This window comes from Chiloscyllium punctatum, chromosome 22, assembly GCF_047496795.1.
Source record: "Chiloscyllium punctatum isolate Juve2018m chromosome 22, sChiPun1.3, whole genome shotgun sequence".
Taxonomy (NCBI): Eukaryota; Metazoa; Chordata; class Chondrichthyes; order Orectolobiformes; family Hemiscylliidae; genus Chiloscyllium; species Chiloscyllium punctatum.
In genome coordinates, this window is record NC_092760.1 from 63,480,280 (window position 1) to 64,016,943 (window position 536,664).

The following is a 536,664-nucleotide window of genomic DNA, read 5'->3' on the forward strand; positions in this document are numbered from 1 at the left end:
TCTGAGGACTACATCTCCAGAACTCAGCAGCAGTCGAGAAGAGACTGAGATTGTGCTGGGACAGCATTTCCTGGACCCACAGACATAGGACCTCCTCCAGGGAAAGTAAATGCATTTTGGGAAGTTTGAAGTGATGGGGAAGTGGGTCAGGAGTGCCAAAAATTGGCTGAGAGGCTACCTGCCTTAGATCAAGTCCTTCAGTCTTAAACCTCTTTCCCTTACTCTTCCTCTCCTTTAACCCACCCCTCTTGGATTATCGATCCCCACTGCATGTTATCCCAGGAGTAGCTGCTTATTAAATCTGGCACTGCTGGGAATACAGAATTGCTAGGCATTCAATTGACCAATAGATCCCTTTGATGGGACATCCTCTCCAGAAGGAGACACAAGACTTGAACATAGCCATTGGTTCAAGGAAAGCAGTATTAGTGAGGACACTTTTCTCATTGATATTTTCAGCTAACCCGGCAGGAATCCCTGCTATCAGAAAAATCCTGCACATGACTTTAATTACTATTGTGAGAGCCACTAATGATTAATAAATCTAGGCTTTAACGCTTGTATTGGTGAATGTGAAACTACAGAACAGCTATAAGTTCTCACCTGCTTCATTAATATGTTGTTCTGATGTTCACGAGACACTAATTCCATCTGAAATATTCTCAAGGACAATTAAAGGTAACTATAAGGGTTGGTATTGGCAGCAATGCCTATGCACAACTAATAAAATACAACTGTTTGTGAATATTTCGTTATTAAATTCAAACAAGTCTCAACAGAAAGTGACTGACTCATGTGGGGTCCCTGGCTGTGCACTCGGATTGTGTGTGGACCAGCTGGCGGGAGTATTTGCTCACACCTATGACTTCCCCTTACTTTAATCTGAAGTCCCCACCTGCTTCAAGAAGACCACCATTATTCCAGTGTCAAAGAAAAATCATGCAACGAGCCTTAAAGACTACCATCCTGTGGCTCTGACCTCCTTAATCATGAAGGGCTTTGAGAGGTTTGTGCGGTTCACATCAACTCCAGCTTCCTAGATTACCTTGATTTTAAGAAGATTTGTAGCTCAGATTGAGGTTCTGGATGTAGTTTTGCTCACTGAGCTGGAAGGTTCATTTTCAGATGTTTCGTCACTATACGAGGCAGCATTATCAGTGAGCCTCCAGATGAAGCACTGGTAGTAAGGCCTGCTTTCTATTTATAGATTTGGGTTTCCTTAGTTTGAAGGAGTTCCCCATTGGCTGTTCACTCTACTGTGACATCTAGGAATGGCAGTTTGTAGTTGTTTTCCTCATCTTTAGTGAATTTATGCCAGTAAGGGTATTATTGATGGACTTGAAGGTTTCCTCCAATTTGTTTCATTTAGTGATGACAAAGGTGTCATCCATGTGGCAGACTCAAAGTATGGGTTGGATGGTTGGCAGAGCTATTTGATCGAGTCTCTGCATTACTGCCTCTGCTAAGAGACCTGATATCGGCGATCCCATGGGTGTTCTGTTGGTTTGTCTGTAGTTAAAGGTGAAGTGGGTGGTAAGACATAGGTCCACTAGCATGATGATACTGTCTTTGCTGATGAGGTTGGTGGTGTTTGGTGTATGTGTCTTTGGGTCTTCTAATAGTGTAGAGAGTGTTTCCTTGGCCAGGTTAATGTTGATGGATGTGAACAGGGCTGTTACGTCAAAGGAGACCACTATTTCATCCTCTTCTATCTTGGTGTCTTTGATGGTTTTTAGGAATTCTTGGGTGGAGTGGGTAGAGTGGCATGAGTCTTCTACTAAGTGTTTTAGTCTTTGGTGTCGCTCCTTGGCCAATCTGTAAGTTGGCATATCCTAGGGAACTTCAAACTAGGAAAACAACACATACAGACCAAATTCCAAACTACAGAAGCAATCATTTCAACATCCATAAACGTAGCTGCATTAAAGCAATATGTAAATGAGCCACCACAGTCCGCAACACAGACAAACTAAGAAGAGCAGAGGAAAATCACCTATATGGTGTATTCAAAAGGAATGGGTACCAATGAACACAGTCTGCCAATTTCTCAGCAACAAACCCAAACAAGCAGACAAAACACATCCAGAAAACCTAGCCACTCTTCCCTACATCAAAGACATCTTGGAAATGACTGCCAGACTATTCAGACCTCTTGGCATCATGGTAGCCCACATACCCACCAACACACTAAAACAGCAGCTAATGAACTTGAAAGACCCTATACCGACAATAAGCAAAACTAATGTCATTTACAAAATATCTTGAAGAACTGTAACAAACACTACATTGGACAAACAGGCAGAAAACTAGCCACCAGGATACATGAACATCAACTAGCCATAAAAAGACATGACCCACTCTCACTAGTACCCTTACATACAGATGAGGAAGGACACCACTTCAACTGGGACAACTTATGCATTCTAGGATAAGCCAAACAGAGGCATGCATGAGAATTCCTAGAAGCATGGCATTTCAACTGGAACTCTATCAACAAACACATTAACTTGGATCCCATTTACCACACCCTGAGAAAAAGGACAGGAAATGACATCACCATAGGAAATGACGTCACCACAGAAAATGACTTCACCAACCTAAGGAAACCTACATCCATTGCCTTGATCCTTTGCAATTCGTCTACCAGTGCAACAGATCCAGAGCAAACGCTATCTCCCTGTCTCTACACTCATCCCTGGGACATCTGGACAACAAGAACACACACATCTGGCTCCCACATATTGACTACAACTCCACCTTCAACACCATAATTGCAAACAAACACATCTCCAAACTCTGAGAACTAGGTCTCGTCTCCTCCTTCTGTAACTGGATTCTCGAGTTCCTGACCCACAGACTGCAATCATTTAATATGGGCCACCTCCACAATAATCCCCAACACTGGTGCTCCGCAAGTCTACATACTCAGCCTCCTACTGCACTCCTTATACACTCATGACGGAATGGCCAAATTCTGCCCCAAGTCCATTTACAAGCTTGCTGACGACACCACCATTGTAGGTCCAAACAATAATGGACCATTGAAAACATCCCTACGTGAGCAGTCACATTTACAGTCATAGAGATGTACAGAAAGGAAATTGACCCATCGGTAAAACTCACCCATGCCGATCAGATATCCCAACCCAATCTAGTCCCATTTGCCGGCAAGTGGTCAATATCTCTCTAAACCCTCCCTATTCATATACTTATACAGATGCCTTTTAAATGCTGCAATTGTACCAGCCTCTACCATTTCCTCTGGCAGCTCATTCCATACACACACCATCCTCTGCATGAAAAAGTTGCCGCTTAGGTCCCTTTCATATCTTTCCCCTCTCACCTTAAACCTACTCCCTCTCGTTCTGGACTCCCCCACCTCAGGAAAAGACTTTCTCTATTTATCTTATCCATGCCCCTAATGATTTTATAATCCTCTGTACGGTCACCCCTCAACCTCTGATACTCCAGGGAAAACAGCCTCCCTGTAGCTCAAATCATCCAACTCTGGCAACATCCGTATGAATCTTTACTGAACCCTTTCAAGTTTCACAACATCCTTCTGATAGGAAGGAGACCAGAACTGCATTCAATATTCCAAAAGTGGCCTAATCAAAGTCCTATACAGCCTCATCATGACCTCCCAACTCGAAAACTCAATATTCTGACCAATAAAGGAAAACATGCCAAATGCCTTCTTCACTATCATATCTAGCTGCTCCTCTACTTTCAAGAAACTACGAACCTGCACTCCAAGGTCTCTTTGTTCAGCAACACTCCCTAGGACCTTACCATTAAGTGTATAAGTCCTGCTCTGATTGGCTTTTCCAAAATGCAGCACCTCACACTTATTTAAATTAAACTCCATCTGCCACTCCTCAGCCCATTGGCCATCTGATCAAGAGCCCATTGTACTTTGAGGCAACCTTCTTTGCTGTCCACTATACCTCCAATTTTGGTGTCATCTGTAAACTTACTAACTATACCTCATATGTTCACATCCAAATTTCTCCTGCAAACTCAAGAATTCTGTCTTTGTAGGGGGTGAGGAAACAATGTCTTAGCCCTTTCATTCCTATTGTGAGCCATATTCTCCTGTGATGAGACTAGGGAAGGATTGAGGGAAATGAAAATGGCTGGAAGAGCAATTAGTGTTTGTGCACAGAAGATGATGTGTTGGCCAGAATGAGTAAGGATGAAACACAGATGACAGGAAATTTAGTAGTTTGAGGGGAATGGAGTGGATAGAAGCCATTTAGGATGAGGCTGCATGCAATAGTGAGAATGGTAGAGCATGAGTGTTGGTGGGAGGTGGATTCAGTAGCAGAGGTAGAGTGGGTGTGAGGTAGTATAAAGAACTTACTCTGGTGGAATGCCATGGTTAACCATCATGCAACATTGCTGTATGTTCCTCTGGACTGTTGGCTCCACACTGATCTGGGTGGCTCTTTTGTCCCAAGCTGGCAGGGTTTGACGCTGTGGTCTCCTCTGGTTGTCCTGGGCAAAGACGACAGTCCTCCTCTTCACTATCCAATGCACCAGGACTGCCAGGTCCACTTTTGCAAAGAGAGCTGTCAACATTCTGCTCTCAACCATGACATTTACAAACATGACAAAGACAGTTCCTGGCTTGCAGGGTTAAAATTGTATGCAGCTGGCATTAAATATGGTTTCTGTGAATGCTGGAATGTTCTGGAACTGATGAGCAAGTCCGTCATTTTTGAACACAAGAGCTGCTCCAAGGGATGCACACTTAATGAGGTGACTGTAGAAAATTATGGGAGAAAAGTTGCCAGGATTAAGGGAAGGAAACCCTCCATGAAAATCCCCGTAATTGACAAGAAGCCAAAACATGGGAAAATTGAGCCTACAGGTAGTTCTCCTATAATGCGATCATTGAGTTGCCGTCCGATGCATGTTATAGAAAATCGCACAATAGAAGTAATGAGGCCTATGGGAAAAACAGGGTTAGGGACTGCAGTTTAGTGAACCTATCTGTTTTTGGTCACTTACAGAAATGCCAAGTTGTTACAAATGAAATTTCACAATGTATTGATATGTTCCCAGCTTCTTATGGAATGGGGTTTATCCAGAACCCTGCTCTCTGCCATTAAACTTCGTGAAAGTTCTGGAAGTTTTGTTTTGGCAGGAGTAAAATCGCCCTTTTTGAGGGGTTGGCTAAAAGGCTGGGATGCCCTGAATGGCTGGAGGTTTTGATGATTCTCGGGTTTCAAAGAGAATGAGGGGCTGAGACTCTCAAATCCTACCCCCCAACTTTCAAAGGGAGACTGGGTGAACTTGGACCAGGCCTCACTGGGGGATGGGTGGGGTGGGGAGAGATGAAGGTCGCCAGTGGTCCGTTGTTAGTTTCACACCTGCCCACTTCCACACACATGCACCCTCTCTTGTAAAGTCACCATGTGTTGAAGTTTCAGATAGCCAGCAACTGAGCCTCTACTTAAAGACTCTCCAACATTTGGTTGACATTGCTGTATTTGGGCCTACTTTTACTCCCTATCTCTCTCTCTCTCTCTCTCTCTCTCTTCACCAACCCCCTCCCCCCCTCTCCCCTGCACCTTTGCTCTCAACCCCCCAACTGATACCAATAAGCATTACAGCAATGTATTCCAATGTTCACTTCCCCTACCTTAGTTGCAGATAGAAACAAAAAATACACACACACACACACACACCAACCTGTTGCAATAGATGCACCAGCAGATAAATCACAGCTGGCTGGTAATACAGGGGATGGCATCGCATAACAGTGAATGGGAGTTAGCTTTATTTAAAAAATCCTGCAATTCACAAATTGCATTACTGCCAAATCACGTTTATGGAGAACTTCCTGTATTGTTTAAATACAATTTTTTGCAAACAATTCACGAAACACAAATGTAATTCTGCTCTCCACTTTTGTTTTCTACACTCTTAATGCAGATGATAATGTTACTGGCCATGTACTTTCCGTATTAGAAAATTATGTCAGCAATTATCTTATACTTCTGACCTCAAGATCTTGACTTACGCACCAGAGGGAACAGGTTTTCTTTCTGTGTAATCTATCATGTTGAAAATCCCTGTGAGTTCACATCTGACACTTGTCTGATCCCAGGAGAACAGCACAAATGTTTTCGAGTTCTCCTTGTAATTGAAGTCCTTCATCATTTATATGATCCCTTGAAATTCAGAAGAATCATATTGGACTGAAAACATTAACTCTGTTCTCTCTCCACAGAGTCACAGACCTGCTAAGTTTCCCCAGCACTTTCTGTTTCGAGAACAGATCACCAGCATCTGCACCATTTTGTTTTCGTTATGAAGCCTCTGCACTTTGTCATACGACTGCCTGCCTCATATCTTACTTACAAAGATTTGGGAATTATTCTAGGCCCTCTGCATCTCAACCTTAGTAGGATTATAAATGCTCATAATTCATTTTGCCAGATCATAAATATCATGGAAACATTACGATCAGGTCTTTTGTTCCTTTAGTAGCCAGACTCTTCTGTATTGTGCATAAGTTCTACCTTGACCTCTGCTGTTACCATAGTGATTTCATATTGATTATGAGCTTGGGCTGTTTTTGTTAATGCTTAAATTAATTTCTACCTGGATGAGCCAATAATATGTTGATTGAAAGTGGCTGGACTGGCTGATTGGGTGGTTATAAAAGCATGTGGGCTGCTTGCATTTATAAACCGAGGCATAGAATATAGAACCAATGCGATCTTGAGATGGGCAACAGATGCTGGTCAGCCAGCAATACCCACATCCTAGAGCAGAATACAAAATGTCCTGCTGGAATTTTATAAGTCATTGATTAGGCCTCAGGTGGATAATTCTGGGCACCACACTTCTTCTGGGCACAGAAGAAGTTTGTCAGAATTGTACAAGGGGTAAAGGATTCCATTAATGAGGAGAGTTTGGAAAAATCTGTGATATCTTGGCAGCAACCTCTGTCCTGCTCTGGCCTCTGATTGGTTGGCAGTTTCAGGCCAGTTGGACCTCCATGACTACGGCCCTGCTTCTGGCAGAAGACCCAACAGTAGGCAATTAGCTGTCTGATTGCTGAGCCTTCCCACATTACTAACCCTGTCCAGGTAATGCTTCTGCTTAATCTGAAAATGGGAAGCCTCCAGTTATGTGTTTGTGCTTCATCAAAGTTTTAAATTCAGCCTGTCAACTGGTTCTGAAACTTGCTGCGGAAATGAGTCCAAGCAAATGGCTCAGTCTTGTGGAAAGTTCAACAATGTCAAAAGTTAGAGATTAAACATCTGGTGCTGCCACAGCTTTTACATGTGAAAAGGAGTCTCATTGTTAGAAGGTACTGAAATGGCAATACACTGTGCCCTGGGATATCCCTCCTCTTGCACTAAATATTTTCAAATGCGATTTGCTCAGTATTGGCCTCAGCAAAGCAATGGGTCATGAGTTTCAACCTCAAATCGGCTCCAATATACATCAATCTTCTGCAACCTTTCACAATAATATTATAAAACACATTGAGCTGAAAACAAGGTCCTTATAAAGCTATCCGTGCACCCAAGTCAAAATACTACTATGACAAAGTTTTGATAATTGTGCTCATTTATAGATAGTTGAGGAAGGTCTTAAAACCAAGAATTTTTTTGTGAGAACATGGACACTAATAGACAGGTGTTAAGCATTTTTCAATATTAGTTAACATTTAGAGGGGATTTAAGGATAATATGTTTTACTCAGAGGATGATGAGAATCTGGAACACTCTGCCTGGGAGGCTCACACCTTTAAAAATATGTGAAAGTGCACATGAAGTAACTTGAAAAGCACTTTCAAGAGCATGGGCCTATTGACAGAATCCCTACAGGGTGGAAGTAGGCCAGTTGGCCCCTCAAATCCACACCGACCCTCCAATTGCATTCCACCCAGACCCAGCCCCCACTATCCTATCCCTGTAACCCCACATTTAGTATGCTAACTCATCTAGCCTGCACATCCCTGAATGCTCCAGGTAATTTTACATGGCCAGTCCACCTAACCTGCTCATCTTTGGACTGTGGGAGGAAACTGAGCACCCAAACAGAATGTACAACTCCATACAGGCAGTCACCCAAAATGGGAATCGAACCTGGGCCCCTGGTGCTGTGCGGCAGAAGTGCTTGTCACTGAGCCACTATGCCACTCTAAATGGAAATGCCGCCCGTTTGAGTTGCAGTCTGTTACTTGGCTGCTGAGTTTTATTAAGAAATGTTGTTCATCAACTCCTTCAAGTGAAACAATGTATATGGAGCCCATCCACCTTCTGTCTTTAACAAAAGCACTGTCATGAGAATCCAGTTTATCTCAGATGGTAGGCAGGAGCAGAAAGGATTTTGAAGTGCATTCATCAATGCTCCAGGTCAATTTATTCACTGTTGAGCTGAGTGCATTTTAATCTGTGCTACAAATGAAACTTGGAACAAGTGATAAAAAGAAAGAACTTCCATTCAAATCACCTTTCAAAACACCAAAGTGCTTGGAAGTTTTTTTGAAGAGTAATATAGAGAACAATTGCCAATTCATGCAGAGAAAATATGTAAAAACAACATTAATTAACCAGACTCTGTATTTCAGGGACAGGGACCATTGGAAGAAGAGCAGGCCACTGAGACCCTTGAGCCTGTTCTACAACAATCAAATTATTGCTGCTTTGTGACCTAACACATATGTTTTTCTTTACATTCCTTAACATCATTGGTTACCAAAAGTCTATTAATCACTAACTATTAATTAATAATTGATGTAGCATAATTTGCCATTTGTAGAAAGGAGGTTCAAAGTTTTACCCATCCTTTATGCAAGGAAGTATCTGATAAATTTATTCTTGAATGAAGAGAAGTAACTAAAGGAAAAATCAGTGTCTTAGAAGATGAAATAGTGGAATTAATAATGGGAAACAAGGAAAGGGCAAAATCATTGTAAAGGTATCTTGTGCCTGCCTTCGCATCCCAGTTATTGGAGTAAATCAAGGGAGAGAGCAATTTAAAAGTACCAGGTATACTGATGGAACTAATGGTTGGCGATTACCTTGAACCTGATGGCCTGTTTATGAGGGTATTGAAAGAAGTGTTTGCAAAAATAATGGAGATATTGACTATAACCTTGAATTCCATAGATTTCGGAGAAACTGGTCAAGAACAGGCATGGTGGCTCGGTGGTTAGCAGTGCTGACTTCCAGCAGCCGGGTCGCAGGTTCGATTCCAGCCTCGGGTGACTGTCTGTGTCTGCGTGGGTTTCCTCCCTCAGCCCAAAGACCTGCAGGTCAGGGGAATTGGCCATGCTAAATTGCCCATAGTGTTAGGTGCATTAGTCAGTAATGTGTCTGGGTGGGTTACTCTTCGGGAGGTCGGTGTGGACTTGTTGGGCCAAAGGACCTGTTTCCACACTGAAGGGAATCTAACCTCGATGCTAGAAACCTGACAGATAATTTATGAGCAGCACAGTGGTTAGCACTGCTGCCTCACAGCGCCAGAGACCTGGGTTCATTTCCTGCCTCAGACTGTGTGGAGTTTGCAAAATCTCCCTGTGTCTGCGTGGGTTTCCTCCGGGTGCTCTGGTTTCCACTCACAGTCCAAAAATGTGCAGGTTAGGTGAACTGACCATGCTAAATTGCCCGTAGTGTTTGATGAAATGGTAAATGTAGAGGAATGGGTATGGGTGGGTTGCTCTTCGGAGGGTCGGTGTGGACTAGTTGGGCTGAAGGGCGTGTTTCCACATGGTAAATAATCTAATCTAATCTAAAAAAACCCTTAGTTTTCCCTGCTGTCATGAGACTTTTGAACGGACCGCTCAAATATTAAAGTTGATCTCTCTCTGCACGTTCTCTGCAACTGAAACACTATGTTCTGCATTCTGCTCTTTTAAATATATTTCATAATTCAATTCTCTTTGATAAGTGAACACTTGGTTATGTATTTATGCATTGGGGTATGATGTACAGCAAGCAAAACAATATTTTTCATTGTACCTCGATATATGTGACAATAATAATTCAAATTCCTAGTGGAATGAAGATCTGTAAATGTAACATTCTCATCAAGGAAGAAAGGACACAGAAACTGTAAGAATTATAGGTCAGTTAGACTAACATCTCTATTTTAGAATTTTTTTCTTTGTTATCTAGTTTTGTTGCCTCTTCTCACACATTTATTTTTCTCACTTCTCCTCTAAGCCTTTGATATTCAGCCTGAAGTTAACAGCAAGGCTGGATCAGTTATGATCTTATTGAATAATAGAGTCAAAGGCCTACTATTTCTTCATTTTTAAAAATGTTTTTAGATTTAATAGATCAGTAACATCGCTTGCATTTTTTTCTTGACCTTTTGCTGGGAAGTGAGAAGACTGCAGTGGTATCACTGACGGATAAATTCCATAATTCAATTCTCTTTTATAAGTGAACACTTAGTCAATGCTTTAGGCTGATGGGTTTCTTCCACTCAAAGCTCTAATGATACTCTTTATGTCTAGGCACTCATTAGACCTGCCATCAGCCCATACCACCCGACCATTTTGGCTCTGAACGGTAGGTGCAGACATAGACGCACACACACAGTCAGGGGTCTGATGAGATTAATCAGGTGAGGGCACCATATACTTTTTAGGGCTTTCTTTCAGAGCTACTTATTGATTTTGAAAGGCTGATGAAAGCCACTTCTTGATTTACAGAGGCTACTTTTCATTGCCACTAACTGCTTTATTAGATGATGCAATTCATGTGGTACCATTACCTACTATATTTGAATTGATGTGTAAGGATTCACAAAGAAGCAGAATTAGAAGAATTGATGAATAGCTTCAATATTTATTCACTCCACTGAACTGAAAGCCATAACACACAAGCGAAGTATAATTACTTCAGTATTTAAATTGACACAAGGCAATAGGCATAAGTTGGTGAAGGATTTTTTCCAAAGTAACTAATGCATACTTATACACACTAAAAGTTATCATGTTAAACACAAGGAAATTGGTTATCTCACTTGGCTGGTTGTTCTGTGATGCAGAGTGATACCAACAGCGTGGGATGAATTCCCTCACTTGCTGAGTTTACCAGGAAGAAGTCTCCTTCTTAACCTTTTGCCTTGCCTCAAGCATGATGATCCTCAGTTTAAACTGCAACTAATCATCTCTGGATAATGAAAGAGCAGCCCACGCTGGTAAGACTATGGGAACTTTATCTTACTCTAAAATCTTCCACAGACTATTGAGGTTACAAACAATGTGTTTCCATCAGATGTTCACTAAGCTGAAAGACTTTAAACTGTCAGTTACTATTCTTTAAATTGCATCTTAGAGTCCAATCTCACTTTTAAATTCAACAATTAACAGTCTTCATTACAATGGCATTTATCACAAACCTATCCATACATTAGCTTCTAAATAAATACAACCCTAATCTAGAAACACAAAATTAATTTGTAAGTAATTCTTTCAAGTTTTCTTAGTTCCGACTTAGTTCAGTGCTTGTCAGTTGACAGGTTTAAAAGTCTTTGCTTCTTGGCATCCTCATTTTCTCATCACCCCTCTTGCAGCTCATTTTTCTTTCCGACCTCCCTCTCTATTCCACCTCCTCCTTTTGATCTCACTCAGCCTCTTTCATCACCCTCATTTCCCCACAGTCCCCTCATAGCCTCCTAACACCACAAGCCCCATCACTCACTGGCCTGTCCCACTATCAGTAGCAAAGACAGAAATTAATAAGCCTCTGATGGGAGGGACAGCCCCTCACCCTTTCCTTTCATTCAGCTTATGAAAGTTGGGTGGGGGACTGTTTCTCTGATTGGTGAATTTGAATGGATTTTTCCAGGGTGATATAGTTTAAGATGTCTGGTCGCTGTGGTTGTGTTGAACCGAAGGGTCTGTTTCCTTGCTGTGTAAATCTATGACTCTGTGACTTGCCTGCTCCCCCATGTGTTGTGAGTGTTGAATCAGATCCCAGTGTTATTTTGTCTTTCTGTTGTGATATCAGTCCAGTGAGCAGCGGGCACAGGGGAGAATCCAGAAGATAAATGCCAATTATTTATTTTTCTGTTTCCTTCTGGATCAGTTGGAGTAGGGCGTGTGGAATATAGCACCTCAGTCAAAGCACAACCAGAAACTAGAGATGTATTAAAGATACTCCTGTGACAGGGTATAATTGCATCATGATATTAATGAAACCAGGCCCTGAGCTTCTATCTGTACTTAGCACTGATCATCAAACGATGGCTCAGTGGTTAGCACTGCTGCCTCACAGTGCCAGGCATACAGGTTTGACTCTTGCCTTAGGCAGCTGTCTGTGTGGAGGTTGTACATGCTCCCCATGTCTGCAAGCGTTTCCTCTGGGGGCTCTGGTTTCTCGCCACAATCCAGAGATGCGCAGGTCAGGGGAATTGGCCATGCTAAATTGCCCATAGTTTTGGGTGCATAAGTCAGGGGTGGGTTAAGGTTGGTGGATGGGTTGCTCTTTGGAGGGTTGGTGTGGACTTGTTGGGCCGAAGGGCCTGTTTCCATACTGTAGGGAATCTAATCTAAAAAAAAATTAAAAGGCATGAATTACGAGGTCATGCTGTACAGACATATATTTCCTAGAACATAGAAAATTAACAAGTGCTATATTCAATTGTTTAAGATTATTAAAGGATTTTATCTGGCTGAGAAAGAAACTATTTTTGCTGGTAGGGACAATTACAAGTGTCATGTAGCGTGAAACCAACCACTAGTGGTCTACAGCTGGGGTAGAGTGCTGCTACCAATCATTTTTTCTGTTTTGGGGATTTGATGGCAACTCTTGACACTTCAGAAAGGCTTAATTGGCACATGCAAAAAGTTCTAGATATTTTCTAATCAACCCATTCAGAGGGTGTCATTAAACACTTATAGAGTGTGTGGGTCTTGAACCCAGGCCTTCTACCTCAGCGACAGGGGCACTACCTCTGTGCCACATGAACTCTAATTTCTTATTCAGACCTGGGTCCAAGAGCTTATCTAATTAGCAGCAGTTAGATGATAAACCTTAAGAGTCTTAATGAGAAGAGGTGCTTGTTTTAATACAAGATGTAGTTGATTGCATGCTAGCAATAGGCAGAGGTTGCTTTGCATTGTGAGACACAATTATATTATCTGCCAGAACTGGCCCTTGTGCTGTAGTCATAGTGTTTTGACTTTTGGGCCAGAGGTTCCAGGTATCAAATCCTACCTGCTTCAGAGGTATGTTTGATCAGCTTGATTAAAAATACATTTTATAAGAGAGCTCTGTCAGGAGCCAGAGATGCCATATCTGTCTCCATTTGGACCTCATGTAGACTCCTCCTTCTCCATCCAAAATTGTGTGATATCATGATGTTAAGTTGAGCTGAATGCAGCTTCAGCACTCACTCTCTCAGAACCATTACGTTATACAACAAGGTTCTGCATTCAAGCCCCAGAATGGGACCTGACCACAAATAACAAGTTTGTTACTCCTGCTTGGTATGGCTGCATTGTCACAAATGCTGTCTGTCAGATGAGATGTTAAACTGAGGACCTGTCTGTTTTCTCAGGTAAACGCTAGAACATCCCAGATCAGCAGGGTTATCCCCAGTGTTCCAGCCAATATCTATCCCCTAATCAACATTACAAAAAACAGATTGTCTTGTCATTGCTACATTGATGCTTGTGGGATCCTGCTGTGCACAAAATTGGCTGCCCTGCCTTCTACATTACAACAATACAACACTTGCTGCAAACCATCTGGCAATTGTGAAAATTGCTAAACAAAAGCAAATCTATTTTTCCATTTCCTTTGAAACCCTTGGAATATCTTACAACATTAAAGGCTAACATGAATACAATTTTATCTTTGTGCAGCTACCAATTCAGAAGCTGTTTTATTTTGTAACTGTCATACAGTGACAAATTACCCCAGTAGATGGCACTGTAGTTTATTACCAACCCATAGTCTCTCGTCCTTAAATTTCTCTGTAACACGTTTCCATCACTAAGTTTCAATTGAATGTTCAGCTTCCCTAATCACTCCAGGTAAATCTTCAACTGAACCATTTCTGACAACCAAATTTCACCTCTGATTGGTTTTCATTATAATTTTGTTCACCTATCACTCCAGTGATGCTGACCTATAGTGACTCTCAGATCATCAAAGCATCAGTTTTAAAATTGTCATTCTTGTTTGAAAAGCTCTCCATGTTCTCATCCCTCTATCTCAATAACCTCCTCAAGACCTACCCAGGATCTCTACGTTTCTCGAACATTTGCCTCTGTGCATCCTCAATCACATTTGCTTTGTCAGGGGTGGCTTTGTGTTCACCTGTTGAAGCCCAAACCGCTAGATTTCTCTAACCCTCTCTACCTCTTTCTCTTCCTTGAAGATGCTCCCTTAAAACTGAGCTCTTTGGTCAAGCGTTTGGCCACCAATTCAACATATTTTTACTCAGCGTCATATTTTGAGGCATAAAGCTGCTGTGATGTGGTTTGAGATGTCTGACTACACATTTTTATTCTCTTGTGGGATGTGGGCATTGCTGGCTGTGTGCATTTATTGCCCGTCCCTATTTGCCCTTGTGAAGGTGGTGATGAGCTGCCTTCCTGAACTGCTGCAGTCCACGTGCTGTAGGTAGACCCACAATAACCTTAGGGAAGGAATTCCAAGATTTTGATCCAGGCACAGTGAAGGAATGGCAACATGTTTCCAACTCAGGATGGAGGGAAACTTGTTGGTGCAGGTGTTCCTATATATCTACTAACCTTTCAGATAGCAGTGGTCATGGGTGTGGAAAGTACTGTCTACAGATCTTGGGCAAATTTCCGCAGTGCATCTTGGAGATGGTATTCTCTGCTGCTATTGAGCATCAGCAATGGAGTCTTGTGGATGTGGTGCCAAGCAAGTGGCTGCGCTGTCCTAGATGGGGTCAAGCTTCTTTCGTGTTCTTGGAATTCCATTCATCCAGGCAAGTGGGAGTAATCCATCACACTCCTGGCTTGTGCCTTATAGGTGGTGGACAGGCTTTAGAGAGTCAGGAAATGAGTTACTTGCTGGAGTATTCTTAACCTCTGACCACTGTGTTTATATGGTGAGAGTTTCTGATCAATGGTAATGCCAAGGATGTAGTTAATGGGGGAATTCAATGATGGTAACCCTGTAGAATTTCTAGGGACTGTGGTTAGATTGTTTCTTATTGGAGATGATCATTGCTTGGCATTTGTGTGGCACATTGTTACTTGTCACTTGTCAGCCAAGCCTCAATATTGTCCAGATCTTGTTGTCTTTGAACAAAGATTGTGTCTGAGAGTCACAAATGGTGTTGAACATTGTGCAATTATCAGTGAACATTCCATTCTTGACCTTACGATAGAGAAATGTTCATTGATGAAGCAACTGAAGGTGGTTGGGCCTAGGACACTACATGAGGAACTCCTGCAGAGATGCCCTGGACCTGAGATGACTGACCACCATTTATGATTCCAACCAGCGGAGATTTTTCCCCGATTCCCATTGATTCCAGTTTTGTTGGGGGTACTTAATGCCACTCTTGGTCACATGCAGCCTTAATTTCAAGGGCGATCAATCTCACATTGCCTTTGGAATTCAAGTTTTTTTGATCGAAGACTGTAATGAGACCAGTAGCTGAGTGTTCCTGGTGCATCTCAAACTGGGTGTCACTGAGCAGGTTATTGCTGAGCAGGTGCTGCTTGATAGCACTGTTGATGACATCTCCCATCACTTTACTAACAATCGAGAGTAGACTGATGGGCTGGTAATTGGCTAGGTTAGATTTGTTCAGCTTTTTGCACAGAACATACCTGTGCAACTTTCCACATTGTCTGTGAAATGCCAGTGTTATGGCTGTACTGGAACAGCTTGGCTAGGGAAGCGACATGTTCTGGAGCACAAGTCTTCAATACTATTGCTTGAATATTCTCAGAGCCCATAGCCTTTGCACTATCCAGTGACTCTAACTGTTTTTTGTATATACGTGGAATGAACCAAATTGGTTGAAGTCTGGCATCAGTGATACTTGGGAGCACTGGAGGAGGCAAAAATGGATAATCCCTTTGTCACTTCTGGTTATGAATGCTTCAGCCTTATCTTTTGCACAGATGATTTGGGCTGTTCCATCACTGAGGATGGGGATATTTGTGGAACCTTCACCTTTAGTGAGTTATTTAATTGTCCACCATCATTCACCACTGAATGTGGCAGGACTGTAGAGCACAGATCTGATCTGTTAGTTGCAGGATTGTTTAGCTGTGTCTATCACTTGCTTCTTATGCTGTTTGGCATGCAAGTACTCCTGCTTATACATTCACCAGGTTGACACCTCAATTTCAGGTGAAAGTGAGGACTACAGATGCTGGAGCTGTTATGTTGCAGCTGTACAGGACATTGGTTAGGCCACTTTTGGATTATTGCATGCAATTCTGGTCTCCTTCCTATTGGAAGGATGTCGTGAAACTTGAAAGTGTTCAGAAAAGACTTACAAGGATGTTGTCAGGGTTAGAGGATTTGAGATACGGGGAGAGGGTTAAATAGGCTACTGAAGGTAACTGAGAGTGCAATAGGTAGATGATAGTTGGGAAAATGGTCATAGATCAGAGGGGAGGATGGAGCGGATAGGTGGGAAGGAAAATGGACAGGTAGGACAGGTCAAGAGGGTGCTGCCAAGTTGGAAGGTTGGATCTGGGATAAGGTGGGGAGGGTGGAAATGAGGAAACTGGTGAAATCCACATTGATGCCATGAATTTGGAGGGTCCTGAGGCGGAAGATGAGGCATTCTTCCTCAGGCTGGTAAGGGAGTGGCGATGGAGAAGACCCAGGACCTGCATGTCCTTGGCAGAATGGGTGGGGGAATTGAAGTGTTTGGTCACAGGGCAGTGGGGTTGATTGGTGTGGGTGTCCCAGAGATGATCTGAAGCGTTCTGCAAGGAGGCGTCCTGACTTCCCAATGTAAAGGTGACCAAATCAGGAACAAAGGATACAGTAAATGACATTGGTGGAAGTGCAGGTGAAACGTTGATGGATCTGGAAGGCTCCTTTAGGGCCTTGGACGGAGGTGAGGGGGTGATGTAGGCACAGGTTTTGTAATTCCTGCAATGGTGGGGAAGGTGATGGGAGGGGAGAGTGGGTTGGTAGGAGGCATGGACCTGAGGAGGGAGTTGCGGAGGGGATAGTCTTTACGGAAGACTGATAGGGTTGGGGAAGGAAATATACTTCTGGTGGTGGGGTCCATTTGTAGATGGTGGAATTTGTGGAGGATGATGCAATGTAATCAGAGGTTGGGTGGGGTGGAAGGTGAGGACCAGGAGGATTCTGTCCTTGCTGCAGTTGGAGAGGTGGGGTTCAAGGGCAGAGGTGTGGGAAGTGGATGAGATACGCTGGAGGGCAACATCAATCACATGGGAGGGAAAATTGCGGTCTTTAAAGAAGGAGGCCATCTGGTGTGTTCTGTGGTGGAACTGGTCCTCCTGGGGGCAGATGCGTCAGAGATGGAGGAATTGGGAATAAGAGGTAGCATTTTTACATGAGGTAGGGTGGGAAAATGTGTAGTCCAGGTAGCTGTGGGAGTGGGTCATCATTAATGGAAATGGAGAGGTCCAGGAAAGAGAGGGAGGTGTCTGAGATGGTCCAGGTGAACTTAAGGTTAGGGTGGAATGTGTTGGTGAAGTTAATGAACTGTTCAACCTCCTCGTGGAAGCATGAGGTGGCACCGATGCAGTCACCAATGTAGCAGAGGAAATGGCGGAGAATGGTGCCAGTGTAACTCCGGAAGATGGACTGTTTGGCGGTGTAACTACAGAAGATGGATTGTTCTAGACTTTAGGTCTGCCTCATGCTGCTTCTGGAACTCTCCATTGAACCAGGGTTGATCCCCTGGCTTGATGGTAATGTTTGAGTGGGTGATATGCCGGGTATGGGGTTACAGAATGTGCTGGAGTATGATTCTGCTCCTGTTGACAACACATGGCATCTCATGGGTGCCTGTTCTTGAGTTGCTAGTTCTGTTGAAAGTCTATCCCACTTAACACAGTGATAGTTCACCTGATGAGGGAGCACCGTTTCGAGATCTGGTGATTTCAAATAAACCTGTGAGAGTATAACCTGGTATCATGTGACTTCTGGCTATATTCATCCCAGTCCAACACCAGCCCCTCTACATCAGAATGACAGTGCCACACAACATGATGGAGGATATTCTCATTGTAAAGAGAGAAATTTGCCTCTAAAGGGGCTGTGGATAATAAAGATTTGAGTATAATTCAAACATACTAGCTGTTCCTCTGGGATTTCTGCCTTTTCTGCATGTTTTCATTGATTCTTTGTGAACTGACAGGAGTCTCACTGATTGACTCACAATGATCTGACTCTTTCTGGTTGTAAGGTTAAAATCAACAAGGTGGAAGTGGGTCCTGCAGATGCTGGAGATTAGAATCAAGGTTAGAGTGGTGCTGGAAAAGCACAGCAGGTCAGACAGCAGGTCCGAGGGGCAGGACAATCGACATTTTGGGCAAAAACCCTGGTTGTGTTTACTAAATGCGTAAATGTTTCTCACTGTTTTTCTAAATGATTTACTCTTTGTGCAACCCCTATAGATCTCAATTGTCAGCAAGGTGGGGGCTAAATTACTTGTCTTATAATTATAATATGACTCATTTAATAAACTCAGATGTCCCAAAGCAGTTTACAGCTAATTAAAGAATATTGTAATGCAGGAAATGCAAAAATCTGTTTGCATGCAGGAAGGTCTCACAAAAGAGCTGGGAGATGAATGACCATCTGCATTAGATCAGGGACATCAAGGAGAGCCCTTCCTTTTCTTCAGAATAATGTCATACGATTTTAATATGCCCACCCCAGAGAATACCTAGGCTTTGGTTCAAAGTTTTATCTGCACTCAGTACTGCGGTCAAAATCTTGATTATGTGCTAAAGTCTCTGGAATTGAACTTGAACCCAATATTTTGTGATAGATGCACCTGTGGTACACACTGATCCTCAGCTAATTAGTACAGTAGATCACAGCACATAATTCCACTTTTGAAGCCTCAAAGTCATTCCAAGAACAGATTGATTTACATGCAATAAACTGAAGAATCTTCTTTCCAATTCATCAAATCTCCAACAAAACAGAATATAAACATCTTTACTTGACATTTAACAGAACTACCATTACTAAATACCCGACTGTCAAAATTATGGGGCTACTTTTAACCAGAAGTTTAACCAGACCAGCTATGCAAATACTGTGGTGACAAGAACCCCTCCAAGTCCTTTCCCTGACCAAGAGATTATGTAGCCAGGTACTACTCCTCCCAGCCTGATCTAATAGAAATTCTGTCCTGATGAGTTAGTGCAATTTCAGTTCTAATACAGCAAACATTTCTGCTTCCTCGGATGTGAAAGTTGGTTCAGTTCTCCAACCGGGGTGGTGTGGTGAATGCTAAGAATAATTTATTGAATGATTTATTGTTGTCACATGTACTGAGATACAATGAAAAGTATTGTTTTGCATGCTGTGCAGGCATATCATACCATACAAAGTGCATCAGGGTAGTAGAACAGAGTGCAGAATACAATGTTACAGCTGCAGAAAAGGCACAGGAAAGAGATCAGAATTAGCATTTGAGAGGTCCATTCAGAAGTCTGATAACAGCAGGGAAGAAACTATTCTTGAATCTATGTTAATAATGTCAAGGCCTTGGAAAGAATCCAGGAGATTTACTAGCAAGGTACAAACAATGTGGGACTTGAGAAGCTTGGATTGTTTTCCTTAGATCAGAGGAAGCTGTTCAGAGATTTAACAGAGGTGCTTAAAATTGTTGGGGGGGTGTTTGAAAAAAAATTATGTAAGCTGTAATTACTTCCATATATGTGAGGATCATTAGGAGTCACAGATTTAAGGCAATTGGCCAAAGAACTAACCACAAGAGGAGATGAGGAAACATACTCTTACTCAGCAAGTTGCAATCTGGAATGCAATGCCTGAAATGCTGATGAAAGCAGATTCAAAAGTAACTTTCAAAGTAAAATTAGGTGAACACTTGAAAATGAAAAGCTAAGTACAGAGCTATAGGGAAAGAATAGGGTGAGTAAGACTAGTTGAATACTGTTAAAAATCACATAATGCCAGGTTATAGTCCAACACGTTTATTTGGCGTACTAGTTTTCGGAGCACAGCTCCTTCATCAGGTAGGTGAAGCTAGTATTTCTAAATAAACCTGTTGGACTATAACCTGGTGTTGTGCGATTTTTAACTTTGTCCACCCCAGTCCAAAACCAGCACCTCCACATCGTAGTCGGGTACTGTCATTCTTTCAGAGTGTTAGCACAGACACAATGGGTCAACTGACCTCTTTTTGTGCTGGGTCAATTTGTGATTCTTTGGAATCTTATCTTCCCATTTATCCTTCCAGCTATGTTTTGTTTTGGGCAGCATCTTGTACCATCTGGTCCACAGCCAATACTTATCATGGAATTCATCTCCAACATAAATGGCTCTTTGAATGATTTTTGGTTAGTTTCCATTACATAAAACTCAAAGCAGATTTGAATGAGACACATGCCTTTAAAATGTATGATTTGCAGAAATAGGCCATTCAACCCAACTGGTCTGTGCTGGTGTTTATGTCTTTCATTGTATAACTCCCCTATTGCTCATCATCTCACTTTATCAGCATATCTTTCAATTTCTTTCTCTCTTGTGTTTATCTAGCTTTCCCCAAAATGCTTTCATGCAGTTTGCTCCAAATACTTCTTGCAATGAAGTCTGCATTCCCATCACTCTCTGGGTTGAGTAGGTTCCCCTAATTTCTCTATGAGCCTTATCTCACATTTATGAACCTTGTTATCTGCTCCTGGAAGAGACCGACTTATCAAATAACAACAACTCACATTTATATGGAATCTTTAATCACAGGATCAATGATCAAATATAATTTACACCTATCCGCACAAGATAACAGGTGACCAAAAGCTGGTCAAAGAACATTTAAATGAGAGTTTAAATGGACAGAGAGACAGACAGTTGGAGAGGTATAGGGAGATAATTACAGATTGTGGGAACTAGGGAACGTTTCCAATCCCAATGATCGTGAGTCAACTCTCATTGATTTTTTTATGCTAAACTTAAGAGATTCAGTCTGTTCAAACATTTCAAAGTACTCTGGACTTCTATTATTGTTCTAACTCTGATGACTCGAATGCAGTGATAATCAAGTCCCACTTAGACTTCCTACAGTATGGAAACAGGTCCTTCGGTCCAGCAAGTCCACACTAACCCTCCAAAGAGCAACCCACCCAGACCTATTCCCCTACATTTATCCCTGACTAATGTACCCCACACTATGGGCAATTTAGCATGGCCAATTCACCTGACCCGCACATCTTTGTGATTGTGCGAGAAAACCAGAGCAAACCCATGCAGACACAGGGAGAATGTGCAAACGCTACATAGACAGTCGCCCGAAGTGGGAATTGAACCAGGTCCCTGGCGCTGTGAGGCAGCAGTGCTAACCACTGAGCCACTGTGCCACAAGATTCAGCCTGTTCAAACGTTTCAAAGTACTCTGGACTTCTATCATTGTTATAACTCTGATGAGCGGAATGCAGTAATAATCAAGTCCCACTTACCACAGTTGTGCCAAAAGGGCAAATGTTTTATTTAATCACCAAAATGACTTTGCATCATTAATGCCCTCTGAAACAAAAGAGACTTTCAGACTTCAATAAATTCAAACATAACTTGTTTATTAAGAACAATCATTATTAAAATAAATGACAAAGGGTTATAATCTAAGATACTATTCAGCAGAACTTCTATCCCCTTTATCCTACACAAACAAATTCACATTAATGTGAACCAAAACAATACAGCCCTATAGCCCTATCATGGGTTTGGAAAAAAAACAAAAAAGGAACAGACCAAGATTCAGATAAAATGATGGGTTGCTTTCTTATAGTTTTTCCTCTTTCTTGTCAATAAGATCTGATTGCTGACAGTTGCAGAATGGTGCAGCCCAAATCTTGATTCAGATGGGAAACAGTTAAAAGTCTTTATAATTAAAAGTTTATCAAAGAGCATTGAGTGTAAGAGTTGGGAGATCATTTGTCGCTGTACAGGACATTAGTTAGGCCACTTTTGGTATATTGTGTGCAATTCTGGTCTCCTTCCTTTCAGGAAGATGTCGTGAAACTTGAACAGGTTCAGAAAAGATTTACAAGGATGTTGCCAGGGTCAGAGGGCTTGAGCTATAGGGAGAGGTTGAGTAGGCTGGGGCTATTTTCCCTGGACCGTCAGAGGCTGAGGGGTGAGCTTATAGAGGTTTATAACATCATGAAGGGAGATGGATAGGATAAATAGACAAGATCTTTTCCCTGGGGTGGGGAAGTCCAGAACTAGACTTCCAGTTCTGGAAGTCCAGAACTAGAACCAGTCCAGAGGGCATAGGTTTAAGGTGAGAGGGGAATGATTTAAAAGACACCCAAGGGCAACTTTATCATGCAGAGGGTGGTGAATGTACGGAGTGAGCAATCAGAGGAAGTGGTGGAACCTGGTACAATTAGAACATTGAAAATGCATTGGATGGGTATGTGAATAGGAAGGGTTTAGAGGGTTATGGGCCAAGTGCTGGCATATGGGACTAGATTAGTTTGAGATATGTGGTTGGCATGGACGGGTTGGACCGAAGGGTCTGTTTCCATGATGTACATCTCTATGACTCTATGACTCTATTCTATTTTTAAGTTACTTCACTGAGTGAGAAAAAGCTTTTTAACTGGTTTTACTTTAACAATTTTTCTCTTACTGATTGAGGGAAAGAGGGATAGCACTGCAGATCTCTCTCAACCACGATGTCCAGGTATTTATTTTAAAAAAAGCCTTTATTTCAGAGATTGTTGCTAGGCTACCTTCAGCAAAGATCCAAGTCTTTTTCCAAAGCTTTTGATTTGGAATTTTGTTTAATAATTGCAACATAAACCCATCTCAGATCTAAAATTTCTAAAAGTTTTGCTGAACACGATTTTGACAATGCCAGTTTGCATTCCTAAACAATGGGTAAGTTACCTGCTCTTTGACGTTTCAAAACTCCAATTCCAATAAATCATATGATAAATTCTTCTTCAACCCTATCATATCCAAACAGTTTCACATACTAGTTTTTCATAGTCCATAATTAAACGTGTATTTCAAACATCATCATCTCATAGGTGTTCCGGAGATTACTGAATAATTCAAATTTCCAATTTCTGTAGCATTTGGCCTTGACCAGATGTTGCACGCCCAGAAGATTCTGAATTGTTCTGTGCTTTCTTTCCATCTTCTTTTTCACCATGAGTGGTAACTTGTTCCAAAATCTGAGTTGTATTAATTATTAATTGAACACTATTTCTATGACCTTTCTTTAAATAATAAAGGAACACAGAGCAACAGAAATGCACTTATTTAGTAACATTGCAAATCCTTGTATTTTAATCTGTATCATTTCAGATATTACTGGATTTATACAGCTGGCTGGCTAATTTAAGTTGTGCATATGTATTAAATGAAGATTGCAATGTTAAGAAATAAACACATACAATATTTTATTGAAATGATTTAAATGATCTATTTTTTCAGATTTTAGTCTGCACATATACTCTTTTAAAGTTACTATCAAAATGATCCTAGGCTTTATAATGTTTTTTGCAGTTTCATTTTGGCAGTGTTTGTTTGGATGTATTTGCCTTCTTTAATTGTGACAATGTGAAATACAATGTGCAAAAATGAGCATATCTGCCTAATATTTTTATTGTTCTCTCAGCCAGTTATGTATCTGCTGCATTTATCTATTCCTAAAATACACGCTATCAGATGTGAGGTTAAAATGTGTGATATGGAAGAGTCAGTAAAGTCAGACAAATATTTGCATACTTTTGTGCAAAACTTAAAAAATGAGTAAGATAGTCCTTCCCACCATGTCTGTGCCAACCATCTTCCATCAATACATAGTCTGTATCCCCCTATTTCCTGCCTGTTCATGTGAATGTTTAAATGCACCTTAAATATTACTACTGTATCTGCTTCTGTCAGCACGTTCCAGGTAAAACAATTTGCCTTGCACATCTCCTTTAGACGTTTCCCCTTTCACCTTAAATTTATGCACTCTAGTAGTTGACATTTCCATTCTGGGTAAAAGACTCCAACTATCCAATCTATCCACACCTCTCATAATTTTATACACTTCTATCAAGTTGCTCCTCAGCCTCTGTTGCTCCAATGAAGACAATGAACCTCTCCTTATAGCTAATATACTCCAATCCAGGCAATAGCCTCTTTTGCACCCTCTCCAAAACCTCTACTTCCATCCTATGGTGTGGCAACAAGAACTATTCCAAATGTGGCCTCTCAAAAGTTTTATACCATTGCAACATGACTTGCTAACTTTTATACTCAATGTCCCAAGTGATGAAGATAAGCCTTCTTTATCAGCTTTTCCACTTGTTTTGCCACTTTCAGAGAGTGATGCATGGTCTTGTACCCCAGATTTCGCTGTATATCAATGCTCCTAAGAGTCCTACTATTTACTGCATACTTTCCTCTTGCATTTGATCTCCCAAAATGCTTCACCTCACATTTTTCCAGATTAAACCTCATCTGCCATTTCCCTGCCCAACTCTTCAACTGATCCATATCCTACTGTATCATTTGACAATCTTCTTCCCTCTCCTCAATTCCACAAATTTTTTGTTACCTGCAAGCTTACTAATCAAACCACCAACATTTTCATCCATTTCATTTATATATACTATTAACAACAAGTCCCAGCACTGATCCTTGTGGAGTACCAGTGCTCACAGACCTCCACAACTATCATCAAGCCAATTTTGTATTCAACTTACCATAAGGGGCCTTGTCAAATCCTTTAATAAAGTTGATATAGATTACATCCACTATCCTACCCTCTATCATCTTCATCACTTCCACAAAATACTCAATCAAGTTTGTGAGACAAGACCTCCTCTGCATAATATGTCCATTCTTTTCCAAATGCATGTAAATTCCGTTCCTAAGAATCTTCTCCAGTAATTTCCCTACCACTGATGTAAAGCTCACTTGCCAATAATTTCCTGGACTATCTGTGTTATCCTTCTTAAACAAAAGAATAGCATTGGCCAATGTGAAGTTTTCAGGGACTTTGTCCGTGGCTAAACAGGAGAATTTGTTGAGTGCAAATTGGCTTAAGTAAACACTACACCTCTAATATATTTAATTGGTTATAAACTGGTTTTGCACATCCTGAAATTGTGAAAGGTACAAGTTCTTGCTTGTTGTCACATGACATGTCTAAGTGCCTGCACTTTGCACAAAAATCAGACTTCAAGTTGGCTTTTAAACAAGGCGCAATACTGTTTAATGATGTGTTTTCATTAACATCTTTGGAAAATTGCTTTTTTCTCAATTACTATTAAGTAAGTTTCAAGTCTTTTGCCAATTCTACAATGATTAATAATTAGTACTATGGCTTGCTGCTGACTTTATATAATGATGTTCACAGCCTATAAATGAATTGAAAACCTTTTCCCTAGTCCATTCCAAAACAGGATGGGTAATTCAGGTAAAATTGAAGATAATGGAGTATGACAGACACTCTTAAATCTTTCAAATAGAATGACCAAAGTGTATTTTGCACCTTTGCATATCCTTCTTTATATTTGGGGAATGGTTCATAGGCTGATTATCAACCCATTGAAGCTTGCCATAAATACTACTTCTATGACCAACAAGTACTGAAGTGGGATTTTAGTCTTGAATATTTGGTTAAAAGTCAGTTGCGTTGAACATACTGAGCTCCAAATGGTGTATTTAATATCAACCTTAAATATAAATCATCTGCGGAACAAATAGAGAGCATGATTTTTTTTTCAGAAGTCATATAATCTGACTGCAGTTATAAGAGAACATGTGTATGCATTGATTAGTGTAAGTGAGTGAGTATGTGTGTGTGCCTATGTGCGCATGAGTGATTTGGGGTGATGCATTTTGCAGGGTAATGTGTATATATGTATAAGTGTATTGCTATGGCTACTGGAGCAAGTCAGAATCTGTCTATTCTGCAGTGAGTAACTCACCTTCTGATTCCCAAAAGTCTGCAAGGCATAAAGGAGGAGTTTTGGAATACATTCCACTTGTCTGGATGTGTGCAGCTCCAACGGCATTCAAGAAGCTCAATACATCTCGGACAAAGCAGTCGTTTTGATTACCAGCCCACCCATGATTGAGACATTCATTTCCTTCAGCATCACCTACAGTGTGTACCATCTACAAGAAGCACATTAGCAGCCTCTGCAAGATTCCTTGAACAGCACCTTCAAATTCCATGCCATCTACCACCTCATAATACAAGGACAGTAGGTTCAGAAATAATACCAGCTGCAACTTCCCTTCCAAACCATTCACCAGAATGAGGTGGAAATTTAGGAGAAAATGAGGACTGCAGATGCTGAAGATCAGACTTGAAGAATGTGGTGGTGGAACAGCACAGCCAGTCAGACACCATTCAAGGAGTAGAAGAATCGACGTTTCAGGCATAAGTTCTTCATCAGGAAGTGTATCACCTTTACTGTTGCCAGGTCAAATCTTGGAACTCCTTCTTCCCCCACTCCTGCAACAACGCTTTGTTTTACTTACAACGCTATGGTAGTTCAAGCTCATGAAGGCACTTTATTCTATCATTCTAAAAGGTAATTAGGGGTTGAGTAATTGCTGGCCTTACTAGTGAAGTTCATGTCCCATGAATAAATTGAAGAAATTGCTTCTAGCTTCCTCCAAATTAAATGGCAATTCAAGTGAAATTAAGGGTAACGATCTGGTCATTCTTTAGTCTTCTAAATACTGAAAAATTGAATTAAATTGAGAACATTTCAGAGGTTTGCATTTACTTTTTTTCTCTTTGGGAAGGAGTGATTGCTAATTTTCAATCTATTGAACCCTGAAGGCCTCTGCAACCAGCACATCCTTGAGTTGGACTTGATTTGGTTCAGAGGCAATTCCATTACCTATTAATCCACAAGATCGCCATTATCAAAGTGCACGAAACCAACTAAATCTGCTAATGCTGGACTGGGTTATAAAAAATTACAGTAAAAGTCAAGGAAAAAGTTAAACCAGCTGGTAGTCAAAGCAGTTGCACAATGTTTAGACTTTGGTTTACTTTGAAGAGATTAAGGACTCTCTGATTATTTTCCACAATTCAGTAACTAAGGAGTTAAAAATGTTCATTTCCGGCAAACCCTTGCTGACACGTATATCAGGCATAATCATCAAAAAACTAAAAGTGCTGGATAAAGGCTTTGCAGGTCAGACAGCACCTGTGGAAATGGGGCCAGTGACTCAGGTTGATGATCCTTCCATCACAACATATGAGGTATCACTCAGAGCTCATTAATATTCTAGCCAACGAACCAACTGAAGCATATTGATGTCCTTGGGGGAGTTCTCCTTAGAACAGAGATGGTTAGACAAAGTAGAAGTCACACGAAACCAGGATTTCTAATTGTCCTCCCCAATCCAACACTGGCACATCCACATCAGAGTGACTGAGGGGAGATATAGTGGCGTTGTTGAAATTAATTGAATGTGTTGATTTACTGAATAGGGAGAAACTTTCTCATGGCAGGAGGAGTAATTATTCTGCAAGCAAATGTCCAATTCTCTTTCAGACAGTACACTGCCGATCACAACAACTTACTGTGTTGCAAAAAAACCCCATCGTAGTTGGGTGGCATGGTGGCTCAGTGGTTAGCACTGCTGCCTCACAGCACCAGGGTTCCAGGTTTGATTCCAGCGCATTCCCCTTATGTCTGCGTGGGTTTCCTCCCACTGTCCATAGATGTGCAGGTTAGGTGAATTGTCCATAGTGTTAGGTGCATTAGTCTGGGTCTGGGTGGTTACCCTTTGGAGGGTCGGTGTGGACTGTTTGGGCCGAAGGGCCTGTTTCCACACTGTAGGCAATCTAATCCTCTGGTTCTTCTGCCAGTTATCTTTAATTGTGTCATCTCATTACTGACTGTCTTCCTACTGGATGCAATTTCTCCCTATTCAGTCTATCAAAACCTTTCATGACTCTTTACACCTCCAGAAATCTCCCCCTTAAAGTTTTCTGCTGTGAGGAGAACAACTCTAGCTTCTCCAGTCCTGTCTTAACAGGTGAGAATCAGTAATCTTTTGTGCTTTGCTTAAAGCAGGATTAGAAATGGGTTTTGAGGAGGTTGCTCTAATTGATGAGATGGCTCTGAGTCAACTGGTCGAATGGCGTCCTCTTTTGCTGTAATTCCTACAATAAGTGAAGTGACGCCAATAGTTTGGCAGTATAATGAAATAAATTTATTCAGTTTATTAATACGTTAATGACCGGTTCAGCTCACACCTTACACAAAGTACATTAGATTCTAGGCAAAGCATCTTTTGAAGTTAGCTTTATCTTGCAAACAATTACTTTCAGATGTGGATTATTCATGTTTAAACTATAGATGACAATATATATTCTGTTGAGGTGATTATAACTGTTAGGTAATCGCTTTTACTAAATGACATCACAGGTGGTGAAGGTGAAATTCTGGCCTTTGATATTTATTCTAGAACTGGTTCATAGCTCCTTGAAAGTGGAGTCGCAGGTAGATAGGGTAGTGAAGAAGGCGTTTTGTATGCTTTCTTTTATTGGTCAGAGTATTGAGTACAGGAATTGGGAGGTCATGCTGCGGCTGTACAGGACATTGGTTCGGCCACTGTTGGAATACTGCGTGCAATTCTAGTCTCCTTCCTATCAGAAGGATATTGTGAAACTTGAAAGGGTTCAGAAAAGATTTACAAGGATGTTGCCAGGGTTGGAGGGCTTGAGCTATAGGGAGAGGCTGAATAGGCTGGGGCTGTTTTCCCTGGAGTGTTGGAGGCTGAGGAGTAACCTTATCGAGGTTTATAAAAGCATGATGGGCATGGACAGGATAAGTAAATAAAGTCTCTTCTCTGGGGTGGGGGAGTCCAGAACTAGAGGGTATTGGTTTAGGGTGAGAGGGGAAAGCTATAAAAGAGACGTAAGGGGCAACGTTTTCACACAGAGGGTGGCACGTGTATGGAATGAGCTGCCAGAGGAAGTGGTGGAGGCTGGTACAATTGCAACATTTAAAAGGCATCTGGATGGGTATATGAAGAAGAAGGGTTTGGAGGGATATGGTCCAGGTGCTGGCAGGTGGGACTAGATTGGGCTGGGATATCTTGTCGGCATCGACGGGTTGGACCAAAGGGTCTGTTTCTGTGCTGTACATCTCTATGACTGTATGACTGACCATTCAATGTCCTAAAGCAGTGTGTCCCACCATTCTACAAGATGTAGGTCAGATTCCCTACAGTATGGAAACGGGCCCTTCAGCCCAACAAGTCCTCCAAATGGCCACCCACCCAGACCTATTCTTTATATATCCCCCATACCCTATATTTACCCCTGACTAACACACCTAACACTGTGAGCAATTTAGCATGGTCAATTCACCTGACCTGCACATCTTTGGATTGTTGGAGGAAATTGGATCACCCAGAGGAAACTCATGCAGACACAGGGAGAATGCACAAACTCCACAGAGACAGTTGCCCGAGGTGGGATTTGAACCGAGGTCCCTGGTGCTGTGAGGCATTGAGCCACCATATCACCCCCTACAGCACAGTGTACTGTAGCAACTTACTGAGGCTTCTTCAACAGCAACTGCCAGAGCTACAAACTCTGCTGCCAAGGACAAAAGGGGCACCACGGACCTGGAAAGACTATCACCAGAGAACAAGTAAAATGTGGAAAACCGAACTGAAAGGCCAGAAGGAAGGTACTTTTAAAGCAAGACTTTTGTAGACAGGTGAGTCAAGTGCTTTTTGCAGTAGTGGTGCCAGGGAGGAAGGAAGGAATGTGATTTTGAGATCACAATCAGATCAACCATGATCTTAACGAATAATGCAGCAGTAGCAGTTCTTATATTATTGATTCATAATTTATCCTTGAACTCTGTTGTGCTCAAAATATCTTTTTATATACTTAGAATATAAATGTGTTCAATTTTTAAATCAGGTACAAACAGAGTGGAATAATCTATAATCATAGAATGATACAGTGGTGGAGTCCATTTGGTCGATTATGTCTGTGCCAACTCTATGAAAATGCAACCCAATTAGTTTGATCAATACCTGATCTTTCCCTCATAGGCCTGTGTCTTCTTCCCTTTCAAGTATTTATCCAATTCATTTTCAAAAGTCAGGTCTGAATTGGTTTCCGTTACCCAGGGCAATGAGGAAGTCCAAACAGCTCATCTGAAAATTCTGGTCTCCCTTGCCTGACACTTGCTATCATTTGATGACCCACATATTTACAGACCCACGTATTTACGAATTAATGTTCTCCTTCGAGCAGAGATGGCTAAAAGGAGATTTAATGGAGGTTTTTGAAATCAGACATTCACGTACTGTTCCGATGTGTGTGTGAGGGAGACTGTGAGTGTGAGGGTAAATGGGGTTGTTTGAAGGGGTACATAGGAGGGGGAGAGTTGTCTGTAATGTGATGGGACTGGGGCTGTGGGGTGCAGAGGGCACCAGGAGGGTCTCCTCCTCCCCTGCGCCTTGGGTGACTGTCTGTGTGGAGTTTGCACATTCTCCCTGTGGGTGTGTTCGTTTTCTTCGGACACTCCAGTTTCCTCCCACAATCCAAAGATATGCAGGCTAGGTGAACTGGCCATGCTAAATTGCCCATAGTGTTCAGGGATGTGTAGATTAGGTGCATTAGTCATGGGAAATATAGAATAATAGGGTAGGGGAATGGGTCTGGGTGGGTTACTCTTCGTAGGGTTGGTGTGGACTTGTTGGGCCCTCATTCCTGATGAAGGGCTTTTGTCCGAAACACTGATTTTCCTGCTCCTCGAATGCTGCCTGACCTGCTGTGCTTTTCCAGCACCACTCTAATCTAGACTCTGATCTCCAGCATCTGCAGTCCTCACTTTCGCCTTGTTGGGCCAAATGTCCTGTTTCCACACTGAAGAGATTCTATGATAGTTTAGATTGAGTAAATAAAGAGAAACTGTTTCCATTTACTCAAGGGTCGATAGCATGAGACATTGATTTAAACTGATTGGCAATGTTGGCAGAAGGGACATGAGGGACATCTTCAAGTGTATTAATTGACTAAGATTAGGAATACAGTTAATAGTAGGTGGTGAATGCTCTTGAAATATTCTTGAAATTAGATGAAAAATTGAAGGTGAAATACTTGCAAGGATATGGGAATGCTCCCAGGAATGGTGTTAACTCAAGAGGGAAAAAACAATGTAAAACCAATATTGTTTGTTCTATACTTAATATTTATTCCAGTATTAGCCATCCCTTTTGAAGTACACAGGATGAGTCGAGTCATTCACCATTTATACTGGCTTTTGCTTTTGGGAACTGATTACTCTTCAAAAGGACTGATACAAACTCAATGCGATGAATAGCTTCCTTATTCCCTCTCAAATTCTATGATTCTACAATTTCTACTTTTAAGGATGACTGAAGAATAAAAGTTCCTGTTGTTTATAGGAATTAATTGATGTGAACACCACGCATAGATGCGAAGCAATTTCGAGAAGCAGTGGAGTGCTATGTTGGAAAGTTCTGTTTCCTCAAATGATAAAGAAAAGATTTGCCCCATCTTGTTGGAAAGTTTTTGAAAACTGTGAAAAGTGGTCTGCTGGTGCAGCTTATTGCGTAAACTTGACATAGATTGGCTTTAAGTTGTCTGGGACACCTTCTTTCTGAAGGATCAGCTCCAACATTTTTCCTGGAGTGACAAAGGTCTTAGTCTTCTCAATGCAATCTAGTAGGTAAGTGTTGTCAACCTCTTGACCATTTCCCAAGTGTGTGTGGAAGTCATTGCTCAGGATGCCACAGATGGACTTTGGGTCACCCTTGCACCCAAAGAAAAGAAAGAGCCCGTAACAGTCTTTCCCGATGGATGAACAGAAATCACTGAATTTCTCAGGGTCAGTTTTGTTGATTGTCACTTGCCTTGCCAGCTTCAAGGACTCAGTCGCCTGAAATCTCATCTTCATCGCCTGGTCTTCTTTGCTCTCCATGTGAATGGCTTGCACTGCAATCTGCACCTTGGGGTTTTTGGAAGATGTATCCTGCACTGCCCAAACCCAATCTGTGCCCAAAAGGATTTTCTGCTCCTCCGTCATCTTTGTACAACTGATTGATTCTGTCAGCTTACACTGAATGCTTCGGTTAATGTAGGTCATCAGGAAAATATCAGTCAACATTGAATTATTTATCTTCAGTTTGGACTCAGGGTCCTTGAATCCAATATATTCTTTGGTTCTTTGTGAAGCAAAGATGACACTCTGGTTGAATTGCTGCACACAGTGATATTTTTCTGGTATTTTCAGAAAATCCATTAATATGTTAGATGTCATATTTGGTTCTGACTTAATTTCCTTCCTTCCAAGTTTCAGTTTCCTGAAAAAACAAAACCGAGGTAAACATATGTAATAACAAGCAAAAGCTCAATGTGTGCCATGTTAAGAAATCACTAAACAACCAGTGTTTTAATTTCAAGGTGATTGGATGGATTTATTGCAACAAAATAGCCTACCAATGGCCACCCCCTCCATCACATTAGATATTCATCATTTCCAAGTACACTAGAGAAAGTTGACAAGTTCGAACCTAGGTAAAAAGGGGTTTTCTTTTTGAGTAGGTTGGATCTGTACTCATTGGAGTATAGAATGTTGAAAGGTGACCCTATGGAAACATTTAAGACTGATAAGGGATTTGAAAGGGTAGATGCAAGGATGTTATTTCCTCTTGTGGGAGTGTCTAGGATCAGAGGACATAATCACAAAGTAAGGAGTCACCCATATAAGGCAAGAATGATGAGGATTTATTTTCTTTCAGAGGGTGGTGAATTGGTGGATCTTTTTTTTCTGCACAAGACTGTTGAAATTGTATCATTAAGTAAAGTCAAGCCTGAGCTGGACAGATTTCTAATTATTAAAGGAATCAAGAGTTATCAGGGGATAAAACAGAAAAGTAAAGTTGAGGATAATCCAATCAGCCACGATATCACTAAATGGTAGAAGGAATTCAAAAGGTCTATTTGTGCTCCTTCTTCTTACAGTTTTAATCAGGTAGTAGTGTGTACTGTCTACAGATACACTGCTGCAACTTGGAAAGACTCCTTCACAGCATCTCTTGAATCCATGACATTTGTAGGAAGACAATGGTGCATCAAAAAACTACAAAGTTCCCCTCCAAGTTTTACACTATACTGACTTGGAGTTATATTGGCATTTTTTCACTGCTGCTGGGTTAAACATCTATGTTGCATCACTGTATCATGAAGGTAAATTCTCCATAGTCTTATCAGGCCATTAGGGCTTCTCTCATTATACAGACACAAACGATGGTGATTTCAGCTGAGAGTCACCCTCCCTTAGGCGAGGGGAGAGATTGATAAGGAGAACCCTTTGTGGAAATCTCAGTCAGTGTGGGAATTGAAACTATGCTGTTGGCATCACTCTACATCACAAACCAGCCATCCAGGCAACCTAACTAACAGACCCCTGTACGTATCACAATTACTACAATGATTCAGGAAGGCAGCTCACCAGCACCTCCTCAAGGGGTAGCTGGGAACACGCAAAATACTGGGATTACTCATATGTACAAAATTAATAAAAATATATATATTCACCCTGTAAAAAACAGTTTATGCAATGGAACACATAAAGGTGGATAAATCCCCAAGACCTGGTCAGGTGTACCTTACAGCACTGTGTGAAGCTATGGAAGTGATTGCTGGGCCTCTTACTAAGATATTTGTATCATCGATAGTCACAGGTGAGGTGCTGGAAGATTGGAGGTTGGCTAATATGGTGCCACTGTTTAAGAAAGGAGGTAAGGACGAGCCAGGGAACTATAGACCAGTGAGCCTGACGTCAGTGGTGGGCAAATGTTTGGAGGGAATTGTGAGGGACAGGATGTATATGTTTTTGGAAAGGCAAGGAGAAAGTGTGGCCTGCAGATGCTGGAGATCAGAGCTAAAATTGTGTTGCTGGAAAAGTGAAGCAGGTCAGGCAACATCCAAGGAACAGGAGAATCGACGTTTCGGGCATAAGCCCTTCTTCAGGAAAGGCAAGGACTGATTAGGGATAGTCAACATGGCTTTGTGCATGGGAAATTATGTCTCACAAACTTGATTGAGTTTTTTGAAGAAGTAACAAAGAGGGTTGATGAGGGCAGAGCGATAGATGGGATCTATATGGACTTAAGTAAAGGGTTCGACAAGGTTCCCCATGGGAGACTGGTTAGCAAGGTTAGATCTCATGGAATACAAGGAGAAGTAGCCATTTGGATACAGAACTGGCTCAAAGATAGAAGACAGAAAATGGTGGTGGAGGGTTGTTTTTCAGACTGGAGGCCTGTGACCAGTGGAGTACCACAAGGATCGGTGCTGGGTTCACGACTTTTCATCATTTATATAAATGATTTGGATGTGAGCATAAGAGATATAGTTAGTAAGTTTGCAGTTGACACCAAAATTGGAGGTGTAGTGGACAGCGAAGAGGGTTACCACACTTTATAACGGGATCTTAATCAGATGGGCCAATGGGCTGAGGAGTGGCAGATGGAGGTTAATTTTGATAAATGCAAGGTGCTGCATTTTGGGAAATGCAGGAAAAACTTAGCAGGAATTATACACTTAATGAAAGGTCCTCGGGAGTGTTGTTGAACTAAGAGACTTTGGAGTACAGGTTCATAGCTCCTTGAAAGTGGAATCGTAGGTAGATAGGAGAGTGAAGAAGGCTTTTAGTATGCTTTCCTTTATTGGTTAGAATATTGAATTCAGGAGTTGGGAGGTCATGTTGCAGCTGTACACGACATTGGTTAGGCCACTGTTGGAATATTATGTGCAATTCTGGTCTCCTTCGTATCGGAAAGATGTTATGAAACTTGAAAGATTCAGAAAAGATTTACAAGGATATTGCCAGGGTTGGAGGCCTTGAGCTATAGGGAGAGGCTGAATAGGCTGGGACTGTTTTCCCTGGAGTGTCGGAGGCTGAGGGGTGACCTTATAGAGGTTTATAAAATCATGAGGGGTATGGATAGGATAAATAAACAAAGTCTTTTCCCTGGGGTGGGGCAGTGCAGAACTAGGGGGCATAGGTTTAGGGTGAGATGGGAAAGATATAAAAGAGGGCATGAAAAGGAACAACATTTTCATGCAGAGGATGGTATGTGTATGGGATGACCTGCCAGAGGAAGTGGTGGAGGCTGGTACTATTACAACATTCAAAAGGCATCTGGATGGGTATATGAATAGGAAGGGTTTGGAGAGATATGAACCATGTGCTGGCAGGTGAGACTAGATTGGGTTGGGATATCTGGTCGGTATGGGCGAGTTGGACGGAAGGGTCTGTTTCTGTGCTGTACATCTCTATGACTCCATGATTCAATGAGTCAGAGCTGGAATTTAAAAGTGAAGAAATGTGCAAACAGAAGCAAAGCTGGAGAAGTTTAAACAACAAGGTGTGGAGAGATCAATAGGCAAGGATGAGTTTGTTACATTTAATGTCCTGAGCATAGGAAACAAAAGAAAGACTTGCATTTCCACAACCTCAGGACATCCTAAAGCTCTCTCCAGCCAATGCAATTCCTTTCTGAATTTTTAATGTGGGAAACCTGGAAGCAAATTTGTTCATAGCTAACTCCCAGAATGCTCTGAGATAATGAATAGATATGTTTTTGAAATGTTGGCTGAGGAACAAAATTTGAACCAAATCTCCATGGAAAGCTCCCCTGGTTTTTTATGAAATTGGACCCTGAGACTTTTTTACATCCATCTGAGTGGTTAAAAGTGGCGTCATTTGAAAACCTAAGGGAAAGATCACAATCTTAATAGTACAATACCCTCTCTGCATTTGTATTGGAGTGCCAGTTCATACACAAAAATTCCACTGGACCAAGAGACAAAGATTGCTACCACTGACCCTCAGCTGTCACATAAAATGCTGAATAGCAGAATTTATCTACTTATTTTTATAGCAGCTTCCTATCTTATGTCAATGATTTGTATCATCGTAATCATCTCTATGCTCAGCACTGTCTGTTGTGACTTAGGAGCCCCACACTCTGGTGGGGCAGTCTCCATCACAGACGAAGGCAGTGGGCTGAAAAAATGCATGATTTGCCAGATTTTGATTTCTTTGGGCCCCATTCTTGGTCCGCTCAGCCAATTGTTTCCAAACAATCAGCCTGTAGGACTCACTGCCATCAGGGATTCTCTTCCAGTTGTAAGAGTTAATGACCACCATATTCATAACTCACTTGCAAGTAGTAGAGGGATGGACATCCAGGGCACCATGACTCAATGGGCAATTCACCATGAAGAATTCATTTGTGTATATAACTGTCATCCATCCAATTAAGCTGTCCAAACCAGTGTAGACTTCATTTGCAAAGAGTGCATACTGATGGAATTAGCATACTTCAGGATCTCTGAGTTGGTGACCTTATTCTGTCACGAGTTGCCGAGCATATATCTGAGAAAGTGACAGTAAGAACCTCCAACCTTTTTTCCTGCCGAACATATGTTGTCCAAGTCTTACCATCATCATGGAAAGCACTGAGGATGGAGGCTTTGCAGACTTGCAGTTCAGTGTTCTCAGTAAGGTTTTTGTTTTTCCATATTTTCTTCCTCAGCTTGAACATAACAACTGTAGCTTTGGGGTTGGACTTAGGCGTGAAGTGATCGATTGACCATAATAAGTCCATAAGGCGTTGGAGCAGAAATTAGGCCAACTGGCCCATTGACTCTGCTCTGCCATTCAATCATGGCTGGTAAGTTTTGTAATCCTTGATCCCCTCACCAATCAAGAACTTATCTATCTCTGTCTTGAATACCCAAGGCCTCCACAGCTTTCTGTGGCAATGAATTCCATAGATTGAACACTCTGTGGCTGAAGAAGTTTCTCCTTATCTCTGTTCTAAAGGGTCTTCCCTTTACTCTAAGGCTGTGCCCTTGGGGCCCAGATTGTTAACGCTTGTAGAGCCTAGGTACACATAGGTAGCAACAACCTCGCAGAATCTGCTAAAATGAATCTACTGCTGATTAGAATGCTGCTTCTTAATCTTCTTTCTCTGGGATAGTTGGTTCACACTTCTAAAAGATCTCTGACTTTTTAATTGAAAGTCACAGCTTAAAGTAACTGCTGAAGGAAAAATAAACTGGTATCCTTCATTTGCATAGCTTTTATTATAGAGAACAGGGAAATTTGCCAAGCTAGAGTAGATCTGATCATTTCTCATGATCTTGTTTATAGCCACAAGCTATTTAGATACCAGAGAACCAATCACATTGTTGTTGTTGTAAAGCAGAAGGCTTTTATTATTAATAATTGGTCACTATTTATGACAGAGCAATAAGCTACACATTGTCAGCTGAATTGCTATTTGTACACACCCTTGGTACCAGCTCATCTGGAAACTACACTTCAACTACAGATTTAACAAAAATCTGTGCAAACAGTGCTTACAATGAGTGTCATATTACCTGCTTTTAAGAAATGCAGCAAAGTTTCACAAACATGGTTTATAAAAGTTCTTTTCTCATTTCAGTTCATAATCAAAACTATTAAAAAAAATAAACCTTTACAACATCCTCTGGAGATGGCTGGAGGCATATGACAGCAGCAAAGAGATGAAAATGCTGGTTACCAAGACACAATTCAATTTGATCCAACTGCAAATCTAAAGGGGTTTGTTGATGCCCTGTCAGGGATCATCTTACTCATCAAGTGGTCATGGAAACAGGAGATCAAGTTGAACCATGATGGGCAATAATTTTCTCCAGCAGGTTAAATAGATTACCCTTACTTATATGGCCAAATTTCTTGCTGGAATTAATGGAGACAAAATATAATGGTCTCCTTTATTCACAGCATTTCTCTTGCAGTAAATCATTGATCTTCCAATTCTGAAGCAATACTGACAAAGACATCATGGCTAAGCACTTTATCCCATGATGCTCAGCAGGGAGATGCTTTGATAGTCATGCTCATGCTATAATTGTCCCATATCCTGGGGCACTTCTCCCCTTCCTTCAGCAGAGATTAAAAAAATCTGCGCAAATCTGCAGGAGTCTTGGATTCCCATGCTTGGTCAGTTCAGGAGGTATAGCATCAGAACCTAGAACTTTGCTCAGGGCAGGTGAGCCAGTAGCTTTGCTAAGTTCTTCTGCTGTGGGGCTGATATCCATTGCTGTCATGGTAGTCAAGCTTTCTATGGTATCCAGAACTTCTCAATGACTGTGTTCTCCCTGGAGTACTACCCAAGGTAGTTGTCCATCCAGCTCTCCAACTCTTTATTGCAGAAGATGACCTCTCCCACTTTTGCTTTTACTAGATCTTTTGGTTTTATTGCCTTTATGATCTTTAATATAGGTTTCTTGCATTCTCTGTGGTGAAGGACATCAGGATTTTCTGGAAAGTAGTGAATAGTAGTCATTGATGCAGTGTCTATTAGTATATTGGATTTTACTTTGAGTGGATATTAGTGTATTCAGAATCATCTCTCTTGGGTCTGATGTATAATTGAGAATGGATTAATTGATAGAACATGTCCCAAAGCCGAAGTTTAGAGGAACTGTTTAAAAAAGATGTCAGCTTCACTGTGAAGAAAGGCCGGAAGTGATTGAGTTTTGCTTTAACTGCTGGCTTTGGGTAATCAATACAGTGATGTTTGCCTCAAGCCAATGACAATTTTCTACTTTTGCTTCCCACGTATTAAGAACATGATTATTTATAGATGCTGCCTCAAAATATGTTCCATTTTACTTCTCCACTTGTGTGGAAATGTTTGAGGGTGCTTTTTAAATTGTGTCAAGGAAATATTATTTTTGAACAGAGTAGGTACCATGACTAATGTTGATATGAGTACAGCATCTTTCCATCTCATCCTTAAAAAAATTTTTCAGGATATCATTCATGCCTAGTGCACACCAGGGAGGGAACTGTACTGCCATCAGTGCTGTGGTATTTACACAATTATTGAGAATGCTGTTTAGAAAATCATGTCTGGTGATGAACGGATACAGTTCATACCTATGCCTTGATCTTGGATGTATCCAGTACACCTTGTGCTATTTGTTGTGAAGAAGGCGCTAGTTACACAAAGCTCATGGTAACAGCAAAGCTCAATAGTCTCTATCCATTGTCATTTATATTTCCCCAAGTCACAATGTCTGAGAAAGATGGGTCATGCTTTGTGGTACTGCCCACAGTTGCATTGCAATTCCTCAGCAGCTAAAAGTATTCTGATTAGGAATTCAGTTGGAAGCTGCATTAAGCTCCTCATAGATCTGGTCTTTTGCCTCTGCAGTGGAGCAGGCATTCACTGGCCTTGTCTGAGAGACTTATGGAGAGACTCTCTTCAGAACCATTTGTTTTCAACTCTATCATTGAAGGAGTTTTTCAACAGTTGATGCGTACAATGTTCTTACTTAATTCCATTTAACCCTTCTGTTGTTCGACAAACATGTAATGTTTTTCTTTCAGTGAGCTTCATCTATTGTACGGAAGCTACGCTCATGTTTAACTTATCAAGTTTACAGCTGATCATAGTTGTCTTTCACATCACATGCTATGTATGTACCGTGGGGGCATGGTCCTAATGTTCAAGCTTGATGGTCAAAGAACTGCCACTTTTTCTCTTTTCATTTGCTTTATTTTGTTTTCCTGGTACAATAATTTCTGCCTATTTGTTAAGCATGGATTGTAAGCTGCAAACACCTATTGGAGCAAATAGAATAGAACAGGTCAGCTCCTTAAAGAGTCAGAGACGAAGCTGAATAATTGGACATAATAATGGTTCCTTCTCCTGTTGGAGATAACCTGTTGCACCTGTTGGCTATATCAATTGAGTTGGGCAGATCACATTTAAATACTATTTCCTTGCAGCAAGACTGGGCAGTCCTTTCCAGGGCACAAACCTAGGGGAAATTTATGGAGGCCCTCGTTTATCTAAATATCAGAAACTGCCTCTTGATCTCCCTGTTTGGGTCTAAAGGAATACACAGCAATGTATTTTGCATCAGTTTGGTTTTAGGAGTTGCTGAAGAGTTTATATATTTACATATGAGACAGTAATGGGCTCCACTCCAGATTTTTTTTTTTCAGTATTTACTCCCTTATCTTTCAGCCATTCCAAGATAGCCACAAATGATGGAGTTATTCTCTTTGTTGGGAGTTTGGTTCATCAGCAATAGAGTGTGCCCACAAGATGAGGTCCTGCACATCTAGGGACACACTGTCATCTGACTTCCTTAGCTTTAGCTGGGGCTACAGGAGATCCAGTTTGTGTGCATTACCATAAGGAGGCATAGCAGGGAATTTGCCAATATAGGGGCACTGACAGGAGGAGATATACACATTTTGCTCTGTTTCTTTGCAATGCGTTGTAGGCTGAAAATGCGAGGCAAACTAGCACACAAAATAAGAAAGTATGCTAACTTCCCTCAGCCACACGTTAAACATGTTAAATTGAGCTGTCAGGCACACTATACCTATTTACAATCAGTAGTATATCGTGATTTCATGAGTCAAGCCCCATATTTATTTACTTGGGGTCCAAGAACTTTATTTATCTTTTGACCATTATCATTGCAGTTAGTTACAATAGGTTTCACTGCTTTAAATGAAGACTCACTGATCATGATATTCAATAATTTCATTGATTGTTCAGTGATAACAATAAATCAGTGTCATCACTGACTAGATCTTGCAGATTATATATTTCCATCACTGTTTCAGGTATTAACAGCAATGAATAGAAGTTCAAAGTAAAATAGTTCAGCACACATTTTGAAACATTATTATTTCATATCACAGGATGAGGATACATGTGATAAGAGTTTTACATTACAATGGGAAATAGGAATAGGAGGCTGTTCAATAATTTAAGCTTATGCTGATTCTTCCACTGAAATCATGGCTGATCTGTATTATAAATCCATTATAGGCTATTAATTATATCAGTTACATGATATTTTACCATGTTATACTAGGCATTACACGTCAAAGGTTTTTAAATTTTGAGAATTGTGTATTGATATGTTTTAAAGTGATATAACTCTTGTATGATTGTATAACATTGCTGCTGGAGTTTCTCAGGCTGGTCTCCTAGGCCCAACCATCTTCAACTGTTTCATCAACAACCTTCCCTCCATCATAAGGTCAGAAATGGGGATGTTTATTGTTTGCACAATGTTTAGCACCATTCACAGTTCCTCAGAGACTGAAGCGATCCTTGTTCATAGGCTCGTCCAGGTTTTATGGACAATATCCAGGTTTGGGTTGTTAAGTTGCAAATAATATTCATGCCTTGCAAGTGACAAGCAAAGACCACTTCTAACAATAGCCATTCAACTATCAATGGTATGACCACTGATGAAGCAAATGAACATATGAATTAGGAGCATAAGTAGACCATTCAGCTTGCTCCATGTTTCAATAAGATTATAGCTTGTCAGTTTGCATTTTCAATTCCACATTCTCATCTACCCCCAGTAATCCTTAATTCCCCTGCCTAGCAAGAACCTGTCTTAAAAATATTCAGTTACTCTGTGTATATTGCCTTCTGAGGCAAAGAGTTCCAGAGTTTTACAAACCGCTAAGAGAAAAATGTTCCCTCATCATAATCCTAAATCCCATACTATCAACATCCTCACCATTGACCAGATACTGACCTAGAACAGTCATATAAGTCCCATGGTTAGAGTAGGTCAGAGGCTAAAACTCCTATCGCCTCAGTGCCTGTCCACCATGTATGAGGCACAAATCAGAAATATGATGGAATACTCTCCATTTGCCTGGATTTGTGCAAACACCACTCAAGGAGTTTGACACTATCTAAGACAGATTGCCTACTTGATTAGGATCCCATCCATCACTTTTAATAGTCATTCCCTTCACCACTAAAACTGTAGCAATGAGTAGTCTACAAGATGCACTGCAGTAACTTGCCAAGGCTCCTTAAACCACAACTCAAAAACCTATGGCCTCTACTTCCTAGAAGGACAAAGGTAGCAGATGCATGGGGCTATATCACTTGGAATTTTATCCAAGGTTCTTCCTAACAGTGGGTGTCTCCACACTCCAACAACTGGAGTGGTTCAACAGGCAGCTCACCAACCTTTCTGGGGCAATTTGCAAATATCAACAAAGCTGATCTAGATATTGATGACCACATTCCTTCTCTGATAAAGGGTGTTTTTAATATGTATATAATATTTTTAAATTTGGATTTTTAAATTTTGAATTAGTGACATATGGGACTTTGTGTCTGAAGTGTTTAGTGATTAATGTGCCAATATATCTGTAGCTACGGTAATTATTTTTAAACAACTTGATGGAAAAGTAGCCGTTGAGACTAATGGACTTTATTTATGTTAGGAGCGTTTGCAGCCAAGCAAGTTTAACAATTGTACATCAAAGTTTCACTGAGAAACTTCCACACTTGGTTTCTTTATTAAACTTAGTGGATTGAAATATAAAAATAACTTTTTAGCTTCATTTGGGGCAGGTGGATGAAGCAGGATGTGTAAAGCAGTGCTCCCGAGAGATGGAGAAGACACTAAAAATAGATTACCAAAGAACAAGAAATTTAGCAATAGTTTGAGACTGTAAGTGCTTGGATAAAACTTTGATAAGGTTATTTGAAGATGGTCTAAAAGCTATACAGAATCATGGTTGAGATTTTTTTTTCTGGTGTTAGTACTGTACAAGGGATTCATTTGGTTAATGTAAAGGGGATCTTTTTGGAATCTATCAAGGAATTATTTGGGATTAATGAGATGATATATTTTACTGAGTATTTCAAAATATTCAAGTTTGTGCTTTCTGTAAAGAGATTCATTTATTCTATTGTTTGACTTCTTCAGTAATAACGTCAACTGGGATCATAACAAATATATGAATTAAAAAAATCAATATGAAATGCCAACATCATGCATAAAAATATCAAAGCAGAATAAGAAAAAAAGGAATTCCATGCATTTTGTGTCTTTTTCTTACATCAGTCTACAACCATTTGGAAATAGACTTTGTGACCTTAAAGAGACAGACCAGCACAAACATGGGTCTGTGTTAGTGGCATGATAATGCTAGATTTTCTGCATTGTTTAACCTATTAGTCATGATCAATTTTCCATTAGCAATTCCACAAAACACCCACTAAAATGTTTACATTTGCCTACTAAGTGGTGAATCATCCAATGTTCCCTGGTCCACACCCCTAAGACTAGCTATCCTTTTTATCTAAAACCTTGGCAAACATATGAATGAAACATTGCACAGTCTGTGCAAAAAGACATTGGCTTCCTGTCAGATGTATAGAATTTTACGGGCAGGAAGCCATTCGACTAAAGGTGTCTGTAATGGTTCCCGAGAGAGCAATTTGTATTCTCTAGCCCTATCTCCGTAGCACTTTAAATTCATCACTTTCAAATACATATCTCGTTCTCTGTTGAAACCTCCGTTGGAATCCAACTCCGTCACTCTCTCAGGCCGTGCTTTAGAAATCCTAACAACTCTCCATGTAAAGCAGTTTCTCTTCATCTCCTTTGCTGATAATTTTTAAACTGTGACCCAACCTAATTTCACTCCACATTGAAGTCAGTACATTTGAAAATCCATCTGCTTCCCAGTTTATGATTTAAGTTATAGCTTTCATCTTAGTTTCTGAATTCATCTCAAATGCCAAAACTCTCAAACACCTTGTACTGACCACATTCCCAAGAATGGCTCAGTGAGTGCCACTCTTGCCTCTAAATTGAAAATCTATGGGTTAAACCTCAGTCCAAGGCCAAAAACACAAAATACTGACTGTACAACATAAAGGGAAGTGTTACACCTTTGCTGGTCTCTCGGGTGATTTTCTAAAAAAAAGTATTATTTGAAGGAGGGTGGAAAAATTCATCACTATTTATCTCTCAACCAATATCACTAATAATTATTATTTGACATTCATCATATTGCAGTTTTTGGGAGCTTTGCTGAATATAAATTGGCTGCTGTGTTTCTTCAACAAAAATCCCTCATGATAGAAAGCTATTTGATTGCTATAAGTTGTTTTAGGAAGTCACGAAAGATCTTTTTGAATTATAATATTTCTTCATTTTACAAAACTAAAGCTACACTACAACAGTATAGACCAAACTGGATCTTTTTTGCAATTATTAACCATTTTAAATGCCAATCTTTAAATTTCTTGGAGCTCTTGCAAACTGTCAGCAATAGAATCACATTTCTCAATTCCATAACTCAAAAGCACATCCAACTTACCAAGTTGTCGATTTTGTTTCAAGACAGCTTCCGAATGAATGTACTCAGCAGTCTAATGGGTGTGTATCTATTCCCAAGTTTTACATGAGCTCAATCTTTAAACAAATAGTAGAAGCATTTCAGACAGACATTTGTGTGAAACACCCATAAGTGCAAAGATTACACTTTGTCTTGCAAATACAGGCGTTTTCAGTAATACTTTGCTGGATGTCAGGTGATTATTGCTTTGCAAACTTACGAAAGAATGACATATCGCAAAATGGGATGCAAAGTAATCACAAAAAGAATTTTTTGGGGTGCTTGCAATGAACCTGCCCTAATCCCAAGAATGAGAATGGATATATTGAAAATTTGAATTAGAAACAGAAAATGCAATTAGGATCTCAGCTTTCTCCAAATTCACCTTTTGCACATCCCCGATTCCAAACATTCCACCATTGGCAGTCCTGCCTTGAACTGGCTGGACTTTATGGTCTGCAATTCTCCTTCACTTCACTACAATTTTCCTTGGAATCTACCTTTGGTACTTTTTTTGTCATCCCTCTAAACATCTCCTTATGTGATTCTGTGTCAATTGTTGTCTAAGAATATTTTTCTGAAACAAGTTAAAATGTTCAACTATGTAAAAGCATTATATAAAGACTCCTATTCAAATCTGTCATATCCTCCAAATAAAAATAGCATTGGCTCTCTACTTTTGCAAACCACAGCTCCATTTCCAACACCCCATTCGTCTCCAAGTCCACTAGTGTGTTCTGATGAAGGATCACTGGGCTCAAAACCTTAACTCTATTTTTGGTGCTACAACACTGCCAGGATTTTCCAACCCTTACTGTTTTGTTTCAGATTTCCAGCATCCGCAGTTCTTTATTTTTATTATTTTGAAATGTGTTGTCACCTCTAACATCTGTGGCTAACTTTCTGGAATTCTATACTTTAATCCCTCAAATCAGCCTTTATCAAAGTTTCAAAAAATTATTCTATGGCAAAAGTAAACTTCCCCTTATCATCAAATCCTCATCCACAATGATGTCTCTGCATCTATTTTTAATGGTCTTTAAAATCCTTCACAGGGCTCTTCCACCTTAAGCTATCATCACTCTATTCTTACATTGGCTACATCCTTCTCCTTTAATGGGACTGCTGCCTCCCCACAGCCTTAACCCTCCCATCTGAAAAGCCTGCCTTGATTGGACACTTCTGAGAAGATCACAGAGGCAAGCTATTTTCAGACACTATTGGGAAAGGACAGTGAGTGCTTAACAAAATAAGCCCTTTGCAAACTTCAAGCTTCCATCATAAAACAGTTTAAATTGGAATGTTATATGTTAAAGGGCCAAACCATTTCTTTTACTCTTCCACAGGATGTAGGTGTCACTGGCTCGGCTGGCATTTATGCCTGTTGCTAATTTCCCTTGTGCCTTCTTGAACCACTGCAGTCCATGTGGAGTACAGGCAACCACAGTTTTGTTAGCAAGGAAATTCCAGAGTATTGGTCCAGAAGCAATAAAGAAACAACAATATTGCTCCAAATAAGAATAGTGAAGATTTGGAATTGATCCTGCAGCCCTTGTCCTTCTGGGTAGGTCACAGATTTGGAGGAAGTTGCTGAAGGAGCCTTGCTGAGTTGCATTCTGGAGAAGTTACTTATTGCTGTCACTGTGGTGCCAATCCAGCAGGCTACTTTGTCCTGGAATGTGTTGTGCTTCTTGAGTGCTTTTGGAGCTGCATTAATCCAGGAAATTAGATACATTTAGATTACCAGCAGATATTTTATAAAGGGTTATTTCAGAAAATAAAAGCTCTGGTGAAGTGCGTAACAAATTGGCATAGATAGAAAACTGGTTAACAGGAGACAGTAGGCAAAAAATGGGTCATTTTGTAATTAGCAAGACATAATAACTGGTATGCCACAGGGATCAGTTCTGGGGCCTCAAGATTTTAGAATTTATATAAATGACTTGGACATAGGGACCAAGGGTAAATATTTGTGCTTGCAACATAGCACTATGTTCAACACACGGTCTTGAGTACATTTAAGACTGAGATGCTTACAGAGTGTGGGCCTCATGAGATAGAACATAACAGCGCAGTACAGGCCCTTCGGCCCTAGATGTTGCACCGACCTCTCATACCAATCTGAAGCCCATCTAACCCACACTATTCCATGTACGTCCATATGCTTGTCCAATAACGACTTAAATGTACTTAAAGTTGGCGAATCTACTACCATTGCAGGCAAAGCATTCCATACCCTTACTACTCTCTGAGTAAAGAAACTACCTCTGACATCTGTCCTATATCTAACTCCCCTCAATTTAAAGCTCTGCCCCCTCGTGCTCACCATCACCATACTTGGAAAAAGCCTCTCCCTGCCCCCCCATCTAACCCTCTGATTATCTTATATGTCTCTATTAAGTCACCTCTCAACCTTCTTCTTTCTAAAAAAAAACAGCCTCAAGTCCCTCAGCCTTTCCCTCCATACCAGGCAACTTCCTAGTAAATCTCCTCTGCACCCTTTCCAAAGCATCCACATCCTTCTTATAATGCGGTGACCAGAACTGTACACTCCAAGTGCGGCCGCACCAGAGCTTTGTACAGCTGTAGCATAACCTCATGGTTCCAGAACTTGATCCCTCTATTAATAAAAGCTAAAACACTGTATGCCTTCTTAACAACCCTGTCAACCTGGGTGGCAACTTTCAAGGATCTGTGTACGTGGAGACCAAGATCTCAGGGTTTAGATTAGAGTGGTGCTGGAAAAGCACAGCAGGTCAGGCAGCATCCAAGGAGTAGCAAAATTGATGTTTTGGGTAAAAACCCTTCATCAGGATTGAAGGTCACATGACCACAGCAGACTATGAGGGACATTTATAAATGACTGCATTTCAATCCAAACATCCCTTTTTGTGTACAAAGGAAAAATTTGTATGCATTATCATGTAAATTTTGAGTTACCCAAGTTACTAATTATTTAGAAGATTGTAAAAAGGGACTTGCCTTTCTCCTCAATGCTCCTCTCTGCATTCTTCCATTTGTTCACCTACTTCACTAGAAATTTGCTAGTTTGATGGATCTGTATGCAAATATCATACAACTGGAATAGGTGATGGCCTAGTGAAATTATCGCTAGACGATTAATACAGTACCCAAGTAATTTTCTGGGTAGCTGGGTCCAAAGCAAATCTGAAATTAAGTGTCTAATGTTGACTATGAAACCATGGTTAATTGTCAGGAAAAACCCACTTGATTCACTAATGCCCTTTATGGAAGGAAATCTCCTCTCCTTACTTGGTCTGGCCTACATGTGACTCCAGATCTACAGCAATGCTGTTGACTCTTAGTTTTTCTGTCCTCATCCCATGAGGAAAAAAACAGTAAAGTAGCTAAATTTACTGAAGAGGAAATGTAGGTTGGAAAGTACAACACAGTGAGCCCACAAAGGGTTACAGACAGGTCAAATATCTAGCAAATGAAGCATAATTGTGGGAAGTAATGAAATAGTCTATTTTGGATGATAGAATAAAAAGGTATGTTACTTAAATGAGAAATTGCATAACTTTGATAAGATGGGAGATGGGTGCCTATGATCACATAAATTTATTATTAAGTAATAGTTTTCACAAATAATATTCCCACTTGATGAAATGGATAGGATCCTAGTTCATGATTACCAAATATTAGCTGTGCACGTACATCAAGTAATTAAGGAAACTGATATAATGCAAAGGAAACTGAATATAAAAATAAAGTTTTATGCATAAAGTACACAGGTCACTGACAAGATCACATCTAGAGCATTGTGTACATGACTGAGGGGCAACTTTTTTTTTTACACAGGGATGGTACACATATGGAATGAGCTGCTAGAGGAAGTGGTTGAGGTGTTGTGGTTGAGGTGTTAGCATTACTAATATTTAAAAGACATTTGGACAAATACATGGATAGGAAAGGCTTAGAAGGATATGTCTAAATGCAGGTCAATGGGGTTAGTATGCATGGACATTTTGGTCAGCATGGATCAGTTTGGGCTGAACGGCCTGTCTCAGTATGATAGGACTCTATAAATGGTCTCCTTATTGAAGGAAGCTTGCAAATACATGGACCAGTTCAGACACGGTTAACATCTCACAAGACAAGGTTGGACAGGTTAGATTTGTATCTGCTGGAATTCAGGGGAGTACGAGGCAACTTGATTGAAGTATACAAGATCCTGAGGGGTCTTGACAAGACAGATGCAGAAATGTTTCTTCTTGTGGGAGAGTCTAAACTAAGGGCTCACTGTTTCAAAGCCATTCAAAACAGAGCTAAGGAAATTTGTTCTATCTCACAGAGGATTCTAAGTCTTTGGAACCCTCTTCCTGGATAGTTGGAGGATGCAGAAACATTGAATTTTTTTTTTTACAGGCACAGCTAGATAAATTTTTGATTGCTAAGAATGCCCGTAAGGCCGGAAGATTATCTGGAATGGAATGGAATGCGATATTATCTGATCAGCTCTGATCATATTGAATGATGGAGCAGGATCAAGGGTCTACTTATAGTCCTAAATTGTATGCTTGTAACTTGTTGTGCATCTCCAGGAAACTGATGAGGTCTCTACGTGTTTACCTGAATCATCAGAGTTAATTTTCTTTTACATTTCATCAGACAGAAATATTATTCATGATGACTATTACTTATTAGTAAATTTATGCATAGTTTTATCACTTTCCCCCACCTCTCCTGATTAGATGCGCAAGGACCCCATCAAATGGGATTAAAGTCACTAAACGAAAGGCTTATTCTAATATTCCATTTTAATTTATTAAACAATATCTCAGGTATCTCATCTATTCTGGAGAGAAACCATTTCACTCCTTTACCACAATAACCATTTCACTCTTTTACCAGTTTAATTGGACTTTTGTATAAAACAAGGGGAAAATTTGCTTCTAAGAAATAAGACCTTCAAAGAATATTGAAATATAAAAATCATTTAGACAAAGGGAGTAGAAAATTAATTTACATAAAACACAATTAACTTAAAAATAATTAATTACTCAAAGCACAATCATTTCATTGACAAGATAGATGTATATGTAACCAAAAAATTGTCAAAGATCCCAGAAGTCATAATCACATAAAATTAGGTTTTAAACATAGACATTTTGGCTATGTTATAAATTTGTTCCAGTTAGCATCTTGGCTCCAAAAGACAAGGTTATATTTTGATAACCAAATTTAGGCATTTGACTGAAACATTACAGAAACACAGTTCAACTAAATAACATGACAACTTATAATTTATTTCTAGTGCAACATCTCCTGAAGGCCAGTGCCTTTGTAGGTATTGGGCCTCACAAAGAGGAGGTACAAGATTTGGGCACTCAATGTTAATAATGGTGCTTCTCTTCCTTTGTAAACAGTGTTTCAAAACTGTAGCTTGGTGATTCATCTTGCGTCAGCAGGGTCTGAAAGCAGGAGCAATGTGCAGAGTTAGAACATAAGTCAACTAACATGTGAATGGAGTCCAGCTGCTTGTCACCATTAGCAACACACACTTATTTGTAAACTAGGCAATAAAAGGAAAGAAACAGCATCTGAATATTGCCTTTTACAGTCTTAAGGTGTCCTATAACACTTTGCAGTTAACAAAATGTTTTTAAAGTGTGCTCATGCAGAAATGTAGTAGCCAATTTGCACACAGCAAGATCCGAGAAATAGCAATGTGATAACAACCAGATATGCTTTTGAATGATTTGGTATCTAGAATTGTGTTAACTGCCAACACAGCAAAATTCTTTAACCAGCGGACATAGTTTGAAGGGAATTCATAAAAGAACCAGAGGAGGATGTAATTTTAAGTAAAGATTTGGAATACACTGCCTGGGTGGGGTGGTGGTGGTGGTGGTGGGTCTGGAAAAAGATCTGAATGTCCACTGCTGTTACCTTGTCAATAGCTTTGACAGTGTGCCAAATATCTCCAGTCACCAGCCTATCAATGCTCACTGTGAACAGCAGGTGATTGCTATTCACAGTCTGTTAAAGGCAACCTTTTCAACGAAAGTTTAAAAAAAAGAATCCATGCATGAGAAACAAAGGACCTGTCAGGACAGATTGTCAAAATGGGATTGATAAAGAGGGTCACTTTAAAGTAGATGGAAAGATAGAGGTGGAGTCGAAATGGAGAGAATTTCAGAAAATTGACCCATGTGGCTGAAGGTATAGCTGTCAATGGTAGATTGAAGTGAAAGGATACATAGGAGACGAGTCCAGTATTTGAATAGAATCCTTCCTGATGAAGGGCTTTTGCCTGAAATGTCAATTCTCCTGCTCCTCAGATGCTGCCTGACCTGCTGTGCTTTTCCAGCACCATACCCTCGACAGTGTTTGAAAAGCTTGAGGAAAGGAATTTTACGGTATTGGAGGATCCATAAGACTTGAAGCATAAAAGTGATGGTGTTAAATAAGAATGTTTGAATTTTATAGAATAGGTACATACTGCTTAGACAACATCTTGAGAAATGTTGCAGCCATCTTTCTTTGTTTTAATCAGATGTGTTAAAAGAAAATGGCCTTCCTTCTCAGTTGCCTACCACTACCCAGTGCATTCTATGGATTAAGGGCCTTAAGTGGGCAATAATTGGTCACTTAAGGGTTTTAATAGGCCTAAGGATGTGGATTTTGCCAAAGTGGGCTTTCATTGTGACCGGAGAAAGTGAGGATTGCAGATGCTGGAGATCAGAGCTGAAAATGTGTTGCTGGAAAAGCGCAGCAGGTCAGGCAGCATCCAAGGAACAGGAGAATCGACGTTTCAGGCATAAGCCCTTCTTCAGGAATTCCTGAAGAAGGGCTTATGCCCAAAACGTCGATTCTCCTGTTCCTTGGATGCTGCCTGACCTGCTGCGCTTTTCCAGCAACACATTTTGAGCTTTCATTGAGACCGGATTGAATAACGTCCTTAAAGAGCTTGAGAGAATAGATGCCGAGATAACGTTTCTCCTGTCACACAGTCAGGGAATAAGGGAGAATGGGATAAGGAGAAACTGTCATTCAGAAGCATGGGAGTCTTTGCCTCACATTTGAGAATGTTAAGCGGTTGAGTGTATTTAAGACTGTGATTGATCACGTTGGTTGCTCTAGGAATTCATGGTTAAAGGGCTACTGTTTTTTCCACGTATTTCATGGGATGTAGATGGTGCTGACAAGGCCAATACTTGTTATCCTTCCCTTGAGAAAGTGGTGGCAAGCTGCGTTTTTGGTCTAGATGCACCACAATACTGTCAGGGAGGGAACTCCAGGATTTTGATATATTTATGGCAACAGAATTTCAAATCTGGATCATGTGTAGCTTAGAGGGAAACGTGCAGGTGGTGATATTTCCTTGCTTCTGCTGCCTTTCCCCTTCAGGTGTTAGTGGTTACATGTTTGGAAGGTCATGTCAGAGGAGGCTTACTGTCTTGCTGCAGTGCATCATGGGTATGGGTGCGTACTGCTGTTAGTGTGTTGGTGGTGAATGGTGTGAACCTTTAAATTAGTTGGTGGAGTGCTGACCAAGCACACAGTTTTATTCTAAACAATGTTGAATGCAGTTGGAGCTGCACCCATTTAGGTGAAGAGAGTATTCAATTACACTCTACTTTTGTTTTGTAGATGGCAGTTAGGATTCAGGGAATAGCTTTGCATCGCAGAATTCCTAGCCTCCAGTCTGCTCATATAGCCACTGTATTTATGAGACAGTGCACAATGGGAACCTTGAGAATGTTGATAGTCGGGTTTCAGAGATTGTCAAGGGTAGGATGACTAGATCATCTTTTATCAAAGATAGCCACGTCCTTGCATGAATGCTACTTGCCACTTAGCAGCTCAAGGCTGAATGCAGTGGTCCTGTTGCATTTGTATATGGTCTAGTTCAGTATCTGAGGAGTTGTGAATTGTGCTGAATATTTTGCAAGATCTTTGAACACCCATGATCTAATGATAGAGAGAAGCAGCTGAAGATGCCTGGACCTAGGATGCTATCCTGAGGGACTCACACAGATGTCCAAAGACTGACATAATTTACCTCCAATAACCAGAGCTGAAAAAGGTGTTGCTGGAAAAGCGCAGCAGGTCAGGCAGCATCCATAGAGCAGGAGCATTGACGTTTTGGGCATATGCCCTAAACATCGATTCTCCTGCTCCTTGGATGCTGCCTGACCTGCTGCACTTTTCCAGCAACACATTTTTCAGCTCTGATCTCCAGCATCTGCAGTCCTCACTTTCTCCAATAACTAGAGCCATTTTCCCTCATGCCAGGTATGACACCTCAATTCCCATTAGCTCCAACCTTTAGCTAGGGCTGCTGATGCGACACATGCTCAAATACTGCCCTGATGTTGAGCAGTCACTCTGCTCAAGTTCAGCTCCTTTGTTCACATAGAACAACATTGTAATGGGATCAGTGATCTTGGCAGAATCTAAAATAAGCATTAGTGAGGTGGGTAATCCTATGTAAGCGCCACTGGTCATACTGTCAAAGACATTTTCAATTGACAATCAAGAATAATGCACAAAGGTGGAATTGATCTCTGGAGTTAATTATGATCTTAGTAAATTGATGAGCAAGCTTGAACCATCTTCTCCAGTATTTATACTCATTTGAATTGGGAAGGTCACTGGACAAATTTTCATTTAAATCATAGTGAATCCATGATACTATAAGTTCTGACGTGTTGAAATGTCACCTTGTTAAAAATCCATATAATCATGAAGTTGTCAGAAGCATTGTGTTAGAAAGAGTTTAGCTTCCACATCGCAAAATCGACATTAGAATGATGCTTTTAAGCTTGTTAAAGCACTGCACACAGACTGAAGGATTACGGGCACCTTCAAACTCCAAAAATTTATTTTAAGTCATGTGCTGTACTCACTGTGAGGTTGTTAATGCCTTCAGAGAATGCTCCTATCTGTTGAACTGCCCTTTCAGAATCTTCCATCTGTAAAACCAGATTTCATATCAAAGCTGAGTCACAACAGAAAACCCTGATCTGATTTCTGAATTGTTTCTCCTGGACCTGATGCTATTTTGGTAACAGGTTCATGACTTGCTGTGGGAATAGATTGAGACAACTTATGTTGATTGTAGAATCAAGTCAGGCTTGCTTTCCCAAGAAGTGAAATCTGTACGTCGATGAGAAAAAAATCCTATTTGCATAGCTCACGGCTACAATTATAATGATTGCTAGGGAATGTCATTAAATGTACATGCCATAATCCCAAGTGCACCCTCAGTGAAGCATCAACTGTTTCCTAAGGGATACAATAACTATTTAGCTGCGTGCCATTTCATTCCCTGAGAATGCTAAGGGGAGATTTAATGGAGATATTCAGAATCCAATTGTGTAAATCTTTACTGATGGAAGATTGACAACCAAAGTCAAAGATTTAAGGTAATTAGTAAAAGAGCTAAGACAGTAGATGAAGGTATTCTTATGCACTATGTGTTATCATAATCTGGAATATTCCACTTGAAAGGGTCCTGAAATAAATATATTCACGAGGGAATTGGATAAAGACTTGAAGGGGAGGAAAGTTTGCAGTCATGGGCGAAAGAGAGAGGAACTAATTGAATTACTTGTTCAAAGAGCCACCACAGAAACAATGGACTGTTTATTATCAGCTTCCTTCTGTGCAGCACAATTCTATGAACATCTTCTTACTTATAGCACATGCTTTTGATTAAAATTCTATTTGTCTTGCTAATTACCACTCAATTAGTTGTACTTATTTAGGATTGTGGACTCTATTCCCATAATTTAAATTCCTTTATATTTATTGAGTTAACCAACTGTTAACTTCAAAACTTCAGAGATGAACCATAGGTCCTAAGTGACCTGTTCCTCTTAAAAGCGTTACAAACTTTTGGGCTCTCAGGTGATGGAGGGATATGGGGATGGTGCAGGAAGATGTAACTTAGTTAGGTCAATAAACAATTTGATTGGTGCAAGTCCCAGGAGCAAGTCTACTCTAGCTTTAGTTCTTGCATTGTTAAATTAAACTTAACAGAATGGTGTGAAGTGTACCAAGTGATTTGTCCAATGTGTTTGTCTTGTAACGTAAGACTTCAAATATAAACAGCATTTTGTGGAAAATATAATTATTCTGATGCTAGTCTTGGCAATAAGGATTCTGTTGGGACAACAGATCGATGAAAATGTAGAAAAAAAAAAGAGATTCAAGATAATAGGCTCATTACCAAGTGCTATGAAGTTAAAGACGTGATACTGTACCTTGAAGAGAGAGTGAATACTATTTTGCACAGAGTTTACAAGCACCTGTCAAATTGAAAATATGTAACATTTGGCTGTGAAATAGATACCTGAACAGGCTGATGTTTGACAACAATTCAAATTTAGCCAGTTTAAATTATGCCCCAGGATGATAAAATCCAATTGAGTTTGAATTTGTTGGTTCCAAGTTGGCAAAAAAATGACACGATCTGATGTTGGGGCTATAAAAAAGTGGGCATTTTGAAAGTTAGAGTAACTGTCATCAAGAGAGAGAACCCGAAAGATTGGAACACACTATCAAAGGTACCCTTTCATATGAAATATCTTCACCTTTCCTTTTACTGTGATGACCAAGGAAGATCTTCAGCTGGAAGACAACAGACACCACAGAGGATAGCTGCTGTATGGTTTTGAAATTAAGCTGATGTAATTTTAATAAGTGTTTATTGGAACAGCATATTGTTAAACATGGAGGCAGGTAATAAGCAGTTAAGAGAAAGGGGGGGGGCTTTGAGTTGTGAATAGTTGTTGTTTAATGCTCACTTTTAGAGTTCAGAATAAATTGATAGTTTCTTTAAGTAGTGGAATTTTGGAGTTCTGTCACTCAGTTTAACAGATTACGAAGGTGAGGTGAGCATTTCTGGGTGTTTGGTTTGATTAACAGAGAGGTTCACCCCCATATCGTAACACAAGTATATTAAACTACTTGTTCCATGTAAAAAGAAAATTAACTTCACAGCACCAAGTGCAGGACAGCTGTGGAAGATTCCACATTCCAAAAGAAAAATATAGCCTCACTTCTGGATTCTTCACTATGGTTTCTTAGATAATGCCAACTTTTAAATATGAAAAAAATACCAATGACTTCTAAATCCTTAATGTCTTCAGTAACGAAAGGCCCCAAGACAAAAGGCAAATCCACTAAACTGCCTGAATCTCAAGCAACTGTTAACCAACAAGATTTGAATATTCCTATCTTAGCATCTGATTAACACCCAACTTTTATTATCAGCAAACATTTTCAGAAAATTAATGATAGCAAACTGAATGAAGAGAGTCCATTGGAATTTAAAATAAATATTACATTCACAAAATGGTTTTGTTATATCACAGTACATGCAACTTATCACATCACTCATACATGTCTACCTACCACATTCCTTGGTTTCAACAAAATCAAAGCATCCCTTTCCTCCTCCAAGCTACATTTCTCAATACAAATAAATTGCCAAAGCCATCCACTCCAACTAACCATCCTTAAACTACATCAATCAACCCTACCTATCCACTATTTTCCTCACCTTACCATTATATCCCAAAACCTCACCTATCCTCATAATCCTATCTATCCTACCATCTTCACTTTCTCATGTCCTCATCCAGGGAGGATGGAATTGTCTCTAAGTCCTACCTACTAACTTGCAACATATTCCAAAACTTTGTCTACTTTGGATTAAAGAAAATGTCTGTCTGATCACTCGAATATTTCACTTATTACCTTGAGCAATTCGTCAGAGTAAGTTTTTGACAATTCACCATGATCTCCAAAATCAATTGGGCCACCTTCATGGCTGCACAAAGAGTGGCAGTGAGCTAAATTTTGCATTATTCCAGCAGCAATCCAGCCAAGTGAACTAACCAAACTCCTTAGTTCTTGTCAAGCCATCATAGTCATACCAGACCATAGGGCTGCTCTCACATTACAGATGACTTGGTGGTGTTTTAACCTGAGGATCAGAGTGCCTCAGGTAAAGGGACAGATTGAGGAGAGTCCTTCATAGTCACTTCAACTGGTGTGGGAATTAAACTCATGCTGTTGCCATCAGGTCTGCATCACAAACTAGTCATCTAGCCATCAGAGCCACAACCAACATCTCCTAGTTCTTGTAAAAACCTGACAATAGGTTATCTGTATTTTAAACTTTTATAGTTCTGCAGAATACTCAATCCACTTGAGCCAAATCTCTCAAGCCAGTTTAAAAAAAAACAGATACATCAACTCAAGATGGACATCCATAAAAGGTGCTGTGGGCGGTCAACAGTATTGTACTCCAACACAATCTGCAACCTCATGGACTGGCATAACTCTCGCTCAACTATTACCATCATGTCAGGGTATCAACAGATGCCAGACTACAAACAATTCAATTCACTCCATGTGATATCATGAATTGGTTGGAAATGCTGGATGCTGCAAAGATTATGGGTCCTGACAACAGTCCAGCAGTAGTACTGAAAACCTGTGCTCCATAACTTTCCACGGCCTTAAGTCAAGCTGTCCCAGTACAGTTGCAACACTGACATCTACCCAACAATGTGGAAACTGCTCAGGTATGTCCTGTGCACTAAATCCAACCCAGCTAATTATAGCCGCATCAGTCTACTCGATCATCAAAGTGATGGAAGGTGTCATCAACAGTGCTATCAAGCAGCATTTGCTCAGCAACAACCACCTGCTCAGTTACACTCTGCCAGGGTCACTGAGCTCCTGATTGTTAGGCAGTACCTTCCACACCCATGACCATTTCCATCTAGAGAAGGGTAAGGACAGAAGGTATAAGGGAGCACCACCACCTGCAAGCTCTCCTACCAAGCCAAGTACTGTCCTGACTTGGAAATGTATCGCCATTCCTTCACTGTAGCAGAGTCTAAATCTTGGCATTCCATCTCTAAATACATTGTGGGTCAACTTACAGCACAGGGACTGCAGCGGTTCAAAGTGACAGCTCACAACCACCTTCTCAAGGGCACTCGGGAATGGGCAATAAATGCTGGTCCGGCCAACAATGTCTACAAGTTAACATAGTGGAGAGAAACTCAGAGCAACTACTTTTTGAAAAAGTATTTTTATAGAATACTGTGTGGAAACAGGCCTGTCAACCCAACTTGAAGGAAAAACAGCACTCATCGTGGTGTCTGTCCACAAAGGAACTCTTTTCACCCTATCAAATGTCAACAAATTCTGTGAAAACAATTCACATCAAGACTTTAAGTCAGCAAGAAAACTGGTGGATTTGTGATGCAGCCAAAGTTGACGATGAGTTAATCACACAGAATTAGGTCATTTGGCTTCTTTTATTTTAAGATTACTTACAGTGTGGAAACAGGCCTTTCAGCCCAACAAGTCCATATCAACCTGAAGCGCAACCCACCCATACACCTATATTTACCCCTCCATCTAACACTATGGGCAATTTAGCATTGCCAATTCACCTCACCTGCTCATCTTTGGACTGTGGGAGGAAACCCACGCAGACACGGGGAGAATGTGCAAACTCCACACAGTCAGTCGCCTGAGGCGGGAATTGAACCCGGGTCTCTTGGGATATACCAGTGTTATACTTCTCATGAAATTCCTTCATTTCTCTTTATCTCACTCTTATCCGCATAATCTTCTATTCCATGCACTTACTGAGATGACCTCATATTTCCAAACACCCTTCTTGCTCCTGTCCAGATTATAAAATGAAACAAGGAGAACTTTATCAAGAAGAATCCCTTTATTTGCAATTTTGTAAAAACAAAATCAGAACATTTTATATAGTCCTTAAGATCAGGGATTATCCATGTGAGTTTTTAAAAAGACTCAAGAAACTATTATCAATGCCATTGACAAAAGGGTATAAACAGGACAATAATTTTTAATAAACATGTTCAATTAGGGAAATAACCATTCTTTAAAAATTTGGATAGGCTTTAAATTGTTCTCGACTTGTACATTAAACTCATTTTATAAAAGGTTAAGTTTTGCTTTTAACCTTTCTGGGCTGGACGGTGTGGGAGAGTAGGGACCTATGGAGTTCAAATAATCAACATTAAATCATATTTACCTTCATTTACATATATCTCAAGTTTCTGATATTTTTGTAATTATCTGCAGACCCCTTCCTAAACCTTAAGGCCCCTTAAATACAAATAAGTTAAATGAGGTTACCTCATCCTCAAGGGTTGTATTGCAATGTTTGGGTACAAAGGCAACAATTTAGGCCTTCTGATTTGAGAGGATTTAAAAAGCTAGTTCAATGGATTTATTTAAACCTTCATTAACCTACAGGCATTTTAATATGTTTGCATCCTGCCTCACTGTTTTACACCCAATATTTGGGACTTACTAATCTCCAACACTTCTTTGCAAAACAACAAAGATCATAATTACACCGTACAGAGTCATGGATCGAGGGGGTTATTCTGGTCTTGATGCTACCCTGATGTTTCAGAGATAGAATGTTACATTGACTCCAATATAACTCAAAGTTGGCAAAAAACCTACAAACAAATAAACCATGGCATTTACCATTCTTACTGTTTATAGGTGGATCTATTTTTTGGCAAATGACACTTGCATGGTACAACATGTGTTCCTGTAAAACCTCAGACACAATACTCTGGAGCCAAAATGTTTGTGATTTACATCATGACTTTGTTGCAAACTTTGCAGCCGGACTGAAAATACCCCATGACAGTTCTGGATGAATATCGTGCGTCAGGAATAAAAGTGTAATTTTAAAATAAAAACCAGATAGAACTGGATAGGCTGAAGGGTCTCTCCTGCATTGTATGATTCTAACAGCACATTGCATCACTGGACTGTCTGATGGGAATAGCTCGAATTTAGTGTGGCTTTCCCACATTAACTTTGATCGCTCCAGAGCTTGGAGCACTACATTCGCAAGTAGCAGAATGTGCGAGAAAAGGGGGGGAAGCAATAAAGTGACAATTTTGTCAGGGCGACAGAGATTACATTGACTTGTGAACAAGTTAAACCACATCTGTTAACAAGCACAAGTGTCCCTCCCTTTAAATATCTAACTGTTTCTATGCCTAGGTTCACTGTAAAACTGCAAGATTCAATAGCAAATTTTAACATTAAGGCAGGCTAAGAAAATGAGAAATGTCTTGCATCAAGAGGATATAATAGGCAAATACTATAAAATCACTTGGCACTCAAAAGGGAAATGCTGACAGTTCCTTTGTCTGTGGTCTGGGGAATGGCTGTATTTACAGATGTTGTTCTCTTGTACTCATTAGAATTCCACAGGCTTGTTGTGCGTAGATTTCTGGTCTATTCATTCTAACATATCACAGATTATTCTACTGCTCGACTGCTAGATGCCTGTTTATGGGGTCATTCCATCAGATCTCCACTTGGGAGGTCAACCTCGATAGATTGTCTTTGGACACTGGACTCAACATTCCCAGGAATTACCTTGGAACTAACACTTCTTCACCTGCAATGCTGTCAAAGCTACATTGGCAAAGTGGGACTGAGGAAATCCCTGATAACTAAGGCACAGAATGGGCCCCATCTCATCAGACATCATTTAGTGTCAAGTACTAGGTGATCATGTAACATAATTTCCTCTCAAAATTATAAATATAAAATACATACATTGCGCATAAATTTTAAAACACTTTATACAGAATTTAAGCCTCTAGAATAACATGAAATATATCAATATGACTTTTCATGCCAAAATATATATTTCCATTGATTCTGTACAAGTAGAATGGTTTTAGTGAAACACACAATTCTCTTCATTTAAAGAGTTACTGTGAAAATGGTGGGTTATAGTAAGACATCATGTTATTAATCCGTAAGCATACTGTTGCTTGGATGGTTAAATCGTTACTTTGGCTGGAGTCTTCTGGATGATTCCTCCAGAGTTGTGTTAGTACGTTAGCAAGTGATGTCATGCCCAATGCTTCACTGTCTTGAGGTTATCAAACGTTATCTTTTTTAAAATCTTGGCTTCCTAGGATCTCCTGCTGAGGCACATTAACACTTCAGATTCCCCACCTGCTCCAGTCTGTTCAATTCCCTGTCTGCCACAATCTTCTTTGCCTTGTATCCTGTACAGTTCCTCTGGGAACCATTAGTTGCTGGATGAACTGTGCCTGGAGGACAAAGGTAATCACTTGACTCATCAAGCTTCTTCTTCCTGAGATTTCCAAAATGAGAAAAACCAAGCTTCTTTGGCTGGAATGAGAAAGAGAGAGTGTGTCAGAGATACACAGAGTAAGGAAACAGATCCTTCAGTCCAACTTGCCCATGCTGACCAGATATCCTAAATAAATCTAGTCCCATTTGCCAGCATTTGGCCCATATCCCTCTAAACTCTTCCTATTCATATACCCATCCAGATGTCTTTAAAATGTTAAAAATCACAAAACACCAGATTATAGTCTAACAGGTTTAGTTAGAAGCACTAACTTTCAGAGCACTGCTCCATCATCAGGTAGCTTCCTGATGAAGGAGCAGCACTCCAAAAGCTACTGCTTCTAAATAAATCTATTGGACTATAACCCAATGCTGTGTGGTTTTTAACTTTGTCCAACCCTATCCAACACCAGCACCGCCACATCATGGTTCTTATATGTTGTAATTGCACCAGCCTCCTCCACTTCCTCTGACAGCTCATTCCATACATGCAACACCCTCTGTGTGAAAAGGTTGCCCCTTAGGTGCCTTTTAAATCTTTCCCCTCTCACCCGAGAGCTATGCCTTCTAGTTTTTGACTTCCAGAGAGAGCGAGAGAGAGCACGAGAGATAAATCTACAGTTAATAATAAATCAGATATCAACTATCATTAAACTGGGTAGCATTCCCTCATTCCACAGACTGTGGCTTTAAGTTTGACTTCAGATACTTGAGCATTTAATCTAGGTTGGTACCCCATTAGAACCCTGCAAAGCGGTGCACAGAGGTCTGATTCTTCCCAACAAGATGCCAAGTTGTCTCCAATAGACCTAAAAGATTCCAGAACAAGATCAAAAACCAGTTCTCTCCATAGTGTGGGACTAATATCTATCCGTCAACCACCAAAACCAACACCAACACAAATTATCAGCTCATCATTACATTTCAATTTGTGGAAGCTTACTTTGTAAACTGGCTGCCACACTTTCATTCCAACACAGACTGCATCTGATAAAGTATTAATGAAATACAAAGTACATTGGGACTTAGAGTTTATAAATACTGCAATACAAATTTCAGTAAATAATGGACTTCTGAATCTGTAAGTAACAATTCAATTTCCCTCTATTTTCTGTTATGCCTGTCACTCAGAGGCATATGAGTGAAACCAGACAAAGAGACAACATCTGATAAATCCAGCTACCTTGCACTTTGACCCCAACCAAATCGACGAGATCTCTAGCCAGAGATCTTTATACCATTACTACGTATCCTTCGGGTTGGTTGGTTCAATTGGTTTTAAAAAGCATACAGAGTCTATGCCAATTAAAGACAGAGATGTATAGCACAGAAACAGACCCTTCAGTCCAAATTGTTCATGCTGATATCTTAAACTAATCTAGTCCCATTTGCCAGCACTTGGCCCATATCCCTCCAAACTCTTCCTATTCGTATACTCATCCAGATGCATTTTAAATGTTGTAATTGTACCAACCTCCACCACTTCCTCATTCTGTACATGCATCACCCTCTGCATGAAAAAGCAACCCTTATCAATTTTTTCCCTCCTATCCTAAACCTCTGCCCTCCACTTCTGGACTCCCAACCCCAGGTAAGAGACCTGGTCTACTTACCCTAGCCATGCTCCTCATGATTTTATAAACCTCTATAAAGGTCACCCTCTGCCTCTAAAGCTCCAGGGAAAACAGCCCCAGCCTATTTAGCCTCTTCCTATAGCTCAAACCTTCCAACCCTGGCAATATCCTTGTAAATCTTATCTGAACCCTTTCAACTTTCACGACATCCTTCCTTTAGGAGGGAGACCAGGTTTGTATACAAGGGTTTCAGATTTTTAAAAGGTTTCTGCCCTATAGAAAATAGAATTGTTTGCTCATATGTTTAGGTCCCACAATTGGATGGTTTGGTTGAGACGAAAAGCAATGAAGTGGAAGCATGACAAACAGAAGGGAGAAAAGAATAGAATCATATATTGATGATATGAGGCAAAAGTGAGGACTGCAGATGCTGGAAACCAGAGTCTAGATTAGAGTAGTGCTGGAAAAGCACAACAGGTCAGACAGCATCCGAGGAGAAGGAAAATCGACGTTTCGGGCAAAACCCCTTTATCAGGAATGAAAGCAGGGAGCCTTTGGGGTGAAGAGATAAATGGGAGGGGGTGGGGGGGTGGGGCTGGGGCTGGGAAGAAGGTAGCCAAGAGTACAATAGGTGGGTGGAGGTGGGATGGAGGTGATAGGTCAGAGGGGAGGGTGGAGCGGATAGGTGGGAAAGGAGATTGGCAGGTAGGACAGGTCATGAGGATGTCGCTAAGCTGGAAGGATGGAACCAGGCTGAGGTGGGGGGAGGGGAAATGAAGAAACTGGTGAAGTCCACATTGATGCCCTGGGGTTGAAATGTTCCGAGGTGGAAGATGAGGCGTTCTTTCTCCAGGTGTCAGGTAGTGAGAGCGCGGCGGTGGAGGTGGTCCAGGACTTGCATGTCCTCGGCAGAGTGGGAGGGGGAGTTGAAATATTGGACCATGGGGCGGTGGGGTTGATTGGCGAGGGTGTCCCTCCCCCCACCTTACCACAGTTCCAACCTTCCAGCTCAGCACCATCCTCATGACCTGTCCTATCTGCCAACCTTCCTTCTCACCTATCTGCTCCACCCTTCTCTCTGACCTATCACCTTCATTCCCAACTCCATCCATCTCCCATTTATCTCTCCTTATTGATGATATGACAGGGCCTGTTTGGACTGTGGCTACTAATTGGACTAAAATGGTCGGTCTCTGTGGTATAGAGGCTATACAACTGCCTTGGCCAGAAGCAAGAGGTCTAAAGGTCACTGGGAATAGGCAAAAAGATCTCATTTACATAGTCAAGGTTCAGCCGCCTACTTCAAATCGCAACTCCATTGACCACTTATTGAGATGACATACTTCATCAGTTATCACCCACAGGTATCTTCCAACAATATATTCATATCATGCCTTCAAGACAATAACACGCCCTGAAATGCTTTATCAAACAAACTGAGTGATAGAGAAGTTAGGAAGACTGGTAGGATAGTTTACCAAAAGCATCTTGAATGTGGAGAAAGAGGTAAAGCAGCAGAAAATTTCACGGGGACGTTGCAAGCTAAAGTTCAAGACACCTGAAACATGGCTGCAACGGTGAAGATCAAGGCAAGTATGAGGACAGAATTGGAGAAGTGCCAATATGTCCAAAAGTTGTAGAAATCTGGAGGTTAGGTAGGATGAAGCAATGGGAGGATTTGAAAACGAGGGAAACAAAAATAATAATCTTGAGGCATGATGATTGGGTTCAGAAGCCGAAAAAGATGGCGCTGGAAAATCACATTCCTGATGAAGGGCTTACACCTGAAACAGACTCTCCTGCTCCTTGGATGCTGCCTGACCTGCTGTGCTTTTCCAGCGCCACACTGGACTCTGACTCTCCAGCATCAGCAGTCCTCACTTTCTCCTAATTATTGGTTCAGCAGCCAAACACAAAGCACTGAAGTGAGAGATGAACTGGAACTTGGTTATGTTTTAAAATAGGGAGCAGCAGAGTTTTGGATGAAGTCAAGATTATGGAAGGTGCAAGATGAAAGGCTGGAAAGGCGAGCAGTAGAATAGACAAGTTTGCAGGCAACGTGGATGAGGCTTCCATCAGGTGATGGATGGTAAGAAGATGTTGTGGGCTTTGAAAGCGTGTGGTAGTTCAAGTTTATGGAGGTGGAGTCCTAGACAATTTGGGGGTACCAATCCCACTATTCCCAGCTCCATGGGAACACCACCACCCCACCTGTGTAGCTGCTATCAAAGAATCCTGGGTAAGACAGGCCTGACACCTGCTCTGCTCAATTATTTAAAAAATGTTCTTCAGTAAGTATTAGCCCATAATTTACATCGTGCAGGTTTTCAACTTCTGCACTAAGCAGCTGCAGTGACGGCTGAGTACGGATCACAATGAATTTAGCAGCTGGTCCAACGTCATTACAGACTTGATGCTTCTACATTGCTACACTTCACATTTGTTTTATCTCCAAAAGAAATGCCCACCATGCATCAATTTCCAGCCCCCATTCCCATATGGAGCTCTCATTTAGAATACCAAATTGTCTAAAAAGTCCAACTGAAGCCAGAATAGCTAAACTAAACTGTCAACCCAAGTGTTTCAACTCACAGGGGTCAGTTTGTTTTCCTAAATGCAGACCGTGATGTTTGGGTTTTGCTGACATGGTCAGCATTTATAGTCCATCCTAGTTGCTTTCAAGGGAGTGGTGAGACACTGTACCAAACTGCTGCAGTCCTCAAGGGGTACCTGCTTCCAAAGTGCTGCAAGAGGGGGATTTCTAGACTTTTGATTGGGTAATGGTGAAGGAATAATGATTAATTCCAAGTCAGGATGGATTGGGACTTGCAGGACAAATTGTATTCAGTGCCATTATCCTTCTAGATGGTAGAGCTTGCATGTTCAAATGTTAGTCAGTCAACAACAATAAATTTGATTTACTCAGCAACAAACCAAAGAAACTTAGCAACTTGACATGTCGAGCCATCGTTACTTTGAGAGTGATTTGATTACAATACTTGTCTTGTACAGTGAGGTGACCCTTTTGCCCAGTGAGATGCAGTCTGCAACAGAACAGGATTGTGTACCTACCCTCACTTTTGCTGTAGTGTTCAGGGGCGTGTAACTACTTGATTCAATTAACTCTCTCTTCTCATGTTGAGCTTCTGGACCAATCAACAGGTTGAAGTGCGTGGTCAGGTGCCTCCGAAGCAATGTCTTCTGAGGTGGGATATTGAGGAGCAATGCCATTGTTTCAGAGTTAAAGCGTGACTCTAATATCTACACATAAAAACACAAGGATTGAGTTAACAGGTACGCATTTCATCCTGCCTTTTCATATCAGTGGATGAGAGGTTACCAAATTGAAAGCATAAAATCGGTAACATACTGACTGCCTATCATATCATCCACGCCGCTTCACTATCCAAAAGGGAGAAAGTGAGGATAGCAGACATTAAGACTCCATTTCGTGATGAAGGGCTTATGCCTGAAATCTCAATTCTCCTGCTCCTCGGATGCTGCCCGATCGGCTGTACTTTCCAGCACCACACTCTCGACTTCACTATCCAAAGTCTTGGTTTTAAAATTCCAACACTTAATTTCCAATCCCTGTATGGCTTCTCATCACCTTATCACTGTAATGACCTCCAGCCCTACAATCCTCAGATATCTGCAATTCTAGTCTTTTGCACATGCTTGATTTTCTGGGACCTAAAATTCAGGAGTCCCTGCCTACTGTAAAGTTCTATGTTCTAAACCTCTGAATTTCTTCCTCTCGTTTCATTTAATATGCCCCTTAAAATCTAACTCTTTGACCAAGTTTTGATAATATCACCTAACATGACTTTATATAAAATTTTGTCTGATAATGCTCCCATGATGCACTTCAGGTTGTTTTTAACTATTTTGAAAGGGCTACTTGAGATAATGTTCTAAAGTTGTGTCTGCTTAATATCAATGGTTTACATTAATCGCCACTGACAATGAGGGAAGCTGCTCAAGAGATGTTTGAACTAATACACTAACCAGAAGACCTCCATGTACACCACTCCCTCGAAGGTTTGGTGCATATTCTGCGAGATCCACTGACCTCAGCCATTCCATCACCCGATGATTTGACCACTGGACCACATCAGATGGAGATGTGTGATTCTGATCACAAAACAAATTGAGTTATTACAACCTTAAAAAGTAATTTCCTCCACATACAAATCCGGAGATCTTCAACATTTTGCTAAACTTGTGGGATAAAAGTTTGCTCCAATACTAAGTGCTGATAACAGAAACAAGGCGGAAGTGGTTGGGGAGGGAGGGGGGAGGGGGGAGGGTTGAGTCAGAGGGGATGCTGGTGCAGGAGAAGAGAATAGTACAAGAAAGTCTGATGTCACCTCAGCTATCATACACACATTATCCCACAGACATCCTCACAAAGCACAGATTTTAGCTGTGGCTTGAGGAATACTGGTGTGACCTTGTATATTTTTCTTAGAAGTAGTAGCTGTGGATCTTTTACAATCATCTGAAAAGGTCAGGTAGGGGCCTTGGTTTAGTGTTGCATTTGAAAAGATTTATTAATTTTTCTTTACTTTTTTGTTCATGGGTTATGGGCTTTGTTAGCTAAGCCAGTATTTATTCCTGATCCCTCATCACCCAATGGTTAGGTAAGTGTGGTTCAGACTGGATAAGGATGGCAGATTCCCTTTCCTAAAGGACATGAGTGAACCAGGTGGGTTTTTACAACAATAGGTGATCACCATCAAGCCAGCACTTTAATCCTGATTTTTAATAAATTCAAATTGTACCATTTATCATGATGGGATTCAAATCCTGTCCCCAGAGCATTGGCCTGTGGTTCTGGATTACCAGTCCAATGAAATTAGCACAACATCACTGCATCCCCAAGAAAACGACACTTGACAGTGCAGCTCTCCCTAACTGGACTGGAGTATCAGCTCTAGATTTTACTTTCAAGTCTCTGGAATGGAACTCAGAACCCTTTGGCTTCTGAGACAGAGGTGAGATCCCTATTTGCTGACCACAGCTGTGAGAAGCATGGTGAGGAATGAGGGAGAATGCAAAGAGGAAACCTTGGTCTGAATGGATAAGAGGCCTCTTTGGAATTGTACAAGATTGTCTTTGAAGTGGATGAGATGACCAGACAGCTTTCAGAGCTGGTATGACATTCTCCCAACCAGATGGCTCTGCTATAGCTAGATGATGCCTCTCACAAAAGCACCAGAGATGAAGCCCATGCTCCATGTTTCAGTTGATAGCGAGTGCAACTCACCAACAATTAAGGGAAGCACACTCACCTCATCAGAAGGCCTACGTCGAAGGCAGTTAGGATGGAACTTATTGGCGTGTAGTACGTGAATTGCACACTTAATACTAAGATGATGCAGCTGACTGGTAACCTTTAGAAATAAGAGGTCATTCTGCAAAAGAAAGCGAACACACTTCAGTTGAACATATCAGGAACACTCCTACCTGAAAATTTCTAATATGGGTAGTATTTGGTCAACTGGTCCTCTATCCCACTTGTTGTGTGTTCTAATGAACCAGTTCCACAATAGCTCATTGCCAATACACTCTACTCCAGCACTGTGTTATGACTCAAGACTGACCGCGACATGAGCTTCCAGTGGAAGTTAGTTTTAATCTTTTCTCCACTGTTATTGGTATTTTAGTAAAAAAATCGTGAAACACCATGGACTGGGACAAGCTTGTGCTTCCAAATAAACCTGTTGGATTATAACCTGGTGTTGTGACTTTTAATTTTGTCCACCTCAGTCCAACACCAACATTTCCACCTCATGGTATTTTAGAGTTGACCTGTATATATACTTGTATTTGAAGGTGATATGACAAGTTGAAAAACCTATTAACAGTATACAGGACCCTCTGCTTTACAGAAAAGTCTGTATGCACAAAAGGAAGGATGTTATACTCAACCTTCAAGTCACAAGGTGGGTTGACACAGTGCCCAATTCCGGGCTTCACAGTATAGGAAAAATATGAAAGTCTCAGAGTATGCAGAAGAGATGTATTAGAATGTTACTAAAGATGGAGTTGCATTATCTGGAGAGTTTGATGAAAATGGGGCTGTTCTCCTTGGCGAAGTGGAGATTTAATTGCTATTTGAAATTAAGAATAATTTTAATACAATTTTTAAAAAGCTGATTCTGGCATCAAGATTGATGCCAAAGAATTCTCTTCACTGGCAAAAGAACCAGAGGGAAGTTGTGAAGAAATGTTTCTACAATGAGTTGTTGTGACATTGTCAAGTGATGCTTTCAAGGAACATAGCTGTAAATTGACTGAATCTTGAAGATATATTTTGAAGCTTAGATTCCTCTTTATAATTTGATCATCATAGGTTTCTAATTGCACCAGTGAGGTAACTCACCACAGTCAAGTATTGAAGGACTCTCCCATCCACCCTGGCTTCATTGAACTGGTCTTTGTATTGAGGTAAGCCTATGTCATCAAGCCAACCTGAGAACATCACAAGAGATGGTGTGAAAGAAGATCAATACAGTTCAAATACCAGCAACACACAAACCAGACACTCTGCTCCCTTGCATTGTTACTTTTACCAGTTCCTCATGTGTACTTATTTTAATCAACATGCTCAAATGCGTGTCATTACACACACCTGGACAGACATGAACCCAAGGACACTATCACCTTCTCTTTCCTTCTCTCTGCTGCTGATACATAGTTTAAGTTGTTTCACTCCTAGCTCCAAGAAATATCAACAACTTGAAGCGCCAATGCTTTTTTTCTTTCCGTAAGTGCTGTCAGGTTTGCTGACTATTTCCAGTATATTCTGTTTTCATTCAACAGCTGCACACTAAGTTTTATTTTCTGCCCTCACAACGAATTCATCTAGCCAAACCACCAACATTTTCAAAGTTACACCTTACTTCAGACTGTTTGAGTTTGGCCTCCATGAATTGCTGAGGTCAGTGTTCAAGTTTTTTTTAAAAATCGGAACCAATAGCCTCACCCAGTGTAATTAAAACACGACTCGGAGGAATAGCCACAAAAATAGGTGGGGGCAGTCCTGAAATTCCTGAGTTGATATGGGTAATATTAAACAGCTTCTCAAAATGACTCCTCTGTCCTTTAGTTAACTTTGCTCAAATGAGTGCGTATATATCAAGAGAAGCGATTCAATGCATTATTTACCATAGCCACAAAGACACATTTAACCTGGAGATATAATAAATTAAAGAACAGCACAGGTTTGATGGACTCAAAGGTGAAAGAAATATCAAAAGAAACGTTTTGACTTAGACATCAGAGAGAATGTAGGCATTCACAAGGAGAGGGAGTGGCTGAAACAAATAGCATAGGTGCATTTCAGGGTAAGATGGACATGCATTTGGGGAGAAAGTAATAAGGAGGCAGCGTTAATTGAGGAAGGATGGAGGAGGTTCAAGTACAGCATAAATGCTGGCATAGACTGGTTGTGCCAAATGGCCTGTTGCTGTGCTGTATATCTTGTGTAATAGCCCCACTTAGTAACATTCATTCATTCTAATGCAATCTGCTCCTACTTCTGGAACCAGCACAAAATCTCGAAGTTTAAGCATAAATTACATCCAGCATAAATTCAGTTTCTAGTTCAAAACATATCTTGCTGGAATCTAGCCCAGATGACAAAACTTGCTATATCCCCAGACTGAATTGATCGCCATGACAAGCTTTCATTGATGACACTCATTTGTACACATTCAAGATATCCCAAAACTAAGATTCTTTTGCATGCAAAGAGACAAATTGATCCATTTTAAAAAAGCTTTTAAACCAAAATCTTTTTAACTTTATGAATTTAGTGACCGTGATCTAACCTAACATAAACATTTGTGTTTCAAAGACATAGTAATCTGGTTTAAGAATTGACACAGGTGGAAGAGTGATTCAGCAATTGATATAAATTTTTTGTGTGATCACCCCATGAGCTGTATTCATCAAATCGCACCTCTTCCTCTTAGGGAGAAAGGTATTGAAGGGTATGAGGTGAAATCGGGAACATGGCATTGAGTTCAATGATCAGCCATGTTTTTATTAAACTGGAGAGGGTGCAGAGAAGATTTACCAAGATATTCCTGGGACTGGAGGGCTCAAGTTGTAAGGAAGGTTGGAAAAGCGGGGACTTTTTCAAATTGGAGTGTAGGAATTTGAGGGGTCACCTTTCAGGTTTAAAAAAATCAAGGTGAATGGCAAAGGTCTTTTCCCTAGGGTAGGGGAGTTCAAACTTAGAGAGTCTAACTTTAAGGTGAGAGGAGAAAGATTTAAAAGGGACCAGAGAGAGAACGTTTTCACACAGAGGATGGTAGATGCAGGTATAATTACAACATTTAAAAGACATTTGGACAGGTATATGAATAGGAAAGATTTAGAGGGATATGGGCCAAATGAGGCAAGTGGGACTTGGTTTAATTTGAGAAACTTGGCCAGCATGAATGAGTTGGACCGAAGGGTCTGTGTCTGTGCTATATGACTCTGATCATATTGAATTGTGGAGCAGACTCAAAGGGCTTAATGGCCTACTCCTGTTCCTAAATTCCATAGTTTTCTATACATTAAGCACCACTCTTAAATATATCATGGCATGTTGTTTAACACATTTTACTTTCTACTTATTACAGTCTAAAATGTTTTTTTGGGTAACACTAGCTCATGGCAGATGCATTCGGGACCATGCAAACTAGCCTCAGCTGAAACTCAAGAACGACCATACTTTTCAAGCCCTTTCATTGCATTAAAGAACACTTTTTCGGCCCATTGAAAATGCTGGTTTTCGAAGGACAATTTTGCCAGTCGCACTCCTCTGCCGTTTACCCAAACTAATTCCATGGCTTCTCCTTTCGGTGCCTATCTGATTTTGTTTTGAAAGCCTTACTTGAACCTGCCTATAACACACACCCGAGGCAGTGCATTCCAGATCTTAAACATTCACTGCTTAAAAGAATATCCTCATGTTACCTGCGATTCTTAAGGACTTTAAAAACAAAAGTCCTGTTTGTTAGCCTTCCCTTCAGTGGGTAGTTTTCTATATTGACTCTGACTAAACTTCATGATTTTGAACATCACTGGGAAAAAAAGTACTCCTCTATCCCTTTTAAAAACTCTTTAAACTTTTCAGGGGCGGCACGGTGGCTCAGTGGTTAGCACTGCTGCCTCACAGCACCAGGGTCCCAGGTTTGATTCCAGCCTCTGGCGATTGTCTGTGTGGATTTTTCACATTCTTCCCGTGTCTGTGTGGGTTTCCTCCGGGTGCTCCGGTTCCCTCCCACAGTCTAAAGATGTGCAGGCCATGGTAAATTGCCCATAGTGTTAGGTGCATTAGTCAGAGGGAAGTGGGTCACTCCTCGGAGGGTCAGTGGAGACTGGTTGGGCCGAAGGGCCTGTTTCCACACTGTAGGGAATCTAATCTACCCCCGATTGTCCCCAAATGATCCACATGAACTGAAAGTCCCTCACCCCTGAAAATATTCTCACAAACTATTTGTGCCCCCTCTAAAGCCCTCATACTTAGGGCAAAATTTGCAACAGGATTGCTGATCATACCCCAAACAATTTGCCCAGTGAACCTTTCACAAACATTGTTCCCTCACAGGAAGCGTACATACGTGTGACCCAGATATGGTCCAACTTCCCTGCACTGTCATTCTGTCCATTACTGACAGTCTTCTGCAGCACTTGGATTTTCTTCCTGTGCAATGGATGCTTAATACCAAGCTCCTGCATCCAAAAATATGAAAATAAAATCATAATCAAAACAGCAAAAGAACTAATGTGCAGAGATATATATAAAATGCCATGAACGTCATCAGCGCCTCCCAAAGCAATTTTTGTGCATGCTATTTGTAGGAGCAGAGCTGTGGATTTTTTTGTGTGCACTGAAATGCCATTTACTGTTTTATCTGAGAGCTGGCACCAACAGAGCAGCACTTCTTCAGTACTGACCTTCTGAACCGAGATGCCGTTTTATGAAATAAAGTTAGGATCCCGGAAATTCATTACAGATAACCGATTTCAACTTACCTTCTCAAGTTCCTGAGGTGTTGCCGATAACAGTGTCTGCCCAGAAGTGATCCACTGCCTGGCCAAAGCCACATACTGACTAAGCCCACCGTCCTGGAGCCAAGTGCAAACCTGTTCAGTTGTCCATTGAGAGAAGGGTGCACTTGGGTCTCTGGGGGAAAAAAAAAAATTGTTGTCAGAAGCTTTTGAGGAAGTATAACACAAAAATGAAATATTCTGACACTGAACCAGGCTATTCTCACTTTTACAAAGCAAGTGAAGATGTCCGATATACTTTGTTACTCCCAGGTCTAACCAATTAATGGTACTTCACAATAGCTCACTCTTGGCCAGGAAGCAAATATCATCCACAAATTCTGTGTACACTGCGCAATTTCCCAAGTGAAGTGTCTGACAGAGATGCACGTTTTCCTGTCTAATATTTGGAAAATAGGATTAGATCTCTGCCTTCTTTCTTCTTGGGTTGTAGCTCACATTGAAATACACAAAACCTACAGCGAAGTAAGAGACAATTTGGCACAAGTCCAAATATATTACAACTACAATGTAACATTTGCCTACCCTCTTTATTGCCTTTTAAAAGAATTCAGTAGGTTACCAAGCAAGATCTTAACTTTTGAAATTCACGTTGACAGTTCTTAATATAATTTTGCTGTGTTTCTCAGCGAGGTTTGAGAAGATTTGTAGCTCAGGTTGAGGTTCTGGATGTAGGTTTGCTTGCTGAGCTGGAAGGTTCATTTCCAGACGTTTCATCACCCTACTAGGTAACATCTTCAGTGAGCCTCAGGCAAAGCACTGCTGATAAGTCCTGCTTTGTATTTATACGTTTGGGTTGCTTCAGGTTGGTGTTGTCATTTCCTATGGAGATGTCATTTCCTGTTCTTTTTCTCAGGGGTGTGGTGGATGGGGTCTAACGCGATGTGTTTGTTGATAGAGTTCTCGTTGGAATGCCATGCTTCTAGGAATTATTGTGCATGTCTCTGTTTGGCTGTCCTAGGATGGATGTATTGTCCCAGTGGAAGTGGTGTCCTCCCTCATCCGTATGTAAGGATATTAATGAGACCGGGTCATGTAGTGTTGTGGCTAGCTGGTGTTCATGTATCCTGGTGGCTAGTTTTCTGCCTGTTTGTCCAATGTAGTGTTTGTTACAGTCCTTGCACGGTATTTTGTAAATGACAGTAGTTTTGCTTGTTGTCTGTATAGGGTCTTTCAAGTTCATTAGCTGCTGTTTTAGTGTGTTGGTGGGTTTGTGGGCTATGATGCCAAGGGATCAGAGTAGTCTGGCAGTCACTTCCAAGATGTCTTTGACATAGGGGAGAGTGACTAGGGTTTCTGGAAGTGTTTTGTCTGCTTGTTTGGGTTTGTTGCTGAGAAATCGGTGGACTGTGTTCATTGTTTCTCAGTTATACTGTTCCTAATACCTACCTTAAACTAACTTATCTATGGCTCTCTGATCACTTTACATTACCCATAATGTACAGCCTTCCCGTCCCATAATTGAAATCAGCCCAATCACCCAATCTGTGCTGGTATCTACATTGTCAAAGTCATGCAGCTTGTAGACCCACTCACATCCTTGGGCTTGACAACTCTTTAGACCTGGTCAAACAGGGTCCTGCTGTTGCTCGTAAGCCGCCTCTTCGGAATTCTGAAGTGCCCTCATCATCATCTTGAAGCGAAGATGAATTGGTTCTTCTAATTCTGGGGTGAAAAAGAAGAAAGAGCAGGAGAGAAAAAAGACCATGCTGTAGTATTTACTTGGAGAACAGTAAAATTGAACAACACAAGACAGCTTCTGTTTGTATGACATTTCCGATCTCTACTGATTTATTTATATTACAGAAGTGGTTTTCCATTGTTAGGCCTATAACAGCTTAGTTCTTGCTGGAAAAAGACATTTCATTGAATGCTCTTGTCAGATCAACGGCTTCTCACACCTTTTTGCTCAATTTATCATTTTTAAAAAAAAAACTTGCTGGGTGTGCAGGTTGATTAAGAACATTGTAATAACCAGGACGTTTGGAACTGGGCTGAGGAGTGGCAGACGGAATTTAATTTAGATAAATGCAAGGTGTTGCATTCTGGTAAGATGAACAAGGGCAGGACTTACACAGTTAATCAAGGGGCCCCGAGCAGTGTTGTAGAACAGCTGGATCCAGTGGCTTAAGTACATATTTCACTGGAAGTTGCATCACAGATAGACAGAATGGTAAAGGTCAAGTTTGGTGTGCTTGCCTTCATTGCTCAGACCATTGAGTATAGACTTAGGGTCATCATGTTGCAATTGTACAGGATATTGGTGATGCCACTTTTGGAGTACTGTGTACAGTTCAGATCGCCCTGCTATAGGAAGGATATTAAATTTAAGAGGGTTCAGAAAGGATTTACAAGGATGTTACTAGGACTGTACGGTTCGAGTTATAAGGAGAGACTGGATAAGCTGGGACCTTTTCCCCACTGGAGGGCAGGTGGTTGAGGGGTGACCTTATAAAGGTTTATAAAATCCTGGAGTGCATAGATAAGATGAATAGCAAAGTTCTTTTCTCGAGGGTCAGGAAGTTCAAAGCTAGAGGGCATATTTTAAGGAGAAAGATTTAAAAAGGCACCTGAGGGGCAACGGTTTCATATTAAGGGTGGCTCATATATGGAATGAACTGCCAGAGGAAGTGGTAGACACAGGTACTGTTATAACATTTAAAAGACATTTGGACAGGTACAAGAATAAGAAAGGTCAAGGAGAATACGGGCCAAGCACAGGCAAATGGGACTTGTTTAGTTTGAGAAACTTGGTCAGTACAGACGAGTTGGATTGAAGGATTAGTTTCTGTTCTGCAAGACTCAGATCTTCAGTTCACCTTCTTAAGCAATGTGATTTACAGATTGAGAAAGTTTAGAAGAACCTTCGAGAAGAGAAGGGTGAAGTAGAATCAAAACCGATTTAGAAAGAGAAAAATTACAGGAAAAAGAAAATCAAAGAGAACGATAAAAGAGAAAATAAAATAAAAGCATTTTAAGAACCTTCAATAGCCATTTCCCACCTGCAGAAGTGAGAGAAAATAATTTAAATTGCTCCTTTTCTGAGATGTTCTGCCATTGTGAAAGTAGCCAGATAAATACATTTCTTTTAAAATCAAGCAGCCAATCAAGGCATGACAACACACAATCTAACAAAAAGTTGGAATTGTAATCTGTGACAACATGGCCATTTAAACTGGATAATAAATTCTCGGGAATTAAACCTCTCGGTTTAAGCCCACTCTGTGCTGCACTGGGAAGTCAGCCTTGATTACTGTTCAAGTCCTAGTAAAATTCAATAACCTAAAGTATCATGTAACCTATCAACTATTAACCTAAGGAAACATTGGTGTTCAGTGTACCTCGCTTTACAGTTAAATTACATTCCTCTCCCTTTGGATCTAGAGGTGGGAAAGGGTAAGTAGAGGACAAATCTTTCAGGTAATTGTCAAAATAAAACAAAAGTTTATTTTTAACAATGCAGTATATAACTACGATCTGCAAGGAGTTGCCTGAAGGGGGAGAGGTATAAGATATATTTTAAGTATTTATTCAATTTCCTTTTTAAAAGGAAACTATTGCTAACTAATGATAGTAAAGCAGGGCAACTGGCACTAATCAGGTACCGCTTTCAAAGAAGCATCAAACAGTATGGGCTGAATGGCCTTCTGTGCTGTACACTTCTTGCTGAGCATTGCTCTAACTAGGTGTCTTTCTCTATTCACCCTAGCAATGCAATAACATCCACTATCACAGCCAAAATTATTTGTATTCTAGGAATAGCCAACACAGTCATATCAGGAGCACACCCAGTGTACTGTAGATGCCAAACCACGTGATATTTGCTTTGAAAGAATTGTTAATAAGCAAGCATAATTAATCGTGTGCTATAATTTACACCTTATTGTGAAGGCAGGGAGAGGTTCCCTGTTATCAGGGAGTGAAAGCTACATGCATTGGTCAAACTGCAACCAACAGAAACACTTCCGAGCTCAGATGACTCACCTTCCCAGAAATTTCTTGAGGCCTTTGGTACTCTTTTTGCTCTCGGGGGAAATTGAAGGAAACTGATCAGTGTCAGTGGCTGAGGACAGAGGTGAAAGATTGGGCGAACTAAAGGTGGAGTCAACACTCCTCTCAGTCTCTCCTAAACAGGAAAACATTGAGTGAAAAACAAGCATAGCCAAATGCAATGTGGAATTAATTTACTTTCTGTCTAAACAGCCGTTCTGTCACCATGTCCAGTAACACTTGAGTCATAAAACAGCACAGTGAGATTATAGCACCTGAAATTATTGGGTGCAAATATATTGATTCCTCACTACAATACTCTGCTGTAGCTAGTGGACAGCAGTCTCACCTCTGACTCAGAGGGCCGTGGATTTCAATCCCACCACAGACTGGAGCACATGATCATCCAGGTGGACTTCTCTGGGAGCAAGCAAATAAGGGCAGGTGAGTAGAAAAGGTTGGATGTGCGCAGGGGTGATGGCTGGTGCTGAGACCAGTGAAGGTAAGGGTTTGATGATGAGTAGTCAGTTTGCTTCAAACCACCTTCCCGCCCAAAAATAAAGGTCACTGTCATGTACACCCACCCATGCAGCAACTTGCAATTCTCTCCCATCAGGACTACCCAATCCCATGTTTGCCCATACAGCTGTCCAATCTGTTGCCAGAGCTGTCAGAAATGCACCAGGGTGCACACCCCACCCCCCCCACCCCCAGACTCCAGCCTGAGACATCAGTTGCTGAATCTGACTTCCAGGGTCGGTGTGGCAGCCAAAAGAATTGCTAGCCTAGAACTCTTCCTTTACTAACATCTGTCTTCTCACCCCCACGCTCATACAGAGTCACAGAGTTGGACATTTCACCCATTTCCCTCACATGGAACCCCCCCCTCCTAAATCTTTCAGGAACCTGTCAGAGTTAGTGGAGCTGGTAAAGTCCAGTGGGTCCTGCTCTTCAACATGTAACGTGATAGTGCTGGACTGGGCACATGCAGGGTGAATACGTGTGGATGGCAGTGACCAGGCAATGACAAAAAGAGGAGAAATTAAACAGTATCTGGGAAATGGAAGAGGAGAACAAATTCCAGGACATTCCACCTGGTTAATTGCTTTCAGTCTCATACTTAGGAGTGCCACACAGTCCATTTTTTCGCTCAGATGTTAAACCTCTCACGTGATTTGTAAGTTTGGTGGACAGACAGTTATTTAAAATTCCCATAACTGGCCAGTACATGGAAACCTACAAGATGGATATCAGTTAAAATGTGGTCTAAAATTGCCAGCTGCCATAACATTGTAAAGAATCACAACTATCTCGCACTTACATAAGTGACTTGTCATAAAACATCTTTAGCATAATTCATTCGAAGGTACTTCACAGTTGTGTTACGAAACAAAATACAACACTGACCCCATAATGAGACAATAGGGCCGACGACCAAAAGCTTTGTCGACAAGTTTGAGGAAGAAACTTTAGGAAGAGATAGAAAGATGTAGGAATGTAGGAGGGAACCCCAGAGCTTAGGGCCACAGGCAGTGGCTACTGGTGAAGTGATTGAAGTTAAAGAGGCTCAAGAGGCCAGAATTAGGACAACAAAGATTTTCAGAGAGTTAAGGCTGGGGGTAATTGCAGAGACAGGGAGGGTGCAATGTCATGAAGGAATTTGAAAACAAGGGTGTGAATTTTAATGTTGAGTGCCAAAGGAACTCAAGAATGCAAAAGTGATGTATGAACAGGATGGGTCAACTTGGGATACTTAGCAGCACAGTTTTAGTTAACTGTAAAAGTAACCACCCAATCTAATCCCATCCTCCTTCTGATACCCTATACTCTTTTGCATCTTAACCAGTCCATTACCAAACCCTTTAATATCTGACCCAATATAATCTTACTCTTGCTTTAAAATCCCATTGAAATGAATCCAACTCTTTATATCTTTTAATATGACATCCAGTCTAATTCTACTCCCCTTTCTATTTAATACCATATCCGGTCTAACCTCAGTCCCATCATTCCCTTTAACTTTTAATATCCCTCCTAATTTAATTCTACCCATATCCTTGAAAAGTTTTGAAAGCAGCTGTGGTTGTCAATTCTTTGGAAAATCACAGCCACTTGTGTGCTTTAGAAACAGCTCACAGTATGAAATAAAAGCCAACATCAGCAACCCATCTAAATGGGGGGGAGCTGATGTATAGCAGTGATCTTGGCCAACATGAATACTTGGAACGGAAAAGAGCACATTTGGTTTCAAATATCTGGAAATCTGCCTGTGTACTCACCAGAACTGCAGATAAATTAATATTGGCGAGTTACTTGCTGGTCAACATCCAAGCTGGCAAAGCTGTGGCTTCTTATATCTCCTAAATGCCACGTGTATCTGAACAAGAAAGCACCAGAAGGGCAAACTGATCTACACCTGACAGGTTGGGCAGATACTCTGCAACAGGCTTATTGCCTGGGCTACGTCCACCACCAACTGTCATTGGTTCCTCTTTCTCTTCCTACCCAAGCTCCAGCAAAAACCAAACTCCAGTCATTCTGTTCCAGTAATTCACTGGTATCTAGAGAGATGGCCACTGCATTTGCGTAATATCTCTGACATAGGAAAGTGTCTGGGCGCTTGACAGGAGTTAAAAATCACAGACACCAGGTTATAGTACAACACTTTTGTTTGGAAGTACAGACTTTTGGAGTGCTGCTCCATCGTCGGGTACCTGATGAAGAAGCAGTGCTCTGAAAGCCTGTAATTCCAAATAAACCCATTGGACCATAACCTGGTGTTGTGTGACTTTTAACTTTGTACGCACCAGTCCAGCATCGGCACCTCCACATCATGGCTTAACAGGAGTGTAATCACAAAAATAAGCACCATCACCCCAATAAAGACATTAGAATAAATGACCAATTGCTTGGTCATAAAGGTATGGTTTTAAAGATCATCTTAAAAAGGAGAACAGATAGGGATGTTTAGGGAGGGAATTGCAGAGGAAATCAAGCTGTCTGATAGCCTGGCCAGCAACTGAGTGGAAAATGCAGTGGATAACAGTGGCTAGTTTTGGAGGAGAAGATGATAGCAGGGCTGAAGGAAATTACAGGCAGTGTGAGGAACACATGGGGGATTGGAAACTGAAGATGAGCAATTTAAAACAGGCATTTGGGGACTAAGAGCCAATGTGGGTCAATGACAGGACTGGTCAGAGAACATGACCTGGCACATGTTAGGGTATGAACATAACTGTATCCAACTCATATAGCAGGAGGCCCTTCAGCCCATTGTTTCCATGCTTGTCATCAAATGCCCATACATTCTAATCTCCATTGCAGACACCAGCTTGACAATTATTCTGACAGAAGTGCTACATTTTACATTGACCTGAAAACAAAAAGCAGAAACCTCTTGTGTAATGCATTGTGGTCATACAGTACAGTACCTAAAGTTGGAGCACTGGCACTCCTGTTGCGATCTTCAACCATCCCGAAAAGTAGCAAGTCACGTGAAGAGAAAGGAAGATTTGCCGCAGAGAGGAAGAGTTAAAAAGATGACAAAAACAAACAGAAGCAGCAAAACCCATGCAAAACAAAAGAAAACAAGCTGCAATAGGGTCAGTAAATCACAGGGCTAAAACATCTACAACTGAAGCCCAGTAACAGCAAAAGGATAGTCAGTTCAGTACATGGATTCACTTCTGGCCAATTAGCCTTCAATTCCAACCAGGAATAAAACCTCTTTAATTAACAATTTTGCATTTTTAATTGTAATGCGTTTAGCAATGTTCCAAATTCAATGTGGTAGAAAAATAAAGTGCCTGCGGTGAACACACGTTTGTTCTGACCTCTAGGTTATAAAGTACTAAGAGAGGTTTGAGACACTCACTCGACTGCACTACCCAGTCACCAGAGCTTGCAACTAGACTGTGACAATGAACATAGTAAATGAAGGGAGAAATGTTGATTTGACAATATATGATAGTAGATGCCGACAGTGCACTGTGACAGAAAAACCATGACATCATGTTGATGGACAGGAAGTGCATACCACATACCAGGCCATGCACTGTCTATGATGAAATCTCATTTACCAGGAGGCTTGGCATTCCTTTTTCCAACAGTCTGATGGGCAGAAATCAAGTCTATTCATGACAATATTTGTGCAAGGTTTGAGAATAGTTAACATTTTTTCTAAGCATTTTGAACGCGTTGATTTAGATCAATGTGGAAGTTCTTTTTTGGGAGATTAAAGATTTAAAAAAAATCAGGGTTCACCAATAATTTTAAGAGTAGGTCAGGCTGCAGTGGTGTACTGTTTTTTTTTCTGATTAGAAGTCCAAGAGCCTGGACTAGTAATCACGAGAATGAGAGTTCAAAAATTGTATTGAGGCAGTTTGTGAAATGTAATAGTCTTATAAAATTAAGAAGCTGGTTTCAATGGAAGTCACCATAAAAAAGTAATCAAATTCACTGCACATGGGTGTCACTGATAATGCCAACATTTATTGTCCATCCCCGACTAGCCTAGTGAAGGTGGTGGTAAACTAATCTTCTTGAATACAAGTGACTGTCTTGCTATAGCATTTAAGAGGGCAGTCTGTTCATTTGGAAAAACACAGACCAGACTATGCAAGAACAACAGTTTTCCATTCCAAAATGATATTCTTGCAAACGAAACGAACTGCTATCCTTACCTGGTCTGGATCAATACATATCTTTCATGCCATATCAAGATAGTTGAACTTTGGATAACAAAGGATGATGGACAATAGATACAGGCTTTGCCAGTAACATTCTGAAAATGAATGAAATATAATACCCACCAAATTCTGTCATGGAAATTACTTGAAGTTCTGCAATTTCTAACTATTTTAACTGTTAACTGATTTTTAAACAGACAGTAGTGTTTTGTCTTTCCCATTTTACCTCATGGAAGGCCTGAATTAGAGATCTGACTAATGACAGAAATTAATGTGCTGTGGTCATACAATACAGTACCTAAAGTTGGAGCACCGGCAGTCCTATTGCGATCTTCAACTAGCTGTACTGTATGACCACAACGTATTAATTTCGGTCATTAGTCAGATCTCTAATTCAGGCCTTCCATGAGGTAAAGGTGGGAAAAAAAACCTACTGTCTAGTTAAAAATCAGTGCACAGTTAAAATAGTTAGAAATCACAGAACTTCATCCAGCAAAATTGAATCTTCTCTCAAAGTTGTTCATTTAAACAATTAACAGGAACATACGAATTCAGAGTCTGCCATTCTTCCTTTCACGACTGCTCTACTGTTCAATAAGATTTTGTCTGATCGGATTGTGGCTTCACCTACATCTGCCAACCTTTGACTCCCTTGTTAGTCAAGAGTCTATATACACTCCTGCCTTAAAAATGTTTAATGACCTTCCTCCATTGTTCTGTTGGGGTGAGTTCCAAAGACTCGCAATTCTGAGAGGAAAAGAAACTCCCACCATTTCCATTGTAAATGGGAGACCACTTACTTTTAAAATTGTATCTCATGGTTTGAGCTTTAATATCAGAAGTGCCAGCCAAATCTAGAGCCAACAGTATGAAACCAAAGACCAGAAACAATTAAAGAAACATTGGGTTATTCTGTCATCATACAGTAGTGATTGTTTGCACAAAATCCACCAAACCCGACCTGCATTTGGTTATTTTTGAAACGTATGTCAACACTTTCTTTTTAAAAGCCTTAAAATAGTTGTCAATAAAATTCCATCCTCTTTATTTAGCTGTGCCAAATTGGGCATAAATTGGAGTTTCCCAACGGAATAAACTGATTAATTCTCATTCCAACTAGTTTGAAGATGGACACCTGGGGCTCTGGAAACAGGTATAGGCCATTTCACCTCCTGATTGATGGGAAATTATGGATTGATAATTTTGTACTATGGAATAAAGGGACATGCATGGTTTAGAAAGGTTTTGTGATAAAATGAGGGATGATGATGAAACAATTAACCTAAAACACACAGACACACCAGAGTTTTGGTTCTATGCATTCCTCACAGCAATGAAAATCAGTCATGGTTTGCAGAGTGTATGATCTGTCCTACTGAACTTCTGAAGATGCAAATTTACCACAGGATATCACAGCACCAAAGGAGGCTATTTGGCCCACCGTTTCTGTGGTAATTTTATAAAACATATACCTCACTCATCCTCATTTACCCCACAATTGCCCAGTAAGCAATTTTTCTTTTCAAGAAATTATGTTTGCAACTTGCAAAACCTACTGCAAATTGTGTTTCTCTCCTGCCAGGATATTTCAGTACCTTCTTGGAGTCCTCCACAAATGTGAAGAACAAGCTTCTTTTATTAAATCTTAAGGTGGTAGTTCTTCAGATAGGAACAAACCACTGCAGATGCTGGAATCTGTACTGAAAACAGCAAATGCTGGAGATCACAGGGGTCAGGTAGCATCCATAGCGAGAGAGCAATGAAGAGTCATCTAGACTTGAAACATTAGCTTGCTCTCTCCATGGATGCTGCCTGACCTGCTGTGATCTCCAGCATTTGTTATTTTCAAGGTAGTTTGTCAGTTGCTTTTGAAATGTACAGCTACTGTTTCATTACAGATACATTTTTAAAGAGATTCACTTTGCATGCCAATCCCCTTCAGCACAACTGACATGCAAAACTTGTTCGGTCAACAACTTATTGGGACATTGCAAACAACTACACACACAGCAGTCATTGTTATTTAATGAATTGATCAAGTGTTTTCTGCTTCTACTGAACACACACCACTCAATGCCCATTCAGTGTCCCTCTCCACCCTCAGAGAGAATGCATAAAACGCTGAGCCCTCCAGGGCTGGAGCTCATAACTGGCCAGTTTCTGAGCTGCATTGTGAACAATTTTAGGATATCCTTTCCAAAAGGACAAATGCAGGCATGATAGGCCAACTAACTACCTCCTGTAGTGCAAACATCTACAAACACGGATGCGAGTTTTACAATGATACATACTCAGATTGACGGAGGCGTTTTCAGAGTCTACCGGGCTCATGGGTGGTGTGTTTGGGACAGTAGTCACCCTCTGCTTTGGTGGGAACTGTTCGGAGTTGTCCTGGTGATTAGACTGCGAAAGTTTTCCTGGAAGGGTCTGGTATTTGCTGTTACTCAGGTAAGGCTTGTTCTATCATGTAAAGACAACAGACATCTAATGAATATGAACCATTATGAAGATGCATACAAAGCTGACTTGGTCCATCAAGATTACCCACTATGTCTTACTATGACCAAGGATCAATAGGCAAAAAAACACTTTGGAACACACTTTACTGATCCGCCAACCAGTTCATAAAATTACAAGGACCAAGTGCTATCTTTCAGAACAATTACTTTCCATATGACTCAATCTGTGCTTCAGTTATGAACCAATGCAGATCCCTCATGATAATCGGCTACTTGGTGAAGCTCCAGAATACTGTGAGCCAACTGTCATCGAGTCATCGAGATGTAGAGCACGGAAACAGACCCTTCGGTCCAACTCGTCCATGCTGACCAGATAGCCTAAATTAATGTAGTCCCATTTGCCAGCATTTGGCCCATATCCCTTGAAACCTTTGCTATTCATATTTCCATCCAGATGGTTTTTAAATGTTGCAATTGTATTAGCCTCCACCAGTTCCTCTGGCAGCTCATTCCATACATGCACCACCCTCTGCATGAAAAAGTTGCCCCTTAGGTCCTTTTTAAATCTTTCCCCTCTTACCTATGCCCTTTAGTTCTGGACTCCGCCACCTCAGGAAAAAAAACTCATCTATTTACCTTATCCATGCCCCTCATGATTTTATAAACCTCTATGAGGTCACCCCTCAGCCTCCCACTTGCAGGAACATTAGGTGGTCAGTTGTGGTGAAGGTTGGCTTTCTAGATTTCCAGCCCTTTGGAATTTCCAGGTCATTGGAGTTAATAGATAAACCACAGGTGACAGCCAGGATCTTATTTCTCAAATGGGACTGGGGTCTCCCTTCTGGCTCTGCATAGTAACGCTACACAAAGCTCAAGAGAATACACAAATAGGCATGATTAAACATTACATTTACAGGCCAGATGCCCCTCAATTATTTAAGGAGCCCATTGTCCATTTTAGGGGCCTATCTAGAATACCTGAAAACAATTTCATAGTGGGATGAACATTGCTCATTTGGTAGAGTTTGGCTCCCAGGAGAATAGGTGTAATCAAAACGAATTGCTACCGTTTGCAGTCCTTCAAATCAGAGGCTAAGATGGTGGTGATTAACACGTTGCAGGTTTAGCCTCATACCTGGCTCAGGGATGATTCTTAACTGTGCCTCTATGTCACTAGGAGGAAGCTAAATTGCTGAGATGGAAAGGAGGGAATAGTGCAACTCTCACCCCTTGAGGTCATGGCCAGAAACTGGATCTGGAACATGTTCCACCTTCTAATAGAGGACTGTGTAAATAAAGCAACTCAAGCACACACACACACACACACAATGACCATCCTGCATTTCTCCCTACTGTCTTGGAACAACATTTACTCCTCAACCAACATGAGTAAAAAAGTAGGAAACTATTCTGGTCATTATCACATTGTTGCTTGGAGGAACCGGATGGAAAATTGGTTGCTGACAAGTTTAAAATGTTTCACTGGCTGTACAGCATCTTGGAATGGCCTTGAGTAGTACAGCATGATACAGGAATACCAGTTCTTTCTCTTTTTTTATAGGTGCCTTAATTCTTTAACAACTTGCAACTTCCACATCTAACCACAAGAAACATAAGAACAATGATTAGCATCAATTATACTGCCCCTCAAGCCTACTCTGCCATTTAATATGTTTATGATTGAAGTTCAAATTTAACTCAGGCTGTCCCCTCACCCTGAGATTATAACCCCCTAATATCCAGAACATGCTCTTGGCAGCAAAAATGCAATCAGACCAAAATGCACCATAACTATGAATGTTGTGGGACGACACTCTGCAACAAATTATCTGCTTTCTTGCACATTATAACGATGACAATATTTCAATACAGTTATTATTGGAAGTACTGGAGGACATAGCGTCATAGAGATGTACAGCACAGAAACAGACCCTTCAGTCCAACTCTACCATGCTGACCAGATATCCCAACCCAATCTAGTCCCACCTGTCAGGACCCGGCCCATATCCCTCCAAACCCTTCCTATTCATATACCCATCCACATGCCTTTTAAAAGCTGCAATTGTACCAGCCTTCACCACTTCCTCTGGCAGCTTATTCCACACACGCACAACCCTGTGTGAAAACGATGCCCCTTAGGTCTCATTTATATCTTTTCCCTCTCACCCTAAACCTATGCTCTCTAGTCCTGGACTCCCCCAGCACAGGGATTTTATAAACCTCTATAAGGTCACACCTCAGCCTCTAATACTCCAGGGAAAATAGCCCAGACTATTCAACCTCTCCCTATAGCTCAAATCCTCTAACCCTGGCAACATCCTTTTAAAATCCTTTCTGAACCCTTTCAAGTTTTACAATATCATTCAAAAGGAAGGAGACCAGAATTGCACGCAATATTCCAAAAGTGGCTTAACCAATGTCCTGTACAGCCGCAGCATGACCTCACAACTCCTGTACTCCATACTCTGACCAATAACGGAAAGCATACCAAATGCCTTCTTCACTATCCTATCGACCTGCGACTCTACATTCAAGGAGCTATGAACCTACACTTCAAGGTCTCTTTGTTCAGCAACACTTCCTAGGATCTTACCATTAAGGTGTATAAGTCCTGCTAAGATTTGCTTTCCCAAAATGGAGTACCTCACATTAATCTAAATTAAACTCCATCTGCCACTCCTCAGCCCATGGGCCCATCTGATTAAGATCCTGTTGTAATCTGAGGTAACCTTCTTTGCTGTCCACTACATCTCCAATTTTGGTGTCATCTGCAAACGTACTAACTATACCTCTTATGCTCACATCCAAATCATTTATATAAATGACAAAAAGTAGAAGACCCAGCATCGATCCTTGTGGCACTCCACTGATCTCGGGACTCCAGTCTGAAAAACAACCCTCCATCACCACCCTCTTCTTCTACCTTTGAGCCAGTTCTGTATCCAAATGGCTACTTATTCCTGTATCCCATGAGATCTAACCTTGCTAGCCAGTCTCCCATGGGAAACCTTGTCAAGCGCCTTATTGAAGTCCATATAAATCACGTCTACCACTCTGCCCTCTTCAAGCCTTTTGTTACTTCTTCAAAAAAACTCAAATCAAGTTTGTGAGACATGATTTCCCACGCACAAAGCCATGTTGACTATCCCTAATCAGTCCTTGCCTTTCCAAATACATGTACATCCTGTCTCTCAGGATTCCCAATCTTTTTTCCATGCATTCTGAAAAGATTCTCATAACCACAACATCCCTGTATGTGGACAAACTTACTGAACTAGAGATCCATGGACCTAAATCTAAACTGAGAATTTGAAATCCACCGAAAATATCTGAGCTTGAAATCTAATCAGATTGTTGTAAAAATCCAAATGATGGACTAACACATCTTAAAGAGAATAAATTCCCATCCATTCCTGGTGTGGTCTAAACATTACCTCAGTCCTATACCAAATTTGTTGATTCTTAGCAGCCCTTATTTACATTAAAAACTGCTTTTAGTGGTCCATGCCAAAGGCTCACCACCACATTACCAGGATTAGATAATAGGCCCACATCCCGAGGATAAAGTGAGGACTGGAACAAGGACTTTGTCAGAAAAAGTCAGTTTTTAGAAAAGACAGAAACAAATTAATTCTGCATTAAAATATTCCAGATGTTTAATTAGGGGAGGCGGGGCACTAACCATCAAGTTTGGAATGCTCCTTTCAAAACTCACTTTTCCATAAAAGTGTGCACACATATAGACAATGAAGTGAAAGAACAATAATACATCAGCAAAAAGAAGTGGAACAGTGGGAGTTAGAGGTTAAGTAAATGAGTTAATACCTCAGAACGTGCAGACTCTTCATTTTCCAAGACTGAGAGCTGTTGATATGCAGGAAGGGAGAAAGGCAAGAGCATGGATTGATGAAAAAAATTAATATTGACATCTTGTTAGTACACACAGATAGCTTTACTGCACAAAACTGGAATAAACGTTGATACAAATGACACATCAGTTTTGAATGCTGTTGGAAACGGAGGATCTGATGCTATGAGCAATATTTGAGTAAATGGATGGTGTACCAACACAGATTCCAAAGAATCACAGCCAAGGGAAATGCAATATCATCAAGTTCTTTTGGAGAAATGAGTTTTGGATCTCTCACCACTTTTCATGGCAGACTGTTTCCTGATTTTACTCCAGGATGCTCCAGCTCTTATTTCAAGATTATAGGAACATAGGAACAGGAGTAAGCTATTCATTTCCTCAAGCCTCTTCTGCCATTCAAATGAAATCATGGATGATCTGTGGCCAAACTCCAACACTTGCCTCTGGTCTATGTCCCTTGATACCTTTGCTTAATAGAAATAATTTGTCTTGGACTTAAAATAAACAACTGATTTAGCAGCAACCGGTGTTTGTGAAAGAGCATTCATGAACAGCCTTGCCCTAATTTTTAGACTAAGTATGCATCATCTAAACATTTTATTGTGGATACAGAGATTCCCGAGATCTGACCACAAAAATCTATACCGAGGCTCCCAGTGCAGTATTGAGGGATAAATCAAATCAGTTGAAGCATAAACTGAAGCCATGTTTGCTCTCAATGCTCTAATGACCTTGTCTGAGTTCTTTAGATACTGCTTTAAAATGTCACCTTTTTATTCCAGGTCTTGTGTTCTCATCACCATTACTTAAGATGCACCTTTTACGTTTAAGCATCCCGGAAGATGCTTTGACAGGGAAGACAGAGCTGAACTCAAGACTATTTTGCAAACCTATAACAGTCCATTAGTGTGAATAGCCAATGCTCTAACCTTCTCAGTTTGCCCACTGTTCAGCTCATCTAAGCTGGCTGAGGTCTGTCGTGGTTGTATCCTGTGGGATTTAAAAAAGAAACACAAATGTGCAGGAAGTACAAATAAATTGATCTAGGACTCTACATACTGCAAGAGTCCAAATGAAAACCCTTCACAGATCTGGATAAAGAGCAAAGTAAGCCTGATAAAAACAAATTGTTGCAAGATGCTAGAAATCTGAACGCAAAATAGAAAATGTGATAATCTCAGCTGCTCAGAATTATTTATTTTATTCATTCATGTGATGGGTGTATCACTGACTGGGCCAACATTTAACGCCTGGAACTAGTTTCCCTTGAGGTGAGGTGGTGATCTGCCTTACGGAACTGCTAAAGTCCATTTGCAGTAGGTAGTCTCACAATGGTGTCTGTCTTGTCTGACCCAGAGATGTTGAAGTAATGGTAATATATTTCCATGTCAGGATGAGGAGTGGGTTGGAGGAGAATCTGTACATGGAGGTATTTCCAGGTATCTGCTGCCCTCGTCCTTCCAGATGGAAGAGCTTTGTGGATCACAAGCATTGAAACTCCTCTCTTAATCCTTTGCATGTCTGACTCCTCCTTTAAGACATTTGCTAAAGTCTCCCTCTGATCAAGATGATTTTGATTGCCAGCAACAGCATTTGGTTGATCAATCAAAGTACCTTCAGATGCTTCAATGACTTTCCTGTTGTGTATTTAAGTGTGTGTATTGGACTGTCACTTTAATAATACAATCATGTGACAATCTCAGCCATTTTGGAGGGGAACGGTTTAGCTTAGCTTGCTGCATTTTAGAGTAAACACCTTAATAAATCCCCTACCTCATTAAAAATTGTGGCCCTCAATACAGATCTCAGGAGGCACTTTGAAAAAGAGGAAAAGATAGGTACAGTCTGTGTGAATAACAAAAATAATTTAAGAGAAGCTCCACCTGAAGGAGCAGGCATGAATACCCTACATGGAGGGAAATGTTGAGCCAGGAGTATAGAAACACCCTCACAAATAGTTTGTTTTAATTGGAACGTGGTAGCACTAAAACTTTGAGGGTATACCATGTTACATTGACTCTTTCCATATAAAAATGGAAGGAAACATTGGCACTGTGGAACCATATTATGAAAATACAGACAGCTGGAAGTCCTATATGTAGAGATTTAATTGTTTTGATTAAGCTAACAAAATTGAAGCAGTCATTCCTGTGTATTATGGGAGAGATCTTATCCTCTGTCTGGTGCAGAGAAATCGAGTTCAAAAATTTATTAAGAAATAGTAGGAACCCTACAGCATAATTTTTCACCAAAACTAAATCGGTAATTGCTGAAAGATTTAGATTCCACAAACTCAACCAGTATGATGTGAATCTATCTCCCAGTTCAGAGCAATTTTAAAAGATGGTAGCAGCATACTGAGAGTTTGGAAATCTTAACTGAAGCAACCAGAGACTGACAGTTTTAAAATATGAAAACATCCCAAAGAGATTACAGATGAAGAGGAACCTGGACTCGAAGAAACTTGGACTGAAAAGAGCAATCTCAGTGGAATTAATGACGAAGGAAGCTCAACACAGCTAGGCTTGAGCATGAGCACTCACAAAATAGGAGCTGAGACACAAACAGCAAAGCTGACTGAAAACTACCACTGGTGTGGAAAACAAAAAGACGTTACTCAGCAGCAAATTGCTGTTATAAAGATGTTGTATGCAGAAACTGGCCAAAAAGAACACATTGAATGTTCCTGGTGTTTGAGGAAGAAACACAAATGACAGTGAAAGTGCAGAAACCAAAAAGCAGGAAGAAAACCTATATGGTACAAAAAGAAAAGCAGAGACTTCTAGTATAAAGAGGAATTGTTATTAAACAGGCTAGTCATTGCTGGTGACACCTACGGATACTAGGTCACCCCTCCATTAAATGGCAAATCAGCAAGAACGGAGGTGGACACTGAAGAAACAGTTTCATTGAGACCTGAAAGTGTGTATCAGAAGCAGCTGATTCACATAACGCAGTAACCCTCAAAAATTGTAATAAAAGAGCATATACAAAGTGGCATCTTTAAAATGGGGCGGCACGGTGGCACAGTGGTTAGCACTGCTGCCTCACAGCACCAGAGACCCGGGTTCAATTCCCACCTCAGGCTGTGTGGGGTTTGCACGTTCTCCCCGTGTCTGCGTGGGTTTCCTCCGGGTGCTCCGGTTTCCTCCCACAGTCCAAAGATGTGCAGGTCAGGTGAATTGGCCATGCTAAATTGCCCGTAATGTTAGGTAGGGGTAGATGTAGGGGTATGGGTGGGTTGCGCTTCGACGGGGCGGTGTGGACTGGTTGGGCCGAAGGGCCTGTTTCCACACTGTAAGTAATCTAATCTAATCTAATCTAAAAGGTAGTGAATGTTGCAAAGCTAGATCAGTGCCTTATGGAATTAGATCAGGGGTCAAGGCAGGAATCAAACCAGATTGGAAGTATGAATTGAGCCAGGGTGGAGCTTTAACAAGCCTTACACCTATTCTGCTCGATTTGATCAAAAATGACTACGAAACCTGTGACATTGCTAGCACACAATCATAAGCTCACCTGACAGCTGCCTATGACCTTCAAGCAAAAGCTTAAGGACAAAAAAGTTCAAGAGGATGATACTGTCATGCTGCATTGTGACATCAGCAGATTGGATACAGCAGTACATGGATAAATGATCCACTCTAATTCAGCCAAGTGCCAAATATGAAAGTGAGTAAAAGGATCCATCGTTAAGCTGCTTATTCGCAAAGCTAAACCACAGGACAGTGGAAAATAAGTTGTAACATCAGAGTTCAACAAATCAGCACTTCATTGACGTTTAATGCCCAAGTGGTACGTTTCAAACAAATGCTTCAGAACAAGGAAGCTGAAGAAGGTAGCACCACCACTCTATGGTGTGACCTTACTAAACCTGATGTTTTCATACAAAAGGAAGTGTGGTGTTTCATCCCAGTGATATGCAAGTAGTAACGCTGGTGGGTTCTATTGATGAACTGTAAATCTGTCCTATATCTTCCTGTTTCAGATTGCAATGTACCTGTGATTCAGTATACCAACAGGGCACAGCTTCCTTTAAAGTGAAAGAAAGGCAAGTAGTCTTTATGAAATCCTGGGATGACACTACTGGTGAACAGAAAGAAATGATCATCCTGTAATGTGAAGTACTGAAGCCCAAAGTCATTTCTATTGGAAACAAAGGATGATGTGGATTTTCTTTCAAGTAACAAATTGAACTATTGCATGCGGGGAAAAAAAAAGTATTTTCTGGAACACAACCTGAATAAACTGAGCAAGTGCTACGGTCACCAATCCAAAATCTGAACATTGGAATCACAGAAGTCTCTAGAGCACAGATATTAAAAGGAGGTGAAAATGGATCTTTGAATGCATAATTTCTCATGAAAGGATCGATGAATATTACTGGACTGTAAATTGTCTGTTAGTGGAAGGGAAAGAATGATTAATACTGAAAATACTTCCTTAACATTAAGGAGACTTAAGATGTTGAAGTAATTTTCCACATTCAAAATCTCTGCATGAAAGCCTCATCAATAAGTGGGGGGGAAAAAAAACCTAGCAGAAATCACAAAATTACTTAAGAACTTGGTGGTAATAGTTGGTGAAGAGATTGTACAGAGCTGTGAAACCCCTCAGTCTGATTTTTTTTGTCATTTTTTTTTTGTCACCAAAGAATTAGGAAAGGTTCTGACTAATGAAATAGCTCAGCAAGGAACTGTGAACAAATTGATAATTTGAGTCATTACAAAGGAAGAAGGTGAAAAAAAAGACTTCTAAAACCAGAGCCACTGATTCTAAGCGAGGTGGTAAACCAGTTTATCAAAACATACTACATAAAAACAGAAAAGAACTATCATTTTTGAATGAGAGATGGAACAGCCACCACTAACTATTTTCTGAAGGGAAAGAAACAGCCAGAGAAACCAATGAGAAAAATACGACTGAGTTGTAACAACAGCCACACAAGAATTGACATTCTCCGGAAAGTCATACTGATTGGCGTTTGCGTGTACTATTGCACACGTGTTCATTGTAGTTGTGCGCTTGTGCATGTGTATATTGGAATGTCATTTCAAGAATCTGATCATGTGGTGTAATGTCGTAACTGGCTATTTGGGAGAAAAACTGTTTTGTTCAGCTTGCTTAATTGTAGACTGATGTTCAAATGCAGCAAAATTAGGACAGCATCTAGGCTTAGGCTGACAGGTGGCAAGTAAACTTCACACCACTGAAATAGATAATGATCATCTTCAACAAAGAAAATCTAATCACTGTCTTTCGACATTCGATGGCATTACCCAATATCGTAGGGTTTGCAACTGACCAGAAACTGAAGTGGTGTCCACATATAAATAGTGGCTACAAATGCAGGTCAGAGGCTCGGAATACTGTAGCAAGTAATTCACCTCCTGACTCCCAAAGCCTGTCCACTATTTGCAAGTCACAGCTTAGCAGTGTGATGGAATACTCTCCCTTTGCCTGGTGAATGCAGATCCAACACTAAAAACATTTGACAAAGCTATCTGCTTGACTCGCACTTCATAAAGTCAGACACTCCACCACTGATGCTCAGTAATACCATTGTCAACCATCCACAAGATGCACTACAGAAATGTCAAGATCTTTAGACAGCACCTTTCAAATCCATCACCACTTCCATCTAGAAGCACAAGAGGCAGCAGGTACATGTGGACACCACCACCTGCAAGTTTTGCCTCCAAGCCATTCACCTGCCTTGGAAATATATTGCTGTTCCTTTGCTGTCACTGGATCAAAATCCTGGAATTCCTCACCACCACCTTCTCAAGGAACAGACAATAAATGCTAGCCCAGCCAGCAATGTTCATGTCCCACAAATGAATTAAAAAAAAATACAAAGTTAATCCCACTATTACAAGAATTTCCTCTTTCCCAGTTTATGGGAAAGCGCATCAGCCATGATTGAATGGCGGAGTGGACTCGATGGGCTGAATGGCCTTACTTCCACTCCTATGTCTTATGGTCTTATCTTATGGTCTTATCAGTCTTCCTGCAAATACCCATCCACTCTTCCCTTTTCATGATCTCTCCTCAACATCAAATTCACAGCTGAATTTTCATACCTCATTTCAAACTCGACTGGTGTCAAGGGAGGTCCCACTGGAGATGAGGAGATATTGCGGGAGACCTGTATTGAAACAGGAGAGAAATTTCGAATGGTTGGCTTTATTGAACACATGGGAGAAAGGAAGGACTGTAGATGCTGGAGATCAGAGTCGAAAGGTGTGAGCTGGAAAAGCGCAGCAGGTCAGGCAGCATCCGAGGAGCAAGAGAATAAATGCCTCAGCCTAAGATCATCAGATGCTGCCTGACCTGCTGTGCTTTCCCAGCACCAGACTTTTTGACTTTATTGAACAATAAAAAGAATAGTTTTAAAATTTATACACTTAAGTTGAAATGTAGGTATTCTTTAAAAGGCAATGTTATAATTGTTACCTCTGGTCTCATGACTTCTGAGTGAGCCACCTTGGTGGGAGTAGCATTCATTGAACAGCCACTTAACTCTTCTTCACTGCTCCCTGTTAGTATTCTTTCAGAAGACCCTGAAATAAAATGTTATTCGACAATTTTGCTGAATATTTCTTCAGTTAACAAAATGGTCAATTTCACTGTCTCTGTAATTATTTTTAAATGAGACTACCTCACTTTGCTCATTGCAGGATTGCACCTTGTTCTTTCTGAAGTCTCGTGAAATGACCATCATGTAAGACTGGCATTTATTACCCATCCATAACTGCCCATTCAGATAGTGTGGACAAACTGTCTTCTTGAACTTCTGCCACTGATGAGGTTATGGTACTCTCACAATTCCACTCCACATAAGGATTTCGCTGGAGCTTCCTAGACCACTTTGATGGGCCGTTAAAAATCAACCACATTGGTGTGAACTGGTTCAAAACAACAGGATTCCATCACTAAAGGACATGGGTGAACCAGTTGGATTTCTATGATAACCCAACAACTTCATGCTCAGTTTCTTCTTGGGGACTTCCCCATCAATACTGACACATTCCGGAGGCCCATCTATTAATTATCTTGGATGCAAATAGTGACACACTCATTTAGGACCCTTTGTCTTTACCTGGCGAGTTCATAATAGGACCCATTGATAAATTTATAATATTCCAGTGGAAAACCTCAAAAGTATTGACCATACTCCCTATTATAACATTTGGAGTACAGGAATATTTAAGTAATAGTAGTAGACTCGCCAACTTTATGGGAATTTAAATGGTCATTGGATAAACATGTGGATGATAACGGAATAGTGTAGGTTAGATGGGCTTCACTGATCTGTGAAACCATCAAGGGTTGAAGGACCTGTACTCCGTTGTAATGTTCTATACCTGTTTGTCAGTGCAGAACAAGAGTGCTGCTAAGAAAAGACACAGTCAAAAGTTTAACATACACTCATCAGGGAAAATAAAATATAAGGGGGAAATAATATTTTATATTGCATGTGAAGAAATGAGTGGTTGGCAAGTAGACTCTGATTGATAGAAGCAGTGCCAATGGAGAATGGACCAATTAGATGATGATTGACAGTTAATTGCCAAGTTTTGTTTCAATGTAAACCAAGCAGATTGACTGTGATTGGTCGAGGAATTGTAGGAGGAATGAGCCATTCAGCACCCCCTTCAAGCTTACTGATATTGGGTACCTCGATGGGGAAACTGGCTGGCCATGAATCTAAGAGACCCAAATGTTGAAGCAGACCTGGGAATGGTTTGGTGGGCAGCTTAGGGAGGCCTGGGAGGCTCACTTAGTTCTTCAGCAACCATTAAATTCCGATGGTCTCAGGGGTGAATTGCTCTCATGAAGGTAATTAATTGACATGCTGCTGCTGGTTGATGTGATTCCTGGTCAGAACCTTCTTGCCACCAACGTACCTTTGTACAGCCTTTCTGATGCTTGGAATCTAATGCTGGTATATCTGCTCCATTTATCTGCCATCACCCCTGTTCTAACACAGTCCAACAAGTTCTACCTATTACCTCACTGGTCTTTCCCACCTTGGATAACAGCTTCAGAAGCTATCCATACAACTACTGGCCCAAGTAGTTGGAATAAAGGACAGAAATAAATATGATTCATCTGGACCATAATGAGATAGAAACTTGATCACTTTTCTTACCTTGAGCCATCATCATCTGCTTCATCATTTTACACTGGGTTAATAGACGACTCAACTCTTCTATTCGATGGTCCTGTCGTTGGATAAAACCACCTTTGAAAATTGGAGAACTCCACAACAAAAGGAAGGCATACATTTTTAAAATGCTTTCCTCAATACCATGAGAGCTCAAATCATTTAAACAGCCAAGGGAATACTTTTGAATTGTAGTCACTGATATAATGTGGGACACAGCGGCCAATTTTCTTTGAGCTTGCACTCACAAATAGTAATTAAAGACCACAAGTCTGTTTTTAAAATACTGCTAGGTTAAAAGTAAATGTTAATCAGAACTCCTTTTGCTCTTCTTTGAAGTAGTATAGATTTGTTTTTGTTGAGGGGGCAAACAGGTCTTTGATTCAACATCTTATACAACGGCACCCCCAGCCACCCCATTAGTCTTTCAGTTCTGCATTTGGGAATGTCGGTCTGGCTTATGTGCTTAGGTTTCAGGAGTGGAGCTTGAAGCCACAACTTTTTGACTCAGAGACAAGAATCCTAACCACCGAACCATAATTGCATGAGAAGGCAGAGTCTTAAAAATGCATCTTGGCCTGAAATCATGAATTACCTTTTTGCACATTGTGGTGTGGGCAGGAGAGAGAAAGTGAAAAAACGATGAGGAATAGGGAGAATGTCTATGGACATTATTCTTTACCTTTTCTTCATTTGAGGCCAGCAAAGAATCCAATCCGATCTTTAGTCTTTGCACTTCTTGGTCTACAACAAATTCAATGAAATGATCAGTTTGTTGGCTTGCACACCTTCCAATCATACGTTCGGACTCCTTGAAACCCACAGAAAAAAATCACTTTCGCCACAGAAAACTTAAACTAATTATTTGAATTTGCAAGAATACTTAAATCGTGGAATGGAAACACGATCTCTAACTTCAGTTAATGAAACACTCAACAAAGCTGCATTTAATTGGCGTGAAGATACCTAGCCTTACACACGAGTTAGAGCCAGTCATTGCATAGTGTGGGGTGGGCAAAGTCCTCATTGGAGCATTCAAGCCTCAGTTTTTGAGCGCTGTGCAGGCTTGATAATGGATTAAACTAATGAGAGTGTAGAAACCAAAAAAAATGAAAAAAAGCACAAAAATGCAAGATGCCAGCTTATCTCAATAAACGATGTCCAATAAACTATATACAGCCAATGGATTCACTTCAAATGAGCAAATCAAACTGATTCTACTGGATGCAAATAGCAGCCTTTAAATATATAGTTCTTTACTGATTTAACTCAATTGGCATGATGGAACGTCATCTTTCTGGATAACTCAGCAATGATTATGTTCCAGTAGACTTTCACCAGTTGAAGTCAGCACTATGGGCGTGCAACAAATTTTTCCCAGTTCCCCACTTAGGTTTGACAAGGGATAGGCTATCTTGCAACTTGGCTTGGGCAGTGAGGATAAAGTCCTCAGTTACAATTTGATTTTGAATTGTTTCCCCCATGCCCTCATGGAATATGGCTAGCCCTCAACATTCGCAGAACCCATTCCTCATCAAGGAAATTGTTGTGCCACAGTTAAGTTTTGTGAATTCAGTTATGGCAAGGATATTTAAGTTGCTGAGCATGTGCAGCTTAAATTCACCAAAATGATGCCAGAGTTGGGAAACTATAGCTGTGAGGAGAGACTTGAGACACCAAGGGCCTTTCTAAAGAATGAGAGGAGGCCAAGAAGATTAAACCATTAAAAACAAGTTAGCCCATGGAAAGAGGCCATTCTGTCAATCATATCTGCATCAACCAAAATATATTTAGCCACCTTTTCTGGTATGTAGCCTTGCAGGTTACAGTACTTCAGATGCAGGTCCAAGTATATTTAAACAGGTTGAGGGTCCCTTCCTCAACCAGTAAACTTGGTAGCAAAGTCCAGATATCCACCACCTTCTGGATGAGGAAGGTTTTCTTTATGTTGACTCTAATCCTTCTATCTATCACCGTGAATCTGTGCCTGCTCCCCCAGGGGAAATTTGACTCCCTTATCTGAACCCCTCATGATTTTGTGCACCTTAATTAAGTCACCTTTGAACCTCCTTACTTTCAAGAAAAAACAACCCTCGCCTATCCAGTCTTTCCACATTGCTGCAATTTTCAAACCATGCAGCATTATTCTAAATCTCCTCTGAACTCTGTCCAGAGCAATTATGTTCTTCCTGTATTGGGGCAACCAAAAAACTGTGCACAAAATTCCAACTATGGCCTAACCAGCATTGCACATAGCTCCAGCAGTAATCTATGGAAAGCATTCTATTTGCTTTATTTGGGAAGCGAGTTTTGAGAAGATTTGGAAAGCAAATAATGCAAACTGCACTGATAGGGCTAGGTCTAATGACTTAGCAGTCAGCAACATGAAGCCATGAGCTTAAAGTGATCGGTCAGTGTGGAACATTTTGGGTGAGTAAAAAAGAAGTTTTACCTAAATGGCTGGGGGAGTACGGAATCCTTCATAAAAGAATGTTATTGAGACAGAAACTATTGCTGCACTCGAGAAATTTGAAAAAGACTGGAGACAGATTGATGGGTAATGGAAAGAGAATGGAGATCAGGATTAGGAATGGATTTATTTTTTCCTTTATTTATTCACGACATGAGGGTGTTGTTGCTAGGCAACATTTATTACCCATCCCTAATGGTGGTTAAAAAGTCAACCACAATGCTGTGCATGTGGAGTCACATGCAGGCCAGACCAAGTGTGGACAGCAGATTTCCTTCCTGAAAAAGGCCATTACTGAACTAAATGGGTTTTGCCTGACAGTCAACAATGGTTTCATAGTCACCATTAAACTCTTCATTCCAGACTTTTTAAAATTCTAATTAAAATACCGTCTGCCATGGTAGGACTGAAACCTAGGTCCCCAGAACATTACCTGGGTTGCTAGATTAACAGTCCCGTGCTAATACCACTGGATCACCACCTCCCCTTAAGAGTCAAAAGAGTCAGCATGGACACAGTCAAATGTTTGGTGGGGGTGGTGGTGGAAAGTGGGGTTTTGGATGGGTTTGGACGTAAAGCCTAGGAGGTTAGAATGGGAGTGACAGCAGTATCTATGGAAATTGGCCAGTAAATATACAGGCAGATTACTGGAAACAACGTGACTTGAGATTTGGGCTGTTCATTTGAAAAAAAAAATCTTTGAATTCGGTTGTACTTCAGACTATTGCAACTTGGTGAGTTGTGAAAAATAACTCACGACTCTTTACATCCTTTGTACGTGTACAGCTCATCTTGGAAATTTCTTCTCCCAAACTGGAGTTAGATAGCAGAAAAAGTGAAGAATTAAACTCAGCACTGTTTTAGGTATTCAAGATTAGCAGGACTTCTGTTCCTATCGGGATTGTGATTTAATTTATCCTTTTATAGATTGCACTATTAAATTTCCTTAATCAATGGATTACTTGCAGCCACCAAGTATGTACAATGTTAAAAGCAGGCACCGTTTCTGGCAAAGCAATGTGTAAATGCAAAGGAGTTAAATTAATTGATAGCATCTTGGGTTTTTCTTTAAAAGAACAAAGGAAATAATTTGGAAATTTAAATATATGGTGGATTTGCATTGCTCTTATTTTGATCTTATTTTCCTATTCATCCTAACATGGGATTTTTTCCTTATCTTCCAGTTTTTCACACTCCTTCCCTTAACAGTTTTATATTGAGAATAATGTCTAATGCCTGTGTGAAACTTCAGAACGAACATTTCAGGCAAATAATTTACAAGGTGACAGTAGATAAATTTGGCTTTTTGACTCTGGGACTTGAACTCAGCCTGATGTTTTCCAAAGGGAAATAGTCTCTGCCTTTCACTCTGCTGATAAGTACTCCTCCACCTATTTCATTCTCCTTAACTCTATATCCCAATATGCCCTGAAAAGGTGGTGAAGACATGGCAGGTTTGATACAACTGTTTCTTGCTGGACTATTTCTGAAGAAGGCAGCGGTTAAGAGTCAACCTAGTTGTTGTGGGACTGGAGTCCCATATAATCCCAGACTGGGTAAGGATGGCTGCTATCTTCCCTAAAGGGGCATTGATGGATCATTTAGGGTCTCACGATAATCCAAAAGCTTCCTGATCATTTTTGGAGCGGCCATTTTTAAACCCCTCTCTGACATTATCCCTACACTACTACAGAATAAACCATGTTCTGCCTTTTGCATGGGTTTAAGGGATGTGCCCTTGATATTTTGCTTGAAGAATGTCTACATGTAAAGAGCAAAACAGTTTCACATTGATAACATTGACAATAAATTTCACATACATTCCCCACTTTAAGTACAAACACTTCCCCATCCCACAACAACCTTCCCCAACCTCTTCATCCCACATCACCACCCAGTTCCACTTTAACTTCTGCTGTCCATCCTCAACTGCCTGGTCCATTAACATCGCTCCATTCCCAACTCCGCACCTCTTTAACACTACCTCTAAGCTCCCTACCCAACACCCTAACCCCAATCTTCCCTTCCCATAATAAACTCTTTTCAGCTCACCTTTACATCCAAAACCCCAAACCATAAATTCCCTCCCCACAACACCCCACCCCTTCCCCATCCCCACAGCACAATACCTTCACATCCCCCAGTCCCCACTCATTCACCTACCCATCCATCCAAACACATCACCCAATCGCTCCAATCGACCCCACCCCACACACAAAGAGGTGAAAGCTTACGTTTTTCCTTGAGCCTTCTCCTATACATGTCCTCTATGATGCCACAGGTGAATAGTGTAAGGAGGAGAAGATCAGAGTGAGCAAAAAGCAAAGATTAGAAGTTGAAACCACAAACAGGGAAAATTAACCGGGTGATTCCGCGACCATATACTCTCACTAGAGAAACAGCTGGCCCGCATGGGGACGATCTACAGCCTGCCCAACAGGTACTTCCCAGCCCACCCACTCCTTAATGGGAGCCTCTGGTCCCAGAATCACCCTAAAATACCTTAAAAGGAATTGCTTCATTTGTTTTATCATTATGCCACACAATAACAGAATTCACAAAGTCAGAACTAATACGGTCAATAACAAAAGTTCCAAAACAATGTAAAGTTTGCACTGACAGTTTTAAGTGCGCATCCTACCTGCAGGTCCTAATCCATCCTTACCTGTCAGTAGCTGATAAAATAAATTGTGTCAGATAAAAACATCATGGGATATGGAGTTGAGATGCAGACTAGCCATGAGCTAACTTGGCACAGGCACAATGGGAGGGGAACAGCATATTGGGCTGTCAAAGTAAATTAACAACAATTCAAAGAAATTTTGTGCTGATGCAAGGGGATGTATTTGAAAGCCTAACTTAGTTTAAATTTCCCAAAGTTACCCCATTTTAAAACTGCATCCTGCATTTACATGGCACCTTTAATATAGTGAAATGTCACAAACAGTATCAGTGCGTAGATGGAGAAGTTTTAAAACCTTGACCAACAACATGTTATGCGGATCACCATGTTAGAAATTATTAAAAGCTAGTGGAGTGGTACAAACTACAACTAAAAATGGAGTGGATTTAGTTGACATCTCAAAGGAACTGAAGTAATATACTAAAGGAGGTGCCACAGTTATGCCAGTTTCAAAAATAAACCGCTAGTCAGTGTGCTCATTTCTGGGTGCTGCACATCATGAAGGATGTATATAATCTTCAGATGCACTGCAGGCTCAACAGAATGATGCTGGGGTTAAAGATTTAAACTGACAAAGACAGGTTACATAGACCCAGCTCATATATCCTCCAGAGAAGACTAGAGGAGAATTAAGATGATTGCACGGATTTGAAGGTTTCTGTGAGAAATCATTTCTTTGTGCTGGGGAGTTCAAAACAAAGAGGTCTTAAATTTACAACTAGGCCCTCCAGCGATAATGTCAGACAAGCCTTCAAACAAAACAAAAGTGATAGAAGTCTGGAACACATTCCCTTCCAAATGCTGTTGGAGATAGGGACTCAATTAAACATTTTAACACCCGAGACTGATAGGTTCAAGAGTTAAAGTAAAGATCAGTCCTGATCTAATGAAATGGTGAAGTATAATCAAGGAGTTGAACAGTCTCCAGTTCCTACATCCTTGGTAATTTAAATCATTCTAAATTGTCACAATGTTACTTTCGGAAAGCAAAATAACCAGGCTGGCCGAACTCCAAAGAGCTGCAGGAAACCCTGAAAACATAACTAAAAACATGGCTATAATTCTTAAAACTCAATGACACAATTCCTTTAAGGTTTTGCTGGACTGTAGCAGATCAAGAATAAGCAAACAGTTTGGATGTACCCAAAGCAGCAAGTTATTCTGATGTTAAAATGAGAATAACTTTTGCATTGACTTGGGGCTTCATTGCAATTCTTCAACATTCCAAAGTTTTTCATAACTAATGAGTACCTTCAAAAGTGCACGATTGTTGTGATGGAGGTGAACTAATGCACAACAGGATCCCACAATAAGTAACCGATGAAAGGCCAGCTTTTTATAGAGTAGGTTGGGCAGATGTTGGTCAAGAGAATTAAGGAGAGGCTGAATCGGCTGGGGCTGTTTCCCCTGGAGCATTGGAGCCTGCGGGGTAACCTTCTAGAGGTTTATAGAATGAGGAGAAACTACTTCACACAGAGAGTGGTGGCTGTGTGGAATGCTCTGCCCCAGAGGGCAGTGGAGGCCCAGTCTCTGGATTCTTTTAAGAAAGAATTGGATAGAGCTCTTAAAGATAGTGGAGTCAAGGGGTATGGAGATAAGGCTGGAACAGGATACTAATTAGGAATGATCAGCCATGATCATATTGAATGGCGGTGCAGGCTCGAAGGGCAGAATGGCCTACTCCTGCATCTATTGTCTATTGTCTATTGTCTATATAAAATCATGAGGGGCATGGATAGGGTAAAGAGACACAATCTTTTTGCTGGGGTGGGGGAGTCCAGAACGAGAGGGCATAGGTTTAAAGTGAGAGGGGAAAGACATAAAAGGGCCCTAAGGGGCAACCTTTTCATGCAGAGGGTGGTGTGTGTGTGTGTGGAATGAACTGTCAGAGGAAGTGGAGGAGGCTGGTACAATTGCAACATTTAAAAAGCATGTGCTGGCAAATGGGAGTAGATTAATTTAGGATATCTAGTTGGCATGGACGATTTGGACTGAAGGGCCTGTTTCCGTACTGTACAGCTCTATGACTCTGACTATGTTTGTAGAAGAACAACCATTCCTACATCTTGTTTTGCCATCAATTTGATCCAGTTAACTTTACCTTAATTTCAATATTGGATTTAAAGATTGTTTACTTGAAATTTTATCTCAAATTGCAGATAATAGCACTCAGGTGACAATGGATTTCAACGTGAAACAGTTCTCATTTCACCTATTCAGCATTAGCATCAAACTCTCATGGGTCAGATGCAACACAGTCACCCTAAGAAAATGTTCCCTCAATTGAATATCAACAACCAACGTTGAAATGCATCCTTTTTATACAGTCTGTCCGATTGTGTTTGAACTTGAAGGAGCACAAATTGGCTACACATCACCTCCAAATGTTCAACAATATTATGATAGATCTTTACCTCAAATCATTTTCCGATATTATTTCCACATTCTTTAGTTCCTTTAGCATTCAAAAAACTATTTATCTCAGTCCTGAATATACTCAGCACCAAGCAGCCGTAATGTACTGGGGTAGAGAATTCCAAACATCCATAACACAGTGAAGAAATTTCTCCCTATGTCAGTCTTAAAATGGCTGACCCCACATCCTGAGACTATTTCAGTTTCCTTAACTAGGGGAGAAACAGCCTCTCAGCATCTACCTTATTAAATCCCTCAAGTATGTGTTTCAATTAAGTTATCTTTCATTCTTCTAAATTCTAGTGAATATAGATCTAGTCTTCACAATTTCTCATCATAGAGTGAGGGTATTATCAGTTAATTATCCAATCAGTTAATGAAATAAGTCATCACTGAACTCAATTTAACACCAACATTACCAGTGGTAAAACTGTAAATTCAATTAGTAAGGGGTTCAAGGATCACAGGAAGGTGGCAAGAGAATGGGATTGAGAAACATATCGGCCATGATTGAATGGTCGAGCAGACTCAAAAAGCCAAATGGTCTAATTCTGTTCCTCTCTCATGATCTAAATTGTTCTTCCAGCTGTTTTAGAGCTGAAAATGTGTTGCTGGAAAAGCGCAGCAGGTCAGGAATCATTCCTGAAGAAGGGCTCATGCCCGAAACGTCGATTCTCCTGCTCCTTGGATGCTGCCTGACCTGCTGCGCTTTTCCAGCAACACATTTTCAGCTTCCAGCTGTTTTGTCAACCTGGCCTATAGAATTGGCAATTAATGCAACCTAGCAACTGGCATGAAACATCAAACTGAACCTAAACCTGCCCAAAAAAATAGATTTAACTCCATACTTCTGATCCCATAATTGATGGTTCAAATAACCTTGAATCTTTCATTTCTAAGACCAATGTGTGACACAATACTCCATCCAGCTCCATGACCAGTACTTCCTTGTGTTGCTCATTGGCAGGCAGCCCATTAAAAACTAAGACAACACAAAGATAGAAGTGAACATTTCTAAATCAGGTTTCTCCTACACATGGCCTGTGGGCCTCACTGTGGTCCACCATGGAGTCCTGTGTGGTCTGCCAAGCCTTTGTTCAAATACAGGTAAGTATTATTGGACATTTTGAAAGCTGCTACTCCTTCAATCATAGACCATTTCTCTCCTGTCCATCAGGCAAACCTATCTGTCATTACATGGAGGAGCCAGTGTCGGATAGGGGTGGACAAAGGTAGAAATCATGCCAGGTTATAGTCCAACAGATTTATTTGGAAGCAATAGCTTTCGGAGTGCTGCTCCTTCATCAGGTTGGTTGTAAACCACCTGATGAAGGAGCAGCGCTCTGAAAGCATGTGCTTCCAAAGAAACCGATTGGACTATAACCTGGTGTTGTGCGATTTTTAATTGTCTGTCTGTCATTGGAGGAGCAGTGAACAGCACAACACGAGTGCTGTCAATCTGCTGGAGGCCTGGAAGGGCAGCAGACTAAAATGCTGTTAAGGAAGGCACTGGCTTGGAAATGAGGGAAGTAACAGTTGAGCTGCTGGGGAAAGAGAGTGTGAGCGTCTTGTGGGCCAGTGTGTGCGTGCAGTGAGAGAAGGAATGACTCACTGATTAGCACTAGGGGTCCTTGGGTGAGAGTGAGGGAATAACTGGAAGGGGTGCTGCATGGATGAATGAGAACTGTGACTGAGTCAGAAGTGCAAGGCAAAAGGGTTAACTTCAAGTTTCTCGTACTGAAACATGTATATGGCCAGTTCAGATCAACACTGATCTCCATCCTACCCATTATTAAACCTAGTCCCAGCCTGCCCTCCCAGGTAGTTGGAAACAAATCTGTTACTTTTCTGAGGAGCAGATGACTTCTCTCAAATGTCCTGGTCGACAGTCATCACTTAACCAACACAACTAAAACAAATGGTCAGGTCATTTATTGTGGGTGGGACAAATGTGTGTGTAGATTGGACATAATGGACTTTAAAACACACTGGGATGCTCTGAAATCACAAAAAAGGATGACATAAATGCAGCTGTTGATTATATGTTGAAGAGGAGAGATGCAATAAACCTCAGTTAAAATCTGATCACAGTCAATAGAACAACATTATGGAGGCAACAACTCATTCCAGTTCCTTGGGATTAGAAAGGGAAGAAACAGACATCGAGGGAAAAATGTATAGGGCTATGGAGAAGGAGCAGAAGAGGGAGACTGATTGGTTAGTGCTACTGAAGAGCCAGCACTAACACAATGGGCTGAAGGGTCTCTTTTTTTGTATCATTCCGTGATTCTATGACAAAGAGTCAGATGTACAGCATGGAAACAAACCCTTTGGTCCAACTCGTCCATACTGATCAGATATCCCAACCCAATCTAGTCCCACCTGCCAGCACCTGGCCCATATCCCTCCAAACCCTTCCTATTCATATACCCATCCAAATGCCTCTTAAATGTTGCAATTGTACCAGCCTCCACCACTTCCTCTGGCAGCTCATTCCATACCCGTACCACTCTCAGTGTGAAAAGGTTGCCCCTTAGGTCTCTTTCATATCTTTCCCCTCACCCTAAACCTCTGCCCTCTAGTTCTGGACTCCCTAACCCCAGGGAAAAGACCTTGTCCATTTATCCTATCCCTGCCCCTCAATTTTGTAAACCTCTATAAGGTCACCCCTCAGCCTCCGACGCTCCAGGGAGATTGACTTTGATCCAGATACTTCGATCAGGTTCAGAAAACCTATTTCCATACCCAACTGGATTAAAACTTACCCACTTAACTTCTCATGGATCCTACAGTGGAGATTCCTGGACAGTGCCTATTGTTACAAACCTGCCCAAGAATCCACAAAGGATCGATGTAGAAACCACAACAGCTTTAGCAGCAGTGTGCTGTATTCTATGATTTAAATGCTCAACAATCACTGACAGCTCCTGTGATAGGGCAAGCACATAAAGAGTGTGGAGTTGTGTGTGCGCACATGATTAAGTGTGCCAGGGAACTGACAGAGCGCTTAGAGTATGGAGAGCCAGGAGAGCGAACGTTGTTGGAGTCGGGATGAGGGGGGTTCTCGTGGCATTTTGGGTGAGGCAAGGATAATGATATGCTGATGGGTCTCTCCTGTGCTGTACGATTCTATGAAATCAGCCTTATGGCAGGATCTTTTAACAAGCTAAAAGGTATTTGGTTTGGGATGTTGGGGGATGGGGCTGGGGTGTTCAGTGTTCAGTGCCTGATGGTTGAAGCCCAGGAATAAGGCTTATAGCCAGGGGCTGTCAGATCCCAGATGGAACTGACCAGCAGCCAAGGCATGATGGCCTGCTGTTCGGGAGGTGAAGCCAGCAGGAGGGGAATGTTGGCTCTGAGCTGATCTGGATTAGCGTTAGATTCCAATTGGAGAAGATGAGGTGCAGATTATCAGAGGTCCAGGAGGTCTAAAGCATCAGAAGATGGAGTGTTAGGTTTTCAGTTTAATAATTACCTAGAAGTTAGAGTGGGTTTTTAATTCTCTAACTTTTCTGGGGTAACTATTATCTTAAACTGAGATAGAATCCTTTGATTATGCCTCTGACATTAAAATCAGCTTCCCCCGCTCCCCCCCCACCCCACCCCACAATTGTTCCAGAAGCAGGGGAATTACTTCCCTGAATCCTCAATTCTTTGGGCAATTCCCGCACTGGTTGGGATTCCATTTGGACCCAAGGTGCAAAGCCAGTCTGCACTGCTCCAGCAACTATCTGACCACCAGAGAATATCTGGGCCATTGTTTTTCTCTTGTTACAAGGGCTGCAGGACCTGCTGACTATTTCCCAACATTTTCTATTTTTACTGTGTACAGCTGAAGTTGGTTGACGCAGGCCTATCCTACCTCTGTCAGAGCCATCACTCTGTACAGAAGCTCTGGAGGAAAGCTGGCTCTGTAATCGCTCAATTTCAAAATCTTTTATGGTCAACTGCTCCTTCAGATCTTCTATTTCAGCCTGAAGATAAAAGAAAAATGAAATTATCAAAACATCAAATTGTTGCCAAAACCTCAAAACATTTTTCAAAACATCAAACACAACGAACAATTTGCTTCCACTGTTTCCATTTGGGAAAGCTATTCTGACAGAAGGAATATCAGAGCTATGTTCAAAAAGGTTAAGTCAATGTGAAAACTGTATGTAAAACAGAGTACACCAGGCATCAGGGTGGAAGGGTGTTGGATTCAACCTGTGTAACAGAGATCAGGCCAACCACAAAAGTCAGGATGTGGTCTTACTGTTAAAGACTGGAGCAGGGAAAAAGGTGCTGGCAGGGAAGGGAAACAGGCAGAAAGGGACTGGGGACAAAAGGAAAAAGACAGTTGCAGGGAGATGTCCGTGGACGTTGCAAAAACATGAAGAATAGCAATGGACCCATGTTATAAATTGGTTTTTAGCCACCTTGTGACAGAATAATTTTTGGCCTTGTGCTTATAAAATGCCAACTTTGGTTCGGGATGGGGTGTGGGTGGAGTGGACGGAAAAGAGAGGAATTACGTACATTTCAGTCATCTGATTAGTTCAAACTTTCAACTATTCAGAATAGACTTAAAATGCATCTCAATTAAATAGAATCTTTATGGTCAAAAAGCAAATCCCGCGTGTTGAATACCATAATAAACAACAGCTAAAGGTTACACCTTGCTGACTCATTCATAAATAATTTTTAAAACTTCTACTGTATCATAGTCAAGATCACGAAATATTGTTGTTCCTTAATGAAAACATCCACCTTAGATAAGTCCAAACCTGGTGTATTGCATAATATTAGCACATTGAATCACCTTATTAAACCTTTCAAATACTTCAATTGGAAATTTGGCATTATTTGCAGAGGTTCCACGATTATGAAAGACAAATTTTGGAGATGAGCTTACATGTTCTTCGATTACTGACATTGATTCCTGGACTGTGGTCTTCTTATTTCAACTTCTCTAGCTACTCCAACCAAAGACTTTAAAAATCAAACTTGAGAACATTAAATCAGTACTTCCCAGTGCGCCTCATCTTTTCCTTTACTCTTTGTAACACTGGTTGCCAGCTGTCCCATGGCTCCTCACCCAGGCTTCCCTTTGTTGGAATGAATCTCCAAGGAAACTTAGGAAATGAAGATTGTGAATAAGCCCCTTGAGATAATTCTACTGATCATGTTTGATTTTGACCTTCAATCCATCCACTCACTTTGATTCTATATTCCTTAATACTCCAGTAAAGTTACATTAACTGGCTGCCCATTTCTAATTCCATAAATTAAATTGTATGGTGCTACAAAATTTGAAGTATTAATATTAAAGATACTTTTAAACAAAAATCTTTATTTAAAAAAGGTGTTAGTTTTGAATCACATGGTCATCCCAATCACATGACTAATTCAGATATTCCTGGGTTAAAGTCCTAATTATACATTATATGGGTACCTTATTTTTAAAAAGTTTACCTTTAAGACAGTTCACTTTTCAGAAAGTTAAAAGTCACAACACCAGGTTATAGTCCAGCAGGTTTATTTGGCAGCACTAGCTTTCAGAAAGCTGCTCCTTCATCAGGTGTCATACAAGTAAAATGATACATTTAACAAACCTCAACTGTTGTTAGGTTTGTTAAATATATCAATTTACTTGCGTGACACTGCAACCTTTTATTATAAATTCTGTGTCTATGGTCCTACTCCACAAAGACCTGAAGGAAGAAGAACAGTGCTCCAAAAGCTAGTGCTTCCAAATAAACCTGTTGGATTATAACCTGGTGTTGTGAGATTTTTAACTTTGTCCACCCCAGTCCAACACCAACTCCTCCACATCACTTAAGAACTCCATTAAATTGTGCATATAATTTTATGACTTTGCCATACTTTGCTTACAGCTTGCAAACCTAAAGCTGACTGTCAAGTTGGTTTGCTGTAATGTCCACTTCAAAATTTATAATGAATTTCATGGTTTAATTAAGCTGTTAGAGCCTTGCTGATTTTTTTCTTTTATCAATTTAGTTTGGAGCTGAGAATGCTTAGCGAATGACGACTACGGGTGGAGGATAACAGCTTGTGTTAAAAGGAAAACAAGCCAAGTATTTGTTTATTCACAACGTTAATTGCAGTTTGGCTCCTGATCAGACGGTTCTGCAGACACTTCATTACCAGATTTAAACAGATAGCAGAAATTGGCTGTTAATGAGATCAGTACTGGGTAATAGGTTTCATCAAGTGAGAACAGAACAGTACAGCACAGGAACAGGCCCTTTAGCCCACTAGAGTGTGCTGACATATTCCTTTCTAAACTAAAACATTCCTCCATTCCTGCTAATTCGTACATCTTCAAAATGCCTCTTACATGACGTTACTATATCCTAAGTTTCTATGTCTCTATGTTCTAGGCACACTGGTTTATTTTCAGTTAGACAACTTGCCTGGACAAGTGCAGCCCCAACAAACAACATTCAAGAAGATTGACAACACCCAGGGCACAGCAGCCTGCTTACTGGCACTACACCCACAAGCATCCACTTTCTCCACCACTGACTCAGTAGGAGTGTATACAATCTGCAAGATGCATTGCAGAAATTCAAAGATCCTCAGACAGTACCTTCCAAAGCCACTACCACTTTATCTAGAAGAACAAGGGCACAGATATATGGGAACACCACCACTTTCAAGTTCCCCTCCAAGTCACTCACCATTCTTACTTAGAAATATTTTGTCATTCCTTCACTGTCACTGGGTCAAAATCTTCGAATTCCCTCTCTCAAAGCATTATGGGTCAACTCATCATTGGTGGACTTTAGCAGTTCAAGAAAGCAGTTTAAAGAAACAAAAACTCACTGGATATAGGATTTATTCCTAAAGACCAGCCTTCACACAGGATACCTTTTGTAATGAGGTATTGCTGAGCAAGTCAGAACATACAAGAGATTTCTACACAAGAGAATCTTCCATTGCAGTACACGGAAAAATACAAAGAAGGCATCTTTCGGCTTAAAGCTGATGTAAATCAAAAGTCAGATTAAGAGGGAGAATCAAATTGGACTGTATATTGGTGACAGCCTGCTTTATGAACAATGAGCAAGTTTACCAAACATGCAGCAACATGGGAACCACTCATGAAACCAGGGATTCAACTGGTTCAAAATACAAGGAAAATGCTGTGGATACTGGATATCTGAAATAAAAACTCAGCAGGTCTGATACCACCCACAGAGAGAAGAGGTGGCATATTGAACTCAAAACATTAACTGTTTCTCACCATACATGCTATCTGGCTTGCTTAGTTTCTGCAGCACTTTATTTTTTTACCTCAATTGTGTCAGTTCTGACATGTGAGAAATTGCAACAGTTCTGAATCATTCGTATATTGGAAGAGTGAAACCACATTTAGCTTAAAATACTCTGTTCAGCTGATGATCCACTGTTTGGTGCTAAGTTACTATATCATTTATGATATGTTTTGCCTGAAACATTAGGAAAAAAAACACCCAGTATGCCTCATGAGAATATGGAATGCAGTCACATACTTGGCTCTGTTGCAATTCGACAACTAAGAAAGCAATAATTATATTCCAAAAGTAATCAGTGTTGTAACTAGCGACTATTAGTTATTTCGCAAACCACATCTGTGAGGAGTTTGAAATAAAATCTTCCAAATTTGGCATGCTTAAAATATTACCAAGAACTCACAAGTAGTCTCTGAACTACAGTATGTGACATTCAACTGCTAATCTGGTTGGGTCTTCGCAAGTTAGCACCAGCCAGAATTGAGTAGTTAGTACGCTTGTCTGAAAAATCCAAATGTTGTGAGTTCAAGATCCAATCCCAAGATTTGAGCAGAAGATACAGAGCATCACTCCTAGTGCAGTACAGAGAGTGTGCTGCACTGTTAGGGCTGTCTAGCTCATTTGCTTTCTCATGTGGATAAAAATTACGAAGATGAATAGTGGAGATCTCCCTGATCTTGTTAGGCAATATTTATCCCACCAAACCAACATCTCTAAAATGGTCATAATGTCATCAACAAAGCAAAATTCTTTGACGTTGGAAATCTGAAATAAGAGCACAAAAAGCTTGAAAAAGCTCAGTAGAGAAACAAAGTTAATGTTTCAGGTTGATGATCTTTAATCATTGGTCATTGTCTTGATATTTGTGGAGGCTTGCTGTGGGCAAAAGGTCTACTGCTTTTCTTATTTAACAACAATGATGAAACACAAGTGGGGGGGGGGGGGGGGGGGGTGTAAAAAAAGTGCTTTGTTGGCCACAAGTAAAAGGTATTGAGATGTCCAGAGGTTGTGAAAAGTGAAATTCAAATGCAAAAAACTTTCATATTGCTCATCCATGATGTTCAAGAAATTGGAGTCAATGCCATTCAAACTATCTTTTGATATTTACAGAAAATAAACAAAGCATTTATTGTCGTGTGAAAAGGTGTGACAAAGTTAGCAATATAGCTAACCATAAACTACCACATATGGGTCACCTCTCCTGTTCAGACATTGTTTGGCACTGCTAGGAAAATAAAGGGTTGGGTAAGTGTATTCTGCAAAATGTGTTGCCTAATCTCTAATATTAAATTAAAAGGAAATATCTGGAAATTAGCAAACTGGAGCTTCCTGTTAAAGTCCAAGAAAATTGTAAAACAAAGCAGTTGGTCATTTTTGTACAACACTGCAGGAAGCAATACTAAACTGAAGTGGTTTCTCTAAATACCCAGTTAGAAAAGCAGAAGACCAAAGGAATGGAAAGATTTAGAAAAGGAAGGAGATTGCACACAGTGCTGTACAGCTCCCAAAAATGAAAGAATGGGAAATTACACTCTCAATCGCTATCAAACCCAACTTTAGGATGCCAGTTTCAAACAATTCTATTTTATTTTCCCTCTTGCCAAACTTTGACAAACAAAAAACAACTTCACAAAATAAAATTACTATAATCACTGAAACAAAATAGGATATCAGTAATACCATATAATGAATTCACAATGCCAAGAATATAAAGTTATAGTCTGCTAGCTGGCAGCCGAATTTCTGATGGCCAAAAGCTTTTTAAATGAGTCATACTTCCTGCTCATATTTATGCTCCCATAACCATTAGTGTTTCATATTCACAATTCATTATTCATACATGATTCCAGTTTTATTCAATGAGGCTCTAAGTTACCTCAAGCAACATCTATATAAAACTATCAATTTTCAAAAATTCATAGACTCCTTGCTGTATTCATCCAATGTAAAGTACTCAATTCAAACTCATCTCAAGATGTACATTCTTAGTCTGGGCTTGAAACAACTCTATGGCCTTGCCTCTCCCCATGGTTTCACCTGCCTGGGGCCTAGCTTCAGAATTCCCTCCTTAAAGCCTATGCTTTTTAAAAAGCTTTATCTTCCAGTTTAAGTTTCTCCTTAAAACCAACCTTCTTTAACCAAAGTTTTGGTCGTATGATCTACATTTCTCCTAATGTAGCCCAGTCTCAAATTTTCCTTGATAATGCACCTAAGGATGCATTACTGCATTTAAGTAGTGATATAATTATGAGCTGTTTTTCTTCTGAAAACTGTCAATTGAGTTGTGGTTCAACACAATCCCAACCTTTAACAGAAAGTCACTAGCTACTGCTACTTTTGTACAAGACTTAAAATTTGGACAGCAGCTTCAGAAACCAACCCATCGGTAATTGGGAAGAGATGAAATTCCAGATCATGGATGTAGGTTTCCTAGCTGAGCTGGAAGGTTCGTTTTCAGATGTTTCGTCACTGTACTGGGTAACATCTTCAGTGAGCCTTCAGAAGCACTGCTGATGTTTCCTGCTTTCTATTTATATGTTTGGGTTTCCTTGGGTTGGTGATGTCATTTCCTGAGCTTTCTAGCTCAGCGAGCAAACTTACATCTAGTCTTCCCAAGATGTTAATGTTTGACTTGCAGTCTTGATACCTGTATTTCCTGGATATCCTTGCTGCTCTCAAACTCCAATTAGTCTGCCTCATGTCAGTTCCATTATGAACTTGCATTCCCTGATCCTCATTGAATTATGTTAAAATTCTCAGCCTTATCTTTAAATTGTTCCACAGGCTTCATCCCAACCGATTCCTCAGGACTGATGGGTTACCTGATCGAACGTAGTCTTAAAAATTCTACAGGACTTCAATAAGGTAGACAAAGATATTCCCACTTCTGAGGGAGACCATTACTAGGGAACCATTAATATAGAACAGTCACAGTCAAAAAGTGTCAAATCCAACGATGAATCTAAAATAACTTTTTTTTGCCAGAGAACTACAAGAATGTGGAATGCACTAATGCATTTGAAAGGATATCAGATAAACATGAGGGAGAAAGGAATACAAAAATTTGATTGAGTGATATGTAAAAGGGATGATGATATAGAACATAAATATCAGTGAGCCAAATGGTCCATTTCTGTGCTGTGCATGCTATGTAATTCTGGGAGAAGACAAAAGAAGAATTTTTTCTGGGGATGACAATAAACATGGCCCTGCCAAATACCCTCAGCCCAAGAGAGTTTAAAAGCATACCACTGAATTAAGGAATTAACACTAACGCTACTAATGAAAGTGAAATGGTCAAATCTAAATATTGAGCAGAGACACACTTATCAAAACTTATTGAGGAAGTTAAAAATCACAACACCAGGTTATAGTCCAACAGGTTTGATTGGAAGCACACTAGCTTTTGGAGCGACGCTCCTTCGCCTGATGAAAGAGCATCGCTCCGAAAGCTAGTGTGCTTCCAATTAAACCTGTTGAACTATAACAGGGTATTGAGAGACTTTTAACTTTGTACACCCCAGTCCAACACCGGCATCTCCAAATTATTGAGGAACAACTGTGTTAAATGGAAAACATGTTTACCTTTGTGGCTGCCAACTTCTGTTCATACTGGACCTTTTCATCCTCCAACTCTTCCACTTTCGATTTCAGACTTCGTAATTCCCGAAGCAAGTTCTGCAATGTCAGTAAAATACCAGTGGTGTAAATACCCAAAAGAAAACTTTGAAATAAAGTTGAATAACCCGATACAAAATCTGGCCTATTGAGCTACTAAAGGATTTTACTATTGACTGGAATCCAGAAGGTGAGAATGAGTTATGCTTGACCTCCATTGAGGGGCTGCAAAAACTGAACCCTACACCAATTGGTTGTTCAATTACTTAGAGAATCTGACAAAAACAAAATGTATCTGCATGGTGCCTTTCACAATGCTAGATGTTCCCATTGTATTTTACAATCAATTAAATGCATATTTGCACACAGCAGGATCTCTCAAATGATGGGATAGTGACCCAGAAAATTTGGTTTGGTGATATTGATACACCAATAAATATAGACCATACACATCTCAGAGTTCCAATAAGGCTGCAAACTCTGACCCATGCTCCTAAGAGGGTAGACTCTCATCATAACATCTTATTTAAAAGGCAACATCTCTGACAATGCAGCACATCCTCTATACCAGGAATGTCAGCCTACATTTTTTTTTGTGTTCAGTTCCTGGATTGGATTTGAACCCACAAACGTATGACTCCGAGGCAAGAGTGTTAGGGAAATGGGATCACAGAAGCAAGCAGTAATACACACAATGGGTTGAAGGATAATTTTAAAATTATAAACAGTATCACATGTAAAATATTTGGGAAGATCTTTAGTGGAGGAGATTAATGGCACACTGTGTCATCATGTTTGGAGAATGAAATAAAATGAAATTATTTCGCTTCATTGCAGGATATGCTCAGTGTAGTTGTTTCAAACCACTTTACGTATATTTGGACTTCTTCAGTGTCAGTGCGAATATGGTGTACAATTCTGAAGATATAAAGGCCTTGAAAAGGATACTGAGGTGGTTTACCAAGAATGAGGTATTTCAATTAACAAGAGAGGCTGGAAAAATTAAGCCTGTTCTCCTGGGTTAAGAAACAAAAACAAATTGTTGAAAAAGTTCTGCAGGTCTGGCAGCATCTGTGGAGGGAAATCAGAGTTAACATTTGGGTTTGAGTGACTTTTCCTCCTGGGTTGAGAGATGACTTTTCAAAATGTTGAGGAGTGTTGACAGAAAAAGAGGAATTATTCCATCTTGTGATCAAATAAATGACCAAGAGGGAATAGATTGAAACCGTTTGATAACACTTCTAGTGAGTAGATTATAATTCTTTTCACTCCAAGCAGTTGAGATATGGAATAGTCTACCCGAGAATGCAGTGAAAACTGACACCACAAATAATTTCAAAATGGAAATGAATGGACCTCTAAGAATGAAGTACCTGAGAGTTACGGAAAAAAGAATAGAACGTGGGACTAAGAATAACTATTCCTTCAAAGGACTAGCAAATGCACCCAGGGCATCAGGACCTCCCTCTGTGATGTAGGGTTACATGAAGGTTTCCCTAATTTTGTCTCCTCTAATACTACTTTAGCACCAACCCCCTACTATTTTAAAGCTGCTAACTAGCATGCCTGCTGGCATGGATCTTTTCTTCTTTTGCTTCTGGCTGCTCTTTTTCAGGACTACACAAGCTCAATTTAGTAAACATTTCAGCAATTAACTCACTGGGTAGTTTATCTAATTATGTAGCTTTAAATCATGACTTGGTTTTGGAAATGCTGATTTAACTTACTGCTAAACAAGAGGATTTCAGACCCTTAAGGAATAAAAATCATTTCATACTTATTTTATAGTAGAAGTTCTCATAATATTACAAACTTCCATCAGATAATACAACTCATGCTGATGCCGTAAATGATGACAAAACATGTTTGTAAAAAGAGTGAATTTTAGAGTATAAAGCACATGACACTCAGCAACACAGACACACAGCCACAAAAAGGTACAGAAATAATCTCTCATTACTTCTGATGGATTTACATTCATGACCTCAGGGAACCTAGATGTTTGGGGATTGATTGTGAAAATATACTGCTTCTAATCAAACGTTTTTTAAAAAAACTAATCAAATCCAATTTGATCTCATGACAAAAAAATTGAACTGACTGTTGTCTTGGAGACGGGCTACATTTCAATTACCTTTTGCATTTTATAGTTTCTGAACTTTACACTCCACTACGTTCATACTGAAACAAGTCACAAGGTAAAAAAAAAATTCAGTGAGGCTGCAATGCCCAACCCCCATCAACTCCTCCCCTCTTTGCTCTTGCCTCTGGGAGGTTATAAAACATCACATGGCGGAAACCAGCTTGGATAATGCATCAATAACTGATGTGTATTTCCAAATGAGGCACATTGAATCAATTAAGGCATTGCTGAAACCCATAACTCTTCCTGCAAGTCATTAGCTTTGAAGCTAATTCTAAGCTTTAAGTCATGAACTAAATAATGTATTTTTTCTTAATCAAATTTGCACAGAAATTGGTAACAAAGGTTGAGGTAAACGTCAAGTGGGATAGGTTCAAGTTTGCAGTTGTACGCAAATGTGCTTCAGATTGCAGAAACTGGGTTACAGATTAAGTTTCCTGAATATTAATTTGCATAAACACTAGCATAAAATCTTACATGGAAGTGGAATCAGGCAGAGTAATAGTTTATTCTTTCCATAGCAACTCTCTTTTGAGATGTTTAAGCACAGTAAGATAGGCAATTCATTATGCAATAGAAATAATCAGTGAGAATATAAACTGTTAATAACCATATCAAACATATCTGTGCATGCAATTTAAAACAAAATCACTAAATTTCTTTTAAATTAAACATTTTGAACAATTTAGTAAGCAATTTTTTAGTGAATCAACCATTTTCAAAATGTTAATGTGTGCTACTCTTGCCTGTGGAAGTCTTGGGATATATCCCCAACTCTGGGCTAGAAAGTCAAGTTCAAATTCCATCCCGGGTATTCATAACCAAAGAAAGTTTGTTCCTAATGCTGTCAAAAGGTTCAGTATCAACCTGCAAATCCTTCTAACATACTAACAGCAGAGAACGAGAGAGAGAGAGATTATGGTAAGCATAAACATTGGAACCTCTACCGTCACCAACTGCGCAAACGTGCATGTAACTACAGCAACTCTGACTTAAGTAGTCTAACCCCAAATCCACACTTGCCCATGAGAAAATAAACATCATTTGAAGAGAGTTTGTATAATCTTGCAATTTCAATCCAGGGGCCTGTGGATAGGGCTTGAAGGCAGCCAACTGAAATGTGAATCAAGGGAAATAGGAATGTCAGTGATTTTGGGTCGCAAGTAACTTATGCCTAAACTTTCTATCGCTTCGAGTGCATTTTGCTCATTCTGCATAGATTGGGTCAATGTCACGTGTGCAAATGAATTGAGACCCAAGTGCTCAAATTTCTGATGTGGAGCAAATCAACAGAAAACTGAGTGGAACGCTAGCTCCACTGTGATACAGCTCAGAAATGGAAGCTTTAATATGCCCAATTCAGGAAGCATCTTGAACACTTGGTTCAGTTCAAGTCACTGCAGCGCAAGGAAACATTTGCAAATCCTGGAAATGTTGTTGAAAAAAGAGAAAGGAGACAGATTTTCAGGACTGATATCTTTATATTTTCATTGGGTGAGGCATCAGGAAATAACAGCATGCAATTAGTAAGAGCCCTTAATATTGAAAAAGACACCAAGCATTTCACAGAAGTGTTATCACTCAAAATTTCAGAGTAGGGAGGTTCTGCTACAATTGTACAAGGTGTTGGTGAGGCCACACCTGGAGTATTGTGCTCAGTTCTGGTCTCCTTACTTGGAGGAAGGATATACTGGCTTTGGAGGTAGTGCAGAGGAGGTTCACTAAGTTGATTCTCTAGATGAGGGGGTTACCTTATGAAGCGAGGTTGAGCTGCCTGGGACTGTACTCGCTAGAATTTAGAAGAATGAGGGGGGATCTTATAGAAACATAAGAAATTATGAAATAGATAGATAAGACAGAGGCAGGCAACTAGGACTAGGGGACATGGCCTCAAGATTAGGGGGAGCAAATTTAGGACAGAGTTGAAGAGGAACTACTTTTCTCAGAGTAGAGTATTTATGGAATTCTCTGCCCAAGGAAGCATTAAAAGGCAGCTTTAATAAACATATTCAAGACAAAGTTGGATGGGATTTTACATGGTAGGGGAATTAAGGCCGATGGGGATAATGTAGGTAGGAGGAGCTGAGATGATGGACAGATCAGCCATGATCTTAATGAAGGTGGAGCAGGCTTGACCGACCAAATGGCCTACTCCTGCCTCTAACTACTATGGAACTAGGAAATTGAGACAGCCAAAGCAGAAGCTATTAAGAGTGGTAACTAACTTTGGCATAAGCAGTAGATTTGAAAGGAAACTTAAAGGAGAAGAGACAGATGAACAGGAAATGGTTAGGGAGAGGATTCCAGAATTTAGGACTACCAATGCAAGATTTTTGAGGGAAGTGGGATTCCACATTTAAAAGTGGAGTGCAGAGATGTAGGTTTGCATGCTGAGCTGGAAGGTTCATTTCCAGACATTTCGTCACCCTACTAGGTAACATCTTCAGTGGGCCTCCAGGTGAAGCACTGTTGATAATTCCTGCTTAACAACAAACTGCCATTCCTAGATGTCACAGGAGAATGAACAGCCAATGGGGAACTTTAAACCAGCGTCTACAGGAAAACAACACACACGAACCAAATATTGAAGTACAAAAGCGATCACCCCAGCATCCACAAATGAAGCTGCATCAGAACATTATTCCAACGATCCACCACATACTGCAGCAGAGGAACTACGCAGAGCAGAGGAAAATCACCTATACAGTGTATTCAAAAAGAATGGGTACCCAATGAACACAGTCTGCAGATTTCTCAGCAACAACCTAAACAAGCAGACAAAACACATCCAGAGATCTTAGCCACTCTCCCCTACGTCAAAGACATCTTGAAAATGACTGCCAGACTAGTCATCATGGTAGCCCACAAACCCACCAACACAATAAAACAGCAGCTAATGAACTTGAAAGACCCTATACAGACAACAAGCAAAACTACTGTCATTTACAAAATGCCGTGCAAGGACTGTAACAAACACTACATTGGATAAACAGGCAGAAAACTAGCCATCAGGATACATGAACACCAACTAGTCACAAAACTACATGACCCTCTCTCACTAGTATCCTTACATACAGATGAGGAAGGACATTACTTCGACTGGGACAACACATCCATCCTAGGACAGAGACACACATGAGAATTCCTAGAAGCATAGCATTCCAACTGGAACTCGATCAATAAACACATCGAGTTAGACCCCATTTATCACCCCCTGAGAAAAAGAATAGGAAATGACACCACCACTGGGAATGACATCACCGCCAGAAATGATGTCACCACAGGAAATGACATCACTTACCCAAAGAAACCCAAGCATATAAATAAAATGCAGGAATTATCAAGTGTTTCGACCAGAGGCCCACTGAAAATGTTACCTAGTAGGGTGATGAAACGTCTGGAAATGAACCTTCCAGCTCAATGAGGAAACCTACATCCAGAACCTGAATTTGAGCTACAAGTCTTCTCAAAACCAGCTAGGAGTGCAGAGATCTTGGAGGGTTGTGAGGCTGAATGAGGTTACAGAAACAAAGGGCATGATAGTGGATGGATTTGAAAGCAGGGATGATAATTTTAAATTCAAGACCTTAGCAGATTTGAGTAATGCAAGTCAATATGTTTTGGTACAATAGCTGATTTGGCTTTATATGAGTTAAGATAAAGTCAACTTTACAATGTGGCATCCCAGTGGTAGCGAGTGTGTTGGAATAATCAAGTCTGTCAAAGGCATGGTTGAAGGTTTCAACTGCAATAAAACTAAGGCAGGAGTAGAGTCAAGCAATGTTATGTGTGGAACTAGATGGTCTTAACCATTCACTAGGAAGATACATGAGTCTCTAGTTAGACAGCCATGAAAGTGAAGACTGAAAACAATAGGTTGAGTTTTGTCAATGTACAATTGGAGAAAGCGTCCGTGCAATTAGAACTGGATTGTATAAACAGTCTGAGAATTTAAAGACAGTTAGTTTTAACTTGGAGTTAGTAATGAGGTAGAACTGATATTTTATCACATTAAATGCAGAAAATAAATGTTATACCTTTGGAATTTTATTGACTCCTTCTGTGTTCAATCATTTCATGATTCTAGAGAAAAGGTAAGATCCATTGTGTATTGTATGTGCATCACATATTTAAGAACTCCATGTGCTGAACATGTACAATATTGCAATGCTAGCTGGCCTGAATCTGCAAACTGCATACCCACAAATCAATTGATTTGCTCTAATGTCTGCTACATAACTGTTTTACTGCTTTAAATAAACTAACCCCTAGGATTAATCAATCCTTGATTAGCAAATGTTGATGAGACCATCATTAATGGCTTGGCATGGTGAAGAGCATTAGAAAACATGATATTGATGAGGCAGATTGTGCTTGAACAGTCAGTAAGCAAGTTACGTTACAGGTAGAACAGAACACTTAACTCTACTAAACTATGCTAATGTGCAAGAAATAACCTGCAATATCTTTTTGTGTTACAGTGTCAAGAAGTGTTGAAAACATAGCTTGCTGGGATACATACCAATCTCTATCAAGAGGGCTGTTAAAAACGCCCTTGTAAAAGGCAGGATCTCTTGCCTTTTACAAGGCAATGGATTGATAGGAACCAAGGGGAGATTAAAGCCATAAAGTTGGAATGCCCATAGAATTCCTTGGCTTAAACTGGAGCACAATAAACCGAACACAATTTAAAAATGTTAAAGAGTAGCACAGTGGCTCTATGGTTAGCACCACAACCTCACAGCACCAGGGACCCAGTTCGATTCCAGCCTCGGGCGATTGTTTGTGTGGAGTTTGCACATTCTCCCAGTGTCTGCATGGGTGTCCTCCAGGTGCTCCGGTTTCCTCCCAGAGTCCAAAGATGTGCAGGTTAGGTGAATTGACCATGGTAATTTGCCAATAGTGTTAGGTGCATTAGTCAGAGGGAAGTGGGTCTGGGTGGGTTACTCTTTGTAGGGTCACTCTTCATAGGGTCGGTGTGGACTTGTTGGGCCAAAGTGCCTGTTTCCACACTGTAGGGAACCTAATCTAATCAGAGTTTTGAATCCTAGATTTAGAGGCATCTGGTATGAGAAAGACAATCCATCAAGATTTGCTTACCAACTAGGAACAAACCTTTACACAGACTTAAACAGGATGAGTAGCAGCAAATGAGCTAAAATGTATAGACCATGTAGGACGACAACTGTCAGGTTAAACTTCTGCATTCATAAACTGGAATCTATGGACCACTTTGTGAGCTGAAACAGGGAAAAAAGCTCATTTTGTGATGTTGCAGATGGGAAGCGAGCAAATAGAATTGTTGAGTTACTAAGTGCATCTACTCCTTTGTAAGCTTTCCAAATAAATTTTCTAGACAGAATGAAGTCCTATAAAGTTGAAGAGTTACTCAAGGTTGGAAACAAGTACAGAGCGCTCAATTGCAAGACAACAAACCTTATTGGTCAGGAGTACAAACTCAACATTGCGCACAATTACTAGAAATTCCAAAACATAGCGAAACAGTAGTGGCCTTCTGCCTCTATCAAAATAATGCTCAGCTTTTAATCAATATTTAAAGGCAAGCTATTGGCCAATGCAGTGCACTAGCAAAAATGGTGATGCAAGTACAAAGAGCTCTGCATTGACCCAGACAGTGTGCGCACAGGCAATAGCTTCAAGCTACAATAAAGACCATACCACTAGAAGCATGCCTTGTTAGAATTCTTTTCCTAGACTACCATTGCCAGCAAGGAATTCTGAAAGGACAACCTGGAACAAAACCTGGTTGTAATGACCAGGGTAAATGAATTCAGGGACAACAACCACAGTCATGAAAGAAAAGCTTTCACACATGCAGATAAAGTCACTGACAGCAAATTACTGATGTTATTGAAATTCAATATCTTGCTCATTGTTCTAAATAGCTAAATTTCCTCTTGAAAAGGAAAGACGTGAGTATTTTGCCTCTAGGAAAGTTCACCATTGAGGATTCCATATGTCATATCCAGATAATGCTGCAGCTTCGACTGACAAGTCTGTGGGTCTGCAAGATGTATACACTGAAATCCGTTGATTTGCTGTGTTGCCGCTTCATCACATTTAATTTTTTATTTAAACAAACATGGTAAATAGACTAACCCATGAAGATAATCAATCCTTGATGAACAAATTTTTTACTAGACCATTATCAGTTACATGATACTATATACAGTAAGATCCCAAAACAGCAAATGAACAAGTGACTGGACAACAATTATCAGACGTCATAAGCAAGTTAGATTTGTTGAACATGTACATCTGCAGAACATCTGGATTCAGATGACATGCTTTTTTTTTTGAGTAGATGTTTTAAGTTTTTTTTTTAAAAAAAGAGATGTCTTGCTACACAAGTATAAAGCTAGCTAAAACATCCAACCATTGGTCTCTCCACTGACCTTGAACATCAACACTAAAGTCTATCAGACCAAAATCAACATTTCTTCACAAGGAGTTGTCATCAGCAAAACAGTAGATACTCCCAAGATACATTCTGGCTCCAGGCAGAGAGATTCACAGTAGTCTTTTGAGTATGTCCACGTGCCAAATCTCAGACCATATTGCACAACAGACTTGGACACCAGTTGAATTAGTGCTTGCACCAGATGGCCTCACAACAAAATGCTTATTTCAATATTAAACCAGCAACTACTTTTTGAAACTGTTTTAATTAAATGATCCCAACAAGATACCAATACATGTGCAACTGACTGACCTTAATAAACAAACATCCATTTGCATGTGTCTGTTTGAAGCCTGGTTGCTTTTAAAGCATGGGAAGATCCATCCAAAATAAACACCTAGTGCAATACCTGCAAAGCCGAAGAACTTCGAATACCTGGTTCCTTCAAAGTTGCTGGCAGTGCATGTGGAGTTGCTAAATCTCGAAAGCAGAGTGATTTGGATTTCAGAGAATGATACAGTGTTGAAGGAGGCAATCTCACCCATTTTGCCAAGGTTAGCTCTTTGAAAGAGTTATTCAATTAGCCTCACTTAACCTGCTCTTTCCCTGTCCCTCAAAATTTTCTTCCTAAGTATTTCTCCAAATTCCTTTAAAAGTTGCCACAGAATTTGCTTCCACTGTCCTTTTAGGTAATGCATTCTAACTCCTAATTCAGTGCGTAAAAATGATTTCTTCTTTAGGAGTTTTGGCCAATTGCTTGGATTTGTGCCTTCCTGCAACGACAACTGTATCTGCCTTATTCATTCTACTGATACCCTTCATGATTTTCAACAAATCTAATAAATGTCATCACAACCTTACCTGCTGTGTGCTGAGAAACCCCAGTTTCTTTCATTGAAGTACCAATTCAGAACACAGATAGCAATAACTGAGCAGTGTTGTTGAGTGTAATTCCCCAATTCCTTCCTTGGACAAAGATCCTGTACAGTTTATCAGGAGAACATCTGCAAAATCGCAGACCTTCATTTTATCTTAATGGCAGACAAGCTTAGGAATCAAGTTCCTAAAGATGATTCACTTCCGTATGCAGGCATGGAATGCAAGTGGTTCAAACCTGGAGCTCTTCCTACTTTGGAAATGGGTAACCTCTATGAATCACGGCTGCCTCTTCCCAATGACCTCCACTGCAGTGAGCATCAGCTCTGTTGTCAGACTACACACTCTGTGATACACAGAGAAAGTGAGGACTGCAGATGCTGGAGATTAGAGTCGGGAATGTGGTGCTGGAAAAGCACAGCACGTCAGGCAGTATCCAAGGAGCAGGAGAATTGATGTTTCAGGCATAAAAGTTTTGCATATTTCCTGATGAAGGGCTTACACCAGACATGTCAATTCTCCTGCTCCTCAGATGCTGCCTGACCTGTTATGCTTTTCCAACACCACACTCTTGACTCTGTGACATAAGCCATATAGGTTAGGATCTCATTACTACATATATTGTGTGGTCAAAATTGCATTTAAAGTAACATAATTGAGCACCTCAAGGCATTTTAGAGGAATACGTTACTGCGCCATTGTAGAAGACGTGAGGATAATTATTTGCTCAAAGAGATAGGCTTTAAGGAGGAGTGCAAGATAGAGGGGTGGAGAACTTTACAGAGGGAATAGTATAGCTTAAGTAAGTAAGAGCTCAAACTGGAGGAGCACAGCAGATCTTGGGGTTGAACATCTGGTGGAGACTGCAGGGAGCGAGGGTAAAAAAAATCAGAGACATTTTAAAACAGAGACCAGAATCTTAAAATGAAAGGGCTGCTGGACCGTGAGGTAGAGAGAGTCAGGGGTGCAAGGGTAATTGGTGAGTGGGGATTTGGTGCAAGTTAGGTCAACGTCAGGAGGCCAGGGTTGAAACAGTGGAGCCTGGGAATAACAACGTCATAGAGCAAAATTATGGCTAACCTCACTTTTCTGCAACTCATCAGATTCCCGATGGTTCTTCTCTAATCCAGCCAGCTTAATTTTCAGGCTTGAAATCTCAGCCATTAGATCCAGTTTCTGGCTCTCCAGTGCTGTCCTGCTCAGCAGCTCCTAGAAACAGCAGGAAGTTACATTTTCAATCTTAAAATTTGTTTCCATTTGCACATCAAACCTCAGTAATTTGAATGGATTTACTTCCAAAAGACCAAGTACAATTAATACCCAACGGAAGGGCCCAGTTTGTGGGTTGACTCCAACTTCACTCCACAAGTCCCCTCGGCTTTTCGGTATCAGCAATGCGTTGGGGGCACAGAACAGAAGAGAAGGGTCACTGCTTTGTTGTTCTTGTTGAGCTGTATCAGAGGAGACAGGGCTTTGAAAAAAAAAGGCTTTGTTTTCATGCAAATTGGACAAAGTTTTTGTCTTGTGTTGCGCGAGTGTTTGTTATTATAATCTTTCCGAATGCACAAAGGCAAAGCTGTTTAAGAATGGTGTATGATTTTATTTTTGGGGTTGGATGAGGTGCCAGAGGAGGAAAACCAGTTAGGTAAACTTGAAACATGGTGAAAGAGAAAGTGTTTTTCAGAATCTAACTCACTGCTGGAAAAAATATTTGCCTCCCTCTCTGCCATCACCAACTTCCATACAGTGTTTTAAATGTATTCAAACATCTGTATGAGCTTTTCCCTTCTTTAAAAAAAAATTCACAAGATGTGAGCATTACTGCCAAGGTCAGCATTTATAGCTCACATCTAATTGCCCTCTGGGAGTGGTGCAAGGCTGCTTTCTTGAACCACTGTAGTCCACGTAGTGCAAGCATACTCCATGAACAAGGAGAGGATTTTGACCTAGCAACAGTGATATGGTTTCAAATCAGGCAGGGTGGTGTGGGGTTTGGAGAGGATCACGCAAGCATTGGTGTTCCCATGCTCCCCTTATCCTTCTAGGCCAAAGAGGTCATGCTGAAGGAGCCTTGGTGACTTTGCACATTGCAGTTACTGTGTACCAGCTACAGTAATTTGAGTGGATTTACTTCCAAAAGACCAAGTACAATTAATACCCAACGGTAGGGCCCAGTTTGTGGGTTGACTCAAACTTCACTCCACAAGTCCCCTAGGCTTTTCGGTATCAGCAATGTGTACATTACAGATGAAGTGAATGTTTGTGGTGGTGGATGGAGTGCTGACCAAGGAATCTGCTCTGTCCTGGGTGATACTGACCTTCCAGAGCTGCATTCATCCAGGCAAGTGAGGAACATTCCATTTCACCCTGACTTGCCCTGTAAATGGCAGTCAGGCTTTGGGAAATCAGCTGGTGAGGTACACATGGCAGAATTTTCTGCCTCTGATATAATCCAGTTAACTAGGGTCCTGTTGGAAAGGGATTCAGTGATGGTGATGCTCTAAGTTTTACAAATGAAGTCAGAATGAAGTGTTTCAGCATGATACACCAGCCATCATGGGGTCAAATACAATCAATCAATGGACCAGCTGTTTTTTCGCACTTGAGGGGTCTGTAGATTTAGATATTAAGTCTAAGTGTCAGTCGTGGCTCAGTGGCTAGGAACCAGAGAGTCCAAGACTTGGTTCTGAACATGAGCACAAAGATATAGGCTGATACTCCAGTGTGCTCCTGGAGGCATTGCCTTTTTTCTCATGAGGCATTAGGAGACCACATCAACTGGTCATCAACTGGCCCACATCATTTGTGGGCGGCACGGTGGCACAGTGGTTAGCACTGTTGCCTCACAGCGCCAGAGATCCGGGTTCAATTCCCGCCTCAGGTGACTAACTGTGTGGAGTTTGCACGTTCTCCCCGTGTCTGCGTGGGTTTCCTCCGGGTGCTCCGGTTTCCTCCCACAGTCACAAAGATGTGCAGGTTAGGTGAATTGGCCATGCTAAATTGCCCCTAGTGTTAGGTAAGGGGTAAATGTAGGGATATGGGTGGGTTGCGCTTCGGCGGGGCGGTGTGGACTTGTTGGGCCGAAGGGCCTGTTTCCACACTGTAAGTAATCTAATCTAATCTAAAAAAAAAAAAAAAAAACTGTTTCAGGTGAGCCTCGAGGGAGGCAATGGTGTAGGTGCAATGTCACTAGACTAGTAATCCAGAACTACAGGATGGGGACATGTGTTCCAAATCCTAGAATGGCAGTTGGTGAAGCCTGAAATCAAGAAAACGTGGAATTAAAACGTTAGCCCCGTGGTGACTATGTAACCTTTGTCACTTATAGTAAACCCCCCATTTGGTCCACTGACACTCTTGAGGGAATGGAATCTGCTCCCTGCCCTGGTCCAGACTACCAGACTCCCATTCAAATGGTTGATTCGGAGTTTCCTTCTGAAATCATTGAGCAAGCCACTCAGTTCCTCATCCAGATTTTTGAACTTATTCAAAACATAATATTGTATTGGGTAAGAGAGAGGGGCAAATATTTTTCCAGCAGGGAGTTAGATTCTGATAAACACCCTTGTTCGAAAAAGGGTTGCAAGGATAAGCCCAGCAATCACAGACTAACCAGTTTAACTTCAGTGGTGGGAAAGCTTCTTGAGATGATCATTCGAGTTAATAGTCGTGTGGAAGGACCTGGGTTCATTAGGTGCAACCTGCATTCTTTCCTTAAAAGAAAGTTACTCTTAACTAACTTGGAATTTTTTTTTGAAGAGATAATTGAGAGGAATGACATGGGTAATGCTGTTGATGTAGTGTACGTGAACATCCAAAACATGTTTTCTGCAATGTCGCACAAAAGACTTAAGAAAAGTTAAAGCCTGCTTGAATGAATGGGATAGTAGCCATATGGATAGAAAATTGACTAACGATTAGGAAACAAAGAGTAATGGTCAATAGAAAATGCCCAGGCTGGAGGAAATTTTATGATGAGTTCCCCAGGGGTCAGATTTGGGAGTCTTGCTTTTCCCCAATATACACTAATCATCTCGATCCTGGTGTGCAAGGAATAGTTTCCATCGTCACACTGACAAAACTTGGAAGCATCATAAACTATGAAAAGAACAGAGGAGCACTACAAAAAGATGTTGACAAGTTGTTGAGGTGGTCAGATGAGCAGTAGATGAAGTTCAACACGAAGAAATGTGAAGTGATGTATTTTGGTAGAAAGAATACGTCATCCAGTATGAAAGAAAGGATGCTATTTTAAAGGGTGTGCAGGAGCAGACAGAACTGGGTGCATATGTGCATAAGTCACTAAATATTGCAGGGCAGGTGGAATAACAAGTTAATCAAACAATATCCTAAGTTTACTTAACAGGGTATGAAGTAGAAGAGAAAGGAGTTTATGTTGAACTTAGATAATAGGTGTCTTTTTCCCAGGGTAGAAATTTCTATTACTAAGAGATGTAGGTTTAAGGTAAAAGTGGTAAATTTAAAATGGATGAGAGGGGCAAATGTTTTGTACACAGAGGGTGGTAAGTGCCTGGAATGCACTGCCAGAGATGGTAGTAGAGGCAGATATAATCAATGTTTAAGAGACATCTTGATAGATACATGAAGTTAGGGAACAGAGGGATACAGACCACGTAGAAGCAGAAGGTTTTTTGTTTAGAAATGCTCATATCGACGCAATCTTGGTGGGCTGAAGGAGCTGTTCCTGTGCTGTACTGTTCTTTGTTTTGGTGCAATACATTTGTCAGACCTCAGATGGAGCATTATCTACAGCTCTGCATCACACACTTTAGGATGGATTCAGTAAGGGAAATAGGTTGTAGGACTATAAGAGTAGGTAAATAGGACTAGACCAACATTTAAATGCTGACATGGACCGGATGGCCTGTTTGTGTTGTAACCCAAGTATTTTGAAGAACTTTAATGGTGCAGTAGCATTAAAAAGCACTTGTCAATTTCCCAACAGCTGCTCAGATTCAAACTCAATAATTGGGTGAGGTTAAGGTTTTAAATCTTGCAGATGTACTAGTTGAAGAATGGGTGGAAAAACAAAACTCTAAATAAAAACCTTCAACTTCAGTCTTAATTCCCTTTCCTGAACTGCAAAACAATTCAATTCTTATATCGACAAAAACTGCAGATGCTGGAAATTAGAAATAAAAGCAGAAAGCGCTGGAAAAACTCAACAGGTCTGGCAGCAATTGAGGAGCCAAAGCAGAATTAACACTTCAGGTCCAGTGTCTCTTCATTTCTTATACTTTGCTCAATAAGAATTCACACTGTGGCATTTCTTTCAATGTCACAAAATTCTTCAGTGTTATTGACCTCAATGGTCACTTATAAACTCAAACGGTTGCCCCCATTCATTTAAACTCTCTTGTGTTGTTTTCACCTGCTTACTCTACAGTCAACCTTGGCTCAGTTGGTAGCACTCTCACCAGAGTCACAAGATTTGACTGCAAAACTCCAGAGATCAGAGTTCCATAAGCAGGCTGAGAGCCCTAGTGCAATATTGAGAATGCTACACAGTCAGCCATGCTCAACTGTCGAGGTGACATTCAATCAAGACCTTGACTGACCTCTCTTCTGGACAAGCAAGATTTTGTGGTACAATGTTGATTTGATTTGATTTATTGTTGTCACAAGTGCAGAGATCAGTGAAGAGCGTTGTTGTGCGTGCTCTACAGGCAGAACATATCAAAGGACAACAGGATAGCAGAAGGAAGTTGGAGAATAGAGTGTTACAGTCCCAGGGAAGGTGCAGGGAGAGAGATCAACAGTAACATTTCAGAGGTTTATTCAAAAGTCTGATAAAAACAGGGAAGAATCCCTTCTTGAATTTGTTCATACATGTATTCAAACTTTTATATCTTCTGTCCTTTGGAAGAGGATGGAAGACAGCACAGCCAGGGTGGGAAGGGCCGTTGATTATGTTGGTTGTTTTCCTGAGACAGCAGGAAGTATAGATGGAGCCAATGGATGGAAGGGAATTCTCCATGGTTTTCTGACCAATATTTATCCCTCAAGCAACAGAGAGATTATCTGGACATCTTTGTCTTGCTATTTGGGGGGTCTTGCTAATTGGCTATCACATTTTCTACATTAGGGACTACTCTTCAAAAGCACTTTGGGACATTTTGAAGTTGTAAAACAAGCTAAAAGAAAAGGCAAGTTCTTCCTGTCATTATAGATCTGAACATCTAGTATAACTTTGCCCTGATATGCCAGGGAAGATCCTCAATTTCCACTGATTTTGAAAATTCCTGGTCCAGGAGGATGAGCTGCAAACTCATGAGAAATTGTTAGTACCTTCCCTCCCACAAAAGAGAAGAACAAGTGAAACAGTTGCTGGCAAACTGCTTCAAATAAAGTGACACAAATGCTTCACCCCTCATGTTCTCCTCTGTCTAATTTATTCTTAGAATCCACCATATCCACTGTGTGAACAAACAGCGGTGAAGCATGGCTGTGTTGTTGGACTGAAGCTCTTCAGCATCTTTCTTGCCATATCTCATGAAGCTTTCTGTTTTGGAATGGAGCTTCCCTATAGGGCATACAGGAAATCGTTCAATGTGTGCTGCCTCCCGTCAAACCCCAAGACTGACTTTGTCATCGAGCTGTAGTACGCTTCCCACTCTCATGGATGCACACACAAGCCAAGCTCCAAACTAACTATTGCTGGATTCATGGGGGAGTATGAGAGACTGGGCCTTAGGCTAAACGTCCAGAACACTATGACCCAGGAAAAGACACCCACATCCTATGAATACATTCTAAAAATGTCATTCTATGCATTAGTCTTCTCTGAGGTGCTTCCAATATATATACACCTGTCCTTAAGGAGACCTTAAGGTACACAGTCCTCCAATGTTGCCTCATCAGTGCCCTATATAACTGAATTATAATGCACCATAGTTGCATAGTGTTCCCTTTATGCAACACTACCCCCAGACTATTGAGATCTACAGTAAGCTATTGGTCAATGTGGATCAATTCCAATACCTTGGGAGCCCCCGACAATGAGGACAGGCAGGAACAATGATCTCTTGCCCAAGACCACCCAAGTCATAGTCACAGACGTACAGTGCAGAAACAGACTTTTCAGTCCAATTCGTCCATGCTGACCAGATATTCTGAAGTAATCTGGTTCAGTTTGCCAGCATTTGGCCTATATCTCTCTAAACCCTTCGTATTCATATATCCATCCAGATGCCTTTTAACTGTTGTAATAGTACCAGCCACCACTATTTCCTCTGGCAGCTCATTTCATGCATACACCATCTCTGCATGAAAACATTGCCCCTCAGACTTTTTAAATCTTTCCCCTCACATCTTAAATCCATGCCATCTAGTTTTGGACCCCCCCCCCCCCCCCCAGGGAAAAGACCTTATCTATTTACCCTATCCATGCACCTCATGATTTTATAAACCTAAAAAAGATCACTCCTCAGCCTCAGACGCTCCAGGGAAAACAGCCCCAGCCTGTTCAGCCTTTCTCTAAAGCTCAAACTCTCCAACCCTGGCAAATCCTTGTAAATCTTTTCTGAACCCTTTCAAGTTTCACAACATCCTTCCTATAGCAGGGAGACCAGAATTGCAGAGTTTTCCAAAAGTGGCCTAACCAATGTCTTGTACAGCCACAACATGACATCCTTACTCTAATTAATGATCAGTGAAGGCAAGCATACTAAATGCCTTCTTTTCATCATACAAGAACCGCAAAAAGTTAGTTTGTAGGTACAACAATTAATTGGGAAAGCTGAAAGAAATGTTCTTCATTACAAGGGAAAGTTAACAAATTTAGGGACATTATAATTCAGTTATATAGGGCACTGATGAGGCAACATTGGAGGATTGTGTACAATACTGGTCTCCTTAAGGACAGGTGTATATATATTGGAAGCACCTCAGAGAAGACTAATGCATAGAATGACATTTTTAGAATGTATTCATAGGATGTGGATGTATTTTCCTGGGTCAGCATTGATTGGACATTTATAGTCACTACTGAGGTGGTGGTGGTGGTGGTGGTGATCTGCCCTCATGAACTGTGCAGTCCATTTGGTTTAAGTAGACCCATAATGCAATTAGAAGAGTTACCAGATTCTGATCCAGTGACACTGAACAAACAGTGATACGTTTTTAAGTCAGGATGGAGAACAGCTCAGAAGGGAACTTGCAAGCATTGGTGTTCTCATATGCCAGCTGCCTCTGTCCTTCTAGATGGAAGTGATCACGTGCTTGGAAGGTGCTGCCTAAGGATCTTTAATGAATTTCTGCAGTGCATATTGTAGATGGTAAACACTGCTGTTAAAGAGCAATGGCGGTGGAGGGAATGGGCGTTTGGTACCAACTGAGTGGGCTGCTTTGTCCTGAATGGTGTCAAGCTTCTTTGAGTCTTGTTGGAGCTGAACCAATCCAAGCAAATTGGAAGTATTCTCTCTCATTCCTGACTTGTGGATGATGAGACAGGCTTTGGGGAATCATAAGATGAGTTACCCACTAACCTCTGACCAGTTCTTGATAGAAGCAAAGTCCTTCAATCATTTTGAGGGGGGAGTTAGTTAAGTTCTTGTTAAGCACACGGATAAAGTTTTATGATGGGTCAGTAGAAATGTGGATTTAAGGTTGCTAGCAGATCTGCCGTGATCTTATTGACTGGCAGAGGAAGTGCAAGAGGCTGAAAGCCTCCATCTACTCCTTTGGTTCACAGTTGTACCTTACATTCAACCACATGAGAAAGGCAGCCTTTCAATAGGATTGAATGTGGGAGTTAGTGATCTAATAGACATTTGATGAATAAAAAGGTAGTTTCTCATAACAGGTTTGGAACAAAGTATTTTGCATCTATACAGCACCTTTCACAACCTTGAAAGATAGTCATGGTTGTAATACAGTAATTGAGGCAGCTAATGAGGCCTGGAGAGCTGTGTAGGTGATCAGCAGCTTTCGAGCCCAGTCAAACCACGTGTGGAAATCCCTGCACTGTTCGACTGCAATATAACATTTATCTGTAATCTGCTTATCTGACTCTAGTATTTATCCTTTTAAACTTTATTTCTTATTTTCAAACTTTTACAATGAATCACTAAGGTAATGTAACTTTTCTTTATTCTTCTATTCTGTATCCAATGTTTGTACCTTGGTACTTTGTACCCAAGATGGCGCCGTGAGGGACGGCATTGTAAACTTTCCACTGTACTTCTGTACACGTGACAATAATCCTAATTCCAGAGTGCAGAAGCCAATGAACAAGCTCCCAAAAATAGTAATGAGATAGAGAGCTTAAATGATGTGGGTTGACAGATAAATGTTGGACAGGACATGAGGAATACCTCCACTGCTCTTTTTTAAATGGCTCCCGAGAATCTTTTGACGATCAGAGGGTAGATGGAGCCTTTATTTAACATCTCCTCCAAATATCAGAGTTTGAGTACTGCGTAGGGATGTCAGCTTGTATTTTGTGAAGACTTTTGAGCAGTATTTGACCTCAACTTTCAGACTCAGGAGAAAGAATCTGCTGGGCAAATTCTTCCCAAAAACCCCTGGTGGGAGTAAGGAGGTCAGTGACTGGGCAGAGACATGGGCACAAGAAATTCTGTAAAGGTTTATGTGAAGATGTGAAAGGGGCTTCAATACAAACATCATATTTAGAGCAGGATTGAAATTTGACTTGCATAAGACACAATTCAATACATCTTATCTCCAGATTTCCAGTAGACACTTATTCGTGATTGTGGTGACTAGCCCATTAACCTAAAAAGGTCACATACAAACTGCAAAACAGTAAAAACTGTAACTGCACCTTGTTTGAGAGTCTGCATCACAGAAGCAATAATGAAACTCTTATCAGGAAAAGTAATGAACCAAAAATGCCATTCTTGGTTCATTAACACTTTCAGCTCGGAGTCAGTCAGAAAGCCATGCTCTATTCCATAGATGTGAACAAAGCTGACATTTCCTCACCCAACCATTGGGTGGCCCTGTCTTTAGCCTTAGCAATTTTAAGCCGCAGAATTTTCTTCTGAAATGCTTCTACCTCTGCTGGAAGGTATACCACTGAAGCCTTTGACTAAGTTTTTGCTCATCAATCTTAATATTCTATTATTTAACTTGACTACAATTTCCAATTAACAGCTTTGCATATTTCTACTACATTGAAGGCACTACATAAATGTAGGTACTTACTGTTGCAGGCAATATGACATTACAGTGGTTGAAGTCAACATATGAGAGAAGCCTTCACTAAAACACATTGAAACATTCTCTAATATTAAAGAGATTACGTAAATGCAAACTGCTGTTGTCATGACTGATGAAGCATAAAACCTCTTCCTGGAACTTGTCCAAGTGTGAGAGGGGGGAGCTGGAAAAATTTCTTCAGATGCTGGAGTTAAATAAACTTGGGCTTAATATAGAATACTAATGAACAACATCTGCTAGCTTTGATGGTATAAGTATACAGTCTTTTACCCACAGTGACCACAAATTCTAGCTATCAACTTCCAGTGGAAATTGTACTGGGCCTTCAGTTTACAACACAGTGGTAAGGTTGGAGTTGGGACAAAGCATTACGGTTGATTAGAAAATGGAGATTGTTCTCTTTGGCACATTGAAGGTTTAAAAAAAATGTTTGATCATGACTCTTCAAAATCATGAAGGGTTTTGACAGCGTAAGTAATAAAGTTGGCAGTGACAGTCATTAGTAATCATAGGACACTTAAGATAATTGACAAAAGATATTAAGGAGGAAATCTGGAGTTTGTTTTAGCACAGTGAATGGTTGATTTCTACGCTTTCCGAAACAGTAATGGCAGAAGATTCAACAGTCACACTCAAAATGGGATTGGACAAATAAGGGGGATGGGGGAGGGAACTGACTGGTGATTGGACTCGAAGGGAAAGAGCAGTGGGATTAATTGGCTAGCTTTTTTTTTAAAAAAAGTGGCACCCCCACAATGGGTCAAAAAGCCTCTCCTGGTTGAATAGCATCCATATGTTCTTATGTGATGCTAAGAGGAAAAAGAGCCATCCGGAAGAGTCAGGCTTCAGAGAGACTACGAAAAGGATGTGAACAAAATAAACAAAGAACAAAGAAAATTTTCAGCCCAGAAACAGGCCCTTTGGCCCTCTAAGCCTGAACCGATCCAAATTTACTGTCTAAACCTGTCAGTCAATTTCTATGCATTTGTATTCCTCTGCTCCCCACCTACTCATGCATCTGTCCAGATGCACCTTAAATGCATCTACCGTGCCTGCCCCTACCACCTCTGCTGGCAACACATTCCAAACGCCCACCACCCTGTGTGAAGTACTTGCCGCGTGTATCCCCCTTAAACTTTCCACCTCTCACCTTGTGCTGTATAGAAAGAAGCCATCGTGTAGCTGTTTAGACTGAATGAAACAGTGCTGCTCCATTTCAGAGGCTTGTGTTACAACCACTCAGCCCTCAGTTTGAACAGAAGCCAACTCGCATTAGCAGGCTTGGCACCAAACTAAGAAGATGTCAGCAAATCATTTGGGATTTGAGTGGTCAAACAATGTCATGTGAAAAAACATTTAAAAAACTAACCACTCAAAACTAAAATCGGGATAAACACATGGAATATTTTGGCAACATCTTCTGGATAAGATGTTGAACTGATGCCCCACCTGTTGCTCACAGGGGATGTAGACAATCCCACGGTATTATTTTGAGTATCATGAGCGTTTCTGCTGATGTCATTGGCAAATATTTATTCCTAAACCGGTATATAAATGCAAAACTTTCTCTTTGCTTTAATACTGAGGAGTTAATGGTAATTACAACAATTTGCATGGATATACAACCTCCTTGTACATACAAATGTCAGTTGCAGTTTCAGAGACTAAATCAGACAATAAAACATACACCCAAATGTTCAGAGAAAGGGGGTATTAGAAGGGGTGATAAGTAGGTTGGTTGCAGAAATAGGTTTAAGAAAGACCTTAAAAGAAGCCAGAGGTGTAGCAAGTGAAAAGGTTCAAGGAAGGTATTCAATCCAAGCCATCAATTGCAGCACAAAGGAAGTAGGGAATGGACAAAAGGGGCAGAATTGGATGAGCACAAAGATTGTAGAGAGCTTCAGGGCTGGAGGAGGTTAAAGGGATAGTGAGGGAAAACTAAACTAATGTGAGGATTTCAACACAAAGTACATAATTCATCCATTTGAACTATTGAAGAACGAGGAGCCAGAGGTTTACAAGGAATGGGCTGATGAGTGAGTGCACAGGGCTTATTACTAACAGCAAGTCAATTCAATATGGTGGTGTAATTTTTAAAATACTAGTAATGAGATTTAGTCTCTGATCAGACACTACTAATTCATGTTGGTGTTCACTGCAGAAGATGGACAAATGCAAAACCAACAAGCATTAATTTTTGAAGTGTGCATTTTTATCTGCACACAGAGTACAGCTCTGTGTATTCCTAGGTCCAACTGGTACTATGCTGTGCTGCAAAACATCATGCTGTATTTTTTGGCCATCCTAGCCTTTCATTTCTTTCAGTGTCAAAGAACAATGCTTTTTAGAAGATGCGAACCAACACTTTCACATTACAGGTCATTCTGATATAATGCATGTTTTGTTAATGCAAAATTTGCAATAACACGATTGACGAATTGGGGACACTTTTCTAAAGCGGGAGAGCTTATGTCTGAAATGTTGATTCTCCTGCTCCTTAGATAGTGCCTGACCTACTGTGCTCTTTCAGCACCACACTCTCGACACTGTTTCTAAAGTGTAAACTTTTAAAGCGTGCATTGGTTATCACATGATTATGTCCCCATTAGTTTAAAAGATGCTGCCAATATGCAATTTTCTTATAACACTGGATGGCACAAGAGTATACCTACTGCATTAAAGCAGAATTACTGTTAGCCTCCAGTACAGTCAATGACCAAGCCCAACCTAAATGGTGATACATTCTGTCAATCGTCCCAAGACCACGCTGCTATAAACAAATGTGTTGATTGTACACTTATCATTGGTATTACATAGCTATCCTCCACTCACTGCATTCTGTTGAGGAAATCATCATGTTTCTAAAACTGAAAACTCACTTGGTTCAGAATTCTGATTTTTGTAGTCACAAAGACTCATTTTAAATTAGACTTTGTAGATTACTCACTCTAGTGTGTGGTCACAGGATCATTAGGACACAGAAGGAGACTATTCAGCCTACTGAGTCCATGCTTGATACCAGTCTGAGATTTGTAGTGTACTATTTAAAAGAGTCTGTCATGTGGAAAGCGTTTATATTGTACTAGTTTTGGGCTCTAGATTGGTTTATCAAATCAAAAGAAATGGATGGGCTTTGGTTAATCCGGTGAAGGTTTATTTAAAAGAAAGCATGATTAAAAAGTCATTAGTGAGCTAAATATATCATCTTTAAGGTAACTTCAATCTGCTGCCTGGTCAAATGCCTGGAGTGTTAATGGAGAAAATATTTTTATTAATATACGTTATACTGTTGCTTTTCCGACTGACAATCAGTTTGGTTTGGACTTCACAACTGAATGCTGAAGCTCTAAGTTCAGAACAACTTGGAATTAATTCCAGAAGCGAACTTTTTTTTCCCCCCCCAAGAGAACCATATTTTTATTAATTTAATTCGGGCGATCTCGTTACATCATCATAAATGATTTATATTCTGTGGAACCTCCTAGCCAGGAGAACCAATATGGACTTAACGTTGTTAAAACTAAACAAAAAAGTAGGCCATCAGAATTGAGAGATTCATACTACTGACTTCAAAAGTAGCATTGAACAGTCACCATTGTTCAAGGAAACTATATTAGTCATTGAAGTAAAAAAGGTGGGACATTTCTGGGGATTGAGTCTCTTCAATAGATAGTGCTGAGAAATGAGTTGAAACTCTTGACGCTTGTGTCAGCATTTGTTTGGCAGCTTTTCCCTCCTTGTTTTGCCAAATAAATTTACGTTCTGTTTTTAACGAAAACCTGCAGTCTTGTGTGAACATGTTTCAGTGGCTAACCAAGTATGCTAACCAACTACAAAAAAAAACATATGATATGTGAGCTGGAGTTTGCTTTAGGACCTGTCTTATCCAGTTGTAGCATCAGCTGGAATTATAATAGTACACAGCTGAATTTCACTGTTTAAATTGATGGATGAGTAAATACAATTGTTTTTGTTGTAAAACAGACTGCTTGTTTTGTGCTGCCTCAGCAATCGTTGAGCCCAGTGGTGCCAAGAGATGCTCTGCATATTTATTTCTACATTTAGAGCCTTAAACAGCCTTTTCCCCTTCTCAGAGTTAGTTTTGGATTTTAGAATAGCCAGAAAATTATTTTTCTTTAAATAGTAGGAGAGCTCAGTTTTGCATCCCTTGCTGTTTGTGCTATATGTGGTTCTCCTTCTCAGAAAGAAGTTCTCTTTTGGAATTGTTCCAAGCTGTTCTGAACTGAGAACTTAGACATTCAGTTTTGAAGTCAAAACAAAACTAATTGCTTTCACCTGTTTACTCTGCCTGTCAGAAACTCAACAGTTTCTCCATTAACACAACAGACATTCTACCAGGCAGCTGACTGAAGTCATAAATGAATTAAATGTGGAAAGCATGGTTGGGATTAACAAAAGTTAGCCAGGTAATTGATCACCTAGTGGATGGTTTTTGACTGCAAGATGATAACGACAGTTTGTTGAGTGGCAGAGAAATAGCAGCAAATGGAACTCAGTTTTGAAAAGAGAGAGGATATGCAAATAAAGCAGGGGAATACATAATAAATAGGTGGGTATTGAGAAGGGTAGCAGATGGAGTGAACGTCCAAAGCTTCCTGAAATGGTTAAGTAGGCAGATGGGATGCTTTCTTTCACTTGGCAATATATTGAATGCAAAAGCAGGACATTGTGAGTGAAACTATGCAAGACCCTGACTAGACCACAGGTGGAGCACACAGTTCTGTTCACATTATAGAAAGGACATGACTGTGCGAGAAAGAGTGCAAGGTGAGAAGTACAAGGATGTTGCCAGGGCTTGAAAATTGTAGCTGAGGAAAGATTGGATAGAGAAGTGTTGTTTTCCCTCGAACAGAGGAAAGGTCAAGGGATGACATAATTGAGTTGTATGAAATAATTAGAGGCTTGGAAAAAGTGGACACTGACGACTTTATGGAAAAGGTCAGTTATCAGGAGAACAGATTGAAGGTGATTGGTAGAAGGATTAAAGAGGACATGAAGAGAATGTTTTCTCCCAAACAGCGTTGGCCGTCTAAATTTCGCTGCAGAGTTTGATGGCTGCAGCAGAAACTGTTGATCCATTTAAAAACGAATCTGGATCTGCACCTGAAGCACTGGAACTTCCAAGGCTATGCTGGAAAGTTCAATTAGAATGGGTGGCTAGTTGATTCAGCTGGTGCAGACGTGATGGGCTGAATGGCCTCCTTCTGTGCTGCAATATATCTATTTTCTTTGGTTTCTGCGGACTCATTGAGCCACAAAACCAGCTGGACAGGCTGGTGGGTTTGCAGGGGAAGAACAAGTGGAAATAACAAATTTTCTTCCCGATATCACCTCTGAACAAATTCATACAAAGCGTAGTGGAATGCTGGAATTTTCTCCCCACAAAAAGCTGTAGAGGCTTTTAAGTTCCTTAAAAATGGTGCGAGTGGACAATTCTGCCTTTGTGGGATAAGCCTCCAAATAGCGTGTACGTGTACACACACCCACCACACACAGGTTCCAACTTTGCCCTGTGCAGGACAATGTTGGAGAGATTATCTTGGGAAGGGGGGTTTAGGGTACACTCCTCTGTAGACTCCAGGAAAAAAGTGTAGAGAGAGAGAGAGAGAGAGAGAGAGGGAGAGAGAGAGCGCCTGTGAAATCACTATAAACAAAAGATTTGGATAATCCCACTTTCGGATAATCGAGGTTCCTCTGTATTGAAAATGTCATTCCAAACTTTCATTGCACCACTGGGAATCGGATTTGTAGACTCTCATTCAATTAAGACCCCTCCACCTGTGTTTCCCACTCCTGGGACCAACACAGCATTCCATCCTTTAGAATATGATAGGACAAAACAAAAAGGAAAACTTGTAGCCCCATTAGTCTATACTTCCACTCAAATTAGATCATGACTAATTTACCACACCAAGCTTCACCTCCCCTCACTATTCCCATACCCCTCAAAATTTCCTTACAGTCCAAAATAAATTGCATTCCTTGAACAGAAAAAAATCTTGAATGCTAAATTATGTGCTCTGGGACAGTGACTAGATATAACATTTCTAATAGAGGAAGTAACCATAATTTAAAAATCCAAAGTATAAAATATATTATCACAAGTATTAACAAACAAGAATTTATGTGAAGTCTGTCATATCAAGTCCATTTCCTGGCTTGCTACATTGCAAGGACATAAAAGGCACATTATCAAACAATAATATTCTTATGTCAGTCTGTTAGCATATCTCCCACATTAATCAGCAAGCGAGTTTTATCATGTACAGTCAAAATGTACCTTCTGCCAAACACAGCTTAACATTGCAACCTTTTTCTTTAAAAAAACTGTAAACAGAATCACCAGGTGGCCATGCAGCCCATTTTGTTTCCGTACTGGCTCTTCAAAGGAGCTATCAATTCAGCCGAATCTGTCACTTCCTGAAGCCTTGCAATTTTTTCCAAGTATTTAATCAATCCACTTTTGAATTTGCAACTGTCTTTTCAAGTAGTGGTCTCCAGGTCACAACAACTCACTGTATTAAAAACAAAGTTCTCATCTACACTCTGCCCTTTTGCCAATTACCTCTGCCTGTTGATCCTCCAGCCCAGTACCTTAGTGCTGGGAGAGAACACTAAATAAAATGTATACTTGCCCAAACACAGGTCGGCTTCACATTGGGTAAATATTTCATATTTTATGATTTGAATTAATATATTTCTGGGTGTACTCCACCCTGCATCCTCCATAAATTTGAGCTCCTCCAAACTCCACTGATTGCATCACACCAAGGCCTGTTCATCAGTCAATCCCTGTGCTCACGCAACTACACTGGTAACTTTGCAACATTAAAATTTCCATTAATTCTGGTTTTACGTGGAGGGGAAGAATGAATTACAATACTGGAGAGTTCAAACTTTCAGTATCAAGTTGACTGCCAGACACATGACATCATTTTTCCCTACCTTAATTTTAAGATGCCAATGTTCATTTGCATACTCCTTCCCATGATATATTACCTTTTCCTCTTTGCAAGATCCTCCTGCACCCCCCTTCTCCCCCCCCCCCCAAATCCTGAGAGACCTCCGCAGTCCCCAAGTTCTGGCTTGTGTATCCTGATTTTAATTGTACTACCATTTGTGGCTGCACATCTTGAGCAGGAATTGCCTCTCTACCTCTCATCCCATCATGCCATAAAATCTTTAATTAGGTTTTGGTCATCTGTTCTAAGCTCTCCTTCTATAACTTGGTATCAAATTTTGTTTGTTAAACACTCTTATGAAGAGTGAACATTTGTCTAATTTTGGGTTACTCTTTAAATGCAAATTGTTTGACCTAATACTGTGGAAAGGTTGTCTAATTCCAAGAAACTCTGTAGCACTAAGTTATAAACCAAAAAGAACTCCAGATGCTGGGAATCAGAAACAAAAACAGAAATTTCTGGAAAAGCTCAGCAGGTCTGGCAGCACCTGTGCAGAGAAATCAGAGTTAATGTTTTGGATCAAGTGACTGTGCCTCAGAATTGATGGTAGTTAGGAAAAAGTAGATTTTCCTGCAGAAGGGTGGGTGGTTGGGGGCTGGGGGGCTGGGGGTGGTGGAGTGGAGATGGTAAGGAGTAAACAGTAGGTGGAAATAGAGCCCAAATAGAGAAGAACATTTGGGCAAACAAAAGGAGTGAGTAACAGTCAGACCAGGAGAGCTAGGCTAACTGGGATTAATATGGCTAACAATGGGTAGGGTGTAACAGCAGACCATGTGATAACAAGGCCTGGTGTGTGGGGGTTGGGGTAAGGACATGGCAGTAGGTGCCTCAAGCCGTAAAATTGTTGAGCTCAAGTGGAAAATGAGGTGTTCTTCCAGCTCGCTCTGAGCTTTGCTAGAGCAAAGCTAATAAAGGGAGTCCCAAATAGCAGCAATTCATTCTCCCAGTCTGACAATTATCCACTCCTTGGTGTGTTCAAATGCTCTTCTCTCTTTGGGGTCCATCTCTGCCTACTGTTTACTCCTGACCTCTTCCCCTCACCCTACAGCCTGCATTTAAAAAAAAACTTTTTCCTAACTGCCATCAGTTCTGAAGAAAGTTTGCTGGATTTGAAACGTTAACTCTGATTTCTCCCCACAGCTGCTGCCAGACCTGCTAGTTTTGCCAGCAATTTCTGTTTTTGTATCATTTAAAGTAACCTCAGAGTAAGCTCATAGGTATGTTTTGACCCTGAACTGGAGTTGTACTCTGAGTGAGCAAGATCATACTCTGCTCATCTCAACCAACTGATCCAGGCCTGGTGTCTGAGTCAATATTACTTGTATGTCCCTGTGCTTCTGGCAAAATTGGGTGTAACTGTTCCACACATTGTCAGCTCAAGTAAGCTTTGAGTCAAACCATTGTGGACTCAAGTCACACCCAGAGACTTCAGCAAATGACTGAGGGTGTGCTATACTGTGGGAGGTAGCACTGAACCAAAGGCCTCACTGTCCATCTGCTGTCTCAGGCGAAACTAAAAAGAAGGCCACAATTCTAAGAGCAGGGCTATTCTGACCAACATTAAATTTCCAAATCAACACTAATAACAGGTTATCCATTAGTTACTACAAAGTCATTTGTGGGAGCTTGCGGTGTATAAATTGGCTGTGTTTTCTATATTTGTCGAACTGACAAACAATTCATTCATTACTGCTCCTGATCAATTCTCATTACACAATTTCCTTCATGTGAAACTGTTTTGTACACCATAATCCAATTTAAACTTGCTGACAGATTTCACTGACTCTTCCATATATTTTTCTGATAATCTTACAGCTGTGAGGCATGACTTAATGTTATTGAGCTCAACTGTGTCAACAAGGATTCTGGGTAATCCGAGATAGAGGATGGGAAAATTTTCTGGCTGGAACAGGCTGCTTCTAATGAGATATTTTAGTGTTGGAGGTGTTTGGATGGTGTTGGGGGGCGGGGGGCAGTGCGTGGTGTTGGACAGGATTGGGGGCAGGGTCTCGCATGCTGTGCTGCTGCCTGACCTCCTCTACGGGGAGCAGATTTTAAAAACCGAGCCCCAGAGGAAAGGCATTTCATCGATTAACTGAATAATCGATTATCTGAATGAAATAGTGCCCGTCCAATTCATTCGGATAATCGAGGTTCCCCTGTACTCTTTTAGATGTTGTTGCATAGTCTTGGAATTTTGGACAAAAAAAACCAAACAAACAGTTAAATCAACGGAGTGTGTAGAGGAAAATTCACAAACAGTGAAATTCACAACTGATCTTGGAGGAACCTGTTTGGAAGTGGTCATCGCACTGAAACAAATGAGTGATTGGTTTTAAGTAATAGTCTTGCTGTAAATCTACAATACTGAATAGAGTGGGCTCTTTCTTAATTATATATTTTATTCAGATAAGTTTTAAAATTTAATCAAGAGACCTAAGCCATAAGTATTAAGTTAGCCTAGAGCAGTGTTTTGTAGAGGAATAAGACGGTGCTTTTTTCTGGGTCTGTAGATTGGAGGAAGCAAAAATGGCCCACAGTAGAGCGTTATGCTCTTCTTGTCAGATGTGGGAGTTCAGGGAGAGTTTGTGTGTTACTGAGGATTATATCTGCAATATTGCGAATCCTATCAGATCAAATGGATCGGTTAGAGTGACAGTTAGAGGCAAGGAGGAATTTACAAGAGCAAGGGGATGTGACGGATGGCAGTTATAGGAACAGAGAAAAGCCACAGATACAGTCACATAGATGGGTTAACTCCAGGAAAGGTAAGAGGGGTAGGCAGGTAGAGCAGGATTCTTGTGTGGCTATCCCCATTTCAAACAAGTATGCTGTTTTGGAAAATGTCGAGAGAGATGGATTCTCAGGGGAATGTAGCCCAAAGTTTCTGGTATCAAGACAGGCTCTAATGTAACGAGGGGTACATTAGGTTCTAGGAGATCGATTGTGTTAGGGGTCCTGTCTCGTCTGAGCCACAGAGAGATGTTTCTGTGGCTAGCAGTGAAAAAATCAGAATAGTGTGTTGCCTCCCTGGTGCAAGGATCAAAGATGTCTCAGAGAGGGTGCAAAATGTTCTAAAGGGGGAAGAGGACCCAGCAGGAGGTCATTGTACACATTGGAACCAATGACATAGGAAGGGAAAATAATGAGATTCTGAAGGGAGAATATAAGAGAGTTAGGCAGGAATTTAAAAAGGAGGTCCTCGAGAGTAGTAATATCTGGATTACTCCCTGTGCTACGAGCTAGTGAGGGTAGGACTAGGAGAATGGAGCAGATGAATGCATGGCTGAGGAGCTGGTGTATGGAAGAAGGATTCACATTTTTGGATCATTAGAATCTTTGCTGGGGTAGAAATGACCTGTACAAGGACGGACGGATTGCACCTAAATTGGAAGGGGACTAATATACTGGCAGGGAGATTTGCTAGAGCTGCTCGGGAGGATTTAAACTATTAAGGTGGGGGGGTGGGACCCAGGGCGATAGTGAGGAAAGATTTCAATCTGAGACTGGTACAGTTGATAAAAAGAGTCAAACAGTCAGGGCAGGCAGAGCCAAAGCAGAGAGCAAGGTAGGATTGATAAATTAAACTGCATTTATGTCAATGCAAGAGGCCAAACAGGGAAGGCAGATGAACTCAGGGCATGGTTAAGAACATGGGACTGGGATATCATAGCAGTTACAGAAACGTGGCTCAGGGATGGACAGGACTGGCAGCTTAAATGTTCCAGGATACAAATGCTACAGGAAGGATAGAAAGGGAGGCAAGAGAGAAGGGGGAGTGGCGTTTTGATAAGGGATAGCATTATGGCTGTATTGAGGGAAGATATTCCTGGAAATACATCCAGGGAAGCTATTTAGGTGGAACTGAGAAATAAGAAAGGGATGATCCACTTATTGGGATTGTATTATAGACGCCCTAATAGTCAGTGGGAAATTGAGAAACAAATTTGTAAGGAGATCTCAGTTATCTATAAGAATAATAAGGTGGTTATGGCATGGGATTTTAACTTTCCAAACATAGACTGGGACTGCCATAGTGTTAGAGGGTTTAGATGGAGAGGAATTTGTTACGTACAAGAACATTTTCTGATTCAGTATGTGGATGTACCTACTAGAGAAGGTGCAAAACTTGACCTACTCTTGGGAAATAAGGCAGGGCAGGTGACTGAGGTGTCAGTGGGGAGCACTTTGGGGCCAGTCACCATAATTTTTTAAATAGTGATGTAAAACGATAGACCAGATCTAAAAGTTGAAGTTCTAAATTGGAGGAAGGCTGGTTTTGATGGTATTAGGCAAGAACTTTCAAAAGTTGATTGGGGGCAGATGTACGCAGGTAAGCGGACGGCTGGAAAATGGGAACTCTTCAGAAATGTGATAACGAAAGTCCAGAGACAGTTACCAAGATTAGATCTCATAGAATACAGGGAGAACTAGGCATTTGGATACAGAACTGGCTCAAAAGGTAGAGGACAAGGGGTGGTGGTGGAGGGTTGTTTTTCAGACTGGAGACCTGTGACGAGTGGAGTGAACCCAAGGATCCTTGCTGGGTCCACTACTTTTCATCATTTATATAAATGATTTGGATGTGAACATAAGATGTATATTTAGTAAGTTTGCAGATGACACCAAAATTGGAGGTGTAATGAATAGCAAAGGTGGTTACCTCAGATTACAATGGGATCTTGATCACATGGGCCAATGGGCTGAGGAGTGGCAGATGGAGTTTAAGTTAGATAAACGAGAGGTGCTGCATTTTGGGAAAGCAAATCTTCACAGGACTTATACACTTAATGGTAAGGTCCTAGGGAGTGTTGCTGAATAAAGAGACTTTAGAGTGCAAGTTCACAGCCCCTCGAAAGTGGAGTCGCAGGTAGATAGGATAGTGAAGACGACATTTGGTATGCTTTCCTTTATTGGTCAGATTATTGTGCAGGAGTTGGGAGGTCATGTTGCGGCTGTACAGGACATTGGTTAGGCAATTGTTGGAATATCGCGTGCAGTTCTGATTTCCTTCCTATTTGAAGGATGTTGTGAAGCTTGAAAGGGTTCACAAAAGATTTACAAGGATGTTGCCAGAATAGGAGGATTTGAACTATAGGGAGAGGTTGAACAGGCTGGGGCTGTTTTCTCTGGAGTGCCGGAGGCTGACGGGTGACCTTATAGAGGTTCATAAAATCATGAGGGGCTTGGATAGGATAACATTTTCATGCAGAGTGTAATACATGTATGGAATGAGCTGCCAGAGGAGGTGGTGGAGGCTGGTACAATTGTAATATTTAAGAGGCATTTGGATGGGTATATGAATAGGAAGGATTTGGGGGGGGGGGGGGGACACGGCACAGTGGTTAGCACTGCTGCCTCACAGCGCCTGAGACCCGGGTTCAATTCCCGCCTCAGGCGACTGACTGTGTGGAGTTTGCACGTTCTCCCAGTGTCTGTGTGGGTTTCCTCCGGGTGCTCCGGTTTCCTCCCACAGTCCAAAGATGTGCAGGCAAGGTGAATTGGCCATGCTAAATTGCCCGTAGTGTTAGGTAAGGGGTAGATGTAGATGTAGATGTAGGGGTATGGGTGGGTTACGCTTCGGCGGGGCGGTGTGGACTTGTTGGGCCGAAGGGCCTGTTTCCACACTGTAAGTAATCTAATCTAAAAAAAAATAAATAGACAAAGTCTTTTCTCTGGGGTGGGTGAGTCTAGAACTAGAGGGCATAGGGTTAGGGAGAGAGGGGAAAGATATAAAAATAGACCTAAGGGGCAACATTTTCATGCAAAGTGTAATACATGTATGGAATGAGCTACCAGAGGAGGTGGTGGAGGCTGGTACAATTGCAATATTTAAGAGGCATTTGGATGGGTATATGAATAGGAAGGATTTGGGGGGGGGGGACATGGGCTGGGTGCTGGCAAGTGGGACTAGATTGGGTCGGAGTATCTGGTTGGCGTGGATGATTTGGACCAATGGATCTGTTTCCGTGCTGTACCTCTCTATGACTCTGACTCTAATAGGTCATACGTCCAAGCCCATGCCAGGCACTTGAGCACAAATTAGATTTACAGGTCAGGTTGTGACTGAGAAAATGCAGCATTTTATCAAGAAAAATGTTGAACTGAGACTCTAATTTGCCTTCCAAGATGGATGTAAAAGATCCCAAGGCCACTAACTTGAAGAAATGCAGAGAGTGTGTCTTGACCACCATTTATCACTCCAAAGCATTATTGAAGAGAGGGGTTACTGGGCCATGATCTCAGATCTGTTTTTGAAAGATTGTTGCATGCAAATTGGTTGCCATATTTCCTAAAACACTGTCCGACTCTTCAAAGTAACTTAATTAGCTGTAAAGTGCTTTTGGAACATTCGGAGATACTGAAAAGGGACTATAGAGAGCCTAAAGAAATCCTTTCCTCCACATTGAGAAATTACAATGCACTGCACTAGCATAACACCAGAGCAAATCTGAAAATGAAACATGCCAAAGTTGGAATATTTACTGACACTAAGCTGCCCCCGTGGGAACAAAAAGTACAAGTGGCCTTTCACTTGCTTTTAACACACAGCAGGCTCAGAATTGGAAGAACAGCACAGAGCTTGGAGCTTTGAATGTGTGCTGATTTTTGCTCTGTGAGAGGTAGCTCAGTGGAAAGGGACTTCTAATCCCAGTAAATACCTGGAATAGATAAAGCAGGCTTTACCACTACTGAGACGCAGCTTTGAACTAAATAGCTGGGTTATATTTAAACTGTCAGGGACGCAGTATGGCCATCAGCCTAGTATAATACTCTGCCACATTAACTTTGGTATGAAGTGGCCCCAGAGGCTCTCCTACTGCAATTTAATTGCAAAATTTGAAACCAGAATCAGGTTGAGAGGAACCCAGTTCCAAACCTAGCTGACCTCCACTAACTCTCAGCTCTCTGCCATTGGTCGCAGTGCATGAGACTGCCAGAGCCCTGCACTCTCAACTTCCCTCCCTAAACCGGTCTCCCTCCTGCTTTAAAACTGCCTGAAAATGCTCTGCACTCTTTCTGAACCTCTTAGAAGGTATCTGGATGGGTATATGAATAGGAAGGGTTTGGAGGGATTTGGGCTGGGTGCTGGCAGGTGGGACTAGATTGGGTTAGGATATCTGATTGGGATGGACAAATTGGACTGAAGGGTCTGTCTCTGTGCTGTCCATCTCTACGACTCTAAGTGGCTGAGTATTAATTCTAGCTTGGTAGTACTCCTGAGAAACCCTGCTTTACAGAGAGGCCACATCAAAACAAAATATTAATGCAAATTCTTTTTTGCTGAATGAGGACAGTATCCAAATTGTGCTCGGGGACTGTTGTGGGAAGCCATTAAGTTTGGGAAATGTGAGGTTATCCCATTGGTCTGAAATTTCCTGCCTCTCCGCAAAGACTTAACAGACCAACCTTGTAGGTGTCTGTCTGCCCTATGATATGTGGCCCACATTTCAAAGTTCTGCTGCATCCTTTGCCATGATGATATTCTCAGACTGGGTGCCTTGCAGCTGATGTCGCCCTGTTCGATCTGGCCAATGCTGTGAGGAATTTCACCTGCTGGACCAGCAAGCAGCTAGTGGCACAGTGAGTGGTCTGGTTTCCCATGTCCTTCAGGCCCTCCCTGTCCTGGGTAGCAAGCTATCTGCACTACCAGTAAAATTGAGCACAGAAACTCAATAATTCCAAAGGGATAGGGCTGAGAGTCAGACAGAAATCAGCACTGAACAATTGTCTCCCATACAGGCCCGCTATGCTAGAACATGACAGTTGTGTTCCTCTGCAACCTCGTGCTATACAAACTTGCACTATGGAAAACCATGATAGAAAGTCACACTGTAGAGGATCGCTAATAGAAAACCAGTATACTCGTCCCAGAGAAAGTTTGCTTTATCCAAATAATGTCTACAATATGTCAATCGCGTTACAGCCAATTCATGCTGAGAAAAAACACATTATAGCAAAATGACCTACGGTACCAATACACGAAACGGACAACATAAGCCATTCAACCTAATTGGTCAGTTCTGGCCTTTGTATACCATGGGAGCCTCCTCCCAGTCTACTTCATCTTACATTTCCTTCCATTCCTACTCAGATTCCCCTTGTATCTCTCAGTGCTCAAAATACAGAGAAGTAGCAAGTGAAACCACCCCCAAAAGCCCCCAAGTAATCCTGAAAATTAATCACAGGAACGACTAGAGGAAGGCCACTTTCCAGATGTGGAAGAGATAGAATCTGTCAGGAGTTGTTCCTCCAATTGAAAGACCCTGCTGTTATCACACGCTCCAGCTTCTCCAGTCACAAGTTTGCTCCTTCCCACTCTTGCTGCTCTTCAAGAGATAGATTCTGTGATTGGAGGAGCAGCAACTACGCAAGAACAAGTAGTTGTGACTGGTTGAGCTACTTTATGGTAATGTGCAACAGACATTCAGCAGGAGGGAGCATGTGGATTATTCAGATAGAAGAGGCCAGAGTACCTAGAGCAGCCAGGCAGGAGGGAGGTAGGGAACAGAGCCTGTGCATTAGCCCAGTTAAAATTAGGATTGAGGAGTGAGACATAGGGAGAGAACATAGTAGACCATTCACCTGTTTGAGCCTGCTGTACCATTCAATACAACCACGGCTGGTCATCCATCTCAGTACCCCATTCCCTCTTTCTTCCCTTTTGATTTCTTTCATCACCAGAATTATATCTACATCATTCTAGAATATCCCACAAAGAATCTTGGAATAAACTAAATATTTTGACCCCTCAGTCTCTATGCTATTGCCCTTAGTTGCCCCATGTGGAAAATTGTACCTCAAACTTTTGGTTAAAAATCACAATGTGGTTAAACATATTGTATACTTTCAGAAACAAAACATTTGTTGAAGTCCACCCAAAGCTTTTTTTTTAAAAATCAAAATTGGATCCGTAGTGGGTTTTCTTGTGAGTCTGAAAACTCCTTGAAGTGTTTGTTGAGGAGAGGTGAGGAGTAAGAATCAGTGCTCTTCATGTTTTCACTTTTGAGTCGAAGTCAGAAAGTTATGGGTTCAAGTTCCATTCCCAGGTTTGAGTAGACTACTGAGATTGAACCCTCCCCTCCAAACCCTCGCAGCATCCACTATTGGAGCTGCTGTCATTTGAGATGAGATATTAAACTGAGGCCCCATTTAGCCTATCAAAGATGTGTGCACAGATCTATTCCTGCCATGGATCAGTTAGTAACAACCATGATTCCGAATCAGAAATTTGCAGCTTCAAGTCAAGTCCTCCTCGAGAAATTCTGATAAAACATTCTTCCTGACAATCTGGAGCGTCGGAGGCTGAGGGTGACCTCAGAGGTTTATAAAACCATGAGGGGCATGGATAGGGTAAATAGACAAGGTCTTTTCCCGGGGGTGGGGGAGTCCAGAACTAGAGGTGAGAGGTCCCAAATATATCTTTCCCACAAGGGGCAAAATTTTCATGCAGAGGGTGGTGCATGTATGGAATGAGCTACCAGATGAAGTGGCGGAAGCTGGCACAATTACAGCATTTAAAAGGCATCTGCATGGGCATATGAATAGGAAGGGTTTAGAGGGATATGGGCCAAGTGCTGGCAAATGGGACTAGGTTAGGTTAGGATAGGATAGGATAACTGGTCAGCATGGACAAGTTGGACCGGAGTGTCTGTTTCCGTGCTGTAGACCTCTATGACTCCAAGTGCAATACAGAGAGAGAGTTGCACTGTTGGAGATGCTGTCTCAGACACACAGAGGGCCCTTCTGTTCTCTTAGGTGGATGTAAATGATCCCATGCTGTTACTCAGATGATGATCAAGGGAATCGTACCTTGTAACCTGTCCTTTACATTTGTCCTTCAACCAACACTACTAAAACCAGATTGTCTGGATGTTTTTATAATATAGCTTATGCAAAAATGCAGCATCATTTCACACATTACAAGCAATTCAAAAGTTCATAAATGGCTGTAAAGCTTAGGCCATCAATAGTGCCACAGAAAAGGAAGTACTTATTTTCCATGTGAAAGGAAGTTCTCTCTGACCTGACCAAAATATTTCCCTTTACCAAGATTGGCACGGACCCTACTTTGCACATATTAAGCACCATGTTTCATTCATTTAAAAAAAAGCTTGATTTAATACTTTTGTTTTCAGCTCTTTACAACCTCCCAAGGATGTTTACAATGTTCTATCTATTCAAGTCCTATCTAGGCTCAAAATATGCACTTAGTTTAAAAAAAAACCAAATTGAAAGAAGTATGGTTAAACCACATGTTCTTTCATCTTCTGCTCCTCCCATTATAGTTTATGTTTAGTTACTCCCCAAAACTATTAGACCAAAATTTGCGAGGCAGCACGTTTGTGTTAAATTAAAATGTTTCATTTTAAATATTTAGGTTGTTCACTAGGCCAATGGAGCAGATTTTGCAAAGTTCCACTATGAGGAAAACAACTTCTATTTATTATTTTTAAAAACTTAAAAAGGTTGAATCTCCAGGAAGAAACGATTTGTTAGGTTCCAGCAGACAGTTGCATTCTCACACAGACGTACATTCTGTTCCACTTAAATCAGCACTTTCAGGAGGCAATGCAAGTGAACACAAACAAAAAACATGCCCATCAGCCAAGTGACCTCAACCCTAAGAACTTACTGCTAAACTTAGATTTACTCCTCCTAATTTCTTTTCAGAGTGGCATGTGAACAGGAGGTGGTGATTCTGCCCTCATGACGGTGTTCTGCCATTGAATTAGATCATAGCAGATTTATGCCTTAACTTGACTTACTCATTTTAGTTCCTCAACTCTAATTAACCAGCAAAAATCTTGCAATCGCAGTTTTGAAAACTTTCAATTGATCCCAGACTCAACAGGCTTGCGAGGAGATTTTCAGATTTCCACAAGCCATTGCAATAAGTATTTCCTGACATCTCCCTTGAGAGACCTACCTTTGACTAAGATTACTCCCCCTTGGTCTGGACTCCCGCCACCAGACAAGATACAGTAAAAAGAAACTATTAACTTCATTAATCATCTAACAATCATCTCAATTTAAATCAACCACTTTTGATCTCCCAAATACGAGAAAATACATGCCTGGTTCTTCCAATGTTTTGCAGAAAATGAATGCAAATCCGTCATTCAAATTAAGCAGTGGAAATAAAAGGGCACCAAGGAAGCATTTTGTGCTTTGAAAACACGTTTGGATAAACAGCTTCGAATTAAAGAGTCAATTGCACTGCAGACTTCAAGTAAAATTCCACTAACTACATAATGACATGTTCCCTTGAAGAATAAACTTGCCTGCTGTAGCATCTCTTCAGTTGTGCTGAGTTTCAGCTGATGTTCCTCCAGACAAGTCTCCAGGTCTCTGATCTTCTCTCCTTGGGCCTCCACCTGATCTGTTAGCACACTCACCTATCCGAAGAAAGTGCAGAAAGGAAAGTTCACACTAAATGGAATTAAAAGATAAGAACCTCAACTTAATTCAGCTAACCAGGAAATAAAGTGCTCTTAAAAACTTATCGATTAAAAAGGAACAGAATGTCATTTCACTTTCCAGCCTGCAGCTAACTTTACGACAGCTCCAACTGGTGTCTGAGTTATAATTTTGACTGCCTGTCTGACTCAAAAGTATATGAGGAAGTAGAGTTACTCAAGTCTCAATTGGATCTATTCATTTACCACTAGCTCACTTGCCTATCACAGAGCTCTTTCGCAATTCTGTACAGGAATGTGGAACCTGGGTAGTGCTGAAGTTTGCACCCAATTGACTGAGAAGATTTGCACTGGGTCCAACTCTGAGCCAAGCAAGCTGCAACTTGAAACAGGAATGTAAGTGCACAGCAAACAACAAATATTGGAATCTCAAGCTGCTGGCAAGTGTCCCAGCAGCACACAGTCCAACAATGGGAAAGGTTATGACACAGGTTTTGTTTTAGAATTTTTACTTATTAGTGGCATATTTGGAAGAGTCAAAGATCATGTGTGGCATTCAGGTGAAGGAGATTTAGAGGCAGAGAATAATTCTGCCATAAACACAAGCCATCACGTGGCTCAATAGCTCAGTGGTTAGCACTACTGCCTCAACACCAGGGACCCAGGTTCAATTCCACCCTTGGGGAACTGTCTGTGTAGAGTTTGCATATTCTCCCCAGGTCTACGTAGGTCTCCTTTGGTTGCATCCCACAGTCCAAAGATGTGCAGATTAGGTGGAATAGCCATGGGAAATTCAGGGTTACAGAGGTGGGATAGGGGTCTGGGTCTGGGTGGGATGTTCTATGGAGGGTCAACGTTGACACAATGGGCTGAATGGTAGCTTCTACACTGTAGAGATTCTATGACATGGAAGTAATTAAACTCCCAGTTTTTCCATTCAGTCTTGAATTCTTTGTATCCTATATTCTAAATTCTCCTGTTCCTATTCAAAACAGCTACATAAACTTGACACTGTAGCACCTTCATTGGGTGGACAGTGTCATTACAGCATATACACTATCCATCATCTCTCAGAATCATAGAATGATACAACACAGATTGAGGCCATTGAAACCCGTGGCAACTCTTTGAAAGAATTATCCAGTAGGTCTACTTCCTCTGATCTTTGCAAACGGTCCTGATTTCTTGTCCCTCCAAGTATTTTTCTTGTCCAGTTCTCTTTTGAAAATTTCCGAGTGTACTTCAATCCCTTTCAGGCAGCATATTCCATGACAAAATTTGGGGTTTGAGAACTGATAATGGAAAAAAGGAGGAAGTGTGGGAACATGGGAGGATTTTAAAATCATAGGTTTATTTAATTTGGGTTATTACCTACTGCCTTTCAAAAAGGAGTGACTTTGCCATTGAATAATGTTGGCTTTCCTACAAGGATTGATAGGACTCAGGGGATCTACAAGCATAAGAGCCTATTCATCTGCTCACCAGATTTCTGCATTTGTGGGCTGTTGGCCTTTAATGGACTTCACGTGGGCCGTATACCCCCCTTTTGGATGTGCTATCCCTGGTGCAAGTTTGCCTCAAACAGGGTGTTGTTTTCCTTCTACAGCAATGCACATATTATCTCATGTGCAAAAAAAATGAACTGGGCATGAATATTGTGGTATTGAAAAATCCAATATATATTATGGCTCACTAATATATAAAATATTACATTCATAAGGCACATAACAGCTTAATATTAACTCGAGGACACTTTTATAACAGAAGCATGCTTCCAGTACAGTGTTATGTTTGAAGTGATCAGAGGTAAGATGGAGAATGAGATCTCCATACCTTCACAGCACATGCTATGATGTGGTGATGATAGCATGAGAAGATCTGTTAAAGACATCTGATATACATCTGACTTAACAGAAGCACTTTGCCCCTAAAAACCACCAATTAACCAACAACGCTTATCTTGACAGGATGAACAGAACTCGTGGCCAATCACGAAAAAGAGATGCAGATGGAGCTCAGGCTTTCAGGCAGCTTACCATGGCCAAATCACAGGACGGGTAATCATGTGATGGTCCCAGGCTGTTCAGACTGAAGCACCCAACCCTCATTAACCCTCCCCTTGCCACCAGCACAGACAGTCGACATGGTGTGGGTCTCTTCTCTTATAGGAGAAATTAGCCATGATAACATTGGCCAAACTGGTTTGAGGGGTTGCAGGTTCTTCTGTGACTATTTCTCAAATTCTTACAACAAAAGCTAAGTCAAACAACCCTGTACTGTATGTCCTCATGAACACTTGAGAATGTGTCAAAATTTGATAGGGGTGTCCCACAAATTTGTACAACACACCCTGACAGTTATATACCCTGCGTATGACCTTATAGTCAATTTTGTTATTGTTTTTAGATTCCCTATTGTGTGGAAACAGGCCTTTGGCCCCACTAGTCCACACTGACCCACCGAAGAGTACCCACCCTATCCTATTTCCCTCTGGCTAATGCACCTAACACCATGGGCAATTTAGTATAGTCAATTCACCTGACCTGCACATATTTGGACGGTGGGAGGAAATCGGAGCACCCAGAGGAAACCCACGCAGACACAGGGAGAACGTGCAAACTCCACACAGACAGTCACCCGAGGCTGGAACTGAACCTGGGGACTTGGTGCTGTGAGGCAGCAGTGCTAACCACTGAGCCACCGAGCCGCCCACAATATCCCAGGTATGTCAATTACCATCCTCAGGGAGGTCCTCTTCCACTGGCAGGGCAGGCATACAGTCAGAAAGGAGCAGCCTAGGAGAGTTCATCATTGAATCTGGACCCCAAGTACAGCATCAGACCAAACCTGGGCAAGGTGATCTCCTGCTGGTAACTACCCACTGCCCTCCCTTAAATTACAAATCAGTGCACCTTCATATTAAAAAGCACTCAGAAGAGGAGGACAGCATAGTCACAGAATGTTATCTCAGTGGGGCACTTCAATCACTATCAAGAGTGGCTCCATGGCACCATTACTGACTGAGGCCTGCCAGGTGGTGAAAGAACTAATGAGAGAACACAAATATGACTTTGTCCTCAACAATTTCCTTGCTGCTGGTACATCTGTCCACATTATTGGTAGGAACAAATAACACGGTCTTTGTGGAGACAAAGTCTTGTCTGCAAAATAAGGATTTCGTGCATTTGTTTTATTTGTTCATGGGATTGCTGCTGTGCCACCATTTATTATCCATCCCTAACTGCTCAAAGTAACAACCACATTGCTGTAGGTCTGGAGTGACACCTAGGCGAAAGCAAGGACTGCAAAAGCTGGAGATCAGAGTCGAGAGTGTGTGCTAGAAAAGCACAGCAGGTCAGGCAGCATCCGAGGAGCAGGAAAGTTGATGTTTTGGGTAGGAATCAGTTTAGAGGTTAGGTAAGAATATCTGCTCTGGATATCAAGGCAGCATTTGATAAAGTGTTGCATCATGGACCCTTAACAAAACTGAACTCGAGGATCACTGAAAAGAAGGACATTTTCCTGAGCTTTCTTGTCTCCCCCTCATCAGGACAGTACACAAATATGAAAATATCAAACTACAACAATTTACAATACATGATAAAATGCTGATTGGTTGACAAGTTGTCTGTGACTGGTTAAGAAACTACACTGGGTGGACTCATACCTAGTGCAAAAGGAAAACTGCTATGGGGGGTTGGAATCCAGTTCCTCAGCCCCAGGTTTCCTCTGGAAAACATCCCAGGCCCAACACCTTCACATGTTTTCCCTTCAAAGTTATAATTAGAAGCATTTTCTAACAATTGTAGAGTGTTCAGTTCCATTTGCAGCACCTCAGAATGACAGACCACGTCATGTGCAGTAAGAATAGTATGTCAGTGGTGAATAGCTTTTGAGCCACACAAGTGCTGGGCAAATGATCATTTACAAAAGAGAGAATCTAATCACCATTTCTGGATAATCCATGCCACTTTATCATCGACTTCCGCTGTGTCAACATCCTGGGGGTGGGAGGGGAGTGGGGGGGAACACCATGGATGAGAAACTGAACTGGACAAGCTATAGAACTGCTGTGGCTTCAAAATCAGGTCAGAGGCTAGGAGTATTTTGGTGTGTGATTTGCTTCCTGACACCTTAAATCCTATCCAAACGCCTGTCAGGCACAGGACAGGAGTATGACTGAATCTGCAATGGCCAGGTAAATCAACATACAGGTTTGACACCACCGAGGCAAAATAAAAATCCCTGCAACACCATATCCATTCACTGTCTCCATTGTCAGCACATAGTACACACTGTAGTCACTATCTTTAAGATGCATTGCAGCAGCCCCCAGAGAGATTCACCACTCATAATTGCTACCACTTAAAGACCAAGGGCAGCAACATGGGAACACCATGATGTTCAAGATTCTGTCAGAGTCATATGCCATTCTGATTTGCAAACAGCCCACCGTTCTTTCAATGTCATGGGGCCAAAATCCTCAAACTTCCCACCCAATAGCAAATGCTTCTTGTGGACAGACTGCAGCATTTGAAGAATTTAGCTCATCACCTCTTTCTCAAAGGCAATTACAAATGGGTACTAAATGCGGGTGTTCTAGTAATGCCCACAGCACATGATTAAATAAAAATTTTCAAAATTAAATTGATTTACAAGGGATATAGAAAACATTCACCAGACTTCTGCAATTAGAGGGTTGTCTTGTGAGGAGAGAAAGCATAGACAAGGTCCTCATTTTCTTGGGTTTAGCAAACTGAGAGGTGGTCACATTGCAACATATGAACTTCTTGATGGCTTGACAGTGCAGCTGTTAACAAGCTGATTCCTTGGATGGAGAGTTTAGAACAAGGGTCATAATGTCAGGGTGAATGGTTGGCCCTCATATAAGACTGAGATGAGAAGCTTCTTCAGTAAGATTGCGAATCTTTAGAATTCCCTTTTCTAGAGTGCTACGGATTCCCAGAAATTGAGTACATCCAAGTTGGAGATTGGTAGATCTTTGGCACTAATGGAGTCAACACATTTGGAAATAAGGAAGGGAAGTGGTATGGAGGTGGAAGACTGAATAGTAAAGCAGGCTTGAGGGGTGGTATGGCCTACCTCTGCTCCTGTTACTAATGTTCATTAGAAACTAAAATCAGTGAAGGCGCAAAAGAAAATGAAAAGTCATAACTACAGCTTCCTATCAACGCAAGAACCCAGGAGGCAGCCATTCACATTAACGACCGCCGACTCCCATTCAATATCATAATGGCTAACCTGAACTGTAAACTCAGTTAGCCTCTTTTGTTATTCGCAAGTTAAATTTTAGCCATGTTTTTAAAATTTTGGTCAATGTATTGCTGATTCTTGGCCTTTAGAATGAGGCGAATCTAGACACTTGCAGGTTGGGAATGGGGTACGGTTATAAGAGAACTTACCTGTAGCACCAGGCACTCCCTGTCACTCTCCAACCGTGTCAGTCGCTCTTGGCAGGTTTCATTATTCACAGCTGCACGATGATTGCCCTAAATATTAAAAACAAAAAAAAAAAATCAAACTAGTCAAAACAATCTGCTCCACCACACAATATGCACAATTGATGGAAGGTGTGATATTAAAATTTTGCAAACAACATTGACAATGTTCATTCTATTTCAAAGGGCTGAACAGCCTCCTTCTATGATATACACCATTCTACACTTTATTCACTTTTGTAACCATTTATACAAATCTAGTGCTTCCCTAAATTCTGTAACTTACTTTCACTGAATTCAAGCTTTAAAATCCAAGAGAAGTGTGATAACCTGAGCAGGTTAATAACAAATTGCAAATCTATGCTGTAAAACAAAAACGTTTCATTTGGCATCTAAACAGAAATGTCAAACTGTGCAGGACGCTCCAGATTTTGAATCCAAAGGCCATGGGTTCAAGTCCCAGTCAAGAGACTGGAGTATGTAAGGCAGACGGATACTTCCAGTGTGGTACCAAGTGAGTGCTGCACAGTTGGAGGTGCTGCCTTTCATACAAGAGAGCTGTATGTGGCCCCACCTACCCCATCAGTTGTCTAAAAATCACCACATGGCACAATTTCCAAAATCTGACTAGCTTCCCCCCATCCCCCAGGCATCCTACCAGAAGTCACAAGACTCAGAAATTTGTGAATTTTGGAGAACAGTGATAGACGTCAAGAGGACAGACTGCTGACAGAATGGGTGGCCCTGTGGTAGATGAAGTTTGACGTGGAGAAAAAGGAAGTGATTTATTTTGCTGGGAAGACCAAAAAGAGTGACAATACAAAATAAAGGAATGCAGGAACACAGACTCAGGAATTTAATATGCACAAACATTTAAAGGCGATATTGGCTGTGTGAGGCTGAACAAATAGTTACAAAGGCATTTGGAATCCTGAACTTCATGAGCCAGGGACCTGGGTTCGATTCCAGCCTCAGGTGACTGTCTTTATGGAGTTTGTATATTCTTCCCATGTCTGTGTGGGTTTTCTCCCACAGTCCAAAGATATGCATGCTAGGTGATTTGGCCATGATAAATTGCTGAAAAAAAAGTGTTCAGGAATGTGTAGGTTAGGCGCATTAGTCAGGGGTAAATGTAGAGTAATAGGGTAGAGGAATGGGTCTGGGTGGGATACTGTCCAGAGAGTCGGTGTGGACTTGTTGGGCCAAATAGCCTATTTCCACACTGTAGGGATTCTATGAAATTGTATAGATAGTGGCTTGGTCTTAAGTGGAGTACCCATTCTGGGAATTGTACTACAGAAAGAAAGAATGTGAAAGGTTTTTACAGTGGGGCAAACATTTCTGATAAGAAAGATTTTGGTGACATGGACAAATTTGGAAGCTTTGTTGTTTTCCTTTGAGGATGGAATTTGGTAGAAGATTTGATAGAAGTGTTGAAAATACGAGGGGGGTCTGCAGAGTGTGGCTACGAAGAAACCTCTGTCATTGGAGATAAGGTCAAAAGATTTATGCTGATTACTAAAAAAGAAAGGCAAGTGACAGTTATGTAGCTGGTTAACATTTAGAAAGCACTGTACAAGCATGTGTGGAGGATCCAAATTCCACTGTTGCTTTCAAAAAGGAACTGGATAAAAACAGGAAGACAACAAATTTGCTAGGCTATGGGAAAAAGGGTTAGGGAATGGGAATGGCAGAGTTACAATCCAGCACAGACACTATGTTCTTCAGTGCTGTAGCCATTCTGTGAATCAGATTCTATGATAGACATCTCTCAAGTAGGATCACCAAAACAAATTATTGGTCAGTTAAGAGTTTGCAGCATGCAAATTGGCTGCCACATTTCCCACAGTACATCAGTAATTACTCGTTACTGGCTGTAAAAGGACTTTGGGATGTCCTGGCATTCTGAATGCTGCTATATGGATGCGCTTTCTTTAAAGTAGGATCCCATTGGCTGTATAATGAAGGAGGCTAGCCTCTTGAGCCTGTTCTGAAAATCAATTAGCTCATGGTCCATCTCAACTTCCTGCCTGAGCTTCATACTTTTTAATACCCTTAAAAACCTAATGATATTTTTAAGATTAGATTCCCTATAGTATGGAAACAGGCCCTTCGGCCCAACAAGTCCGCACCGATCCTCCAAAGAGTAATCCACTCAGACCCATTCCCCTATCCTATATTTACCCCTGACTAATGCACCCTCACACTATGGGTAATTTAGCATGGCCAATCCACCTAACCAGCATATCTTTGGATTGTGGGAGGAAACTGGAGCATCTGGAGGAAACCCATGCAGACACAGGGAGAATGTGCAAACTCCACAAAGGCAGTTGCACGAGGCAGGAATTGAACCCAGGTCCCTGGTGCTGTGAGGTAGCTGTGCTAACCACTGAGCCACCATGCCACTCCAATCAGTGTGGAAAGCTCCTAAAAAGTTTCTGCATCCTTGAAAGTGGAGTCGCAGGTAGATAGGATAGAGGTGGCAGCATTTGGTACACTTTCCTTTATTGGGCAGAGCATTGAGTATAGGAGTTGGGCAGTCATATTGTGGCTGTACGGAATATTAGTTAGACCACTTTTGGTCTCCTTCCTATCAGGAGGATATTGTGAAACTTGAAAGGGTTCAGAAAAGATTTACAAGGAAGGTGCCAGGGTTGGAGGGTTTCCACAATAGGGAGAGGCTGAATAGGCTGGGGTTGCTTTCCCTGGACCATCCAGGCTGAGGGGTGACCTTATAGAGGTTTGTAAATCATGAGGAGCATGGATAGGGTAAATAGACATGGTCTTCTCCTAGGGGTGGGGAAAGTCCAGAACTAGAGAGGCATAGAATCAGAGATATACAGCATGGAAACAGACCCTTCAGTCCAACTCATCCATACCAACCAGATACCCCAACCCAATCTAGTCCCACCTGCCAGCACCTGGCCCATCCCTCCAAAACCTTCCTATTCATATACCCATCCAGATGCCTTTTAAATGTTACAAGGTTTAGAGCAAGACGGGAGAAATTTAAAAGTGATCCAAGGGGCAACTTCTTCATGCAAAGGGTGGTGCATATATGGTACGAGCTGCCAGAGGAAGTGGTTAGAGGGGTATCGGCCAAGTGCTGGCAAATGGGACTAGATTAAGTCAGGATATCTTGTCGGCATGGACAAGTTGAACCGAAGGGTCTGTTTCCCTGCTGTACGTCTCTATGACTCTATTTACAACCTTTTGTGGGAAGATTGTGCCAGAATTCCATTTATATAACAAACTATTTCTTGCTTGCACTCCTGAAAAGCCAAACTTCAATTCTGGTACATTACACTATCAGATTGTACTGGCTTTGACCCAAATCAAAATTAGTTGGTTTTTGCCTCACAATCCGATCAAATGCCAAAAAGATACTTTTCTTCTTAACCGTCTCAAGGCAGAAGTTGGACTGTGGTCTGCAGTAAAACAACCAGCTCAAAACTTTAGTTATGTCTGAGGCAGTGAACGTGCTTAAAACAGGTTAATTTTTAAATTTCCTACAGTTCAAATTTAATCTGCACACTTGGTCAGCAGTTAACCTTTTTGTACCAACTCACCCCAGGCTGTCCTTCAAATGGAGCTCAGGCAACAAGAAAACATTTCCATTTATCAACACCTTGACCCCTATGGAAGGCAAGGTGCTTGAAGCAGTGATACAAGTAGAGCCTGGTCAACACAATCATAGTGACAGCAAAAGTCACTTTATAGGTCAAGGTCTCTTCACAGTTCTCCCAGTCATCTTAGATGGGAACTCCCTCTGCATTCATTCGCTTCTAGTTTACAAGCAGTAATTTTTTAAAAATTTAAACTTTATAGTAGTTTAGACACCAAGGGTTGTGTAAAACTCAAGCCTGATCCAAATCTAAGTTGGCAGAGGCCAGATACACTCCTTGGAATCCCCTTGTGAACTCCAGGCCATTCTTAACTACCACAATAATTTCTGGAACATTCCTGTAGCACCACAAATATGGAGCATTCCTGGGGAATCTTTGCACTCCTGAAAAGCCAAACTTCAATTCTGGTACATTACACTATCAGATTGTACTGGCTTTCACCAAAATCAAAATTAGTTGGTTTTTGCCTCACAATCCGATCAAATGCCAAAAAGATACTTTTCTTCTTAACCGTCTCAAGGCAGAAGTTTGCAAATAATAATAGGGACACCACTCCTCCTCCATGTTAAATATTTTCTAAACAATCTGCTCAGATATTATTACATATCCCTGTAGCAAATGGGACTTGAATCCTAACCTCCTAGCTCAGAGGTTGGGTCAATACAACTATGCCACTGGAGCCCTTCTAATCCACTTTATAATGATGCAGTATAAGGGAAAATGATAACCCCCAACCCTGCACAAAAAAGACAAAGGTCAAAAGATTAGCATTCTCATACAGGACCGAGGGACAGCTGCCCAGTTGGAAGTGCTGTCCTTCAGACGCGACAGTTAACAGAGGCCTCTCAGCTAGACACAAAAGATTCTATGGCACTATGTTTGGAGAGAGCATCCTGGTGTTTTGGCCAAAATTTACTTAATTCATAGGAGTCAGTTAGCTCAGTTGACTAACTTCTAGAGGGGGGGGGGGGGGGTCACTAGACCCAAAACACTTGGTTGTGCTTTCTCTTCACAGATGCTGCCAGACTTGCTGGGTTTCTCCAGCAATTTCGGTTTTTCTTGGCTGGTCAGCTTATTTGCAATGCAGAGTGATGCCAACAGTATGGGTTTTATCCCAGTTATTTAAGGTTATATAAAAAAGGACTCTTTTTCTCAATCTCTCCCCTTACCCTAAACTCAGTCAGTCAGTCATTCATTCTCCCTCTCATGAAAGGGTATCCTATCGTCTGGTAAGACTGCGGTGACCACAAACAGATCATCTGATTACTGTCGCATGGTCGGAGAGAACTTGCGGCATGCTAGCTTGCCTATGTACAAAGGTGACTACAGTTCAAAAATACTTAATTGCCTGTAGAGTATTTCAAGACGTAGTGGTTATGAGGTGCTCTAAGTTTTTCATTTCCTTATCTTAGGTCCTTCTGATAACACTGACCCATTCCTAAAGCCCCGACAGTTACTCAGACACTCACAACAAGCCTACAAATGGTCGCCAAGACTTGGTAATGCTCTTCCAGTCTCTTAGTCTCCCAGGGAACTGGGTGTTAACAGATGATGAATTAAATTCAGATCTCATTTGCTGATTGTTTTCAGGCAGATGTGTCAGAAACAAGTGTGCTGGACGACAGGGGAAAAAAAAAATTATTGGCCTTTCAAGAGTTCTAGGACACCAGTTTGGAAACCAACATATTAAGGTTGGCTCATCAGGGTGTGTACTGGATTCAGAGTGAGTTGGAACAATGAATCACTGAGAATGAAATATTTTCATCGTGGGAACACATAGAAGCGACACTTCCAGGAACGAACATTAAGCAAACCCTTAGGATTGGGTATGCACTGCCTGGGAATGTGTAGGAGGTTTCAGCAGAAAACTGGATGCATATTTGAAAATTATGAATTCAGAGGCCTATGGAGATAGTACTGGAGAATGGGACTAGCTTTGTCAGGAGCCTGGTGTAGACACGACAGGCTGAATGTAAATGTTTTATGATTTTAAGTCCAGAAACCAAACAAATGTTATACTCTATAAGATGCATGACCTATGAAATCCAAAATTATTAAAAAAGCTCAAGCTAGTGTACTCAAATGACGTCAAATTCACTTTGTTCTCAAATTTATTGGATTGGAGCCTACAGCTATGAATTTAAAATAATGGATTAATCCAACTACAAGCAGGATTGGAATGAGACAAATGGGAGTTTCAGCTGCGGAACCACATTGACTTGATAGCAAAGAATTTAGGAACAGGAGTCAACCATTCAGGCCCTTCAGGCCTTCAAGAATTCAACTGCATTGTTGCCAATCTGCACCTCATCTCGATTCTCCAACAAGAATGTATTGTTTTCAGGCTTGAAAGCTGTGACTGAGTGTGAACGTTCTGGTCTCTCTGTCTGTGTGTCTGTCTGCCTGTGTGTGAATGTGCCGGTGTGTCTCCACGTATAGAATGCCACTCTTACTGGCATTTTTGGAAAATTGCTTCCTCAAACTTAACTCACAAAGACAGACCATGACCAATCAAAAAATCATAAAAACTCTTGGTGGATGGCTCCTCAACCTTATAAACCCAAATGAATACAAGCCTAGTCTTTGCAATCTATCCTTGAAATTAATCTTTGCTGCTGTGTGATCATCTTGATAAATCAATGTTTCATCCCTTCAAATATCAATATGTCCTGTCCTGAGATGTGGATGCCTAGAACCAAACAAAATATTTTAAGCTATGCTCGATCAAGGAAGGCTCAGTGCAACCAAACTCTCACTTCCTCCTATGTGTGCTGCCGCCACTTATACTACAGCTGCATATTCTCACTTCTGTAAATGTACAGCTGGCATGTCAAAAATGTTTAAGTATAAACAAAGCAGAACTATTTACTGTAAACATTAAGGCAACGTTAAAAACTGTAACCTCCCATCAGCTGACCTGAGCTAGGCTGACGTAAACCCAAAGTAAACAATCCCATTACTACATCTTTCCAAAAAGCACAAAGTGCAAAAATATTGGAGTGAAGAGAGAGTGTGGGGGAAAGAAAAAAGGTGAGCTTGCATTTATATAGTGTCATTCATGGCATTCTAAACATTTTATAGCTAATTAATAAAGCAATTTTACCAAGTTTAGTCAGTCAATGCAGACTAAATGGAGAAGCCAACTTGTGCAAATCAAGCTCCGATAAACTATGCAATAATGAACAGATCAACCATATATTGCGATGTTGGATGAGGGGTAAATATGGGGAGAACTCCCCAATTTTCTTTGAAATAATGGACTAAATCTTTCTCACACACTTGAGGGGACTGATCTGTCCCCAGTTTAATATTTCATTAACAAACAACCAGAATAGCACCTTGAAGCATATTTTTTTTTCCCTACAGGAGGGTCAGATGCTGAGTTGAGGGAGAAATACACAGTGATGATAAATAGCTTGGTCAAAGAAGCTGCTTAATTACAAATCATATTTAGCAGTACTTCTATTCAGTTTATATGAAGCACTTTGGTATATTTTAGAGATTCAATAAAGGAGCTATAATGCAAATTCCAACAAAATTTAGCAGGTTAAAATACATTCAGAATATCTAATGTTTACTCAAAGGATATCAAAGAAATGGATACTGCAGTAACTAATCAGCAGAAAAGCTTTTCAATTTAATTAAGTCAAAATAATGTTGTTGCAAGTGGACACTGTAATTTTTAAAATCACTGTTTAATCCTCATCTTAGCCTCACAACCACCATTTCATCATCATGGTCTCTCTCTCAGATCAGGCAAAACATCCTTCAATTGAGCATCAGGGACACGGAAACCACTTTTGATTCCTTCCACGAGTAAACTTCTGCTCTCCACTTTACAGAGACAAAAAAACAAGGCTCTGGTAACGATGTAAAAATGAAACTATTATAAACATCAGGAAAGACTAAACATGGTAAGGATCTTTTCTCTTGAAAGCTATGCACTGACCTGATAAAGGTTATGAAGGAGTTGCGAGGGGAAATGTGGAGGTGGTTTCATGATTTGAGATATCAAAGTTAAGGGCCATAAATCTAAGGTAGTCAATATTAGATACAAAGAGGAAGTCCCGAGAAACGTCTTTCTCCAGTGAGTGGTGAGTGTGTGGAACTTAACACCATAAGTATATTAGTTGAGACAAATAATATAGATGCAGTAAAAGAGGAAGCTACATTGATGCTAATGAAAGACAAAATGATGTTCATTATTCTAACGCCTTTCCCATTGACCTCCCAGTCTCTAGGCTTCACTTGACAGGTGTTGTCTCTATCTTGTCCCCTCATCCATTACTGTTTGTTTTAGTACTAACTCTTCTTGTGCTAACTTTAAAGCCTCATGTTGAATTTCCTAGGTCTACATTAAAAATCACAACACCAGGCTATAGTCTAACTCGTGTAGCTAGCTACCTGAGGAAGGAGCAGCGCTCCAAAAGCTTGTACTTCCAAATAAACCTGTTAGACTATAACTTGGCATTGTGTGATTTTTAAATTTTGTCCACCCCAGTTTAACACCGGCACCTCCAAATCATCGCTCCTAGGTCTAGCCCAACACTAGTCTTCGACAACTCTCATCCTAGGATTACACTGTACATTTGTTTTTAAAGGTGATTCATCAAGGCTTATTAACAAGAATTTCCAAATCTACAACCTTTACTGCATAAAGGCAAAATCCTGCAGATTCTGGAAAGAAATCTGGGAGAAACTCAGGAGGGTCTGACAGCATCTGCGAAGAAAAGAGAGAGAGAGAGAGAGAGAGAGAGTGTCACTGTCTTGAGTCCAATACAATTCTGTTTTAGAAGGGAAAGGAGCTGGAATGGGAAGTGGTCCAGAACAAGACAACAGAAATGGGGGGAAAAAAAATGAAAATGTGAAAATTGAATGTGTGAAAAGGAGACAAGAAATCCACTCTGCTGAGAATAAAGCCAACAAGTTACTAACATGATATGGGGTTTTCAAATCAAAAGAGGACAAAATTCATGATCTGAAGTTGCCGAACTCAATGTTGTGTTCTGAAAGCTGTAAAGTAGCCAAGAAGAATGAGGTGTTGTTCCCTGAACTTTTTGTCAGAACACTAACAGGCTGAGGATGGAAAGGTTAGCAATACGAGCAAGATAATCACTTGAAATGGCAAGCAATGGAAGGCTGGGATCATTCTTGCACACTATGCTGCAAAGTGGTCACCCAGCCTGCATCTGGTCTCATCAACATAGAAGAAACCACAGCAAATACGGTAGACTAAACTGAACAAAGAAGAAATAAAGCTGCTGATTCACCTGGAAGTATTTCTGCCTCTCACAGTGAGGCGGTGCTGAGTGAGGCAAGAGTTACGCCTCCTGCAACTGCATGGAAAAGTATGATGGAGGACTGAGGTGGTATTAGGAGTGATGAAGGAGTGGACCAAAGTGTCAGGGTGGAAATAACCCCGACAGAATGGTGACAGTGGAAGGGAGGGAAGGTGTGTTTGGTGATGGTAGTACTAGGTATGGCAGAGAAGACCTTCTGAATGCAGAGACTGGTGAATTGATAGCGATGGCGAGAGTAAGCCTATCATTGTTCTCAGGGGTGGAGACGAGCAGAGGATGACAGGAGCATGGGAAGTGCATCAGACACAGCTCTGGACTGCTTTAAACACAATGTGGGAAATTTCTCCCTTGAGGAGAGAATGAAAAAAGGAGAATGTCAGAGTGAACCCTGAGGAAGATCTAATGGAGATGGAGAATGGAGTAGAGTCCTTGCAGGAAGCAAGGTGTGAGGAAGCACAGTCAAGATTACTGTGAGGGGGTAGTTCTGGGAATCAATGCATTTGTAGTGGATATTGGTGGATAGCCTATCCTTAAAAATGGAAAAAAGGGAGGTCAAGGAAGAGAAATAAAGAGCCAGAGATGAACTAGGTGATGATGCAGAAAATTGGAAACAAAACTGATCAATTTTTCTAATTCCAGATAAGAATCAAGGCTGGGTCATTAAGTATATTCAAAGCTGAGATAGATTGATTTAAAATCAGTAAGGGAATCTAGGATTATGGGGAAAAGGAAGAAAACTAAAGTTGAGGATTATCAGGTCAGCCATGACCTCATTAAGTGGCAGAACAGACTCTTCTACTTCTGCTCCCATGTCTTATGATCTTATAGTCAACCAGGAGTAGTACAAAAGAATCCAGAGGGCCATTGGTATGGAGTGTTTTTAGATCTTATATTCCTTAACACCTGAAAAGAATGGAAAATGTCTTTTCTTTTTAAGGTGCTGAATAAGAAGAGTTAAACTGAACTGACGACCAGAGCAGCTCTGAAATGGTGAGAGGTAACACTAATGAAGACAGAGGTCTAAAGTGTGCATGGATTGAGTGTTGGTCTCAGGATACAGGAGGGGCTGTCTGAGGAGCTTTGCATATTTCAAAAGATACATGTAATCTTGAGTGGACTCGAAACATGAGAGATGGAATTTCATTTGGAATGTGTGTGGGATAAGGGAAGGCTAGAAACAGTCATAGCGGAAGGAAGTGTGTCTGTGCAAGCCAGTTGTGGCAAATGCTATCGAACACCAAGTGGGAGATTGAAAGCTATGAAACTAACCAAGTTTGGGTTCTGTCAGGGCCATTCAGTTCCTTACTTAGTTATAGTCTTGGTCCAAACATGGATAAAAGAACAGAATTCCACAGGCCAGAGGAGAGCAACTGCCCTCGACATCAATGTCACAGTTGACTGAGTGGGATATCAAGGAGTCCTAGAGAAACTGGAATCAATTGGAATTTAGAAAAGAGAATATCCTGCTAGTTGAAGTCAAACCTGGCACAAGACATGAAGTTGTTTGTGATTGTTGGAGCTCAACCATCTCAACTCCAGGGTATCATTGCTGGTGTTCATCAGCCAAGCACCCTAGGCCCAACCAGCTTCAGTTGCTTTATTGATGACCATCCTTCCATGGAGGGGTGGGTGGGGCGATGTAAAGAGGGGTGTGGGTTGGGTGGGGGATGTTCACTGATGATTGGTTCAATCTCCATCACTATTACCATTTGAGATTCCTCAAAACACTGAAGCAAGATCTAGACAATAAGATTTGCACCACAACAGTGCCAGACAATGGCTGACTCTAACAAAAAAACAAGAACATTACCATTGCTCCTTGAGGTTCATTGGCATTCCATTGCTAACAACATGGAGAATAACACTGACCAGAATCCGAAAGCAGGTCAGAGGCTACCGATTCAGTGGCAAGTAGCTCACCTTCCGTCTTCCCCAGTAACTGTCCAACATTAACAAAGCACAGATCACAGGTTTGATGGACTACTCCGCACTTGCCTGGATAGGTGCAGCTCCAACATTCAAGCAGCTTGACACCATCCAGGACAAAGCAGCCCACTTGACTAGTACCATGTCCACCACCTGCAACATTCGATTCTTCCACCTCTGATGGTCACCATTTACAAGATGCACTGCAGCAACTTACCAAGGCCCCTTCGATAGCACCTACTAAATCTGCAACCTCTAACATCTGAAAGACAGAGGCAGGGATCATATCACTTGCAAGTTCCCTCTCAGCAATCCACCATCCTGAACTGGATAGCACTGTTAACTGGGTCAACATGCTGAAACTCCATTCCTAACACTACTGGTGATATTCCTACACTCGGACTGCAGTTTACCACCACTGTCAGATTGTCCAGTGCATTCAGAGATGTGCAGTAACATGGAGACACAGCCAGCAACACCCACATTCCCTTCAAAAGAATACAAAAAAAATTCTATCGATCTTCTAGGTCATTCTGCTATTGCACACGTTTAATCTAAACGAATTCGCTGTAGTGCGATTGACGAATATGGATGCTGTTTCTAAAGTGCAAGCTTTTAAAACTTGTGCTAGCTGTAGCACAATTGCATCACCAACACAGTATTATTCGAAGTATATGATTCTGGTGTAGTGCGCGGTCACTCGGGAACGTGACATCGCACTATAGAAGAAATGACTGTACTTAAAATCTCCCTTTGACCATATTTTTGGTCACCATCTTGTTATCATTGTGGATGTTTAAATGAGCATATAAAAATTAGAAACTGGCACAGGCCATTTGGCCCTACCTGTTTTCTCTGCCATTCAATAAGATCATATAAGTGGGCAGCACGGTGGCACAGTGGTTAGCACTGCTGCCTCAGCACCAGCGACCTGGGTTCAATTCCTGCCTCAGGCAACTGTCTGTGTAGAGTTTGACATTCTCCCAGTGTTTGCGTGAGTTTCCTCTGGGTGCTCTGGTTTCCTCCCACAGTCCAAAAATGTGCAGGTTAGGTTAATTGGCCATGCTAAATTGCCCGTAGTGTTCGGTGAAGGGGTAAATGTAGGAGAATGAATCTGGGTGGGTTGCTCTTCAGAGGATCGATGTGGACTTGTTGGGCCAAAGGGCCTGTTTCCACACTGTAAATGATCTAAATCATGGCTGATCCAATTACAGTATAATTCTGCCTATCTTGAAAATCTTTCACATCCTTATCACTGAAATGTTAAAACTACTCAAGGACTCCGCTTCTATCACCTTTTGAAGAGAATTCTAAAGACTCAACTTCAAGAAAAAAGTTCTCATCCCAGTCTTAAATGGATGACACCTTATTTTGAAATAGTGATTTCTAATCCAAAAATCTTTCTCCAAGAGGAAACATCCTTTCTAAATGCATCCTATCCTGACTCCTCAGGATCTTATTAATATTGTTTTGAATCAACTTGTTCAGATATGGTATATGGTTTGCAGATGACACCAAAATTGGTGGTAGAGTGGACAGCGAAGGAGGTTACATCAGAGTACAATGGAATCTTGATTAGATGGGCCAATGGGCTGAGGAGTGGCAGATGGAGTTTAAAGTTAGATGCGGCATAATGGAAAAGGTAAATCAGGGCAGGAATTGTACACATAATGGTAAGGTCTTGGGGATTGTTGCTGAACAGACACCTTGGAGTACAAGTTCATATTTCCTTGAAAGTGGAGTCTCAGGTAGATAGGATAGTGAACGTGGCATTTGGTACGTTTTCCTTTATTGGTCAGAGCAGACTATAGGAGTTGAGAGGTCATGTTGCGGCTGTACAGGACATTGAGCAAAAGCGAGGACTGCAGATGGTGGAAACCAGAGTTTAGATCAGTGTGGTGCTGGAAAAGCACAGCAGGTCAGGCAGTGTCTGAGGAGCAGGAAAATCAACCTTTTGGGCAAAAGCCCTTCATTAGGAATAAAGGCAGAAGCCTCCAGGGTGGAGAGAGAGATTGGGGGGGGTGGTGGTGGGGGGAGAAGCTGGGTAGACGGCAGCAAAGACTACAATAGGTGAATGGGGTGGGGATGGAGGTAATAGGTCAGGAGAGGAGGGTGGAACGGATAGTTGGGAAGGGAGATTGATAGGTAGAACAGGTCATGAGGAAAGTGCTGAGCTGGAATGTACAGGACATTGGTTAGGCCACTTTTGGAATATTGAGTGCAATTCTGATCTCACTCCTAATGGAAGGATATTGTGAAACTTGAAAGGGTTCAGAAAAGAATTACAAGGATGTTGCCAGGATTCGAGGATTTGAGCCACAGAGAGAGGCTGAATAGGCTGGGGTTGTATTCCATGGGGTGTCAGAGGCTGAGGGGTAACCTTATAGAGGTTTATAAAATCATGAGGGGCATGGATAAGGTAAATAGACAAAAGTCTTTTCCCTGGGTTGGGGGAGTCCAGAACTAGAGGGCATAGGCTTAGGGTGAGAGGGTAAAGATTTAAAAACAGACCCAAGGGGCAACTTTTTCATGCAGAGGATGGTATGTATGGAATAAGCTACCAGAGGAAGTGGTGGAGGCTAGCATAATTACAAAGTTTAAAAGGCACCTGGATGGGTATATGAATAGGAAGGATTAAAATGGATATGGGTCAGATGTTGACAAAGAGGACAAGATTGGTTTGGCATGGAGGAGTTGGACTGAAGGCTCGGTTTCTGTCCTGTACAACTTTATGACTTGGAAGGAGCTGCAACTTGAACTTGCTGGTCCCCTCAGCATCCTGTACGTTTTCATTAAAGCACCTCTTGCCCTTCTAAACTCCAAAAGTTACTATTATTAGTCTAGCAAACGCTCTGAAGTGCTTTTAATGTTTATATTCTTCCTTAAATGATCAATACCATACATAGTACTCCAGATGTGCACTCACCAATACCCCGAATAACTGAAGCATAACCTCCCTACTTTTGGACTCAATTCTCCTCACAATAAGCATTCTATTAGGTTTCCTAATGACTTGCTGATTCTATGCACCAACCTTTTAGTGATTCGTGATCCCTCTGCATTTCAGACTTTTGCAAATTTCTTATCATTTAACTTGCCTTAATTCTTCCTTCCAAGATGGACAATGTCAATTTTCCATATTATATTCCATTTGCCGGATCATTGTTCACTCACTTAACCTATCCATATTTCTTTGTGGCTTTTTTATGTCCTGCTTACAACTTAATTTCCTACCTAGCTTTATGTCGCCAGCAATCTTAGCAGCCCAACTTTCTGCATCAACATTTGTGTCGGAGTATACTTTATGAAATTGTTGCTAAGTTTTACTAAGCTGAAGGTGCTGTATAAATACAATACATAGGTTGGGTCATCAGAGGCTTTTTCCCTGGGCGGAAAGGTCAACTACAAGAGGGCACAGGCTCAAGGTGAGAGGGGGGAAAGTTTCGAGAAGTGCAAGGAAAATTTTTCATACAGAAGGTGTTGAGTGCCTGGAATGCACTGCCATTGGGGTGGTGGAAGTAGGCACATTAGCACTTTAAGGTGTACCTTGAAATATGCATAAAATAGAGGCAAACAGATGGATAGAAACCATGTGTGGGCAATAAGTAGTGGGTCTAAATAAGGATTAGAAATCAGCGCACCCTTGTTGGGCTGATGGGTCTGCTCCTAGCTACCTTCTTGCTCCTAAGATATGTGTAAAATGTCCTGGGATTCACCTTAACCCTGTAGGTCAAGGGTATTTCATGGCCCCTTTTTGCTCACCTCACTGTTTGAGCTCCTTCCTATTTCTCTATATTCTTTAAAGACTTTATTTTTAGTTGTCTAGATCTTATGTAATTTGTTACTAAAGCTACATATGACATACAACAAAAGATACCATAAAATGCGTAATCGCAACCCTCACCCCAAAACAGATGGAAATGTTGCAGCTTCTTAGAAATGAAAATGAATAGGAGTGAAATGAGGTAAGCACATGGTTTCAATGTTACAAAAATGTGAGCTATTTCCTGATCTATCCTCTCATGAGAAATGCAGGAAAGCCTGACTGTTCAGTGTTCCTCTGTCTTATTCAAGAAATTATTAGTAGACTTGTTAACCTCATTGCGGTGTATCCTGGTGCACTTTTAAAACACAAATGAAAGGATTTCACAGTGTAAATTCTTTAGCAAGCTTTTCAAAGTGATCAGTGACCACAAAATAAACGCTAATACACAAATCCCATGGCTTTGCATGATTGTGTCACAGAATTTGAAAACATACTTGAAAGGTAGATTTTCTGGTTTTTTACTGACGATAGACTCGTAATTGATTTTCAGGAACCTATCCCAACTGAGGGAAGAGGAGATGAAATTCTATCCATGACAAAATCTGCCATAACTTGTACAAGCCTCTGGGATTAAAGTACAGAATCACTAAAGCTACTTACCCTCTTCAACCAGGTGAGGTGTTTGTAAATATCGACCTCACCATCCATGCTATGGGACTGCAGTAGCCATAATCCCAGTGAGAGATCGTTTGAAAGTAAAAGAGAGAGATTTATCTGTACAAAGCTGCAGTTCTTCTGCAAAGAACAGTTGCACTACTGTACTCTTAAACGCAAAGTGATGAGTGGAACATATAAAGCCAAATCTCTCTCCCACTCCTAGAGTCTCACAGCAGACTGGAACTGAAGCAATGCTAAATTGTAACAACCCAAGGCAAAATGTCTTGATTCAGTCGATCCACAGAGCATCTGGCTCGTAATAATTTTTTTTTTTAAAAAAAAGAATTGCAAACTTTGATGACAGTCTCTCTCCAGTGAACGTGGATTACTACAGCACCAATCCTCAACAACCTCACTGTAATCCGATTCGGGTGCCTATTGCTTTTCAGAGAAAAGGTGTTTGTTGTTAAAGCAGCAGTCTCGTTTCTATATTGATCAAGTGAGACAGACCTCACTGCTAACCGGCTCCAGCTATTTCCTGTTGTACTAGTAATGATCACACACCATAAGCCATTCCTCCCCACCCCCAATCATCCCCTACTGCATTTCACCGAGTAGCAAAACTAAAAATAGCAGCATTCACCCTTGTCTTATGAGCTTCAGTAAAAGTTGAAAAGTCAGAGGATTGTGAGATTCTTTAGTAGATGAAAGTTAGTTTCCAAACAAAAACTTTTAATTAAATAACTGCAATGTATTCTTGTTTTGCACTGGTTAACACTCAGCAACCTTCTTGTCCAGGACACCTAATTAATCTAAGGAACAGGAGAATCGACGTTTCGGGCATAAGCCCTTCTTCAGGAATGAGGAAAGTGTGTCCAGCAGGCTAAGATAAAAGGTAGGGAGGAGGGACTTGGGGGAGGGGCATTGGAAATGTGATAGGTGGAAGGAGGTTAAGGTGAGGGTGATAGGCCGGAGTGGGGGTGGGGGCGGAAAGGTCAGGAAGAAGATTGCAGGTTAGGAAGGCGGTGCCGAGTTTGAGGGATTTGACTGAGACAAGGTGGGGGGGTGGGGGGGAGGGGAAATGAGGAAATTGGAGAAATCTGAGTTCATCCCTTGTGGTTGGAGGGTTCCTAGGTGGAAGATGAGGCGCTCTCCCTCCAACCGTCGTGTTGCTATGGTCTGGTGATGGAGTGGGAGGGGGAGTTGAGGTGTTGTTCGGATTTGTTGTAGGTACTGGTTGTCCTGGTTGGGTCCAAATTTTGTTGGTCGGAACGTAGTCCGGAGTCAGTGCGGGATCAGTCGGTTCCGTAGACAGGTGCTGAGGAAGGAGATGTGGCTGTGGTAGCGAGTCTGTTTGAGAACGTGGCTGAAGAGCTTCTGTGCAGAGGAGATGACCTGGGGTTTTCAGTCAGAGAGGGACTCACTGAAATCCTTGTAGAGGGAGGAAGAGAGCTTCTTCAAGGAAGGCATCCTTGTAAGAGGATTTGCAGTAGGTTAAAATCTTCGAGGAGAAAGTGAGGACTGCAGATGCTAGAGATCAGAGCTGAAAATGTGTTGCTGGAAAAGTGCAGCAGGTCAGGCAGCATCCAAGGAACAGGAGAATCGACGTTTCGGGCATAAGCCCTTCTTCAGGAATGAGGAAAGTGTGTCCAGCAGGCTAAGATAAAAGGTAAGGAGGAGGGCCCCCACCCCACTCCGGCCTATCACCCTCACCTTGACCTCCTTCCACCTATCGCATTTCCAATGCCCCTCCCCCAAGTCCCTCTTCCCTACCTTTTATCTTAGCCTGCTGGACACACTTTCCTCATTCCTGAAGAAGGGCTTATGCCCGAAACATCGATTCTCCTGCTCCTTGGATGCAGCCTGACCTGCTGCGCTTTTCCAGCAACACATTTTCAGCTCTGATCTCCAGCATCTGCAGTCCTCACTTTCTCCACCTTATTTATCTAGTCAGGCCAATGTTACAAAGCCCTGTGGTTCTCCTGGTAATAGCAGGTTAATTTTATAGTCATGAATAGAATTCAAACAAGCCAATCTGTTTTAAGTACATGTCAGTTTTCGTAAACAGCAAAGCCTTAAATGAGGATCAGGATGTCTGATACTGAATTAAAAGGGCGAACTATCAAGGCAGACCCCATCAGTACAATTCTGGGGGAGTGCTACACTGTCGAGGTGCCACCTTCAGTTGAGGCATTTAACAGATTAGATTAGATTACCTACAGTATGGAAAAAGCCCTTCGGCCCAACAAGTCCATACCGACCCTCTGAAGAATAACCCACTCCGACCCCATTCCCCCTACCCTGAATTTACCTGACTAATGCACCTAACACTATGAGCAATTTTGCATGGCCAATTCTCCTAACCTGCACATCTTTGGACTGTGGGAGGAAACCCATGCAGACACGAGGAGAAATGTGCAAACCCCACACAGACAGTTGCCTAGGTCCCTAGCACAGGAAGGCAGCTGTGCTAACCACTGAGCCATCATGCCGCTCCAGAGATGCCTTCTGTCCTCCCAGATGGACTAAACGATTCCACTGAATTATTACAAAGGAAAGCATGGGAATTTCTCCCCGGCACCGTCTCTTTTTCAACATTTAGGAGCCTACCTTAAAGCAAATGGATTGCAACAGCAGCTCACCATCTTCTGAAGGGCAGCTAGGGATAGACAATAGATTCCCAGCCAGCACTGCTTACATCCCATGAATTTAAAATTTAAACAATAAATGAATATTAAAATAAAAGCTGTCAGATTGAGGCAATGGTGCTTCCTGAAGAATATAAACTGTTGCAAATAGTTACTTGGACAGTAAGAAAAAAATAGTCATCATTCCTCAGATATTTTCATGCTAGAGGTCAAAGTTTTGGGTTGCTCAGTTCATTCAAAGCTGTCCACTCTAGAGTAATCTTGTAGCATCTGTAGAAATTTGGAATGCCGTGTTTGGAATCGACTAATCCTTCACAATTTGTTCCTAATGGATGTGCTTCAGATCAGAGACATTATGAGCAGCAGCAGGCCCACATGATCAGTCTCAGGCCTGTTTACATTGTATGATCTTTGTTGACGCCCTAGATAGTGGTATTCAGAGTGCAGTGAGAATACTGGCAGGTTGCACCTTCTCTGTGCAAGTGTAAAACAGTTGAGGAATTCAATTGTTACCAGAAAATGTTAGTTATGTAATGGCAGTGGGCATTGGCAAGTGACCTTAAGATGAGCTAAATGCAGCATCAAGCATATTGATAGGGCCACCACAGAATATAAATATTATCTGGTTGGGAAAAAAAGTCAAGAGAAAAAGGCATTAGTGTTGAGTACTGAAGATTCATGACTAATGTAGAAATAACTTAGCTAAAGCACCAATTGAAAATTTTCACTTTAATAGATGTTAGCTTAAGAAATACCAAATGACAAAATCTATGATTTTTGACGGTGAAGAATTTGGGAATCATATTCCAACTAAAGACGAAAGGTTCCCAGATTCCTTTCCTGCATCTGGGTATTAACAAAACACCTACATATGTATATTACCTTTTCACACTAAAACATTCTAAAGCACTTCACAAGAGCACTTAATTCTTCAACACTGAACCAGGAGAGAGATTACATAATAAAAGGTTTCATCAAAAAGGTTTGAAGAGAAGAATATTAATCAAACGTTGGAAAGAGTTAGGGCTGGAAGAGATTAAATGAATGATGTGATATCAGGGTAACGGAGGGATTTTAAAGCAAAGATCATAATCTGAAAATCACAGAATAGTACAACACTGAAATAGGCCAATCTACCCGTAAAGACTTTGTTCTTTCAAAAGATTAATCTAGTTAGTCCTTTATCATTTTCAATAACTCAATAACAACACTTGTTTTAAACTAATCCAACTCTATTTGGAAGGCTGTTATTAATTCTGCAACAATCACCTTATTCTTAACAAAATTAGAGATAGCATCAAGGTCAGTCATTTAAGCTGCTTCTGAGAATGAAGGTGGCCCCTGATTCAATAACATTCATAGATATATCTTTTGAAAATGCGTTGGTTTCGAATGCATCACCTGTCGAGTAAATGCTGGTTTTGTGAAAATAGTGACAAGAAGCCCAGTCAGTGGAGAATCTTAGGCATTGTTTTTCGTTGATGTTTAAGTTTGATCATAATGTTCTCACTGTAGCATGCTGGCCAAAAACAGTACACAAATCAATTTATTTGTCTCAACTATTCAGACTGCCCCAGAATTAAATTTTCTAAACTTCATTCTAGATGTCCACTTTGCTGAGTGGATAGCACTCTTACCTCTGGTAAATGAAAGCTGTCAGTTCAAACCTCACACCAGGCATTTGAGGACAATTCTGACTGACATACCCAGAGCAGAGATACGAAAGTGCTGGTGCTGGATGCCTTGAAATGCATAGAAGTGGATAAATTTTCTGGACCTGATCAAGTATACCTTAGAACTCTGTGAAAAGCTAGGGAAGTGATTGCTGGGCCACTTGCTGAGATACTTGTATCATAAATAGTAACTGGTGAGGTACCGGCAGACTGGAGGTTGGTTAACATGGTACCACTATGTAAAAAAGGTGGTAAGGAAAAGCCAGGGAACTGTAGACCAGTGAGCCTGACGTCATTGGTGGGCAGGTTGTTGGAGGGAATCCTGAGGGCCAGGATGTACATGTACTTGGACGGGCAAGGACTGACTAGGGACAGTCAGTATGACTGTGTGTGGGGGAAATCATGTCTCACGAACTTGATTGAGTTATTTGAAGGAGGATTGAGGGGGGCAGAGCAGTGACTGTGATCCATATGTGCTTCAGTAAGGCGTTTGACAAGATTCTCCATGGGAGACTAGTTAACAAGGCTAGATCTCATGGATTACAGGGAGAACTAGCCATTTGGATACAGAACTGGCTCAAAGGCAGAAGACAGAGGGTGGTAGTGGAGGGCTGTTTTTCAGACTGAAGGCTTCTGACCAGTGATGCGTCACAAGGATCAATGCTAGGTCCTCTACGTTTTGACATTTATATAAATGATTTGGCTGCGAACATATGAGGTATAGTTAGTAAATTTGCAGATGACACCAAAATTGGAGGTGTAGTGGACAGCGAAGAAGATTACCTCACAGTACATGGGATCTTGATCAGATGGGCCAATGGGCTGAGGAGTGGCAAATGGAGTTTAATTTAGATAAATGCAAGCTCCTGCATTTTTGGAAAGCAAATCTTAGCAGAACTTGTACACTTAATGATAAGGTCCTAGGGAGTGTTGCTGAACAAAGATCTTGGAGTCCAGGTTCATAGCTCCTTGAAAGTGAAGTCGCAGGTAGATAGGATAGTGAAGGCGACATTTGGTATGCTTTCCTTTATTGGTCAGAGTATTGAGTACAGGAGTTGGGAGGTCATGTTGCGGCTGTACAGGACATTGGTTAGGACACTGTTGGAATATTGCGTGCAATTCTGGTCTCCTTCCTTTCAGAAGGATGTTGTGAAACTTGAAAGGGTTCAGAAAAGATTTACAAGGATGTTGCCAAGGTTGGACGATTTGAGCAATAGGGAGAGGCCGAATAGATTAGATTCCCTACAGTGTGGAAACAGGCCCTTTGGCCCAACAAGTCCACACCGACCTTCTAAGCGTAACCCACCTAGACCCATTCCTCTCTGCCTAATGCACCTAACACTATGGTCAACTTAACATGGCCAATTCACCTGATCTGCATATCTTTGGACTGTGGGAGGAAACCAGAGGACCCAGAGGAAACCCACACAGACAGGGAGAATGTGCAAATTCCATACAGACAGACAGTCACCCAAGGCTGGAATCAAACCTGGAACCCTGGTGCTGTGAGGCAGCAGTGCTAACCACTGAGCCACCGTGCCGCCCTATAAGCTGGGGCTGTTTCCCTGGAGCAAAGTGATCTTTTAGGAGGTTCATAAAATCATGAGGGGCATGGATACGATAAATAGTCAAAGTCTTTTCCCTTGGGTGGGGGAAATTGGGAACTAGAGGGCATAGGTTTAGGGTGAGAGGGGAAAGATACAAAAAAAACCTAAGTGGCAACTTATTCACGCAGACGGTGGTGTGTATAAGCTGCCAGAGAAAATGGTGCAGGCAACTGTTAAGGACTGTCAAAATCTTAGGTCCAGAAAATTAAGAACAAAGAAAATTACAGCATAGGAGCAGGCCCTTCTGCCCTCAAAGCCTTTGCCGATACACATCCTCCATCTAAACCAGTCGCCTATTTTCTAAGGGTGCATAATCCCTCTGTTCCCAGCCCATTTATTTAGCTGAAAAATGTGATGCTGGAAAAACACAGCAGGCCACAAAGACCGCAATTTCCTCTCCGACGTGGTCGACGACGCTCTCCACCGCATCCCCTTCACTTCCCGCACCTCCAAAATCGCCACCAGGACAGAACCCCACTGGTCCTCACCTTCCACCCCACCAACCTCTGGATCCATTGTATCATCCTCCATCATTTCCGCCACCTCCAGACAGACCCCACCACCAGGGATGTATTTCCCCCTCCACCCCTATCAGCATTCAGGAGAGACCACTCCCTCTGCAACTCCCTCATCAGGTTCACACCCCCCACCAACCCAACCTTCACTTCCGGCACCTTCCCCTGCAACCGCAAGAAATGCAAAACCTGCGCCCACACCTTCCCCCCTCACTTCCCTCCAAGGCCCCAATGGATCCTTCTTTACCCGTCGCAAATTTACCTGCACCTCCACACACACTTACTGTATCTGCTGCACCCAATGTGGTCTCCTCTACATTGGGGAGACAGGCCGTCTACTTGCGGAACGTTTCAGGGAATATCTCTGGGACACCGGCACCAACCAACCCAACCGCCCCGTGGCGGAACACTTTAACTCCCCCTCCCACTACGCCAATGACATGCACGTCCTTGGCCTCCTATATCGCCAGACTCTGGCCACACGACGCCTGGAGGAAGAACGACTCATCTTCCGCCAAGGAACCCTCCAACCACACAGGATGAATGCAGATTTCTCCAGCTTCCTCATTTCCCCTTCCCCCACTTTATCTCAGTCCCAACCCTCGGACTCAGCACCGCCCTCTTGAGCTGCAATCTTCTTCCCGACCTCTCCGCCCCCACCCCGGCTTATCACCCTCCCCCTCACCTCCTTCCACCTATCGTATTCACAGCACCCCTCCCCTAAATTCCCTCCCCCCTACCTTTTATCTCAGCCTGCTCGGCACACCAGCCTCATTCCTGAAGAAGAAGGGCTTATACCCGAAACATCGATTCTCCTGCTTCTCGGATGCTGCCTGGCCTGCTGTGTTTTTCCAGCACCACATTTTTCAACTCTGGTACTCCAGCATCTGCAGTCCTCATTTTCTCCATTCATTTAGCTGTCTAGATAAGTGTTAAATGATGCTATCATGTCCACCTTTAAATTGCAACATTTAAAAGCCATCTGGATGGGTATTTGAATAGGAAGGGTTTAGAGGGATATGGGCCAAGTGCTGGCAAATGGGACTAGATTGGGTTGGGATATCTGGTTGGCATGGACTAGTTGGACCAAAGGGTCTGTTTCCTTTCTGTACATCTGACTCTAGGACTCTAGTAAATCAGTGGAATTATTTACCACAAAGTTGTGGAGAGTGGGTCATTAAGTATATTCAGGCTCAAAATGGACAGATTTTTAAAATATGCAAGAGGAAAATCAGCAAAGTCGAGTTGAGGAATATCAGATCAGCCACAATCTTATTGAATGGAGTAGACTTGGTAGGCTGAATGGCCTACTTATACTCTGATGTTCTATGATGTTATCGCAGTACTGAGTGAGAATATAGTGTTGGAGGTGCTGCTTTCAGCTGAAATATTAAAGCTCTGTAACCCCCTCAGATGGGCAAAAATTCAATACACTATTCAGAGGAACAGCATGCAAGTTATTCCTGATCTCTGGGCCAACATTGATCATTCACACTACATAGTGAACATTCACTGGGACATTATTGTGGGAGATTATTGTGCTCAGATTTGTTTTTATCTGCATTGCAAAACAGTGGCTACATTTTGGGACTTTGTGAGCATTTCAAAAGGCTCAATGTGAATGCAAGCTCATTCTTTTCACAAATACTGGCAAATTATCCAAACTTTGGTATGAAATTGCATATCACTGCAAGTCATTGGATGACTTGCACCCCTGGAAAACAGATACTATAACCTCCAAGTCTATGAAATTGCTACAGATATATATTTGAACTAGTCACAGAATATCAAGCTTAGTAATCAATAGCATAAGCATTTGTTAAAGTTAAACTGCAACTGTTAAGGGCTATCAAAATATTAGGTCCAGAAAATTAAGAACAAAGAAAATTACAGAACTGGAACATGCCCTTTGGCCCTCAAAGCCTTTGCCGACCCAGATCCTCTATCTAAACCTGTTGCCTATTTTCCAAGGGTCTGCATCCCTCTGTTCCCTACCCATTCATTTATCTGTCTAGATACATCTTCAATGATGCTATCATGCCACCTCCGCTGGCAATACATTCCAGGCACCCACCACGCTGAATAAAGAACTTTCCACACATATCTCCCCTAAACTTTTCCCCTCTCACTTTGAGTTCATGACCCCTAGAAATAGAGTCCCTCACTCTGGGGAAAAATGCATCTTGCTATCCACCCTACCCATACCTCATGATTTTGTAGACCTCAATCAAGTCTCCTTTCAACCTCCATCTTTCAAATGAAGATAATGCTAATCTACTCAACCTCTCTTCATAGCTAACACCCTCCATACCAGGAAACATCCTGGTGAACCTCCTCTCCAACTTCTCCAAAGCATCCACATCCTTTTGGTAATGTGGTGTCCAGAACTGTACACAGTATTCCAAATGTGGCTGTACCAAAGTCCTGTACAACCATAACATGTCCTGCCAACTCTTGTGCTCAATACACCATCTAATGAAGGAAAGCATATCATATGCCTTCTTGACCACTCTATTGACTTGCATTGCCACCTTCAGGGAACAATGGACCTGAACACCCAGATCTCTCCAATTTTCCCCAGAACTTTTCTACTTACTGTAGAGTTTGCTCTTGAATTGGATCTTCCAAAATGCATCACCTCGCATTTGCCCAGATTGAACTCCATCTGCCATTTCTCTGCCTAACTCCAATCTATAATATGTGACAGTCCCCTTCGCTATCTGCTACTCCATCTGCAAACATGGTAATTAAACTACTTATACATAAATGATTTAGGGGAAGGTATATCACAAACAGTAGTCCCAGTGGAACACCACTGGTCATGGTTCTCCATTTTGAGAAACTCCCTTCCACTACTACTCTGTATCCTGTTGCACAGTGATCTAAGAGTATAGATCACTACATTCTTATTCAAAATTATTGTTGGAGATTTTAAAATCTGACATTTTTGAACTGTTTTTTCTGATGTCCGCTTTGTCCCTTACTTGGAATGCAAACTTTTTTCCTTCTATACGCAACTTGACTAATTTATTTCATTTTCTTCTCCATCATTCATCTGTTGCTTTCCTAATACTTACATCTCATTGGAGGAGGTGCTTAATAAGTTGATTTCATCACTCACAAAAGATCCCTGATGCCCCATTGTTTTCACCACTGGGTTATCAGCTCAGTCTATCAAGTTACAATGGAAAAACTTTTAATACCCAAATGCGCCAAGTCCAATCAACAAGGCACATCACAAATCCTAGGCCATTATGTTTTAAAAAAATGAAATTGCATGAATTAAGAGGTAATATTTAAATGTACGACTGTCTATATGACCAGTGGAGAAGCTTAGAGAGTGTGTTTAGTCCAAACTAATATGATGGGCAGCAATAGTGCATTTGGCCCATCAAGTGTATTGAACTATTCAAGAAATCTTCCATGCTCTCTCAATTCAATTTTTACCCAAAACTTTGTCAATAAGTACCTTAAATATACACATAATTGAGTATCTCATCTTAGATAGACTCTCAACCTTAGTAAAGGAATTTCTCCTCACTTCAATGCTAAATATCCAACTTATCTTCTTTATTCATTCTGGATGCGAGTTTCCTGGCTGGGTCAGAATTTATTGCCTATCCTTACCTGCCTTTAAGTAGGTGAAGCCTTTTTGAATCACTGCAGTCCATTTGCTGTACAATCTCCAATGCTGTTAGGGAAGGAGTTCCAGAATGTTGAGAGTGACATTGTTTGAATGGCGATATATTTCCAAACCTGGTTGGCAAGTGTCTTGGAGGAGAACTTGCAATGGTCATATTCCCATGTACCTGCTGCAGTTGTCCTTCTTGATAGACATGACCATGAGTTTGGAAGGTGCTGTCTAAAAAGTTTTGGTCAACTTCTGTGATGCATCTTGTAGATACTTCGACTGTCATCCTGAGGCCTGTATGTCCCAATCAGGAGTAGCATTTTATTGGCATCTGCCCAATTTCAGTCCCTTAACAATTTTTATATGCTTCATTTAAACACCTATCATTCTTCTAACTCCAATCCAGTCAGCAGTTTTTGTAGAGTGATGCCTCTGATCAGTGGTTTTTGGCAGTGCTGGATTATATTTATAGAGCTGATCCCTCCCGGATGTATGAAAGCAGAATGCTGCAGATTGTTTACAACAAAACAACTCTTGTAGCTGACACATCAATCCAACGTCTCCTCACATATAAGAGGCAAAACAATGGCTGAAGATGCATCTCTCGACAACAGAACCAAAAATGAATTTTTATGAAACAAAATTACTATCACATGAAATTTTCTTTCTCCCTGCATGTTCTTTCAATTCGGACTTCCATAAAAACAGAATCAGAGTAATATGGCCTATGCAGCCCATACTAATTTTTTTGTCGAACAAAATTGCTTTTGAACTGTCACTCGTTGGGTGAGGTGATCATTAAGTTTGTGCTTATATTTACTAAAGGAACCACTTATGGTAGGATCTTTCAAATCTAGGTTTACAAAGTTAACCTTTCTACAACAGCTTGTACTTTATAGCACCATTAACACTAATGTTCCTGTAACATTGAACTAAATATCTGACACAGTAAGACAAGGTGATACTAAACCGATGAGCTAAGCATTAAAGGAGCATCTTTAAAAAGTGGAGAAAGAGGCAGAAGTTTAATGAATTCCAAAGCAGAGAACACACTGAGTAGAAGGCTTAGCTGTCAGTGATGGAACAATTCAAAAATCGGGGATGTACAAGAAGTCAGAATTTAAGAAGCGAGGGATCTCGGTGATCTATGCTGGCGAAGGTTGAAAAGATAGGGAGGGGCCATCAATGCTATTCTACAATATAAATATTCCTTACTTGCTTAAAAGGTTGCATTGTTCTTAAAGAAAATCACTAGGTTTACCTTACTCATGGTTTATCCATCCTCCAGGCACATTCATGGTTTTTAATATTTAAGTTATACCTAGCCCTTTCCATTCAGGTTTTTAAAAACAAGCAAAAGCCTTCCAGATCAGAAGAGAAGAACTTCTCAAATTGAGGAAGTGAATCCAATGGCAGCACATCTCTCAGAATATCAAAAGGAATTTTATTTTTTTAAAAAAAACACATCTGGCACAGAATGAAGGATCTTTAAGCAATAACAGCTGTCTGGATCATCACACACTTACACAGACAGAACCACGTCAACCAAACGCAGCCTGTTGGCTCCCCTCAGGACAAAATAAAGTTCTTAAGAGTAAAACAGATAATTAAATGGAAAGCGAGAGAGAAAAATATCTTGCTCTTGATCTCCTCTGGGACTTACCCCTCATGAGATGGAGCTTTCAATGCTCACATTGTTCCTGGTGGGACTGAACTGGAGCTTGCTTAGGACTAAGGAGTAAAACAGGAAGTAATTGTAGTCCTGCACCAGTCGGACGGATTGCGCTGGCTCTATACAACTTCCAAATATTTCCTCCCTGTCTGAAAACTGCTATGTGTGAATACTGCTACCAGCCGTATACCTCAATGATTTAAACACTCAGTAAACATTTCCCATTTGCTCAAGATGTAGTTGTTTAAAAAAAATTAAATTCTCACATAAAATACAAGTGTATTAATATGATTCAGAGCTGACTATTTGTCCCAGTGACTATCTAATTAGTCCCCCTTTCCACATGGTACTGAAAACCTTTCCTTTTCAAAAAGAATTTTATCCAGTTCTCTTTTGCAAGTACATACTTATCTGCTTTCACCACTCCTTCAGGCAGCACATATCAGGTCTCAACAAACTGGAGTAGAAAATAAAATCCTCATCTCCCCCTAAGAATTCATGATATACTTTAAATCTATCTCATTTGGCTGAACACTAACTCCCCCTCCCACTCCACCAAAGACATGCAAGTCCTGGGCCTCCTCCACCGCCAAACTCTAGCCACCCAATGTCTGGAGGAAGAACACATCTTCTGGCTTGGGACCCTCCAACCACACTGGATCAATGTGGATTTCACCAGTTTCCCCATTTCCCCTCTCCCATGTTATCCCAGATCCAACCTTCCAACTCAGCACTGCCCTCTTGAACTGTCCATCTTCCTTCCCACCTATCTGCTCCACCTTCCCCTCCACCTTCAACCCCCTCAGCCCCATCCCATTTATCTCTCAGCCCCCTTTGGCCACCACCACCCCCTCCCTTCCTAAAGAGCTTATGCTCAAAAGCTCTCCTGTTCCTTGGTTGCTGCCTGACCAGCACCACACTCTAATCTCCAGCATCTGCAGTCCCCACTTTCTCCCTCTCTGTCTTTATTAATACAAAGGTAATTCTGGTTATTTTTAGGGCAACTTCATCACTTCACCTTGCACTTTTAAAACAAAATTATTTTTGTCTATAGGGTGCTTTTCTTCAATATTACATGCTTTACAACAAACACATTTGCATGAAGAATATGGAATCTCAGATTTCAGTTTACTCCTGTCCTTCTGATGTTGGTAAAGGCAGCTTCGCAAATATTCAGATCACCAGAAAAAAAATTAGCATTCTTCTCCTTACATTTATTACTTCTGAGCTTGCCGTGTTAGTTTGACTTCTGATCAGAAAATAACTTGAATCTTAAATTCACCCTGGTTTTCAAATCCCTCTATGGCTTTAGCAATTTCTACACCTACAAATTTCTCCAGTTTTATAACCCTTCAGAGATCTCTTGGCACACCCCAGATTTTAAACTGTTCTACCATTGGTAGCCAGGAGTTAAAATCCTAATAATTTGAAACAGGTGAGATCAGAACCAAATCTCTACACAACTTCTATCTATTCATAGATACTATCAGACCATAACTCCAAGCCCAACGCAATGTCAGTGAACATCTGTATGTGTGTTCAAGAAACAACCCAAAATGATACCCTCGGCTAATAACAATTAACACTGTCTTTAGCTACCTGGGCTCCATCTCCAGTATTTCCTCTAAGCTTCTCTACTTCATTTAACACTTTTTTTGACAAAGATTTTGGTTTCCTGTCTTAAATTTTCCTTGGGAGGCTGGGCTGGGTGTCAAATTTTCAATTACCCTTCACCACAAAAATACTTTAAAGTGCCAAATTTCAGGCCTACCTATGATCTCCCTGTTGTTGCCAGTGCCAATGGGAGCACCTGTTAGAGTCATCCAGCACAGAAACATACCCTTGCCCACAACAACCAGATTTCCCAATCTGACTTTGTCCCATTTGCCAGCATTTAACTCCTATCTCTCGAAGACCTTCCTATTCATATACCCATCCAGATGCCTTTTCAATGTGGTAATTCTCCACTACTTCCTCTGGCAGCTCATTCCACAAATGTATGGAAAAAAGTTACCCCTCTGTATGGAAAAAAGTTACCCCTCAGTTCCTTATAATCTTTCTCCGCTCCACTTATACCTATGCCCTCTACTGGGAAAAAAGATCTTGGTGATTCACCTTATCCATGCTTCTCATGATTTTATACACCTCTGTAAAAGTCACCCCTCAGCCTCCAACACTTCAGGGAAAAAAGCCCCAGCCTATTCAGCCACTTCAATCCTAGCAACATCTTTAAACATCTTTTCTGCACCCTTTCAAGTTTAACAACATCGTGTCTATAGCGGGCGACCAGAATTGTACACAGTATTCTAAAAATAGCCTCACCAATGTCCTGTACAGCTGCAACATGATGTCCAAACTCCTATACTTAATGCTCTGACCAATGAAGGGAAGCATACCAAACACCTCCAAATGGAGCTAAAAGCTGAACAACCAACTTTTACACATTTTCGAAAGGGAAAAGTGGAGACAAAAAAAACCTAAAATCCAAAGACATGCAAATCATATTTCTGAGGTCACAGTTCAGGCATGTTTACAAAGCAGAGGTGCTTTGCTTTTCATCTGACAAAAATTAATCTTTGATTGGTATGGCAAATATTCAGGAGATTTCTTTTCTTTTTACACTGGCGCCCTAACTCTAATTAAACACAACTTACTATTAAAGTGAAATATTTGCAACATATTAAATATCGACTGGTTTGGCAGCAAGGTTAGACAAGGTTGTGCTGCAAAGCAATTGAACTCCATAAAGGTTATGAAATCGAGACGTTCAATCACTGTATTACAGAATGCCATATGTAATAGGAGCCCAGGGGAATAAAGGGTAAACAGGAGTGTGCTAGAAATGAACAGACAAAATAAACAGAGCTACAGGATCAGCCAAATCTTGGGACGACATTTTTAAAAAAAATAAGTAGTTAACCATTTGTATAACAAATTGCAAGGGTGGGTAGTGGGGTGCAGAAATAACTCTCCAAATCTTGTCAGTCACAGAAAGGGTTACCAGCTTTTGGCGAATGGTACTGCTGGAAGTTACACTCATCTCCAACTGCCCTGTCCTCCTCATCCCCACTGGTTACCCACAAATCCGTCCCTGCAGATCCCCATCTGTACAGCCTTTGTGGGGTCAAGCTATTTCCTCATTGTTTGACATCAGAAGTCACAGCTAATTTTTCCATCTGTAATCCTTTTTTTCTAACAAAAAAAGGAAAAACTGTTTGCAAGGAATAGAACTCAAGAAAAAAAAAACTTACCTTTTTGAAAGATGCCTACAATTCTTCTCAAACATCTGCTCACAGCTGTCTCTTTCTGGAATCTCCAGGACAATGCTGGAAGGTTGGCTATAGCATTTAATAGCACAGCTTAATCTTTTACTGACAGATGCATCATGTTGGGAAAAAAGGACACCCTATATATTATGGATTTACTGCACTGCTTTAAGAGTTTCTTGTACAGTTCTCAAATGTATTGTTTATGGAAACTGTCAATGGATGATGTATTTAGAAGATACAAAAGGTCAAGTTTATATTAGACTCTTTGGGAACCCACAGCAGGGCTTTCAAACTGCTTAACCACAACAAGCACACTGCTGCCCGTACCTCAACTCACATCAACTCAGTCATATAATCAAAGATGTACAACACCTAAACAGACCCTTTGGTCCAACTCATCCATGCCGAACATATATCCTGGATAATTTCAGACCCACATTTGGCCAGTTTTCATCTAAACTCTTCCTATTCATATACCCATCCAGGTGCCTTTTAAAATGTTAGAACTTTACCTGCTTCCACCAACTCTTCTGGCAGCTCATTCTATATATGCACCACCCCATGCGTAAGAACCCCTTAGGTCTGTTTTAATTCTTTCCTCTCTCTCACCTTACACCTATACCATCAAGTTTTAGACTCCCACACCACAGGGAAAGGACCTTGTCTATTTTCTCTATCCATGTTTATCATGATTTTATAAATTTCCAAAGGTCACCCCTCGGCCTTAGACGCTCCAGGGAAAATAGCCCCAGCCTATTCAGCCTCTCCCTACAGCTCAACCCTGGCAACATGCTTATAAATCTTTTCTGAACCCTTTCAAGTTTCCTTCCTATAGCAGGGGGACCAGATTTACATACAATATTCCAAAAGTGACCTAACCAAAGTCCCGTACAGCTGCAATATGACCTCCTAACTCTTATACTTACATTCACTCAACATCCCCTATGATTACTGACTTATGCTGGACTTTGGTTTCGCAATTTGAAAAAAAATTATTTCACAAGATGAATGCCACACTGCAGGCCAGCATTTGCTGTTCAACTGTTGTTGCTAGAGAGAGTGGTGGTGAGTCACCTTGAACTGTAGTGCATCCTGTTACAGGTAAATCCACATTGCTGAAAGGAAGGTAGTTCCAAGATGGTGACATACTGACAATGAAGGATCAATGCTCTTGATACAAGTAAAAGATGTGGGGCTTGGAGGAAAATAATTTACAAAAAAATGATAGCATTCCCACACATCTACTGCTCTTGTCCTTGCAAATTGTTGCATCTCATCTTGTATAAAAGCACATTGTGCAAAATAGTGCGGGGGCAGTCATTGTTTAAAGTAATGGATGGAGTGCCAATAAAATAGTTTACGTTGAAGTGAGGAAGTTCTGGGGAAGGGTCACTGGATCTAAAACATTAACTCTGATTTCTCTTCACAGATGCTGTCAGGCCTGATGAGCTTTTCTAGCAATTTCTGCTTTTGTTTGATTTACTGAATCTGCAGTACTTTGTCCGAGATGGTGTTACGTATTGGTGTAATCGCACTTATCCAGCAAATGGGAGGCATTCAAATCATATTCCTGACTGGGAGGCAAGTTACTTGCTGTAGAATTCCCAGCATCAGATCTTCTCGTGCACCTATGCTATTTACATGATTGACTAGAAACTGAACAGGATCAATGATAGCTCCCGGGATGTTGATAGTAGAGGACTCTGTGAGGGGAATTTTGTTGATTACCTAACCATCTCCCTTTGACAATCTTTTGTTGGAGATGGCCCCTACCTGGTGCTAATGTTGCATGCTGTTTATCATTGCAACCCCGGATTGTCAGGAGAAAGCGAGGACTGTAGATGCTGGAGCTCAGAGTCGAGAGTGCAGTTCTGGAAAATCACAGCAGGTCAGGCAGCATCAGAGGTGCAGGAGGATTGACGTTTCGGGCATAAGACCCTCATCAGGAGTCAGGAACCCAGATTGTTGTCTGGATCTTATTGAAATAGGTTGTGTCCATATGCAGCATCCAAGGAGGTATAAGCATTACTGACTACTATGCAATTATCAGGGACCATCCCCACTTTAGACTTTGAGGAGGGAAGGGGATAGGTCTTTGATGAAGCAGCTGAAGATGGATGCAGGTTTGACCTGGAACCAAGATGACAAACCAACAACAAACACCACCACCTTCCTCTCTGCTCGGTATGACACAAATAATGCAGAGATTCCTTCCCCCCAATTTTCATTCTCTCTAATTTTGCTCAGGCTCCTTAACATCACATTCAGTCAAATAGTGCTTTGATGTCAAGAGCAGTCAGTGTCATCTCATCCATGGAATTCAGCTCTTTTGCCTATGTTCAAACAATAGCTGGAATGACATAGGGAATAGAGTGGTTTTGATGCAAGACATACTGAGCAACAGTGGCAGGCTATATCTGTTTATATGCCATTTGGTAGCATTGTTTATGATGCAATTCATCTACAATTCAGAGTAAACCCCTGGGCAATAATTGGACAGATGATTCATCCTGCTTTTGGTGAACATGACATACCAGAGAGATCTTTCACAATATCGAGTAGCTACCAATGCTACAACTGTACAGTACATAACAGCCTATGTAATATCCAGTGCCTTCAATGTTTTGTTGTTGACACATGGTGTGAACCAAGAGTGTCTGCAAATTGGAGATACATCATTCACTTGACACAGCTAGTTGAAGGTAGTTACAAATGCTGGTCGCTTTCACTAATGTGCTAGGCTCTCCGAGGGGAAATATTTGTGGATCCTTCTCATCCTGTTAGTTGTTTAAGTAGTGATGCACAACTAAGACTGGATGTGGCAGGACTGCTGAGCTTTCATTTGATGTGGGATTGCTCAGCTCTGTAATTTGTTATTTAGCTCATATGCATGCAGTCTTGTGTTGTAGCTTCACTGGGTTGGGATGTCACTTATAGGAGTGAGTACTGTTGCTCCTGGTGTACCATCTTGCTCTCTTTGTTGAGTTAAAGTTGATCCTTTAGCTGGCTGGTGATGGTATAGTGGAATGTGATATGCCAGGCCATGAAGTTAGAGACTGAGAACAAATATAATTCTGCTGCTTCTAATGGCCCACAGCACCTCATGGAACACCAGTTGTTTGATCTTTTCAATATTTATTCTATTCCCATTCCAAGAACTCAAATCTACCAAGTATATCCATAAACATTTGATCATAAGTGATCAGTATAAATGCCAGGAGCTATTCTATCTACAATGCCTCAAGAGATTCACTGCTACCAATCCTTTCTGCAGGCATCAATAGAAACCACCTGATACCAAGTGGGGAAAAACGTCCATTGAAACTCCTGGGCAGCTGTAGGCACAAGCTTGATGAAAATTAATTAGGTTTGTTACTTAGTAACTAGTTAATGTTATTACATCACAGGTTAAATGTGAATCGAGCCCGACAGTCTCAAGAAACATTAGCTACACCAAGAATTCACTGAAGTGCTATCCACATTCTGGTGAGGACATGCAGTTTGTAGGTCATCTACAAATACCTTGCAGAATCTCTACCTTGGAAGGAACAGCTATCAGGTGATACCTTTCCAGTACTAATTGCCTTATGCAATTGTTCACACCTTTGGCTCCTGAATTCCTAACTAAATTGAAAAGTAGCAAAACACCTTTTGAGAATGAATTACTAATCCACACTTCCAGGAGCGAATGTTTAACGTCATAGAATACACAAGTTGGATTTTTTATTAATTCTGTACGAAGGGAGTGCTGTGCTTTTGGCTTTTGGTCAAGATGTCGAAGCAAGGCCTGTTGCTCTTGCACTTGGATGTAAAAAATCCCATTGTCACAATTTTAAATAGCAAATAAATGATCAACATTTACTCTGTAAAGCAGCACCTTTAAAACCTGGTTATCACTAATTTGAGACAGCATTTTGAATGTACAAATGTCACACTATAACAGGCCATCATTAACAGCTACTATGCTTCAAAACAATACTTAATTGGATGTAAATTAGTTTGAAACATTGAGGCCACAAAAGGAGCTATATAAATGAATCTTTCTTTCTTCTTTCCTTCATAACAAGACTACAAACAAATTGTCAATAGTAAAGGCAATGAACATTCTGATTTACAATTTAGCCGGTGCACCAACAGCAAATGAAATTTAAATTTCCTAGAGTCCCAATGTGTTTCAGTCATTTTGTTTTTGTTACTGAATTGTTGTAATATAGGGAGATGCAAATGCCAAATTTCACACAGGATGCTTCCATCATCATCATCAGTAGATAAATGATTCTATTAGGTTGTATTGAATAAAAGGTAGCAAATGCTGAAAATTCTCAGCCGATCAGAAAATCGAGCAAGATTGTCTTAGAGGAGCTGCTTGGTTCTGAAACCATTTTGGGAGGGTTAGATGGTGGTCGGGGAAGGTAGTGTGCAGTTCAACAACTGGAAGCTGTTATTATGTTCAGAATTTGGCCCTTGAGTGCAACCTTCATTTTCTTGATTGAACCGCCCATCTTTGTTGAGCCAGACAAGATAGTTATTCCTGGTTTGCCTTGGGAAATACCGTAATGGAGGGGCATGCAATTCTCACAAGTTTCCTTCTCCAACCCTAACACCAATTGCTTCCATGGAGATGTTCAGCCCATTAACTCTGCTCATCTCGCCACAAACATTAGCCAACCTACAGGATGGAAATCAAAACAAAGATGCTGAAAACAAATATTCAACATCTTGTCTGAAATATGGCACATCCAACAGTGCAGCACTCCCTCAGTGCAGCATAAAGAAAACTGGCCTGGATTACCACTCACATTTGTTGAGTGGAGCAAGAATCCACAACTTTTCAACGAAGACAAAGCATCATCACAGCAGATCCAAAAGACAAGGTGACCATCCCTCCTGTAATATCACATTTAAGTCACATACTGTGTTAGACTATTCTTTTTGTACTCACAGGGAAATTATCCAGCCAGCTGGCAACAGTTTGCACAGTAGTGACAGGGATTTGATTTCGTATTTCTTCCCTCTCATGCTCACTTCCCAACATCTCCAGGCTGATCCGCAAATCTTCCACAAGCTGCAAAATCTGCAGTGATCTCAGGTAGGTTGGTGGGATAGGTGAGGCGATATCAAAAATTCCATTGGAGTATTCTGCAGCAGCCTTGGAACCTGCAGATGCAAAGCAAAATTTTAAAAAAGTCACATTTTGAATAATGAATCACTACAGGTAATTCTTCAATAACACGTGCTTCATCAGCACAAATTGGCTATAATGCAATTGATGAATGGTGTATGTTGTTTGCATAACAATCTTTCTGAATGGGTATAGTAGGTTCTCCATAGCGCTATCTTCTGCTGTGGTATCCCATAGCATGATTTTCTATAGTGTGAGGTTGCAAAGGAACACAACTGTTGTTATAGCAAAAGGACCTGTATTTAGCCTTAAGCCAAAAGGCAAAACACAGCTCATAACCAGTGGACTCGGATACTAACCATGGAAGATAACATTCAGGATTTTAAAAAAAATCTCAACATGTGTATCACTGGCAATAGTAGCACTTTATCCAACCCCAACACCACTTTGAGATGGTCATGGTGAGTCACCTTCTTAAACTGCCCATGTTGCTGTTTGGAAGGAGTTCGAGCATCTTGACCCATTGTCAATAGAGGAAAATCATGACGGTGCATGATGTGGGAGGAAAGCCTCAGGGGGTGACAATAAGTTTGAAACAGTTGTGAACAGGGCAGAGAGGAGGAGTTTTTAAATTTAAATTCATCCTTAATTGGTGCGTCACTGATGAGGTTGGCATTTATTATCCATCCTCAACCTCCCCAGAGAGTAGCTAAGAGTCAACCACGTTGCTGTGGGTCTGGACTCTCATATAGGCCAGACCAGCTAAAGGAGGGCAGTTTCTTTCCCTCAAAAAAAAAGACATTAGTGAACCAGAAAGGTTTTTTTTCAACCATCAACACTGGTTTCATAGTCATCATTGGCACTTAGTTCGAGTTTGAGATTACTGAATTCAAATTCTGCCATGGTGCCGTTTGAACTTGAATATGAATTAAGATTAATATCACAGACTATGAACTTCTAAAGCAAAATAGGCCGCCCCCCCCAAAAAAAGGGCCAGAAAGGCCTACACTAGCTCATATTTACCAAGCTCTTTCACTGTGACAGTACATGGGAAATGCATCAGTACATGAGAGGGTAATGGCTGGTAGTGATCTGATCAGGTGACCAACATGAATTTTATAATTCTGGTTTCTGAAATCTGATTTAAAGAATGATTAACTGAGAGATTTATTAGGAACATGAGTAGGCTAGTTAGCCCCTCAATTCGGTCTTGCCATTCTCTAGGTCATCAACATTCAATGATCTGGTCCATACCTTTTTCCCAACAAAAGTCAAGCAATTTTGTCTTCAATCTCCAATGGATCCGCATGCTTTTTAAAAGGAGGGGTTCTTAGACCCCTACCACTGGACAACCATACATTTTTTCCCACCTTTACTGCATTAAATACCAACACTGATCGCTTCATTTCAAGGTTTGTAAAACCTCATTAAAAATGCATATACGCAAATAGCCATACTTCTCACCACTAAATACTTTAGTCTAAAAATGAAACTAAAATCTCATCACCCCTTGAATAAAATAACTACATTATACATTGTTCCTTACAGAAGCAAATACCTAAAGCAAGTGCTCTGTTTTCACTGATTTAAGAGCTGATGTTTGATGTAGGAAACATTGAAATCAATTTAAGCAAAACATTTCACGTAAATATAAACAGAGTGATGTCATAGTGACAATGTAAGCTCATTACATGGAACTGGGAGACAATACGGTGCAAGTGATTACTTCAGTAAGCAAGATCAGGTGAGTATTTCTAATGTCCAATCTTCAATGGAAAACCTCAGTCATTAGATTAAAACAATATAAAGCATAAGGAGTAAGGTAAGGGCCCTGGCATATGTAATATTATTTAAACTATATTTATGTCAATAGAAAGAGTGTAATGTAAGGGTGAGTCATGGCAAGCCAGCTCTGACAGATGAAAATGCTATTCCTGTAGGAAATCACTGACACTTAGTGTCGAGGGTAACCACATGTACAGGAAATGTATCCAGCTGCCATATTTCAGATTTGGATCGGTGGCTGGTGTCACCATTGCGTATACACAAGGCTGAGATCTTTGGCCTTAGCATGTATTGTGTGCTGGTCACACCACAGATGAAGAGTGACAGGCAGAAAGAGAATGTACGATCAGTATACAGACTAAAAGCACCATACTGCTGGTGCAGGAAACCCTGGGGCCATGTCTCTCTAACAAATCTTCAACTTTGGATACTGCAGGGAGAGATGGATTCCTTGGAAAATGCAACAAGAGCCAAGTCTGTGGCAGCAGGATGTTCCAGGCACAGTGCGCATGGGGGAAGCAAAGACTGAGAACGTGATACTGATAGGGCATTCTGATGTAAGGGAAACAGATAGTATATTGCCCCCTGCTGTCAAGGTCAAGAATGTCACTAAGCAGCTGCAGAACATTCTGAAGGGAAAGGGAGAACTTCAAGAGACCATGATCTATGCTTATGCAAATAACATGAATAAAAAGGTGTGAGAAGTAGCACATAGAGGAGTTTGGAGACAGCATTTGTGGTGCAGAGGTAATGTCGCTGCCTCTGAGCTCAGAGGCCCTGATTCAAGTTACATTTGTATTGGATTTGTGTTGTAACATGTCTGAACAAGTTGACTTAAGGAGCTTGTAAATAAGCTTAAAAGCACAACCTCAAAAAAAAGTAGTAATCTTACGATTGCTCCCAATGCCACGTGCTTGTTAGAGAATAGAAGAATAAACTGAACGGGTGGAGGGATGGATTTAGATTCTGGAGGCATTGGGACCAATTCCGGGAAAGATGTGACCCATAAAACCTGGATGTGTGGTACCCAAACAGGATCAGGGCTGATAATCCTGTCAGAGAGTTTGCTAATATAGTGAGGGCAGTTTAAACTGGAGTGTTTGCATGGGGGCACGAGCAGGAAGACAAGAGAGTGTGAGGGAATCAAAGATGGACACAAAAGATAGCAAAAGTGGAAGATGGAGGAAGTGAGGGCTAGCAGCAAATAGGGATCAAGGATAAATAAAAACTGTAAAGATGGTAGAAAGAGACAAGTCTATAGGCATTGTTTCATAATGGAAGGAGAATTTGCAATAAGATAAATGAATTAACAGTACTGATTTGTACAAGGGTACAATATAATTGTGGGTTTGGAGACAAGGTTAGAGGATGACTAAGGTTGGGAATTGAACACCTTGGATTTTCAATCTTTGGGAAGGATAGTCACAATTAGAGTATGTGGCATGGCATGATGAAAGGTGAAAGCTGTGCAATATTGAAAAATATTTGTGCAAGAAATATACATGTGGAATCAGTCTGGACTTAAGCAGCAACAAGGCTGGAAAATATTAGCGGGAGTTACCCATCGATCTCTAAACGGTAGCAGTGGTGATGAGGTAGAGGGTGAAATTAAACAGGAAATTAGAGATGGATGCAAGAAGGCTGTTACAGTAATCATAGGCCATTTTAATCTACATATAAACTGGGCAAATCACATTAGCAATAATACAGTGACAGGATTATTTCCAAAGTATGATTTTTACACCAATGTATAGAGGAGCCAACTCAGGGGAAGTTATCACCTTTCAATAAATCCATCTTGTTGAGACTATTCCTTTATGAAGAAGTGATAAAATGATTGAATTCTTCATTGGGATAGAAAATTAAGTAATCCAGTCTGAATCTAGGCTCCTAAACCTAAATAAAGAACTAAGTGATATTTTGTATATTAACTGAGTCATATCTAAGAAACAAAAATGTACATATTGCAGTTAAACATTTGTTTTGGATGAAAAACAGAAAAGTTGACAAATATTGTTAACAAAAGGAATTAGGATTAGATCCATTGATGGTAAATTTGAAGAAAAAGTAGCCAGCCTGATGATTGGGAGCAGTCTAAATTCGGCAAAATAGTAATGATCAGTTAAGAGTTACAAATGGAGTCCAAATTTGCAAAGACTGTGAAAACAGACTGTCAAGGTTTCTTTAAGTATGCAAGAAAAGCTTAGTGAACACAAATGTAAATCTCTTAGTTTGAAACAGAAGAACAAATAAGGTAGAATGAGGAAATGGCAAAGCAATTAAACCATTTTGTTCTGACATCACAAAAAAAAAATCATCTAATTCCAAAGAAAATGGTTGTAGGAATAACGGAGTTGTTGGTTATTGGGCGGTACAGTAGTTAAGTGGTTAGCACAGCTACCTCACAGGTTCAATTCCAGCCTCAGGCTCTGCTGACGTCTCAGCTAAAAACGTAATCGTACAGACCTGTAAAGAAGAATGATTACTCTGTTTTGATATGCAAAGAAATGGAATGTTTACATATGTGTGGCATGTCCAGTTGTATAGATCAGAGTATTTTATGAATAAAGTATGTTTTTGAAATAAAAAAATACCAGCCTCAGGCAACAGTATGTGGAGTCTGCGTGCTCCAGTTTCTTCCCACAATCCAAAGATGCGCAGGTTAGGTGAACTGGCCATGCTAAATTGCCCATAATGTTTAGGGATGTGCAGGTCAGGTGCATTAGTTAGGGGTAAATGTACAGCAATAAGATAGGGGAATGGGTCTGGGTGGGTTACTCTGGAAAGGGTTGCTGTGGACTTGTTGGACCAAATGGTGGTGGGAGGTGGGGTGGTGGGAGAGAAATTAACTGAAAGCTGATAAATCCCCTGGCCCTGATGATCTACATCTCAAGGATGTAGATCTCAAGGAGATGTAGATAGAAATAATAGAGCTGTTGGTTGTCATCTGTCAAAATTTTGGAGCACTCCTGGCAGATTGAAAAAAAGGTGACATGTGCAATCCTCAGGTTTTCTTTTAGAAAAATGTAGATGGAAGGCAAAAGCCGAGAATTACAATCTGGCTAGCCTAACGTCAGTATAAGGGAAAATGTTGGAGTCTATTAGGATGATAGTGATACTTGAAACTTACCTTGGGGACTGCTTAAAATAAGTGTGTTTGACCAATGTACTAGAGTTTTGTTTGGAACACAACCGGCAGAATAGGTGAGGGAGAACCAGTGGATGAAAATGTATTTGGACTTTCAGAGGCTTTCGATAAAGTCCCACAGAAGAGATTTTTGTGCAAAATCAAAACACAATTGGTGGTAATACACTGACATGGACTGATAATTAGTTAGGAGATAGAAAATGGAGTGGGAATAAATAGATCATTTTCAAAAATGGAAGGTGGCGACAAGTGGGAGATTGCTGGGATCAGTTCTTGGGCCCCAGCTATTCACAATACATATGTGATTTGAGTGAGTGTGTAACATTTCCAATCTTGCTGTTGACAACATTACATAGGAATGAAAATGAGGGGATGAAGAAGAGGCTTCAGAATAATTTAGAAATCTTGAGTGTGTGGGGGGAGAAACACGGCAGGTGATTACAAGATGGATAAATGTGAAGTTGTCCACTTTGGGAGGAAAAATAGAACAGCAGAAAATCACTTAAATGGTGACAGATTGGGAAAGGTGAACGCACGAATTGACTCAAGCATCTTTGTTCATTTGTTATTGAAAGAAAGCAGTTAGGAAAGCAAATGATATGTTGGTTGTCATCGCGAGAGTTTGAGTTCTGGAGCTAGGAAGTCTTACTGCAGCTGTGCAGTGCCTGCAATGTTGTGCTCACTTTTAGTCTCCTTACCCAAGAAAAAGTACACTTGCCATTGAGGAAGTGCAACAAAAAAGGTTCTTCAGACGGATTCCAGGGATAGAAGGTTTGTTGTAGGAGGAAAGATTGGTATCACTAGAATTTAGGAGAATGAGGGGGAATCTCATTGAAACAGAATTCTGACAGGGCTGCACAGACTGGATACGGAAATGCTGTTTGGCTGGGGTATCTGTAACATGGAATCAGAATCTCAGGACACATTGCATGCCATTTCGGACTGAGCCAAGACGGCATTGCTTCACTTGGAGACTGTGGAATCCTCTGCCGCAGAAGGCTGTGGAAACCAAATGACTGAGTATATTTAAGAAATAGATTTCCAGAAACTGTGTTTAGAGGTGCAGGGACAGAGTGGGAGTATGATTTTGGGATAGATGATCAACCATGATCATACTGAATGGTGGCATAGATCGGATGGGCTAGATGGCCTACTCCTGCGTTCTATGACAATTTGCTTTAGTGATAATATTTGGGACATTAACAATAGCCAGGATACCAGGGAGACTGTTACTGTTCTTTGAAGTAACAAAAAAAGAATGCAAGAGATAGGATTGAATACTGGAATAGACCCCATTGAGCCTATTTCACCAATAGGTGTGTGCTTCAGATTCACGTCTCTGACCATTTTGTATACTCAATTCCCAGAGAGCTCAAACATTTGCCTATGTCAGTTTTATGTTTATTTTATGACTATATATGATGTCCACAAACCTCTGAAGTAAATATTTCTTGCAGTACCTGCAGGCTGACTATTTTTGTGCCTCTTGTACAAATACTTCCACGTTTCTATAAAATATCAACCATGAGATTGGAGGGCAGTTGCGCCTCAGTTTAAATATTTAATTCCAATGACTGCACCTTCGACAGTGCAGCCTTCCCTCAAATACTGCACGAGGAGCATCAAGTGGACCTATGGGCTCCTGTCTGTGGAGGTGGTGAGGGCTGGGCGGCGGGGTGGGGTGGTGGGCAGGCATGGAGAGAATCCAGAGGGACTGCTGGTGGTGGCAGAAGGATTTACAATTCTTCAGAGATCAGCACATTGCCCATGAGCTCTAAGCTAAAGCCAAACATTCAATTTTAATATCTTATGCCGAAGCCACTGAGAATTGACAGTTTTGCTCTGAAGATGTTATAGGGTTTAAATTCATAAAATATTAATCCCCGATGTAATAAAGGATAATTGTTTTAAAATAGTTTGTGTAACAGCGGGTGAGCAGATAATTGACAGAGCTGTCTAGCCCTTAATGCTTTTTTTTGGATAATCACATCAGCAATAAAACCAACTCAAAATAGATGCAGTAATTTTATTTAATATGCAATTAAAGTCAAAGATTAATATTTTTAATCCTGGGATTAATAATGATTGTTTTAATTGCTTGACAACTAATTTATTTATAGATCTGTATTTCATACAATTATAAAACACAAAAGTACAGACGGTCTGTATTAAACACATACAGGTAACAGACAAATACAGACCCGAGCAGAGTCAGAGTCCCATTTGCCAGCATTTGACCCATACCCCTCTAAACCATTCCTATTCATATACCCATCCAGAGGTTTTTAAAATGCTGTAATTGTACCCACTCCACTACCTCCTCTGGCAACTCATTCCATATATGCACACACTGCATGATAAAGTTGCCCCTCAGGTCCCTTTCAAATCTTTCCCCTCTCACATTAAAGCACTCACATTTTAGACTCCCCTTACCTGGGAAAAAAACATTGGCTATTGACCCTATCCATGCCCCTCATGCTTTTATAAACCTTTAAAATCACCCCTCAGCCTCTGGCACACAAGAGGCATAAAAACCCTAGTTTATTCAGCCTCTCCCTATAGCTCAAACCCTCCAACCCTGGCAACATCCTTGTATATTTTTTCTGAACCCTTTCAAGTTTCACAACATCCTTCCTATCCCAGGGTGACCAGAATTATACACAGTATTCTAAAAAGTAGCCTCACTAATACCCTGTACCGCTGCAGCATGGCATTCCAACTCCTATACTCAATGCTCTGACGCATGAAGGCAAGCATGTCAAACAGCTGCTTCACCACCCTATTGACCTGCATTTACACTCAAGGACTATGCACTTGCACTCCTAGGTACCTATTCTACAGCACTCCACACAGCCTTAACATTGATTATTTAAGTCCTGCCCTGGTTTGCCTTACCAAAATGCAACACCTCACATCTACCTAAATTAAACTCCATCTACCACTCCTCGGCCCATTTGTTCATCTGATCAAGGTCCCACTGTACTCAGACCTTTACTGCTCATTGCAGCAATTTCAGAGTAATCTTACTAACCATACAATCTATATTCATAACCAAATCATTGATATAATGACAAAAAGCAGTGGACCCGGCACCAATCCTTGAGGTACACTGCTGGTCTCAAGCCACCAGTCTGAAAGCAACAAACCACCACCTTCTGTTTCCTACCTTCAAGCCAATTTTCTGTTCAATTGGCTAGCTCCAGAGAAAGACAAAGACATTAGACTAAGGAAGACAGAAACAAAGGGTTTTTCTCTGGCCATCAAAATACAAGTGCAAGTCAGCATGATTCATTCCATGTGTATTTCTTCAGTACCAGTGCGATTGGGGTAGTTTCAGCTACTTGTAGGGATTGCATCTACATCCTGAGAGACTGGATTAGATCTGTACCAAAGGGCCACTCGCAGACAGAAGTGGTCACGCAGCCTTGTATGAAGACTCTAATGTGAGCCAAAGATCTCCCTATTCCCACAACACCAGACGTCCATGCCAGTGCACAGCTTCACTTGAATGGTCTGAAGGCATGCTAATCTCGCAGGGCTGAGTGTGAAATAATTGCATATTGAATTGTACAGAATTTAAAAGCACAGTCTGGTCCACCTACAGATGACCTTCCTTAAATTTCTTCAAAGCTGACAACTCTATTTATATAGCATCTTTAACTAAGTAAAGCATTGCAAAGTGCTTCAGGAATTCAGATCAAATTTGATGCCAAAGCACATAAAGAGACATATGCAAGATGATCAGACTCTTGTCCAACAAGGGCATTGTATTACAGCACTAAAGGGGGTCTCTTTGGTCCATCAAGTCTGCACCAGCTTTTGAGGAGTAACCTAGTCAGTGCCAAGACCCACCTTTTTCCCGCAGACCCATTATTTTCTCCAAGTATTTATCCAACATGCTTTAAATGCTCCAGCCTGATCATTTTCAATCTGTGCTCTCTGATTCATTATTAACTCGAACCACTGGGGACAGTGTTATATCTTTAAACACGGCTATCAGGTCTCTAATCAGCCTCTTACTAGAGGTGGTGAGGGCGATGCATCACTGTGGGCACCAAAATGCGGTTTTGCAGAATTTATTTTTAAAGTTTGGTCAAACTGTGCCCTGAACAATTAGAAACATTTTTATCATAAACTAGATTATCAATGGCTGTCTACCCAGTCAAAAGCTTTCCACTATATCAAATCATGAATGTCTATTTTAGACACATAAAATCAACAAAATTATATACAGAACAGTGATGTACTTCAGAAACCCACATAGCATGGATGGGTAAGAACTGCAAATGCTGGGAATCTGAAAAAAAAACAAGTTATAAGAAAAAAACTTGATCAGTCTGATAACATCTGTAGAGGGAGGAAGAATACAATTAATGTTTTGAGTCCAGTGAACGTGGTGTCAAAAAATTCTGGCAAAAGGGTCACGAGTCAAAAATATTTAAATGTCTTCGCTCAACAGGTACTGCCAACCGGCTGAGTTTCTCCAGCATTTTCAGGTTTTGGTACAGAATGGATGGAGATTGGAGTGGTGCTGTGGATACTTGTGGGGGCTTTGTTGGGGGTGGGTGGGTTGAGGGGTAAAGTAGTGAAGAGACGTTAGGACAACCTAGTGCTACTAAACTGAACTTATTTATAAAACTTCACCATGCTGATTCTTCCTAAAACTTTCCAGCAGAAAAAGGTCATAGATTAAAAGGGGAGGACTTTCATTAAAAAGCACCCTCAAACCCATTGATGGGCGCTCAGATTGAGTAACAAAATAGTGAGTAATCTATATAGACTGTTATTTCACCTCATCAAGTTATGGTTTATTATAACACAATACAAATAATCAGGAGAAACTGGTAGAGACATTTATTAAAGTATAATATTGTGAAAAGATAAAGGGGAGTAAGGAGGGGGACCATGGCTAGCTGCAAAATGTATGCAAATACATCCAGTAAAGGATTTCAGGGGGCCAACTGGAAGGGAGTGAGCGATGGGAAGAGTGTGAAAAAAGTGATTGCAGTGAGAGGGAGAAAGAAAGCAGAACAGTGAGTTGGAGTTGGGAAGAGCATTGGGAGTTTGGAATCAGACTCATTATTGGCCAATGAATTAGCAGGACTTTCTAAAAAAAATAAAAGAAAATCAAGATGATGGAATAGTTAATGGCTAGGTTGAAAGCAACTCCTGGCTTTCAGAATCAAAGGATTAGGAGATGGACACTTGGCAAGTGAAGCAGGTGTTTTTTTTGGGAATGTTGGTCTGAATATTTGGACAGTGTAAGTGTAACAACTTGCACTTAAAGAGCTTGTTACACCATATACAGTTCATCACTATTCCATTCCTCCATGAAACTGCACATGTCACATCTACATCTCCTTCCAATATTATCCCTTTACTTTAAGGTTCTGTCTGTCATTAACTAACTTCTACATCATTACACTCATCCTGGTCAAACGCAGGATAGCACTCTTGCCATTGAGTCCATTGGTCATGAATTCATAGCCCACTCCAGAGTCAGACTGATGCTCCTAGCCCAGTACTGAGGGAGTGCCACACTGCCAGAAATGCTGTCATGTGGGTGAGTCACTCAGAAGAGGTCCCATCTGGCCTCAGGTGGACACAAGAGATACTATGTACTGTATTTGAAGAATAGCAAGGGAGTTTTCCATAAACACAGAGTTGCAAGAACAGAAGTAGGCCATTCAATGGGATCACAGCTGATTTGACATTCCTCAACTGTATTTCCTGCCTTTTCCCAATGCCCTCAATCCCCTTTCTGATTAAAATTCTGCCTCTGTCTTATACATACACACTTAACCAAGCCCCAATAGCCTTATGCAGTAAAATAACTTCCACAGATTAAATATCCTCAGCAGATATTCCTCCTCATCCGTCTTCTGAGATTATGCTCTCTGGTTTGAAGGGGCAATAACCTCACTGCATCTATCCTGTCAAATTTTCCTAAGAGTTGTACATGTTTCAATAAGGTTGCCTATCATTCTATTAAATTCCAACATACAGTATACAGGCCGAATCCACTAAATCCTTCCTCATAAGGCACTCCATCCATAGCTGGTATCAGCTGAGTGAACCTTCTCTGGACTGTCTCCATTGCTGGTAATCTCCCCTTCGATAAGGGGCCCAAAACTGTTTTCAGTATTCCAGCAACGGTCTAGTTTTACCCAAAGTTCCATACATTTCTATTCCATTTCCTTTGTACTAAAGGCAATGTTCCACAATCTTCTCCATTACCTGCTGAACTTGAACGCTAGTTTTTTTTTATTCATGGACAAGGAGACCCAGATCCTTGTTCCATAGCTTTCTGCAGTCTTTCTCGGTTTAAAAAAAAATCCGTTTTTTGGGCAAATAGCATAACCTCATTTTCCCACATTATATTTCATCTATCAAGTTTCTGCCAAATGGCTCAACCTGTTTCTAACCCTCCACAAACGGTCATCCTCACCGCCTGCCTCCCTGACTGTGTCATCCTCAAATTTTGCTATAGTACATTCACTTTTCTCATCCAAGTCAATAGTGCCACTAATATAAAATCTTAAGTCTGGGTCCCCCTCCAGGCATTGGCACCAATTAACAGGAGCAACCTATATTTGTCTACCTGTTCTATACCTGTCATAATCTTGTGCATCCCCTTTATTAAAGTTTCCTTCAAAAGTCCTTAACCCTAATTCCAGCCATTTCAATCTAACCTTGTAGCAGAAAGTCACCATCCCTGGGAAGGTTATCAAAGGGTGTTACAGAAAATGCAAGATTTGCTTTCACTACCAATTAACCAAAGCTGCAACTATTGAACATGACCACTTGGTGTCACACTTGTGCATCAAAGTGTGATGTCAGGAGCTTCCTGCCTGTGAGCTGGCTGGAATTAGATTACCAAAACACAGGTCTCATGTGATCGTTAACACGTTCCCATTGCAAAACAGACATAGCCCACCCAGCAGATCTACTGTGAACCAGTCAGATGGCAGCCGAACATAATCAATAATTCATTTAATCTTGTGATGCCAAAACTCCTGACCTTCATAATCAAAAGCTTACTGGCCATGATTAAAACTAAATGCCACAGTGTTCAGCACTAAACTGTTTAAAGTTTGCAATAGCAAGGCCATTTCACATTTCATTCTAATGTCTCTCAAACATTTAACATGATGATGTTGAACGTAACAAAATAGTAACCAAGTACAGAACCTTACAGCACACCAGGCGGCTATTTGGCTCATTGTCCATCTATCACTCAGGCCCATGCTCCATTTCCATGTCTCTAGCCCTGAAAATGTTTCCACTAATGTATTTAATTGCCTTTTGAAAGTTAATTTTGAAACGGCTTCCACTGCAATTCAGATCACAATCCTTTGCATAACAAAAACATTTTTTCCTTCATTTTCCCCCTACTTTTGCAAGTTGCCTTAATTGGTGTCGAGTGACTGGAAACAAATTTGATTTACTCTTAAAAATGCTTCATGGTTTTCAATAACTTAATTAAGTCTCCGTTCAAATGTTCCCTACTCCAAGCAGAATAATCCTAACTTCTCTAGTCTCTCCACATAATTCAAGTTCCTCAACCTTGGAACTATCCTGGTAAATGCCCACTGCATACTCTACAAAGATCTTGACAGTGCAATGCCCAGAACTGGACACAATACTCAAGCCGAAGTTTAATAAAAGATTCAAACAGGTTTAGAATAATAACTTTATTCAGAAAGCCAAGTTTCAGAACACTATTTGCTTTATTTAAAAAAGTGTCGTCATCGTCAACATATAGCATCTAATTTAAAATTGCCTTTTGAACAAAACAACTTTTAGAATCAGGTATTTAAAGCACAAACAGAGACCATTCAGCCAGTCATGTTGGTGGCAGCTCTGCAAACATATTTTACAACAAGTCCCACTGCTTCAGTTTCTCCAGAGCTCTGCATTCTCCCCATGCCTGCATGGATTTCCTCCGGGTGCTCCAGTTTTCTCCCACAATCCAAAGACCTGTGCAGGTTAGGTGAACTGGCCGTGCTAAATTGCCCATATGTTCAGGGACATAAGAGGTTGGGTACATTAGTCAGGGGTTATAATGTAGGGGAATGGATCTGGTTGGGTTACTCTACAGAGGGGATGGGCTTTTGCCCAAAACGTCGATTTCGCTGCTTGTTGGATGCTGCCTGAACTGCTGTGCTCTTCCAGCACCACTAATCCAGTATTTGTTTTTCAGCATCTGCAGTCATTGTTTTTACCTTACTCAACAGAGGGGTTGGGCCAACGGGTCTGTTTCCACACTGTATGGATTCTATGATCTGCTCCATGATCTATGAAATATTAATCAAATGTCTCACTAATCTAACTTTCCAGTCATTTCTGTCACGAGTGCTCCCAGCAGCAATGCAGACTATGCTCAAACATTTTCTTGGTGAACATTCGATGAATCACCGCAGGATATTTATTGTGGAACTGTCAGGGGAGGTGATGTGGAGTTGTCATGGTAATTCTAATATTTCCTGGGACACAGGCTCAAATCCCATCAAGTCGATGGCGAAATTGGAATCCAATAAAATTCGTGAATTAAAAACCCCTGCTGATTGTTGTTGAAATACAATTCAATGCACTTTTGAGAGATGGGGTTGGGTGGGGAGGTAATATCTGTTGTCCTCACCTCTTACACTTGACTCCAGATCCTCCAGAGGAGGTTGTGATTAACTGCCTTCTTTAATGGCCTTGCAAGCCTTTCCATCACCTGGCAGTTGGGAATGGACAACAAATGCTGACCTTGCCAGGAACACCCACCTCTCCTATAAAAGTTTAAAGGTGGTTGTTGTGGCTCCAGCAACACTATGAAGAGGTCTGTCCCAAACTTTCTTGCCATTTTACTGACAGTTTTAAAATTGTAGAACCCATAACATGGACTGTGACAACTACAAAATCTCCATTTCCCCAGCCTTTCACCAGTGTCTCTTTGCCACACCAGTACTGACCCCTCAGGATAATGTAGGCACCAGACGCTGGAATCAGTCTCTCTACCCCTATCCCCACTCCTCCTATAAGGCTCTTCTATTAAGCCCATTTTTGTACCCCACATGTAAAGAAGGATGCACTGACCTTGGAGGGGTCCAGAAGTGTTTCACAAGAATGATCTCTGGGATGAAGGACTCATCACATGAGGAGCAGTTGAGGATTCTGGATCTGTGCTCTGATGGAGTTCAGAGAATGAGCAGGGATCACACCTAAACTTACAGAATATAGAGGTTTCCATTAACAGGAGAGACTAGGACCCAAGGGCACAGCTTTGGAGTAAAGGGGTAACCCTTTAGAACGGAGATGAGGAGGAATTTCTTTCAGCTGAGGATGTTGAATCTGTGGAACTCATTGCCACAGAGGGCTGTGGAGGCCAAATCGTTGAGTGCCTTTAAGACACAGATAGATAGGCTCTTGATTAGTAAAGGGATCAAGGGAGAAGGCAGGAGAATGAGGTTGAGAAACAATTGCCATAATCAATGAAGAAGCAGAATTGAAGGATCAAATTCTGCTCCTATATCTTAAAATGTTCCTATTCCTTTGACCAACCTTTTAATTTCCCCACTCAAAAGATTTCTTTATTCCATCATTAATTTTCCTTCGACTTTGGGTCTCAAATATCTTAGCTTATTTTCTTGAAGAGGGCGTTTATCAATAGAAGATTGCTACTGCTGTTTCTAGTCAGTGCCACTGAATTTCGGTGTTGGACAGAGAGGGAAACAAAGTCCTGTGACAATGTCAAGAGTTCATAGTACAGGGTAGTCCTGCTTACATTGTTATTTATTGACTGTTTCAGAAAACAGGGTGCTTTGTAATACAGGACCTAATCTATCTCATTTAATAGTCCAGTCACTCCTCCCAAAAACACAGCCTCAGGTCATTAGATAACTTTCATCTGGATCACACTCCCTTCTCTTTTAGTGGAGTTGTGTCAATTCTTAGCCACCCTCCCCTTCCCCACCCCACCATCGATCATCATTAGAACACAGTTTTGCACATGTTGAAAGGAATTGTTGGAATGCAAAATGCTTCAGCACCATCACCAGACCCTAACTGACCTATGCAAAAGGAATCTTTACAATGCCTTGTGTCTAAGGTTACAAGGTTTACAAGCCTTATGTGGAAATAAAAGGTTGCAAAACTCATTTAATTGAGTCGCATTAGAAATGGACTCTCCAGCAGCACTGTCCCCAATTTGAAAGCTCAGAAAGAGGGAAAGGTCCAGGTCACATGTTTTGCAGCTCTCAAGGTTTTGTCACTGACCTTACTGCTTATTCTATCAACCACATGTTTGATGTTGCTAGGTTTTTGACTGCAATTACAATCATAGAATTCCTAGAGTGCAGAAAGAGGCCACTCAGCCCATCGAATCTGCATCAGCCCTCCGAATAACATTCCATCCAGACACACCTCCCCCTACCCTATCCCTGTAACTCTACATTTCCCATGGCTCATCTACCTAGCCCCCACATCTCTAGACACTACGGGCAACATTAGTATGGCCAATCCACGTCTTTGGATTGTGGGCGGAAACTGGAGCAGCCAGCATAAACCCACAACACCACGGGGAAGAACATACAAACTCCACACAGACCTTCACCCAAAACTGGAACTGAATCTGTGTCTCTGACACAGTGAGGCAGTAGGGCTAACACTGAACCACTGTGCTGCCAATTATGTTAGCCAAATTCAGGATGCAAGAACTCAAGCACTAATTAAAAAATAATTGGCTTGATTGAAAACCCATCCATCATTAGTTCATTGTGGCTGCAGGGTTTACTACCTACAAGATTCACTGGAGCAAATCTTACCACTTAGAAAAAGGGACAGCAAGTGTAGGGAACACAACATTCTCCAAGTTTCAATCTTAGAAATGTTTTTGTACCTTTTCTTATTCATCTTTATCACCACTTTGAGTTGACATTGCCTGAAAAAAGTCTGCCCTTTACCTCATTTGGATCTTTACACTGAAGTAGATGGCCTCATTATTTTTCCCACCACAACAGAAACCTTCAGCCTTCAATATGAAATTCATTTGGAAATTCACTTCAGAATGACAGTGCCTGCCCATCACATCTCTCACATTTTGAATCCATATCAAGCACGCTATTTGGGGAGAAAGAGCCCCAATCTGGAAAGATCCAACATTACAGCTTCCAAAGAAGTAATTGCTCGGACAGCAATCTGGAGCATAGCTTCCTATTGACACTTCACTCAGTAAAAACACATTGTCCTGACCTAAACTGACCCCAACTGGTTTTGAAAGAGCAAAACAAGAATATACAGAAATGAAACTCAACGTTGACCATCAGGCACAAATAATCTAGAACATGGTTTCAATTTGCAGTTGGCAAGTCATAAGCGAAAAACAGGAAAGCTTTGAACCAGAAATAGCCCCCAGTGCACAAGTTTGCCAAGGATGTGTACTAGTTAATGGAGTGGACAAACTCACACATTGTTAACCCATCATGAGTGATCAGCTAGCATGATACTGAACTATAAAAGGTCAATGTCTGGAAGTGAGAGAGTGCAATGGCATTCATAGTGACAAGAGATCACACAGAATGGAAACTTTATATGGACTTCAAGGGAGACAGATAAAGTCAGATGTACAGCATGGAAACAGACCCTTCGATCCAACTCTAGCATGCTGATCAGATATCCCAACCCAATCTCGTCCCACTTGCCAGCACCTAGCCCATACCCCTCCAAGCCCTTCCTATTCATATACCCATCCAAATGCCTTTTAAATGTTGCAATTGTACCAGCCTCCACCACTTCCTCTGGCAGCCTATTCCACAAATGCATTATCCTCTGGATGAAAAAGTTGCCCATTAGGTCTCTTTTATATCTTTCCCCTCTCACCCTAAACCCATGGCCTCTAGTTCTGTACTCCCCGACCCCAGGGAAGAGACTTTATCTATTTATCCTATCCATGCCCCTCAATTTTATAAACCTTTAAAGGTCATCCCTCAGCCTCCGACGCTCCAGGGAAAACAGCCCCAATCTGTTCAGCCTCTCCCTATAGCTCAAATCCTCCAACCCTGGCAACATCCTGGTAAACCTTTTCTGAACCCTTTCAAGTTTCACAACATCTTTCCGATAGGAAGGAGACCAGAATTGCATGCAATATTCAAACTGTGGCCTAATCAATGTTGTGTCAGTACAGGGCATGACCTCCCAACTCCTGTACTCTGACCAATAAAGCATACCAAATGCCTTCTTCATTACCCTATCTACCTGCGATTCCACTTTCAAGAAGCTATGAACCTGTACTCCAAGGTCTCTTTGCTCTGTAACACTCCCTAGGACCTTACCATCGAGTGTATAAGTCCTGCTAAGATTTGCTTTCTCAAAATGCAGCATTACAGTGGTGTACATTGTTTAGAAATAGGCACTCAACTAGATTCTCCCAGAAGCTTCTGTAATCTTTATTGATTAGAACCCAAACATGAATAGAATCCACCTTAACCTTTGCAACAGATACTAGAACGGAGTTTGCACCCATCAAAAAGACTGAACATGTTGAACAAAGAGACCTTGGAATACAAGTTCATAGTTCCTTGAAAGTGGAGTCAAAGGTAGATAGGATAGTGAAGAAGGTATTCAATATGCTTTTCTTCGTTGGTCAGAGCATTGACTAAACGAGTTGGGAGGTCATGTTGCAGCTGTACAGGACATTTGTTCGGCCACTTTTGGAAGATTGTGTCCAATTCTAGTCTCCTTCCTATCAGAAGGATGTTGGGAAACTTGAAAGGGTTTAGAAAAGATTGACAAGAATGTTGCTAGGATTAGAGGGTTTGAGCTACAGGGAGAGGCTGAATAGGCTGGGGCTGTTTTCTCTGGAGTATCGGAGGCTGAGGGGCGACCTTACAGAGGTTTATAAGATCATGAGGGGCATGGATAGGATAAATATCAAGGTCTTTTCCCTGGGTTGGGGGAGGGTTTAGGGTGAGAGGGGACAGATTTAAAAGGGACCCAAGAGGTAACGTTTTCATGCAAAGGGAGGTAAGTGAGCTGCCAGAGGAAGTCATGGAGGCTGGTACAATTACAACATTTAAAAAAGGCCTCTGGATAGGTTTATGAATAGGAAGGGTTTATATGGATATGGGCCAAGCGCTGGCAAATGGGACTAGATTAATTTAGGATATCTGGTCAGCATGGACAAGTTGGACTGAAGAGTTTGTTTCCATGCAGAAAATTTCTGACTCTATGCTGACAGACTTTCATCTAGAAGACAGCAGATTCAGTGACCTAATAAATGTCTTTAAAACTATGGAGGAGAGTTGACAGGGGTTGACAACTTATTAAAAAGCCCTTTTACCCAAATGTGTAATGTGAGAAATAAAAATAACACTAATCCACATAAAAGAGATATCAGTTCAGACAACAAAAATCTTGATCAAATGGACAGGTTTTAAGGAGAAGCTTAAAAGGATCAAAATGAAGTACAGATGGCAAGGTTCTGCAAAGGCATTCTGAGGAGTTTAAGCAAATGAGAGCATGGTCTCCAAATGGAGGCTATTTAAAACTGGGTGATGTTTGGGGCCGGCCCCGAACAAAGCAGGGTGTACAGAAAGCTCAAAAAAGGATTGTGGAGCTGGAGAAGGTTACAGAGGTTCAGTGGGGTGAGGCTACGGAGGAATTTAAAAGCAAGGATGATAATGTAAAAGTCAGGACACTGCTCAACTGAGATTCAATGTAGGTCAGCAAACTCAGGGGGCGATAGGAGAATAGGACTTGACACAATGTAGACATGAACAAAGCTCTGGATGGAGGGTCCAGAAAAGATTTAAAGGACGTTGTCAGGGTTGGAGGATTTGAACTATAGAGGACAGGCCGAACAGGCTGCGACTGTCTGTTTTCCCGAGAGCGTCGGAGGCGGAGAGGCAAATTTCTAGAGGATTATAACATCATGAGGGGCATGGATGGAGGAATACACAAGGCCTTTTCTCTGGGATGGTAGAATCCAGAACTAGAGAGCACAGGTTTAGGGTGAGGGGGGGGGAAAAGATATAAAAAGGGACCCAAGGGGCAACTTTTTCATTCAGAGGATTGTGCATGCATGGAAATAAGCTGCTTGGGGAAGTGGTGAAATCTGGTACAATTACAACATTTAAAAGGCATCGAAGATGGGTAGATTTAGAGGGATATGGGCCAAGTGCTGGCAAATGGGATTAGATTGGATTAATTTATGATATTTAGTCAGCAAGTCGGACCAAAAGGTCCGTTTCCGTGCTGTACATCTCTATGAACTCAGTTCTACGTAGACGAAAAATATTTCCACTTCCCGGTGAGAACCAGATCTAGGGCAATAAATGTATCACTATTATATTTATTAGGGAACTCAGGAGAAACTTCTGGTGAAAAATGTGCAACTCACTACTACATGAGCTATGTGGAATTTGAATGTATCGCAGGTATACTGTTATTCAACTTTTCAAAATTATCTAATTAGGAGAAAAGAGAAAATGTACTGTATTGTGAAGTGTGTATGGAGGTGTTATCATTGGTTTTTGGTTAGATTAAGTTCTCTACAGTATGGAAACAGGCCTTTCGGCCCAACAAGTCCATAGCAACCCTCCGAAGAGTAACCCACCCAGACCCATTCCCCTACCCTGTATTTATGCCTGACTAAATGCACCTAACACTATGGGCAATTTTGGCATGACCAATTCACCTAACCTGCACATCTTTGGACTGGAGGACGAAACTGGAGCACCTGGAGGAAACCCAGGCAGACATGGGGAGAACGTGTAAACTCCACATACTCAGTCGCCCGAGGCAGGAATCAGACCTGGGTCCCTGGTGCTGTGAGGCAGCAGTGCTAACCATGGAGCCACCGTACCGCCTCTTTTCATTGATGTCCACTGTGCATTACCTCTGGAAAGTCTGGCTACTTTACTGCAATAAAAATTCAGGTATGTCGGTACTTAATCTGTAAGGTTATGCAAACAGAGGTTCAAATAACTCCAAACAACCCAAAAATATGCATGGTATGTATTCCAGAAGAGAAAGATCAAGACATAAATTTGCAAAAAAGGGAAAATACAAGTCAGTTTGGGGACAGGAGGAGAAACGACACAGACAAGAGAGAAATATTTTATAACAGAATACATTATTGCCTTTTTATTCATCAATACAGCTGCCCATGTAATCAGAGAATGCATATTCTAATTCAGAAGATTAATTGGCCTGTAACATGGCTATGACATAGCTAGTCCAACTCCGTCCCTTCACAATGCTACCCAATTCCCTTTCGGATGTTATGATTGAATCTGCTTCAACTGCCCGTTAAAAGGTAGTGCATCCAGACCGGAACTCCTCTCTGCCAAAAAACTCAGCTCCAACCCAGTTCTTATAATTTTAAGTCTGCATCCACTGGTTACTGATTCTCCTGATTGCGAGGCCAATTTTGCCCAACTTACTACAATATATGCTTAAATGGAGTCCAAATGGTTGCCAAAGGAAGCAGCCCTTTTTAAGCTCTTTCTTCCAAAATGTGATTTAATTCCTTTGAATTATAGTGTTTTCTGCCAAGACCAGTGAAATATTTATCTCATAAATCTGTGTGATGCCACAGTTAAAGGCAGTATTTTCCAACTTCTCCAGAGGAGAACCCAGCAAATATTGACAGAGTCTCAGGGACTCCCATCACCCAACTTGCTTCTAAAAAGAGGTGTCCACTGCCCAATGTAAAAAAAATTACAAAAATACCACATTAATAAGGCAAATATTGAAATCATTTCACTTCAGGAAGCACAGTTTGTAAACATACATGTTAAAAGGGAATAACAGCACTTATTAGAATGGCCATGATACCAATATTTTCAGTCATTCTGCACAAATGGACACATATTGCCATGGCTTCTGGGGTCACACTGGGCCCACAATCGAACCTGGTATACATACTGTATTTATAGGCTGTGGAAACAAACATATGCCAGTGCAAAGATGACCTACTCCGCAGATTAGTTTCACAAGCCTCCAGGAAATCTGCACTCTGATTTTTAAATCATTTGCAGACCCTCCATTTCCATTTGTACTATTATTGACAGCTGTGCCTTCAGCCACCCATGCCTCAAGCTCTGGAATTTCCTCCCTAAACCTTCCTGTCTCTCCACTGCCCCTTTAAGATACTTTTTCAAAACATACCTCTTAGGCTAAACAGCTTGTCCCTTGCTCTCATGTGGGAATATATCAAACAAGAGCTTCATTTATATAGCACCTTTAAACGTAGCCAAACATTCTATGCAAATTCATAGCAGCATTCGGAATTTGGGCTATCCCCACCCTAAATATTGACTGAGTCACAAAGGCTTATTGGTGCAGATGGCCAACACTTGAGACTTAAAAAGGGAAGAAAAGTAGACAGACTTGAAGTGACATTCAAACACTAAGGCCATTTTATCTTCAGATTAACTGAAGAAATTCTATCGCAATATTCGAAGAGAATACAATTTACCTAGTCAATATTATCTCCTCCCACAAATTGGTGACCATGTTCCTGATATTATATTATTTCAAAGTACTTAATTGGAGGAAAGACACTGTCCTGAAGTTGTGAAAAGATGCTACAAGATTACAAACACCATCACTTTCCTCAAATTAGGAGCTTACCTGCTATAATATCATCCATTTGCTCTAAAGCAGCTTCAAGCATGTGACTGGCATCTGAAGCCATACTGATCAACAACGGCTACTACTTAATTAGCCCCAAAGGATTAATCTGTGAATAAAACAAAAAGGCAAAGCAGAGTTAAAGTTTTAACATTATGTCTATCAGACTAATGGCACATGCTTGCCATAGTAAAATATCACAAAGCCCTTCACAGGAGTTATCGAAGCTAGATAGATCAAGTCAGGTGCCCAAGGAGCATCTGAAAAAAGGAAAGAGAGAGAACTTGGATAGTTTTACTGAGGGAATTCCATAGCTTAAAAAAGGCAGTGGAAAGCATGGTCACCAATGGTGGACTGAATAAAATCAGCGATTCTCAAGTGACAAGGTTTGGAGGAATGCAGAGAACTCAAGATGGTGTGAGGTTTGAAGAGGTAATGAAGGTACGGACAGGTAAAACCATGAAAGGATTTCCAAACAAGGATGAAAATTTAAAATCTGGAGGATTCTTTACTGGGAGCAATGTAGATCAGTGAGCACAAGGCTAGTCGAGGAAGAAGATTTGGTGTGAGCTCAGATCTAGCCGCAGCTTTTGGATGGGTTAAAGGTTTGTGGAGGATGGAAGAGGAGTGTATTGGAATAGTTAAATCTCAAGGCATGGATGAAAGATTTAGTGATGATCAGAGTAGAAGAACCGGGCAATGCTAGGAGGTGGAAATAGATGGCCTTCGCAAGTTATTGCTGGAAGCTTACCTCAGCATTAAGTATAGTGAAAAGTTTGCCATCTATATGGTTCAGCCATAGTTGGTTGGCAAGGAGAAAAATGCAGCTGGGAGTAGGGACCAGAAGACAATAGGTTTGGTCTTCATGGTATTTAAATGATGGAAATTTCCACTTGTTCAGTACCAGATCTTAGGCAAGCAATCTTTTAAACTGGAAACAGAGGAAGGGTCAAGAGAGTTGATGGTTATTATGTGTGTACATTGGTTTTTAAAGAGCGTTTACCTCCTTGGATAGTATACATACACACACACACACACACACACAAATGTTGTAATTAATATTAGTCATTTATATAAATGACAGATGACTGTGTGAGAGGGTTGGATTAATAAGTTTCCAGATGATAAAGATTGGTCAGGTGGTTAACAGTAAGGTTGTGTCTCTTTGGCTACAAGACAATATAAACAGAGAATGGTTAAATGGGCGGTTAAGTGGCAGATGGATATTTTGAATTTCAGATTTATCCCCAATGAAACATTCAATTCCCTTACCCAGCAAAAATTTACATACCTACACACTTTGAAAACACAATAATTATCACAATTCCACCACCTTATGACGCGGATTAATAAAGTTGCATAGCCGTCAAAAAAGATCTCAACTCTGTCCTATTAGATGCTCCCTAATATTTAAACTACCTCCTAGATCTAGACCCACCCTCAAAAGGAAACACCTTTGCACATCAAATCTTGAGAAGACCATTGAGGACCATATGAACTTCAAATCAAAACTCGGAGCTCCTACTTAAGTCAGTCCAGTCTGTCCAACCTTTCCTCCAGGCAATCTTTGCATTCCAGAATTAATCTAGATTTCTAAACCATCTCCAATGCATTTCATCCATTCTTAAAAATTAGATTCGTTTCCCTACAGTGTGGAAACAGGCCCTTCGGCCCAACCAGTCCACACCGACCCTCCGAAGAGTAACCCACCCAGACCCATTTCCCTCTGACTAATGCACCTAACACTATGGACAATTTAATATGGCCAACTGACCTAACCTGCACATCTTTGGACAGTGGGTGGAAACCGGAGCACCTGGAGGAAACCCACACAGACACGGGGACAATGTGCAAACTCCACACAGGCAGTTACCAGACTCTGGAATCGAACCTTGGTCCCTGGCGCTGTGAGGCAGCAGTGCTAACCACTGAGCCACTAGACAGCAGAACAGCACAGTTTTTAAAATTACAACTGAAGTATAATACCCTTACTTTTACGCTCAATTCCTTCTGTAATGAAGCATAGCATTCTGACAGCTCACTGGTAAGCAGACAAATCCCTATCGAGTAGCTTTTCTCAAGTGAGCTAAATTGGCAAGTGATCAGGTTGTGCCAGATTGATAGCAAGCAAAGGACAAATGAAGGACATCAGATATCCACAAAACTCTCTAGTTTAAATCGGGACACAGAAACCTCCTAATAGAATTTAAAATATTTAAATATCATTCAGAGCTATGGTTCTACAATTGGGTGTGTCCAATGGAAAAAAGCAAGCTGTTAAAATAGGATTAACAATTTTGAACAAAGGATTTTGTAGACTTAACATATCAGGATTAACAGCCAAAGTTCTGAAGGATCCTCAAAAGACATGCACCATATTAAAGGCCAATTCAGAGTCAGATTAAACTCCTGCATCATTGACTCGCATCGATGTCTACAGACCACTCGGCAGGCGCGGTGTAAAGGGTTCATTGTAGTTTTTCAGGTAGGGAGCTAGCAAACAGATTGAGTTAGTAATTGCATTCACTCTCTTGGAAGCTTCCCAGAAAGATTCACTTGATAAACTCAAAACTTGTCATGTCAAAGAGCTAATGGAGATCTATTACAGAATAACCTTGCAGGTGAACAAATTTCACAGTATCTAGCTGCAAGTTCATTGACTGACAATCATTAGAACACCCAAATTCATTAAAGACTTGTGGAAGGAATAGCCTCTGCATATAACAAGGAAATGTCCAACTCTCATTCAACTTTGCAACGCATATGAAAGGAAAGTCCATTAACAGAGTCAGTGCTGTAGAGGAAATGAAAATATAGCTACAAACTAGTCCCACACAAGGAGTATCTTCAAGTATCAATAACAGCTCTGTATCCCAGAGTATAAGTGATCAACAAACCATTAGTCACAATTCATGGAATCAGAGAGACAGAGGTCACAGATTCATCAGAGAGGAGTCTGAAACTGTGACACCCGAAACGTCAACCTCTCCACCTCCTGATGCTGCCTGGCTTGCTGTGGTCTTCCAGCCTCCTGCCTGTCTACTTTGGATTCCAGCATCTGCAGTGTTTTGTTTCTAATCATGATTGAATGGCAGAGCAGAATCAATGGGCTGAATGGCCTAATTTCTGTTCCTACATCTTATGGTCTTACAGGTAAGGATTCATTGAAACACAAGGAACATCAAAATCATTTAACAGTCATTCCTTCAGAAATAAATGCCAGTAATGATACTGAAGTGAAAGAACTCAAGGAAGTCATGAAAAATAAACCAATGACCGATACAACAAGTAGAAGAGGTCCAGACTTCAAAAGAAAACAAAGGTGAAAACCAGTCAAACAGATTGGAATATTAGAGCAGATTATGAGATCAACTAATCTGGACTAACAGAAGGATAAAATATAGATCCAATTAGAAGAACCTAGAAAGTAAAAAAAGTTAAAATTAAAGCTTCAAAATGAGTTGACAACTCAAACAAAACTGCAAATACCAGAAGATTTGATCAACTCAAAGATAGCTTAAGGAATGAGATCAGTCGATGGCTAAATCTAGAACAAATCCTGATACATTACAGACAAATTAAGCAACTTCTGGAACAGTAACTGCATTCTGCTGGAGCTCCGAAAGGTTGTAGTTTCAAATAAATCGGTTGGACTGTAACCTGGTGTTGTGTGATTTTTGATGAAGAAAAGTCTGACAGCACAAGCATAATGACAGGCATCACTAATGACTGTGGAAATCAAATAATACCTCCAGACAGAATCACCATCATAAGATCCAGGCATATCAGCAAATTACCTATACGAAATAATGACTATCCAGCTCTCTAGCTATCCTAAATACAGTAGTTAGATTTCATTGTGGAAAGGAGGGAGTGTTGTACATGTACCTTACCTTTAAGGGAGTTCATCTTTGAAAGATCTCCATGAGCAATATCCTATCAATGTTGTGACTCTGCCTGATAGGTGGTCTATTGGTTTGCAACACACACACACACACACACAGTTTGTTATAACAACTGTTTTAAAACTTGTAATACGTTTGACTATTTTAAATAGACTCACCCACCTAGATGAATAATCAATTAGACTATTATTACTACTAACAGGACAGTGGTGAAGTAGAATTGGGATTGTCAGCTTATAATGTGAAACCGGCTGTGCTTTTCTAGCACCGCACTTTTTGACTCTGCTCTCCAGCACCTACAGTCCTCACTTTCTCCTAAAATGTGAAAACTGACATGTTATTGGGTGATGTCACCAAGGGGCAAATATAATTGTAAAATACGAAGGGGTCAATGATTTGCCCTTGGTGAACAAGGTAACAGCGGGAAGAAATTTCATTGCAAATAGTACTCTGGCTCCAATCAGGAATTTTTGATGAAATGGGCGGCACGGTGGCACAGTGGTTAGCACTGCTGCCTCACAGCGCCAGAGACCCGGGTTCAATTCCCGCCTCAGGCGACTGTCTGTGTGGAGTTTGCACATTCTCCCTGTGTCTGCGTGGGTTTCCTCCCACAGTCAAAGATGTGCAGGTCAGGTGAATTGGCCATGCTAAATTGCCCGTATTGTTAGGTAAGGGGTAAATGTAGGGGTATGGGTGGGTTGCGCTTCGGCATGGATTTGTTGGGCCGAAGGGCCTGTTTCCACACTAAGTAATCAAATCTAATCTAGTCTAAATCAGGCAGATAAAAGGTTGCATTCTGAAAGCAGCCTTATACAGTTGAATGACACCAAAGAATGATACATTCAAGGAGGATGATACAGAAAATAGCACAAAAGATAGGTTGAGAAGGATGAAGGATGATACTTTCTCCATGACAGCATTCCAGCCACAGTCTATTTGCCAACCAATAAGCATCCTCTTCTCTACTTATACAAACAGATTTTTTGAAATTCGCATTCTTGCACTAGTGTTGATGACCATAGGAGGGTTAACTTCAGGAAAAATATCGCTCTTAAGGACATAGGCTTGAATTTCACCAAGGTAACTGGTGAAATTCACATATAATACAAACCTGGATGAAAAAGCTAACCTAATGGAGGTACAGCTGATTGGCTTAAAAACCCATCGGATGAAAAGTCCCAACCTGAAATGTTAACCTTCCTGCTCCACTGATGCTGCTTGACCAGCTGTGCTTTTCTCAGCTCCACATTTTATCAACTCTAACTTTCCAGCATCTGCAGTCCTCGCTACCTCTAAACTGCGTAAAACCCCATCTGGATCACTAATATCCTATAAGGACAAATCTCCAACTTTTACCCAGTCTGATCTGCATGCAACTCCATATTCACAGTGAAATGGTTGACTCTTAAACATCCTCTGCATAATTAGGGATGAGCAATAAATGCTGGCCTAGCTAGTATGTAAAAATATGTAAAGAGAATTCACTATTGGTAAGTACAAATAGTAGTGGAATGGGAATAATTTGATGGCTCTTTCAAAGACATGGCATTGGCTACATGAGTTTAACAGCCTTTTGTGTTCTCTCATTTTATGATAGTGTGTGTTTGGAGAAACATAGCTCTACATAGTATATTGTGTGCCCAGTATCACAGGTGCCAGTTTTCACCCAAGTAGATTCATTTCACGTGATATCAAGAGACAGTTGAAGGCACAAAATATTGCAAAGGCTATGGACCATTTCCAGCAATAGTACTGAAGACTTGTGCTCCAAAACCTGCCACTCCTAGTCAAGCTGTTCCAGTGCAGTTACATCATTGGCATCTTACAGTATGGAAAATTGCCCAGATATGCAGGCCAATTACTGCCCCATCAATCCACTCTTGATCAAAGTAATGGAAAGTGTCACCAACAGTGCCACCACGCAGCACCTGCTCAGCAATAACCTGCCCAGTGATGCCCAGTTTGAATTCCAGAGACACTCCGCTACTGACCTTGTTACTTCACCAGTTCAAATGAGAACAGCTAGTGCAACTGAATTCCAGAAGTGAGGTGAGAGAATCAGCCCTCATATCAAGGCCACACTAGACCAAGTGTGAGGAAAACTGGAATTACAGGGAATCAGGGATGGAAATCCCTGTCCACTGATTGGAGTCACACCTGGCACATGGTTGTTATCGTTGGAAATCAGTCACCTCAGCCACAGAACATCTCTTCAGGAATTCCTCAGGGTAGGTGTCCAGAAATGTGGTAAGCTACATTCATGCCATACAAATATATAGCAATGACCATGTCCAATAAGAGTTGCAATCTAACTATCATCCCTTGACATTCAATGGCATTACCATTACCACATCCCTCATTAACATCCTGAGGTTACTACTGAACAGAAACTGAGCTGGACTTGCCATGTAAATATAGTGACAAAGTGCAGGTCAAAAGCTAGGAATACTGTGGTGAATAACTCACCTCCTGACTCCCCAAAGCCTGTCCATCATCGACAAAAGCACAAATCAATGTGTGATGAAACACTCCTCACTTGTCTGCATGAATGCATTTGCAATAACATTCAAGTAGTTTGACACCATCCAGGACAAAGAAGCCCGCTTGATTGGCATCACTTCGATAAAAATCCACTTCCTGCATGCGCAACACACTGTAGCATTGTGAAACATCTACAAGATGCACTGCAGAAATCACTTATGACAACTTTCATCGAGGGGGACAAGAGCAGGAGCCAATGATGTTCCCTTGTCTGAAAGTTCCCCTCAAAGCCACTCACCAACCTGACTGACATATTGTCTTTCCTTCATTGTTGCGATCTTAAAGTCCTGGCATTCCCACCCTAACTGGATTGTGGTTCTTATCTATAGCACATGGACTGCAGCATTTTAAGATGCCAGTTTACTACTACCTTCCCAGGGACAACTAGGCATGGGCAATAAATGCTGGCCCAGCCAGCAGCACCTAAATCCCACAAGTGAATAAAAGATTAATATGTAATCCTGAGTTTTACCACAAAAGAGATGAATCAATTAGTAGCTTACATTTCGTTTGGACATGTAGATTTAAATCCTTTAAATGCAAGAATTAATTACAAAAGCATCATTTCTTACATCAAAAACAGACTAGGACTGCCTTAGTGTTAAGGGCTCAGATGGAGAGGAATTTGTTTAAGTGCGTACTAAGAACATTTTCTGATTCAGTATGTGGATGTACCTACTAGAAAACTTGACCTATTCGGGGGAAATAAAGCAGGGCAGGTGACTGAGGTGACGATAAGGGAGCACTTTGGGGCCAGCGACCATAATTCTATTTGTTTTAAAATAGTGATGGTAAAGGATAGACCAGATCAAAACAGTTGAAGCTCTAAATTGGAAGGTGGCTAATTTTGACAGCATTAGGCAAGAACTCTCAAAAGCTGATTAGGAACAGATGTTCACAGGTAAAAATGGACAGCTGGAAAATGGGAAGCCTTCAGAAATGAGATAACAAGAATCCAGAGACAGTATATTCCTGTTCGGGTGAATGAATAGGCTGGTAGGTATAAGGAATGCTGGATGACTAGAGAAATTGATGGTTTGGTTAAGAGAGAGAGGAAGCATATGGCAGGTATAGACAGGATAGATCGAGTGAATCCTTAGAAGACTATAAAGGAAGTAGGAGTATACTTGAGAGAGAAATCAGGAGGGCCAGAAGGGGACATGAGATAGCTTTGGCAAACAGAGTTCAGGAGAATCCAAATGGTTTTTATAAATACATTAAGGACAAAAGGATAACTCAGAGAATAGGGCCCCTTAAAGATCAGCAAGGCAGCCTTTTTGTAGAGCCGCATGAGATACTAAATGAGTATTTTGCATCAGTGTTTACTGTGGAGAAGGACAGGGAAGATACACAATGTGGAGAAATAGGTGGTGACATCTTGAAAAATGTCCAAATTACAGAGGAGAAAGTGCTGGATGTCTTGAAATGCATAAAAGGTGGATAAATCCTCAGGACCTGCTCAGGTGTACCCTAGAACTCTGTGGGAAATTAGGGAAGTGATTGCTGGGCCCCTTGCTGAGATATTTGTATCATCGATAGTCACAGTTGAAGTGCCAGAAGACTGGAAGTTGGCTAACCTGGTACCATTATTTAAGAAAGGTGGTAAAGAAAACCCCAGGGAACCATAGACAAGTGACACTGATGTTTGTGGTGGGCAAGCTGTTGGAGGGAATCCTGAGGGACAGGATTTACACATATTTGGAAAGCCAAGGATTGATCAGGGATTGTCAAGATGGCTTTGTGCATGGGAAATCATGTCTCATGAACTTGATTGAATTTTTTTGAAAAAGTAACAAAGAGGACTAATGAGGGCAGAGTGGTGGATGTAATCTATATGGATTTCAGTAAGATGCTCAACAAGGTTCCCCATGGGAGACTGGTTAGCAAGGTTCGATCTCAAAATACACGGAGAACTAGCCATTTGGATACAGAACTAGCTTAAAAAGATAGAAGAGGAGAGGGGGTGGTGGTGGAGGGTCTTTTCAGAATGGAGGCATGTGACCAGTGGTGCGCCACAAGGATTGGTGCTGGGTCCACTACTTTTCATCATTTATATAAATAATTTGGATATGAACATAGGAGGTATAGTTAGTACATTTGCAGATGACACCAAAATTGGAAGTGCAGTGGACAGCAAAGAAGGTTACCTCCGATTACAATGGAATCTTGATCAGAAGAGCCAATTGGCTGAAGAGTGGAATTAAAATTTAGATACATGTGAGGTGCTGCATTTTGGGAAAGCAAATCAGAGCAAGTATTATACACTTAGTGGTAAGGTCCGAGGGAGTGTTGCTGAACAAATAGGCCTTAGAATGCATGTTCATTGCTCCTTGAACGTGGAGTCACAGGTAGATAGGATAGTGAAGGGAGCATTTGGTATGCTTTCCTTTATTGGTCAGATTAGAGTACAGGAGTTGGGAGATCATGTTGTGGCTGTACAGGATATTGATCAGGCTACTTTTGCAATTCTGGTCTCCTTCCTATCGGAAAGGTATTGTGAAACTTGAAAGTGTTCAGAAAAGAGTCACAAGCATGTTTCCAGGGTTGAAAGATTTGAGCCGAATAGGCTGGGGCTGTTTTCCCTGGAGCGTCAAAAGATGAGGGGTGACCTTTTAGGAGTTTTATAAAATCATGAGGGACATTGATAGGATAAATAGACAAAGTCTTGTCTCTGTGGGGGAGGGGGGGGGGGGGGGGCAGGTGGAAGAGTCCAGAACTAGAGGGCATATGTTTAGGGTGAGAGGGGAAGATGTAAAAAGGGACCTAAGGGGCAACCTTTTCATGCAGAGGGTGGTATGGGTATGGAATGAGCTGCCAGAGGATGTGGAGGAGGCTGATACAATTGTGACATTTAAAAAGGCATCGGGATGGGCATATGAATAGGAAGGGTTTAGAGGGATATAGGCCAAGTGCTGGCAAATTTCTAGTAACTATAGGCCAGTGAGTCTCACGTCTGTTGTGGGCAAAGTCTGAGAGAGAATTGTAAGGGATAGGATTTATGCACATCTGGATAAGAATAATGTGATCAAGGATAGTCAGCATGGTTTTGTGAAGGGCAGGTCGTGCCTCACAAACCTTATTGAATTCTTTGAGAAGGTGACTAAGGAGGTAGATGAGGGGAAAGCGGTAGATGTGGTATATATGGATTTTAGTAAGGCGTTTGATAAGGTCCCCCATGGTAGGCTACTGCAGAAAATACAGAGATATGGCATTGAGGGTGAGTTGGAGGCTTGGATTAGGAATTGGCTGGCTGGAAGAAGACAGAGGGTAGTAGTTGATGGCAAAGGCTCATCTTGGAGTGCCGTCACTAGCGGTGTTCCGCAAGGATCTGTTTTGGGACCATTGCTGTTTGTCATTTTTATAAATGACCTGGAGGAAGGGTTAGAAGGTTGGGTGAGCAAGTTTGCGGATGATACGAAAGTCGGAGGAGTTGTAGACAGTGAGGAAGGATGTGGCAGGTTACAGCGGGATATAGAGAAGCTGCAGAGCTGGGCAGAAAGGTGGCAAATGGAGTTCAATGTAGCTAAGTGTGAGGTGATTCACTTTGGTAAGAGTAATAAAAAGATGGGGTACTGGGCTAATGGTCGGATACTTGGTAGTGTGGAAGAGCAGAGGGATCTTGGTGTCCATGTACACAGATCTCTGAAAGTTGCCACCCAGGTAAATAGTGCAGTGAAGAAGGCATATGGCGTACTGGCTTTTATTGGTAGAGGAATTGAGTTCCGGAGTCCTGAGGTCATGCTGCAGTTGTATAAGACTCTGGTGCGGCCGCATCTGGAATATTGTGTGCAGTTTTGGTCGCCATACTATAGGAAGGATGTGGAGGCACTGGAACGGGTGCAGAGGAAGTTTACCAGGATGTTGCCTGGTATGGTAGGAAGATCCTATGAGGAAAGGCTGAGGCCCTTGGGGTTGTTTTCATTGGAGAAAAGAAGGTTTAGGGGTGACTTGATAGAGGTGTACAAGATGATTAGGGGGTTAGATAGGGTTGACAGTGAGAACCTTTTTCCACGTATGGAGTCAGCTATTACAAGGGGGCATAGCTTTAAATTAAGGGGGGGTAGATATCGGACTGATGTTAGGGGTAGGTTCTTCACTCAGCGAGTCGTAAGTTCATGGAATGCCCTGCCAGTAGCAGTAGTGGACTCTCCCTCTTTATGGGTATTTAAGCGGGCATTGGATAGGTATATGGAGGATAGTGGGTTAGTGTAGGTTAGGTGGGCTTTGATCGGCGCAACATCGAGGGCCGAAGGACCTGTACTGCGCTGTTATGTTCTATGTTCTATGTTCTAAATGGGACTAGATTAGGTTAGGACATCTGGTTGGCATAAACTAGTCGGACTAAAAGATCTGTTTCCGTGCTGTATATCTCTATGACTCTATAAATAACAAAAGAACAGCATAGTCACTCTTCAAAATACAAACTCTTCCCAAGTATACATCTGAAGTTGAGTGAGTGGTTTGTCCAGTCAGTCAGCCACGGACAGACAATAACACTCAAACCAGCAAATAAACAAACAATTGTTGACATTGTGCTGACAAGATACTGAGTGCTCAATTGTTAATTGCATGCATGCTAATCCTAACTGATGAGAATCATAATCAGATCATCACTACACTGATGGCTCCAAAATTTGATAAAAGAATTTAAAAGAAATCAAAGTTGCTTGCATTTTTTTTTTCCTCTACTCATTCTTCTACAGTAAGATTATTATAAATAGCCATAGCTTTATTCTTGCCTCCCAGAATGCAAATAATTTGTGTTTAGGTAGTTCCTTTAAAATAGTAAAATGTTCTTAAGAACCTCACAGCAGCATAATCAAACAAAATTGAATACTAAGCCACACAAGGAGATATTAAGACAGGAGGAGGGAGGGAGATTCTAAGTTTCTTGAAGGTGGAGGAAGACAAGTTTGGAAAGGAAGCTCTGAGCTCAGCATTATATATAATATATTATATATATAGTGTGGATAAATGAATCATGTAATGAAAGTGGCCAGAACTGGAGGAGTGCAGAGGTCTCTGAAGATAGTCAGAAAGGTGGTCACTCTTCACATTCTGCACACTGCCAAACTTGCCAAAGTTAATATTGAAACCATGAATGTACTTGGAAACAGATTAATATATGGAAATCCAAACAGTCCCCAAATCCTTACAAGTTCAACAGTTAAATATACATTAATGGTGCTGTTAATACAACTGCATGAATTAGGGTAGATGCAGAGAAACAAAGGGATGCAAGTATTAAAGTATCAGATTATTTTGCTCCTTGGTCAATATTTAAATCCTTGGTTGCAAAAACAGATTTAAAATACTACATTTAGCTATTTTCAGTTACCAAATCAATTAGATAGTGAAATTTTAAAAGAATTAATAGATGTAGTTATTCAGTAAATATCTTGAATTCTAGAGCACATTTAAGATGAACTTGCATGCATTAATTTTGCGCACTAGTTGTGTGATGCAGCTAAACATTTTGACAGAGTAAGGTATTGTAGTATCTATGAATCTCCAGACTAGCAGCCCAGAAGTCCCACAATACTAAATTAATCATTCGATAACAAACTTTTAAGAGGCTTGCCACTGTTTTCTTCAGGAGAGGGCACCTTCTAACCTTTCGTGGACTTGCCTAAATGTCTCACCAGTCTAGCACAATTTGAACACCCTCAAGAGATTGACAGTCGAGCAAAATGATGAACGCCAGCATTGCTGGAACTCCCATTAACTTAACACATTTATGAATCTTCAGGAGAGCACAGGCAGACAACACCACTGATTGCAGTGAGGCACAGAAGCTATTGAACCTTGTGACTTCTCAAAAAAAGTCCTATTCCAAAGTCTTGAGCATCAAGGTTCCATTGGTCCCAAGTGTAATGTCTCGCATCAAACCACATAGAAACCGAAGCAGACTAATTCATGGAAGATAGGGGTGTCGTGATGACAGTACTGTACTAGAAACCCAGAGGCCTCCCTGGACTAATCCAGCAACAGGAGTTCAAATCAGACTATGGTAGATAGTGAAATTTGAATTCAACGTACAAGAAAGTCTAGAGCAAAAACCTGGCTGAAATGGTACCAAGTAACCATTCTTGATTCAGGAGCAAATTATTGCAGATGCTGGAATCTGTACTGAAAACAAAAAAAAAAATGCTGGAAATCAGAGTAGATCAGGCAGCATCCACGGAGAGCATGCAAGCTGGTTTTGAAATGTTAGCTTGCTTTCTCTCTCCGTAGATACTGCCCTTTCCATGGTTATAACCAGCATTGTGTGTTTCCAACCACCGTCGATTGTTGTTAAAAAAACCATCTCACATTCTAATGTTATTTGGGAAGGAAATCTGCCATCCTTACCTGCTCTGGCCTATATGTGACCCCTGACCTGCTATTTGGGCAGTTAAGGGATGGATAACAAATGCAGGCCCAGCCATTGGTATCTTCATTCCATGGATTTTTTTTTTTAAAAAGAGGAAGTCCTCTGACTATTTTGTCGTTTATGACATTATGGTTGGTATTGCAACTTGCAAATTGCACACCACTGCAATTTCCCCTCTCACATGATCAACCACACCCTCCAGCTCATCTCCTCACTTCCTCACCTCCGCCCTTGAACCCGATCTCTCCAACTGCAACAAGGATAGAACCCCCTAGTTCTCACCTTTCACCCCACTACTAATCTCTGGGTGCAGTGCATTATCCTCCATCATATCTGCCACCTACAAATCAGACCCCACTACTAGAGGTATATTTCCTTCCCCTCCTCTTTCAGCATTCTGCAGAGACCATTTCCTCCATGACTCCCTCTTTAGGTCCACACCCCCAGCCAACCCACCCTCCACTCTTGGACCTTCCCTTCCATCTCAACAGGTGTAAAACCTGCACCCACACTTCTCCCCCTCACCTCCAAAGGCCCCAAAAAGGATCTTTTCACATCCAGAGAATTTCCCACATATCCACCCACCTCAGCGAGTGCGCTTGTTGCTCTCGATGTGACCTCCTGTACATTGGGGCAGCAGGATGCCAACTTGTGGAATGGTTCAGGAAACATCTGAGGGACACATCCAACGAGCCCACCACCCTGTGGCCAACCTCTACTCCCCCTCTGCCAAGGGCATACAGGTTCTGGGCCTCCTCCACCTCCAAATCCAAGCCATCAGACAACTGGAGGAAGAACACATCTTCTGCCTTGGGATCCTTCAACTACACATCAACTTCGCTAATTTCCAAATCTCCCCTCCCCCACCTTATCCCGGATCCAACCCGGCACTGCCCTTTTGACCTCTCCACCTTCCATTCCATCCTCCCACTTGACCTCTCACTATTATCCCCAACCTGTATCTAAATATCACCTTCCCAGTTACCTTCCCCCAGCCCCACCACCCCTCCACGTTCCTGATGAAGGGCCTATGCCGGAAACGTTAACTCTCCTGCTCCTCGAATGCTGCAAGACCTGGTGCGCTTTTCCAGTGCCACACCTTTTGACTCTGTGCTTGCCTTTGACTCCTATCCCTTAATCTTTCCCAACAAAAATCTCAGATTCAAACTTAATAACTGATCTAGCATCATGTCATTTGTGCACAAATGTCTTCTAATTTTACACCTAAAAGCTCCAACATCAAGCATTTACGCTACACCCTCAATCCTGGCGAACACCAATCTATGGAAATAGTTTCTCTTTGCTCATCTTATCTATTCTCCATAATGTTTTGCTATGGAGATTGAGTACAGGAATTCTATCCTACACACTGGTCAATATTTAGCCCTCAAATAACCTAAAAGCAGATTTTCTGATTATCTATCTCAGTACAGTTTGAAAAATTTTGCTGGGCGCATGTTATTATAACTGACAAGATGTGGCATCCAGTGACAACGCTTCATCTGTTTGAAAGCAACTTGAGATATCCTTTGGTCATTAAAGGTACAGCATAAAAGCAGAACATTCTTGGTTTACCTCAATACCAAATACTCACAAATGCACTGAAGCATGCAAGATGTAATCTCTTTCAACACTTAGCTGCGCAGGTATTGTGTTACTTGTTGACAGGTTTCACCACTGACTCTCTAAACACGTAAGTTGTTTGGCACAATTTCAGCAGTTCAGAAGGTGGTTAGAAGATGGAAATCTCAACAGCAGACTCTTGTTGAGAGCAAGCTTGCACCTAAGATATACCTTCAACATATTAAAATGTCCTAAGGCACTTCACAGTCATGATTATTAAACAACATTTGACACCCAATGACATAAGCAGATATTTGGAGAGGTGAGCAAAGTAAGTGATCAAGTAAGAGTGTGAGATGGAGGCAAGAAGTCAGAATTAGAAAAGACTTATTTACCATGCAGGGTGGAGAGTCTGCATGTGATTATAAAGACAGGGAGGTGCATAGCTGGAGGGACATTGGAAAGAATGAGAACTTTTGAACACAAGAATTTTAGAATATAGAACAATACAGCGCAGTACAGGCCCTTCGGCCCTTGACGTTGTGCCAATCTGTGAACTAACCTAAGCCGATCCCCCTACACTATCCCACCATCATCCATATGCTTATCCAAGGATTCTTAAGTGTCCCTAATGTGGCCAAGTTAACTACACTGACAGTCAGGGCATTCCACACCCTTATCACTGAATAAAAAACCTGCCTCTGACATCTGTCTTAAATCTGTCACTTCTCAATTTGCAGCTATGCTCCCTTGTACAAGTAGACGACATCATCATAGGAAAAAGACTAACTGTCCACCCCATCTAATCTTCTGATCATCTTGTAGGTCTCCATCAAATCCGCTCTTAGCCTTTCTTTCCAATGAGAACAGATCCAAGTCCCTCAGGCTTTCCTCAAAGACCTTCCCTCCAGACCAGACAAATCTCCTCTGCACCTTTTCCAATGCTTCCACATCCTTCCTGCAATGGGGTGACCAGAACTGCACACAATATTCCAAGGGAGTCTACACTAGCATTTTGTATAGTTGCAGCATGACACCACTGCTCTGGAACTCAATCCCTCTACCAATAAAACCTAACATACCGTATGCCTTCTTAACAGTACTATCAATCTGGTTATGCTTCATGAGACTTGGTAATAGGCTAAGTGATGGGCACATTTACGATGATGTCATCATGTTGGTTGATTATGGAAGATGAAAAGCTGGCTGAGAATTCATTGAAACAGTCAAGTCGAGAGGTAATTATGACACAGAGGAGTCTCTGCAGCAGAAGTAGGGGTAGTAAGAAACAATGCTGCAAAGATTCAAGTAGACTACCTTTGTGAAGGAGAGGATATGGAGTCAGAATTTCAACATAGGGCCAAAAGAGGGTGGTGAGAATAGTCTGGTTCAGCCTTAGGCAGGCAATCAGCAGGAAGGCCGATGGAATTGATGGAGAGTTTGAGTTATAAGGAAAGTATGGATAGGCTAGGACCTTTTTCGCACTGGAGCATCAGAGGTTGAGAGGTGGCCTTATAGAGGTTTATAAAGTCATGATAACCTTATCTATATAAGGTTAATGGTAGGCATCTTTTCCCTAGGATGAACATTCCAAGTCGAGCGGCATATTTTTAAGGTTAGAGGAGAGACATTTTTGAAAAGCTGAGGGACAATTTCTTTTTACGCAGAGGGTGGTTTGTGTGTGGAATGAACTTGAGGAAGTGGTGGATGTAGGATTAGTTACACCATTTAAAAAGACACTTAGATAAGTACATAAATAGGAGGGGTTTTAAAGGAACACGGGCTGGAGCAGGCAGATTGGAATCATGGTCAGCATGGACTGTTTGGACCAAAGACTCAGTTTCCATGCTGTATAAGTATGACTATAATGGCTTGGTAACACAGTTTATAATAGGGTTTGATGAGAATGGCTTTGGTCTTCAAAGATAGGATCTGAAGCTGGTGTGAAATAGCCTCCTCTGTACACAAATTCTTCTGACTTTAGACAGTAAGCTGACATCTGCATACAAAGAGTTAACAAAAGCAAAGATAAAAGTTAAAGGACAAGCATTGTGCTTCCTTCTCAAAACAGGAATTACAACTTAACTTCTTTGGAATTAGTTACTCCTTTCCATACATTAATATAAAGTTCTATTGATCAGCATTACTGGCAAACACGCTAGGTCCTGAATTTAAAACACTTTGGCACTAAAATTCTAGCCATTTTGTTAATAACTCAAAAGATAAAACATTAGCTTAATGTTCTTCAATAAACAGCAGGGAGTTCCTGTTCAAAATGCTGGCACAGTGCCTCCACTAAAAGATTTGTTAATGAACCAAATCTTCCTAAAAATAAAATATAGTGTTAAGCAACACATGCTGTTGTTAATGTGAAAAAGCAGCTAGCAATTTCAGGACTGCACTTGGCCGGGGGGGGGGGGGGGGGGGGGGGGGGGGGAGAAAAGAGAAACGTGTGGTGGTGGTGGAGGATGGAGGCACACCAAGTTTTGAATATCCAGAACTTGCAGGCCGTTCCTCTGTTAAATTTTACACAAATGACCTCTCACTTTCAACTTTTCTGATGATTTTAAAAAGGAGCTGCTGAATTTCAACATTAAAAATGGCCACAATAAATTAAATCTCTTTATTAAAAGAGTAAGTTCCCTTTTAAAAATGATGATTCCTAGCCTCGGAAGGATATAGCAAACTGTGCTGTCTCATCTGCTTCAAAAGTAAAAGTTTCTAAAATTTTAAAGAGATAGAATTTAAAGGTTTAAATGTTTCTTTTCCGTAGTGTGTGTTTTTTTCCTTTCAAGTCCAGTCTTTTCCTGGTCTCTGATTTGACTCCAATAACCCAATTTTCTTCTTAAGTTTATTTTCTGGTTTATTAAATCTTATTCGTTAAGGAGATACCTTGTTGCCCTTATGATATCAGCTCAATAGGTTTAGGACAAATGATATTCAAACTATCCAACAACAAAATATGCCTTGTGTCAGCAAGACATGGGCCAATATTCATAATGAATCGAGATGGTCAAGGATGCAGGAGTTTAGTATAGAACAAAAAATGTACAAACTCAAATTAGAACAAGACTTGGCTATCAATGTGAAAAACAGCAGCTTCACGCAGATCAAAACATTAACTCAATGTAAGGACTGTACTCCAAACACTTTGTATATTATCTTGAAGAATACACTGTTTAACAAAAAAAAACCTCTACCAAGTGTTGCCTGTTCATTAATTAGACCATATATTTTGGAATGGAGAGCAGCAGCCTGAATGGCTCAATATCCAATTCCTTCTTCTGCTGGAATTTTTTTTTAATCCAGACTGAACCTCCTCACACACAATTCAAGGGTGGGTAGAATACTGAACAATGCAACTTCAAAATGTGATTAATTCAAAACAGAAATGTGGAAAGTTGATAAAGATTTCTACAAATGTATAGACAGCTTATTTTAAAAAAAAAGGAAGATTTTTGTGTACTCACGCATGAAAAAAAGCAAATCAAGTCGAGCTTAATCTTAAATCAAATGATCATATCGCAATGCTCCCAGCTGTGCAGGATCAGAACCATGCCTTGCATCTCCAGTTCACCAGACAGTGACTCGCTGTCATACTATATCAGTGATTTACATGTGAACTCTGAAGAATGTGTCCTGCCCGCTCACTCCCAAAAGCTGGCAAAGGACCAGTTTCCCAACAGCTGCTATTAGACACAGCCCACAAAATGACAAGCCTTCATACACAAGACAAAATCTGCAGCCTATTGTGTCATATGTACCATCTTTAGTTTACAATCTTTTTATACTAATCATTAACATGGATTTGAAAATGTTTTCTCTTCCCATCACCACCACCCCGCCCCCTCCCCTTCTCCATTTCTCTTAACAGGTTTGCACGTCAGCACAAGGCTGTTGCAAATCACAGATGGGAGGGGATTAGTTTGGTTATAATGCTGACCATCTTGTGCATTGGATCGCCATTCATTTCTAAGTTTACCTCTGATCATTCCAGTGAGAGACAGGTTTCCAGATCCACTCCCTGCCTCAATTTGAATACTGAGCTGCACTAAAGTGTATAAGCCTGTAACCCCTTTTCTGTGGGCTGTTGGAACTGTTACTCATTTTGTTTGCACTTCAGTCACAAGCACCTGCTGACCCAGTATTGGGGAAGATAAATCAGAGGACCTCCTTATGGGTCTCTTCTTGAGCTTCTCCAAGGTAGCCATAAACTAGTCCAGGCCACTTGAGGTCCAGAAGGGCATCTGGCTGCCAAGTGCACTCTCCATTACAGATACCTTGCAACAGATATGCCCATGAACCCCCAGAGAGGGAGCACCCTGTCTACACAATTCTCAAGACCTTCCACAGAAAATAGGCACTGCAGAGGCATTAGAGTGCATTAGTTGCACACAAACATTTCAATCCAAATATTTTAATTTGAACATTTGATTATCATTCCAGTACCCCTTAAACGTCTGTTACCATATAATTTGATTCAATTTGGTTTAATTTGTTTCAACTGATTTTACAGAAATACAACTATTCATCCTCCATGGAAAGTGAATGAGCTCTCTGTAGCCTTCTATATCTAAGTACAATTAACATTCAGGAACAAAATCATAAGCTTACATTCGCAAAGCACATCACAGCTCATGCCATTCATTCAAAGCTCATGCAAATGATTTAATATTTAATATGCAGACACAGCAGTTAAAATCAACACGAAATGGAAATGAAGACTAGTTGATCTAGTTTTGTTCTGGCAGGGTTGGCCGAGGGAGGGATTTGAGCCCGAGGACACTAATACAATAGGTTCTTCAAATAGCTTAAATCCAACCTGAGCAGGCTTCAGTTTAACAAGGGCCAAGCTTGGTCATAAAACTGCATGACCAGATTTTTCCTGTCACGTTTACAAAACTTGGTTGAAGAGTTAAGCTGCTTTACCTCACAATTAACACTTTTCTTAAAAAAGAGAGCATAATTTGTTAGCTTATTCACCTCAAATGCATGGAACTGAAACAGGCTCCTTTGCCGCTTCTCCTACCACACTGAATCTAACCCAAAATCAATAAAATCTTTCATTCCTTTGTTTATCCTAAATTTGTCTAGCTTCCCTTTATTGTATTTATGCTGTTCATCTCAATACATCATTTTGGAACAGTGTTCCACTTTTCCACCAATCTCTCGCAAAAAAAAAGAGACTTCTCCTGATTTCCCTGTCAGACTTTTTAAATCAAAATATTTTCATGATCCTTTGGTTTTGGTTTCAGCACCAAGGGGAAACAATATCTTTATGCACACCCTTTTACAGGGCAACATCAGGCCACTCTTCAGCCGGTTTTCTATTGGCATGGGGGTTGGGGGAAAAAAGAGGGGGAAAAGGGAGGAAAGAAGAGAGTGGAGAAGAAACAGAGACTCAACAGGTTCAGGTGTTTATCAATATCTTTGACCTCTCAGGTCTTTTCAATTCAGGTCTTGTAGTGCTGGGGGAAAAAAAAAAGCTATAGCAAATGCAAAAACCAACAGGGACAGTGACCCACTCCAGGAAGCTATCAAATTAAATCTCTGTACACTGTTCTGCCCCTTGTGGCTTAGCTAACTTTTAGTTCCTGCATTCTAATGTTACTACCACCAGAAATTAAAATGAATATCCAAAATCAAGGTGAAAATCTGATTAACCAGAAACTGGCAATGAATCATTTTATTATTTGGACCCAATTTCCAATTCAGCATTTTCTACATTTTGGCATAAGGAACACAGTAAGACAGGATAGACTACTGCTCTAAATGGTATGTAGGAGCAAAGAGCTGGGTGTATATGCACACAAGTTATTAAAAAGGAGGCAGTTAAGAAGAGCACTGTTGAGAAAGCACAGAGTATCCTCTGCTCGGTCTTGAGGTTATTTAGTTCAGATGCCTGGTTTGTGATGTAGAGTGACACCAACAGTGATGGTTCAAATCCCATGACGACTGAGGTTGCCATGAAGACGACATTGCTCAACCTCAACCCTCCCTGAGATATAGTGACCCTCAGGCTAAACTTGCCACCAGTCTTCACTCTAAATGAGAGAGCAGCCCTTTATAACTATTACTTTACCTATAATTAATAGGGGCAGAGCATACAAGAGAGGAAATGCTGAGCCTATATAGCACACCAATTAAACCTCATCTGGACTACGGTGTATAATTCTCAGCACCTCACTTGCAGAAGTTATTGAATGTACCAGAAAGAATGCAAAAGATGTTTCCAAGAATGGCTTCAGGGATGAGAAACATCAGTTATGAAATTAGATTTCAGAGGTTGACACAGTCTCCTCTTTGTTTTCATTGAAGAGGAAAAGATTTGATTGAAAATAATGAGGGATCTGAACAGTAATCAGGGAGAAACTGTTCCCTCACAAAAGACTAAAAAAGGGATAGATTAAACTGATTTGAGAAAGTTGTAAATGCAATGAAAAACACTTCTCTCACGAACTAGTTTGGGTCTGGAATGTACTACTTGAAAACATGGTGGAGGCAGAGTTAAATCACGGCATTCAAGAGGTTAAACGTGTAGAGTTATTGGGAAAGGCTGGAAAATTACTTGATATCATGATCCCTGTTCAAAGAATCAGTACAAACACGAGGACTCGAATGGTGTGCTTTTGGACCGTAACAATTCTGAGGTTATTTCCATCAATGTAGCATTGAACATTACAGCACAGGAAGAGGCACTTTGACCCATTATGCTATCCTGCTAGTACAAACCTCCTGGCTCTTTCCTCAAAGCACACTATTCCTATTCACTTTCAACTGTGTGTGTCCAATTTCCGCATTGATTGTTTTTACTGCCCTTTCAGATACAGGTTTAAAGATAATAATTTCTTGAGTAAAAAACAAATTATTTTAAAGCTGTATTACTTGATTACTACCCACCCTGCCAGTGGAAAGTTTCTCCCAATCAAAATGTCTTCTCATTTTCTACACCACTATGATAATAGTTTGCGGCAGGATGAGAATCTCTGAAGCTTTTGGTTTTCCAAAATTAAACAGCACATTTTTAAACATCTCTCAATGCACAAGCGTAATTTTAAAATGGTGGCACCAACAAGGTAGCAGCATTCGGGCTCCTATGTCTGTCTACTCCAGGCAGCTGCTTACTCCCTACTTGTCTTTTTATTTTCGCCTTCATCTTCCTGTCAGCAGCAGCAATGAAATCATGAAGAACAACAACCAAAGTAGAACTCTTGTCGAGGCAGCAGCTTGGCCTGGCAGCGGTGCAGGGACTCCTAGCTGTGCTCAGCCTGGACTCGGCATGCCAGGCATCATCGAAGCAGTGGCTGTAGCGATGGCGGTGTGGTGTGTCTGGTGTGAGAACTGTAGATGTTGCCGTAGGCCCAGAGCTTGGTTTGGGGGAGGGTCACGTCTCCTGGTCATCAGTGAGGTAGTGGTGACAGCAGCAGCAGAGGCAGGGACTCCTGATTATGGGGCAATTGTGTGTCCAGCATCAGACCTGGCATTGAGAGCCAAATCGGCAAGGTGGGCCCAATCATGAAGAGATGGCATCTGAAGGTCTGGTGCAGGAGATTGAAAGGTGGCAGCACGGCTGTAATTGGTCAGCTGGCTCAGGAGTCATGGTGGAGGCGACGGAACAAAGACAGCCTTCTTTCAGCTTTATCTTTTTATTCTTAGGATATTCAAATAGTGTTGGATTGTGATGACAGTTAAAGCTTTTCACTGTATTTCACAGTGTTGTTCATTGCAGAGCACAAGTGTCAATAAATCATTCCTTCATTTTCTTTGAAAAAGATAGGAAACAACTCCAAGTCATGATAAAAGGACAGGAAGAGGGCGGACTCCATTCATTGGGAGAGAATGTGAAAAAGAATACATATTGAAAACAAGAACTGGACAAACCAAGTCCTCAAGGTTTCAGAGCTTTAAATAGAAAAGAAGAAAAGGATCCTCCTCGAATTTTCAACTTCTTCCAAAATCTCATGTCTCAGTTCCTGCAAGTATTTCTTAGGTTACAAGATCAATTGTGCCATTGCTAAGTATTAGCATCGACATGCCGCATTTGTTATAATGCTGAATCAAGGTAGCTAGATTGTGGAAAATATCAATTGATTAATAGTTGCTTATATACATTACTGTGGCAGAGTTATGTATGTCAATGCCCCGCTACTCAGCATAGAGCAAAGAAAGTTATCCATTTGGAAAGCTTCATACATTATCAATATAGTGTTGAGATCTCAGTGACTCATGGTCCTACATTTCTCAGGTTGTTGCTTTCCAAGTAAACTCCTTCAGCACCACTTGACTTAGTTATCTGGTAACAGATGCTGCAAAGTCAGAGATTGTGCTCAAGACCCATGTTAGAGCTCAAGAACTAAAATCAATCAAGGATGACAAGCCTATGCAGTGCTGTGAGTGTGCTGCTCTGTCAGAGGTGTTACAATTAGATGAGATGTTAAACCAGATCTAGGGCTGTCTCATTGATCATATAATTCCCAAGAGCAGAGAATTCTTTTAGTGTCCTATCCAGCATTCAGACCTCAACTCTCCTGACAAAACTTTTCTCAGCTGAAGAGAACTGATAAAACCAAAGCACACAGATTTACGGATGAATCCTTTTCCTTTGCAAACTGGGCAGAACATTTGCTAAATCAACTTAACCGATTGTGTGCCAATAGTATATCATTGGCTGCAAAGCACTTGGGAACATCTTGAGGACAGGAAAGACAATGAGCATATTACTCACCAAGTGAAGTAACATCTGTATAGAGAAAAAGAACATTTCAGGTTGATGACCTTTCTTCAGAACTGGAAGAATTTACATTACTTACACAGTTCTTTAGATTACTTACAGTGTGGAAACAGGCCCCTCGGCCCAACAAGTCCACACCAACCCGCCGAAGCGCAGCCCCCCCCATTCCCCTACATTTATCCCTTTACCTAACACTATGGGCAATTTAGCATGGCCAATTCACCTGACCTGCACATTTTTTTTTGGACTGTGGGAGGAAACCAGAGCACCCGGAGGAAATCCACACAGGCACGGGGAGAATGTGCAAACTCCACACAGTCAGCCACCTGAGTTGGAAATTGAACCCGGGTCTCTGGCGCTGTGAGGCAGCAGTGCTAACCACTGTGCCACCGTGCTGCCTACAATTTGAAAACTTCAATAGAATTAGAGTAAGGGACAGTTGCGACAGGGACAAAGGAAGAATAAAATGAAAAATGGGGGGAGATAGAATGTCGGAAGAGTTCATCTTCTGGGTCAAGGGGAATTTTGATGGGGTAGGAAAAACAACAAAATAAAACAAAAGATGTGCCTAGAGTAGGACAGCTACTTAAAAGAAAAACTAGGAAACAAAAGAGAATGAAAAGGTTGAATCCAAAAGTTGAGTTCAGAGCCCAGAAAGCTGCAAAATTCCTAATCAAAAGATGTGGTTTAAGTTCTCAAACGCCTGTTGACTTTCACTTGCACACGAGCAGGATTTGTATTACTCGGCATATGGTTTAATTGCTTCTGTGTTAAATATATTACCCAGTCTGCTCTGAAGCTCGTTCTAATAAAAAAAGGCCATGTGACTCATTGAACGTGTTCCACTATTCATTAAGTTCACAGTGAATCTTCAACCTCAACTCCACTATCCCATCCTGCCCCTATATTCCTTAAATCCCTTTGTATCCAAAAGTCTTATCGATATCTCAGTCTTAAACATGCTCAAGGATGGAACATTGAATACTGAGGGGGATAATTTTGATGACTCGCATCTCAGTGAAATTCTCAACTCATTCTAAAATGATTTGGCCCTTACTCTGAAATACACCTATTCTGTGACCCATTCTAGATTTTCCAGCCATGGAAAATATATTTTTTTGCCATCTATTGTGTGGTTCCCCAAGAGTTGTACATGTCAGTTAGACCACCAATACACCATGGATTATCAGCTTTGTCTCATCAATCCTGCTTTCCTCTTTTTGGGAATCAGGTTAATGAATCTTCAATCTTTCTTGGGCAAAATCAAAAAATGCTCGGTGTATCAGGTATGGCCTTACCAATGCACTGTATAATCCCGTATCTATTTAATCTTGTTCTTTAACCTAGTTATAGAGACTGCTCAAGAAAGCAGTGATCTAGGTTTTACCAAATTAGCTGGTTTTAGTTGAGATGATAACAGCAATCTGCCTGAGCACTAGCCAATGATACCTATAGGTGAGCATGTACAAGGACCAGTTGGAGATAAATTGTTCCGCTTGTAAAAGATCAAATGAACTGCTAATGTAGTCTCCAGCCCCACATAGAAATGGTCCAGTTGGATGAAGTAACAGAAGGCAGAGGGTTTAGGTGCTCTCTTTCAAATGAAAGATTCCTGGGAATTTCTCAAAACTGGGAGATACCACAAGCAGGTAAAAACCATTAAGACACTGCTGGATGTTTGGAGCTAGAAACTTCCAAACCACCAACAACCCAAAAAGATTAAAGATCTAGTTTACACCAATCCATGGTTAGCCATTACTCCTGGTAAGCCATTACTCCCATGCTCATTGTTTAAAATTGAGCACACCAATAGGAGACATTCATTCTTGTTTTCAAGTCCCAAGATAGGCAGAAAAGGGAGACTCCCTCTCAAGCCTCAAACTCTTCAAGAGTTTTTGTTCCTCTACTCCTGGACTCCTACAGAACCTCAATATTAATGTTCCCACCATTGGGGGCCATGCCTTCAGTTGCAAGGGTCTTGAAGGTCAGGAAATCCCTCTCCTATCCTCTCTGCCTTGTGATCTATTCTCTTTATTATGCCCCTTAAAATCTCTCATTGGTGTTTACAGACGTCAAAAAAATGTCCAGGGTCAAATGCTGCTTTAGTAAAAGAGATTTTGTGAAACACCATGGAATATTTTAACCTACATTAAAAGATACCATAGAGTTGCAGATTGGTGTCCTAGTTAGGGAAAATATTCTGGTAAAATACCTTTCCAACTTCTGTAAAATTTGATGGCGTGTGGGATCTTTATTCAAGACCCAGAGAGTTTGCGCAAAGAGAATACATAAACCACTCATCTCTTCACATCAAATGATACAAGAAAAGCTGGATGCTAGAAAGCCTGTTGCCAAATGCAGGATTGATCAATACCATAGATGATCAATAGGAAACCCAAACATGTCATGTGGTAATCAGATGTTCTGATGGCAAAATGCAAAAATTCTTAACTGCTGATTGTATTAAGAGCTAAATGGGTCAAGTGACCTCAGGATTTTTATGAGATTTGTCAATTGAGTACAAATTTTCCCAAACCAAAAACATTTCTCTGCAAATAAAGTTACCTCACATATTCGGATTGTGTATGGTGAAAGACCACATTCTTATTCTGAAAGAACAGGGAAGGTAACTGATAGCTTACACAGATTTGAGGAAGAAGTTAACGTCAATTGAAAGCGTAGTGGTTTGTACAGAAGTACTTTGGGTTAAAATGTTTTCAGAATGCATCTAATAACACATCACATCATGGCATTTATTTATTGTACAACATGTCCAAGCAAATTGGGTAAAGGATATAGAGATCAGCCGTGCAGCACATTGTATTTGATGTGCCATATACTGGCTAATACAGTTCTTTAGAAGATCAATAGAGTGGGATGAAGTAGGATGGGAAGAGACTTGTGAAGCATAAATATCAGCATGGAACATTTGGGCTGAATGGCCTGTTTGTGCTGCATTTCTTTTCTCCTTTCAATTCCCAACTCAGAATTATACATCTTTTAAAACCACAATTCCCCAAAGAGCCACATCTTTTAAAAGATGTTCATCAACATGACTCCAGACAGTCTTAAACTTGATGCTGTTAATCAAACATCAACTTTTTGTTTGAACCCTTCAGATCAAAACAGATCTAAACCATTAAAAAAGGAATGAGACCTGAAATTTCAGACAGTATGGAGCAATGTTCCATTTTGTTGAAAGGAAAAAAAAAAGTTATAGAGCATTTAAGAACATACACAGAACCAAAAAGATGTGGTATGCTGAAATCTGTACACACAAAAAAAAAACTAAGGTGTTTGTAGTCAGCAAGATGCAATCTATTAGTTATCCAGCAAATTGCAGGAAACAATATGAACAAAAGGTTTCTCTAAATCTTTTCCAGGCAGATATAAATTTTTAGTATGCTGTTGATTAAATCCACTGGGTGAAATGGTGAAAGACAGAAACAGTCAAACTCACAGGCAAAGCATCATTTACTGGAGTCTGCCAATAGAACTGAACCAGAAAGCTAAAATATTGATAACAGCATCTTTTTCTAATCATTCAAATGTCACAGAAAAAAAATTCAAAAGACAACATGTCACTTTTGATGTTAGCAACTGTTGTTAGGTGCAGACAAGGAAAATACATTGCAATATGCCACAGTAAGGTGGCGCATTATCAGGCAAGTGTTGGTTGAGGAAAGATGGCACCCCATATACCACGATGACTTTCTACTCTTCAAATACAACAACTTTCATTTATTAACACTTTCACCCCGGCAGAAAGTCTGTTAAGGATTTAATGCAACTATTGCAGAATTTGAATCTTTGCCAATAACAGGGAAAGCAAAGTGGTAAACGGAGAGTCCAAGGCCTTGAAAAAGGTCTGCTGCCAGCTGACAGCCTATTACAGCTCATCACAACAGACATGGATTGATCCTCAAAAAGAAAATACAAGCAAAACAAAAATGGTGAAGTATTCCCAAACCAAACTATTTTCTTTAAATTTGGCCTCCAGATGTCAGAGTTGAGCCTAAAGGTCAGACCGCTATTGCTCCCCAAGCATGGGGTAAAACTCTTAGACATTGTCTTCTCAAAGCTGTGAGAAGACAACCAGCATTTAGTGTAATTTTAGTGCCTTACTAGCTTGAATGCACTTTTTTCCCCCCCAAAAAGTATTTCTGGTGAACTTTAATATTTCACATTTATTTGTAAGTGGTTCAAAATGCCAAAAAAAGTAGGCAAATATGAATGCTCTGCACCTTTTTCTAAATTCATTTCCTATTTTAAAGAATGTTCCAAGAGCATAAATCAGACAAGGTGACAAGAAACTGGAGATGTTAGAGTAGGTATTAGAGATTTTAGTGACCAAAGGCTTGGTCAAAGGAGGTCGATTGATTTTAAAGAAGCATCCTGACTGAGGGAAGCGTGCAAACCTTGGAAGGTTACAAAAATGTGGAGAACATAACCCACAGTGGTTTGAACAAGGGTGAGAATTTTAAACAAGAAACAAGATTGGGGATTGGAAGTCAGTGAACAGAGAGTACATGGAGGAATGCAGTCAGGTGTACATTAGGATAGAGGCGTGGATTAGCTCAAGCCCACAGACAGAAGCAGCTCGTTGGCCTGGCAGGATTCCCAATATCAACTGCTGGTTATTGCAAAAAAGATCCATCCAGAATGCAGCCAGGTTGACGCTATGCATTTGATTTTAAAAAAGGATAGCAGGATAGCAGTTGAAAAATGTGGTGCTGGAAAACACATCAGGCCAGGCAGCCTCTCTGAGGAGCAGGGGAAATCGATGTTCCGGGCAAAAGCCCTTCTTCAGGCTTCCTGGCCTGCTGTGTTTTTCCAGCACCACATTTTTCAACTCTGGTCTCCAGCATCTGCAGTCCTCACTTTCTCTTCGTGTTCATCTCATCCATGTAAATGGACCAACCTCAGAGCCTGTAGAGGCTGGGGCAAGACAGGAAGATGGGGAAAAAAAATGATCTTGGAGACCACCTCAATTCTTTGCTTTCCAGGCAGACAGCCTCAAAAAATTTTGTAAAGGCAAACTTAACTGCAGAGAGAAAGAGAAGGCAAAGCAAGAGGGAGGGAATTCAAGTGGTGTCATTTATTGCTGGAGGATGTCCCAAGTACACTGCACAAATGAAGCTGAATTGAAGTGTAGTCACTGTTGGAATGCAGGGAAAGCAACACCCAATTCGGGCACAGTACACAAACGCCACCAAATACTGGAACGCAACATTGAGCTAATTGTTTAGTCAATGACATGGACTGAAAGATTAATATTAGTTCGGACACCACCCATAGCAGTAGAGCTGTGCAATATTGATGTTTGAGGCAGCAGATGGGGGCGCAGATGAATGTTTCATCCAGAAGATCGCACTACCAACAATGCAGAATTCACTCCATATCACACAAATGTTTGGTTATACACTCATGTCCTGGCATAGGTATCGAACCCAGAGGAGAACCTGCAGAACCACAGCTTGTTACATGACCCGACACTAACTCAAATGAAAAAAAAAAATTTTAAAAAGCAGTATTAATTGAATCCTCTTCTAGAAAGCATGGTCTTCACAAAATTAACCCATTACCTTTTTAAACCCACGTCCCTTCACTCCCTTGGATGTGCACAACCATAGCTCCAAGTATCTCAACTTATCCCAGACACCCTAACAGTAAGAAATGGCACCATGGGTATTCATTTACCACTTGGACAAACATCAAATTTTATTCTTCCCAGCCCTTGTCCAGGCCAAACTTGAAATCAACTTTCAAGGACTCTCATGGTTTATCACAAGACAAACATTTTTGGCATCCAACAATGGAGCTTTGGTCTGTACAGTTTGATGTGCATTCTAACCACGTAAAAATTAGATTAGATTAGATTAGATTACTTAGAGTGTGGAAACAGGCCCTTCGGCCCAACAAGTCCACACCGCCCCGCCGAAGCGCAACCCACCCACACCCCTACATCTACCCCTTACCTAACACTAAGGGCAATTTAGCATGGCCAATTCACCTGACCTGCACATCTTTGGACTGTGGAAGGAAACCGGAGCACCCGGAAACCGGAGTATAATTACTAACAGAAACCAAAGACAAATAGATTTGCTCTTCAATAGCATCCTTCATGGCCTCACTGTGCACAAAGTGCTTTAAAGCATTTTTGAACCACATTATCGTTGTAATTTGGAAAAACACAGTAAAATCCTAACAGTATAATAACGACAGAATAGTTTTGTGCTATGTTAATTGATGGATAAACATTGGGCAGCCTATCATGTTCTTGTATGATCAAAAAAATCTTTTGGATGAGATGTTCATTCAAAGGCCAAAGAGACACCTACAATATTTCAAAACTTGGGAACATTGTAAACTGCGAGAAAGCTAGTGTGAAACTTCAAAAGGACTTGGACATGGCGTTGGATTGGCTGGATAGGTGGCAGATGACATTCAATGCAGAGAAGCGTGAGGTGATACAAAGAACATGGAGATGCAACATAATATAAAGAACACTACAGTCCACTCACTACTCTGAAGGGTGTGCAGGAACAGAGAGACTGTATGTGCACAAGTCATTAAAGGGGACAGGCAAAAGTAGTGATAGTAGTAACAAAGACTTCATTAATAGGATCATATAGTTCACGAGGCAGGTAAGTTATGCTAAACATGGATATGACACTGGATTATTGTGTACACTTCTGGATGTCACACCTTCAGCTTTTATTGGGGAGACTGCACAATGATTCCAGGGATGAGACAGTTATGAAAATTGCTAGGATAAGTCAGGACTGTCTATCTTGGAGGAGAGAAGGCAAAAGAAGTTCTGATCACAATTTCCAAAATAGAGGGGTCAGGGCAGAGAAGATCAGAAGAAATGACTCCTCTTTAATGCATCAGAACTAGAAGAAGTCACAGATTTTTAAAAAAGTGTTCTGCTAAAGAAGTAAATGTAAAAGGCAGAAAAGGTGGCAGGAAAAACTTGCTCACACAGCAAGTGGTAATGATCCAAGTGTGGAGGCAGGTTCAATTAAGGCATCAAAAGCTGGTATTAAATGATTTTTTAAAATAAGAACAAAATGTATAACACAACATGGAAAAGGCAGGAGACTGGCAACAAATCAAAATGCTCCAAGCAGGTGGAGTTATGATGGACTGAATGGCCTCCTTCTGTACCATAACAGGTCTGTGATACAGCACACTATTATTCTGGAAGTCAATATCTGTCTAGATTACAATGTCATTTAGGTTGTGATTTGAATTCACAACTTTCTGATGCAGAGGCAAGAAGTGCTACCTATTGAGCCAAGAATGAAAATCCTTATAATGATTGGAATTATGACAATTTGTAATGCTGTGAATCCTCTAAATCACAGCCATGACCTTGTTGAAAGATTTGCCAATTTATTAGTGATTACCAGGTAAAAGCAATTATGGGGTATGGTGGTGGTGTTTATAGTATTAGATGACAATGCAGAACCTGAACAAAACTTCAGAGACAATTTTTTAAAAACTTGAATTCAGTTTGAAAAATCTGCAAATTGTGATCTGATGTCAGTAAAAGTCATTCTGAAACGGTTGGATTATTACAAAACCTCAAATGATGCACTGAGGCAGGAAACCCGTCACCTTTACCTGGTCTAGGCTCAGAATGGATCTGAAGTTGCATGAAGTGTTAACTCATTAACCCTCTGAAGTGGTCTCATAAGTCAAATCACTTGTATCAAACCTACTACCAGTACACAAGACAACATTATAATGCCAGCTTCAGAGAAACTACCAATGGGCGATAAATGCCACCCTTCTTGCTGATAGCATATCCCAAGAATGAAAGGAGTAAAGGGTACTGTTTCTTCATAAAGACACGTGTGACCATAGTGTTGGGTGCGTTAGTCAGGAATAACTGGAGGCTAAGGGAATGGGTCTGGGTGGGTCACTCTTCTGCCACACACAAGTGTGGACTCGTTGGGCCAAATGGCCCGTTTCCACACTGTAGCGAAGCTAATCTAAAAGAGGACTGTGGCCAGTCAGCCCGTTGACTCATCTTTCCTGCAATCCCTGAAACCAACTCCCTTGAGTGACTGGACAACTTTTGTCAGTTACACCCGGGTCTGGAAAACATTCCCCATATTAAGCTTTCCCAATTTTTTTTTAAATTGTAAAATGACTGCAATCATTCCTGAGCTTTATTCACTTGCAAATGATGATTTAACTTGAAGTCATGCTCAGGACTAATTTCATTTTGTATATTTAGAAGTTGGCAATCTCGAACACTACCTCATTACAGTCCCTGATTAGAAAGATCGATTTGAGGCCCCAGTGCCAAGCGTAAGCTGAGACAATATTGTTCACCCTTACCGACTTACATAAAACAGCTTTAAATAAGCAAAATATCCCAACACATGTCACAGAAACATTATTGAACCAAATTTGATACTGAACCATGTGAGATGATTTTTTCAGACAGGTGACATTCAGAAGTAGATTTTAAGCAGTTTTGTTTTGGAAAAGGAAGGGATAGAGAAGTGGAAATGTTTAGGGAGGAAACTCCAGAGCTTACAGCCCAGGCAGCTGAAGGCTAAAGGTTTGGAAGGAAAGAGCTGAAAATAGGGATTCGAATTTTAAAATGGAGGCAATTCCTGACTAATAGCCAATGCTGGCGAGCAAGTATCAGAGTAAAGGGTTTAGTGAGAGTTAGGCAGAGTTCTGGTATATATGAAAGAATAAAATGTGAAGCTAGTCAAGACAGCATTGGGAACAGGCAAATGGTAAGGTAACCTTATAGTTTTAATAGCAGCTGAGTTGAGACTGGACTGTTAATGCTTAGTTCAATATTAATGGATGTAGGATTGGAGCACAGGTGCCTGTAACTTAAATCACAGCAGGCAAACTCTAGAATGGTTCAAACAGTCCAACTGGAATTGTAACTGTCCGTCCCCAGTGAAACCTGTGTGTATTAACTTATGGCCTCTGGATGAGACAGATTTATCTCCCAGAAATCTTTTTTAAAATAAAAACTTTAATAGTAACTGAGTAAGTATAGATTTACTCATTGGGGAACAAGGTTCAGGATGTTAGGAACAGAAGAATAATCTTGAAGAATTTAACTGTTTCAGTACAACACAGTTAGGTTGGTCTATTTTTTATTCATTCTTGTGTTTGGTACTTTGGTATGTCTTAGGGAATATTGACCTGGACCAAATGATCCAATCTGTGCGCTGAGACACGATCCCATAACTTCCTGACATGAAGACACCAAGTTAAGGTTGATACCAACAGGAAACTAGATTAGTTCAAACACTCAGCTATGAGTAAGATAGGGGATCACTTCCTTAAAAATGCCTAGTTCTAACATTTAGAGTCAACTTTTTGCCTAAGACAGTTTCTTCAAAATTCGTCAAAAATATATGGTATGTGGTGACAATATGACTAGGTCCCATTTATTTGTAAAGGATTTACTGCCTCCAATGCATTATAAAAGAAGTTCTCCAGATATCTATACCTCTCCATTAGCCAGTGATTTGGAGCCTGGATGTGACTTAAAAGAGGATTCATAGCAAGAGGTCTGTTTTCCAATAAAGAGTCTATTTAAACAGCAGACTACAGTAAACAGCCTACAGAACTAGAGCAAACAGCCCAGAGTTTTTTTTAAAAATGGCATGTTATAGTAAACAAGCTTAACATAATTTAATCTAAACATAGATTATTTAAAATGTGATCTTCAAACTATAGCAAACCAGGTATGTGACTGGAGAGGGCTAATCATATCACGTATTAAAATAAATAACTTATCCAGCAAAGATACATTGAGCAGAGAAAAAGTCACAAAATGCAAGTTGTGGATAAAATCAATTCTAAACACTTACACTAATAAGGTCTTCAAACGTGATTAACAGGAAATTAGCCAAATCATCATTCTGGCTAGGAATGGAGTGATCACAATTTAGAAAGAAAGCCCTGCATCTGCATAGCACCTTTAACAACCTCACAGTGAACAATGGGCTTTAGAGTTTCACTGTTATAATGCAGGAACCATGGAATAATTCAGAACACCCCAGATAAATTGGAGCTCATTACTGGGAACTACTATACATTGGCCTTGGTGCAAAGCTGAAGGTATTACAGGAAGTGTGACGTGAGATTTTGAAACATGCAAAACATATCTAAGTGCACCACCTGAAAGTGTTGGAGGCATTCAAGCTCCCACATGTGTCACTCAGTGAATTATAGAAGGCCTCCTCCCTCCTGGTTGATTGTTCTGCTGATAGTTGCTTAATCCTACATTACTGTCATGCAATTACCTGAAGCTAACTCCCAACACAATGTCTTTTACTCACAGAACAGGTTTTAACACCAGGACTCAAATCATGGGAAGATAAAATATTAACCTAAACTGTTATTTCAAGATGTAAATCAGATCCATATCAGCTCAAAAATGCCCAAAAGTGCTAGGAGGGAGGAAAGAACAGAACAAACTTGGGGTCCTATACTAATCTTTTGTCATTTAAAGAAGGACATCCCAACAGGCTTTCCTGTCAATTTAGCAATTTCAAAGTCTAGTCAACATTGCAATATAGGAAACACAACAGCCATGTTGTGCATATGATGTGGAGGTCCCAGTGTTGGACAGGGCTGAACAAATTTAAACATCACACAACATCAATTTATAGTCCAACAAATTTATTTGAAAGCACAAGCTTTCAGAGCACTGCTCCTTTGCCAGGTAGCTAGTGGGGCAAGATTACAGGACACAGAAATTTGATCTTTTACTAAAGTGTCATACAACCGATGCAATGTATTGAACAAACCATTCCCTCTGGGACTCTTGTTAGGTCCACCCCGGGTCCACACGGGATCAATGTGGATTTTACCAGTTTCCTCATTTCCCCTCCCACCACCTTATCCCAGATCCAACCTTCCAACTCAACACTGCCCTCTTGACCTACCAATCTTCCTTCCCATCTATTTGCTCCACCCTCCTGACTTATGACCTTCACCCTCACCTTCATCCACTCAGCTACCCTACCCAGCCCTACCTCCTCCTATTTATCACTCGGCAACACCCCCCCCACCCTCCCCAGCTCACAAAGCCTCATTCCTAATTGAGGGTTTATGCTCAATACATCAATTCTCTTGCTCCGCTGATACTGCCTGATCAGCTGTGCTTTTCCAGCACCACACTCGTGACACCAAAACCTAGATTGTTGTTAAGTCTTTAATCACTTAGAATGGGTTGTAGGTTGATTCATTAACATGTAAATCCCAGAACTTCTTTCAAGTCACACTCCTGAGATAAGGTTTTTAAGTGATATCTCAGCTCAGACAATGCATTAAAGTCGGTCGGTCTGTATTTCAGACTTGTTCTATTTCCGAAGTAAGAATTTGTAAAATGTCACATGGACTGTCTGCACTCAACAATTGCCACACAGGGATGTTCCCTGTCAATGGGGAACATTTCAGCGCACAAGGGCATTCAGCCTCTGATCTTCGAGTGACCATCCTTCAAGGTGGACTTTGGGATACACATTAACACAGAGGCTGATAGCCAAGGTCAGTACCCATGAGAATGGCCTCAAAACAGGACCTTGGGTTCATGACACACTACAGGTGACCCCAATACAACACACATTGTCACACCTGCCCACACACCCCCTCACACACACACACACACACACACACACGTCCAATAGGTAAATTTACATTTGTAGATCCATTCTATTTTGTTCAAAAAGCACAATTTTTACACTGTCAGTCCACATGACATTTTATAAATTCCTAGTTTGTAAACAGAACCAGTCTGACTCAAGCTTGGACAGACTCTAACCCCTCAACTTTAATGCATCGTCTGAGCTGAGATATTAAAGGTTTTTTTTAAAAAAAAGTGTTATCTTGGGAATGTGACTTGAAAGAAGTTCTGGGATTTACATCTTAATGACTGGAAACCTGCATCCCCATTCTAAGTGATTAAAGACTTAACAGCAATCTAGGTTTGTTTAATACATTGTATCAGCTGTATGACACTTTGATCTTATACTATAAATTCTGTAGATGTAGGTTTGTACACTGAGCTGGAAGGTTCATTTCCAGATGTTTCATCACCCTACTAGGTTACATCTTCAGTGGGCCTCCAGCAAAGCAGCATACATGATTCCTACTTTCTATTTAGAGGAATGGGTTTCTTTGGGTTGGCGATATCATTCCCTGTTATTTTTCTCAGGGGGGTCTAACTTGATGTGTTTGTTGGTAGAGTTCCGGTTGGAATGCCATGCTTCTAGGAATTCTCGTGCATGTCTCGGTTTGTCTTGCCCTAAGATGGATATGTTGATCCAGTTGAAGTGGTGTCCTTCCTTATCTGTATGTAAGGATAAGAGTGAGAGGGTCATGTCATTTTGTGGCTAGTTGATGTTCATGTATCCTGGGGGCCAGTTTTCTGCCTGTTTGTCCAATGTAGGTTTTTGCTACAGTTCATGTATAGTATTTTGTAAGTGACATTAGTTTTGCTTGTTGTCTGTATTAGTTCATTAGCTGCTGTTTTAGTGTGTTGGTGGGTTTGTGGGCTGCCATGATGCCAAGGGGTCTGAATAGTCTGGCAGTCATTTCTGAGAGCTCTTTGATGTAGTGGAGAGAGGCTAGGGCTTCCGATAGTGTTTTGTCAGCTTGTTTGGTTTGTTGCTGAGAAAATCAGCAGACTATGTTCATTGGGTACTGTTCTTTTTGAATACACTGTATAGGTGATTTTCCTCTGTGCTGCGTAGTTTCTCTGCGCTGCAGTGTGTGTTGGCTCATTGAAATAATGTTCTGATGCAGCTTTATTTGTGGATGTTGGGATGATTGCTTCTGTAGTTCAATATTTGGTCTGTCTGTGCTGTTTTCCTGTAGATGCTGTTTTGCAGTTGCCCATTGGCTGTTTGCTCTACTGTGACATCTAGGAATGGCAGTTTGTTATTGTTTTCCTCCTCTAGTGAACTTTATGCCAGTAAAAAAAAAAAGGTATTATTGATGGTGTTGAAGGTTTCCTTGAATTTGTTTTGTTTAATGATGACAAAGGTATCATCCACGTAGCGGACCCAAAGCATGGGTTGGATGGTTGGTAGAGCTGGTCGAGTGAGTCTCTGCATTACTGCCTTTGCTAAGAATCCTGATATCAGAGATCCCATGGGTGTTCCGTTGGTTTGTCTGTAGGTTTTGTTGTAGGTCTGTAGGTCCAGTAGCTTGACGATACTGTCCTTGCTGATGAAGTTGGTGGTGTTTCTCAAAAACACATGAAGTCAGAGGTGTTTGGTGTAGGCGTCTTTGAGAAACACCACTAACTTCGTCAGCAAGGACAGTATCATCAAGCTACTGGACCTATGACTTACCACCTACTTTACCTTCAAACAAAAAAAATGTTGAGACAAACCAATGGAACACCCATGGGACACTCATTCAGTCACGTATGAGCATTCCATGACATGCCTGAGTTGAGCATTATTGATCTTATATCATCAAATTCAATCATTTGTTTGTCCAAGATTCTGCTTGTATAAGACCCTGACCTAAAAGGATGATGCTTGGAGTGATAAGCACAATTTGTGCCACATAATTGCCAGGAAGTGATCATGTCCAAGAGAGAATCCATCTTCCCTTGACATTCAAAAGCATTATCATTGGGAAATCCTTAATCTTCAGCCTACGGATTATTATTGACCAAAAACATAACTGGGCTGGATGTATCAATATCATGGCTACAACATCAGGGCAGAGGCTGGGATGTCTTTGGTGCACAAGACATCTGATTCACAAAAGGGTTACCACTAACTAGAAAATGCCAGTCAGCAATTTCTTGGAATGCTCTCAGTTTGTCTGGATTAGCATCACTCCAACACCATTCAAGTAGTTCAACACCACTGCTTGATGGGCATATCTCAAACAGCACCTTAAAATGTTTGTGTTCTAGCAGTGGAAGCAATGCTCACCACCTTCCAGATGCATTGCAGCTCAAAGCATCTTTGACAACACCTTCCAAATCTATGACCACCGCTCACCTTTAAGAACAAGGCTAACTGATGAATGTTTCAATAGTTAGTTAATTTTTTTCATGATAAATTACCACTTAGGAAAAGGATTTCATAGCTGCTTTATCAACAGTACTTTTCATACCACTGCTATATGAAAATCTTCTCCTGTGATAGCCAAGGATTGCACTGCAGTCAGTGACACCAGTTTATGCGATGCCAGCAAACTTGGCACAAAACATTCAGGCATTTGAACCTATTCCATTTTACATTTAGCTTCTAACTCAGTCCACATTGCAGATATTTTAAAAAAAATTAAAGCTAGATTCCTCTTCATTAGAAGATTTTCAAGGAGCTAGAATTGCCCTTTGCAAATATTAACAGATAGCTACAACTGTAAGTATCAGTACTGGGAGGTAGAACTCTTGCTTCAGAATCAGAAGATTGTGGTTTCATGTCTCATTGTAGAGACCAGAGAACACAACCCAGGCTCATAACCCAGTGCAGTATTAGAGGATATGCTGCAACATTAAATGTGCCATATTTTAGACAAGTCGTTACACCAAGATCTGATCTGTCCACTTAGGTGGATGTAAAATATTGGATGTTCACTGTTCAAAGAAAAGCAGGAAGGAGTTTTCTCAGTGTACTGCCCAATATTTAACCCTCTAGATTACATTGCTAAAGCAGATGACTCTGCCATCATCATTTTGCTGCTATGGGAGCTTGGTGTGCGCAAAGTGATTATCGTGATTCCGTCAAAATTGAAGTGACTACACCTAAAGTATTTCATTGGCTATAAAAGCACCTAAGGATATTCAGAGGTGGTGAAAGACACTATAAAATTGCAAGTCTTTCTGCTTGACCTGCATACTTAAAAAAATGTTAAGAGCTAAACATCAGTGATATTTTAATGTCAAAAATGTTTATATTACTGAACAGCACAGCAAGCTCTCAATTAAACGATTGTTCAGTTCAGTATATTAATCTTCTGTGAACACCGCAACAAACCTCAGTACCTCACACAGCTGTGTGGAGCTCCTCTGCAAGTTGAGCATTAAACCATTCAAACAGCATTTTCCCCAGTCCAGAACCAAGGTCACCTCAAGCTCTATCATTGAGTTGCAGCATGCAGACTTAGATTTCAGGTGTGCACACTAGCCAAGCACCTAACTATTGACAATACATTTGCATAGGTAATAGGGGAGAATGGACCGGAGGCAAAACATCTGGAAGACAAGGTTTCTTCTACTAGCCAGCTCCCCCCACATAATATGAATCCCTATCAAGATCCACTGTGAACCAATGGACAATGTTTATAAATCCCCATACCTTGAGTCTCCTGCTCAAAAAAAAAGTGTTGCTGGAAAAGCACAGGAGAGGTGCAGATGTAGGACCATGGAAGGAACATGCAAAAACCAGAACAGCCTGCTTCCTCTACCCAACCGCTTCAGTAAACACCTCCTGTGGCAGGATTTGTGGATCCAGCACTGGGATAGTCAGTCACCTCAGCGCGCACACACAAAAATTTTTCTTCATCCTAAATGAAGGTGATCCCATTATATTTCAATCTGACAGCATTCCTAAACTATTGCCTAGTAAAATACCTGGCAAGCAAAAATTTTAATTTAGAAATTGCTTTTTAAAATAAGGCTCTTGACCCCTCCATCAATACTACATACATTTCAACACCAATTGCTTCAATTGCATACAAGAGTCAAAAGACATTAACTCTACAAAACCTAACTCACCTCCTTACCACTGCTGTCAAGGTCACTACAAACTGCAGCTACATCTAAAAGCAGAGTAAACTAGAAAGGCCACACCAAAAACCACAGAGTTAGTTCCCATGAGTTTGCATAAGAGCCATTCAGTGCTCAATGTGAACCTTTCATTGAAACCACATCTGCCTTCCAGCAAAGTGAAATCCAACCACCCACACAGAGCCCAACCTCTCCCAAATTAAAGTGTTCTTATTACCCGCTGATTCTCTACATACAATGCAGCACTTGGCAGTTGTTGGTCTGAACAGTACGACAGTGCTTGGCTGTTCTTTCTCCCTAGCCATTGTACCGGGAGTGTTGTGTGTAGAACCCATTCATGCCCAAACTGTAGAAGCTCCACACTTTTAAGTGGATATCATGGGGCTGAAAATTAAATCATGAAAGTGTTGTATATCAAATGCACAAAAGGACACCACACACAGAAAGTGAGATCAGAAGTGGCTAAACAAAAGCAAGTCACTTGGGAGCACCTACCTGCACTCAAAAGGAAAGTTGACCCAGGGAACTGGATCTGTGCAGCCCTTCAGAATCTTATAGGTTACAACACCAAACAAAAACATATATTTTTTGCAAAGAAGCGTTACCATGCAGGAGATAGCCATTTAGCCTGTTATATTCACACTGGCTCGGAGGGAAGAACTCATCTGGACCCACTCCTTGCCTCCCCCCACCCCGGAAACGTTATTTCTTTTCCGGTGTCTTTCCAACTTACTTTTGAAAGCCACAGTTGCAACCGCCTTCACCGCTCTCTCAAGTAGAGGATATCACTTGCAGTGTAGAATATTTTTCCTTCACTTGCAATTACTGCACATACCAGTTTCAAAAACTCTCTTTTGGACCAATCTTTTTCTGTCAAATGTTTTGGGGTCAGCTTTTGTACAGGTAATACTTGGTGTGTGATTGTTACATTAATTTGGATCAATAAAAGGTGGTGCCATGGAATAACGCTAAAACTAACACTACTAAAACATTTATATTACTTCCTGAACACATTTTATTACATTGGTAACTATGTGTTAACTAACACAACATGCACACAATTCACACTGAAGTCCTTCAAAATTACTGGTCACTGTCTGGATCACTAAACATTGCATCTAAACATATTGCAATAATTGCATATCATACAGATTTTCCTAATCTTCATGAGCAACTCGAGCATCATTCCACAACTAATCATCCTTGATATAATCAGTTTGAGCAAAACTGAAGACCAGCAGGAACAAATACCATTTCTGTGCTGGTTGATCTCAAATTATAGACAACAGGGGGACTCGATAGGATTTGACCATTCCAACAACTAGCAAACTTTTTTCTGCGTGTAATCCTTCTGGTTTTAAATTCCACACTTCTTCGATTCATTGTCGCATATGTGCACGTTATCCCAGCAGGTTTAAAAACCATTTCTCTGATGGGGATACTATTTTCTTTGGAAGGTTGATTTCTGTCACAAGAACAGGTGATATAATTTCCCCATGTAGATATACCAATAAATCATTATTTAATGTCAGCAGGCATCTGCAGATAATATCACATCTGAGTCCAAAAGGTTGGTATGAGCCACACTCGCTACTTGAGCGCAAAATCAAGGCTGACACACACTCAATATAATATTGTGGGAGTACTGAACTGTCAGAGGCACCATTTGCATGAGATAACATGTCCTGTAAGAGGGGCAAAGCCCTTAGCCAATATTTTGTGGAAGAATAGTGGAGTTCTCCCAACCATCCTGATTAATACGTAACCCTCAACCAATATCACTCAATTAAAGTTACCTGCGCATTTGTCACATGGTTCTTCATGGGAGCTTGCTATTCATAAAAGTTGACCACTGCATTTCCTACATTATAGCATACTTCAAAGTACTTCAAAGATTGAAGGCAACTCACAGATGTCCTGAGGTCACAAAAACATATTACAACAATGTATGCTATTTGCTGCTTCCTTGATATTCCAGTTTGAATCAATCATTCTTCCCACGTCACAGCCTCTCACTCCAGATTCTCCCAAATGCACCTCAGAGCCAGTACTACACCCACAGGAGGCTGTGAAAGGTGCTATACAAATACCAGGTTTTTCCTTTCTTTATTAAAGTCTGCTTGAAACAGTAATGTCACCATGACCTTGCATAAATTGCTTTGGGCTCAAAAGCCATTGGCAATTTTGCGCAACATAGAAAGATAAAATGTATGATACGAGGAATTTTTAAAAATATATGCCAAAAACACAAAGGACAGTCTGATTTGTTGAAGGCCACAATGGCAAAACTAGCAACTTAAAATTATCTGCAGTAAGATTTCGTTTGTGCAAAGACAATTTAAAGCCCACTTAATCGTGACCAATATTTGCAGGAACTAGGTAAAAGATATACCTTTACAACTGTTAGTGAAGAGGAGACATTATGCCATATTCAAGATATGGAATATTAACTGCTGTCGTTACTGTTGGCTTGGGATAGTGACAGGCTTGAAAAAGGATCAATCAATAAAACTTTCCATTCATTCAAAAAAAAAAACCACATTACTCAATGCAGTCACTTTCAGTCTCCATCCCTGCCAATTCATATCATGCAAATGAAGTCAATTTTTGCAGCTCATTAATAGTCATCCATTTATTTATTACAATGAAAAATCCTTGTCAGAAACAACTAACCTTTTGCTCTCAAGAGCTGCTCCAAAACAGACATACAGTTTAAAAAAAACCTTTGTCAGTTTGTAAAAAAAAACCCACAGCAAGTTTTACTAATGCAGTCCATCAAAATGCAAAACAAAGTTAAAGTACAATCAATTACCTTGTTTGAAGTGTGTATGGTTTTGCTCTCCATTCTAAAGGAGGAATTTGGAGGCTACATAGAGTGTAACAAAGATTTTACTGGGCTGATGTCTGGCATGAAAGTGACAAATGAAAGGTTTGAAAGATTGGGGTGGTTTCCATTGGAAACCATATACCAACTATCATATAACCCAGGCCAAGGCACCAATGCAGGGCTGAGAGAATTATATTGCACAGGGATGACACCTAGTGACTAAAATATTAAATAGCTTACCCTCTCCAAAAGGGAACAAGAGCCCTACTCGAAAGGCAAACTAGAAGAATTTCCTGAATAAGCACCTCCGAAAAACAAAACAAAACATCTCACCTGTTTTTCACAACAGTGCAACAGTTACTGTTCTCAGAGCAACTCATTGGCTATGAAGCACTTAGGAGAACATTATGATGCAAAAGGTGCTATACAAATGCACATTGATCATGAAAGGAAGAAAATGTTTTTTTAAAAAGACAGCATGTATTTTTTCACACAAATAAAAGGACAAAGTAGGTCAATGGAGACGTAGATTGAAAAACTTAGCATTTAGGATATGGAGAGTTGGCACATTGAATCATGAAAAGGGGGTCATCAAATCAGTGCAATGTTGCCAGAGAAAAACACAATCCCCTTTGCATTAGGACTGGGTTTGTCGAGATATTTTATTTTATTTTATTTTCTTACATGTTCATTCATGGTATGTGGGCATTACTGACCAGGCCAACATTGACTGCACAACAAAAAAAGGTGGTGGGTGAGCTGCCTTCTTGAACTGAGCAATCATGTGGGGTATATAGTTACACTGCTGTGCTGTTAGAAAGGGAGTGCCAGCATTTTGACCCAGAGTTAGTGAAGGGGCAATAAAACAGTTGCAAGTCAGGATAATGCATTACTTGTGAGTTCCCATGCATCTCAAATCTTGTCTCTCTGTGTTGGAAGGAGCTTTCAAAAGGAGTCTTAGATATTTGGTGCAGTTCATCTCAGATGGTTTGCACTGTTGGAGCGAATGAATACTCAAGATCATGGTTGGGATACCAACCAAGAGTTTGATGAGTTTCTTACAAGATAATCACAAGACTTTATGTGGGTATTGGAGAGTCAAAATAGAAGAGCCATGGAATTCTGAGCATAAAACCTCCTCAACTCGAAGAGGATCCTCGACTGTAGCTTTGTGCTTGTTGAACAGAAGCTACAGTTCAATGTTAAGTATTAACATTAAATAACAAGGGAAACAGGGTTAGGCAGTAAACTCTTGAATATCTATCAACAGCAGTTGTTATTTAGATAAATAGAAACAATTAATGAGAAGGAAAGTTTGAGCCTGACTTTTAAAAGTAAATATTTATATAAATGTCGGTAAACCTGGGGTAGTCTTGCATTTGAAACACTGGTCAGAGGCAGTGTGTGAACACTTTTACAAATCAGTGCCAAACCAAACACTGAGTTAAATGTGTACAAGTCAGATAATGCTCACAATTAGCAAGTGGCTTGACACAAGGAATGATGCATCATATCAGAAAGTCTCTTCCTTTCTCTCCTCTTATTGGATTGCTCAGCTAACAGTGTTTGGTTCTACAAGATACAGAAATCACAGATTAAAAGCGAAAAGGTCATCATTTCAAATTAAACTCGAGTCACTAAACTCACTAAAACATTGAGACTGGCCATCACAAAGCACACACAGTTAGAGAGAGTGAAGGTGAGCGAAAGCCGTTTAATCCTCTTGTAAGATTACACGGCCTTTTTCCCCTTAATATTGAGCTTTTAGATTCTGGTATTGAAACAAATGTCAGACTACCTCTCTTCAACATTAAATATCTTCACAGTAAAAATGCAAAAGCACTGGAAATATGCAGCCAGCCTGAGAACCTTAAAAAAAATGATTTAGATGAAAATCTTGGGTGTCAACCCTTCTCCAGCCAAGTTTTGATAAACCAATGTGCAAAATGTTAATTGCCCTGATTTTCATACTCGAGAGCCAACTGATAATTTCAACAGCAAGACATTTTGCTGAATGTTTCATGACAATGATACATACAGCTTTCCCCACACTTTACAAAGGAATTATTAGATGTTGATATAAAAGACCAGGTTAATCTGTTTCAAGTTTACATACCACCATCTTGGTAGTCCAATGATACAATATTAATGACTGATTAATGGAGTTGTTGACTAATCAATCATGAATCGACAAAAGTCTAAGATACAAGGAGAGAGAAATTTACAGAACTGGAGTGTGTTGGGAATTTGGTATTGTGAGCCCCACCAACCTTGGCACCATCTTGTCGTCAACCTCGCAGTACCCCTTCAGTGCCAACCTCACCATTTGCATACTGCTCCCTCAGCACCGACCTCACTGACAATGAAGTGCTCCTTCAGTGTTGACCCCACTGATTGCACAGGGCTACCTCAGTGCTGACACTGTTGTACCCCTTCAGCACTGACCTGCTATCTGTACAGCATTCCTTCAGTGCCAATGTCAGCATGGGTTACGTGCTCAAATCTCTGGATGTTGTTATCAAGGTTTCAAAAATCAAGAGAACACAAAACTGAGTATACCAGAGAAACCTCAGGTAGCCTGAAGTACAAGAATCTGTTTGCTATTTTGTTAACACCTCCTCCCCCCCCCCCCCCCCCCCCCCCACTCCCAATATCATGATAGCCTCCCATGGACAAGGACTATAATTTGGCACTTCCCAGTATAACTGAGAAGGTCAGCTGAATTTAGTGATGAGTAGCTATAAGTGCCATCTTGGGATTTTAAAAAAAAAAACACAGTTAAATCCATATTTAATACAACTTCTACGTACAACAATACTCGATTTCCCTTCACAGCCCCAATGCATTCACATTCTTAGTTATTGGCTAGACCAACTGGTCTGCATGCAATTGCATGACAGTAATTCAGTGCTCCAAATATCTTCACTGTAAATTGAGTAATTAAAAAAGCAGTTTATGCTGCTGACATGCTCTCCACACTAATATAAAAATGGAAACCTAACCCCAAGGCCTAAACCTTAATTCTTGTGCCAAAACCCAACTATCCTGCTTAACTGAACATGAGCAGCAGGTTTTAACCATCAATCCCCAATCCTAAACCTCGTATTCCTAGTAGTCAATGCAGAAGGGTTCTTGGTCCTTAATGGCCACACTATCTTGCCAGATGCATCAATAGCACATTCTGAAGACAAGAACTAGGTCACAGAAAAATCACTCAATTCAACAAACACACAAAAGCCGTTCTGTTCCTTTTTTGTACTGTAAGTAGCTCAGTGTGAAACTCTGGGCAGCTCTGCCAGGCACACGACAGCCCAACACACTGCAGCCTGTCTAATTAAAAGGGCAACCTGACCCAATTAGACCTACATAGGCTCAAAAATAATTTACTACATTATCTCATGCTGTGTTTCTTAGCCATGATGGCTGCACTAACAATCCCAGAAAATGCAGGACATAGATTTGGGAGTCCCACCCTAGAAGCAGTCCATACAGATTGGACAAAAAGGGATGGGGGTGCCTGTCCAATGTAAATGTTTGTTGCAGTCCTTGCAGGGTGTTGTGAAAAATGTCATATGAAAAAATACCCTGCAAGGACTGCAACAAACACTACTACATCAGACAGGCAGGCAGGAAGCTAGCCACCAGGATACATGAACACCAACCAGCCACCGAAAGACATGACCAGCTATCACTAGTGTCCCTACACATAAAGAGGACACCACTTTGACTGGGACAACACATCCATCCTAGGACAGGCTAACAGACATACACGGGAATTCCTAGAGACCTGGCATTCAAAGTGCAACTCCATCAACAAACACATCAATTTGGACCCCATTTACCAACCTCTGAGAAAAAGAACTGGAAACGATATCACTCACCATAATAGACCAAGACAAATAGAGAGTGGGACAGAAGACCAGTGCTTCACCGGAGGCTTACTGATAATGTTGCCTAGCATGGTGACAAAACGTCAGAGAACAAACCTACCAGCTCAGCGAGCAAACTACAACCTGAACAGTACTATGGTAAATGTCCAGACTTTTGAAGTATAATTTGAGGCAGAAATATTACTTTGAACTCTGGGATAATTCACCTGATCTCCAAAATAATGTCTTGGGATCTCTTAGGAATTGGAGTCTTGAGGAATCAGACTGGATCTCCGTTTGATGTCTTATTTGAAATGTGGCTCTGACAGTGCAGCACTCTCTCACAGCTGCAGCGGATTTGATTTTATCCTTAAACCTTTCGAGTGGGGCTCAAAACCCCAACACAGACATAGGGCTGGATTGCTACCCACTTAAAAGGTTGTGCTCGTAATCCTGAAAACTGCACAAGGGAAAATATCCAATTTCAGCAAAGCTGTTTCAGTCCAGAATGCTGGAAATAAAATAATAAAACTTAGGACTTACAGATAGAGGATTGCACATTTGATAAATTAAGAAATAAAAGCACTGATCTTGAAATGGATTCCCCTCTTCAACTCAAGTAGAAAGACAAAGGGAAAGATAATGAAGGAGAGAAAAAAGGGGAGAAAGAGTGACAGTAAGATGATGTGAATGGGATGGATATGAAAAGTAATAAGGAGGTGGGGGGGGGGTGTGGAAGGAAAGGAAAAGAAAGAAAAAAAAGGAGTGAGTATGGAGGAGAAAGAATGCACGGTGGGAGAGAGTTGAATAATGTAAGAAAGGTACAAAGAATGCCTGTAAAGCAAAAATATTGAGCATCGAGTGTGAAATGAAAAGACGAAGAGAGGCTTGTTCATATGCTTGCATAGACACACAGTAAAAACTAGCAAAGATAAAACTATGAAAGACAGACACTGTATTTTTATTCTGCATTAAGTTGCTGTCTTTCAAAACATTAAACTCTCAACATTTGCAAGCAGCCAGTCAATTACATCCAGATTCAAGCATCAGACTTTGGCTGGCATACCATACAGTCAGCTTTTTTAATGAGCGTAGAGAGAGTAGCCTTTAAATAAGGGCTAAACTCCAGAACCTTTCCTTCAACTGCACAAATATCAGGCTTCCCACTCTGAGGAAGTTTCCCTCGGTGCTCACAGTAAGCCATCGAGACATCTGGCTCATCCAGGCGGCTGCAGCTTTTGTTTCTTTTTATTAGCTGGACGCTCAGACACAGGACATTACACCCTGAAAGGCTAGACCTGAATTAAAACCCCATCCCGAGACTGGGAGGAATCCACACAAACTGCTGCTTGCACATTCTGTCTCTGTAGCGGAACATCCTTCACTTACCTCCAATCTTTGAAGGTCTCCCTTGGGGTTCAGTGATGTGACTTGCACTGAAAAGTACACACACAGTTAGACCAGAGCTCTGCATGGGTTCAGTGTAATTAATCACTTGAGACTTGCACTGGAATGATGTGGCATTACAGTTTAAACACACTATTTGCTAAGTGCTGTTCCACAGGGCACCGACATTCTAGGTCACTATCCAACAGCACTCTACCCTCAAAAGCTCAACTGTTTAAATATTAATGTTTCTGCTTTCTACACAGATAAAGCAAGAGAAACCCAAAAAAGGAAAGATTGAGAAAAAAAATAAAACAAAATGGTGTGAGTAGGGAGTGAAGCAGAGAGAGAGAGAGAGAGAGAGAGAGAGAGACACAGAGACACACACACACGGGAAGGGAGAGTGAGCGCACAAAGGGAGAGGGGTGAACTAGGACTAGGTGGAAGACAAGGTGGTGATACAAAATAGAGGGAAGAACAAACAGTGAAATGAAAAAGAACCAAGTGAACAGCAGGGAATGAGTGTTCAAATTAACATTGCACGTTTCATCATTTCAGGCCATCTAAAAACTACTGTAATGAAGTAAGCACACCAGCTGATTTGTGCATAAGCACGATCCCACAAACATCAGGGAGATAATGAACAGATAACTTACTTCATTGCTATTGATTAATACAGGAGCGAAACATTTAACTGTTGTTGCACAAAATGCAGCCAAAGGATCCATTACAGCCATGCTAAGAGGGGGACAGGGCCTTGCTTTCGATGTCCCATCCAAAATATGGGACCTCAGGCATTGCAGCATTCCTTTCATCAAATAAAATTCAGGCTGGCGAGCTGAAGTATCTGGAGGGAGGCTTGAACACATGGCTTTCTAGACTCCGAGGCAAGTGAGCATAATTCAATGGACCACAGCTGACTACTCAATGTTAATAACACAAACATTGAATTTTTTTGCAGGAATCTTGTCACACACCAGCATTTCCATTAAAAGATAATAAATTAAAGATTTGACCAAGATAGTCACATCATGCAACTTACACCGACTTGAATTCACGTGATTGAGGGCGGTCGGAACAAGAAAAATTCTAGAAAGTGGAGATAATTAATATGCAACCATCCTATTTGATCTAATGAGGGAATCTAGAATGAGGCTAAAGGAAATTAAAAATCAAAATCAGAACACTTAGTAAAGCACACCTTTTGTTTTAAAAATGGGAAGGGTATGAAAATATGATAAGCTGTTTCTCACTGAAGGCTGTAGATGCTGGGTGAGAATTAGAGCTTTCATGATAGATAATATTTTTAATTCAGATATAAACAATAAGCTGGAGTGGTTAAAAAAAAAGGGTCCGATCAATCATAATCAAATTGAATGGTGGAGCAGGATAAGGGATGGAATGGCTTCCCCCATTCGTAATGACCCGATGTCCTTCCTTACATACTTGGATTCCTCCTGCAATGATTACAGTTCCTGTCCAGGGAAATGAATAAATCCTGTTTGAACGGCAATGCTCGCGAAATGCAAAATAAAACAAACAAGGGTGGGGCAGCAGAAGGACCTTTCCTGCCTTGAGAGTTTCCTTGGTTTTCTTCCCTGAACCTAACCAGTCACTGCAGGAGTCATGACAAGCACAAACATTTCTCCACCTGATCCTTCTCCAAAAGGGAATGCAAATTAGGGGATGTGAATTGGAACACCCTCTCAACTGCCCCAGGCTTAACATCAATGCACTTATTGAGTGACTATGGACAGGCTTGTTTTTTTAAAAAAAAATTTAAAATGGCCTGCGTAAAAATTCTTAAATTCTAGCTGTGGAACCTGATGAAAACTTCTGCCAAGAGTGTTGCAACAAAGAATTTTGCAATAGAGAAATAGGTCAGACTAACTAGTCCATGCTCATATGTTAATGGTTCACCTATTTCTCACCATGCCTCTTTCTGTGCCTCTATCCCTGTTCTCATAGAATCCCTATAGTGTGGAAACAGGCCATTTGGCCCAACAATCCACACCGACCCACCGAAGAGTATCCCACCTATACCCATTCCCTGACCCTATAATTCTACATTCCCCCTGACTAATTCACCTAACTTCCACATCCCTGAACACGAACGGCAGTTTAACACGACGAGCTCACCTGACCATCTTCAAGTTGGAGGAAGAAACCGGAGCACCAAGGAGGAAACCCACAACAGACACAGGGGAAAAATGTGCAAACTCTACACTGACAGTTGTCAGAGGTGGGAATTGAACCCAGGTCCCTGCCACTGTAAGGCACAGTGCTAACCACTGAGCCACTGTGCTGCACTCTCTTTGCAGGCATCTTGATTTCCCTTAAGGGTTTTAAGCTTCCCTTAAATGATTTCCTCAACTACGTGCTGTGGTAGCAAATTTCACATTCTCACCATTCACAAGACAAAGTTTTCACTTTAATTCCCTGCTGAATTTATTGGGGATGTTTTTGTCTTACATTGCCTGGTTTTAGAGAAGCTATTTCTACTTTTTGTTGTAATGTTACATGTTGTAATGGGACAGCTGGGTATATTGCTTTATTCAGTCACTGAGAAAGGTAAACACTATTAAACTTTCAGATATCAGTTTTGTAATTGTCATGGTATTTTGATTTTGGCAGGAGTGTTCAAACCTTATGAAGGAATTTGACAGGGTAAATAAGGAGAAATTGTTAAAATAAACCGGATCTATACTTGCAAGGATTTGCAGGAGAGTGGGCTAAGACACAACTTGGATAGATTTTTTTTTTAAAAAGGATCAACACAGTTATGACAGACCAAATGGCCTCCTTCTGTGTTGCATTTTAGGATTTCTTTAAACCTTCCATCATTGAAGATACCAGAAACAAACTGTTCTGTTAACACATGGTGAGGATCACTGGATAAACATAGGGTTAGCAAGACTTCAGGATTAATTCCAGAAGGGTCCACAAAGATTAAAATACAGCAAAAACAATAATTGCTAGGGAAAAAAATCCCAGCAGTTCTGGCAGCATCTTTGGAGAGAAATCAGAATTAACGGTTCAGATCCAGTGATCCTTCTTTAGAACTGGGTCTGCCAGAACTGCTGAGATGTTTCAGCAATTTCTGTTTTGGCTTCCAATTTCCAGCATCTGCAGTTCTTTCGGTTTTTTATTTAAAGATTAAAATGTTAAGGCCCATGAGCCATTTAGAAAAGGTCACAGAGGCTTTGAAAAAAAAATCCATTTTATGCTGAACAATTGTATTTGAGTGACAAAATTTGAAGATGGGCATAAACATTTTAGTAGACACAGTCATCCCAACCATCACAAACAGACACAGAAGAATCTGTTTAATTCCCCATTGCAGAAGCAGCATGAAGCACACTAAAGATGGGACAAAGGCAAGATTTTAGGGGTGTAGAGCTGATGTTGGGAAAACACCCACTCAGCAACCTCTACATCAACATAGCTCAAGACTCCAGGGACTGGAACACTGGAATGCTGATAACCTGGAGTGAAGATGATGGCCAGCAATGAGGGAAATCAATGATCAAATTGAGAATGAACACAAAGATAGCACACAGGTCAAAATCTTAATAAACTGAACAACATTAGGAGGCAAGTGGATCAATAATTGGAATCAGAGATAGTCAATAAGATGGTTGTGGGCAGTACGGTGGCTCAGTGGTTAGCACTGCTGTCTTTGTGCCAGGGACCAGAGTTCGATTCCAGCCTTGGGCAACTGTGTTGAGTTAGCACATTTCTCCCCACGTCTGCAGAGATTTCATCCGGGTGCTCCAGTTTCCTCCCACACAGTCCAAAGACGTGCTGGTTAGGTGAATTGGCCATACTAAATTGCCTGTAATGTCTAGGGGTATACAGGCGAGGTGGAAACACACAGAGTTACAAGAATAGGGTGGGGGTGGACATGGGTGGGATACTTGTCGGAAGGCCAGCGTGGATTGATTGTCTGAATGGCCTGCTTCAACATGATCGGGGGGGGGGGGGGGGGGGGGGGGGGGTAATGAATTGACTAATACTAAAAAAGTGATTTAAAAAATGATGGGAGAGGGAAAGACAGAGAGAAAGCAGCAAGTCACAGACCATGAATTTTATGAAGAATTCTGATGCACCACAAATCAATGTTAACTTTATCCACACTTATAAAACACAAACATTCATCCGTATTTTAGCCAATTCAGCAGCAAGGACACTGAATTACGAGAACTGATCAAAATTGAACTTTGTTTCAAATACAGACCTGGATTTAGCAGAGATTTTTGATAATTTCACCATTTTATAGTACAATTAGGATTACTCATCTATGGTTGAAGTCAAAAAACATTTCTTCGACAAAATTGAGATTTTTGGATCAAATTCCACAACTCTGCTTCTCCATGGCAATCGGTTTCAAGTCATGCACCACAGGAGTGGGGAGAGGCAATTCAGTCCTTCATGCCTGGTCTCTGTCATTCAAAGAGACTAATTGACTTGCATCTTGGGTCCATTTACTTGTCTTGTCTCTTAATACACAGAACATTACAGCAGATTACAGGCCCTTCAGCCCTCAATGTTGTGCCAACCTGTGAAACTAATCTGATGCCCATCTAACCATTCTATTATCATGCAAATGTATGTCCAATGCCCATTTAAATGCCCTTAATATCAACACATCTACTACTGTTGCAGGCAGGCCATTCCACACCCCTACTATCAAAGTAAAGAAACTACCCCTAAGATCTGACCTAAACCATCACTCCTTAATTTAAAGCTATGTCCCTCATGTTAGCCTTCACCATCCAAGGAAAAAGGCTCTCACTATCCACCCTATCAAACCCTCCGATTATTGTTTCCATCTCAATTTAGTCAGTTCTTAACCTTCTTCTCTCCAATGAAAACAGCTGCAGTTTCCTCAGCCTTTTCGTGCAAACCCTTCCCTCCATACCAGGCAACATCTTAGTAAATCTCCTCTGCACCCTTTCCAAAGCTTCCACATCCTTCTTATAATGCGGTGACCAGAACTGTACACAATACTCCAGGCGCGGCCTTACCAGTGCCTTCTACAGCTGAAGCATGACCTCATGGCTCCAAAACTCAATCCCCCTACCAATAAATGCCAATCCTTTATTAGGCCTTCTTAACAACCCCATCAACCTGAGTGGCAACTGTCAGGGATTTATGCACTAGGACACACCGCGATCTCTGTTCATCTACACGGCCAAGAATTTTACCTTAAACCAGTTCTGCATTCCTGTTATTTCTTCCGAAGTGAGCTACCTCACTTTTCCGCATTAAACTCCATCTGCCCCTTCTCAGCCCAACTCTGCATCTTATGTCCCTTTGTAGCCCGCAACATGCTTTGGCACTATCCAGAACTCTGCCTACCTTAGGTGTCATCCACATATTTATTAACCCATCCTTCTATGCCCATATCCAGATCATTTATAAAAAATGGCAAACACCAGTGGCCTCAAAACAGATCCTTGCAGCACACCACTGGTAACTGAGCTCCAGGATGAACATTTCTCATTAACCACCACCCTGGCTAGCTGAAAGATGATAATCTCTGATCCAAACCGCTAAAATCACCTTCAATACTGAAACTCCGTATTTTGTGCAATAGCCTACCGTATGGAACCTTATCAAATGCCTTACTGAAGTCCATATACATCACATCAACTGCTTTACCTTCATCCACCTGTTTTGTCACCTTCTCAAAAGAACTCAATAAAAGGTTAGTGAGGCACAACCTACCCTTCACAAAACAGCGTTGACTATCCTTAATCAAATCATTCCTTTTCCAGAGGATTGTAAATCCCAATCTCTTACAACCTTTTCCAACACCTTACCCACAACTGAAGTAAAAAACTCACAGGTCTATAATTACCAGGGTTGTCCTGACTCCCCTTCTGAAACAAGGCAACAACATTTGCTATCCTCCAGTCTTCTGGCACTACTCCTGCTGACAATAATGACAAAGATCGAAGCCAAAGGCTCTGATTTCCTTCCTGGCTTCCCTGAAAATCTGAGGATAAATCCCTTTTGGCCCAGGGATCTTATCTATTTTCTGATCTTTCAAAATTGCTAAAGCCGCCTCTTTGCCAACCTCAAACCCATCTAATCCTATAGCCTGTATCTCTGTCCTCTCACTAACATTGCTCTTTTCCAATGTAAATACTAATGAAAAAAGTATTCATTCAGCGCTTCCCCTATATCCTCAGATTGTACACAGAACTTTCCACTACGATCTTTGATTGGCCCTAGTCATTCTTTTATTCTCAATATACCTGTAGAAAGCCTTAGGGTTTTCATAGAACGTAAAACAGTACAGCACAGAACAGGCCCATCGGCCTGCAATGTCGTGCCTAGGATTAATCCTAATGTAAAATAAAACAACAATCTACACGCACCCCTCAATTCACTGCTATCCATGTGCATGTCCAGCAGTCGCTCAAAATGTCCCTAATGACTCTGCTTCCACCACCACAGCTGGCAACGCATTCCATCCATTCACAACTCTCTGCATCAAGAACCTTCCTCTGACATCCCCTCTATACACTTCTCCTAATATCTTAAAACTATGACCCCTCATGCCAGTAAATCCTGCCCTGGGGAAAAGTCTCTGGCTATTGACTATCTATTCCTCTCATTATCTTGTATACCTCGATCAGGTCTCCTCTCTTTCTCCTTCTCTCTAGAGAGAAAGTTCCAAACTTAGTCAGTCAATCTCTCTTCATAAGACAACCCCTCCAGTCTAGGCAGCATCCTAGTTAACCTTCTTTGCACCATCTCCAAAGCCTCTATCTTTCCTATAGTAGAGCAACAAGAACTGGACACAATGTTCCAAGTGTGGTCTCACCAGGGACTTGTAGAGCTGTAACAAAACCTCGTGGCTCTTAAACTTGATGCCCCTGTTAAATGAAACCAAAACACCAAATGTTTTCTTAACAACTCTATCCACTTGGGTGGCAACTATGTACTTTGACACCAAGATCCCACTGTTTCTCAACACTGCCAAGAATCCAGTCTTTAATCCTATATTCAGCATTTGAGTTTGACCTTCCCAAAATGCATCACTGCACATTTATCCAGGTTGAAATCCATCTGCCACTTCTAAGCCCAGCTCTGCATCTGTCTACCTCATGCTGCAGCCTGCATTAGCCCTTGATACTATCAATAGCACCTTCAACTTTTCTGTCATCAGCATATTTACGAACCCACGCTCAACCTCCTCAAAATCATTTTATAAAAACTACAAAGAGCAGAGGCTCAAGAACAGAGCCCTGTGGGACACCACTCAACACTGACCTCCAGGCAGAATACTTTCCATCTATAACCACACTCTGCCTTCTGTCAGCCAACGAATTTTGAATCCAGACAGCCAAATGTCCCTGTATCCCATGAATGAGCCTACCATGGGGAAGCTTATCAATGCCTTACTGAAGTCCATGTACACCACATCCACTGCTCGATCGGTCTCATCACCTTCTCAAATAACTCGATAAGATTTGTGAGGCATGACCTGCCTCTCTCAAAACCATGCTGACTGCCTTTAATCACGCTATGCTTTGCTAAATAGTCATAAATCCTATGCCTCAGAATTCTTTCCAAAAAAAAACTTTGCTGACTTCAGACATAAGACTGACTGATCTGTAATTGCCAAGGATTTCCACATTACCCTTCTTGAAAAGAGGAACAATGTTCGCCTCCTTCCAATCCTCCGGTACGTCTCCCGTGGAGTGTGAGAAGGCAAAGATCGTCGCCAGTGGCTTAGCAACCTTCTTCCTTGCTTCCCAGAGCAGCCTGGGTTAAGCCCTGGGGACTTATCATTCTTAGCGTTTGCCAAAATTTCCAGTACATCAATCTTGATCAAACCTGTAACCCAGCTCCTCAAAGTCCTCATTCACAACAAGGTCCCTTTCCTTAGTGAGAACTAAAGCAAAAACAAAAAACTCATTTAGGGCTCCCTTTATCTGCTCAGACACCACACACAAGTTCCCTAAGCTATTCCAGACCGGTTCTACCTTCTCTATGATCATTCTTATTCCTTATGTAATCTTTCTTGCCAGGCCTTTTACATGCCCCCTCCTGGCTCTTCTCAATCCATTTCTGAGCACCTTGCTAACAAGCCTAGTCCTCTAAAGCTGCGCTAGATCTTTGCTTCCTCCACGTTACATAAGCTGCCTTCTTCCTTTTGATGAGAAGCTCCTCTGTTCTCATCATCCAACGTTCTTTAATCTTACCCCTTCTTACCTGTCTCAGGAACAAATTCGTGCATCACTCGCAACAACTGCTTCTCAAACACAGTCTCCACATGTTTGCTATGCCCTGTGGAACAACTGCTCCCAGTCTGTACTTCCCAACTCCTGTCTGATAGGAAATTATGACACTATTCCTCAATTAAATATCTTCCCTCAGTAACTGCTTCTTTCCCTCTCCAAGGCTTTTCCTTGATCCTAACAGCCAACTGCTTCTCACATCTTCTGGCTCATCTTAGCTCTCTTTAAATCTTTTCTGGCTAACTTATAACTCTCAAGCCCCCTAACGGAGCCTTCACACCTCCTCCTCCTTCTTGACAAGAGCTTCAACTTCTTTAGTAAACCATGACTCCCCCTCTCAACAACCACCTCCCTGCCCGATAGGTATATACTTAAATCAAGGACTCACAGTAGTGGAGCTTATTCAAGGAACAACATTTCAAGTGTGCCCATCCTCTGCAGTTTCCTTGCCCATTCTATGCATTCTAAATCTTGCCTAATCGCATCATAATTGCCTTTCCCCAAGTTGTACCTCTTTCCTGATGATATATACCTATCCCTGCCCATTACTATTGTAAACATAACTGAATTATGGTCACTATCGTAAAAGTGCTCCCCTATCTCCAAAATCTAATACCTGGCCAGGTTCATTCCCCTGCACCAAATCCAATATGGCATCATCCCTTGTTGGCCTGCCTACATATGGTGTCAAGATTAGAGTGGCTTTACCCAAAACGTCAATTTTCCTGCTCCTCGGATGCTGCCTGACCTGCTGTGCTTTTCCATCACCACTTGGATCTGGACTCTAATCTCCAGCATCTGCAGTCCTCACTTCCACCTACGTACTGTCAGAACTCCCTCCTGCACTCATCGAACAAAAATGGACCCATCTAAACTACTTGAACTATAGTACTCCCAGTCAATGTTGGGGAAGTTAAAGTCCCATAAGAACTACCCTGTTACTCTTGCTCCAACAAGCATCATCGTTGCTGTCCTCTCCTCTACATCCCTGAAACAACTTGGAGGCTGATAGAAACAGGAAAGCAGAGGTCACTGAGTTTTTGAAGCTCAGCACAAACTACCTCAGTGGATGGGTTGCAAAAATTCAGTTGCTGTAATATTATCCTTGATTAACAAAGCCACACTCTTCCTGCGCCTCCCCCCACCCTTTAATGATCATCTTTATTCTTGTTGAAACCTCTAAATCCTGGAACCTGCAACCACCAACCATTTCTGTCCCCCCTCTAGCCATGTCTCCGAAATGGCCACAATATCAAATGCCCAGGTACCAACCCATGCTACAAGTTTACCCACCTTATTCCAGATGCTTCTGGCATTGAAGCACACACATTTCAAACCAACATCCTCTTACGACCTCACTGCCCTCAACCTCCTGTACGCTGGAGGTACAATTCAGGTTCCTGTTCCTCTGCTGCATTAGTTTAAACCCTTCCCAGAAGAGAATTAGCAAAAATTTCTCCTCCCCCCACCCAGAGGATATTGGTACCCCTCTGGTTCAGGTGAAGCCCATCCTGTTTGTAGAGGTCCCACTTTCCCTAGAAAGAGATCCAACTATCCCAGAATCCAAAGCCCTCCCTCCTACACCATCCCTGTAGCCATGTGTTCAGCTCCGCTCTCTCCCTGTTCCTCACTTCACTTGCACGTGACCTCGGCAACAAACCAGAGATAACTCTTTGTTATAGCTCCCCGAATTTCTGCCTTAGATCCCCACCTTCCTTCAACTTATGTTGTTGGTGCCTATGTGGACCACGACTTGGGGCTGCTCCCCCTTCCCCTCAAGGATCCCAAAAACACAATCAGAGACATCACAAACCCTAGCACCTGGGAGGCAACATACCAATCGCGAGTCTCTTGTTTCCACAAAACCCATCTGTTCCTCTAACTACGGAGTCCCCACTGCTCCTCTTCCCCTTCCCCTCTGAGTAACAGGGACAGACTCTAAGCCAGAGACCTGTGCCCCAATGCTTATCCCTAGTAAGTCAGTCACCATTCTTTTCCCCCCTCCACCCCCCATCTTTGATTACAAATCTACAAATGAATTTGGAAATTTTCCATTGACACTCCCCAAAAGTTTTCAAACAACAAATTCCAAATTTCCACTACCCTGTTCACCAAAATGCTTCTCAACATCACCATGTCTAAGCGGACTGAGAAGATGACAGCGGAGAGAAAGAAATCTAAAAAAAAACAAACACTTACTATTTTTAGTGTGCGCCATATCAAGCAGTGCCTAAAATATTTTCATTTACAAAACAAAATCAATTGATAATCCATTGATAATGATTAGTTTTCCCGTGTTACATTTCAATTGCTTCTATTTGTAGTTAAAAAAGGAGAACATGCAGTTTTGTCCACCCACAGAGATTCTGTAATAATCCCAGGATGGATGGGTCAGGACTATTTACAGCGTTTGTTCTTGCTCTGTCAAAGATTATTACTTGCTAGTCACTCTTCTGTATGTTGTGCACCAGTGAAACAGCAAAAGAGGCCAAAGGCTTATTTTATTTTTATATCTCATTAAACTGATAATATGCAGTCTCTTAATTTGAACCATAAGGAGTCAGTGAAAAGACACTACCCTTAGGTATGTCTTCTAGGAGAAAGGGCTCCTGAAGAAGGGCTCATGTCCGAAACGTCAATTCTCCTGCTCCTTGGATGCTGCCTGACCTGCTGCGCTTTTCCAGCAACACATTTTCAACCCTTGGGTATGTGCCAATAATCAATAATGGGCCAATGTCATTTAACTCTAGATAACAGGCCCATTTTACCACTAGGGAGAAAGTGAGGACTGCAGATGCTGGAGATCATAGTCGAAGATTGTGGTGCTGGAAAAGCATAGTGTGGTGCTGGAAAAGCACAGACAGACAGACAGCATCCAAGGAGCAGGAGAATCAATGTTTTGAGCGCAAGTCTTCATCAGGAAGATCTTCAACCCATTTAACCACTAGGTAAGTCAGAGTTGCTCTCCATGATTCATGATAGAATCTCAATATTTTACAACAAGGAAATGGCTTCACTGCCCATCAAGCCTGTGGAATATCTCAAACAGCTATCCATTTAATATGTCTTGGCTCAGGGGAAATTAAGGAGGAAATTGTGAGGCCCCTAGCAGAAACATTTGTATCATCTATAAACACAGGTGAAGTACCGGAGGACTGGAGGATGGTAACATTGTGCTATTATTTAAGCAAGGCTATAAAAGGAGAAGCTAGGCCTGAGAGTCTGACATCAGTTGTGGATAAGATTTTAGCCATGATCCTTTTAAATTTGCATTACAGGTAGACAGGGTGATTAGAACAGCATTTAGCACACTTGCCTTCAATGCTCGGATCTGAAGAGTTTAAGGAGTTGGGATGTCATGTTGGAGGTTATACAGGACAATTGTGAGGCCTCTTCTAGAGTACTGTCTGCAGTCTGGTCACCCTATTATAGGAAGGATATTATTAAACTGGACAGGGTTCAAAGATTTACCAGATTGTTACTGGGAATGGAGGGTTTGAGATATAAACAATAGACTGGAAAGGCGGAGACTTTTTCTATTGACACACGAGTTGAGGGGTGACCTTATTGATGGCTAGAAACCTATGGCCCTCATGACCATGTACATTTGTGACCAGTTGCAGATGCTAGTTACTGACTGCTGGCCAAATCTCAATTTGTATACACACCCTGATGTGGCCATCTGCAAACACATTCCCCTTATGCTTGAAAAAAAAAAACTAGTAATATAAACACTACACAGTCATATCAGTAACTTCATTTAAAAAAAAATGAAAGTGCACTAATTCCTTCACAACTCTTGGTTTTAAAACAATTCCGTTTCAGCCCATAATCAAAAAAATACAGAATATAAAATCACGAAGGTTTTACATAGTACTATGTTTTGGACTCAGAAGGATTTTATTTTTCCATTTATCCACTCACACAGTATGGGCATCTCTGGCTGGCTGCAGCCAGTCCTTCATTACCCTTGGCAATGTGGTGGTTAGCTGCCTTCTTAAACTGCTATAATCAATGTGCTGTAGATAGACCCACAAATGCAGTTAGGGAGGGAATTCCAGGATTTTAATGCACTAATAGTGAAAGGAAAGCTGACAAATTTTCAAGTCAGGACAGTGAGTGGCTTGGAGGGGAACTTATAGGTGGAAGGGTTCACATGTATCTGACACCTTGGTCTTTCTGGATAGAAGTGTTCATGGGTTTGGAAAGTGCTGCCTAAGGATTTTGCCCAATCTCCGAAACGCTTCTTTAGATTCTACATATTTCTGCTACTGAGCATCGGTGTTGTAAGGAGGCAAGTTACTCACTGCAGTCTTCCCACCGTCAGATCTTTTCTTGTAGCAAGTCCAGATGAGTTTTTGGTCAATGGTAACCCCAGGATGATGATTGTGGGGGTTTCAGTGAGGGAGATACCATTGAATATCAAGATGCAGTCATTAGATTGACTTGAGATGGCGATTGTTTGGCATTTGCCGTGAATGTTACTTGCCACTTGTCAGTCCAAGCCTGGATATTGTCCAGATCTGGTTGTATTTGAACATGGACCACTTCAGTGCCTGAGTAGAGGCAAAGAGTGTTGAACATTTTTTTAACGGAAGATTGCACATCCCCACTCTTTATGTGATGGAGGAAGGTCATTGATGAAGCAGATGAAGATGGTTGGGCTTAGGACACTACCCTGAGGAACTCCTGCAGACATGTCCTGAGGCTGAAATGACTGAGCTCCAACAATCAAATCCATATCCCTACGTGCCAAGTATGACTTCAACTAGTGGAGAGTTTGCCACTCAGCTCTTTGATGTTACACTTGGTCAAATGTGGCCTTGAGGTCAAAAGCTGCCACTCTCACTACCTGTTTGAGAGAAATGATCACCAAACATTAGAAGAGAAAAGATATTAAGATGAATTATTGAGCTATTCATTGTCAGAATGCAAGTGAACTCTTAATGTCATCTGTTTTTCTAACCTGATAATTTGGGATAAACATCTCAAACGGAGAGAAGATTTTCTTAATCATAGTCTATTGTTACAGATCAACATGATTCAAACAACTGCAGGGTCACAATATTGAAGCAATGATTATAGTCACAGAATAAGATTTTTTTTACAACATGTCAAATCACAGGCCTTTTAATCTCAGACAATGGTCTGCAATGCAACGATCAATACTCACAAGAGTTCACAACATTGTACAGATTTGCCCAGACTTGCATCTCACCAAGGTCCTCGCAAGACAACAGTGAACCCGAAAGAGGTGGCTAAACAGTGTTGTCAAAAAAAATGGTTGTGTCTAACATGGTCTTCCAAGCAATCATTCAACTCCACTCCAAAACAGTCCAGCACCTCAAACTTCTCACTGGAAGATAACAATTCAACTTAGTGCCCAAACATGCAGTCATGCCACAATTACAAACTGAAGATTTGACAGAGGGAGGGAAAAGATGTGAAGGAAATAATACAAAGCTCTTAGGAACAAAGAACACAGTAGGCTATTTAGCCCTTCAAGCCTTTTGCCATTCAATAGGGTAATAGCTGCTCTGATATTAACCTCAACTGCATATCCCTGATAATTTGACCGACAGGAGGGAGACAGGAGGGTTTTGCATCCAGTGCCTTTTGGAGGAAGGGAATTCCACAAAACCTGCCAGAACCCAATGCAAAGAGCCAGTTTCAATCCGAGCCAAGTGGCTAAACAGACACTACACCCACACAGTCTTGCCCAAAGATGTATTGGAAACACAGAGATAAAACAGACTAATTACCAGACAGATGCAACTTTCAGCCCCTTGCAGTCAGTCAACTGAACTGACAAAGGAAATTGCTGGGAAAGTTCAGCAGATCTGGCAGCATCTGAAGAGAAATCGGAATTAATATTTTAGGTCCAGTGACCTTCCCTCCAAATACCACAGTTCACAGGAAGGGTCACCAAGCTCAAAATGGGGCAAAAAAGGGAGGACTGTAGCTCCTGGTGATTAGAGTCAAGAGTGTGGTGCTGGAAAAGCACAGGAGGTGGTCAGGTTAGGCAGCAGGGAAAAAAAAAGACGACATTTTGGGCAAAAACCCTTCATCAGGAATCTCTTGACCAGACCCAAAACGTTAACTGATTACTCTTCACAGATGCTAACAGACCTGCTGAGCTTTTCCAGCAATTTCTGTTTGATTTACAGCATCCGCAGTTAGTTTGGCCTTTACCAACTTTACTAAAGCAGCCAGCAGTGTTGCTTTCACCCATCAATCTAGATGATGACCTGAACCTGAATCAAGCAGCAATTCCCCTCCTGCACAACAAAGACTGAGCAACCACCTGCAGCACTCAAACCCTTGAGGATGAGGATGATCTGGGAAACATGACAATACATCAGTGACAATCCTTTTTCAGGACAAAGGGGCCTTCATTGAAGGAAACAAGTCCAAAGATTGCAATACACTAAAGTTGTGGGTTTGCTTGACCTTTGCAACACAAAAACCAAGAGTCAGAGATGTAACAAGGAAAAGAAAGATTCATTCTAACTGTGCAATATGTATACATTACAGAAGGTGACATCTTTTCCCAGGATCTGGCTATCTCTGACAACCTCAAGATGTAGCCACAGGAAGAGGTCTTTCAATAAAGCTAACATTTTCTTTAGCTCAGCACAGAATATTTTTGTATCAACCAAATCATACCAAAAATATTAAAATGAGTTCTCACCAATATTTATTCTTCAAATTAACACTTAAAACTAATAATCTGGTCATTTTTGTAGTGCTGTTTGTAAGAACTTGCTAAGTAAAAATTATATATTTTACATCACAATAGTAAGAATGTATCAGTAATCCAAAACTGAGCATTTACAGCTGTCCTATTGTTATGAAAAAACAAATACAATTCTCTTTTCTTCCTTTCAAGCCATAATGCATGGAGGGGCTGTAACGTACAGAACCCTTTCTACATTCAGTAGAAAGCAAAATGCTTGTAAATACCACAGGTAGTGCAATTGTATGGAGGCACCTCAGAGTACATCTTCAGCGCAGGAAAGCTTGTTGTTGCACTTCTCGTAATATCCAAGTTGAAAGCTTTTCAAATGTACTTTTAGCTACTTTATGTACAGGGCACATTTTTTTGGGAAATTAATTAGACATACCATTCACTAGCCATGCACTACAAACAGAAATTTAATCAAATCAGCAAGCAATTGTTACAGTGGATAAACCTTTTGACCATAAGAAACATCCAGAATCTTATTGCGGTGAGCGGATAGTATCAGGTTGCTAGATCGCTCGGCTGCAAATTCACAGAAAACAGTTCACTCTGAAGAGGTTTTGCTGGGGTGGGGGTAAACAACAACACAACAGTGCACCACACTCAAAAAGATAAATTAACTCTGCTTCAACAAAACTACAATCCAAAATGCATCCTAACAAAGAAACAAACATTCAACTTGGGGAGAATTCAGGGAAGAGGGGCAGTGGTGAGGTGAAACACAGGAAGGAAATTAAACAATACTCCATACTAAGGACGTCCTCCCTGGATACTTCTACACAAACATCATGATTTTACTGAACTTTAATGTAACGACTTGCAAGCTATTACAAAAGCCTTGAATCATGGAATAGAGAATAGTGCCTAATATTACATCTGGGAAGCCTGATTTATAAAATAGATATTTCTAAATCTCACCTCTTTCATAATCTGGTAATCTTTAAAAGAAGCCAATCTTCGTCACAAGCCTACACAGCTCAGGGTGGTGACTATTTGGCCCAACCTGCTAATCCTGACTCTGATACGTTCTCCACTCCATTTATTGCCAAACCCTTGTTTTCTTTCTAATAGCCCAGCAATGCGATCCTCAGTTTTTTCAGTATTTGTAAAAATCAAGATTTCCATTTCAGTGCCACCTTTTCACAACCTCGAGCACTCAAGCCACTTTGCAGCCAAAATACTTTAAGTGCAGTCATTATTACAGTGCAACAAACAGAGCTGCTAACTTGTACACAAAAAGTCTTCCCCCAACAGGTATAAAATAGCGATGAGATAATCTGTTCTTTCGTAATATCCACTGAGAGATGAGTATTTGGGCAGACACCATTGTCACTCCCCTGCATCATTCCTGATGAAGGGCTTTTGGCCAAAACATCGATTTTCCTGCTCCTCGGATGCTGCCGACCGGCTGTGCTTTTCCAGCACCACTCTAATCTAGACTGATTTCCAGCACCTGCAGTCCTCACCTTTTGCCTCTGCTTTTGTTTTAGTGCTGTGATCATTTACATCCATTTCAAGGGAGAGATGGGACCTGGGTTTGATATCATATTGAAAAAGATGACACCTTGTACTGTACAACACTGCCTCAGGACTCCACCTCCAGATCTTTTCCCTCTCAAAAGCTACTCTTGAATCTCCTACCACCAAGCCTGTGAGATAATGAACCACCTTGATCACAAAAAACTAAATAAAGTTATGATAACCTGATTATCTTCAAACATCTTCCCTCTGGTCACCAGAAGAAACAATTTCTCCTTCCTTATTTGATCAAAACCGCTACATCAATTTTCCCAATAACACCAAATTTCCCAATAACTTTTTCTGCAACACCAACTTCGCCAATGCCTTCACATAAACTGAAGTCTCATACCTTAATACCACCATTAAGTCTCTTCTCAACTCTTCCCCCATTTGTGGCAAGATTCAGAAATATTTAGCAAGATTGACAGTAAGATTTTCCTCCTTAAGGTAGTTAATGCACAGAACCTGTCACAGCACAATGGGTTGCCCTTTTACCTTTAATTTGCAAGAGTGAGGTTTTAATTCTCTCTCCAGAGACTGGAGCACAAAAGGTCTACACTAACATGTCCTAGTACTAAAGTTAAAAATCACAACACCAGGCTGTATTCCAACAGGTTTAATTGGAAACACACTAACTTTCGGAGTGTGCTTCCAATTAAACCTGTTGGACTACAACCTGGCGTTGCGTGATTTTTAATTTTGTACACCCCAGTCCAACACCGGCATCTCCAAATCATGTCCTTGTACAGTACTGAGGAGGAGCTGCACTTCTGAAGCTGCCTTGAAGCGTGGTATTAATTCTACTTTGTTGTTATGCAGATACCTATTCTCACTCAATTGAAAACAAAAGCGCTTTTAAGACTTTCTTAATGAAGAACAAGCAGCTTTCCTGGTTGTGGCCAATACCAAATCCTCAACCAACAAAAAAAAGCTGATATCAGTTCCCTGTGAGAGCTTACTGTGCACAAATGAGCTGGTAAATTTCCAGCATGGTAAAAACAATGACTGCAGATGCTGGAAACCAAATTCTGGATTAGTGGTGCTGGAAGAGCACAGCAGTTCAGGCAGCATCCAAGGAGCATCACAACACTTCTAAAGATTGCAAAAGGAATGTTATATAAACAAATCTTTGTCACAGAATAAAGGGAGATGGTGCACGAAGAAGAACAAATTTAAACAGCCAAATCTTGAAGCAACAATGATCTCATTTTGTGAAAAAAAAGGAGAGAAATCATTCCTCAACCCCAGAATGCAACTTTCACCTGAAGGAAAGCAAGTGGCAGGATAGCCTGTTTTTATTTAAACTCTCTCCTCCTCCCCTCCCCTCTCAAACACATTTTCTCTCTCCTCACATTCCAACTCCTCAAATGACTTCTGTACTGTCAACTCTGGTCTATTTGCCTTTGAAGTGAACAAAATGATATTACAAGTGGAAACACCTTCCTTCACTATTATTAGATAATTGAACACAGTTAAATTATATCATTAATCTAACTGATAGCACTTGCTCACAATTACATATTGCGAGAGAATATCATAAGAAACAGCAGGTCAATTAGAAAAAAAATGACGCATTGCAGAAGGACAGAAAAATTGATGGTTAATTGGCTGGCGGTGTGTTTGCATGGGGAGATGGGGTCTCAAATCGATGTGAAATATCCCATGGCAATATTTACAGAGGCGTATGGAATCTCTCCTTAGTGTCTTGGTCAATATTGACCCCTCAAATCAACATCATGGGGAAAAAAAAACTAAGTTTCTCCCTTATACCTCTTTTCAATTTTCTATCCTCCTCTAACTTGGGCTTGTTTGAATATTTTGCCAACAAGTTGCAATTGTGAACAATATTTGGAATCTTCCAAATATCTTGCTCCATACAGAGTGATCCATTTAGCCACTGGAAATGAAGCACAGCAGTAACCCTGTTATTCTATTGAGGACACCCTATCATGTCACATTATCTAACAGAACCAAGACAACAGTCAGAATGCAATTAACAGACAGCCTTTTGCCTGCCTCTGAGCCCTCACTGAACTGAGAATTTTGATACTCTTATACAGATTTCTCCTAAAAAGTATTAAGTCAAACAAACAGGCAGTTAGAAACATAAAAGCACGATTGAAAGACAAGACTTAAAATGTATCTCTGACTCCCCCACATTAATCACAATGAGGTCATCACAATTGCTAACACTGACATTAACTAAAGATAAATCAGAACTCAAATCAGCTTTCTTTTAAAAGAAAACACTTATGATTTCCAGACCACATCCCCTTCAAAGATAAACACAAAAAATCTAATAAAATTGTGTTCTTATTCATAAATGACACCCTTGCTTTATTAAACTTCATGATAACCAGTGGTTGTGAAGAATGATCATTTCAACTACTTTGTGTCAACCTAAGCAGTTCCTAGCTTCTCGAAACAGATGCAAAGAATAAAAAGATGAAAGGGCACAGATACACATACACGGATAGAAATGGATGGAGAAACAGAAACATGGTTTTGGGGGGGGGGGGTGGGAGACAGAGACAGAGACAGAGACAGAGACAGAGACAGAGAGACAGAGAGAGACAGAGACACAGAGAGAGACAGAGAGAGAGAAGTCTGATGCATAAAAGGGAAGAGGAGAGATGTAGGAATGCAGAAAGGGAGATGTGGAGAGGGAAAAACAGTGATGGAGGGGCAGGGATGTCACAGAGGCAGGGCAGAGACAGTGCGAGCCCAGAAGAGAGTGTGGACAAGGGCACAAGGGTGAGAATGATAACATAATTAAAACTCATTAAAAAAGGATGGTGGGAGGGGTTAGGGTAATTTGGCAACTCCAAACACCATTGTGGTTCGGGAGAAAAAGACGACATCTGTAGTAAGTGCTTGAAGTTTGAACATCTTCAAAGAGTTTAATGAACTGGAGTTTGAAGTGTAGACACTGTGGCGCATCAGGGAGTGGGAAAACTCTCACCTGGATTCCTTGGTTCAGGGGGCAATCACACCACTTTGGATAGGGTGGCCCAAATTGGTCAGGAACAGGAGGGTATCACCTCAAGTGAGGCACGCAAGGAGATCCAGAGGGCAAGAAAGTCAGCCTCTGAGTATCCAATAGGTTTGTGGTTCTGTCCCTGTTGGGATAATAGTGGGGGCTGCATGAGCAAACTAACTGTGGTATAGGAAGATATTCGAGAGTTAGGCAAGCAACAAATTAAAAATATGTAGTGGTAATAGGGGACAGGATAGGGAGAGAGATTGATACCATTTTCTGAAAAGAACAAGTCCAGATGGCTGCGCTGCCTTTGTGCCAGGGTTCAGAATATCTGCTCAGGACTGGAGAAGGCAAGGACCCAGGCGTCATGGGCCATGCAGGCACCAAACTACAATGGCAAAACTAGATAGGAGATTCTGCAGAGAGTCCATCAACACCTAGGCACTTTATTAAAAAGCAGAATCTCAGGTTGTTAAATCTCTTAACCGTGCTACAAATAAACTGACAAGGGTAAATAACATGAGATATAAGTACATGGCTCAAACATGGGAGAAGGGAGGCTCTTGGGAACTGTCACCAGTATGGAGGAAAATCTTTTGGGAATGGGGTGGGGTGTGGCAGCTGCACCTTTGAGACAGTCTCCACCTGAGGCATACTGGGATTTATGTTTGTATAATCCACATGACTAGGGGACTTGGCAAAGGTTTTAAACAAATGGTTGGGGAAAAGGATCAAATGTGGAAAGACATGGTATGTTAAACAGTAGAGACACAGGAAAATAGTGGATATGGGAATGAGGGTCAAAGAATGGCAGGAAGACAAAACCCTAAGAATAGGTCAACAATCAAGACAAGACGTTAAAAAGGTTAAAAAAGGCTGATCTTAATGAACATTGCATTCATAAAGTAAACAAATTGCCAATGCACATTTAAGTCAGTCAGTCAGTCAGCAAGATAACAAGGATTAGGTCCTGAATAGCGAGGGATGTATCACATTCAAGATACAAAGGAGGCTTGGTATTGGTGGAGGATAACATGGTTAACCGAGGTTGCAAGTTTGCTCACTGAGCTGATGGGCTTGTTCTCAGATGTTTCATTATCATGCTAGGTAACCTCATCAGGGAGCCTCCGTTGAAATGCTGGTGTTCTGTCCTGCTTTCTTTGTGGGTCTTGGTTTGTTAAGATGGGTGATATCATTTCCAGTTCTTTTTGTCAGAGATTGGTAAATGGGGTCCAAATCAATGTGTTTTTTGATGGAGTTCCAGTTTGAATGCCAGGCCTTTGGGAATTCCCATGCTTGTTGCTGCTTAGCTTGCTTTAGAATGGATGTGTTATCCCAGTCAAAGTGGTATCCTTCTTTGTCCGTGTAAGCATATACTAGTGATAGCTGGTTATGTCCTTTGGGGCTAGTTGGTGCTTGTGTATCCTTCAGATCATGGTAGCCCACAAAACTACTAACACAAACAGCTACTGATGAACCTAAAAGGACTAGGAGCATATCATTAAAAAAAAGGTGAGAGAAGACGGATTTAAAAATGATTGAAGGACAATTTATTTACACAGAGTGGTCTGTGTACGGAATGAACTTCCAGAGGAAGTGATGAATGCAGGTATAGTGACAATATTTAAAAGACACTTTGATAAAGTACATGAACAGGAAATATTTGGAGGAATATGGCCCAAGCACAGGGAGATGAGACTAGTTGAGTTTAGGATTATGGTCTGTATTGACTGGTTGCACTGAAGGGTCTGTTTCTGTGCTGGATGACTCTATAAACTGGGTGATTGTGATTAAGATCATTAATCATGGGTGACTAATCTACTGAAAAATCAGCAGTAGCTTGCATAAATAGTTCCTAGAATGCTTTTGAAATAAATTCTTTAAAATAGCAGCTTCTGTATCTAACGATATAGCTGACTATGTTAAACTCAACATTGTCGAATGTGACAGGAATAATGCAAGACCTCATAGAAACCGGCATTAGGAAACACAAAGAGCACCCAAATTGATGGCCATATAGAAACATTATGTAATGTTATGGGGAAAAGGCAAGAATTAAGCACCAAAGGAAAATGCTCAGAGCCAATGCATAAACAATGGTCTAAATAGCCTCCTTCTGTGCCATAATGATTCATTGATGATTGAATACTCCATCAAGTTTGAAAGGGAAGACATTGGATCAATGATTGTTGCTCTTATTTCAGTTTGCAGTGCCAATTAGGATGGGAAAGTAGAGCTAGCTTAAGTGAAGTGATATTACAGGTTTGGGTTAATTCAAGAGACAGTGGCAGATATTAAAAAGGTGATATTTCAGAATACGTTTATACCAACCACAAACACACATTCTATATAGAGAGTACGAGCTATCCATGGTTAATGAGACAGACACAAAGAAAGATTCCATCCTGCCAAACCACAGTCCTGCTTGAAAACCAGAAGACAAATAAATATCAATTTTACGCACCCTTTCCTGTAGCAGTCCAGATAGCCTGATCCCTATGACAGGTGAATGGTTTAAAAATCAGCCCAGCCTCCTTTTGCTGCCCAAATTTGCTAATGGGATTTGTTACAGTTAAGTATTGAAAGGAAGCCAATGGCCCTATCAAGCACATTCCTTCCATCAGATCAAATGAAATAGCCTCACTTCAGCGATGTGCTAACTACAGCCAAGTTTCCAATAAAATAATGGGGCATAATTCTCAGAATTTAATACAAGCCAGTTACTTAAAAGGCAGAATTGCAAATCCAACTGGTTTCATACAAATGAGAACGAGATGTGAAAAGCGCTGCTTCAAAAGGCCACTGGTGCGGTCAATACAAATTTGTAAATAACGGAAGATTACAGGTAAGTAACGTGGAATAAGGGAGTAGAATTGGGATCAAAAAGGGAAAAGATACTATGACTAACAAAGTAGCAATAGAAGATGAACACAAACTTGGTCTACCATTTTCAAACATAAGATCATAAGATATAAAGAGCAGAATTAGGCCATTCAGCCCACCTTTGCTTTTACTAAAAAGAACTTATCTCTGTATTACATATACTGTATGACATGGCCTCCACAGCCCTCTGGGGCAGTAAGTTCCACAGATTCACCACCCTCTGGCTGAAGAACTCATCTCAGTTCTAAAAGGTTGTTTCCTTACTCTGAGGCTGTGTCGTCGGGTCAGAGTCTCTCCAACTAGTGGAAACAAATTCTCTATTCAGATCCCTCAGCATTCTGCAAGTTTCAATTAGATTTCCCACCACACACCCACCCCTCCCCCAGTCTTCTCAACTCTTTCAAATACAGGTCCCACAGCACTCCTCATATGAGGAGCCTTACACCCACAGGATCATTCTCAAAACTTCCTTGGGACCCCCTCCAATGCCAACACAAATCTTACATATGGGGCCCAAAACTGCTCACAAAATTCCAAATACAATCTGCTTATATAGCCTCAGCAATCCATCCCTGCTTGCATATTCCCTTGAAACGAATGCTAACATAGGAAGGCTAGCGCACAATGCCAAATGAACCTGCAATGTTCACCTTAAGACAATTCTGAACTGGGACTCCCAAGTCCCATTGTGCTTCAGATTTCCAAATCCTTTCCTCATTTAAAGAGGAGTCTATGCTTTTATTCTTTCTACCAAAGTGCATAACCTCATACTTTCCCATTCTGCTTCTTTGTGCATAGTGCTAGCCTGTCCAAATCTTTCTGCAGACTCTCCACTTCATTAACACAACCTGTCCCTCTACCTATCTTTGAGTCAGTCACCTACAAGCTTAGCAACAATGCTTTTGGAGTTTCTTTGACCAGATTGTTAACATTAGCATGAATAGTTGTTCTTCCAACACTGACCCCTACATTTATCGAGTTAGAACTCAACTTCTTCTAAAAATCCACACACAAAAATCAAAAACAGGTGTTATGGCTGCAGAAAAACTGAAGACAGTTCAATTTTCTGTTGATAGTTCAACGAGATGATTGGCAATAGCAAGTCCTGACCAATCTCACCTTCCCTTCTTTGGAGGACACAGACTGGTTCACATATTGTAAAGTCTTTTAGCTAATTCTTAGCCACCTGCAGCAACTAGTGAGAAAATTAACTGGTTCTCTTCAGGCTTTAGGAGTGAGAAGTCTGAAGGTTTCTCACTATATTATTCATATCCACAAGCTGTCCAGCTGTCTAGAGTCAATCACATAGTTGTTGGCAGACAGAAGGCGTTTGTCAAAAACAACTGGGTACGATTCCACAAGCCAAATCAATTAGTGTGGCTAGTTGAAACTCACTTTGTAAACATAACCTGTTGCAAGTTCGTCTGCAAATAACTTTCTCACACTAATTGAACAAGCAGCAGAGTAAGCACTACTTATAATGCAGTGTTGACAACTTTTTTTTTTAAAAACATCGTGCAGCAATTCCTTTCACAATCCTTTTTTCCCCTAAAATAAAAGGAGGTTTTTTCCCATTTCAGTCATAGAATCAGAGACATATTGCTTGGAAATAGACCATTCAATCCAACTCATCCATGCCAACCAGATATCCTAGCATAATCTAGTTCCATTTGCCTGCATTTGGACCAAATCCATCTAAACCCTTCCTAATTACGAACACATCCAGATGCCTTTTAAAATGTTACAATTGTACCAGCCTCCACCACTTTCTCACACAGGGTGGTGCATGAATGGAATGAGCTGCCAGAGGAAAAGTTGCCCCTTAGGTCCCTTTTATATCTTTCCCCTCTCACCCCAAAGCTATGCAGTCTAGTTCTGGACTCCTCCGACCCAGGGAGGAGACCTTGTCTATTTCCTCTACCCATGACCCTCATGATTTTATAAGCCTCAATAAATGTCACCCCTCAGCCTAAAATAGGGAAAATAGCTCCAGCCTATTCAGCCTCTCCCTGTAGCTCAAACCCTCCAAACCCTGGCAACATCCTTGGAAATCTTTTCTGAACCTTTCCCAGTTTCACAACATCCTGCCTAAAATAAAAAAGAAAAGAGGGAGACCAGAATTGTGCACACTATTCCAAAAGTAGCCTAACCAATGTCCTATACAGCCACAATATGACCTCCCAACTCCTGTATTCAATATTCTGACCAATAAAGGAAAGCATACCAAACGCCACCTTCACTATCCTATCTACTTGTGACTCCACTTTCAAGAGACTATGAACTTGGATTCCAGGGTCTCTGTTCAGCAGCATCTCACATTTATCAAAATTAAACTCCATCTGCCACTCCTTGGCTCATCTGGTCAAGATCCTGTTGTACTCTGATGTAACCTCCTTGGATATCTGCCACACCTCCAATTTTGGTGTCATCTACAAACTTACTAACGATATATCTATGTTCACATGCAAATCATTTACATAAAATGAAGAAAAGCAGTGAACCCAGCACTGATCCTTGCTATACACTGCTGGATACATGTCAAATTTGAAAAGCAACCCTCTACCAACACCTTCTGTTTTCTACCTTTGAGCCAGTTGTGTCCAAATGGCTAGCCTCTCTCTGTATTCCATGTGATCTAATCTTGCTAACCAGTCTACCATGAGGAATCTTGTTGAACACTTTACTGAAGTCCATTTAGATCATGTCCACTGTTCTGCCCTGAATCCTCTTCACTACTTCAAAAACCTCAAACAAAATATAGTATTTCCAACACTAAGTGATTATACTTGGAATGTGCTTCAATGGCTCTGTAGGACATACCTAAGGTCATAACATAAGCTATATAAATTTATCTCAAATTAGAACTCCACTGTACATATTCCAACTTTGCTTTGAAGCAATTTTACTTAGTTTTCTATAGAAGGAAGCAAATAAGATGTGTTAAGTCATTTTGAGAACAAAAACTGATATGATGCAAAGTCTTCTCCGATGACAACTCGTATGCAGCACCTTCAAAATGTTAGAAAATATCCCAAAGGTGCTTCCTGGCAGAAATCATCAATTGAAATTTGAAACTAAACTGCATTTAGTCAGAACAAAAACAGGTGACTCGAGGAAGTGTTTGAAAAAAAAAGTGTTTTAAGTGATGGTGCCTTAAAGTGGTGTATGGTGGTGTGTGGGGGGGGGGGGGGGGCGCGAGGGGAGGTGGGGTGGAAAATGGAGAGGTGGAAAAATTTAGGAAGGCAATTTCCAAGACTTAAGGCCCAAGTACCTGGGAGGCAGTGCTAACAATGATGGTGTGTTTAAGATGCTGGGGATCAGAGTAGAGGGTGTGGTGCTGGAAAAGCACAGCAGGTCAGGTAGCATCTGAGGAGCAGGAGAGTCGATGTTTTGGGGATAAGCCCTTCATCAGGAGTGGCCCACTCCTGATGAGGGGAGTATGCCCGATACGTTGATTCGCCTGCTCCTCGAATGCTGCCTGACCTGTTGTGCTTTTCCAGCACTATACACTCGGCTCTGACAATGCAAGAGGCCAAAATTGGAGAAGTGCAGAGTATAGTGCAACACCTCCATTCTGCACTTACGTGTGAACTCCGATTCCACAGACCAGGTGTCTAGCATGGGGCATTCAAATTGAAGGATATCAGATCCTGAATCAAACTGACTGATCCCGTATGGGGCTTTTGGTGGAGAAACTCCAGCTCATGCTGAATTAAACAATGAAGTTTGCACATTAGAATCAAATGCTTTCTTTTTAATAAAAGGAAAAAATGGCAGCATATCAATGTGGCTTACGCAGTTTATCCACCGAGTTCCCTTTTCTTTCCAAGTGATCTCCAAAACATTCCCATTTCCCACCCCCAAAAGGAAGGCCGGTATTGTGTTGTGGCAGATACTCTGGCAGACTGACCTCCACAGAGAGGGTGTGATTCAAAACAAATTCAAGGACTTCCTCAGCAGCTTTCATTCTGGTGTTTCACCACATTACAACAGCAGTGAAGGAAAATGTTGAAGCTGCCTCCCACAGTCAGGGATCCAAGAGAAATCTAAGCTTTAATTGGATTCTATTCACCACTATTCATTAAAACAAACAGCAGAACTGTTCTTCTCACTAAATAAAAACTGAAAAGAACTATGGATCTGTAAATCAGAAACAAATAAAAATTGCTGGAAAAGCTCAGCAGGTCTGGCAGCATCTGTGGAGAAAAATCAGGGTTAACGTTTCGGGTCCTCTGCCTCAGGAGGAGAGGTCACTCTGTTGGGGTTTTCTCTAGGCCTCAAAATTGTTCCAGGGATATTGAGGAAAAGACAGCAAAGATGATTCTCAATAGGTGCAAGAGTAACAGGGTAGTTGTTATGTGGGACTTTAACTTTCCCAACATTGACTGCAAATACTATCGTTTAAATAGTTTGGGTGGGTCAGTTTTTGTTCAATGTGTGCAGGACGATTTTCTGACACAGTATGTATACAGGCTAACAAGGGGTGATGCCATATTGGATTTGGTACTGGGGAATGAAACCGGCCAGGTGTTAGATTTGGAGGTAGGGAAGCACTTTGGTGATAGTAACCATGATTTGGCTATGTTTACAATAGCAATAGCAATAGGTATATACTGCAGGGAAAGTGGTACAACTGGGGGAAAGACAATTATGATGCGATTAGGCAAGATTTAGGATGCATAGGATGGGGAAGGAAATTTCAAGTGTGTCCATCCCCTGCAATGTGGAGCTTATTCAAGGAACAACTGATGAGAGTCCTTGATAAGTATGTCCCTATCAGGCAGGCAGGTAGTTGTTGAGAAAGGGAGCCATGATTTACTAAAGAAGTTGAAGCTCTTGTCAAGAGGGAGGAAGAGGCTTATGTGAGGAGGGGTGAAGGCTCAGTTAGGGGGCTTGAGAGTTAAATGTTAGCCAGAAAAAGGTCTAAAGAGATGGCTAAGAAGAGCCAGGAGGGGACAGGAGAAGTTTTTGGCAGATAGGGTTTTCCTTGATCCGAAGGCCTTCTATAAGATATATCAGGAATAAAATAATGACTAGAGTAAGATTAGGGCCAAAAGATAGTAATAGAAAGTGGTGTGTAGAATCGGAGGACATGGGGGAGCACTTAAATGAATACTTTGTCAGTATTTACATTGTATTCTCACTAACATTGCCCTTTTCCAGAGATATAGATAGGTTTTGGAAGATCTGAAAATAGATAAGACTCCTGGGCTGGATGGGATTTATCCTCAGATTCTCAGGGAAGCCAGGGAGGGGATCGCAGAGCCTTTAGCTTTGATCTTTTGATCCTTGTCGACAGGAGAAGTACCAGAAGACTGGGGGATAACAAACACTATTCCCTTGATTAAGAAGGAGAGTTGGGACAACTTAGTAATTATAGACCACTGAACCTTACTTCGATTGTGGGCAAGGTGTTGGAAAAGTTTACAAGACATAGGTTTTATCATCCGGAAAGGAATAATTTAATTAGGGATATTCAACATGATTTTGTTAAGGGTAGGTTGTGCCTCACTAACCTTGAGTTCTTAGAGAAGGAACCAAACAGGTGGATGAAGGCAAAGTGGTTGATGTGGTGTATATGGACTTCAGTAAAGGGTTTGATAAGATTCCACATGGTAGGTTATTGCACAAAATATGGAGTTTCAGGATTGAAGAAGGTGATTTAGTGGTTTTGATCAGAAATTGGCTAGTTGAAGGAATACAGAGGATGGTGGTTGATGGGAAAAGTTCATCCTGGAGCTCAGTTACCAGTGGTGTGCTGCAAAGGTCCGTTTTGGGGCCATTGAGGTTTGTCATTTTTATAAATGATCTAAATGTGGGCATAGAAGGATGAGTTAGTAAAAACAGGAATGCAGAGTACTGGGCTAATGGTAACATTCTTGGTAGCGTAGATGAACAGAGATCTTGATGTCCAGGTGTCTAAGCCCCTGAAAGTTGCCACCTAGGTTGATAAAGAGGCATATGGTGTGTTGGCATTTATTGGTAGAAGGAGGGGGTTTTGGAGCCATAAGGTCATGCTTCAGCTGTAGACGGCACTAATAATGCTTCATCTGGAGTATTGCGTGCAGTTCTTATCACCACGTTATAGGATGTGGAAGCTTTAGAAAGGGTTCAGAGGAGATTTACCAGGATGTTGCTTGGTGCAGAAGGAAGGTCTTACAAAGAAAGGCAGAGGGAATGGAGGCGGTTTTCGTTGGAGAGAAGGTGGTTGAGAGGTATAAGATAATCAGAGGATTAGATTGGGTGGACAGCGAGAGCCTTTTCACTCGGATGGTGAAGGCCAATGCAAGGGGACATACATTTAGGATAGATATCAGGGGTAGTTTCTTTACTCAGTAGTAGGGGCGTGGAACGGCCCATCTGCAACCATAGTAGACTCGCTGATGTTAAGGGCATTTAAACGAGCATTGGACATGTATATGGATAATAATGGAATGGTGTAGGTTAGATGGGCATCAGCTTAATTTCACAGGTTGGTGCAACAGACGGTCAGAGGGCCAATACAGAGATGTAATGTTTTATGTTCAATAACTATCCCTCATCCAACAGATATCATTTCCTTGCTTTTTACGGAAGCTTGCTGTGTTACAATATGGCTGCCACACTTCCACCCCCTCACCTGGTTTACAAAATTAAACAGATTTCAAGAGTAGGTGTAATGCATTTTTCAACTTACTGACATTTTGAAAAATGCCACAGAAACACAAGTCGTTTTTCATATGTGGAATTTGATAAAGCTATTTTCTACCATTTAAAAAAAAAACACAGGTTACATATTATTCTTCAAAATACTGCTTATCCTGGTTCTCAAAATGATGTGCTAAAGTATTATTTTCCTTGGTGAATTTGGATTCCCATTGATGCAGACCTATAAAAACAAGAGAGAGTTTGCTAATGGAACACATGCAGCAGGGAACTCTCCCCTTCTCTGAAACAACCGAGCCAAAGAGAATGGAACATGAGGGGAGAAAGGTCTGCTGAGTGTAAGACACACTCCTGAGAAGATTGGAGCAGATGTACAGAAAACAAAACATGTCCAGATCATTCCTATAAAAGATGGGCAGCAACATCTAATTCATTTCCTTTCAAAATCAGTGATAATGACAGAAACAAACCAAAACCTCAGCAAAACTCCTGCATTTGTATTGCGCCTTTAAGCAGTGTAACGTGCTTGCAGATGTGTTGTGTTATCAGACAAAATATTGCCAAGAACCATACTTGGGAATAACTTCACAGGTGACCAATAACTTGATCAGAAAAGGTAGCATTTAAGAAGCATATAAAAAGGACAAGAATGAACCAGTGAGCAGCAGGAGGGTTGAGGCGGTGGGGAACTGAAGAACTTGACACTCTGGTAGCTGAGGGCATGATCACCAATGATGTAGAGAGGAATAAAAAGGGACAGAATTGGAGGGACGGTGATATGGCTGGAATAAGTTAGAGAGTTTGCAGTGGGGACTGTGGGAATGAACAAGCGGGTAATTTGTATGATTAGACATGCCAGAAAGCCATCCTATCTTTAAGACAGCTAAATAACTTTTCAATACGTCACATTCTGATATCAGAGGTCTCCACCTTACTTGCCATACACAGTGAGCAATTGATCTGTTAGTAACCAGCCAGTCAACTATGTATTAATATAGCAGTAATTGAAGTATTAACTCAGACCATATATACAAGTCAGAAACATCATATTAATGTATACGCTGAGTTGCTCATTAACAGAGGATATCTGACTCAATATAAATTAAAGCATTGTGTTTGCATGTTACCCAGACTAACATACTGAAAGCCACAAAACACACTATGCTGAAAGCAGACAGGCATTGGAAGCTAGTAACAAGCTGGTACTGAAGGTAGCAGTTATGAAGTGTCACTTTCCTGGCAGTCATTTATTACTGGAGTTCAGAGCTGAATGAGTTTTGTTTAAAGATGACTATAACTGTACTGAAGCAAGGAGCAGTATGTGAGTACTCTTTTTTCCATCCCCTCTCTCATATTACAGCTGATTAGACTTAAATAATGCATTTCCAAAAGGGAGGCTTTTATAGAATGTGCTGAAAAGTCATCTCCAATTTACTGCAGCAATCCTAGAATGAAATATAAAATACAGGAAAATACACTTAAAAATCTATTATTAAAAAGGCTTTACCTGTGTCCAGATGTTTGTTGATTTTGTAATTTTCTTCTCAAAGAGAACTGCTCACTTTTTTTGAGTCCCAACACCACCCAGAGGCACCAAGTATAACTATCAAAACTAGATTTAAAACAGCTAAACAAGTTAAAGTTAAAAATAGGATAGAATCTCTTATTGTCTGTGAACTCCAGGAGTACAATGAAAGATTTTTACAATGGCTGCCTTTAATGGCGCCATCTTTGGTACAAGTACCTCTGTATAAATCTTGGTTATAAAACAGGACTAGAAGGAAAAGTAGTTGTGTTACTTAGTGTCTAAAAAAGTTAGACTAAGATTGTTATAACAGAGTTAGAGGATTGACATTAAAGTCTGGTCAGGAATTTCAAATTGCAGTAGCTCAGCATGTGGTCTGACCAATCACGCCAGGCCCCAGTCCAAAACAGTCTTGCTTCGCTCCAAGCCTCCAGTCAACTCCACCAAGGTTAGTTGCAGTGCTCCACATACACATACATACATATATAGCACTCCAGTGACATTCTGTCAGAGATTCATTTAAACAAAAAAAAATTTATTTCTCAGAAGAAATAACCAACAAAAAAAAAAATTCCTATCATTTTGGGAATGAAATTAGATGTTCTAGTATTTTGAGTGTATTCAAACATCCACACAAGAGATATATAGGTGACAAGTTGGATCAGTAGTTAGCATGGCTGCCTCACAGTGCCAGGGACGCAGCTTTGATTCCACCCCTGGGCAACAGTCTGTGTGGAGTTTGCACATTCTCAGTATCCATGGGGGTTTCCTCCCATAGTCCAAAGATGTGCATCTTAGATGAATTAGCTATGCTAAAGTGCCCCATAAGTGTCCAGGGATGTGTAGGTCAGGTGGATTGTCTATGGTGATACAGGGTTATGCAAATAGGGGTAGAGTTGAGTGGGATATTCTTTGGAGGATCAGTGTAAGACTTTATGTGCGTAATTGCCTGCTTCTGCACTGTAGGAATTCTATGATTTTCCAAGTCCTGGAAAATTAACTTCAGAATACGCAGACTTGAATTCATGTCATATTGCCAACAGCCAAGTGAAAGCATTGGCCAATTCACAGACAGATATCAATGCAAATAGTGAGATTTTAATGAAGAAAACCTAGTTGAAAGACTGATAGAGACAATGGCCAGTTCTACACCTTCCAGATCCTCAAGGCATTTCTGGACTAACCTACAGCAGGAGAGCAACAACGACAGGTGCTCAACTCTAAGTCATTTTTCAATGATGAGCAATGGTAAAAACATCCAAATTTCAGATAGTTACAGATTTCCTCATCAAACAAAGGGAATGTCCAGTGCATGCTGTAAAAGAGGACATGGATTAAAATGTGCAAGACGTCCAAGTGCTTGGAGAAATCCAACATGTAACACAATTCACGGCAGCATATGAAGATCTGAGGAAGGACCAATGTCAAAGATATTGCCAAACTCCCATCTATGACAATGACTTGGTCGACCAAGTCAGAGAACTAAATGCAATATTACAGCTTGCGTATGGTCAATGTGACACCACGTGGACATGGTCAGAAAAGCTGAAGCTTTTACCTCCTTCCAAGTGACATACTCCAAAAAGAATGTCCACAATGTACCGTGCATCAAGATTGATACATTTTGTAAATACATATGATTAGATTCCCTACAGTGTGGAAACAGGCCCTTCTGCCCAACAAGCCCACACCAACTCTGAAGAGTAACCCACCCAGACCCATTTCCCTCTGACTAATGCGCCTAACACTATGGGCAATTTAGCATGGCCAATTCATCTGACCTGCACATCTTTGGACTGTGGGAGGAAACCAGAGCACCCGGAGAAAACCCACACAGACACAGAGAATGTGCGGAGTTTGCACAGTCACCTGATAGACCCTGGTGCTGTGAGGCAGCAGTGCTAACCACTGAGCTACCATGTTGCCTTATAGGGATGTATGCACTAAACTGGTACAGCCAACACATGGCCAGCTGTTCACAATGGATTGGACATCCCATGTATTGGCATCATCCATCGTAAAATGTCAATATGGCTCTTTGAGATCATTACTTGAAACCTTTTTTTAAAAAATGTTGCTGATGCAAAAGCTGGACCTTCTATCACTGGTCTACCAACATGCATGGATATACACAATTATGATCCACCCAGTAACCAATATGTTCATTCAAATGCCAGAGATACCAGATCTGAAACACTGTCAGCAGAATCAAAAAACTGTTCTGGATAGAGGTTAGTCTGGTTGTGGATAGACTCAAATGTTAAGGACAATTTAATAAACACCATTTGAAAGATGGCTAAGCTGAAATTAAATTCTATGGTACACAGCCCCATTGTTTACAAAGTGGAACCTCACTTAAAAACAGAGGTAACTGGTGTGTTGAAGGTGGCACTCTGTTTAGCTCCAAGGTAACTGCACACTGCACTAAAAAGATGCCAAAACACACTTCCTACCGTTAAAATGGCTAAACCCCAAAATTTTCAAACACAAAGCATTCTTTCCATGCCCAATGCTAAGAATGAACATTGGCCCATCATTTCCACCCCACCCCTCAGAGTCAAAGGAACTCAAACTGTACAATGCCTGGTTGATACTGTTTCATCAGATTTCGATCAGCAGTTGGAGACTGGATTTACGTTGATAGATGCACAACAGGATCCTGTGAAAGTTACGACATTTAGGCATATGTACTTCCGGGGCAATTTCCCCATATGCCTGATGATCGGACTCCTGCTGCTGGGGACCCTCCAGGAATCCTCTGATCAGGGTACAGTCATGGGCCAAATAACAGGACTTTGCTGCATACTTCCCCTGGGAATGCTGTGTCAGTTAATCCAGGTCTAACATCTGTGTAATGCAATTGAGCACTAATCAGTTCCACGGCCCCCTACCCCCCCATCACTTCCATGACTACACACTCATTTATTCTCCCACCTATAGTTATTAGCTAAAAGACTTGAAACCTTTAAAAAGGTACTTTAATACTCAGTAGCTACTACTGTGAAAGTGAGGTACTCTTTCCCCTTCCCCAGACTTTCTTACACTGGGTAGATTTAACCTGGAGAAGCTACACTGCCCATTCAGCTTCAGACAGGACCAGGACAGTTCAAGCAGAAAGCCTCAAAAGATAGCAGCTGTGTGTTCAGCAAGACTTAAACCCTCTCTTCTCATGGTAGGCTTTGGCATAGACATTGGCTTGAACAGTAGACTAGGATCCTCTGCTGCTTCACAATAAACCCATGGCAGCTTTTACACCTAGCCTAGAGTCAGATGGATCCAGAGTTTAGCCAGTCAGTAGCTTGGGTCGTCGTCGGAGAAGTCACCATCGGACTACCTCTGCACTGCACAATTCTCATGACATAACACTACCCTACATTTCATCCAACACCTTGAGCCCAACTTTCCCAGAAACATGGAGGGCAGCTTCCCTCAGACCACTCCTTCACAGCATAGAGTCAGGCAAAGAAAACACAAGGCCCCTTACGGCAAACTTGAAGGCTCAGTTTAAAAGGCTGGCAAGGAAGTATAAAAAGGTCATTAAAAGCGGTAGTCAGGTGGGTAGTTGGGTTAGATTGGGATGAGTTGGGTGAGTAACAGCAACTGAGCATCAATTTTGCAGTTACTCAGGAGACAGATTAGGTTTTAAACTACTGAATATTTCTTGGGCAAACGTTCCGATAATTACATCGGATGTTTCACCAAGTTGCCAACTCCAATTCAGTCAGTCAGTGATGTCATTGAAGGAGGTCACTGTACAAGGAGTTGCCCATGCAAGGTTAAAACATCGCAGCAAATTCTCAAAGGTCAGTCCATGAGGACATCCACAGGTTCCCAATGTACATCTCTCGCCATACATCTATCCCGGACAATCCAGAAACAAGACCATATCTGACAGTATTGCATTCCCTCAGTACTTCGCCAGAGCAGAACTTGCTAAAGAAAGGAAGAGCTTGTAAATATGGGGGAAAATAAACTGGACAACCCCAAAACTCATTTACCCATACTGAAAGACTTTGTTGGAATTAGATGTCGTGTAAACAAAGTTACTAAAATCTTAAAAACAACCTACTTCATGGTCTACTTTCAGATCAAATGGCAGACTACCAGCTGTTTCTCGTTATAATAAAATAAAACACTGCAACAATAGAGCTTTGTTAACTTGTGACATGTTTTTGCTGTACTTGGATTACAGCCAAAGCAACAGCAATATGGCCTGTTGCCTCTTTCAAATCATTTGATGCATTGATCAGCACATAGGGACAAAGAATTTGACCTGCAGTTTTGGTTAGAAATGCAAGGGAAGACTGAAATATACCAGGCACTGTATACCAAGGGGTGGATATACCCAGGTTGCCACTCAAATCAATGGCACTTGCCCATACCTAAATATCTCCCATGATTCAAGCAAAGTAATCGATTGTAAATTGATTAACTGCAACATGTTGGAGGCTGCTGAATTTAAGCAGAAGCTAATCTTCAAGTAATCATTTCATCTTAACTCCAAAAATTATCTATCTTAAGATCATTAGCTCATGTGAAATAGGAGCATAGGCTACTTGGCCCCTCAGGTTATCTCGGTAAAAACAATGACTGCAGATGCTGGAAACCAGATTCTGGATTAGTGGTGCTGGAAGAGCACAGCAGTTCAGGCAGCATCCAAGTAGCTTCGAAATCAATGTTCCGGGCAAAAGCCCTTCATCAGGAATAAAGGCAGTGAGCCTGAAGCGTGGAGAGATAAGCTAGAGGGTGAGGTGGGGAGAAAGTGGCATAGAGTACAATGGGTGAGTGGGGGAGGGGATGAAGGTGATAGGTCAAGGAGGAGAGGGTGGAGCATTGGAGGCTAAGGGGTGACCTTTATGGAGGTTTACAAAATTGAGGGGCATGGATAGGGTACAGTCATAGAGATGTCCAGCGTGGAAACAGACCCTTCGGTCCAACCCGTCCATGCTGACCAGATATCCCAACCCAATCTAGTCACACCGACCAGCACCCGGCCCATATCCCTTCCTATTCATATACCCATTCAAATGCGTCTTAAATGTTGCAGATGTACCAGCCTCCACCACTTCCTCTGGCAGCTCATTCCATACACTATGGAAAAAGTTGCCCCTTAGATCTCTTATATCTTTCCCCTCTCACCCTAAACCTATGCCCTCTAGTTCTGGACTCCCCGACCCCAGGGAAAAGACTTTGCCTATTTACCCTATCCATGCCCCTCAATTTTTTTTAAAACCTCCATAAGGTCACCCCTCAGTCTCCGACGCTCCAGGGAAATAGGTCCCAGCCTGTTCAGCCTCTCCCTATAGTTCAAATCCTCCAACCCTGGCAGCATCCTTGTAAATCTTTTCTGAACCCTTTCAAGTTTCACAACATCTCTTTCTGATAGGAAGGAGACCAGAATTGCAAGCAATATTCCAACAGTGTCCTAACCAATGTCCTGTACAGCTGCAACATGACCTCCCAACTCTTATACTAAATACTCTGACCAATAAAGGAAAGCATACCAAACATCACCTTCACTATCCTATCTACCTGTGACTCCACTTTCAAGGAGCTATGAACCTGCACTCCAAGGTCTTTGTTCAGCAACACTCCCAAGGCCTTACCATTAAGTGTATAAGTCCTGCTAAGATTTGCTCTCCCAAAATGCAGCATCTCGCATTTATTTGAATTAAACTCCATCTGCCACTTCTCAGCCCATTGGCTCATCTGGTCAAGATCCTGTTTAAATCGGAGGTAACCCTCTTCGCTGTCCACTACACCTCCAATTTTGGTGTCATCTGCAAACTTACTAACTGTACCTCTTATGCTCACATCCAAATCATTTATGTAAACGACAAAAAGTAGAGGACCTAGCACCGATCCTTGTGGCACTCCATTGGTCTCAGGTCTCCAGTCTGAAAAACAACCCTCCACCACCACCCTCTGTCTTCTACCTTTGAGCCAGTTCTGTAACCAAATGGCTAGTTTCTCTGTATTCCATGAGATCTAACCTTGCTAATCAGTCTCCCATGGGGAACCTTGGGGCTCTGCCCTCATGTTCTGATCATGTTCCCTGTAAAGTCCCCTCAGGATGTTATGTTTCAAGAAAATCACATTTCATTCTATCAAACTTCAAACGAGTGACCATTAGCTCATTAAAATGTGGTACATTTAAGGAGCATCAGGAAAACAAGAAGTTTAGGTACACAGTTTTGAGTCCATGCAGTAGAATACCTAATCACCACTGGCGGATCTATTAAAATAAAGTGATACTGACTAGGCCACAATTGAAGGGTAATCAGGTAAGTTTTAAATGGTCCCTGCAATACTTATAAATTGCCGAGATAGAGCATGATTACTTAAAATCCCCTATTAAGACTATATTTTAAAAAAAAGATGGGATTAGAATAGGATTGAAAATGGAATTGGAATAGACACCTCCAGTCAAATAGTTTGCAGAAAAAAAATAAACCAAATGGAATCTTATGCCAAATTTTTTGATGAAACTCTGAATTGACCTCTCATTCCAAACTTCTTTCTGAATGTTTAACTAAAATCAGATTAACCAGCCAATCATCCAATTTGCTGTTTATGGTCAATGACCACAGTGTAGAAAATAGTCAAAATCCTCACCTACATTGGTGACTGCGTTTCAGAGAAAATCACTCCAGCTGAACAGCTTTGGGACACTGGAGAGCTGCCCAGTAGCTGTGCTCGAGAAACAAGTTTATTCTTGCTTTCACTTAGAAACTCAAACTATTCAATCCAGAATTATCAAGAACTCAGATCTGAAGAGGATAATTCAGATTACCCAGAACCAAAAACAGTAGTTTTGTATTTCCAATATTATTGTCATAAATAGCACGTGACTAGTAACTCTCAGGACTGAGGTTAAACTAGATCATTCTGCAGTCAGTTGGTCATTTCTTTATATTTGACTATTGCTGAGCCTGCAATTGCAAAACATTTTATCTTGCTTATGCTGCCTACATTTTTAAAAATGTAATATAATGTAGAGTAGTGGACAGCAAAGAAAGTTGCCTCAGAGTACAACTGAACCTTAGTCAGATTGGCAAATTGACTAGGGAGTGGCAGATGGGAGTTTAATTTAGAGAAATGTGAAGTGCTGCATTTTGGTAGGGCAAATCAGGACACGAATTATACAATTAAAATGATAAAGGTCCTGGGTGGTATTGCAGAACAAAGAGACCCTGGAGTGCAGGTTCATAGTTCCTTGAAAGTGGAGTTGCAGGTAGACAAGGTCGTGAAAGCAGCTTTTGGTATGCTTGCCTTTATTGGTCAGGGCACAGAGTATGGGAGTTAGGATATCATGTTGTAGCTGTACAGGACATTGTTTAGGCCACTCTTGGAATATTGCATACAATTCTGGTCTCCCTGCTATAGGAAGAATGCTGTCAAACTTGAAAGGGCTCAGAAAAGATTTACAAGGCTGTTGCATGAAGTTAGAGGGTTTGAGCTATATGGAGAGGCTGAATAAACTGGGGCGGTTTTCCATGGAGCTGAATGGAAGACCTTAGAGGTTTATAAACATCATGAGGGTCATGGATAAGGTGAATAGACAAGGTCTATTTCCCAGGGTAGGGGAGTCTAAAACTAGAGGAGGGAGGTTTCGGGTGAGAGGGGAAAGATTTTCAAAGGCACACAAGGGGAAACTTTCTCACGCAAAGGGTAGGGTGTATGCAATGAGCTGTCAGAGATGGTGGTGGTAGAGGCTGGTACAATTACAACCTTTAAAAGGCATCTGGATGGGTATATGAATAGGAAGGGTTGAAAGGGATATAGGCCAAATGCTGACAAATGGGACTAGATTAGTTTGGGATATCTGGTCAGCATGGATGAGCTGGACCAAAAGAGTCTGTACTGTACATCTGTAACCGTGCTGGGCTTCTTCAGTACTGCACTGGACTGTTCACTTTAATGTTCATGTTCAAAGTTCTACAGTGGGATTTGGGAGAAGGAGGGGTTGACAGGACAGTTGTGGTGGAAGAATATCAGGGAGTGTTGAGATAAGATATTTTGACACTTCTACCATTGTATAAAAGAAAGCACTTCCTGCGTAACTTAAACAGAGGAGCATTTTTTAAAACTTGTCTAGTCACAAGAGGCTGCCTTTGTTCATCGTTGCAAGTTAGCCTTCGGCCCAGCGAGCAGCTCGTAATTAAATGCTTTTTTGGCAAAAATAGAACAAAACAAAAAAAAGAGAGGGACACACACGAGTAAGTTGTTAACTGGGATGAGGGTTGATGAAAGGACCCAGTCTTGACTGTTAAAGCACACAACAGAGCTTTTAGAAAAGGCTCTACATGCTTCCAAGATTACTGCAAACCAACAACCTTTCAAACACAAAGTAACTTCTGTCACAACATCCATTCTCAGCGAGTGTGCTAATTGAAGTATGAATTATCTTTGCTACATGAAAACATCATTTAGGTGGTTTTAAGAAATAAAACACCCTCACTGCATTTTTGGTCACGACATGGGAGATTTGTTTTTGACAAAGTTTACATTTTTGAGATGCCTTTCACAAACCGAATGCCCCCAAACCCTCCACATCTATTGAAATAGCTTTTGAAGTGCAGTTACTAAAGGTAGGAGACGCAGCAGCCAAGATGTGCACAGCAAACTCGCACAAATAGCATCTGTTTTAGTGAGGCTGATAGAATGGTAAATACAAGCCCTGGAAACTGGGGCCAACTGCTTGCACCACACAGCTCCTCTTCACTTGGATGGGATCTTTGGCATCAACGAGAAAGGGAAGATCAGGCTGCTGTTTAATATTTCATGACAAAGACAAATTGCTACATAAGTATAAGTTGCACTGAGAGCTTTGCAATTAATATTGACTATATCAGAAGCAGAGTCATTGCATCCACATTATATTTCCTGTCTTTGGTATTTAACATTGATAAAAAAACAAATAGAGCTGCTCAATGAATTTTCATCTGCTACTAAAAGCAAAACAAAAGTATCCAAACTAACATGCTATGGTAAGGACTGTTCTGAGCAAAATAAGCAGGCTATTGGACACAGGGTAATAGGATGTGGAGACACGATCATCCTTGGCCATATAAAATGATGGAGCAGTCTTGAAGTGTTCAATTGCCTACCAAAGTAGGACAAGTCAAACCCAGCCAGTAATCATCCTGGACTACTAAAGCACTTTTACTCAGCAATAATTTGCTTAGCTTCAGTTTTGCCAAATCCACAATTCCAGACCTTGGTCCAAACATGAATAAATGAAAAATTGAATTCACGAGGTGAGGCAAAAAAAGTTACTGCCCTAGTAAAACTGGGAATCAGAAAAAAATTCTCCACTGGACAGAGTAATGTCCAGCATAACAGGAAGAGAGTTGAGGCAGTTGAACAATCTTTTGAGCTCCAGGACATTGTTGCAATAGTTTCTCAGTGTAATGTTCAAAACCCAACCACCTTTTGCTTTTTTAATGACTTTCCCTGCAAAGTCAGAATTGAGAACCTTCACTAATGATTCCCTGATGCTCAGTAATTACATGGACTGCAGCAGTTCAAGAGGGTGGCTCACCAACCCGTTGAAAGGCAATTAGGAATGGGAATGTAACTCAGGAAAGAGTTACTACAGAATTCACAGACTCTGCCCCAGACATATAGATGATTCTGCAGCAATCTGTGCCCACTGGTGGAAGGCCTGCACTGATGAAGTAGTAAATGACACGTCACACTAGTTTGAGGCAGTGGCTACCTACAAGGAATCATCTAACCATCCCAACTTGACAGTCAACAACAATATCCGACAGGTCGCCATTCACAATTAGACAATTAACTTGGTCAGCCACATAGTATTGTGGCTTTAAGAGCATGGCAAAGATTGAATTTAGCAGTAACTCACTTCCTGAATAATATTCCCATCACCAATTGCTCTTGAATAGGTTGGTGAGCCAATTTTTTTTTTAAAAACTGCTGCAGTCCATGTAGTGTCGTTACTGTCAGAGTAGGGGTTCCAGTACTCTGTTCCTTCATCAGGCTCTCTGCTGGGTCAACGTTGTATTTTGAAGTCAGGATAACGTATAGTCTGGAGTTCAATGTGCAACTGGGTGGTTATTGTATATGCAGTTAGTGCCTGTAAGGGTTAACTAATATCCTAAGCTAAGACTCCCTCAACAGGATATAAAATGACTGACCTTGAGGAACTAACCATTGTTTGCTTCCAGTGTTGTAGAACCAGTTGAAGTGCTAAGATCATTGTAACTAGTTGTAAAGTGCCCTTACTTCTAAATTAAGTTTGAGAGATTGTCATGTATCTCAGATATTGTAAATAACTATTAAAAGTACTACAGAATAAATATTAATTGTTTATCAAGATCAACCCATTTTCTCGAACAGCCTTTACTAAAAGATATCATTAATTTAGACTAAAAACAATAAGATCAATGGTACCAAATGTACCCAGACTGGTTCAGTAAACAGAATAACACAGGCTTGGCTGATTGAGGGGTGGGTTTTGCTTTGTAGAGGAGTGGTTCCCACAGGTCAGCTGCCTTCATCCTTTCAAACACTTTCAAATCTGACTTCTGCAACCTAAAAGTGTTGTAGTTAATCTGTCCATCATCAACAAGGCACGACTCAGCAGTGTGGAGTATGTGGTGATGGAATAAGTACAGCTCTAAACACATACGGAATCTTTATGCCACCGTCCCACTTGATTGGCACCCCAATCATTTCAACCATTTATTCCTGCTACCTCCAGTGTGCAGCATTTACAAAATGCACTAATTATTTTAAAAAGCATCTTCAACAGGCAACAGCAGTCACAAATCTGTGACTTTACAATCTTGGAGGAGGAAAACAGCAGACATGACACAACAGACTTTTATTGTAGGAATTCTGGATTTGTGGTGTTGGAAGAGCACAGCAGTTCAGGCAGCATCCAAGGAGCAGCGAAATTGACGTTTCGGGCAAAAGCCCTTCATCAGGAATAAAGGCAGAGAGCCTGAAGCGTGGAGAGATAAGCTAGAGGAGGGTGGGAGTGGGGAGAAAGTAGCATAGAGTACAATGGGTGATTGGGGGAGGGGATGAAGGTGATAGGTCAGGGAGGAGAGGGTGGAGTGGATAGGTGGAAAAGGAGATAGGCAGGTAGGACAAATCCGGACAAGTCATGGGGACAGTGCTGAGCTGGAGGTTTGGAACTAGGGTGAGGTGAGGGGAAAAAAAAAGGGGAAAATGAGGAAACTGTTGAAGTCCGCATTGATGCCCTGGGGTTGAAGTGTCCCGAGGCGGAAGATGAGGCGTTCTTCCTTCAGGTGTCTGGTGGTGAGGGAGCAGCGGTGAAGGAAGTCCAGGGCCTCCATGTCCTCGGCAGAGTGGGAGGGGGAGTTGAAATGTTGGGCCATGGGGCGGTGTGGTTGATTGGTGCGGGTGTCCTGTGGATGTTCCCTAAAGCGCTCTGCTAGGAGGCGTCCAGTCTCCCCAATGTAGAGACGACTGCATCGGGAGCAACGGATACAATAAATGATATTAGTGGATGTGCAGGTAAAACTTTGATGGATGTGGAAGGCTCCTTTAGGGCCTTGGATGGAGGTGAGGGAGGAGGTGTGGGCGCAGGTTTTACAAATCCTGCGGTGGCAAAGGAAGGTGCCAGGATGGGAGGGTGGGTTGTAGGGGGGGGGGGGGGGGGGGGGCGTGGACCTGACCAGGTAGTCACGGAGGGAACGGTCTTTGCGGAAGGTGGAAAAAAGGGGTGGGGAGGGAAATATATCCCTGGTGGTGGGGTCTTTTTGGAGGTGGCGGAAATGTCAGCGGATGATTTGGTTTATGCGAAGGTTGGTAGGATGGAAGGTGAGCACCAGGGGCGTTCTGTCCTTGTTACGGTTGGAGGGGTGGGGTCTGAGGGCGGAGATGCGGGATGTGGACGAGATGCGTTGGAGGGCATCTTTAAAATCAGGTGGGAAGGGAAATTACGGTCTCTAAAAGGAGGCCATCTGGTGTGTTCTGTGGTGGAACTGGTCCTCCTGGGACCAGATCCGGCGGAGGTGGAGAAATTGGGAATACGGGATGGCATTTTTACAAGACGTAGGGTGGGAAGAGGTGTAATCCAGGTAGCTGTGGGAGTTGGTGGGTTTGTAAAAAAATGTCAGTGTCAAGTCGCTTGTCATTAAATGGAGATGGGGAGGTCCAGAAGGGGAGGGAGGTGTCAGAGATAGTTCAGGTAAATTTAAGGTCAGGGTGGAATGTGTTGGTGAAGTTGATGAATTGCTCAACCTCCTCGTGGGAGCACAAGGTGGCGCCAATGCAGTCATCAATGTAGCGGAGGAAGAGGTGGGGAATGGTGCCGGTGTAATTACGGAAGATCAACTGTTCTACATAGCCAATAAAGAGACAGGCATAACTGGGGCCCATACGTGTGCCCATGGAAGAAGTGGGAGGATTCAAAGGAGAAGTTCGGCCAAACGAATGAGAGTGTCGGTGGAAGGGTACTGTTGGGGATGTCTGGAGAGTTGGGAGGTTTTGGAGGCCCTGGTCATGGCGGATGGAGGTGTAGAGGGATTGGACATCCATGGTGAAGATGAGGCATTGGGGGCCAGGGAAACGGAAGTCTTGGAGGAGGTGGAGGGCATGGGTGGTGTCTCGAACATATGTGGGGATTTCCTGGACTAGGGGGATAGGACAGTGTCAAGGTAGGTAGAGAGGAGTTCAGTGGGGCAGGAGCATGCTGAGACAATGGGTCAGCCAGGGTGGTCAGGCTTGTGGATCTTGGGAAGGAGGTAGAACCGGGCAGTGCGGGGTTCCCGGACTATGAGGTTGGAAGCTGTGGGTGGGAGATCTCCTGAGGTGATGAGGTTCTGTATGGTCTTGGAGATGATGGTTTGGTGATGGGGGGGTGGGGGAAGTAGGAAGAGGTGTCCTCATGTTGGCGTTTGGCTTCAGCGGTGTAGAGGTCAGTGCGCCAGACTACCACTGCGCCCCCTTTATCTGCTGGCTTGATGGTGAAGTTGGGATTGGAGCAGAGGGATTGGAGGGCTCCGTGTTGTAAGGGTGAGAGGTTGGAGTGGGGGACGGGTAGACAGGAATTTTATTGGACGCAGTTCAGAGAAAACTTGCTTGACTAATTCAAAAGTTTGAGAGAAGATTTGTAGCTCGGGTGCTCGTTGTTGTGGTTGTGTTCACCAAGCTGGGAATTTGTGTTGTAGACGTTTTGTCCCCTGTCTAGGTGACATCCTCTGCTTGGAAGGCTACTGTGAAGCACTTCTGGTGATCTTTCCTCCGGCATTTATAGTGGTTTGAATCTGCTGCTTCCAGTTGTCAGTTCCAGCTGTCCGCTGCAGTGGTCGGTATATTGGGTCCAGGTCGATGTGCTTATTGATTGAATCTGTGGATGAGTGCCATGTCTCTAGGAATTCCCTGGCTATTTTGCAAAACCAATGTAGTGTACAAAATCCCATGCAAGGTCTGCACAAAACACTACATAGGACAAACAGGAAGACAGCTAACGGTCCGCATCCATGAACACCAACTAACCATGAAACAAAACAACACGACCAGCTATCCTTAGTAGCCACACACGCAGATGGCAAGCAACATGAATTCGACTGGGACAACACTACCATTATAGGACAAGCCAAACAGAACAGCCAGGGAATTCCTAGAGACATGGCACTCATCCACAGATTCAATCAATCAATCAATAAGTACATCGACCTGGACCCAATATACCGACCACTGCAGCAGACAGCTGGAACTGACAACCGGAAGCGGCAGATTCAAACCACTACAAATGTCGGAGGAAAGATCACAGAAGCGCTTCACAGGAGGCTCCCAAGCACTGAGGATGTCACCTAGACAGGGGACGAAACGTCTGCAACACAAATTCCCAGTTCAGCGAACAGAACCACAACTTGCTTGACTAATACCTGGAATAGAGGAGAAAGTGAGGACTGCAGATGCTGGAGATCAGAGCTGAAAATGTGTTGCTGGAAAAGCGCAGCGGGTCAGGCAGCATCCAAGGAACAGGAGAATCGACGTTTCGGGCATAAGCCCTTCTTCAGGAATGAGGAAAGTGTGTCCAGCAGGCTAAGATAAAAAGGTAGGGAGGAGGGACTTGGGGGGGGAGGGGCATTGGAAATGCAATAGGTGGAAGGAGGTCAAGGTGAGGATGATAGGTCGGAGTGGGGTGTGGTGGGGGGGGACAAAGAAAAAAAAAAAAAAAAAGAGGTCAGGAAGAAGATTGCAGGTTAGGAAGGCAGTGCTGAGATCGAGGGATTTGACCGAGACAAGGTGGGGGGGGGGGGTGGGAAAAATGAGGAAACTGGAGAAATCCTTGGACCTTGGTCCTTGGACTCCTCCATCGCCAGACCATAGCAACATGACGGTTGGAGGAAGAGCGCCTCATCTTCTGCCTAGGAACCCTCCAACGACAAGGGATGAACTCAGATTTCTCCAGCTTCCTCATTTCCCCTCCCCCCACCTTGTCTCAGTCAAATCCCTCAAACTCAGCACTGCCTTCCTAACCTGCAATCTTCTTCCTGACCTCTCCGCCCCCACCTTGACCTCCTTCCACCTATCGCATTTCCAACACCCCTCCCCCAAGTCCCTCCTCCCTACCTTTTATCTTAGCCTGCTGGACACACTTTCCTCATTCCCGAAGGACTTATGCCTGAAACGTCGATTCTCCTGCTCCTTGGATGCTGCCTGACCTGCTGCGCTTTTCCAGCAACACATTTTCAGCTAATACCTGGAATGGACAGCTTGTCTTCTGATGAAAAGGTTGGACACACTAGGCTTGTATCTGGAGGAGTTCAGAAGAGAAAAAGAGGTAACTTGATTGAAAAAAAAAATCCGGAGAGCTCTTTACAGGATAGATATGGAGATGGCATTTCCACTTATTGGAGAATCTAAAGCTGGGGTCACTGTTGAAAGGTCAGGAGTTGCCCATTTGCTTGACATTTTCTGAGGTTTGATTGCCTTTAGAACTCTTCCTGAAAAATTGTTGGAAGCAAAGTCCCTAAATATTTGTAAAAGCAGAGACGGAAAATTCTTGTTAAACAAGAGGTTGAAAATTGGGGAGGCAAGAATGTGGATTTGAGATTACAATCAGATCAGAACTGACTTGATAGACTGAATGGGTTGTTCCTGCATTTGATTTTGTAGAAGACCAGAAGTAACGAGCATCCTTTATATTAGCAATGTGAACTTTTGGAATATAAAAGTGGGTGAACTAGGATGGTGATGTCGAGCACGAGGGGACATAGCTTTAAGTTGAGGTGTAATAGATATAGGACAGATGTCAGAGGTAGCTTCTTTACTCAGTAGTAGGGATATGGAATGCCCTGCCAACAGACGACTTGTCAACTTTAAGGGCATTTAAATGGTCATTGGATAAACATATGGATGATAATGGAATAGTGTAGGATAGATAAGCTTCAGATTGGTTCCACAGGTCAAAGGGCCTGTACTGTACTGTACTGTAATGTTCTATGTCGACAAACTGTTCTGTAGTTTGCTTAAGACAAACATTGGAACAAGGGAGGGAGGAGAATATGTGTGGACTTGTCCTTCAAAGTTAGGCCTTTTAAAACACATCAGAGTCTTAAGAAATGTTCCACAAACAAAGTGTCTGGATCTATATTTCCCTTATTTGAATCATCAATGATTAGGAGATTTGGTTTCACTCAATCGTTTCTTGTTCATGAGCTGTGCTAAAATCATGCCATAGCCTAACTGAATGGTATCAGATCCTATTCAAATTCAAAGAGAGAGTTTGGAGTTTGAAGCTCCAATGACATACATGTGAGAACTCTGGACAACCTCTTGGTAAAGTTTCAAGTAATTGCTAAATGCTACTTTTGTGGCTGCTGGTACAGAGCCATAAGGAACATCATTGAAGATCTCTCAGAGCCTGTGTTCAGTCGGCATTAGGAAAGGAGAGAGAAAAAGAAACTGCAGATGTTGGAATCCAAAGTAGACAAGCAGGAGGCTGGAAGAACAGAGCACACCAGGCAGCATCAGGGGATGGAGAAGTCAATGTTTCAGGTATAGCTCTTCTTCAGGAATGGAGATAGGAGTAGGCGGAGCTGCAGATAAGGGTGGGGTGCAGGGAGAGGGGCAGAATGGTGAGGTAGTGATAGGTGAACATAAGTGATGGGTACGAGCTGGTTGGTCAATGGGATGAATGAATCTTGTTGGTAGCTGGAAGGAAAGGCAGGTAGTTGGAATGGTGCTGGAAACTGAGTTGGGGGATAGGCAGGAATATTATTTGAAATGAAAGTGGAAAGAAGAAGAAAATAAGCATATATCTTGGAATAGATTGCTTTATTAAGGGCAGGGGTGATTGCATGGATTATTCTTCTGATTGCAAAAAAGGAGGAATTTTCCAGACTTTTATTTCCAAAGTTGACCTGAGTTTTTAATATCTCTCAGAGGCCATGGGTGAGTTTTGATATTTGTGATGGACAGGTATCATTGAGTTATGTTGGACTGGCTGGTGGGATCAGGAAACTTTTACATATGGAAATAACCATAGAATTAAAATTTACGATTGTTGTCTAATTTGTGTACAGATCACGACAAAGAATAGTAATGTCAATAATTGGAGTATCCAATGGGGAACTGAAAAATGAGGACTGTTCTTTAGCTGTGAGAAATGTCAACCACATTCCCAGTAGGGTTGAGAGTCACTTGCTAGTCTTCCCATAGAAAAAGACCAAAATTAGTAGATAAAAATAATAAAGCTTGACCTTCACAATGAAGAAAAAAATGCACCCTTGTCCCAGCTATTGAGGGCAAAGCAGATCATCTTCCAGTCGAGTCTCCAGGTAACTTTGAAACATTATCTTTGGCTGCTGAGATCTTTGACCTGTGGCAAGCTGAGAATACTGAACACACTTGAGAAGTAAGAAAGGTAGTCAAATAGTCATAAATGTCACTGGACGAGTAATTCAGAATCTCATATTGATGCTCTGGGGTTGTATGTTTAAATCCCATCACAGCAATTTGTAAAATTTAAATCCAATATATTAGGCATTTATATCTAGTTAAAATGTTGACCAAAACAAACAAATTTCAAAATTATATTTGGTTCACTTAATATGCTTAAGGGAAAAGAAATGGGTTGTATTAAAAGACTTCAGACACTCATGTGATGAGCTATCAAATACAGTCGAAAATGACCCAGTGAGTGACTCGTCATTATTGAGGGCAACAAGTTATTGATAATGAATGCTGGCCTGAGGAACAATGACTACATCATTTGATTAACATATTAAGAGTTTCTCTGTTCAGAATGGCTGTTTTCTAGGGACTGCTTTTGATCATACAGTGCTACATCCAGGTAAACATGGAGGATCTTCAAAAGGAAGCTATGGTAGTATGCTTCCATGTGCCATGCAGAAGCACCCACATGGTGAGACAGGGTGGCTAAAAAGGCATATGACATGCTTGCCTTCATTGCTCAGCCCTTTGAGTATAGGAGTTGGGAAATCTTGTGGAGGTTGTACAGGATATTGGTAAGGCATCTTCAGGAATATTGTGTCCAGTTCTAGTCACCCATTACAGAAAGCATATTAAGCTGGAGAGGGTGCAGAAGAGATTTACCAGAATGTTGCCAGGTATGGAAGGTTTGATTTTTAACAAAAAGCTGGGACGTTGCCCCCCCCCCCCCCCCTCCTCCCCACTGGAGCATAGGAGGTTGAGAAGCAATATGATAGAAGTTCATAAGATAATGAGTGGGATAGATAGAGATAAGGATAGTTGTCTTTTCCATAGGATGGGAGATTTCAAGAATAGGAGGCACATTTTTAAGGCGAGAGGACAGAGATTTAAAAAAAAAGACATGAGGCAATTTTTTTTTTAAAAACACAGGGTTCACTTGCGGAATAAAACTTCCTCCGAAAGTGGTAGATGCAGATATAAATTACAACGTTTAAAAGACATTGGAAAGGTTTGGAGGGATATGGGCTAGGAGCAGGTAGTGGGACTAACTTAGTTTCAAATTACTTCCAAATTCCCTTTGAATACAAAAGAATATCACCATGCTCTGACAAAGGAAGTTGCCAATTGGTACAGAATAAATAATGGGCAGGAGATGGGAGATGAAAAATTACAATGGGGTGGGGGTGAAGTGGGGATATAAAACAACACTGACATCCTTAGTGAATCAGGTATTAAGAGGCAGCTTAGTTGTTTAGTTTCCTGCAGCTGTCCAGCAATTGAATCAAAAAACCTGAAAGCATTGCAGATGATGTAAATCAGAAACAAAAAAAAACCCAGAAATTGCTGGAAAAGCTCAGCAGGTTTGGCAGCATTTGTGAAGAGAAATCAGAGTTAACTTTTCGGGTTAGGTGATTCTTCCTCAACTGGGTCTGAGGGAGGGTCACTGGGCCTGAAACATCAACTCTGATTTCACTGCACAGATGCTACCAGACCTGCTGGGCTTTTCCAGCAATTTAAATCACCTATATTTTGTGAACAAACCTAGGGGAAAATTTAAGCAGTGCACACAAAAGGCAAACAAAATTATAATAATTTTTTTTCATGGAACTCTTTCAAAGATATTGCAAAAATATTAGAGATGGGAAGAATGGCAATTGGAAACAGGAAGTCACATGACAATACCTTAACAAACACATCCAGAGTTGGCAACATCTAGTTGTGTGACTAACTTCACTTATGTATTATGACAAAATAAGAACCATACAAATTGATAATTATGGGTGGTACAAAAATACACGTGCAGGTTTTGACCTCTGTTGAATAATCAGTGACAACTGAACCAGTTTAACAAAGAGAAAGGCTGAGCAGTAATGGCATAGTAATTACCTGGAGTTATAATAGGCTTTATTTTGCAAATACTTAGCTCCCAAACTCTCATTACCAACAGCTTTCCAAATTGAATTGGGTTTCCTTTCAACACAGCTGATAAAAAGGTCAACCATTCATTATTAACCCATTGCTACCCAGAGGTTTGATTAATTCCCACATTAAGCTCAAAATCTTATTTTGGGACCCAGTTTGGCTTTTGGATTCTCATGAGTTGACATGCATTTTTACCTCTTCCATGCTGTTCATGCTCACAGGTATTGTACTTCAAAAAGAGATACCAAAAGAATGAGATACCAAAGAAGAGAAAGCCTACAAAGAAAATGACATCTTCACCGAACAGCTGATGCCAATAAAGTGCACACTCTCTCAAAGCTGCTCGCCAACTTGTCCAGTGCATATTGATAATACATGCTGGCATGTACAAATGCTTGACTGCACCTTCAAAAACCACATCATTTATGCTACATTTCTTTCTACGTTACATCCCTGAATGCAAGAGGTTACAGTTGTTTACATTGAAGACTATCTACCATGCCCTCTTGCTGTTATCCAGAAATTTGTAGCAAGTAATATAGTGAAGATTGCTAAGTTTTGTAGTATATGCAAACTTTATAATGTTTCTTCCTACATCCAGCTCTCAGTCTTATGTACAAACTACAGAGCGTAATGGACCCAAATTTGGCCAAGGGATCATTGGATGGCAAGCTTGTGATGCAGAATGATGCCAATAGCATGGGTTCAATTCCCTCACTTCCTCTCCCCTTGCCTGAAGAGCAGCCATATGGTCTTGGCTGATTATGGAAAAATTACTTATTACTGGAAACAACTTTCCAATTTGAGGAACATTCATCCACCACCTTGTTTTGCTGTATACTAACCTCAGGCCATTCCAAAAATCTTTTATGCTGAAGATATGTTGAAGTGGAGTCACTATTGTATTATGGGAGACAATCAATTTGTGTGCAGAAAGATTAAACTATTTGTCTTTGTGACATGCACGGAGGCATAATTGTTGGCCAAGGCACCAGGAATAATCTCCTTATTCTTCTTTGATATAGTGCTATGATCTTTGATATCCACTTGGAAGAGTAGACAGAGCCTCAATTGAACTTACTTGAAAGACAGCACACCCTTAGTATTGCAGTGGTGTCAGCTAGATTAGGTGCTCTAGAATGACAGTCAAAACTTGCACTTTCTAATTTAGAGATAAGTATTGTAATCACTAAGCAAGGGCAGGTACTGCACCAAGAAAAGTGTTGGGACAACTGTAATCCAAAAATGTTTAATTGCAGAAGAGCTTCACCACACCTCCAGCCACCATAGAAAAAGTACAACACACTACAGGCCCTTTGGCCCACTATGTCGTGCAGAAGATTAATCCTAATCTAAAATAAAATAACCTAACCTTTGCTCCCCTCAATTCACTGCTGTCCATGTGCACGTCCAGCAGTCGCTTAAATGTCCCTAATGACTCTGCTTCCGCCATTACCACTGGTAATGTATTCCATGCATTCAACTCTGTGTAAACAATCTAACTTTGACATCTCCTCTATACCTTCCACCTAACACCTTAAAATTAATGACCCCCCCCCCCAGCAGTCAATCCTGACTTGGGGGAAAAAAAAACAATGTCTCTGGCTATTGACTGTATCCATGCCTCTCATTACCTTGTATACCTCAATCAGGTCACCTCTCTGCCCCCTTCTCTCCAGAGAGGAAATGTCTGAGTTCAGTCAACCTCACAGAAGAGGAGCCCTCCAGTCCAGGCAGCTTCCTGGTAAGTCTTCTTTGCACCATCTCCAAAGCCTCCACATCTGAGCAACCAGAACTGGACACAATAATCCAAGTGTGGTCTCACCAGGGTTTTGTAGAGCTGCAGCAAAACCTCATGGCTCTTAAACTTTATTCCCCTGTTAATGAAAGCCAAAACTTGATATGCTTTCTTAACAAACCCATCCAGCTGGGTGGTAACTTTGAATGATCACTTGAACACCAAGGTCCCACTGTTCCTCAACACTGCTAAGAATCCTGTCTTTAATCCTATATTCAACATTTAAGTTTGACCTTCCAAAATGCATCACTTCACATTTATCCAGGTTGAACTCCATCTGCTATTTCTCAGCCCAGTTCTGCATCCTGTCAATGTCACGCTGCAGCCTGCAATAGCCCTCAATACTATCAATGGCACTTCCAACCTTCATCTCATCAACAAACTTACTAACCCACCCCTCCTCATCCAAGTCATTTATAAAATCTACAAAGAGCAGAAGCCCAAGAACAGAGCCCTGCAGGACCCCACTCAACACTGACCTCCTGGCAGAATACTTCCCATGTACAACCACTCTCTGCCTTGTCAGCTAACCAATTCTGAATGCAGACAGCCAAATGTTCCTGTATCCCATACCTCTTGACTTTATGAATGAGCTTACCGTGGGGAATCTTATCAATGCCTTACTAAAGTCCATGTACACCACATCCACTGCTCAACCTGTCTCATCATCTTCTCAAAAGAACTCAATAAGATTTGAGAGGCATGACTTTCCCCTCATAAAACCATGCTGACTGTCTTTAATCACGCTGTGCTTTTCCAAATGGTCATAAATCCTATCCCTCAATTCTTTCCAAAACCTTGCTGACCACAGACATAAGACTGACTGGTCTGCAATTGCCAGGGATTTTCCTATTCCCCTTCTTGAAGGGGTGGAAGAACATTTGCCTCCTTCCAATCCTCCAGTGGAGGAGTGAGGAAGCAAATATTTTCACCAGCAGCTTAGTAACCTCCTTTCTTATGTCCTGGAGCAACCTAGGATAAATCTGGTCTGGCCCTGGGAACTTATCAATCTTAGCGTTTGCCAAAATTTCCTGCACACCAACTTCCTCAATTTCAATCTGTTCAAGCTTGCTTCCCCACTCTTCAAAGTTCTCATTCACAACAAGGTCCCTTTCCTTAGTGAACACCGAAGCAAAGCACTTAATTAAGGCCTCCCCTATCTGCTCAGACTCCACGCACAAGTTCCCTACACTATCTCTGATCTTCACCCTGAAGATTCTCACTCCTCATGTATGAGTAAAATGTCTTGGGTTCTCCCTAATCCTTCCTACCAAGCCTTTTTTGTGCCCCCTCCTGGTCGTCCTCAGTCCATTTGAGCTACCTCCGAGCATGCCTGTAATCCTCTAAAGCTGTGCTAGATCCTTGCTTCCTCCACCTTATGTAAGCTGTCTTCTTCCTTTTAAAACGAGAAGCTCCTCTGTTCTAGTCATCCAAGGCTCCTTAAATCTTACCCCTTTTTGACTGTCTCAGAGGAACAAATTTATGCATCACTTGCAACAACTGCTCCTTAAACTCAGTCTCCACATATCTGTTGTGCCCTTTCTATAGAACAATTGCTCCTAATCTGTACTTCCCAACTCCTGTCAGTGTCATAATTTCCTTTCCCCAATTAAGTATTTTCCTATGGGAACTGCTCCTTTCCCTCTTCATGGCCATGGTAAATATGAGAAAGTTACGGTCACTGTCACCAAAAAGTGTTCTCCCACTGTGAGATCTGACACCTGTCCTAGTTCATTGACAGACACCAAATCCAAAATGGCCTTTCCCCTTGTTGGCTTGTCTATACACTGATTAAGGAAACCATCCTGAATACACCCAACAAAAACAGCTCCATCCAAACCATTTGCACTAAGGAGGTTCCAGTCAATATTGGGAAAGTTGAAGTCACCCTGCTATGTCTGCACCATTCCAAAATCTGCCAGGCTATGAGTTCTTTGATCTCCCCACTGCTATTAGGGGGTCTGTAGAAGATCTCCAATGAGGTGACTGCTCCCTTGCTGTTCCTAACTTCCACTCATACTGACTCAGTAGACTAGCCTTCCTCAACAACCTTCATTTCTGTAGCTGTGATGCACTCCCTGATTAGCAACGCTACACCTCCCTCCTTTTTTCCCACCATTCCCTGTTCTTTATAAGTGTTCTAAATTCTAGAACACCTAGTAACCATTCCTGCCTCTGTGAAACCCAAGTCTCCACTATAATGCTGTGGGCATAGTCCCAAGTACTGATTCATGCTCTACGTTCATCATTCTTATTTCTGACACTCCTTGCGTTAAAGTAGACACACTAACTGATTCATTTGTTTCATCACATGAAAAACCTTCCCGATAGAGTCGCTACTTCCTGTCACTGCCTCATCTACAATTACTCCCTCTGCCTCATGTGTAGCTCTGGTTCCCAACCCCCTGCCAAACTAGTTTAAACCCTCCCGGACCACACAAGCAAATCTCCCACTCACCTTCCCAGCAGAGTCTGCTTCTTCCACTCTCTGGTCCCACTGCCTGAACTCAAAAAGACCATGTCCCCACATTCCTACAACTGGTCAGCTTATAGGACAAGCACTCAACAGTGGTGACTGTGGATACCCACAATCCTCTATGTTCTGTCCAGCTTTTTGGGGGAGAGGGAGGAGCACATAACACTGAATTGCTTGCCTTCTGGGTCGTTCAACGGAAGCTTCAGTACAGGCCATTGGCTCCCTATCTTAAACATTCACTTGCTCTACCATTATCCAATGTAGTCACACAATCAACAAGACTGGCTGCACTAACACACCAAGACTCTTCAGACAAAAGCTTCCAAACCGGTAACAATTGTACAGAGAAAGACAAGTGCAGGAGGCACCGGTTCTCCTCCAAGTCTCATACCATTCTGACTCCATTCTCTCAATTCTTTTACTGTCGTCACTGGATCAGAATCTGTAACTACCATCCTAACAGCACCATGGGGTTAAACACAGCAAATGGACTGCACTGGTTCACGCAGATGGTAACCATTACATCCTATGAATAAATGGGGGAAAGTAACGGAGCAGAAACTGGAAACAGGAAGCACTGGAGGTACTCTGTAGGCCCAGCAGCAGTCTTTCCGAGGGTCATACTGGAGATAGTGAGGACTGCAGATTCTGGAGAGTCAAGAGTCGATAAAGTGTAGAGCTGGAAAAAGCACAGCAAGTCAGGCAGCATCTAAGGAGCAACATTGTTGGCGTTTCCGGCATAACCCTTCATCAGGGCTGAGAACTAAATGGAGGTAGGGCTAGGGAAAGGTCTGTGGGTGCAGAGAGGTGGTGACTATCACCATCACCATCCAACAGACTTTTCCCCTACTGCACCTCCCATCTATTTCTCAACATCCCCTCCCCTTCCCAGATCTGATGAAGGGGTTATGCCCAACACATCGACTCTCTTGCTCCCGGAATGCTGCCTAACCTGCTGTGCTTTTTCCAGCTCTACGCTTTATCGACTCTGGGTCATATTGGACTCAACTGTTCCCACAATGGTTGCCAGACCTGCTCAGCTTCTAAAGCACCCTTTATTTCAGATCTCTAGCATCTGCAGTATACAGTATTTTGCTTTTAAATACAGTACAGCCTATATCCTTCCTGGATTGTAGGGCGAACTCCTCTCCACGCGATGCAATGACTCCCTCAGCCACCGGGGGAGCTTTAAGTGACCGAATATGTTTTAAAAGAAAACTAAAAAAAAACTTTTGCTTCATTCACTAAAAAAAAGAGTTTTCAGCCGGGAAAAAGGAGATAAGAGACAGTTAAGCCGATTTCCATTTACTGCCTACTTAGTTCTGCAATGATACAGCAAGAAAAACTGCACAGTAGCTCGGAGTTTAAAAAACACTTCAATTATTTATGACTCTTAAATTATTAAAACGCTCTGGAAATGGAACAACACAGGGCAGAGCTTCTATTTTGCTCGCTTAATGGCTAAACATCTGTGAGGACAAGATAGACCAACTTATATAAACGAAATCCACCTATTTTACGAAAGAAAAACCCATCACCTTCAAAAGCACAATGACATCTGAACAGTTAGAAATGCAGCGGGGGACTCGAACGTAAAGCCACAGGCTGTGAAACAACCATGTACTCTAACGCAAAAGCGAGCATTGTCATGGGGTCGGTCAATTCTCTGCCCTCCGGCTTACACGGTTTTATTTACAAGTATCTATTGCCGGGGCGGGGGTGGTGAAGGAGAGGGGCAATTGGGTCTCTGCCAGGGACACGAAATGGCTCAGTGCCCACTCAGTCATGTGTGTTATCCCTGGGGACAAAAATGCAAAAGCAACGCCGTAGCTACCGATTTGTGACCCACTGTGAGCGCAGTCTGGCTACAGTCACGTATAGCGAACTTGCTGAGGTTATTTTTGGGGGTAGGGGGATGGGGCGAAGTGTTGCCGGGGGAGGATATCCACTCCACTGGCCCCTTCCTTTCAGTTGCAATCTAAATCAGAGGAAAACAAAAACAGTAAAACAGTTCGGATGAAAAAAGGTTTTCAAATCCAGCATTAGGGCATGAACAAGTAATCAAATTATAACAGAACACCAACTGACACTGCAAAGAAATAAAGATATTTTCCCTTTTCAATGTGTGCATTTTAACTAGGGACTTATGCCAGTCACTTAAACGGGATGTTTTACAGAAAAGAAAAAATATTAAAATTGCATAATCAGCGCGAACAAGAACTTCTCAAAAAAGTTACCACTAGATTCAACAGTTGTTACAGAAAGAATAACACAGGTAGCAGTGCACTGACTGGAGTCCTGCGTGCAAATTAAGAAATTGAGATTCAACTCCTGACGACATGATACAAATGTTTAAACTATTTAAAAAAAAGAGCTCTACAACTAATTCATCACTAATGTAAATTACAGCCAGCAATCCACAAATTAATTCGTTGTACAAAAACTCCGGAGATAACGATTCTCGTCACTAACAAACATCAAATATTTCCATGTACACATTCAAGTATACAAATGAAAACTAACAAGCAATATCTACATAAATTCCTGAATCGACAAATTATATTCTTTTTAAATTGAAAGGCATCAAGGTAGCGGAAACATGGAAACAAAGGCTTTGCATACAAGTCACAATTTAAAGCGAATAGGAAACTAACAGTGAGAGAAAGGGAAATAGCAACTTTCTGTCCCAACAAACCCACACAAACTTTACAAGTAGTGTGAATGGTTCTCACCTGTTGTCATCACTCGCTGTAACCTGAACCGAACTCCGAGGCGTCACTCAATCCCCAAAACAAAACTTGTCTTGAAAGCAGAGAACGAGGATTCCAGTTTACAGCAGTACACACACCTCTTAAACTCTAATTCCCCCCCACCCCAGTCTTCATGAGTTGGCAAGTGTCCTGTGAGAGGCGTTGTCATGTGATAAAACAATCGCAGAGAAAGGAGGCGTTGCTGTCCTTCACAATAGGAACCGCAGTGGGGACAGATTGGTGCATCCCGCACAGTTCCTGCTATTACATCCTCCCGTAAATACAGAAGAGATGTGTTCCTTGAGGCTGTCTGGCAATCGGATGAACAGATAATACTCGGTGAATATTGGGTATATTGAAGCTATTGTCTTTGATCTACAAACTCTGTTCCTCAGCCACAGTTTCCTTTCTCTCCCAGGACACTAAGACTGAATCAGACAGTTCGCCATTGAGCATCAGCTGAGCTATTGATCCCATTTTTTTTTCCTTTTTCAATGGGATGTGGCTATCAGCTAAAGTCTAATCACTGTCATGTTTTGTCAGAGAATCATAAAATCCCTACAGTGTGGAAACAGGCCATCGAGTTCACACTGAAACTCCAAAGAACATCCTGCCTAGACCCATCCACCTGCCCCAACCAGTCCACCTAACCGACACATCCCTGGTCTCTATGGGCAATTTAGTGCTACCAATCCACCCAACTTGCACATCTTTGGAATGAAACTGGAGTAATTGGAGGAAACCCGGGAGGGGGGACAATGTGTGAACTCCACACAGTCACCTGAGGGTGGGATCAAACCTGCATTCCTGCCCACTGAGGCAGCAATGCTAACCACGGAGCTACCACATATTCTATATTCCCATTTATGAAGCCTAGATCACTGAATTCTTTGCTCTGTTTGTCCTGTCACCTTTAATAACATATGTGAGATACAACTATGTCCTTGTACATCTCACAGTGAGAGGCGTTGTCATGTGAGCACCAATGACAAGGGGATGAAGGACTTTGACCTCATGCCAGGTGCCTCTTCCTCATGAGGAGACAGCCCAAGGAGGAACCACATGCAGGCCATTCGGAAAGCGCCTCTCAGGACAGTTGAGAAGTGGGTGGGCTATCAACCTTAAACATGTGGGACTTTGAACTGAGGAGGGTACATGAATCTCTAGGCAGGATACCCCCAGTGTATCCAGACCATTGAAGTGTTAATGTCCTTGGGGGTGTCATATCAAAACGCCAAGGCCAATGTAGGGCAGACTCCCTCCACCCCAGCTGCAGACTCCAGAGTTGCACTGACACATATAAGGAGGGAAAGGAAGAAGACCTTCTGAGAGTACATGGGAGACATTGACTGACCAATTCAAAGAGCGAGGGTGATGTGGAAGACTAATTTCTAGGGTGCAAAAGAACCAAAGTTCCAATACCCATAATGTGCAGGGCAAATGTGGTGTACAAGATTCCACGCAGAGACTGTCTATATCGGACATACAGGCAGACAACTATCAATCCATGTTCATGAACATTAACTAGCCACTAAACACCATGACCAACTATTCTTAATATCTGTACACACAGATGACAAGGACCACAAATTCGATTGGGACAACACAACAATGATAGGACTAGCCAAGCTCAGGGCAGCCAGTGTATTCCTAGAAACGTGGCACTCATCTATGGACTTCTGGCAACCAGAAGCAGTGGGAGTGAAATGAAATAAATTCCAACTGACATAGTACAGCAGTGCTTCACACGAAGCTGTACAGCACTGAGGATGTCACCTAGAAAGGGGACAAAACATCTGCAAACCAACTTCCCAGCTCGGCGAACACACCCACAACTGCAACAGGCACCCAAGCTACAAATCTTTACACAATACTTGGACCTTACCATTAAGTGTATAAGTGCTGCCTTGATTTGTCCTACCAAAATGTAGCACATCTGTCAGTATCTGAACTGGTGGCGGCTGTGTAGAAGGTGGTCTTGCTGATCTTTCCTCTGAGACATCGAAATCTTTCATCCTTAGAGGTCCCAAGGTGGTTTTGTGGGTGGGATCAGATGTCGGGGAGACAGGTTTTTCTCAGGAGACCTTGTGGGAAGGTTAGTGGCCCCTGCAATACATAAGAGAGAGAAGATGTTATAGGCAGAGTCTCGAAGTGGTTGATTCAGAGTGCAATATTGGAAAGTGACAATGAAGCTAATAGGAGAGTGGCAATGGCAGAGGCTATATACTTGTTTGGTGGGTCATGGATGGTTCAGTATCTGTATAGGTTTGCATCTAGTCTTTGCTTGTGCGGTCTGAATTTCTTTCCTAATAAGGGCAAAGGATACGAATGTTGGGCATTCCCCACTCATCTACGGTCCCTTTGCCCTGTAATGGTATCTTTTTCACTGTAATGAGATAAAAAGGGAGGAATTAGTGAGATTACATTGGTAGCACAGCTGATAGCACTGGTGCATTTTGGGGAAAGCTGGCGAGGTATTCTGAAGGATGAAGGAGACACTGTGGAGGGCATTTAGAGCTAGTGGTATGGAAGACTGAGGGGGAGATCAAGTGATGAAAGATGTAGCAAGCAGGAATCTGGATGGTGGGGTATGAACCCCTTTGGTGCAGTGGGACTTTCAGAGTCACTGTGAGATGGCAGAGAAAGAGTGTGGCTCTTACCCTAATGGAGCTGAGTAAGCCATTGATCTTTTTACAGCACTTTGGACCCTGGAGACAGTATTTACTAGACAATGACCTCAGTCGAGGTTAGCAGGGTCTAGAACCACCGGAGAGAGGATTGCTAAGAGAATTGAGCAATGCTGTTAGTTGCACTATCCCATTGACCAGGACCTCCAAGGTCCTGTCGGAGAATCACAGTGCCATCTTCTCTTCTTTCACCTCTGAATGCACACATCCTTCCATGGGCAGGGCAGTTTCAGATTGCTAGTGTTTGCCAGGGTATACATCAATATTTTAAAGATAGCACACAGCAAGTGATGCCAGTGTATGAAGTTATTCCAGTTGTGCATGGTAAGTTGGGGCAGAAATCAAAGTGTGGGATGCTGCAGGGGTGTGGTCAGCAATTAATGAAGTGGGTGTGGTGAGATATGGCAAGAGAATTAGCTTGGCCTCGGAGCAACAAACCCTCCAAAAAACCTGATGCAACTCAGACCTCACCAAAACAAATGTAAGAGTCAGTCCATAATTCTTCCCAACACATCAAGAAAGAAGTCATATTTATACAGCGCTATTCATAACCTCATGATGTTTCAATACTTTGCAGCTGATTAACTATGACTCTATGACTCTAAGTTGGAGAACATGAAGGCTGCAGATGCTGGAAATCAGAATCGAAGAGTGTGGTGCTGGAATAGCACAGCCAGTTCAGCAGCATTCGAGAAGCACGAGAGTCGATATGTCCGGCATAAGCCCTTCATCAGGAAGGAGTATTTTTATGTACTTTTGATGAAATGTCAGCCTTGTTTTGCATGTTGTTACATAAATACTGTATAAACCGGGATTCCAAACACCTAGGCAATCGAATCAATACTGTAGTAAATACTTTATTGTATCCCGATCATGTTGTAGAGAAACCAAACGTGGCTTTGTGTCAGTGTCAGAAACTTGAGTATAAGCCCCACTCCAGAAAGTAGTGATGCATCAAATTTTACAATCCTTCGAGGATTCTGGTTCATCCCTGCTTTTAATCACTTCAGTGTTGGTCACTGTGCTTAATGCTGCCTTCACCCTAAGATATGGAATTTCCTCCAACGTTTCCACCTCTCTCTCTTCCTTGAATAAGGTCCATAAAAAGTACAAATTTGGCAAAACAAACACAGAAAATACTGAACAAACTCAGCAAGTCTGGTGGTATCCATGGAGAGAAAAAGAGAGCTAATGTTTCAAGTCCAGTTGGACTCTTTTTCTCAGAACTGAGTTTCCTATTGCAACCAAAGGGAAACCATTTTGTGTCTGATCAAATGTGAAGCTCAACAACCATAAAAAGAGTTGGGTAACAACAAAATTATCTCCTGACCTCCTTGTTTGAGATGCATTCCTGTACAACTGTACACCAGTGTTCAGAAGGTTCTGGTAACCTTCAAAGGTAGATACCCAGGCATGGCAGTGGATGAGATAAGGGCAGAGAGATGATGTGGCTGTGCTAGCTTGTCTTGGTGATTAATAGACAGGTCTAGACAGACTTCAGATAGTGACATCTGTTTACCGTCAATAACACTTTAACTCCACATGCCCTCAAAGCACAAATGATGTAAACTGGAATTTCCTCTCAACGATCCCTGAGTTTCCTAAAGGCTGCCAAGTTTTGCAATGCACTTTAAATTAATTCGTTGAACTCTCCTGAGTGATTTTGACTCTGAGAGATAGTTTTAAACAAGAAAGACTGCCCATTAAACAGCCCTCTCTCCGATGTAACTCCACTGAGTCCTGTTGCAGCAAGAAGGGTTTATTTTTTAAAAACTGGTCAGCCAGCAGATAGTCTCATAACACAGTTTTGGATGGGGTAGTGGAAAATGTTGTTCAATATTTTTAAGAAATCGACATACAATCTGCAAAGAAAAATCTTCTTGCTGTGTTCCACAGTGTAGGAACAAGAAGAGGCCATTTAGTTTCTTGAGGCTGTTTGTATTTTTCTTTCTTTTTTTTCTCAACCATGGGATGTGGGCAACTCTGGCTGGCCAGCATTTATTGCCTATCCCGAGTTGCCCTTGATCAGAGTGGTTTGCTACACTATTTCAGAGGGCAACTGAGAGTCGACCACATTGTTGTGTGTCTGGAGTCACAAGCAGGCCAGATTTAGGACGAGAACAAAAAAAACTGCAGATGCTGGAATCCAAAGTAGACAAGCAAAAGGCTGGAAGGACACAGCAAGTCAGGCAGCATCAGGAGGTGGAGAAGTGAACATTTTGGGTGTAATCCTTCTTCAGGTCCTGAAAACCACTCAAAACATCACAGCTCATTTGATGATAATTACAGATACTGGCTTAAACCAGCAGGCAAATACCAGCAGGAGCAGTGTGTAGCATCTGGAAGGTGCACTGGCAATTCATCACGACTGCTTTGACAGAGTCTCACAAATCCATGACCTCCACAACTTAGAAGTACAGTGCCACCGTGCCAACACTTGCAAATTTCACACCATCATGATTTGGAACAGTATCGCCATTCCTTCACTGTTGTTGGGATAAAACTCTGGACATCCCCCCTGAACGTTAATGTGGGAACATCTACAGCAGGTGGACTGTAGTGCATCAAGAATATGGTCCCCAATGGTAATGAGTGATGGCAAGAAATGCTTGTGTTGCCAGCAACTCCTGCATCACAAGAATAAAGAAATAAAAGGTAGGTAACTGTTTTAGTCAAGTTTGTGTGTATCTGGAGTCCAGTCTTATTTCCAGGCCCATGCCAAGGTAAAGCTTATGCAAAGCCATGGAAAGTTTACTGCAAGCCTGGTTGATACAAGCTAACTCAGTAACTAGTGAAAAATGTATGGAGGAACACATTTGCCAGGAAACTGCAAAAGAGAGGAGCCAAAACTATAGACCAGTAAAATGGAGGCCTTTAGTAGTCCTAATATAGACTGGAATAGTAACAGTGTAAAAGGCAGGAGGGGAAAGATGTTCTGAAGTGTGTTCATGAGAACTTTCTACATTATTATATGCAATTGACCTAATGAGGAAGGAAATATTGCTGGATCTGAGAATGAGATAGGTCACTTGTCAGTAGGGGAACATTTGGAGGCAGTGGTCATACTTTAGTTAGCTGTTGAAAATAAGCAACTTAAAATAAAACTGTTTAAGTCTAATTTCAATGGATTGAAACAGACCTGGCTCAGGTAAACTGGGATCAAGCATTGTCAACCAAAACTGTAGTTGAATGATCGATTGCCTTCGAAAAGAGATCGAGAAGGTGAGGACAGCAGATGCTGGAGATGAGAGTCGAGAGTTTGGTGCTGGAAAAGCGCTGCAGGTCAGGCAGCATCCGAAGAGCAGGAGAATCAACGTTTCGGGCATAGGCCTTCATCAGACTATTCCTGAAGAAGGGCTTATGTCCAAAACATCAATTCTCCTGCTCCTTGGATGCTGCTTGACCTGCTGTGCTTTTCCAGTGCCACACTCTCGGCTTCAAAATGAGATAGTTCAGGTACAGTCAAGGTGCATTCCCGTAATTTAGATAGGTAGGACTAGGTCAGAAAATATGAAAATATGAGACAGAGAATGAATAGGTTGAAGCAGAATAAAGGTGCTTATATTAGATTTCAGATCAATAATACAATTGGGACCATGCTTGAATAAAGAAGTTTAGTATTGAAGTAAGAAAAGAAATAAGGCAAGCAAAGAGTACTGAAAATAAAATGGCAGCTAACGTAAAAAGAAATCTAAAAGTACTCGATAGGAGTATAATGGAGGGTAGCAAAAGGACAGTCGGGAGGATTAGAGAGCAAAGGGAATTTATGCATATTAAATGGAAAGTAAAGGTAGAAATTGCAGGAATAGAGCCATAAGTGGTACAGAATAGGTGCCAGAGGATCAGAGAGTACTTTAAACTAACGACTTGTTCAAAACAACGTGGAAGGATTAACCAACAACCTGAGGCTAGTCTAATCTCAGTGACAGATAACTTTTTAGAAATGATAAAATTAACGAAGACAAATGAGTATTAATTAAGGAAATTCAGAAGGGATTTGTTGAGAGCAAATCATGTTTTGGGATTTTGGTGAGTTTGTAGTGCAGGTTGATGAGGGTAGTGTAATTGAATGGATGTACGTATGGGCATTGAAAGCAGGTTTGAGAAAATGTCACATACAGTCTTGTCAGCAAAGTTAAAGCGCATGGAATAAAAGGGACAATAAAGATACAAGATTAGCTAAGTGACAGGTAACAGAATTGTGATGAAAGGTTGCTCTTTTAGACTGGTGGAAGATTTGCTGTGTGTTCCCCAGGATTCAATACTTGGACAACTTTTCAAACTTTTCTTGACCTATATTAATGACATAGACTTGGGTGGAAGCGTTTCAGTTTCAAAATGTGACGATGACACCAAATTTGGAAGTACCGTGGACTGTGGGTACAGTGATAGAGTTGAAGGAGACAGGTGTGTAGAATGGGCAGACTTATAATAGATGACATTTAATTCAGAGAAGTATGAAGTGGTACATTTTTGCAGGAGGAATGAGAAAGGGCAATACAAAATAAAATGTACAATACTAAAGGACTGCAAGAAGAGAGCAATCTGGGTATATATTTGTACAAAGTTATCAAAGGTGACAGGGAAGGATGAGAAAGGCATTTAGATTAGATTAGATTCCCTACAGTGTGGAAACAGGCCCTTGGGCCCAACAAGTCCATACCGACCCTCCGAAGAGCAACCCACCCAGACCCATTCCCCTACATTTACTTCCGACTAATGCACCTAACACTATGAGCAATTTAACATGGCCAATTCATCTTACCTACACATCTTTGGACTGTGGGAGGAAACCGAAGCACCCAGAGGAAACCCACGCAGACACGGGGAGAACGTGCAAACTCCACATAGACAGTTGCCAGGGGCGGGAATTGAACCCGGGTCCCTGATGCTGTGAGGCAGCAATGCTAGCCACCGAGCCACTATGCCACCCGGAAAATGGTGTTTCCACCCGGGATCCTGGTTTTTATAAATAGGTCCGAAACCAAAGAAATTATGGCAATTTTTCATAATATATATGCTTAGCTTCAATTGCAATATCATGCCAATTTATAGGCACCATGCCTGAGAAAGGATGTGAAGGTATTAGGGAGTCCAGAAGAGACTCATGGGAATACTTCCAGGGACAACAGTTACTGGGGCAGTCTGGAAAAGTTGGGATTGTTCTCTTTAGGGATGAGAAGATTGGAAAGAGATTTGATAGAGCTGTTCAAAAACAGAAGGGTTGCAAACATTCCTTTTCATAAGAAGATGGTTAGTGCTTGGTGGGGCTCAGGAGTGCCACTCTAGTGTAGCAGGCTCTGCCTTATATTTTCACAGAGCAAGACAGTGGGCTAAGGAAATGCACTATTCACTGGCCTTTGTTTTCTCTGGGATTCCTTCTTGGCCAGTTGAGCTTTTCATTTCGCTTGCCCTTTCCAATGCTCTTTCAAACATTCAAACTCCAGAGTTATGACGTCCCACTTGTTAATGTCCACCATTTTCATATCTCCTTTGCTCGTGTCATTATAGCACAGTGACCAGTTCACAATGCAGGAGACCTTTCTATACACGCCTGTTATCCATCCGATGAATATGTTTGAACCAGTAGGTTTAGCAGTGAGTGCATGCTGATGGAATTAGCATGCTCAGGATCTCTGTGTTGGTGAGCATGTCCTGTTGAGAAATGGCGCGGATACAACTGAGAAAGGCATTTAGATTAGATTAGATTCCCTACAGTGTGGAAACAGGCCCTTGGGCCCAACAAGTCTATACCGACCCTCCGAAGAGCAACCCACCCAGACCAATTCCCTTACATTTACTCCCGACTAATGCACCTAACACTATGAGCAATTTAACATGGCCAATTCATCTTACCTGCACATCTTTGGACTGTGGGAGGAAACCGAAGCACCTAGAGGAAACCCACGCAGACACGGGGAGAACGTGAAGGTGGAAGCTATTTGGCTTATTCTCCTGCCTAGTATTATGTTGTCCTAATTTCATCTGTAGAGGAGCACATTGAGGATGCAGGCTTGGTAGGCTCATAGTTTGTTGTTCTCAGTCAGATTGCTGTTCCTTTACAGTCTCTTGGTCACAACAGCTGCAGCTTTTGTAATGCTTGTGCTGATTTCAGCATCTAACGGCTGATTGCTTGTGATTGTGGAACCTATTGACAAACTCCAGAGTCACATTGTGAATGCTGAAAGATGGTGGTAGGGTAATTTTCTGGGCAATCGCATTTGTCTTCCTGATGCTGATGGCCAAATGCAATCTTTAAAGGTGTGACAAAGTCCGTCTAGTTGCTGCTTCAGATGTTCTTGATAAGATCAGGTTGTATATGCCATATGGCAGTCTGGCCATGAGATATGAGTCAATAACCTTACCAAACTCCTACACTGTGGTTTTGATATCCAGCTCTGTCATGACAGCCTCTGTCTAGACCTTCGTGAGCAACAGGTACTTGCTAGAGTATAAGTCAAAATTGTATTTTACCTATCTCTGAAATTGTTTACATAAAGGAAGTCTTTGATGAGGGTCTGGTTCATTTTTGTAATGGATATCAGACAAGCCAGGCTGATCAGCTTTCCAACCACTTTGATTATAAGTTAGATGTCCTCTATTGCTGGGCTGTATACATATGACCACATCGAAGAAGACCATTCTCTAGTGGTGGCAATACACAAGCCTACCTCACCCTCAATCTCAAGTGTTCTGATGTTGCTGTATCCTAGATGACATTTCCCCATCAGGTTGCCATGGAAACAAAAAATAAGGTCACATTGAGTAGCTTCAGTGGGCAACCAATATTTTTCAGCAGTTCAAAAGACTGCCTCTGCTCACATGGTCAAATACCTGAGTGAGATCGATAAAGGAATGAATAATGGTTTGCTTTGTGCACCACTTTTCCCCAGCAGCTGCTGGACTGACAGAATGTCGTGAATTGTAAATCTCCCAGTTCTGGGAACACACTGGGATTCAGGGTAGCTGCATTCTGCCAGGATCGGAAGTCTGACAAGGGCAACAATGTTCATCAAGGAGTTGCCTCAGTGATTGTTGTAATGGCTGTGCTTGCACTTCTTCTTGTACAAGATTATAATCATTGAATCGTGTGTATCCTGCAGCATTGCTTCTTTTTCGTCAGGAAAGACAGAGAATCTGCAGTGGTGTTAGCTTCTTGTTCTTGGTAAATTCAGGCGGTATATTCCACACTCTGACAATGAGATGTGAGTCAATAGCCTTGCTAAACTCATTCATTGTGGTTTCAATGTCCAACTCTGCTTTGACAGGCAGGCTTTCTATATTGTGAGAAAGTGAAAACTGCAGATGCTGGAGATCAGAGCCGAGAGTGTCGTGCTGGAAAAGCACAGCAGGTCAGGCAGCAGGAGAATCGACATTTTGGGAAAAGGCCCTTCATCAGGAATGAGGCTTCCTATATTGTGGAGACCTACATGAGCAACAGTGTCCTTACCAGAATACAACTCAAAGTTGTGTTGTACCGACATCTGCAATTAATTTTTACAGTCTGTGATAGGCTGTCCTGCCTTTGCTTTCAATGGGACCATTTTCTTTACTGATGGACCTGTTGCCTTCATTCTCTTGTTCCTGACATTCCTTATGTTGAAGGACATCTGGATATTTTGGTAGAGTTGTAAGCAATAGTCATTAGTGCACTGTTTTGCAGTTGGTTGGACTGTGAGGCACAGTGGTTAGCACTGCTGCCTCACAGCGCCAGAGACCCAGGTTCAATTCCTGCCTCAGGCGACTGTCTGTGTGGAGTTTGCACATTCTCCCCGTGTCTGCGTGGGTTTCCTCCGGGTGCTCCGGTTTCCTCCCACAGTCCAAAGATGTGCAGGTTAGGTGATTTGGCCATGCTAAATTGCCTGTAATGTTAGGTGAAGGGAAAAGGGTCTGGGTGGATTGCGCTTCGGTGGGTCGGTGTGGACTTGTTGGGCCGAAGGGCCTGTTTCCACACTGTAACTAATCTAATCTAATCTTATTTCAAAGGGCTGTTAGTGCGTTCAGAATCTTCTCAATGAGATCTCTCTAGTTGTTAATAAAGGCAGATGGTTTGACTTTCATGACCATTCCACCATGGTGATGTTATTCCAGAACCAGTCAACACTTTTTTGCTCTTTCACTGATCTGCTCTTGGTGAGCCTAGTCTCCATTAAAGAAGCAACATACAGCTTATCATGTTCCATTTCAATCAGAGGTGTCTTGTATGAATTATTGAACAGCTACAAGTCATCTCTCAGTTCCATGCGCGTGGGCCTGATGTTTCAGCTTCCCTATTGAAGAGCTGACATTTTCTTTTTTGTTTGTTTTGTTTGCTTAGTGCAAGATATTCTGTCAAACTCCTCAGCAAAAGGTCTTAACACTAAGCCCTGCCGTATTTTCACCATCCCTCCAGACCTCAGCAGAGGCCTCATCTTCATCCCCCTACACTCCCGGATCAATGAGTTCGACACGCGGCGAGACCTCGAGCATTACTTCTGCCGTCTTCGCCTCCATGCCTACTTCTTCACCAAGGACTCTCGCCCACCCTCTGCAAACCCCTTCTCCCGCCTCCAACACACCCCATCTACCTGGGGTGACTGCCCGTGCTGGCCTCTTACCAGCCCTCGATCTTTTCATATCCAACTGCCGCTGCGACATTGACCACCTCAACCTGTCCACCCCTCTCACCCACTCCAACCTCTCACCCTCGGAACGTGCAGCCCTCCACTCCCTCCGCTCCAACCCCAACCTCGCCATCAAACCGGCAGACAAGGGAGGCACAGTGGTAGTTTGGCGCACCGATCTTTACACCGCTGAAGCTAGATGCCAGCTCACGGACACTTCCTCTTACTGCCCCCCTGACCATGACCCCACCTCCCACCACCAAACCATCATCTCCCAGACCATCCAGAACCTCATCACCTCAGAGGATCTCCCATCCACCGCCTCCAACCTCACAGTCCCACAACCCCGCACCGCCCGTTTCTACCTCCTGCTCAAAATCCACGAACCTGACTGCCCCGGCCGACCCATTGTCTCAGCCTGCTCCTGCCCCACCGAACTCATCTCTGCATACCTCAACACGGTCCTGTCCCCCTTAGTCCAAGAACTGCCCACCTACGTTCGGGACACCACCCACTCCCTCCACCTCCTCTATGATTTTCGCTTCCTCGGCCCCTAATGCCTTATCTTCATGATGGACCTTCAGTCCCTATACACTTCTATCCACCATCACGAAGGCCTCAAAGCCCTCCGCTTCTTCCTTTCCCGCCGTACCAACCAGTACCCTTCCACTGACATCCTCCTTTGACTGACTGAACTGGTCCTCACTCTTAACAACTTCTCCTTCCAATTCTCCCACTTCCTCCAAACCAAAGGAGTAGCCATGGGCACCCACATGGGCCCCAGCTATGCCTGCCTCTTCATTGGATATGTGGAACAGTCCATCTTCCGCAGCTACACTGGCACCATCCCCACCTTTTCCTCCGCTACATTGATGACTGTATCGGCGCTGCCTCGTGCTCCCACGAGGAGGTTGAACAGTTCATCCACTTTACTAACACCTTCCACCCCGACCTCAAATTTACCTGGACCGTCTCAGACTCCTCCCACCCCTTCCTCAACCTCCCCATTTCTATCTTGGGCGACCGACTCAACACAGACATTTACTACAAACCGACCGACTCCCACAGCTACCTAGACTACACTTCCTCCACCCTGCCACATGTAAAAACGCCATCCCATATTCCCAATTCCTTTGCCTCCACCGCATCTGCTCCCAGGAGGACCAATTCCAATACCGAACAGCCCAAATGGTCTCCTTCTTCAAAGACCACAATTTCCCCTCTGATGTGGTTGACGATGCGCTCCATCGCATCTCCTCCACTTCTCGCACCTCCGACCTTGAACCCTGCCACTCCAATCGCCACCAGGACAGAACCCCACTGGTCCTCACCTTCCACCCCACCAACCTCCAGATACATCGTATCATCCTCCGCCATTTCCGCCACCTCCAAACAGACCCCACCACCAGGGATATATTTCCCTCCCCACCCCTATCAGCATTCTGGAGAGACCACTTCCTCCATGACACCCTCGTCAGGTCCACACCCCCCACCAACCCAACATCCACTCCTCGCACTTCCCCTGCAACCGCAAGAAGTACAAAACTTGCACCCACACCTCCCCCCTCAACTCCCTCCAAGGCCCCAATGGATCCTTCCATATCCATCGCAAATTCACCTGCACCTCCACACACATCATTTACTGTATCTGCTGCACCCGATGTGGCCTCCTCTACATTGGGGAGACAGGCCGCCTACTTGTGGAACGTTTCAGGGAACACCTCTGGGACACCCGCACCAACCAACCCAACCGCCCCGTGGCTGAACACTTTAATTCCCCTTCCCACTCCGTCAAGGACATGTAGGTCCTTGGCCTCCTCCATCGCCAGACCCTGACCACATGACGCCTGGAGGAAGAGCACCTCATCTTCCGCGTAGGAACCCTCCAACCACATGGGATGAATGTAGATTTCTCCAGCTTCCTCATTTCCCCTCCCCCCACCTTATCTCATACCCAACCCCCGGATTCAGCACCGCCCTCTTGACCTGCAATCTTCTTCCTGACCTCTCCGCCCCCACCCTCTCTCTGGCCTAACACCCTCACCCTCACCTCCTTCCACCTATCGTATTCCTAGCACCACTCCCCCAAATTCCCCCTCCCCAACCTTTTATCTCAGCCTGCTTGGCACACCTTCCTCATTCCTGAAGAAGGGCTTATGCCCGAAACGTCGATTCTCCTCCTCAGATGCTGCCTGGCCTGCTGTGCTTTTCAAGCACCACACTTTTCAACTCTGGTCTCCAGCATCCGCAGTCCTCACTTTCTCCTCCTTAACACTAAGCATCCCTTGAACCTAATCTCGATAGAGATTAACTGTGACAAGACAGAGAAGATACCGAATAGGATGCACTGTGTGTGTGTGTGTGTGTGTGTGTGTGTGTGTGTGTGTGTATACTTGTCATTGTGCTAGGGATTGGAAAGGTGGCAGATTGGTTACCTCCTGAGAGCCCAATGATCCATTTAAATGGGCAATTATGGGTTACCTCTTGCCTTCAGGGCAATTTTCCCAAGATGAGTAAAACCTGGCCGATCCCCTTGCCCGAACACATTGTTTTGGGCACTTTGTGTTCTGCAAGGAATCACCCCAGTTGATGTCCACCATTTATTCCCATGCCATCTACCCTCACCAAGACTCCTTCTTCAGTTAGGCCTGCCTGACTGATCCCAGTGCCCCAAGAACCCATCTACCTATCATTGAGATACAGGTCATCAACATGTTCTCCTCTAGGCACAGCCCTGAAGGTAGAGGCACAGCTTAGACTGCTGGCCCACTGATTGGACCAACAGCTCCTGGGGGAGGCCACTCTCTTTAACTGACAATGGCAACTCACTTAATTGATGGCTGCCTACAAAATGTGGATCTAGGTCCCAGCACCTGCCAGAATGTTATTTCCCCTGGCAACTGGCAGAATGATGGAGAACAAGATTGCAGTAATTCAAGCTGAACAGTGAAAGAAATAACAGTGACTTGAAGAAAGAATTATTTTTCAGACCGAGTGCTTAGAGAAGGATTCTTCACATAAGTATGCATTTTGAAAGTGAATTGGACAGTTATCTGAAGACAAAAAGAATGTGCAGCGCTAAATGAAAGGATGCTGGAAAAGTACAGCAGGTCAGGCAGCATCTGAGGAGCAGGAGAATCGAAGTTTCGGGCATAAGACTTTTGCCCGAAACGTTGATTTTCCTGCTCCTCGGATGTTATCTGACTTGCTGTGCTTTTCCAACACCACACTCTCGACTCTGATCTCCAGCATCTGCAGTCCTCACTTTCTCCTAAATGATAGAATGGCAGAGCAGCAGTAACTGAGTTCCCATGTATGATGTACTGAGTGGCTTGCTTCTTTGCTGACACCACTCTTTGACAATGATATCAGTATTCGCTGAGAGATTGGCTACGCGGCCTTCTTGACTAGTATGACTCACTGGCACACACAACAGGGCATTGATTGCTGCATCATGAGGCACTCAATGCTATGCGAGAAAGAAGACTCGCATTTAAAGAACCAATGGTTTTATTTCACGCCCAGTGGACATCTCAAGGTGTTTTAGAGCCAGTTAAACACTTTTTGAAGTTGAGTCACTGTTTTGATGCAACAAATGAGACAGCCAATTTGCGCACAGTAATTCCATGAGCAACAACCTGATAAAGACAAGATAATCTGTTTCATGTGATGTTGATTGAGGGTAAACATTGGCCAGGGCACCGTTGGTGCAGCAATTTAACATAAAGGATGCTCAAAGAGGCCACAAGGGTCTTGGAGGGTTCGAGAACTTGTAGACAATACAAGAGAGGGAGAAGTGAGCTTTCTGATAATAAGGATTAAAATGTTATATTTAAGGCATTATTTATGTGTATGTCATACTATAGGATTATTTTATACCCTCTAAATTCTCAGTGAGTTGTTTATATTGATGTCACTTCTATGTTTTTACAGTCAGTTTTCTGCTCTTACAACTTGGCTTTAAACCTCCATCCATGGAGTCAAATAGTTTCCAGATAATTAGTTGTTTGCAAGCAATTTAAACACGGAATAACCATTCCATGACAAGTAGGAAAGAATTTAGGCAAAGTGTGAGAGTTCATGAGTGAGCCAACAATGTTAAAAGACATTGCAGTCTTTATATTAAGTTATTGGATGCCAGCATCAATTCTGCATTGTTCTTTCTGTGAAATATAATGACCAACTGCCCTCTGTTGGATGTTGATGGAATATTCAACTCTGTACATTTAGCTTAGGGGGTGTGTTCACTTTTGATGCACCTCAAGAACCCTTTTTAGTTATTGAGGTGTCTGTGGAACTTTACAAATTTTGACACATATCAAAGAACATTCACAAATATTAATGTGCTCTGCATATATGAATATGCTAGGAGAAAGTGAGGACTGCAGATGCTGGAGATCAGAGCTGAAAATGTGTTGCTGGAAAAGCACAACAGGTCAGGCAGCATCCAAGGAGCAGGAGGATCGACATTTCGGGCATGAGTCCTTCTTTACGTATTCCTGAAGAAGGGCTCATGCCCGAAACGTCGATTCTCCTGCACATATATGAAAATGCTGCAAGTATTGATGCACTCTCAGATGACGGAATGCAAATGTTGTCACATTTCCAGGGACCCCTACAAATATTGGAATATTTAAGTGGACTGCTTGTAAATGCTGACACACTCCAGGGAGCCCCTGTAATTTTATCATGTATCCAGAGGTTACAATTATGAATTGGTTACGTTACTACACAATTATTCTGAGGCCTGGACTCATCAGCGAATCATTTTGCACAGAGGACCATTCAGCTGACCGTGCCTGTGCCAGCTCGTTGAGAGAGTTAGCCAATTTTGTTCAATTTCCCTTGGTCTTTCCTCACAGCCCTGCAAATTTCTTCTTTTCACTTATTCATTCAATTCCTTTTGAAGATTACTATTGAACCTGCTTCCACCACCCTTGCAGAAATTGCATTCCAGATCACAACAGCTCACTGACTACAAAGTGTCCTCATGTGTCCCTGCTGTTCCTTTGCCAGTGCTGTTTAATCTGTGTTCTTTGCTGTCTGACCTTTCAGTGGGAACAGTTTTCCTATATACTTAATAAAAAGTCCTCATAATTTTGAAAAACATAATTATGTATTAAGATGACCTTCCCTGCTTGAAGAACAATGTCAGCTTCTCCAGCTTCTCACATAACTGAGATCCCTCAATCATTCTAATGAATCTCCTCTGCTCCTTCTCCATGTCTTTACCATAAGGATTCAGGACATGCCAGTGTGATCTCTCCCTGTGATTATCACATTTTCAAAAGCATTCAGTTGAAAAACACAAATTCTATATTACTGTGTCATGATCTTCACTGGGAATAATGGAAATAGGAAAATAGACAGTGAAAGTGGTGTGAGCAGTTAAAATAAAAGTTTAATAAATCCTAGGATAATATTTAGAGCAAGTAATGTAGCTTAAGAAAAATTATGGAATTAACCTAGCACATTAACGTTGTTTGGAGTCACACATATTAATAGTACAGACAGAGCACAGACAAAGGAAAAAGGGTTAAAACAAATGAGAAGAAGGCCAAATATGATGCTGTAAGACCTTAAGCAATTGTACTAGAGAAATAAATAGATGTGATGTTCCAATAAGAAAGATTAAGTGTCTTCTCAAAACAAGACTGGATACATCACAGTTGTCCATTGCTTTACCCACTAGCCTTCCTGTGCACATACCCTAGTGTTAATTTACTATTTAAATATTCTAGATTCCCTACAGTGTGGAAGCAGACCATTCAACCCATTGAGTTTACAATGACCCTCCAAAGAGCATCCCACCCAGAACCATCCCCAATGTTATTCCCGTAACCCTGCATTTCCCTTGGCTATTCCATCTAGCCTGCACATCCGTGGACAGTATGGACAATCTTAACAACCTGCACATCATTGGACTCTGGGAGGAAACCAGAGTACCCAAAGGAAACAGATGCAGACATGGAGAGAGTGGGCAGAATCCACACAGACAGTTGCCTTAGGGTGGATTTGGGCTTGGGTCCCTGGCATTGTGAGGCAGTAGTGCTTATCACTGAGCCACTGTGCTGCCTCAACTATTGATAGAATTTGACCATAATTGAATTCAAATAATGTAAAGCCCATGTACTAACCCTAACCTTATTGTAGAAAATTAATGTTCTGTAACAGCTCAGAGAAGATCAATTTTTGCCATTGGAAGAGTGTATCTCCCTTGCATATACATTAATAAATGGCTTAGTCTGATTTTTATCAGTTCAGGTCAGCCTTAACAGAACCAAATGTTTATGTCGGCTTTTGAGTTCATCAAGGCTGTTCAGACAACCAATGAAGTTCATGGCTGAAATGTGATCTATCCCAATTTAACCACCTTTGCTCCATATTTTTTAACTTTTGATAATAGACATCAATCAATCTTTGTTCTAAAATTTACAATTGATTAGGTATCAATTGCCCTTTCTCAAACATAGTTCTGACCTTTGACCATCTTTTGTATGTAGAAGTGTTTCCAAATTTCACTACTGAAATATCTGGCTCTAGTTTTTTATACTGTGTGCCCTAATAGTGGACTCACAAGCCTATGATGACATTTTACTATCACTTCAGCTCTTAACATCATGAAAGTTTCACTTAAATCATTGTGGTGCACCAACTGAAAGGGTAATGGAAGCAAATTCAGTGGTACTTTCAAAGGAACTTGGCCGATACTAATAAAAAGGATTCACTCACAGGAATATTAAAGAACTCTTTGTAAAAGCAGCCACAGTCATGATAGGTTGAATGCTGTCTTTCTGCCCTCTGTATTACTCTAAGTGATTCTGACATTAGACTAGGCCCCTGAATATCTGGCCTGTAATATAATCATCTTATTAAGTATAGGGAATACAACATCAAACTATTTGCATTGTTTCCCTCTAAGAGTCCCATATCACTCATGTCAATCTATGCTGCATTCCCTCCAAGACTAATATAAAATTCTTGCTGTACACTGCCACCTGCCAACCACCAGTCTCTGCCACATACTGGTCCTTGAACCTCTGAAAACTCCAGGTTGCCCGAAAGCCAAGTGATTGAATTGAGGAGCTCAAGATTGGTACTGAATAACTCACCATCCCACGACAATCAAATGCACCTCTTCTTTCACCCAGTGATATTGACTGGTGTTGGATTGATTGGAATAGTTTCTAGGCTGAGAGTGGAGAGTTATATAGATAGATTGGTGAAGAAAAGACAAGGTAAAAGCAAGTTTTGCTGGACGAGTTTAAGATTTGAACATTTTAGATAGAGTAATTAAAGTGAAACTCTTTCTAATGACGAAAAGGCTGATAACCGAAATATTTTTCTTTCTAAAAGCACTATGTTCCTACTAGATAAAGTGTTTTTTTCTCTCAAGGGCAGATGGGGGAACCAGGCAACAACTGCTGTCCTTGTTACTGACACTCATCCCAGGAATGAGAAAATAAGAGGCCAGAAGAACCAGAGGTGACATGAGGGAAATCTTTTTAACATAATAATTGGTTAGAATTTGAAATGGGCTGCTTATTAGGGTGCTGGAGCCAGATTCAATTACATATGATGTTTGTGAGGGAGCTGAATAGACAAGTTGAAGGAGAAAGTGTTGCACCAATTTCAGGGAAGAGCAGAGAAGAACAAAAATATTGGGTTGGTATTTCAATGAATTGAATTAAATTGAATTTAATTTATTGTCATGTGTACTGAACACAGTGAAAAACTTTGTCTTGTGAGCAATACAGGCAGATCACAGAGTTAAGTAGCATAGCTAAGTAAATAATAGGTAAACAGTAGCAAAAACAAAAACACAGGTCCAGGCGAATGTTAAGAGTTTGTGAATCCATTCAGTATTTTAACAACAGTAGGATAGAAACTGTTTCAAAACCGGCTGGTGTGTGTGTTCAGGCTTTTGTACCTTCTCCTCAATGGTAGAGGTTGTAGAAAAACATTGCCAGGGTGGGATGGATCATTGAGAATGCTAGCAGCCTTTTCTTGACAATGGGCCTAGTAGATGGATTCTATAGATGGGTGGTTGGCCTTTGTGATTGTCCGGGCTCAGATCACCACTCTCTGTAACTGTCTCCGATCTTGAATGGTACAGTTGCCATATCAGGTAGTGATACATCCTGACAGAATGCTCTTGATGACGCACCTGTAAAAGTTGGCAAGGGTATTCGCCGTCATGCTGAATTTCCTCAGCTGTCTGAGGAAGAAGAGACATTGTTGGGCCTTTTTGACCAGTGCATCCACATAAAGAGTCCAAGAAAGCTTGTTGTGAATGACCACTCCCAGGAGCTTGACACTCTCCACTCGTTCCACCTCTGCATAGATTCAGTGGGCTGAGTGGCCTCTTAAATTATTCAATGATTCTTCTTCAATGTTATGCGAGTTTCTCCCTCTGCCATCTTTAAACGCAGTGAGTTCAGATTCCCACCATCCTATGAAAGAAAGAAATATTTCCTTAATTCCCTACAAACCCCCTGGCATTTACCTTAACTCTATGCCCCATGGCCATTAGTCTCTTCACCAAGGGCAAAAGTTGCTTTCTGTCTACCTTATCCATGCCCCTCATAATTAATACATTTTAGTCATATCCCCCCTAGTTTCCCTACTCCAAGGAAAACAGACCTTGTCTATCCAATCTCTCTTCATAATGAAAACTTTCTAACCCCAAGCAACATTCTGGTAAATCTCCTCTGCACCCTCTCAGTGCAATTACATCCCTCTGATAATGTGGATTCCACACCTGCACTGTAGCTGTGACCTAACCAACTTTTTATACAGTCCCAGCATAACATTTCCTATTCTGAAACTTTACGCCTCAGCTAATTGAATTGAATTAGTTTTATTGTCACACGTACTCAACTGAAAGTTAAGTATCCCATATGACTTTTTAACTGCTCTATCTACTTGTCCCAGTGCCTTAAGGGACTGGTAGATATGCACGCCGAGGTCCCTCGGATTCTCCGTGCTGCCCAGGGTCCTATCATTCATCATGTATTCCCTTGCCTTATTTCTACTGCCCTAGTCAATCACCTCACATTTATCTGGATTGAATTCTATCTGTTACTGGTCAGCCCATGTGACCTGACTATCTATATCCTCCTGTAATTGAAGGCCACATCCTCCTCACTATACACCATATACTACATACCATATACTATATACCACATGACCAATTTTCATATCATCTGCGAACTAATGGATCAACTTTCTTACATTCAGATCTAAATCATTTGTATGCACCACAAACAGCAAGGTCCCCAACATTGATCACTGTGGAGCCCACTGCATGTAGGCTTCCAGTCACAAAGACATCCCTCAACCATCTCCCTCTGCTTCCAAAGGAGGGTTTCATTTCAGATTTCCAGCCTCTGCTGTTTAGAGAATCATAGAATCCCTACAGAGTGGAAGAAGGCCATTTGGTTCATCAAATCCTCCAAATCCGCAACCCAGATCCTACCCCATCCCTGTAACCCCACATTTCCCATGGCTAATCCACCTAAACTGGACACCATGGGCAATTTAGCATGGCCAATCCATCTAACTTGCACATCTTTGGACTGTGAGAGGAAACTGAAGCACCCAGAGGAAATCCACACAGATACAAGGAGAATGTGCAAACTCCAAATAGTCGCCCGAGGGTGGGCTCGAACTTGGCTCCCTGACACTGTGAGGCAACAGCGCTCACCACTGAGTGACCATCTTTGTTTTTTTTTAACCCTCTGCTTCATGCCACTCAGCCAATTCTGGATCCAATTAGCCAAATTTCCTTGAATCCCATGGGCTCTTATCTCTCATATTGGTTGGGAACTAAATGTTATGCAGGGAGCACTCCTTGCTTTTCTTCAAAGTAGTCCATGGCATCATTGATCCAGCTGAAAGAACAAATGTCCCACCTGAAAGATAAGACTTTTGGTATTGCAGTACTCTGTGATATCTGCAATGGGATTATCAGCCTGAACTATACCGTCATATCTCTCTGTATGGAATGAACTCAAATACAAGCTAAACACAAAATCCAAGCTAACATTCTAGTGCGACACAAAGAGAGACCTGCATTGCAAAGATGCTGTCTTTTGGCTGAGATATTAAACTGATGCCCTGTTGCTCTATTCTGAAGAAATCATGAAGAGTTGTTAGGGAGCAACTGTTTGCTTTGGTGGAAAGATTGAGAATGGAAGGCACAGATTTAAGGTAATTGGCAAACAAAGCAATTACAAGTTAAGGAAAATTTTTCCAACCAACAATTTATTAAGGATTGGAATTGCCCAGCTGAGGATGTGGTAGAAGCAGATTAGTGGAAGCTTTCAGGAGCGAATTGGATTATCGTCTGAAAAAGAAGAATTTGTAAGGTTACAGGAAGATGGTGGAAGGTGGCACAGAGAGCTAGCTTGGGCATTTTACGTTGTCTCAAGACTTTGAAAAGTGCAACATAAATGTAAGCTTTTCTTTGGCAGTATGTGTCTTAGCAACCTATAAGCTGTAAACTCTGGGACTCCTGACTATGGGATTTCAAGATTCTCCTGAGATGTTAGCTAATTTTACACAGAGTCTCATGGTCATGCATTATCATTGTATTTCCTCTTGGAGGCACTGTTTGCTCTGTTAGAGTTTGCTTGATGAGGTGCAAGCAGTAGACTGCAGGTTGCACACTGTGGGTTGCAGTTGCTGTATTTTTGCCTTTCACTTCATGTAAATTGCTGTATTGAATTTGATGGAGAATGCACAAAATAATTTCAGTTCACCTGGTGAAATGAACAATGCCTGTTCCACAATTTGCAAGATCATGCACGGTGTACATTTAAAAAGTACTTCATTCTCATTAAAGTGCTTTGGGACACCCCAAAGACACTGTAATAATCAAAGTTTTAAAAATATTTTATTGGGCTAACCAATTGCACCCTAAGTTGAGAGTGTATTGCTGGGAAAGCACAGCAGGTCAGGCAGCATACGAGGGGCAGGAGAATCAACGTTTCAGGCACAAGACCTTAATCAGGAATGAGGCTTATGAGCCAGGGCTGAGAGATAAATGGGAGGGGGCTGGGGTGGGTGGCTAAGAAAGCAATAGATGGATGAAGGTGAAGGGAGAAGGTGATAGGTCAGAGGGGACAGTGATGGATGGGTCCAGAAGGCGGTGCCAAGTTGGAGGCTTGGGACTGGGATAATGTGGTTGTAGGGGGGGAGGGGAAATGAGGAAGCTGTTGAAATCCACATTTATCCCGTGTGATTGCAGGGTCCCAAGGAGGAATATGAGGCGTTCTTCCTCCAGGCATCAGCTGGTAACGGTTTGGCAGTGGAGGAGGCCTGGGACATGCATGTTCTTGACAGAGTGGGAGGGGTAGTTGAAGTGTTCAACCATGGGGCGGTGGGGTTGGTTGGTGTGGGTGCTCCAGAGATGTTCACTGAAACGATCCACAAGAAGGCGTCCTGTCTCCCCGATGTAGAGGAGACCACACCGAGTGCAATGGATGCAGTAGATGACATTGGTAGAGATACAGGTAAATTTCTGACAGATGTGGAAAGATCCCTTGGGGCCTTGGACAGAGGTGAGGGGAGTGGTGTGGGCGCAGGTTTTGCACTTCCTGCGGTGGCATTCCCTCCGTGACTCCCTCGTCAGGTTCACACCCCCCACCAGCCCACACCCCACTCCTGGCACCTTTCCCTGCCACTGCAGGAAGTGCAAAGCCTGCACCCTCATATTATACCCATCTTATCCCAGTCCCAAGCCTCCAACTTGGCACTGCCCTCTGGACCTGTCCATCACTCTGCCCCCTCCCTAACCCCACACCCCCCCTCCTGACCTATCACCTTCTCCATCACCTTTAATCCACCTATCACTTTCTCAGCTACCCACGTCACCCCTCTCCCATTTATCTCTCAGCCCCGGCCCACAAGCCTCATTCCTGATGAAGGGCTTATGCCCAAAACATTGATTCTCCTGCTGCTTAGATGTTGCCTGACCTACTGTGCTCTCCCAGCAACACACTCTCGACTCTCATCTCCAGCATTTGCAGTCCTCACTTTTTCCCAATTGCACCCTAAGCCTAGTTCAGAAATCAATGTTGATTGTGAGTTGATGAGTATCTGTGAATCTCTCTGCTAAAACGCTTAATGCATTTCCATAGCAAGCATTTGCTATCCATTTTAATGCAGGTGGAATGCGGCGGGGAATTAGTGTACAGCAAGATTCCACAAATCACTTTGTCATCCCTGTTAACCATAGTTCAGAGAGTAACTCTTTTGCTGCTGAGTAAGAAAGTTGTGAATGAACCGCTTTTATTTCTACCCGGGAGGGTAGGTGAGGATCTCAGTGCGGCACATCTTCTTCAGCACTGGGAGCATCACATTGGACCTTTTGGGTGGTGTGCCCATTCCAGGGCTGGAACCTGGTTGCCATGGCCACTTGCAGAAGCTGGCACTATTGCACGTGTGTTGTAAATTCCGTGCGGAAAATAGGTGTTTGGTTGAGAGTTGGGAGAGCCTCAGAAAGGGTGTAGGGATTAACCAAACATGGGGTCACTCGGGCAGATCTCCTGTAACTGATATCTCAGTTCTCTGGCTGTGAAAGCACTCATGGGTTTGATCTGATTCTAGTGTGAGTTTTTTTTATCTCAATGCAAGCTCAGGCCAGACTTCTTAGTAATTGTTAAACTGTGTTTATTGTCACACTGTACATGTTACTAGAGTCAAGAACATGCTTTGAGGTGCACAGAACCCAAGTCCTTTGGAAAATGACAACACATAACGACTGAAGTCACGGTAATATCGCAATTTACCACCAAGGCTCATCCACATATTTGTTAAACTCTAACTCTCCACTGTGACCTCATTGATTCATGATAATGGTAACCGTCAACCCGCTCCAACTTTAACGAGAAGACATTAACCAGGAGGGGGAGGGTCTGCAGGATCAAGGAAGGGTGCAGGGTCAAGACAGCACATGGCTGAGGTATGGAGAGGAACATGTGGCTCTGTGTATGGAGGGGAGAGTATAGGTGTGGGTATGGAGGGGAGAGTGTGGGTGTGGGTATGGAGGGGAGAGTGTGGGTGTGGGTATGGAGGGGAGAGTGTGGGTGTGGGTGTGAGAGGAAGGTGAGGGTGTGGGTATGGAGGGGAGGGTGTGGGTCTGGGTATGAGAGGAAGGTGTGGGTATGGAGTGGAGGATGTAGGTGTGGGTATGGAGGGGAGGGTGAGGGTGTGTGTATGGAGGGGAGGGTGAGGGTGTGTGTATGGAGGGGAAGGTGTGGGTGTGTGTATGGAGGGGAGGGTGTAGCTGTGGGTATGGAGGGGAGAGTGTTGGTGTGGGTATGGAGGGGAGTGTGTGGGTCTGGGTGTGAGAGGAAGGTGAGGGTGAGGGTATGGAGGGGAGTGTGTGAGTGTGGGAATGAGAGTAAGGTGTGGGTATGGAGGGGAGGGTGTGGGTGTGGGTATGAGAGGAAGTTGTGGGTGTGGGTATGGAGGGAAGAGTGTGGCTGTGGCTATGAGAGGAAGGTGAGGGTGTGGGTATGGAGGGGAGGCTGTGGGTATGGGTATGGAGGGGAGGGTGTGGGTGTGGGTACGAGAGGAAGTTGTGCGTATGGAGGGGAGCGTGTGGGTGTGGGTATGAGAGGAAGGTGTGGGTATGGAGGGGAGAGTGTGGGTGTGGGTAAGGAGGGGAGAGTGTGGGTGTGGGTATGAGAGGAAGGTGTGGGTGTGGGTATGGAGGGGAGGGTGTGGGTGTGGGTACGGAGGGGAGGCTGTGGGTATGGAGGGGAGGGTGTGATTATGGGTATGAGGGGAGCGTGTGGAGATACTGGGGAGAGTGTGGGTGTGGGTATGGAGGGGAGGGTGTGGGTGTGGGTATGAGAGGAAGGTTTGGGTGTGGGTATGGAGGGGAGGGTGTAAGTGTAGGTATGGAGGGGAGGGTGTGGGTGTGGGTATGAGGGGAGGGTGTGGAGATACAGGGGAGAGTGGGGGTGTGTGTATGGAGGAGAATGTGTGAAGAAACAGGGGAGGGTGTGGTTTGGGAGGGGAGGGTGTGGGTTTGGATTTGGAGGGGAGGGTGTCTGGGTATGGAGGGGAGTGTGTGTGTCGGTATGTGAGGAAGGTGTGGGTATGGGTATGGAGGGGAGGGTGTGGGTGTGGGTATAGAGGGGAGAGTGTGAGTGTGGGTATGGAGGGGAGGGTGTGGGTATGGGTATGAGAGGAAGGTGTGGGTGTGGGTATGGAGGGGAGGGTGTGGGTGTGGGTATGGAGGGGAGAGTGTGAGTGTGGGTATGGAGGGGAGGGTGTGGGTGTGGGTATGGAGGGGAGGGTGTGAGTGTGGGTATGGAGGAGAGGATGTGGGTGTGGGTATGGAGGGGAGGGTGTGAGTGTGGATATGGAGGAGAGGATGTGGGTATGGGTATGAGAGGAAGGTGTGGGTATGGAGGGGAGAGTGTGGAAATACAGGGGAGGGTGTGGGTGTGGGTATGGAAGGGAGGGTGTGGGTATGGGTATGGAGGGGAGGGTGTGGGTGTGGGTATGAGAGGAAGGTGTGGGTGTGGGTATGGAGGAGAGGATGTGGGTTGGGTATGAGAGGAAGGTGTGGGTGTGGGTATGGAGGGGAGAGTGTGGAAATACAGGGGAGGGTGTGGGTGTGGGTATGGAGGGGAGGGTGTGGGTGTGGATATGGAGGATAGGGTATTGGTGTGGATATGAGAGGAGGGTGTGGAGATACAGGGGTGGGTGTGTATGTGTATGGAGGGGTGGCGGTGTGTGTGGGTATGGAGGGGAGGGTGTGTGTATGAGAGGAAGGTGTGCATGTGGGTATGAGGGGAGGGTGTGGGTATGGAGGGGAGGGTGTGGGTGTGGGTATGAGCGGAAGGTGTGGGTGTGGGTATGGAGGGGAGACTGTGTGTGGGTATGGAAGGGAGGGTGTGGGTGTGGGTATGGAGGGGAGGGTGTGGAGATACAGGGGAGGGTGTGGGTGTGGGTATGGAAGGGAGGATGTGGGTGTGGGTATGAGAAGAAGGTGTGGGTGTGGGTATGGAGGGTAGGGAGATACAGGGGAGGGTATGGGTGTGTGTATGGAGGGGAGGGTGTGGAGAAACAGGGGAGGGTGTGGGTATGAAGGGGAAGGTGTGGGTTTAGGTATGGAGGGGAGGGTGTGGGTATGCGTATGGAGGGGAGGGTGTGTGTGTAGGTATGGAGGGGAGGGTGTTGTGTGGGTATGTGAGGTAGGTGTGGTGTGGGTGTGGAGGAGAGGGTGTGGGTGTGGGTATGGAGCGAGGGTGTCGGTGAGGGTATGAGAGGAATCAGTGGGTGTGGGTATGGAGGGGAGGATATGGTTGTGGGTATGAGAGGAAGGTGTGGGTGTGGGTATGGAGGGGAGGGTGTGAGTCTGGGTATGGAGGGGGGTGTGGGTGTGGGTATGGAGGGGAGGGTGTGGGTGTGTATGTGAAGGGAGGGTGTGGAGATACTGGGGAGCGTGTGGGTGTGGGTATGGAGGGGAGTGTGTATGGGGGGAGGGTGTGGGTGCGGGTATGGGGGGGAAGTGTGGGTGTGGGTATGGAGGGTAGGGTGTGGGTGTGGATATGAGGGGAGGGTGTAGAGATACCGGGAGGGTGTGGGTGTGGGTTTGAGGGGAGGGTGTAGAGATACGGGGAGGGTGTGGGTGTGGGTATGGAGGGGAGGGTGTGGGTGTGGGTATGGAGGGGAGGGTGTGAATATACAAGGGGGGTGTGGGTGTGGGAATGGAGAGGAGGGTGTGTGTATGAGAGGAAGGTGTGGGTGTGGGTATGGAGGGGTGGGAGTGGGTATGGAGGGGAGGGTGTGGGTGTGGGTATGAGAGGAAGGTGTGGGTGTGGGTATGGAGAGAAGGGTGTGGGTGTGGGTGTAAAGGGAGGGTGTGGAGATGCAGGGGATGGTATGGGTGTGTGTATGGAGGGGAGGGTGTGGAGAAACAGTGGAGGGTGTGGGTATGGAGGAGAGGGTGTGGGTTTGGGTATGGAGGGGAGGGTGTGTGTGGGTATGGAGGGGAGGGTGAGAGTGTGGGTATGGAGTGAGGGTGTGGGTGTGGGTATGAGAGAAAGGTGTGGGTGTGGGTATGGAGGGGAGGGTGTGGGTGTGGGTATGGAGGAGAGGATGTGTGTGTGGGTATGAGAGGAAGGTGTGGGTGTGGGTATGGAGGGGAGAGTGTGAGTGTGGGTATGGAGGGGAGGGTGTGGGTGTGGGTATGAGAGGAAGGTGTGGGTGTGGGTATGGAGGAGAGGATGTGGGTGTGGGTATGAGAGGAAGGTGTGGGTGTGGGTATGGAGGGGCGGGTGTGAATATACCGGGGGGGTGTGGGTGTGGATATGGAGGGGTGGGTGTGTGTATGAGAGGAAGTTGTGGGTGAGGGTATGGAGGGGACAGTGTGGATGTAGGTATGGAGGGGAGTGTGTGAGTTTAGGTATGGAGGGGAGCGTATGGGTGTGGGTATGAGGGGGGGGGTGGAGAAACAGGCGTGGGTGTGGGGTATGGAGGGGAGGGTGTGGGTTTGGGTATGGAGGGGAGGGTGTGGGTGTGGGTATGTGAGGAAGGTGTGGTGTGGGTATGGAGGAGAGGGTGTGGGTGTGGGTATGAGAGGAAGGTGTCTGTGTGGGAATGGAGGGGAGAGTGTGGAAATACAGGGGAGGGTGTGGGTGTGGGTATGGAGGGGAGGGTATGGGTTTGGGTATGGAGGGGAGGGTGTGTGTGGGTATGGAGGGGAGGGTGTGGGTGTGAGTATGTGAGGAAGGTGTGGGTGTGGGTATGGAGGGGAGAGTGTGGAGATACAGGGGAGGGTGTGGGTGTGGGTATGGAAGGGAGGATGTGGGTATGGAGGGGAGGGTATGGGTGTGGGTATGAGGGGAGGGTGTAAGATACAGGGGAGGGTGTGGGTGTGGGTATGGAGGGGAGGGTGTGGGTGTGGGTATGGAGGGGAAGGTGTGAATATATGGGGGTGTGTGGATGTGGGAATGGAGGGGAGGGTGTGTGTCTGAGAGGAAGGTGTGGGTGTGGGTATGGAGGGGTGGGAGTGGGTATGGAGGGGAGGGTGTGGGTGTGGGTATGAGAGTAAGGTGTGGGTGTGGGTATGGAGGGGAGAGTGTGGGTGTGGGTATGGAAGTTAGGGTGTGGGTGTAGGTATGGACGGGAGGGTGTGGGTGTGGGTATGCGGGGAGGGTGTGGAGATACAGGGAAGGGTGTGGGTGTGTGTATGGAGGGGAGGGTGTGGAGAATCAGGGGAGGGTGTGGGTATGGAGGGGAGGGTGTGGGTTTGGTTTGGAGGGGAGTGTGTGGGTATGGGTATGGAGGGGAGTGTGTGTGTGTGGGTATGGAGGGGAGGGTGTGTGTATGAGAGGAAGGTGTGGTTAGGGTATGGAGGGGAAGTTGTGGGTGCGGGTATGGAAGGGAGGGTGTGGCTGTGGATATGGAGGAGAGGGTATGGGTGTGGATATGAGAGGAGGGTGTGGAGATACAGGGGTGGGTGTGTATGTGTATGGAGGGGTGGCGGTGTGTGTGGGTATGGAGGGGAGGGTGTGTGTATGAGAGGAAGGTGTGGGTGTGGGTATGAGGGGAGGTTGTGGGTATGGAGGGGAGGTGTGGGTGTGGGTATGAGCGGAAGGTGTGGGTGTGGGTATGGAGGGGAGACTGTGTGTGGGTATGGAAGGGAGGGTGTGGGTGTGGGTATGGAGGGGAGGGTGTGGAGATACAGGGGAGGGTGTGGGTGTGGGTATGGAGGGGACGGTGTGGGTGTGCATATGGAGGGGAGGGTGTGGGTGTGGGTATGGAGGGCAGGGTGTGAATATACGGGGGGGTGTTGGTGTGGGAATGGAGGGGAGGGTGTGTGTATGAGAGGAAGGTGTGGGTGTGGGTATGGAGGGGCGGGTGTGGGTGTGGGTATGATAGGAAGGTGTGGGTGTGGGTATGGAGGGGAGAGTGTGGGTGTGCGTATGGAGGGGAGGGTGTGGGTGTGGGTGTGAGGGGAGGGTGTGGAGATACAGTGGAGGGTGTGGGTATGGAGGGGAGGGTGTGGGTTTGGGTATGGAGGGGAGGGTGTGTGTGGGTATGGAGAGGATGGTGTGGGTGTGAGTACGTGAGGAAGGTATGGTATGGTTATGGAGGAGAGGGTGTGGGTGTGGGTATGGAGTGAGGGTGTGGGTGTGGGTATGAGAGGAAGGTGTGTGTGTGGGTATGGAGGGGAGAGTGTGGATGTGGGTATGGGGGGAGGGTGTGGGTGTGGGCATGGAGGGGAGGGTGTGGTTGTGGGTATGGGGGGAGGGTGTGGGTGTGGGCATGGAGGGGAGGGTGTGGGTGTGGATATGGGGGGAGGGTGTGGGTGTGGATATGAGAGGAAGATGTGGGTGTAGGTATGGAGGGGAGGGTGTGTGTGTGGACAGAGGGGAAGGTGTGGGTGTGTGTATGGAGGGGAGAGTGTGGAGAAACATGAGAAGGTGCGGGTGTGGATATGAGGGGAAGGTATGGGTGTGGGTTTGGGGGAAGGTGTATGTGTGAGTATGAGGGGAGGGTGTGGACTTACAGGAGACGGTGTGGGTGTGGGTATGAGGGGACAGTGTGGGTGTGGGTACGAGGGGAAGGTATGGAGATACAGGGGATGGTGTGGAATTGGGTATGAGGGAAAGGTGTGGGTGTGGGTATGAGAGGAGGGTGTGGGTGCGGGTATGAGGGGAGGGTTTATGTGTGGGTATGAGGGGAGGGTGTGGAGATACAGGGGAGGGTGTGGGTATGAGGGGAGGGTTTATGTGTGGGTATGAGGGGAGGGTGTGGAGATACAGGGGAGGTGTGGTTATGAGGGGAGGATGTGGGGATACAGGGGAGGGTGTGTGTATAAAGGGAGGGTGTGGGGATATAGGGGGGGTGTGTGTATGAGGGGAGGGTGTGGAGATACAGGGGAGTGTGTGGATGTGGGTATGAGAGGAGGGTGTGGGTATGAGGGGAGGGTTTATGTGTGGGTATGAGGGGAGGGTGTGGAGATACAGGGGAGTGTGTGGATGTGGGTATAAGAGGAGGGTGTGGGTATGAGGGGAGGGTATGGGTGTGGGTATGTGGGGAAGGTGTGGAGATGAGGGGAAGGTGTGGAGATACAGGGGAGGGTGTGGGTATGAGGGGAGGGTTTATGTGTGGGTATGAGGGGAGGGTGTGGGTGAATGTGTGGAGGGTATGAGTGTTGGTATGGGGATTAGGAGGGAAGAGAAAGGAGTGAGGGATGAAGAGGGGAGGATGAGGGTGAGGTGTATGGTATACTCCATGTAACTTTTGATGATGTGATTGATCACAAGGACACTAATGTTTATAAGATAAAAGACACCAGTGTAAAATCAGCACATGATAAAAGAGAAGTTATATTTGAGTACCTACTGTGTATAAATGTAAATAAATGAGTTACGGTATGTAAGAACTTTACATAGAGTTAAGGAGAAAACCTTCTTAGGGATAGTGTATCGTACACACATCCAGAGCCCGAGATACTCCAGTCTGGTATTTCAATGTGCAGGAGATAGTATTGTCATAAAACTGTCGGGTTAATGAGAGGAGGGTGTGCAAGTTGACGCACAGTAGATGTGGGGCATGAGGAGGGGAGTGTTATGAGCACTCAATACAAGAGTGTGGCCTGTACTATGACATTATTGAAAATAACTGCAAGATGGTATCCTTCAGTCAGTGTCTCGTGGTGAAGGTCACCTGACAACAGCAAGCACCGAGTTACAGATACAGAGTGTATTTCCATTTCAAACTTTCCCCTATTGGTATCAAGCACATATAAAACATTGCATGCATTATCATGTACAGTTTGAGTTAATCAAGTTACTCATTGTACACATAGCAATTGTCATGTATTAACAGTCCATTCTTCTCATCAGTTTCTGTGTCTTTCACACATAGCCTTTAAACTGCTGATATGGTGCATATGGTACATGACCAGATTGCCATTGATTGTTTATCTGGGTGATATTCCATCACAGGGAGTATTGCTCCTGTGTCATTTGTTGTTGTAGTTCTATTTGCATTGCTGGGTTGTCCTGGATATCTAGGTCGGATGCTTGATCTGTGGGCTGTGCAGGCGCTGAGCTCAAATTTACATGGTCGACCACTAGTAGATGAGGAATAGCGTCTCCAGTTATATGTATATGTATGAAGTTATGACATGATACCTGGTCTTTCAATTCAACTTGGTATGACTGAGGTGACAACTGACCTATGCAGATCCCAAGTTGCCACTTGGTTGATTCTTGTTGGGCATGTTGAAGTTTTGCACTCTGAAACATCTCCTATGCCCACTTCTGAGTTAGGGTAATGGTTCACACTTCAATGACACATTAGACAAGCATTTTGCTGAACAGTTGAGGAATCTATCAAATCATTGCAATACTCTGACATCTGTTGGTAACCATAGCACTGCTACAGCTCTCACCTTTTTGAGACCCAGGCAAAGACCTTTTGCTGTCAGAACATTGACTATGTACTTAACTTTGAGAATTTATATTGCAAGTATTTTTCCTGCTCAGATTCAAGTTCATTTGGCAAGTTCTGCCTAGGAGTCACATTAGGTTGTGGTTAGTAATGGGGTTCTCCACATCAATAATTAGCAGGTCTTTGTGATAGCTGCTACTCCAGAAAGATCACAAATTATTTCATGTTGCCAGCATTGATACGCCTCTGGAGCCGAATGGCATTCATACCCTTCTCTATCTCCCAAAGGGCAATTACTGTGTCATTAGGATAATGCTGCTTTCATGCATTGTCACTTGCCAAGAACAGTCATTTGTATCTAGGATATTGAAATATTTTACCATGCAAGTAGCAAAATTGCTTTGATCATTGAAACAGGGTAGAAAGCTCTTTTCAGAGCTTTATTTCAATTTTTTTGGGTAAGTCCATGCTCTTGGCTTTCCGGGTTGTTTCTCTGCTACCCCCGTGTTGCTGATCTGTTCGCAGGAGTTGTCACTTTCTTGATTGTAACCCTTTTTTCTAGTTTTTCCATCTTGTCCTTTGGGCTTAAGCTCTCATCAATGTAGAGATGATAGTCTCCAGGAAGCACCTCAAACATATAAATACACAGTTGTAATTATCAAGGGTCAGTTGCATGGCCAGTAGTTTAGTGTCCTGCAATATGTTTCAAATCTCTTTTGGCATGTTGAGGGTTACCAGTCCAGGTTTTTGGCTTGCTCCAGCTGGGATATTGTGGCTCTTGCTTGCTACTATGATCTGGAACTCCAGAACTTTGTTCTTCTCATTGCACTGAGATTGCACCCTTCCAGGGCCATGGTCAGCAGAGGGTGATGAATGTCAAATAGATATTCCGTTCAAGATCGGAACCAAACTTCAGTTTTAGAGTGAAATTCAGATTTAGACAATAGTCTTTAAGTAAGTTAAAATAGTCTAATTAAAGGAGAGAGCTGCCTGATTATGGCAGTTAGAATGAAAGCACCTGAGTTCCTTTGTCGAAGTGAAGTGTTGATCACTGCATCTAAAAAGTGTCTCTGAGCAGATCCATATAAGATGGGGAATTCTTACACCACATTGTCAGTATGAACGTGAATTCAGCAGAGTGAGACAAAGGCCGAGTGAATATTTTTGTTGGAAATTTGGTTCAAAGTGGGAATTTGGAGCATTACAGGACAGAGGTTTATGGGCGGCACGGTGGCACAGTGGTTAGCACTGCTGCCTCACAGCGCCGGAGACCCGGGTTCAATTCCCGCCTCAGGCGACTGACTGTGTGGAGTTTGCACATTCTCCCCGTGTCTGCATGGGTTTCCTCCGGGTGCTCCGGTTTCCTCCCACAGTCCAAAAATGAGCAGGTCAGGTGAATTGGCCATGCTAAATTGCCAGTAGTGTTAGGTAAGGGGTTGATGTAGATGTAGGGTTATGGGTGGGTTACGCTTCGGCGGGGCGGTGTGGACTTGTTGGGCCGAAGGGCCTGTTTCCACACTGTAAGTAATCTAATCTAATCTAAAAAAAAGGTTCATTAATGGAGCACATTCCCTTGGGCTTTTTTTACAAACATGGTGCACCACACAACAGACCATTTTTTGTAAGACATGGCAGCTTTACTTGAGTTATTTGGATATAGATTTATCAGTTATCTTAACTAGGGCGTTTGTTTAACCAGGATGGTTAGGTTTGTCAAACCCTGGGCCCTGGAGGGGGTCTCCTGAATTAATACGGGTATATATACAATGCTCCCGTTCCTTTGTTTGGGAGCTTTGCACCGAATATAGCTGTTCTGTATTTTGTGGGTTTTTTTTTGCTTTTCTTTCTTTGTTGTTTGATCTATTAGTTATTTACTTATTTATTGGTGTTGCTTTGCACGGTGTTAGGGCTTGTTTTGTATTATAGAGTAGGTTAGTAGTTAGTAGACAGTAGTTGTATTGTAATTTGTGTTTCTTTTTTCTTTTTATTAGACTGATATTTGTTACAGATTGTATTTTTCAATAATTTTATATGTTTGTAAAGTTAAAAAAAATTTGCAAAAAAAAAACGAAGGTTTACTGCAAGAAGAGCTAGTAGTAAGTGAAGTAAGCAAGAAGGTGTGAATCAAGAAACTGACCTGCAGTGAGACCAATGGTAGAGAAACATCACAAACCACAGTGAGACAAGGGGACACAGGAGATCTACCCAAGGCTTGAGAAGAGCTTGGAGTCAGAGTGGAGGAATCTCAATTGTCGTCATCCAACAACACTGGTTGGGCTAGAATGGAGGTTCTGCTGAATGATGTTGAACAGTTAGGAGCTAAATTGAAAAGCAGAACCTCCAAGATAATAATCTCTGGATTGCTATCAACGGCTAAACTGACATAGGGTAGATAAAGTTTGAGGCTTACAGATTGGTGTGTGTGGAATGGCTTTCATTTTGATGGAGCAATGGCACCAGTACTAGGGCAAAAAGAAGCTGAACTGGTGGGACATGCTTCTTTTGAATTGAATAAGTAGGGTTGTGGAGAGGGTTTTCAATTAATTAGAAGGAGGGGAGGGTTTTGGAGAGGAGATGTGTTAGCTTACAATGCAAAATGGTGTAAAAATAATGACTGCAGATGCTGGAAACCAGATTCTGGATTGGTGGTGCTGGAAGAGCACAGCAGTTCAGGCAGCATCCAAGGAGCAGCAAAATCGACATTTCGGGCAAAAGCCCTTCATCAGGAATAAAGGCAGTGAGCCTGAAGCATGGAGAGATAAGCTAGAGGAGGGTGGGGGTGGGGAGAAAGTAGCATAGAGTACAATGGGTGAATGGGGGAAGGGATGAAGTTGATAGGTCAGGGAAGAGAGGGTGGAGTGGATAGGTGGAAAAGGAAATAGGCAGGTAGGACAAGTCCGGACAAGTCATGGGGACAGTGCTGAGCTGGAAGTTTGGAATTAGGGTGAGGTTGGGGAAGGGGAAATGAGGAAACTGTTGAAGTCCACATTGATGCCCTGGGGTTGAAGTGTTCCAGGGCAGAAGATGAGGCGTTCTTCCTCCAGGTGTCTGGTGGTGAGGGAGCGGCGGTGAAGGAGGCCCAGGACCTCCATGTCCTCGGCAGAGTGGAAGGGGGAGTTGAAATGTTGGGCCACGGGGCGGTGTGGTTGATTGGTGCGGGTGTCCCGGAGATGTCCCCTAAAGCGCTCTGCTGGAGGCGCCCAGTCTCCCCAATGTAGAGGAGACGGCATCGAGAGCAACGGATACAATAAATGATATCAGTGGATGTGCAAGTAAAACTTTGATGGATGTGGAAGGCTCCTTTAGGGCCTTGGATAGAGGTGAGGGAGGAGATGTGGGCACAGGTTTTACAGTTCCTGGGGTGCAGGGGAAAGTGCCAGGATGGGAGGGTGGGTTGTAGGGGGGCATGGACCTGACCAGGTAGTCACAGAGGGAACGGTCTTTGCGGAAGGCGGTAAGGGGTGGGTGGTGGGGTCTTTTTGGAGTTGGCGGAAATGTTGGTGGATGATTTGGTTTATGTGAAGGTTGGTAGGGTGGAAGGTGAGCACCAGGGGCGGTCTGTCCTTGTCACGGTTGGAGGGATGGGGTCTGAGGGCGGAGGTGTGGAATGTGGACGAGATGCGTTGGAGGGCATCTTTAACCACGTGGGAAGGGAAATTGCGGTTTCTAAAGAAGAAGGCCATCTGGTGTGTTCTGTGGTGGAACTGGTCCTCCTGGGAGCAGATATGGCAGAGGCGGAGGAATTGGGAATACGGGATGGCATTTTTGCAAGAGGTAGGGTGGGAAGAGGTGTAATCCAGGTAGCTGTGGGAGTCGGTGGGTTTGTAAAAAATGTCAGTGTCAAGTCGGTCGTCATTAATGGAGATGGAGAGGTCCAGGAAGGGGAGGGAGGTGTCAGAGGTGGTCCAGGTAAATTTAAGGTCAGGGTGGAATGTGTTGGTGAAGTTAATGAATTGTTCAACCTCCTCGCGGGAGCACGAGGTGGCGCCAATGCAGTCATCAATGTAGCAGAGGAAGAGGTGGGGAGTGGTGCCGGTGTAATTACGGAAGATCAGCTGCTCTCCGTAGCCAACAAAGAGACAGGCATAGCTGGGGCCCATACGTGTGCCCATGGCTACCCCTTTGGTCTGGAGGAAGTGGGAGGATTCAAAGGAGAAATTGTTAAGCGTGAGGACCAGTTCGGCCAAATGAATGAGAGTGTCGGTGGAGGGGTACTGTTGGGGACATCTGGAGAGGAAAAAATGGAGGGCTTGGAGGCCCTGGTCATGGCGGATGGCGGTGTAGAGGGATTGAATATCCATGATGAAGATGAGGCATTGGGGGCCGGTGAAACGGAAGTCTTGGAGGAGGTGGAGGGCGTGGGTGGTGTCTCGAACGTCAGTGGGGAATTCCTGGACTGGGGGGATAGGACAGTGTCGAGGTAGGTAGAGATGAGTTCAGTGGGGCAGGAGCATGCTGAGACAATGGGTCGGCTAGGGTGGTCAGGCTTGTGGATCTTGGGAAGGAGGTAGAACTGGGCAGTGCGGGGTTCCCAGACTATGAGGTTGGAAGCTGTGGGTGGGAGATCTCCTGAGGTGATGAGGTTCTGTATGGTCTTGGAGATGATGGTTTGGTGGTGGGGGGTGGGGTCATAGTCTAGGGGGCAGTAGGAAGAGGTGTCCTTGAATTGGCGTTTGGCTTCAGCAGTGTAGAGGTCAGTGCGCCAGACTACCACTGTGCCCCCTTTATCCGCTGGCTTGATGGTGAGGTTGGGATTGGAGCAGAGGGATTGGAGGGCTGCGCATTGTGAGGGTGCGAGGTTGGACTGGGGGAGCAGGGTAGACAAGTTGAGGCGGTTAATGTCCTGGTGGCAGTTGGAAATGAAGAGGTCGAGGGCAGGTAATAGGCCAGCACGGGGTGTCCAGGTGGATGCAGTGTGTTGGAGGTGGGCGAAGGGCAAAATGCAGCAGCATTACAGGGCAGCTCTTAGGATAACGATATCCGGTGGGGGGTGGGGGGGGTGTGGGGGCAGGAAGGAATAGAGTGTACAAATATAGAAAAACAACACCACGAGGGGGGAAATAATCTTACAGGAAGGAATGAGAGTGTCGGTGGAGGGGTACTGTTGGGGACATCTGGAGAGGAAAAAACGGAGTGCTTGGAGGCCCTGGTCATGGCGGATGGCGGTGTAGAGGGATTGAATATCCATGATGAAGATGAGGCATTGGGGGCCGGTGAAACGGAAGTCTTGGAGGAGGTGGAGGGCGTGGGTGGTGTCTCGAACGTCTGTGGGGAATTCCTGGACTGGGGGGATAGGACAGTGTCATTGAGGAAGGAAATTATGCTGGGGCTGTACTATTAGTACTGGATGGAATAAGTATGATAGGAAGAAATAATTGGAAGATTGGACTGGAAGATGGAGTATCCATATGGATGGAGGTAAGAAATAAAAAGGGGAAGAGGACACTGAAAAGAGTCGTCTATAAGCCCCAAAACAGTAGCTATATGGTGAGACAGGGAATAAATCAAGGAGTAACGAGAGTGTGTACTAAAGGCAGTACATTAGTCATGGGTTAGTCAGTTTGGTAGGGATAGCTACAAGGAAGAATTCATAGTGTGTATTCAGTACAGTTTCCTCAAATAATCTATTGTGGATCCAACCAAGAGTCAGCCTGTTTTGAATCTGGTGATGTGTGAGGAGGCAAGTTTAATAGATTATGTTCGCGTAAAAGATCCCCTAGGATACAGTGACCATGACATGGAATTTAGCGTCCAATTTCAGACAGAGGAACTTGAATGAGAAGCAACGTTGCTAAACATTATTAAGCATGATTACACAGGAACGAGGGCACAGCTGGCTGGAATGCCAGTATTTGGAATAAGTGAGCTAAGGGGAGGATATTGTAGGGAATGAGGATGAGTGTGCATGGGATAAGAAGGGGGGTACTAAGTAAGAGGCAGAGGCCTTGAGGCATGTGGAGGTGTGTGTGAGGGATGAAAATGATGATGTGGAGTAACATGCCAAGGTTGTAGAGGATAAGGAGATGTAGGGGTGAGAATTAAGGTTGTGATGAATATGTTGGAAGAGTGGACAAATGTCTGAATGAAATGATGCAAGAGTATACTTTCATTCCTGTTATCCTTCCCATCCAATCCAGAGTGGTTTTGTTTAACTGTCAATTAAATCCCTACATCAAGCCAGATGAGAAGATTTTAGTTTCCATGGCTGAGGAGAAGAACAGACATTGTCACTCATGGTATTCAATGACTTGAATGTAATAGAACTCATTGGCTTCAGACAAAAAGCAGACATGACATTCAAACTTTCTGACCAGGTATCACGGTGGCTCAATGGTTAGCACTGCTGCCTCACAGCACCAGGGTCCCAGGTTTGATTCTAGCCTCGGGTGACTGTCTGAGTGGAGTTTGCACATTCTCTCCTTGTCTGTGTGGGTTTCCTCCCACAACCCAAAGATGTGCCGGTCGGGTGAATTGGCCAAGCTAAATTGCCCATAGTGTTAGGTGCAGTAATCAGAGGGAGATGGGTCTGGGTGGGTTACTCTTCGGAGGGTCGGTGTGGACTTGTTGAGCCGCAGGGCCTGTTTCCACACTGTAAGGAATCTAATCTAATCTATCTACCATTCCCCCCACTCAGTGACTAAACGCCAGCAAAAGCGTTATGCTGGCTGGAGCTATGAAATGGTTACAAAACACCTGGTCATGCTGTAAGAATTCAAAGAGACATTTTATTTTGAAAACTAATTAAAATTTACAAGGGTGTTTTTAATTTTCCACATGTAGACTAGACCATGGCGTGTGGAAACTTCTACAGAAGAGGGTTTCTATATTTAATTGACAATAAAATGTCTACTGTTCTTTTGCCACCTGGCGTGAAAACTGATAAAATGCACATGTGAGTTGCCCATAATAGCTATCGTTATGTATACATCATTAAGGGATTAACTTAAGATAAAACACATTAAATTTTGGTATCATAAAACCTACCAGACAGGCAGTAGAATTGAAATGCAAAGCCATGATTACCTTCACTTCAATGAATTAGTCTGGTTCAGTTCCGGTTAAACTCCATCTGAAGATGCATTTTTGAATTTTGGATACCTCAGGAAAGATGTCATTTCCTTTGGAGCCAGTAAAATACCGGAATGATACGAGGGTTAGAAAAATGGTTATCGTTTTCAATCTGAAAATTGCTAGGTTTTTATTAAGCAAAGTTGTTAAGGGACATGGGGAATTGGTGGGTCTGTGGAGTGAGATCATAACTCCTTCATTATGTCACTGAATAGCAGAACAGAATCCAGGACGTGAATGGCCTCCTTCTGTTCCCACATTTCTAGAAAGGTTAAACTATGAGAACGGGTTCCATATCCTGTCAGATATCAATGTGATAACCACGCAACTGCCTGCTGCAGCATGCACAAGCAAGGAACAGGAGCAGGCCACTCAGCCCTTTGAACATACTTTACCATTCAATAAAAAAACATTGTTGATCTGATGTTAGCTTAGACTCTACATTTCTGCATACCGCTGATAATCTTTCAACATCTCTGGATTGAGATTTTCTCATAGCCTTCATGCCATGAATTCTATACTTACTGTGTTCTCTTGGCATTGGGTGCTTGTACCCAACTCTTAGAAGTTGCTCTATCTGGTAAGCATGCTAATTCTCTGAGTTCCTCACATCTTTAGCACATCCTTGATTTGGAGGAAGTCTCCCTCTCTGTGCCTCTGTCTCTGTGTCTGGTCTCTCTCTCTTCCAGTAATCCTTTAAACTCTAGGTATTTACACCTGATATACATCATACTAAATACTGCTTCCAATGAGTTATAGAGTCATACAGCATGGAGACAGGTCCTTCAGTCCAACCAGTCCATGCTGACCATAATCCCAAACTAAACTAGCCCCACCTGCCTGCGTTTGGCCCATATCCCCCCAAACATTTCTTATTCATGTTCTTATCCACTAGTATTTCTTTTCTCCTCCTCTTCAAGCCAAAATCACATGTTTCCCGCTCTGTCTGTCTACACTGCTATTAGACAGAATCATCATTTACATCATCATTGCTTGCACATCCAATAATTTTTATTCTGTACCAGACACAAAGCCTGTATTCTCCTGAGTGCAGAAGATCAGATTAAAATATAAAGTCTGATCTAATGGAGGTGTTTTAAATTATTAAAATAAGTTCATAGAACAGATAAGATGTCCAGATTATGATAAAACAACCTTAAAGTTATACAGTTGCTGTTCAGACATGATGTCAGGAAACACACAAAAAGTAAATTTGGAACATTTCACCCTAAAAGCTATTGAGACTGAGATTTAATCGAAATTTTAAAATGTAAATTGATAAATATTTTGTTATATCAAGATTTTAAGGGTTATGGAATCAAAGTGAGTTGGCAGAGTTAACATGGAAATAAGCCATGATCTAATTGTCGAAATAGGTTTGAGAGGCTAAATTGATCTTCTGCTTCGACAGTGCTATTTTCCAAAATCAATGTAAAGGAACTTCAGTATTCTATCTGATTGGGTTTGCTTTAGATCCTGTTATTATCCCAGACCAGATCACCAAATTTAGGTGCTAGTCTGGCTAGGGATCAATTTTAAATTAAAAAATAGACAGGACTTGAAATCCCAGATATTGAGAGAAAAAAAACTTCATGGTTTTGAGCAAACAAAAATACACTTTACCAAACAAATTCAACACAGCAATATGATCCACTATATACATAGCTTTTTCTGTAATATTCAGAATTAATATGGGAGAAATATTACTAACACACGAACTGTTGCCAAACATCTCACAGAGTGTATCAAATAGCAAATGTGATCAAGGCAGATCACTCAGATACTGTGGGTCATCCAGTCTCATAAATACCTGACTGACTAGCAGTCTAAGTGTAACAACCTTCTGCTTTGATGGTCTCCAACTATCTGACTGTTCAATAACATTTAAAAACCTAACAATAGGCCCTGTCTTCACTCTGGCAGGGATTGTAACCCATTATAACCCTATGTTCCCTGAATGTTACGATGCTCTAGCTAAAGTCCCATCCACAGCTGTCAATCTACGACACACAGAACACAAACGAAACATAGAAGAATTGTCTCACTTAAATATGTTTACAAGCAAACCAAGATCAAATTCCTCAGCATTAACATTGATTTCTGTCTAAGAAACAAAACATTACTGTTGCTGGAAATCTGAAATAAAATACAAAATGCTGGATTTTGAGAATGCAATAGCTATTCCTATTGTGCTTTCCTATTGTAATTGAATGTGAATATTATTTGGAAACTTGGACACTCAAGTAGACATGACAACATGTAGCTTTAAGCTTGATGTGTATGTCTACATTGTGTGTGTTAAGTTTGATTTTTGAATTCTGTGAATGGTACTCATTCACAACCTGAGCTATAAATCTTCTCAAGAACATCAGGGTGCTGGGTGTCTCAAAATATTTTTACATGCAATTTGAAGAGACAATTTTAAATAAAATGCTGCTTTTGCTGACACCCAGAAACGTGTTTCTACAGCAGCAAAATCTCTGAAATAAATTGAAATAAAAAATTGAACAAACTCCTTAATGTGAAGAAAATATATAGGTGAAGATATACTTAAATGAATAGATTTTCTGTCAACTTTTAAAAAATGGCTTTATATTGCATATGTGTATGCACTTTTAAACACATTGGAGATGAGTTTGAACAGTTGGAATTTGTCGTAAAATGTTTGGTGTCAGCTGACAATTTATTTTTAAAAATGCCATTGAGGTAAATAATGCAATGCTTTGGAAAACAAGAAAAGAGAGAAATGAAATGAGGCTGTTGTCTAGCAACATTGTGTCCTATAAAAGTGATATGCAAACAGTCCAGTTATTTGAACCAACCAGGAAGTCAGTTAGTGTAAAGGTTCAGTTGAGATGGAAGGAATCTGGATTAGTGGTGCTGGAAGAGCACAGCAGTTCAGGCAGCATCCAAGTAGCTTCGAAATCGACGTTTCAGGCAAAAGCCCTTTATTCCTGATGAAGGGCTTTTGCCCGAAACATCGATTTCGAAGCTACTTGGATGCTGCCTGAACTGCTGTGCTCTTCCAGCACCACTAATCCAGAATCTGGTTTCCAGCATCTGCAGTCATTGTTTTTACTGAGATGGAAGGAAGTCATTCAGGGAGAAAAACCCTTTATCACAGCAGTGCAGTTTAGCAGTCCCCACAACAGTCAGGGCAAAAGAAAGGAAGCCCTGATTGGTCTAACGTCGATAAGTAAACTCCAGAAACAGAAAACTGTGGAAGAGGAGTTTAAGCAATCCACATTGAGACACAAGTGAGCTGTGTTATGTGAGGTTAAAGGTATCTTGAAGAAATATCTCAAGATAAAATAGTATTAGGTGAATGCAGAGGTTTGCCAGGAGGAATCTATGAATAGTTGTAGCAACTGACCAGGAACTTTAAAATGGAAGTAGATTGACCCTCGCTGAGATTTGAGTATCTGTTACGTAATTGTTAAAAGTTTGAATTTTCTTTCCTGATATTTGTAGTTTGTATACTATTTTGAATATTCTTATGAAATGTAAAGTAGTTTGTGTGCAATAAGCTTTGTTATTTTGTTAAACATACTTTGATAGCCTTGTATGAATATTATCAGTGACTGACCACCAAATTGTGAAAATAAAAGTTACAATCTACAAAACCAAGTTTCACACTGAGACCTGACTTGTTCAGTTTTGCTGTCAGCTGTGACATTGCATTCTACTTTTCCCTGTCTTTGTTAAAACCAATTCAGTCTGTAATTCTTTCCAGGTTTGATGAGAGATCATTGGCCTGGAACATTAACCTTTGGTCCTCTCTCCACAGACCCTGCCTAGTCTGCTGTGTATTCCTAGGAAGTTTTGCAAGGTCAGGAAGGAGAGATCACATCCAGGCTGAGACACAGCCTGAGTGAGTATATAGTTCAGGGAATTTGGAGGCAACATGAGAATTCAGTGCAGAGTGGGAGAGTGCTTTTGCTTGCCTTTTTTGGCTCATAGTTTGTAAAACTTTTTTAACACGTTTCTTGAAGCCCAAGATTGGGGCCTAGCACAAAAGAGTTACATGACAGTAAGCCATAAGTTTATTGATTGGTGATAGTTACTAATTTGATTACTATTATAGGTTACTTCTAGAATTAGGGTAAAGAGGGAAAATATTTATAGGCTACAAACTAAAAGACCAGTAGAAAATGTTTGAAAAATAATATGAAGAATTAAGTATTTAAAATAGAGGTACCGGACCAGGCGATGTATTATAACAATTATAACAGAGAACTGCAAATGCTGAAAATCAGAAACAAAATCGGAAAATGCTGGAAAAACTCAACAAGTTGGCAGCAGCTGTGGAAAGAAAGCAGTGCTAGGTAAAAGAGAGGCAAGAAGAGACGTTTGACCACTGGAAAATGAAGTTGGAGAAGTTGTAATAGGGAACAAAAGAATACCTACTTTCAGCTTTCACACTCGAAGACACCAGCAGCATACCAGAACTTTAAGAGAGTAAGAGAGCGGAGGTGAGTGTAATAGCCATCATAAAGGAAAAGTTGCTGGGGAAGCTGAAAGGTCTGAATATAGATAGATCATCCTGACCAGATGGACTACACCCCAGAAGGGTAGCTGAGAAGATTGTAGAGACATTGGTGGTAATTTTTCAGGAATCAACTGGATCACAAAGAACTGGAAAATGAATAATGTAACATTATTTTTAAAAAGGGAGGGAGTCAGAAGGCTGGAAAGTATAGGCCGGTTAGCCTGACCCCAGTCATTGATAAGATTTTATACTTGATTATTGAGGATGAGATTGTGGATTATCTGGAAGTACAAGGTCAAATAGGGTTGAGTCAGCATGGCTTCGTTAAGGTGAAGTCATGCCTGACAATTCTGTTAGAACTCTTTGTGGTGGTAATGAGCAAGTTAAATAAAGGAGATCCAGTGGACATGATCCATTTGGAGTTTCAGAAGGCCTTTGACAAGGTGCTGCACAACAGGCTGCTAATTAAGATAAGGGCCCATGGTGTTCAGCAAGTTACTAGCCCAAGGTCAAAACAATGACTGCAGATGCTGAAAACCAAATACTGGATTAGTGGTGCTGGAAGAGCACAGCAGTTCAGGCAGCATCCAATGGTTGGATGCTGCCTGAACTGCAGTGCTCTTCCAGCACCACTAATCAAATTACTAGCCCAACACCATGGATAGAAGATTAGCTGACTGGCAGAAGGCAGAGAAGAGGGATAAACAGGTCTGGTTCAGGACTGCAGTTGGTGTCTAGTGGAGGTTGCAGTTTCCGTGTTGGGACCACAACTATTCACGTTATACCTTAATAATCTAGACCAATGAACTGAGACAAATGTTGGTAATTTGTAGATGACATAAAACTAGGTTGAGGGACAGATAGTGCTGAGGAGCAGGCAGCTGCAGAAGAACTTGAATAGGCTAGGAGAGTGGGCAAAGAAGTGGAAAATGGAAAATTCAATGTGGGAAAGTGTGAGATTATGCATTTTAGTAGGAAGACAGTAGCATAGACTATTTTCTAAAGGGGGAAAGAATTTAGAAATCTGAAACACAAAGGGACTTGGGAGTCCTAATTCAGGATTCTATCAGAGTTAATGTTAAATTCCCACTGTGTGGAAACAGGCCCTTCGGCCCAACAAGTCCACAGTGACCCTCCGAAGAGTAACCCACCCAGGCCCATTTCCTTCTGACTAATGCACCTAACAATATGGGCAATTTAGCATGGCCAATTCACCAGACCTGCACATCTTTGGACTGTAGGAGGAAACCGGAGCACCCTGTTTGTCATTTTTATAAATGACCTGGAGGAGGGGTTAGAAGGTTGGGTGAGCAAGTTTGTGGATGATACAAAAGTTGGAGGAGTTGTTGGCAGTGAGGAAGGATGTGGCAGGTAACAGCGGGATATAGATAAGCTGCAGAGCTGGGCAGAAAGGTGGCAAATGGAGTTCAATGTAGCTAAGTGTGAGGTGATTCACTTTGGTAAGAGTAACAAAAAGATGGGGTACTGGGCTAATGGTCGGAAATTTGGTAGTGTGGATGAGCAGAGGGATCTTGGTGTCCATGTACACAGATCTTTGAAAGTTGCCACCCAGGTAAATAGTGCGGTGAAGAAGGCATATGGCGTACTGGCTTTTATTGGTAGAGGAATTGAGTTCCGGAGTCCTGAGGTCATGTTGCAGTTGTATAAGACTCTGGTGCAGCCGCATCTGGAGTATTGTGTGCAGTTTTGGTCGCCATACTATAGGAAGGATGTGGAGGCACTGGAACGGGTGCAGAGGAGGTTTACCAGGATGTTGCCTGGTATGGTAGGAAGATCGTATGAGGAAAGGCTGAGGCACTTGGGGCTGTTTTCATTGGAGAAAAGAAGGTTTAGGGGTGACTTGATAGAGGTGTACACGATGATAATTGGTGTAGATAGGGTTGATTATGAGAACCTTTTTCCACGTATGGAGTCAGCTATTACGAGGGGGCATAGCTTTAAATTAAGGGGTGGTAGGTAGAAGACAAATATTATGAGTAGGTTCTTTACTCAGCGAGTCATGAGTTCATGGAATGCCCTGCCAGTAGCAGTGGTGGACTCTCCCTCTTTATGGGTATTTAAGTGGGCATTGGATAGACATATGGAGGATAGTGGGCTAGTGTAGGTTAGGTGGGCTTGGATCGGTGCAACATCGAGGGCCAAAGGGCCTGTACTGCGCTGTATTCTTCTATGTTCTATGTTCTATGTTCTATGAAACCCATGCAGACACGGGGAGAATGTGCAAATTTCACACAGACAGTTGCCCGAGGCTGGGATTGAACTTGGGACCCTGGTGCTGTGAGGCAGCAGTGCTAATCACTGAGCCACCGTGCCACCCATTGTGCTGGCTCATATGGCAGTTAGAAAGGCAAATGCAATGTTATTATTCATTTTAAGAGGGCTAGAAAACAAGAGCGGAAATATAATGCTGAGGCTTTATAAAGTCTGGCCAAACCACATTTAGAATATTGTGAGCATTTTGGGCCCAGTATCTAAGAAAGGATGTACTGGCCTTGGAGGGAGTCCAGCAGAGGTTCACAGGAATGATCCTGGAAATGAAGGTCTTGTCACATGAGGAGCGGTTGAGGACTTGGGGCCTGTACTCGATTGAGTTTAGAAAGGTGAGGGGTTATTTGATTGAAGCTTAAGGAATACTGCAAGTCCTGGTCAGAGAAAATGTGGAAAAGATGTTTCCATTAGTAAGAGAGACCAGTACCTGCTGGCACAGATTCAGAGTGAAGGGATGACCATTTGGAACTGAAATGAGGAGCAATTTCTTCAGCCAGACAGTTGTTGATCTGTGGAACGCATTTCCACAGAGAACTGCGGAGGCAGGTCATTGAGTATATTTAAGGCAGAAAAAGATATGTTCTTGATGATAAGGGGATCAAGGGTTAAGGGGAGAAGGTAGGAGAATGGGATTGAGAAACATCTCAGCCAAGATTGAATGGCCGAACAGCTCAGTGATATTTATTAGCAAACGACGGTTCTCAAGAAAATAAAAAATGAGGACTTTGATTATTTTTATTCCAAATGCTCAGTTTTTGCTTTGCAACACACATATATGAGCAATCAGATTTGTCTTGTGACTAATCACAACTTTTTGCTTGAATGTGATTTGTATTTGGCACCTTTGATAAGGTGCCACACGGGAGGCTGCTGAGCAAGGTGAGGGCCCATGGTGTTCGAGGTGAGCTGCTGGGATGGATTGAGGATTGGCTGTCTAACAGAAGGCAGAGAGTTGGGATAAAAGGTTCTTTTTCAGAATGGCAGCCGGTGACGAGTGGTGTCCCGCAGGGTTCGGTGCTGGGGCCACAGCTGTTCGCATTATATATTAATGATTTGGATGAGGGAACCGGGGGCATTTTAGCGAAGTTTGCCAATGATACGAAGTTAGGTGGACAGGCAGGTAGTACTGAGGAAGTGGGGAGGCTACAGAAGGATCTAGACAGGTTGGGAGAGTGGTCCAGGAAATGGCTGATGGAATTTAACGTGAGCAAGTGCGAGGTCTTGCACTTTGGCAAAAAGAATAAAAGCATGGACTACTTTCTAAATGGTGAGAAAATTAATAAAGCCAAAGCACAAAGGGATCTGGGAGTGCTAGTCGAGGATTCTCTAAAGGTAAACATGCAGGTTCAGTCCGTGATTAAGAAAGCGAATGCAATGTTGGCTCTTATCTCAAGAGGGTTGGAATATAAAAGCAGAGATGTACTACTAAGACTTTATAAAGCTCTGGTTAGACCCCATTTGGAGTACTGTGTCCAGTTTTGGTCCCCACACCTCAGGAAGGACATACTGGCACTGGAACGTGTCCAGCGGAGATTCACACGGATGATCCCTGGAATGACAGGTCTAGCATATGAGGAACGGCTGAGGATACTGGGATTGTATTCGTTGGAGTTTAGAAGATTAAGGGGAGACTTAATAGAGACGTACAAAATAATTCATGGCTTGGAAAAGGTGGATGCTAGGAAATTGTTTCCGTTAGACGAGGAGACTAGGACCCATGGACACAGCCTTAGAATTAGAGGGGGTCATTTCAGAACAGAAATGCGGAGACATTTCTTCAGCCAGAGAGTGGTGGGCCTGTGGAATTCATTGCCACGGAGTGCAGTGGAAGCCGGGACGCTAAATGTCTTCAAGGCCGAGATTGATAGATTCTTGTTGTCTCGAGGAATTAAGGGCTACGGGGAGAACGCTGGTAAGTGGAGCTGAAATGCGCATCAGCCATGATTGAATGGCGGAGTGGACTCGATGGGCCGAATGGCCTTACTTCCACTCCTATGTCTTATGGTCTTATGGTCTTATTTAACTCTTCCAGATTTGACTCCATTGAAAATGCAGTGTTATAGATGCCCAAGGCAAATCTTTCAATTCGAGGCTGATGCGAAAGGTGAATTTCCGTTAGGAAGCTGTCCTTTTCTGATACCTTGGAAACCTTGGAAAAACAGTGTGGAGTCACCTAGTAGAAAATCGTAGGATCTCGCAGCAGAGAGAGACATCAAAAATACCATAAATGAGCTGGCTCTTGGGCTATTCAATGAGATATGCTTCTCCATGCTTTTTCCAAAACCTTAATTTATTTTCTTCTATGCCTTTTTATTCCCTTTTCAAAGTGAATATTGTATTTCCTTCTTTGCTCTTTCAAAGAATACATTCCAGATCACAGTTCATTGCATAAAATAAAATGTTTTTACCCCATGTCTGGTTCCCTTGGTGGTGGTAAACATGGCAGTCATTATGGTGTAGATGCAGTGATAGTACTGTTAGTGAGGGAGCTTGAACCACAAAACCAAAGAAATTATAGAGCACAGAAGGGGGCTATTTAGCCCAACTGGTCCATACTGACCAAAAGACACCCAGATGTTCTTTCTAATCCCATCTTCCTGCACATAGCCCATAGTCCTGCAGCTTGCAGTGCTCAAAGTGCAGATCCTGGTACTTTTTGAAAGAGTTTGGGGTCTCTGCCTCCACCACCAACTCAGGCAGCGACTTCCAAACACCCATCACCCTTGGCCTACAAAGGTTTTTCCTCACACCTCCTCTATTCCTTCTGCCACTTATTTTGAGTCTATAACTCCTGGCTTTTGAACACTCTACCAATGAAAACAGGTTCCTCTTATCTACTCTATCTCCTTCCCTCACAATTTTGTATACCTCAATCATGTCATCCCTCAGCCTTCTCAGCTCCAACGAAAATAATCCCAACCTCTTCAATGTCTCCTCATAGCTAGTTCTAGGATTTCAGCCCAACAATAGCGAAGGGATGGGGATATAATTCCAAGTCAGGATCGTATGAGGTTTGAATGGGGAAGTTGCAGGTGGTGGCATTCCCATGCAGCTTCTGTCTTTGTCTTTCCAGATGGTGGAGGTCACAGGCTTGGACAATGTTGTCAATGAACATCAGTGAGTTGCTATATTGTACCTTTTATATAATGCACACCGCTGCAACTATGTGGTAACGTATAAGATGTGAATGTTTAACTTTATAGAATCATAGAATCCCTTCAGTGTAGAAACAGGTCCTTCAGCCCAACAAGACCACATTGAATCTCCGAAGAGTATCCCACCCAAACCCATTCCCTTACCCTATTATTCTACATTTACCCCTGAATAATGCACTTAACCAACATATCCCTGAACACAATGGATAATTTAGCATGGCCAATTCACCTAACCTGCACATCTTTAGATTGTGGGAGAAAACTGGAGCTCCCAGAGCATGTGCCACATACTGTTTTGTCGTAGAGTACATTCAGCTTCGAGAGTATTGTTGGAAATGTGACCATTCAAGTAAGTGGAGAGAATTCAATCACACTTTTGACTTGTGCCTTAAAGTTGTTAGACGGTCTTTGGAGAAACAGGAGATGAGTTACCAGCCTCAGAATTCCCAGCCTCTGTCTTGCTATTCAAGACATTGTATTTGTGTTGCTGGTCCAGTGAAGCTTTTTGGTGAATAAAAACACAAGGATGTTAATGTGCAGCAGGATTCAGTGATAAAAACCAGTGAGACCAGTGAGGAGCGAGGGTGCAGGGATGGTTTGAGTTGCTCTTGTTGGAGTTGATTATTGCCTGACACTTGTGCCGTGTGAATTATACTAGCCATTTGTTAGCCTAAGCCTGAATGTTGTCCAGGTCATGTAGGACTTGGACTCAATATCTCTGGAGGGATTGAGTGGTTGAAGTGGTGGATAGGGTATCAACAATCCCTTCAGATGTTACTGAACATTGCAATCATCAACAACCATCCCATTTGTTATCTTAAGATTGGGGGAGAGGAATTGATGAAAGACCCTCAATGTGGAGGTGCCCATGGGGACACCTCCAGAAGCTGTTCCATATCCATCATTGTTGAGGCAGCCTCCATAACTTGGCTCTGTTGGAAGAACACTCTTGTATCAGAGGAGCCAAGATGGAGTGCAGTTCTCCCCGTTCTCTGTTACACATGCAACCCTTGATGGGGGCACCAACTAGCTGAATGGTACACCAACTGGGTAACAATATTCATCAAAATCCTGGAACTCCCTCCCAAACAGGTCTATGATGTATGTACCCTATATGGATTGCTGCATGGAGTTTGCTTTGAATCTCTTCATAGAACCATCGGGATTTACAGAACCAAGCAGATATTTAAGTCAGGAACGAAAATTGCTGGAGAAACTCAGCAGGTCTGGCAGAATCTATGGAAAGAAAGCAGAGTCAATGGTTCAGGTCCTGTCACTGTTTATCAGAACTGGCTTGTTACTGGAGAAATTCAAATCTAATTCCACTCACCCACAGCCATCTATTTTTAATAATTATTCAATTTTGCTTTAAAGGATGCACTAGTCACTGCCTTCACAACTCCCTTTGGCAAAATATTCCATGCTCCACCAATACAATGTGCAAAGACGTTTCCACTAATCTCCTTCCTTACTCCTTAACACATCTTCAGATTGATCAGGACTCATAACAAGCTTCCCAAATAGAAGAAATAGTTTTTTCTTAATTTGTCTCATCTACGACTACCTAGCTGCTCCTATTGCGCTAAAATGAAAGGAGTAGGTCATTCAGTCAATCAAACCTGTTTCCCCATTCAGTGGGTATGTGCATGATCTGTAAACTTAATCATATCTTGACCTCTTTGGCTCCATGTATCAAGCAAGAATCTATTAATTACTGATTTAAGAATATTAGTTAAGGTAACATCTATAGCTTTCTGCAGGAGCAAGCTCCACATTCTAATGTACACTGGAATGTTGTCTCTTGAAGAGCACTGCAATGGGAAGGCAGCTGTGTGATGTTAATGACTCTGTACTAATAATCCAGTAATCCCAACCTAGAGTTCTGGAGACAGAATCCTACCATGGCAGATTATGAAACGAGCATTATGAAATGTCTGGAATAAAAAGTTAGCCTAATAGTGACCATATCACCACTGTCAATCCTCACAAAAGCCCATCTGATTCACTCATGTCCCTTACAGAATGAAATCTGTCATCCTGACCTGGTCTGGCCTACATTTGACTCAGACCAACAGCAATGTGGTTGGCTCTTAACTGTCCTTTGAACAAGTATGTTATGGCAATAAACAGCCAAAGTTGTCCACATCCCATTAAAGAATATTAAAACACAACTATTCCCTTGAGTTTTAATTAACACCCTCTGGGTTGGTTTGGCAAGACATTCATTTTGATAAGCAACCACTTAGATCAGTATTGAATGATAATAAATAACTGAGAACAAATTGAAAGAGAGTGAATATATTTTGGCATTCTGTTATTTATTTGTATTTAGCATATCTTACAGAAAGCTGAAAAATAGTCAGTCACAGGTTGTTATTTTGCTTACAATTTAAGCTGATGAACTGGAAGATGTACAATTGATGTGCTACTGTGCCATCATTAGTTGGAGGATATAATTACAATGTGACAGAATTGCATAGGCATTTTGATTGAAAATGTGAAAGCATGCAGAGATAGACGGCTTTTGAAATATATAGTTGGTTTTGGCGTCTGTTGAAAGGTTGAAGGGTGTAAACTGGACCTGGCTCATTTTCAGGTGGAAGAAAATTCTTGCTGAATAAGATTCTGTACAGTTTGTGGGGGTGGTGTGCTTTGTAGCTCAGTATGTGGTACAGTTTCTACCACTTACATCAGAAGTGTTGTTTTAACTCAATTTTCTCACTAGAATAGTGGACATGAAAGCTCCAAAGCATCAAAAAAAAACTGCGTGAGTTGAGATTGAAATTGAGCAGAGGCACTAGCCAGACAACTTTTACCAGTAAACCATAATGCTAATATACTGAAATACACAACAGGGTAACTTGTAGGTGAGCAATACTGTACTGCAAATTTAAAGTTAATTTAAGATACTAATTAAAATCCAATTTCAACCCTCCTCAAGTATCAGGAGCCAATTTAGCTTAAAGTGTCATGTAGGAATAATTAGCATCCTGAGGAGGAAAAGGTGCAAAGCTTTGCTAAAAAGGTGGGGAAGACAATGACATCTTACAACTCAAACAATATATCCCCAACATTCAGTCTTTAGCACAATCTCCAATATGGTCAGCAATACTGTGGCACTGAGAAACTCAGTTCCTGAGCTGAATACTTGATGGTACAAACTAAAATTCACTGAATGCAAGGGTTCTCTGCCACCTTCTTTGGATTCAGGCAAAGGTTTCACGAGGTAGGCTACAGAGAAAAAAGACTGATGTGATAATTAGCCAATTAAAATTGGAGTCAGGTGAAATGTTAGCTGAGGCTTCTTACCAATAAAAGGATGCTATCCAATGAAAGTTTGTGTGTGTGTGTGTGTCTGTGTCTGTGTCTGTGTCTGTCTCTGTCTATCTATCTATGTCTATGTCTATGTCTATGTCTATATCTATACAGGCATTGGTTGATGTTTGACAACAGATAGAGAGAGAGAGAGAAAGAGAGAAATCAAGCTGATCTGTAAATGAAGCAGTGGTGTGGTTGGTGGATGGCTGCAACATATGAAGGGAGAATTCGGAGTGAGGAAACACATTGGAGCACTCAATAAATTTAATCCACATAATTTTGATTTGAAAAATTATGCTTTGGAAAAATGGCTGCTGGCGAGAGCTGGGCCTATTGTGGATATTACATCTGTGAAGTAGAGAGACTTGCATTTATGTAGAACATTTCATGACCACCAGATGTGTCATAGCATTTCAAAACCAATGGAGTGAAGGCACTCAGGTAACTTAGGGAACATTATTGAATCATTGGGCCATTGGGCCCATCGAGTCTGCACCGACCTTCTGAAGAGCTTCTTGCCCAGATCCACCCTATCCCTGTAATCTTGCATTAACCATAGGTAATCCACCTAGTCTGCAGATTCCTGACACTATTGGGCAATTTAGCATAGCCAATCTACCTAACCTGCATATTTTTGGACTGTGGAAGAAAAATGGAGCACCCAGAGGAAACCTACGCAGACATGGGGAGAATATGCAAACTCCACACAGACAGTCGTTTAAGAATGGAATCAATCCAGGTCTCTGGCACTGTGAGGCAGCAGTGCTAACCACTTAGCCACTGTGCTTCCTTTCTTCACTCTGCAAACTCATAAGAGTCAGATAATGACAAGATAAACTGTTTTTGTGATGACAATTGAACATGTCATAGGACAATTCATCTCCTCTTCAGAAGTCAGACAGGACCTTGATTTAGTGACTCTTCAAAAGACAATATCTCCAACAGGACAGCACGCTTGCAGTACTGCACTGGAGTGTCAGTCTGGATCAAGTCCTGAATTAAGCTGGAATCCAGAAAATTCTGAGTCAGAGGCAAGAATGCCATCCACTGAGACAGAGCTATATGGCTGGTAGTTTCCAAAATTCCTGTCTGGAATGTGGCAAATACAGCATTTGTTGACTGTCCTTAATTGCCCTCAAGTAGTTTACTTGGCCATTTCACCGGGCAGTCAAGGGTCAACCACATTGCTGTGGATCTGGAGGCACATGTAGACCAGAAGGCCAATTTATTTGCTTTTCACCAGCTGCCAGGATGGGATTTGTACCCGTATTCCCAGAGCATTGGTCTAGACCTCTGCATTATTAGTTCAGTTACATGACTATTGTCCAAAATCCAATATATAGGTGGGTTGTTTATATATATTTGGAGTTAGAGGTGCATGTACCACTTGTGTGTAAAACACTGGTCAAGGTTTCTTACAATGATTCTGCAAATAAAATGTTTTAGACTAAGTCATTAATGCAAACATTATTGATGCATATTTTGATTGTGTAATTTCAGGACTGATTTACGAGTGAGAAAGTTACAATCATGTTGCACTGTCTGTTGTACCATTGGGAAGTGGAATTCGATCTAGTGCCATGTTTACACAGTATATGCAATAAAAAATGCTTGCTTAAGCCATAAAGAACTTGCATATTGGCAAGATTATTCTATGTAATATCTTCAGAGTGCAGAGAGGAAAAAGAGAATGTCATCACAAATAGGGGAAAAACTGGAACATAGCAGGGAAGATGCAAATAAAACAAACTTAATGACAAATATATACATTTAATTGTATAACTAACTTTTATACAGAAAAAAGCTTATGTTACAACCGGGGTCAGGAATTTTTATAACACTGGGGAAAGGCCGTAGAAGCAAAATGTTTGAGAACCATAAATGCGAGGTGCTGCATTTTGGGAAAGCAAATCTTAGCAGGACTTATACATTTAATGGTAAGGTCCTAGGGAGTGTTGCTGAACAAAGAGACCTTGGAGTGCAGGTTCATAGCTCCTTGAAAGTGGAGTCGCAGGTAAATAGGATAGTGAACAAGGTGTTTAGTATGCTTTCTTTTATTGGTCAGAGTATTGAGTACAGGAGTTTGAAGATCATGTTGCAGCTGTGCAGGACATTGGTTAGGCCACTGTTGGAATATTGTATGCAATTCTGGTCTCCTTCCTATCAGAAAGATGTTGTGAAACTTGAAAGGGTTCAGAAATGATTTACAAGGATGTTGCCAGGGTTTGAGGATTTGAGCTAAAGGGAGAGGCTGAACAGGCTGGGGCTGTTTTCCCTGGAGCATCGGAGGCTGAAGGGTGACCTTATAGAGATTTACAAAATTATGAGGGGCATGGATAGGATAAATAGACAAAGTCTTTTCCCTGGGGTTGGGGAGTCCAGAACTAGAGGGCATAGGTTTAGGGTGAGAGGGGAAAGATATAAAAGAGACCTAAGGGGCAACTTTTTCACACAGAGGGTGGTACGTGTATGGAATGAGCTGCCAGAGGATGTGGTGGAGGCTGGTACAATTGCAACATTTAAGAGGCATTTGGATGTGTATATGAATAGGAAGGGTTTGGAGGGATACGGGCCAGGTGCTGGCAGGTGGAACTAGATTAGGTTGGGATATCTGGTCGGCATGGACAGGTTGGACTGAAGGGTCTGTTTCTGTCCTGTCCATCTCTATGACTCTATAACCACTGATTTATAGAGATTTCAATTTGCCTGAAATCAGGTGAACTTTTTAAAAAAGAGAATGGAGAGGATCAAGCAATGAAATCAATTGTGTTTTAATTAAGTGCTAAAAGCTTATAAAAAGCTGAAAAACCAGTGCACTGAATACATTAAAAGCGACGCCTTTGTAATTTTATCCAGTTGGGATGGAAAAAAGGTGATGGTTAATTGTCTAGTATAAAAGGTTACCTCTTATGAGAGATGGTTAGAAATCACACAACACCAGGTTATAGTCCAATAGGTTTACTTGGAAGCACTAGTTTCCAAATAAACCTGTTGGACCATAACCTGGTGCTGTGTGATTATTAAACTTTGTCCACCCCAGTCCAACACTGGCACCTCCACATCATGATTATTAGATATGATAGAGACATCATCATTTACAAATGAAAAACAATTTCACAAGATTTTAAAGTAGGGAATAATGGATTCAAAGCAAAATCAAGCAACATAAAACACAATGAAAAGCAGATTGTACAGGAAAAGACAAGCCAATCTTTTGGTCTGTTGCTCCTTTATCAGGATGGAGAACCAGAAAGTCAGCAACGTCTCTTAATAGAACGGAAAGATTTTGGGAGGATGCGATGGAGTAGGAAGAGGGAAGAGCAAAAGACACAAACAAGTATCTGCTCTTATCATTCCCTCTTTCTATCATTTTGGCACAGCCTTAAACATTGCCTATTCCTCATCACTGCTTTGCAGTCTTTTAATACAAGTACCTAAACTTGCTGCCTCTCTGCAACAGGTGGCAGCAGCTATCTTGCTCTTGACTCTGGAGTCAAAAATGCACAATAAAAGTGACAAAATAACTCGAATTTAATGAGTTGTGTTGCAAAGATATTCCCCCCTTTGACTCCTCATGGATGATCCTTCCTGGACAGAGGAGTTAATAGTTAGAGGAGGTGATTAGGTCAGCCTCTTGAAAAATGTAGGTGATACACAGAAGATCTGTCAATGTCTATAAACAGCAAGGATACTCTTCTCTTCATTTGAGCAGTTTCCCGATCCTATTTTTCAATACCCACCAGTCTCTCCATTCAGATATGGTCAGTGCTTCTGTGTATTATTCACATTTTTAGTTTTGTTTTACCTGTCTTATTTTGTTTCATCAGAAGAAATTAGCAATGTGCTAATTGGCAAACACTGGCCCTGTTCCCAAATTACCCTTGAAGGTGAGTTACTCTCTTGAACCACTGGAGTCCCTGTGATGAATTATCCCCACAGAGCTGTTAGGAAGGAATAATGAATGAACAATGATATATTTCCAAGTCCCAATGAAATCTGACTGAGAGAGGAACTTGCTGGTAGTAGGTGCTCCTAAATATCTGCAGCACTTGTCTTTCTAGGTGGTGGAAAATGTAGGTTAGGAAGGTGCTGCTAAACGAACCTTGGCAGGTTACTGTATCTTGTAATGAGTCCACACTGCTGCCATTGTGCACTGGTTGTGGAGCGATTGAATGTTCATGGTATTTGTTGGAATGACAAATGAATGTATTGTGTCCTGGATGCTGTTAAGTTTCCAGAGTGCTACTGGAGCTGCTCCCATTGGAGAGTGGAGAGAATTCTGTCACCTTCATGACTTGTGCTGTATCAGCGGAGGAGAAGCTTTCAGTAAATTAAAAGCCAGTCATTCTGTTTGGGGATTGAGTGGATTATATGGTCAAGTTGCAGGTATGATAACCATTAGTCAGCAGTTTAGGCCACTTTATAATAAAGCGTGTAAATATAAAAAGATGCAATTATTAGAAAGAGGGTCGACTTTCCAATTTCTTTTTTGTGATGAGTTTGTAAATTGTCTGATAGCCTTCATCCCAGGCATACAGTTGATGTTCCCGGGGGTTGTAATGAATCATGGAGTGTTTGCCATAGCGCTTGGGGAAGTACAGGCTTGGCACATCAGCGGTGGTGACCACATCAGTGACATCGTAGAGGCACTGGACATGGGAGCGACCACCATGACGGGTGTTGTAGACAACATAAAGGGTGCCACAGATCAAGAAGGCCGCCTCAGCTCCCTTGCTGGAGCAGGAGGTGTCCCAGGAGTGTTCCACTGCTAAGTTGTTGTGGTCAATCTTGGTGACAATGATGGTGCCACCTCTATCGTCTGGTTCGGCATGGATGGACCAGAGGCCCTGTTCATCCACAGCCAAGTCGATGAAGGTGTACGGTGAGAGTTGGTAGGCAGGTACTCGGCCTGCTCCCTGCAGAAGCATATGGTCTTTGACTGTCCCATTACGGATGTCAAACTTGACAATTTGATTGAGGGTGCTGTTGCGGTGGAAGTATAGGTAGCCATTGTACACCACATGACCCGTCCCCTGCCAGGCAAAAGGGAGGGTGACTCTCTTAGCCAGTTTTCTCCTTGCGCTCTCCGTGAAAGCCTTGATGCCAGCAAACTCAGTGAAAACATCACCATTGATTCCACTCAAGATATAAACCTTCTGAAAATCTCGGGAAGGGTCCTTTATCCAAGAACCTTGGTTCTCACCTATTTTCTTAACAATTTTTAATGACTTGATTCCAATGAGCAAGAGGTCGCAATCTGCAAGAGAGGGGTGGGGGCAGAAAAGGTAAAAGACAATAGAGATAGCTCTTTAGTAAAACCAAGATTAAAAGTCGGAAGAATATAATTCATTTTGCAGAGATTACTGATGCAAACTCTCTTTTTCATAATTAGACAACATAGGAATAGAGGTTCAAAGGAGACCCTTTAGCCCTTGAGCCCATTCTATCATTTGATGAGATCACAGCTGATCTGCAACCAATCTGCATATTCTTGCTTTTTCCACATATCCCTAAGTGTGTTTAATTAACAAAAGCCAATCAATCCAGAACTTAAGATAGTAGTTAATGAATAGGATGAAAATTGCCTTACAGTAGATGAATCACCTGGTTTGGATAGCTTGATAAGGGAAGTAAGGGTGGCATTATCTCTCAATCTTCCATAGATATGGCAAAAATGTGACACTATTGATCAGGAAAGAGTGTAAAAGATATTAGTGACTTTTTATCAGTAGTTTCAACATCCATGCATATGGCACAGTGGAGGCCCTTTGGTCTATCAAGTCTGTGCTGACCTACTTACATGAATCCCACTCTTCAGCACTTTTTATTACATTTCAAGTGCTCATCTACATACATTTTAAAGTTTGGTAGGTTTCCTCCCAGGCAGTGCATTCCAGATTCCCATCACCCTCTGGATGAAAACATTTTCCCATCTAAACCTCCTGCCCTTCATCTTAAAATTCTGTCATCTCATTATTGGTCTTGCAACTAAAGGGAAAAGTTGATTTCTATCTTCCTCATTCATGCCCCTTACAATCTTATACATCTCAGTTAGAACCCCCTCAGCCTTCTATGCCCCCAAAGAAACAATTTGAGCTGATCCAGACTCTCTGCATAGCTGATGTGCTCCATCCTCGGCAATACCCTGGTGAATCTCGTCTGCACCTTCTTCAGTCACATCCTTCCTGTCGTGTGGTGACCAGAACTGTGCACGCTACTTCACCTGTGGCCTAAGCAAAATTTCGTACAGCTCCCGCTCAACCTCACTGTTCTTATGTGTCATAGATGTCCACAGCAGAGAAAATACCTTTTGGACATCAAGTCTATGATAGTTAATATTCTAAGCCCATTTTCCAAACTTGGCCTGTAACTTTATATACCTTGACATCACTTGTGCACATCTAAATACTTCTTAAATGTTCTGAGGGTCACTGCCTCTCCCATCTTTATAGGTAGTGAGTTCCAGAATCCCACCACCCTCTGAGTGAAGAGGTTTTTCCTCACATCCCCTCTAAACGTCCTGCCTCTTACCTTAAATCTAAATCCCTGGTCATTGATCCTTTTACTAAGACAAAAATTTCCTTCTCGTCTACCCTGTCTTTGCCCCTCATAATTATATACAACTCAATAGTGTCGCTCCTCAGTCTCTTCTGCTCCAAGGAACACAATCCAGGCTATCCAATCTCTCTTCATAACTAAAACTCTCGAGCCCAAGCAACATCCTGGTGAATCTCCTCTACATTCTCTCCAGTGCAATCAGATCCCACTTATAATGTGGATCCCAGAACTCCAGCTGCAGCCTTAATAATGTTTTCTCCAGTTCCAATATAACCTCCCTCTCTTAAACTCTCTGTGCCTCAGCATGGTGTGTAAATTTTCAGAAACAATAATCAGGGAAGAAATGAACAGGTACTTGGAGAGGTTTGACTTGAGCATAGAATCATGGAGTCACAGAGCCATATAGCATAGAAACAGACCCTTCAGTCCAACCTGTCCATGCTGACCAAGTTTCCCAAACTAAACTAATCCAACCTGCCTGTTTTGGGTCCATATCTCCCTGGAGAACTGCTGTTCCAACTTGCTAGCAGAGTCTCTCCCACAAGTCTACTGAGCTCACATTTACATCACAGCACATCTCAGAGGGTCATCTAAATACCTATTAAGCCTCATCTCCACAGGATTGAAAGCAGCAAGTTATGGGAGCTGGATATTTTTCAGACTAGTTGATGATAGACAGTGGCATTGCCAAAGGGTCAGTGCCAAGACCGCTGCTTTTTAAGGTATTTTTATAAATGGCATAAAAATTGGAACACAGTAATATTTAAAACATTGCAGATGACAGCAAAGTTGGATGTATGAATACAGAATCTCTTGTTTAAAGTTGCATAAGGTCTGGAGATACTATATGGGGAGAAACGTCATGGATGCTTTTGTAATGACAGTATGTGTCAATTAAAATTAAATCTGATGGAGGAGGTGATACCAATCAGTGGCATCCTGGTAACAATGATTTCCATATACGTGTTATTTCAAGGGTATTTGGAACTCACGTTAAGTAGAATTAGAAGAATTCATCAATCTCCGCAATAATTATTGACCCTCTTTAAGGTTAAAGCCACAATACACAAGAAAAGCATTCATATCAGAGATACCACTCAATTTAAATTGACACACGACAACAGGCATCAGCAAAATTTTATTAAATAACTGACACATACATCTACCAAAAATAAAGCCATCACACTCCTTCCGGAGAGTTGTGAGGTCGCATATGCACAAAGCTGGAACATCTTAATTGCAGTTATTACCCTTTTTATAGCATCTCAGATCTCAATCTCAGATTTAATTTTAATTGACACACAGTGGTCATTACACAAGCATCCACTATATTTCTCCCCATATAGTATCTCCTGACTTTATGTAGGTTTAGGCAATAGATTCCATTTTCATTTGCAAGGAATTCATTACCTCAGTGATTTCAACGTTTCTTAGCTCCCACTTTGGTGATGATTTGTTACCATGTTAAAAATTGTTCTCCCTCTCCCCTTCTAGGCTCCCTCTCCCTACCCCATTTAAATTCTCCCTCACCACTTAGAAACCTTGCAGGTTTCTTCTCCCCAACCCCTTACACCCTTCCTTTTCCGTACTCTTGCAGTTTCTTTTTAACCCTCATCACGTTTGCGGCCTTCATCTTCATCCCACTCGTCTTACAGCCTCTTTTTCCTGCAACTCCTTTTGTAGTCTCCTTCTCCCCAATGTCACATCCCTCCCACAGCCTCCTCCTCCATAAATGCTGTTCCAACCTCCTTCTCCTCCGTAACTCGCTTTGTAACATTTTGCTCCCCCCACCACTCTTGAAGCCACCTTCTCCACTCACACTCCAATACCCCATTTATTTTTTATTATTCTGTATTTTTGATTGTGGAAATAGCAAAACGACACTTTTGAAAACCAAGGAATTTAAAAACCTTGTACAATTGCAGTAAGAAGTCCTATTCTTGCACACCAACCCCTTTGAAACAAGGACCAACATTCCATTATCCTTCCTGATTATCTGCTGCACCTCTGTGTTAACTTTCTGCGTTTCATTCACAAGTTGAGGTGCAGGTAGATAGGATAGAGAAGACAACATTTGGTATGCTTTCTTTTATTGGTCAGACTATTGAGTTGGGAGGTCATCTTGCGGCTGTACAGGACACTGATTAGGCCACTTTTGGAATATTGCGTGTAATCTGGTGTCCCTCCTATCAGAAGGACGTTGTGAAACTTGAAAGGGTTCAGAAATGATTTACAAGGATGTTGCTTGGACTGGAGAGTTTGAGCTATAGGGAGAGGCTGAATAGACTGAGGCTGTTTTCCCTGGAGCATCGGAGGCTAAGGGGTGACCTTATAGAAGTTTATAAAGTCATGAGGGGCATGATAGGGTAAATAGACGAGGTCTTTTCTCTGGGTTGAGGATGTTCAGAACTAGAGGGCATAGGTTTAGGGTGAGAGGGGAAAGATTTAAAAGGGACCTAAAGGGAAACATTTTCATACAGAGGACGAGCTGCCATAGGAAGTGGTGGAGGCTGATATAATTACAACATTTAATAGGCATCTGGATGGGTATATGAATAGAAAGGATTTAGAGGGATATGGGCCAAGTGCTGGCAAATGGGACTTGATTAGGTTAGGATATCTGGTCGGTGTGGACAAGTTGGACCAAAGAGCCTGTTTCTGTGTCGTACATCTCTATGTGTCTATGACCATGACTCGAAGTACCAACTCCCTTTGGTTCAGCTTTCTGCAGTTTCTCATCATCATTTAAAAAATGCTAACATAATTTTTTGTTTATCTATGTCAATGTCTGTCTGATGTAGTTTTATAAAGGGTTTAAAGTTTTGATAGTAGAGTTATTTGTTGACTGTTTACCTGTACCTAGAATCTACTTACTTGTAATAAATACAAATTCTCTCAAGTACAAAAACTTGTTTTCTGTCAACCTGGATTTACAAAGGCAAGTAAATTGGCGACTTTGTATGTTTTGTTAAAATCTTTAACTTTTGGGACATCTCTGGGAATAGTCGGGTTTTCATCTCCAGTATACTACCCCAATGTGGTGTGACACCAGATTAATCAATTTTGGTGTTCATTAGATTATAAATATTGATCCTGGAGAGCACTGCAGCTGTTTTTCGCACTACCACTATGGGAATTTATTTACTGCACTGGGAATGCATGGCTGAATTATTGGTTAAAGTCACTGGAGTGCAGCATGAATGCTCAAGTTATTAATTCAAAGGCAGAAGTGCTACCTACTACAATAAGGTATCATAACGGTTTTGACCGGAATTTATTTTAAAAATAGCAATGTTGCCAATTATTAACAGGTACATTGTCCAGGAACTTGTGACAAGGAAGGGATAGCCCATAAGTTGTGAAGCTGTGTGTTTTGGGACAGTTTCTTAGTGAAGAATGTGTGAGAGACAACCAGAAAGCAGACTCTTCCAAATCTGATAATGTGCAATGAGACAGGATTAATTCATGACCACATTGTGAAGGCATTCCTGGTAACGATAATTGTGAGACATTTTAAATTTGCATTCAGTTTGAGGGAGAGAAGAGTGTGTCTAGGGCAAGTGTGTTAAAATTAAATAAGGCAATAATGAAGGAATAAAGCATGTAATGGCTAAAATAGCTGAGAAATTCGGTTATGAGATAGTTCGGTAAGGATTCATTGGCAGACATTTAAAGAGAATGTTATATATCTTTCAGTAAAGATACATTGAAAAGAAAGACTCCAGAGGAAGGATTCACCACTCATGGCAAACTAAGGAAGTTAAAGATCCTATCAAATAAAAAACAAAAGGATGCAATTCCATATAAATTAGTGGCAGGTCAGAAGATTGGACAGAATATTTTGAAAAAGATGATGGAAATAGTAATGAGGGAGCAAATAAGTACTGGAGAAAACAAACTATAAATACAAAAACAGACAGTGAGAGGCATTTAAAAAGGAAAAGAGAAAATTAAGTGAGCATTAGTTCCTTGACAGAATGGGTCTGAAAAGTAAAGAAATGGCAGATGAAGTGAACAGATATTTTGCATTTGCCATCACTATATAAGATATGGTTAACATCCCGGAAACAACTTTGTATTAAGAGGTGAAAGGAAGGGCAGAACCTACAACAATTACAATCACCATGAAAAGGATACTGAGAAAATTATTTTAACTAAAGGCTGACTAGTCCTCAGATCCTCATCTGAGCATCTTGAAAGAAAGGACTGGCAAGGTAGAAGATGCACTTATTTTAATTTGCCAAAATTAGATTAGTAGATTAGGCCACTTGTAGGAAAGGTTGGGTCTGAATTTACAAAAATGAAAGCATCCTGTTGAAATCTAAGATCCTGAGGGTACGGTTCAATATGGATGCTGTAAAGAAGTTTCCCCTTGTGGGAGAGACTAAAACTCAGAGGCACATTTTAAATAAGGAATACTGCATTTAAGACTGAGATGAGAATGATAGAGTAGGACAGGAATGGGTGTTGCGGGTTCTGGGATTTAGATGTTTCAGTAAGAATGGAGAAGATGGTAAGAGAGGCAGAGGTGTGGTATTGATAGTCAAGGACAGTATTACGGTGGCAGAAAGGACGTTTGAGGACTCATCTACTGAGGTAGTATGGGCTGAGGTTAGAAACAGGAAAGGACAGGTCACCCTGTTGGGAGTATTCTAGATACCTCCAAATAGTTCCAGTAATGTAAAGGAAAGGATAGTAAAAATAGTTCTGGAGAGTAGCGAGAGAAACAGGGTAGTTTTTAATGGGAAACTTTAACTTTCCAAATATTGACTAGAAATAACTATCATTCGAGTACTTTAGATGGGTCAGTTTTTGTCCAATGTGTGCAGGATGGTTTCCTGACAGAGTATGCAGATAAGCCAGCAAGGGGCAAGGCCACATTGGATTGGGTAATGAACCCAGCCAGGTGTTAGATTTGGAGGTAGGTGAGCACTTTAGTGATAGTGACCACAATTTGGTTATGTTTACTTTAGCGATGGAACGGGATATGTATATACCGCAAGGCAAGAGTTATTGCTGGGGCAAAAGCAATTATGTTGCAATTGGCAAAATTTAGGAATCATAGTATGGGGAAGGAAGCTGCAGGGGATGGGCACAATTGAAATGTGGAGCTTATTCAAGTTACAGCCACTGCATATCCTTGATAAGTGTGTACCTGTCAGGCATGAAGGAAGTTGAGCAAGGGAGCCATGGTTTACTAAAGATGTTGAATCTCTTATCAAGAGGAAGAAGAAGGCTAATGTTAGGATGAGACATGAAGGCTCAGTTAGGGTGCTTGAGAGTTACAAATTAGCCAGAAAAGACCAAAAGAGAAAGCTGAAAAGAACGAAGAGGGGACATGAGAAGTCATTGGCAGATAGGATCAAGGAAAACCCTGATGCTTTCTACAGGTATATCAGCAATAAAAGAATGACTAGAAAAACATAGAGCCAATCAAGGATAGTAGTGGGAAGTTGTGCGTGGAGTCCAAGGAGATAGGGGAAGTGCTAAATGAATATTTTTTGTCAGTATTCCCACTGGAAAAAGACATTTTTGTCCAGGAAAATACAGAGATACAGGTTACTAGACTAGACAGCATTGAGGTTCACAAGGAGGACGTGTTAGCAATTCTGGAAAGTGTGAGAATAGATAAATCCCCTGGGTCAGATGGGATTTATCATATGATTCTCTGGGAAGCCAGGGAAGTACAGAACTTTTGGCTTTGATCTTTATGTTGCCATTGTCTACAGGAATAGTATCAGAAGACTGGAGGAGAGCAAATGTTGTTCCCTTGTTCAAGAAGGGGAGTGAAGACAACCCTGGTAATTATAGACCAGTGAGGCTTACTTCGGTTGTGAGTAAAGTGTTGGAAAAGCTAGTAAGAGAGCGAATTTATAACCATCTAGAGCGAAATAGATTTATTAAGGATATGGGCAGCAGGGTGGCTCAATGGTTAGCGCTGCTGCCTCACAGTGCCAGGGACCTGGGTTTGATTCCCACCCTGGCCGACTGTCTATGTGCAGTTTGCATATTCTTTCAGTGTCTGCATGGGTTTCCTCTAGGTGCTCAGATTTCCTCCCATAGTACAAAGATGTGCAAGTTAGGTGAATGGGCAATGCTAAATTGCCCATAGTGTTTGGTGCATTAGTCAGAGGGAAATAGGTCTGGGTGGGTTACTCTTTGAAAGGTCGGTGTGGACTTGCTGGGGTCAAGGGCCTGTTTCCATACTGCAAGGAATCTAATCTAATCAACATGATTTTCTGAAGGGTACGTCATGCCTCACAATTCTTATTGAGCTCTTTGAGATGGTGATCAAACAGGGGGATGAGGGTAAAGTGGTTGATGTGGTGTATGTGGATTTCAGAAAGGCGTTTGATAAGGTTTCCCACGGTAGGCTATTGCACAAAGTATGGGATTGAGGGTGGTTTAGCAGTGTGGATCAGAAATTGGCTAGCTGAAAGAAGACAGAGGGTGGTGGTTGATGGGAAATGTTCATCCTGGTGGCCATTTACTAGTGGTGTACCATAATGATGTTTTGGGCCCACTGTTTGTCATTTTTATAATGACCTAAATGAAGGTGTAGAAGGATGGGTTAGTAAATTTGTGGATGGCATGAAGGTTGGTGGAGTTGTGGATAGTGCTGAAGAATGTTTTAGGTTACAGAGGGACATAGATAAGCTGCAGAGCTGGGCTGAGAGGTGGAAAACGGAGTTTAATGTGGAAAAGTGTGAGTTGATTCACTTTGGAAGGAGTAACAGGAATAAAGAGTACTGGGCTAATGGTAAGATTCAAGGTAGTGTAGATGAGCAGAGAGATCTCGGTGTCGATGTACATAGATCCCTGAAAGTTGCCACCCAGGTTGATGGGGCTGTTAAGAAGGCATACAGTATGTTAGCTTTTCTTGGTAGAGGGATTGAGTTTCGGAACCATGAGGTCATGCTACAGCTGTATAAAACTCTGGTGCAGCCACACTTAGAGTATTGCGTACAGTTCTGATCACTGTATTATAGGAAGGATGTGGAAGCTTTGGAAAGAGTGCGGAGGACATTTACTAGGATGTTGTCTGGTATGGAGGGAAGGTCTTATGAGGAAAGGCTGAGGGACTTGAGGCTGTTTTCATTAGAGCGAAGAAGGTTGAGAGGTGACTTAATTGAGTCATATAAGATAATCAGATAGTTAGATAGGGTTGATAGTGAAAGCCTTTTTCCTTGGTTGGTGATGGCTAGCACGAGAGGACATAGCTTTAAATTGAGGGGTGATAGATATAGGATAGATGTCAGAGATAGTTTCTTTACTCAGAGTAGTAGGAGCATGGAACACACTGCCTGCAATAGTAGTAGACTCACCAACGTTAAGGGCATTTAAATGGTCGTTGAATAAACATGTGGATGAAAATGGAATAGTGTAGGATAGATGGGCTTCAGATTGGTTCCACAGGGTGGTGCAACATCGAAGGCCGAAGGGCCTGTATTGTGTAATGTTCTATGTTTTTATTTTTCAAAGGTTCATGAGTCTTTGGATTTCCTTTTCTAGAGAATGGTGGATGCAGGGTAATTGAATATTATTCAGGCTAATAGGGGAGTCAAAGAGTATTTGATTGGTTGGCAAGTGGACTTGAGGCTGCTCAGATCCACTATGATCTTAATAAAGGTGGCATTAGGTTTGACGAGCCAAGTGGCCTAATCTGCTCCTAATTCATACGTTTGTATGACTTGCATCACCCTGCAGTTTGCTTCATAGAGTTGGCATCTTCAACTTTCCTTTGAATTTCATAGAATTGCTAGATTTGCATATGAGTATCCCATTAGGCTGTCCGTGAGAGATCAGTCAAGTAATTAACAATCTAAGTATCCAAAATAAGTATCCTTATTTAAGCAATAAATGATTTATTGCTAACGATTGCCAATAGTGAACAGTTAAAAATGTAAAGTCTCATACAGTTGTTGTTTGGAGAGTTTTAAAATGTTCATTGTAATCTGAAGAAGAAAATAAACCCCATTTTTCCATTTTGTTTAATGTTCTCTCCCTCTTAATCCTTTGTCTTTTGCTCACTTTATCTCTTCTTCTTCAGAATGATTTGACTTTAATTCACTTGATTTCCTTCTCTGTCATTGCAATGCTTCTTTCACAATCCTAAAAATGTATTTGTTAAGTGGTTGACTGGTCTCATAACACACTGAAATTCTGGGGGCCCTGTTTCCCACACCACAAGCAGCTCACACTGCCAGCAACTTGATGGGCAACATCCTTTGACCTAAAAGGACTTTGGAAAGGGTTTAGCTAATGGGCGATGGTGTGGTCTGAACCATTCCACCAAAATCCATTTCACTAAAGCCTAACAAATAATATCAATGTTTTAAAAACAGCATTCACAAAGATTTTTTTTATCCTAGTGATTGGTGGTAGCATTTTAAAAAGCAAATCTATTTTGGCTTACACAATGTTGGATGAGTTTATGTCTCATTTCAGCAGTTCAGCAACTGCTACGGACTCCAGCTGTTAGTAATAGCCGGATCCACACTCTGAATGTTTGACTCGGACTTGAAATTGGAAACAGACTGCAACTTGGACTACAGTTGGGTAGCTAACCTTGAACTGTACGAGTTGAAGCTGTTCCCAGCTCTGTACATTTAGAGGTGATTTTCTCCATAGAAGTAGGAAGAAGCCATTCAGCCCCTCAACCCTGTTCTACTTTTTAATTAGGTCATGGCTGATCTTTACCTTAACACTACCTAGCCACCCTGCTTCTGTGAGACTTAAATACATTTAGCCAACAAAGGAAGCCATCGATTGCCATTTTGAAATTTTCATTTGACCCCCAACTTTAACTGCTTTTTTTGAAAGAGCAAATTTGAGATTTTACTTCTGTGAAAAAGTGCTTCCTGACACCTCCCTGAAAGGCCTGGCTCTAATTTTATTGCCACAATTTCTTTATTCTGGGTTTTGCCCACCAGAGGAAGTATGACCTCCTATCAGTCCTACCATGTCACTTTGTTCAGGTAGGTCACCCTTTAAACTTCTGAACTCAAGGGAATATACGCTTAGTTCACACAAACTCAGAATTTAATTTTTTAGCCACCAATTTGGTGAATCAATGTTATGCCATTTTAAATAACTATTTAATCTTTTGAGGCGTGGGTGTACCGAGTTGAATCAGATATGTAAGATGAGATCTAAACAAAGTTGCTATAGTCTTACCAGACCATAGGCTACTCTGTCATTAGAGAGACACAACTGGTGGTGGTTTCCCCGAGGATCACCATGCCTCAGGCGAGGGGTGAGGTTTGAGAGGAAGAGTCCTTCGTGGTAACGTCAGCTGGTGTGGGAATTGAACCCTCGTTTTGGCATCATTTTGCATTACAAACCAATTGTCCAGCCAACTGAATTAACTGATTCCCCTTTAGTGTGGTGAAAGTGAGTACTTCAGATGCTGGAGATCAGAGTCAAGATTAGAGTGGTGCTGGAAAAGCACAGCGGGTCAGGCAGCATCCAAGGCAGCAAATGAAGGACTTTTGCCTGAAACATCGATGTTCCTGCTCCTTGGATTCTGCCTGATCTGCTGTGCTTTTTGAGCACCACTCTAATTTCATCCCCCCACTAGTGAGGTTAAAGCAATACTTTGTGACATTTATATTCCAGTCACCTTATGATAATGAAGTACACATAAATTTTTAAAGTTTGTTTTTGAGGGATGAGGTACATGTCAATTGATGATGACTTACACATGAGATTATTTTTTAGGCGAGTTGCGATCGAGGTTGTCAACAGTTTCCTGAATGAAAATCAGGCAAAGCATGCAACTAACTGCTGATCCAAGACTCTCCTTTCTGTTCCACAGTCTGAATTTTCATTCCCAAGTCAGGTGCACAGATTGGAAAATTGCCAGTTCCACAAACCTGATTTGGGAACAAGTTTCCGTAATGGTCTAATTTCCATTCTGGGTTAGGAGGGGCTGGGTGGAGTGGGGCGTATTATAGGCAATGGGTTTGCTGCACTGGGAACATTCTGGAAGCAGCCAGGTGCAAAGGAGAGGAAGAAAGAAAGTTCTACCTCGATGCTCCAGCACTTTGTTCCAGCTGTAGTAATAAGAAAGTAAGTAACGCCCTTTTAACTCTCACCATAGCATCCTCCACATATATCCCATTCCCTATCTGTGCCAACTTTTGGCATCTCAAGACATCATCTAGCTATCTAGGTACCACATAACCTCCAATCATTGCACTGATGGCCCCTCATACCTTCCAAGCCAAACAATGTTCCACTAAACACTGTCCATAGACCCTCAAACACTCCATGTTACTCCCTCTACATACTCCTCGGTCCATAATACATCCTATTTCAACCTAATGTCTACTCATGCCAACCCATGGCACCCCACCCATTCACCTTTCTCCCTAATACCATCCATGCCAACTCAGCCAGAACCTAGTATGGAAAGATCTCAAGACCCATGCTGGGACAAAAAAAAATGAAGTGCCTGTTGATGATGAATTCATAATGTTTTTTAAACTCTTTGATTGTAAAAAAACACTACATTTAAGTTCTTTGAACTAACTAATTCTTACAAATACAAATGTTGGTATTCACAGGTCCACAAAGATGATTGCCATTCGGAGCTGCCAATCAGATGGTGAACTGATAGGCACCCGACCAAGATAGTGCTAGTTGTGAAACTGATCCTACAACACATGTCCAGTAATTATAGTCTTCAGGCATATATCAATAAATAAAGTTAAATGACAAGCATGTTTTTTTTCATAATCGCAGAAACTTTTCCCCCAAAAAATGTAAATGCCAAGACATTTAACCATTATGATCACCTGACAATTCTCCTCACACGTGGACAGTGCCAATGAGTCTATTTTCTTTTAACGCAAATTCACATCTACTTTTAGCAATGCAAAATGGCAATTGTCTTCTACCAAGGGACAACTTACCTCTCCCAAAGGTGTCCTAGACATAACTAAAAGGGCACCTTTTTCTCCAAAAAGACAGTCTGCATCTCCAATAGCTTTGAATTTCCCCTGGGAAGTATAAAGCCTAAAAATCATGTTTTGGATCTCCCACTGGGGAAAACTGTATATTTTTGAAGTAAGCTGTGCTTCAACGTGAGTGGCTGCCTCCCTGAGTTATGCAAGTGTAAAGATCAATGCATCTTCGATTACCCTAGTGAAAATGATGGGTGCTAAATATTGCTTCTGGAATTGGGACTTGGCTATGGCTTAGGCAAAAGAGTTCTTTGTCATTAGGAAAATACAGCCCAATGCCTAAAACTAAAATTATTCTGACAAACAGGGAAGACCCGAGTAAACAAGATTAAGGAAGGGCACACAGCCTTAATTCAGTCTCTAAAGGCAAAACTCCAGTCTAAGTTGTCTTTTTATCATTTTATGAAAAATTTCTATGTATGTATTTGTAATAGGAACTGTCTATGCAAACTTGTCCCTGAAAATACTTTCCCCCACTAGCTGCAGCTGTATATAGAATCACGTGTGCATGTGTTTCTCATCAGATCTGTCAAACGTGGTCAAATATAATCTGGGAAGTCAGCTACCTTCTACAGGTTACTAATGTTAAGATCACAAGCAACATTTGGCATTTCAGCACCGATATGTCACATCCTTACTAACCTTCCCGGTGGCTCAGTGGTTACCACTGCTGCCTCACAGCACCAGGGACCCAGGCTGGAGTCCCACCTCGAGTGACTGCCTGTGTGGAGTTTGCACATTCTCCCCGTGTTTGTGCAGGTTTCAACCAGTTGCTCCAGTTTCCTCCCACACTCCAAAGATGAGCAAGTCAGGTGAATTGGCCATGCCCACAGAGTGTAAGATGTATTAGCCAGGGATAAATATAGGATAGGGCTCTGGGTGGGTTACTCTTTGGAGGGTCAATGTGGACATGTTGGGCCAAAGGGCCCATTTCCATACTGTAGGGAATCTAATCTAATCTTTATTGGATCCCACCCACCTAGTGGATTGCATTCAAAATTGTAGCCCTTGTCTTCAAGTCCCTCACTTATTCCATGTGTTCTACTCATTCTCCCTGCTCCAAGACTGGAAGTCCTAACTTGATGCCTCCTTTTCACTTTTATGGTGGAGTCATTAACCTTGTATAATAAGTCACTGTCCCTTGCTACCTCTTCTTCAAATGATTTCTAAGTGCATGCGTCAATGAGCAGCTATTGGTCACTCTACCTTTTTCAGTCAAAGGGAGTGCAGCAGATGGAGGCAGAATTTCAGCACAGTATGTTTTATGTGTGCTCCCTTTCACAATGGATCCAGGGAATCAAGTTTTGCTACAAATTTAAGTCTTCTGTACATACTGTTAGACTTTCAATGGCATGAATCATGGTTGCAAGTGAGTCCTGTGGCTTTTTCATTCTGAACAAGATCTACATAATCCATTGTCTACATTCTTGCATTTATATGGCACTTAATTCATTAAAAAGCTAAAGTGCCTCATCTGAGGGTTACCAGACACCAAGGAGGCCACACATTGAGCATTGTGTGCAGTTTTGGTCTCCTAGTCTGAGGGACATTCTTACCACTGAGGGAAACCAGCGGAGGTCCACCAGACTGATTTCCAGGTTGGCAGGACTGCCATATGAAGAAAGATTAGATCAACTGGGCTTGTACTCACTGAAATTTAGAAGAATGAGGAGGGATCTCATAGAAACATATAAAATCTTGATGGGACTGGACAGGCTAGATGCGGGAAGAATATTCCTGATGTTATAGAAGCCCAGAACTAGGGATCACAGTTTAAGAATAAGGGGTAAGCCGTTCAGGACTGAGATGAGGAAGAATTTCTTCACTCAGAGAGTTATGAACCTGTGGAGTTCTCTACCACAGGAAGGTTTAAGGGCCAGTTAATTAGATATATTCAACAGGGAGCTGGACATGGCCCTTGTGGCTAAAAGGATCAAGAAGTATGGAGAGAAAGTGGGACTAGGATACTGAGGTTACATGATCAGCCGTGATCACATTGAAAGGTGGTGCAGGCTCGAAGGGCTGAATGGCCTACTCATTCACTTATTTTCTATGTTTCCATGTCCATGTTTCTATGCATAGGGAGGAAGATGTTAGGAAAACTTGGTCTTGGAGTTAGATTTTAGGGAATATCATAAAGGAGAAGAGAGAGATAGAGTGATAGATAGATTTAGTGGTAGAATTCTAGAGGTTTAAAAAGCTCATTAACATAATCTAGGGATATAATCTGAAGTGAACATTTATCTCTTTTACACATGCCCCTTCAACTGTTTTGAACGTTGATTGATAAACCATCTGGCAAGACAAGAACAGATATTAAAAAAAAGAGCTGATTACTTTATTTCACTGCAAGTGAATGACAGAGCAACAATGATGACCAGGGTCACTTTATTAACCAGTAAAAAAAATTAACGGAAAACAATGAAGTAATCATTATGATATGTTTCCTTGTATCTGTAGACAGATTTGCTTGACTTAAACAGGAGAAACATGGAACCACTTCACTACATTTTTTTTATGAGCCCATTGCAATCTGTTCATGCAGCCTTCTGTTTAAAGAGACAAAGTCAATAACTGTGATTCAGATTCACTTTTATTTTAAAATCTTGTTTTGCTGACAGTTCAACAATAGGTTGCAACGTCAAATGGTTTGCTGATAAATCAAACAAAATCCAAAAACCGATGTTCTACTAACTCACTGGGCGTGAGTTATCCTTTGTAGACTGAGGCTAAGGAATCAATTATTAGTTCATGAGAACATTTTCAAATTGATAACATTTTAGTCATACTTGCAGCATTGCTTATCTTTTAAACTTGACAGAAAGATTTTTCTTTGCAACACTATCCGTAAATGCAGCTGTTATTTCTAAATCCTCGTTGTGGAAGCAGATCAACACAGACCACAATATGTGCTTTCATATAGGTGTAAATTATTAAGTTGTTGTTATCCTGCATAAGAACAGTCAGTGAGAAATTCAGGTCAATTCGTCATGTGTAAAGCACTTTATGATGATTCATCATAACGAGATGATATAACAAAAGACACAGCTTTTTTCCTATAACACCTTTAGCAGAAGAAATGTCCCATGGTGCATCACTGGAGCATTATAAAATAAAATGAACAAAGAAAGCTCCAGCAGGACCTGGTTGTGATGCACAAAGTTATGAGGGGCATAAATGGGTAGGGAGAAACTGTTCCCTTAGTAGCAGGGTCAAGAACTGGGGTAGGGAGGGGTCAGGTTTTAATGTAAGGAGCAGGAGGTTTAGAGGAGCTTTGAGGAAAAGAATCTTCACCCAGAGAAGGTGTGTACCTGCAACTCACTGACTAAAAAGGTGGTAAAAGCAGGAGACATTTAAGAAGTATCAGATGAGCACTTGAAATGCCAACAGTATGCAAGGCTGTAGGCCAAGTGCTAGAAAATGGGATTGGAATAGGTAGGTGTTTAATGACTGTCGAGGACAGGGTAGGACAAAGGGCTTTTGTCCCTGCTTTAAAACTCTTACTCTAGGTCTCTAAAATATACTATTGAGATATATCAGATGAAAATAGGTCAAGTGAGCAACAGTTTTGTCAAAGAAGTATATTTTAAGGATTATCTCAAAAGGAGGAATGAGAAGTATCTCAAAGGGGTAGATTGTGGTATGGAGGTGGAAATGTGTAGCGAGGGAATTCTAGAGTTTTGCACTGAGACAATTAAATGTGTAGCAATCAATGGTGAAAAAATTTAAAATACAGAGTGCTAAAGAAGCCAAAATTACAGGAGTTGATATCTTGAAGTATTATGGGACTGGAGGAAATCACAGAAATGGGGAGCATGTGGAGGCATTTGTAAAGAGGTAAGAATTTTAAAAGCAGCATTTTGCTTGATGAGGGATTATTGGAAATGACAGATAAGCAGACACATACTTTCAAGTTTTTGTTGACCCCAAGTTTATGGAGGGTGGAATGTGTAAGATGAAGCAGCAGCATATTGTAGTTGTCAATCTAGAGGTAACAAAGGAATGGTGATGAGCTGTGATGGATCAGTATTGTGAACGTCCAGTAGCAGTGTGAATTTGGAGTTAGAAGCACAATTTGCATTTCTATAGATCCATTTGTGATCCAACGATGTCTTAAGGTGCTTTGCAGCGTGCAAAGTACTTTTGAAGTGTAACGACACATTGAGGAAACACAAGTAGCCAAATATTCAGAACAGCAGGAGAAATACATCGCCCTGCTGTTAACCTTACAGAACTGCCTTAGGATTTTTTACATCAACCTAAAAGAGCAAGCAGAGCTTGAGTTCAAATTTCATTAAGAAATGACACCAACAGAGTATAGTTGTTCTCATCCAACAGTATAAGACTTCCTCAGTACTACCTTTGGATTGTCAACTTAGACTATGCACTCAAGTACCTGGGTGTGCCATACTGCTTGAACCCTAACCCTCTGACAATGACTAAAACGTTATTCACAGATCCACAACTAGCACCTAAATGCAAGTGTTATTTTACTGCAAACAGGATGACAAAGTCAAAAGAACGAGATCAGCATTTCTGATGACAATGTTGATTAATTGTTTAACAGGAGGTCACACATCTAAATGAGGAAAGTGTTCCTTTGATTTTAGTCCTCACTTGTTCCACACCATTTTGACTTTGTTGAAGACTTGTTACATCAGAATATTGTGATGTGTACTCAAAGTGTTGCTGGAGTTAAACTTGGAAACAAGACAGGGGTCTAGTTTTAAAGCTGGCATTGGTGAAGTAAATGTCGACATGTCTCATTAATTCTGCTGAAGCTAGACAATCTGGCCTAGTTCGCTTTGCGTAGGCACAGTGCCTGCTGACTAAAGACATTTGAAAAAAAAAGAGACTGTGGGTTGGTAATGTATCTGGATTCACAGAGGTATGTGGAAGTGGTCCTGGTAATTTAGTACATCATAATGCCACCAGTTAAAGATGCTTTGGCAAATCTTTACATTTTGAAGCAAAATCAGAATAAAATAATGGAAGAAAGAAAGATATAACAGATTTCACAATGTTATGAAGCTGCAAAGCACTTTCCAAACAATGAAATGCTTTTGAAGTTTAAACACTGTTGTAATGCTAGAAGTGCAGCAGCCAAACTGAGCCTAGCAAGCTTCCAGAAACAGACATGAGGTAATAACCAATAAATATAATGACTTTGGTTGGTTATAAATATTGCCAAAGGCTATAGGGAGAACGTCTGCTTTGTGCCACCATTCGTTTTTATTAAATCTCTTTTGCCTTTTTCCCTTAAGACTTCCCATTGTGTTCTTTCCTTTCCTCCCTCCTTATCTATACTCGCTGAGTCCGCAGTTGATCTCTAACATTTCTTAGTTCTGATGAAAGCTCATTGACCTGCAATATAAACTCTGTTTTTCACTCTACACAGCTGCTGCCTGAGCTGCTATTATTTCTGACACTTTCAGCTTTTATCTCTTCACTACTCTTTGAAAAAAAGTGTCACGGGAACTTTAGATCATCCTGAGAGGAGTAAGCTGGACTCAGTTTGATGTGCCTTCCAAATGACAGCACCAACAACAGTGAAGCACTCCCTGTGCTGGGATTGTCAGGAACCATTTTGTTTTCAAATCTCCAGAGTAATAATCAAAAGCTTTAAATGCAATGTGCAATGCACTGAGCTGTGGCGAACAATGTCAGTGCACCAAGATCAGGAAACGATAGGATACATGCCTGTTTGTGTTATGTTGTGCAAAAAATACTAATTTAAAATCCTTATCACTAGGAGTCCTGACAATTAACTACTGATTAAGTCACTTAATCTAATATCAAGAGTTTCACTTATATCTCTGAGTTACAAGGTTGTGTGTTCAAGTCTTTTTCACAGAATCTTGAGTGCAAATCTACACTGACTCTCCCAGTGCAGGGGTGCTGGACTGATTGATGCCATCTTTCAGATGAGGAATGTAGCTGGTCTGTCTTTTCAGGTAGATGTGAGTGGTTGATGAGTTTAATTGAGGATTAAGATTACCCAAACTTTATTCCTTAAGAACCAGCATGAAAGAAGATTTATCTTATTATTGTCATATTACAGCTTATTGGATCTTACTGAGCATGAATTAACAGCTATATTTCCCACATTACTACAGTAACTACACTTCAAATAATACATAATTTGTCTGGAAAGTGCTTTGGGATTCTATAAATGCAAGCTCTTTCTCCTTGAATCACCTAGTGGAATCTCATGTCAGCTGGACACGTTGAGCAAAAACATTGCCTGGAGATAATGGCAAACCAGCTGGATTTGTATAGTAGCTTTCTTTAGTTATTTTAAGAACCCACAAATTACCAATTTTATTGAATTTGGTTTCATAACTTGGCACGAGAAGAGTCAAACCATAGCTTTCAATGTTACCAATCCGTTACCATGTGGGCAGCATGGTGGCACAGTGGTTAGCACTGCTACCTCACAGTGCCAGAGACCCGGGTTCAATTCCCACCTCAGGCAACTGCCTGTGTGGAGTTTGCACATTCTCCCAGTGTCTGTGTGACCCAGTTTCCTCTGGGGAATGCTAAATTGCCTGTAGTGTTAAGTGAAGGGGTAAATGTAGGGGAATGGGTCTGGGTGGGTTGTTCTTCAGAGGGTTGGTGGGACTTGTTGGGCCGAAGGGCCTGTTTCCACACTTTGTAGTCTAATCTAATCAAACCATAATCAGTACTGTATCTGTGTGACAAGGATCTCATCTCTGCTTTCAGGAGATTTTGGGAAGATTTATATACAGTTTTGACTGTTTTCTCACATACAGATGGATTAAACCAGAGAGTGAGTGCAATATACCACCTACTCCCATCAATTTGTTAACAGATGTTTTGCACTTCTTAGTGCCCTGCAGAAGAGCAACACAAAGGGAGAAAGCTCCAAATTAGATCTGTCAATCATAGAGTCTTGCACCAAATTAACAGGCTATTCTGCCATTTGCTAGCTCTGTCAAAGAACAAGCCAATTCAATCCTACATGTGAGCTTTTCCCCCATAGCTGTGCAACTAACTTTTCCCAAAGTAAATGATCACTTTTGAAAGTTCCTTTGAAATTTTCTTTTACTACTATTATGTTCCAAACATTAATCATCCAGAATTCTCATTTCGCATCTAGTTCTTTTGCTAAACCTGTCTGAACTTGCAGTACATGTGGTGTATGGGGGAATAACAGAGAAGATGATGGTTTGATTTGTTAGGAAAATATAAAGGTAGAATGGAGAAGATGGAACATATTTGGAAAACAATATTATTGATATCAGGTATGAGTGACTAAGAGAAGTTAACCCGTCGAACAAATAAATTAACATCTCTGCTAAAATGGCAGAGGGATGCATTTAATACAACCCATTGCAGTGTATGCTGCTGCAAAAAATATATTTCTGTCAGTCAAGGAGTATTTGGCAAATAGGTCAATTTTGACCAGTGGTAATCTCCAATTATCAGCCCCTTAAACTCAACACTATAAAGTCCTCATACATCGTAAGTGTTTAAATTCACTAGTACCTAAATAACTCTATCTCAAACAGTATGTATATGGTAGATCTTGGTTTAAAGCAGAACTCTCAATGAATAGCGAGCTAACCCTCACTCTTCGTCCTATTTTCTTATTGACTTATTGTCCCTCGGCCACAACTGCAAACACAGTGTCAGCTTCCAGAAGCACTCTAATGACATATCACCACCATCACTCTTGAGACCTCCACTGTCACTAAATTATCATCCTGTTGTCCAACAATTGGATAAGCAGAAATGTCTGCCAATAAAGTACCAAGAAAAGTGAAGACATTGCTTTCCACTCCTATTAGAAAATCTGATCCCTATCTCCGGATTCAATTCCTCTCCAGGCTGAACCAGACATGGCAATCTTATGTCATTTGACCCTGGTGTGAGCATATGGTCTCTTACATCTGCCATCTCCAACAATGCTAATTCCACCGGCATAATATTGGCACATTTATCGAGTCAGACGGCATGGAAACAGACCCTTCGGTCCAATCAGTCCATGCTGACTAGAATCCTAGAAAAAACTAGTTCCACTTGTCTGCCTTTGGCCCATATCCCTCCAAACATTTCTTACGCAAGTACTTATCCAAACATTTTTTAAACATTGTAGTTGTACCCACATCCACCACTTGCTGTGTAAAAAAGTTGCTCCTCATGTCTTTTTTAAAAATCTTTCTCCTCTCACCTTAAAAATATGGCCAGTAATTTTTAAAATCCCTCACTCTAGGGAAAAGACACCTACACTCACCTTATCTATCCCCCTCACGATTTTGTAAACCTCGATAAGGTCACCTCTCAACCTCCTATGTTTCAGTGAAATTGATTCCAGCCTATCCCTATAACTCAAACCTTTCATTCCCATCATACTGGACTCATCCATGCCCTTTAGAGCATAGAACATAGAACATTACAGCGCAGTACAGACCCTTCTGCCTTCGATGTTGCACCAACCTTTGAAACCAATCTGAAGCCCATCTAACCTACACTACTCCATTTTCATCCATGCGTTTATCCAATGACCATTCAAATGCCCTTAAAGTTGGCAAGTCTACTACTGTTGCAGGCAGTGCATTCCATACTCCTCCTACTCTCCGAGTAAAGAAATTGCCTCTGACATCTGTCCTATATCTATCGCCCCTCAATTTAAAGCTATATCCCTTCATGCTAGCCATCACCATTCAAGGAAAAAAACTCTCACTGTCCACCCTAACTATCTGATTTATATGTCTCAATTAAGTCACCTCTCAACCTTTTTCTCTCCAACGAAAACAGCCTCATGTCCCTCAGCCTTTCCTTGTAAGGCCTTCCATCCATATCAAAGAACATCCTAGTAAATCTCCTCTGAACCCTTTCCAAAGCTTTCACATCCTTCCAATAATGCGGTAACCAGAACTATAAGCAAGATTCTAAGTGCAGCAGCACTAGAGTTTTGTACAGCTGCAGCATGATCTCATGGTTCCGAAACTTGATCCCTCTACCAATAAAAGCCAACACACCGTATGCCTTCTTAACAACCCTATCAACCTGGGTGGCAACTTTCAGGGACCTACACATGGACACTAAGATCTCTCTGCTCATCTACATTACCAAGAATTTTACCATTAGTGCAGTACTCTGCCTTCCTGTTACTCCTTCCAAAGTGAATCACCTCACATTTTTCCGCATTAAACTCCATTTGCCTCCTCTCAGCCCAGCCCTGTAGCTTATTTTATGTCCCTCTGCAATCTAAAACATCCTTCTGCACTATACACAAAGCTACCACCCTTAGTGTCATCTGCACATTTACTAACCCATCCTTCTATATTCTCATCCAGGCTGTTTATAAAAATGGCAAAACTAGCCAATTTCTGATCCAAATGGCTAAATCACCCTCAATCCCATGCCTCCGTATTTTGTGCAATAGCCTACCATGGGGAACCTTATCAAATGTCTTACGGAAATTCACGTTCACCACATTAACCGCTTTACCCTCATCCACCTGTTTGGTCGCCTTTTCAAAGAACTCAATAAGGTTTGTGAAGCAAGACCTACCATTCACAAAACTGTGTTGACTACCCCTAATCAGCTTAGTCCTTTCTAGATGATTATAAATCCTCTCTCTTATAACCTTTTTCAACATTTACCCACAACTGAAGTGAGGCTCACTGGTCTATAATTATGAAGGCTGTCTCTACTCCCCTTCTTGAACAAGGGAACAACATTTGCTATCCTCCCGTCTTATGGTACCAATCCTGTAGACAATGCTGACATAAAGATCAAAGCCAAAGGCTCGGCAATCTCCTCCCTGGCCTCCCGTAGAATCCTAGGATAAATCCCATCCGGCCCAGGGGGTTTCTCTATTTTTACACTTTCCAGAATTGTTAACACCTCCTCTTTGTGAACCTCAATCTCATCTAGTCTGATATCCTGTATCTCCGTATTCTCCTCGACAACATTGTCTTTTTCTCGTGTGAAAACCAATGAAACAATGCATTTTGCCTTGAGAATTTGTTTATTTTTTAGAACAATCCTGACCGACTTTCCATAGTCTACTCTCTGTGGTCTGCCAATCTCTGTAGCCGTCTCCAGCTTGACAACCCTCTAACAACCGTGCACTCCTCTAATTTTGGTCTCTTGAGATTCGCCAATTTTAATCACACTACTAATAAGTGTTGATTTGTTCACCTGCCAGACCCAAACTCTGGAATACCCTCCTTAAATACTGAGACATACACAATCATGATATAACATCTTGCATGATTCTGATATCAGTAAGAGGGAAAACACTAATCTAAAATGTGTGGAGTCATAGAGCCATAGAGATGTACAGCATGGAAACAGACCCTTCAGTCGAAATCGTCTATGCTGATCAGCTATCCTAAATTAATCTAGTCCCATTTGCCAGCATTTGGTTCATATTCCTCTATCCTTTCCTATTCGTATACCCATCCAGATACCTTTTAAATGTTGCAATTGTACCAGCCTCCACCACTTCCTCTGGCAGCTCATTCCATACACGCACCATCCCTTAGGTCCCTTTTAATCTTTACCCTCTCACCTTAAACCTGTGCACTCTAGTTTTGGACTCCCCCATCCAAGGGAAAAGATCTTGTCTATTTACCCTATCCATGTCCCTGATAGATTTTAAAAAACCTGTATAAGGTCAGTCCTCAGCCTCCAATGCTCCAGGGAAATTAGCCCTAGCCTATTCAGCCTCTCCCTACAGCTTTAACCCTTCATCCTTGGCAATGTCCTTCTAAATATTTCCTGAACCCTTTCAGTTTCACAACATCCTTCCTAGAGCAGAATTGCACACAGTATTCCAAAAACCTAACCAGTATCCTGTACAGCTGCAACATGGCCTCTCAGCTCCTGTACTCAATGCACTGACCAATAAAGAACTGTATTGGAGATCTTATTGCATACAGATTTTAATAAAGGAGGTTTACAGGACATATGGAGTGGAAGAACCTTACTTAGCCTTAAGGAGAAAACAGCCTCAGGGACAATGTATGTGTAGACACCCATGGCCTGGGATAGTACAAACTGCTGGTTCAATGTGCATTTGTAGTATACTTTAAACCAATAATTTAAAGCATGCTAGCAGTAAAGGGAAAATAAACTTCCAGAGCCAAGATCTGAACTTAAAAGGGTCCAAATGTTGTCACTAAAAAGGAAGAATTTGAAGATAGGACAGGACCTTGGAAAATTCTGAAGTTGAATAAAAAGCAGGAACACTCTGCAGGCAGGCCAGGACACGAAGACTTGAGAAAAAGAAGGTGAAAAAGGAGAAGCTCCTGAAGGTAGAAAAAAGAACCTTGGAAAACCTTGAGGCCTAGCTATGAGCTTGTACAACTCTTTCACCGAGTGAAAACACAGGACTGGAACTCTGACAGTAAAATAGAAAAAGCCATGTACTCACCCAGGGGGTCATCGAAAAGGATCCATAGAGATTGACAGCTTTGACAGAGACATTATCAAATGATTGGAGTAATGGCAATGTGGACTGCACACAATAATGTCAGAAAGATTTGGAAGTGGCAGTTTCAACAATATAAAATGGTTTTGGGCTGATATATGAAGAAGTAAATTATTCAAATCAACATATTTATATATATTATAGGTTTAATATCTAATGAGGTTCTTGTAAGACAGAGCATGATACAAAGTATTGCAGAGTATGAAACTTTCATTACAGCATTTGATATGTACCTTAGCCCCAAAGAAATTTGGTGATAAAACTAGACAGATTCAATTAATGATCTCAGCATTTGGGAAACCATTGAAGTCTTTTTGTTTTAACAGATTTATGTAATCCAGCAGCATACAGAGCTTTGCAGGATGAATTAGTTAGAACCTGTATAGTTGTTGATGGGATGAATGAGAAAGTATCAGATTCCTTTTAATCCAGTGAGAATTTAACATTGGAACATGCAATCCATTTCCCTGCTCAAGGTGTATTCATGGTCCCAATCAATCAGGTGCTGTGAGAAAACATTGAGGGTTCTTCTGGTGTAGTCTGATGAATGAGTCTAAGATGGCATTGTCAACAGCCTGAAAGTGTGCCAAAATGCCAAAAGAGCAATAACCAACATCAATCACATTTGGTTATTGAAGATGTCTCCGAACAGAATCACGAGTGCTAAAATGTTCGATTAGAAGTTGAGTGTGAGAAGTCATGACACATTGAAAATATTATAACTTAATAGCATCTTCCACACTTCAAAAAAGAAAGAAAAGTCTCTACAAAAAGAAAGTATCTAGAAAAATGGAAATCATGCAACAAAAAAAATCAAAAAGTTAGGAATACAGAACAAAGAGTGAAGGCAACATCCCAATGAGAGGACAAAGATGGTCAAAAACGTTTAGGGATGGCACAGTGGCGCAAGGGGTGGCATGGTGGCTTAGTGGTTAGCACTGCTGTTCACAGCACCAGGGACCCAGGTTCAATTCCAGCCTCAGGCAATTGTCTGTGTGGAGTTTGCACATTCTCCCCGTGTCTGTGTGGGTTTCTTTCGGATGCTCTGATTTCCTCCCGCAGTCCAAAGATGTGCAGGTTAGGTGAATTAGCCTTACTAAATTGCCCAAAGTGTTAGGTGCATTAGTCAAAGGGAAATGGGTCTGTGTGGATACTCTTCAGACGGTCAGTGTGGACTTGTTGTGCCGAAGAGCCTGTTTCCACACTGTAGGTACTCTAACCTAAAATATTACACTGAATACAAAAGAGTTTGAAACAGCTTTTAAACTCAACAAAGGAGAATTTGTCTCCATTCTGGCAGATAGCTTGCCATACTCAAAGTCTGTGGAATTGGAGAAATGTAAAAGTTCAAAGTTCAGGAGGCACACAACTTCAGGTGTGTGGGTAAATCGCTATGAAGATTAGTCAGAGAGCAAAAAAAAACAACACAATGAGAATATTATATACAGTATACCAGGGAATCAGAATACATAATTGTTCAGTAAAAATATTTATTTGTCTAGGCCTCTTCAAGAGAATGGATACAATAATTTAGAGTGAAGACAGGAGAGAGTTTGGCAAGAATTTCCAGTCTTTCAAAGGCGGAGGCAAATTGAAGCAAGAATGCTGCATTACTCTGCCAGACAATGTTAAACACATTTGGTTGTACATTCCCAGGGAAATTCCTCATGCTTTGATGAGAAATGAAAAAATCCAGTTAGACGGCATGATTGAAAGCAAGATATATCACCAGTGACAGACCTGACATGGTGGTGCACAGGGCTAGCAACTCATCTGAAAGGGAGGGAATCTAAAATTTGTGTGTGACTTTCACAATGTTAAACACAGGAATTAAGAAAGAAATCCTTGCTCTTTCATCTGTTGCTGGTAAGTTAAGAAAATTGACAACAAACAAATGTATAGCGACACTGGGTGCCAACAATTAGTTATGGCAGATAACCTTAGATGAAGAGTCAAGATTTAGGACTACATTAATACACTTTCCAGGTGATATTGTTTCAATAGTCTATTGTTTGGGATCTCCTATGCACCAGAGATTTTCCAGAGGGCAATGGTTAGAATCCTAAACAGAAAACATTGATCCATTTGCAAGATAAATTATATCTTATTGCATGGTAAAACAAAAAAACAAACATGACCAGACCAGACATGTAGACACAATGTTCTGTAGTGCCTTTAACAGTGAACAGAAAATGCTAATTCTCACATTCACAATTACTTTTCTAAGAAACGATCTTCAGGAACAAACATTCTTCGTAATGGATCCAAGGAAGAAAAGAACTATTAGTGAATTTCCACATTTAAGTATCTAAATGATGTACTGTGTTTCTTAGGTGTGGTAAATCATTTCGGAAAGTTAATCTCTGATTTACCCAGACTTACTTAACTCATAAGAGAATTTTTGAAAAATACCAAAAATGGTATCAGACTCAAGAATAGAATGCAACATTTGATAAGATTAATTAGAAGTTACCTTCTACTGATGTTTTAACACATTACATCCATTCAAATTCACTATAGTAGCCAAAGATACTTTGCCCAATGGACTAGTAGCAGTCATTATTCAGGTGCAAATTTATGCAACACAAAAGCAGGTACGTTTTATATTGAGAGCTTTGATAGAGGCTGAACAGAGAAGGATTCATTTGCAATTGAATGAGGATGTGAAAAGCTCACAGATCTCCTCTTGACACTGAAATTTCCAGTCAAGACAGATCCCAAGCCTCTGGTAACATTATTGAGACCAGAAGAAATCTCAAAAATGTTGTTACGCATCAGGATTTCGCTGATAAGATATGACTATTGTATCATCTATCTTCCAGGCAAGATGCAAGTAAGGGCAGATACAATCTTGGAAACAATGGTGGATTAAGCAGAAATATTTTATTCTTGAAAATAAGTAGATTATTCTACTGTCATAACCAATACTCTACCAGAAACCTCAGTCAAATTTGTGCAGCTCAAAATGGTTGTCAAAATATAATCCACCAGACCAAGGGCTAAAAACAGGCAGAAACAATGTTTCAGAATAGTGTAAGATACATCGGTATATATGACTATAGAATAATCAGACCAAAAACGCAAAAAGAAATCCTACAGAAACTCCATGAGGGATATCTTGGTATCAAAAGACACACAGCAAGATCGGAACAATTAGTGTGGTGATCAGGCATTTCGAAAGACATCGGGTTATACTGTGATGTGTCAAACTTGTGTCATGCACAGTCAAGAGCCTAGCCAGCCAATTATTTTACCAACATTTTCACAAAGCCATGGGAAATATTAGCAACAGATTTGTTTGATTTTGGAGGGAAGAAATATTTGGTACAGTCAACTATTACTAAGATAGATAAATGGCAAGATGTCATTCAATCACAGTAGACTCAGTGATCCGAACATTGAAAAGGATGTTTGTTCACAATGTTTCCTGAAAGAATTATAATTGCACAATAATCTTCGGTTCAGCAACGAATGTTTTATGAAGGCCACTTTGGCAGCAGGTATCAACAAAATGAATAGTTCTCTACTTCATCCTTAGTCAGATATAAGACAGAAATAGCTGTCAAGACTATGAAATCTTTGATGGCAAGAAGAATCCAGACCAGGGATCACTCTATTCAGTGAACAACATGATTCTGTCTTCACCAGTGGAATTGTTAATGGGAGAATGCTAAAAACAGACATATCAATTTTTGAATGTATCCTTAGGCCAAATATAATCTCACAAGAGCACCAGAAGGTAAAGCAGCTAGAGAAAGACCATTGTGAAAATCAGCAGAAGTGATGTAACTCTAGACACAGGACAAAAGCTGTCAACTTGTAAGGTGGACCAGAAAGTCTGTTTAAGGGACAAGAAGTCAGAAGCTACAGTATCAGAGAAACAGCTCAACTAAGAATTAATATTGTCAGAATGCCTAAAGGGACTTTCACCAGTAAAAGGTCAGAATTAATCTAACTTGAGCCAAGAAATGAGACCAAGCATGATTATCATAGGATGTGAAGTAGCTTTACCTATAATACGTCAAGTTGTGCAACACCATTACTTTGGCGTGAACTCAAGTGAATCAAACTGGGATGTCCAATCAAAGTTTCAGATTGTCTCAATGTTTATGATTCAGACTTTGATGGGGTGGGAGTTATGAGGGAGAAAACCATAATAATGATAATGATAGAAATGATGGTAATAATGGTGTCAATTATTAAGAAGACTATGTAAGTAAATAAAAGTAACTAATAGTTAATTGGATTATGTAGAACACAGATACTGGTGAAATAAAGGTACATTTTGTTGAAGCGTTTTGTCTTGCACTCTTCTCAACAATTAACAAAGTTTCCAATTTAACATAATGTACATGAGAGGAAAGTGTTGAATAGTTAGCAAGTGGATTCTGATTAGTAAAGTTTTGGAGGTGCCAGTGTTGGACTGGGGTGTACAAAGTTAAAAATCACACAACACCAGTCCAATGCCTGTTGGACTATAATTTGGTGTTGTGTGATTTTTATCTGATTAGTAAAGGCATTGTCATGAAGAATGCACCAATTAATGACAATTCTGAAATGGTTGTGAAAGAAATGTTTTGTACACTCAGGATTATCTAGCGAATGTTGTCCAATTACAGAGTCATATCTAATATTGGATACTGTATTGCAAACTTTGTTAACACATGGCTAGCAGGATATAGTCAATACATTACTTGAAGCATCGATGTCAGTCAGGCTTGCAGTGTGGTGCATTTGTCTGTATTAGATTATACATGTATTAAGACATAGACTTCATAAGGGAACATGTAGAATCAGTGCACTCAACTCAACAAAATAGGTAACAGTCTTTTGCTGGTTAAGTTCCAGAACAATGCCCTGACTAATTGGAACCTGCCCAGTTTAAAGTTTAAATGAAGTCTGACAGTTAACTGTCGCTAATCATTAATTAGTGAATTCATAGAATCAGAGAATCCCTACAGTGTGGAAGCCAGCCATTTGGCCCAACAAGTCCACACTGACCCTTCAAAAAGTAACCCACCCAGACCCAATCCCCTATCCTATTACTCTACATTTTCCCTGACTAATGCACCAATTTCCACATTTCTGAACACTATGGGCAACTTAGCATGGTCAATTCACCTAACCTGTCCATCTGTGGACTGTGGGAGGAAACCAGAGTGTCCAGAGGAAACCCACGCAGACACGGGGAGAATGTGTAAACTGGGTGGTATAAATGTTCATTTCCTCTTTGAAATGATATTCTTGTGAATTGTCCTGATGAGTGCAAAATGAAGGCTTCAATACATTTTTTTTTCAAAAGCAAATTACTAAAATATTGTAAACAAAGTGAAAAGAAAACTTTGAGAGATGTGTTATATTGACATTCATGTTAGTTATGATCCTGTAACTGCTTACATGATTCTGATATCAGGAAGAGAGAAGATTCTAGTCTAAAATGAGCATGTGAACAAAAAGGAGAACTATATTGATAATCTAGTGATGTGATATATAAGGTGATGAAGAGCCTTACTTAGCGATAAGAAGCTAGAAACTTCAACGGCAATATACATGCAGATACACACAGCCTGAGATAGAGCAAGCTGATATCTCACATTCTGGATTAGTGGTGCTGGAAGAGCACAGCAGTTCAGGCAGCATCCAAGTAGCTTCGAAATCGACGTTTCGGGCAAAAGCCCTTCATCAGGAATTTGTTTGGATGCTGCCTGAACTGCTGTGCTCTTCCAGCACCCCTAATCCAGAATCTGGTTTCCAGCATCTGCAGTCATTGTTTTTACCGAGTTGATATCTCACATTGCAGAGAGCAGGATTGACTTAAAGCACGAGATTATTGCCTTGGTAGAAGTAAATGAAGGACACTCACCTGCAGCCATCCGAAGCTTGGCTTTTCTCTTCTCCTCTGCTTGCTGGATCTGCTCTTCAATTAACTTTTCGTCGACCTCCACACATGGCTGAGTTGGCTGCAGTGACTCCAAATAATCAATATCTTTTTCAATCCTGTCAATTCTGGATCCAACAACCTCCATCTCATTCTTGAACTCAGTTTTATAAATATTCAACCTATCCAGGCGGACTGTGATTTCTTTCCGGAAGTCTCTAAACTCCCTGACATATTTGTTCATGTCTTGGTTACATTTCTCTAGCCGGTCCTGTTATTAAGATGAATTTGTGAAGATATAATCTTAACATTAAGCAGTTGATTTCCTGTCTAAGTGGTTAGATGACATTGTTAACATACAAATGACATTTTGTGTGTGAATTCAATATTACTATTGAAGGAAACATGCCATTAATTAAAACATTACCTGAAACAAAATAAGTAATATGTGGTTTGAAAATGCTTCCAATGGTTGGAGGGTCAGTAAAGAGACTGTGGACTTAAATGAATTGGCAAGTAAACAACATTAGAAGAATTTTCTTATGCAGCTGGTTGCTTTGAATGCACTGACTGAAAATTCGGAAGAAGCAGCTTCAATAATAACTTCAACAGCAACTCATTTAAGTAATTGTTTAATTGGTTAAATGAGAGGAAATTACAGGGCTGAAAGAGTGGGGGAGTGACACTAATTTGACTCCTCTTTCAAAGACAGACGTGACAGCAGAATATGTGCTGTAGGACTCTGTATCTCTGTGTATTGTGAAGAGACACTATTGATGTATGCTTTGCTTATAATCATAATGTTAACAATTATATAACTGCATGCACATACATTTGTTATTTGTATTCCACCCATGCTATTTTTAGCAGATGTCTGCACATCTGGAACTTTTATAAGAAATGAGAACAGGAGTATGTCATTCATCCCCTTGAGCCAGTTCCACTATTCAATTAGACTACAGCCGATTTGTATCTTAACTCCACTAACCCTCCTTTGTTCTGTAACCCTTAAGAACCTTGACTCATGAAAATGCATCAATTTCACAATTGATTGTCAACCCTCCTCCACCAACCCTCAATACATTTCGAAGGGAAGTAAAGTTTTGAATTTCATGACTCTTTGTGTAAAGAAGTGTCTCCTTGCATCAGCCCTGAATAAACTAATTTGTACTTTGAAGTTTGGTCTCATTACTACAGAATGCCTACAGTGTGAAAACAGGCCCTTTGGCCCAACAAGTCCACACCAACCCTCCAAAGAGCAACTCGTCCAGATCCACTCCCCTACCCTATCACTCTACATTTACTCCTGACCTACACAGCCCTGAACACTATGGGCAATTTAGCATGGCCAATTCATCTAACCAGCACATCTTTGGATTGTGGGAGGAAACCGGAGCATCCAGAGGAAACCTAAGCTGACATGAGGAGAATGCACAAGTTCCACACAGACAGTTGCCCAAGGCTGGAACTGAACCCAGGGCCCTGGAACTGTGAGGCAGCCATGCTAACCACTTAGCTGGCGTGCCGCCCCCTCCTGATGTTCTGAGCTCCCTCCTTCAAGAAAATTGTTTAGGAACTTCAGAACAGGAGATGGTCATTCAGCCTGCCAGCTTGCCTGACCATTCAATACAATCATGGCTGATAAAAGTCTTCAATGCCTTTTACCCACCCCATCCCCATTACCCTACACAACACCGGTGATCAGAAATCTATCAATCTCTTCCTTGAGCATATTCAGACATTGAGCTTCCACAGCCTTCTATGGTAGAGAATTCCCAAAGTGCACAACCCTCTGAATAAAAAAAAACAATCTTTCATATCATTAACCCTCAATTAAATGTCTTCCAAATCTTCCATACCCAAGGGAATTTAGGCATAATCTATGAAGCCTGTTCTCAATCATTTGACTCTTGCTCAGCTAAAGACTTTGAAAGGCCAAGTGCTGGATATTAAGAAACAAATCATTGTGCAATGTTCAAAACTTCAAAACTTGGTAATGCTTAACAATAGTTTGCTAAAGTATTTTCTAATTGCTTTACTGCTCCAAATTTGATACAATTATAAAAAACTAGTTAATAAATAAAGCTTACTGGTGAGTGTGTTTGGGCAGTTGAATATTGCTTGAATAAATAACTGGAAACATTTAGTTTTTTGCAGAATTTCCAAGAGTACAACATTTTTTAATTGCTGTGACCATGTGTCAATGCATTCCCTGTAGTTTTGACTCTTTTTCTATCGAAACTCATTTCTTTAGGTGTGGCAGAAAGTTTTCATTGTGGGTCTATTTACAATGGTCCCTGATAATGGTGCTAAATCCACTTGGGAATTGTATTATTTTGGCTTGTTTTGTGGTCTTGTGGTGGACTGGTCAAGTGGGCAGAGAAGTGGCAAATGGAACACAGTCCAGAGTAGTGAGAAGTGTTGCACTTGGAGAAGACAAACATAATGAAGAAACACACAATGAATAGTAAAAGAACAAATGTGGAGGAATAGAAAGACTGAATTAAATTTTCATAGCGGAAGACCATTCAGTCCATTGTTCCTGTGCAGGTTAGAGTTATACAATTAATCCCAGATCTCCAATTCTTTCTCTACAGACTTTTTAAAGGAATTACTTTTAAAATTATTATTCAATCTGCTTCTACTACCCTTTCAGGAATTCAGGGCATAACATTGCACTGCATAAAGTTATTTCTCATTTTCCAGGCTGCAATTATTTCTCCAATCACCTGAAATCTTTGCTCTCTGGTTGTTGACACTCTGACTACTGGAATGCAAAATTCACCCTACTTGTTCGATCAATGTAACTTGTATTTTTTAAAAAGGCTATTGTCCTGCTTGGTAGACTATAATCAATGTCATCGCTCAAACAGTATTGAATATCACAACTAAATAACTCATAAAGAAATGTTTCAGGCACAGTACAATATAGATGCAAGCTGTTGATGTTCGCAATTAGATAGCTTTTCTTTCAGTCTAATTTTGAGGGTAAATGAGAAAGATATGGTGTTGACTATATCACTTACCTCAAGCAACATGATTCGTCTCTCAATATATTGCATGAGTAAAGCATCTTGAGTCATCCGTTGGGCTTCTCCAAAGCTTTGGGTTAAAAAGAGAAACATCAATAGCCTTGGTAACTGGATTCGATCGACCATGATTGGGAGTTTTATTCCAGAGGTTCAATGGAACAGAATGAAATACCAAGCCCCGCTTGTAATTTTTGTTTGAGGTTTTCAGTTTCACTTGTCCTGAAAACAGGTAATAGCAAGCAATCGTTTGAAATTTCGATGAAGAAGTTAAGAAAAAGCATGCAATTAAAACTATGCCAAGAGCTGGTAGGTCAGTACTTGATAGCTTACACGGAGAGAAGTCTCCGGCTGTGTCTGAAGGGTGCATTTGTCTGTGGAGTCAGGATATTTTTTCCCAGATCCTAATTGTTTCCATGTGCATTGAAATGACTCATGCAGACTCTGATCCAGCCAAATAAAACAGCAAAAAGCAATGGAAAGAAATAGAACTATTTTAATTAGACTGCAAACCTATTACATAGTGAGGAAACTGTGGGCAAAATTATTAAACATGGCACAAAGTAAATCTCAAAATGGAGTCAGCAATCAATGGTAGGTAATTGCTTTGAAAATCAGTCCTGCTTTCGGTCGTTTTCTGGGATACCAAAATAAGGTGTATTTAATGATATAGTATGCTCAATGTTTGTATTCCCTTCACTAGCAAAGATTAATTTAATCTAATCTAATGCAATCTAATTTAAGGACTTGTTGGGATAGTTAGGAACAATTTGTCTGGGAGTAGTACAGTTCGTGTCAAGAACCTTGAAATCAGAGCGATGCAGTTCAGGGTGATATCAGGAAGAATTTCTACATATGAAGTGTGGTGGCAATTTGGAACTGTCTCCTCACAGCTGTTAACTGTTAGATGTAAGTGAAAAATTTCAAAACTGGAGTTGATAGGTCTTTGTTAGACAGGAGTATTGAAAACTGAAGTGAATAAATAGATTTTAGATGCAGCTTTTAGTTCTGTTTTAATTGAATGGTGGAACAGGCTGGAGGAGATGAATGGCCTCCTCTTGTGTTCCTATTGTTGACTGGTGGGATTGAAGGCTACACTCAATTATTGGCCAAGGGGCTCGTCTATGACATTTCTTTTCCTTATCATGCAATGTTTGGGTGGCAGTGGCTCAGTGGTTAGCACTGCTGCCTTATAGGGCCAGGGACCTGGGTTTGATTGCATGTCCTCCCTGTGTCTACATGGGTTTCCTCCGGTTTCCTCCCACAGTCTAAATATGTGCAGATTAGGTGGATTGGCCATGCTAAATTGTCTATCGTGTCCAGGGATGTGGAGGTTTGTCGGGTTATGGGAAATGTGGGGTGATAGGGTAGGTTGAGATGCTCTTTGGAGGGCTGGTATGGACTTGTTGGGCTGAATGGCCTGTTACCACACAGCAAGGATTATATGATGACTTCAGTCTGAATGTTACTGTACTGAACATTTACATTGAGCAGAATATCAATGCTGTGCCGTATGCATTTCATTTTTCTTTAATTTCTCTTGGTGTTTCTCAGCCAGTGTCTGAGCGAGTGAACTGTGACAATACTGATGAGCTTGCTGCTTGTGGAAAAACATAGGACATATGGCACAGAAACAGACTATTCAATCCAGCAAGCCTATGAGGTTCTTGGGAATAGCAACAGTTAGACACTGACCAGAATTAAAGTATTCAAAATGGTTTCTTTATTCAAACATTCTCTCTTCTGCTTCCCTCTGCTGGTACAATTCTGTGTGGCAGCTTCAAGTGAATAAAATGAATAATGTGACACTGCTCAAAAAATTATACTCTCCATTTCTCCTCTGTAAAAGAATATAGCATGTTTAATTGATATGTTTCTAAACGGCAAATAATAAACTTCAGCATCACTGGAATACAGAACGCCTGGACAGACATGGATGTTGGGAAGATGTTGCCATTGGCAGGAGAGACTAGGACCCCAAGGCACAGCCTTAGAGCAAAGGGAAGATCCTTTAGAATGGAGGTAAGGAGAAACTTCTTCAGCCAGAGAGTGTGAATCTATGGAATTCATTGCCACAGGAGGCTGTGGAGGCCAGGTTATTGGTTAAAACGGGAATAGATAATTTCTTGATTATCAAGGGGATCAAAGGTTATGGGGAGAAAACAGGACAATGGGGTTGAAAGTATTATCAGAGCTGAAAATGTGTTGCTAGAAAAACACAGCAGGTCAGGCAGCATCCAAGGAGCAGAAGAATCGACGTTTCGGGCATGAGCCCTTCTTCAGGGCATGAGCCCTTCTCCTGCTCCTTGGATGCTGCCTGACCTGCTGTGCTTTTCCAGCAACACATTTTCAACTCTGATCTCCAGCATCTGCAGTCCTCACTTTCTCCTTGAAAGTATTATCAGCCATGATTGAATAGTGGAGCAGACTCAATGGGCTGAATGGCTTAATTTCTGCTCCGATATCTTATGGTCTTTTGGTCTAATATTCAATTTATTACATTTTTAACTTTCGTATTTTTTAACATTGCACTCTGTTATTTACAATGAAGTGAAATATTTTTTCACCAATCAAAAACAGTTCACTTTGCAAAAGAGGACCGGATTTCCTGACGAGTGTCAATCGCACTCAGATTACCACTCTGCTCCTTATGTTTTATGAAATCAATAAGTTCCACATTTCTGACAAGAGACACTGCTCAAGGCTCCTTCAGAAACGTAGACCCATCCTTCTATTCTGACAGATCCCTAACAGTGTAAAACAGTCAGGGAAAGGCAAATCATGCCCATTCTATCACTGTAGTCCGTTGCTACAATCTGAAATTAAAAAGTCCAGTTCACAGACAGTGACGATGAGAGCTCTTGTGAATGGGTAAGCACATAAGGGAAGTGTGAGGTTGGGATGCCAGCAGAGTGGATTGCCAGGTGGAAAGGGTGGTAGGGAGTTAGTTACACAAGGTGCCAGGTAAATAGGATGCCAGGTGGGTAGGATACTAGGGTATCAGGATATAGAATGCAAGAGATCAAGGGGCCCGGTCAAATGATGGAGTATTTAGGGTAGACCTGGTTTAGTGGAGATATCAGGTATGTTTGGGGGTGAGTCGGATCTGACAGCAGAGCGGGGGAGGTTGTTGAGTCTGGAATGGGAGATATTGAGTCAGGTGTGGCAAAGTTTGGGCTTGAATCAGCTTCAGTGAGGAGGGGATGTCAGATGGGAGAGTGTATTTGGTCATATCTGGCACTAATACGTGAGTCAGCTTCTGGAGGTTGTCAGGCTAGTGTTTGTGTGGTATAAGTGATCTGGAGGTGCTGTAGTTGCAGATGTGTGAGGTAAGATGTATAGCTACTCAGAAATTAGATTAGCTATTGATCCACACAGTCACCCAAGGTTGGAATGGAACCTGGGTCCTTGGCACTGTGAGGCAGTAGTATTAACCACTTGCCAGTGTGCCACCCTGATCTAGCCATCAGAAAGTCTGAGCCATACTCATTTAAGTGTGATGGATAATTCACTCTCAAATTGCACATCATTTAACATCAGGTCTGGTCTCATTTAATTCATGCTTTTCACTGAGACTTCGACATAATAATTGTTTTCAGAGTTCAAGATTGATCATTGATTCTTTTTGGTGGTCACAACAAGTAGTTATATGTTATAAGGGGTTGTTTGCTTTCTAATATGACCATCACATTCCACAATTAATTATTTCATCATTTTGATGGTCTACCTTTAAATTTAATTGCTTGCTTTGCATTCACTCTAATTTAATCATTCTGTCCTCAATTGTATTTGCTGATACTTAGCTCTGGAGGGCAGCTCAGAAAACTGTGTTTGCACAGGATGTTCCTGATGAGTGTAGCTGGAAATTTGCTTGCTCTGTAGTACTGAAGAAAATAATACAACTCTTGCTTCCATGACTTGATCTCAACTGTAGAGTTGTACATAACACTTGTCCAAAGTATCCATAAATCTTTTTGACTTCTCGATTAGTTCTAGTTTAAGAAGGTGTTTTTTTTTTGGCAAGTGCAATATGGTTAGTTCACAGATTTGTTGAACCAACTGCTGTTGATTGGTGTCTATTGTCACTTTTCACCCCAAAAAGCAAAGCTCTGGTCAAATTTTGGAATGATGATCTTCATTGAAGTAGACACAATTATCTCCAAGATTGTTGTCATCAGTAAAATTAAACAAGTATTTATGACTGTGCAAATCTACTAAATAAGTGCTAATTCCAGTCCATGGTCCTGGATTCTTGTTCAGATATCTTGACAGGATCATGAAAATTTAACGTTGTAGTTGCTTGACATGACACACACTGATTGATTTTGTGCTGTACCATACATTTGATTTTCATAAGCTTTCTCTAAGGGATGGTTTACTTTAGAAACTTCCAGGTACCCTGGACATACTAAACGAACACCATTTTGCTTCAGTAATTGTGGAATGACAAGGCAGTTTTTCACATAATATAGATCATATGTAGTTGTAACGATTTGCTTATTTTCATAGAGTCATAGAGATGTACAGCATGGGAACAGACCCTTCGGTCCAACTCGTCCATGCCGACCAGATATCCCAACCCAATCTAGTCCCACCTGCCAGCACCCGGCCCAGATCCATCCAAACCCTTCCTATTCATATACCCATCCAAATGCCTCTTAAATGTTGCAATTGTACCAGCCTCCACCACATCCTCTGGCAGCTCATTCCATACACGTACCACCCTCTGCATGAAAAAGTTGCCCTTAGGTCTCTTTTATATCTTTCCCCTCTCACCCTAAACCTATGCCCTCTAGTTCTGGACTCCCCGACCCCAGGGAAAAGATTTTGCCTATTTATCCTATCCATACCCCTCATAAATTTGTAAACCTCTATAAGGTCACCCTTCAGCCTCCAACACTCCAGGGAAAACAGCCCCAGCCTGTTCAGCGTCTCCCTGTAGCTCAGATCCTCCAACACTGGCAACATTCTTATAAATCTTTTCTGAACCCTTTCAAGTTTCACAATGTCTTTCCGATAGGAAGGAGACCAGAATTGCATGCAATATTCCAACAGTGGCCTAACCAATGTCCTGTACAGCTGCAACATGACCTCCCAACTCCTGTACTCAATACTCTCACCAATAAAGGAAAGCATACCAAAGGTCTTCTTCACTATCCTATCTACCTGCGACTCCACTTTCAAGGAGCTATGAACCTGCACTCTAAGGTCTCTTTGTTCAGCAAAACTCCCTAGGACCTTACCATTAAGTGTATGAGTCCTGTTAAGATTTGCTTTCCCAAAATGCAGCACCTCGCATTTATCTGAATTAAACTCCATCTGCCACTTCTCAGCCCATTGGCCCATCTGGTCAAGGTCCTGTTGATAATCTGAGGTAACCCTCTTCGCTGTCCACTACACCTCCAATTTTGGTGTCATCTGCAAACTTACTAACTGTACCTCTTATGCTCGCATTCAAATCATTGTAGTGTCAAAAATTGCTCTTTCAATGAGCCTGATTTAATGAGTGACCTAGTAGTTTGTGAGCACTTGTCAAAAAGCGATCGTAATGTGATCGAGCTTCATGTAGTATTTTACAAGGATGTGATTTGAATTTCAACGATTAAGTTATGAAGTGAGTTTAGATAAATTAGTACTTTATCCTGTAGAATTTAGAAGATTAAGGGGTGAATTAATCATGGTCTTCAGAAAATTGTCAAGGAAAGACAGGGTTGGATAAATTATTTCCACTGGTTGGAGATTTTAGAAGCAGATTGCATAGTATAAGAATTTAGGCCAGGTTATTCAGTAGAGATTTTAGAAGCACCTCTACAAGAGAAGACTACTGGAGGGTTGGAACTCTCTTCCTCAAGTGGAAGTCTATACTCATTCAACTATTAAATTTAGATCTGCCATTAACAAGGCTAACATATGGCGTTAGACAACAGAATAATGATGATCTTACTGAACAGCAGAGCAGGGGCTGAATGGCCTACACCTGTTCTTATTTTCAAAATCACATCTCATGATTCAATAGCTACTATACATTATGTAATAGACAAGAGACAATAGACAATAGGTGCAGGAGTACGCCATTCAGCCCTTCGAGCCTGCACCGCCATTCAATATGATCATGGCTGATCATTCCTAATCAGTATCCTCTTCCTGCCTTATCTCCACAACCCTTGATTCCACTATCTTTGAGAGCTCTATTCAACTCTTTCTTAAATGAATCCAGAGACTGGGCCTCCACTGCCCTCTGGGGCAGAGCATTCCACACAGCCACCACTTTCTGGGTAAAGAAGTTTCTCCTCATCTCTGTCCTAAATGGTCTACCCTGTATTTTTAAGCTGTGTCCTCTGGTTCGGCACTCACCCATCAGGGGAAACATGTTTCCTGCTGCCAGAGTGTCCAATCCTTTCATAATCTTATATGTCTCAATCAGATCCCCTCTCAGTCTTCTAAACTCAAGGGTATACAAGCCCAGTTGCTTCAGTCTTTCAGTGTAAGGTAATCCCGCCATTCCAGGAATTGACCTCGTGAACCTACGCTGCACTCCCTCAATAGCCAGAATGTCTTTCCTCAAATTTGGAGACCAGAACTGCACACAGTACTCCAGGTGTGGTCTCACCAGAGCCCTGTATAGTTGCAGAAGCACCTCTTTGCTTGTATACTCAATTCCTCTTGTTATGAAGGCCAGCATGCTATTAGCCTTCTTCACTACCTGCTGTACCTGTATGCTTGCCTTCATTGACTGGTGTACAAGAACACCCAGATCTCTCTGTACTGCCCCTTTACCTAAATTGATTCCATTGAGGTAGTAATCTGCCTTCCTGTTCTTGCCACCAAAGTGGATAACCATACATTTATCCACATTAAACTGCATCTGCCATGCATCTGCCCATGCACCTAACTTGTCCAGGTCACCCTGTAATCTCTTAGCATCCTCATCACATTTCACCGCCACCCAGCTTTGTATCATCAGCAAATTTGCTAATGTTATTGCTGATACCATCTTCTATATCATTTACATATATTGTAAAAAGCTGCGGTCCCAGCACGGATCCCTGTGGTACCCCACTGGTCACTGCCTGCCATTCCGAAATGGAGCCTTTTATCACTACCCTTTGTTTCCTATCAGCCAACCAATTTTCAATCCAATCTAGTACTTTGCCCCGAATACCATGCGCCCTAATTTTACTCACTAACCTCCTGTGTGGGACTTTATCAAAAGCTTTCTGAAAGTCCAGGTACACTACATCTACTGGATCTCCCTCGTCCATCTTCAGAGTTACATCCTCAAAAAATTCAAGAAGATTAGTGAAGCATGATTTCTCCTTCATAAATCCATGCTGACTCTGTCCTATCCTGTTACTACTATCCAGATGTGCCATAACTTCATCCTTTATAATAGACTCCAGCATCTTTCCCACCACTGAGGTCAGACAAACTGGTCTATAATTTCCTGCTTTCTCTCTTCCACCCTTCTTAAAAAGTGGTATAACATTAGCCACCCTCCAATCCTCAGGAACCGACCCCGAATCTATCGAACTCTGGAAAATAATCACCTTCGCATCCACGATTTCCTGAGCCACCTCCTTCAGTACCCTGGGATGTGGACCATCAGACCCTGGAGACTTATCAACCTTCAGATCTAACAGTCTCTCCAACACCAAATCCTGGCAAATATAAATTCCCTTAAGTTCAGGTCCTTCAGCCACTGTTACCTCAGGGAGATTGCTTGTGTCTTCCCCAGTGAACACAGATCTGAAGTACCCATTTAATTCTTCTACCATTTCTTTGTTCCCCATAATATATTCCCCTGTTTCTGTCTTCAAGGGCCCAATTTTAGTCCTAACCATTTTTTTGCCTTGCACATACCTAAAAAAGCTTTTACTATTCTCCTTTATATTATTGGCCAGTTTACCTTCGTACCTCATTTTCCCTCTGCATATTTCCTTCTTAGTAATCCTCTGTTGTTCTTTAAAAGCTTCCCAGTCCTCAGTTTTCCCACTTATCTTTGCTATGTTATACTTTTTCTCTTTTAACTTTATATGCTTCTTAACTTCCCTCATCAGCCACGGCCACCCATGCCTCCTCCTGGGATCTTTCTTCCTTTTAGGAATGAACTGATCCTGCAACTTCTGCATTATACAAAGAAATATCCACCATTGTTCGTCCACGGTCTTCCCTGCTAAGGTATTGCACCATTGAACTTTGGCCAGCTCCTCCCTTATAGCTCCATAGTTCCCTTTATTCAACAGAAGTACTGTCACTTCCGACTGTACCCTCTCCCTCTCAAATTGCAGATTGAAGCTTAATGTATTATGGTCACTACTTCCCAATGGCTCCTTCACTTCAAGGTCTCTGACCAATTCTGGTTCGTTACACAATACCAGATCCAGAATTGCCTTCTCCCTGGTCGGCTCCAGCACCAGCTGCTCTAAGAATCCATCTCTGAGGCACTCCACAAAGTCTCTTTGTTGAGGTCCAATACCATCCTGATTCTCCCAGTCTACCTGCATGTTAAAATCCCCATAACAACTGTAGTAACATCTTTGCAACAGGCCAATTTCAGCTCCTGATTTAACTTACATCCGACATCCAGACTCCTGTTTGGGGGCCTGTAGATGACTCCCAAGAGGGTCTTTTTACCCTTAGTATTTCTCAGCTCTATCCACACTGACTCTACATCCCCTGACTCTAGGTCCCCCCGCGCAAGGGACTGAATATCCTCCCTTACCAACAAGGCGACCCCACCCCCTTTGCCCGTCAGTCTGTCCTTACGATAGCACGTGTAGCCTTGAATATTCATTTCCCAGGCCCTGTCTACTTGAAGCCATGACTCAGTTATCCCCACAAAATTGTATCTGCCAATTTCCAAAAGAGCCTCAAGCTCATCCATCTTATGTCTAATGGTTCGTGCATTCATGTGTAGTATTTTTAATTTGTTACTGCCCTGACCCTTCCCATCAACCCCTATTTCACTCAACCTTGCAGCATAATCCCTTTCCCAGTTTTCTGCCTCATTGATACAGTTGTCTTTCTTGACTTCTCTTGTTCTAACTTTCCCTTTAATTTCCTTTTTAAACATCCCGTTTGTCCCCTCCCCCTGCTACTTAGTTTAAATGTAGCGGTGTTGCAGTAGAAATCCTGCCTGCCAGAATGCTGGTCCCTAACCTATTAAGGTGCAAACCGTCTCCCTTGTGTTGCCACTTGGAAACCAGTTAGTTTGGGCCACTTTGACACCAGCTTACATTGTTAAGATGTTGTTTTGCAGCAAGTTTTCTGACCACAAGGACTGACTGTTGGCAATGGATGTCATGAAAGACCATCCATAAGGTTGAGCTTCTTTGGCTGGTACTCAACACCAATCTCATACTTTTGAAGTTGAATATACAACACACCGCACTATTCAAGTAGATGGGTTATTATTGGTCAAGCCTATGAGTGGTTTATAATCAAACTTAAACTTTAACTGGTTTCTGTAAAAATAGAAATGGAACTGCAGGGGATCCCATATGATTCTGACCACTTCTATCTCTGTTTGTAAATAACTTTGCTGTATAGATAATTGTGATTTCCTTGCCATTGCAACAATTGAAGGTTTTTCTGCCTTGTTGTGCATCCATGACTAGTTGGATGATTTTCTCAGCATTGCTATAGGCATTTGGGAAAACTTGCCAGCAACCATTATTTAATCTGCTGTACATCCTGTTTTGTGATACACTCCCACTATGTGGTGTCCTTTTCATTAGATCACATACAGAAGCAGTTAGTGTAACAAGTCATTACAGTACTTGCTGAGTCCGAGTGGTATTGGGTTGAAGGGTAATGGGGAGAAGGCAGGAAAACTGGTGTCAGGAGTATATTAGTCACGATCGAATGGCAGAGTAGACTCGATGGGCCGATTGGCCTAATTCTGCTCAAATTTCTTATGAACTTATGAGTGGACATTGGCCTTTCTGCATATTTGCTGGATTTGCAACATTTGCAAAGACTTCAACTTTAAATGGATCAGACGATGCTTCTTCACCACTGTATACACAATTGAAGAATTAGATTCTACTTCTTACTGTACATACATTTATCTTTGTTCAAGGTCAGGTTACATTCTCGAAAATATTGTAGGCAGGTCTCAAGCTCACTTTCAGTGTGACTGTAGATGAGAATGTCATCACTGGTGTCCATAATGCCTTCACGTTCTTGAAGTACAGACTCAACCATGTGCTGAAATAGTTTAGCTGCTGAATTGACTCCAAAGTTGGTGCTGTTGCATTTAAAAAAAGTCCACTGTGCATGTAGAATACTACAAGATATTTCAGTTCTTCTGCTTGACTTGATTAGAGCCCATATCGAAGTCAAGTTCAGTGAAGTGTTTAGAATCATGCATTTTATGATATCATCAGTTTGCAGTATTGAGTGTTTTTTGTTGTTATATGGCTTGGTTCAGTGACTGCATATCAATGGATAATTGGATTGTTCCTCGTGCTCCTTGTATGGGTGAGATGCAAAGGCAAAGCTCATCCTTCAGTTTCTCAATCATGTCAAGGTCAAATAGACTTGGAAGTTCCTTCTCAATCTGCTTTCTGACATTAAATATTATTCAACACTGTTCACGTTCTTTTAGGATCTACACATAACTTACATGTGACATATTTCTGTTTGCTGATTCTAGTAAGAGGTCAGCATGCTATTCAATAATGTCATTGGTATGCATGTGACACTCAGCATGTGGCACAAACTGATCAGCTTGAAAGTGTTCAGAAAAGATTTACAAGAACGTTGACAGGGTTGGAGGATTTGAGCCATAGGGAGACGTTGAATAGGCTAGGGGTCTTTTCCCTCGAGCGTTGAAGGCTGAGGGGCGACCTTATAGAGGTTTATAGAATCATGAGGGGTATGGATAGGATAAATAGACAAAGTCTTTTCCCTGGGGTGGGGGAGTCCAGAACTAGAGGGCATAGGTTTAGGGTGAGCAGGAATGATATGAAAGAGACCTAAGGGGCAACTTTTTCACGCAGAGGGTGGTACGTTTATGGAATGAGCTGCCAGAGGAAGTGGTGGAGGCTAGTCCAATTGCAACATTTAAAAGGCATTTGGATGGGTATATGAAAGGATGGGTTTGGAGGGATATGGACCGGGTGCTGGCAGATGGGACTAGGTTGGGTTAGGATATCTGGTCGGAATGGATGAGTTGGACCGAAGGGTCTGTTTCCATGCTGTACGTCTCTATGACTCTGTAACTTGAAATACACCATTTGTTCTGATGCCTTTGAATGAGATTGGCATTTTGGCAATCCTGAGAATGTTCAGTCCTTTATTACTGTTGCAATGGAAAACTTCTGTGTTCACTGCTTTAAGGTGAATGAAGCAAACCTGAAGCCTCTTGAACATTTTGTATACCATGACACTGAAAGATGTTGATGTATCTATGATGTATCTATGTCCAAGCAACAAATTGCCACTGTCATGTGGCCGGGTGCTATGTCCAAAAGAGAGCAAAAGAAAAGATCCGGATCAACTGTCTCCATTTTGGTTGAATTCACTCACCTTTTTGATGTTCCTGGCATATGTAGCATTGGTCTTAGTAATTGATTATGCTGGTATGGGATAAAGACCAGAAAAATAGCTGAGTTTTCTCAAGATTTCCTTTTCTTACTCACACATACTCTATCTGCTTTGGGTAAGTACTACAACAGTAGAAACATTGTTTGAACACGTCAGAGTTTATGAGATTGTTGCTGATGGTCTTCTGGTCAGCAAGCAATGAATGATGTTCACAGAGGTTGAACTTGGATTGTGGAAGTTACTGTTAGAAGTCTCAACCTTAGTAGCTCTAGACTCTGGAAATGATAGTGGACTTGCTAGTTCCAGTAGCTTCAAAGGTTTTCTTTCCTTCTCAACTATTTTTTGATGTGATAGTAAGGTGCAATAGCTGATGATCTGCAAAAATCACGCAGTGATAGTTGTGTTGACTCCCATAACATAAGGACAAGACATGGTCATGGAGTGCTGAAGAGTTCAGTGAACTTTTATTACACCTCCTGGAATTTACATAGGTATATTACAATCCAGGCACTTAAACCACCTGATGAACGAGCAGCGCTCCGAAAGCTAGTGCTTCCAAATAAACCTGTTGGACGATAACCTCGTGTTGTGTGATTTTTAATTTTGCACACCCCAGTCCAACACCAGCATCTCCAAGTCATGACTACATAAATGTTGTACATGTCGTACATTGTTCTGGACTGGCGTCTCTGCTTTCGCAATGTAGCACCATGATCTTAAATGATTTCATGTGACCTGGCTAATTGGATATCTTAGAAGACTTTTCTGGTATCCATAAATTTCTGATTTGCACTCTGCAACTGGTGAGTAGTTGTGGTCATTGTTTACTTGCTGTCTGATCATACGTGCCCTTCATTCTCCTTTATCATTGAAGAAGAATGTCCTGTGTCTCAAAATGCTAGACAATTGAGAGGGAAGGTCATTCACACTTGCCTTCCTGGATAATTTATGCTGGAGATAGTAGCCATTAATGTTGCCCAAAAATGTAGCAGTGCAATCTGAAAATCTTGTTTTATGCCCTGATAGTTGATGGCAATTGATTGTATTTGATGGTACACACTGCACATGCTGCTAAACTGTTTGAGCATGTTGTTGATGTTGGCCTATCCATGTCAATGCTACTGGAAATCTCCACCACAATGGCTGCAACTTTCAACTATTTGCCCTTTGTAAACAAATCAGAAACAGATCTATATAACATTTTAAAAAAAGGATTTATCCTTTTGACTCACCTTTTATTTCTAATTTATGTGCACACATGTTACATTACTTATTGTTCTTGTGTTTAATAATTAATAAACTCCCTTTATGTTAATTCAAGAAAGCCTGGTTTAATAGGCTCCTTTTATAACAGAAGCTCATTTGTGTGTATGGGAGAAAGGTATCCGTAAGGGTAAATTAACCATGTTTCCATGAACCAACCAGTTGGATGAATAAAGAAGGGGAGCCAGTTCATCTCTCCTTACCTAGGAGCTTAACAGCTTTAGAGTATCCTATATGGAGCCATAATGAATTATGGGAATCTTACATAAGATCTGGTCATAGCATACTTTTGTTTCTATTTTACTTTATTTTTCATGGGTACAGCCTCTTTAAGAGGTTTTATTGAGCGTGGGCCTGTGCCTTTAAGAGATGAAGGTTTGTGATAGCAGGTTTCAAGCATCAGGCAGAATTCTACAGAGTGACAATGTCACACCAGTTTTGGTACGAATTGAAGGATACAAAAAGGCAGAACCAACTGATTATTAAACACTGATACGTTTTTTTTAAAATGCCTAAGCATTGCTCTGACAAACAGGAAGCCTGTGTAATTAAATAAAATGATAATTTTCTTACTCTAGTCATACAGTACCTTGATGAGATTGCAGTTTGAGTATTGTGTGCAGTTTTGGTCTACTAGTCTAAGGAAGGACAATTGAAGGATTCCAATGAAGGTTCACCCGACTGATTCTCAGGATGGCAGTACTGACGTATAAAGAAAGACTGGATTGACTTATATTCACTGGAATTTAGAAGAATAAGGGGGATCTCATAGCAGCATGTCAAATCCAGGTGAGTCTGGTCAGGCTAGACGTGGGAATAATATTCCCTATGTTGGGCAAATCCAGAACTAGGGCTCACAGTCTAAGAATAATGTGTAAGCCATTCAGGACTGAGATGATGAAGAATTTCTTTACTTTGAGAATTGTGAACCTGTGGAATTTTCTCCCACAGAAAGCAAAGTTCATTAGATATATTCAACATGGAGCTGACACATGGCCTTTGCAGCTAAAGGGAACGATGGGTGTGGAAAGAAAACGGGAATGGGATACTGAAATTGCATGATCAGCTATGATCATATTGAGTGGTAGAGCAGGCTTTAAGAGCCAAATGGCCAACTCCTGCACTTATTTTCTGTGTTTCTATGTCCGGGTTTCTAATGTTTAATGGTCAACGATAATTTTAAGTGTGTAAGAAACCTTTTGTTGTGTATTTTGCTTCTTAAAAATTAAGGTACAGCAGTTAAGAGATTTCTTATAGTTTAAGTTGGAAAACAGGCTGAAGCATCAGTTTTTAATATTCCTAAAAGTGAGGGAGAGATTCCAACGTGATAAATCATGAACTTTAAGTAGAAAGAAAGTTAGCCTTCCTCCATGCGAATTAAGTCAGCCTCTGCCGATAGCTCAAATCCTCCAACCCTGGCAACATCCTTGTAAGTTTTTTCTGAACCTTTTCAAGTTTCACAACATCCTTCCTATAGCAGGGAGTCCAGAATTGCATAGGTCTAAAGGGAAATTAGAATACAGATAATCAAAACTTGTCTCTCTAGCAAATTATGCCAAAATGTGTCATGTTTATCTCACAGTAGATATGCGATATGACTTTCACATTCATGATCACGGTATCATGACTATATCATTGTATGTAACCTAATGGTATAGAGAGGTCAGTCTCTGTCTTGCTGGGGCTCTGTGCACTTACAGCATGAGATGCTGAGGGAAACATACAACAGTACATCTAATTGCTTCACTTGAGCCCAGATATGTAAGTGCTTGTGATTAAAGTGTACATTTGTAAATACCAGAAGAAGCAATAAAAGTTAATTGAATTCATTAGTGCTTTTTGACCCACATATCCTCCTTTTGATATAGGAGTTAACTTCAGTATCACAGTGTGATGGTTACAGATCATCAGCTACCATGCCATTTCATTTCATGGTGACAATGCAGTGCTAAAGAAATACTTGTAAAAGAATCCTCACTAGAGATTAAAAACCCTGGACAGTGAAATATTCAGATGACCAATGACAATACGTTTATGTGTGGACAGATATCTGACTTTAGATTACTTACAGTGTGGAAACAGGCCCTTCGGCCCAACAAGTCCACACCGACCCGCGGAAGCGCAACACCCCCAAACCTATTCCCCTACATTTACCCCTTCACCTAACACTACGGGCAATTTAGCATGGCCAATTCACCTAACCTGCGCATTTTTTTTGGACTGTGGGAGGAAACCAGAGCACCCAGAGGAAACCCACACAGGCACGGGGAGAATGTGCAAACTCCACACAGTCAGTCGCCTGAGGTGGGAATTGAACCCACCTGAGGCGACTAACTGTGTGGAGTTTGCACACTCTCCCCGTGTCTGCGTGGGTTTCCTCTGGGTGCTCCGGTTTCCTCCCACAGTCCAAAAAAAATGCGCAGGTTAGGTGAATTGGCCATGCTAAATTGCCCGTAGTGTTAGGTGAAGGGGTAAATGTAGGGGAATAGGTCTGGGGGTATTGCGCTTCCGCGGGTCAGTGTGGACTTTTTGGGCCGAAGGGCCTGTTTCCACACTGTAAGTAATCTAAAGTCAGATATCTGTCCACACATAAACTTATTGTCGTTGGTCGTCTGAATATTTCACTGTCCAGGGCTTTTAATCTCTAGTGAGGATTCTTTTACAAGTATTTCTTTAGCACTGCATTGTCACCATGAAATGAAATGGCTTGGTAGGTGATGATCTGTTACCATCACACTGTGATACTGAAGTTAACTCCTATATCAAAAGGAGGATATGTGGGTCAAAAAGCACTAATGAATTCAATTAACTTTTATTGCTTCTTCTGGTATTTACAAATGTACACTTTAATCACAAGCACTTACATATCTGGGCTCAAGTGAAGCAATTAGATGCACTGTTGTATGTTTCCTTCAGCATCTCATGCTGTAAGTGCACAGAGCCCCAGCAAGACAGAGACTGACCTCTTTATACCATTAGGTTACATACAATGATATAGTCATGATACCGTGATCATGAATGTGAAAGTCATATCGCATATCTATTGTGAGATAAACATGACACATTTTGGCATAATTTGCTAGAGAGACAAGTTTTGATTATCTGTATTCTAATTTCCCTTTAGACCTATGCAATTCTGGACTCCCTGCTATAGGAAGGATGTTGTGAAACTTGAAAAGGTTCAGAAAAAACTTACAAGGATGTTGCCAGGGTTGGAGGATTTGAGGTATAGGCAGAGGCTGATTAGTCTGGGGCTGATTTACCTGGAGCATCAGAGACTGAGGGGTGACCTTAAAGAGGTTCACAAAATCATGAGGGGCATGGATGGTGTCAATAGACAAGCTCTTTTTCCTGGGACGGAGGGAATCCAAAACTAGAGGTGAAAGGGCATAGATATAAAAGGGATCTAAGAGTGATTTTTTTTCACGCAGAGGGTGGATCATGTAGGCAATGGGCTGTCAGTGGAGACGGGGGTGGACGCCGGTACAAATACAACATTTAAAAGAAAAGGAATATGAATAGGAAGGGTTTAGAGGGATATGGGCCAAGCGCTGCAAGTGGGACTAGATTAATTTATGATATCTGGTTGGCATATTCAAGTTGGACTGAAAGGTCTGTTTCTGTGCTGTACATCTCAATGACTCAATGACTTTACGATCTGTTCCACATCATGAAAGTCTAATTTGACTGTTAGATGCCTCAATCTTGTACAATACTGATCAATTATCTTGTTTGCTTCTTGCTTCATGATTGTCTCACATATATCATGTAACTACGTGTTAAGAGTTCAGCTGGAGTATTGCATCCAGTTGTGGATGCAACATTAGAGGAAACTTGTGAATGTATTGGAGAGAATGAAAAAGTGATTTACAGGAATAGGTTCCAGGAATGAGAAACTTGAATTATGAGGATAGATGAAAGAAATTGGGACAGTTCTCCTTAAACAGAAGAAGAGTGAGAAGAGATTTGACAGAGGTTTTTAAAATCATGAGTGGGCTGGATAGGGAGAAGCTGTTCCCAGTTGGAGAAAGAACAAGAATGAGTAGATCTAAAATGATATGCAAAAAAAAGAAGGGTGATGAGAGAACTTTTTCACACAGCGAGTAGCTAGGATATAATCTGCAATGCCTGGATGTTTGGTGCAAGTAGGTTCAAATGAGGCATTCAAGAGAGCATTGGATGATTGTTTGGATGGACATGGAGTGTAAGTGTATGGGGTAAAGCAGGAGATTGACACCAGGTAATGCAGCTCATGTGAAGAATGTCTACAGGTACAATAGACTAAGTGACGTCCTCCTCCTGCACCATGACAATTCTGTGATTCGATGATTGTGCTTTCCTTGGGTGTAAAATTGGATGACGATGCCTTTGTACCTGACTCATCAGGAACTTCAAAAGTCTCTTTTAATCCTTCACTGAGTGGAGAATCAATACCTTTTTTCCCTTTTCTCCTCTTTGATGGGAAAAACAAGCCATTGAACACAGTTACAGTCTCCGCTGCCAATGTAGGAATGCAGTTAATTGATGCAAATGCACATCCAAAAGAAGATAGGTTGGACATAGCCTATGGCATTTTCATCAGCAAGAATGATCAAACTTGTTTGTTTGATATGACCTTGTGTACCTTTGAAATAGTCTACTTAAAAATATCTCTTTAAAAATACTTAAAAATTCCACAAATTTCTACAATCTAAAGAACAGTTTGTTTTGCAGAGAGTAATTGAAACCTCCAGAGAAATTCATAGCTCCTTATATTGCATTGTCGTCATTGTCCACATGACATCTTTGGAATTAGAAACAGCTTGGCAGTGGGACTTAAACTCAGAACATATAATTCATAGACAAGAGGGCAGTGAATACTGCTACAGTTGCACCATCCTGGTTAAAGAAATCTCTGATCACTGCCTCTGGGTAAAGGAATTTCTTCTGAAACTTCTATTGGATTTCTTAGTGACTATTTTATGTCAATGACCTTTAGTTTTACTTTTCCCCGAATCATAAGACCATACAATGGCTGCAGATAGAAGTAGGTTTGTTTTCATACTGGTGAGCAGAAACTTTAATTAACCATTTACACTATTTTCGTGAGTGAATAGGAGAATGCATTCATAGAACCTTGTAGTCCGAATTCCAAGTCTGTCAGTGGTGCGGCATGCTGGTCTGTGAGCCCAGCATGGTGGTCTTTCGGTGGTACATGACAGTCTCTCAGCCCGATGTAGCCTTAGATTTCCGGTCTTGATGTGACTCTTTGAAGTGCGGTCCCACTGTGGCTAAGTGCATAAGAAGGACTGTAATGTTTGAACTTTCAGCTTTATTTCTTTATTTTCTACTTAAAATTAAGAAAGTCTGCAATGTGTAACTTTTAACTTATTTTGTATGTTTTAGACTATACTATAATTACTACCATATTTAACTTTTAACTTTGTTCTTTCTTTCTACTTTGTTCTTAAGTTCCTGTACCTAGGTACTTGTACATAAGATGGCACCTAGTTTAGTGACATTCTACTCTTTTCAATGTACTTCTGTACTTCAGTACAAGTGATAATAAAACCAAATCAAATCAATCACAGTGAGTCCCTCCAGCAGAAGACATCACTGATATCAAACATTAGCACAATGGGGATTACATTTACTCCATGCATGTACCCAAAGTCTCCTTTTAAATCATTGTCATTCAACGACTAACATTTTTCCTGATGTTTAACCATTAATATTTTCCTCACTTCCATTCTCCAAATCTCTTTCTGATTCTGTTCTCAGCCCATGCCTGGGGCAAGATGGGATATTAGTAATTGACTTTCTATTGGTTGGAAGGCAGAATCATGAGCATCTGGACATGAAATCTGCAACAACATTTTTTTCAAGTCACTCATGAAACATGGACATCACTGGGCTGTGTCAGCCATTATCATCCATCCATTGTTTACAGTGATAAGTTGCTGATGAGCTGCTTTCTTGAGATTTATACAATTGAGTGGCTTGTGAGGTTGAGAGTGAGCCACATTATTCTGGGTCTGGAGTCATATTCAGGCCAGACCATGTAAGGACAGCAGTTTCCTTCCCTAAAGGACATTAGTGGACCGAATGGGTTTTTCCTGAAAACTGACAGTGGTTTTATGGTCATTATTGGACTTCTAATTTCAGATTTTTATTGAATTGAAATTCCACCATGCGCCGTGGCAGGATTTGAATCTAGGACCCCAGGACATTATGTGAGTTTCTGAATTAATAGTCTGGTGATAATAACACTATCCATCACCTCCCTGCTAAACTGCTGGCATCAGGGATGTATCCTTTACAACAACTTGAATTAGCAGCATTGAAAAGTGATCAATGAAAGGTAGTCTGAGAAGACAAACTGTCAGCACCTAGAGATGGAAAAACTAAAAGAGGATAGGGTGTAATTTGCGTCCATTTCACACGTGTCTCTGTATCATAAATAGAAACTTCAATGCCCACTTTGTGAAATGGAGCATCTGAATCTCCCGCATTCTCTGTCATAGGAATGACCATGGGGAAATAGCAACTTTTTGGGAGCAAGGAAGGATGGTGGACAGAATACTCTGTATTGGCCCAAACTAGTGGATGGACATGTCTGCTGCAGTAGGTAAGAGGACAGTTTGTCCAAGTTCAGGAGCTTGGAAGTACTCCATTCTCTGTGGTTCCTGGATGTAGATTTCCCATTGGCAAGACTTAGGCGTGCATCCTCTAGAACGTGCATTAACAAAACTGGATCCTCATGAAGGATTGGCTGATCCATAGTGTATGTAAGGGCCGCTATGCAACCACGAACACTGTATTGTGTATGACAAGGAAGCTCCAGTACTATGGAGTGTAGGAGATTGTGGAAGATCCCAGGGATTCACATGCTCTTAGATATCATCACTGAAACCTGAAGAAGGTGGACCTTCTGCGAGGTCATCAGCAGGCATCTGATCTAATTAGGACATTAAAATAAAACCAAGAACCATAGACGCTGGAAATTTCAAATGTAAACAGATTTAGCTGGAGAAACTCAGCTTGATGAAACATTGGTTCTGCTTTCTCTCCACAAATACTGCTAGACCTGTTGAGTTTCTCCTGAAATTTCTGTTTTTGTATAAATAAGGGTTTTAAATAAATGTTCAGAGGATGTGAGTGTTTCGGGCTAGGCCAGCATTCATTGCTCATCTGTAATTTCCCAGAGGGCAGATGAGAGTCAGCCACATTGCTGTGGGCCTGGAGCTTGGAAGTACTCCAGAGTTGAAACCATTCTCTGAATTTCCTGGATTGAGGTTTCCCATTGGCTAGCTAATGGCAAGACTTAGGTATGCAGCCTCTAGAATGTGCATTAACAAAACCTGATCCTCACAAAGGGCCACACCAGGTAAGAATGGCAGCTTCCTTCCATAAAGGACATTTGTGTACCACATGCGTTTTTCCTGACCGTCGGCAACAGTTTCATGGTCTTCATTACAATTTTAATTTCGGATAGTTATTGAATTCAAATTCTACCACCTAAAATGATGAGACTCAAACCTGGTCCTGAGAACATTACCTGAGTTTCTGAATTAATGGTCAAGCGGGAATATCACGAGGCCATCACCTCTTCACCACTGGGTTGTAGGTTGTGGACGAGACACTATTGACATAAAAACATTAACACACAGGATCTCTGCAGCACCTTGAGGTGTAGCCTTGCTTGATATCTAAGGAGATCAAGGAAATTTAGAATGGAGAATCTCACATGGCCAATCAAAGAACTCCAATGATATCACATGACAATACAACATCATATTAGTACAATGGGACTCTATAGCAGAATGGACTGCTGACCTTTTTGAAGACAAAGAAGGACCTGCTTGTCAAAGAACTGTTGCTGCAGTACTGTGATCTACAGGCAAACTTATAGAATTAGGGAATTCAATGGCATCTGTGTGAAAGATTGTCAGTGTATACTTACTACTGGATATTGTGGGAGACTCAGAAGTTTCCACTCTGTCCTCAGGCACCTGGTAGGCAAATGTGTTGGGAAGAACACCTGCCACGATCATTTTTACATAATCAAGAAGAATTGCTTCCACATGAACCATTCCAGCTGCAGGAAGGAGATCCAAGTGGGACATCACTTGGGACAAAAAGAGCAATCATCTGCTTATGGCTGTTGTTGTACAATACTAGAATTTTCAGTCAAATTGTAAGATAAAGGTACAGTTGTATGGGTGCAGTGAAAGAACAGCAGAGAGTACACAATTTGCATTGGGCAACATGAGGTCTGGATGGTAAAAGATCAGGTAGAGCCATAAAAAAGTCACAAACTATGATACAGTCTCAGGAAATTTGTCTCATAGATTCCTGCAGTCACAGTGATCTGCTAAGTAGTAGAGGCCAGTTAAGAAATAATGTTTCCTCTCTTGGCTCCTGACTGCACTGATTAAACCTCAAGCGATTAGTACCTGTGTTAGAGCTGAAATAAGTGTTGACAGCCTTAATCAAATTACAATATTTTGCCATTTCTTCCGCTGTATCAGGCAAAATTCCAACAGCAATGTAACTGATATGGGTGTATAAAAACATAATAATCTGCTCTCCATTAGGTTTGGAAGGGGTGTCTGAGGTGGGAGACCATTGGGGCTATAAGCTTCCTGATCCTGGTCTATCTTATGATCCAAAATTTCTATAAGGGCAAGGACTCACTCATTCCAAAATTATATCTGTGTTTTGGGGTCAAGCAAAGTAGAACATAGAACATAGAACATAGAACAATACAGCACAGAACAGGCCCTTCGGCCCACGATGTTGTGCCGAACTTCTAACCTAGATTAAGCACCCATCCATGTACCTATCCAAATGCCGCTTAAAGGTCGCCAATGATTCTGACTCTACCACTCCCACGGGCAGCGCATTCCATGCCCCCACCACTCTCTGGGTAAAGAACCCACCCCTGACATCTCCCCTATACCTTCCACCCTTCACCTTAAATTTATGTCCCCTTGTAACACTCTGTATGTGAGTTGATTAATTTGTGATCACTTGCTGAGTCATGTCATTAGGCCCTTTGCTTGCCATGTTATGGATCTTGTGCCATACACTGACCATTTGGCTGATCATCTCTGCAGCTCTTCTCCACCTATAGGGTCAATGTACCTCAGTTTTTCTGCTCCGGGCCTTCCCTGATCATTTGCCTTCTAATGCAAACTGCTTTAAATGTTTCACCATAAATCAGGATGATTGGGAAATTTTACTGAGCAAAGAGTGCCACAATGCTGTGAGATCATACTGAAGTTGCAGAGAGGGATGATTCTGTCTGAGGCTGGTGAACTTTATGCTATTTACATAAGTGGGTCGGAGAGAGTGTTCCTTGGATCTTGCTGTCGCAGTCGTTATTTCAAGTGAGTCCTTCTGTCAACAGGTATCACTCTTGATGTATGTCATTCATTAGTGCACAGACACAACTAGAAACACTCTCATGTGTCTAGCCTAATAAACCTCTCCTGATAGGTATTCATAGTATTCCAAACTGTTTCACAGCCAGAGACCTTTGATGTACTTTCACTTATTTCTTGTAGGCGAGGCCTATGAGAGGGATAGCCACTTTTTAGGAAGTTTTCATAGAAACTTGCAGCACGAAATGAGGCTATTCAACCTGTTGTGGAGTTGTTGGCTCTTTGAAAGAACACTTGCGCTCAGTCCCACATTTCCTTGTTTTTGTTTATAATTCTCTAAGTTCAGTCTCCTCAAGTGCCTGTTCAACTCCTCTCTAAAGTTATTTATTGATACTGCTTCCACTATCTCTTCTTACAGAGCACTCTGGATCTTGGCAGTTCTGAGTGAAAAACATTTTTCCCATTTCTATTGTAGACCTGTTGACAATATTTTAAAATCCATGACCTCTGTTTATGGATAGAGAGTCATAGAGTCATACAACATGGAAACAGACCCTTTGGTTCAATCAGACCATGCCAACCATAATCCCAAACTAAACTCGTCACACCTGTCTGCACTTGGCCCATATCCCTCCAAACATTTCTTATTCATTTATTTACCTAAATGTCTTTTAGTAGTTGCAACTGTACTCTAATCCACAATTGTTCTGGAAATTCATTCCACACATCAACCACTCTATATAAAAATAATGCCCCTCGTGTCTTTTTAAGTCTTCCTCCTCTCACTTTAAAAGTATGTCCTTTGGGCTTGAAATATCCCACCCTAGAGAAAAGACACCTGCCATCTATTTTACCTACACCCCTCATGATTTTGTGAACCTCTATAAGGTCACCCCTCAACCTCCTAAGCTCCAATGAAAAAGTCGCAGTTTCTTCTCATAACTAATACCCACTATTCCCAGCAGTATCCTGGTAAATCTTTTCTATACCCTCTCATTTTTCTCTACTTTTTCAAGACCTTTACTTTTCTTTAAAACCTCTTAACCTTCTCTGTTTCCAGAGGTTAAGCACTAATCTTTCCAAACTCACGATCCTCATGAGAGAAGACCCCCATCCCTTGTAACATCCTGGGAAACCTCTCCTGTGCACTTTCTGAGGCCTGTACATCTTTCCTGAAGTGGGATGCATAGAGGTATCTGCACTGTTAAGCTGAACCCTAGTCGATCTCTAGCATGATCACTTTGAATTTGTATTCTATTTCTCTTGTTGCTCATGTGCCTTTTTAACCATTTTATTAACTTGCCCTGCCATTTTCAAGGACTTAAGTGTTGACACCAAGGTTTGTCTGCTCATCTACATTTTGAATTCATATTGTACCCTCTCTCCTTGTTAGCCCTCTCAGGTTTTTCTCACATTGAGCTCTGTAAATGTTGCTCGAGGAATGCAGTCTGGACAGGGCACATGTGTATAATGTTGATTCACATATTGAACCATTCATTGAGGGCTGGGACTCTCTGTGGATTGTAGACGCTCCATAATGAAAGAGGTTTTATAAGTAAAGCATAGGAGCATAGGAACAGGAGGAAACCATTTAACCCTCTAGGCTTTTCTGTCATTTAATGAGATCATGGACTGTACTGAAAAGGGTTGAGTCAGACATTGAGTATATTGATTTCCAAAACCTCCTACTGAAAATACAGGGCAGCATGTGGAGAGACCTAGGGCAACTGGAGAGAATGGGGAAAGCACAGCAGAAAATAGGAGTGATTGCAAGAGTATTGAAGGTCTTTCAAGGAAAGGCTGAGGGACTTGAGGCTGTTTTCATTGGAGAGAAGAAGGTTGAGCGGTGACTTAATAGAACATATAAGATAATCAGAGAGTTTGATAGGGAGGACAGGGAGAGCCTTTTTCCAAGTATGGTGATGGTGAGCACGAGGGGGCATAACTTCAAATTGAGGGGTGATAGATATAGGACAGATGTCAGAGGTAGTTTCTTTACTCAGAGATTAGTAAGGGTATGGAATGTTTTGCCTGCAACGGTAGTAGATGCGCCAACTTTAAGTACACTTAAGTCGTCATTGGACAAGCATATGGACGTACGTGGAATAGTATAGGTTAGATGGGCTTCAGAATGGTATAACAGGTCGGCACAACATCAAGGGCCAAAGGGCCTGTATGCGCTGTAATATTCTATATTCCTGGCTTGCACTTTTCCATTCAGGCATCCAGTCAAGAGAAGCTTAATATGGATATTTAGTTTTCTCCAGACTGTGAATAAAATGGAATAAATATTAGTTCCATAGAATTAGATAGATCCTAAGCACAAAACAGGCCATTCAGTTCAACTGGTCTTGCACTGATGTTTAAGCTCCACTTGAAACTCTAACCAACCAACTATCAACATACCTTTCCCTCTCATAATGTTAATGAACCTCCTATAAAATGCATTGTGTGATAATTTTCTTGTCAGGCAGGGACATATGTCAGGGCCCAATAACTAGCGCCCAAGGCTTTAGAGGGCCTGGTGTGATTGGGTCAGGGTGGAGTGGGAAGGATCACTGTACTTGGATGGAACTAGAAGCAGGGCTGGTGGCCTAGGCCAGGAGAAGCACTGGTGCTTGTGGTTTCTGTCCCTGCTCCTTGTAGTAGCAAGTTCCACTTTCAACTAAGATTTATAAATGAGGCAGAGCAGTAGATGTGATCTATATGGACTTCCATAAGGCATTCGACAAGGTTCCCCATGGGAGACTGATTAGCAATGTTAGACCTCACGGAATACAGGGAGAACTAGCCATTTGGATACAGAACTGACTCAAAGGTAGAAGACAGAGGGTGGTGGTGGAGGGTTGTTTTGCTGACTGGAGGCCTGTGATCAGTGGAGTGCCACAAGGATCGGTGCTGGGTCCTCTACTTTTTGTCGTTTACATAAATGATTTGGATGCGAGCACAAGAGGTACAGTTAGTAAGTTTGCAGATGACACCAAAATTGAAGGTGTAGTGGACAGCAAAGAGTGTTACCTCAGATTATAACAGGATCTTGACCAGATGGGTCAATGAGCTGAGACATGGTAGATGGAGTTTAATTCAGATAAATGCGATGTGCTGCATTTTGGGAAAGCAAATCTTAGCAGGACTTTTACACTTAATGGTAAGGTCCTCGGGAGTGTTGCTGAACAAAGAGACCTTGGAGTGCAGGTTCATAGCTCCTTGAAAGTGGAGTCGCAGATAGATAGGATAGTGAAGAAGGCGTTTGGTATGCTTTCCTTTATTGGTTAGAGTATTGAGTACAGGAGTTGGGAGGTCATGTTGCGGCTGTACAGGACATTGGTTAGGCCACTGTTAGAATATTGCATGCAATTCTGGTCTCCTTCCTATCGGAAAGATGTTGTGAAACTTGAAAGGGTTCAGAGGAGATTTACAAGGATGTTGCCAGGGTTGGAGGGTTTGAGCTATAGGGAGAGGCTGAACAGGCTAGGGTTGTTTTCCCTGGAGCGTTGGAGGCTGAGGGGTGACCTTATATAGGTTAACAAAATTTTGAGGGGCATGGATAGGGTAAACAGGCAAAGTCTTTTCCCTGGGCTAGGGGAGTCCAGAATTAGAGGGCATAGGTTTAGGGTGAGAGAGGAAAAGAGACCTAAGATGCAACTTTTTCACACTGAGGGTGGTACGTGTATGGAATGAGCTGCCAGAGGAATTGGTGGAGGCTGGTACAATTGCAACATTTAAAAGGCATTTGGATGGGTATATGCAAAGGAAGGGTTTGGAGGGATATGGGCCGGGTGCTGGCAGGTGGGATTAGATTGGGTTGGGATATCTGGTCGGCATGGATGGGTTGGACGGAAGGGCCTGTTTCCATGCTGTACGTCTCTATGACTCTATTATAGAAATACAAATCATAAACTTATTGGATGTGGCATTTTTTTAGGGGAGGGGGGTGGTATTGCAAAATAGACATTACAAGCATTCTCTTTATACCATAATGCATTAACACTCTGCTCTGGTGAATTGTGCTCGAGTTGCTGATGCTGTTGTTTCATCTAATTCCAAACATTAATTAAGGTGAGAGCTGGGAGAAACACACTCCTGTTGATAGGTTCTCAATTAACAACATGTGAGTTTTTATTTCACCGTGCCTTAAAAATTTCAAGCGGTGGTAATGTGAAACAGAAGTCATAGTGGTTTAATTTGAATTGTCAAAGTGCTTGCATCGAGCTAATGAGCCATCAAGATTTGATTCGGTTTGTGCTCTTGTTATACAATTATTCCAAATAGCAAGGAACTTGAGGGCAAAAGCTCAGCCTTCCTGTACTTACCTTCTCCCAAAGGCTTTTCTGGATGTCCAAATTGCATCTGTGTATTGAAGCAAAATGGATTAACGGGAGTGTATGTACTGTGAGGGTTGGAACATAGGGAGTCACATTTCTTGCATCTCAAAATCAAACGTATCTATATTATTGACACTCAACACTGTTTTTTAAAATTAGAAAATCCAGCCAGGCACAGAGTTTGGCTCCTTGTGGGATTGTTTGCATGTACTCAATGTGAAACAAACACTCTTGTTTTGGCAAAGCAACAAGGCAAAGGAAATCTGCTTTCTTCAGGGTAAGCCACAGCTTGGTGGATGTTAGGCTGAACGTTACTGTGGCCTCAAAGCTTCCCCAGAGTGGACCAGCTGAATTGTATTGTTTATGGGCTCATTGTCCAATTGAAGATTGTGAACAGGCTGCTTATGCTACTGGCCCAATCATAGGCCTGGGTGCTCTGAATCCTCAGTAGCACTAGTAGGGGAGCTGTCAGCTGCTGAAGTAACGTGGATAAGCTGGGATGCTGTGAAATAGAAGGAACCATGGATGGGTATTTGAAAATTAAAACTTTGCAGATAGGGGGGCTGGAGGGATGAAGGGGAAATGTGCAATTACTGAGGCCATGGTGCTGCTTTTGTTTACCATAGCCCCCTTCTTTGGTTGATGACGTCCACCCAGGCTGATGGAGGACACTGTGGTGCCATTTCTTATTTTTGTTCATTCACTGGACATCAATGGCTAGACCACCATTCATTGCCCATTCATAATTGCCCAGAGGGCAGTTGAGAGTCACAGGTAGGCCAGACCAGGTAAGGATGGCAGATTTCCTTCCCTCAGGGCATTAGTGAACTAGATATATTTTTTTCTGACAACTGACAATAGTTTTATGGTGTCATGAAGATGTGGGTGTACTTTAAGAGAGTTAAAAGCAGCAGAGCTACCAGACACAGCACCAAGTGTTCCCAATAAGGCAACAATGTATATAATACTTGGTCAAACAACTTGATTAGTTCATTGCCTGGAGACAAAAACAAATTTGAATTCGGCCAATCAGTTTAAATTATATCCTGATAAAGAAATACCAATTTTCAATCAAGTTTGAATGGAATATATTGACAATCTAAAAAGCCAATGACACAATCTGATGCTCTGGGGTATACGATTGGGGGAAAATTGAACAGTTGAAAGGTGACTGCCAAGTCCTAGCACGTAACAGACTCCTTGAAAAATATCTCTCTTAAAAGTACCTTTTTGATCAGTAACCTGTGACACAGAAATTCCTAACAAGGAGATAAGAAGACACAATAAGATCTGAAGACAAGAACTGACAACTGCCTGGTTTTGAGATAAGATGGGTTGTTTTGTAAATCTTAGTTGGGAGTTTTATCAGACTAGTATTATAGAAGGGAAGGTAAAAGGTAAGTTAGAGAAAGAAATTGTAAGCAGTGGTTAGTTAATTATTTTCTGTTATACTTTAAGAAATCAAGTTGTGAATTTTTACTTTACAAAGTTCTTGGCCACTTGAATTTTTACAGGTTACTGCACTGGATAAATATTTTCTGTGTTGCTGGTTTTAAATTAAGCAGGAGGGTTTACCCTGTGTCTATAACAATGGTCATTTGTTGATTCTTAATTCCAGATTTTAAAAAATTTAACTCAAATTCCACAACTTGAAACCAGGTCCCCAGAATATTAGCTGAATTTCTTGTTTTGTGATAATATTATTTGGCCCACTGACAAAAGGATGCCTGAGAAATAGCCTGATTGGACACCTCGTTATTCAGGTCGGCTATTCAGCCTTGCAGTGTGGGCTGTTGATTAGCCACATCACCTGTCTTCTGCTATCTACCGCCCCACCCAGGAAGTCTCTCCAGTGGTGGGACAGCAATGAGTTGCAATCCTGACCCAGTTCCCTGCTATTGTACTGCCCTCCCCTTCCCTGTTTTGGTCACTAAGGTTGTGAATTCAAACCACATGCTCCTCTGCTGACTGGTGCAAAGGTGACCCATGCCTGCGCCCTCCCCTCCACATAATGGCTACATTCCAGCTGCCATAATGTGATGCCCACATTGATAGTGGTGGTGGCAGAGGGGGTTGGGGGTTAGATGGAATACCTTTCTGTGCTTTTTTGAGGCCCTAGCCCTTGTGGATGTAGGTTTGCTTGCTGAGTTGGAAGGTTCCTTTTCTGATGTTTCATCACCATACTAGTAATATCATCAGTGGGCCTCCGGATGAAGCACTGGTGACATGGCCCGCATTCTATTTATGTGTTTAAGATCTCCTTGGTGACTTAATTTCCTGTGGTGATGGCAGTTCCTGTGGTGATGTCATTTCCTGTTCTTTTTCTCAGAGGATGGTAAATGGGATCCAAGTCAATGTGTTTGATGATTAAGTTCTGGTTGGAATGCTGTGTTCTGGGAATTCTCGTGCACGTCTCTGCTTGGCTTGTCCTAGGATGGATGTCCTAGGATTTCCTGATGAAGGGCTCTTGCCCGAAACATCAATTTTCTTGCTCCTCAGATGCTGCCTGACCTGCTGTGCTTTTCCAGCACTACTCTAAGCTTAACTTTGATCTTCAACATCTGCAGTCCTCACTTTCACCTAGGATGGATGTCCCAGTCGAAGTGGTACCCTTCCTCATTTGTATGTAAGAATACTGTTGAGAGTGGGTCATTCCTTTTTGTGGCTAGTTGATGTTCATGTATCCTGGTGGCTAGTTTATGGATCCAGCAGCCCTTGGCTCATCATACCTCCTCTAATGCTCCTGCCTACCTCTTGGATCTGGCAGCCCACTTCCTTCTTGCCAAGGCCTGCCAACTGGGCCCTGTTTAGACTAGAGCCCCTGGGATTATCTGGGATCTTTGGTCTGGTGGGCCTGACTGTGGTCTGAAGAGCTGCCACTTTTCCTCTTGGCTGCACCACTCCAAGGCAGGACTTCTCTCAGTTAGAGGTTTGCTGAGTTCAGGTTACAATATTCAATATAGACACTCCCAGTGCAGCACCTAGGGAGTACTGCGTTGTCAGAGGAGCACAATATGTGATGTTAAACTGACATCAGGCCTGCCTTTCCAGGTGGATGCAAGACAGACCATAAATGAGGAATGTGGGCAGCAGAAAGGTAGTCCCCAAGTTTCAAGAGATTATTCTATCTCAGGTGTCAAAACGATAAGCTCATTATCAGCTGTGATGGTTTACTGGTCACATTACTTGATTGGTAATTCTGCGAATCAGTACAAATGGCATGCAGTTTATGAATTAAAGTTTGCTCTTTTTTTTTCGAAAAGTGCTGGGTACCAGTAAATGGCAATGTTGTTAGAATGTCCTAAAAATTAAAGAGGTAACCTACTGCCCTTTCCTAGCCTGCCAGTCAGGTGACTCCACTTAAAAGTGGTCTCATGGCCCACATAATTACAACCGCAACAGTTTAAAGTTCTAGCACCACCTTCTCTCAGCAAACAGGGACAAGCAGCAAACAGCTAATGGTGCCCATAGCCTCAGAGTGTGTTTTTTAAAAAAAAAGATTTTTGCTGGGTTCTGTGACTCACTCTGTCTCTGTAGGGGGATGTGGCAATCTGTAAAACATCTTTACAATTTCTAAACTGCCAGGACAGCTAAATTCAAGAAAATAAGCTCAGAAGGATACGAAAGAACATTCTTAACAACAGCATTTTCACAACACTCTGAGAATTAAATCACATGAAATTGTTAAGATAGAATTACAAGGAGCAGAGAATAGAGATAAAAGCCATTTCATCCCAATAGTTTGTTCTGGTGTCTGCACTCTGCATAGGTCTCGGCATATTCCATGCACCTCATCTCAGCATTTAGTACGTCTTTCTATTCCATTTTATTTCATGTAAACTGACATATTGCATCAAACAGTTTCACATAATAAGAGCTATTTATTATAATTGCACTCTGCAAATTTAATTTAGATCATAATGCCTCATCTATCATTGCTGACTGCTCAGGTTTGTAAATGACCTTGCAAACCCATATCTCTGTAACCTCTTCCAGATCCACATCATCCACGATATCTGAACTCCTCTAGTCCTGGCCTTCTGTCCAAATTCAACTGTTCTACTTTTGGTAGCTGTGCCTACAGTTGCCTGTTAGATTTTGTTGTTGGCTCTTGGATAATGTTTGTAAGGTCTACTGGTGAGGTAAAGATATAGCTCGACCCGCACCAATCAACTCCACCGCCCTGTGGCCCAACATTTCAATTCCCCCTCCCCACTCTGCTGAGGACATGCAGGTCCTGGGCCTCCTCCACTGTCGCTCCCTCACCACCCGACGCCCTGGAGGAAGAACGCCTCATCTTCTGCCTCGGAACACTTCAACCCCAGGGCATCAATGTGGACTTCACCAGTTTCCTCATTTCCCCTCCCCCACATCTTCCCCCAGTTCCAACTTTCTCGCTCAGCACCGTCCCCGTGACCTGTCCTACCTGCCTACCTTCCTTTTTACCTATCCACTCCACCCTCCTCTCTGACCTATCACTTTCATCCCCACCCCCATTCACCCATTGGACTCTTTGCTACCCTCCCCCACCCTCCCCTCTGACCTATCACCTCCATCCCCACCCTCATTAACCTATTGTATTCTTTGCTACTTTCTCCTGTCATTTGCAGAGTGCAATTATAATAAATAGCTCTTATTATGTGAAACTGTTTGATGCAATATGTCAGTTTACATGAAATAAAATGGAATAGAAAGACGTACTAAATGCTGAGATGAGGTGCATGGAATATTAACCTATTGTACTCTTTGCCACCCCCTCCTGTCATTTATCTCTCCACCCTGCAGGCTCCCTGTCTCTATTTCTGATGAAGGGTTTTTGCCCGAAACATCGATTTTCCTGCTCCTCGGATGCTGCCTGACCTGTTGTGCTTTTCCAGTACCACTTTAATCCAGACTCGAGTTTCCAGCATCTGCAGTCCTCATTTTTACCAGGTTTAATTGGAAGCACTAGCTTTCAGAGCGCTGCTCCTTCATCAGGTGGTTGTGGAGAATAAGGTTGTAAGACACAGAATTTATAGCAAAACTTTACAGTGTGATGTAACTGAAATTATACATTGAAAAATACCTTGATTGTTTGTTGAGTCTCTCATCTGTTAGAATGACCATGATAGCTTCACTTCTTTCATAAGTAAATCACAAGGTATTTTTCAATATATAATTTCAGTAACATCACACTGTAATCTTTTGCTGTAAATTCTGTGTCTTACAATTGTAAACTCCACAACCACCTGATGAAGGAGCATCGCTCTGAAAGCTAGTCTGCTTCCAATTAAACCTATTGGACTATAACCTGGTGTTGTGATTTTTAACTTTGTACACCCCAGTCCAACACTGGCATCTCCAAATCATGACTACTATTTTTCTTCTTCTTGATTAGTTTAGATTACTTACAATATAGAAACAGGCCCTTCAGCCCAACAAGTCCACACCGACCCGCCGAAGCGCAACCCACCCAGACCATTCCCCTACATTTACCCATTCACCTAACACTACGAGCAATTTAGAATGGCGAATTCATCTAACCTGCACAATTTTTGTTTTGAACTGTGGGAGGAAACCAGAACACCCGGAGGAAACCCACGCTAACGGGGGGAGAATGTGCAAATTCCACACAGACAATTGCCTAAGGTGGGAATTGAACCTGGGTCTTTGGCGCTGTGAGGCTGTTGTGCTAACCACTGTGTCACCATGCCACCCTTCTTCTTCCACTTCCCTTTTCCTCCCCTCAGTATGGAAAACTTGTACTCGTGTAATATTGTATGAGAATATTTTGTGATTTGACAATAATAAGTTTCAACTTTATGATGGATTGTGGATCTGATATCATCTATCTGACGAATTATATATTCTATTTGTTCCAAGATATTAGACATTGTCCTCTAGAAGATGTTCAGTGTAGGCATGATCCTGATGAATAGTTAAATCAGTAACAACCAAATGGAATAGTATAGGTAATTAAAAGCTTTAATACCTTGCTTTGTGATAAGTACCAGCTTCTGCCACTTATGTCCAATTTTATGAAGATTCTGATCTTCATTGGTCTTCCCAACCTTTATTTGCTGATCTTATTAGATATACTTCACATTCGACAGCATTGACAAAGTGAATAATGTTGACAGAAATTCTGATCATTTGGTTTTGGGATAGATTCCATATCTGACAATCCCTGGATAGGTGTTTAGAATCATACCTGTCACAAAAGAATATGGTTTTGGTTTGTTGGAGATCATGCATCTCTGCTCTAGGACATCTCTGCATGAGCTTCTCAGATTAGTGTGCTAGGTCCAACCATCTTTAGTTGCTTCATCAATGACTTTCTCTCCATCATAAGGTCAGAAGTGGGGATGATCATTGAGCATTGTACAACTTGCAGCTCCTCAGATACAGAAATAGTCCATGCACAAATGCAGAAAGATCGGTATACTATCCAACATTTGTCCCACACAAGTGCCTGGTGAGGGCCATCTTAAACAAAAAGAATATAACCATCACATTTTGACATTCAATGGCATTAGTATTACTGAATCATCTGCTGTCAACTTGCAGAAGATTATCATTGACCAGAGACTAAACTGGACTAGCCATATAAGAACTATATCTTAGAAGATTATCAGAGCAAGTCAGGGACTAAGATCTTGCAACAATTAAGTAACCTCCTGATTCCCCAGCGCCAGTTCATCATCTGCAAGGCACATTTTAGGTGTCTGATGGAACACTCTCCACTTGTCTGGATGGGTGCAGCTCTGACAACACTCAAGAAGTTTGAATCATCCAAGATAAAGCGACCTGTTTGATTGGCACCATATCCACAAATTTGATTCCCTCCACCACTGTGTCAAATAAACTGGAAAAAAAAATCCCCTCAAAGCTCCAGATTTTTCTCCCTGCCCTAATAACGACACAAATATTTTAACGGGCCTTGACAGATCAAGGCAATTGCATTACTTTATTCAATATTAGATTACTCCTATATGTGGGACTCTGACAGAGTTTTGTCTAAAACTCTGGCAACTATTCCATTTCTGATTTGGACACCTTTTAACACGCTATATTCACATTTATGCGCTAAACTGTGGAGGTCATTAATGAAGGAGTCAAATGCCTTTTCCAAGTCTTTGCTTACTCCTGATACATGTTTCTCCTACAACTATAAAGGTAAGCCAAACTCTAATCTACAGCAAGAATCTAGAGCACTCATATGTCCTCTTGGGACACTATCTATTTGCTCATCCATTGCCTTGTTAGCATATCATCCACAATGCTGGCATTACAAAAAAAACACAAAACGCTGACCTGATTTCTATTGTTAATCTTGAGGCATTTCGATTGTGAAAAGCGACAAGAAAGAATTCACACTATGTGGGGGTGGATGGAGTAGAGAGCTTGAAGACGAGCCTCCCCATTAACAGAGTCATCAGTGAAGCTCAAGATTTTAAACTGGTGGCTCAGTGGTTAGCACTGCTGCCTCACAGCACCAGGGTCCCAGGTTCAATTCCAGCCTTGTGTGACTGTCTGTGGAGTTTGCACATTCTCTCTGTATCTGCTTGGGTTTCCTTCGGGTGCTCCAGTTTCCTGCCACATTCCAAAGATGTGCAGTTCAGGTGAATTGGCCATGCTAAATTGCCCATAATGTTAGGTGCATTAGTCGGAGGGTAATGGGTCTGGGTGGGTTACTTTTCGGAGGGTCGGTGTGGACTGGTTGGGCCGAATGGCCTGTTTCCACACTGTAGGTAATCTAATCTAATCTAATCAAATACACAAAATTCCCCAAATTACGTGATTTTTCAGAGCCAAGTTGATGGAAAGCATGGACCAGATTTCTGTACTTAATAATAATGACTGATTAATACAGGTCATTAAACTGTAGCTATATGTCAATAGTTATAAACTACCGTCATACATATGTTTCAAGTCTGTTCATCGGTGTCACCATCTTTTGTTGTCAAGTTCTGTTCAAAATGACATTTGTGAAATGCTATTTTATGGTACAAGTATGACTAGACTTTTTTTAACAATGATTTATTTATGGCAAGCTAACTATATGCAGGAAGGGTCATCAGACCTGAAACATTAACTTTGATTTCTCTTCACAGATGCCACCAGGCCTGCTGAGCTTTTCCAGCAACTGTTGTTGTTGTTGTTGTTGAAGTATATACATGTCACTCTATACAGGTGGAGGCTGGAGCTTCTTCAGTCGAGCATTTTAACTATCATTCCTACCTACATATGGTCATTTTATTATTTTCCCAGATTAGATATTTGTTAACAATATCAGTCTGTGGTACTCAATTAGGTCATTTGTTGTAGTTAGCTACCACCAATTCTCCTTTGCCTCTGCTTTGTCTTGGGCTTACCTGGAGATTAGTTATAGGGTACCACCACATGCAAATTTCTTTCCAAGCCACTTTCCATCCTGAATTAGAAGCATCTTACCATTCCTTTAATGTTTCTGGATCAAACTCCTGGAACTCCCTTCCGAATAGCATTATGTTTCTACCAACAGCAAATGGACTGCAACAGTTCAAGAAGGCAGGAAAAGGCACTAAGCCAGTGGCTGCTATATCCCATGAATGAACCAATTTAAAAAAAAACATATCCCTCCCCCTCCTTTTCGCAGACACACCCTCAATGGTGGAAAATGGTAGATGTTTACTTGAGCACTGTTGATCTTCTGATCTGTAGGCCATTTTCCTCCTGGAGGGTTTTTTTTAACACCCTGAATATCAATTGTAGAGGACTTTATTCTTTGTAGCTTTGTGGTGGCTCAGTGGTTAGTACTGCTGCCTTACAACACCAGGGTCCTAGGTTCGATTCCAGCCTCAGTCTGTGTGGACTTTACAAGTTCTCCCCATGTCTGTTTGGGGGTGGTCTGGTTTCCTCCACATCAGTCCAAAGATATGCAGGTCTGGTGAATTGGCCATGGTAAATTGCCCATAGAGTTAGGTGCATTAGTCAGTGGGAAATGGGTCTTGGTGGGTTATTCTTTGGAGGGTCAATGTGAACTGGTTGGGCCGAAGGGCCTGTTTTCACACTGTAAGTAATATAATCTAGATCCATTACATTATCTGGAGGACACTTAATCTCCTGAATTTCCTTTGCAGAGGATTTCTTTTCTGTTAACTCTTATCTCATAAGATCATCTGATTGAGTTTTAATCCATCCTGGAAGATTACTGCCCTGCTGAAAAAAGAACTTTCTCCTTTGTGGCATCCTGCACTTCTGGGTCAGACAACATTTTTCTCATTGAAAGAGGTACACACATTTTGCAGTTTGATTGGTGAAGTAGACTTTCAGACTCTGAGTTGTCTTACTGAAATATTGCTATTCACTCAACAGTGCCTGTCACTAATAATGACTTCTATTTTATCAATTGTTCACCAGAATTTTCTGCTGTCAGAATAACTTCAGTTAAAGATTCATGGATGGGCTCAAATGGGCTGTCTTGCTCATTCCTGCTTTTAGTATTCAGCTCTTTTTGCACATTTTGTTGATGACAGGAGTGTTGCCCAGACATGTCAATTCTACATAATTGAGGATTTCACAAAGAGATGTTGGGGATTCAATCTCTTGAGATTTCTGGCTGTAACATCATTGACTGTCTCTGGGCGGCACGGTGGCACAGTGGTTAGCACTGCTGCCTCACAGCGCCAGAGACCTGGGTTCAATTCCCGCCTCAGGCGACTGACTGTGTGGAGTTTGCACGTTCTCCCCGTGTCTGCGTGGGTTTCCTCCCACAGTCCAAAGATGTGCAGGTCAGGTGAATTGACCATGCTAAATTGCCCGTAGTGTTAGGTAAGGGGTAGATGTAGGGGTATGGGTGGGTTGCGCTTCGGCGGGGCAGTGTGGACTTGTTGGGCCGAAGGGCCTGTTTCCACACTGTAAGTAATCTAATACCTGGGCAATGCCTAATCAAGCCTGGTGAATCCTTTCAATATGATCAGCCATGATCATATTGAATGGCGGTGCAGGCTTGAAGGGCTGAATGGCCTACTCCTGCATCTATTGTCTATCTAAATACATCCTTCCAAAGCAAAGCTGAAATAACCAGTCTCTTTCCATTCACTTATAAATTGTCCTTGATTATGAAATATATTCAGTCTTCAAAATATGTGTACTGGCTTGCTGGATGTTTTTGTCTGGCCATATTTCAACACAATACTGGTGAATGGTAGCACAGTCTTGGTCATTCTTTTGTTGAATTTGCTTGAGCCTGTTTTGATTTGCCACTTTTAAGAAAAACATGAAATACCTATTTTGTACCATTGTATGTTATCGCAATAGATTCCTTTTTTTTAGTCCTGCTATTGGTTCTGTAGGCTAAGGGAGATAGTCTGACCTTGGCACTTGCATCAACTTTAAGTTTAAAAAGATGTCATCCATAAATACATCTAGATAAATACATTCAGATATTTCTTCTATGATGGCCTCGGTTATCTTTTCCAAATGAGTTTGTGCTATGTTAAGGTATGCAATCTCTTTCTATTCTGCAACTCTGTAACTATGTGTTACTTCTGCAGTTAATGTTTTGTTTTGAAAAAAAGTATATTGTTGGCTGTATGAAGTATTTGAAGTTGGCTGTATCAAAGCAGTAATGTTCTCCTTTGATTCTGCTAGGAGGTGTATCTTATTTGCATTTGTTCTCAATGTGCTAATTAATCCAATTACTGCAAAGGTATTTCAAATATGGATCACTTCAATATTGCTTTAAATCAGCTTTCATAAGCTTATTCTTGTTTTCACCAATTGATTGATTGCTGTAGTAAAGAATCTAACAAGTTTCACATTTTTGGAGTATGCTGTTTGTTTGCCAGTTTTCTTCACACTTTGTTTCTGTAATAATTCATTGAATTCTTCAATAAAACATTAAACTGCATCATTGACTGCTGGGAATTAATTTACTGCTTTCAGGCTTTATAACACCTATTTCTTCGTAGTGTTGCAACTGTGTATTGCTTACTTAGGTTTTCCCGCCTTTTTTTTAAACAATTAAAATGACATATACTGACTTCTAAAGTTTTTCCATTTTCTGCAAGGAAGATGGAGTTTTCCCACTTCTTCCACAGTAAAACAGGTATTCCCAGTCTATGACACCAAGCATATACTTCCACACAAACTTCTAAATCCCTAGCAGTAGCCTCTGTAAACTGTCTGACTGAAATTGTGGCTTAAATGGGCCAACCTCCCATCGATAGAATCCATCTCCCAGGCCCGCTGTTAAGGGAAGGTTGCCAGCATTCTCAAAGATCAACCCCACCCTGGCAATGCTTTTCTACAACCTCCACCATCGGGGAGAAGGTACAGAAGCCTGAACACGCACCAGCCTGTTTCGAAACAGTTTCTATCCTACTGTTATTAGAATACCGAATGGACTCACAAACTCTTCGCATTCGCCTGTAACTGTGTTTTGGTTTTTGCCGCTATTTACCTATTATTTACTTATCTAATCTATTTAACTAAGTGGTCTGCCTGTATTGCTCGCAAGGCAAAGCTTTTCGCTGTGCCTCGGTACACATGACAATAAATTCGATTCAATTCAATCCCGGTCCCTTTTCAATCCTGACTTCCTTTCTCCTATTAGTCTCTTCCATTAGATATCATAAAAATGTTCATTTTCAGCTTAAATAAATTGGGACTACAAAATTAGAAAGGCCCCAATCTCAATTTATTTTATGGCTCTTTAAATGTTCCTTCCAACTGTGCCTTGCGGAGCCGATGATGATGCAATCCTTGGTGTGAGAGGTGAGAACTCATTTTTTTAACATTCTCTTGCCTTTCCTTTATGGTCTTTGCACTGATTTTTTTTCATGTACTTAATCCTTTTTTCCTAATGGATTGTTAACTTCACCTCCAGAACTTACAATAGCTTCTTATAATTACCTCTTTGGCTAAGGCTTTTATTTACGATGTATGGTTTATCTCTCTTTTCTGAGCCCACATTCTTTCTCTGATACTTCTTACCAACTCTTGAATAAACATTTGGCGTTGGGGTGCTGTGCCTGCTTTCCCCTGTCCCTTCATGAATGCTGCTGTCTCTACCTGGAACTTCAGCTGCTGATTAACTATCTGTGCCTTCTTAAAGCTCTCTTGGTAGCCCCAAATCTATTGTCCTTGCTTTGAATATAAAAATATGAAATGTTTTCTGTATCTGTGACTCATTCTTTCACAGGGGTCTTGCTAATCTTCTGTGTAGCAGTCCACTATTGGTGTGTGCAAATGGCTGTTTGTGGGTTTAGCACATGATAAATTAAAACACTTTTCTGCTAAGCACAGAATGTACTGTATTAGTGAGCCTAAGGCAAGCGTATCCTCTCAGATAAAGTATCTATTGGAATGTATGGAACTCATTCATCTGTATTTCTGATGGTCTGATAACATGTATTTATAGTAATAAACTGATCTGAAATATTTCATCACAATAGAACAATGGAGCTTAAGTGAACTATATAACTGTGATAATAGACTGATTTGGTGAGATATAAAGGAGAACTTTGCGTATTGCTGACTCTTATTGTTCTATTTGCGTTTGTAGACTTTGTAATTGGGAATTAGTGGTCATTTGTATGGAATGTAAAGGTCAAAGGCCAAAAATAGCGTAAGAGCTACAAGTGAAGTATTGTAGCGTATTTATAAAGTCCTTTTTCATTCATTCATGGTGTGTAGGCATCAATGGTAAAGCCATCAATTATTAGCCATCTCTAATTGCTCTTGAGAAATTAGTGGTGAGCCTTCTTTTTAAGCTGTTTCAGTTCTCACAGTGTACATAGTGTTATTCAGGATTGCCAGGATTTTGACTCAGCAACAGTAAAGGAATGGTGATACATTTCCAAGTTTGGGTTGGTGTGTGACGTGGAGGGTAACTTGCAGTTGTGGTGTTTACAAGCATTGGTGACCTTTGTTCTTTGAGATTCCAGAAATTCTGGGTTTTTGCAGCTTTAAATTTTAAAAGTTTGGATTACCATCTGATAGAAGCAAGTCATGACAAGGTTGCAGACCGATATAGACAGACTTAGTGAGTGAGCAGACAGAAATCTGACAGATGGAGTATAATGTGAGAAAATGCAAAGGAGGTATGGAGGGATCCAGATGTTCTAATGCATGAGTCACAAAATATTAGTAAGCAAGTACAGCAAGAAATAAGAAAGGCAAATGGTATCCTATCCTGTATTACAAGAGGAAATGGACATAAAAATAAGGATAAAAAACCGAAAGAACTGCACATGCTGGAAATCTGAAACAAAAACAGAAATTGCTGGAAAATCTCAGCAGGTCAGGCAGCATCTGTGGAGAGAAATCAGAGTTAATGTTTTAGTCCAGTAGCTCTTCTTCTGAAACAGATTGCTGTTTCTTCTGAAATTTTGTTTCTTCAGAAAAAGAAATTGCTGGAGGATCTAAGATTCTGAAGAAGAGCTATGGGATCAAAACATTACCTCTGCTTTCTCTCCACAGATGCTACCAGACCTGCTGAGTTATTCCAGCAATTTCAGTTTTTGTGATTAAAATAATTCATAAAGGGCATTTTGAGACCCCATCTCCAATACTGTGTGCAGTTTTGTTTTTTTTTGTTTAAGGAAGGGTAGAAATGAATTAGAGGCAGTTTAGTGGAGATTTGCTAGATTGATATCTGGAGTAAGCAGTGTACGTTATGTGGAAATGGATGCAAAAAGTTGGACAGAATAGTCTTGTTTTCACTGGAGTTTAGAAGTGTGAGGGGTGATTTGATTGAAATGTACTATATCCTGAAAGACCTTGACAAGGTGAATGTGGAAAGGATGTTTCCTCTTGTGAGTGATTCCAGAACTAAGGGACACTGGCTTAAAATTAAAGGCTGTCTCTTAGGATAGAGATGCGGGTATTCTTTTTTCTCTGAGGTTTGTGACATTTTGGAACTCTGCCTGAAAAGTAGTGGGTATGGGGTCAGTAAATATTTTTAAGGCAGATTGATTTTTGTTCTTCATGGAAATCAAAGGTTATTGAGGATAAATTGAAACAGAAACGGATCCAAATCATCATTTTGAATGACAGAGAAGGCTCAAAGAGCCAAATGCTTTTAATTCTGATCTATGTATGAAACCGATTGAAAATGGCAATATAGAGGAAATGTTTTATGCCAAACAGAACTAGTAACATTAACATTACAAAAACTTCATGAATTATGCATTCACCTGTTGTACTCCTACTGAACTGTAGTGTACAGGTAGTCATATCGAACCTTTGAAGTGTTGGACCTGAGTCACAGGTATTTGATTGTGTGGTATAATGAGTCATTAAAAACCCATTTCTGTATTGAGATAAGTTGTGAGTACAATGGTGTTTGAAGTAATAAGATGAATTAGAAATAATGCAGACCAATTTTATTTGGTAACAAGGTGCATGAAACTGTACAGAATGAGATCTCTCTTATTGAAGGAATCAGATCATTTTTAACCAAAAGAAATGAATTGTTATTATGCCTTTCACACATCCTCAGTATGCAACTGAGGCTATGGCCCAAGCATCTATTTATAACTGTTTATTTTAGTAAGGTTTTCCTGTCAAATAATTCCTATTTTCAAAGACTGTTAATATATAACACATCAATGTGCCACGTAGGCAGATGGCTGTTGGTTCATTAATAATTGTTATGTCTGTGTTTCAGTTAGTGTGGAGCACCGTGGTGTTATTTAGCCAGCTGTGATTTGTTCATTATTAGATACTATTCAACAATATTGGGCAAATGTTCCTTTCTCCTACACTTTAAGAAACCAACCACACTTTTTCAAATTATCAGCGCCTCTCAGCAATGTTATTTCTCATCTGCTGTGTTGAGTCATTGGACTGAAGTTTTTTTTTGGAAAGCTCCCAAAGCTTTGATGGCTCCCTGATGGTTTGAAGAAACATTTTTTACTGAAAACTCAGCAGTACATTGTCAGAGAAAAATAGCATCCTGGACTGACACAGTGCAGATAGAGGCCAGGATGGAGGCAAGGGACAGGATGGAGAAGGTAAATGTGGGAATCATTCAGACTTACTAATCCTGGTTGCTTTTCCAATGACTTCTACTTCAACATATTTACAAATCAATTGTCAATGAGGAGTTAGGGCATGAATGGGGTTGACTGCTCTGACTATTATAGTTTGAAAACTTGCTACTCTTAGTTGTTCAATATTAGATATGAAGAATGACTGACTGTTTCAGTGAGGCACCGAGAGGAAAAAAGGGAATTCTATTTCTTGAACAGCTTTTACAACTTCAGGATATGCCAAAAAATTCACAACCACTGTTTGCATATGTCAAGTGTGGTCACATTTGAAACATAGAAATGGAGCATCCACTTGTGCACAGCAAGCTTCCATAAACAGCATTGAGATAAACAAATGGAAGGCGAAGAGGTGATTTTGTTAAGGTATTCAAATTGTGAGGGATGTGAGCAGAGTAGGTAGGGAATTGAAAGGATCAAGAGCGAGAGCAAGCAAAGCAGATGTAGCATGAGAAAAATCTTTTTCACACAGTGTATTGTTAGCTCTGGAATATACCACCTGCGTGTGTGGTGGAGATATCTGCCTGCATGTGTATTGCACTAGGCATCTGGGTCGTGGTGCATTGTATCAAAAAATACATCCTTTTGACAGTCTGACCATGCTCAACCAGCCCAAGTTTCCAAAATACATAACCTAGTGTCCAGCACGAGATGTGGTTCTCCTATGAGACAGTATTTACTGAATAATCCAGACTGTGCTAAGAATTATACAAGAAACCAAATTAATATATCAATCAGGTTTTCAGTGTGTTTTATTTGCATGTGCTGGAAAGCTAAAAATATTGACACACAAGACCCTATTCTATGCAGGCAAAAAAAAAAGAGTTAGTGCACACACTTCATCTTTATCATTGAGAAAGTGTTATGGAGACGACTGATCTCTGCTGCATTCCCCATGACAATGTTTTGACCAATCAGAGCCATCTGTTTAGCCTGCGGTTAATCCACAACCCAACAGTGACAATGAACAGATTCAGCTGCAACTCTATGCAAAGTATAGTCCAATCAACCAGCACCCTCTTCACATAGACTACAAAGTGCTGCTCCCTGCAAAGGTTGGCTTCTTTAATCCTGATGCATGCAGGACAAGCAGCTTCAACTTTATAACTTTGTTGACAATGTTTAGGTTCTGTGTTACCAAGCATTTACTCAGGACTTTGCTCACTCCTGTTAAAGCTAAACACCTGTTGCTGTGGTAACATGATTGGCACTGTAATCTCAAACCATTCAAAGTTGCAGAAATCTATCAGTTTGGAAACTGATAGATTTGGAAATCAGTTATCTCAACAAGGCATTTCAGAAGATGATAAATGTAGAAAATGCTGGTGGAAGGCAATGGCAGTTGTTAGCAGCAGTAGGTTAATTAGTAGTCAGTTTGAGATCCATATGATAAGTAATATAAGAATATCCAATGGAATGTTTCAGGACATTGTAGTCCAAGTAACATTGGATTCAGCCCCAGTAGACATGGTGTTCTACACTTGGCAGCAGTCAGAGTAATTCCTGTATTGCCATGCCGTCAGAAATGGAGCCAGCATCATCCACAGAATTAAGAAGTTTTGAAGGGGAGAAATTCTCCAGCTGGGGAGAGCGATGGTCCTAGTCAAGTTGAAATTAGCAAAATTACCCATCAAGATTGTGAAGGGTCAAGACCCAGCCTTGCTTGGAAGCAACTGGCTCAAACCATAGAAGCCAAACTTGAATGAGCTTGTGCCACAGAAAACAAAACCCAAAGACAAGGTGACACAATTGCCAAGTATCTTTGGGTATTTAGCGAAACTGGCAACCATGATTCAAAGATGTAAAGTCAACATATGGGTTCAAAGGAAGACCAGTTTACTGCCATTGCCTAATGCTGTGTAAGAGAAAATGGAGGCTGAGTTGAAAAGACAAAAACACAAGTTGAACAAAGAAATTGGAATATTCCCAATCTGGTAGTACCAAAGGCAGGTGGTTGTGTGAGTGTATGTGGTGATTAAAAGATAACTGTAAATTAGGGATGAAAATATGATTCACCTGATATTTTATGAAACATAGAAGATCTGATTGTTTGGTGTTAGGAGGCCAGGAATTAATTCAGAAATACTTCTGACAATTGTCTGTCTGCAACTTGAGTGAGATGATGAGTCAACGTCATATTGACTATTAGTGACTAATAATACTTACTTGGGTCTATTTCAGTATCATAGGCTGTCATTTGGTGTTTCTTCAGCCCACAAAATGTTTCAAGAGTGTGCTATTACAGGCAGCATGAGAAAACATTTTCTCTCACATTGAGTTGTTGCTGTCTGGAATGCAATTCCAGAAATGGTTGTGGAAGCAGATTCAATAGTGACAATTCAAAAAGGGAATTGCATAAATACACCAGATTAATAACTAATAGACTAAATAATATACTAAATGGCATATGTATAAACAGCATAAATAAACTGAAAACAACAATGCAATAGGGTAAAGAGATGCGTAAGAATAATTAGATAGCTCCTTCAATAGAACTAGGACAGCCATGATGGGATAAATAGCCTCCTGTGTTGTATGACTATATATTTATAAATGTTGGTATCATGTTAATTGTTTCTTTGCAACCTGAACCTAATAGATTATAATCTGCATTTAAAAGAAGAATTGGAGATCAGAAGACAGCTTTCTCTGTTAAGAGCAGAGAAATAGGAATAGATCATTCAGGTCCTCAGACGAGTTTCCCTCATACAACTATATTCATGGCTGACCTCCTTAATTTAGTAACCATTAATACCTCTACTTCAGAAAACTCTGAGTCTCAGTTTTGACATTTTTAATTAACCCCCATGCTCAATGTGTTTTAAAAGGAAGAACTCCAGTTTTCCATTAGGTTTTATTTTCTTGACCTCACCGCTAACAAATGAACTCTGATTCTAAATCTGTGTCCCCTTGTCCTGGATGCCCCCAGCAAAAGAAACCATGTTTTTCTATCTACTGTGTCAACTTCATTAATCACTTTGAACCAATCCCTGAAGTGACAGATTATAAACATGAAAGATCAAAAGGCAGTAATAACACAGAAAACATCCATTCCCAGCCATACTGCTCCCTGGTGTGGAAATAAAACAAAATTATATTTTTGTCATTCTGAAACAAAACTTGTAGTTTGCAAGCTTCATGGGACCGCTGGGAGTTGTATGTTTCACATAATTATTGGATAAAGAATCAAAAGCTGTTGTTGTATCATTACATAAAATGCATCTGTACCCATATTTGCATTTGAAATGAAAATAGTACATGATTGGTATCCTCAGTCACTTGCTTCTTTTCCCAAGCGTATCTTAAACATTTAAACAATGCTGGAGTAACTTGACATATGTTATCATAACAGACACTCTTCTGGTAGAGTAAAATGTATCATATTGTCCCAAAATTATTAATCACGGTTGGCATCAAAATGTTTGACTGATATTTCCCAGTCTGTCACATCAGTGGAGCTAATAACCCATTCAAAATAAACACAGCAAGAAAGTATATGATTGGTATGACGTCTCAGTTCATCTGTAAAATTTGTCAATGTAATTTTTAATCTTGGAAACTATAAATGTTTGGTCATCATTTAGACTGCCACAAATTGATTGACCTAACCTCATCCCACCTTCAATCCCCACATCATTTTCACTCCGCCTAATCCCACTCCCCTGCTTACTCCTCAGACTTTAATTTTTATTAACTCATGAGATGTGGGTGTTGCTGACACAGCCAGCATTATTGACCATCCTTAATAGTCTAAAGAATTAGAATTAGAATCCCTACTGTATGGTAACAGTCCTTTCGGCCCAACAAGTCCACACTGACCCTCTGAAGAATATCTAACCCAAATACATTTCCCTACATTTACCCCTGACTCGTGCACCTTGCCTATACATTCCTGAACACGATTGGCAATTCAGCATGACCAATTCATCTGACCTGCACATCTTTGAATGTGCAGACACAGGGAAAATGTGCAAACTCCACACAGACAGTCGCCTGAGGCTGGAACTGAACCTGGGTCCCTGGTGCTGTGTGGCAGCTGTTCTAACCACTGAACCAACATGCCATCCACCTGTCCAAGGATGTGCAGATTAGGTGAATTGGCAGTGCTAAATTGCCTAGAGTGTTCAAGGATGGGTTGGGTAGGTGCATCAGTCAGGGGAAGTGGAGCCTAATAGGGGAGGGGATTGTGTCTAGGTTGGATACTTTTCAGAGGGTTGGTGTGGACTTGTTGGGCCAAGTAGCCTTATTCCACACTGTAGGGATTCCATGTAGTTCTTGAGGAGGTGATGGTAAACTGCTTAGTGAACCATTGTGATGCAGAGGCAAATTCTAAGGTATTTGATTCAAAACTAATGAAGGAACAGCAATATCATTCCAAGTCGGGGTGATACCTTATTTGGAGAGGAACTTGCCAGTGATGGTGCCTCATGCTCCTCTTGGCTTTGTTCTTTAAAGTGGTACAGTCAAGGTTTGCTGAAGGAGCTTTGGTGAGTTGCTGCAAAGGATCTTGTGAATGATATGCATTGTTGCCACTGTGTGCCTGTGGTGAAGGGAGTGAATATTGAAGGTGGTGGATGGGTTACTAATTAACTGAGTTGCGTTGTCTTGGATGATGTTGAGCCTCTTGAGTGTTGTTGGAGCCGTATTCATCCAGGTAACTGGAGATAATTCCATCTAAACTCTGTGCTGTGTTGTGGAAATAGTGGACAGCCTTTGGAGAGTCAGGAGGTCCATTTACGCAGCAGAGATTTTCACAGCTTTGACCTTTTTTCTTGCAGGTACAATATCGATATGGTTGATCCAGTTATGTTTCCTGTCACTGGTAAGCTGTAGGTTGATGATTCAATGATGGTAGCATCATTTAATGTCAAGTGAAAATGATTAGATTTTTTTTCTCGTTGGGGATGGTCACTGTTGGCATATGTATGATATGAATGTTATTTGATTTTATCTTTCCAAACAAAATTATTGTCCAGCTGTTGCTGCATGTGACGATTGATTGATTGATTGATTGCTTTTGTATCTGAAGAGTTGTGAATGGAAGTGAAGGTTTTAAACATTTATTCATGGATTGCTAGCTTGCCAGTACTTATTACCTGTCCCAAATTGTCCTTGAGCAAGGTGGTGGTGAGCTGCCTTCTTGAACTGCTGCAGTCTCTGTGCTGTCATATACTTACAATGTTAGAGATGTAGTGCCAAGATTTTGATGCAAAGGTAACTAACAAAGTTCCTAAATCAGAATAGTGTCTGGTTTGGAGGGGAACTTGCGATTGTCCATCTTGATGGCAGTGATTGTGGGTGTGGTTGAAGGTTCCTTCCTAAGGAGCCTTAATGATTTTCTACAGAGTCTTTCAATTGTGTATGGTATACACTGCTGCTACTGAGTATCTGTGATAAAAGGCTGCTTTGTACTAGATCTTCCCTACACCTCCACTTCTCGCCAAACAACCACCAAACCTCAAACAAACTGCCTGGCTTTCAGGACAATACCGTTCAACCTTGTCATGGTAGACACCACAAGACATGTCAGAATGTTGACACAGATATCACAATTACATGTGGGGACACCTCCCACCATGTACATGGCAGGTACTAAGGCGATTCAGCCAACTTTGTCTATCTCATATACTGCAGGCAAGGATGCCCTGATGCATGATACATTGGTGTGACTTAGCAGAGGCTACAGCAACGGATGAATGGATACCCACACAACAATCAACAGACAGGAGTGTTCCCTCCCAGTTGGAGAACACTTCTGCGGTCCGGGACATTCGACCTTGGACCTTCAGGTGACCGTCCTCCAAGGCGGACTCCGGGACAGGCAACAATGAAAAATGGCCGAGCGGAGGAGACAGCTTCAACCAGGACCTTGAGCTCATGTCACAGTACAGATGACCCCATTGCACTATACACACACACAGACAGATGGACACGCACAGACAGACAGACACAGACATACACACACTCTCCTACAGACACACACATTCACACAGACTTTCGCTCATATACTCACACACACTCCCACACACACCCTCTCACAGACTTATACCCCCTTACACTCACATTCACACACACATCCACACTGTCTCACAGACATAACACCCCCTCCACCCACACACACATGCATATAAGTTTGTGGAGTGAACTTGTACTTGCAGATTTATGTTTTACTTTGCTCAAAAACTGTATGAATCCATGGAAGATTCAATAAATCCGCTTTTTAGACTAGAATCAGTCTGACCATTGTGGCAGAGACAGCCACGCACAGGGAAGCTCACACCTTCAATACATTATCTGGGCCGCCATGACACCAATTATTAAAGTTCACTTGAGAATGTAACTTTTTAAAAAAAGTTTTGCGATTTACGTATGAAAGAACTGAAACCAACACGGTCATTCTAAAAGATAAAGAAACTTAACAAACAATCCAGGTCTTTTTCAATATATAATTTCAGTTACATCACACTATAAACTTTTGCTATAAATTCTGTGTCTTACAACCTTATTCTCCACAACCACCTGATTGAGGAGTAGCGCTCTGAAAGCTAGTGCTTCCAAATAAACCTATTGGATTATAACCTGGTGTTGTGTGATTTTTAACTTTATACACCCCAGTCCAACACCAGCATCTTCAAGTCATTGTACTAGGTGGTGACAAAAAAAACTGCAGATGCTGGAATCTGAAATCGATAAGTAGGAAGCTGGAAGAACACAGCAGGCCAGGCAACATCAGGATGTAGAGAAGTTGACATTTCAGTTTATGAGATTGTATCATGTTTCTTATTGGAACATGTGGATTTGTCCTTTTCTTTTGTGTACAGGGAAAACTTGTGTAGTTTTCCATATCATTGACTAGATGCTAATGTTGTCATTGCTGTGGGACAGCTTGGTTAGAGGTGCAGGTATTTCTGAAACACATACTTTCAGGCCAACAGCCAGAACATTTTATGGTTAAATTTTTAAAGGTGTTGAAAAGTTTTACAAGAAGATTGAGAGAAAATTGATTTAGGGAACATAATAACATTAAGGCTAAGCTACACCAGAAAGAAATCAGGAAAATTAGGTCTGAATATTCCAAACTTTGGCTCAGTATCAATTTCAGGGATTTTAAAGGAACATTTCTCTCATGATTTTTCTTATGCAATTTTATGCTTGTCCCCTCACGTGCCCCTTCCTCATAAGGAGCGAGGGTGGTGCCAGTAAGCACCTAGCTGGAAGGGGAAAAAAAATCCCAGCAACCTCCTCTTAGGAGACTCCAAGAGGCACCTGGCTCTTCTATCTCCAACCAACCTATGATATATAACCTTGTGGAAGTTCAAGACAAAGAGGGTGAACCTTTATCTGGTCAGGACACTCCCAGATTGTTTGGGCCATCTAGATAGAAATGGTCCAGGTGTTATCTGCCCAAACTTCCAAGGCCTACAAGCTCCACAAAGGGTAGGTTTCCTTCACCCCTGGGACTTCAGCTTGATGCAGTAAGAGGAATAGGAAAAATAAAACCAACTGAGGGAAGATAAGTGGCACCAGTGAAACTTTATGGTAAATAGAAGGTCATAGATTTGCCTAGCATGGGGGATAATGAGAGAATGAATCCAATGCAAAGGAAATCGAGCCAGCTTAGAGGACAGTGAGAGAGGGAGCTCAGTGTGAAGGAGAGTGAACCAGCATAGAGGACAGTGAGAGAGGGAGCTCAGTGTGGAGGAGAGTGAACCAGCATAGAGGACAGTGAGAGAGGGAGCTCAGTGTGAAGGAGAGTGAACCAGCATAGAGGACAGTGAGAGAGGGAGCTCAGTGTGAAGGAGAGTGAACCAGCATAGAGGACAGTGAGAGAGGGAGCTCAGTGTGGAGGAGAGTGAACCAGCTTAGAGGACAGTGAGAGAGGGAGCTCAGTGTGGAGGAGAGTGAACCAGCTTAGAGGACAGTGAGAGAGGGAGCTCAGTGTGGAGGAGAGTGAACCAGCATAGAGGACAGTGAGAGAGGGAGCTCAGTGTGAAGGAGAGTGAACCAGCATAGAGGACAGTGAGAGAGGGAGCTCAGTGTGGAGGAGAGTGAACCAGCTTAGAGGACAGTGAGAGAGGGAGCCCAATGTGAAGGAGAGTGAACCAGCATAGAGGACAGTGAGAGAGGGAGCTCAGTGTGAAGGAGAGTGAACCAGCATAGAGGACAGTGAGAGAGGGAGCTCAGTGTGGAGGAGAGTGATCCAGCATAGAGGACAGTGAGAGAGGGAGCCCAGTGTGGAGGAGAGTGAACCAGCATAGAGGACAGTGAGAGAGGGAGCTCAGTGTGGAGGAGAGTGAACCAGCATAGAGGACAGTGAGAGAGGGAGCCCAGTGTGGAGGAGAGTGAACCAGCATAGAGGACAGTGAGAGAGTGAGCTCAGTGTGGAGGAGAGTGAACCAGCATAGAGGACAGTGAGAGAGGGAGCTCAGTGTGGAGGAGAGTGAACCAGCATAGAGGACAGTGAGAGAGGGAGCCCAGTGTGGAGGAGAGTGAACCAGCATAGAGGACAGTGAGAGAGGGAGCTCAGTGTGGAGGAGAGTGAACCAGCATAGAGGACAGTGAGAGAGGGAGCCCAGTGTGGAGGAGAGTGAACCAGCTTAGAGGACAGTGAGAGAGGGAGCTCAGTGTGGAGGAGAGTGAACCAGCATAGAGGACAGTGAGAGAGGGAGCTCAGTGTGGAGGAGAGTGAACCAGCTTAGAGGACAGTGAGAGAGGGAGCTCAGTGTGAAGGAGAGTGAACCAGCATAGAGGACAGTGAGAGAGGGAGCTCAGTGTGGAGGAGAGTGAACCAGCATAGAGGACAGTGAGAGAGGGAGCCCAATGTGAAGGAGAGTGAACCAGCATAGAGGACAGTGAGAGAGGGAGCCCAATGTGAAGGAGAGTGAACCAGCATAGAGGACAGTGAGAGAGGGAGCTCAGTGTGAAGGAGAGTGAACCAGCTTAGAGCATAGTGAGAGAGGGAGCTCAGTGTGAAGGAGAGTGAACCAGCATAGAGGACAGTGAGAGAGGGAGCTCAGTGTGGAGGAGAGTGAACCAGCATAGAGGACAGTGAGAGAGGGAGCTCAGTGTGGAGGAGAGTGAACCAGCATAGAGGACAGTGAGAGAGGGAGCCCAATGTGAAGGAGAGTGAACCAGCATAGAGGACAGTGAGAGAGGGAGCCCAATGTGAAGGAGAGTGAACCAGCATAGAGGACAGTGAGAGAGGGAGCTCAGTGTGAAGGAGAGTGAACCAGCTTAGAGCATAGTGAGAGAGGGAGCTCAGTGTGAAGGAGAGTGAACCAGCATAGAGGACAGTGAGAGAGGGAGCTCAGTGTGGAGGAGAGTGAACCAGCATAGAGGACAGTGAGAGAGGGAGCTCAGTGTGGAGGAGAGTGAACCAGCTTAGAGCATAGTGAGAGAGGGAGCTCAGTGTGGAGGAGAGTGAACCAGCATAGAGCATAGTGAGAGAGGGAGCTCAGTGTGAAGGAGAGTGAACCAGCATAGAGGACAGTGAGAGAGGGAGCTCAGTGTGAAGGAGAGTGAACCAGCATAGAGGACAGTGAGAGAGGGAGCTCAGTGTGAAGGAGAGTGAACCAGCATAGAGGACAGTGAGAGAGGGAGCTCAGTGTGGAGGAGAGTGAACCAGCATAGAGGACAGTGAGAGAGGGAGCTCAGTGTGGAGGAGAGTGAACCAGCATAGAGGACAGTGAGAGAGGGAGCCCAATGTGAAGGAGAGTGAACCAGCATAGAGGACAGTGAGAGAGGGAGCTCAGTGTGAAGGAGAGTGAACCAGCTTAGAGCATAGTGAGAGAGGGAGCTCAGTGTGAAGGAGAGTGAACCAGCATAGAGGACAGTGAGAGAGGGAGCTCAGTGTGGAGGAGAGTGAACCAGCATAGAGGACAGTGAGAGAGGGAGCTCAGTGTGGAGGAGAGTGAACCAGCATAGAGGACAGTGAGAGAGGGAGCCCAATGTGAAGGAGAGTGAACCAGCATAGAGGACAGTGAGAGAGGGAGCCCAATGTGAAGGAGAGTGAACCAGCATAGAGGACAGTGAGAGAGGGAGCTCAGTGTGAAGGAGAGTGAACCAGCTTAGAGCATAGTGAGAGAGGGAGCTCAGTGTGAAGGAGAGTGAACCAGCATAGAGGACAGTGAGAGAGGGAGCTCAGTGTGGAGGAGAGTGAACCAGCATAGAGGACAGTGAGAGAGGGAGCTCAGTGTGAAGGAGAGTGAACCAGCATAGAGGACAGTGAGAGAGGGAGCTCAGTGTGGAGGAGAGTGAACCAGCATAGAGGACAGTGAGAGAGGGAGCCCAGTGTGAAGGAGAGTGAACCAGCATAGAGGACAGTGAGAGAGGGAGCTCAGTGTGGAGGAGAGTGAACCAGCTTAGAGGACAGTGAGAGAGGGAGCTCAGTGTGCAGGAGAGTGAACCAGCATAGAGGACAGTGAGAGAGGGAGCTCAGTGTGAAGGAGAGTGAACCAGCATAGAGGACAGTGAGAGAGGGAGCTCAGTGTGGAGGAGAGTGAACCAGCTTAGAGGACAGTGAGAGAGGGAGCTCAGTGTGGAGGAGAGTGAACCAGCTTAGAGGACAGTGAGAGAGGGAGCTCAGTGTGAAGGAGAGTGAACCAGCATAGAGGACAGTGAGAGAGGGAGCTCAGTGTGGAGGAGAGTGAACCAGCTTAGAGGACAGTGAGAGAGGGAGCTCAGTGTGGAGGAGAGTGAACCAGCATAGAGGACAGTGAGAGAGGGAGCTCAGTGTGAAGGAGAGTGAACCAGCATAGAGGACAGTGAGAGAGGGAGCTCAGTGTGGAGGAGAGTGAACCAGCTTAGAGGACAGTGAGAGAGGGAGCTCAGTGTGAATGAGAGTGAACCAGCATAGAGGACAGTGAGAGAGGGAGCTCAGTGTGGAGGAGAGTGAACCAGCATAGAGGACAGTGAGAGAGGGAGCTCAGTGTGGAGGAGAGTGAACCAGCTTAGAGGACAGTGAGAGAGGGAGCTCAGTGTGGAGGAGAGTGAACCAGCATAGAGGACAGTGAGAGAGGGAGCTCAGTGTGGAGGAGAGTGAACCAGCTTAGAGCATAGTGAGAGAGGGAGCTCAGTGTGGAGGAGAGTGAACCAGCATAGAGGACAGTGAGAGAGGGAGCTCAGTGTGGAGGAGAGTGAACCAGCATAGAGGACAGTGAGAGAGGGAGCTCAGTGTGAAGGAGAGTGAACCAGCTTAGAGGACAGTGAGAGAGGGAGCTCAGTGTGGAGGAGAGTGAACCAGCTTAGAGGACAGTGAGAGAGGGAGCTCAGTGTGAAGGAGAGTGAACCAGCATAGAGGACAGTGAGAGAGGGAGCTCAGTGTGGAGGAGAGTGAACCAGCATAGAGGACAGTGAGAGAGGGAGCTCAGTGTGGAGGAGAGTGAACCAGCATAGAGGACAGTGAGAGAGGGAGCTCAGTGTGGAGGAGAGTGAACCAGCATAGAGGACAGTGAGAGAGGGAGCTCAGTGTGAAGGAGAGTGAACCAGCATAGAGGACAGTGAGAGCGGGAGCCCAGTGTGGAGGAGAGTGAACCAGCATAGAGGACAGTGAGAGAGGGAGCCCAGTGTGGAGGAGAGTGAACCAGCATAGAGGACAGTGAGAGAGGGAGCTCAGTGTGAAGGAGAGTGAACCAGCATAGAGGACAGTGAGAGAGGGAGCTCAGTGTGGAGGAGAGTGAACCAGCATAGAGGACAGTGAGAGAGGGAGCTCAGTGTGAAGGAGAGTGAACCAGCATAGGGGATAGTGAGAGAGGGAGCTCAGTGTGGAGGAGAGTGAACCAGCATAGAGGACAGTGAGAGAGGGAGCTCAGTGTGGAGGAGAGTGAACCAGCTTAGAGGACAGTGAGAGAGGGAGCTCAGTGTGGAGGAGAGTGAACCAGCATAGAGGACAGTGAGAGAGGGAGCTCAGTGTGAAGGAGAGTGAACCAGCATAGAGGACAGTGAGAGAGGGAGCTCAGTGTGGAGGAGAGTGAACCAGCATAGAGGACAGTGAGAGAGGGAGCTCAGTGTGGAGGAGAGTGAACCAGCATAGAGGACAGTGAGAGAGGGAGCTCAGTGTGGAGGAGAGTGAACCAGCATAGAGGACAGTGAGAGAGGGAGCTCAGTGTGAAGGAGAGTGAACCAGCATAGAGGACAGTGAGAGAGGGAGCTCAGTGTGGAGGAGAGTGAACCAGCATAGAGGACAGTGAGAGAGGGAGCTCAGTGTGGAGGAGAGTGAACCAGCATAGAGGACAGTGAGAGAGGGAGCTCAGTGTGGAGGAGAGTGAACCAGCATAGAGGACAGTGAGAGAGGGAGCTCAGTGTGAAGGAGAGTGAACCAGCATAGAGGACAGTGAGAGAGGGAGCTCAGTGTGAAGGAGAGTGAACCAGCATAGAGGACAGTGAGAGAGGGAGCTCAGTGTGAAGGAGAGTGAACCAGCATAGAGGACAGTGAGAGAGGGAGCTCAGTGTGGAGGAGAGTGAACCAGCATAGAGGACAGTGAGAGAGGGAGCTCAGTGTGGAGGAGAGTGAACCAGCATAGAGGACAGTGAGAGAGGGAGCTCAGTGTGAAGGAGAGTGAACCAGCTTAGAGCATAGTGAGAGAGGGAGCTCAGTGTGAAGGAGAGTGAACCAGCATAGAGGACAGTGAGAGAGGGAGCTCAGTGTGGAGGAGAGTGAACCAGCTTAGAGCATAGTGAGAGAGGGAGCTCAGTGTGGAGGAGAGTGAACCAGCTTAGAGCATAGTGAGAGTGGGAGCTCAGTGTGGAGGAGAGTGAACCAGCATAGGGGATAGTGAGAGAGGGAGCCCAATGTGAAGGAGAGTGAACCAGCATAGAGGACAGTGAGAGAGGGAGCTCAGTGTGAAGGAGAGTGAACCAGCATAGAGCATAGTGAGAGAGGGAGCTCAGTGTGGAGGAGAGTGAACCAGCATAGAGGACAGTGAGAGAGGGAGCTCAGTGTGGAGGAGAGTGAACCAGCATAGAGCATAGTGAGAGAGGGAGCTCAGTGTGGAGGAGAGTGAACCAGCTTAGAGGACAGTGAGAGAGGGAGCTCAATGTGAAGGAGAGTGAACCAGCATAGAGGACAGTGAGAGAGGGAGCCCAATGTGAAGGAGAGTGAACCAGCATAGAGGACAGTGAGAGAGGGAGCTCAGTGTGGAGGAGAGTGAACCAGCTTAGAGGACAGTGAGAGAGGGAGCTCAGTGTGAAGGAGAGTGAACCAGCTTAGAGCATAGTGAGAGAGGGAGCTCAGTGTGAAGGAGAGTGAACCAGCTTAGAGCATAGTGAGAGAGGGAGCCCAATGTGAAGGAGAGTGAACCAGCATAGAGGACAGTGAGAGAGGGAGCCCAATGTGAAGGAGAGTGAACCAGCTTAGAGCATAGTGAGAGAGGGAGCTCAGTGTGGAGGAGAGTGAACCAGCTTAGAGCATAGTGAGAGAGGGAGCCCAATGTGAAGGAGAGTGAACCAGCATAGAGGACAGTGAGAGAGGGAGCCCAATGTGAAGGAGAGTGAACCAGCTTAGAGCATAGTGAGAGAGGGAGCTCAGTGTGGAGGAGAGTGAACCAGCTTAGAGCATAGTGAGAGAGGGAGCTCAGTGTGGAGGAGAGTGAACCAGCTTAGAGGACAGTGAGAGAGGGAGCTCAGTGTGGAGGAGAGTGAACCAGCTTAGAGGACAGTGAGAGAGGGAGCTCAGTGTGAAGGAGAGTGAACCAGCTTAGAGGACAGTGAGAGAGGGAGCTCAGTGTGAAGGAGAGTGAACCAGCATAGAGCATAGTGAGAGAGGGAGCTCAGTGTGGAGGAGAGTGAACCAGCTTAGAGCATAGTGAGAGAGGGAGCTCAGTGTGGAGGAGAGTGAACCAGCATAGAGGACAGTGAGAGAGGGAGCTCAGTGTGAAGGAGAGTGAACCAGCATAGAGGACAGTGAGAGCGGGAGCCCAGTGTGGAGGAGAGTGAACCAGCATAGAGGACAGTGAGAGAGGGAGCCCAGTGTGGAGGAGAGTGAACCAGCATAGAGGACAGTGAGAGAGGGAGCTCAGTGTGAAGGAGAGTGAACCAGCATAGAGGACAGTGAGAGAGGGAGCTCAGTGTGGAGGAGAGTGAACCAGCATAGAGGACAGTGAGAGAGGGAGCTCAGTGTGAAGGAGAGTGAACCAGCATAGGGGATAGTGAGAGAGGGAGCTCAGTGTGGAGGAGAGTGAACCAGCATAGAGGACAGTGAGAGAGGGAGCTCAGTGTGGAGGAGAGTGAACCAGCTTAGAGGACAGTGAGAGAGGGAGCTCAGTGTGGAGGAGAGTGAACCAGCATAGAGGACAGTGAGAGAGGGAGCTCAGTGTGAAGGAGAGTGAACCAGCATAGAGGACAGTGAGAGAGGGAGCTCAGTGTGGAGGAGAGTGAACCAGCATAGAGGACAGTGAGAGAGGGAGCTCAGTGTGGAGGAGAGTGAACCAGCATAGAGGACAGTGAGAGAGGGAGCTCAGTGTGGAGGAGAGTGAACCAGCATAGAGGACAGTGAGAGAGGGAGCTCAGTGTGAAGGAGAGTGAACCAGCATAGAGGACAGTGAGAGAGGGAGCTCAGTGTGGAGGAGAGTGAACCAGCATAGAGGACAGTGAGAGAGGGAGCTCAGTGTGGAGGAGAGTGAACCAGCATAGAGGACAGTGAGAGAGGGAGCTCAGTGTGGAGGAGAGTGAACCAGCATAGAGGACAGTGAGAGAGGGAGCTCAGTGTGAAGGAGAGTGAACCAGCATAGAGGACAGTGAGAGAGGGAGCTCAGTGTGAAGGAGAGTGAACCAGCATAGAGGACAGTGAGAGAGGGAGCTCAGTGTGAAGGAGAGTGAACCAGCATAGAGGACAGTGAGAGAGGGAGCTCAGTGTGGAGGAGAGTGAACCAGCATAGAGGACAGTGAGAGAGGGAGCTCAGTGTGGAGGAGAGTGAACCAGCATAGAGGACAGTGAGAGAGGGAGCTCAGTGTGAAGGAGAGTGAACCAGCTTAGAGCATAGTGAGAGAGGGAGCTCAGTGTGAAGGAGAGTGAACCAGCTTAGAGCATAGTGAGAGTGGGAGCTCAGTGTGGAGGAGAGTGAACCAGCATAGGGGATAGTGAGAGAGGGAGCCCAATGTGAAGGAGAGTGAACCAGCATAGAGGACAGTGAGAGAGGGAGCTCAGTGTGAAGGAGAGTGAACCAGCATAGAGCATAGTGAGAGAGGGAGCTCAGTGTGGAGGAGAGTGAACCAGCATAGAGGACAGTGAGAGAGGGAGCTCAGTGTGGAGGAGAGTGAACCAGCATAGAGCATAGTGAGAGAGGGAGCTCAGTGTGGAGGAGAGTGAACCAGCTTAGAGGACAGTGAGAGAGGGAGCTCAATGTGAAGGAGAGTGAACCAGCATAGAGGACAGTGAGAGAGGGAGCCCAATGTGAAGGAGAGTGAACCAGCATAGAGGACAGTGAGAGAGGGAGCTCAGTGTGGAGGAGAGTGAACCAGCTTAGAGGACAGTGAGAGAGGGAGCTCAGTGTGAAGGAGAGTGAACCAGCTTAGAGCATAGTGAGAGAGGGAGCTCAGTGTGAAGGAGAGTGAACCAGCTTAGAGCATAGTGAGAGAGGGAGCCCAATGTGAAGGAGAGTGAACCAGCATAGAGGACAGTGAGAGAGGGAGCCCAATGTGAAGGAGAGTGAACCAGCTTAGAGCATAGTGAGAGAGGGAGCTCAGTGTGGAGGAGAGTGAACCAGCTTAGAGCATAGTGAGAGAGGGAGCCCAATGTGAAGGAGAGTGAACCAGCATAGAGGACAGTGAGAGAGGGAGCCCAATGTGAAGGAGAGTGAACCAGCTTAGAGCATAGTGAGAGAGGGAGCTCAGTGTGGAGGAGAGTGAACCAGCTTAGAGCATAGTGAGAGAGGGAGCTCAGTGTGGAGGAGAGTGAACCAGCTTAGAGGACAGTGAGAGAGGGAGCTCAGTGTGGAGGAGAGTGAACCAGCTTAGAGGACAGTGAGAGAGGGAGCTCAGTGTGAAGGAGAGTGAACCAGCTTAGAGGACAGTGAGAGAGGGAGCTCAGTGTGAAGGAGAGTGAACCAGCATAGAGCATAGTGAGAGAGGGAGCTCAGTGTGGAGGAGAGTGAACCAGCTTAGAGCATAGTGAGAGAGGGAGCCCAATGTGAAGGAGAGTGAACCAGCTTAGAGCATAGTGAGAGAGGGAGCTCAGTGTGGAGGAGAGTGAACCAGCATAGGGGATAGTGAGAGAGGGAGCTCAGTGTGAAGGAGAGTGAACCAGCTTAGAGCATAGTGAGAGAGGGAGCTCAGTGTGGAGGAGAGTGAACCAGCTTAGAGGACAGTGAGAGAGGGAGCTTAGTGTGAAGGAGAGTGAACCAGCATAGAGGACAGTGAGAGAGGGAGCTCAGTGTGAAGGAGAGTGAACCAGCTTAGAGGACAGTGAGAGAGGGAGCTCAGTGTGAAGGAGAGTGAACCAGCATAGAGGACAGTGAGAGAGGGAGCTCAGTGTGAAGGAGAGTGAACCAGCTTAGAGGACAGTGAGAGAGGGAGCTCAGTGTGAAGGAGAGTGAACCAGCTTAGAGCATAGTGAGAGAGGGAGCTCAGTGTGGAGGAGAGTGAACCAGCTTAGAGCATAGTGAGAGAGGGAGCTCAGTGTGAAGGAGAGTGAACCAGCTTAGAGCATAGTGAGAGAGGGAGCTCAGTGTGGAGGAGAGTGAACCAGCATAGGGGATAGTGAGAGAGGGAGCTCAGTGTGGAGGAGAGTGAACCAGCTTAGAGGACAGTGAGAGAGGGAGCTCAGTGTGGAGGAGAGTGAACCAGCTTAGAGCATAGTGAGAGAGGGAGCTCAGTGTGGAGGAGAGTGAACCAGCTTAGAGCATAGTGAGAGAGGGAGCTCAGTGTGGAGGAGAGTGAACCAGCTTAGAGCATAGTGAGAGAGGGAGCTCAGTGTGAAGGAGAGTGAACCAGCTTAGAGGACAGTGAGAGAGGGAGCTCAGTGTGGAGGAGAGTGAACCAGCTTAGAGCATAGTGAGAGAGGGAGCTCAGTGTGGAGGAGAGTGAACCAGCTTAGAGCATAGTGAGAGAGGGAGCTCAGTGTGGAGGAGAGTGAACCAGCTTAGAGCCTAGTGAGAGAGGGAGCTCAGTGTGGAGGAGAGTGAACCAGCATAGGGGATAGTGAGAGAGGGAGCTCAGTGTGGAGGAGAGTGAACCAGCATAGGGGATAGTGAGAGAGGGAGCTCAGTGTGGAGGAGAGTGAACCAGCATAGGGGATAGTGAGAGCAAACCCAATACAGAGGAAATTGAGCCTGATGTCTCCCAGCATCTGCATGACGGCCAGTGTGGAAGAGATCAAACCCTTGTTGAGAGTGAGAGCCAGGTGTGGCTAAACACTTAAGGGACTAGGAGAAAGTGAGGACTGCAGATACTGGAGATCAGAGCTGAAAATTGTGTAGCTGGAAAAGCGCAGCAGATCAGGCAGCATCCAAGGAGCAGGAGAATCGATGTTTCGGGCATAAGCCTTCCTGAAGAAGGGCTTATGACCGAAACATTGATTCTCCTGCTCCTTGGATGCTGCCTGACCTCCAGCGCTTTTCACTTAAGAAGGGACTGTCATGTTGAATTTTTAACTTTATTTCCTTACTTTTCTACTTTGTACCTAAGATTTTGTACCTAGATACCGTTAATGGCACTGGGAATAGCTCATTGCGCTTTTCACTGTACTCCCGTATCCCTATACTTGAGTACGTGATAATAAAATCTCATTCTAATATCTGTAAAAATACATTCACTTGACATCATGAGCTATGTGATTGGCTGTTATTTTAGTTGCAGCTATAAGAATGAAAGTAGACAGAGTAGCCATCCTTAATGCCGCATGATATTATAACTCTGCCTGAAGGATAACTATGCTATTCTACTAACTAAATTATAATTACATTTGTGAGATGTGATATGATGATGTGGTGAAGCTGCTGTTTGCCAATCTCCTTGGACAAAGGATGCAGGCTGATTTTGCCCATAGAGTGTGCCATGTGATGTTCAGGAATGCTGACCTTGATGGATGGCTGAAGAGGATTCTCGTGAGCTGTAACCACCAGGTATCCATTTGACAATTTATCCTGTCTAGTTTTTTTCCCCTGCCTGGGAAAAAAGTAACCTGCAAATAAATGAAGCAAGATTAATAATCATGAGATGTCAATGCATTCATATTGACCGTCTCTGCTCACTCGTGAAATTCTCATCTGGCCGGTGAAACCTTGCGCAGAAATGAGAATTTTGTTTCTCAATGTTGAGAATCAGATACTACATATTCATTCTCACTGTATTTTGCTATCGTTGAGAGTCTGGGAAAATATGGCACATAATTTTGCAAAGGTGTTGAATAAATCTAGAAATCTGTGCCCTCATGGTGCATTGAGATAAACCAAACTTTCAAAACTAAGATCAATGAAATACATTTATTTCCTGGGAAGTGAGTGACATTGACAAAGTATTCATTTACTGGGTATAAAACACAAATTAGCCTCTGCATTATTTAATTATTTTCTCCTCCTTTCCAAGTCTTTAAAATCTGTAATAATTTTGTGAAACCATTTTATTTTTCTGAAATGATCTCGCATCTGTGATCATGGTACAAATAAATTAAACCCATTAAGCATAACATGTTTTTCAGTGAGTCATCCATTTGTTCTCTTGTAATTTACAGGTCAAGATGAACTTTAACTGGAGGAAATGTTTTACAAAAGATTAAGTCCTACAATTTCAATTTGTACCTTATAAGGAAATGATGATCTCATGTGAAAACCTTTACCAGATCACCAAGGAAAAGAACATAAGCCCACCTCCCATCATTACATTTTGTTGCACTGTCAGGTTGTTTAATTTTGAGGTAAATTTTCATTTGACAGCTCAGGATCTGCATACAACATTAAAGAACTTCCATTTACTTGTCACCTTCCACGCCATCAGGAAGTTCCAGAGTGCTCTGCACCCAATGAATCACATTTGAAACATAATCTAACCCCAATTTTTTTGTGGTGAGCCTCCTTTTTAAATGCATTGAGTGGCCTGCTAGGTCATGTCAAAGAGTAGTAAACAGTCACCATTGTGATACTCATATATAATCCAGACTGGGTAAAGGTGGCAGATTTACTTCCTTTAAGATCATTAGTGTGCCAGATGGGTTTTTATGACAATTCAGTAGTTTTATAATCAGTATTACTGATTAGGTTTTTTATTCCAGATTTTATTGAATTAAATGTAAGTTCCTAATTGCTCATGGGATTTGAACTCGTTTCTCCAGTTCATTAGTCCAGGCCTGTAGATTGCTCCAGTAATGCTATCATAACCACAGCATTCTCTGTTTTTATTTTAGATTTTCACCATTCACAGAATGTGAATCTGCCTTTTTTGGCTATTAGCTCACTTCAGCTGTCCTGCTTAGGATATTTTGACAAGATGTCAAGTTAATGACAGATGGAAAGGTCTTAATAAACAAAAGTATCATTTGTATATCTCTTAGAAATCAAGAACACGTTTACATGGAAATATTAGCATGTAAGCATCTTATGTTTGGATCAGAACTGTAATAATGCCTGGAACTGAGTAGCATCATTGAGCATGTTATTGGTGAGTAAGTGATAAGACTGCTGACAGCACCTTCCAACACTTGGCAGATGACCTACAGTACACTGATGTGGTGGTATTTGGCAGAATTTAATTTTGGCCTGTCTTTTTTTTTGGATAGGCAAACAGGGAAAATTTTCCATCTTGTTGATTAGATTATAGTGTTGTAGCTGTTTTGGAACAGCTTGGTTAGAGATACAGCTAATTCTGGAGCACAGGTTTTCAGTACTACAGCTGGGATTTCTTTTGAAGAATATTTTTAAGGTTGTATGAAGTTTGAGAGAAGATAGTGTAAAATTTGATTTTGAGGGCATTATAACATTAGAGCTAAGGTATGCCAGAGAGAAGTTAGAAAACATAGTTTTGCATAAAAGATTGTATAAATTTTCAACTCTCTCTCCCAAAGGTGCATTAGATTAGATTAGATTAGATTCCCTACAGTGTGGGTACAAGCCATTTGGTCCAACCAGTTCACACCAACCCTCCGAAGAGTAACCCACCCAGACCAATTTCCCTCTGACTATGGGTAATTTAGCATGGCCAATTCACCTGACCTGCACATCTTTGTGACTGTGGGAGGAAACCAGAGCACCCGGAAGAAACCCATGCAGATACGGGGAGAATGTGCAAACTCCACACAGTCACCCGAGATGGAATCCAACCCGGGTTCCTGGCACTGTGATGCAGCAGTGTTAACCACAGAGCCACCATGCTGCCCAGTTAGGTTCAATTAGAGCTTTCACATTGGAGATAGACTGATCTACTAAAGGTAATCAGATGGAGCATTCTGGCTGGGCTCAATGGTTTCTCTTGGTCCTTGGAAATGGCAGTAATTGAGATAGAAAGATCTAAACCTAGTTGACCATTGGAGACTCCATTCTCCCACTTCCCTTTCCTTGCAGCAGTCAATGATGGAGCTTGTGTCAGTCTGGGCTAGGATGGGAGGAGAAAGTCTGGTTATGACAGCAGTTTGTATTGTCTGTCAAATTTCCTTTCACTTTCTTCTTTTGTGTGGTTAAACAACAAGAATCCAGGTTAATCTGGTCCTTTAAAAATCACACACCATAACTGAGAGCTGTAACCCATTGAGAGTCAACAGGGAGTACTTGGGTGCACACAAATTGGGACACATAAATTGAGACCCTAATGAGAAACTCAGCAGATTATCTTATTAATTGAACAGAAGATTTTCCCATTATGGGCATTCAGTCCTTCAAGTCCAAGATATACCGATAACCAACCGAAAGAGTTGGTGCCATGAGGTTGTTAAGCGTCAGACACCAAAGTCTTTGAACATGTTGGACGTGGCTGCTCTGCCCATGGAGTATGCACTGAGATGTTGGTGCCAGCTGTCCATGATGGAAGTCCACAAGAGCTGGTGGCAAGCAAAATAAAATGATTTGCTCAAGTGTGGCAAGACACGAAATGTGGGAAAAAAATTGAAAAGCCCAACTATAATAGAAGATGAGAACTTGTATTTCTCATGTTGTCATAAAATAGTACAATACAGTAGGAAGTTTGTGCTACCCTATTTGAAGACTAATTCCTCTAGCACATTTCTTGACCTCAGGATAACGTAAAGCATTACAGCTAATGAACTATTTAGCTAATCTAATCCCTGATTACTGCAGGGAAATGTAGCAGAAATGTACAGCAAGCTTCCTCATACAACAGGAAGATAATGAGCAGATCATTTTTGTTTTATTGATTATGGTTGAGGAATGTATGATGACCAGGACATAGGGTAGGGTGGATAGGGTAAGGGGGAATTTGTCCTACTCTTTTTAAAATTACTATCATGGAATCATTTACAGCCAGCAGAGAGGGCACTCACTGCTTTGGTTTGACATCATGTCCAAAAGACAACACCTTTGATAGTTCAGCACACTTCAGTGCTGCACTGAGAGGCTTGGCCTGGTTATGTGCTCATTGACTTGAGTGGAACGTGAACTCACAACTTTCAGAGTCGTCTTCATTGGCCACAAAGCACTTTGGGATGTCCAGAGGTTGTGAGAAGTGTAACAAAAAGGTAATTTTTTTTTCCATTTCACCATTGACTGGAGCACATCACATAATTTAATGGTAATAATGTTAAAATGCCAGTTGTCCATGCAAATTAAAAACAAGCATCAAACACTACCATCCAAATTTTAGAAAATTATCAGCAGTTGCACCAATAGTTATGGACTGACATCAATCAAATTAAACCCACAAACAATGCTGCTTCACTTCTTTCTTATTGAACTTGTGCCTTGTTAAGAGTTATTTGCTTTGGAGTATAATTACTCAGTGACATATCTGCTATAAACCTAATGTTGCTCATCAGTGTGCTTTAATTTATATTGGCTTTCAATGGCAATGATTCATCCCTGGGGATTGTACGAGTTGGAGGCAATCCATGATATAAGTTTTTCCACAATCCGGCTGCGCTGATGAGAAGCTATTTAACAGTATGTTTAATGAGTATTTAACAGGTGATGGTGCCACTCCATTCAACTAGTAAGGAGTTAAGTCAATACAATGGGAATTACCTTCTCTATCTTGAATGGCAAAACAAAAAAGCCTTGACATAGGTTTTAAGCTTGACATTCAAATTTTGGTAAGTTAGAAACAATGTTAATGGGAAAAATACTTGCTGCCAGTATTTCTTAAACTCGACAAATTGCCAAACTGAGGCATGTAAACAACTGTCAATGAAAGATGTAACAGAGAAAATGAAGATCAGCAAGATATACTGACACTTTGGATTACAATGATTAGTTCTTGGATGGCAAGATGAGATTTTTGATAATGAATGGTGAGATGCCAAATTACATGAATTACTACTCTTTATCACCCTTATTAATATCTAATCTCATTTTGTTAATACACAGTTGAAAATCCATGGGTTTGAATGGGGACTCCAGCTTGCCAGCTGCTCTTGTGGACTTCCATCATGGACAGCTGGCACCAACATCTCAGGGCATACTCCATGAGCAGAGCAGCCATATACAACATGTCCAAAGACTTTTAGTGTCTGACACTTAACAACCTCACTACATCATCATGGCAAATCTTTGATCATTTGTAGCATGCTTCTCTGCTTCAACACTGCACTTTGAAGCATTCTGACACCTTTCCTTGCAACACTACTGCCAGGGCTCTTTGTAGACAGGGTCAAGTCCCTGCTTATAATGTGGACCCAGAAATAGCTCAGGGCTGCTCTCTTAGTGCCACTCAATTTGTGCCTACTTTGATGCCTTGCCTTTTTGTGTTTTGTGTCCCCTCAGCTGTACCTTAAGGCTCACAGTACTTCTGTTGTGCATTACTGTTTAATGCTCACACAAAGCCAGGCATCTTGTCATGGTCATCAGTCAAAGAGGGAGACATGTTGCCTTATAGTCCAATGCCAACCTCCCACCAACAGCATGTGCCAGAAGCATATGTGGTAAACACACTGCATGTACACCAAACCAAATGGTCCTGTCCCAATGGAAATTCATTCTCAGTCAGTCAAGGGCAGTATCTGCGATCAGTCCAGGGGCTTGGGTATGGTCAATCTTCAGCTTTGAGTGGTCAGAGTCAGGGGTCTGTCTCACCACAGTCCATGGAGTCATTCATGCTTAGTTGTGTAGGTCCAATATGAATAGTCAGGAGAGTCATAACTCATTGGTCAAGGATTTGGTCATTCATCAGTCAGGTCCATCCATCCAAGTCAGTCAGGGGTGTAGGCCATAATCAGTTCTGGAGTCAATGGAATGAAATTTATGGGTGGTTGATGGAGCCCTGCTGTGATAAGTAAGTGGGAGAACTCATTCCTGCAGAATGGAGGCAGCAACCTTGGATAGTGAAGGGCAGAGGTTCCACATATAATGGGGAGAAGATGTTAGTGCATGGGTGGGCATGGAATACTGCAGGAATTGGGGGACATTATTTACAGTCATCACCACCACGTCTTTGACAGGGATGTGTGCGTCCTGATAGTGAGCAGGACTGGGTTCATGTGGTAAGAATGATAGGCACAGTTGCAATTCAAAGTGGTTAGAGAACTATCCCTGGTGCTGCAGCAAGACCTGAAACATGAAATAGCTGACCATCCTATCCTAGTAGCTGTTGAGCTGTTAGTTGCACTAAGTGTTAATGCAAACAGCTTCTTCCAAACAGCTACTGGGTACTTGTGTGTGATCTTTCAATTATCCACCCACAAATGTTTCAAGCTGTTACCGATGTCCTTTGTGTCAGATTGCAATGCTTCAAAACATGTCCCCATGATGAAATCAGTGCTGTAGTCCGAGCAGTAGGCTTTTAAAATGGAACCTGCTTCCTGAGGTGCAAGAGGCACCTCAAGGTGGGGCCCAGTTTGCAACACAGCTGAGTTCATTCATGGAAAAGGATTCCTTTGCATCAATGTGTAAGTCAGCTTTGATCATTGATACAAAATCTTGGAAATCTGCATCAGGTACCCTGGAAGCCTTTGTGATCCCTGTATCATTAAGACCTCTTGTATTCCTGCTGCATTTGAGGAGCCAGATCTCTTACAAAAGATGGTTATTGAGATCCAAAGGTTACCCACTGGTGATGTGCAACTCTCTGGTTGAGGCTAAGCATTGATACAGTGCAGCCCATTCTTCAACCAGAGTCATAGTGGACTAGACGATGAACATGAGATTCTGCTGCTTACTTTGTTCTGGAGGAGCCCTTATAATATACTGCAACAGATTATAGCACATAATCCAAATATAATTTGCTTTGTACAATAATAACAGGCAAAGAGGGGATGTGTTAGCGTTTGACAAACTGGGAGCATGGAACAGTCTTCTGATGAGGAAGATAAGGACCATGAGAAGGAGAAACAACACTTTCTGCATTGTAGGGCACAGCAGCAGCGGGTTCTACAAGCCAGAACCGAATTTAATTGACATCTGGTTCTAATAGCTGTGAGCCGGGTGCAGTAATCGTCATGAACTGTAAAATTATTGGTGCTTATAAAGCCAATGGTCAGTTTCTGTTCTGTGAGGCAAATACAGCGTCTGTATGTTTGTTTTCTCATAGCTCTTAAATAAAAGTGACTGGTTTGAAGCCTTTGAATGCTTTCCTGTATGTGATGGTTCCACACTGAAAAATGATAAGATGCTGTTTTATAATGGGCATTGGGAAAGAGTGGCATTGACTTAGACAGAGTTGTGGGGTAGGATGTGGCTAAGGATAGGTGAAACATATGGCTTGATGTTTAAAGCAATAGGTGTTTGAATGTCATCCATGGCATTTTTGTGCTCTGAGAAGCAAAGGTTTGTGGAGACTGCACCATTACATACACTGCGAAAGGCAACTCTGTACATCCAGAGCTTGATCAAGTCTGTGGCTAGGGTATGAAGGCAGTGACAGCACCAGGGATCCTGAGAGATCACAGAAGTGGCACGTATTTCTTGCCTTTGACAAAACAGAAAACTGGGCTAGCATTGGATGTGAGAGGCAAGACTGACACATGGTATCCAATTAAAGGTGTGAGTTTGGGACAATGGCGGGAGAAAACTTGCTTGGCATCAGAGGAATCCTCCATGAAGCATGTTGAAAATGACATGTAGCTGGTATCTGGTAAGAGTCAGCCCTTGGAATCTGCGATCTACAGGAATGGCTTCCTTGCATGATTGCTTAACTAGTTGGAAATATATTTGAGCATTCTAATGCTAGATATTGTTGAATTCTTCACTCATTGAGATTAGAGTAACATTAAGAATTCATTTCTATTCATTTGTTGAGATTAAAATAACAAAGCAGCTGCTGTTTTTAATTGTTTTCTTTACTCCTCTTTTCCAAATCTTTTAAATCTGTAATCAGTTTTTGTAACCATTTTACTTTTCTGTAATCATCTCCAAAGCTGTGTGTGTCTTAAATTTGTGACTCTAGGTACAAAAAGTTAGTCCTATTAAGCATAGAAGGTTTCTGTGTGAGTCATTCATTTGATCTTTTCTAATTTGCAGGTCAAAATGAACTGTAAGTAGAACAAATGTTGTACAAAAGGTAGAAAGCCTTAAAATATCTACCTGCACAATGCAAGGAAATGATAATCTCAAGTACAAACCTTTACCAGGTCACCAGGGAAATGCACAAAACTACCTCTCATCGTCATATTCTAATAGCATGTGTCTAATGTTAAGGTAAATTTCCATTTGAGAGTTCACCATCTGCTTAATACTAAGAAAGAAATTGCATTTATACAACTGCTTTTACAAGTTCAGGATATTCCAAATGCTTAGGTAAAAACAATGACTGCAGATGCTGGAAACCGGAGTCTAGATTAGAGTGGTGCTGGAAAAGCACAGCAGTTCAGGCAGCATCTGAGGAGCAGTGAAATCTATGTTTTGGGCAAAAGGGCTTTGATTTCAACTTAATGAATACAGTTGACTAGCTCACAAAGCCCTCTCTGGAACAATTACAAATCATTTGGAGTTACATGTTGGTCCCTCTGGATAAGCGTAGCACATTTATTTCCCTAAAGGTCGTTAGTGACCCAAATAGGTTTTAATGACAATCCAGTAGTTTTATGATCATCATTATTGAGACCAGATTTTAATTCCAGATTTTATTTGATTACATTTTATTTCCCAGTTGCTGCTGAGATTTGAACTCCTATCTCTAAATCATTTATCCAAATCTCTAGATTGCTCCTGTAACACAATCACAATGCTATTGTATTCTCAGCATTTTCTATTTTTATTTTAGATTTCCACCATTCACAGCATGCTACTTTTGGTTGGTTAGTTCAATTATCTTTCTGGGGAAGGTATGACAAGAAATGAAATTCAGAAGCAAATTAAAAGGTCTTACCAACTCTAGAAGTCTATAATGAGTTGATGTTGAAATTCGAGTATGAAAAACCTGCAAAGACATTCCATAGAGCAGAAATAGATGCCAGGAAGTTAATGACATGTTGCGTAGAATGTGCAGCCTTCAACTAGGCCGTTTGGCTGAACTAACCCGTGCTAATGTTAATATTCCACATGAATCTTCTTCCATTTATCTGACCCTATATTGAAATTCTCATCTTTATTTTTATTTTACACACAATCTAGGCCATTTATCTCAACCCTCTGTGGTAGCAAGTACCATATTCTGTAGGGAAGTTTTTTTCCTGGATTTGCTTATTAATTACGAATCAATGACTATCTTACATTTATGGCATCGAATTCTTTCACGGTCTTGAAGATTTCTATTAGGCAATTCCTCATTATATTCTTTTTTGGAGCGAAGGGTTATATTTTTGATCAGCATAACCTCTCAGTCCTGCTGTCATTCTTGAAAATCTGTTTTGTACATTCTCCAGTGCTTAAATACGTTACAGTCCAATAGTGAACAGTACTCTATGTGTGAGTCTGTGTTGACCAGGCACATAACGTAAGTTAAATCTTTAAGGATGTGTTTGAAAACAAGAGAGCAATGAGATGTTTAGCAAGAGCAGAAGAAATTGAAAGGATGGGAGCAGTATGGTGAGGAAAGGGGAGGAGATAAGCAAGAGGTCAAGTCAAAATTGAAGAATCTTATAAGTTTTTAGCTGAGTATAAGTTGCATTGAGTTCTTTGAAATAATTCTTGCCATAGGGCCTATTGAACCTTATCGCTATATCTTGCCAAATTTTCCTCATTAGCTTAAATCCGAAAGAACTGCAGATGCCGCAAATCAGAGACCGCCCGAAATAGAAATTGTTGGAATTTTTCTGTGGGTCCGGAAGCACCTGTGGCAAGAGATTGTAGTTAGCATTTCAGGTTGAGTGACCCTTCCTCAGAACCACATTCTGAGGAAGGGTTACTCAACCTGAAACTCTAACTCTGATTTCTCTCTACAGATGCTGCCAGACCTGTCGAGCCTTTCCAGAAGTTTCTATTTTTGCCTCATTAGCTACCTACCTCGGCCCAATGGCATTCCTCATGTCCAATTTTAGACCCGCCTTACCACTCACCACTCCTTGAACAAATTGCCACTCACTGGATATCTACTGGTATTCCAGATGCCCGTGCCATATTTAAAAGACTGTTCTGGAACGAGCACTGGCATTTTGAAGTTGCCCTGCTGGTTGATGGACAGAATCTGAACCTGTTGGAGAAGAGGAAATAAAGTGCTGCAATTCTCTGATTGTATATAGTGCACCAAAGGAGGGGAACTCTTTTTTTTTCTAGAAAACCAGCAGAATACCAGCAGTTGACCCTGGGAGACTGATCCAAGGTCACTATCTGGGCCACCTCAACAACCCAATACGTTGGTCCCGACATCGAAGCGTTTAATCTGATTCTGCCACGAATCTCACCATAGCCCACGTCATTTACACCCCATTCAAATTACAGCCAATGTCTTTGAAGATATTGTTAGGTAGACAGAGAGAGACAGATTTGTGGGTGGCAAAGATTTGAGAGTGAGAAAATGTGAGTTGAACTAATAAAAGATGCAAGAACTAAGGTATTAATGGAGCACTTGAATACGTCCTTACCGTAGTATTTGGTTCAGTGGTAGTATTCCGGTATTTGACGCTGGAGGTCCTGAGTATAAATCGCATCTTCAATAGTCTGCAGATGGGACCTCTGACTCGAAATTCTGGGTTGATGTACCTTGGGTTTGGAACCTATGAAACCTTTACCGAACTGCCATGCCCACTCTCTGACCCTGATAAGTCTCATGTAAAGATGGTAGATAGTGACAAAGTGCACTCACATTATGGCCTGTGAGGTTGCTAATCAGCCTAAATAGCTGTCTACTACAATAAGCTGCTCTCTGTGTGAAGATTCAAAAACAATTTGTTTGACATAGCTCTCCATTTCCACTCTTATGTGAATGGTGTAAGTGAAAGGCTACCTTTCCTCTGACAAACAAGTTTTTTTAAAAAATTAAGCATTTGCATTCTATTATCCTTTTAAAATGGAAATCTATAGCTTATTATTTTAGTTAGCTGGATAGATATTAAATTGACAAAAGTACAAAATTACTCATGAACATACAAACTCATTTAGAAATCTTTTAAATTTGCCAAAGCAAAAAAAGATTCTGAGCAATATGTTGTCAAAAAAAGTATGAATTGAGGTATAAATTCATTCTTAAATTGCAAAGAACATTTTCAGATTGTACATGAAGTACTGGCTCCATGTTTTGTCTTTGAAACAAATGTAACTGTACTGTGAAAAGGAGTAAGACTAATCTCTATCAGAAGAGACCAGGTTCTTGATTCAGAAGTTTTAAAAAAATAGGAAATTGCAGTATAAAGAAGAGGTGACCTTACACAGGTACATTTTCAGAAAGTAGAACTTTTTTTCTTGAGGCAATTGAAACTTTTATTTTGCTTCTAATGTTTACTTCAAAGTATACATAAATGGCTTTGATTTAAATTTGCTGTCTAATGACTTTCTGAATGAGACTTGAAGGAAACAAATTTGCCAAAAAGTATTTAAGTGAGGAAGTATTCAGTTAAGAGTGCTTCAGGGTCGGAATCTGTAATATGAAAAGGAGGTTTACAGTTGGTAGTCCTGTAGGGTTCAATTACAACATGCCCGTGGACTATAGTACAAAACATAACATTATTGATAATACCAAAACTCTCCGACTGGCCCCAGTGTGATGCTAGCCATATTTTATGTGAGTTACACACTGTATTCATTAGCCTGTTAAATTAATATATCTCCAGCACTGGATGCCTAGCAGGGTAGGATTTACAATTGGTGCTTGTATACTTATGAATTCTTGACATGCTGGCGGTTAATGAAGTTATTCAGCCTGCATCAAATTAGCACAGACAGGAGGATAGGAAAATGCAAGGCATGAAGCTTTACCCCATGATTCAATGAACATCATCACCTATGTTATGACTGAGGTTGGAGAAATGCACTATCACTCTCGTCCCAGGTCCACAGATTACAACATAATTGTTTTTTTAAAAATTCCAGTTACTGAACACCAATTAAATACTTTATCAGGACATAATGAAATAGATCTATTGACCATGTTCTTTAAAAAAATATAACTAATAGTCTAATATCAAAACAAAACTTATTCAATTAAATTGTAATAACTACTTAAAATACACAGTCAGTAATATGGAAGCATAATTATTTATCCCTCTAAATAACTCAAACCATAAACATATGCAGATGTTTGAAGAACAGATTAAAATTGGATTTTTCTCTGCAGAGGTTCATTTAAACAAAAAAAGAAAATCACTTTCTGATTTGGGTTATTCTTGAAAACAAAGAAGAGAGCATATAGAATGTTCTAATGTATAGGACATTCTACCTTACTTAATGTCAAATCCCTAGATGACTACAGTTGTCCCTGCAATCTAAGTAGACACAGCTTGCTCAGGAAGTACAATATTTAAAAGTTCCTACAATCATTCCTCCAGAAGAGCAAATAGGTCTTACGATTGGGTGGTAAGGTGACTCAGTGGTTAGCACTGCTGCCAACAGCACCAGGGAGCCCAGTTTGACTCCAGCCTCAGGCGATTGTCTGTATGGAGTTCGCACATTCTCCTGTGTCGATGTGGTTTTCTTCCAGGTGCTCCAGTTTCCTCCCACAGTCCAAAGTTATGCAGATTATGTGGATTGGTCATGGTAAATTGTGCATAGTGTCCAGGGATGTGCAGGCTAGGTGGGTTAGCCCTGGGAAATACAGGGTTATAGTGATTGGTAAGGGGGTGCATCTGGGTAGAATGCTCTTCAGAGGGTTGGTTTGGACTCAATGAGCTGAATGGCCTGTTCCACCCTGTAGGGATTCAATGATTCTATCTATGAACTCAACAAATGGGATATTTTTCCAGAAGTAGGAAAAGTCAGGGTTCCTCACAGGGTTCTTGTTCTCAAACTAAAACCAGAGTACTCGGTGGAGGTGGGTACTGCAGATGCTGGAGATTAGAGTCAAGATTAGTGCTCAACAGGTCAGGCAGCATCCGAGGAGCAGGAAAATTGACGTTTCAGGCAAAAGTCTTTCCTGATGAAGGACTTTTGCCCAAAACGTCAATTTTCCTGCTACTCGGATGCTACCTGATCTGCTGTGTTTTTCCAGCACCACACTAATCTAAAGCCAAAGTACTTTCCATCTAGTAATCCAGTAACCAAACAATCCCAGTAGGGGTCTAAAGCAAAGAAAACATTTTTTCACCAGCATCTGACTTCTTGGAAACCTTGTTAATAAATGCTACAATGTCCACAGTGTATGGCCTCTTTTGAAGAAATCACTTGAGGTATTTTTTCAACTTCTTAAATCCTTCAAAGTGTAACTCTTCCAATAAATATTAAACATGAAGCATCTTTGTAACACTAAACATTAACTAGTAATTTCTCACTGCCCAACAGTGAGCCCGTTGTTGTGTAATTTTCTAAGACAGCAAAGCAAACTCTGGAAAATAGCAAACAGAAACTGCTTTTAAAATTCCTCTGTGATTTGCTCAGAAAACTGAAGCCAGTCCAAGTCTATGTATCTTCTATTTGACGATAGAGGGAATTTATACAGAGTGATTTGGAGATGCTGGTGTTGGGGTGTACAAAGTTAAAATTCACACAACACCAGGTTATAGTCCAACAGGTTTATTTGAAAGCACTAGTTTCCTCCTGATGAAGGAGTGGCATTCCGAAAGCTAGTGTTTCCAAATAACTCTGTTGGACTATAATCTGATGTTGTGTGAATTTTAACTTTATGCAGTGGTAAAGTTGCTACTTCTAAGCTGGGCAGCTTGGGTTCAAGTCCCACCCACTCCAGAGGTGTGCAATAACATCTCTGAACAAGTTCAAAAAAAAGTCTATATGAAAGGTTACCTATTCTGATCCAGGAAACTCTGATTTAAATCCCATCTGTTCCAAGTGGGTGTAATAGCACCTCCAAACAGATTAGTTAGGAACTATCTATACATTTGGATTTTGCAGTCAAGTACTGACCTAGCCCCTTCTAGCAAATAGATTCAAGAACAGCTTCTTCCTGCTGTTTGCGGACTTTTGAACGGACCTCTCAAATGTTGTTTCGAGATGGAAACTGTCATCCTCACCAGGTCTGGCCTACGTCAGACTCCAGACCCACAGTAATGTGGTTGACTCTTAAATGCCCTCCGGGCAATTAGGAATAGCAAATAAATGTTGGCCTAGCCAGTGATGCCCTCATTCTGTGAATGACTAAAAAATGTTAACTGATCTCTCTCTCTCTCTTGCCCTCTTTTTCTCTCTCTCTCTCCAACTTCTCTGCAGCTATTACACTGTATTCTCCACTCTGTACCATACAAAGTGCATCAGGGTAGCAGAACAATCTGCATGTAGAGCATGCAAAACAGCACTTTTAACTGTATCTCATGATAACAATAAATTAACTCAAACCAAGAAAGTGATGCAGTGTCAGCACCAGCTGATTGCAGATTCTAGTAACTCCCTGCCACCTGCGTGTTCCATCTCAGGTCACACGCCATCTGAACGTGGGGCTATTATCGCACCCTTCATGCATCATTGCTGGATTAAAATGTCTGACAGCATAGTACATTCTCACGAACTGCAGTAGTTCAAAATGTGGCACAACATCATCTTCTAAAATGCAGTTAGAGTTTCATAATGAATACTGTCATTGCCAATCATGTTCATATCCTTTGAATTAAGTTTGAAAAATTTAGCCTCTTGGGAAAAAGATTAACAGCCTAATTTCAAATGTATTCCAACTGTTACACAAACTGAAATCATGTCTCCTGGTTTACCTCTAGAATAATCTATCAATAGAGAGGCAATCTTAATTAATTCATAGATTGCTAACATGTTTCTTCTCAGACTATTCTCATATAAGATTCATAGACCATAGTCCTGAGCCTTGCTGAATAAATAAGGATCAGCCATGTGATTCTAGGACCTCCCCTGGTACACTGGAATAGCTAGCTAGATTCTGCAAGTTAGTGCATGAAACTTCACATCACGAAGAATCATTTAGACTCAAAATGTGAGCTTACTCTGTCTCTATGGATGCTGCCTGACTTGCTGTGATCTACATTATTTGGTGTTTTCAGTACAGATTCCAGCATCCGCAGTATTTTGCTTCTACGTGGGAATAATTTACTCAGATTCATTCAACAGTATCATCTTGGAGGACAAGGGCAACAGATACATGAGAGCACCACCATTTGCAATTTCCTCTTCAAGTCACACATTGAAATGTACACCAGGGAAACAGACTCTTCAGTCCATGCTGATTAGATATCCTAAAATCATCTAGTCCTGTTTGCCAGCACTTGGCCCATAACCCTCTAAACCCTATGTATTCATATACTCATCCAGATGTTAAATGTTGTAATTGTATCAGCTTCCACCACTTCCTCTGGCAGCTCATTCCATACACGCACCACCCTCTGCATGAAAATGTTGCCCCTTAGGTCCCTTTTATATCTTTCCCCTCTCACCCTAACCCTATGCCCTCTAGTTCTGGACCCCCCACCTCAGGGAAAATACCTTGTCTTTTTATCCTAACCATGCCCTATCATTTTATAAACATCTATAAAGTCACCCCTCAGCCTCCGACACTCCAGGGAAAACAGCCCCAGCCTGTTCAGCTTCTCCCTATGGCTCAAAGCCTCCAACCCTGGCAACATCCTTGTAAATCATTTCTGAACCCTTTCACATTTCACAACATCCTTCTGATAGGAAGGACACCAGAATGGCACACAATATCATCAGGAGACAGTTTTCAATAAAACATATAATCAAAAAAGATCCAGCTCTACTTAGTATTGTAGATTTACAGCAAAGTTACTGTTATAATCTATGCACTTAGCTTCTCCCATGCTGTGAGCTCTCCCACACAGGTTCCACCAAGGTCAGCTGTGAATTTCACTGTTTGTTCATCATCCTGACCTGAAACTATATCAGTGTGGTTTAGTTGTTTCTGGATCAGAATTCTGGAATTTCATCCCAGAAAGCACTGTGAGTATATCGCTACAAAAAAGATTTCAGTTTGGGAGGGACAGTAAATTCTGGCTTTGCCAACAGCGCCCATATTGTGTGAATGAATTGTCAGAAAAAAGAAAAAAAACACCATGTAAATTTGGGCATAGGAAGACCACATGTCTTGCTTAACTTTTGCAAAGAGGTTGAAATCCCAATGTGTGGCACTCTGACAATGCCACACCATCTATTGACTTTAAAGTGAAAGGCTAACTTCTCCCTCTGAAATGTTAAAACCTGGAGCAAGAGATACGACTGAAATCTTGTGTTCCTGAGTTAGGGAGTGGAAATTACACTGATTTCCTTCAGCTAACTGTTCAGCCATATCTCCTATTTCATGGCTGATCAACCCTGCTTATGCATCTCCTTCTCCAAGAAGATATCATCTGATGAAACCCTTGTCCAACGTTGAGATTAGACCGAGACCCATTCCTTTGAATCCTCTTTGGCCACAGGTGATGTCCCAGAGGACTGGAGAATAACCAATGTTGTCCCATTGTTTAAGAAAGGTAACAGGGGTAATCCAGGACAGGCTTGTGAACCTCAGACTGGTGGTAGGGAAATTATTGGATTGGTTTCTCAGGGACAAGATCTCTATGCATTTAGAAGCAAATGGACTTATTAGCGATAGCCAGCAAGGGTTTGTGCAGGTTGGGGTAATGCCTCTCGAACTTGATTGAGTTTTTTTGAAGAGGTGATGAAGATGATTGATGAGGAAAAGCAGCTGATGTTGTTTATATGGACTTCAGCAAAGCCTTTGACAAAGTCCCTTATTGTAGATTGGTACAAAAGTTGATGTCCCATGGTATTGAGGTGAGCTGGCCAGGTGGATACAGAACTGGCTTAGTCAAAGGAGATAGAGGGTAGCAATGGAAGGATGCTTTTCAGAATAGAGAGTTGTGACTAGTATTGTTCCACAGGGATCAGTGCTGGGACCTCTGCTGTACATGATCTACATAAATGATTTTAGGAAAATGTAAATGGCCTAATTAGTAAGATTGCAGATGACACAGAGACCGGTGGAGTTGTGGTTAGTGAGGCAGATTGTCAAAGGATACAGCAGGATATGAATGAGTTGGAGGCATGGGCAGAAACATGGCAGATGGAGTTTAATCTGGACAAACATGCGGTGACGCATTTTGGAAGGTCAAGTACAGGTGGAAATTATACAATGAATGGCAGAACCCTTAGGAGTATTGATATACAGAGGGATCTGGATGTGCAGTTCCTCAGATCACTAAATGTGGGAGTGTAGGTAGATAATTTAGTAAAAATGGCCAATGGCATACTTGCCCTCATTGGAAGAGGCATTGATTATCAGGATAGATAAGTTATGCTGCAGCTTTATAAAACTTTAGTTAGGCCACACTTCGAATATTGCATACAGTTCTGGCCACTACACTACCAGAGGATGTAGATGCTTTGGAAAGGCTACAGAAAAGGTGTACCAGGATGTTGCCTGGTATGGGGGATTTTAGCTATGAAGAGAGTTTGGATGGACCGGGTTTGTCTTCACTGGAATGCAGGAAGTTGAGGAACAAACTGATAAAAGTTTATAAGGTTGTGAATGGCATGGATAGAGTGGAAAGTATGAGGCTTTTTCCCAGGGTGGAAGGGTCAATCACAAGGGGACACAAGTTCAAGGTGTAGGGGGAGTAAAGTGTAAAAGAGATGTGTGAGACAATGTTTTCACATAAAGGGTGATAAGTGCCTGGAACACATTGTCAAAAGAGGTGGTGGAAGCATGCACAATAGCAGCATTCAAGAAGTACCTGCACATGTACATGTATAGGAAGGGAATAGAGGGATATGGATCCTGTAAGTGAAGACCATTTTAGCATGGAAGGGCAAAATGTGGTGGCGTAGACTTGGAGATCTTAAGGGCCTGTTCCTGTACTGTTTTTCCTTATTTGTTTGTTCTTCTTTGGACTCTCTGAAGTCCCTGATACAGGTAGACAACACTTTATCTGAAATCCCAAAATCCAAAAAGCTCCAACATCTGAAGGTTTTTCTGTGAAGTTTTTATCTCATTAACAAGGTTGTTTAGCGTGCAAACAGTTAACCCAACTCCATACCCACTTGATGCATGTCACTCAGATGTGATAAGGGTGGGTATGGTTTAGCACTGGCAGGCCTCAATTCTGTCTCAGGGCCCATAGTAGTCACTGTCAGTCTGCTTTTTGGTAAGTTTCTAAAAAAAACACTGTCACTTATTCTGACATTCAAAAAATTCTGAATTCTGAAAACAAGCTGCTCCTGAGTGTTTCAGGTATGGGATTGTGTACCTGTACAATTGATCACTCATATTCTGCTGGCCACCATTGAGATACCTTCAATTTTGAGTGTGAGATGGTGCAGAAATTATTTAAATATGCCAAGATGTTAAATAATTCTGTTCCATGCTGGCATTCATTTGGATGATTTTTGCCTGCCTTCTTTCTTTCTAGTCCAAGAGCAGGTACAGGGCGTTCTGTTATAATGCACATTTCGTTAATGCGAACTCACCATAACGCAATTGACAAATCAGGGATGCTGCTTCTACAGCGTGAACTTTTAAAAGTGTTTTGGCTGTGAGACAATTACAGCGCCAAGACGTTAAGCGCTGTTTCTAAAGTGCGATTTTTCTGTAATGTGGAATTGCACAAGAACATGACCATCATGTTATAGAAGAAATGACTGTATTAAAACATCACAAATCTATTATTAATATTCTCTTAGACCTAAATTTGATCCTGGTTAGGCAATGCCATAATATTAAAATTCACTTCCATTTTAAAATCCCTCCTTGGTGTTTCGCTGCTTCACATCCTGCAGTATTGCCATCCTATCAGATATCTGCACTTCCTGAACTTTGGCCTCTTGAACATACTGGATTTTCATATCACCTTCAATGGTGGCCATGGCATCATTTGCCTGGACCCCAAACTCTGAAATTCCCTCCCTGAACTTCTAAACCTCATATTCTTAAAACTTGCCCATTTGATCAGACTTCTACTTACCTGTCCTATATGTCATGGTGTCAAATTTTGTTTGATAATTATTTCTGTGATGCATGTATTTCTCTGTGTTAAATGCAGTATAAAAATGTAAATTGTTACAAATTACAGTGTAATTGGTCCAGTATGTTAGTTCCAATTACAAAGCCCTCTAGTGTTCAAATAGCAATATGCAAGTACCATAGAACATAGAATCCCAAGAGTGTGGAAGCAGGCCATTTAGCCCATCGAGGCCACACTGACCCTCTGAACACCATCCCTACCCTATCCCTATAAGCCTGCATTTTCCATGACTAATCCACCTCGCCTGCACATTCCTGGGTACTATGGGCAATTTAGCATGGCCAATCCAACCAACCTGCACATCTTTGGACTGTGGGAGGAAACTTGTGCACTCAGAGGAAACCCACACAGTCATGGGGAGAATATCTAAATTCCACGCAGACAGTCACCAGAGGCTGTAATTGAAACCAGATCCCTGATGCTGTAAGGCAGCAATGCTAACCATACCTTGTACTTTGACCATTAAAGCCCAAACCAGGACTATCTTATTTATTGCATAATCCAGTTTTCTAAAGCTCAGATTTGCAAATCCCAAGACTGTAAATAACAGAGATAGAGTAAAGGAACAACATACCTTGTTCACAATCTCCTAATTATGAGAGACTTGTGGAGCAATGAACATCATATGCGATCTTCATCAACTGAGTTGCAACCTCTTCCCCTAGAAAATTACCATCTTTTGTCAGAGTATAGCTCAGCTCAGCTGCAGAACTGTTGTAAAAAAGGGTGATATTAGACTAAAAATGTTAACTTGGTTCCTCCCTCCACAGATGCTGCTAGTCCTGCTGAGTTTCTTTAAGTACTTTCTGTTGCGATTCCAGACACTCACCATGTTCTAGATGAAAGGTTTTTCCTCATGTTCCTTCTAATCCTCTACTAATTACCTTAATCAGTGCCCATTGGTAATTGACCTGTCTGCTAGGAGATTACGGTCTTCCCTGTGCACTTTACATAATACTCTATTTTGGACACCTGAATTAAATATTGAGCACAGCTAGCTTTGTGGCCATGTTCTGATGACCTACACAGCTACATGCTCCACTGTTATAGTTCACATAAATGTTGTAAAGATGAAATGTGAAACCAAGGCCTTGTCTGCCCTTTCAGGTCAATGTATCAGAATGGATAGAAAATAAGGCGAATTCTCTTCCGTGTTGTCGGCTGATAATCACATTTCTGTTTGTGGGAACTTGCCATGCATTACTTACCTAAGCTTCCTCCATTAAAATTAAAATTGCAATGTAAAAAGTGCTTTGTTGACTGTGAGGTGCTTTTGACATCTTGAAATTTAATGGAAGTCTCAAAGTAAATTGAAAATTCTTCTCTCTTGCTTCAAGGCCCCAGTGAAGTAAGAAAACTATTCGTCAAACTCCTTTGCCATTGCTGATTAATCAGGCTGTTTGATGTGAACAGGTGTGTGTGGTGTCAATTTCTTAAAATAAAATTGTTCTGTGGATGTGACCTAACAATAACCGTTACTCCAACCAAAGCCTATCCCTAGTTGTCCACCTGAGAATGTGATGGTTGGCCTTATTGAACTGCTGTAGTCCATATACTCACACACAGTGCTTAGTAGGTATGACGTTCCAGGATTTTGACCAGTGACAGGAACAGAATGCAGAAAAACTTGGTTAACAGTTTCAAAGTTACATATTGAGACCATGATACATGGGAGAGGGAGTAAGATTTATTGCTTAAGTGGCTGTAAAGCAAAATGTAATGATTCAAAGGTGATATGGGATCAATACTTCTCAAAATTCTCTGCTATTGGGGATTTTCCACACCTTACACCAGATCTGTTGTAGACAATATGATTGCGATTGATTCAATAACTCCATAATTGTTGTAACCACGGACTACCATTCGATTACCAAAAGTACTTGAGTTCTTTATGTTGAGCTGTTCCTATGCACAATGCATTCTGTCACTTCAAGGACACAAAGCCATAATGCTACTTGATAAATCCACAAAAGAAATTGCCTAGTGGGGGAGTGGTGGGAAGGTAAAACCCAGGCAGACTACAAGAATCTAGGATGGAATCTAAATCCATAGTTTTTCCACAAAAACAACACTTTTTAGCTGGCATCTGTAAAATATCACAACACCACTGAGGATAACAAAACAATGAATTGACACTGAGCCATATAAAACATGTAGTATCTTGGTCAAAGAGGAAGGTTTTGGGGAGAGTGTTCAAGAAGAAGAAAGAGATGGAGAGATTGAGAGGCAAATTATGGAACTTAGGGCCCAAGCAGCTGAAGTCACATTTACCTCTCACTCTGTGCTCACTAACATTTATTTCAGTTAAATAATGAATCAGTTTCAAAATTCTCATCCTTGTTTTCAAATCTCCCCATTGCTTCATGCACAGTATCTCTGTAATCTCCTCCAGCCTCTCAAACTTTGGAGTTTTCTGTGCTCATCTATTCTGACATCCTGCACCTCCGTGATTTGTCATGCTACCTTGGGGACTATCCCATCCAGAGCTGCCAGGATCCTAGGCTTTGGACTTTCCTCTTTACACCCAACTGTCTTTCTATGTCACTTTCTTCATCAAAGACACTCCTAAAAATATATCTTTTTGGACAAGCTTTTAGCATCTGCCTTTTGTGGCTTGCTGTCAAGTTTTATTTGGCAATGTTCCTGTGAAATGTTTTGGGACAGTTTATTGTGTTGAAGGCTTCAGATAAATACAAGTGTCTATTGCTGTCAATGATAGAGTGAATACTATTGGGAATAGTCAGATGTCCTGATGTAGATGAGCAAAGATCTTAGAGGGTTGCAAAGCTGAAGGAGGTTACAGAAGTAGGGAGGAACGAAACCATGTGGAGTCTTGAAAAAGGATGCAAATTTTCAAATCAAAGTGCATATCATACTGAGAGCCATTGTACTGTATATCTTGAATTTGGGCAGAGGAGGTTGGGGTGAGGGCAGGACTTAGTACAAGTAAGGAATAAGGCAACAGAACTTTAGTTGTTATGGTTACATGACCATCCTCCTGTGGTTGCGACTGGAGGATTTGTATAATTTGAAACAATGTAGCAAACTGAAAAGACAGTACTTGAATCCAATTATGTAAGTCCACTGTAGTGACCTATCAACAGATTAATAACTTTAATTAAATCCGAAGAATCCGGATAATAATGCTTTCACCCAGCTTTTATATTCTTCAAGATCAAAGTGGGAGACACAGAATGAAGTTAGAGGTCTTTCTGTCTGGGCTGTGTTCCAAAAAGCTGTGTACTACCTTTGTTGTTCTTCATAAAGGTTAGCAGTGGATTCCAGCCAGGTGCAGGGGGCACAACCAAAGGAAGAGTAATTTACCCATCAATCAAAGTAAGATGACAGCTGTGCCCTCATACCTATCTTTATGAATATCAAACAGTTTCATTGCACTCAACCTTCAGAAAGAATTTGTTGAACCCTTCTTTTTCCTTGGAACATTCCGACTTCTGAGTTGGCAACTATATCAAGTTGTTCAAAGACTGACCTTTGTCAGTCACTCATTGCCTTATGTCTGGCTGTTTTGATTTTACCTCCACAGTTGTGCCTCACTCACTGCTTGAGCTGTTGAACAGAAATTCCAGAAAAAATAACAGTCGTCTCCCATAGTGTCCTCACCCATTGTCCAAATGTATAACATCTTCCAGATCCACCATCTTCCAAGATCTCCACAGTCTTCATTTATAAATTTCCTTTCTTCACCATTGTTAACTATTGCCTTTAGTTGACTGAATGATAAGCTCTAGGATTCCCTACCTAACCTTTCTACTTGTCTATGACTCTCTCTTCTTTCTCTTCTTTTTTTAAGTTGTCTCTTTGGACTAAGCTTTTGGTCATCTGACCTAATGTTCACTGAGGAGAGGAACATGATGAATCTTGAGATTAGAAATAGAAGTTTGATTAGTCTGGATCACATTGGCATAAGTAGGGAAGATGTGTTGGGTAGGCTAGAGGTTATTAAGGTGGACAAATCCTCAGGACCGGATGGGATCTATCCCAGGTTGCTGATGGAGGCGAGAGAGGAAATAGCTGGGGCCCTGACAGATATCTTTGTGGCATCCTTATGTGCTGGTTATGTGCTGGAGGATTGGAAAGTTGCTCATGTTGTCCCCCTGTACAAGAAGGGTAGTAGGGATATTCCGGGTAATTATAGACCAGTGAGCCTGACGTCGGTGGTGGGGAAGTTGCTGGAGAGGGTACTGAGAGATAGGATCTATTTATATTTGGAAAGGAATGAGCTTATCGGTGATGGGCAACATGGTTTTGTGCGGGGGAGATCGTGCCTTACCAACTTGATAGAGTTCTTCGAGGAAGTGACCAAGTTGTTAGATGAAGGAAGGGCTGTTGATGTCACATACATGGATTTTAGTAAGGCATTTGATAAGGTTCCCCATTGTAGATTAATGGAGAAAGTGAAGTCACATGGTGTGCAGGGTGTTCTAGTTAGATGGATAAAGAGCTGGTTGAGCAACAGAAGACAGAGAGTAGTAGTTGAAGGGAGTTTCTCGAAATGGAGAAAGGTGACCAGTGGTGTTCCACAGGGATCAGTGCTGGGGTCACTGTTGTTTGTAATATACATAAATGATCTAGAAGAGGGCACTATTGGTATGATCAGCAAGCTTGCAGATGACACAAAGATTGGTGGAGTGGCAGAAAGCATAAGGGACTGCCAGAGAATACAGGAGGATATACATAGACTGGAGAGTTGGGCGGAAAAGTGGCAGATGGCTTTCAATCCAAATGTGAGGTGATGTATTTAGGCAAGTCTAATTCAAGAGCGAATTATACAATGAGTGGAAGAGCCTTGGGAAAAGTTGATGGGCAGAGAGATCTGGGAGTGCAGGTCTATTGTACCCTGAAGGTTGCTGCACAGGTGGATAGAGTGGCCAAGAAGGCATATAGTTTGCTTGCCTTCATCGGACGGGGTATTGAGTATAAGAGCTGTCAAGTCATGTTAACATTGTACAAGACATTGGTTCGGCTGCATTTAGAATACTGTGTACAGTTCTGGGCGCCACATTACTAAAAGGATGTGGACGCTTTGGAGAGGGTGTAGAGAAGGTTTACGAGGATGTTGCCTGGTATGGAAGGTCATAGCTATGAAGAGAGGTTGAGTAGGTTAGATTTATTTTCACAAGAAAAAAGGAGATTGAGGGGGGATCTGACTGAGGTTTACAAAATCATGAAGGATATAGACAGGGTGGATAGAGACAAGTTTTTCTCAGGGTGAAGGATTCAATGACGAGAGGTCATGCTTTCAAAGTGAGAAGTGGAAAGTCTAAGGGGGATACACATGGTAAGTACTTCACACAGAGGGTGGTGGGCGTTTGGAACGCGTTGCAAGCAGGGGTGGTAGAGGCAGGCATGGTAGATTCATTTAAGGTGCGTCTGGACAGATGCATGAATAGGTGGGGAGCAGAGGGATACAGATGCTTAGGAATTGACTGACAGGTTTAGACAGTACATTTGGACCGGCTCAGGCTTGGAGGGCCAAAGGGCGTATTCCTGGGCTGTAAATTTTCTTTGTTCTCTTTTTTCTTTTATCTCCTGGTATGGTAGTACCAAAAATTATAACTTTCCAGTAAAGCATCTTGGGATATTTTCCTATATTAACAGCTCTGTACAAACATAAATTGTTATGGTAATTGTTCATTGCAAAATTGGAATGCAAATTGTAGGTTTTGACGCTGATGCATTCTCATGTTTCTTTTTAGATGTGCTGTCTTTCAAAACAGTGCAGCAAATTAAACTGAAGACAAGTACCACATGACTAATACCTCACTGGTGTTGGCTCATAGAAGTATAGGAGGCAGGAGCATGTGGGTTTGGATTGAATTAGGGTCAATGTCTTAGATCGAGTTTGGTTTGCACTCACTAAGGCCAGTAGTTTAACTCTTGGTGTTTAAGAGAGCAAGAAGCACCCTCATCACTGACAGCCATAGACCTTATTAAAATGCCAAAGCCTGGCTTTGATAATATCCTCAACAGAGATAGGTCCCTCACCCTGTCCTCTCTGAGCTGCTGCTGCTGAATAAGGCAAATAACTTAAGGTAAATGGTTAAAAATGATTGGCTTGACCCCACTGGAGGATTACGTCCGATTCTGGGCTCCACACTTTCGGATAGGTATTTAAGTCTTGGAGAGAGTGCAGAGGAGATTTACTGTAATAGTACTGGGAATGAAAGACAGCAGTTTGTGGACAGGAGTGTGGGAATGTTGTTCTCAGAACAGAGAAGCTGGTTAAGGGGAGATTTGATATAACTGTTCAAAGTCATGCATTGTTTTGACAAAGTAGGCAGTGGGAGGATCTTTATCTGATAGGGAAATGTTCAGTAATCAGAGAACATGGGGAACCATGGGGAAATAATTTTTTTTCCCCAGTAACTTTTTATGGTCTGCATGCGCTACCTGAAAGAACTGGGGAAGGAGATTCAATAATAACCTTTACAAGGCAATTGGTTAAATGGTTGAAAAATAGTATTTACAGAGCTATTTGAGAAAGAATGGTTAGACTGGCACTAATTGGCAGTAGACTTGATAAACTGAATGATTTGTTAAAAATAAGGCTAAATGATTCTACAATTGTATTAGACTTCAGAAATTTCTGCCAGATATTACCATCTTTCAGTTGTGATATTAACTGGGGCCTTATCTGTCTGTTCAGATGGATATTAAAAAAAGGTGGCATATTCCAAGAAGACAAGGGGGTTCTGCTAGCATCCTTGAAATAAAATTCCCCTCTTATGAATGACATCATCAAAAAACATTGAATGATGTTTGTGGGATCTTGCTATGTTGTGTTATGTCTCACAGTCACTATGTCTTTAAGTCACATGCTTGTGTTATTATCAATGTAGCATAGCATGTGACTTGAGGGTATAAAAGTCTCATACTCTCTCTTTCTTGAGGATCACTTTAAACTTGTCAATGCTACTAGAAGGGTGCCGTCCTGTTGTAATCTAATAGCATATTGTTAGCTTAGACACTTATGCGTCTGAAGAATATAATGTTGACATATAATACTTCTCTGTTGGATTCTTCATAACCACAATATCCATACCCAGTTTTTTATGTTATGGGAAATAACATAAACATTGCATCATCAGGTCTAAATAACTTGTTGGAGGCGAATTCACATCTTGGTTAGTTGTGGTGACCATCTACAAAAGGCATTAATGTCTTCATAAATAATGTTTAGAAAACTAATTAAATACCAACAGGACAACAGTTCAGGATAACAGTGAATTCAGACAATGTGATAGATTTTCCCCAGCACCGGATTCAATTTCTATCAGTACAGACATCCCCACCCATACCTGTGGATAGGGCATTGACAACTAAGAAGACAGAGCTAATCTATTTTGATTACCCTACAATTATTTCAACATGGAAGACACTTAGGTTATGACACGGGATAAACACTCCTGCTTAATAAATCAGCAACACAGAAAAGATTAATCCTGTGCAGTAATCTGTGAAAATTTGAAAGGCCAAAACTATTTAAAGTAAAAAATAACAACTTTATTTCCTAAAGTATAACTGAGAATAATTAACTAATAACTACTTACAACTCCTTCCTCTAACCTATCTTTTAGCTTCCCATCTATAATACTAGTCCGATAAACTCCCGATTATGATTTACAAAACAAAAGTTCTTATCTCTGAGCCAGGAAGCTTTCAGTTTTCTCTGTATTCCTGTCTTCTTTTCTTCTTCTTGAGGATTCTGCTTCAAAGGTTACTGATCGATAAAGGTACCTTTAAGAGCTATTTTTCCGGGCAGTGTGCAGATGTCATTGACTTGGCAGTTCTCTTCCCAACTGTTCAATTTTCCCAGTCTTATACCCCCCCCCCCAAAACATTGGATTGTGTCATTGGCTTTTAAAATTGTCAATGTACTCAATCCAAACTGGATTAGAGTATTTGCTTTTGGGTATATTTAAACTGATTGGCTTAATTCAAATCTGTTTTTGTCTCTCGGCAGCTAACTAGTCTAGCTACACCAGTAGCTGGAACACATGTTACATTGTATCTTATTGAGAACACATGGTGTTGTCACTGCTCGCTTTTAACTCTCTTAAAGGTAAGTACACCCACATCTTCATAACACTTATTTTGGTAAAAGAAAAGGCTGAAGTTACAAATACAATCAAAACTAAAGCATACAGACCTGTACTGATTCACAATGAGTAACTTCATCTTTTCCTGTCTCTTAAAAATCCAAGACAAAAAAAACTGCAGATCCTGGAATCCAAAGTAGACAGGCAGGAGGCTGGAAGAACACAGCATGCCAGGCAGCATCAGGAGGTGGAGAAGTTGACATTTCAGGTTCAACCCTTCTTCAAGATCCTTGAGTCCTGAAGAAGGGTTGCACTTGAAACGTTGACTTCTCCTGCCTGGCTTGCTGTGTTCTTCCATCCTAAAGGTGTGAGAGGCTGTTGATACAATTTAAACAGAAAGCAGTTTCAAGTGGTCCTGAAAGTACAGCTCCAAGATACACGTAGAAGAAAATGCACCTTAAAAATACTGGAGATGATTTTCTCCAGTAAGAACTTCTTTTGCTATATCAGTGTGAAACTAAAAAAGAGGTATGTGTCCCTCATTGCTCCTTTTCTTACATGAATGACACTTACAGACAGAAAGTTGCTGTTACAAGCCTGAATTTTTTTAAACTCAGATGTTTTAAATGGACCAAGGCCAGTGGAATAACAATTTTAATTTACACTCAGTAAAATCTGACACAATACTGGCAAAAATTGATGCTCATGATTTCTGGCAAAATCATGAGCATCAATATTGATTTGACATTATCTAGTGACAGCCTTTCTGAATTCCAACTCTTAAAACAATGCATGCAGCTATATTTTACAGATCAAGCGATGGGACCAGAGTGGTGAGCCTGTACAATTCTATGCCACAGAAAACAGTTGAGGGCAAAATATTGAATGTTTTCAAGAAGGATTTAGATATAGTTCTAGAGCTAAAGGGATCAAAGGGTATGGGAAGAGTGTGGGTACTGAGTTAGATGATCAGCCAGGATCATAATGAATAGCAGAGCAGGCTTCAGGAGTCAATCCTGCTCCTATTTTGTATGTTTTTATATGTCTGATGACAATGATTGAATGGTGATATTGAGTGACAGCAACAAGCTGCAAAACAACCAAGCTGCCAAACAAATGCAATGGAGGGCAATGTTTATCTCTCCAGATAGGTAAGTAATCACCAGATCAAGACACATAGTCAAATCTTCAAAGTGTTACCTTGAATTTTAAAATGTTAGCCTTGTTCGCTCACTCTTCTTTTATATAATTATCAAATTATGACACCACATGCTTATGTACATCTATGTGTATGTATTTTGGACAAGTGGGATGTTGTGATATATCTCACAGAAAGTATGTCAATATGCCTTTAAGAGACAAGCTCATGATGTCATTATTACATCATGGCACATGACCTGAGGATGTGATGGTATCATCCTCCTTTTTATCTAGTGATCACTTGAAGCTGTCATTTTATTAGAAACATGCTGCTCTGTTGTGATCTAGTAGTTAAATGTTGGCTCTGATATATATGTGTATGAAGAATGTAATTGTTAGTTATAACAAATCTCTAGTAGACTTTTCAATACCATGATATGGAGGATAAGCATTGTCGCATTGTTGCATTGCCAACCTCATGGAAGCAAACACACATTATGCTGTTGTGTCAATACTGTGGCTTTAAGACGTGTATTTTATCCTTTGTTTCAACCTTTCTTCATTAAAAAAAGAGTTGATAAGCCTGTTCAAAGCCACTAAAGTAAACAGCTTGGGACGCCTTGGTTTTTTAAAAAAGTTAGAGAAATAGAAGCAGCTTGAATGGGTGGGGTCAAGCTCCCATAGCACCAGAACTTTTAATTTTAGCTTTCTGCAGTTGCTGGGGTCTTGAAGCTGGATGTGGATGCTCTTATTCCTCTCTCTGTTACAGTTAAAAGCTGGGGTTCTCTTCCTGCTGCTAGAATTGCATATGAGATAATCTGTTTTACTGAATTTGTCTTTTCTGAGGATGTGTTTGTGGAATGTAGTACACTGGAACAGTTAATTTGTGGTAGCTAATATAACTATTGTTTTAAGCATTTTGATAGTTACAATTGAGCTGATTCTTATATTTTTTTTCTTATTTTGTCTGAATTTTAACTGTAGTATAAAATAGTGTGTTTTGCTTAACATTGAGTAGTTTGACCAATTGAATTGCATCTGGAATGCAATGCCTTACACTTAGTCTAAACCTTAACCTCCTCTTAGTCTAAACTTTAACCTCTTAAGCTATCTTTTTAAAATATTTTGGGGGAGTTTGGTCTGGTGTATAACAGTCAGCACAAAATAATAGTTGCGTTTGGGAGCAAGCACAACAATGATTATGTGATAGGGAATTGGTAAGGTCTAAAGGACTCTTTTAAAGTACTGTGGTTGTGAAATTATGCTTATAAATGAAACCCTTTTCTATTTTGATTTCATTATCTTTATCACATGTCAATGAAGTTTTGTAACCATCAACCCTGGACAAAGATTTAGCAGTAAATAATCTTTGTTAACGTGGCAGTTTTATTTTGTGTAAAATTTATATCTATTTGACCTTGATGGAGTGAAGGAATCCAATCTTTAACATGTGCTCATGACCTTCATTCATTTTATGAGCTTTCAGGAGCTGTAGTGAAGCAGGACAGTAAAATTAGATTTCCTTGAAACCAATTTTAAAAAGAAATTCTTTTATTATAGCAATTGTCTAAACAAGATGCAATGGGACTTTTACAATTAGTGTGCTAGACTTTTCATATTAGCACTATAATAATTCACCACAGTAATTCATATATATAAAAAAAAGAAAATGAAGCCCCGAACTCTGAGACCCCATCCAGCGTTGCTGCTCTTGGAATTTGGGACGGGGTATTAGATTTTGAGGTGTCAGCAGTTTAAAGTTTCAGACTTTCAGTTCTGAAGAGCCATATTGGATTTGAAATGTTAACTCTGTTTCTCCCTCCACAGATACTGTCAGACCTGCTGAGTTTCAGCAGCACTTAGAGTTATAGAGATGTACAGCATGGAAGCAGACCCTTTGGTCCAACCCGTCCAAGCTGACCAGATATCCCAACCCAATTAGTCCCACTTGCTAGCACAGGGCCCATATCCTTCCAAACCCTTTCTATTCATATACCCATCCATATGCCTTTTAATGTTGCAATTATGCTAACCTCCACCACTCCCTCTGGCAGCTCTTTCCATATACTCACCTCTCTCTCTGCGTGAGAAAGTTGCCCCTTAGGTCTCTTTTATATCTTTCCCCTCTCACCCTAAACTATGCCCTTTAGTTTTGGAATGTTCCACCCCAGGGAAAAGTCCTTTTCTCTTTATCCTAACCATGCCCTTCATGATTTTATAAACCTCTATAAGGTCACTCCTCAGCCTCCGACACTCCAGGGAAAACAGCCCTAGCCTTTTCAACCTCTCCCTACAGCTCAAATCCTTCAACCCAGGCAACATTCTTGTAAATCTTCTATCTCTTAAAGGGAAAGGCACGTAGGGAGGCTGTATAATTGATTAAATTCTCACCCAAGTCCATCCTTATTTGGGAATAAATTACTGCTCCTTCCCTATCATTTGACCATAACCCTGGAACTCCATCACCAAAAGTACTATGGGTGAGTCTTTCCCATGTGCTTGCAGTAGTTTCAGAACATGGCTCATTACCTTCACCTCAAGGGCAATTAGGAATGAACAAGTAAGGCTTTGTCAGTGAAGTCTACATCCCAGAAATAAAACTAATGTAGGTAGATAAAATTAATATGCAGACAAGCTGTGATCAAAATGAGTAAAACCAAGAACTGAGGACACTGGAAACCCAAAATAAAAACTGAAATTCACCAAGAATCTGAGGGGAGGAAAAAACAATATCAACATTTCAGGTTCAATAATCCTTCATCAGAACAATTTCTATTTTGGTTTATAATCCAAATGCAAGTTGAAATGGTCTTGAGGAGCTGAACAGACTTTACCTGCTGTTGGGGGCCTATGTAAAAGACAAAGAATGAACAGTGGTGATGCATATTTATACTCTTTAAAAATTTGCTGACATATATAGTATATGGCATTAATAAGAGCATCTATAGCAGGCTTGTTCAACAGGTTTTTGCGTGTTTGGTTCCAGTGACATATTTTGCATGATGCAGAAAAGCCTCTGTTGTTTGTGTAATATGTAGAAACTGGGATTGGATATCATGGTATTACAGCTTAAGTATTATGTACAAGTTATTCATTCACATGCTTTTGCCTGGACTGGCATAAGGCTATCAGGTTACAATACAGCAGCATGTGTCCAGTAACATGCCATGGTTCAAGTGATCTATTGGTCGTACATAGGCTCTTGCTGTCAATTCAGTGTTGTCAAACAGGTAAAACATGGCTTACAAGTCTGACATTTTAAACTTTGGAGGTTTAACAACTTGTCCTGACGTGTTGATAGTATACCTATCTGGAAAGGTACGTGTTATTCTCTCTTACACTTGTTTGACAGCTCTGTTGTCTTGCTGCTTGTTGCTGTCACTCAACTTCACTGCAAAGTCATCACCGTCAGTGTTCTTCTTCACTCTACTCCTGCATGGTACATTGATCTGAGCTGGCTTCGGAACCTTTTCAATGTAGCACCATATTGAGGAACAATTTTATATGAACTGGGTTTGTTGAATAAGTTAAAAACCTTTATAATATCCAAGTATTTGTATTTCTAACTTGCATTTTCTGTGTAGTGCACAGCTTTGGTAGTTCACTACCTCCTCATTCATTGTCTACCTCTTTCATTTTCTCCTCTGCCTTTGAAAAATAATATTGTGTTTTGTAATGGTTAGACAGTTAGCTGCTGAATCTGAATGTTGCTGGGATTGGTAATCCCTTCTCCATTGTGCTGCACAAAAATGTAGCAACACAATGTAAACATATTTCTCTGCTCAACGTTTGACATTGTTGATTTGATATGATGTCCCATTATGTTCTGCAAAACTATTTGAGTATGGATAGTTGGGTGACAGTGAGTTATGGGACACTCCCTACTTACATACATGTCTTGAAATACATTGCTGGTGTATTACAGTCTATTATCACACACTAACTGATCTGTGATACTGAATAAATTGAAAATGATGCTCATGGAGTCAATGATAGTCAAGTTCATTATCTTGTTAATTTGTTGAACAACAGGAAATTGAGAGAAGGAACCCATCATAAGGATATAATTTTTCCTGTGCTCTTATGAATAGGTCTCTTTGGACGGAGGAATGGATGGCACACCATGTGGACAAAGAGGCTTCCTTTACTATTAAGGTTGATAGCTTTGGCATGCCTCACATTTCATTCCTAGTCAGTACACTAGTTTAAATGCTTGTGCTCAATTCTCATGTTATGTTGATGTTTTTATTTTCTGTAGTAGGACTTGTTTGCCCTGGAAAATGACTGATATGCCAAGTTTGCTTTTCTATGGCTACATTGAACAAATCTTCTCAGATCAGGCCATCTCAGAATAATAAAAAAACACAGTAAAGGATGGAGAAACTCAGCAGATCTGGCAGCATCGTTCTAAAGGCTTCAAAGGTGGCAAGATGATGACTAATGAGTCTCTGTGACAGTTCCTTCTCAAAATCAACACTTATTCACCTTGCTGTGGCATTTTTTAACATCAATAAATTTTTGGGGTTCCTGTTAATATGATATGAGTCAGAGCGGATGAGAAACTGTGTGTGTTGCTGGAAGAGCTAACTGATATGAGAACAGTTAAGTATTTTTAATATAGTAAACAGTTATTCTGTATTTTTAAGCTGTTTTTTCTGCTTAGGGTGATTTGCAGCTGTGGATTTGGGAGCTTTTAACCGCCATTCCTTTTTTTAAAATTGGGTCAGCAGTTTCTTGAACAGTTTGTTTTCAAGAGAGAGGTGAAGTATTCCCTATACTCAGTGAAGGTTTGTAGGCATCAGCTTTAGTTCTCTTTGTAACTTCAGCATTTAAAAAAAAAATTAAGGCAACTTTAGAATGGACTATTGTCTTAAAAAAACTAACATTCTAATTGAAACAAAACCAGTTCTGTTTTCTTGCTGGTCAATATTTATAAACAGATCTACATAGCTATATTAACTCATAGAAACAAATGCAAATGAAGAAGGAGAGGTTGTCTGTTTGTCTGAAGTCTCTGCTCTCCTAAATATCTATCAACAGGATTTAGATGGATAGTACTCATATCATGACTTGAATTTGGCTCCAGCAGGCCACTTTACCTGATGTTGAAATGCTTATGTTATCTCCCATACCATAACAGCGTTGGTATGGGTATCTGGTCTCGAAAGTCCACAAAACATTTATTACAATTAACTAGTGTGTACAAGTATTGTGTTCGCAGTCACAAATGTCGAGGCTAACATTAAGTTATTACATTACAACAGAGCAGCGTGCTTTCCATAACATGTCATGCTCCAAATGATCTGAAGTAACGTGGAATATGAGTGCCATCTACAAGTTTGCTGACGACACCACCGTGGTAGGATGGATATCAAAAAATGAGTCAATGGGCTTGGCGTTGTGGTGTCATGATAACAACCTCTTTCCCAATGTTGGCAAAGCTAAAAAACTGATTATTGACTTCAGAAAGAAAAGACGAGAGCATGCCTCCATCTACATTAATGGGATAGACGCTGAGAGGGTTCAGTGTCAATTTCCTAGGAGTGATGATAATTGATTACCTATCTTGAACTTCCCACTTAGGAGTCAAGGAGGCACAACAATGCTGCTTTTTCCTCAGACGGCTTAAGAAATTTGATATGTCCATAAGAATCCCCACCAACTTTTACAGATACACCATAAAAAGCATACTGCCTGGGTGCATAATGGCCTGGTATGGCAATGACTCAGCCCAGGAACTGTAGAAAGTGGTGTGCACAGCCCAGACCATCATGGAAGCGAACCGCCCATCGATGGACTCCATTTACACTTCTCATCGCCATGGAAAGGCTGTCAATATCATCAAAGACTCCTCCCACCCTGGGAATGCTTTCCTACAACCTCTTCTGTCAGCCAGAAGACACAGAAGCATGAATGCATGCACCAACAGGTTCAAGAACAGCTTCTTCTCTGTCATTGTTAGACTGAATAGACCCCCTAACTTAAAAAAAAATGCTAATCTTGTTAATGTTGCTCTGTCTTGTGCACATCCTGTGCAGTGTAACCTGTATGCATCACTCAGTCCAAGTTTTCTTTTCTCCTTGTGATCTATATATCCTTGCTTATAATTATCTGTCTGTACTGTTTGTAAACAAAGCTTTTTACTGTACTTTGGTACATGTGACAATAACTAAACCAAAACTTCATATCCTTCATGATAGTAACTCTATCATGAGCATGTCTATTACAGCTGAAACAACACAGGCAGTAGACCAAGGACTCCAATCTAGTAGAGCTACTACTGAGATACTGCAAGGGGATTCTCCTCCAATCAGAGCCCATTTCTCTCCCACTTTTGTTGCTGATAAGTTCATTTCCACATGTGTTTTCACCAATCCATTCTTGTTTTGTTTGCCTCATCATCTTCCCTGCTTTTATAGCCAGGTACACTTGGTCTCCTGTCTTCTCATCTTTATGTTCCTCATTCTTTTCCCATTTCTTCTTTCCTCCACTACTGAAGCCATTGATTCCTTAGCACAATTTGGGAATGCAATTTAGCCTTCAGTGTCTCATTCAAGTGATGCCTCACCCTCTGTCTCCCACTACAATTCCATTTCACCATTTAACTCTGACCCCGTGCACTTGCACATGAGGAGATGACTGAATATTTCTCACAATGAAGCACCCACTCTGTGACATGGAGAGCAACTGGCACATTGGGAATGGTACAAAGCAGAAGTTGCTGGAAAAGCTCAGCAGGTCTGGCAACATCTGTGAAGAGAAATCAGAGTTAACATTTCGGGTCCAGTGACCTTTGCTCAGAATAAGTGATTTAAAAGTCTCTAGACTGTCATAAAGGATATTTTTCTCTGCAGCTTATTGCACTATACTACTTTGCATTGTGATTCTTGAGTGAGGAACAACATTCAGTAATTTTATAATGTGAAGAACCAGCAAGAATTTTTCCTAGTGTTCCTGACCAATATTTACCACTCAAACAACATCAGTGAAACAGATCATTTAATTGTTATCCCATAATTTGTGGGAGCTTACTGTATGCAAGTTTTCTGATGCATTCTGAGCAACAGTAATTAGAGTCATAGAGATGTACAGCATGGAAACAGACCCTTCGGTCCAACCCGTCCACGCAGACCAGATATCCCAACCCAATCTTTTCCCACCTGCCAGCTCCTGGCCCATATCCCTCCAAACCCTTCCTATTCATATACCCATCTAAGTGCCTCTTAAATGTTGCAATTGTACCAGCCTCCACCACATTCTCTGGCAGCTCATTCCATACACGTACCACCTTCTGCGTGAAAAAGTTGCCCCTTAGGTCGCTTTTATATCTTTCCCCTCTCACCATAAACCTATGCCCTCTAGTTCTGGACTTACTTACCCAGGGAAAAGACTTTGTCTATTTATCCTATCCATGCCCCTCATAATTTTGTAAACCACTATAAGTTCACCCCTCAGCCTCCAACGCTCCAGGGAAAACAGCCCCAGCCTGTTCAGCCTCTCCCTGTAGCTCAGATCCTCCACCCCTGGCAACATTCTTATAAATCTTTTCTGAACCCTTTCAAGTTTCACAACATCTTTCCGATAGGAAGGAGACCAGAATTGCACGCAATATTCCAACAGTGGGCTAACCAATGTCCTGTACAGCTGCAACATGACCTCCCAACTCCTGTACTCAATAGTCTGACCAATAAAGGAAAGCATACCAAACGCCTTCTTCACTATCCTATCTACCTGCCACTCCACTTTCAAGGAGCTATGAACCTGCACTCCAAGGTCTCTTTATTCAGCTACACTCCCTAGATCCTTACCATTAAGTGTAAAAGTCCTTCTGAGTTGCTTTTCCAAAATGCAGCACCTCACATTTATCTGAATTAAACTCCATCTGCCACTTCTCAGCCCATTGGCTCATCTGGTCAAGATCCTGTTGTAATCTGAGGTAATCCTCTTCGCAGTCCACTACACCTCCAATTTTGGTGTCATCTGCAAACTTACTAACTGTACCTCTTATGCTCGCATCCAAATCATTTATGTAAATGACAAAAAGTAGAGGGCCCAGCACCGATCCTTGTGGCACTCCACTGGTCACAGGCCTCCAGTCTGAAAAACAACCCTCCCCCACCACCTTCTACCTTTAAGCCAGTTCTGTATCCAAATGGCTAGCTCTCCCTGTATTCCATGAGATCTAACCTTACTCATCAGTCTCCCATGGGGAACCTTGTTGAATGCCTTACTGAGGTCCATATAGATCACATCTACTGCTCTGCCCTCATCAATCTTCTTTGTTACTTCTTCAAAAAACTCAATCAAGTTTGTGAAACATGATTTCCCGCACACAAAGCCATGTTGACTATCCCTATTGAGTCCTTCCCTTTCCAAATACATGTACATCCTGTCCCTCAGGATTCCCTCCAACAACTTGCCCACCACCGAGGTCAGGCTCACCAGTCTATAGTTCCCTGGCTTGTCTTTACCGCCCTTCCTAAACAATGGCACCACGTTAGCCAACCTCCAGTCTTCTGGCATCTCACCTGTGACTTTTGATGATACAAATATCTCAGCAAGAGGCCCAGCAATCACTTCTCTAGCTTCCCACAGAGTTCTAGGGTACACCTGATCAGTTCCTGGGGATTTCAGTACTTCCTCCTCTGTAATCTGGACATTTTGCAAGATGTCAACATCTATTTCCCTACAGTCTATATCTTCCATATACTTTTCCACAGTAAATACTGATGAAAAATAGTCATTTAGTATCTCCCCCATTTTCTGTTGCTCCACACAAAGGCCGCCTTGTTGATCTTTGAGGGGCCCTATTCTCTTCCCTAGTTACCCTTTTGTCCTTAATATATTTGTAAAAACCCTTTGGATTCTCCTTAATTCTATTTACCAAAGCTATCTCATGTCCCCGTTTTGCCCTCCTGATTTCCCTCTTAAGTATACTCCTACTTCCTTTATACTCTTCTAAGGATTCACTCGATCTATCCTGTCTATAACTATCTATCCTTTTTCTTAACCAAACCCTCAATTTTTTTAGTAATCCAGCATTCCCCATACCTACCAGCCTTCCCTTTCACCCTGACAGGAATATACTTTCTCTGGATTCTTGTTATCTCATTTCTGAAGGCATCCCATTTTCCAGTCGTCCCTTTACCTGCGAACATCTGCCTCCAATCAGCTTTCGAAAGTTCTTGCCTAATACCATCAAAATTGACCTTTCTCCAATTTAGAACTTCAACTTTTAGATCTGGTCTATCCTTTTCCTTCACTATTTTAAAATGAATAGAGTTATGGTCGCTGGCCCCAAAGTGCTCCCCCATTGACACCTCAGTCACCTGCAGTCATTGTTTTTACCTCAGTCACCTGATCTGCCTTATTTCCCAAGAGTAGGTCAGGTTTTGCACCTTTTCTGGTAGGTACAGCCACATACTAAATCAGAAAATTGTCTTGTACACATTTAAGAAATTCCTCTCCATCTAAACCTTTAACACTATGCCAGTCCCAGTCTATGTTTGGAAAGTTAAAATCCCCTACCATAACCATCCTATTATTCTTCCAGATCGCTGAGATCTCCTTACAAGTTTGTTTCTCAATTTCCCTCTGACTATTGGGGGGGCTATAATACAATCCCAATAAGGTGATCATCCCTTTGTTATTTCTCAGTTCCAAATTACATTTCCAAAATACGTATTTGTTTGTAACATGTTTTGGAACAATCTGCGATTACAAAAGGTGCTGTAGAAATGCAAGTTATTTCTTATATGTATGGTGGCGGGAGTGGGGGTGGGGTGGGAGCGGAATTCTTTTTGGCCTTCTCATTGATTTCCCTCTTATGTTTTTCCCTCTCTCCCCTTTCCATAACAAAATCCTCCACTCAAGCATTCTGAAAGGTTTTGACAATTAAAATTAATAATTGTTGGCTGAAGGTTTATAGTTTCCAGCGGATATAGTTTCAGGATAATTGACTGAAGAACTAGGGCATAAATGAAGAGAGCTGTTTTTTACACAATGAGTTGTTGTGATCTAGAAAATGCTGCTGTAAGGGTAGTGGAAACAGGTTCAATAATAACTCGTAAAAGACAATTGAAAATATATTTGAAAAGAAGCAAAAAGTGCAGAAAACGTGAAGTAAATGTGGTAGTCTGTAGTAATGAATGGTTGACGATTTCATTTCTTGTGATGTATGTTGACTATGCAATGGTGAATGTTATATTTTTAATTCAAATTATTAATGGATCACAGCATAAGTTTTAAAAGCATGAGCATGTTTTCATTTCATTCCCATTTGAGAAGCATCAATAGACAGTGGGCTACTCTCCAAAATGGTAAGTGTATGAAAATATCTTAGTTATTTTTAGCAAGCTCATGTCAGGTGAAATATGTTTAGAAAGATCAGATTGCAAATGAATATTTTAAAGATGTGACAGTGCCCTTTGGGAGCTTAATGCTTCACTCATTCTTTAATTATTAATGCTGTGATTTTTCTTTCTTTCCTTCACCTATTCAGAGTGTGCTCAACCCCAACACTATGGGTACTTACTTGACAAAACTGAAGAGACTTGTATGGGTGTAATAGCGAAGTGGTTATATTTAGAAACTAAATTTGCTACTCAAACAACGTCAGTAAAACAGGTTATTTAATCGTTATCCCACAGTTTGTGGGAGCTTACTGTAAACAAGTTTTCTGATGTATTCTGTGCAACAGTAATTACATTAAGCCAGGAATATGTGAGTTTGAATTCCACCATGACCATTTGAAGAATTTGGCTACTTGATTTCTCAAAATGAATTCAATCAGTTCACTAATCATCTAACTTTAGAAGAGCAATTTTAACTCCCTGGTCAGCAATTCAATCAGGTTGGGTGGAATACTGTCATAGAGTCTTGGACTTGTTGTAGCATAGGAAGAGGCTGCTTGTCCCACACAGACCATGCCAGCTTTTGAGAAAGAAATCAAGTCAATTCCATTCCCTTACTTTAGCAGCATTTCCCACATTAGTGTGGTGCTGGAAAAGCACAGCAGGTCAGGCAGCATCCAAGGAGCAGGAAAATTGATGTTTTGGGCAAAAGCCCTTTCTGATGAAGGGCTTTTGCCTGAAACGTTGATTTTCCTGCTACTCAGATGCTGCCTGACCTTCTGTGCTTTTCCAGCACCACTCTAATCTTGACTCTGATCTCCAGCATCTGCAGTCCTCACTTTTTTTGCCTAGCATTTCCCACATGTTTACCTCTCGCATTCTATTCAATATCCTGTTGAAGTCAGAGAGTCATAGAGATGTACAGCACAGAAACAGATCCTTCAGTCCAACCCGTCCATGCCGACCAGATATCCCAACCCAATCTAGTCCCACCTGTCAGCACCCGGCCCATATCATTCCAAACCCATCCTATTCATATACCCATCCAAATGCCTCTTAAATGTTGCAATTGTACCAGCCTCCACCACTTCCTCTGGCAGCTCATTCCATACACATGCTACCCTCTGTGTGGAAAAAGTTGCCCGTTAGGTCTCTTTTATATCTTTCCCCTCTCACCCCAAACCTATGCCCTCTAGTTCTGGACCCCCTGACCCCAGGCAAAAAACTTTGTCTATTTATCCTATCCATGTCCTTCATAATTTTGTAAACCTCTATAAGGTCACCCCTCAGCCTCTGACGCTCCAGGGAAAACAGCGCCAGCCTGTTCAGCCTCTCCCTGTAGCTCACACCCTCCAACCCTGGCAACGTCCTTGCAAATCTTTTCTGAACCCTTTCAAGTTTCACAACATCTTTCCGATAGGAAGGAGACCAGAATTGCACGCAATATTCCAACAGTGGCCTAACCAATGTCCTGTACAGTCAATAATTGTCTCTTTTCCCACTCACTCCCTTTGCATGACTTCCAAAATCTGAATTCTGTGCCTTTTAGTCTTTGTAGCAAAGGCAAATGGGAACAGCATCTGTTGGTCTGGCTTTTACAAATTTTGTCTTAATCCAGCACTATTCAGTCAAATTTATCTTTTCTGATCACAGGAGAGCAACCTCTCCAATTTAACCTTTTTGCTAAAATTCTTTGGAAACAATTGAAAAATCTCTTTTCCATCCTCTCAAGGGCCGTCACAACTTCCTTCATGTGTGCTGACCAGAACTGGATGCAATACACTGTTTGAAATAATTGAGCTTTATAAATGTTCAGCATAATTTCTCCAGTGATTTAACACTCCACCTCATATTAGTTGCCATGACTCCACGAGAGATGGTTGAAGATATCTAATGGGACAAAAAAGTTGTGACTCCAGTTCTACACCAATGTAGTTGACCTCTCACTGACCCTGAAGTGGATCAGTAAACCACTCAATTGCATCAAAATATTGCAAGGAATAAGATTGACCACACATTATTAGGACACCGGAAGCTGGGAATGAATAGTGGCTGGCATTCCCAGTGATGCCCATGTTGAGGGCTGAAAAAATTAAAATATTCTTCCATTGCATTGAGGGAGAAGCACAAGTATCTCACTGAGCTTTGCTGTATACTCTCAAGTTTTCTCATTGATGAGGAAAATATAGGTCAAGTGGCCTCCTTGTCTGCTCTCGTTTTTGTATTTGTACAACTATGGGACAAATAATCATTATGGACTCATTTGATTTGGCTTTAATATAAGAACAGAAAGGAGTCATCCTACAATCTTTGCCATTATTCACCGTAATCATGGCTGATCTGTGACTGAACTACTTGCCTTTCTTCCCTGTCTTATAATACCCTGGGTTAATGAAAATCTATCAATCTCATATTCAAAATTAACAATCGATCCCTTGTCAATTACAAATTAGAGTTACAAATGTCAACTATCTTTATCAAATGCAAAAACGCTTCATAATTTCACTCCTAATAGGTTTGGTTTTAACTTTTAGACTGTGCCTCTAGCTCCAGAAGTCCCAAAGACTGTATTAATTTCTGTTTTGTATGTAGGTTTCTTTAAACCCAAAGTGATCTAGAATGGATAAGGAGAACTACATTTCAGGTCTGACGCAATGTGTTTTATTATGAAGCCTATTGTGTTACTGCAATTATTTACAGCTTACATGAATGAGACACGTATTATTACGAGATGTAGAATACAAGAACATCAGGCCTGTGTCCTACCAGTTCCATTGTTTCTCTAATCAAGTCTGTGTACAACCTATGATTTTACAGAATCAAGTATTAACTTTTTTGGACCTATACAACATCTCCCTTCTTGTCCCTTTTCCCATCATTATTATAACTGTTATACATATGTTCATATATTTGCATTTAACTCTACTCTCATCATTCCCTGCATGAATAACCAACTCCTAATCCTATGTTCCAATGCTTCCCCAAGTCTTTGACTTAACAAATTTAGATGATTTGGCAGATTCTACTCAAACTTGTTCTCTTAAACTTGGAGAAATGGTAGTTTGCTGAATAGAAGGCAGTTGACTTGGCCTATCATCCTAATGTTTTTGCCACCGTTGTCTGATATTTGACACACTCCACCCTCTCATCAACTGCCCTCTTACTTGGCTTACACGCTGATCTGTCTCAGTAGCTTTTAAAGTAGTCTTAAGACTTCTAAAAATGGATTATGACATTGCCATTACAAGAGGGGACTGGTCTCTGCATTGGTAATCCAAGCAGGAAATGATTGGAAAGGTAAATGGGAAACCTTTCTTTTTTTGTCTGCCCTGAAGGTCAAATATGCAGAGAATGCAAGTGCAAAGTTACCAGTCAAACACCAAAATAGACATGCAAATATGTAATGAAAAATGAAAGAATATCTTTTCATGTTCCTTGCATTGTATCCAAGATTGTTTTCCTGGAGGTTCTGGGTCTTCATCCAACGCATCAGCACCTCTGGAAGCTAAAGGTTGAGGATCACCAGACTGTTCGCTGTTTTGGAGGTGGAAGGTTGAGTGTCCTTGTGGACAGCTTTAAAAACTTGCCCTTATATTTAATTGTGTTGCTGACTATTTTTCTCTCTGTATCTAGAAAGCAATCTAATTTAACACTTGGTGGAATTGATATCCTACTTTTCTTAGCCATGATGTACCGCAAGGGTCCACTGCTGTTCGTCATTTTTATAAACAACCTGGATGAGGGCGTAGAAGGGTGGGTTAGTAAATTTGCAGACGACACTAAGGTCGGAGGAGTTGTGGATAGTGCCGAAGGATGTTGTAGGTTACAGAGAGACATAGATAAGCTGCAGAGCTGGGCTGAGAGGTGGCAAATGGTGTTTAATGTGGACAAGTGTGGAGTGATTCACTTTGGTCGGAGTAACTGGAATGCAAAGTACTGGGCTAATGGTAAGATTCTTGGTAGTGTAGATGAGCAGAGAGATCTCGGTGTCCATGTACACAGATCCTTGAAAGTTGCCACCCAGGTTGACAGGATTGTTAAGAAGGCATGTAGTGTTTTATCTTTTATTAATAGAGGGATCGAGTTCCAGAGCCATGAGGTTATGCTGCAGCTGTACAAAACTCTGGTGCGGCCGCACTTGGAGTATTGTGTACTGTTCTGGTCACCGCATTATAAGAAGAATATGGAAGCTTTGGAAAGGATGCAGAGGAGATTTACTAGGATGTTGCCTGGTATGGAGGGAAGGTCTTACGAGGAAAGGCTGAGGGACTTGAGGCTGTTTTCATTAGAGAGAAGAAGGTTGAGAGGTGACTTAATAGAGATAATCAGAGGGTTAGATAGGGTGACAGGGAGAGCCTTTTTCCAAGTATGGTGACAGCGAGCATGAGGGGGCATAGCTATAAATTGAGGGGTGATAGATATAGGACAGATATCAGAGGTAGTTTCTTTACTCAGAGAGTAGTAAGGGTATGGAATGCTTTGCCTACAACGGTAGTAGATTCGCGAACTTTAAGTACATTTAAGTCATCATTGGACAAGCATGTGGCTGTACATGGAATAGTGTAGGTTAGGTGGGCTTCAGATTGGTATGACAGGTCGGCACAACATCGAGGGCCGAAGGGCCTGTACTGCGCTGTACTGTTCTATGTTCTATGATTCTTTAGCTTCGCACTTGAGAGCTCAGGAGCAATAATGGATGAAGATGCCACTCAGGCAGGTAATGGTCAAATGGAGCTCCATTTGACCATTACCTGCCTGAGTGACATCTTCATCCACTGTGGCTCCTGAGCTGTCTAGAGCTGAACACACAGCAACTTGGTAAACATGCAGGAATACTAAGTTTAGGTGCACACCTCTTGCATGCTGCTTGGAGTCATGTGATCACAAAACAGGTATCTGTTACTGGAATCAAGATTAGAGTGGTGCTGGAAAAGCACAGCAGGTCAGGCAGCATCCTCAGATGCTTTTCCAGCACCACTCTAGTCTTGACTCTGATCTCCAGCATCTGCAGTCCTCACTTTCGCCTATCTGTTACTGGGATGATGAGTATTGAAGTAAAAATAATGTTAAGATGATGCTGTGTTAATTAAACCTGCATTTATTAAGGACTATCTTTATCTTAATTGTAAAAGATTGTAGAGTTCTGAGATGCAGAAGGATCTGAATGTTCCAGTGCAAGAATCCTAGAAAGTTAATAGGCAAGTACAGCAAGTAAATAGGAAATCTAATAGAATGTCATCATCGAAACATATGGGATTCAATAAGATGTTTAACAGGCTTGACAGGATACAGTCTGAGAGGATGTTTCCCCTCATAGGTGAGTCTAGGAGCAGAGGGTATAGTCTCAGAATAAAGGGATGCCAATTTAAGTCTGAGATAAGGAATTTTTTTTTTCCTGAGGGTTGAGAGGTTTGGAACTCCTTGCCAGAAAGCATGGTAAGGGTAGAGTCTGTATGTATATTTAAAGCTGAGATTGGTAGATTCTTGGTCGGATGGGGAATCAAGGGTTTTGGGGGAAAAGGGGCAGGAAAGTGGACATGAGGAATGCCAGATCAATCATTATGCTAGCGAATGGTGGAACAGGCTCACAGAGCTAAGTGGCCTACCTACACCTGTTCCTGTGTCTTATGGTCTTTGTTGTGAGGGGAATTAAACACAAAAATAGGGAGGTTGGGTTTCATTTGTACAGGGCACTGGTGAGAGCACAATTGGAGTACTGTGTATAATAAAAACCGAAAGAACTGTGGATGTTGTACATCAGAAATAAAAACAGAAGCAGTTCTGAGGAAGGGTCACTTGACTCAAAACATTAACTCTGATTTCTCTTCACAGATGCTGCCAGACGTACTGAGCTTTTCCAGCAATCTCTGTTTTTGTGTACTTTGTATAATATTGGTTATCTTATTTAAAGAAAGATGTCAATATCTTGGAAGTAGTTCAGATAAAGTATACTTGAGTAATACTTGGAATGAGTGGGCTGTCTTTTGGGGCAAGGTTGGGCAGGCTAAGCTGGATTTTCAAAGAACAAAAGGTGACTTGATTGAAACCTGTAAGATCATAAAAGGATCATGACAAGGTGGATGTGGAAATTATGTTTCTTCTTGTAGGAGAATCTAGAACTGAAGGTCACTGTTTTAAAATTTGGAGTCACTCATTTAAAACAGATATGAGGTGATTTTTTTTCTCTCAGACAATCATAAATCTTTGGAACTCTCTTCTTGAAAAGATGATGGAAGCAGAGTCCTTGAATATTTTTAACACAGAGGTAGATAGAAACCTATTAAGCATGAAGTTGAAAGTTTATCAGAGTAAGTGGGGATGTGGATTTGAGGCTACAATGAAATCAATCACGAACATATTAAATGATAATCAGACTAGAAGGGCTGAATGGCTGACTTGTCACAGATGTGTCTCTTTCTGGCAGTATTGGTAGGTGTGTCCACTGTACAGTTCTTGTGGAGACACTGTTCTATCCTCACATTGCATTGTGTGGCATTGCTACCATCCTAAACAGGTCTAGCAACATGGTTTGGGCATCAATATGCTGCTGTGGACCATCAGCAGCAACAAATTATATTCAATCACAATCTGTAATCTCAAAGCCGAGCAAAACTGGAGTTAGTGGGGATCTGGGGAAATCGTTCCACAGGCTAGAGTTATAATTAGCATGATGAAAGATGGTTGTGATTGTTGAAGGTCAAACATCTCAGCCTAACCACCTTCAGTTGGTCCTCTGTCATAAGGTCACAGAGATGGATTGGTTCATTGATGACTGCATAATGATCAGCACCATTTGTGACTCCTTAGGTACTAAAGCATCATGTCTCCTTGAGCAGCAAGACCTGCATAATATCCAGGATTGACCTGATAAGTGGCAAATAAAATTTGCACTACTCTTGTGTTTTGTAATGGCCATCTTCAACAAGAGAGAATACAACCACCACCCCTTGATGCTCAGTGTCATTACTAATGCTGAATTTCCTTATTATCAATATCCTGCAGGAGACCAATTCACCAGAAACTGAACTGGTCAGATATATAATACTTTGTTGTGGTTCTGTTTGCCGAGCTGGGAATTTGTCTTGCAAACGTTTCGTCCCCTGTCTAGGTGACATCCTCAGTGCTTGGGAGCCTCCTGTGAAGTGCTTCCGTGCTGTTTCCTCCGGCATTTATAGTGGCCTGTCTCTGCCGCTTCCGGTTGTCAGTTCGAGCTGTCCGCTGTAGTGGCCGGTATATTGGGTCCAGGTCGATGTGTTTGTTGATAGAGTCTGTGGATGTGTGTGTGGCTACTAAGGATAGCTGGTCGTGTACGAACACCAACTAGCCACGAAACGACACGACCAGCTATCCTTAGTAGCCACACACACAGATGACAAGCAACATGAATTCGACTGGGACAACACTACCATTATAGGGCAAGCCAAACAGAGAACAGCCAGGGAATTCCTAGAGGGATGGCACTCATCCACAGACTCTGTCAACAAACATATCGACCTGGACCCAATATACCGGCCACTACAGTGGACAGCTCGAACTGACAACCGGAAGCGGCAGAGACAGGCCACTATAAATGCTGGAGGAAACAGCACAGAAGCGCTTCACAGGAGGCTCCCAAGCACTGAGGATGTCACCTAGACAGGGGACGAAACGTTTGCGAGACAAATTCCCAGCTCAGCGAACAGAACCACAACAACGAGCACCCGAGCTACAAATCTTCTCCCAAACTTTGAATATAATACTTTAACTACTAGAGTGAGTCAGTTGCTAGGAATTTTGTGGCAAGTAACTCTGCTTCTCTCTCCCAAATGCCTGCCAACACCTATAAAGCAAAACTCCGAAGTATGACAGAATACTCTCCAATTGGTTGCAGCTCCAACAACACTCAAGAATATTGGCACCACCCAGGACAAAACAGTTTGCTTGATTAGCATTCACCACTTTCAACCTTCATTTCCTTCACCACCTCACTCCTCAGTCTGTGGTGCATTTAAAATCAATTCAGCAATCAGTGGTAACAATCTTCTACTTTTGTGGCCTCAAAATCCTTCAGAATTTTGAAACATCCATGAGAATCCACCGTAAATGTCTCTGTGATTTCTGTAATCCTTTTTATCACAAATAAAATCAATGTTCCTCCACCCTCTTTTATTTTTCCTGTGGTCTTATCAAATTGACCTGCCACTTTCAAAGGTATAGACATATGTGAATCCCCACATTTCTGTTTCTGCACCCCCTTTACCATTGTATAATTTATCTTGGGTTGATTCTCCTCATTCTTATCACATGACTTCACTCTGCAAATTTCCTCTGTTGGAAACCGGAAAAGTAATTGAGGGGTGAATGTAGTGATAGGGTTTGGTGAATATACAGATGAATCTCTGAGGTAAGTCTGAGACTGTGACCTCAATAGTTATGTGTTAGTCTATGTGCTGTAGATATTTTCCGATCAACCTAGTCAGATATAATATGACAAACCTCTGCAGCTGGTGGGGCATGAACCTAGGTCTTCTGGTCCAGAGGTGATGGCCAGGTGGTATTATGGCTGGACTTTTAATTCATAGATTCAGGCAACCATGGCAGATGGTGGAATTTGAATTCAGTAAAATTCTGGAATTATGCATCTAATGAATATGACCATGAATATATTGTCGATTGTCAGAAAAAAACTATCGTTAGCGAAGGAAATTGACATCCTCACTTGATCTGGTCTGCATGTGACACCAGATCCACAGCAATGTGGTTGACTGCTAACACCCTCTGGGCAATTAGAGATGGGTAATAAATGCTAACCTAGCCGGTGATACTCTCATCCCATCAGGGTATTTAAAAAAAATGATAGGGACACTACCACTGTATGACAAAAGCCCATAAACATCAATATAGATAGAGTATAGAACATAGAAAAGTACAGCACAGACCAGGCCCTTTGGCCCATGATGTGCTGAGATTTAATCCTAATGCAACATATAGTAACTTAACCTACGCACCCCTCAACTCACTGCTATCCATGTGCATGTCTAGCAGGATCTTAAATGTCCCCAGTGACTTTGCTGTAAGATTGTACAAAAAGTCACTTCTGATAACTGTTGCTGCCTTGTCACGTATATATTGTTAATAAAGACTGTTAAAGAATTGCATGAAAATCTGACCTGAGCATGCATGAAGAACCAAAAAAACCCATAATAAAATAACATACGTACACATTTTCTGGTGCCATCCTGTTCATTATTTATTACATTTCTGATTTACATTTTTCTATCTTTTATAATCTTTTAAAACCTATGCTTGGTATCTTATAATCAGTAAGAAGGTTTCAGATTTACTGCATCATCACTCTCTACTTACTTTTCCAGATTCGTATTCTCTGCATCCTGAAACAATGCCATACATGCTGGTTTCTCAGTAAAACTGCCTTTTGTTTTTGTTTTCCAGGAGAAAGACCCCAAAGCCATAAAAGAAAAAAAGCGCATTGAATCTCCCATACCTTAACAATGCTTGAGTTCAGAAGCATTATTAATGCCCCACTTTACTTTGTTCCAGTTCCAGTGAAAGCAAGTTTTAACACCATGGTAGACCAGCAATCAAATATGGTCCATTAGCCAAATGGAATTTTTATATTGCACAATCAATTAAGGATCAAATATGAATAGTTAGTGATGAATGGAGAAACCTTCCAGTGGTGATGGACAAATTACACTGAGCTAGAGAAATAGCATGAATTGGCTCACTACCTTCATTAGTGTTATGGGTGGTTTCAACTTGTTTTGTTCACTCATAAGGTGTGGTAGTTGCTGGTTAGGCCATCAGTTACTGCCCATCCTTAAATGTCCTTGAGAAAGAGGTAGTGAGCTGCTATCTTGAACCATTGCAGTCCATCTAGTGTAGGTGAAATGACACTGATGAAGGAATAGTGCTCTAAAAGCTTGTGATTTCAAATAACCAGGTTGGCCTATAACCTGGTGTCGTGTAACGTCTGACCTTGTCCATCCCAGTCCAACACTGGCATCTCCACATCAAGATTTTCACACAGCAAAGGTGAAAGAACAACAATCTAGTTCTAAGTAAGTGTTTGTATGACTTGGAGCGGAGTTTGCAAATGCTGGTGCCCCGCACTTGTCTTCTGGGTGATTGAGGCTGCACGTTTAGAAAGTCAAAGGAGCCTTGGTGAGTTGTTGCCATGCCTCAAACACATGGCACACACATCAGCTGTACAGTGCAAGTTATAGAGGGAGTGAATGTTGAACACGATGACTGAGGTTCCAATCAAGAAGCTGCTTTGTCATCGTGGTATCAAGCTTCTTGAGTGTTGTTGGAGCTGCATTCATCCAGTCAAGTGGGTAGTATGCTATCACAGTCATGACATATGCCTCCAATTGAAATTGGAGAATTGATGAAGATGTCGATTCCCAGAACACAATGTGTTGACAAAAATAGGCACACATTAAGTATCAGACTTCAATCATCAGTAATACTGAGCTCCAGTGCCAGAAACAATTTAAATGCTAAAATACCTTAAACTGATTAGTGTGAAACATTGCTTATCAATAATAAAATTGCATCCTATTCATAATAATAAAACAGATGATGAAATGGTGATTCAATATCTTATAAAATATATTCTGAAAAATGGTTCACAGCTCATATCTACATGCTCCCTAAATGTAGTATTAATTAGGAGGATGCTTCTCCTAGCATGTCTTTTCAGGTACTCGGCATCTACAACCAATGTCACTTAGAGTCATAGAGCTGTACAGCATGGAAACAGATCCTTCAGTTCAACTTATCCATGCCAACCAGATATCCTAAATTAGTCTAGACCCATTTGCCAGAATTTGGCTTATATCCCTCCAAATCCTTCCTATTCATGTATCCATCCAGATGCCTTTCAAATGTTGTAATTGCACCAGCCTCCACTACTTCCTCCTGCAGCTCATTCCACACACGCACCAATCTTATGTGAAAAAGCTGCCCCTTAGATCCCTTTTAAATCTTTCCCCTCTCACCTTAAACCTGTGCCCTCTATTTCTGGAGTTACCCCACCTCAGAGAAAAGACCTTGTCTATTTCCCCGATCCATGCCCCTCATCATTTTATAAACCTCTATAAGGTCACCCCTCAGCCACCGATGCTCCAGGGAAAAGAGTCCCAGCCTATTCAGTCTCTCCCTATAGCTCAAACCCTCCAACCCTGGCAACATCCTTGTAAATCTTTTATGAATACTTTCAAGTTTGACTCAAACAAATTGTTAAAGGTTGTGCTTTTTTTTTGCCCTCTGAGCTCTTCATTTTGCCACCAAAGTCATTAAAGACCAGCTTATACTTATATAGCACCTTTCGCAATCTGAATTACTCACTGACACAAAGAGAGAAATGTATCAATCAATTTACACAGAGCATTCTCCAATAAACAAGATAAATGATCAGCTTATCTATTTAGTGCTGTCGGTTGAGGGGTAAATATCGTTCTTCCTAGAAACAGCATCATGGGCTTTTTTTTACACACAGATTAATGGTGGGCATCATTTTAACATTTCATCTCAAAGACAGCACCTGCAACAATGTAGCATTCCTTCAGGATGCCATTAGGAGGGTGAGCCTAAATCCACGTGCTCATGTCTCTGGAGTGGATTGTAATCATATAACCTTCTGATTTGGTGGCAAGAATTCTAACATTCAGCCAAGGCTGGCACTCAACAATAGGGGGTTAAGGCAGCATTTAGAGAAAGGTTGGCAGCCACTTGATAACTGCTGGTCCATTTGACCTCTCACTCCTTGCTTCTTCAGACTTCCCTTGTACATTATATCAAAAGGATATATTGCAACACAAAAATACTTAAACAAACTGAATTTCCATAATTACATGCAGTCAACTGAGTGGAATCTTATGTATAGTGCCTATACAGAGTTTGTTGTGTAATTTATCTGAGAGAGGCTTTGCAGGATAATCAAAGAAGGATAAAACCATTAGTGTTCAATTTGTAAGCTGTGATTGCTTGATTCCCTGGTTATTAATGGTCTTGTCTAGACAGAATTGGATTTGACGTGGGAAAAGCTTTCAGTAATTAAATTTGCAGCCGAGAGACACTGTGGCTACAAAAGCTTTCACAGAAAAGGCAAAGGACAAGCTGAAACAGGAACCCAGGCACTAAATGAAGTAAATAATAGCAATGATTGAAAAACCTAGGCTCTAAAGGGCAAGACTCTCATATTGCAAACACCCAAGGTATCTCCTAAAGTCATGGGATTAAAGATAATTTGCCAGGACAGTTATAGGAGCAATACTCAGGAGAAGAGACATTATTGAGGTGTTACAAAAAAAAATCCATGCTTTACGTGTTCATGGAATGCAGACACCGCCAGATAGACCAGCATTTATTGCCTATCTCTAATTACCCCAACGAAGATGGTGGTAGGTTGCTTTCTTGAACTGATGCAGCCTTTGAAGTGTTTGAACACCCTCAGTGTTGTTAGAAAGGGGTTCCCAGATTTTCACCAAGCAACAGTGAAGGAATGGTGAAGTGGTCCCAAGTCAAGATGGTGGTGTTCCCATGTATCTGCCACCTTTGTTTTTAAGATGATTTTAAGACAGAGGGTAGTGGTAAAGCGTTGTTTTTCAAACTGGAGGCCTGTGACCAACAGTGAGCCAAAGGATCAGTGTTGGGTCCGCATTTATTTTGTCATTCATATAAATGATTTGGATGAGAATTTAGGAGGTATGGATAGTAAGTTTGTGGATGACACCAGGATTGGTGATATAGTGGAGAGTGAAGAAGACTATCTAGGAATACAGCAAATTTTGATCAACCGGGGCCAGTGGACTGAGATTAACTTAGATAAATGGAGTGTGTTGCATTTTGACAGATCAAACCAGGACAGGACTTACACAGTCAATGGAATGGCCCTGGATAGTCTTACAGAACAAAGAGATCGCGGGGTACAGGATCATAATTCCTTGAAAGTGGAGTCACAGGTAGACAGGATGGTGACAAAGACTTTCATGCTTGGTCAGGGAGTTGGGATGTCTTGTTGCAGCTATACAAGACGTTGGTACGGCCATATTTGGAGTACTGCATGAAGTTCAGTTGGCCTACTATATAAAGGATATTATAAAACTAAAAGGGGTGCAGAAAAGATTTACTCGGATGCTAGCTGGACTGAAAGGTTTAAGTTGTAAAGAGAGGCTAGATAGGCTGGGACTTTTTTCCCTGGAGTGTAGGAGACTGAGGATTAACATTATAGATTTCTATGAAATCATGAGACGTAGATAAGGTAGATAGCCAGCAGCTTTTCCCCATGGTAGGGGATCTAAAACTAGAGGGCACACGTTTTAAGAGAAATTTCTACACAGAGGGCGGTGAGTGTCTGGAACAGGCTACCAGAGGTAATGATGGAGGTGTGTACAATTTTGTCATTTATGAAACAATTGGACAGGTACACAGATGGGATAGGTATGGAGGGATATGGGCCAAATGCAGGCAAATGGGACTAGATTAATTATGAAAACTAGATGGCATGGTCAAGTTCGGCTAAAAGGTCTGTTTCAATGCTGCAAACCTCTATGACTCTATGATATTAAAGTATTGCAGGAAGAAAAGAAAAGTCTATTTAGTTGCTAGTCAATAATCATCTAATCAAGTCACAAAGAAATTGTTGTTTGCAACTGGCTATGGGAAGGCAGGGGTCTGTGAAAATGGAAATACAGAAGGCGTAATGAAATCCATTGGAAGGGAATTCATGTAATGAAATCACCAGGAATTCAGCCAACCAAGTTAGCAAACTTGTAGCGTAACATCCAGAACCAATTTTTAAAAAGGTGCTTTGAGGAGGAGCTTGCATAATGACTTTCTATGATTGGGTGTTCATTTCCCTTTCATTTTTTTTTGAAGAACTTTTGTTCGATTACCAATGCAAGGACTAACAGTATTTTGAACAGTTAATTGTCGCAATAGGATCCAAACCAGGGTGAGTGAGTGGTCTAGGTGCGGGGTTCATTTATTGAATTGAGTATCAAAGTAGTCAATCCATCACCCTTCTTCTCAGTCACGTTATCTAATCTTGGAGTTTAGATGACCTTTTAATTCCATGTGCTGAGGAGGTAGGCTTGGTCACAGATGTGTGACGATTGCGGCTATTGACTTGCCTTTCCCTACCTGGCACATTTTCATAGAGGCTGCTTTTGGGTGGGGTTTGGAGAAGGCTACCCAACTGCCAGAGCAAAATATCCAATTGGTTCAATTGAAGTGCCTGCTGAAGGCACTGACTAGATGCCATCTGGAATTTTCCACTCAGCAGGCAGACCCTCATAAAGCCAAAGCTCAGCGATGGAATGAAGTATCTGGCAGCAGTCTGAAGAAAAGGGAGTTGTAGGAGGGATTACCCACAACGGCTGTGGATTCAGGCTATCCTGCAGAAGATTTCCACAGTTTTGCTTGGAGATTGAATTTTCTGATGAGCAGACAGTCGTTATTCCAGTGTACATTTGAGCTACACATGGGGTCTCTGGGGAAACCCCTTCACAGCAGACTCTGAAAGGAATGCCAGAAAAGTTGAAGATTCTGCAGAGTAATTCCTCAACACCTGGAATCCTCTGTAAGTCTCTATTTAAATTGGAAAATGTGGAGGGTTCAGTTGAAATTAAGAACAATAGCTTTATAGGAAAGGGTTGACTATTGAATACATAGGCAACTCCTGAGCAACCATTACACAGACTCAATATGTACCTCACATAGCCCCAACTACATCTTCCCCAGATCCTTTACAATCCCAGACCCTGATGTAACAACACATCCCTGTGGATCCCCCTTCCCCTGCCACAGGACTAACACTAACATCTCTTCCCCAATTGCCTCCTTCGCTTGCTTTGCACCCAATCCCTCTTATCCCCTGCTAGATCCAAACTGACCCCCACATGACTGCCAGACCAGACTTGCCCTGCCTGACCCTCTGAACCCAACCCAGCCTCCCCACGTTCTCCCCCCGCCTAATAACAATGAACTTAAATTGTGTGTTACCATTCACATAGAGAATCAGCCCAACATTTTCCCAGAAAAATGAGTCATGGAAGCAACATTAGAAGGAAGTTCCCAAAAGAACTGGGTTTTAAAATAAATTGAAGAAATAAAAAGCGATGGAGGTTTTGAGGATTCCAACATGTTCAAGGTGGTTCAAGGCTTGGCGTCAGTAGTGGGTTGAAGTTAAACATGACATACAAGATTCAGTAGAACAGAAAATTTGAGGGGTTTGATGAGAAGGGTTATAAAGCTGTGAAATGTTTCAAAAATAGAGTAGGGGTGATTTGGAAAACTCTCTCTCAGAAAGTAGTAAAGGCTGGCATTTGATGCCAATTGAAAATTTCAAAGCTTCGAGTGATATATTTTTGTTGGGAAAGTATGTTAAGAGTTACAGAACTAAAATTCTTGGTGGAGTTAAAAATGGGTTGACCATGATCTAATTAGAGTCATAGAGATGTATAGCACGGAAACAGACCCTTTGGTCCAACTCCTCCATGCCGACCAGGTATCGTAATGTAATCTAATCCCATTTGCTAACACTTGGCCCATATCCCTCTAAACCCTTCTAATTCATATACCCATCTAGATGCCTTTTAAATGTTGTAATTTTACCAGCCTCCACCACTTCCCCTGGCAGCCTATTCCACACACGCATCACCCTCTGTGTGAAAAAGTTGGCTCTTATGTCCCTTTTAAATTTTTCCCCTCTCACCCTAAACCTATGCCATCTAGTTCTGGACTCCCCTCACTCTCCCCCCCCCCTCCCCCAAGGGAAAAGACCTTGCCTATTTATCCTATCTATGCACCTCATGATTTTATAAACCTCTACAAGTCACCTCTCAGTCTCCGACGCTCCAGGGAAAACAGCCCCAGTCTATTCAACCTCTCCCTGTAGCTCAAATCCTCCAACCCTGGCAACATCCTTGTAAATCTTTTCTGAACCCTTTCAAGTTTCACAACATCCTTCCGTTAGGAAGGAGACCAGAATTGCATGTAATATTCCTAAAGTGGCCTAACCAATGTCTTGTGCAGCTGCAATGTGACCTTTCAACTCCTCTACTCATTGCTCTGACTAATAAAGGAAAGTATACCAAATACCTTCTTCACTACCCTATCTACCTGCGACTCTACTTTCAAGGAACTATGAGCCTGCACTCCAATGTCTCTTTGTTCAGCAATACTCCCCATTATTGAATGGTGGCCGAACAGGCTGAGGTGCTGATTGGTTTACTGATCTTTCTAAAGGGAAATGTGAGGCAATGAAGGGATTCAAAACATGAAGATTATCATTTTAAAATTTGAGGTCTTGTAGGAAATGAATATCAGCAAGATCAGCAGTCATAGGTGAGCAAGAACGGAAACAGGTAGCAATAGTATTTTTCTTGACTAGATTTTATGTTATAATTATTGCAGCAGGTATTCAGAGCACAATTTAAATAATTTTCAATGATCATTGTTTTTTGCCACATCATTTCAATTTACAGCTTTGCAGTGTATTTTGCTGCTCCCTTTCTGTGGGACAATGTGAAATACTGCAAGTGCACCTGCTTAATATCCATTGCTTTCAACCATTTAGTGGAGTTACTGCCTCACCATGCAGCAATAAATTTATTAACAGAAACTCTATTTTCATGAAGCATTTTGGCTTTGATCCTGAATGGGAATTCTAATTTACTTAATGTTTGGTATTGTAGCATTTAGTTTACTTTCCTGCTGTATGTCAGGATCTCCTATGTTGAGGCTTCACCAATTGTCTAACATGAATGAATAAGATTTCATGATCACCATTTTGAAGAAGGCCAGAGGAGTTTTCTCTCGAGTCCAGACCATCATTTAACCCTCAACCAAGTTGACTAAAACACAGTTTCTACCCATGATCTCATTTTTGTGTGTGGAAGCTTGCTGCATTTTCAGACTGGCTGTTTCCTGCACTACAATAGCAACTGCACTTCACAAGTATTTCATTTGGACTGTTCTACAGTTGTGAAAGTCACAATACAAATACAAGCCCTTTCTCTGAGACACAGAAGGCATTGTCTTCACACCCTGTCACTGATTCCATTCCACTCCCTGGCAACTGAGTGAGACCGAACCAAACTCTTTTCAAAATTCAATATTTACCTTGAGGTGAGTTTCTGAACACACACACACACACACCCAACCATCATGAAGTGAGGGCTGCTTACTTCCACTTCAGTAATATTGTCAGATTCCACACCAGCCTTGATTCAACTAAGGGACAAAGTGAAAGGAAAATGTTTTGAAAAGGACATGAGGGGCAATGTTTATACACAGAGGGTGGTTCGTGTGTGGGATGAACTGCCAGAGGAAGTGCTGGATGCAGGTACAGTTACAAGACATTCAGATGAGTACACGAATAGGAGAGGTTTGGATGGATATGGGCTAAATGCAGGCAGTTGAGACTAGTTTATGACTTGGAGGTGACGGTGTTGGACTAGTTTAATTTGGGAACATGGTCACGGTGGACTATTTGGACCGAAGGGTCTGTTTCCACACTGTATAACACTCTATCTGATGTTTCATTCATGACTTTGTTTCCACTTTTCAAAGCAACTCCTTCCTGGCCTCCTATTTTAACACTTCATAAATGTAAACGCATTCAAAACATTGCTGCTCATGCCATCATTAACATAAGTTCAATTCATCCATCTTCCCTGTGGTCACTGGCAGAATTTGGCTTCTGAATAAGCAGCATCTGGATGTTAAAGTTCTCCTCTTTGTCTTTAACTCACATGTGCATTGCTGCTCCATATCTCTGTAACCTCCTTCATCCCTACATCAGCCACAATATTTGTACTTGTAAATCCTGGCCTTTTTAATTTGCTTTGTTGTACACTTGGGGATGGTCATTTCAGCTGTTCTAAACTTTGGAATTCCTTTGCCAAACCTCTCCACCTTTCTCCCTCTGTTTTCTCTTTTCAAACACTCAATAAAACTTACCTGAACTGCTCATTGGCTAAAAGCACCAGGAGAGTTTTTACAATTTGAAGATCATGTATGATGTACACATTTGCTGCACACAATTCTGTTACATCCTGGAGCAATGGGATGGATACTTTATGAAACAGAGTGGCTCCAAGAGTTTTTCATTTAAGGAAAAAACTGCCTAACAGCAGTCTTCAGATTGGTTCCACATCAGTTTTTTTACAGACCTGCGAATGCGGTGTACCTAGGGACATCCAGAAGCCTGCAGACAGCAAATATTCCTTACCATCTCTCCCTCACTCTCTCTTTATCTGAGTAAAGAAGACAAAGCTTGAAGACTCTAGGGAAAAAAAAATGTCTCATGCAAGAACTGACCTAGGTCCAATCAATTAGCCAGTGAATCAAAGATCAATCATTGCTCTGCCAACAACAAGTCACATTCGCTAAAAAAATGAAAAGAGCTGTGAGTAGCAATTCATCTCATTCTTGTGGTCTGGATTCTTGAACTATGGAATTTGTTTCTGTCTACATTTTTTCACCCAAGTTATTTATATTAAAACATCTGTCTTAGGTTTGAATGAATATGTGTGTGTTTGGAGTTTTTAAAGGGGTATAGCTTAAGTTCCAAGATCGTAATAGGTCATGTTTTTGTTTGCCATTTGCTAAAGAATAAATTTGTTTACAATAAATATTTTCCTGTTGATGACTAAAGCTGCTATAAATTGTTTTTGTCCTGAAATCTGATCATCTTGGTGGTTTAACTGGGTAGTTACACGTTTGTGATGGCTTGCAGATTAGTAGGACTTATTTATTGATGCACTGTTTCCATTTGAGTTGTGGCAATGGAATGGGATATTTGAATGTGGGCAAGACATGATTGAACCAAAGGTAAGATGATTTGGTAAAGGGTAAAAGGACAGATGCCAGATTTGTTGCGCTATAAAATGAGATGGCATTGGGAGCAGCTAAAATCAGTTAGAAAAAGCATTCCTGATGGATTTACAAGCTTTTACAAAAGCCAATCCAACAAGTATTGGCAAATGAATTAGAAATGGAATTGCCTGCCAGAACCAAGAAGGCAGAGGTAATTGAAATATTGGCAAAGTATCAGGCAATGGGGGAAATGCAAGGGGGTGCAGATATACCAAGTGTTGAGTCACTTGAGCTAGTGATAATTTAATTACCATTAAAACAGCTCATGCTTGATAAAGAATTGATGCAGTTTGTTATAGAAAAATCAAGTAAATAAAAAAAGATGGAGATGAAATCATTTAAGCTTGAGGAAATGAGAAAGAAAAAGAATGAGCATTTCAGAGAGGGGAAAAGGCATGGTTAGGAGACTGGTACTAGAGATTCAGCTGAAAGAGAAGGATAAAGAAAGGAAAAATGAGGACTGAGATAGGAAATTATTCAGTTTAAAGAAAGAATACTTTAGATGCCAAGAAAGGCTCTGATGAGGAAAACACTATCATAATATAAATTCTGTAAGGACATACTAAGGTTGTACAGGCCTCACCCAAATCTTTAGGAAAAATATGTGAAGGCATTCTTTATGCCATTGAAGAAAGTTGTAAAGTGGGCCAAGGAAAACAAGAAACTGTCCATAACAAGAAAAGTACATGGAATATATGCAACACTATCAATGGCTATTAAAAATGGCTATTTTGTGTTTAAGTGTGTTAATTTCTGAATAATTTAGGCTAAAGTTTTGAAATTTAAGGAAATCACTGGGCTAAATCTACATTGAAAGGGTAAAGCAAAGTAATTTTGACTGGTGGAAACAGGCACTGGGAATAAATACCACATATGAAGCTTTGAGAAATTATTCTCTCAGAAGAATTTAAAAGCTCATTACCTTTTCTAATTAGAATGTGTATTGAATTCCATAGAGTAACAACTGCTACACAGGCAGCAGAAATGGCTGATGATTATAAGCTGATCTATAAACCACTTGTCATCACCCTCATAAACTCAAGGGATTGAAGATAGGATAGTATAAGGAAGAGAAGTAACCAAGCTAAAGAATAGATAATTGGAACGTCCCAAGACTCGAAGTACTAGAAGTAAAGATTCAGAGAGTGGAGGTGAAACTTGAGTACTGGAAGTTGCTACATTGCTGGGACTTATTGAAGTGGGTAAGAATGTGTCTGCAAAAGAAACTCATAAGGAATGCAACACGGATCAAATTTTACTTTAATTCCAAACAGGAGAATAGAGGTAAACATTTCTGTGAGTGCAGGAGAGGTGAATAAACTAGCTGACAGATATAAAGAGTTGTTCTCAAAAGGAAATGTAATTCCTTTTTCTTCAAATGAGACTGCTAAATCTATCATCACATGAGGGACAACCTACTCAAACTGAAGAAGGACATTGGTTTTCAGTGCAGTCTTTGCAGGAAAAACTAAGTATTAAAGGATAAGTAAAGAGGGTATCCAAGTTCTACTGTACAAAGTAAACTTACAGTGTGACTTGATGTCCAGGACAGTGGTAGCAGGAATTGTTCAGAATTTACCCGTGAATGAAGTTGGCTTATAGGTAATGATTTGAGTGGCGCGAATATAGCTTTGCCTCCAAGTGAGGTTAAAGAAATGGAACAGTTACAAGAACAATTTCCAGGTAATTGTGCATTGTATGTGGTAATCAGAGTTATAGCTTAAAAAAAAGCCCATCACCAGACATAAAAGTTATACCACAAGTAGATGTTGGAGGAACTGAAACTTTCTTTAAGGACGTGGAAATAACTCAAAAAGCATTTTTAATATATCTTCATTAATTGAGGTTCTGAAAGCAGAAAATAAATTCTTGGGAAACTACCGATGCTAAAGGCTGATAATTTCCCTAGGCCTGATGGGGTGCATACTACAATTTTAAAAGAAGTAACCACAATGACAGTGGATGTACTGGGAATAATTATCCAAGAATCCTTAGATTTGGGAAAAGTCTCAGAGGATGGAAAAACTGCCAATGTAACACCTTATTGAAAAGGGACAGAGACAATAAGCATGCAGGTTAAATAATGCGGAACCAGTCAATGTAACATATGTGATTTCAGTAAGGCACGGTACAGAGGGATTCTCATAAGATCAAAGGTTGTGCTGTTAGCTAGGTAGTAAATTAGCATGGATAGAGGATTGACTAACTAATTAAAGACAGAGTTAGAATAAAGGAGGCATATTAAATAACTCAGGGGATGCCACACAGGAATCAGTGATGGAACTACAATTATTTACAATATATATTCATGATTTGGAAGAGGGAAATGAATGTGAGTTTGTAGATGACACAAAAACAAATGGGAAGAAAAGTGGTTAGGATGACACAAGAGCCTGCAGTGAGGTATAGACATATTGAGTGAGTGCACAAAAACTTCACGGATTGAGTAGCATGTGGGAAAAGTGAGCTTATGCACTTTGGCGGGCAGTAAGAAAAAACTGTGTATCACTGAAATGGGAAAGAGTTCAGAAAGCTGCACCACTGAAAGGTTTGTGGTTATTATGCAAGAATCGCAAAAAGCTAGCATTCAAATTCAGCAGTTAGTTGGGAAGGCAAATCAAATGTTGGCCTTTATTTCAAAGGGAACGGAAGAAAAGGATAGGTAGGTCTTGCTAAAACTATACAAGGCACTAGTTTGACCGTCCTTGGAATACTGCAAGCAGTTTTGATCCCTTTATCTAAAGAAATACTGGCATTGAAGGCAGTCCAGCAAAGATTCACTGGGTTGATTCTTGATATTGAAGGATATTATTGTAAGGAGAGTTTGACTAGGTTGTTGCTGAGCAAATACTATTTGATAACACTGTAACTGACACCTTCATCATTTTGCTAATAGTTGAGATTAGATTGATGTGATAGTTGTTGTTCAGATTGTATCTGTCCTGCTTTTTGTGGATGGTACATACCCAGACACTTTTACATTGTCAAATAGTGACAATGACTGTCCTCAATCATCTTGTTTAAAGTCACAGCTAGTTCTTAAGTAGGTCTTTGACACTCCAGGTGAGATGTTTTCAGGACCCATACCCTTTTCTATATTTAATTATTTCACCCATTTCTTGATATCATGTGGAGTGAATCAGATTGGCTTAAGACTGACTTACATGATACTGGGGACTTTAGAAGGGCACCAAGATTAATCAGCTACTCAGTATCTTTGACTCAAAAATGTTTGCAAATTCTTCATCTTTGTCTTCTGCATGATGTTCTTCGATTTTACCCCCCCCCCTTCTTTGTGGATGAGCTTATTTTTAGAGCAACCCCTTTCTCTGGTTGATTGGTTAATTAAATGGGCACCACCATTTTTGATTGGAAGTGGGAGATCTATAGGCCTTTGATCTGATCTATATTTTATGTAGGATTGCTTAGCTCTATCTGTGACATGCTAATGCTGCTGTTTAGTATACATATAATCTTGTGCGATAAAATGGTGTGCTCATTCATCATCTTCTGTTATTGGGTCCACCCATTAAGTTTTAACCCATGTATAAGTTTTGCATCCTTTAATGTAAATTATGAAGAATAACGTTGGATATTCCCTTATTTGCTTGATTGTTGCTGCCCAGGACTGTGATGGATGGAGATCTGATAGATGAGGATCTAATAGATGGAGGAATGAAATCGATGGTGATTTAACTCAGTTGGAAATAAGATGTTCACCGCAATCTCTAAAAAGGTCCTGTTTGGAGATTTACCTTTGCACTTAAAATTAATAGTGAAATAAATTAGTGAATTAAGCAGAACTCATTTTAGCTTGAAACTTTGCATTTCAAAGACAAAAACAGCACAACAGTCCTTGCGAGAATCAAAATGTTCAATTCATGAGCAGGATAGTGTCTATGTAAGAATGGTGTCGAGAGTGTGTTGCTGGAAAAGCACAGCAGGTCAGGCAGCATCCGAGGAGCAGGCGAATTGATGTTTCGGGCTGAAGCTCTTCATCAGGAATGAGGCTGGGAGCCTTGGGGTGGAGAAGTAAATGAGAGGGGGTTGGTGCTGGGGAGAAGGTTGCTAAGAGTGCAATAGGTGGCTGGAGGTGGGGGTAAAGGTGATAGGTCAGAGAGGAGGTGGAGCAGTTAGGTGGGAAGGAACATTGACAGGTGGGACAGGTCATGAGGACGGTTCTGAGCTCGACTCTGATCTCCAGCATCTGCAGACCTCACTTTCTCCTATGTAAGAGTGGTGCTGAGTCCCCGGACTTCAATATATCCCAAAACACGTCTGGTGAATTAAGTGCATTTGTGATTTATTCGTTGTTGTAATTTTGACAAATGTAGCAGCACGTTTGTGCTCTCGAAGGCAGTAATGAGTTTATTGCAGTACTGAGTTGAATGACATGTGGGTTCAATAATAAATATTGTCCAGGACACCAGTGAATACTCGCCTGCTCTTGTTTAAGTGATGCTACGCAACCTATTGTGTCAATCTGGGAGTCTAGATGGAGCTTTGGTTTAAAATCTCATTCAAATACAGTATCCCTGACAGTGCAGGGTTCCCTCTGCAGTACACTGAGAGGTTGGCCTTGATTGTGAATTCATCTCTCTGGAGTTGGACTGACAGGATGTTGCACACTGTGGGGGCTTCAAGCTATCTTTGCGTGCTTAGTTATGAGACAAACCAAAGCTCAAACTATTTCCATTTACAGTATGAAAGAGAATTGCAACTTAAATTGAGAAGTTGATTGATTTTCAGAAATAAAGAAGTCCTGTGACAGAAGAGGGTGAATTTTTAAATGTCAGTAATTAAGTAATTTACTTTTATCCTAGAGACTAGTCTGGACTACAGTATAACATCTAATCTGAGAGAAACATGCCCAACAGTGCAGGCTCCTTTAGTGCTATACTGGATGTATTAACTTGGATTCCTGCACTTTATCCTCATGTCTTGAAGTGATAGCTTTCTGAACCAAGAGGTGTGATTGCTCGCAGCAGTCACCTTTAGTGGTGATACTGAAGCTTGAACAAAATGGTATTTCTGTACAGCAAAATAATTGTAATTTTTTTGTAGTATATGCTAACTTTTTGGGTGTTTCCATTACTCACAATTCTGGTATCTATTATCCAACTCCATTGACACAACAGAATAGCTTGCATGGCCATTTTAGAGGACAGTTAAGAGTTGATTACCATCTGGCTGCAGTCACACAGTAGGTCAGATTGGATGGGAATGTTTATTGATATATGTTCATGGGATGTGAGTATTACTGGTAAGACAGCATCTGTTGCATCTCCCTAATTATCCTTGGGCATGTTGAGCTGTCTCTTGACCATTCCAATCCAGATGGTGTAAATACATTTGCAGCGTTGTTGTTGAGGTTAGTCCAGGTTTTGACAAGTCAGAATGGTGTCTGGTTTGTAGAGGAACTTACTGGTCACAATGTTTCCATGCATTGTCACTGAAAGACTGAAGCGACTGGGCTTGTATACTCTTGAGTTGAGAAGATTGAGAGGGGATCTGATTGAGACATATAAGATTATGAAAGGATTGGACACTCTGGCAGCAGGAAACATGTTTCCCCTGATGGGTGAGTGCCGAACCAGAGGACGCAGCTTAAAAATACGGGGTAGACCATTTAAGACAGAGATGAGGAGAAACTTCTTCACCCAGAGAGTGGTGGGTGTGTGGAATGCTCTGCCCCAGAGGGCAGTGGAGGCCCAGTCTCTGGATTCATTTAAGAAAGAGTTGGATAGAGCTCTCAAAGATAGTGGAACCAAGGGTTATGGAGATAAGGCAGGAACAGGATACTGATTAGGAATGATCAGCCATGATCATATTGAATGGCGGTGCAGGCTCGAAGGGCTGAATAGCCTACTCCTGCACCTATTGTCTATTGTCTATTGTCTATTGTTTGCTGCTCTTGTCCTTCTAAACGGTAGAAGTCGCATATTTCAGAGATATTGTCAATGAAAACCTTGACTGGTTACTGTAATACATCTTCTACATGAAACACAATATAGCAGTCATGGTGGTCATGATAGTAGGTGGAATTTTCCCGGTCCTTGAATGACATGGGCAATAATGAATTGATGGGGAAATGGAATTGTATGAATTAGATTCTTGATGGTGAGAAAAATAATGTCTAACTGTACACCCAAGGTTTGAACCCAAAACAGGAATCTCATCTGTGAGCAGTGACAGGCTCATTAGCATGTATTTACATCTCATTATTATCTATTCTCACCTCATTTATATGTAGTTTGCTTTACTCCCACATGGATGAGACAAACTGGACTGTGACAGTTCTCAGTATGAAAGTCAGAGTGTGTATCTGTGGAATCCAGCTCACCGCTTGCTCTTCCAGGCATCCACCTTGGCCAGAACTCAGCAACATCTCAGGCCACATGCTATAGGCTGTGATCTTCTGCTGACCCGTCCATGGAGGTTGGTATTAGACATGCATCAGCCTCACCACGTCATCATGGCCGATCTCAGGATGAGAATACAGTTATTTTCTTCAATATAATACCTTGAAGCTCACTGACACCTTACACTGTAATGCTGCTATCAGGTCACTTTGTGCACACATCACATATATTGGAGCAGGGTGCATCTCAGAGATTTTCATTAGAGATTGTCTTAGCGCTCACTTGGATGCTCGCAGCATCTTTGCCATGCCTTGCCTTGCTGTGTTTTTTGTGTTTCACTGTCTCATTCAGAACTTGTCGTCTGACAATCGTTCTTTCATGACATGCTTTTTAAGTCAGACACAGAGCCAGGCAGCTTGTCATCGATATCAGCAGCGATCAGTCAAGGGTGGACATGTTGCCGTATGGCACTCTGCTAGATCAACCTCACACCCATGACGTGTACCAGAAACATATGTCTCAAAGTCTAAATGGAGTAGTCATCAGTCCAGCCACACATTTTTCAGCTCTGATCTCCAGCATCTGCAGTCCTCACTTTCTCCTAGTCATCAGTCAAGTCAAGGTGGACTATCATTAGTCAAGGGACCCCACCTACAGCCATTTAAGGATTTTGTCTGATCTCAGACCAAGGGCTTTGCAACAGTTGATTGGCTGTTTGGGTCATTCAGGGTCAGGGGGTTTGTACCACTACAGTCTGGAGACTTAGCTACGATCTGTCCTGCAGGTCCAGTATAACCAGTCTGGGGATTAGGGTAAGTCAGTCGGGAAGCGGCATACAGATTAGTGAGGAGTCCGGTCACTCATTACTCAGGGCTCTCTTTCCCAATTGGGCAGGCGGTTGGTCAGTCCAGGGCATTTATTTACTGAGTGTCAAGTAGAGTTATCAGGGGTCAATACTGTGGTAAGGTTGCTGGGGAAGTCAGTTGTAGTTATTGGAGCCAACATATTGGGAAGCAAAAAAGTAGATAGTTGTGAAGTGGAGGCCACTCAACATATGAGGATGGGAAAGAATAAAGTATAGGAAGCCAAGAAGTACTGCGGTGTCATGGATGGTCACCTCCATCCTGGCTTCTGTAAGAGTGGGACGAGGTGTGCATAACTATGATAGTCATATCTAAACTGTGTGATTGCAACTCAGGTGTTAGAGTAGGGAGTTGGGCAGTTAAATAAAAGAATAGGTGGGAACATGGAGAAGTTCAAAGCTGATGGGGTTAACAGACAGGGCAGGTGGTAGAGGACCATGAGGTTCGAGGAGCCCATATAGATCAAGAGGCTAAGCCCATGTCTCATTCCATGAACACAACACACCAGTGTTGCCTTCCCTCGTCATCCAAATCTCACATGAACAATTGAAAGGGCAACACACCTGGAATGGGCGCAGTACATTGTTGTTTACCTGAGGGAGTGAGCTGTACTTTCTTGCAATGTGAGGTCCTTCAAAGAATCATAGCATTAAATGAAAACTCACACAGTATAGTTGAAAATATATAATTCTACTTTGGGGCCACATGCATTGACCTACTGTGTTGACTAAAATTCCTGGCCATAAGCAATCTTGACCAGATCATTAGTTATTACAAATTAACGCTACTAATGGCTGTGAAACATGAACAAATGATACAACTGGAAGATTCACCTTAGTTGCAAAAGTCAGACAATTAACCTTCAAGTTTTTACAAGGTTCAAGAGTTGCTCACTTCACACCTTGAACTATGAAATGTCCTCACCGTTGAGGATATAGGTTGAGATGTTCCCATTATTGCTGCTGCATGTACTGCATGTGCTTCAAAAGCCTTGATCAGTATGTGTCTGAATCAAGTCAACAATGTGCCAGCTTCATGTAGAGGCATCCCATTAGCCTCCTTGTTGATCGTCTCCATGACCCAATGTTTTGAGAGTGCCATTCAAATGTTTTGTGTGTACTGAGACTACTGAGTGATTATGTTACTGAGCAGCTACCTTATTTTGATATTTCCCATTAATATTGTCCCCATTGAATCCAGGAGCAGAAGCTGTGGTTGATTCCACTACGCAAGTAGATGAGAAACATGTTTGTCTGGAAGCCCAGAATGAGCATCAACCTCCAGCAGATGTGTAACCTATAATGTCACGTTTCCAACCAGAGGTGCTTCATGATGTGGTCAGGATTTAGGAGAGCCACAGTTGCTAGTCTTAAAGACACTGTACTCTGCTCAGAGGCAGGCAATCAGATCACCATGTCATGGTTTTGCTATCACACTGGAAATCTACTTCCATTGGGTCCAAGGAGGGCCATAAGATATCTCCTCCAGATCAATCATGTCTGGAGGTTTATTCCAGCACCATTCACACAGAGGATTCAAATTAACCATTGGATTTTCTGCTCTAGATGACACACTGAGACCATGGGGTGGATGATGAAGATTCATGAGAGCCAATGCATTTTACAGAGTAAGAGTTTGGGGAAGATTTTCAGACTGAATAGCACTGTCAGTGTCTGACAGCACTGAAGCATCAACCAAAGCAATACAGGCAGGATTTCTTTGTAAACTTTGTTCAATGAAGTGAGTTGCATGAAATCATCTTTCACGGAGTGTAAATGTTTTGATGTTGCAAAGGGTAAAGCTGTAAGTGCAGCTTTATGATTTGGTCTATCTTTGTATTTCATGTTGTTACAAACTGATAGAAACCATCACAACATCCAATGTTCCCTCGTTCAGTCTTGACAAAGTTCTATGCTAGCATGGGTGCTATGAAATGGATTGCTATTATTCAGTTGGGGTTAGAACATTGTGTGATGCTGAGGGTGACTAACCTCATTACATTCATTCTTGCATTTGCAGATAAAATGACACTTGCATGCATAGATATTGATGAAATGTAAATATATATTCACCAATGTGCTGTACGACTCCAAGACTCTATGACTATGTGATGAAATATTTGCAGTGAAGTGTTACCCAGCAACCTATGTGCCCTTAGGAGGCTTTATTTTCCTTTTCTTCCTACCATGTCGAGGTGCAGTCCCAGATGCACCACTGGGATGCGGGACACTGGTCTTACAATGGAGCCAACATTGTTGGTCTTGGGTTTTGGCCACGTGACCCCAGAGACACTTGTGGACTAGAGGAGCCAGACATACCGATAGTATGCATCCTAAATTCAGGATCAGCCTTCTCGGCTCCATCTCCCACCGGATTGGGGATTGCAGGCAGGCTGGAGTTGGAAAGGCTGAGTACCTCTAGAGTGCTGGGGAGATGTGTATGTAGTTCCCCCTCTGGCTGGGTACTTGTCTCTTCGAGAGGAAGAGGCACCTGGAGTGAGGTCAATGTCCCTCATCCCACTGCCATCTTGGTCTGTGCACATAACCAAGAGACACAGAGTGTACTTAACCTGATTCTCCCTGGCAGTCATCAGCCTGTCGATGCAAGCAACCAAATGCTCACAGGCTGGAGAGAGCATGGTACAGATTACATTGGTGGACTCCTCCAACCTTCAATCAATTTTCCCAATGCCTCTGACAAACCTGCCTACTTGCCCCAAGTCTGATTGTGTGTTTGAATGAAGGTGTTGATGGCCAACACCATGGGATCTGCTCCAGACTAGGGCTGAGCAGATAACTGGCAAGCGGTTGTCCTCTGAGTGCCAGAGACCAACTACAGAGATGTGGCAGTGATATGCTCCTCACTCAGTTCTAGCTATGTGTTGGTATCTGGGCTGGTGGAGGATGCAGGAGGCGGCCATGCTGGTGTTTTCTCTGAGGGTTCTGTGGCTCCTTCCTCAGAGTTGGCAGAGATGATCTCTTGAGGGACTGCTCTCTTTTCGATGGTGACTGTGTAGATGTCAGTGGTTTCTGTAGGAGCTAAGAGTTCAGATGAGTGACAGAATAAGGCAGATGTTTGGGAATGTAAAGAATACATTCAGAGTGCTGGTAATGACAGAGCAATGCCGCACTTGACAATGAAGCTTATTCAATTGTTGGGACATGCACATCTCAGCATCACCACAAGAGCAGACAAGGTCATCTTCTGATTGGGCAAGGATTGCTTCCTCCAAGGAAGCATGGAGCTGAATGTCAGGCATCCGCCACCTGTCTTGTGAAATGTTTTCTCCTACAAAGAGACAAATGGAGGGATTGAATGAAACAGAAGTAGCAGCAACAGCTGATGCAGTTGAGGAAAGGTAGTGAAGTGTCTCATGTGAGTGAGTAGATAGTGCAGTGGGTCTGCAGAGTTAGTAATCTATTTCAGTGGGAGTGAGTGAGGGAAGGTGTAGTATGTAGACGATGAGATTTTGTACACACAGAGTTGGAGCAGGTTTGAGGTAGCAAAGACAAAATGGTGACACCTACCCTGGTGGGGCACAGAAGGTCATTAATCTTTTCCTGTCTTGCAGGGCATTCCTCTGGCTCATGGACACTGTGCTGAGTTGAGTGGCAGTCTCAGGTCTGGTGCCATGCTCTCCTCTGGGGATCCTGAGGAAAGAAGGCAATCCTCTTTTCCAGCACACTGTCCATCTCCAAGTCCTTGTCAGCAAGCTGGAATGCAAGCCTGCCACTGTCAGCCATCTCTGGTGCATTTCTTACCCACATTGCAACTATGAATGACATTTCATGACGGGCCACCATTGACCTGGCGCTCACCTGGAGTTAAATATGGTGAATGTGACAGGAATCCTTGAAGGTTCTGTCCGTAGTCAGTATTTCCACCATTGATGAGTGGAAGATTTTTGGAGCAGGACTTGCAGGTGACATTCCTGGGTACCTGTTACCCTTGTCCTTATAGAGAAAAAAAGATAATGCAAGAGCAGCATGATAGAGTTATGGTGGATGCATAATGATGAGAGCAGTGTAAAATTGTGTGAGATAACCTACTAAAGCTCGTGAGATAAACTCTTCAACTCCCTTAAATTGATATTTAGCTGATTTTTGGTTAGATTCAGTCCAGCATATACCATCTATAAGATACATTGCAGCAATTTGACAGAACTGCCCAAATCCATGACCTCTATAAACCAGAAGGAAAGGACAGCAGTGATCTCATTTGGCATTTATGACAATCTGGCAGTTCCATTGCCAGTATCGATATGAGTTCTTTTTATTTCCAGCTATTTGTAAAGCTGCCATAGTGCGTATTGAATTTTGATTCATTGACTTCATAGTTTAATCCTCTGCCCAATCAGACATAAACTGTCCAACCATAACCCTGACTGTCCAGCTATAGATGCAGTTATGTTCCAAGATCCTATGCAGATGCAGCATTGTAGAATGTGAATGTGAGTCAAAGATAAAGCTTTAATTCTGTTAACTCAATTTATCACAGAGTATGGAAATATTATCTCGGTAAAGTCTGGTATCCATCAATCAGTATGTAATACTGAGCTGATAGTATGCAGAAGCAGTCATAATTTTGTTATAAGGTTTTAAAACATTTAAAAAGTGCATTAGACCTGTATTTGAATTTCACAACCACAGGACATCTCAAAGCATTTTACAGCCAATGGAATAATTTTCGAACAATAGTCATTGTTGTAATGACAGAAATGCAGCTGCACCGTCTGTCTCAGCAAGCTGCCACAAGCAACCATGTGATAATAATCAGATAATCTATTGTTTGTGGAGTTTTTGAGAGGTAAATGTTTGCCAGGATACTAGGGATAAGCAGGAGGCTGGAAGAACACAGCAGGCCAGGCAGCATCAGAGGTGGAGAAGTCAGGTGTTACCCTTCTTCAGGGCTGGGGGTGGGTGTAGGAGAAGCTGCAGATAAAGGGGGTGGTGGGGGAAAGGTGGTGATGTGGGGATAGGTGAAGACAAGTAGAGGGTACGACCTGGTTGGTCAATGGGACAAATGAATCTGGTAGGTGGCATGGAGGAGTGGAAGGGAGGGGGAGGGGCTGGGAGTCGGGGGAAGGGAAGGGAGTTTATTTGAAATTGGAGAACTCAATGTTAAATCCTCTGGGCTGTAGGCTGCCCAGGTAGAAGATGAAGTGTTGTTCCTCCAATTTGCAGTTTGGTTCATTGTGGCAATGGACGTGGCCAAGGATGGTCATGTTGGAAAGGGAGTAGTTAGGGGAATTAAAATGGATGATGACTGGGAGTTTCAGTTGGCCCCTGTGGGCTCGGATAAGATCT

General features: G+C 41.6%; 3 protein-coding genes and 1 non-coding gene across 17 annotated transcripts; all 4 read right to left on the reverse strand.

Moving 5' to 3' along the window:
- Window positions 1–31,353: 31,353 nt before the first annotated feature.
- On the reverse strand, window positions 31,354–46,679 carry rep15 (RAB15 effector protein). The gene is made up of 2 exons (XM_072592544.1): window positions 44,378–46,679; window positions 31,354–32,495 (listed from the first exon to the last, which is right to left on the reverse strand). Exon 2 carries the CDS (start codon window positions 32,450–32,452, stop codon window positions 31,739–31,741), a length of 714 nt encoding a protein of 237 aa, XP_072448645.1. The 5' UTR covers window positions 32,453–32,495; window positions 44,378–46,679; the 3' UTR covers window positions 31,354–31,738.
- Window positions 46,680–49,412: 2,733 nt separating this feature from the next.
- Window positions 49,413–317,821, reverse strand: ppfibp2b (PPFIA binding protein 2b). Of its 14 annotated transcripts, none has more exons than XM_072592533.1 (28): window positions 261,930–261,949; window positions 261,277–261,323; window positions 192,595–192,809; window positions 157,327–157,413; window positions 151,769–151,882; window positions 124,378–124,506; window positions 113,825–113,917; window positions 106,825–106,936; window positions 100,099–100,131; window positions 96,077–96,138; window positions 95,380–95,452; window positions 93,681–93,787; window positions 93,308–93,372; window positions 88,154–88,214; window positions 87,179–87,217; window positions 83,186–83,354; window positions 79,638–79,670; window positions 76,201–76,342; window positions 73,753–73,881; window positions 72,181–72,331; window positions 71,766–71,877; window positions 68,531–68,619; window positions 67,437–67,559; window positions 66,151–66,276; window positions 65,215–65,403; window positions 60,428–60,607; window positions 53,272–53,337; window positions 49,413–49,830 (listed from the first exon to the last, which is right to left on the reverse strand). In XM_072592533.1, the coding sequence occupies exons 1-28, from the start codon at window positions 261,932–261,934 to the stop codon at window positions 49,753–49,755; spliced, it is 2,829 nt and encodes a 942-aa protein (XP_072448634.1). In that variant the 5' UTR covers window positions 261,935–261,949; the 3' UTR covers window positions 49,413–49,752. The 14 variants fall into 14 exon arrangements, with proteins under 14 accessions (XP_072448634.1, XP_072448640.1, XP_072448636.1 ...); XM_072592529.1 differs by lacking the exons at window positions 261,277–261,323; window positions 261,930–261,949 and adding exons at window positions 214,328–214,436; window positions 317,656–317,821 and having other exon boundaries at window positions 49,414–49,830; XM_072592532.1 differs by lacking the exon at window positions 261,930–261,949 and adding an exon at window positions 214,328–214,436 and having other exon boundaries at window positions 49,414–49,830; window positions 261,277–261,321.
- Window positions 317,822–368,705: 50,884 nt separating this feature from the next.
- olfml1 (olfactomedin-like 1) lies at window positions 368,706–407,983 on the reverse strand. Its single transcript, XM_072592545.1, has 4 exons — window positions 407,945–407,983; window positions 407,609–407,833; window positions 404,568–404,853; window positions 368,706–374,969 (listed from the first exon to the last, which is right to left on the reverse strand). Exons 2-4 carry the CDS (start codon window positions 407,738–407,740, stop codon window positions 374,170–374,172), a joined length of 1,218 nt encoding a protein of 405 aa, XP_072448646.1. The 5' UTR covers window positions 407,741–407,833; window positions 407,945–407,983; the 3' UTR covers window positions 368,706–374,169.
- A 38,252-nt stretch (window positions 407,984–446,235) lies between these two features.
- Window positions 446,236–446,339, reverse strand: LOC140493900 (U6 spliceosomal RNA). Its single transcript, XR_011963785.1, has one exon. It is a non-coding gene; the product is annotated as a U6 spliceosomal RNA (small nuclear RNA).
- Between the last annotated feature and the right edge of the window lie 90,325 nt (window positions 446,340–536,664).

Excerpts from the sequence above, each read along its gene's own strand:
- rep15 (XM_072592544.1), bottom strand. The coding sequence starts at position 32,452 with ATGACATCTAACATATTAATGGATTTTCTGAAAATACCAGAAAAATAT.
- olfml1 (XM_072592545.1), bottom strand. The coding sequence starts at position 407,740 with ATGGTCGATCGAATCCAGTTACCAAGGCTATTGATGTTTCTCTTTTTA. Across the intron at positions 404,854-407,608 it reads GACGAATCATGTTGCTTGAG|GACCGGCTAGAGAAATGTAA; the intron begins GTAAGTGATATA and ends TCTTAATAACAG. Across the intron at positions 374,970-404,567 it reads CAAGCTTCGGATGGCTGCAG|ATTGCGACCTCTTGCTCATT; the intron begins GTGAGTGTCCTT and ends CCTCTCTTGCAG.
- ppfibp2b (XM_072592529.1), bottom strand. The coding sequence starts at position 214,391 with ATGGCTTCAGATGCCAGTCACATGCTTGAAGCTGCTTTAGAGCAAATG. Across the intron at positions 192,810-214,327 it reads AATGGATGATATTATAGCAG|GTTCCAAGGCTGCTGCAGAA; the intron begins GTAAGCTCCTAA and ends TTGCATCTGCAG. Across the intron at positions 157,414-192,594 it reads GCTGGCTGGATAATTTCCCT|GGCAATCATCGTGCAGCTGT; the intron begins GTGAGTACAAAA and ends TTTAATATTTAG.